At 39.2% G+C, this 576,716-nt stretch overlaps 2 protein-coding genes and 2 long non-coding RNA genes across 12 annotated transcripts; 2 read left to right on the top strand and 2 right to left on the bottom strand.

The window, feature by feature from the left end:
* Window positions 1-55,383: 55,383 nt before the first annotated feature.
* LOC132323130 (uncharacterized) lies at window positions 55,384-72,050 on the bottom strand. Its single transcript, XR_009485268.1, has 3 exons — window positions 71,885-72,050; window positions 62,188-62,266; window positions 55,384-56,963 (listed from the first exon to the last, which is right to left on the bottom strand). It is a non-coding gene; the product is annotated as an uncharacterized LOC132323130 (long non-coding RNA).
* A 102,210-nt stretch (window positions 72,051-174,260) lies between these two features.
* On the top strand, window positions 174,261-219,831 carry LOC132329284 (uncharacterized). 2 transcript variants are annotated; one of them, XR_009487013.1, is made up of 4 exons: window positions 174,261-174,390; window positions 210,776-211,555; window positions 213,086-213,175; window positions 219,170-219,831. It is a non-coding gene; the product is annotated as an uncharacterized LOC132329284 (long non-coding RNA). The 2 variants fall into 2 exon arrangements; XR_009487012.1 differs by lacking the exon at window positions 210,776-211,555.
* Window positions 219,832-221,826: 1,995 nt separating this feature from the next.
* On the top strand, window positions 221,827-527,585 carry TPK1 (thiamin pyrophosphokinase 1). 5 transcript variants are annotated; one of them, XM_059850119.1, is made up of 8 exons: window positions 221,827-222,049; window positions 279,175-279,249; window positions 337,771-337,840; window positions 366,668-366,740; window positions 400,838-400,933; window positions 419,420-419,566; window positions 463,240-463,351; window positions 527,305-527,585. In XM_059850119.1, the coding sequence occupies exons 1-8, from the start codon at window positions 222,007-222,009 to the stop codon at window positions 527,421-527,423; spliced, it is 735 nt and encodes a 244-aa protein (XP_059706102.1). In that variant the 5' UTR covers window positions 221,827-222,006; the 3' UTR covers window positions 527,424-527,585. The 5 variants fall into 5 exon arrangements, with proteins under 5 accessions (XP_059706102.1, XP_059706112.1, XP_059706093.1 ...); XM_059850110.1 differs by lacking the exon at window positions 221,827-222,049 and adding an exon at window positions 274,879-274,939; XM_059850137.1 differs by lacking the exons at window positions 221,827-222,049; window positions 527,305-527,585 and adding exons at window positions 274,879-274,939; window positions 496,749-496,876.
* A 1,328-nt stretch (window positions 527,586-528,913) lies between these two features.
* Window positions 528,914-531,863, bottom strand: SEC61G (SEC61 translocon subunit gamma). Of its 4 annotated transcripts, none has more exons than XM_059850166.1 (4): window positions 531,724-531,863; window positions 530,894-530,993; window positions 529,861-529,963; window positions 528,914-529,019 (listed from the first exon to the last, which is right to left on the bottom strand). In XM_059850166.1, the coding sequence occupies exons 2-4, from the start codon at window positions 530,985-530,987 to the stop codon at window positions 529,010-529,012; spliced, it is 207 nt and encodes a 68-aa protein (XP_059706149.1). In that variant the 5' UTR covers window positions 530,988-530,993; window positions 531,724-531,863; the 3' UTR covers window positions 528,914-529,009. The 4 variants fall into 4 exon arrangements, with proteins under 4 accessions (XP_059706149.1, XP_059706159.1, XP_059706169.1 ...); XM_059850176.1 differs by lacking the exon at window positions 531,724-531,863 and adding an exon at window positions 531,081-531,193; XM_059850186.1 differs by lacking the exon at window positions 531,724-531,863 and adding an exon at window positions 531,077-531,192.
* Between the last annotated feature and the right edge of the window lie 44,853 nt (window positions 531,864-576,716).

Here is a 576,716-nt window from a genome sequence, read left to right as displayed (position 1 = left end):
TTTAGTTTCCTCTCAGACTGCAGTAGGTAGTTAGTGAGACTGTGTTTTGGTCAGTTCATTTTTGGGTTTGCGGGATTTTTTTAAGGAGTATAAACTAAAGGTCAGATGTGCCTTTATGTTTTGGGGGTTTTTCTTTGCATGGAGACCAAATGTTGTTATAAATTGGATTGGTATAGAGGCCAGTAAATACTCCCTATTCCATTAGGGATCTTTTTAAATTGTGTTCTTGGACCTGGGGACTGAATGCTGTGTTTCACTGAGGAGCAAGAGCAAAGAGCAAAACATCAGCATATGCACCAAAAAATTTCAAAATAAACGTTTTATCTCTTCAGCACCTTCACATCATTATACTCTGTAAGTCTTCAGAATATATATCCTTCAAGGCAGTGTCTTACCCTGTCAGTATGCAATAAATTGGTTTTGCTGTCAAGATCTGGATTAGCACTGTGGTAGATATTCAAGGTTTTAAACATTTTTTTTTTTTAGTATTTAAACCTATAAGAAAATACAAATTATTAGAGACTGTGAAGAAATCTCCACTGACCTGAGATTCAGCTTGTCCCCAGAATATTTCACCTAAAAAATGCTGCTGCTTCATAGCATTGCAAGTGATAGCAAACACCTCTGTGTTTCTTTCTTGTCATGAGAAACATCTACATAAACATCGTTGGGGGTACAGGTAGTTAAGTAATTAAAACTATTTTATAATTATCCAGTTTTCTAGCAAGCAGGGATTCATCATAAGTAAATGGAAAAAATCAGCTCTTGTTCATACCTGACCTTGAGTGCAATTATCAGTTCACAATGAGCAAAATTGTGTTGTGGGGATTTTTTTAATATAATATCAAGTGTACTAAGCATACTATTACATCTAGACAAGTGCTTCTCACATAAGGATTAGATTTTTTTTCTTTGATTTTATTTTCTTGCAAATATTTAAATCTGAGAGGTATAATACTAATGGAGAAGAGGTATCTTTAAAACTACTCTTGACCTTGAATAATTTGAATGATAATCAAAATCCCTGGTTTTTCAGTATGAGACAGTCATAACTTTAGATGCAAACTTTATCAGAGTATATTGCTGTATCTCTTATTCAATATTTAAAGCAATAGGCACAAGACAGCTCAGGTGGTCTAGGTCCAATTCCACGGCTTTGTACCGTATTGTGTGGTCACAAGCAAACAGGATGGGCTGACCCTGGCTGGATGCCCACCTAAGTCACTCTACTTTTTTCCTCTTGAGCTGCACAGGAAAGAAAAACCTAATGAGAGGCTTATGGCTCAAGATAAGGGCCAGGGAGACATTATTCACCATCACAAACAAAACGTACACAGCTTGACTGAATTTACTACCAACCAAATCAGAGAAGGATAATGAGAAATAAAAACCACCTTCCCCCTACCTCTCTTTTACTCCAAGGCTTAATTTTTTCCCAGTTCTCCACTTACTCTCCTGCAGCAGTACAGATAGGTGAGAAATGGGGGCTATGGTCAGAAGTTCACATATGAACTGCTCCAGAGTGGGTCCCTCACAGGGTCACAGCCTCCTTTGGGTGTATTCACCTGCTCCAGGGTGAGTTCCACAGGCTGCTGGTGGATCTCTGCTCCACCATGCACCTCCATGGGCTATAGGGGCACAGCTGCTTCACCACAGTCTGCACCATGGACTGCAGGGGAATCCCTGCTCTGGTGCCTGAAGTACCTCCTTGCCCTCCTTCACTGACCTTGGTGTCTGCAGAGCTGCTCCTCTCACATATTCCCACTCCTCTCTTCTCTGCCTGCAACTGCTCCTGTGAGGTAACTTTTTACCCATCTTAAATATGTTATCCTGAGGCGCTATCACTACTCCTGATGGGCTTGGCCCCGACCAGCAGCAGGTCCATCTTGGAGCTGGCTGGCACTGTCTCCATCTGAAACAGAGGAAATTTCTGGCAGCTTCTCACAGAAGCTGCCTTTGTAAGTGTCCTGCTACCAAAACCTTGGCATTAAACCCGATACAGCAAATCATTTAATCCTTCAGTGCCTATGTTTTATCATCTAACAACTGGAAATAAGTACTGCCTTTCTCCTGTTAATCTTGATTGCTTAGGTTCTTATCCTAGTAAGCGAACTGCCTGTTGGTATGTTTTACAGTGTTGATCACATTTGGCCACAGACCTCAAGCAGAGATTTGAGCAGAAAAAGAATTTTCATTAGAACTGTAACATTATCAAAAGGTACTCGATGCTGCTATTCTTCACCTATGTCCCACAATGTTTTCACTCCTTTGGGAACTTCAGTAGTTTCAAGTACAACAGATGCACTCGTGTACCACCTGTCTGTAAATTTGAATTCAGCTATGATAGCAAATCATCTATCCATCCCTATGTAAGTTCATGCAGTTGCCCAGCTGCTCTTTCAGCAAATTTGCATGTGCTAACTGTAGGACTCTACATGTAGTTTCATTTTCCCAGATGAAAATATAGTCTAATATTCCAAGTTTTCATGAGTAAGCAAAAGCAATGCTTGGTTGTTGCCTTTCTTTCCTTGGATGTATAATGCATGGCCTCTAAGGTAGTGAATACTTTGATTTCCATGTTAAAGCTTTGTGTACATTCAGTACATGAAGGTATGTATATTTTTAGAATTATGCCATGGCTGATAATCAGGAACACTATCAGAAAACCAAAAGCACTGTCATTCCCACTCAAATTAAATGAATTTAAAAATTCATTTATAGAGGCAATGTTTTTCATTACATTTGTATTTAGTCAATTAAAAACCCCACACATTAATCAATAATGGAATTAAATCTTTCCCAAAATACTGAGAAAATAAAATTGCTTCTTTTCTTGGATGAGACAAATATAGTTCCCTCCGTGAAGCATGACAGTAACCGTGTGTTTTTCTTACGTCTTGCCAGCTATTGTGCCAACACATAATCTAACTTCCAAACATTGTAAAAAGGAACAGAAATCACTAGGTGCATTACATATGACTGAAATTTATCTAAGATTACATTAGGTGCACAAGGCCTCTTTACACTGCAATAGCTTTCTTCCAGTTGAAGATTAACTTACACTGGGCAGATCTTTTTCTGTGAAGTTTGTCTAAATCAAGGCAGAGTCTAACCTCTGCTTTGCAAGAATCTTATGTGCCTCGTATTTAAATGTTCATTCAGTTGTGCAGATTGATGCTGGTGAAGCTCTCCTATGGTCAGCAGAGTGACACTGTTTAAGCCAAGCAATCTGGGATCCTATACAAAATTCTTTCAATGAATATTGGCAATAACTTTCCTACTGGATTCTAATTGAAACAGAAAATGGAATTAATTAAACTGAACTGAAAGCCCATGATAGTATTTGGTTTCCTTGAAGTTTTGTATAACCTAATAATTCATTAATTAATTTTTAATTGGCAAAGTTTCCTTTAGCATAAAACTTTTCTTTCAAGTGGAAGTCAATGTAAGTCTCTGCTTTTACATGACTATCAATTTTTTCTCTAAGCACCATCCTTACTCACACTTAAGTGAAAGGTAAGCTGTGAAGTCAATCTGTAGAGAACAAATCTTTTGGTTTTTTCTCTTTTTTTGGTGTCCCTATTAGAAGTCTAAAATGTTAGCAGTTTTAGGGATCAGGCAAGTGTGGTGTGTTCAGGAATCCGTCTTACATGCAAAATGCTTGAACATTTGTACTAATCCATTTTCTATTCCACCTCAACAAAATCATATTTTGTACAATTTACATAACACTTTCTTAAATCTCACTGAACTACAAAATCATTATCTTTAACTGAAGGATTGTATTCTAGCTTTTTGAGTAAAAGACTTGTAGATTTTGATTGAATTTGTAGAAAAGAAGTTTAGCACCCAGTTTTTTAGCTGTCTGAAAAATTTCACAGCAGATGGTGGACAGTGCAGGGGATGTGAAGATCTCAGAGAACTGGACTGCTAACATTTTCTTCTTCCAGCTGTACGTCCAGCCTCAGGGACATTAAAAAGACAACTATTATCAGTCATATCTAACTACAACCCTGATGTATTACTGCTAAATAGTAAAGGAATTCCCGCTCTGGGCTCCAAACAGAGAAAAAGAAGGCAAGGTGAATCAGTAGGAATGCCATGAAGTAAATACGAGGAAAGAAGAAAGAACCCAATTAGGCCTGGCAAAGAGACAAAATGTCATATGCTAAATATGGGTTAGACATATGAGGAAGATTTCTCACATTATTCAAAACTTTTTTTGAACCAGTTAGCTGTAGGAGAAATTCTGTCAAGAAGTAATACATGCAAGATAAGTAGCAACATGGCATATCTTAGGTACAAAAAGTTATGTATCTAATTATAAATTTTTCAGGCAACATAAAAAACCAGTCCTGTTCCACAATATCTTGTGCAGAAAGCTCTATGAGAATGTAGTTACAGCACAAGGTTAAAGCCTGAGCTGTGACCTTCACATCAAATCTGAGGCAGAAAGGACTTTACACTCTGAAAATGGAAAGCACTGAGGACTTTCACAGCCACCATCACTTTTGAATGTTGCGTAACAAATATAGGAAGAAGCCCAATCTGCTGTGAACTCAGCCGTGCATTTCCTTGTCCCCTAGGAATGGGCTTTATTCCACAGTGTGCAACAGAAAATGATGAAAAACTGTTTTCACTAATATGATGGCACAAGTCTACACATTAGTGAAATAACACTGGCTGCTTTCAGTCTTTAACAGAGCTTCAAAAGAAACAGTACAAAGTAAGATCCTGGAACAAGCCAGGGTGTTTATGTCAGCTGTGATTTTTTGACTGAAGGTAGATACACATATGAAAGACTTAAGTGATCCAGTTAAATACCCATTGTTGCTCTTCTTTCAGGTGGAAGAATATATGTAATTCTAATAAACTGGAGCTGATGAGATCTATATTTCTTTGCTACACAAACTATGAACCAAAGGTACCCAAAAGCTGACTTCTATGACCAGATTATGGAAGTACTCTTAACAGACACACGCACACACGGTAAATGGGTCACTAGTGTCTAATGACAACAGATGTTCGTTCTTTGCTTTCCTGCCACTGAAATGCAAATTATACTTTCCTTTCAGCCTTATACAGTCAAAGCTGGCTATAGCCCACAGTCCTATTTAACTTGATACCATTCTCTGCTATTTTTGCAAGGGAGTATAATATTTTGCTTTCAAACCCTTCCCCAGCAAACAGGCAAGAAATCATTTGGTGGATATTCAGTTTTGTGATGTTGTGTTCATCTTCTGTGATCAAGTTCTATTCTTTCTTCTTACTTTAGACAAAATTGTTTCAATTCATATGATATACAAGAGTATTTTTCTTCTGTTCTTGTACAAAGCACTCCAGAAAAAAAAAAGAGTAAAGTGTAATCAAGTTGTGTAGGACTACATTAACAACTTTAATGTAAAAGTAGGCACAAAATGTGCAATAAATCACCTGGTTAAAGCCTGAAAACTGCTTTTTGTTTATACATTTATTGATTTTTTTTTTCTAATCATGTCTAGCTCCTTTAATCATCAGTTGCTTGCCTGCCCTCTATTATCCAAAATCAACGTAATAGACTTCAACTAAACAATAGCTGCAATTTATAGAGTGACAAGGAATGCCTTTTATCCACCAGAGAGACTCCTTCCAACTTCAGGGAAGAATAAACTCTTCAGATGTTTTTCAGTCTTCATGAAAAAAATGGCAAAGCAAAAAGAAAACATTTCCCTATAAAGCATTGCTGAAACAGCCAGAGGGGGAAGCAGTGATTGTTCCATGCTGATTTTTGTTGGTTTTGCTAAAGTAATTACGTGAAGAGCAGGGTGGGTAGGATGCAAGGCAAAGGGTTATGATACTGTCGTAGCCCAGAGTAAATGAATTCTCCTGAACTCCCTCACTCATGCTGCAGCCTTCTCCATTTTATAACATGGAAAAGCAGCCCATGCATAAATTTTCTGGTGTAGACAGACCTGGTTAATGACAGGTGAGATACTTGCTAATTTCCACTGAGAAATGTTGATGAGTGGGTAAGCATGGTTATTAGTTCTGAATGCTAGGACTGCAATAGGTGTCTTCAAGTCTGACTCAGCATCAAAGGCTAGTGTAGACTTGAGTACTTTCTGTTTGTGCATTTTTTCCATGCACCCAGTCATACTACATGATATTTAGAGAATTAGAGACGCTTACATGCTCACATTTCCCCTTATTCTATTTCTCTTCTAACAAGCAAATGTTAGTTGAATAAAATGTCAAAGGTTTCATGTGTGGCTTTTAATATACATTTCTTGGTTTGTTAGTTTAGTTGTTTTTTTGGTTCTTTTTGTTTTTTTTTTAATAAAGCTGATGCAAAAACAAAGTGAAAACCTACTCAGTATTTCCTTCCTTAACGTCCCCACATGTGTTGACTGACAAGCTGAAAGTGTGGGTGGGCAAAAGAAATTTTCACTAAAATAATTCTCCTAGAAATGCTTTTCTAAAATTTTTGAAACAGCCTTAAACAAAAATTACTCCCAGCAGTGCTCCAGGGTTGTTTGAATACCCCGCTGATTATAATTTCCCAATATCTGTTGTTTCATCATTACAGCATCAGGGAGAAATTAAATAGCTCTTGCCATGTATCTTATTCTATTATTTCCTTCATTTTATTTCACAGGTCATTTGCAATTTCTTGAATGTGAAAGGTAAAAATATTTATTGTGTAAGCAGAAGCATGGAAATAAGGTATGAAAGTGGATCAGAATCTTGAAAGACAACACTTTTTCCTTCTGATTGCTGTGATAATTGCTACTTAGGGCTCTTCCTAAATAATGCTGTCTTGCTTATGATGACAGTTTTTTGGTAGTAGCTCTTAGGATCCTCATCTTTCAATTCCCACTGCATAGTGTACTGCCAGCAGAGAACTATAAAATGGTTTCTGCCCCAAAGAGCTTATACTTATTTAAATTGTGATTAATAGAATACTATCAAACCAAGTGCTTTCAACTTCTTTGGTCTTTTAGTAAGAAAACCAGATAAGAAAAAATAGAGAAGAAGCAATATTTTATTCCGATATTTTAAGATGCAGACAAAGGTTTTTGTATAATGAGACTGAAACAGACCAGCTTGTGGTCTTCAGCTTTTCCTTTGGCTATTGATTCAGGACAGGAGCAATCTGGTACCTGCTCTTCTGAGCTAGCTGTATCTTGAAGGGGCCACCACCCCTGTATTTTTGTGTTTGTGTAGTCAGCCTGCAAAGAGTAGCTGATTTTATCAGGATTTGTGGTGTGGTTTTTGCCCAATAGCAGTCTTGATGTGACTCAAAGTTTACACCACTGTTGGTCCAGTGATTTAAGTGGATTCCTGGACCTACCAGAGTTAATTAATAGGGAGCAACTTACTATCATATCAGAATGAGCAGAGTAGAGCGTGCAGTCCCCTTTCAGTAGAACAAGTGATATTATGTGTTGTCATTAAGGCATACAGTTTCTTATTAAAACACTCTATAGAGAAACAGGACAAATGATATATTGTAAATTGATATAACTAGAAGAACAGTCAACATGAACAAACCATTATTAAATAACCACCTTTAAAAAATACACAGGATGTGGGAAATAGGATGATCCAGGTTAAACAATGTGTGAATATAATTTTACAGAAAGTTATATATGCAAAATCAAAGTTGGAAAAGTATATTTATATTTCTTAATAAGAAGAGAGGAAAATGTCTATTGAAAACTGACAGAGTAAAACCAACCATGAAATTTCATGAGTTTGAAGAAAAGCTATAAAAAGCCACCAAACCAACAAAATATAAAAATATATTATTGAGCAGAAATGAAACAGTGTTCTAGCATTCAGCTGGAGATTTTCATCCACCTTACACGCATTCAAAATCTGGTCCAGATAGGCTGCCCACCAAATCATCATTCTTGCCTCTTATAATTGAGAGCTCTGCATTGTCATTCCATAGAGAAATTCACGGAACAAAAATCTCATGAGAAACAACAATCTCTTGACAGCCTTCTAGGAGAAGTTGAGAAGTCACCTGAACAAAAAGAGAGGCGCTTAGATCTGGGTTCACACATGTGTTTAGGACCCTAAAGAACCTTGATTTCAACAGAGCTTTAATTCATAAATTTATTTATGCTTGTGCATCTTAATTATTTCTATGAACTAAAGTCAAAGCTACATGCTAGTTAGGAATCCTGTATTTGGAGAAATATCTGAATAGTCCAAGGCAGCAAAGAGTTCCAGTTCAATTCTATATGCAGGAACAGGTGCAGTCACCATATCTCTACTAGACTGACTCAGTGGTAGGTCAGACACATCTCTTCAGGCCTTTGGGAATTTGGATATAGTATCTTACTTGATTGGCCAGAGTTTGGTGTATTTGTATACTGAATTAAGTCCCCAGAAGACATTTTTTCCTCTACTCTCTGAATTACAGTCCTGCTACCAAAACCCCAAAGCAGTACACTGATTTTAGATGTTTCTGCATCCCCTTTTCCAAAGAGGCCTGCAAAATATAAATCCAGATTTGGTACTGGTTAATACATCAGTGAGAAACAGGAAGAGTCAAGAGCGTCTTTGCCAGAGGAAAAGTCCCACTCTCATACTACTGCTGGTATGAAACTTCTGTGCAGACTGTGACGCATGAGAAAGGAACTGATACCTGCACTATGGTAGGCTGAATACATCAGTGTGGCACAGCAGTCTCAAGTGATTCTGATTGCCTCTGCCCCTGGTCCCTCTCCCTCTCACTGCTCCAGGGTTACTGCAACCTGCACTGTTCTCATACAATTTCCAGATTTAACACCATAATTGTCTCTTTTCCCCTTGCCAGCCTCCATAGAGGATAAAAGCTCCACAGTCTCCACTGCCTCACATCCACTGGGCAGTTTCATTTCAGAGATGACTACCCAGGAGCTGTTAGAGATTATAAGAACTATCCATGTTATGCCTGCTTCCAGGTTCCCTCCTGGGCCAGAGTATTGGAAAGACATATTGTACACTCAGCAAGAAATTGCTATTAGCTCAGGATATACTCAGACCATTGTTTTGAGAGGGTATATAAGGAACTCAAGGCAATAGAAAAACAAAGGTCTCTTTCCACCTCAGGAGGTAGAAAAGTACCAGAAGGTGGATATGAGGCTTTTGTAAGCTTTCGGTTTGTGAATTCTGCTGTCTGTGTCAAGGTTCTAGCTCTCTAGTATGCAATTTAAAGTCTCCTCTAGGTGCTTATAATTTAATTGTAAGGTGTTTCACAAACATCTTAGCAGGTGCAAAGAGGACATGAAGTGATCCTTTTTTCCTCTCTCCTCAGCTGGAACATGAAGAAGGCACTTTATGATCCAATTAGTGCTTCCAGGAGCTCTCTAATTGCATTATAAAGCAACTAAAAAAAAAAAAAAAGGCAAATTAGAAATTAGTTTTAAAGCCTGAAAAAAAATGAAGTGATGTTTAACTATTTGCTCTCCTGGTAACACAGCAGTGAGAGGACCCAGAATCCTTATAAACCTCATTTTGTCTGTAAGTTCCACATATGTGAAATGCATTCCATTGTCCAGAGCTCTGGAGAGTGGAGCATCCTTTATTAGGTTGCAATTAGAGCTTGAAGTGTGATGGGAAGCTTTGCACCCCAAGTAGCTCGTGACATTAACTCATCTTGTTCATTCAAGGCAACTGCAACTGTACTGCTCTATCTGTGGCCATTTTACTCTGCTAAATATCTGTTCCATTGAGTTTTTATACCAAGCTCATTGGCAGAGTGTCTGAGAGGTATTATATATAATGAGCTATAATATGCTTTCAACTTCAAAGCTCAGCCTCTGTGTAATAATTATCACATCACTTTCCATAACTCTCACATATTTTACTTACTGAGTGGGTGGGAAGAAGATACTGAAATAATATTTAGACTTATGTAGTGCTGTTCAGCTGTAGGTAACAAAATATTTTCTGTTGGCAGCTAAGCATTATCATCTCCACTGTGAAGGTGAAAAAGAATAAAAGGCAAATAACGGAGATGTGAATAAAACCCCAGCTTCTGATCTTTGGTGTACAGCCCTTCCTATTCATTCAATTAATGCAGCTCCCAAGTACTTTTCTTCATTAGCTGACAAAAGTTATAGTTTTATCCTCTTTCCAATAAAGGAATGATACGTGCAGGAGCAAAACACTTGAATATGTCTGTTATATCTCATCTATGACAGTAACACTTGCTTTCCCTTACACCCATCTGCAGCTGAGCAGAATACCATCCCTGCATTTTCTGTTTCCATCCATTCCTCTTTTTTTGTAGCTTAGATTTAACGCAGGCCATTGCTGCAAAAAAGGAACAGTAGCAAGACTCTGAGATGAGGTTACACTGTGAGCAGGATCCTCTACCCAAACCCTCCAAAAGAGGTTAACAAGACCAAAGCTGTCATTTAGCACCTATCTATCCTTGAAATTACTCTGAAAGGGACATCGATCTAATTTAAATAGGAAGCAGTGCTTTTCAAAATTCAGGTATTATGTCACCTGAACCCAGCCCTCCTCTTCCTGGTAAATTTACACTCATATTTAGGAGACCCTTTCGTTGCATGGTACTGTGTGCTGGGAACCTCCTCTCCTTCTGGATAGCAGGGACTGACTGTCTTTCTGTATTGCAATAATAGGAGAAAAGTGTGGCACCTCTGGGAAGAAAGATTCATTGTCAGGTGCCATTTCAGGAAAAGGGTAAGGGACAGCTGACAGCTTTCATCTTCTGTGCTGATTTAGGATGTCACACTACTGTGCACTGGCATACCCATGCACAGACGGCTTTGAGTAAAGCTACTGATAATGCACTGCAAGTCATCAAGAGATTTTACCAGAATACTCCCTTTTTTTTTGGTTTTTTTTTTTTTTTTACTTCTTTTCTGCAAAAGTTCACCCCTGCTTTGTCTTATCTGAATTTCAACCTAAAATTTACTCATACTCAGAGCTTAAAACCAAGATTAGTCCACAAAACCAAGAATGCTTCTCACATTAAAACTCCTTTGATCCAACAAACAGTGCATCATCTTGTTTCAGATTCTTTCATGGCAGGATCCCAATTTCTGGTATAAAATTCATGGGCCTTAATAAATCTTCCACAGTAATGGTCTGAATTTTAGGAGTTTAACAAACACACTGAGTTTTAGGTTTTATTACAAACATTTCATATAATTAGCAGGAACAGATGGCATATGATTCTACCATTAATCATTTGTGTGCAACCAAAATACAGTAATGTCAGTATCTCCCAGAATGCTTCTTTGAAAAAAATACCTGGCTGCAATCCTGATTTCTCTTACACCCTTCAGACACCATGACTGTAGTAAAATTACTTCTGATTTATCACAGAATTGAACAATGGTAGAATGAAGCCTTTTTCATTATGCAAACTATCCTCAGTGGTTTCAAGACTTACACTGGGTTTTATGCAATGTATAATCAGTTAAAAAAACAACTTCCCTGCTAAGGACAAAGAGAAGGAATGTTAATGGAGAAAATCTTTCAAAGCATTTCTGGAAACAATACCCTTATGTATAAAAGGAGTCTTTTTTTGGCATCTCTATGTGGTAGTGTTTTCAATTCCAATAGCTATAATAAGAAAAAAAATCTGCCCTATTTGTCAATCTGTCAGGAAATATATTTCAGCTTCAAGCATCATACTCCTGGGGTTTATGGAAATCACAAAACATCTCATTCAGATGAAGAGGCTGAAGCTATAAGCAGTGCAATTAATATCTTCAATTTCTGCCTTCAGCATGAAAAGAAGCTCAAAAGCTTTTTGAATCTGAATCCCAAATGCTGTCTAATAGTTCACATCTGGCTTGGGCTATTTAGAAGGAGCAACAGTTGTTGCTGTCAGCAGTGCATTCAGTGACACACTAACCTGGCTTTTCCCTGGGAGCACAGAGGTCATGGAAAGGTTGCTTGGCAGGTTCAGCTGGGTGGAAGTGTAGCAGCTCAAATGTTAGTATTGCATAACTTGGTGATGGAAAAGCCTGCAGCTCCCGGACAGTACACAACCATGGATTACCATGTGTTTCCACACACTGGACACACAGAGTACAGTCAGCAAGAGTCATGCTGTTTACTGGCAGAAATCTCTGCATAGTGATAAGTTTAACCTCTTTATTTGCTGTTGGCACTTCAGTGGTACTCAGCACCTCATCCCAGGCATGAGATGCGTTTGATCCTACACAAGCACCTAGATAGGGATAATTAATTCCTTAAAAAAAGCCTTCTGGTCTAAGCCTTTTTGGCACATCTGAAAGAGCCACATTGTCTCTTGTGTTATGTCAGTGAGACTCTTGTCTCGGATAAGTAATAGGTCCAAGAAAAGCTCAGAAAAGACAATGGTAATTGTTGTTTCATTACTGCAGCTGGAAACTTGATCAGCCATTCCAAGCAGATACTCTCTCATATAGTCACTTTATCTCAGCGTGTTTCATAAGGACCCAGATCATATAAAAAGCATACTGCTATAGCAGGATGTTGTACAGTGAGAGGAAGAGAGTCACTGAAAATTCCACAGCAGAAGTCCTGGTAGGCTTCTTTGCTTGGAAGGCTTTCTTGTTAACTTGTTAACTTTACAAAAAAAAAAAAAAAAAAAAAAGTCCTTTCTCCCCCAGTGCCTATCTCCAGAAAGAGGCCTGCCTTTTAGCAGAGAAATGGAGAAAAACATAGATTTGTACAAAGATTAGTTTGTTCCACCGAGGTAGCTGAAGTGACAAAGGAATTTGGGTCACATTTGAGGCATGGATTTGCACTAGGAAAATGAGTGGTGCCAGCAGGGGCTTTCAGGACCCTACTAAAAGAACTCTTATCAAACAGGGTTTGTTGAAGTGTAGCCTTTCTTTGAGCAGGAGGCTGAACTGGATCCACTCCTAAGGTCCCTTTCAACCTGGGCTATTCTATGTTTCTAAGAAGTCATGCCAACCTTCAGGTGCCTGAAAAATAGCAAACAACCATGCAGTAATTAATTGTTTGGCACAACCAAAGCAGAATTCTGTACCTCCCATGGCTTTTCTTCCCTTCTGACTGGGCTTTTAACCAGCAATTTACGTTTCGGTTATTCTGCTGTAACCACATCTGAAAAAACTGAAGGGAGAAAGGAAGGCAAAAGAAAACAGCTTACATGCTCTTGCTCATAATGAAGAATACAGATGCTGTATTACAGTGTTCTGTGAAATTTTCTTCACAAAAATGGTGCAAGACAGTAAACCAAGCATGATTAAGAAAACTGCAAAGAGGCACAGGCTTCTTAATATTCCTGCAGTATACAAAAGACAAATGTTTTCCCAATTCATCTCTATTTAAATGTAATAAAGCAAAAGAGAGAGAGAGAAGGAAATGTGTGTCATCTCGGGATAAATGTCTTTCCCTGAACACCAGAAAAACCCACTGCCAAAGTTTGCTGGCTAAAAGCCCATCAGGAGATTATTTCTTCACTGTGTTTCAAGCGTACTGAAAATACCCTTTTAGTCAGTGTTAAATTTATCTCATGCTGCTACAGAGAAAGCACCTTTGCAGCCAAATTTTGATCAGAGGTGTGTCTCGTCTGAGCAGTCACAAGACTGCATTACATGAAGGGCTACTGAGCAGTAGAGTGCTCATGCTTCTGAGCTAGGACATGCAGTTACAAAGCACATAAAAGACTACCTAGGGAGAGCCTAACAAACTCTTGCTCATGGCTATGAATAGCAATGAGAGCAGTGTTGAAGGGTACTGTGAGGGAATTTTTTTTCCTTTTGTGAATTTCGACATTTAAACTGGGCCATTTTATTTACCTATTTTGTGCATATGGCTAAATCCCAGCGGAGGGTAATCACTGTAAGCTTTATGCCCCCTGCTTGTTTTTCTAAAAATTCTTGAGACAGCTGGAAGAGTGAGGCTGGATCTCTATTGCTTTGTGCAAAGAGGGTGCAAAGAGGGTGTGAAATAAGGCCTTAAGGTCTTGATAACTTTCAGGTACAGCCAATCACATAAAATATGCACACATATCACATATATACAGGTGATTATCACATAATCCCAGGTACTGAATATTGGGACCCAGAGTGTTACTGTTTAGCCAGCCTATCTGAGGCTGGGATCACATGAGAGAATCAGAGAATAGTTTGGGTTGGAAGGAACCTTAACGATCATCTATTTCCCTCATGTGGCCACAGCTACCTTTTACTAAATCAGGTTGCTTAGAATCCCATCCAGCCTGGTCTTGAACATCTCCAGGGGTGAGGAACCTACAACTTCTCTTGGCAAATTGTTTCAGCGTCTCACTGCTGTCATAGTAAATAATTTTTTTTTCCCAATATCTAATCTAAACTTATTCTATTTTAGTTTTGATCCATTGCTCCTTATTCTGTTACTACATATCTTTCTAAAGTGTCTCTCTCTGTCTTTCTTGCAGGTTCCCTTTCAGGTGCTGGAAGGCAGAAATTAGGTCACCCCTAAACCGTCTCTTTTCCAGGCTGTATAAACCCAATTCTCTCAGCCTTTCCTCCCAGGAGATGTTCTCCACCCCTCCGACCATCTTGGTGGCCTCTTCTGGACTGGTTCCAACACGTCAATGTCTTTCCTTGGGACCCCAGAGCTGGATGCAGCACTGCAGGTGGGGTCTCACCAGAGAGGAGCAGAGGGGCAGAATCCCCTCCCTCACCCTTCTGGCCACGCTGCTTTGGAGGCAGCCCAGGACACGTTTGTCCCTCTGGGCTGTGAGTGCACATGGCTGGGTCATGTCCAGCCTCTCATCCAGCAGCATCCCCAGGTCCTTCTCCCCAGGGCTGCTCTCCATCTGCTCAAACCCCAGCCTATATATTATCTTGTAACTTTTTTACACAGCAGATCAACTCATTATCTAATAATAACTTTGATGGGCTTTCTCCAGAGCGTGTTAAGGGCCATAATTTGCCAACATGCTGTATGAATGAGAGTGGAACAGGCAGCCTAAACACAGTTTGTAAAAGGGGTTGCCTAAATTTCAGTTTTTACTCTTCAGAGATGTCTGTACTGTCCCCATTTCTCTGTGGAACATTTTGGCCAGGGAGTATATGCTGGAAGAAAAATGGTATCCAACAACATAGAAATGGAATTAGTGGTGGAACACTAAATATACACTAACTGGAGTGCTGGGAGTATTCTGCTTGCCTGAACTCTTCACAGCTTCAGTTGGCTTTACAGGGCCTTTAAATCACCATGGAAAACTGGCAGACATTAGCTCAGACTTTTGGGAGGGAAGCAGTCACAATTCATTGCAACACATAGTTTTTGCCTTTTTTATTTTCCATGTGAAAAGCTGTTATTATCTGCAAAGAGTTAGAACTATTTTCTTTTGCTTCAAAGGCCTATCTTTCCTGCCTCAGAGAAATGATTGCTTCCTGCTTATAACAAAATTAGCTTATATACATGAATGAAACACTGTAGAAGTTTAGAGACAAGATGAGGAAATGTCTTGCTTTTCACAGAATCAGAGCAAACACCTATGATGCTTGAAGTTAGAAAGAAAGCGAGCAAGATTTCCTTGACATTTGTGTGTTTCCATAAAGATCTGGACTTGAGACAACAATAAAGTTTTGTTTTGGTGGATAATAATGATGTTTAAATGGAAGAAAATTTGCATGGAAACATTTTCCTGAATTTTAGTTATTATTATTAGGAAGTACCACAATATAAGAAAATGACAGTTGATAACTTGATTGGTAAGAATTCAGTCCACAAATAAAAAAGGCAAATTGCCTTTTTTTGAGGTGGTTTGCTCTCTTTGTTAACAGATTAAAAAGAAAGTGATTTGTGAAGCAGGGAGTATGGAAGTGGAGAAAGTGGCTTGCATTCCGTCCATATGATAGTTGCCTCCCAAATCTTTCTTACCAGGTATTGAGGCTGAGTCAGCTGCATATGACATCCAGAGAAAGGTTTGAATTTATGCCTTAGAACTGCACAGGATTTTCCTGTTTCCTCTGACTCTTTCATGTTCACTTTGATAAAAAATAGAAAATATAAACTCTTTAGACATATGACTCCCCTCTTTTCAGGTGCTGTTCCTTAAAACACTGCTGTCTTCAAATAGAGACAAGATATTTACCTATCCCTTTACTTGAATCGCATCATCTGTCTACCTGTTGATACTTTTCAAAGATGGGAAGACTGCAAAATGGGACTTAAAGAGGACTGTGAAAGTCCTTTACAATAAAAGGTCAGAGAAAACAAGTGAAGACCTTATCAGGGATTTCTTTTTGGAGATCAGGCCTTTAGCATCACTTGAAGACATACTTCCCAGAAATACTGCACTTCAGTTCTTTCTGGATGTCGATGGGAAAAGAATAGACACCAGAAGAGAAAAAAAATAGAAATTAACAACTCTTACTAAGATTTTACTCCATACACACTTTTATACCTTTAATCTGTGGATTTCAAAGACATCATTAATTCTGATTTGATTAACCTTAGGAAATCCAGGAGTTAATTTACAACCACTTGCCAATTTGAAAGCCATTGAAGTGCAATGAAGCTGAGCATTCTTCTTTCAGCACTTTTATAATTAAGCATTTGACTAATTTAAATATTAAAACTGTTTTCCCATAATTGCATAATATCAGTTAAATATAAGCAAGACAAATTCATGCTTGCTTAAAAGATCTGAAATCTGTTTTAGCATAAAACCCACTGAAATCAGAGGAAAGATTCTGGGGGTTCTGCCAGCAAGGTCAGAATCTTCAAGAAGAACTGATAACAAATTTACAGTGTAAGAGCAGGCTTTCATTGCGTACACTAAAGGAAGCCAAAAAAATGGATTGTTTTTCTCTTTCTACTGACATCACCTGAATTTTTTTTAAAACAGAAGAGCTGTTAAAATACAGTTATGTAGTTGCTAATTATTTTTATCTCACTTTGCTCAGATGAGACATTGGAAATGGAAGTAATTTTCATTTTCTTTGTTTCTATTCCTGATCATTTTCAGCTGAGATTCATGAACACAATTCAGATGCTGGCATAGGCTTGTCAGAGAGTTTGTGGTAATATCCTTATCCTTGGAGATACTCAAAACCTAACTAGACAATGTCCTGAGCATGCCCTAGCTGACTTCTCTGATCAAAGGGAGAATTAGACTAGATATCCTTCAGAGATCACTTCCAACTTCAACTATTCTATAACTCCTTGAAAATATTTAAATAATAATTATAAAAGTATTTCACAATGTAGAAAATATATACTTTTAAAGTTAAATACAATATTCTTATAAACCCTAAATTCTGACTTTACTGGTATCTTCTACTCCTACTAGAAAGAAATTTTATTCCTACTCCTTGACATATTTTCAGTTCTATCTTACAATTCTAATAATTTTACTTAGTTTTTAAATTCTCTTGCACCAATGCACCACAAAAAGTAGATGCTTTGAAAAAATGCAGTGAATTTCCATTGCTTTCATACATTTCTTACACTTGTCCCAGTAAGAGCAGATAAGTTCACACCCTGTCCCTTTTTTGGGAGGGCTAACCTCAAGAGTAGTACGCATATATCTTCCAATTCACACTCAGAAACAGAGGAGCATACAGACAATAATTTCCCAAAGCAATGGTTAGGTGAAGGGATTTTATTCCCTGTGGCACGAAACCAAGTCTTCTTTACTTCCTCTCTGTCTCCAAATTTAAAAATCAGGAGTACAATAGGATCAGAGTTCCTCTACATGACTTCTGTGTGTGCACAGCCCTGTCCTTGAGTTGGCCCACAGGTAAATAGCACACCGGACTTTCCCCACTGCTCTATAGTCAGTGCAAACTATGCATCACTTGAGATCTACTTCAATTATCAAAATAATGTTTTATCAGGACATGGTTCATGCACAATCTGTGTCCTGGATCTGTGCATGGGATTTAATTCATCCAGAGATCTGGACTACTTCAAATAGTTTGCCTCGTTATCTTCTCTTAGCACCTCCAAACAGGAGTTCTACTGTCTCCCAGTTAGGAATCATGCTGATGATTCAAGAGGCACCCAGACAAGCATTGCAATTGCTAAGTGTGGGTAAATTATATGATATGTAAAAGAACATTATGGAATTATGGAGTGCACTGTATTATAACCCATCTGGAAGATTTATTTGACCAATATAACAACTGTCAGGGCACTTGAAGCACTGTCACATGTTTTCAGAATCAGAAAAATTATCTAGCACAATATATGTATGTACTTCATTAGCGCCAAGGATGTGTCATTTTAGCAAAGTATAAGAAAAATCAAACTCAGTCAGGGGGAAGCAAAACTAATTATTTAAGAGATAAATCTGTGGTTTTTCAGACAAATTATGGGAATTTCCTGTACCTGGGAGACAGCTCATACCATAAGATCAATACACAAGAGTTTGATGTGATTTTGGAGCAAAAGTTCAAGTTCTACTAAGGAAGTTCATATACCTACCTTCAGTTGGTACTACTGATCACACCAATGAAGTGCCTCTGTTCATAGAAATAAAAGAAAAGAATACAAGGCCAGCAAGTACTGATGATGTCCTGATTCTTCTTCCTACACTTTTCTTTGAGACATTTAAGTTTGCTAATGTTCAGGATGTTCAGCAAAGTTAATTTTCTTGTGACAAATTGACCAATAGTGGTGCTTAGAGACACACTGCGTGACAGATTCAATTACATAACCTTGTCAGTAAGCAATTTTTTTTGCTTGCCTAAAGTAAAATCTAATAATGAAAAAATATTTTAAGAACCTTAATTCCTGTTTTGCTTGGAAGTTCTGAAAAGTAGGCATTAGTAGGTTTAAATCAGATTTTGACTGGTACATACCTTTCCTGAAAATCAAACCTTCACTCTTCAGTCACTGCCATTAGAAAATCATACTCAAAACATAAATATATCAAACTGGCTGTCAAGATTGCCAAGGCATTAGATATTATTCATGCAGTATTCAGTTGCTCTGTTTTTCACAAATTATGATAAACTGAAAAACTGGGACAATGTCACTTTGTCTTTCAAAGATACTTTTGGTCCCTCATGTGCATGTGATTTGGGGAAAAGTTGATGGAAATATAATATTACTAATCACTGGTAATATTTATTTGACAATAGAGGGTATATGTAATTCCAAATGTAATTTCAAAAAGGCTGTCATAAACATTTTTTTTCTCTAAAAATAAATAGCGCTTGAAACACTGCAACAAGATGCACATGAGATTGTTTACTACTTTCTGCTCTAGGGAACTAATTTAAATACACAATATGGACTTTAAGGGGTTTGTTTGTGTGTTTTGAGCTTCCTTTTTTCCCTTTGGCCCAGCTCCTAGTTTCAGAAACAGTTGCTATTTGTTGTAAGCACAGGAATAACGCACTCGCAATTCCACCAGAGACACAGGCAGGTTATTAACAGCTGGGGAGTAAATTCCAAGTCAAACAGTACCATATTGTTTCTGTTCCTCAAATGCTATTTTCATGCATATTAGCAAAATAATTACACTTTCCTTTCACAAGGAAAAATATTTATAACAAGAATTATGATACTTCAAGGAAACTGGAGTCATTGCAGCTAAACCTAACTTGTGTGCTGACTATTTTTCACTGGAAAAGGCTTGACAAAAAGTTTACTAAAAACTGTACTCTATAAAAAAATAATCACAAAGTAATAATAAAGTTATGGAGGGCTAATCTCATTCCTTCTCTTTTTCTATTATCTTTGTTTCCGATGATGGCAACTGCAGGAAAGAAGCTGTATTAGAGGAAGGTAGTCCTGTAGAGGGTTCCTTAACGCTCTAAAAGAAAAAAAGTTCAATTTCTTTCTTTTGTTATTAGTTCTTAAAAGGTATGTACCGAGTCATGCAGGATCCCAGGTAATGGAGTTCCAACTGACACTGCAGTTAGATCCATGGATTTGAGCTTGGCACAAGTTTCACTCATTTCATGCCTACAGAGACTTCTCATTCTGTCAGACCTTTGAGGATCAGGGCTTGAACCACTCTGAGTGAAATTTGCAAGGCAGTTTTAGCACCTATATATTACTAAACAATCTGCCTTTCCAATGAGAGGCACCTACATGAGACATAAACTCAAGGTTCCTGTCTGCAAATAGAAATGTACTTCCATGAAATAACCACAATATGAACCATTCAATTAGCTCATGCTTTTTTCTCAAGCTGTTACAAGGACCAATGAAGAAAAATATCCATTAGTGAGACCCAATGGTCCCTATGTTATTTTAGACTCTCTATATATTTAAGGGTTAAGCTATGTAGTGGATCAACACTTCCCCAGTGTGAGTTCACATTCCATGTCAGCTGAGGGGTGAGAACATGCTAAAAAAAAAGTAACAAATAAGGTTTCCCCTAAAATGCCTTTTTCTGAATTTTTAATCAGTGTCACTTCTACAATACTTTTCTCACTGCACTGACACACTGCTGTTCTCAACTGAAATGCAGAAGTCAAGGACCAGACCTTATTTCTGTTCTTGCCTTTTACACTACAAGTGGTATTAATGACTGGAAGAACACTAAAATAAATTGATTTCTGGAATATTGTTTTAATGCAAATTCAACAGTGTCCATTCAAAAGTGATTACAGCAACCATCCCATACTGGCTTTATACCTATTGCTATCAGAAGGTGCATCTTCCATTCTGTCATTACTTGAAGGAAGGGACCAGAAAAAAAATAAGACCCTTCCAATTACACTGCAAGTGTTATATCCCACTTGCTGTATATCATCCATAGAGCTGGACAGGTTAAGATCCTCAGATAATCTCAAGCATCACTGATTTAAATTGCCTTAAATTGTCCTGTGCTGCACCTTTGCCTGTATTGCCATGAGTGATGATGTGTGCCAGATGCATTCAGACTCATAGTTTTCTGCCAGTCTCTTCTAGATAAATTCAGGTGAGGTGTGAGGATATCAAACCCAGCTAGCATAGCCTGCTCTGCCTGTGCTCGTGTTGTTTTAAAGTTCACCAAGCTATTTTAGTGTTCAAAATATCTTGTTAAAATTTGAACCAAGATGTCTTAATTGAAAACACATCAGTTTATCTTCATAGTGTAAAGTCCTAAAACACTAGAAATTTGGAGATCATCTGAGAGGTTGAAGCAGACCTGATCTTGGTGTCTCAAAAATTGTTAGAATTTATTGCAATAAAAATGAGGTGGAAGGAATCCATTTCAATAACAAAGAGTACCCTACTTTATAAGAAGGCTAGCAAAAGTGTTCATTTCACCACTCCTGCAGAGCTGTCTGAACAGACTATAACCCTCTAGTTAAGCATGTGTATATATGCTCACATGGATGAAGACATTTTTCTCTGAGCCTTTGGCTGAGGGATGATGTAGATGGACTGAGACAACTCAAGATCAGCTTTCTTCCCTGCAGGTGAGGCCATGTATGCAAGTCCTACAGAGCCTGTAATATGGGATGCACACCATCTTCCTAACATTGAGGCTTCTCCTATTGGCACAAGCTACACTCAGTAACCAAAATCCTGTGTTAGTCTTTAGGGTAACTATCTCCTGCTATGTCTGCCTGTGAGTTGGACTCATTTATCTGTCATAGAAAAAAAGAAAAAAAAAAAAAAACCAAAAAAACCAAACCAAGAAGAAACCAACAACAAAAAATGCCATAATTGAACTGCCTTTGTGGCACAAAGATAATGAAGCCTGTAGGGTTTCTGAAGAGAAAGAGGTCGAAAATTTTTAGTGAGAAAATCTGAGCTAGTAGGTAAGGGTCTTGTTTGGGAGGGTTTTCTTCCAGGGGGAAGAAAGGTGAGGAGAACAGGAATTGCTGTTGATATTTAACTAGTTATGCCTTATCATCAGAGAATCATAGCTTGAGTTCTAAGTCTGCAGACTTTCCTCACAGGATCATAAGGACTCAAATTTTTCACAGTATCCTGAATCTGCCAAAGGCAAGGAGCAGCTTTCATGAAGAACTACTAAGACAAACACCTTACACTCATATTTGGGAAGTACAGGTGTCATGTGTGGGCCTCCTTTTTTCAGGAGGTTTACTTGTCCTTTTTCTTGGATTCTACTTTCCCATAGATTGTTCTCCTGAATTCCTGCCTCACAAGTCTGTCAAATGATTCATTGCCCCATAACCTTTCCCACCAAAAAAGTAAATCAATAGGATCAACTCAAACCTTATCATAATTTTTAACCTTAAAGACTAGAAATTATAATGAACAGAAAAGCACATTTTGAAAAAAAATCTACAAATACTCTGTCTGTTCATTCTCTCAAGTGAACACAAGGTACTGTGCACTCTGTCCTCAGTAAATGGATGTTTAGCTTTAAGCACTTGAACAATTTCACTGAGTTATCAGGACAACTTAGCCACTTAAAGTTAAACACCTAGGGTTAAGAATGTGCTTTTTTGGTATATTGATAGCAGAGTGACAAGATTATCAGCCATTGGCAAGCACAAGTCTAAATATTAAATTTTTTTCAATTTTCTTTTCTTAGTCATTTTTCGTAAGGAAGGAAAAATGGAGAAATTCTGAAGGTAAAATATTTTGATTGGAAGTTGAAATATTTCAATAGGAAAAAACTTTTCTAATACATCATGGCAACTGTATTTTTGTTGCTTCATGGTTCTGTATTCTATAGGGCCTTGATTACTTTCCCATCAGGAATTTTGATGGAGAGAAAAAGCAATGTATGACAAGAGATTGTTTTCCTTAAAACCTCTGACCCAGTGACTGTGATGGAGGTCTAAGTTAGGTAAATAGACCTACTGTAAGTGACTAGCACAGCCTTCCCAATTGAAAATATTTTACCTTTTAGAACACAGATTCATAAGCTATCAAAAGCTCTATGAAGAAACAGGGATTTTTTTTGTGGAGAGGAAGAGTGTGCTGATCAGCCACACATGCAAAATGCATATACAAGAGGTACAGCATGAGACACAGTAATTTATTGATTTTTCTTGGCCCTCTTCACAGTGTTGAATGACCCCATTTCAAAATATTCTGTGATTGTTGCAATAGAAACTGTCAGAGCTGTCATCAGTTTCAAAATGCCTACGCTAAAGTATCATTTCATCTGGTTTTAGCACAGGTGTTTTTTCAGCAGGCATAAATAAAATGAGGCATGTCCTAAAATCCTTTATTTAGCAGATAGTGACTAGCTGCTGCTGCAGACACCCAGCATTTAATAAAGGGTTTATGTTATTGTTGCAGCTTGAATACATACTTGGAAAGGAAGAAAAAGTTCTTTGCCTTTTTAGTTGCTTCATAGGCCAGTGACCTTTATAAATGACAGCAAAACTCTGCTGAATGAAGGATGAGGGAAAAAGGGAAAACATTAAGATATTTTGTCCTACTTTTTTGTGGCGCGTTGAAAACAATCACAGTGCCTATTTGTCATGTTCCAGCTTTGTCTCCCTTTTGCAGTAGTCTCTGACAGGCCGAATGAAGAAAATCTAAGTGAAGATGAATTGGCAAAGGTATCAATTCTGGTCTGTCTAATTCTGAAGCAGATGAAAAACATATATAATACCAGGATGGTAAAGTGAAGGAAACATTACCATCGAGGGACTGCAGGGATAAAATAGAAATTCTTTGAGCAATTTTGGCAACAAATGAATAATCTAAATGTGTTTCTCATAATTCAAGGATCTTCAGTCTTCGTGCTATTTGTAACATTACAGTAACAAGGAAGCTGTACACAATGGAAAGGAGTGAGCAAGGTGAACAAACATACAAATTATAGTTCTAAGAATAGAGGAAAATACGAAAAAAATTCCTTAACATCAGTATTTATTTGTGCTGAAAATTTTTTCATGGGAGGCATGTGTTTCTGTTTTGACTCATTTAAAACCAGATGGGGGAAATACTCAGAAGCAGATGACAAAGAAAAATCCTTCCTCAGCAGTGGAATAGATGGGATGAATATAAACGCTCTTTCATGCAAGAGTTGTATACCTGAAAATTTAAAAAAGTCTGGTGATCCTGGGGAGTATGACAAGGTCCATAGGAAGCTGCCCCAGGGCAGTCCACATACTGCCAGGAGTTTAGTATCCAGCCAAATGCCAGTGCCCAGAGGATACAGCCTGGTGAGCCCAGCTTGTCATCTTCCCTTTTCCCTTCACTACCTAAAGCAAATATTCAAGTTCTCAGAATGGTGGTCATCAGAAATAAGGGGCTAAGGATCATGTCCTGACCATATTCTCTCATTCAGAGGGGGAAAAGAGATATCCAGACCTCAGTCCTGCGCAAGAAAACTGCTCAGTATGTTACAGTTTTCACAATGTACAATCACTGAGTTAATAATCCTGTTTCCTTTGTGCAGTCCAATGGCAAGAAAGCTACCCAACCATGCTTGTGCATACACACAAAATCTTGCTCTCTCCCTCTCTCTATAGATTAAAGCTGGAGAAACATTATTCCATAAAAAAACCAATAAGATCATATATAAACTCTCTGGGCAATTTACTACAGGCAGATTGTGAGCAAGACAAGATAAGAAGTTCATAGAGATGAACTGAAAGACCTTTATGCAAAAGTTTGACTGTCTTCCCCTGAGTTCTGAGGAAAATTTTACTAGTGGCCTGCATCTAAAAATGATTGAAGCTTAGTTAAAACATCAAGTTAAGAGAATCAAAATTCTGGTTTTATTCAAAGCTGGTTTATACTAGGGTTTTCCCATTCAGTTCAGTAGAATAATTCTCAACTGACAGCACTTTCAAACAGGATCCAAAACTTTATCTTCTATAGCTTAAAAGATAAATATCACATCTGAAAATAAATTTAGACCATTAGAACTACTTGAAATTTTTCAGTAATTATTCTTTCTCCAAAACTGTTCTTTTCAGAAAAAAAAGAAAAATGTTTAGAAAAAAAATCTTGATATTGTTGTTATCTTTTAAAAATTTTTATTGTTTGTGTACAAGGTTTTCTAATGTTTATTGAAAATATTACAGACTTGTTATTTTCTTTGCTGACCTGATTTTAGCAAAAAGAAACATCTGGATATCCGCAGGGATATTTCCAATTCAGCAGTTCAAAAGAAAAAAATGCAGATGCTTGCATTTTGCAAACAAATTGCCAAACCCCCAAAAATGGATCTGTTTCACACGGTTTCAAATGTAAATTACATCAAGTAGTTCAAAATGTGTCATGAAACCTCATATTCTTTTTCAGCCACCTGTACAGACCAGTTGATGTTACATCATCTCTGTCTTTTTTACAAACTGAATTTCTGCCACAGTCACTGTTATTATGAATTTGCTGCCTGTTCAGGAGGAGCAGTCACAAAGGGAATTTAGCAAACAGAGGAATGACAGTGTCTCATTGAAATTACTCCCCCATAAAATTGGTATGAGGCAGAGAGTGTGGGAGGCACAGAGAAGATTATCTCCAGGTTGTAGATTGATAGGCACCACATGGCCTGATCCTACGGGGCAATGTCTGTGACAGTCACTTCATACAGACAGACCTTAATGCACTCTCTGCAATGATTTCTTCAGGCCTGTAACACCAGGGAATGATGTCACGCAATGCTCTGACGCACGTTTTATTGAAAGAAGTCTGATTACCTTTTCATGGATGCTGATTAAAATTTTGCTAGTGGTTTAAATGGAAAAAAAAAATCCTAAGTTAACAAATCACACACAGCCAGAGAAATTTTGACTTTATTTCTAACAGCTTTAGATATACTGGTGTGTCCCCAATGAGTTCGGAGAACTATTCTTGATTAATGGCCCAAGAAAATTATCATGGGTGGCAAGTATAATATGAAAGTCAGCATTCTGATAGCTACCCTAGTGGGAACAAAATTTCAATAATGTGATATAGTTATGCTTATTAGGCTTATCATCTATTACAAATGCAAGTGAAAGTCCCTACTGCACTCATTTGATTTCAGGAACCACCAAGACACTGGATGAAAGACAGCAAATGAGTTTCATTTTTCATGCCTTTTCTCCACAGCCACCAATAGTTCATCCATCCTGAGATGACATCCTAACTTGTATAGGCAAAAGGTTTTCCAGTGACTAGATCATTCCCAGCCTAGGACATGTCCTTCATCTTTAGCTTCATGCTCTTGATTTTTCTGGTGGCAGGTCACTTATTGTTGCTGTTTACTCTGCTGGGTGTCTTCCTCTCCTCTTGAAGAATTGTGTGGGGTCCTGAGCATCCCTGTGCTTAGTCTCCTTCTCTTCTTCTTCTTTTGCCTCATTTCCCTGCATTCTCTCATCTGTGAGTAAAATTTCACCTCTTCCCCCTGCACTGGGGATGCCCGCACCTTGTCTTCTCTTCTAGACCAGGTTTTGGTCTAGGGCAAAATTTTTGCTTGTCTCTGTAGCTGTTCACTAGCAATCTCAATGGTAAAAACAAAATTCCTATTTTTTGTCACCAAGACCTCATCAACACCACCACCATTATTGCTCCCACTGTTCAGGCTAGCATGAGACATCATCTTCAGCACAGCCTATTCCTTGTGTTCACACTTTTAGGGAACAGCAATGTCTGATAAGTTGTCATTATTAAGACAAAGCCTTTCCTGTCCATGTAAGCAATTAGAATTTGTCATTCTGGCATCCTTTGTTTGGGGCCTCAACTACTGCAGGTTGCTTTTTCTCTGGCTTTGAAAAATGTGTGCTTGCCCTGAGGACGGGCATGCAGCATGCAGCTGCAGACAGTATTTTTTATGCTGTGACACTCTCTGTCTTCACTGCGGTGACAGACGCTTGGCTCCCAATTCTCTGCTGTGAAAAGCATTCACTGCTTCTCCTCATTTGTAAAGAGTACTCAGGCTGGTTCCCAGTGCTCTGTCTTTCAAACATAATTTCATATTGAAATAAAGCTGCCAGTGGTGGCTCAGTGAGCTAAGCCACAGTCAGAGTCCGCACAGAATTTTCCTCTCTCTGCAGCAGAGTGGTGCCTGGTTAAGACCCAGGCAGTGGGTCATTCAGGTCTCTCCATGGTCTCTTGCCTACTTCTTTAAGCCCTATGGGAATAGAAAATTTTGCTCTGATGCAGAGTCCTTAACTATGTACTCAAGTACTACCAGAAATAACTTGGAAAAAAATTAGAAAACTTGCTATGTCAGCACAGAAATATTCTTTCTCAAAAGCCCTACCTAGAAGAGGTGTTGAGGATCACTGTCCAATAATTGTCTAGTTAACACATGGCAACAATTACAGCTTGAAAAATAAGACGAAAGTGAAAAGCTACTTTTTCATCCATCTTAAATTCTTCCACACATAATGAGACAGGTGAAAAATGTTTTACTTGGAGGTAGATGTCGCTTCTGAAAGCTTTTAGTCACTAATTACAGAGAGGCTTTGCTTTGTAGCATACTTAATGTCAATTCTTTAGCAAATTCTGGTTTAAAAAATAGTTGTTATATTAATTGATATGTGATTAAGCTGCCATTTTTTCTAGGATTTCTGTGCTAAAGTATTTTTCTTGTCATTGTAGTCCTATCAATGTTAAAAAAAAATTATCACTAAAGGGGTTGTTTCAAGAAGTTCAGAATGTTTTAACAAGTTAAAATTTGATAAATTAAACTATGCTTAAAGATATATATATATATATATGCACCACATCAGGCGGGACACTTCTCCATAACAGGAAAAGCATCCAAAGATTTTTGTCTTGCATCAAAATTGCAGTGATGAACTAATACCTGGGCTATCCTACAAAGTAGATTTTGTGGTTTTTGACATGTCATGTACCCTAATTTTTGTCTGCAGCTAATGAAAAGGGATAAAGGCTCCACCAAAATGTAGCTGAATTTGAGGTGTGGTGGTTGCCATTCTATAATCACTTTTTCAAGGGCCTAAAATTGTAGCAGTGAAGCTTGTCTTGAATTGTGTGCCTCAGTTTTTGACTATCTAATAGGAATCAAATTCTTTTTCACTATTGTAGTGGTTTAGGTTCACCAAAAAAAAATTTGAGATTCTCAGCCAATGCACCAATTAATGTGGTAATTAACCAAATGTCCATGTACCCTCTAGAATGATTTAAACATTCCCTGCTGTGAGACAGGATTAGGAGGAAGGCAAAGCAGGCTCAAAACTTTAAAAGGGTATAAAGAAAACTGTATTAACAATAACTAAAAGAAATAAGAATAAGAATGAAACTTTTAGTAAGAACACTTCTCCTCCCCCCTACAACCTTTTCTTTCCCACTAACAACACACAAACAATTCAGTCAGTTTATTACCTCTAGAATAGTCTTTCTTCAGCTCACTCTGGGGGAGGAGTCTCTCTTCTCATGCTATGGAGACTACTCCACAAGAAAACAATTCTCTTGTGGCTTTTAATTTCCATGAATAGCAGCTGCCCAGGAATCTGCAATCGGGAAGTCCCTCCCATCTCTTGCAGCCTTCCCAAAGCTGCGTTCATGGTCCAAGTCAGCTTATGGGGTACTATTTAAAGGTACCTCATAAGTTGACATGAGCTGTTCAAGATGAGCTGTTCAAGAGCAAAGGCTCTCTTTATGTATCTCTGAGATCATCTTCATCTCTGGGAACAAAGGTCTTCTTCTTTCCCTGAAGGATCTTCATCATTCCTCTCTCTCTCTGTTCAAACTTCTCATGGGATCACAGCTATTTCAACATCTGCTTGCTTTAGCACAGATGCCTTTGCTCGTATCTACAATTTGAATGCTGCGTGCCCCATACCTTTCAATAAGTTAAAGGGAAAAAGAGTCTGATGTATCAATTATATCTTCTCCACAGCCTTACAAGTGGATTTCAGCCCAGGACTGAGGCATCTCCTCAACCCCTCCCATCTGGGACTTGACTTTTTCTTCCTGACCTTCATGTCTCATGTTGTTCTCTCAGTATCTTCACTGTTTTCTTTTCTTTCACTCGAGAGAGAGAATTGCTATTTGTAGGTTTCATTAACTAAAAGAGTTAATATCTCACCCAGGGCCTGCAGGTGGTTACGTGCCCCAGGCCAGGCAGTGCGCGGCCGAAGCAGCTGCGCTGATGGATCTCCAGCCCTCCCTGGGGGGGGAGTGTCAGGATCTCAGGGGCCTGCCCAGAATGGTGGTGGCTGGAGACCAACCCCTGCTTCACTCAATTCCAGCTGCGGGCTGGAAAGCTGATGGCTTTCCCCTCTCCCTGCCCAGCAGGCATTGGGGCCAGGCCCGGGCCCCTCTGGCCCACACGGGCGGGCAGCGAGGCAGGGCTCAATGTCGGCGGGATGTTATCAGCCACGGCCCGGCCCTGCCCTGGCTGGGGGCCCTCGGCCTCCCCTGCCCATCCCCGGCCACCCGGCCAGGAGGGGAGGGGGGAAACCTCTCTCCAAAGGCCAGAAGTAAGAGAGTTTTTCCCAGGGTTTTTGTGTTTTTAACGTGTGTGTTCGCAGAGGCGTGCTCAGCTTTCTAGTGGCTTAATAAAGTGTCAATATTCAAAACAAGTCACTGACTGGTTTTGTCAGGGACAGAGGAAACTGCTTGAAGCTTCTCTTAGAAAATCACTTCCATGACTGGCTTCTTCCCCGCTCACCAAAAATCAATTAATATAAAATCAACACATCCATATTTTCTGGCTGCCAGTTATTTGGAGCAATAATTATTTTAACAATGCATATGTGTCATACCTATAATAGGGCTTATCTTGCAGGTATTTCCCAATACATATTGACATATGTATTGGCTGCACTACATATTGACAAAAAATTCAAAATTCTTTGAAAGGAAGCTATTCTGTGATAACTTAGAAATCATGTTTAATTGTAAGCAATTTCCTTGAGATTTTTGTCCTCACTGACCTGTTAGTTCTTCTACAGTCTCTTTGCCTGCAAATAAAATTGAGAGTATTGTTGCTTTTCCCTCTGGCAAACCTGGGCTATATGTTCTAGCTGGCAGAGTTGAATTCAATCCCAGCTTCAGTATTTGCCCTAGTTTCTTCTTGGTTACAAAAGTGAAAGACTAAGCACTTTGGATTGATTTTGCTAAAGGGACAATGAAGACTTCTGTGGAGATTGTAGTTTCATGAATGTTTTTCTTTCTTTCTTTCTTTTGGAAATGCCAGAATGAATGAATGAAAACATAAAACTCATTTTCTCATATAGGAATGAATACATATTAAAGTTCTTGTTTGGTCTGGGGTGTTTTTTTGAATCTTGTCCTCTTTGAAGCAAGTCTTAATTAAGCATGTAGCTTTTGCAAAACAATTTTTCAAGGAAGATATGTAAGGAATCATTAATAGGCTATAGGTTCTGTTCTGATTACTCATTTTGTTCTGGAAAATGAGTGGAAAATTCTGTTTCCTTCAGGAAAACCTGAGGATAATTGGGATGCATGAATTTACAATAGAGACTTACTTAAATCTCCTCCCCCCGTGGTTAGCAAGAATTGATTATGGTGAAATAACCAGCAGGGTAAGTTACTTCAGTGTGAGTAGGAAAAGAGGCTAACCTGGTGGACTGAGTGGGTCAGAAGGTGACTTTTCTCTGCAGGAGCTGAAATTGCATAAATTGCAAATTCTTGACGAGATCTTTCCCCTCCCAAAAGAAGTCATTATCCAGTACAGGATTTTAGAGAAGGCAGGGCAATAATCTGATTAAAAATGGGTAATTCTTGTGGAAGTGACATGGGAAAATCTCTAAATGGATATGACTGTTTCCTGGTGAATACAGTGAAGCTATGCAAAAAAATTGTTTAGATGTATGATTTCTTTTTTAGATTTTCTTTTCTCCTGAAGAGCAGCAAAAAACTTGTCTGATATTTTTGGCATTGTTAAAATTCCTCAGGCCTCCTTGTAATGGAGAGCTGGAAACTTTTTTCTTGTCGTAGAAATGGATTTTTCAAAACTCTCTGGTGGGTCTTGCATCAGTCCACATCTTTGCATGACCTAATAAGAAAGGAGAGGGAAAAAAACCCCAAGCTTATGTTTTATATGAGGTAATGTTGCCCCTGTTCACAGCCCCCAAGCTGTGATTTCTTCATTCTGTTCTAAAGGGCTTTGCAGTGAAGCCACTCTTGAAGGCCACAATATTTATTTTGCGGTTCCTAGGTCACAGTTTCCAAGGTATTTTGGTAGTCAGGTGAAACTGCAGAGTCAGGCTGTCCTGCTGTGCTAGCTTTATCACTATAAAGCTGTTCTCTTAAGGTGCTTAACAATCTGAGGTATTGATTTAAACTTCCTGATTAGCAGTCTGATATAAAACACAGGGATTATAAATCTTGTGTAATATTTGAACAGGAGATAAATACTGAAGCTTCCAGATATGGATATTTTCCTTTCTGGAGAAAATGCTGCTGTGTTAGAGTAAGCTTTACACATTTAAGAGCATATTTCCAAAACATTTGTTACAAACTGAAATATATTGTGTTTCATTTTGATCTCAGGAATAAAACTGGCAAAATTAATTTATCAGTCTGATGTGTTAAGTGAAAATCTGCTCACTTCTTTCAGTAAGCAGCTCTTTGGGCCCATATATATAGTTTTGGCATAAATGATTGCCATTAAAAAGTCATAATTTATCAAGAGATATAAAATGTGGAGATATCTACAGTGCTTTCCCTAACACTTTCAGAATGCAAAGCAACTGCATTAACTCAGATGCTGTGAGACAACAACTACTGGTGAATTTTGATTTTTTTTTAATGAGACTCGCTGCAAGTCTTAAATGTCCTCTGTTCTTCCACAAGTTCGTTGAAAGAACAAAAAACAAAACAAAAACAAAAAACACTCTAAACCAAACCAAAGAAAAACTAACCACCAGTGAAATTTCTAAGGCTATTCATTTCAATTTGATGTTTACTGAGGCATATTCCACTGCTTAGGAGTGTAAATAATCTAGAAACATACAGTGCTTTAGCAGAATTACAAACAATTCCAGAGAAAGCCAATAATTTTGCTGAGAACCTGCCTGTGTGAACCCACTACCTATGGCATCTTTTGACAAATTTAACCCTTCTGTTTTAAGTTTAGCCTAAAGGTACAACATCAGAAAATTACGTGGGTAGCTGTTGAGAGCACATTTTAGAAGGCTTCCCCTTCTGTTACAGCTCCTGGTGCCAGATGATCCTAAGGTGACATTCCTTTTCTAAATTTATCTTTGTCCAGGTCACTGGCATTTGCTCTTCCACAAACATTATAATTTGACTTCCAATGGCTCTTTCCCCTTCCCTTCAGACAGAAAGGTCTGTCTGACTTTTCTTCTATACCCTTTCAGAAAGGAAAGCTGTGAATTGATGGTTCCAAAAACCAGAAAGAACCTTTTCTCATATGAATTATGGGGTAGTTACAGACAATAAAAACTAATACAATTAGTAGTTCCTGTGGGAAGGTAAGATGGATTTTCTGCCTTGTGCATCATCCTCAAAAAAACAAAACAAACACCCGCCTTCCCAAAAACCCCAAAGCCACATTGCCAGTTTAATTGCCATTTCAGAATTATGACTGCAGTTAGTTATGTGCAGATGGAGAGATATCACAGCTAGATTTTTTTTTTTTTTTTTTAGGTCAAGTTAAACAGGATATCTTGACACCTGGAAAATCAAGTTATGACTTACAAACTGAGCAAAAGTAATGTGTAAGTCATGGGAAGAAAATAAACAGATAACTAAAGCGTCATTTTCTTGAGAAATTTTTATGGCCAGGGCCACATTTAAATGCAAAGTAAAGGTTCAGTCCAATGATTAACCCAGAAACAAGATGTTGCTGGTATATTAATTGACCTAATAAAGTATTCTACCTCAGGCAGCCTTTGTCTACATCCATTACATTACAGAGCAGCCAGTCAGTCAGAGTAGTTATAATTCACACACACAAAAACTGTGTTAAGATAATGGATGTGATGTGTCAGCCTACACAAACTGCCAAAATGGAGCCAAGAATCCACTCCTGAGTCAACAGTACTTTGAAATGTAGGGGGCAAGATTTAATCACCCCATTCTTAATTCATTCTCATTTACCTGCATCACAGTAATGAGTGCTGCACAAGAAAATTATGCTTCCTCAGTTGCTTAAAGATGGTAATTTAAGTCCCATAACTTTCCTTTTCAGTAAGTTCTTTTCTATTTGCTAAGTTCCTATTATTAGTTTAAATGTTATTTTCACAAATCCTGTATCAGACATTTTTCTCAGGACAGGTCACTAGAAAAATACTTAATAAGGTCTTATGATTTTTTAGAGTCTGTGCAACCCTTTTTAGGGTTAAGCAAAACTCCAGATCACTTATATCCAGGTCCCTGAAAATCCTGAGTTCTTCATATGGAATTCATTGATAGGTAAGTGATGGCCATTTAACTTTTCTCTCCACCCAGAAGATGACCAGACTATCGGAAGCAAATCAGTGAGAGGAGGTGTCAAAATATCCAGTCAGTTACCAGTTCAGTTACTCCATACAATATCACATAACCATTGGTATGATAGAATGATTGTGATTCATTTTATTACAACATATACAAGCAGAAAATGATCAGTAATACAGGGATTCAATTATTTAAGGAATAATCACTTACCCTATAGTTAATATTACCCTCCAGAACTGCAAAAACTTGGTCAGTTGTTAAATAACCTGACTTTACTATTGTGGTTTCAAACTGGGCATCTTAACTAAATGAAATAATTTTAAAAACATTATTATCTTTTTTAGAATTTGAATGGCTTCTAGAAAATAATCTCCAATGAGAAAGTATATACTATGTGTTAAATAATAGCTTTTGGGGTTTGTAACAATTTTTTTTCTAAAATAATCAAGAAACTAATATACTAAGCATTTGCCTTTGGAATTTGTGTTTTCTTCCTTTACAACTCTGTAAAATGACACTTACCTTTAAATCCAAAAATCTAGTGCATATTCCCTTTTGGATCTAATGGAAAGTTTTGATCAATCTATTTTAATTTAAAAACATAGATTGCCTTTGTATTTATATTTCCCATGGCAAACAAAAAAAAAAAAAATAGAAAACCCTCAAACAAAACAAACAAAAGGAAAAAAACACAAACAAACAAAATAAACCCTACATCAAGACTTGCCTAACAGTGGTTTTATACTTTTACTTTGTCCAGAAACATGGGTACAAGGGAATGATGCACTAAATGTTGAGAGCTGAGCTGAATTCATTGCTCTTCTAATTTACTGGGTCAGTCATGATTGCACTTACAAGCCATGAATGCTCTTGAAATTTCTTCAGGAGAAAGTCAGAGAGATGGAAGAAAACAAAGAGCAATCAGCTTCCTAACAGAGCATCACACTCCCTTGGCCTGGGAGGAGGTCCAGCCCTCTGAATTCAGTTACCTCCCTCATTCTGAGGTCATCTGATCTTTTTATTTAATATTTGGATTGCACTACCCCAGAGGCACTGGCTGTGTTTCCTGTATAAACTTGAGTCGGCCCTAAATTCCTGTGACCATATTTTTGTTTGGATTTTGTGGATGAATTCTTCTGTTTGTTTTTATGGTGAAGCTTATTAAGGAAAATTTTTCCACAAGGTACTTGATAGAATTATAGCGCTTTGCCATTGCTGTGTTTCTGCGATCATATATCATACTGTAGAGCTCCAAATTTCACAGAGAAAAATAGAGACCATTTATTTACTTACCCCATAAGACAATTCTACTTCCGTAGGCAGTGGCACCAATCTTAAATTTGCTGACACCAAACCGTGGTTGATTCTGTCCTAACCCTTTCCTTCCCTTACCAATACTCCTATCATTCTTCTTCCCTGTTTTCCTGGCTCTGTGCTCTCCCCTTTCCACCTCAAGAGCTCATTAGACCTTTTGCGAGCCACTTTGACTCACTGTTGTAACAGAAAATGTTCAGTTCTCTTTTTTGTTCCCCCTGGAGTTAGTGAATTAAAGAGGCTGTCAAAAAGGATAAAGTGAGCACCAGCATGGAGAACTTGTGGGAGTGGGAAAGGGGTAAAGGACATCCCCTTTTGGCAGTGGTTGTCTGTTAATTCTCACCATATTTCACTACACCATGCCCCAGAAGATGGCCAGGAAACTCTAGTATCGCCTTTGATGTTAGAAAATTACTAAATAATTCTTTTGGATTATAGAGATACTCTTCTATGCCACGGTTCCCTGGCAGCAAAATCAGTTGTACCTTCTCTTGCCTTCAGCACTCCTTCCCATGACATTGCCTGCCATAATATACTGCAGCTTTCACTGCTGCCATTTCACCTATTTGTACAGTGGACTTGCAACGAGATTTACAAGGGGAAATGTGTAGGATCAAAAAGCAGGGGGTTTATCAGTTGTTTTTTAAAAAAAATATGATCAAGCCTGTGAACACCTTGCTAAACTCTTGAAAATGTAGTGACTTGCCAAAGAGCCAGAGGCTAGCAAGAATGCACTAATCAAGAAAGAAAATGAAAATATTCTTTTAGGGAAGCTCACAAGTATGTTGGAAAGGAAAATGAAATCTAATCCCAGAAAGCAAGGGAGGAATATTTATTGTAATTTTTTCCAGTCTAGCCCCTACCACCCATATTCCACACCCTCTTAAAAAAAAAAAAAAAAAAAAAGAGCAGGGAGAAATCATGCTATTTCATTATCCTTAAGTGAGATTCATTTTACAAGAGGAAAGAAAACAGAAGGTATAACTTAAGAAAAGACAAGCTGGGAGATTATGTATATTTATGCAGAGGGGGAAAAAGTGAAAAAATGAGAAATTTGAGTCAACACTTTTTGCTAATATAACATGGAGAAAGGAAATCTAGATTGCTCTAAAATTCTGTAAGAGCAAAAATCTTACTTTTTTCATAATTCATATGTCTGAATGTATTCTGCAAATGCCTGCTAGATACTGATGCAATGTGTTCATTCACCTAGAAGAAGATTTGTCAAGCCAAATTGCTTGGTCAAGGAAGTAGACTTCATAGTACACAAAATCCTTTATCAAGCAAACTTATATCTTAAAAAAATAATGAAAATAAAAGTGATATTTTTCTTTAGGCAACTTTCCCCAAACTGTCTTAGTCCTAGAGTCATAACAAGTAAATTTACTATGCCATATATCACTGCCAGCTTAATTCAGAATGAGCTGTAATTCAGTATTGGCAGCAGTTGTAAATTGGCTACAGTCTACTGAAGCTTTCTATTTTTTCCTCTAAAACTTCTAGCTATCTTAGGGCACAACTTTATTGGAACCACAGACATGACTGAACATTTCTATTCAGCTTTTTTATTTTCTAGGTTATTTCATATCATTCTGAATGCATCCTAAATACTGAGAGGCCTGAACCTCACGAATCTGAGTCCAAACTTAGATGTGATTCTATACATTATGGCATTAGGTTGAATTCACCTGGCTGAGGCAACTGCCAGACCAAACCAAAGGTGAATAACCTCTAACACATGCCTGCCAAGTTGTACCAGCAGTGAAGAAAGAGGGATTTGTAGCAGTGGACAGGGACAGGAGCTTCTGTACAAGATGGCAAAAGAACGTCATTATGCAGTCAGAACTTGCAGGACTAAATTTCTAAAGCTGCCAGTAGGATTTAGTTCCTTATTGTGGGCGGGGGTAACAGGCCCACAAGAGCAGCAAGGATATACTTTTGCTACAACACCTGATTAAGGTTGATCTTTAAACTTTGACAATCCCACAGGAGAAAATACCCCAAACCAGTGCAATCCTGCCCTATCACCTGCTCTTACCAAGCCCTCGTCTCTCAAAGGCGCCACTTGGGTTTGCCTGGGAATGAAGGGAAGTCACTGAGGTTGTTTCCTTCAGTGGTTGTCATCCTCTCTCCAAACTTCCTATCAGGTGGTTCTCCTGTTGAGTTCTGAATGCCTAGGAGTGAATTCAGGCCAGGAACTGAAAGTTCAAGAGAAGTAAACTGCAAAGGAGTTTGTTTATCTTCTCTGAATTTATGGAAGCCTTAGCCACTCCTTCTGGGACCTGAGGAAAACCATATCCCTTCTTCAACTCCATTTGTCTCTGGATAGCTAAAAACAGAGATTAATTTATCTCTAAATGTTTTGAACCTTTACTTAAAAGCCATAAATGACCTCTCTGGCACACAGAATAGGTTGAAAATATACTCTTTTCTCTTTAATTTTCCTCCCACACTTCTGCGCTTCTCATCTCCATTTTTCCTTCAGTCTCATTTATTTTTTTCCCATACAATGAAGCTGTAAGTAGTTGAAGGAATGACAATGATATAAGGCTGCTTCTTTCTGTATCCTCCATCCTTTACATGGGTGGATGGGTCCCTGTAACTGCAGTTGTTTTTAATCAATTGCTCTCAAATACATAGTAGTTGTCTCTTTTTTGGCAAGTATTTTGAAGTTTAAGAGTACCTATTACCTATTTAAAATTAATACAAGCTTGGAATGCATGCAAGTCCATGTAACTTTTCATTTTTAATTTGAATCTATTCTCCCTAGAGGAGTCTAGAATTCTTTATGAATTTATCAGTGTTTACTAAGGAAAAAAAAAACAAACCAACAAATAAATGCCCTTATATATCCTAGATTCTCCTGTAGGGAAAGCGGCTGAGAGATTGCACTTGAAAAACAGTGTTTCTCATTAAGTTAAGTTGTTTTGAACTGGAAGAATGTTCCACCATTCAGTAAAGGTCTAATTTAATGCCCATTGAATGCCAAAGAAATTATCTTATTTATTTCAGTAGGCACTAAGGCTGCCCTTGTAAATCATTTGATTCACATAGTAGCATTCCTCAAATCCAGAAATGGGTTAAACATCAGTATCCATGGAAGCAAGGTGAGGATGAGTTCTGTTCCACAGATGAAGCAGAAACAATCTTGTCATCATTAGGCAGAAGTGACTTGTGATTATTTATAGGGGTAGTTCAGGTAACTGCTACACAGTGAAGTCCATGGGTAGACAGCTAATGTATAGGAAGGTCAACAAATACAATAAAAAAGGTGAATTTAGAATATGCTTATGTTTTATAGAAAAAAAATTAAACCTTTTTCTGTAATTGGTAAATTTGTTTCTCTCTCTGAGTGCCAGTGGGTTAGCTAGAGTAGGGTTTTTGCTGGTTGGTCAGGTACTGTGTGTTATAAATTGTACAGAACTCTGCCAGCTGAATAAGTGAAGAAGACCTTTGATCACAATTTTCAGTGATGAGACTAATTAGGAAAATAAGTCTAACCAAGGTTCAAGTTCACAAACCAGCAACCAGTGACCAAAGAATAAGAGTTGAAAATTAGGGAGCATTTATCCATTTTTTTAAATGTAAAAAATTAGAAAAAAACCAAACAAAGCAGCTGCTGTTGCTACTGAAATAATGGAGTAAAGATACAGTAATTGGATACAGGCATCCCAAAGGAGTTATTCTTCTTCACTGATCATGTGCTTGAAGCTACTCTTTTGTGTGGCATCAGGTAGAAATATTGAAAGAAACTATGTTTTAGGGCTGCAGCTGGAGGCGAGGGTGAACTATGTGATTTAAAGACAAAATTCTGAAGGGGAGAGCTGGACAGTTCAAGAAATACAGAAATTTGCTGATCTGAAGAGCCCAAGGTGTGGATCACCAACTGACCTGGAACAGCATACACCTGTAGAATGTGATGTTCCATGGTGGAAAACCATCATCCTGTTCTGGAGGAAGCATGGGCAGAAATGAAGGTACAACAGCAGACAGAAGAAGCAGAGAGCTGCTTCAACAAAACTGCATGTTAAAACAGGCCTGCCACCAGAAGCACTCCAGAGAAAAGGCATGGTACTGCCTATGAAACAGAAACTGAAAAGGAGTAAGAGGTGAAATACTGTGATTATCCTGCAGCCTGGGATGACTGGATACAGCTTTGGATGACTTGTGTTACTTCCGCTGCTTCACAGCTCTGCAGTTTTGCATCTCTGAGAAACAGCACCTGAGCTCTACAGAGAAGATGACAAGGAAGTTGACTGTGGCTGGTCATTAGGAATCAGATGAAAAGACTCAGTGTGCACACACAACATTTTACATCCATCTCTACTGTCATGTGCAGGAGAGAGATCCTTTCATAGTGCAGCAGATGAACTTACCTTACCTCCCCAGCACAGCTTTGGCAGCTCTCCTGCAGCAGGAATTCATCACTTAAATCTCAGTCTTTATAATTTTCTTCTTCCTGCTGCTCTCATAAATGAAACTGGGATAGGAGTACTGGTAGATAATAGGAAAGAAATGTGATGTCAGCCTTCAAAAAGAGAAAGATCGTAGTAATTACTGTCAAGGAAGTCTAGCTTCAATCCCTTTTAAAATACTGGAATAAATAACAGTTTCTAGCCATTTGGAAGATAGCAGAGACATCAGGAATAAGTGCAGCTTACAAAAACAAACTGTAGCTGTTACTTTTTGACAGAAATACCAAATGAGAAGACTATGACAGATCCAGTGTTGGAATTTTCTGCCTGTAATAATTTCATGAGAAAAGTAATATTTGCAATTAATTCTTAAAATGAAGTGTAATACCAGAGAGTAAAGATGGAAATAACACAAGAGAAAAATGTCTAGTGAGACTGGGGTTGGACACCTGAGACATATTTATCACAGTCTCTAAGGAGATCTGCAGTCTTTTAGAATGGCCTTTTGCTTGTTAAAGGTCTATTAAGCTTGAGTGTGGGGCCCAGGAATAGCCTTTTGTTTAATCTACTCAAAATGCTTGTCTGAGGTCTTTCTTTCCCACCTACACTACCAATTAAATACTGGTTCCAAATGGTAGGTCTTTAAAGGTATTACCTTTACCTTCTTGCCTGTGTTCATGCCAGTTCCTCCTAGGAACAGCCTGTCATTCTCATCCAGGGAGTCATATCATACCAATAAGACAAATAGAAAGAATGTATGATATTTATCATTCATTGCCTGCTTTAGCAATGTTCTTCACAGGGAAAAAAATCCAAACATGGAAATTTTGTTTTTGCAGATAGCGTTAATATGGAAGCAATAGCAATACAGATGGTTGCAGAAGGATGTAAAAGGATTCTTAGAGTTATAAGGATAAAAAAATTCATAAGAAAGGATCAAACAATGCCACCTAATAATTCACCTGGAGAGCAATAACAGCTATCGAGAAGAGTTATATGAAGATTAAATTAGGGAAGGGCAAAATTTGGGCCAAATATCAGGAGAGTTTTCCTACTTGTGAGATTTAGAAGATGCTGCAAAGGAATGGTCTAAATTCACCACTTTTTAAGGTAAAAGCAGATCAAAGTGTTCTTTAGAGAATATAAGCAGATGGGAGATTAGGCTGCATGTCTGCAATTTATGAGCTCTTATGCCCAAAAGAATTATTTGAAGGATCTGAAGTTCATAACCACCTTCCCTTTCTCTCTACAGCATGATGGAGTAAGTACATATACCCTTTTTTTGGCATAAGACATTTGATTCATTTTTGGAAACAAACGTGTTTACAGGTCTCCTTTACCTTTACGATTATTTATGCTTTGTTTTATATCAATATCTTCCAGTTCTGCTCCCCATTAGATCTCACTGAGCTAAGTGCTGTCAAGAAATACAAAAAAAAGTTTTTTCTATATCCCAGAGCTCTAATAATCTAAATGTAAAAATAATTCAATTAGTAAGTTTTATTAATAGTTGGGTACGGAAGCAAGGACAGAGTAGGCAACACCACCATGATGACAAAGTAACATAAGCTAACTGTTTTTCAAGTTGTTGATTTTGTTTGTGCTATGAGTTCTTTAAATCATATACCTACTTCTATGTTGAAAACAATTTCTATATTCATCTATCACTGGAAGTGGATATTACAGATAGAATGTCACTGATAGAAATTCAAATATATCTCATGTAACAAATATGTACAAAGAACTGTATCTGGGAGCTGTGTCTAAAAATGTTTGAGCATCCTCATGCCATGACTTGTAAATACACAAATATAGGTGTCCTAACCAATCTTCTGCCCTGACTGTTGAAATGCAGAGCATCACGTACAGAGTGTGACTGTGTTCCCTTCTGCACCCAGAAAGCCCTGATGAATATTCATTTCTGTATGACCACACCTCTCTCTGAGGGCAGGGCTGTGCTGCACAGTTCACAGGTGTGAGGTTGGGGCTCACAACTCACCTTGCATCTATAACTTCTGAAAGACGTGTTCCTCCTTTGTATTTTTTGTAGATGCTGCTTTCTTACAAGGTCTTTTCAGATTCAAAATAAGAAGGAGAATTGTTGGCTTTTCACTAGTTTTCTAGATATGATCATACTCAGATATACTATGATCTGTGCCACGAAGTTACCATAAGTCAAGGGGATTTCCTAGAAAGAATTGTTCTAAATTAGCACTCTTGTTATTTCACGTCAAATCTGGTTCCATGCACGTGCATTTAATTTTAAAGACCCTAAAGAAATTAATTACCCCATTTTTTCTGTCTTCGAATTCCCTGTTCTGCACTTTCTTTTTACTGCAGTGATAGTGTATTTATATAAAGTTTCTCCTTTTCCAAATACTCACCAATAATGTAACCTTCAGCACAAAGGGCTTTGAGTAGTGGAGTTTTTTCCTCTCCCTGAGAGGAAAAATAAACCCTCTGTTCCTGTATGCACGAAGTAACACATGTTGGAACATGTGATAATATAACATGAAGGTATTCCTTCAGGTTATTTTGCTTGATGCAGTTTTACACCATCCTGTAAGTGATATTCTCTTTGTTCATATTGTTGTCAGTATTCACTGGCAACAAAAAAGAGTATTTTTCAAGCTTGACAGAAAGGGACCTTAGGTCTGCACTCCTCTCGCTCTTTTTCTGGACCATGTCATTTGATATTTCCTCCAGACAGACTGCTAAAAAAGCACCAGACTCTGCCTAGTGATAGAAAAATACTACTTATTTCTTATTCTTTTCAAAATCATGCAGAGATAATTGCAGTTCTTTCAGCCTGTTGCATTACTAGATTTCAGATACAATCCTTGTTTTCCTTCCGTTATCAATACAATGACACACGGTCAGGAGCAATCTGTCCATATATTGAAGTTTCAGGAGCACAGCATATCTCTCTGGGAATGGGAACTGAAGAGATGTAGCTAGTGGCTATTCCGATGAATGTCAATGGGAGAAAAGAGCCCTAAGGATGCACAGCTACACTTACTCCCATCTGGATACTTCCTCCACTTCAAAGCATAGACAAAGCTGGAATCTCTAGCTGCAGGGTTTCACTCTATGTTATTCTGAAGAAGTTCATACAGCCTACAGTCTTTTAAGTGCATTGCTTTTAACCTGAGTAACTGAAATATGGAGAAAAAAAAAGTTAATGGTGATCTGCTTTAAATGTGGTTCTGTAAGGACCTACAGGTACAAAGGGAGCACATTTCTGTTGATGTCAGTCACAAGTTTCCACTCCACACTCTGTTGGTAAATGCAGTGACTAGTGAAGGCAAGGTTGCCTTGCCAGGGAGCAGCACGAGCAGCCTGCACTGCCAGGCAAGTGAGTAGCTGAGGATCACACTAAGAGAGGCAGATGCAACTCCTCACTTACAAGGGTAGCTGTCACTGAGGGCTTCTCACAGCCCTTTTCCACAGATTTGTTGTTTTCATGTCAGACTGGTGTAAAGTCATACAGCTATGTCATACCTGGGAAAGGAAATGAAGTAGTACAGAGAGAGATGGTACAGGCTCCTAGAGGCTCATAAAAGATGGATGATGCAGTCAGGGCCCTGTAGTGGTGTTTCTAACATGTCCAGTCTATTTTTAGCAGGTGATTTTTAGGCAGTCTGACTAATGAGAGATGAAATATGTCTGCATTACCATGAAAGCTAATTTCATGGTTATGCGGACACAAGCTGGAAAATGCTGTATGAAGCTGTATACAATCCACATGTTTGAAGAATCCCTTGACTTGGGCATGTTCTCCATGTACGCATGTACACCTAGCATTTCACATCAAAATCCCTCTTATAGCTCCTCCAGAACCTACAGCATGGAAACTTGCCAGAAGCTTTTTTAAAACACCAATGCACAATGCAGTAGATCACTTCTATCTACATGCTGTTGACACTTCCACAAAACTCTGACATATCAGTGAGCAAAGACTGCCCTTTTCACAAGCCTTGCTGCCTCTTTTGCCCAAAAGACTTGTTTCATTTCCAAACAAGATAATTCACTCATGGTTACAGACTCTCCCATCTCACCCGGTGCAGTCAGCCTAGCCAGCCTGCAGCTTTCAGGGTACCCTCTAGAAGCTTTGTGGTGACAGTAGTGCTGCTGGCAGTCAGCCAGGCCTCCATCACAGACTGTGTTTGAAGCAGTTTGCATGCTTTGGTCAGCAGTTCTGTAATTTCACATATGAGCTCCCTGAGAGCTCCCCAGTGAATGCCATCAGTCTGGGTGACTTATGAACACAGCTTCTCTGCTTGGTCTGATGCTTCCTGTGTATTTACTTTAAAGTCATCTAGCTCATCTGACTTATTTACTACAAAGTAAGTGTAGACATATTTATGTCATGATTTACACTGAAATCACCTAGAAGTTTTCTTCAGGCTCCATTATAGAACTTCTCAGTGTCATCCTATGAAAAGACATTGGCATTTTATATCTAAAAATATAAATGAGCCATAGCATGGATAAACCTTTGACCTGGTATCTTTGAAGGAATTTAGGATGGGGTTTCCATGCAAGCTGGACTCTAGAGGGCTCTGAAAGCTAAGGAAGTTCTAAACTACCATAGTGCTGTTGATACCAGAAGATACCAGGTAACTCCCGTGGCACAAATGAGATAAGAATCTGGCCCCTGTGGATAATTCAAAATTATCTTGTCTGCTGAAGATACAAAATGTTAGCAATAGAGAGGTCCCCAGGTTTTTGTTATCTAAAATGATGATCAAATAAGTCTATAAGGTTGTAAATGATCTCAAAGGAAAAAGTCACCTGTAGGAAAATGACAAATATTGATTATTACACAGTAACAAAGCCATGAGACAGATGCTCTGCTAATCTAAATCAGGTGACTCTATAAAGACTGCAATAGAGACTCAGCAGAATTTGACATCTAGTGCTATACCTGTAATTTGGACTTTCTGTAGTCAGTAAATATATTTCCTTTAGAAAGTTTACACAAGAGATTGTTTTACATTCTATTTCCTCCAAAATTTAACAAAAGAGTGATTTCCACCACTGTCAGATCCTCATTCAAGTGTAAGTATTGAAACTTGGAAATGAGATTCAACATCTATTTTGTTACAGACATGGAAATGTACACATGTCTCTCTTAAGTAATCCATTCACCTATCATGTAAAAATATTCCAGGAAAGATTTGTTCTCACAAGGCTATGAAAGTTCAGCGAAGGAATAGATCTGACATTTTCCAATGAATTATTTCACAAATGTCTTCTTGTTTGGCCACTTTAGTTATTGTCCTGAAATAAAAGAAGAAAAAAAAAGAGAAATCCAGTTAAATCACACCCAGAGCTCCTCTGAGGGAATAGGTCTGAATTATTGCTTACACGGCAGCTTGCCTCAAAACTTGAAGTTACTACCATCATAAATAAGGACAAAATGTCAATAGCTATTTGAAGTTCTACTGCTATGCCAGCCTTTAATTTCTTTCCAAAATAAGGAGTTTCAGGGCTAATATAGTCCTCTTCCAGACAATATACAGGATAGGAAGGAATAAGCTGGCTGCAGTGTTTTTTGTGGGTCTGAAGCTATTCTACCCCAAAATGTATGGTGACTGACTGCAGGAGCTTAGTCCTCAGAGGTAACAAATTGATGTAAATCTATCACTATCCTCAGACTAGTAGAATTATGCCAGTTTAGTTAAGCAAAGGTCCCAAGCATAAAATTATGTATAATTCCAAGTAGCCTCGAGAGTCTTATGTAGTATTCAGAATTGGTTTGTTTTATAGAAACAAACTAAAGCTTTTCTTGTTCATTTTCGAAGCATGAGGAAAACTTGTATGTCTTGATGACCACAATGTCCAAAATATATATTTAGGAGGACATTATAAAGGACCTGGCAAGTTTCCTTTTTGTGTCCAAAAAGTAAACTATTATGGTTTTCTTGATGCTTTTGGTGGACCCAGAATCAAGGTTCATCTCTTTTTCAATTTAAAAAGCATTTATTGTCATCCTTCATAGGGAAAAGAATCTTCAATTGCTAGACCTGAAAGCTTGTCAGTGTGATTTTTCCTAAAAATCATGGCTTTTCAGAGTTACTCTCCTAAAAGGAGCAAACTTTTAAAGCATGTTATTTCACAGAACTGACACAAAAGGATAGATGCTTTTCACAACCTATTTCTAAGATCTGTAACTCAAGAAAAGTTCACCTAATTCACCTACAATTTTGACATAAGGTAGTGTCTGTGCAAATCTCTAAATCCAAAATGTGAAGTATCTGCAAATCAGTAACAAGGAGTACGGAAGAGGGAAGGCAAAGGCAGATGTATCATGTTATTACAAAAGTTAGCCTTCAATAAGTAAAACTGCAACTGCAGAAAATGGGGTTTAAATTATATTTTTTCCCAAGTTTTTAGGGACAGTTACATTTTAAAAGGTGTACTTTCTATTTGTACTTTTTGTCAAATCTAACAGTGGTCATTCACGGCTCACACTCTCTTCTGAAACAACACAGGAAAGCCCTGTCTTGGATTCCCGATCACTTCTCAACCTCAAATACAAGCTCAAATGACTTCGCAAGCTCAAATACAGCTTCATGTGTTGACAGCATGGGAAACTTAGCTGCCTGCAGCACATTCATATTACTTTCCAGATGTTGGAAATAAATATTCCAGAGGGTTTAGACTAATAGAATCCAGTCTGCCAATGTACCTCCGGTGTAGCTGCAGCTGTTAAAGCCACTTTATAAGCTGACTCAACAGAAGGAAGCAAAATTCTTCCTCAGTGAGTGTTCCTGCTCAGTTTGTACTGCTGCCATTTCAGTCATTTTGCCAGACTGCCAAAGTCCAGGCTGTGAATTGGAGAGGTTACAGCATATAGAATGTGGACAAGCTTACAGCTATAACACATTGGAGTAAGACAGACTTGGATAAGTCTTGGGAGTGCTGGTTGAGACAACTGGCCCACATACCTGTGCATCCCTGCATCATATAAGTTTTTCACATCTCTTGAAGTCAAACATCTGCTAGAAAATTTTGTTCTTTCCTTCCTTATGTGCAGAATATCAAGAACCTTGTATCTTGTCACAATAGCGTGGGCTGATGCATGTGTTTTGGCAACTCAGTAACCAGCTTGAGGATGAAAAATTTACAGGTGACTAAAGTCAAACATCTCATGATTCTGCAAAGAGTCCGAAGTGAGGCCCTTTGACTTCTCCTGGAATATGGAGGGATGCACCAACACCTCCCTCGTAGCAGGACTCCTCTCAGAGCTCACAAACTCTCAAGTTTATGATGCTCAAAGGATGATCGCCAAAAGCTGACAAGGCCTGGGCTGATACCCCTGCTCCTCAAGGCTCAACACTCACCCATTGTGAATACCAAGGCAGTCCACCTGAGCATTTCACTGACAACTGAGGGGATTTTTTCACAACTTTACCTTTGTGCATACTTATTTTTGTCTGTGTGCCAAGGTGTGTGAATTGATTTGAAAGGCCTATAGCAAATATAGCAAAAATATTGTCATGTCAGATCTATAATTGTCACTATTTTAATTATAGTAAATTCTAATGAATCACTTTAAAAATATTAAATTAGTTGATTGATTGATTGATTAAAAGTTGCTAAATCCTGTAGCCATAAATTGTCAAGTCTGAGCCTGTTTGGCAAAGGGGTCCACTGCACTTTGTGATCCAACAGAAGGGTCTCTCTTATCCCTTTTCACCCTTACCCTTTTCCATCCTTACTGTTTTCATTCTGACCTCCTGTAGATCATTCTAAATTTATTCTATTTTGATTTTCCTTTGTACATTTGTAGTGGGTTGACCCTGGCTGGAGGCCAGGCTCTCACCAAAGCCAGTCTATCTCTCCCATCTGCAATTGGACAGGAGAGAGAAAATATAATGACAGGTTCATGTATTAATATTAAGGGAGAGATCTTTCACCAAACACCACCACTGGCAAAACAGACTCATATTGGGGGTATTAATCAAATTTATAACTAACAAAATCAGAGCAGAATAATGAGAAAAGAACCAAATCTTTAAAACACTTTCCCCTCTGGAAGAACTGCTGGCTAAAAACTTTTGGGTATGTGTATGGGGAAAAGGGGAAGTTTGGACCTTGCTCTGATGAGGCAATGTCGTGCTCTACACACCCCATCCCTCCGGGCCAGTATCCCAGCCCCACGGTGGGCACCAACCCTTGGTGTACTGGAGTCAATTCTCCCTGGAGCCCCAGTCTAGCCCAGAGAGACCAAACAAACAGAAGCCCCACCTGGGTAAATGGCCCAAGAAAGCCAAAGGGTACTTAACCCAGGACATAAGGTAAGCACGTCTTGACCCTGCATCCTCTTGGAATTTTTATCAGCTGAACAACATTGGAACCAGGATGGGTAGCTATAATTGTTCTGTTCTATATCTTTTCTGTCTTTTTCTTTTTTTTCCTCTAATTCCTTCTTATTGGAGTTTTGAGTAACCTAAAATTGGACAGGCTTGTAGTTTGCAAAGTTGAATGATCTAAGCTAATGTTTTGTGAAGTGTTTTATGTTGATTAAATGCTGCTCTAAGCTTTTGCCAACATTCTCTGATTTTCTGAAGTTGCCAGTAAAGTTTGGTTTTTTGTTTTGACTTCTTGAAAATATTTAATCAGTATTTCTCCTGTGTTTCTAACTCAGAGTACATTAACAACACCCTTAAACTATTTTAAGAGGCTCATTGACCCAGGTTTTTTTCTGCCTGACACCCCAACCCCTATCTTCTTCCAGCTCTACCTCCTCTCTCTCAGTGGCATAGGGGGACAGGGAATGGGTGTTACATTTCATCACAAGTTGTTTCTCTGCTGCTCAGGGAGAGGAGTCTTTCACCTCCTCCAGCGTGGGGTCCTTGCAATGGGACACAGTATTCCACAAACTTCTCCAAAATGAAACCATCCCACAGGTGACAGTTTTCCACAAACTGCTGCCCCATGGGTCACTCATCCACAGGGTGCAGTCCTTCAGGCACAGTCTGCTCCAGCATGGGGTCCCCCACAGGGTCACAAGCCCTACCAGGAAATCTGCTCCAGCATGGGCTACCCTCTCCATGGAACTGCAGGTCCCTACTAGGAGCCTGTGCCAGCATGGGCTTCCCACAGGTTCACAGCCTGCTATCAAGCATTCACCTGCTCTGGTGTGCATCTCTTCCAGGGGCTGCAGATGGATTTCTGCATACCCATGGTCCTCCATGGACTGCAAGGGCACATCTGTTACACCATGGTCTGCACCACTGACTGCAGGGGAATCAGCTGCTGTGCCTGGAGCACCTCCTCCCTCTCCTTCTCCACTGACCTTCGTGTCTGCAGAGCCGTTTCTCTCACATGTTCTCCCTCCTTTCTTCTCTGGTCCCAGTTATGTCCATGCAATATTTTTTTTTCCTAAATAGGTCATTAGGGAGGCACTACCATCATTCCTGATTAGCTAAGCCTTGCCCAGCAGAAGATCCATCCTGGATCCAGCTGGCACTGTCTCTGTCAGACATGGGGGAAGCTTCTGGTGGACTTTCTCAGAAGTCACCCCTGTAATGTCCTCACTACCAAAATCTGGCCATGCTTTTTCAAGTTTTTATTAAACCTTATTTTACTAATACTTTTCATGATAATTATTTAAGTTACATAAACCCCTCACTCACCACAGTGTGTTGTCAAAAAACACATGTAATGATTTTTCTCCCCTTCCTCAAAACTTAAGGCTTCAGAACATAAGGCATATAAACATATCTTAAAAACTCACATTCTTAGGGAAGCTTTCCTAAAGCTTATGAGGAATTACTTCAGCCCTTAATGAGAAAAAAACCCTGAGAATTGTCGATCAAGCAAAGCATTGTAAGATAAAATCTTCCTGTAACTTTAAATAGCATAATGACCTCCTCTATCTGTGCTTAAAAAAAATGAAACCAAGTTTCCTCTTTCCCTAAAGACATAAAAATACAGAGTGTGATTTAAACTGAATTAGAGGATCCACTGATGTTTTGTCTGATTTTTATTCCTCTTCACAAAGCAGGCAGGAATGTGACATGTGGAGTATTTCTGTGCATCTGCAGCAGTGTATTTTTGACTGAAAATAAGTTAAGAGATATTGCAGGTCAAACTGCCAACTGGTTTAATTTACTGAAGTGGGGAGGAAATGAGCTTGGGCAATTAAAACTAAAAGATAATAATCTTCCAGGTCATCTGATGAAACCCTGAAAGGAGAAGTATAAAGTTTTATTTCATAATCATAATGAAAACAGTGGGCTCTTCTCCTTGTTTACTTCATTATACTTCTCTGTTCATGGATTTCATTAGACTTTTACTGACTATCACATATGAGCTTGAGAGGAAAATCAACCTAATGGAAGTGGAAAACAGAAAATAATATGACCCTTAAAAAGCGGCCCTATGCTAGATATTAAGAAAAGGATTTGACCATTTGTTCCTGTATTCACACATGATATTTCTTGCCAATTCTACAGTAATATTTCTGAGAAGATTTGTATTGGAAATCTGGGGGCAACATTATTTTGATAAATATTAATTTATTCCCAAATAAACCTCAGTTTTTTATAAAAAATGCCACAAGATTTTGCAAATTTGATATCTATGATAATTTGTGTATTAAAGCTTTGCCAGGTGCAATATGCTTTAAAAGTTAATCTTAAATTCAAATGTTGGTGAACATTTTGTTTTTTTGGCATTTGAAGTTCAAAAGACATCTTCAGTAATCTCATTACACTTATATGTGTGTTTCATAAATGCCTATTGAAGTCATACGGATTGCTCATGTACTTCAAGTTAAATGTTTTTCAGTCAGAAAGCTTCTTTTGAAACTTTTTTTAAAACTCCTTTTTTAAAATCCTAGAAGTAGGGAAACTGAAAAAATTCAACAAATGCATTATCTATTGTGAATTATTCCTTCCAGTAGCATTTTGTTAGTGACAAATGAGCATAATTGAAGCTGACTGAGAGCTGATAATAAAGAAAAGATTGCCACTTCCAAAATGTAACTTCCTTCTTTGTTACCACTAGCAAAAGCAAAGAGAATTTGTTTATATTCATTCTTAATGTGTAGAGGACTGACATGGGGCATTCAGTTGCAAAGTAGCATTATCTCAAGCTGAAAAGTGGAGAAACTAGTAATTCCTACATTATCACCTCTCCTAACTGCTGACTGTGGTGTGTGGCACCAAATAACTCACTTTAAATCCTTATGTTTTGGGAGCCCTGACCATTAGGTTGAGATAACTGAAGTAAAGCCTTCAGAACATTATGAACATGTAAGCTGCTAGCTCCTAGTCCTCCTGTGGGGTTTGGTGATGTTTAACACAATATATCATTTGACTAGGAATATTTTCCCCCAAGGCTGCCCACAATGTCCTTCATCAAGACAAGTCATAATATAGAAATAATATAATATAGTATTATCTATATATAATACTTACTTTTGAGGTGCAAATCAACCCCTAAGCAAAATCCTATGAACAGCAGGATTTTAGTCTTTTTTATACCTATCATAAAGTCAGTGCAGAAAGAATGTTTGCATTTCTAATGCAGGGTAAGTGAAAAGCATTAGAGATGTGAAAGAGAATGCAGAATTCCAGAGCAGTGACATATTACTGAACAATCCAAAAATCATTTTGGCTCTCATAGGAAATAAAAGCCTAAAGTCAGAATAGACATAAAATGAAGACCAAGAAGAAAAAAGTGTCTTAAAAAAAGAGAAATGTCTTAATTATAGCCAGATGTTATTGCTATGATTTAATTTTATTTTCATTAGATCTTATTTAATCTCTCTCTCAGTGGGCTGATCTACACAGAGAAAGATGTCAAAAATATATTACAAGAATTCCCAAAATCACAAATTTCATGTGAGTTTATTTTGAAAGGTCATAAGTTGCTCAATGCCCTCTGACTCAGCATCCGCTGCAAAACTTCATGGATGTTATTTACCCCATATTCAAACTCTTCAAGAAAAGTTGTTCATCCTTTGATGTTTTATTCACAAAGTGCTAATCCCAGTGGGGCCTTAGTCTGGGTTTCTTTACTTTCAGTTGTAATACAAATACAAATTAATTTTTATTGATGACAATGGTATCTTCTGAGAATCACTGCATTTCCTATTATTTGGATAAATGAATATAAATCTGTTCTAAGAGAGGAAGATTTATTTCTAAATACAGCTATTGAACATATCACTGCATGTTTTCAGCTTGTATCTCTTCAGAATGCCGTTCACAGGACATAGTTTGTTCATTTATGTTGACAAATATAATGTTGTGGTTTAATTATTTATGGATTTTTAATTATTGAAAGCATTACTTAGCAGTCTACCAGGAAATGTATCATGCTATATATTCTGAAGGTAATAAAAACTTAATGATCAGAGGGCCAATAGCAGCAGTTCCCTGACATTAAATCTTTGATGAGAAGTGTCAGTGTGCTTGCAAGTTTTGGGACAGGGAGGAGGGAAAAAGGGTAATAGGTAACCAGGTAACAAATGTTTTCAGCTATGTGAAAGGTTAATGAGCTCATAGCATTTGCATAATGTGACCCTTGGGGTTGTCTAAACCGCCCTTTATTTCTCCTTAAAAGTACCCTATCAATGTGAAGTCTACTGTGACTCCAACAAAGAAGTGCTAGTGGGAACAGAATGCTTGGGACTGTTTTTTGGCTCCACATTGACAGGGTTTAGACAACGACATTGTAAAAATATTTGTAGACAAAAGACATGTATCTCCACCTAGGCCTATTCCACAGAGGGAGCAAAATCAGCCCAAGCGGGGGTGGGAAAGATAAATGTAGATGAGGCCTTCATGGTTACTTTTTGCTTTATTTTGTTGGTTGTTTCTTCTTCCTGATAGCTTCCTTTTTAATCCAAAGTAGATGCTAAAGCTGATTTATTATTTTAAGAAAGAGAACAATATTTGAACAACTGTCTGGTTAATCTCTTCACACAGTGGTAAGGAGTTAATTTAGTAAAATAAAAAGGGCTACAAGAAGGTGTCAAAGAAAAATATTACACTTCTTTTCTTCTCAATTACCACTGTATAAAATATGATTATAAAGCATGGGAAATTCAATAGAACAAGGTGGCAGGCACTTATACCAGTGGAGTGAAGTCTCTGTTTTTTCCTGCTCTCCTTTTAATAGAAACATTTCTATTAAACTCATACTTCCACTAAAATATTAAAGTTTCTTGAAAACTCACAAGGCTGCATTGATCCAAGTTATATCCCTTTTACATAAAGTTAAATGCTGATTAGAGGTGTCCAGGAACATGCTATACTTAACAGAGTCAAGAAGTTTTGGGGTTTTTTTTTTTTTTTTGCTTTTTGGTTTTTTTTTTTTTTTGAATGTGCTGAAGTACAATTAATTTGAAACACAGAAGCAGACATAATGCATCAATTCAGGTTTGCTTCTGTAGAATGTTTTTGTCAGGACTTAGCTGGTAGCAGCAGTTGATGATGCTTCTTAACCATCGATTCTTGTCGAGCCCAAAATTTGGGAAATTAAGCTAAACTTTGGAGTGCTCCCTGGAATAATTTTCCTCACTTACAAACATGAATGACTTGACTCAAGCAATATTTTTTTAGAAGAAGAAAAGCACACAAAAGGTAAGAAAACAGAGTAATATATAGTATCTTGAATGTTGATTAACACTATTTCACAAATATGTTCTGTGTTAAGGCTTTTGCCTAGTCTGCTTCATTCACATTTTGTGACTGTCAAACATCCCAGGACTCCATACAAGTTGTCTCAAATCCTGTGCTCTAAGCTGGTTTTGTTGCTATAAATTCCTTCCGGCCAGCCCATATTTCACCAATTGTTCTAGCAAAGGTCCCCAACATTACAGCTATAACAGTTCTCTGGTGTGCAGAGAAATATTTAAAAGCATCACTGCTTTTCAAGGAAGACTGGAGTGTTTTGTCCTTCTTATTTTTTCCCTACAGCTACACACAAACACACTTCTTTGCCTTACTCTAGGGTGAGCCTTTAGCTCAACTCCAATGAGCATAATTATTCTACTCAGAAATCTCTACCATAATATAGGCACAAATTTTCTCCGCTGTTTGGCATTAACAGAAGCTCTTTCTAAACACAATAAAGCATACAGAAGATGGATGTAGTTTAAGTCTGTCAATCTGTCCTTTGCATTTATACCTTCCTTTTCTTCTTCAGAAATAAACAGCATGCACCTCCCTTGCCTTTTGCCCCCAACATTGCCTGGTGTTTCTTTTGCCTTTGCTTCCAGCCTCAGCTGCCAAGGCAGCGCAGGTAGCTGGAACTGTGGGATGAGAAGAAGCACCAGCTCCTCGAGCCCAGACAAAGCCCCGAGGAATTATCCTGTAAATCACCAGTCCTTCCCTGCAGTTTCCTTTCTTCTGAGATTTCACACTAGATGTAATGGATCTATTTATAGCCTGGTCCAATTATAGATCACAGAAGGTGTGGTCCCACTCAAGCTCCTTACTTTTTCTTTTCCATTGGGTCTGGCAATCAAATTGCCATTGGATAAATGGGGTCAGATAATTAATCCAACAGAGAATGAGCCTGTCGTAAGAAATTATTCATTTACTCAGACGATCAATGATCTTTTGAGGTCACCCTCCAACCACATGATCTGCAGCTCTGTCTCAAGGGAGGAGGCAGTAGTACATGCCTGGGGAGAAAAGAGATAAGAAGACTGTGCCTTTTGGCATCAATTTGGTTGAATGTAGGTTAGTTGCACTGTGAAACATTTCAAATATGCCCCTCTGGAGAATACATTCTCCTAGCCCACCTATAATGGAATAAAAAAGGAAAAGAGTTTTCATCTTTTTTTTTCCTATTTTGCAACCTGATGCCCAGAGAATTTCACTATCATTATGTTGTAAAGATATTACTTCCCCTCATATAAGACAAAACCAAAAAAGAAATACCAAATCCTCCTTCATATATGGGTACTCTTCTGAGTATCACCCACATAAATGTTCACAAACTCCATATTTCCTTTGGTCTGTCTGTAATATGAGCTCACCAAGCCATGCAATTAATTAATGCTAATGGCATGGTTTGGTGAGCCCATATTACAGACAGACCAAAGGAAATTAGCATTCTATACCTAAGAATTTAGATGTTCATTGAAGAAATTTTTTTCCTCCATTGCAGAAAGGCTCTAAAATCTCTTTCTAGAAGAAACAAAAAGCAGTAGAAGGGCCAGTAGCTAACAACAAAATTAACTTATATATTGCACAAGTCTCTCCACCCCCCCCCCCCACCCCAGTTTTTTTCCATATTTTCCTAAAAATCAAAGAGAGTTGTTTCTGCACTCAGGTTGTTTATTTTGGATTTCCTTGTACAATTCTTATCTCAAGTCATGAAAGAATGAAACTTCTAGAAATCCTTATTCATCTGACCAACACAATTCCATTGTTCCTTGTTATTTTCTTTAAAAAAATCAAGAAAGGGAAAAAGGAATTGGGGGCAAGTGCATAGTTCTTCTTTAAAAACCATCTCAGTTCATGAGACACTAAATGTATTCCAGTTAAATGATTAGAAGAACACATACTTCGTCTTCTAAAATTGTGACAGAAAAGTAACATCCTTTCTCAGCTTCAGCTCAGTCCTTGCTTTGCAGCCCTCGGATAGACTGGAAGGCTGCAAGTAACACAAAAGGGAGGCTCAGAAGAGCTGAAGGAATGACTGAGTTGTTTCTTTCTATAGTGAGCCTCCAAGGAACTGCCCAAATAAGCTGGGAAAAGATTTATGTGTCTGACAGAAGACATTTATAAGAAAAGAGAGGCAGGAAACAGCAAAGGAGTGGGAAGAGTTCACTATAAATGCTTTATTCAAGTTTCTGGGCCAGGACCTGGAGGACTGGAAAAGATGGAGGTTTTCCTTTAAGCTCCAGTGGAAAGTGTTTCTAATATTGGCAGAATCAAGAAAATGAGTGCCACACAGCCTAATACAGAGGTGATAGATTTCGGTCCTCTTAGCTCCCTACACACGTTCTGAACACATATTCTGAGTGAGGAGGCAGTCTGACCAGTGTGCAGTCAGACACAAACACATCAGAGTGCTGGGGGAAAAGAGTAATTCATGGAGGAAAGGGGAAACTTCAGCAGCATTCCCCATTTCTAACCCTATTTGTAAGCATGACTATTACAGGTCATGATAGATAATCATCCCATGAGCTGCAGCTTAAATCTGCCATTTATAATTTTTTTTATTCACATTTTTAAATTATGCAATTCACTAACTTCATGAGACAATAAATGATGTGATACTGGTTGGTCTTATCCCACCTGTTCACCCTCAAATCCTGAGATTTTAAGTGCTGAATAAAATGAAGACTAGCATTTAATCAGATATGCAGAATCCACAAAATACACATGCACTGATCTGAATAGTCTTTGAATGAAATTAATAAATTACAATACATTATTTAAAAAAAACAATTACTACAATGTTTTCCTTTTTTAATTTATTTTTATTTTTTAGAGTTTTGTTGATCTTCGCAAGTTTTTATTATTACATCCACTTCTATGGGTGGATGTGGCTCTCTGTGAAGTGAGAGGTGGTGACAGCAGCTGAAGGTTTTTAGATAGAGTTTTCAATGCTGGGTCTATACATACTTAAAATGTATTCATGTAGTGAGATGGACTGTTCTATACTAGGAGATAGATCCCAGTCTTTTATCATGCACATTTCTGGGTATCTTGTAGTGTTTGCTTTTCTAGTACTGCAAGAAGCCTGTTTGCAAAAGAATTTATAAAGGCCACTGTTTGTAGAAGAATTTATAAAGGTCTCAGTTATGTGTGATGGTGTTATAAAACACAAGGAGGTAAAATGTGTGTTGCAAATCCACTGATGTCCACTGATGCAGCCCTTTCTTTAACTCTGTTCATGAATCAGCATAGCATAAAAACTGCTTCACGACAGACGATTATCTTGTCTGGAATGTGGTGGTATAAATTTGATATGCAGAGGAGCTGTGCTGTCCTGGTTTTTTGCCTGTAAGACACCATCAGCTGATCTGAACAGACTACAAAGAAGGCAAAATAGAAGAAAAAAAATGTTTTTCATGCCTAAAACTGAATTTAAAGTACATATTCTGTTTCTCCATAGATTGTTCTATCATTTTTGGGGGGGAGTCCTTTGAGGCACGAGTTTGTGTGGGCAGATTTAATGGTGGAGCAGCTCCAAATACTCACAGGCAGGGTCTGATGTCTGCCTGCACCAGCTCATGTTGTTATATTGCCTTGGGTAGGTTTGTGTTGTACCATTTTGAAAAATACAAGAATTCAATAATTTCTGATAGAAAGGAGGACTTGGAACTCATATCTAGAAAACTTAAAATTTCTATTAAGACCACAGGAGATACAAGATTTAAGCAGTTACTTCCTTAGCAACTTCAGATAGAAAAGGTACATTTTAGCAAAAATATATATTTTGCAGTTAGAAGCAAAAACAAAACCTAAGGTAAAATATGGACTTAAAACAATTGCAGTCAAAAAAAAACCTGTTCAATCAGTCCCATGAAAAAATTCACCAAGTAGCAGACTGTTAGCAGGGATAAAAACAATGGTATTTGTAACATTTGACTTGCTCATCATTCACTGTTTCAACTGAGTAGATGCATTAAAGGCTCCAAATTACATTCTTCTGATCAACCACATTCTCCTTGTCCATACAAGCAAATTTTACGATTACATTGCCAAATTTCCCTAGATATAAGATTAAAATATCCATCTTTGGATTATATTTCTAGTTGAATTACATCAGAGCAGTCCAGAAAAATAAAATTTTGATCATGTAGAAGTGAGGTGTTTCATGCCATTAAAAATTTTTGAGTGTGTAATCCTCAGCAATGTGTTGCATGTCTTTAAAATCCTGTTGCAAGACATAGGATGGGATAGGAGATCACTGAATCTAGGGAAGAGACGGTGCTTTAGTGCCTTTCTCCTTGTTCTTTTCATTTCTGTGTGTTTGCAGTGCATAAGCCACATTACACACAATTTTTAACAGGCTGTCCCTTGACATTTCTTCTTAACTGATAGTCCTAGGTGAGGTAGTACAGAACAAGTTCTGGGAAGAGAATGGGGAAAAATTGAAATCAGCATCACAGAGAAAATAAACATGAGGAAGCAACAATGTGCATAGACATACACAGACAACAGATAGACACACACATACACTGTGATTAAATTCACCTTGTGTCTTGCATGAAAGCTTCATGCATTGTAATAATGAAGCCACGAAATTTCCTCCCTCAAAAAAATCTAAAATTGTGTTTTGAAGCTGCCTTCTTGCTGGTGAGGGTATTTTGTCTGCTCAGCTTCTTGCCTTTCTTGCCTGGGATAATAGGACACACTATCAAGAAAATGAAAGAGAAAGTTTTGTACCTTTGTGCTGGATTTGGGCAGAAGGCTGAGACCTGCTGCGCACACCACAGTGTTCCTCTCCGAGCATAACTATTTTGACAAAAACACTGTTGGGAAGACAAACACGGTGACAGATGATGGGATTCTTGAGTTCAGGGTCAAGCCTAACAGCTGCCATGATTACCAGGACGAGGCACAAACAACCACATTCATCTGTGGTGCAAATCCATTGATGTCAGCAGATGAAACTGGCTCTGAGAAATGTGGCTGCTCTGCTGTAGGTTTGTTTCTGAGTGAAGGGAGGGTAAGCAGTAGAAAAAACGGAAGAGCATTAAGTAAATATGCAAATTGCAATCTAATATGCAAAGGCTCTAGTTTGTTGCTCCAAACACTCCAATAAATAAAGAAAGCGCTGCATTTGGCAACATATTTGCACATAACACTGTGTACTTTCCACATAAAGCCTTCCAAGTCGACTGGCTAATTATTATTATTATTTTCTCTTCTGCTGTTAGAAAAGCACCTTCCACAAAAACAAGAGCCTTGTTTTGTTGATCTCTCTTTGAGGATTTATATATCGGATTAATTAGCAGTTGGAACAGGACTCACTCCCTCTCACAGCTTCCGTTCTCCCATTAACAGTCTGTGGCTTGGTGCTAAATCTCAGAAGACAGTCCTGCTATTTACTGTTCTGTTTAGTGTGGGATTGCTAATTCTTATCTATTTAAACACAACTGATGATGTCAGGACAGTCAACAAGCAAAGGCAGTTTGTAATTACTAGTCGTAATGTCACTGCTGATCCTAACACTTTTGTAAACTAATAATTTTTCCCTTCATTTCCTCCCTAAGTATTAAAGCACTATAAAAGAATACATAGTATGAGAGTTTGGGGAGAATAATTTCTTTTTTACTTGTATTGCTAATTTTGTAAACTACAGTCTTAATTTGGAAAAAAATTTCTGAAGGTCTTCTTTGCACATTGTTGTCCCTCCGTGTGTGCTTAATTCCTCAAAAATGATTCTGCATTAGAGAGGGGCAATTTTAATATTCCTAAGTGGTCTCACCACTCTTGCCCCCAGTTCATACACAACCCAGATTGAAATATGTTTGTGACTTGACTGGACCATACTGCACTTTGCCATCAAGGCATCTGTATGAAGATGAGCCAGCATCCAGATGAAATTGCTTTAGTTGCAGCAGAATCAGACTAAAACTACTCCAGCCTGAGAGAGTGCATGTAAAGCTGAGCAGGAGATGTCACATCCTGCTTCCATTTCTGAAGCATCGGTGTCTGACAGTGTCAAACAGCTCAGCTGCCTGACAAGCTTCCAGAGGAGCTGTAAGCAGCAGCTCAAGCAAGATCTGGTGCTCCTGCTGCACCCTGCAGCAGGGCTGTCCAGGCAGCTCCACAAGCTGCAGCAAGCTTTCCTCAGCAGCAGGGACAGAGCATGTCTGTAGAGCAGCACACTTGTGTTCTGGGCCAGCTGGTTCCTGGGGACAGCCCCTCTGCACCTGTGCCTCAGGTGACACAGCTGGCTAGTACCCAGCCTGCTCACAGGGCTTGTGGAGAACGCTGGTCTGCCCTTTGCACCACTCAAAGGAATCCCATTCCTAAAGCTTTAAATACTGCAGAGGTTGCAGTCAGATGCTGGGTGAGTCACTTTCCTTCTTTTCCCTCCTTTCCCCCATCAGAAATGATAATATTCTTCTCTGGCAAAAATACAGAGGGAGGATTCAGAAGACAATATCCCTTTCCAAAAGTCAGCCACAATAACAAGAAACTTTGACATCCCAAGTGCATTGAACCAAATGTTAGGGGATTTCCAGGCAATTGCACTTCAGCTTCAGCTCCATCCAAGGAGAACGTTTACCACAGATAAAGAGTAGGATTCATATTTGATTTTGCTTAGACCAACAAAACTAAGATCCAAACCCAGTTCATTACAGTTAATTGCAGAAGTTGCGCTGACTTCAAATTGGATGCCAAATTGAATGCCTAATAAAAGACTTAATAATCTGCATTTTAAACATGGCACTGGGTACCTGTCCTGTGCAGAGATGCAGAAATTTTAATCTCAGAAGATATATTTGCACTTGGCTACTTATCACCTTTAATTAAATTTCACCCAAGAGATTTTTTCCTGTGCCTTTTTTTTTCAATTTAAAGACAAAAACAAAAGCCCTTTCAAGAACTAAAGATCTGACCTTTTTTGAGGGCTGCTTACATTGTATGAATTATGCTCTTCCATAGATTTTGATTAACTGCAGTGATAAATTCTTGTTAATAGCTCATAACAAATATGAGGTTTTTAGTCTTAACCCAAAACTTTAAACTGCTCCTATTTTTAGTAGTCTAAGATCTGTCTATTAGCAAACAATTAGGAACATATATAATGTTGAAAGTATTTCTGTATCCAGTTTGAGCAAGGGGGAGATTCTGGGTCAGGTTTTGAGAATCCAGTGATCCCAATAAATTGTCAGAATGAATTGGTATTTCAAAATCCAGTTTCCAGCAATAACTGATTATCAGGGATGAATTGTAACATTTATATACATATATATCCAAGTGGATTTTGTACATATTTTGAAGTCTGCTTTATTTTTTTGTTTGCAGCTGGAAGAGGGGACTAGAAGGGCCCTATTCAAGTACTTTTTTAGACTGGACTGATTAACCATGTAACAGACCATAACAGTTTAAAATTTTCTTGTACATCCATTTTTATCATTATCTCAGCCTTTCTACAGCCAGACATTTCCTGCAGCCTTCCATTAGAAGCTGAAAAGTTTTCCTGATTTTCCTTTCTTTCCCATTCTGTGATTCTGTGATTCTGTGATGCATTCAGTATCCTATTTATTTGATCTGCCATTTTCCTTCTTGCTTTCCTTTTCAGCACAACAGCTGTAACTTTCTACTAGTCTGATATGTGAATAGCTAAACTGTTTATGGAGATTCCTTTGATTTACTAGCAGTAAACTTTGCAATCCTTTTGAGTTTGTCTGAAAAGAAAAATAATCCAAACATCATGAATAATCCAATAAATAATGAACTGCTGCTAGAATGTAGGTGGAAATTTTTAAGGAAATTTCAGAAGAATTTAAGAAGAAAGAAATCAGATTTACAAAATAGGTCCTTAAAGCTATATCAACCCCTATGGCAGGAAGAAAAATTTTGGCTAAAATATGTCATCCATCTTCATCTGCTCCTGATCTGCACTACATCAGGTGCAATCTCCTATGTAGTCTACTTCTGGACTCTGCCCATTATTATTTCCTTTTAATAGCCTACTTAAAATAAAGCAATGATGATTCTCCAATTATAATCACTTATCTTCAGGTGAGATTTAGCATATATATTCCATTATTATCATGCCCAAAGAAACTGCACCCACTGCTGTTGAGGAATAACCTGCTTTACAGTGGTTCAAGTTCATTAATGACTGTGCTTTTTCATGGATATCTGTGAAAGCTCTGTGCCACGTTGATATTTTGATACAGAGGAAGCTCCAAGTAGATTTAAGGGTCCCTGAGAAGTGGAGACAACATGAAAATTCATGGAGGTCTAGTAGTACTATTTGGCAGCCAATCTGAAATACAGCAAGAGAACACAAAAGCATCCCTTTCCAAATGAAGTTTTCAGAGCAACTTTCACATTGTGCTGTGCTGAGATCTTTGAAATCCCAGTAGTGAACTTCTGCAGTGGGATTAATCGTGTACACCAGCAACAATTTCCAAGCAACATCAAGGCTCCCATCACGAGCGCACACCATTCGACCTTGAGTGGACAGACAGGCAGACAAAATCTGGCTTTCCTACTGGGACATTTTGTGGCATTTATCTCAAGGATGCTGATGGCTTCTTCAGCTCTCAGGTGCATCATGTAGCACAGTTACCTTCCATACACACAGCTTAGCCAGAAGGGAATAGAACAGGTAAAAACTGTTGCACCCTTTTCTACTCCCTTGTCACACCCAGTCTGGTCACACACACCAAAATTTTTTATCATAACATGTACAACCCTTTTACAGGGCAAAAATAAACTCTGCAGTTTTGTATGGCATACACTGAATTTCCCTCCCAACTGCTCTGCCTGCTGCCAAATTGAATTTAACTCACAAGGATATGAACACCTTTCCCTCAAGAAAAATTTTCTTTCGCACTGAAGTTTCAAAGCACATTATTTCTTTGTACTCTGTAATCTCTCTGCATTACTGAGAGCAAATCACTTCCTGACATGTCTTACAAGAGTTATTTCCTCATCCATAATGCTTAGCAATGGTATTGAAATCTTGATACACTATTTTTATAGCTTAGAGATCCATTACCAGCTAACTGTGCAAGAGGCTCTCCCTTACAGAGAGATTAACTTGCTTTGCTTGGAATCAAAGTTAATGTCATCAAGCAGCATTAAGTGGTTGATCAGGTGTTGGTAGCTGTGATGCTGGGACTTCCTCAGTCACAATCCATCACAGCCCACTACTGACAATTTGATTCACAAAGCCCAGATAGTTCAACTGGGAGTGTAGTTTGGATTTTGTGGGACAAATCAGGTGGCACCAAAACAATTAACCTGAAATTTACTTATTGGTATATATGTGATTTTTAAAAAATAAGTGTTCATTTTAATACAAAGAAGATGACAGAGATTCTTGGAGGACAAAGACTCTGTAGGAAAGTCACAAAACACTAATTTCAATTTTTGTATCAACACCTGTATCATGACTCTTCAAATCCACATTGTTAAAGATATTCACCAAGGTGCATTTACTACACTAGTGTAGAAAATACACAGTAAGTACAATTATGTTGTTTTTACATTGCTCATAGGGACCACAGATTTTTATTTTGCTACAGAATTACTTCAGGAACCATACACTAAACTTAAGGAGATGCAGTCCGCTCTAGCCACCAACATCTGACAGACCTTACCAGGGTGTATTCCTTCTTGTTATGACCTCCACTGGTCTCTAGTTTTCCATGTTGAAGACTCTCTGTTTTTGAGGCTCTCCTGCCATAACAAAAAGCACTTAGAACTGTTGAAGAACACTGTAAATATTTGTAAAGAAAAACCAATTTTTGAGGAAAGTCCTATTCTGAAATGAATGAAGAACTTTAACCAACAGGAAGCTCATTCATGAATTTGTCTTGATAAGCTTCATCTCAGGGTTCTGAGACAACTGAAATGAGAGGTCAAGGGGTGTCTTGGGAGATTAAAGTGTCATTCACTGAAACTATCTGCAACATAAAGGACTTTAAATCTCTAGATATAGCTATCCAAGAAGCATGAGAAGCAACAATACAGTCGAAATTAAATTTTTCTCATTAATAGGAATGTACATTAATGTGCATTTGTCCCCAGTATTTACCCTGCTTTAATTGTTTTAGTGAACTAAAAAGGCATGTGTTTCGAATTAAATGGAGATAACTGCTGATAACTGCTGCTCACACGGCAGGGATCCTTTGTTTAACAGCAATACTTGCCATGCTTTGAAGGATGTTGGAGAAATAATTTTGAAAGAACAAAGTCACAAACTTTTGTTCAGTATAAGCAGAGCAGCTGACTTTTTTTGTTCTGTTTAAAATGGATTCAAAAATTTAGATTTTTTTAATGTCTGATAAATTTGTCTTATCTTTAACTCACATCTATATTTATTTTAGCGTGTGAAATGCACTGATAACTTAAAAATTATAAAATAATTATGAAAGAATCAAAGCAGGTGTATATGTATCGCCAAGTGGTGTAAAAAAATGTGCCTCCTAATAGCAGCCTCTAACAAGACATGCTTTCCATGGTAAGAGCATGAAATTCTATATATAGGTGGGTGCAAATACAGCAAATAGTCACTATTTCTCTTTGAAGAAAAAATTACATCAGGTTGAACGTCAGGGTTTTATTTCCTTTCTCTTTGTCAAGCAGCCATATGTAGTTAACAGCAGTAATGCAAGTATTTGCTCCACTTCAAATGAAAATAGTCAGATACTGCTGTCAAAGACATTAATATGTATTTAATGAGTTCACAGAAATATTCCCTGGTTTTCCAAGGGATGTGAAAACTGTCATAGTACAAACTTTCTCCAAACTATGATCTCCTTGGAACAAACAAGACATCCCCTGATTTAGTGAAAATTTCAGTGTCTACAGCATTAGTGTGAGAACGCTCACAAAACATAATCCCCTCAGTACCTGCGCATTACTGACACTACAGAGATAAAGTCAGTTTTATGATTTTGAAAAATAACTGGCAGCGCTGAAGAATGAACCAACCAATTATGCCCTGAAGCAACCCGTGTGACTTTGAATAGAAATAAGGCATTGTAAGGTTATTTAATACAATATTTCAAAGAGAGTGTGACGATTTGCTCATCTTCTGCATGTAGTCAGTGTTTTCTTTGTACAGTGCAGGATACCGTGCTTAAATAATTGTTGACATTTTATGCACATGGTGCATATATTCTGGAATATAATAATGATTAAAGGAGCTTCCTGGGCCACTGGAGACATTATATGTCATTGATAGAATGCCAGAAAAGAGAAAGCATCAACAAACCAAACTCACAGAAGGTGTTCTGTAGCTAATAACAACTATCCTCCTGTCACCTCAAGATGAGAGGAAGGTTAGAGTACAAAAAAATGCTGTCTACATTCTAGCTGAGGGACTCTTACGAAGTGTATTCTTTATACTCTGGCCCCTTCTGCCAACCTTGATTAGTGATCTCCAAAGATACAATGACAGTTCTGCAGATTTGCTGTCCATAGTTTATGTTGCCAGAAATATTCTCACTCATTAATATGTTGTTTTGCTAAAATATCCACATTGTATTTCAATAAGAGTTTCCTAGTTTTTATAATAGAGCTCATATGTGGATATGGTCTACTGAAGTGACACCCTGAACTTCTGTATTTAGGAAGTAACAGTCTATTGGCAGACAGGACTGTGGAATAGATATTGCTTAGATGCCTATTTTCCTGAAGAAAATCAAATCAGTCAAATGGATTTACATATTTTTTAAGGTCAGAAGGAAACATTAGGATAAACTAATCAGAAATTCTGTGTTAAAAATCTGTACTTGTAGCACACTTCTGTATGTAACACATATAAAAATAAGCTGATCATGCTAGAATATTTACCACCCATCTAGAATTTTCCATCTAATATCAAGTTACACAGCATCAGCTCTGTGTGACAGAGAAACATTTGTATTTTGTTGAAGGGAAGTAGACACATGGATACATAAATACACATGGAGCTTGGACATGGAACGGCATATAGATTTATGCTGTCACCTAACCAGAATTAAGAAATACCTAGTTGCCATATCCATTTCAATGCCCTCTCTACAGAATCTCATTGCCAGTGAGAGCAATGGATATGGATATGGATATGGATATGGATATGGATATGGATATGGGTATGGATATGGATATGGATATGGGTATGGATATGGATATATGGATATGGATATGGATATGGATATGGATATGGATATGGGTATGGGTATGGATATGGATATATGGATATGGATATGGATATGGATATGGATATGGATATGGATATGGACCAGCCATCTCTTTGAGAGATGATGGTGAAAGTATCTGAGCACCTGACACTATTGCTATGTCAAGTATTTCCCTAAACTTTGAAGATGTTTCCTTAAACATGCTGAAGAACAGCATGGACTTTTAAACCCAGTTTGTCTCTGCTGTTCCCAAACTGAAGCATCTTTATGCAGAGCATAGTACCAGTGCATAACCTGGTCTTAAAGTTTCTTCAGCTCCCCAGTTCCAAGTGCTTGAAAATTTCCCTCCAGGAAGGATAAGTCACCATTTCCTACTAAGTAGACTAGAAAAATAGTTTACTTTAAAATGGTGGTATTGAGCCTGCTTTTGAAAGTAGAAAGCAACCTTAGAGTGAGAAAAGCACAATACAATTGTCCAAATACAACACCTTAGAAACCACAGTGGGGAGTCGGGGAAATTAAAAAAGCCACAAGAATGCCCTTGCTGAGGGCTACATCTCCCTCTTTCTATTCAGAAAGAGCTGCTCCAAAACCAGGAAAAATAACTGGGATTCAGAGAAGGCTTTCATGACACTTACCTTGTTAGTTAAATAGATCCATGAATCCACACTGGTATCACTACCCTTGGGCTGTGGCAGCCCTGGGATTTCTAGGAAAGGTAGTAAAGCCCAAAGATGCAGTGTATAATTTTTAGCTAAATTTCTCAGGACCGGAGGGAAGGGCACATCTTCTGCAATGAATTTACTTTACAACTTTTTTATGTGGGAGGCCAGAAGGGGGTGTGTTGAGGGATCTAGTTGAGGGCCTTGGCAGTGAAGCAAAAATAAAGACAGCAGTTTTGGTGGTAATTCTAGTTCACTTAGCCAGATAATGTTTCCATGATTCTTTACAACTGCTTCCCTTTTCATGGCATTGAGTTTTCTAGTCTCTAATGCTTCTTTTCTTTCAAAGTAAAGATGTAACAAGTACCTTCTGTATTCCCGTAAGCAAAGGAGACATGGCTACAGAACTAGATATTTTCCCCCTTAATGGAGAAGGACAAAGATTCATGTGCATGTTTCTCTGTGTGATAACTGGAGAGGGCAGATTCATCTGCAGTGGTTTCTGTATCATTATACCCCAAAGTTACTTTCTTAGACTTCTTCAGTTTGGTATTTCTCATCCACTCCTCTTATTTCAGTGTCTGAAAGTAAAATTTGTTTGTGAAAAGGATTTTCTACTCTGTTCTATTTTTTCATTTCATCTGCATAACCTTAGTAAGATCAGAAATTTAATTTAGTCTTCCATTAGTCCTAGACTCAGTGCATCACAGGTTTCTTGATTTGAGATGGATGTATTTCTTGTCCCTTAATTCATGTCTCAGTAACAGCATTTTTCACCTTCTGCAACAAAGTTTTCTCCTCTGTTTCTCATTTTTGTTTTTTATGAGCCTTATATTAACATCCATTAAAGTATAAAAAAATAGAATCAAAGAATCACAGAATCATGTAGGTTGGAAAAGACCTCTGAGATCATTGAGTTCAACCTTTGATCACCACTTTGATCAACTAGATCACAGCACTGTGTGCCAAGCCCAGTTGCTTCCTGAACACTGCCAAGGATGGTGACCTCAGCACCTGCCTGAGCAGTTCATTCCAATGTTTAACAACCCTTTCCATGAAGAAGTTTTTCCTGATGTCCATCCTGAACCTTCCCTGGCACAACTTGAGGCTATGTCCTCTCATCCTAAGAGATATTAAGTATCTCAGCATTTTCCTCATCCTTGGTGACTATGCTCCCCTCTGTTTCCAATAAAGATGGATATTTTCCTTGGCCCTCCTTTTGTTGTTAGCATATTTATAAAAGTTCTTACTATCTTTCACAGCAGTGCCCAGATTGAGTTCTAGTTTAACTTCCACCTTTCTAATTTTCTTTCTACATGGTCTAATGCCATCCTAATACTCTTCCTGAGTTGCCTGCCCCTTATTCCAAAAGTCATAAAGCCCCTTTTTTTGCCCAAGTTCCTGTGAGAGTTCCCTGTTCAGCCAGGGTGGTCTTCTTCCCAAATAGCTCCTGCTTCAGCACATAGGGCTGGCCTGCTCCTGCGCCTTGAAATCCTAACTTTTTAATAACACCATCTTAATGTAAATGCTTCTAAAATTTACAGACAATTTCATTTTCATTCTTAACACTTTCAGTCAAGAAAATTGGTGGTAAACATTGATTCTCCTACACATTCTCTATGTAGGAGAATCAATGTTATATTATATTATTAATCAATGTGTACTAAATAACTGAAAACTCGACTTCTAGGTAAAATGAGACTGCCTGAGCTTGCTGCTAAGTCATTTTCTTGTACAATGTTAAGGTTACACTCTTTCCTAGACCTGACAAATGAGTTAAAAGTTGGGGTGCTGCTTTTAGACAGACTGCTAAACAAGGTAAAGTTTTAAAGATAGGATGTGCCAGAATGTGAAATGAGTGCTAGCATTACAAAATTGGGGTTCAGCTTATAGATAAAAGAGTTTCCAGTGGCTTCCAATGCCATTTCAGCATAAAACTGATCCTGCCTTTTTCCTTTAACTTTCACACTTTCAGCTGTTTAACCTCTGCAGAGGAAGATCCCCAAGAGGTTTTGTCTGTTTAAAAGTTCTCATCCAGAGTTTTTCAAACTACAAACTATTCTATCATTGAATTAAGTGTATGCATATATTAAATGTGCTGAAATAACAAAAAATAACATAACTGTGCATTGAGATGTTCATAAAAAGCAATGTAAGTTTTCCTTTCAAAATGAAAAATATGGGATTACAGTACCTTTACTTCACAGGAAAATGATTTCATATATAAATGGATGCAATCGGGAAATGTTCAGGCAATCGCATTGCTTCACTGGCTGAACATCCCTAAGTACATTATAATTTAGGTCTTAAGGTTTAATTAGCAGAATACAGTTTGGGCAAATGAACAGCATGGAGGTGCCAAAACATGAAATTCTAAAAATAGGAGCCCATAAATCTTCCCGCTGTGGTGCACATATGCAGCTGTACAGTGTCTGATGGATTGAAAACTCTGCCTGAGAACAGCATTAAGATTCGCAGCAGCAGAGGAACTCGACTGAACAAATTTCATAGGGCAGCAGGAATTTATCATGTTTGTTCTGTCAATGTAACTCACATCTCACTCACTAAACCCCATAAAGGAGCGCAGGAAGCAAAGAGAGAAAGGCAGAGAAGAGGAAATGGAGTGATATCAAACAGGGATTTTTTAAAGAGATTTATACATAAGCTACTTTGGGACTACATTGCTTCTTGAGAAAGAAAGAAAATGTAAAACAAAAGAACCATTAACTAGTATATTGTTTTTATTTTGCACTATGTTTCATGACATAGTGCTTTTTTGAGGTGCTCTGTCAAAATACCAATTCCCAAACCTTTTCAAAGGAGTGCATATAGTATTTCCACTTGAAGGGAAGCAGATCATAAACCCATAAGGTGCACTCCTGCAGCAATCGCTTTGACAGTTCTTAGGACAGTAGCCAACAGAAATGTTTTCTTCAGAAAAAGGATATAAAATGAGTCTATCCAATCTTTCCTGTTCTTGTTTGGCCTTTGTGTGCATCACAGAGCCTAAAAACCAGTCTTCCTTTCTGGATAGAATAGATTTGCTCTGTGTGATTGACAAGTAGAGGTATGAAAAATCATACCTTGATTGGCTTCAAGATCGTTATATAAACCCTAGCTCAAAGGAGTCCATGACAGAGAATGTTCTGCCACCACAACCATCTGAAGATGGAAAGTAAGCATCTTTGGTCAGCCTTATTTATCAGGGTGACAATATTGTTTTAACCATGAATTCTACCAGCTGGGTAGCATCACTGGGGATAAGACTTGTTTTGGAAATGTAAAGGTGAGAGTGAACTGCTGGTATTGCACTCCAAAGGACGTCTGAGGACATGTGCAGAATATGCCATGGAGGAAATGACTTGAAGATTATGAGTAAGAAATAAGATTTACAATCAAACTCCAGATCAGTATAGCATTGTGGATTGACACTTTGGAGCACAAACAGCGTCTTAGGAAATATTCAAATCATGTCTGTGTAGACAGAGATCCCCAAAGGTGGTTTTCTGTTGAAATAGCAGTGCTGTGAACTTTGCAGTCAGTGTCACCAGACTGTTAGCAGCGCACAGTTCACTGTACAGAGAGGTGACAGATGGTGACTCTAACTCCTATAAGACTGCAGGAGCAGAGCTGATATCCCAGTACAAAGCCAACTAGCTCAGCATCAACACAGGACCTGACAAAACATTTCTTCAGAAATGAGCTAACCAAGTATGGAAGGAGTGCCAGCCTTTGCAGGGAGATTTAGGGCACAGTCTATCCCTCTCTCTGCAGAGAAGCTCAGGTGTGGAAGTCTGTATAACCTGCAGAAACAGAAGCAGGAACAGCTGCTCCTAAGCTGTTACAGAGCAATCAAGCCGATTAGAGAGGTGCTAAAGACCAAACAATTTTCTCTACATGGTGCTGTCACATCCAAGTCGCTGGTAACAGCTCTGCACCATGCTCCATTTTCCTCTGTACTGGTGTCCAAAAAAACTGCTTTTACCTTAAGTGGATAGTGCTTACCATGATTGTGCAGTGGCTAAACTCCAGGGGCCTACCCTGTCTTCTTAAGATTCTTGGACATAAATAGATTTTCCCAATTTCCATGTTTTTTAAATGTGCCTTTATTATTTTTTCAAATAAAAAGATTGCAGTGAATGCATAATCTCAAGGACTTCTTGAACTGTACCAGGGGAATGGTGTCTCCAAAAGTAACCACAGAAAGTGGAATTAAAATGAGCTGCAAGGCAGGAATAATGTACCAGAAAGGGGTTCAAACTTTAATTTTATTGAGAGAAAGTCCTTTTGTGTAATCTGATTCAAGTCTTTTTGCCTCTTATTGACATCTGACAAAAGAATCCTGAACTAAATAAATGAGCTCTCAGAACGATTTTAGGAGAGATTAGGTGTTTCTTAGACCTTTTCTTGAGAAAACATTGCTTTTGACTAATGTCTTAGAACCTATCTCACAGCGATCTCAGTAGAGGAAAGACAGTGAAGGATTGTGTGAGTAAAGCACATGCCTTCAGCTGGGCTTAATAACAGATCAGGGCTTTCTGCTGTATACAAAATGGAAAGTAAACTCAGTGGATGCTCTATCTGCCTGAGGATCTGTTTCTTTGATTCTAGAGAGCAGAATAAGCCTTACTTTTAAACTTTTTAATTAAGACAAAGGTTGGTGAGACTTTTGTTTGATTGGTTAGGTTTTCCCCAAAAAGGCTATTTTAGGTGTAGACTGTTCATATCTGTACAGGAAAAAAACACAGTCCCAAAATAGACCTGACAACTTGTATTTTTTTCAGACTTTTTTTAAGTACGGGCTAACTGGAATGTAAGAATCGTCTATAAAATAGCCTCCTCATGTGTTCATGTGTGAGAAAAAGCTCGGTACCTCACATTTAAAATACTACCTTACGTAGTCAGAAAATGCAGACTGAGGGCAATGATTTAGTGAACAAACCCTCCGACCCGTGTTGTGATGTTTCATTCCAAAACGTCCCTGGATGACATAGTATTTAAAAGCACTATGAAATGTTTCCTTTTAGTCAAATTATTTCTTTTGAATATTTTTTTAATATTCCTAAACATAACTGTCTTGTGACTGCATGCAGAACAGATATGCAACAATTTATTTTGCCATTTAAAATGAGCAAATTTCACTAAATAGATTGCAAGTATTTTCTTCACTTTAAGGAAACAAGGAAGATCAGGGTCATCAACATAAAAATACAACATTTGCAGCTTGCTATCTCTGCTACAATATTCTTCCTAAAGGACATTTTTAAATGGGGAAAACAACTGGTAACACCATAAAATAATGACCCAGACCATCAGGTGAAAGTCATGCAAGCTTGGAGGTGTAGGGTTCTTTTTATGTTCATTCACTGGGGGTGGAGTTTGGACTCCCATTTCTGTCTGTTGCCACATCTCAGCAACCTCAGAGTTGCTCAGAAATACACTGAGAGTAATTCACATGAAACATAAAATAGAGCCAGATTAGACCAATTTGGGGCTCTATTTTCAACTAGATTCTCTTTTCTGTTCTCTCTGAGCAAACTCTTCTCCTCTTCCCCATTCCTACTCTCCATTTCCTTTGTTCCTGAACACAAATGAAAAGAACAAAGCAAAACCAAAGAAAATTTGTAAGTGTACTGCTTCTAATTCTGCTGTAACCCACTGCCTGACCAGCAGCTGTTGCCTGGCACTGTGGCTGTGCTTTGCTGCTTTAATAGTTTGAAGAAAAGTAGGTTAGCACCCTTGCTGTTATTAATACCTCATCAAAAAGGACACGAGAGCAATCAGAGAAAAGAAATGAGAGCAGGTGGGAGGGGAGATGTGGAATGAGGAAAAAGGTGTCAGGGAACCATTTGTTCACTCTCTGATGACCAGCCAGTTGTTTTCCTAACCCCAAAGAATGAATAAGCCCTGACAACATATCCTGTAATACTAATGACTAATTGCATATTATTTGGCTGCAATTCCTCTGTGATAATTCAAGATGGACAGTGTACTATGTCATGATAAATGCTATTAGGGACATAATCTTCCCCATTCTGCCAGTTTGGTTTGCATTATGTCTAGAGAAAGATGTTTGCTGGCGAGACCAGAGGAAGCACATAAATTCTCCTTCTAAATCCCATATCTTTTCTCCCTTTCTGTGAGCCTCACGTTCAAGTTCGTTGAATTCATAACCAACTAGTCAAAGGTGAGGGCTGAACACTCAAAAAGGGATGAGAAAAAAAATCTGTTAGGTTGATAAACCCATAAGGCATACAGCCACCAAGAATAAGAGTCACTATGTTTTAACAGATTATTAACCTACACAGCATAGATTCTAACAGGCCTAGAAAACTCAAAGAGGAAATTGTTTGCCTGTTATCACACCTTTATTAAAAGGTACTGTTTGTCTTTTCCCAAGTAGATTGAGGACTAATCCTTCCTAGCTCTAAATAAAAGGAAGTTTTCCCAAATGAGATGGCATAACACAAAGACCAAAACAGAAACTCAAGGCAGAAAAAAATTACCCGCTGCCTACTGTTCAGCATCAGTCTGAGGCTCCTGTGACAATTCTGTGTTAGGTGGCTTCAGCAATTTCTGTCCCATGGTTCAGCTGTTTGCAGGATTTTGTGAGAAGTAACAGTGGTGAAGTACTCTGGCTAAAACAGGAGGAAATTTCTGTCTCCAGATCCCTTGTTGTCTTGGTTCCTTGTAATGCCCAGCAAACAGCAGGACAAGCACAGCAGGCATGGCATGGGGGCAGGGAGGCAGCTCTTGCATTTCCCTGGCAAACATCCATGAAAGCACAGCCTCAGGGCATAATCACTGATGTGGCAGAGATCCAACCCAGCAGAGGAAAAGTGGGTGAGCCTGCCAGGCTGGCTGTCTGCACTGGCTTGCTGTGCAGGCAGGTAATTGTTCAGGCAAAGACAGCAGAAGTGCTGGGATCTACAGGTAGGATCTCGGGATAGAGGACAGGGCAGGGCAAGCAAGTGTTTTGGTGGATCCACAGAGGGGAGAGCAGGAGTAGGCTATTCAAAGCAGCAAACTGTGGGATGGGGTATCCGTCCAGTCAACTGCACTCTGAAAAGGGGGCCTAGGGGTACATTTCCTCCACTTCTCCTGATGAAACTGCCATAAGGAGGTCTGAAAGTTCCAGGGCTGCAGTTGAGCTTTTGCAGTGCTTGAAGACCTAGGCATCCCATTGAGGCATCAGTGCCATGATGCAGATAGAGTAAAAGCTGTGAGTCCCAGTGTGACTCCTAACCCAGTGATCCAGTAGTCTCCCCAGCAGCCGTCATTTAGGTGAAGGACCAGAGAAATGCAGTCCAAAAATGGGGAGAAGTTGTTTCCATGGAAGACACAGGTGTGAGTTTGGAGATTTCCTACTCTGGATTCACCACAGAGGAAAGCACTAAGTAATGGAACTGGAACTTGAATCCATTTAGCGCTCTGTCAGTCAATGGGGTTAACTTGAAGTAACATCTGTGTGTGGAGTTCAACTAATGAAAGCTCCAAAATTCCTTACACTGAACCTCTGGTAAACTTAAACTGACCAGCTTTTTGTTTTATTGTAGGTCTTTTTGTTTTGTTGCAAGATTTTTGTGTACATGCTATCTCATAATCAATAGTTGTACTTTGCTGAAAAAACAGAATAAACACGATGTGCTTTAGGGAATAAAGTGGGTTTAGCAGAATTGTTGAGCAAATGTAAAAATTCCAACTACTCAGCTTGTGCCTATGAATCCACAGTAATAAACTTGTCCAACTCCATGCATTCTCAGCAAGCTGCAAGACTTAATCTTTAAATATGTACACACATATATATATAAATGAGACTGGTGAACAGTTGCCCATTCATTTTGGGCTGGAAGAGGCTTATCTCCTCACAAAAGGTAATCAACGTGGTGCCACGTTGTGTACACAAATACCATCCTGTTGATGTTGGACATCATGGCAAAACCTGAAATTAACCACTTGCACGAGTCCCTTCGGTCCCTGCTAGTTATCTCTATCAACAGCAGACACTACAATTGGAAGCTCCACTGTCCAAGGTTGAAATTGATTTCCAGACAGTAAAACATCTATGCCAGCTTAAAACTGCTTCCCATAAAGCTTCTCTAGTGTGATGCTTCATTCTTTAAGGATGAAATAGGGTGTGAGTAAAGGGGCTCCTACCTTTACATACTGCATTTGTCAGATTCACTTTTTGAATAATTTTTATGCAAACTTTCTTCTTGTGACAGGATTTTTCCAAGCTTTTATACATTCAACTGCATTTATGTATAGACACAGGAATGCAGCTTCAAGCTGGGAAATCACTAAGAGCCAGATCCTACAGGATGCAGAAAGCTGCTTTCTGGGCCACCTAAAACATGGCTGATTCCTGCTGTAGGAACAAAAATTGGATATATATTTTTTTTTTATTTGGACCTATGTTTTATAATATTATTTATTTTAAAAGCCCAGTACACTGTCAGTCTTTTTATATTCTTTATACAGGAACTATTCATCCCATGTGCCACATGATATTTTTTAGAGTTCATCTCCTAAATATGGTTTTAATGTTTTGGAGTTGCTATCCAGGGACTGTGAAGCCTCGAGAGAGTAGATTAACATCATCTACCTCTATGAAACAGGAAGAGACTGAGCACAAAGTAGCACAGACTTTCTCTGGGCAGCTGATGGATATATTTGGAGCTTCCTTGAGAGAAGTTGTCATTAGATTATATCATCTTCCTCTGTGGACTCAAGTTTGCCTGTGGACTTCACCTCCTGTCATGAATGGAAAAAACAGCAATGTCTACAGTGCTGTAAGGGAGATTTATGTCACACCCCAGAAAGGAAGTTCTAATGGATTAGATTCCATGGAGAACTTTTGGGGTCTCTCTCATGGTAGGTTTCAGGAAGAGGCTAAGGAGACATATCAGGAGTAGCACAGGCACAGCTGATCTTGTCATGAGGCACATCAGAGGTGAGCTGGGCTCCCTGGGGTTTGATTCTCTGTCCATACACCACGGGGACCACGGGAACTCACTCCCCTCCCTACTCTTTGTCCTCAGCCTCAGAGTGCTGCCCCGGGGAAGGAGGAGGTGCAGCCCCATTCTGGAGCCTCTCTAAGACTCAGCAAGGGGCATGTGGAAAACTGCCACAGTACTTTACACAGTTTGTGCCCATCTCTTTCTGTAGCATTTGTCTTCTAAGGAGGGATAATTTTTCTGAGCCAACTGTCATGCACATTTACTAAAAATGATGCATTTGACCTTGTAAATTGATGTTGCAGTCTTTAAGGGGAGAGGCATTGCTGGTTTTTGTTCCAGGGCTTGAGATGAATCCCACCAAAGGAAAAAAGAAAAGGCTACAGTCTCAAGTACCAATAAAACAATCAATTCACACCAAATCAAGACAGTTTTAAGAGTACCTGCAACCTCATACAACCAGAAACAATGCCAGATGAGATAGATGTGCTGGAGCATAAGGGACAAAGATTCGTTCAACAAGTTGCGATAGGATTTTTGATTGGGATGAGAATGAAGGCACTTCACTGGAATATTTTGGGTTAATTATTTATTTAATAATTCAAAAATTCACTATAATAACAACATCCAAAAGAGACCTCTAGTGAGCTCTGTGGGCAAAAGAGGAGCATGGGTCAATAAGATAAACAGCTGTTAAATGCCCCTTTTTGTCAATAAAACACCTTCAGAAGCTGCTTTGCCAGACCCACTATTGGTGGTTAAAAGAGATTCTGAGCCACTGCTATCTAGCCCTGTAACTTAGACTCCCAATGCATTACTGCAACAACAACAAAGAGAGAGTGACACTCAAAGACATGGAGCTGGATGCCAGTAAATGCCTCAAAATAATTTATTATTAAAGCTTGAGAGAAGAGGGAGAAAAGTGAAGAATAATGCCAGAAATCAGATAAACAATTAGTAAATATAGCTGTACCACATCACCACTTCCTGTCACCTTCACTCAAGATGCTGCTTACAGTAACTGAAAGTGATAACATCTGGCTTACTGTATTTTAGAAAATCCTTTTGAAGTTATGTTCTGATGTATTTGCCTTTCTACAGTCAGATTGGTGTAAATTTGAGTACTGTGAAGCTACACAGTTCCAGATAGAGATTAACTGAAAATGCTTCTTCATCACTATGATACAATAATACATTACACAGCTACTAGTTAAAATTCAGGGAGATAACTCCAGTAGCCAGTTGTTGAGCACAAATGAAAATGTTAAAACATGACCTCTTTAAAAAAAAACTGTCCTCAATCCATCTTACATTGTCCTGCTATTCCATTTCTATTTGCAAATTCAAATGATCACTGAAATAAATATTACTCCACAGAAGGAAGTAAAGACTAAGATAGCCTTAGCATCCTAAACGTTAAGGTCATCCCCAGCATTATTAACATGATGTTTTCTTTTTACGTTTATCAAAATGTTCCCTGGGAAGTGCTGATGTGTCTCATGACTCTAAGATGTTATCTCTTTTTACCACTTCTCTTCTAGAGCTGATAATCTGACTAGAAATAATAAAAGATAATATTTAATTAAATGACTGCTGGCTGAAGTTTAGAAATATTTTTCTCCATCACTAGATGTAGAAAAATACCTCTTTTAAAAATTGCATTTTTGCAGCTTTAAAATTTTGGGGTTTATTGTTTTAAAATGAAAAAGGAGCAAAAGCATTTCTACATCAAGCTCTCAAATTATGTGGGGCAAATTGAAACATATTTTGGGTACCTGTCTGAGTAACAGCAGAAGCTGGTTCAGGTCCAGACTACATTTCCTTTCTGTGCAGTGGATACAGCCTCAGTCCCACTGGTTTTGCCTTTGATTGCAATACTAGCAGAGGCTGGGCACTGCTTAGAACATATTCCTCAGCTGATACACTAAGGTGAGCACATAAATATCAAGTAAGGGAATACAGGGTAGAAAAGTACACCAAGGTCTCGGTAACATGGCTGAGAATGGTTGAAAGGAAGAGTCAGGGCTGCTTTCTCCTACCCAGTTCTGGTCACACTGCTTACAGAACCTTCTGGAAGACAAACGGCCATGACCACTGCTCTGTTTTCCCAGAGGAACACACATCAGTGTGTATGGTCCATATCTTACTGCCAGGTGACAGTATTCTAGAAAAAGACCAGGAGATGAACAGATTATCAGATCATAAATCTATGCTGCTTTAGATTAGACATTGTTTTGTGAAGGCACTAGTGAGGGGAACTAAGGGACCATGGATCAAATTCAGTAATTAAAAGGGTAAATTAAATTCACTGGGGAAAGTAAGGGAGATTCAAGACATGTCAAAGAGAGCAATAAATGTCAAAAGGATCATAGAGGGTTAAACAGAAAAAATATCTTGGAAACCTATGATTCAGTTAAAAATGGACCTTTAAAGGGACCTTTTAAGTTAAAGGAAAGCAAATTAGATCCAAGAGTGACTAAGCAAAGGAGTGGCTGAACTGAGGAAGAGCCATGGTGTACCCTGAGGCAGCAACCTCAAAGAAGATGAGCATGCAAAAGACCAAATGAAAGAGAGAATCAAGTAAAAGCTATAAAATCTGCCTAAGTTCATAGTCTAACAGCATCCATTTCATGCCACGTGTAGGACCAATGAGATTGGTTGGTTAGAGCGCAGAGCTAATAATGCCAAGGTTGTGGGTTTGGTCCTCATATGGGCCATGCACTTAAGAGTGGACTCAATCATCTTTGTGGGTCCCTTCCAATTTAGAATATTCTGTGAAGCGTCCTGAAACCTTCCAGACAGTGAGAACTTGTAGTTCTCCTCGACTGTAATGCACTGCTATCTATCTTAAATGCTGACAAGACATAAATTGGAAGCAAAGGGATTCCTCTTAGATTTTCTCAGTATTTTCAATGCATATTTTTAAGAGACATTAAAGGTCATGAAGGAAGCTACATTCAGATTTCCTGCCTATGTCATACAAAAGCTTTGTCTTCAGAAACTTTACTCTTGTACACTTGAAAGTCTGCAAGGGTTTGTGTTTTCTCACTGAGCCTGGAAAGTTTTGAAAATGACAATTGGAGAGTTTCAAGGCTTGACCTCACTGAATTCTATGAATTCCTCACCAGTGAAAGTGTTCCTCACAGTTTGTAAGTGCATCAGAAACCAACTTCAGCACAAAGGGCTAATCTCTAGTTGTTTTATAATCCAAGACCAGACAGGGATACTGACATTTGAAAGAAGTGTCTGAAGATTATAGTCCCATTCAAAGCTTTTCAAACAAATGCTGAAAATTAGGCATGAGTGGATTCTTTGACTTGAGCAAAAAATTGTACATCTGCTTAAACTTTAAAAAAAAACATGTATTTTAAGAACTGGGTCAGGTCAAAATTATTTCCCACTTTTCTGCATAGACCATTACAACTAAATGTTTAAATCCCTATCTGTCAAGGGAATGATTAAAGAAACAGTATTGCAAATCAAGTTCAAATCTATGTGTTTTAGAGTAATCTCAGTGTTACTTTTTAAGTGGTCTAAGAGACACTTTGTAAGAAATCATGTGCTTTATGATCATCAGGACACACAGCAGTTAGTGACCCGACTATTTTACAGAACAAACGAACAAGGCTGTTATCTTCAAGATACTCACAAGCAGAGATATCTGCCTGAGCAGCTTACACTGAAATGTGCCAAAAATAAAAATAAACATTTGAAATAGCAAAAAAAAATATAGCAAGATGAACCATTTCACTGAGTTGGTACCTACTACAGGAAGAAATATTCTGTAGTGTTAAAGCATACCAAGAAAGGTTTTATTGGTCCATTAATGCACATAATGGGAGCATTGCAAAGCAGAGATATGATACAGAGGTGAATGAATTTCATTCAGTGATGGGTGAAATTCTCCCTCAATATGTAATCTCTGCAGTCTTCTGTGATATTTCTCTGTGAAAGCAGGAGATAAATATCATTAAGTTTTGTTGCCTTTGCTTTTGGGATGATGCAGCGATGTCAACTTCCCCATGACATGTGAAGTCATCTTCACACCTGTTCTGATGTGTTGCTTCCTGTGTGCTGGGCAAGACCTGTCTAAGAAATTTCTGTAATGGAATAAAATTTTTAAAAATTGCTGTGCTATAAAGCAAACATGTATATTAAAAAAATGCAAATAGCATGTCAAGCTACCTCTGCCACTCTACTTATGAGGTAAGAGGTTTTTAATAAATGTTATTGAAATAGACATGGAAAGATATTTGAGAGCAGCTGGTCACAAGCATACCTTGTTTATTTTTATCTCCCAATCACAGATGTTTATAAAGTCTGTGGATTGCTCTAGGGGTCTGCAAATTCTGATCAAAGCAGACTTATTATTGGTAGTCTTGATTCACTGTACTAAGGTCAATGCCATCAGTGGAAGCCAAAATAAAAGGTGGAAAACACAATTATAACACAGGATAACAGTGAGATTTCACAGAGCAAGCTCTTCATTAATCCACCCCATACACATTAGCATGAATGATTAGCCAATATGCAGTCTTGCTGACCTCTCTCTATTAGAAAGAGAAACTCACGATGTGGTCAAGTATAGCTTGCATGTAATCCTTCTTTTTAACGAATGAATACAAGTTTTGCTTTCCTCAATGCAATAAAAATAAACAAGAAGAAGAAGTTTATTTTTCCAGCACTCCAAGCTCAGTTTTCTGTCTCACTCTGAGCACCATTGTACCAGCACACCTTGAATTTTCTCTTTGTTTTTCTGGGTTTCCCAGTAGAGGTTTTTCACTTCTTTGTTTCTTCCTGGCAGATAAAACTCAAAAGCAAAACTGTCACATTGCAGCCCCAGCCCCAGAAACACACGGATCCTGTGGCTCAGCTTCTGTTCATCCTGCTCCAAAGCTCTGTGTAATATTCCTGTTGTTTCACCTGTCCTACTCTGCACTAGGATAAAATGCTCTTTATGGTGGTTAGCACACCTACTAACATCTCAGGTATTCAAGGTCTTTCTTTGCATAGCAGTAGCTGCTGGTAGCCATCAGCCTTCCTTAGCCTGACAGGTTCATATGGAAGCTGCAATGTTCAGCGAGCTGGTGATCAGGAATTTCTGACAGTGAGCTAAACACAGAAGTATCCTGTGGTAGAAATCCTACAGTAATTTCCAGAGGACTAAAAACTTTAAAAAAAAAAAATCTATTAAATTTTGTGTTACAGCTCCAAGAGTGACAATTGATAGCATAAAGTGAAGAGAATTATTTGGTTCTAACCTGTTGTGTTTCTTGGATCCTGTGGAAATTTCTCACAGAGGGAAATTTGCAGTCTTTGCCACCACCATGTCAAGTAGACTTCATACAGCAGCAGATATTGTAGAAATTTTTTGGGCTTCAGAGATATTTTTCATTAGAAGTTCTCACCCTTCTCAGCATTTGGTTTTCTTTCAATTCTGTTATTAAAGATGAGATACAGACAATCTAAACATTTCTTACCAAGGAGATCCCTTTCTGCATCACAGCTAGAAGAAGACAGTGATTAGTCCTGCTCTGTGTGTGCCCCTCGCTGTATCTGGGCCAGAAGCAGAGAGAAAACTGAGTGGGGAAATGTCACCTGAAACTAATGGGAAAAGAAAAGAGGGTTTGCTCACACACCCCTAGCAGAGCTGGTGTGTCCCACATTTGACAGTTACCACTAAGAACCCGGGGAAACCAGTAGGCAATCACAATTTCCCCTAATTTTTCATACAGCAAAGAATAATGCACAAAGAAATAAGAAGGGATACAAAAACCACAGAGAAATAAAACATAGCAAGAGGAGAAAGCAGAGCTACATTTTTTGTTGATGCACCTGCGTGCTCAGTCAACTTCTACTTTTATTTTCAGCTGTCAAAGCTGGGAAGCTGAAGTACAACTTTTGATGTTCAGAAGCACAGGATTAAATGTCAGGGAGCAAAGTGATACTTCTTTGGAGGGAAAAAAAACCAAACCACAACAAAACCATAAATCAACACAAAAGTAATATGCCTTTATCAGGTACTTTTCTTGGGGGCATTTCTGGAAACGCAGACAGCACAGCAGTGGTTGGGAGAAACCTAGAAAGCTGATCTGAAAATCTGAAGAAAACCACTGTTTCAGATCCTTTATCTGTTTAGTATCCTGTGACTGTCTTCTTGCTGTACAGTAGCCAAAGGATCAAGTAATTTATAACTCTATAATGAGGAAGGCAAAGCTTGGAAATCTGCTTCATCCCTAGAAGTTCAGTATGTGTCAGACTAAGGTTGTGTCTTTGCCCTGAGAGACACAACTCCAGCTGCCAAATATAAACCTCCTTTTGAATTTTTTCACCCCTTTCCTGAACTGCCACATGCTCTCAGCAGTAACCCATCTAGACTCAGACCAGAAAGGCAGAGGACTTTATACCTGCTGCCAAACCTTGCACGGAAGTATGGACTCAAAGCTGCTTCTAGGAGTGTGGTCAGAAAATTCCCAGCATGGCACAGCACTAACATTCTTCTTGCCCACCTCAATTCCTTATGGCCAGGCCAGCATGAAGAAAATCCAGATGGCCACAAAATTCCCTAAATTTTCCAAGGTTCAAAAGATCAATGGTCTGTTTTTACCACATTTTCAGGTAATTAAACAAGGGCAGCTGGAAGGAATATGTTCAACATCATCTGACAGAAAGTGATTGCTGAATACTTTGGATGGTGCTGCTGAATAACTTGCTAAGTGTAGTAGTCCAGTGTAGCTAGATCTTCAGCCCAAAAGTTTTGTGTGTGAAGCCTATTTACACAAAGGACTCAACCACCAATTCCAGCGTGGATTATTGTGTGGAAAACCTTACCAGTGGAGCAGGGGCAGGAGGCAAATGAATTGGCAGAGCTATAAACCTGTGCCAGCAAAGTGGAATTGTCACCAGGGGATCTACATAAGCTGTGGTGAAACAGAGGATGCTGATTTCTTGAGAATAATCTTCCTTAAACATCAATCTATTTATTCTCTGATCAGTTATCTATAGAGATTGAGCAAGTGAAAGCTTAGTTTTATCCTTTGCAGATAGAAGCAGCTTATTCAGAACAGTCATTTTTATTAGTAAGTCTTGCCAAAGAGATACAACCCACCCCATCCAGAACATGCTGCTAAATTTAGAAATAGCCAAAGCTACTACTGCCACTGATGTACAACATCACTTTGATTTCATCTGGGGGAAAAGAAACAGGGAAAAAGGGAATGTAATGGTTGCAAAACCTGATCTGTAGTCAGTTCAAAGACAGTTGTTTCTTGCTGGAAAGGGAAGTGGTAATTTAATTTTATATCCCAGCCACAGAAAGCTTTATATTAAGATAAACTGGAGCTTGATTACTTGCAGCACACCATGATTTAGGTTTAATTTTAGAAGGAAAATATTCTCCTTTACTATTTTGTTAGTCTTGCAGTTTTCCTGTAACTGGCTGCACACACAACTTGGCTAAATAATTTTTTTACTTACTTTTTTCAAATACATGGACTTGGGCGACATAGAGTTATAAAAAATGCAAAACTATCCTGTTAAGCTTTAACTCTAAGTAACCACTCTCTATCAAAATAAAGAAGAAAGACTTGGAGACAAGTCAGCATGAAACACATGGCACAGGAAAGCATGCTGAGAAACAAAAGAAATTTGGGTGTAAACACATTTTCCAGCATTTGTAGACATCCAGGATATCCAGCTTATCAGAAGAATCAAATGTATTCTGAGATTTGGGCAAAAAACAAAACAAGAAACAAATAACATTTCATGCAATGCCAGGGTTTTTTTTTTTCTAGGAGGTTGAAGCTCTTTGGAGCAGATTTCCTTTGAGCAATTCAGAGAACATTTTGCCTGCTGCCTGAGAACAGCGTTTGATAGCGAACAGTAGGTTTTAGGTTTCTGAAGTTTTTTTTGTTTTCTTGCCTTGTACAATAAAAAGAAGGTAGATCTAAACATTTGCCACCTCATTTTTTTCTGTTGCTTCTCTTGTAGCACTGTTGCGCTTCAGTTTCAGGGACTTTGAAATCTTTAAAGTCTTTGGAGCTGGAGCCTGCCACGTACAAAAGGTGTGAGCTTTCCTCTACCCCAGGGGTGGCAGCTGCCAGGAAAAGGCTAATAGCTTTCTGCAAGCAAAGGAAAGCTTCTGATGTTTTCTCATCTAAGACACTACAGCTGAAGCTACCCCTAGCCAAGTAAGCCTACAATTGTGTTCTTCTTTTTCTTTTCCCTGGGTTTTGTGGAAGAATAACCCACAGTTTGCCAGGATCTGACTTTCCATCAGTTACTTGTGTTCCTGCGGATGAGGATCTTTCTCCATCCCCAGTGCCTGTCTTTCTTTATTCCAGCACGACTGTCTCAAAAATAGAGCCAGCAGGAGGGAATTTGGGCTTGTTGTTCAGGTCCTACAAACCACAGTGCAGCCCAAGCTGCCAATTGGTGTGATTTTGCAGGAAAATGCACTGAGACTGACGAGGAGGGCACATGCTCTGCCTGTAGACCCTCACTGCAGGGTGATTCCTCACAGAGGGGGGAAGGAACTTCTTGCACAACCAAGCATTGGCTCAGTGAGCGCAAGTTGAGAGTCTGTAGCTGCTCTCTTCTATTCATTTAGGTAAACCAGCAAATTTTTTCAATGCAAATTGAGATCTGAATTCATTAAACTCTAATCATGGGAACGCTGGATCTGGTTTCTGGAAGAGTACTGTTAATTTTTACATTTACTGGTACAGAACAGAAAAAATGTAACAAAGCAAGTGTGTGACGCATCTCACTTGTGTCATTCATCTGTTTTCTTCTCCCTTGTGTGCTTTTGGTGTCAAGCCATGTAGGGAATTTTTTTACTGCCTTTGCATTATGCTATGACCCTTTCTCTTCTTTGTCAGGCTGTTTGAACAGTAGATCTCCGCAGAGCCTAGTCTGTGATTCTCTGACTTGAGGTGGGGTCACATCCAGCCTCATCTAATGCTCAGCTCACTTTGTCCTACTGCTTTCTTAAGGAAGAGAGCTTCTCTTTAGTTTGCCACTGTGAATGGTTGCAAAACAACATACCCAGCTGTGTGAACTCAAAAATGAAAGGAAAGACTCTTACAGGTTTTATTCTATAGCTGCAATAATCGTGAAGCCATACTGCTGTTACTGCAGATTTCAATATTATAACATATCAAGGCCTTTCTGCAGGGTGTGTCACATAACCACCCAAAGATATTACAGCAATAGCTGTCTACTGCTGATTGTTAATTGCTGAGGGTAAATGCTTCTCTTCAGGAAAGGACTTTAAACCTAAACATTTTTATTTCCTCCAGGCGTCTCGCTACACCTAAGAGCCATTCACAGTCTAGGAATGTTCTTTTTTTGGAAGCAAAATTTAGCACTATCTTTGGGCTACATACCTGAAGAATTTTCTTTTACTTAAAACCACCTGTGCTCCCCTTCCTTAATTTCACCTGTTCTCTCCAACTGAGACCTCTTTTCATGTTTAGTCATTCAGCAACGGGAATTACTTCTGGCAAGGAGAGAGTTCATTTCTTGATTTTGTTTTTGTTTTATTCTTTTGTTTTGTTTTGTTGTTTTGGGTTTTTGTGGGGCTTTTTTGTCTGTCTGTTTCAGTTTTTTGTTGGTTTTGTTTAATTTTGGCTCTGTCAGACTTGTGAGCAGTCTATCGGTAAAAAAAGAAGTGCTTTCTGTAATTTGTCAAGAGTCAGAGGATGTAATTTGGCCACTAATAGGACATCTTCATCTCTTGCCTTAAAAGACAAAATTTTCTTTTATAGAAATACCATCAAAAAAGAAGGAAACTATTTAATTATTACTACATGTTTATTTTTCTTTGAGATGAAAAATACGTTTCTAGAAAACAGAATTCAAGTTTCAGCAGACTGGCGCTTGTGTGGGAGCCTCTGTGTCTACACAGGGTATGTGTTTCCTGTGCAAATTGATATTTATGTATTCAGAATCATATCTAAACCAATTCTGTGAACAACTTGCAGAAGGTTTCAGGCTTCCAGTTGTGTAAATACTTCCTTTTAACTATATTCCTTTCCTGATTATTTAAATCCCTGATGATGGAAAGTAGTAATAACAGTGCTGTAGACTATGTGAAACAATAACAAGAAAGAGTGGAACAATCTGTCTAATCAGGAGAGGAGTTATTATAAATAGTATTGATATATTCCATTTTCTTTTTGGTTTTTTTGTTAACTTTTTATGAATTCACTATAAGTCTTAGAGGAACTGCTGCAGACACCAGGAATTCAAGTACCATTTACAGAAATTCATGCATGGTTTCTCTTTTTTTTCCCCAAAAAAAATCTACAATAGGAACCATGCTGTGCCCTTGTTTACTGTTTCTCACAGTAAACAAATGTCTTGCATTTCAGTCTAGAGAAGATGAGGGATGTCTTATCTCCCACAATGCATCAAATCCATCAATTTTTTCTATCATTTTGTTTCCTCTTGACTATATTTTCTTTACTTTTTTCACCTGTTTTTCAATATTTTGTCCTTATCTGGTTTCATGCATTCACTTACATCAATAGTCACAGATACTTACTTCCACTAATCTAGCAAAGACTTTTGTTCTTCTGCTTTTGCTGCTTTTAGTCTTGCAGTTCATGAATACATTTTCCATTGCTTTCTGAAATTTTCATTCCCTTATCCACTTTTACTACCACATATCTTTTCTCACTTCATCACCAGACTTCCTTTTTTTAATTATCTTACTGCTTGTTCTCTATCCTTGTCAGTGTACTCTAGCTTTGTGCCCATCTTTGCACTAGAGCTCAATTACCTGCAGCTCTGATTTGGTTATATTCTACATCTCATGTCTACCTACTTCATCTTGTGTTCTCACTTTATCTGTTCTTTATGGAAACTTCATATCTGAAGCTTTTTTTAGCTATAATTTATGACTCTGGTTAATAAAATTTATGCTTTGAATTAGTAGAACTTGAGTAGGTCATTCGAATTAGGTATATTTTTGTTGTTGTTTAGTGGGGTTTAGGTTTAGTTATTTTGGGCTTTTTTACTTTTTTGCTTAATTAATTGTTTCACCTTTCAAATTTTGTTTCCTGCTTCTCCTGTAAGTAAGTTTTGGGCTTTTTTTAATAGGTCGGCTGCTGTAGTTAATAGTGCATAGGAAGTAATGCTAATCCATTAAAATAAAGATCACATAGAGCAGATGTCTATCACATCTAGTCCTTAATTTCAAGTCATTCTCAAGCTAGGAACTACAAATAAAACAGCAGGCAGTGAAAAAGGCTCTGAACGGAACTGGGGAGCAAAGCCAAGCCCACCATAGTAGAAACTGTGCTACAACAACATCGATAGATGCCACTGGCAGAGATTTAAAAAGACATTCCCTTTCCCCTACGAGCCAGCAAAAAGGAAGACGATTTGTTCTGATTTTTGAAAAATTTCTAAAAATAAAGGAGAGAATAATAAACTGAGGGATTTTAAGTAGCAGCTGCTTCTCTCAAAGCTGACTGCAATGAAATGAGGGCTTTACAGACCAAGGATGTTTTGAATGCTGGTGATGCTGGAGGTGGGGAACATCCAAAAAGGAAACAAGAGAATAATCTTTAGGGGACATAGGGACTGAGGCTCCTTGAACCATGAAGCTTGACTGAGCAGCAGATGTAGGTTTATTTGAAATGCTGAGCTGCCTGCTGTTTGTTTATCCTACTCTTCTAAAGGAACCTGCACTTTGTGCTTATTTTCTGTAAATAAACAAGATTACACCAAATTATATACCTGACTTCTATTTTTCATCTTAAGAGGAACCAGTGCCAGGATGTATCGGCTAACTACTTCAGCAAAGTGGGTAATAGTAAGAATTTGTTGTGAAAATTTAGAGGAGGTGGCCAAGTTATTTGAAAGATAGAATACAGAAGATGACACCCATAAATCAGTGCTCTACATTCACATGGCTTTTAAAACTAGCCTGTCTTTACTTAGCTATTTAATATTTTTCAATATGAATTTATTTTAAAAAAAAAAGTCTAGGGCCCCACTTGAGATCAAGCTTCCTGTCCTAAAGAAACTGTAAATAAGGAGAAGAATACTGTTCCCTGTATAACAAAAGGGGCAATTTTCAAATAAGCCTATGAAAAAAATATTAATGGGGCTTTGAACTAATGTGATTTAAAGTACTGTCACATTTGTCTTGTGTCTTTCACATCTCCAAACATTTAATATACCATCATGAAGAATTTTAAAAGGAAAACAGTCAAATGCAAACTCTTTGGGATTGCAGCAAGATGACTTGCATTTTGTCAAGCAAGATCATCTTTGTGTACTTGCAGTATGATTACTCTAGTTTGTCCTTCAGAAGTAAGCATGCTAGAGTCTGAATAACAGCAACCAACCTGACTTTAGAAGCTGCTAATGTCTTCTTCTGTTGACATGGGTCAGGAAATGCCTGTAATTGCTGTTCAGTCACAATGAGTACTGACTGAAAATTGGAATATTTGTAGAGAAGTTAAGGCATTTTGAACAACCATAAAAAAAAACCAAACAAACAAAAAAAAAACTTCAGTTTGATTCAAGCGCTGTGTTTCAAGGAATAATAAAACTAATTTTCCCTTACAAAATACTGTATTTTTGAAGAGGTATTTTAACCAGTCAGATTTCTAAGACTGAATGGCCCAACTCAATCAAATTTTAATTTCTCTAAAGCACAGTTTCATCACAAAATTACATACTCTCATACAATAATGATCTTCAAGCAATGGTAATTTCCAGTTAGTGAGAAGAAAAGTGACACTATGATAATTTAAAGTCTCCTATAATTGATCCTATAAAAAAATTTAGCAAAAGACACTCACACAGACATGTCCCCCTTCCACTTGATTTAATTGTTGTCCCTTTGAATTGTGAATTGACAATAATGTCAAGTAATTATTTGCCCATTCCCACTAGCAACACATGTGGGATACTTGTACTGCCCTACATAAGTGAGTTGTCCAGCTCTGAAGTTGTTCATTTTTAAGAGCAAGTATAACTATGAATGTAGATAGGCAAAAATTCTAGCTTTGTGATTTATCAGAGGGAAGCAAGGAGCTATGAAAGGGAAATATTCACTGCAAAGGCAACAGGACCTTTCAGTAATTAATAATTAATGTTAAATGGCAGCTTTGTCTGAGTGAGGATGAAAAAGGGTGAACATATCTTTTAGGACTTGCTCTTCTATGAGTAGCAGTAAGAACAAAAATTTCAAGATACATGGTTAATGTTTTGCCCTTCTGACTATAGTTTGTTTAATTTAAAAACACAACTTATGTCTGTAATATTACACCTCCTTTCATTTTAAGTAGGAAAATAATTCCTCTTAAATTCTTTAAAATCACAGATTTTCTGTCCTTTGCAATATTGTACTAGACATTTACTGCTGGAAGCAATTACCAACAATTGAAGGAGTCGCTTTATTCTGACAAGAAATGAATACATTTCTATCTACGCTTCTCATTAAAAAAACTAATCTGAAAAGCCACTCTTGAAAGTATTTTGAAGCATTTTGTCAGCTACCATTTGTTGTTTTGTTTTACCTTTTGTGGCCCTTGACAGGCTTCAGAGGCAGGCTCATGCAAACCTCACGAAGTTCAACAAGGTCAAGTGGAAAGTCGGCACCAGCACAAACACAGGCTGGGTGGTGAATGGATAGGGCCATGAAGATGCTCAGAGGGCTGCAGCACCTCTGTTATGAGCACAGGCTGAGAGAGCTGGGGCTGTTCAGCCTGGAGAAGAAAAGGCTCCAGAGAGACCCTAAAGCAGCCTTCCAGCACCTTAAGGAAGGAAGCTACAAGAGAGATGGAGATGGAGAGTTTTACAAGAGCATGCAGTGATAACACAAGGCAGAATAGCTTGAAACTGAGAAAGGGTAGATTTAGATTGCATACTAGGAAGAAATTCTTTACTGTGAGGGTGGTGAGGCACTGCAACAGGTTGCCCAAAGAAGTTGTGGGTGCTCAATCCCTGAAAATTCAAGGCCAGGCTGGAAGAGGCCCTGATCAACCCGGTCTAGTGTGAGGCATCCCTGCCCATGGCAGTGCGTTTAGAATAAGATAACCTTTAGGGACCCATTGAACTCATGCCATTCTGATTTATTCTATGATTCTCTGGTCAAGAAACCTACCAGTTACCTGGTCTCAGAGCACTAAAATTCCACCCTTGAAGTTTGTTCTCTCCTTTGTAGGAGATGTTCAGAGCTCATTTTTTCCCTGTGCTACTTGCTCTGTGGCAAGAAAGCTGAACCTCTGAGCTTTCTGTCCAGGGCCTGTGAAAGTCACTGTCTGTTTAAGATTTTAATTTGGAGACAGCAGAAGATTGCAGATTCTGTCATAGCTGTGTTGGTCACAGTTTCTAATATTTTGCCTAATAAAAGTAGTTTCACAACATCATAAATAAATACTATTTCACAATTCTTCTAAGAAAAAAAGATGCCTCATGTCCCTGACATCGTATGTATAAAAAAGGTCAGATTTCTTTTCAGAGCCTCATTCAGTGCAGCCAGTTCACAAAATTTTTGCATGTGAAAAATATAAAGGCATAATATTTTTAACTTATTATTAAAAGTTACAAATTTAATTTCAAAAATTTGAGCTTTGCATATAGCTCTAATAGAGACACAACTGGTTAAAGCATATAAGTTTCTACATAGCAATAGGTTAATAACAGATTCATCTGATGCTGAATAACCTTCTTGAAAACAGAATATCTTAAGACACTCTGCAATGTGCCTGTGAGCGTCAGGTGAAGGGTATTTTGTTTTTGTAAATATTTCTGCCCAATTGAGATGGATTTAATCAGCCAGGGCTGATTGGATTAAGCAGCTATTTACTAAGAGTAAAACACAGAACCAAAATATTGTTCAAGTCAAGTAGGAAGGGGCGCTTCTTTTGCTTTTTATGTCATAGGATGAGACGTAAAGGCCCCAGAAAAGCAGCGTGTATTAATAAATATGAAACACTCTAAGAGGTAATTTTACTGTTGAAGGTGCTTGTTGTTTTCCATTGTTTACTCCCTCCAGAATTTCTGCATGACTGCAAATTCAGAGGTGAGTGCTTACACTGAAGATGGATGAAAGGCAGCTGTGAGATGCCCACACCCCTTGCAGACTTGGAGCATCAGCCAGTTCCACAGTAGCGCCGTCTGCCCTCCTTAACAGGGTCACAAAAAGAACCCGTTTGTCCCTGCACAGCTTTGCTGAGTGCCACTCACCCTCCAGCTTAGGGACCCAGTCTCTCCTTGTCTGCTGGGGGTTTCCCTTCTGAGTTCTAAAAACCACCTACAGGCCTGTCAGATACAGTGACAGCAGCCTCACTACAAGGAAGAGACATCCCAGACCTTTGCTTTCTTGGTTTTGTAGGTTCCCCAGGGATGCTGACAGCAGGGAGATGGGGAATGAGAGATGTCTGTGTTGACATGTCTGGGTGAGAGATAGTAAATTTTGTGGCTTCTGCAAAAATAAGGTAGCTGTTCCTCTGTTTTGTTACAGAATTTATGTTAGCTGTAGCTTGAATTCAGTCTTAAAGCTGCTTTTCTAAGTACTATGTGGGTCTTAGTATATTTTTTAAATATTTCTTAACTACTGTGTATTTTTATATTCAAAAAAAAATCAAATATGCAATTTTCAGTTGTTCTGGGTCGTTGAACAAATTGCCATTTATTTTCCTTATCCTACAGCTTGAGATTCTAGCATCTTCTGTGGCCCATTTCTTGGATTAAATATATGACTTTAAACAGTATAAAAAATGATAAATTTCTCATGAAATCTTAAGATTTGCTGTACACTTATCCAGAAGCCAAACAATTTTTCTTCCTTACAGATGACAACTCTCATCAATCTTTTGCAGATAGACAAATGAAAATATAAGTTTTGATCCATGCATAGTATTATAGCCACAGGTTGCTGGTAAAAAATTGTTTAAGTTCAGCTAGCTGAAACTTGGCGCCTTCTTCACTAATAGAAGTTTTCTCTCTGCTCCAGCTGTGATGCTGGCAAGCCCAAAGGCTAGGATCTAGCATTTGAGTTTGTTTCTCTCACTCCTTCTGAAAGGGGGGTGGTAAAGGGTATATATGCGCCATTGTGGTCACAAGTGCTGTCAAAAACCATGAGATTCATACAGAAAAAGCAGCACCTGCTTCAGACAGCTTCATGCTATATTAAGAATCCCCTTTTTCCGGCTCAGAAGTGGCAGACAGGCTTGACCCTTAGTTTCCAAATGTCACCCCTCAGACATTTAAAATTCGTTATAATCTTGGATACGCTTTTCCAAAGCACTAATGGCTACTGTGCTGTCATCAAGGTTTGCATTTCCCAGCAGACACTCTGAAGTGAAGGATTTTCTGCACACCTGAAAGTTCACCATTTCTTTTGCAAAAGGTGTTAGGGTTCTGTTGTTCCTTCCTTCTCTTTCTGTCTCAGTGTTTTTTTTCTCTCTCTCCTTTCCAGCTGCCCTCCAGCTGCAGCTGCTGTAACCTGGGGCCTGATTTCATTTTGTAATGATTATTTCAGAGCCTCTGTGATCCCTATTCTCCAGTTCTGCAGACAAAGTTTTTTTCTCTGTCATGTTGTTTATTTACCCACTCATCTGAAATCCTAGAGAGTAAAAGTTGTGGAATAATGCATCATTCAGAAAAAAATTGTTCAAGTGCCTGCTTTGCACACTGTTACCAAAATATCATGGGTTTTTTTAACAATGAAAGTAATTCAAGTAGATAGTACTGTATCAAAAATGCCTGCAGTAATGGACTAATATCCTATTTATTGCCCTTTAACTTAGCACTTGTATTTGGATGACAGTAGTCCCATATTTTAATGTCCCTTACCACACACTTTTATACTCCAGCAAACATTTGCACTGTGCTATAAAATGTAGGTGATATCAGATTCCTCTCTTCTTTATAGTTATTAAAAAACTTGGAAAAATAGTCCAATTAGATTTGGATTTTCTTTCAAAAAGTAAATATCTATCTACAGTGTGTAGATACAGATATTTATATTTTTATTCTTGTGTATGTATAAGTTGGTCTTGGCTCTATTGTCTTCACTGAAGTCAATGAAACCAGTTTGGTTAGGTGACAGAAGCTGTGAATGACACAGAGCGGGTATGTGTATTTGCTCTGTGAACTGCAAAGTATCCTATTGGGACTAATACAAAATACAACAAACTGATATCATTTGGAGAAATGCTTTCCTTGAGAAAGGAGCAAAGCAATCAAATTATTAAAATAGTTTGAATAAAGCTTATTGCTCAAATAAGTAGCTTATACAGCAAAAAATATGTGATTAATCAGAGAATAGTTTATGTGCTGTATATTATAACTACACACTGAGATAGACAAATCTCCTTTCAGAGACTTTCTAGCTCAATTTTTTCATAATCTATGGTTTTAAGGAAAGCATATGAAATACAACAAAATTTAACATTGACAAAAATGCGCTGCTCTGCCACAGTGTAAGGTCAGAAATGGCACTCATATTGTTGGAAAGTGTCTCTCTTACAGATGTTACAAATGGAATTGCTTCTCTTGGCTCTTTAAGTTTCCTGAAGCTTCTGATTCTCATTATCTCTACCTACTCTTAGACTCATGGGTCATCAAAGCATCTTCTTTGACTTCCTTTGCTAGGACTTTGTAAAATGATGTTCAAGTGCAGGTTCTTCATGTACCGCCTCTTTGTATTTTTTTTTTCCTTCTGCATTAAGGAGAGTGCCTTGAAAATCGGTCTCTTGGGGATGTTCCTAGGCTCCCAGGACAGCTGTTTTTTTGAAATGACTTCACTACTTTTAGACACAATGCGTGATCTTTTTGTCTCTTTTCCAAATTGCTCATGGGAGTGCAAATAAGAAGAGAATCAATTTTTTAATTTTCTTTTTGAAGTACCTATGTACCGTGAGTACCAATGTACCTATGAGTATTTTGGTGAAGGTTGTTTGTCATCATCTGAGGAGGCTGATGGAGAAATCGAGAGCTTGATGTTTCCAAGCTATTTCTTTTTAATATGTCCATAATATTTATATTTAATTGGTAGACAACCTTTTAGTTGTGTGTCAACCCAGCCCAGCAGTGGGATCTTGAAATCTTTGGTGAATGGCCATAGTGAATACGCGTGCAGGTTGGATGTGAATTGGACTTGATGCTCAATAGTGGGACTTAGTGGTCTTAGAGGTCTTTTCCAGCCTTAAGGATTCTATTAAAGCCCCATTAAGAAAGAGTCAATTGCATCAATAATCCTTTCCACTGCAGACCACACCCATGTGGAAAGTGAAAAACATCAAGGATAAACTGGCTGACGGTGCATGCCACTGTTCTCCCTGGGGGTTTACCCAGCTAGGGAGATTCACAGTTCAACTCTTCTCAGAAAAGCCTTTTTTTTTTAACCGAGTCACCGGGAAGAACAAGAAAAACATCTGTGTAGGAAATGCAAGGCACAGTTGAGAGCAGTATTTAAATGTTGGTAGATACAAGGCATAAAGACAAGGCACATCCACTGGCTTTTAGGATTGGACTTTCTGAATAAGCATGAGACATTTTGAGTGGCAACTGCTTTTGGAGAAAGTTGTTAGATATGTTTCTACGAGGAAATAATCTGTCCCTTCTCAGACCCAGTTAAGGTAAAGGTGCCACTTTTGGTGTTACTGGGTATCTGTCAGAGCTGAGTAATACTATCTTTGGCTTTTGTGTGAAAGAAAATATTTGGGTATAGATTTACATTGTTTACATTTACATGGTTTAGGAACAGTGTTGTACAATTTAGTGTTTTCACTGAAAGTCATCCCGCCCCTTCCCCTCCACACCCCCCATCTGGAGGCACAAAAGAGAGAGATCATGGGTTGAGATAAAAACAATTTACTGTAAACAGCACAGAGACAAGAAAACAAACAGTAACCAGAAAAATATTAATAACAGAAGGAGTAAGAAGAAGAAACAAATTACACAGAAAGCCCCTGACAATAAATGAATGCCAGACTGTTCAGTCAGCAATGTTTTCTCGACCTGAAGGAATCCCTTCTCCACAGAAAAGAGAGAATCTCTTTCCCCTGCCTCTGGCAATGGTAAGAGGTGCTATAGAACAACATCAGGGTCCTGGCCATGGCCCCCCATGGCTATTTTGAAACAATTAACCTGACCAGAACCAGGACAATAATTCTCCATGAGAAGTGTTTTAAAAATTATGTATGAATTACAACTTCCAAACTAGAACATGTATCTTCAGAGTCTTTTTCCCTCTTTTTTCGCAGGCAGCTCTATTGCTCATATGCTCTTCTACCAGGAATAAGCCTTCTGTGTAAATAAGCACAGCCCTAAAAAGCCAGCTTGCTACAGCAGGAGGTAAGAAAAGTAAACCAAAGGTTATTGCAACATTGCAGTGGGAATGCTATGCCTCAAATATTATAAGATATTCATGCACAAAATGTCTACAAAGGTCTGTTTTTAAGAAGGCAATGTCAAGCTGCATTATTTTATAAAGTGGTTTTTTTACAAGGCTGAGTTGTTTTCTTTGCATGTTTTTAAAGCATTAAAGTGTAAGCTTTATATGGGAAATAACAGAATGGACAAATAAACATTTACTAGGGTATTTTAATTGGTGGTAAATTTCTAAAGCATAAAATCAGTTTCACCTTTATTCTTTTATATCTACATGTACATCATGGTAGTAATGAATAATTAAACTCTAGTATGTTTATCACTTTTTGAATTGTGAAGTAGTAAAAAAAATGTTAGAAACAGATATCTGTTTGACAGATGCTCTCTCCCTTGCAGTTCAAAGTGTGAAACTTACACATCAGGGTCAAAATGTATGCAAAAAACAATAATCTGAACTTCTGCTGTGATTTAAATAAAATAGAAAATCGCCCCTTTCCCATGAGACAGAGGAGAAAAGAAATTTGGTAGAGATAAGGAGAACGCTGTTTACTATATATTACCTTTTTATTACCACAAATAAATAGAAGAATTTTGCATTCCAAAATCAAAATAAAGAAACCCACTTGTTTCTTGTGAATTGTCTATTTCTAGAAATTTATTTAAAACAAAATATGGTAATATAGGGTGAAAGATAGACCTTGTCTGAGCTCCTGGATCAGACTGATAAAGTTGGAAGACCAGCAAGAAAGCAAGGTTTGTAACCTCGTCAGGAAGTGTCATCATGCTTTTTGCTCTGAGGGACAGAGTGCTTGCTTTCTATGAGCAGTGTGTTGCTTTCTATGAGCAAGAACTAGAAAAACTATCAAACAAGTAAAATATGAAATGTGAATTGTTTAATCAATGTTTGATTAGGGTATTGGAGAAAAAGGAAGATTTAAATAACTACTAAAATCCAAAGTCTGGGGATCAGGCCATTGCTTCCTCTAAATAGTGCCTCTCACCACTAATAGCTCCTCTAACTTGGAATGAAGAAACTGTGCTTCATCTTCATTTAAATTACAGACTCTTAATATGACCCAAAGTACAAAAAAATTTGGCCCATGCTAGTGGAAATATCTAGTGATAAAAAAAGTAATCCAAAATATTTTAATTGGTTGAGGTATTTTTGCAGGAATTAGCAGCTTGGATAAATTACAGCAATCCCTGGAGGGGTCCCCAAGTGGGCAAGTAGGAGGAAAAATTGACATTAATTATTGTTTTAATGGAGATTTTATGGAATAAGATAAAGACTTAAATCCAAATAAATTTCTATCAGAACAAGGGATGGAATTGAATCACAAAATGGAAATGTTGTGGGACCTCCATCCTAAAGTCTGATGCTGGCATGTGGGATTTTGAGCTAACAAAGCCTGTAGAGCAAGCAGTACTCATATGGGGAAAGTACCCATGTTATAAAAGGCTGAATGAGGATCAATACCATTAATAAATCACTTCCCTCAGAGCTATTTCCAGGCCATGTATTTGAAGCAGATTAATAGACAAGTCTAGCTTGTTTCAGTAAGCAATTTGGATGAAGCTTGATTCACCTTGAACAGAAAGACAAAGGACCTGACACAATTCACAGACTGTGATCCAGATTCTGTTCAATGCAGAAATTTAAAAGAATAGGAGGTGAAGAGAGACCTCTCAAGCAGGGAGGGAACAAATAATGTGAAGACTATGACACTTTATTCTCCTACTAAACTCTTTTAAAAATACTGGCATTTGGTTCTTGCAAACAGGGACTCCAGCTGTGTGCAGCAACTTGGTATGTACTCAAAATTTTACATTAATGGAATACACAACTGACAATCTGACCTGTGTTCTTTTCTAGTTTTTGAAGTCCTGGCTGCAGGCAGCTGAAGGCAAAGGTTTTAACTAGAAATAGTTTGAAAATATGGGAGAAAACTTCTAGAAATTGTGTTCCAGAAAATACATTCTTGGTTTTGCAATTCTTTATGTCAGTCTTATAAAAAAATATTATCTTCACTCTGAGATTTTCTTCTTTTAATTGCAATTTCTAACCCTGCTCATAAGTGGAAGAGAAATGCTTTTATCTCAATTTAGCTAGTATTTAACAGACATGTGAAAAACCAGATATTTTTGTTTATGAGCTCTTTACAGATCTCCATATATTTAAAAGTTATTTAAAAATTGACAAGTATTGAATGATTTTTAAATACAATAACCTTGATTATGCATTACAATAAATAATATTTTTTCAAAAAAAATGACCCTTTCCCTTTTATGAAATATTTAGTTATGCTGCTTAAAGGTAAAATGCTAAAAGTGCAGTTTACAGAATGAACTGTAGGTGTCTAGTAAAATCCAGTTTTAAATTTTACGTAACTGCGGTTTATTAGCATTGAAAGAAATTTCGTTTCTGACTGTAACATATCAGGTGGGCCAGAGCAATAGAGGCTGCCCTGTAAGACAGTGGATGACTTGAGTAGGATAACAGAAACTGAGCAAGCACTGAAATGTTCTAAGGAGAGGTAGAGCAAATACCATTCTAAGAAAGGGAAAAAAAAATTAAATTTCTGAGGATATCTGACACAGGAAACCAAGAAAAAGCAAAAAGCTTTCTGTGTATACCAATACATTTGAAACAGATTCAAGACCAGATTTCTTGATCAATTTCTAATTTGGGATCAAATTGTAACAGAGGCCAGGAGTCCCAGAATGAGAAAAGTATTCTCAGAAAGAAATTTTTTGTACATAAAAAACAAATGCAGATTTGGCAGGCTGAAGAAGGCGACCAAGACAGGCCATATGTTTTGAGGGGACAAAACAAGAAAAATTAATGTATTGGATAAGAAAGTCTTAAAACTCCTATGAGCATACAGAAATGGAACAAGATCAAGCAATCAAAGTCTAAATAATGAATTGGAATTTCCTCAAAAGAAACAGGATGAAAAATTGTGCAGGATAGAGTAAAAAATTTCAGATTTAAGCAATGTTGTGTATTTAGACAAATTATATTTAGAAGAAGCAAAACCAACTTCAAGAAAAGCCAATAGAGGATGACTGAATGCATCTAAAATTAAGTTAATGATGCAGTTTTGGACAACAACTAAAAGTAGTAGGTCACTTTATGAAATCTATTCAAAGAATTTTATGTGAAAACTGGAACATCAGCCTAAATAGTAGTGAAATCTGTATAATTTATAAAATAAACCCTGGTGCACAACCTTGTGCACTAGCAGCAACAAAAGCTTTGGAGCAAAGTTAGCTGTTGTAAAATAGGGAATGTTTGAAGAAGAGAGCAAGAGAATAATTCACAGTACATATGTGTATGAAATAAGGTTAAAAAGAAAAACAAGCCAAGTTGTATCAAAAGGTTCTTTTGATGAAATAAGAGTAACAAGCTTCTGAACATTTTTTTTTTAAATCTAGAAGTGGCATCAGTAGAAAATCAGGGTTTTGGACGACAAACTTTAGGGCTTACTAAATGGGACATATTAAATTTTTTTATGGTAGTTAAAAGACCACATTAAGTGGTTATGAGATTAAATGGTTTTCTGAGAAATAAAAAAATAATATTTTACTTCAAGTCCAGGGTGTCCACGTTCAATAGTGTTAAGGATGCTGCTGTAGAAAATGACAGAAGAATGCTTTAAAAAGCTGGAAAAAAAAATCAGATTCCAATTTGGCATTTCTGAATTTCAAGGCAACATCCTTTAAATTTTATTTGTCACCAACTGAAACAGGATTTGACTGAAAACTTAGAGCCAGACGCTTTGCATGACATCTTCTTTTCACTTAGAGGTAAGTTAGAAAAAACCAAAAATGAAACAGAAAGTGCCCTTGGGGAATGGAAACTATCACGCAGCCTGTACATCTGCGGGACAGCACACATGCCAGATGGATGTGAGCAAACAGCAAATGCTGTCCTCAGTGAAGCTGTTCCAATGAGGCTGCTATTGCACGTACAGGGTGGACTGGAGACAACTCCCCCACTTCAGGAAGAAACTGAAGGAGCAAGAGGTAAATTCTGAAAATATAAGTGAAGAAGCAGAAGCAGCTGCAGAGAATTTGGTAAAAGAAGACACAGTACTGCAGTAGTTGAAGAGCTGAAGATGGGAAGAGTTCTAGAGGTTCCTTCAGGAGGCCAGAGGAAGGATTCAAAAGGACTTCTTGCAGCAGGTGATTGCCAAAGAATCTCTTCTATATGAGCATCAGGAAGAAGCAGTCAATACAGAATTTAACTTGAATGCAGCTTTGAACATGTCCCTAGAGAAGAAGGGTGGAATACTGATATTTTGGGCTATCTACAACCACATAGCCATTCATGGCTGAGCCTACAGAAAATGAAACAATGGAATAAGCACCCTGTTAAAGGGTACTGGGAAGGCTCCATGGCTAGGAAAGATTAAGGGCAGGTTATAAAACACATGTGAGGAAAGAGGTTGACATAGTAGGTGTCACTGGAAGGTGATCTCGGGGAGGACAGGGAGGTTGGAACTAGAAGATCTCTAAGGTCTCTTCTAACCCAGACTATACCATGATTCTAAGTGTATGTAGGCCTGGAGATTTTTTTTTTCATAAATTTAATCTTGCATATCTTCCCCAGGAGTAGTTTCAAGTGTTAGAATGAGTGGGATCATGCTATGGTTTAGAAAATAGAATGTAACAGGAGGCTTTTCAAAGTAGCAAGCCTTTTCAAACTCTGCAAACGTCAGAGTTCATTGAATGTTACTTGGTATTTTATTCAGATGACATGGTGCAGAAAAGTCTTGCTGTGCACTATGTGTACTCAAAGGGTACAATTCATATCCTGCTAGCTCACACCCCAGGGAAGAGAGACAAAAAAGTGATTAAGAAAACATTTTATTCCTGTTTTACAAAAAGGGCATGGAGGGGTAAATCACTTGTTGTGGTCATACAAAAAGCATGTAATAACTTGAAGTCGTGTAAGACCTAATTCAGTACCTTCTGCCACAGCATCCTTTTTTTCTTTAGAGGTGTTACATGACTCTATGACACAATAAATGAATATGTATTTTCTAAGTTCTCCATTAGGATATGCTGTCTTTCCTACCTGAATAAGAGAGTCTTTTGTTTGGCAGTTTGGGACAGTGTTCAATGCAATCCTGCAGCTGGTTAAAATGGGCTACTACCAGTAGCAGATCCAGATGATCTAAAACTAAGCCCACCAGAGGCCATTTGATCTCCTGCCACATTTCAGGAATAGATGCTGTGAGTGACTAAACTGAGCAAAAGGAATGGATAATTCAGCAGTCAGTCAGTCAGTCACAGCCATTGTGTGCGCCTGCCTATGTTACATTTGGTTGACAGACTGCTAACCACATTAGAAGCAGTAATGAGAGGAGCAAGACAGGAATTGTGAATTTTCCTTTTTGAGAGATGTTACCTATGATATTTTCTAAAGCTGAATTTTGAATAGTAAGATGATGGATAGTGAATCACTTAAAAACAAATCTTGTTTAGGTCTTTAGCTTGTGCATTAGGATCTCATTTAACAGAACTCCTTGTTAACTCGTTAAGGAAATTCAAGACTGGGGAATGAAAATGGTTTTGCATATTTTCAGAAGACAAGATGATGCATTGAGTTGTCTCACAACCAGGTATATTTATTCCATTGATTCTTTAGAAGGCATTCTGTGGATTTTATGACTTCTGTTTTTCTCTCTTCATGTCTTTCAATCTATAATTAATTTCAGGGGAATGTTTGCCATGCATCATTGTCATTTGGTACTCTGTGAGACAGCCTCAGAAGCCTGGCACTTGCAGACACAAAAGAAGGTGTTTGTTCTGTTTTGTTTTTTCAACATATAGTGGGTGCACCAAACATCAGGAAGAAAATTCCTGACTTTTCTGCAAAGTGCCTACAACCTCATGGATTGAAAACAAGAAATGAGAGGGAGGAAAAAGTGCATATATACAATGAAAGAGAGAAGTGGGGACAGGGGATGGAGAAAGTATTTCTTTAAAGGAAATAGCCCTGTACTCTCTATACTGTTGTATTTGAGCATGTGTATGAATAGACACACCTTTAAATATACAACCCTCACTAAAAGTGAGAGATGAAAAATGTTTGGTTCTGATTTTTGGATATATTACTGAGTGAATTTTGCAGCAATTTAAGTTGAAAACTTTATTAGATATATGCTGTCAGTGTTGGATTATTCTAACAGTGGAAAAATAAATTTCAGTAAAGATAACTAAGAAATTTAAGGAATTAGAAAGCTATGGTGCTCATTAAAAAGAAATCTTGCTCTTTCCAAGGTTAGGAATGAAATAGATGAAGACTTTAAGGAATTAGTACTGTAATGAGGAATCATTTAATGAGAATGTATGTCACAATGTGTTGGATAGCAATTTGCAATGAAGTGACATTTGCTTGGATTTGAAAAGGAAGGAAAAACATTGATTATGGAGCGTATGAAATATTTATTTATGGGTATTTTTCTAATGTATTCTGCTTGTTGTAAGTCTGTATGAGGTGGTTCTGCACTGTGAACACAAATGGACTCAGTAAAATGGGCTTTGCAGGCCAGCCTTACTGAAAGTATTTACCAGACAGAAAGATGTTCTTGTTTGTGCTTCACAAAATCATAGGGAGGAGTTGATTGATTTTTTTTTTTTTATTATTTTTAAGACGCACTTTCAGAGAGTAAGTTCCTCCACCCTGGAGGAAAAAAGGCAATGCGCATCCATCTGAAACAGAAACAGAGAATAGCCCAAACTTTCAAAACTTTGAAACTCAAAGTGCATTCTCTTTCAGTACAGATTTTTGTTCCCTCAGCAAGGCAGACACCTCTGTTCTGACTCTGCAGCGTGGTTTCTTTTTTCCCCCAGCCATTTTATTAGCCACACTGAATTCATCTCTCTTGAACCTTTGTGGTTAGAGTTGTGTTTTGAATTCTAGATAAACTCTTAACAGGGTTTTGTAAGGAAGTATTCACTCCATCTATCTTTGCTAAAATGACTTTGTCTGGTAAATTTTAGCTGTTTCTTTAATGACCACATCAGATTGGTGTCTCTTGTTTTTCCAAACTGTCTCTGCATCCCTTTATACTTTCTGGAGGTGTCTTCCAGGTCTCCAACATACGCACGTTTCATTATTAGAGTTAGAAGTATTTTTCTCGCATAAAGATCATTAAAGAAAAGCTGACCATGGCTTTTTCTAAAACCTGAGATGTTCTCCTAACAGCTTCTCTCTACTGTGAAAGTTCTTTACTTACTGCACTATCACTCATGTCCCCTTAACTTCCTAACCCATTTTACACACCATTCCCTAATTCCTGATTTCTTTACTCCAGGAGTTCCCCTGAATGCCTTACTGTAATTCAGGAAAATTGGATCCAACTACTTCAGTTGTCTACAGCAAGCCAGTATCTTCTCAAAGAAAAATATCATCTGTATCTGGCATGATCTGCCTTCTTTCTCTTCTCCATCCACATTGCTGCAACAATTATTCTTTTGGGCCTGTCAGTGGTTCTTGAATTCTCCTGAAAGATAATTGCAATCTTTGTTGAGAGCTCCATCTTTGAAAAATCTTCAGGATTATGTGAAAATGAAATTAAAATATTGACTAGGAAAGGCAAAAAAATGGCTGCACTTCTCCTAGTACATTTTAATGTCTCCTTAACTAACAACCATTGCAGAAACATTGGCCTTCAGGCTGTGTTGATATTCAGGCTGGTGCCACCTAAACATTTCAATAAACATATTTAGATGAGGAGCAGAAGATATTATAGCAACAATATCCCCTAATAGGAAATGAAGCTTCAGGAGTTTTCTATGTTTTGCAGTATATTTTTTTTAGTTTATTTTTGGAGCAATATGAAAGGACAGGATAACTTTAGTTTCTTGAAAGAGAACAAGGGTTTGATTATTTTTGACCATTTTGGTAAATGATTTTTAGCTGTAAGAGAACTGAAGTGTTGGCCAGTCAAAGGCTTTTCAGAATAAAATCTCCAGCACTAGAATTTGCTGCTTTGAAGCAGGTCATCTTAATTAAATAATTATGGCCCTAACAGATATGCGGATATGTTGAAATTCTGAGTCCAGAGTTTTATGTTTTTCTAAATCTTGCATTGAAATGTTGCATTAATTTTGCACCACATGCTTTGAAAATATGACCAGTAAAACTGGATAAATTATGTATTGACTATAATTTCCTAAGGTACTGCAGACACCTTTTTCTTGAAAAAAGACTTCTTTATTTATTTTTTCAGTACTAAGGCTGTCAAGGTGAAAGGTGGAAGAAAACCAAATGCAAAATCTGAGGGTATTCTGTTTCCTCTGTCTGAACACACATAGCAACTGAAACAAGTGCAAAACATTAACAAATGTAATTCAAAAGTCATTAGTCATCTGTGGTCACTGTGTGACATTGTTCACAGGGGTCCCAGGATGAGGGAAGAGACGAAAAAGTTGACTCCATGTTTCAGAAGACTTGTTTTATTATTTTATGATATATATTATGTTAAAACTATACTAAAAGAATAGAAGAAAGGATTTCATCAGAAGGCTTAGCTAAGAATAGAAAAGGAATGAATAACAAAGGTTTGTCTCTGACCGAGACGGTCTGGACAGCTGAACTGGGATTGGCCATTAATTAGAAACAACCAGATGAGACCAATCACAGATCCAGATGTTGCATTCCACAGCAGCTGATAAGAATTGTTTGCATTTTGTTCTTGAGGCCTCTCGCTTCTCAGGAGGAAAAAATCCTAAGGAAAGGATTTTTCATAGAACATGTCAGTGACAGTCACTGCAAGGAAAGAATTAAATCTGTCTTAATGGCATGAGTGGCAAGTCCGTACAGAAACTGTGTAACAATGAGAACATTCCAACAGACATTCACAGATTAAAATCTCCCACCTTACGTCTATCATTTGCATGTTTTGGATGTTTTCTTTGGTTTTTTGAACTCAATGTATGCTCTACCTATTTATTCCTTATAGATCTCAGAAAAAAAATGTCTCTTAAATTTCGTTAGTCCTAGATTTTGGGCTTCTGACAGAAACACTGCAAGAACAAACAGTATTCAAAAGATCTCATTTTGCCTCCAGCTAAATTCACCAAGTGTCAAAGCAAGTGATTTATTTATTTATAAAGCAAAACCAACTCAGTTTTCAAATCACAAAGATTAATATTAGGGTGGGGAAGTGGGGAAGGTTGGAGACTAAGTTACCTGCTTGGTTCTTATTTTATTTAGCTTGGTTCCCCTGTTAAATGTGACCCTGTGGCAGTTTATGGCCCCCACATGGTCCACACTTTGAGTGAAAAATGGATCCATTTGGCCATAGTTTCAGGGAATGTTTCTTGAGAGTTTTACACTGCTGAAAGCTTTATCGCTGCCATCAGTGGGAGAAGATACAAACTTTCAAATAAATCTGCTCAATATTTACCTGCTTATTGTCTCCACTTATGCCTACTCCTTCTATGCAGCTTCAAGCAAAAATATAATGAAAAAAAAAAACCAGAAAAATTGCTCCTCATAGCTTTTCATAACTAAATGGTAATTTAGGAATTCCTTCAGTTAGAGTAGCTAACAGAGAGTTGGATTTTTTTTTTGTTTGTTTTGATTTTTTATTTTCCCTTCTGCATTATTTTTTGTTTTTTTTTTCCGAAATCTGAAAATAATCTATGGAATGAAAATCTTTTCATGTTTTTAATCAATTCCAATGATTTTTCACTTTTTACATGGGCTTAAGCCTGTGCCTATCAAATTTTTTGTAGAAAGCCGCAGAGGCAAGGTATTAATTTGGTAGTGACATACCTGTAAAGTAGTAGGCTCAGGTGTAAAATAAGCAAGGTTCAAAACCCTTTTTTGTAATTACTGTAAATCATATGCTAGCTGCAAAATGTAAGTTTGGGGTTAGTTGGCTATTTTGCCACTCTTTTTGATGCAGTTTTGGTAAGCAAGCACGCCCTGCATCAATCAGTTTGTGACAAAGAAGTTAGCTAAAAGCCCCATGTTTCCACAACAAGTTTTTTCACAAAAGCATTTTTCCAACGGATTTTTCTTTAAATCATATCCACGAGTTCTAATAGTGATAGAGGCACCCCAAATTTGAGATACTTGCAGATCTTGGTCACTATCATGGTATAAGATTCTTTGAGTTTGGAAAGCCCTAAAATGTGGAGCAAAAAAAGGTAGAACTTCCAAGTTTTATTAGAAATTTTCATTTGGCTGGTTGGTGGGTTGGTGGGTTGGTGTGTTGGTGGGTGTGTTTCACATTATAATGTGAAATGTTTGAGAAACTACTTCAGTACTTCACGGAGCTATAATAACCCAGCCTTTTTGCCATTTTCACTTTATTCATCCAAGGCAGATCTAAATATAATATCCACTGTTCAACCTGCCACATTTTAATAAAGGATCACACAGGATTGTGAGTTCATAAGATTGCAACTACTTTATGTTTTTGTTAATGCATTTTCTTCTGGAACTGGTGCAATGTGTTGATATTCTGTATTAATGGGCTGTTCTTGCAGAATACAATGCATAGTGAAATCAGTCATCATGGAATGCAAAACCAGTGCTTCTCTTAGGGACTCAACTAACACTGGTATGGCATCCAAAAGGAAAATGGACCATTCCATTGTTTTTTGTGCTTTGGAGCTGCTGTGAGGGAGAGGTCCCCCATAAAACCTATTTGAAACATGATTGAAAACTTTATATGCCGATGGCCTGCATCAGGAGGGGATGAATGCCCTCAAAGAATGCAATCCACAGGCATAGCTGAAAATGACAACTTTGTGTAAGCCCTTGTAAGGCAGCAGAGAGAGTGGGATGGCACAAGCCAGCAGGGAATCCCCTGGGACCCTGTTGGCAGTGCACACTGAGCTGCGCCAAGGTGGAGCATGTGGAAGATGCCCGTGGAGGCTGCTGGCACTCACACCACCCTCTGTGTCCTGGTGCTCTGCAGACAGAACCCTAACTTGAAGTCACAGACTTCTTTTTCTTCTTCTTCTTTCCATGGACTTTTTCATTTTAGAAACTACTGAAAACCTGCAGTTGTGTTTTTACCAGCAGCCCCCAGGCACGTGGGAGCACAGATTAAAAGCAGGGCATTCCATTACTCCAGGAGCTCCCTACACTGCCTACGCTCCCTGCAGGAGTCAGACTGACTTCAGCTCCTCAAGGTTAAACTGTCATAAGAAGTAAATGCAGTACAGTTCCCTCGCTCCTTTGTCACTGTGCCTTGTGGTGACCTAATGAGATCATTTGACCAGACCATAAGGGAGTTTCAGAGACAGTCCAGTCCTCAGGCAACCCTAAAGTAAATTCTGTAGCCTAAGTACTAGAGAATCTGCTGCAAATAAAAAATCAGGGTCAGATTTCTCAACAGAGTAAATTTTCCCAGATGGAGTAGTCTATTGCCATGTTTATAACCTCTTGGTTGGACCTTTTCAGGTTTCTGCACCCAGCAACCTAATCTGTTGGCAAGTATTTCACAGTAAAAAATTGTTACTTTTCACGGTTGGGCAAAAGTGAGGGGCAAAAGTGTTTCACTCATCTCTTCTGGATTGATTCAGGCACTCTCTGAAAAGCAAATTATAGTCTCACTTTCAAAAAAATTCTGCAAAGGAGCAGTTTTCACCCTCTTTTTTAGATGTTCTAGGAGAATTAAAGCCCAAAATGAGCAAAATGTTTACAACCAAGTTGGGAGAAGAAAAACAAACTTGGGACAGAAAGCCAGCTATGATAATCTACATCTTCTTATACTTGCCTGGAACACTCATGCAGCAGCTTTGTGGCACACGATCAGAAAAATCAATACTCCAAATGAAATATCATTGGAAAACTCTTCTCATTTCAGCTCTGGTCTCAGTGAGGAGCTGTAATGTATCTATGAATAATGTTTAGCTTCAATCTCTTTTACAGCCGTTCCAAACAGATGAGCAATTTTTGAAAAGCCACTGTTGAAGATGCACTTTTGCCTCTTCATCAAAAACGTATAAAAATGAAATATATTGCAGTATTTATTGCAATGTATTACAAATGTTCATGGTGATCCAACACAGATGCTTCTTCTTCTCTGTGGCATTGACCTTCAAAAGTGATGATGTGAAAAGCCCTAGATTTTATGACAGCTTAACTCAGAATACATTACAGCTTCTATATTAATATGTATTTGTTCAGCTGTAAACTTGGAATATGGAAAGAAATTTTGTACCTTGTACTATGCTATAAAGTTTAGATATGAAGAGAAAGAGGTTCAAGGAGTTATAACTAGGATTTAACAATATTTCTGTAAATTAATATCCCTTTTTGTCTTTCCCTACCACACAAATCATTCTTTCTGGGTGTTTAATGAATTCTGCATTTGTTAAGTGAATCTAATTATCAACAATGTGAAGCCCACCAGAGTAGCAATAAATAGTCCTGTATGCCACAGCTATGAAAATAAACTGGTCACTTAATAGTTCAGTTTGAAAGGAGGATTCCAAGACAAAACATGCATGAACAATAGCTGTGATACATGGGCTGTCTGTAACAAGCTCTCTGATCCAGATCTGTCAGCTTGAGCCAAGCAAACAGCTTCAACACTGCTCACTGAAGGATGTTTGCTGTCCCTGTACCAGCAGTGAAAACCTCAGGAGAATTACAGCAGTGATTCCTCTTCACAGTCCCCGATGGCCTCTGGCCCTCACACCTTCAAGGTGCTGGCTGGTTCCATCTGTTGCTGGCCCTAGACTTCAAAGCACTATTTCCACAATCAAGGGCTCCAGAATCAGGACCCCTAATGAAGGAGTGATTCTAGTGGTTACTACTTTAGGCATGCAGAGCTCTCCAGCCAACTTTGGCAGTTCCCTGGAAAAGTAAAAGAAGACACAACAACCAGTCCTGAAAAACGTGAACACCTTTATTTTGGAAACCATCACTTAAGATTATCAGCTTTGGTGCTGCAACTGGCAGCATTTTGCTGGCAGAAGGAGAGAAAAAAATGAAGCAAAATGGATGACCAGAAATGACATTCGTGGAATCATTCAGGGAGGGCATGATTCAGCCTCCAAACTACATAGTTTTAATTACATTTATGTTCTTTGTGTTGCTTAACTTCCATGTCTCCTTTGTGTACAAGGTGTTGTTTTAGTCCCATGTGTTGCATGTCCATCCATCCTGTCAGGTTTGAATTATGGCTTTGCTTCCATGGGCAGGGAGAGAGCTCTGGCTGAGATAGTGCCCTCACCTCTGCAGGTGAGGTGTGATTGATAGCAGGCCCATGAACAGCACTGGCTTTGTGAGACATCAGTTCTGCTTCTGGACAATAGTTGTATTGAAAAAGTTCTAGTTTTCAATAGTTCTATTGAAAAAGAGCCCCCAAATCCATGCACTCCAGTCACAGAGACAACACAGACAGGATTGGAGAGGTGTGCCTGAAGAGCAGGTGGAGAGACACCGGAGGAGGGGGATACTCACAATTCATGCTGTATGTAGCTGACTGCAAATAGTGAACAGCAATGCAATGCCACAGCAAGTCCAGAGGGGAGACTGGGGATCTGTAGGATTTAAGATCCATCATTTGGATCACTCTGGGTTATGTCTTGAGCAGATGAGTTCAAAGCAACACTTACTGCTTGAATATGGCTCAGTCACAGATGCAAAGGACAAGGGATAATTTGTAAAATGCAGCATCCTATCATGGAAGACGTGTCAGGGGATCTACAAAAGAACCTTACATCTGTAAGTGTTGAACACCTTTTTGGGGCACTACTATCAATGTAGAAATATTATCTGTTGGGTCTGGGCTAGTCTTGGGGAATGGGTGGCCTTAGCTGTCCCCCTTTTCCTTTACAGAAGGTTTTCAGTACTTCCCTATTCCTTTGATGTAATAAAAGTTGATTTACCTTTAAGATTTGTATCTATGGCAATAAATTGGAGCTCTCATATTATTCTACTGCCTTGAACCACTTCTGATATTTCCATTGTACAGTCATTTTTGTGGCATTCCTATGTGCTGTTCCAATGTATTCCATATGGACATAAGTTCAGCTTGTGCTCAAAACATTCATTTGGGAGTACCATTGTTATGGGCAGTGTGCTGCTGAGACTGAGCAAACCAGCTTGGAATCTATTACCTCCCACTCACTGCTGTCTAACTATATTTCCTGGCTCCTAATTTTCTAATTTTCTAAAAATGTGGGTGAGTTTACTTGTAACTCCTTACATGTGATCATTAGATATGTCCTCAGATTCATGCAGCACTCTTAGAGAGTGAGAGTATTGAAGCAAGTCAGCTCAGTTCTTTGGTATGAATGTGTCTCTAAATGGGACATTTTAGGAGGGATGAAGGTGAAGATGACTCATGAAATGAAGTAAATTACATTTTAATATATACAAGGCATTCACATTTATGAAGGAAACCAGTCCCTGTAAGAACAAATAAAACATACATAATGTCCTTCTCTGTTGAGGCCTAATAGCAACTTTAACAGTATGTAAGTCACATTAATACCTTCTGCAATGAAATATTTTTGAGGTTTTCTGTATAACACAATGCAATGAGAGGACTGAAAATTCTTACATCTTTCAAACATGTCTCCTTTCCCCAATGAGATTCTGAAATTCAGACTGTAAGCAAGAGCCAGATCCAAAAAAAAATACTTAGGTGCCTAATATTCAAGAGCAGTGGAATTTAAGTTTCCCAGTCCAAAAGCAAACAATCCACACCACTTTATTCAACTAATCATTTGACTGTCCACTTCCCTGACCTCTCAGACCAAAGTACATATACAACTTATTACACACCTAATGGGAGTCACTTCCTTCCAGCTAAGGCACAACAACACCTCTTTTTCTATTACAATGTGCAATAACCCTGAAAAGTTTTCAAGTGAACTTGATTAGTCTGCAGTATAGAAGATCACAGTAACCATCAGCAACTTTCTGTTGAGGAAACAATTTCCAGCTGAAGAAAGCAGTAACCTCTTACATTAAGCTAACATCATCACAAGCAGTTACCTATTTATAGAAGTAGCTATTTAGGTTCCTAATAATCTCTTTTGTATGTACCCAGTCATACCAGATTCTTGGCTGGATTAAGCTGAACTCAGCAGTTTAGTGTGCTCATATGTCCAACTTTGGTGTTGGTTATCCCTAAAATATCGATTGAAATCCTAATAAGAAGCTTTCTTGCAAGGGTCTTCAATACTGAGATGTATATTGCAATTTATATTTCAAAATATTAAAGAAAATAATTTAGCAATGCCTTTTTTTAATGCCAGCAAAAGGTTTTGGTTGATGTGCAGAGCTAAGGAGCAGGAAGAGGATAATTACCTACTATCTACTGTAGGGAAAATCTCAAAGAGTTGATAACAACATTTTTTAAAGGACTTCAAAGTTTATAGCATAATGAAGAAAGCCTTGCCATACAGTCTGAAATAATGTCAGAGTATTGTGATCCAAGATCTAGGCAAAGGAAAATGAAAGAAGATAGCTCCTGTCAAGAGGATACTGGTTTCAGAATTCCTGTGGAAATTGTTGAAGGGAGAAAGGGCTGCAGCTGCTGAAGCAGCCATGTATTTTCTAGACCTGGAACAATGTGTTCATTAACCTTTGGCAGTGAAACTGTAAACAGTAAAACAATAAGTAGGGGGCAGGCACCCTGTCACTGTGCCTGCTGTGTGTGATGGACTACAGGCTATGCCATTCCCCCACAGGGAAACAAGACCTGGGAACGTTTCTCTTTCTGCAAGCATAACACTTAGCCAAAGCCTAGGGAGTCTCAATCTAGATAGAGACAGCTGGCACAGAGCTAGCAGAAATGACACGTGAGCCCAGCTTTCCTGAATGACACAGAGAAGACAAAAAAGATGACATGAGGTTTTGTGGAGACAAAAAGCAGAAACCCTGCATAAAGCAAACCAGAAAAAGCCCAACAAGGGGGCCCAGGAGGACCTTCATATAAACGCAGGTGGAAAGTGCTTACAGGTAAAGTTTCTTATAGAGTCAGAGAAAAAGGCAGAGGAAAGGTGACAAATCTGTGTAACCAAGGAGCAAATCATAATAAAAATTATGTGTTGGAGCTGAAGGGTCAGTGGGGTACAGCCAGATAAAAAGCAAAGAGCTTGGAAGAGCACAGGATTGATGGGTGGAAAGGGGAGTAAGCAGCCTCATCTCAGAGGAGATTTGAGCCGAGTGGTTTTACACAGTGTCTGCAGCAGCTCAGAAAGCTGTGAGTGGGCTGAAAAGAGCCCTGCAGAAAGGACCTGCTAGCATGGAGCAAGTCCCTAAGAGTATTTCCACTGCTAGCTTTCTCAAAGCAACCTTCTATATGTTTAAACTCTTTCTGGTGTCTATTGCCAAGCTCTCCACAAAGAACAGACATCAGCAAATCTTGATAGGCCCCTAAAATTTCTATTAACCCTTAGTTGCCCTTACCAGGCTTCACAGGGGACCACGACCTATACCTGCCCATGGGCCCTGTGGCTTCTATTTAAGTCAGACTGGGAAATTCAGTCCTTACAGCTCTGCTGTAATTGCACATACAGCTGGGTCTATTTTCTGCTGCTCTAGCTTACTGCCTGGGTCTTCTGCTTGCACTCTGGAGTTACACTGTAGGTAGCATTATCTCTGTAGGAGCTTTTCTAGAGGTGTGAATCTGCAGTGGCTAGCTTTGCTAGTGTGGCCAGCCCACCACAAGCAGTGGCTACCGGTGCCTGTGTGCCACAGATATACCTCTTTATATGGAAGCAGAGAAAGCTGTGCTAGTCCGAAGATGGAAGTTGCAAGTTGTGCCCATACAGCTGTGCTGGGCTTCCAAGGACAAAAACTGCAGCTTTGCACTTCAATACCTGGCCACCTTCTATGCTTCACAGGACACATTGTATGAGAGATACTGCAGAGCTTTGGACAGGGAGGCCTGTCCCCTATTAGTAAATTCACATGAGGGTGGAGGAGATAACTTGCATTAGTCTTGGTGACCATGTGGTACAAAGCCTGGCTCTTTGAAAAAGAAAATGTTTTCATCCTAAGGTTCATATAAAGATTTAAAGAATGAGAACACTGGAAGAAAACAAGAAACTTGCAGCTGTTCTTAAAATTAAGTAGTGCCATATAATCTCAATAAAGAGAAGTGCAATAGCAGAGCCAGTGTTTCAGAAAATGCACAGTGTGCTGATAGTCAAAGTCATCTCACCATGGTTTAAAAGCTGCCCCTCCTTTCAGCTGCTGTAACTCTGGGAAGGTGGGAGACAAGTGTGAGCAGTGTGACTCAGATTGTTATGGAAAGTTTTATGTTTATTGGTGACATGGCTCCAGATTATGCAGGGCTTGGGAAAAAATGGCAGCCTGGGGTTGTGTGTGGTTTTCTGCAGGTGTATTTCCCAGCTAGCTTGTCACACCTGCCCCTTGCAAGTGTGTCTGGATGAACAGTCTGTGATGCTGCACTGCTGTCCTGTATTTCCCTCTAGCATGGCTAAAGGTGAAAAGGGGGTAAGTTTTCTGGAAATATTCCTCCCCTGGGAGTTTAGGAGCTGCTGAACTTCCAGCTGCTGCAGCATTTGCTCCCCCATGCAGAACCCTCTTGGTGCTAACTCTACGCTTCCCTCTTATGCCCTCTGACAACTTGAGGATCCACAGCAGCCTGCACTTAATAGAGCAACAAGGGAAATTTCAGTACTGCTTTGTCACTGCAACTAAAGCAGTTCAGGCTCCTTTCCCTGGCTTTCTTTGCCTACATTGCAGAGGGGAATAAGTATTCCATATAAACATGAGGTAAATTATTTGATGAACTCCCACACAATATGCAGGAACTCAGTTGTCATTAAATATAAGACCATGAGGGGTGTAATGATGACTGTGGCAATCTGTGCAGTCAGAATGCTGCTCTGTTGTCACCAGCATTACAGTTATTAAGCTTAAATACATGTGAGATGTCTTGTCATATTCCATCACTGGACTGTGATGACTCTGGAGAATAGCACTGGGCACATGATGTTGAAGGGTACTGTCATGCTTGCAGACTGATCCCAATAGTAGCACCTTTCACTGCAGCTGGCACTCAATTCATTCCGTATTTCCCTTTTTCTTATCTTCTCCTGGAGGGTTTTGGTAATGCTGCTTCATCCAATTCCCTGTGTCTGAGGTGAGACAGGCAGCTGCAATTCTGCTGGTCTTGGTGTTCATCTATCCTTACACCTGTTTCCAGGGGACCCATTAAAAGCTAATAAAATTTTCCTGACTCCAGACTCGTTAAAAGAGCAGAGACAGCTAAAGATGTCTGAAAGCAGGGTCTTTCTGGGCACAGTCACTGTCCTCCCTCTTCCTTGGAGCTGCTTTCCATGGACAGGCAGCCTGTCAGCTGCAGAGACCTGCTGTCTTGCTGCCATTGATTGCATCCCACTTGGCACTCAGCTCTTTTTCATTTAATGTCTCCAACTTTGACAAGATTAGACTGTTTTTTATTGGTGTAGGGGATTTTTTAGGGCAAAATTATGACTACGTGTATGTTCATATGATCAAATTTCACTGAATCTTTTGAAGGACTCCTTTCCAGTTTCTAGATTTGAATGCTTTGAGGTTTGAGTACAACTGGAAAACAAGCTCCATAAAACAATATTCTAAAATGTGGCATAACCTGATGCACTTCCAGATATTAGTTTTATGTCTTGGTATACCACTAAGTTCAGGTGATCTCTGTAAGAATGCCCATAAATCCTTTAATCCTAAATCCCAAACAAATCCTATTAAGCATAATGGAAAGTTCAAAAAGAGCACAGCAGGAAAATATTAAGCAAGGCAGCATCCAATCTTAATTATTATGAATTTTGGTTAATCTCACTTGCTCTTTGCACTTGAATTTGTCACATTTGTAAACATAGCCTTTGTAGACTTTAGTCAGTTTTAATTGAAAGCCAATGGCAGTAAAGTATATTTCACACATTTTTAAATATGTTCCTTAAAGAAATTGGTTTTGCTTAATGACCTTTTTTTATTTCTTATGATAATGTAGCAAATATGAATCTCGGGTTTAGAAAGAGCCATTGTAGGGAGTGGACTGAAAGAATAGCCTGTCTTCAAAATGACCTATTTTAAGAAATCACTTGGCAATTTGTCAGAATGAGAGATTTAACTAACCGAGACCCAATTTTAAAATAACTATGTAAATGAAATTATTTCAATCTCTTTTGAAGACAGGTAAAGCAAATTTCAGAGCATGCTATAAGGATCTGATGTCCTCCCAACCACCTAAAATAAATTACCTTTAGTCTCTATGGTAAAATCATGTAAATCAGCACAGTTTGTACAGCAATCAATCAACAGCTCCCTGTTGCCAAGCGTATGCCAAGGCATATTTCTGTCACTGATGCATGGCTGATTGGAGAAAGACAGGCTTTAAAGAAAGGAGCAAGATTAGGATCAGTTGAGACAACTCTTACCTTCCTTGAGTCTGAAAGTTAAAGTTTTCTTCTAGGATTGCAGGATCTTGATAGCCTGTAGTGTCCTTGGATAACGAGCTTTTCATCTGGACTTCAGTCTGACCCAGAATTCCCTACAATGTCTTCCCCTCCTCTGCTCATATGAGGCATAGATGAATGGCTTCAGGTGCTATCTCTTTGAAAGACTATGCTGAGCACTAGCCCAAAGTGAGATCATTCTCTAAGAGTAGGCAAAGTGTGGGACTGCTCAGAGAAACAGGCTTGATATCATATTGTAGACCTTGGAACACTGGAAATAACAGCTGCATATGTGTATCCAGTGAAATACATCATATATTATGTGGGTATTTGGAGAAGGATAAAATTGGCTTAAAGCACCTAAAATAATTTTTCTCAAAAGTAAATCAAATAAATATAGGATGATAAAAAATTTGCAGCCTATAAAACATCATACTTCATAAAATTTCACTCATTCTTAGCTGAGAATCAGACTATGCAGCCAAAGCCCAAATCTGTACATTGCAGCATAGCACACTGGCAAGGGATGATTAGGAGTCAGTGATTCTCAAATCCAACATCATCACACGGTTGGCTGCCATCAGAACTGGCTTCAAGATCCTACAATGGTTTTATCCTTCCACGCATTGATCTCTTCAATGCTTTTGTACAAGATGTCTTTACATAAAATGGAAGCTTCAGGGTGTGGCAGATTCCATGCTGAGACATGCACATGGCTTTTTCCACTGATTAAAGCACTTTGGATGAAGATTTTCCAGTGCCTAAAAGGAAGGTTAGAAAGGAGGAAAAATATCCAAACCAACAAGCACAAAACCTTTCCACTTTCTGGTGGGGAGCAAGTTAAAGCAGAAGTAAGAGGCAGGACAGTAAATTTTAGCATTTTTAGCTGCTGTCCTCTCACGTGGCACCGATAACACAGTTGTAAGTACTGCTGGACAGTGTTTGAACGGCATCAAGGACTTTTCTTCTTACTCTGCCCTGTTCCCACCCTGCCCAGTGAAGAGATTGGGAGCAGGCAAGAGCCTGGGGGAGGGGGTCATGCAACAAGGCAGATGTCCCAAACTGACCAAAAAGCTTCATCGTGCTGTGTCACATCATGCTCAGCAGTAATATTGAGAGGAGGGTAGGTTACAGAATTTTGCCCATGGTCTGACTGAGCATTAGTCCCTCCATGGGAGGAGGTGAATTAGTACTGTCACATCTTATGTTGTTCCTTTGTTCTTTCATGTCCTGTTTTACTCATTAAACCATTCTTATTTTGACCCATAAGTTTTCTCTTACTCTTCATTTTCTTCTGCTGTCCCACGGGACTTGAGGGAGGGAATAAAGTTTGAGTAATGTGGTGCTTAGCTGCCCACCTGAGTTAAGCCCCAATAGCTTACCTTGTTTCCTATGCCTTTTTCACTCTTCATTGACATTTTTTTCTTCTTTTTTTTTTAATTAATAGCTTAATCTAGCTAAAGATTAGGCTGTTTATAAAATACCTGGATAACTGAAATTTTCGTCTGCACGTCTGTGGCTGGTTGAAACAAAGGTGACTCATTAGGTGTGCAGCCCCAGCACTTTGCTTTAGATCACTCAGTGTATAAAATATAATTTTACTTTACTACATAGGCTGATGTAGGAACTAGACATTTTTGGGAACAGTAAAGAAAGCAACTTGTTGCAACTGGGACTATGTCAGGTTCTAGAAAGAACGGGAGACTCATTTCCTGGATCCTGGCTCTTCTCTTTGTTTTTTTGGGTTTGTTTTAATCTAGAAGAGAGGAAGTGACACTGAACAGTGCATTGTAATGTGGTTAATAATTACTTTCATAAGTATTTATTTTACTTTCCAAATCTGCTGCAGCTGCTACAAAGTAGCTTTAGGTTTTCTGTTGTACCTTAATGAACAGCAGATTTTGAAAGAGGCATACTTCTAACTGTTAAAGAATATTATGTTATAAACCTCAGCTTAACCTCATCTTTACTTTGAATAGGATTTTTGAGTGGTCCAGTGCTCTCAGTATGAAAAAATTGGGGCCACAAATCTCCTGTGGTTCCTTATAAGAGTGAAAAACACAGTGTGGCTTACGTGCAGTAACTCCTGCAGGAGTCTATGTACAGTTCATCTATTCAGCATGAAGACATGCAGGACTTGAAAACTTTCCAGAAGTACATGAAGGGTTTGCTTCTGTTAAAAAGTACTATGAAACTTCTAGAGTCTGGCAGAATTATTAAACATTTTGAAGCCTGTGGAGTATGAGACTCAACCACAGGTTCCAGGCACGGCAGACGGGATTGGAGAAATGCAATGCTTCTGATTTGTCCTTTTCTCATCTATATCCCATTCACTGCTTGATTTCTGGGCCTCCTGGTACCCACAAACTGTAGCACCTTAGTTCAAAAGAAAATAAATAAAATTGGATCAGCTCTCTAGAAATTTTACTATAATTTTTGTAAGTGTTCAATAGCATTATTTTGAGTTGCCATATAATGAACCCTATTCTGTAGTGAAACCTGAGCAATGGCAAATAAACAATAAAAGTAGTCTACAGTCATGACACTGATCAGATATTGTGCACTGTCCCAAGAAGAAATAGTTAAAAGACAAAGGGTGAGCATTACCACACATAAAGTACAGAGTTCATATGTATGTAGGTGAAAGTCTTTGAAAATAAGTTTTAGAAGCTAGAGATGCTGTTCATGACACCCAAAGACAGTCTGAGTAATTTCAATACCTAACAAGCTAGATTTAAGCCCAGACCATTGTAAAACAGTAAAAGGAAGGTATTTTGGACCTACTTATTATTATTTATGCATTGTACTTGTAAATTTGTAATGGAAATAGAGGAGGTCAGATGTTATATTGCTATAAGATAACACTAAAATTAAATAGCTAGAGATTGGCAATTAGTGTGCAAGAACAGTTATTGGAGAAACAATTAGATATAAAGCATGCTATGGCAGATCCTCCATTCAAGAATGTCTTACTTAATTGCTTTGTCTCAAATATTGAAACCTCTGCTGGTGCTCTTTCTGAGCAAAAAAATAAAAAAAAATCCTGATGAACTGGATTTATACACCCTCATGCAGATTTTCTTTGGAATGGTGTGAACAAACAGCAGAAAGGATTGTACCTAATTTTTCAAGGAGATATTTATAGCTGCAGAAAAGGATAGACTAGCTTAAATAACGGGTTCCTTTTTACCACAAAAATTTGGAACCTAATTCTGGTGTTCTAGTAAATATGTTTTTGAATGTGTAAAATAGATTATTTCTAATTGAGGACCAAAAAAAGTGATAAAGCCCAATTCTGTTTGGATCAGTTATAGCTGATGTAGTTAGCTGTATTTTCTCTGTGAAGTGTTTGCAATATGGTTTAGTCATATTGAAGTATTGCAGTTTTGACCTGTTTCGATTTGTTATTTCATTGTAGCATCTTATTTTAAAGCCCAGATTCTGCAGGGTAACAAGATTAGTCTTCTGCACGGCAAGAGTGAGCTAAGAATGATTGAAGACAAACCTGGGATAGTGTTAAAGTGCTTTCTAGTTATGTCTTGGACAGCATTGCAAGCTGGAAGTATTTCTCCATAAGAGCAGGGCTACAATAGCATGACATTGCTTCAGAGTTAGTGCAGGTATCTCTACAGAGTGCAGCACTGTGCTGTGTTGACAGATTTATTCACAGCTTTGAACACACTTCATCTGAACTTGCCCATGCCTCTTTTTATGTTCCCTTGCAAACTAATCTTTAATGCTCAAAGGAGCAGGAGGCAAAACTGCCAGCACCAGTGGCCAGACTATTTCTGGAAGTGGATGCAAACAGCAGCCTCAGTGTGGTGTGAGTAATACAGCTGTGCTGCATGGTTTTGATACCTGCAATGGCAGTGTGAGCTGTGAGTGCACGAAGGTCATCACACACCTGCTGGTACCTGCACCACCCACAGTGCCCTCCATGTACCTGGCTGCTGCTACACTCACAGCCCCCTTGGCTGAGATTAGGGACCTTCAAGGGCATGAGAGGCTGCCTCATGCCTTATGTAGGTGCAGAGCAGAAGGAGCTTCACAGAAGTAACTTAACGTAGTCTGTCTGATGTTTTTTTTTCCCTCAGTTATTCAACTTGATCATGGATCAGCACAGCTCAGTGTAAAACTGTTTAGTTTTTTTTTTTTTTTTTTTTTTTTTTTGCCAAGTTCTTGATTACAAACAGCCTTTGGGATGATTCTTGAACAGTCATCGATCACAATAGAACAGCTTCTTACTACAGAGGTGATGAACATGACATAGTGGTTAATATCTTCATATCTGGTAGGCAGTTCTAGTCTCCTTGCTGGGGTGCACTGAAGAAAATGAGATTTATGCCCATGTCAATCTTATGTAATTAGAACTCAAATCTTCGGGAGCTTTGGCCAGTGCACATTTCAGTGAGGCTGCTGCAACTTCTGTCGGAAAGGCTCTGGTAGAGTGGGTTTGCCTAGAATTTCCTGACAGGCATAATTATATATAATGTCACTCGTGCTGTTTACAGAACATAGCATGGGGTGATAGTTATTGCTTTTGAGAAGTGTGCAATCTTTTCTGAAGTCATTTTTAAATATGATTCATGTGGAAAATTGACATTTGCAAGCTTTGTACCTAGACTTCCTATCCCTAGGAGCCTTTCATTTGGTTGTTTTAGAAGTACATATTTTTAGGCAGTAATAGGAAGTATGGTGAGGGGAAAATAAACAGAAACAAGTTTATTTCTGAGAACAACAATGAGCCCAGGGAATCTTGGTTTTCTGTATCTGAATCATTGTACCTTTACACTGATGACTCTACTACTTCCTCTGCCCGCTTCTACTTAGCACTGAGAGGAATTCCACCCCTGCATGTCTTTAACTTTTGTGACACCACTGACCTTCTGAGCACACTCCTGGGAAAGCTTTGCTATCAGTTCTCTCACCTTTTTTGTCTTCATTCTTTCCATGCTCAGGAAAGACATTGCCTAAGAGATACTGAAATTCATAGGAGCCTTCTAGCGCAGACTAAGGGTGATCTCTGTGACATGAGATCAGAACATTCTCATATGAACCTGACTCAGAAGGCCTAAACTAAAAAAAATTCTTTTTTTTCAATAAAACTTTTTGCATTTTCCAGAACAAAAGCATGTTCTTCAGCATTATCCAAAGCTTCACAAAAACTCCCATCTCAAAGCCCATCCATATTTCAATCTTTTAATTAATTCCAGGTATTTTATTCAATATAGCATCTGGCTAAAATAATCTAAACACACTTGGAAACTGGTGTAATAAAAGCCAAAATGAGATCATATGAATGAATAATAAAATACAGTCAGGTCAAGATTGGAGCACATCTCCAGATCTTGTGCAGTTCAACACTCTCTTAAAAGCAAGGTCTTAGAATATTTAACCCAGAACAACCCATCAGGTTGTGTCCTAAATACTTTCAGTGAAGGAGACTCCACTTATCAGGTAAACCTGTTCCCAGGTGTAACTAGATTTGGTGAAGAAGTTTCTTCAGAACCCTCTCTGAGGCAAAATGTAATAGTGGCTTACAAAATCTGTGAGTGAAGGGATTTTGCCCATTCATTTCCTCAGACTTTATGGATTCACACTGCTGTACGTGAAATACAAAATGCATGATGTAAATGTTATAGTCAAGATAATTAATGTTACAGAGAGGACAAGGTAGGGATGCCAACTGTTCAGTCAAAACTTATTGTTGTGGTTCTTGATACACAACCAAGATGTTTTGGTTCTTGATATTTGAACCAAGATTTCCTATTTTTTATGAGGCAGCCGTTGTTAGAGGATGATCTTTGGCTTAAGGATCCCACCTGCTTGCACCTTCAGGAATCTAGGACAATGAGGAGTAACCTTCTCTTTTTTTTCCCTTGTCTGGTAGGAATATGTCTGTTTGCAAAGGCTTACCAGGACTAGGAATGGCAGAGGAAGCCCTGCAGCCTTGTTGCTGTCCTCCTGCTATTGTGATGCAGGATTTCGTGCTGATGACACCTCTCTGCTGTGGCCTTACCAGAGTACAGGTCTTCTGGTCTTCATGTAAAAACTAACAATCATCAGTCTTACTCCTGAGGGCAGTATCTCAGGAAATGGCTTCTTTTCCTCCAAACAGACTATTCTTCTAGCCTTTGTCATGCTCTTACTTCAGGTACTTGTAAACACACTTGCGCTGCTGTTCATATTTCATTTGTACAAATCTTAATATTTCCATGTAAAATATCTACAACTCAAACTTGCCTCCAAGTATTTGCCATGATCCTATTGCACACCCATGTTTCTTTGACTCAGACACGTACCCATTAATGAAAATATTCAGCAGAAGAAGATAGTAGTGCCAACAGTTTACTGCCACTCCTTCTCATTTGAAACTGTCTGCAAACCTCAGGAAAAAAATATTCAAATATCCTTGTTTTTTTTAGAGGAAATCAACGAGACATGACTTGAGGGAAGAGTGTTCGAATTCATATGTGCAATTACTCTCTATTTTAGAGGAGACATTTTCTCTCCACTCATCTATTTCTAACATAAGAAGCTATGGTAGAAATAAACATCTTAAGACATTTTTGTTTAACTTTCTTAATCCCATGGTGCTATGAAACTGCTGCCTTTTCTGTCACTTTGACATATCACTAATTTCAAAAAATTTGCTTAAGCACAGGAATTGTTTCAAACTCCTCTTCTGACAATTGATTAGAACAGGTTCTGAGGATAAAACAATGTTTTTAATTAGGTTAAATATTAGTTTGAATACACAATGCTTGAAAACAGGAAATGCTACTTGCTGTTATTAAACCAAGGAACACTTCATCATAATCATCAAAAATTATCAAAATCTAAGAGGGAGGTCACTGCCTTGGAGAACAGACTAAGCATGAAGACTATATTCTTATGGCTCTTCTCAGAAAAAGCACTGCTAAATAAGAGAGAAGATTGTTATTTCTCACCCTGGGAAATAAAATTTATTTATTTTTTAAAATATAAAACACTATTATCAAGCTGATTACATAAATCTACTGAAGTATGACACTGAATAAAATCTTTTTTAGCCAGTTTATACAAAGGTCCATACTCTGCTGAAATTTATTGTCCTCTCCCAGACCAACCTTCCATGGAATCCAGTGGGTGTCTGTTTCTTGGATAAGTACTTTAATAGGTAGGCTGAGTAATTCTGAATCGAAGTGTAAAGACACTTCAGATCTAACCCTAGTTAACAAACTAAATGGATTCTAAATATCCTCATTGGTGAGGGAGGAAACTGAAGGCATGAATGCTTCTCTAATAAATCATTGTATCTCATCTCTCTTCTGTAACAACCTTGTGAAAATTCCAGCTGTAAAGTACCTGCTTGCACAGCTTGGTCAGCACTATATACAGGCTGAAGTGTTTTCCCTCGCTCCTACTGTTTCTGATGCAGGTCGGAATCCTTGACCTTCTACAAGTGTCAAATCTGCATTGCTGAGACACTTCCTCCTGGTTTTAGGACTCTGAAAAAAGGGCATAAGTGGAGTTCAGATTTTTCTGTGCCTTGCCTAAAGAAACCCTTAGGCTTCTTTGTTCAATTAGCAAGTTAATGCAGAAGTGTCCTGGTTCCAGCTAGGACAGGATTAATTTTTGCTGAGGGCAGGAGGGGGCATGGCTAGGACCTGGAGGTAATTCTTTTGGGGTATTTTCAGGGTTTCCCATGGCAGGAAAAAAATTAATCTGACTCTATGTTTTTAGAAGGGTAATTTATCATTATACTATATCACACCATATCACATCACATTATATATTAATTATATTATATTATATTATATTATATTATATTATATTATATTATATTATATTATATTATAATGCTATACTAAAACTATACTAAAGAATACAGAAAGGATACTTACAGAAAGTTTAACAAGATACTAATGAAAAACTTGTGACTCTTTTCCAGAGTCCCGACACAGCCAGACGGTGATTAGTCATTAAGTAAAAACAATTCACATGAAACCAATCAAACAATGACTAGTTGGTAAACACTGTCCAAACTACATTCCAAAGCAGCAAAACACAAGAAAAACAAATCAGATAATTCTTGTTTTCATTCCTCTCTGAGGCGTCTCAAATTCCTAAGAGAAGAAATCCTAGCAAAGAGATTTCTCCAAAAAATATGACAGTAACATTCTATAACGACTCACATAATTTTCCATGGACAGGGGAAGGGGTTTTTCCTTGGTCAGGGCTGCATGGTGTGATTCATGTATTCCTGGTTTTCCACATGGTGAGCACTCAGGTGCGTATCATTTGCTTCTCTTGTACACGCTGCCATTAATATTGTTGCTATTGCTTGTTCTCTTATTTCATTGCTGTTTCCAGTAAATTGCTTTATCTCAACCAGTGATCTTTACCTTTTGTGCTTCCAGTTCTCCTCTCCAGCCTGCTGAATGGGGTAGAAGGAGGAAGCAGAGAGTGAGTGACCAGCACGTGGTTCAGAATGGGAACATGTGCTTCAATGGGAACACTAAATTGGGGAATAACATTCCTAAACCATGACAGGAGGGAATCCAGCATTTTTCTGGGCTGAATGCCTCTCTGTTCATTCCTCAGTATGAATTACAGCTATCTGAGTCTGCACAGCCTGCTTCATCTCCTCCCTGATTAAACTGATGCTGCGTCAAAGCCACTTTGCCTTCATAAGGGGAGTGAATTCACCCTGAATTTCTGTTTTTGGAGAAGAATTCAAGCTGCCTATGATACGTCAATGTAGGTGGCACTGTTAATCCGTAAGTCAACAGAAATTTAAGAGCTAATTATTCCTGTAGGACTTTAGCCTCAAAAATTCAATCTGGACCTCCTGTCACACCAGAAGGTTCTAGCAAAAGCTTAAAAGAGAGCAGCAGCATCTCCTCCCTCCTCATACTTCCCACCTCCCACCATACTCACTATAGATTTTAATGTGGGTTTTTAGGTTACTGGGTTTTTTCCCCCATGTTTTTTCAAGGCTTCTGTGCCTGAATTAGCCTCTAGAGGAAAGTAAAGAATATTCTGCTCAGAAAAATTCTGTCAGGAATCTCCTGAAGACCAACATTATAAATCTGGGGAAGGCTGAGTAACCCAGCCTTGTTCTAACCTCATCTCCACCACAAGTATATTTCATATAGGGAGCACATGAGCTCCTAAGGGTTCCATCTGCAGCTCATTATCTTTTCCCTCCCTTCTCCCCCAGCACAGGTTTTGAGGACCATGATATTGACCTGAATTTATGACTGCTCACGGTCCATCTACTGATGAGAAAGCTGGCAAGTGTTATCCCCTAGCAGAGTTATAATAAACCTTAACTTGAGTAACTACCACAGTGCTTGACTTGCTTCTGTAATTGAAGGCTTGCAAGGAGGCTGTCTCAGCTCTCCCATTAGCTGCACTCCCATTTGTCTGGAGCCACGTGATATCCTTGTATACCTTCGCATAATCAAGGTCGTGCTGCATTTACTTTTTTTTTTTTTTTGGTCAACAAACAAAGACCAACCTTCACCTCTTCTCTGTATATCCTGGGTCTCCACTGTATATTTTGTTCTTGTCCAGTCACTGTGGATAAAACAACTGCAGCAGGCACAGAAAAGGTGAGATTTCCTCTTATCTAAACTGTTTGCATGCATTAGTTAAAAGCTACCTGACCTCTGAGGTACCTCACTAGTAAACTCTTTTCCTTCACACCTCTTATTACCTCTTCAGTGTTTCTTATTTTTGAGCTAATTTTCTATACTAAAGCTATTATTTTAACCTGTGTACCATAACTCTCTGCCTTATTCAATTATCTTCAGTGTGGAATCTTATTACTCTGAAAATGTAATAGTATGAAACACTGCAGTTCCCTTACTCCTTCTTCAGACATATTAACTCTTAAGAATGAAAGCAAGTTAGTTTAAGAAGGACTCATAAGGATCCCCAATGGATATTTAGAATTAAATTATTCACATGAAAGTCTTCCTTAAATGTCCTTCATATAATCTCTTCACCTATCACCCTTTTTCCTTAACTATGCTAACCAGGCTGTAATTTGTTTTGCCATAATACACTTTGAGGCTTTTTTTAGTTCCATAGCATTTGTAGGTTTCCTGTTTTCCAGTCCTCTGGAGTATGTCCTGTGAAGAGAAAACAAAGCTCTGTCTCCTTTGTCCTCTGGAAAGTTTGGTGCAAAATAACTGTTTAACAAATCTGCCATCTTCTTTCTTGTTGCCAGTTCCCTACTATCACTTTTTAGTGGACAATTTTCTCTTTTATGATCTGTCAAGTGAGAATATATGTGAAAAGTCCTTTATTTTAGTTGAGCATTGCCTGGCAATTTGGATGTTTGTTTTCCTTATTTTACACCTTTAACCAGAAAGAAACATGCTGCCATTTACCCTGGTAACAGAAGTTAGTAACTATTGAATTCGTCAGGCATTTTATAGATTGCTACTTGAATGAAAGTTCTTTATCATAACCCCTGCTATAATAAAGTGCTGATGCATTTCCCACCTTCCTCATCAAAAAGCTCTGCTCTCTACGAGGCTGATGTAAACAGATGATCTTCTGGGGGCCCTTTCCTGCCTTTGTAACACATGAAGGGCTTTAGAGGGAATGGGTAGCACTCTATTGGAGAGTATGGAAGCTTGAAAAAACAGATAATACCAATTACTCTCTGTATCTGTCAAATGGAATAGAGAAATCAATTTACATTTAGTAACACAATTCCTTCAACAGCCATGAGAATCAGTACAGACCCCAGCTTAGCTGCTTCACCACATGTTTTGCTGGAGCTCTTTTATATGAAAGTAATGGCACTTCTGAGATCAGCGCATGTTAAATCCCACTGAATTTACCAGGAGGGAAAGCTTATTTTATCTAGGTCATACCTGTATTAAGAATGCTTTAGCATCAGAAAATCGGAAATCCCTCTTCCATTTGCAGTTTCCATATAAAATGGAAGATGGTTGCTTAAACTTGATAAGCCTATAAACATCAGGCTTATCTTCCGTGTTCTTTCATGGAATAAAGTTATGAAAGAAGATCACTTTCAAAACTTTGACAAACATGGAACAGATTATTATGCATTTTGTAGAGGGGGCTTGTTCTCTTTAGGGTGATACTATAAAGCTTGTTTTGCTCTGCCCTATTTCAGCAGTTTTAGAGGATCTGCAGCACTGTTCCTACCGGTAGAGTGGGGAAGAGGAATCTGCAATTCTTACACAGAAAACATGGGCACTTGATCCTTAGAGATTCTTTGGAAATTTCTTCAGGTTTTGCAGTTGTCCTTCTGATAGAGAATCACAGAATATCCTGAATTGGGAGGGACCCACAAGGATCGAGTCCAAATCCTCGCCCAGCACAGGACAGCCCCAAGAGTCACACCATGTACTTGAGAGCATTGTCCAAACACTTCTTAAATTCTGTCAGGCCTGGGGCTGTGACCACTTCCATGGGGAGCCTGTTCCAGGGCCCAACCACCCTCTGAGGGAAGAACATTTTTCTAATATCCAACCTAAACCTCCCCTGACAAAACTTCAGGCCTCAAGTCCTGTCACTGGTCAGCAGAGAGTAGAGATCAGTGCTTGCCCTTGCTTTTCCCCTCACAAGGAAGCTGCAGACTACAATGGGGTCTCCCCTGAGTCTCCTCTTCTCCAGGCGGAACAGATCAAGTGACCTCAGCTGCTCCTCATGCAGCCTCCCCTCAAAGCTCTTCACCATCTTCATTTCCCTTTGATGTATCAGCTTCTGGACAGGTACTCATCTCAAAATCCCAAATCTTGTTAAAACTAAGACTTAGAGTACTACGTGTGTTAACCCAAAGAAGAGTTGATGTTTTTCTGTCAGAATAGTTTTGTCAAAGAATGCTGATTTTTGGTAATATTAGAAACACCCTTAATAGCTTTGTCAAGATGATTAATAACAAAACCAGGTTTCTTAGGTATGGAAAAATAGTTTTGTTCTAACTTCTGTACAAAGTCATAATGCAGCATAATAATGCTAAATACAAAAATGTCTCACATGATTAATGGATAGAAGGGCTAATGTATTCTCATGAGACTTGCAGAGGGCTGCCACCCAAGGGGACCTCCAAAGGGTAGGGGAGTGGATTGGAGAAACCTTGTAAGCCTTGTAAAACCCCCTGACTAGGAGGGAATAAGTCTGTATGTACAATAGTACAGGTGTGGATGGAGCTGGAGAATTTGCTGCGTGCTCTTGGGGCAGTCAAAGTTGATCACACAGGAGGCTGTGCTGGCCAGGATGTAACTGCTGGGGTGAGGCAAGGGAATGTTCCCTACTCTCCAGCACTTGTGTGTTGAAAGTACTCTGCCTGGTTTTGTCTCTTCCCACTAGCAGGGATTAGCAAAGTGGAGCCGGCCCAGCAGACAGCTGCCAGGGCGGTGCAGGGGCTGGGTGATGTGACATACTGAGACTGAAGGACCTGGGTCTGGTTATCCTGGAGAAGAGAAGGCATTTGACGGGATCTTCTGTTCCCTGTAAGAGTCTTGTTAGAGAAGATAGAAGATAGGGTCTTCTCTGAGGTGCACAAGAACTGAAAGGACAATGGTTAGTTATTGCAAAGTTCTTCAAGGAAAACCATGGGTTATAAAGCAAAACTTTCAGTATGACAGTGGTCAAACACAGGAACAAGTCATCTGGGGAGGCTTTGGAACTCTTAAGAGCTTGACTGGACAAGGCGCTGGTAGCCTCACCTGACTCTGAAGTCAGCCTTACTTTGAGCATGAAGTGAGATTAGATGGCACTTGAAAGTTCTTTTCAATCTAAATAACTCTCTGAAAAATTGTGGTGAAGTTTGATACAGAACTTGATCAAAATTTTGGTAATATGGATTTTTTTGGTTTTGTTTTTCCAGAATGGGAAGAAATGTTTATAATTCTACTAGCGAAGAAAATTGCTGCAAAACTGTTCCCATCAAAATTGTAATAAGGTTGCTCCTGATTCAATTTTAAAATTTTCACAAATATAAATAAGTTTAAGTATGATACTTCTACCTCTCTTTTTAGTTCAAGCAAATAGTGTGTTGTCATATACCAGTGATAAATGTGCATCTTCCTCGTATTTCAATCCATGGCTTGCTAAACAAAAAGCAGTAACATGAGTTCTGCAGTTGAACTCCAATTTGTTAATCATGTTTCCTAGGGCAGTGCTCACAGACCACAAGAGATGGCAACCCCACTGTGCTAAGTGCTTTACCAGCATATTGTATTGTTTTATATTATAGAAAATGTAGTTTTTCCTAATCACTTGACATCTGGAGTACTCTAATACAAAAAATAAAAGTAAAATATATTTTTTTTTGGCCCAAGTAGTGAGTTTGAACAGCCAATGGGTATTTTCCTATAGTTTGTTCAAAACCAGACTAATCTGTGCCCATGTTCATGAAAATCCCAGCGTTCATTTTAAATCATTGTGTATTCATAGAAATATTAATAACTGCATATTGCAATTAAGAATCTGCATGTAATGGTTCGTATTTGGTGGGTTATGTAAATTAAAAAGTATTATTCTTGGATCCTATTTGAAAGCTTAATACAATTTATATCACCGAAAATGTGTATTGCAACCAGCTGCACACTGTGCTTTAAAAGTTGTGCTAGTTCTACAAGTTAATTTAGAAGGTTGCATCTTGTATTGCAGCACTTGGTTATAATAGAGAGGGCTGAAAGTATTTACATGACTGAGATTATTTACTGAAGCAATTTGAGAATACTTTTAATGAACTACAGATAAGAGGATTCTTCATACTGCTTGGAGAATTTATAAATAGAGAAAAATATTATGAATCAATCCCTTGGTTCTCTGAAAGATCAGAATACATGCAAATATCAGCCTTATTTTATTTTTACTTTTAGACCAATATTCTCTCTAGGATGCAAGTATGCTCCACAGGAGCACACACAAGTATTAGCTGTATATCTGGCAAAGGAGACAGGGCCCTCGATAGTTGTTTAAGGAAAACCGAGTGAATTTAAAATCATTTTACAAAGAAAATGTTCTATTAGTTGTTACTTCTTAATCTTGCTAATGTAGAATCCAATGTTTGAAAAAACCCAACAAGCAACTCCAAGAAAAGAAACAGCTGGTGTTGAAAGTGCTGATAAAGTATGGAATATGAAAGATTATTCGCTTGCATCTTAGGTTTGATGGAATTCCTCACCAAAGACTGTTTTAGTGAAGTTCAAGAAACAGAGGGCAGACTTCAGAGAGTCTAACCTGGAATTAGGAAAGTGATTATAAAGTGTGTATTTCATAAAAATGGACAAGGTAATACAGAGTAATTCTGAGATCAGCAGAGTCATAGGAGAGACAGTAGGCAGGAACTAAACATGAGTTATTTAATAATACTCACTGTGTGATATGGGGAGTGATATGTGTAAGCCAGAAGAAAATGAAATATTAAACAGGGAAATCAAGGGGTGGAAGCAGGTAAGAGGCATCCTAAAAACTGGAACAAGTGGGAGAGAGAGGAAAAAGAGAGCAGATGAGAAATATTTGTTTCAGGGAAAAGTGTTATAGAAGAAAAATGGGAAAGGGAAGCAAATGAGGGTAAAGACAAAAATAATTTTGTCAGTTTTGTGTGTAGGGAGGGAAATTAACAGATAAATGAACCAGAAATTCAAAAAACTTAGGATCCAGGATTCAGTTAATTTAAACAAATTGCAGACGTTTGCTCTGAAGGATGTTTTTCATAATGGAGTAAGTCAGCATATTTATGGGATTTCCTCAAACACTGCAGCACACCATGAATAAAGGAAGTTTATTTTGGAACAGAGAGTTTTGCCAAAAGCCTGAACTGGTGCTCCTTTTATCATCAGCAAATGCCAAAGTTTGGGGAGATTGAACAGCTGTCTCCTCAAAAGAGAGCACTAAAGGCAGATGCCAGCTTATCAATGCAGCTGAGCTGAAGTCAGCAGGTTTGGATTGAAAAGTGGGGGAATATAAAGATGATCTTGCTGGATAGTGGAGGAAGAAAGGGGTCAATGAGAGAATTTGGCAGCAAAGACCAACTGATGAACTTTGGAAAAACCAGAAAAGCAGCCACAGTAAAGTTTCTGAGCCACTGAATGGCAGAAGATAAATTATTTTCCTTCTTATGTGAAGCCTCATTTTACAGTTGGTTTTACTCTTGCCTGTACATACTCTGCTGGTTAGAGGCTGTACAAGAGTGTCACTGCTCACATCGTTGGAGACCTAATTCACAAATAAAACTAGCTCAAAGCCATTTGTTCTCTTGCCAGTACCAGCTTCTGCTTTCAAGTAGCTCTGGCTTAGGTACTCCTCATTCTCTTCTACAAAGTTGAATATCTGCATCCCTAGTAGATGTTTTTGTTTCCTCTCACCCTCTCCAATGCAGCTGACCCAAACTATACATTCCATAAAGTCTTTCTAACGCATTTTCCAGAGTGCTAGGAGCTGCTTCTACAGATAACTGCATTTTCCACAGCTGCCTGATTGATGGTTTATTCTCATCATAAGATTAAAATGAAGAAGGCCACAAGACTGAATGAAGATGACTAAACAAGGACACAGCTACCTGAGATGAAAAGCTTATCATCAAGAAGATTATAAAGTCTCATCAAGTCTTGTTCTAGAGGTGCTGCTCTTCAGTGCAGGGTTATTCTGACTAACTTGATAGCAAAAAAGCCCTGCACCATGAGTCTTGATGCAGAAGGTGCTTTGTCTGCAAGAGCCTAGTATGTAGTGAAACACAAAGGCCTTCCTAGCACTGGTCTGAAAATGGCCACATCCAGCCTGGCTATCTGCTGATTGGGACACAGTCACAGGAACATTTGGTCTGGTGCTTTCTTGCAACTGAAGGTGTCACTGAGGTAACTGCACTGCTCTCCCATTAGACCACAGTAACACACTGAAAGTCACCTGGGATACATTTATGCTTATTGACATGAAATTTCTTAGACAATTAGACAATTGGAGGCTGTTTTCCTACCAGGATATCAGAATTTGTCTTCTGTTTGAGATTTATACACAAAAAAAAAAAAAAAAAAAGGTAGCGAAGAAGCACAGAACTGCATTTCTGAACTCCAGTCTATTTGAAGTCATTATCAAATGTACATATATTCTGTTAGAAATTACATTCTTCAATTTGTTTAAATTCAGATCCCCTTCACTGATTTTCAACTTGTTTAGCTAGCAGCACAGTGCAATCTGTGTGTAAGTAACAGCAGCTTTTTTGGACCAGGAGCTCCCTTAGCAAAGGAAAAAGTTGGAGATAACTTTCCAGTCACTGAGATCTTGCATCCATTTATTCCCCTCATGGCACAGAATTGTTCTCTCTCAGCTGCATGTGGAAAAGCAATTGAAATACACTGAGCACTGAGGAATCTAAAAAAGATGTCCTGTTTAAAACAGTGACAGAAGAGCCTGCCCTCAAAGTTTTATGTTGGGACAAGATTTTAGGAGTTCAGTTACTGGCAGGTGCTGTGTGTTCACCAAGCAGATGGGATCAATAAAGCCTTCTAAATACATACCTCCCTTACTTTTACAACTGTACTTCTAGATTTAGGGGATTGTGTGTGTGTGTATATATGTATACACATACATACACACACACAATATATATATGTACACTCAGGTATTCATATATGTGTTGAATTTGTTTCTACTAATTTGATGAAGAAAAGGGACTATTTGTACACTAGAGAAGTGAACTTTTAAAAACTATATAAATCCTAGAACCTATATAAAAGCTTAGACAGGAAGTAACCCCTGGCAAAATATTTGACACACTTATTCTTTGTGTGTTGTAATAAATCCAGTTCAGGAGTTGCAAATACATATTTTCCCAAATCAGCTGTTTATGCCAAGGCTGGCACCATCAGCCCAGAAGAGAAATAACTGTGGGCTTCTGTGCCTTGAAGAGGATGCTCAGCTGGGACCCAAGAGACAAGGGGAATCAACAGGATAGAGAAGAATATGAAGGAATTAAAAGAGGAGGATTAAATAAAGCAAGGTGAGGAACAGAAAAGACAACTGGGTGTGTGTCAGACTGAGTCAAGAAAAAAGCAAAAAAAAAATCCAGGGAGTGGAAAAGAAAGAAAGTGTTATCACAATTGGGGAATAAACAATCAGTGATGGTAGAGTAGTAGTATGTTTGCATTGAGGCTGGATTGTGGTTTGGTCCCTAGGAGCTAAAGGGAAATTAATGTCTGTCCCAGGGGAATTTTTTGGATATTTATTTTTCTTCCTGTGTTGGGATGATAATCCAAACACATCTTTTCAGTGTCAGGAAAAGTTCTGTTTTAAGCATGCCAGTGAATCAGGTTGAAGCCAGATAGTTGTACTAAGGGCAGCGTGATGATAACTTGTGGTGGGCTGCATTGCTGTGGTCTAATTCGAGCTGCAGCTGGGTGTGGTGTTTGTGAGGGTCCCTGGGATGAGGTGAGAGATAAGAATCTGACTCTATGTTCTCAGAAATCTGATTTATTATTTTATGATATTATATTTTATTAAATTCAAGAATGCTATACTAAAACTATATTAAAGAAAGAGAAAAATACAGACAGAAGGCTTAACAAGAATGAATAATAAAAACTCGTGACTGACTCAGCAGAGTCCAACACAGCTGGCCATGACTGGCCATTAACTCACATGTTTGGATAAACAATCTCCAGACCATATTCCAGAGAAGCAAAACATGGAGAAGCTGAGGCTTCTCATCTTCCCAGGAGAAGAAATCCTGGCAAAGGGATTTTTCAGAAAATATGACAGTGACAGCTGGGACATGCTCTCTGCTCTATCTGATACGCCAGAGCTCCAACAGTGCTCTGAAGCATGGCTTCTTGAGAGAGGACCCCAGTGCATCTGAAGAAATGTGGTCTGGACTCCTCTGTCTGTAGTGGGATCCATAAAAGTACATGCAGGTGAGCTCATCTTAATGAAATGTAGGAAGCTGCATATATACCTTGAAAATACACAGCTCTGTAGCTGGCCATGCTGGATTTACTGGTTTGTGTTTGAAAATTTGCAGACAAGCTTTATCTGAATTTTCCTTTGCACTCTAACATAGATTTTTGTGTTTGCTGTTGTATTTATTCTTCCCTGACTATTAGTGTTATTTTATAACACTATTAGTGTTATCTTTTTTATTTCTCTGTACCTTCACATCCTTCTGCTTCTTGTGCTGAGTCTAATTTGTACTTTCTCTTCCATGTTTTCCCTCATAACCCCTTTTGTCTGAATTCCAGTGTTCTCCTTCACAATCTCTTTTCTTCTCAGCACAGTCCACCCCTGGTTTATTTCCCTCCCATGTGTGTCCCAAGGCATTCCAATACAGAAGCCTTTATTCAAGAAAAATAGTAAAAAATGGGACTGTCCACCTTATGAGTTAGTCTCCTTAATGTTTGCTCTATCTACATGGGAATTTGGTGCACTGTGAGTTCACATACTCATTACAATAAATTTATAGCACAGTGAATTAGCCTCTGGCTCCTAAACATCCTGGTAGTTTTTACAATGTTATGCATAGTGCTTTCCAGTTTATAGCCTTACAGTTTTAAAAATGCACATGTAGTAAAATGTGCTTTTAGTTTTAGAATATTCAGATTTTTAAGATCAGTGAAATTAGAGTATTTCTCTCTCTTTTTTTTTTTTTAAGATTTTTTAATAAAAATGCTTGATTGTCTTGAAGATCAATGCATATATGCATGTTGAAAGTTTCCATCCTTTCATGAAATAACTTGTAGTTCTCAGCACCAGGTACTGTTCTTCAACTTGTTGAAAATGTGTGATGTAGGGCTGGAAGATGCTTGAATGTACAGGAGACAAATTGCTCCCAAAAAAAAAAAAAAAAAAAAAAAGGGGGTCTGGAATGATACTCAGACATGCACACCTCCCCCCCCTGCAATGGAATGTTCTGTGCTCACTACAGAAATCTGCATTAAGGTAGCTTTCATGAGACACCCTTCTTCCACCTCTGCCTGTGGGACTGAACTTCTGTAGCAAACTGAATCCCAAAGTTGGAGTCAGCCTTTGTACATCAAAATTAAGGTCAGTGTCTAAAACTGAGATTAGTGACGTCTCAGACCTTTAGCTCTGTAGGATAGAAAGTTATTTGATAACACTTTATCTTTTGCTAAGGGCATCAGCAAAAGTAGAAATAGGGCCCTACATGTTGTTTATTCTTAACGTAAACTGGTCCTTCTTCCCTGCTGTCTGTTTTGGTTCCCTCATGCTGCTCCCATTTAAACATACATCCTTGTCTCCTTGATCTTCTTTGTGGTAGGTAGTTACAGTCATAATAAAGTATGCAGTCCATCAATGCTTTTAAATCCTCTATAATTGTAGGTATTGAAATTGTCTTCAATTCATACTCTATTGATCTATTTTTTTGCCTTTATAAAGGTTTTTTGCCAGTGTGCAATCGTGCTTGGCAAACGTGTTCCACCTGGATTTGTAACATGGTTTAGTCATAGTTATCAAATTATAATTTCAGTGACACTTTAAGTTTAAACCACAGTAAACTCAATACCAGTGTTGACATGTTGATATTTGTTTGCCTAAACATTCTTGTTCTTCAGTTGTCAATGAGTTCATTTTTCTCTTTATTTCTTAAAAATGAGGATGTACTCTCATGGGCCTGAATATCCATGATAGAATTTTTAAAATATTTATTCACACAGTTATTTTCATTATGTGGTTGGAAAAGAGACACGTGATCTGCCTGGGTATGTCAATAAATTTGGATCAATATCTTCAAACCCAAGGGCTTAAAATGATACTGAGCTCCTAAAGCCTGTGGCATCTTGTGAAATTCAAGTGCTAGTATGCTTGATAAAATCTTAAAAGAGAAGGCAAAAATAAGTTCTATTTGTTCCGTGTTTTAGTCTTTTCCAGTTTTACACCACTATTAGGGTGATCAGTTACTTATTCACAGTAAACCTTTAGGTTTTATGTAAATATAGGACGATATATAAAGTATTCTATATAACTATAATAAAGTAGTAGATAAATGTACTATATGTGCTGTAAAATGCATAATTCTGGTTAGTTGTATTGGACAATGCCCAGAACTTCTAAAGCAACTTACTTCTAAATATCAAATAATGTATTTATGGGCCTAAATATCCATATAAAATCAATCATCTACAACTTACATTAGCTTAGTTGTTAGTACACACAAGTTGTAAGTTCAGTGATAGGGAGGACATTTCTTTATATTTTATCAGTGTTTAGGACCAAGTCTTAAAAATAACAAAATTCAGCTTGGCAGGGGCCCTGACAGTCATCCTATCCAGCTTCCCACTCTAAACCAGGATCAGTGCTCATTTCAGACTGGCTTTGTCAGGCCTTTGGTACAGCCAGGTCTTGAAAACCTCCAAGGAAGACTGTCCAGCATGCGTCAACCTTCAGCAACCTTTTGGTGATTTTTTTTCCTTTTATGTGGATAAAACCTTCTCTGTTTCAACTCAGGATCATTGTATGCTAGTGTCCCACAGTACGCCTCTGTAAAGATCTTGGGTCTCCCATCTTAATTCCCCTGCAGGCAGGAGGGGACTGCTGTCAGGTTTCTCCAGAGAAGCCTCACTTCCTCAGCTTCTGTTCACAAGGCATGGGAGCTTCCAGACTAAACTGTCTTTTCAGTCAGCTCTGGCCTCATTTTATCTCTCTGGTACTGGGAAGCACATATGGATCAAGAATTTCTGGAACAGACTCCAGACTTGATCAGTTTTCAGTATTGTACCTCCCTTTCTTGAACTGTCTATTTTGGCAGAGTCCTGGGAGATTCATTTGTGGACTGACACAAAGAGAAGGGGTTGAGTACTTCACTTTAAATATATCTGCTACCACAAAATCACCTGCCCATTGAGCAAGAGGTCCCTGTCTTCTTTGTTTATTCTGCCACTAGTACAGAGGTAGAAGGGCTTCTTGTTGCCCTTCGATGTTCCTCATTGGTTTCAATTACAGCTGAACTTCAGCTTCTCTAATACTACCCCAGCATGGCCAGGAGATTCCTCTATATTTCTTTGCTTCTTGCCTTAATTCCAACTCCTGTATATGGTTAGTTTGTGCTTGAGCTCAGTCCCTGTTTGATAAAGCCATTCTCCTCCTGTGTTTGCTACTTTTTCTGAATTTCAGATGGACCACTCTTCATGCTGTGAAGAGAATGTCCTAAAAGTCTAGCCAGTTCCCTTGAGGTTGTTTTTCCTAATGACCCGTCTTTCACAAGATCCCAACCAGCATTTTTCACAAATATTTTCACCCTTAAATTAGTCTGTGGATATTTTAAGCCTGATTATTAGTGTTCTGTCTCGTCTGATTCCCCTTGAGACTATTAGGGTTGATTCCTTCTTTCCCCAAATTGCTTCTTGTCCCCCTCAGTGCATGACATTATCTGTTAAGTCTATATTAGGTTTTACAAACTTCGTCACTTCAACTCAGGGAACAGCTTTCTCCTAGGGTTTTCATTTTACCTTTCTGTTTTTCTTTTTCTTTTTTTTTACGGCTTAATAATGGAAGATGGCAAGCGCTTTTATGTAATCTCTTTCTTTCTCTTGTAATATCTCTCTTTCTCTGAAGAAACTCATTGCAGTCACAGCTGAAGATTCAGGGAGAGAAAAAGAAAAACTAATCTAACCCAGCTGATTATAATCCATATTTGTCATGCTTAAAAAAAAAAAAAAAAAAGGAGAAAAGATTCCTTCTTGGTGAAGGATTATAAAGGTAATGCTAAAAGAAATAAATTAGCTCTGGCAAGATGGATGTTTTCTCTCTAGCCTGCTGTTAGTTTGCAATATTTCAGCATGATGATTTTCTTATGTGCCTTTTGTTTATACAAATTGTTGACTTCTTCCTCCCCCCTCCCTTGGTGCCTGCTGAGCATATGCAACACAATTTTTTGAAAATTTATACTTCGTTTGGAACTCTCTTTAATCTCCGGTTTTAATCGATTTCTTGCTAGCTGCAGCACAACTGAGGGAACACAAGAAAAATTAGTGAGAGACAATTTGATCAAGACTGTTGGATAAAGGGTGTCTTCCTGAGACCTTTATGAAACTGTTCTTTGGAGGGTTTACTCCAGTTTTTATTCCACATGCTCTTCCACACTTGCACAGTTAACTGGACAATATTTTTTGTTCATGAGATAATATTCAAATAATAAATTTTTCATGCACTTACAGTAAGAAAGAGTGTTAAAGCTGCTCAGACAGAAGTCATACGTAATCCCCCTTCCATCAAAGTAGAGCTGGCTATTTTGTTAAATATGAATAGCTCCATTAGTCCTCTTCCAACAGTCTCACTATTAGGAAACTATACTATCCTTTAATATACAAAACAACATTTCTTTTTTTTTTTAATGTCAGATTAGAAATGCAAAGTCAACAGTAAAAAGACATGTTCAACCCAAACTGCTTTGACAATTGACAATGAAAACAAGCCTATTGCTTTCCTGCAAATAAACTATAAAATCTTAAAAGGCAGTCTATGGTATCTGAAAAACTTTCATGTAAGAAAACAACACAGCAGGATAAAGGTCTTCCAAAGTTTCCTATTGATACCTCTGTTTAGTTGTGCCTGTCCAATTTTATTCTGTAAATAGGCTTGATACTGTTTTTAGAATGGGCAGTTTCAAAGTGAATGTAATACCAGGCTGTCCTATGAATAACACATTTATAGATGAGTCTGAGCCTTAGTTATACTGATTTCAACCTACAACGCCTGTAAACATACTTGAATTTGCATCAGAGCCATGAACCCTGTGGCACCAACAACAATCCCACTGCTTGGCCATCAAATTCCTTAAGGAAAGGAACATATAGAAGCTGTATCCCCCAGGGTGCAGCCCTTTATGTGCTTGCTGACTACAGCTGCCCTACACCTAGACCTCTGTGGTGCAGGGAACAGACTGCATGGCTGTCAAACAGGTGTCTAGTGAGCCCAAAGCATTACAGGCCCTAAACTCTAATGGAGTTACAAAAATTTGATGTTACTAAACTGTTTAGATGCACCTGCAAAATGTGTTGCATTACAGTGAAGAAAGAGCTTGGGGGGTTTCCATCCAGTGCTCTTTTTATTTTTAATCAGTTAACCGAGACCACTGTGCCACACTGGCAGTGGCAGAAGTCTGCTTTTCAGGCCAAGGCTGTTGTTTTCTCCCTACCTAAAAGCATCACACTCCTGAGCTCTGCTTCTTGGAGGATGAGCAGAAACCCCTGTTCTCTAGCAAACCTTTTGGCAACTGACACTAATAAGTACTAGTGGGAAATGTGTTCCCTTATAGAAAAATACCCCAGTGTGAGGATTTGGATATTCTTGGAAGCAGAGCCAAGTAGTGTTGCCCTGATTTTTAAAGTTTTTTCTAAGCTTTCTGATGTTTACATTCTTGTAATGAACTTTCTCACACACTTTCTGTAAATAACTTAATTGTTTTGCATTCATTTATGGAGGAGGAGAAATATGGTTGACTGTTGGTTTGTCCAGTGTCATTGGAGAAGTGGCACTTTCACTCCAATCCACTTTCACTTTTGGAATTCTATAAATGTTGGAGTCAGAAATTAAAAAACTCTCTTTTTGGAAGAGCTGAGTGTCCTATTTATGTGTTATTTCGTGTCCTATACTGACAAAGTAGCCTGCAGGACTCTTGCCTGGTGTTACACACACCTTTCAGAGTTCATGACCAATGTTAGGATTTGGCACAGTAAACCAGTTTCATATAGTTTCTATACATCTATAGATTTTTCAAACAAAAATGTCGATCAAATGCTATAATAATCTAATTTATTAAAATGCTATTAAGGTAGATAAAGATAGAGCAATAGAGTGATCAAATTGCAATCTATTGTTTTTCATTTTCTCACAGTATCAAGTTTCAGTTCTTTGCCAAAGGAAGCAACATGATACAGGTAAAATGCTTGTTCCTGTCATAGTTAGTGAAAGAGCTTTTCCAAAGCCTTAACCCAAGCTGAAGATTGGATTGTGCAGTAAATCATGTGACACTTTATTAAAAGCAACTTTGTGGAAGTGAAACTTCAAAAAATGCACACAAGAATATGTTGACTAGTAAGATGGAGTAACAAAAGGTGAAGTTTCAATTTCAATGAAACAAGAATAAAAATAGTTTGAAGCACTTCTACCTGGCTACTGAAGATGCTTAACTTAAGTAGTTTTTGGCAGGCCTTCAAGTCCTGGGATAGCACCTCTCTTCCTACTAATGATTCTAAATTTTCTTCTTGTGTACAGAAAGACTAAGGCAGGGAAACAAAGAGGGTTTCAGAGGTTTTACAGCAGGATAGTTTGAAGAGCAGAAAGTAAAAGCCCATTTTCTTTCTTCTATTTTTCTTTGTTCTTGTAAGAATTACTTCTCATATTGTCCAGTTCATGAGCAGATGTGGCTTCTGGGCTAACTGGATGAATCCAAGAGTCCAAACAGTCATTGCAATCAAATTCATTTTGGAGAAGTGTTAACGTCAATCTGGGAAGCCTCATCACTGAACAAACCTCCATTTTAGCAAACAGACTATAGCTAAGAGGATCTTTTGAGTGTGGTGTGTCTGACACTGACTGGATGCCAGGTGCTCCTGTGGGGGGTGGGGTCCTCCATGGGCTGCAGGTGGATCTCTGCTCTGTTGTAGACCCCCATCAGCTGCCTGGCTCTCCATGATCTTCACCACAGGCTCCAAGATAATCTATGTCTGGGCATATGCAGCACTTTCTGCCCCTCTTTCCTCACTGACCTTGCTGTCAACAGGGCTGTCTCTCTTACCTATTCTCACTCCTCTCTTCTGTGGCTGCAAGTGCTCTCCACAGTAAAGTTTTCTCCTTCTTAAATATTTTAGCCAGGAGCGCTGCCACTGTTGCTGATGTCAGCAGCAGGTCCCTCTTGGAACCATCTGGCACTGGCTCTACTGGATGTAGGGGAAAGCTTTTGGTAGTTTCTCACAAAAAAATAGCCCTGTAACCTCCCTGCTACCAAAACCTTGCTATGCAGAACCAATACAATAAGAAAGATTAAAGATATCAGGGATACATTGTTGAGAAGGCTGTTTATTGCATCTTTTCCTGTCTGGATGAGATAATAGTTGAGAATGCCACAATAAGCAAAAATTAGTGCTTGATTTAAATACCTAATTGTCTAATCTATTTGTAGTTATCTTCAAGAGGTTTTTTTTTTTTTTTTTTTTTTAATAATTTAATCTTAAAATTTTTAGGACTGTTTGGGTAGGGTACTAATATGAAACTTTAAGCACTGACAGAAATACGTGACCTTGCAGGTTGTGGCAATGTCCTTTAAATTCCTTTTCCTAGAACTGGCTTCAGATTCAAATCAAATTGAGACTTCTCATCAACCCAACTTTCTTAAAAGTGGCTCTGTTATGCAATGCACAGCTCACAAATCAAATTTAACCTTCAGAATGGAAATGTTTAGTTCTATAAGACTTTGTGTGAGTAAGGCCATTGAGTGATATTCAGAATAGTGTTTTGAAAATTTATTCAATAATTCCATCTAAATTATTTACTGAGTGGAAGATATGATGGATAACAAATGGATGCCCTTGGAAAAGAAAGGAGTACAACATCTGGAGTGCAGTAATCCCAGAAGTACAACTAACTCACCCTGCAACGGAGAGCCAGTGAAGGTGAAAAGCAGAGGAGAATCAGACATGTAGGGCAGTCAGCAGATCGGTCAGTAGATGTGATGTCTGCAAAGAAACTCAGCCTGAAATCTTTACATTGCCTTGTCTCAGAAGCAGATACACACATGGCACAGGAAGTTTGCAAGAAGGGGATGCTATGAAAGACAGAAAAGGCTTGAGAAATAGCTCTGCATTAAACAAACTATGAAAGTTTTGTGTTGTGCTTCAGTGTAGTCACACAGCTTGCAGGGCATTTGCAGTTAGTGCTCTGGCCTCTGCCCTGCGAGCAGCTGTGCCATGGACTGCTGAACTGCTGTGGCACATGAATACATTTGGTAGCTGCATGGTTCTTCCTGAGCAGCTCTCTAGCTGGCACACAGATCCAAATAAACCTGGCTGCAAGTATTGCTTTTCCTGCAGATTTGATATGGAGATAAAATAGAGGAATTCTTACATAAGTATTCAATTCCTCAAAGCAGTCCTGCTTGGAAAGTGCAGAATTCTCTCTCTCTGTATACAAACAGCTTTCTGGAAAACATTTTTATTTTTTGATATCAATTATGAAAACATCCATTAATACTGGCACAATAAAACAAGTACATACAGGCTATTTATTGTTCAATTTTCAACTCTGACTAGATCACAATAAAGCAGATTTGAAGGAGGAAAGCTGGCTAATAGGTAAAATGTGACAAAACTCCACTGTGTGATGGAATACCCAAGGTCAGTCTTTTACATTGTTTAGAAAATACATGGTTCCAGGGTTTCTCATTCTTCCACCACCCTCTTGGCAACTTGAAATGGGGGGGTGTGCCAGGAAGTATGGCCTAACAGTACCAACTGTAAAAAGCAAATGCCAGGTGTTTGAACCATCCTGAACTCCCATAAAAAGCCACGTTTGCAGCTGTTCTGGACAGTACATAGCAAACTAAATAAACCCATGTCCATATATGCCTCAAAATGCTGTTAACTAGTGAAGTAATTAATGAACTGTGGAGTATTTATCTTTTAATTCTGGGTAGCCTTCTTACAAAAAAAAAAGCTTGGTTTACAATTTAAGTATTAAAAAAAATGTTAGTTTGTATATATTTCTCTGTACATAAAAACACATACATCTAGTGAGAGATAGAGGCACACAATAGAAAATGCTATTAGAAAGAAGTTGTGGATTGAAATTGAGTATATTTCAAACATTGGAACTGCTGGAATTTGCCTTGACTCAGAGTTTTTAAGTCTTCTGAGTTGTAAAGATTTCTCACTGGTAATATTGAACTACTGTTATTTATGTATATATGTATTTTCAGATTGATTTATTCTACTGCTGCAGTGAATTGTATTTGCAAATTGCAAAGCGTATGTGTGCAGTTTGGGCTAACAGAAAATCAAAATCAGCCTGGTTTCAGTTATGGTGGTTTGAGTTGGAACCTGGTGCTGTGTTTTCAAAAGCAAATTTCACTGCAGATATTCACTTATGAATATCCACTCATGAGATTAATGTGCTGAATTTACCTTTTCTACTTATTTTGGTTTTAAAAAAATAAAAAAAACCCAAACACAACCTGACATAATCCTCAGCTCACTAGGCTTAAATTCGCTTTTATTTGAAGCTGGGGGAAGAATACATTTTGTACCTAACGCTACTTTCCTCAGTTATGGAGAGTCAGCATTGATAGAAGTTAAAAACACTGCAGATAAAGCAATACACAGCAATATCATTTGAGAAAGGGTAGATGGAAACAAAGTGTGGTGGTTTGAGGGCTTTTTGTTTGTTTGTTTGTTTGTTTAATTGTGGGGATACCTCCTTCACACAAATCTTGGTAATCAGTACTCACTGTCTCCCTTGGTCCATGGAACAGTTCACCCACACAATTTTTGTCCGGATTGCAACCTTGAATTGTGTGCCTTAATAACAAAGGTGTAAATGTGTTTTAAAAAGGAAAGAAACAAGTGGACAAATGTAATAATGTAAGACTGTTTAACCAGAAATGCTGCTACAGTTCTGAATGGTTCCAGAACTAGATGGCTCCAAAATTTGCTATAAGAGAGATTAGTACAGGCCAGCTAAGGGTCTCCTTTAGCTGTGTTTTGTGTTTTTCTGCAGAAGTGTTTTTAATTCCACTGTGACTTTAGTTAACAACTTTGAAAATGGCTAACTTGTTTAACCACAGAAGGCAACAGGGAATCATTAGAATGACTCATAAGGCATAGGATACCAATATTGAAATAAAAATGAGTTTTTCCAATTTCTCTGTTTCAAGCAGTAATTCTGCAACATCTAGGACTGCTTTATGAAGCACAATCTTTTTCTTTAATAAGGAGATAATAGAAAACAAGTTAGCTGGGCTGAGAGAACAAACTGTTTCTCCTGGCAGGCTGGGGATCATAAACATTTTTTTGACAGGGATTTAGAGAAAGCTCTGGCTGGATGAGGTCATATAACAGAAGCTGGTCTTCCTAACCCCAAATATATATTTGATGTGATGATACTACACTTTGGGAGGTGTCAGCAAAAAAAACCTCTTGGGTTCTGTTTGTTACTGCTTCGACAGCAACTAGTGTCATGAGACACTAGGAAAGAAAAAGTGAGCCTGACAGGATAGGAATGAATTGCCTCCATGACAGAAAGAAACTGCTGTGTGTAAGGAGGTAATACACTAACTGCAGGAGGGTGAAGATAAATAAGAATGTATATGAGGACAATATCTTTTCTATATTGAGTGTCTAAGGGCATTAGTCTTCCTTATATTTTTCCCTCTTGTCTCCTACTTTCTTCCTGCCATGAAGTATACTTTTTTCAAGTTTGCATTTTTGTTGTTTAAGTAGGTTTTATTATGTATATATTCATTGTTCTATGCCTTTTTCACCATTTTGCATATAAACCCCATATTGAAAAATCTCTCTTAATCCCACATCTTTCAATGCCCCTGAGAGGTTTTTAAATGGATGACATGGACATAAATCCTTCACTTATGCAACCTAAGGGAGGCCTCAGAAAGCCTGAGCTGCCCTAAACTCCACAGAAAGCAATATTATATGTCTGGAGGTTGACCTGAAAGGATCTCTTCTCACCCTGAACTTGTGGGCTTGGATTTTAATGCCTTGGATTGAAAGCTCATTTTGTGATACTGCTTGGTTTCTTCAGCTCTGCAGGTGATGAGTAGAAAAAGGTAAAATACTGATATCATTAAAGTCTATTGGTATTTTAAGGTGTCAAGTTGCTAGCTGGGAAGCACAAGTTCAAGAAGGTACTGTTCAAGTCATTAACAATGACTCTGGTTTAAATTATTTCCAAGCTTTTTTGATGCATTTGTGGTAATTTTTATTTCCCTCATTAGTTTGTTCTTCACCATGGCTTCTGCTTTGATACTTCTAAACCTTAAGTCTATAAACCAGATTAATTTTGCATTAGCAATTTACCTTTGACTTGTGAATAAAATTATTTAATTGCTTTGTGATTCAGCCAGAAAATAAGAAAACAGAGACGAGAGTAGATAGAATAAAAACTTTCAAACAGAGGCTTGTATTTTAAAAATTGTTTATTTACAGAAATAGAAGATAATGTGAAATATGGGGTAAAAGAAAGATAAAATCTGATATAGAGCAGTGATAGCCTAGAAAAAGTGAAAATATCTTTGATCCTGTTTTCCTGGTCTCTGTATTAACATATCCTAAAAGAAACTTGTCTAAGACTCCTTGGACATTTTTCTGGCAGCAGATTTTGTAAAAACATGAGCAGAAAATTAAAGGTTGATTTTTGCCATTGTGTAGAGAAAAACAAACCTCAGTTGTAAATGAGACCACACATTTCTCACTGATACAGCAATCATTTTGATTTTTTTTTTCCAACTGAAAAAATACAATATGGAAAAAATCTTTTTAGGCATTTTATGCTGTTGATCAAAAAGAATGAGTGATGTGAGAGAAGGAAGGAAGAGCAGAACAAATAGGTTCTATATAGATGTGTATGCTCTCAGTAGCTCTGTCAGTCACATTTGTTCAATCTGATCTGAAGAAAATAAACCTATTAAACTCTCAGTGGAAAGAGTAACTTTTCTGATCCTTAGGTGAACAGCAAATACATACCTGCCAGGCAAGCTGGACAGTACATCACAGCAAGAGCAGCAAATTTGCGCAAGTCAGAAACCCAACATAGTTTCTCCCTGGACTTCAAGCCAGATTTCTCTGACATCTCTCCCCAAGCTAGAAATTATTCAGACATTAAAAGTGGAGAAGAAAATGAACTTATCATATTTTGAAGTCTTTTGGGCCCCTCTTCTCCTCTCTGTCAAGAATCCCTGACATCCTACCATATCTCACCTATGCCTGCCTAATTAACAGATACCTTTTTTTTCAAGACAGGCCTATCACCATGCCATGTCAATGCCTGCTTTTCTTTTCTTTTTTCTTTTCTTTTTTCTTTTCTTTTTTCTTTTCTTTCTTTCTTTCTTTCTTTCTTTCTTTCTTTCTTTCTTTCTTTCTTTCTTTTCTTTCTTCTCTCTTTCTCTCTCTCTTTCTCTCTCTCTTTCTCTTTCTTTCTTTCTCTTTCTTTCTTTTTCTTTCTTTCTTTTTCTTTCTTTCTTTTCTCCTGTATTTTTTTTGATAGGGAGAATATGGTTTAGTATTAATAGCAGTTCAGATGAGCAGGAATAAGCACAAATTACTCAGAATGAGTGGCTTCACTCAGATACCATTGCATTAGTTGGCATTCTCATTACAATCTGAAAATTAGCTTCACTCATATAACTGTGTCATCAAACTCATAGCATCTAAGCTAATAACTTAAAAAAAACCTACAGAACAGATTAGTCTTACATTCTCTTCACCCTTCAGTCAAATAGCCACAATAAACAACAACTTGTGCTAAATGTGCCACTTAAGGTCTTAGTACATTTTTCTTGTTCCCTCTCTGGCTGTGTTTTTCTTGTCTTTTTCTGTTTGAACTCTGTCAACACTGAAGAAAAAGAACATCTCAATCTGAACAGCCAAAGCTGTGGAAGGGCATCGAAGCAAGACTTCATCACCTATGAACTGGCAGTGAGGGATGTACACTGCATACTTAATAGCACCTGCAGAGCATCAGATAGATCACCTCCATGGCAAGGGCTGTACAAACATGTTATAAAGGAACACAGTCCCTTTCCCACAGAAGGTTCAGCTGAAAGTCTCTCCTTGTTCACTTTCCTATGCCCACTCCAATTACTACCACTACTCTTGTTCCTATTCCCTGTTGACTTTCCACTCTTCTCAAGCTCCTTATGAAAAGGAAACGATCCTTTCAGACAACTTTGTTCTACTTCTTGATCCATTTCAAGTGCCTCAGTATGGAGCCAGAATGTTTTGTTCAGGCATCACCATGGCAGACCTCAGCTGGAGTAGGGACGGCACGGTGTGGGGAAATGTCTCTGTGGGATTGGTGTAGCTTGTGCCACCCTCTGAAAGTTAAAGCAAATAAGGAACAAAGAATTAATTTGTGATCATGTCATGAGCCAAAAAAACAAAGAAATCAAGAAACAGGACACAGGTTAGATAATCAGGGAAGCGGCAGCACATAGGTTATACCTACAATTATACCTGCATTTTCAATCATATTGTGATGGCTGTGAGTAAAAACATAGACAAACTCTGCCCATAAGTCATGCAAGATGCAATTGCTGCAGCAATGAAAACTATTTATTTTTTTTTTTCCTCAGAAAGGACATAATTATTAATGAGTCTTTGAAGAGTGCTTTTAGCAATGAATCGCGTTTTGGTCTCATCAAGAAGAATTGCTCTGGAATTGCAACTTTTCACCTTGCAAAGAACAGTGAAGGAATGAATTTTGACAAACTTGCTCAGTACTTCAGTGGGGAAATTTTGGAGGATAAGACACATTGATATTTTTAGTGGTAAAAACTTCTAATCAGTTCTTAATCCCAAAGCTAGCAGCCAAAACCTCCAGCTTTCAGGAAGCGAAAGAAAGAGCTGGAGGCTTGGTTTTGGGCTTACAAATGCTTTTCCATTGAGATTATTGGGGGAAAAGTAGAAAAGTATTTTAAGGATTTGAGCTGTTGCTGGTTTGCTGTTTTTATGCTAAATTCTGGGAACTACATTAAAAACATGATGAGTTTTCTGACTACTGGAAATATTTCACATTAACATGTGAGTGAGCACATGCAATATATTGCCTCACATGGTCAATTTATATTGTCAAAGGCAGTACAGCTTTAATCTGTAGTCTTTAGTCTTCATCTTCTTGATCCCTGAGATGGGCCACTGACAATAGTTTCCATGTCAGAGTAAAATCTCTGCAAGATTTTGCAGATTTTTGCACTGAGAACAGATTTGGAAGTAGAAGACAGTGTGATTTGGCATGCAGAATGACCCAGCTGATGGATACAGCAGGAATATTTTGCAGGAAGGAACAAGAACACCGACCAGCTCATTTTGAGGTACTGTGATATTACAGCAGTATACAAAAAGAGAACAGGCAGTGGAGCAAGAGGGGATTTAAGAGATGCTTCTTTTCTCTCCTTGTGTTAGCTTCAGAACTCTTTAGGATGAAGGTTTCATAGAACAAGAGTATTCTGATTTGGAAGGGACCCACAAGGATCATCAAGTCCAACTCTGGAGCGAATGGCCCAAGGGACTGAAGCAACAACCTTGGCATCATTAGCACCATGCTCTAAAACCAACTCACTTAATCTCTGTGTGGTAATCTAGCTGTATGTATACTATATGTTCAGAGAAGTTGTTTCTTGGATCTCTCCAGTGTGTGTTCAATTTTCTCCTTCTTTTTTCTGCATGAAGAAAAGCTGATTAGGAATATTTTTTTCACTAATAAAAGACACTTAAAGGCTTAAGAAAAGATATCAGAACTAAAATTTAATACAAATTTTTTGTACCAAAAAATCATATATTTTAGCTAATTTTTCCATTTCACTGTTCACAGTTCATTTCTATAGAACTAGGAGCTAGTACGTTCATGAGTAAATTATTTTGTTTCCCCAAGATCACAAATATTCTTTTGAAGAAGTCATGTTCCTGTTGCTAGACTCCAAGTCCTGCACATATACATGCCATTCAGATACCTGTAAATTTGGTTTTCTAAGCATGTTTATGGCACTGAATATGTCATCAAGTGTCTCTTTCAGTAAAATGATGGTTTTGACTGAGCCTGCTTTTCCCACTCTTTTTTTGGTTTACTATGATGCTCATTTCTGTAAGCGCAGCATGTACCACAATGGCATCATCCATTGGGGAAGAAAAGAAAAAAATGCAGCAAGACAAATTGTACTTCAGTCAATAGCTTTGACTGGGTAAAAAAAGCCTGGGAACCTTTGGCATATTGGAAAAAATTTCCTGGGATACCAGTGCATCTGTAAAGGAAAACAGACTGGCTCACAAAACAAAGATGTTGTATGTTACCTATTGGTCAGTTCTAGGTAAAATGATCTTGAAATATCACTCTGAATATCAAAATTTGAAGCGCCATCAAAAGAAATACACTTAACTTCTGTCTAATTACTTGATATGCAGCAGGAAATTGGATGAAAGGTCTTTAAAAGAATTTCCATTCTGTGTTGCCATGCTAGAACTGAAAAGAAGCTTTAGAAGTGATTCTTTTCTTATCTCTTTGATAAAAGGAAGTTGATTAAGACTTGTAATATACTGTCCCAAGCTCAGTACTGTGACTCCTGTGCTAAGAAAAGCAGTGTCTTGATGGTAGCATCTTTTAGCTAACAAGAGAAAGAATAATTTCTTGACTGCATAAAAATCAAACCTTGAGGAACAGTTCCAGTTAAAAGCCTTACTGGCTTTGGGAGCAGCTCCCTAGTAAGACTTATAGTACTGCTTTAACCTTTAAAAGCTGCTTTAAACCTCTTAAAGTCAGACTGAGTCAAGTACTTCAGAACATATTTTAGAGAAAAATACTACTTAGGCAAAGTAATGAAAAAGATGCAATTAAGTTAACAGTAAGTCTTCTATCTGGAACTTCTTTTTCTTATTATTTTTGGGAACTGTAAGACTGTAGAGGAGTTGACTTGCTCAATTCTTATTCCCTCCAGCTCTCATCTAAAATTAGAAATAAAAAGTGGAATATGCCAAGTGATTCTTCTGATAAAGTAGGGAAACACAGAATTTTATATAAATGGACAGACAGATTTAAACTTTGAAGGTAGCAGCAATTCTTCTGTTATTGGGGGAGCGACTTGTCTAAGGGCCTTAATTCTGTAGTATTTCTTGCCCTGTACTATCAGTGGGGGAATAGGAGAGTCCTTAGTTATAACCTCAGCTCCAGCTGTAGCTCTTTCTCAGGGGGAAACCACACTTGTGACATTTCTGACAACACAAGGAGTGTAGCAGAGGACGAGTTTCATGGCTGCTGCTGCACCATAAATATACTGTATTACTCTGTTGATGGGATACTCTTCCAGTAAGGTAAGAACTAATCTTGGTGTTTAAATACCACTGTCACCTGAAGAATATATAAAAGTCTATGCATAATGGACATAGCTTAGGAACTAATAGAATAATGTATACAACCAGCAGTCCTTACATTTTTGTGTATGGAAGCTGATATTTTATTAATTGTAGTGAAAATTACAGATTTTGCACTCTTCTCTGAAGCAAGAAACAAGGCCTTAAGCTAAATCAAGAGGTCTTCTGAACATTTTGGCAGTACATTTCTACTAAAACTACTAGATGCAGTTAATCAGCAAACACATGCAACCATAGCAAGAAACTTGGTAATCACTCATGCTTAGAGGATGAACTGCTGCTGTGAGGCAGGCCCCAGAGCACAGAATCACACAGCACGTGCTTTCACTGACTTGAAAGAATTCTCTTTTTTTTATAAGACCTTTGCATAAGTTGTTCTTTTGGGAGGAGGTGAACCTGTTTTGTACAAGCACACTGTGCTTTTTCCTAATGAAGTAGTGCTGAGGAATCTGCGCAGTAGCTTCTTGAGAAATAGAAGATATGGAAGGATTGACTGTCTCCAAATTACTTTCACAGCACCACTCAAAGTGCTGAATCGTCACTCAGACAGCATTTAAGTACCCAATACTCCTCAGCAGAAAATTGAGAGAAACTTATATCTCTGTGTCAACAGAAACTTTCATTGCCAACATGAACATGCTAGTGATCTACTGACAGATCTTTGCAAGAAAGCAATCCATGAACAATAGTTGATTTCCACTGATCCTGGCCTGGAGTGCTACACTACTTTTATTGTCAAGCCTTATGATTAGAGAGTAAGTGAAGTAGCAGGTCAGAAACTGCCCAGTTTCTCAAGGAGTCAGGGAGACTGGGAAATTGAAGGGGTTTTCTCATAGAAAATATCAACTTCAGCAAAGAGAGAAAACAATGATGATCCTGAAATATCACAAGGATAATTTAAAGGAGTTGCACTGGAAGTCTGTGCAACCTGTGCAAGTCTGTGTCCTCTTCCACTGGGAAGTGGGAGTCACTTCCACTCACTTCCACTGGGAGTCATCTTCCCCAGATCATCTCCCTCTTTCCTCTTTCCAGTGTCTTAGGGCCAGAGAACCTATTTTATAAAAGAGAGTGGGTATTCTGAAACAGTTGAACTAAAACTCCTCTGGAGCGCAGTGACAGCTTATTCAATTCTGCTATGAGTTTGGATGCTCTGATTTTTTTTGGCAAAGCCTTTGGAAAGCAGATGCTTTCATATTTTGCTTTAAAGCGTTTTTACAGAACATTTTTCCTTTCTTTATTAGAAAGCGACAAGTATGCTAAATTTGTTATCAGAATTTACTTTATTCACAACATATTTTACTCCTTGCTTTAAGTTTCACTTTAAAATGCTATATTTTCTGGTGTTAATTTTTATTTCATCTTAACTTTATTTTCTAGCTTGCATTCCTCAAGCTGATACATTTTATATATAAAACGTCTATCTGGTTAAATATTCCTATTTATATAATTGTAAAAAATAACAGCAGATGGAATCATTTTGCTGTTTGCAAACAACAATGTTTGATGACGAATGCACAACATTGTCATCCAAAATTGCTGTTTATGGTGAACTGCAGCCTGTAATAAGAACTTGCTGTGTATGTTGAACAGTGTCCCAGATTTCTGTAAAATGCTTCAATAAACTTGTCATGCAGATTTCTCTCCCTCCAGGAAAAGACAACTTAATGCCTCCTCTATGTTTACCTCTGTTTTGGATTTATCAGTGGAGGCATGCATGTGTATATGCACGCTAGAAGGTTTTTATGAATTGCACAGTTATTGTTATTTCCCCTCATACACAGAGTAAAAAGCTCCTTTCAGCCTGACTGAATTTTAATTCTGTTTCAGGGACTAACAGAACAGGAAAGCATCAGTCAGACTCTGAGAGATCATGTTGTGGGTGTCCTGTATAATCTGTGTGGCTGTGGGTGGCACAGTCTAGACTTAAGTAACCCTTAGAACAACCCGATTTGTCTCCCATAATCTTGCTTTTGGTGTTTGGAGGATTTTATCAACTCTAAACTCCTCAGGATAGAGTTTTCTGTGCTGTGCATGCACCTCCAGCTGTTTGTATCCAGCAATTTTTTGTGAAAGCTTCAGACCAACACGGAACAGTTATTTATAAGATGATGATTAGGGAAAAACATGTTTAGTTCACTTGAAAGAATGAATCTGAAAATATTTTTAAGAACCACCAGCAGTGTTCTTTCCTTCTCTCAATCTGCCAAACCCCATGTTTTAGTGCCAGCACTTGAGGTGGTGAATCATTACCTGCAAATGTTCTCTTTATTTCCATAAAAAACAACCCACTTTTAGCCATGTCAAAAGCCTCTGAAAAAGACTTTTGGAGCATGAGCCAAAAAGCTTTTCCATCAGGGCACCAGATTTCTCCAGATACAATGAGCATTCATTACACTCTGGCCTATTTGATAATATTTGCTTTTATGATCACACTGCTTCAAACTATCCAGTCTTGTGTGACAAAGTGTGGCCCAGATATTTGAGCCCTGGTGGGGGTAGGGAGCTGAGGCGGAAGCAGCTTTTGACACTGTGGGTTAGGATGTCCTCTCTCCCGTGCTTTCCACCCTTTAGCCCTAAGGGGGAAGAGATGCAGAGGAGGTGTGAGCTCAACCTACAGATTGTGGTGGAGGTAGGAGTGGTGCATAAGGGTGCTAGGGCAGAGACATGAAGATACAGAGAACTGGAGATGAAAAGAGAGGAGTGGAGAAGTTACAGAGGTAAGATGATATGAACTAGATGCCCACTGCATAGGGAAGAGAAGTAAAGATGAGATTTTGTATCTTTAATTATTTGTTTCTATTTTTTTCTTCTCACTGTAATGATCAATGAAACATGATGGTGTCCTGAACACTTATTTTACATAATAGCAGCCTCTTATTCATCTCCTACTCCAATTAGAGGCAGTTTCAGCCTCTTGAAAACAACTCTAGAAATTTCCTTTTCACAGCAGCAGAATACTTCTTTTGTGTCACCTAACAGCCTTGTTCCTTGGTTAATAAGCTGAGCCAGAATTGCATCACTTGGTAGCATATTTTGAGCTCAGCTGCCTTATCAAGGAAAGTAGGAAGAAAGTATTCTAAACATGAGAATTGATAGTTTAGCTTCCTTTATAATGTGGGGTCAGCTAGGATTTTTTTTTTCATTGAAACAACTGTAAGTACACTTCTAATTTCATGCCAAAGGTGCTGTTTCCTTCTTGGCTTAAATGGATATACAATTTTTTTTATTATACAGAAAAAGACTGTTCTGTACAGACTACTTCCCTACAACATCATCTTTCCCATGTCTTTCTGCTGATTTTGTGAGGTTGTTATTTCCACATTTGGAATGAATCCAAGTCTGTGTGTGCATTTCTGCTATATTTGGCAGGGGAGATGAGAAGAGGTTGTGCCCTCTATGTAAGTGACCAGCTGGATCTTGGCCAGGATGAGGAACTGACTGAGAGCTTATCTGTCAGAATTAAAGGGAAAGCAGGGACAGGTGACTCTCAACAAGGAAGACAGAGTGGATGAGGCCCTCTGTGGACAGATAGGAGCAGACACATTCGCAAGGCCTGGTCCTCATGGGGGACTTCAACCACCCCAATATCTGTTGGAGGGACAGCAGGGCAGGGCATAAGCAATCCAGGAGATTCTTGGAAGATGTTGATCACAACTTCCTTCTCCAAGTGTGACAGGAGAAAACAAGGAAGGGTACTCTGCTGGACCTTATTCTTAACAGCAAGGGGCTGGTGGGGAATGTAGTCCTCCAGGGCAGCTTTGTCCACAGTGACTGTGAAATTATGGAATTGGAGGTGCTTAGAGCAGCAAGGAGGGCACACAAGCTTGGTAAAGTACCATGGAATACAGCACTGTAGGGAAGAAGAGCCAAAGAAAGCTGGTTAATATTCAAGGATCACCTCCTCAGAGCTCAGGAGCAATGCACCCCAAGGAAAAAGAACTCAGGTAAAAAAAGGTCTGCTTAGATGAGCAAGGATCTCTTGAAAAAGCTCAAACATAGAAAGAAAGCCTACAGAGGGTGGAAGCCAGGACAAGCAGCCTGGAAGGAATACAGAGAGGTTGTCCAAAGAGAGAGGGATTGTTTTAGGAAAGTTAAAGATTCAATGGAATTAAATCTGCCCAAGGAGGTCAAGGGCAAAAAGAAAAGCTTCTAGATGGATGTTGGTGATAATAAGAAGACTAGGGAAATGAGGGGCCTCTCTGGAGGGAAGTGAGAGGCCAGGTAACCCAGGATAAGGAGCAGCTTGAGGCACTCAATGGCTTTTTTGTCCTCGTCTCCACCAGCAAATACTCCAGCCACACTGCCCAAGAAGCAGAAGGCAGAGGAAGGAACTGGAAGAATGAAGAACCACCTACTGTAGGAGAAGATCAGATTTGAGAAGACCTAAGGATATCTACAGTGCAAAACTATAGGACCTGATGAGGTGCATCTGTGGGTCCTGAGGGAGCTGGCAGGTAAGTACCTAAACTACTATCCATCCTATTTGAGAAGTTGTGGCAGTCTGGTGAAGTTCCTATTGAGTGGAAAAGGGGAAGCATAACCTCCATTTTAAGAAGAGAAACAAAGGAAGACCAAGTGAACTACAGGCCAGCCACTTTCCTCTCTGTGACTTACAAGGTCATGGAGCAGATCCTCCTGGAATATATGCTAAGACATATTGAAAGCAAAGAAATTATTTCTGACAGACAACATGACTTCACTAAGGGCAAGTCATGCTCGACAAGTTTGTTGGCCTTCTAGGATGGAGCTACAGCATTGGGGGATCAAGTGTGAGAGACTGGAATGTTAATGATTCAAAAAGCCATTTGCAAAAGCAGCAGGTGCTTTGCTGATGTGCAAGGTCACAACCCAGGTGCAGAGGAGGTGCATGCCTAGCACTGGAGTTTACAAGCTGGGTTTTGAGCCAAATAAGGGCACATTTTTATCACATCCTATAAAAAGCAGATCCTGCAAGGTGGGATGGTGTTTTTTATCATGCCAGTGTCCTTTCTTACACAATTTGCTTAGCTGTAAAACTCTCCCCCACCCCCGGAAGGTCACATTCACACACAACATTCACATTCATGCCTAGGCCTGAGGATATCCATCCTTTCAGATGGAGCATAACTGGCTCAGCACGCTGATGTGAGAGGCAGGTCATAAATCATCAAAGATGCCCAAAGTGCCCCCAGAATAGTTTCTGGGACCTTCCACTGGAGGACTGCATGTGATCCATGGTGTTGCAACAGATTCACGGTGCTGCAAAAAGACAGAGTAAAACTCTCCTGGACAGGGGAGGTGCTTGGGCATTCCACCTAAACCTAAATGTTTGAACTTTGTGTTTCATGGCTTTCCCCCACGCCCCATGGAGCAAGACTGTGACCATCACTTTGACCAGACAGCAAAACTGCAACAATCAAATCTTGTTGCTGGATCCACAGGTTGTGGTATCTTTATACTCTTATCCTTTTTTCTCTTTCTTTTCCTTCTACATTTTCTCAAGTGTTATTTTTATGCTTTTATATTGCTATATATTGCTATAGATAATAATAAACAAAATGGCTACATGCCTCCTTTCCATTGCAACCAAATTGTTCTAATATAAATCTTACCTATATATATCTTTAGGAACATCCATCATTCAGTGTCATTTCACTCTAATCTGCCCCAAAGGGTCTATTAACAAGGGCTTTAGTTATCCTCCCCTTCAAGGGCAGGCTGCAACTTAAAGGAAGGAAAACTGATGTTATCAGAAACAGAGAGGGATTTCTTACCAAGGCCTTTAGTGATAGGTCAAGGGGGAATTGCTTTAAACCAAAATTTGATTTTGATTAGATATTAGGAAGAAATTCTTCACTCAAGGAACTGGCAACCCAGAGAAGTTTTGGACTTGTGTTTCTGTGTCAGTCCCTGGCAGTGTTCAAGGCTAGGTTGGAAGGGGCCTTGTGCAACATGGGCTCATGGAAGGCATCTCTGTCCATGGCAAGGGGACGGAACTAGCTGATCTTTAATGGCCCTTCCAACTCAAACCATTCTATAATTCAATGATTTCTTGTTAGGAACTGTCAGCTTTATTTACTTGCGTATATCATTCTTCTGTCAACTTCTTTATTTGCTTTTTAGGGCCCCTCTAAGCATTCCTTAGCTGGTTTGTGTTTGTTTTTTCACCTGGTACATGCTTTTTCCTTGGTTCTTTATGAAGGAAAGAATTAATCTATCTGTGTTTCCTTCCAGTGCCTGAAGCCAAGCAAAATCTCCTGCTGTCTTGATTCTTTCATACTGCAATTTTGAGTCTGTAGTGGCTTGCAGTCTGAGCCTGCTTCTGCACCTTTTCATTTAACTTGAGCATTTTCACTGGTCTTATTTGTTCTTCTCTGTCTCCTGGTATTTCCAGCACATGTATATTGACTAACACAAAACACATTTTTCTCTTCCTTTGACTGCTTCTTTTGGCTAGTTTTGTGTGTGGTTTTCTTTATGTGTCCCATTTTCAAGCACACATTGCTAGGGAAATAGTGTTCCTATAATATCCATTGGCGACATTCATTCTCCTATTTAACCTTAAGCACTGACTTAAATAGCCAATAAGATTCTAATTTGTCTCCAGATGAAATGGGGAAACTGTCTTGGAAATGGTAAACCAAACTATTTTGATGTTTGCATCTTGAACTAAAAATTTGATATCGTGATTTTGTTCCTTCCCATGCAATTTTTCTGCAGATGTATCTTATGTACAGATTCTTTGTGTGCAAATGGCCAAAGTGGCAAGATCCATTTTTCTTGAAAAGTCTATGAAAAGATTTTTTTTTTTAACTTTACATTTATTATTTATATAAATGGTGTTTTCTGTTTTATTAGCTTTTGTTTCAAAGTCTTTCTGTTTCTAGTAAGGGGAAATTTTTTTTTAGCAGTTGTAGCATAGACTTTGATAAAATTCTGCAGGGTAGTTCACTAGAGATTTTAATTGACAGATATACATCTGGCTGTTAGCAGTGCTACAGCAGTCCTGTGAAAAGGCTTTATTTTTTTCCACTTAAAAATACATCCTTAATATTGTATTGAAAAGTGTCTTTAAAGATCATCTAGTCCAAGGTCATCTAGTCTAAGTTCATCTAGTCCAGGTCATGGAATCCTCTCAGAGCTCTGTCCAAGCTGACCTTGAATGCTTCAGGGATGGGGCATCTAGAACCTCTCTTGGCAATCTGTTGTGCCTTAGTTAAATTGGAAATGCATGTTCCTAGGACAATAAGCAACCATTAAAAAACCAACAAAATGAAGAGAGCAGGTCTTCTGCAGGAACATGATGGATGGTATATCACTGTTCTATCATTCTCCTCCTTTACTTTCAGCCTTCATTCCAATATTTTGCCATGTCAGCTTCCTTCAGCCACAGGGTATTGTCATTACCACATTATATTTCCTCCAGTTAAGTTCCTTCTCACAATATAGGTACTGAGAAGGATAAGAAAGAAATCTAATTATTTATAGAATGGGCTAGAAAATATACTGAAAGGGATTAAATTGCATAATCCCCACATTAATAAGGAGGAGTTGGATTTGAGGATTGAGGCAGCATCTTCTCATCTGGTATCTAGCTCATCTCACTACCAGATGAAATATTCTGAAATTACAGCAGCACTAGAACCAGAAAGTGGAAATATGTTGCTAGAGTCCTTTCTTCCCAGAACCCGAGGATGTGGAGGTTATCCAGTACAGGTGTCTGGTTGGGATATGACAAGGCTAACTGGGTTCCCCTGCAAGCACCTTCATGCCTGACATTCCTCCTGTGTAAGGGACAGGTCAGAGCCAGAGGATGCAAGGACCTGTTATTGAGCCCACTGCTGGCACACGGGATCAGCACACGTTTGCTGGCAGCTACAGGTACAGCTACAGAAACACATAGTGCTGAGGCTTTGTCAAGCTTGTAGGTAAAAATGTGTTGGCCTGGCTTTTGTTCTGGCAACTTCTAAATGCCACAGCCAGCTGTGCTGGGTTTGCAATGTATATGCACGGGCATGGGTGTCCAGGTCAATGTGCTTCCAGGAATTCTGAGGGCAACAGCTCTATTTGAGGAACAGTCCTGCTTTTTTCACTGTTTCTAACACCATCCTCTAAGCTTCCAGATAGCCTAGGGTAAACATGTATATGGATCTCAGTGGCTGCAGTAGGACTGTAAAGACACTGTGAAAATTTGTATTTCCCGACCTTAGTTGCTCAAATATACAACCTAGCCCTTAAATTTGATTATTCTTTATGTAGAAGTATGCACTATATGCTTCTATCTACTTTCCTTCAGCACCAGTGCAATGAACAAAACCCAAAGTTCTACTGACCAAATCTTATTTAAAAAAACCAAAAATTGAGCATAAACTTTAGGAGTGAGGTGGTATCATGACAGATAATAAAAATTTTCCGTGACAAGTGCCTAATTTTTGTAAACTCTAGGTTTCACTTCTGTTCTATAATTTTATATGTTTATAAAAAGGTGTGCAGAGGTAAAATATTTTAACCCTCAGTTTGAATTTTAAAATAGCTTGATTCTAAAAAATGTTATTATCTTGATAATGAGATTAGGGTTTGGGGGGAGGGTTGTTTGTTTCTGGGGCTGTTGGTTTCTGCTTTTGTTTCTGGGGTGGTTTTTTAGTTGGTCAGCTGGATTTTTCACTTTGCTTTGCTTAGCTAGCTGCTGCCAAATACTAATGTCATTTCTTATATTTCAAAAACAATAACAATATGTGGTAATTTTAATTTTGTATAGTGGGAAAAATTTCACTTGGAGGGCATACCAAGTGGTTCTACCATTTGGCTCAATTAGACTCGAAAAGACACAGTAATTCATAATTCCTGGAGGGAAAGCAAGCTTCTGTTTCAATAACATGGGTTCAAAGGGTTTCATCTCCAGAATGATGTCCAAGGGTATGAAATATATTTCATTTAAATCTTAAACCTTGTTCATAATCAAGTAAAATCTGTAAAAGAATTTTTTTACTCTTATTTCTTAGATTTCTTTTCCCTTTCAGTGGGCTTTAAATATCTGTTAACAATAAATTACATCTTTGTGAACCAGCAAGAGCTGAGGTCTTTGGAAATACAGTGAATGCATGTGCATCCACATGTGTTTTTGTGTGCACATCTGCCTACAAGTGGTTGCAATGACTGGATTGCGACTGTATGAATAGGTACAACCCTATTTGCTAGCTCTTTGACAAACAATATCAAGGCCATGTTTACCTTGTGTGAAGCAATATCTAAGCTAAGGTGACTCGGGTATTCCTAACAAGGATGCCTGTGTTGGTCTCTCCATCAGAAAACATCCCAACAGCCTTCCCAGTTAGAGCTGCCAGACTCAATGCTGATGTCCAAAGTCATCAGCCTTCACCATTTTTCTGCACTGCTTGAACTGGCAGCTGGCAGCCCTGCATCTTGCCTGCTGGAAATCCAGAGACCTCTGTGGTTTCACAAGCAGCCCTAATGAGGGGAGGAATTGGGTGTCACCTCCTCAGATTTTATTCATTATCCTTTTTGGCCATTACCCAGAGGTTGAGATGTCTTATGTCTCTTGCTACTGAACTTGCAACTCTCCTGTCTCTTTTCCACCTGCTGGTTCCTATGGATCCCCAATCAACACGGAGAGACAATGTTTACTGTAAAGGGTCAAAAAAAAAATCCAGATGAGTGGCTTGGTTGCAGAAACTTCTCCAGAAAATGCCCAGATTGGTGATTTGTTTCAAGATCTAGTCCTTTAAAAATTTACTCCTCAATATCCTTCTGCTGTCACAAACCACTAAAAGACTGGAATCTGCTGGTTTTTCTGGGTAAGAAAAGCCAACCTGGACCTCACCTCATTTTTCATTTTAAACGACACAGTCACTGGAAGCCCAGAAGAAGCATAAACTCCTTGAGGAGATGTGCAAAAAATATTTTATTTTTTTAAGCTAAACTTGGCAGTGACAGTTCTGAAAGGCCTTAAGCTGCCTTGTAAGAATACATCTCTTCTACAGAAAATGATGACAAGGGCCTTGCTTTCTAAAAGGTCAGATCTTTGGGATGAGAGATACGGTATTGTGTGAGAGAGAGAGCCGTGACATCCAGGAGGCACTAGGATTAATGCATTCTACATCATGACTCATAATAATCATATTTAGTGTAAATGGTAAATACATATTCCCCACAGAGCTTGTGCCACAATTTGATATAAGCTTTTCACTTAGGGAATACGGTGTCAGAGTCAGAATTTGGAGAGTTTAAAGGCTTCTGACAACTTTCAGTTTGGAAATCAGTAATAAGAAACATAAAAACAGCGATGTTAAAACCACAGTAAGAGATAGTTTAACCTTTTGATCTTGAAATGTTGCCATGCATTTTATTTTTTATATAAACTTACACAATTTTACACATAGACAACAATAAGCTTCTGTGAAATATAGCTCTCATGCTAAGAATTCAAAATACTTTTTTTTTCCTTAGGAAGATAATAAACAAATAATATAGGGATATGAAATATTCCTCCATCTTCTGTTGGTGTTACCCTGCTAAATGATAACCTTAAAAAGATCTGCTTTTGAAATCAGTATGAATTTCCTGACAAGAAAACCAGAAATGAGATATTTCTGTGCTTTCTTTCAAGCAAATAAAGTGCAAGCCACAGCCTACCTGAATTCTAATTAAAGCATGAATTCATAGAACTATAACCTTTCCTCTGCACTAGCATGCCTGAAAAGTACAGCCCAAATCTCCAATTAATATGTACATGCTTATTCACAACTCCATGCACAACTACAGTTTGCAGAGTTGCCAATTCTCAATAATCTGAGAGTGTCGTGACATTTAATATCAATATTAAAATAACAGCTCACTGAGAACCTGGGTTTTCTTAGAAATAAACAAATGAGCTTTTTGTTATAGAGAAAAATTGAGAATTAGAACTCTAAATGTCACAGCATTCAGGGCACAGACTGAAGACATTTCTGCAGCCATATAAGCATCTATTTTCTCATCTCATAATCCCAACTTGTGATGAGATTAAATAAAAATAGAGGATTGCTTTGGGAATCCAGTACTGGACTTCCATGTACAAAATAAGGCAGTGTTGTACTGGTATTAGCACTTGCCTAATGTTGTTTTTTTTTTTTCAGATCCATAAAAGTTCTCATGTAATTTCTTCAGAAAGTGCTCATTTTTGTGCAGCTGATGTGACACATAGCCAGCCTCCTACCTGAGGTATGCATTTCAGGGACAACATGTATGTGTGTAGTATTCCTTTGAAATCTGCCCTAAGCCAGAAAGGACTCTTGAGGAAGCCCTAATTAATCCAGATGTCAAAGTAGGTATGAATGTGGGCTAATTACAAATGCTGTTTGCATATTTGTTGAAAGCTGTCAAAATGACAGAGTTTCTTTTTTGTGTTTATTAAATTGTGCTCAACAAGTTCTTCTGCAAATTCTCTCTACTGGTTTGGGCTTTCTCTTCAGTCTTTTCTTTTGCATTCTATTGTTTAGAAAAGTCTTTCATCACATTCTTGTGGGCTATTTAAATTTTTTAAATTCAAGTTCAGTTTAGAATGTTATACTTCTGTAACATTCTTGACGTGCTGAGTGACAGGACTTGTGAGCAAAGCTCTCCTCTGCCATGCAAAAATGCTTTCCAAGGGCCAGGTGGACTTCTGGCATTTATTGTGTATGCACAGCCTTCCAAGGCACGTGAATGGCCTTAGGAGATTATTCTTTAATTACAAACTGCTTGACAGAATACAAGCTAGAGATCAGGAGCTGCCTACTGTAAGATGACTTTTCACTGCTGGAGTAGAGGGAGGTGAATGTAAATGAGAACTATTGCAGTACATTTATGGATAGATTCAATGATTGTTCTTTTTTATTTCATCTAGTATTAATAACCTTCTACCACTAATGTAACCTACTGAGAAGAAAATGTAGGCATAGAGTTTATTTGCTTGATGTGTCATGTTTGTAGTTTTACAGAACTGAGTGCTAGCTCCAGGCTCTTCAGAAATAAGTGATTCATACTAAACAACTTCTGTCTGCGCCTTGGTATTGAGGGAAATAATACTTTTCATAATTAAAAAAAAAAAAAAAAGTGTAGGGGGATGGTAGTACCTGGATAAATACTTGACTAAATACCTGCAGGAAAAAATTGTGTGCAAAGCAAGGTTTGCCCTTCCCTTAGTGCTAGCACACTGCCCTGCATAGCTCACTGCCTGGAATGACAACACAGGTTTCTCCCAGTGTAGTTGGCATTTAAGGTGTGTCTTTAGGAATTCTTAATATTGAATGATCACAACCTGCAGAAGGATATTTAGTGGTCTGCAAGACCAGAATGTATGACCCTAATTTGCCAAAGAAAATGAACTTGGATGTTTTTGTTGGATTATATTTTAACTTCTTACATGTACTTGAAATTAACAGCTTGAGAGTGCTTAGAAATGAAAAGCCAGTTTTTGACCCAGTTATTCAAACTGGTACAAGGTTTCTTATGTGGCTAATTAGCCCGAAGCTGAGATTGTTGTTTGTGAGCCTGATATAAGACAGCATTTATTAAAGAAAAACTGTAATTTTATCTCAGTGGAACTAGTAGTTTAAGTGCCTCTATAAAAAAAGAGAAGCTTTCTTTGCTGAAATACATCTTTAAATTACAATTTTTGATAGGATACAAATAGCCCAGAGAATACTGGTTTGGTCACAAGGTCCTCTGTGTATTTTATCTAAATTCTTGATCAAGATTCCAAAACCGGTAAAGAAACTGCCCTAGTAGCTCCCTCAGATTAATAATGAATCTACTTTATTCTGAGAAGAAAAACTGCAAGGAGTGCAGAAGTTGAATTTCCATACATGGCAGACTAAATCTGTGAAGTTCAGTCATTTACACTCCCCTATTATCTGGTCTCTAAGCCATGAATTAATGAGCTCTCTTTAACTGGGACCACAGCAATCCTCATGACAAAGTTCTCTGATGCCCCTTGGAAAAGAATACTTGTATTCTCTCAAATAAGTCAGAATGAAAGAAATCTGCATACCCTTTGTTCTTTGAAGTCTTGTAAGACTTCCATTTACAAAAATAAATCCTTCCAAAAAAACCCACAAATTAAAATTTTTGTGAAGTAATTTAATACGTGGGCTGCATAGATAATCTAAATAATGATAACAATCTGTGTGCCCAACATATCATTCTTATAGCACTCATTTGCTTAGGCTTGTTGAATTTTTTTTTTCTAGGTTTATTTTAAATTACAGACAGGAAGTGAATGATGAAGGGAAAAAATAATGTTTAAATGTAGAATTTCTAAAAACTATGTTTAAACATTGAATTTTGCCATGTCTATAATTTTTTAGGGTAAGAGGGCAAAAGAGTAATTTTTCTGTTTTTGTTAAAATCATGTAAGCTACATATTTGAATAGAGAAATATTAAAACTTATTGTATACTGGAAAATGGAAAAAAGCTGGGGATTCCTTGGGTTTATGGTAACAAAAATTAATGGGTTTTTTATGTTTGACGAGGTGAGAGGTGGTTAAAGGCATATGGTAGGTGGAAGAACCTGTGAGGGGAGTTATGAATAGTTCTACTTTAATAGACAGTTCAGGTACCTCTTTGGGTGTTTGTTTCTTGGTTCTTGCTCAAGCAGTTCAAATTGTTTTAATTAGTTCCTGTCTTTTTTCCTGTGTTTTGTGTACACAGTCAAAACTAATGAAAAAAAACCAAACCTGTAGAAAAAGTGAAGAACTCATTTTGGATGGAGGCATGAATTTTCTCTTTCTCCTTTCAGGGATAAATAGAGTGATGCCTCCAATTTTGTAATATTTATGTAAATTTTTTAAAGGATGCTGTTCACGTTTCCTGAGACTATCCCAGCCTATTTATTTCCTTCAGCCACCCCAGCTCTGTAATTAATATGCTTAGAAAGTTGCTTCCAAACTGTACTGCTAAGTGCAATCACATCTCTCTTGATTTTTATTTTTTTTTAGCTGAGCTGAACAATGCAAACAACTTCTTTCTTAAGTGAAACAAAAAGGACCAGCCTTCTTATATATCTATCTGTCTATGCACCAATGAAAGTGAGCATGTCTGTGTATGTCTGAGAGACTTCTTTTCTTGGAAAGCAGAGACATAGCCATATCTGCAGGGTAAGAAATTTCTACCTTCAGAGTGGAATGGACAGTGTTTTATAAAGGATTTTTTACTGCAAATAGGAAGTATGTCAGTAGCGAGGGGGGATGGGGCCTTAGGTATCTCCCTAGAGCCAGATGTTAACTGTGGAGCACAGGATACCAGGTCTGCCCCTTATGAAGGTCAGAGAATGGGGAGGGTGAAGAGACTGTGTTGTGGTGGTTGAAAACAGCCTTCCTAAATAAACAGATATCCCATGAGGCTTCATGGCAGCTGAAGAACAGAATCGTGGCACAGGGGCTCTGCAAGTTTTCATGTTGCAAATTAGCTTTGTACCATGTAGAAAGCAACTTGCCAAACACATGCTGTTGGTTAGAGCCATCTTTAACCATCTCCGAAGTCTGCTGCTGCCTCTGACAAAATGACAGTCCCTCTTCCTGGGGAAAACTATTCAACAGCATGATGGGGAGGTGGGAGGAGGACCCTGGCTAAGGTGTTGCCCTCCCACCAGCTGCTGGCTCAGTCACCCTTCCCCAGTGAGGAACATTTGACTTGTGGAAATTTAATTTTATTGCCATATAAAATGGATTTGTGTATTGTGAAATAGAAAGATGGGCATTAAAACACCGTCCTTCCCCCCTTCACCCTGCCCTCACCCCATCCCAGCTCTGGGACCACTGGAACAGGCTGTGTTCAGCATGGGGCCGCTCATGCCCCCTTTCCATGGACACTCCTGCAGCTGCCAGCCAGAACCTGGGCACCTGCACCCAGTAGCCATATATAGCATGGAAAAATGCATGAATGGAATTCCCAAATCAAATGTGATAAGCAGGTATGTCAGAAATGGCACCCTGCACAGCAGCATAAACTGTGTTAAAATAAATCCCTGAAAGTTACAAGAAGATAACATTAACATTTCATAGCCTTTCCTGAGATGTCCCAGAGACTGACTGAAAAAAACACATTAAGTGTTCCGTCATTAAAAATAAAAAGTCACTAATGATTGGCCTTATGTTATATGGCCAATGAAATAATTTGAAAATTGTTGTTTGATATACCTAATAAGTTAAACAAAAATACTTCTCCTGAAATTAAAAAAGGAAGCTTTTCAGACTACCTGAAATCCAAAGTGATACAGAATGCCTATTAATGTAAAGCAAAGGCTTAATAAAATGTTGAGAGGGAAAAAGGCACACGGTAAAGAAAATTAGCTAGCAGAACCTTTATGAAAAGGGCAATGGAACTGATAAAAAGATTCTGACTTATCTCCTCAGGAGAGCTCATCTGAAAGCCATTTGTCAAATAAGAACTAGAAAGGGATGTGATAAGGGATCCTAGATCTATTAAATATGTCCTTTAGGATTTCTATACCTATTGTGTCATATCACGTCCAAATAAGAGTGAACAAAATCGAATTTTAAAATGTGAAACTGCCTTTTATATAAAAAAATGCAATTACATTAGAGGAAGCAGTCTCAAATGGAGACTGGAAATACTTATGTTTTAATACCATTTTCAGGAATTTGGCTAAAATTTTAGAAACAAGAGGTCTTTTAAAATCCTGTGGAAGTGACAGGATCTGATCCATTGGGTTGTTTTCAAACTCACAGCTGAAGTCTTCAATATGGATGCAAAACACCACTGGCACTGCTTGTCACTGCAATTCCATTTCATTGAAGGAAAAATGCATGTTTGAAATGGATGAATTTTGAAAACCCTGAGCCCGCACTAAATCACACATACATGCTTGCATAGCTGTAACTTCTATGACATTATTATTGTAAGATCACAATTATGTTACGCAGTATTTCTTTGCTGAAAAACAAAATGCTTAGCTATTTATTTAGCTATTGTGTGTATACATATATACCATACATACATATATACACACATACATATATATACACACACATATATATATATATATATATATATATATATATATATATATATATATATATATACACACGCATAAAGCCTTGTCTCAGAAGAAGGTTTGCAGTTCTTGTAAGGGTGGGGATCCAGAAATCATGCAAGAATCCCCAACTGAATTTTTTTTTTAAATTGCTCAATTGCAAGATTGAATATTCTAGTTTCCAATCAGTTTTTGTATATGGATATAAATGTATGTATAGCTGAGCCTCTTATTGTCAGATTTCCCTTTAAGAGATATTAAAATATACTCTGTCTAAAGGAATGAAGATTAATGTGTGGTTTGTTGCTAAAAATGAGCCAGTCTGTATCATAAGGGTGGAAGATCCAGATAACCTGTTATCCATGATGAATGGAGTCTGCCTATGCTGCTCACAGGGTACTTGTTTTGTCATCGTAACTCATGAGAGGACTTTGACTATGTTGAGTGGCTATTTTTACTGTTTTGAGCTATTTTGAATGATATGAATTCTGCCTGACCTTAGAGCACAGAAAAAAATATGCTTTATATTTTTTCTGAGAAATTGCATTGTATGTCAAGACAGATTGCAGAAGACTTTAGCTCATTTTGTGGTTTATTCATAAATACTGTGACCTTCAGAAAAATCACTTAATCTACCACCTAACTCTATCGCCCATTTTATAAATAGTAATTCTCAATTTTAAGAGCATTTTTGAGAACACAATCTATCAGTAGTTTCAAAAAGGATGAGATACAGTGATGATAAGAGACAGAAAAATGGTAAGGTAAATATTGTTTAACTTCCTGTTCTTCTTGCTGGGTCATTTTCTGTTGCTATAGAGGTGCTACTTGGAATATTCAACAAGAGCACCTTAGTTCAAGGAAGTGATGTGGGTTTGTCATAGGAATTACCAGGCCAGTGTCTACAGTCTGTGATTTGACAGGAGATTGGACTAGACTGTCCTAAGTGTCCTTCACTTCAAAATTTAGTTGATGTTAGCAGTCTCAGCTGACAACTGAGCAAAGGCCTGTTAATATGTGAGATGAGATATATTCTATACAGCTTTTCTTACTTTGTGTGTTGTCTCCAGTTCTCCTGACCATTGCCTGGTAGAGAACAAAAAACTAAGTTTTTCACAAAATAGTGAAATCAAGACAGAATCATAGAACATCCTGAGCTGGAAGGAACTCACAAGGATCATTTGGCCCAGCTCCTTGCCCTGCACAGAACAGCCCCAGAGCCACACCACTTGCCCAAGAGTATTGTCCAAATTCTTCTTGAACTGTGTCCAACTCCCTGGGGAACCTGTTCAGTTCCCAGCCCCTCTCTGGAGGGAAAACCTTTTCCTTAAATCCAAACTAAACCTCCACTAACACAAGTTCTGGCCATTACCTCGGGGCCTGTCACTGGTCATCAGAGAGAAGAGATCAATGTCTGCCCCTCCTCTTCTTCTTATGAGGAAGTGGTAGACTGCAATGAGGTCTCCCCTCTGTTCTCTTCTCCAGGATGAACAAGACAAGTGACCTCAGCCACTTCTTTTATGCCTTCCCCTCAAGGCCCGTCACCACCTTCGTTGCCCTCCTTTGGAAGCTCTCTAATAGCTTTATATCCTTTTTATATTGTGGCACCCAAAACTGCTCCCAGGACTCAAGGTGAGGCCTCCCCAGTGCAGAGCAGAGCAGAGCAGAGCAGAGCAGAGCAGAGCAGAGCAGAGCAGAGCAGGACAATGCCCTCCCTTGTCTGGCTGGCCATGCTGTGCCTGATGCATCCCAGGACATGCTTGGCCCTCCTGGCTGCCAGGGCACTGCTGGCTCATGTTCAACTTGGCATCAACCAGGACCCCCATGTCCCTTTCCACAGTGCTGCTCTTCATTGTCTCATCTCCCAGTCTGCCCCATCCCAGATGCAGAATCTGGCACCTGACCTTGTTAAACTTCATATGGCTGGTGCTTGCCCAGTCCTCTAATTTGTCCAGGTCTCTCTTCAGGGTCTGTCTGCCTTCAAGGGAGTCAACAGCTTCTCCCAATGTATCATCTGCGAACTTACTTAGCCTACTTTGAAGACCCAAGTCATTTATGAAGAGGCTGAAGAGCAGAGGGCTGAGGATGGAGCCCTGCAGAACCCCACTAGTAACAGGTCACCAGTCTGATGTGACCCCATTGACTGCAACCCTTTGTGCCCATCCTGTGAGCCAGTTGCTCACTCACTGCATGATGTGTTTATCCAGCTGTAAGCTGGATGTTTTTGTCCAGAAGGATCCTGTGAGAGAAGATATCAAAAGCTTTACTGAAATCCATAAAGATTACATCAACTAGCTTTGGTTGATCAGCTAGGTGGGTAAAAGAAAATTTAATGAGCAGGACTTTCCTCTCATGAAGCCATGCTGGGTGATACTAATGACTGTATTGCTCTTCAGGTTTTTCAATACTTTCCAGAATAATTTTCTCCATAATTTTACCATGAGACTGACAGGCCCATATTTCCAAGCTCATCCTTTTTACCCTCCATAAAAACTGGGGCAACATTAACCAGCTTCCAGCCAACTGGGACCTCTCCAGATTCCCAAAACTATTCAAAAATCATTGAGGGAGGCCTTGCAATGACATCAGGCAGCTCTTTGAGTATTCTTGGATGTACCCCATCAGGCCTGACAGGCTTGTAGGGATCCAGCTGGAGCAGCAGATCTTCCACAAGTTCAGGGTCCACTGGGAGTTGATCATTCTCATAGGCAAGCTCAGGGCACTGGGACCTCCTTAGCCCATCATTGGTGTTGAAAGCAGAGGCAAAGAAACCATTAAACATCCCTGCCTTGTCTATGTCCCTTTTTTGAGGTGATAATCTTATTCCTGTATGAGACTGATGACAATAGATTCTTTACTCGACTTTTTAAAGCCCTGGCTAAAAGTACCAGAGAAGTGTCGCTAATTACACCCAACAAAGACTGTAATTGGATTTTCAGGCTTTAAACAATAGTATTGGATAGCTGACTTAACTACATGTCATCAAACTTTCCTGGTGCTAAAATAGGTGGAATATTGGAGGCTTGGCCTTAAGGTATTGTATTTGCTGTTAATGCTAAATTTATCATTCCAACAGCTTTTCTTAATTAGGAAACCTAAAGGATTTGTACCTTCTAGAAAGAAAAGAATACTACAAGAATTCCTGTCATTACATTTAAAATTCTAACTTAAAAAAATGTGAAATGGTGGATAAATTAGATTAGTAGGAAAAGGCATAAACTTCTACAATTAGAATTAGTCTAGAATCAGTTCTATTTCTGGATAATAAGAAAGAAGCATAACAACATATCAAAACGTACATCGACTCTACACAAACAGCAAACTGCATAATGAGGGAGGAAAAGGAAATGTTTTTATGTTTCCAGTTGAAAGAGGAACTAAGTGCAATAGAAGCTATTGGCACATGCACTTCTAAAAGTTGAATTCATCAAGCTTGATATAAATGAACAAACATTTTGAAAATATTTCATAATGTTCGTCAAGATTGAGATTTTCTCAACTAGCACAGCTTTAACATGGAATTTCTCCATCTGTGTAAAAATACTTAGTTTTCTATTATTGAGGTAAAGGAGAAGTAAACTCCCTCAAAAGCAGTTTCATACAAAAGGTAAAAATGAAAACTCTTGCTTCTCTCCCATTTTCCTTCACTGGGAAAAATAGTGAGGAAAAGGGAAGAATCTCAGAAGAATCTCACCTGGTTGAAAACAATGATTTTTCCCAGGAAATGTCAAGCAAAACAATAAATATTTTGTTTCATCTTACAGTTTTAATAGAAAACATACTCTTTCTTTTCCATTTGGGGTTTTTTTGGTGGTGGTTTTGTTTGTTTGTTTGTTTGTTTTTTGGTTTCATTTTTTGCTTGCAATCATAAATTCTACTCTATGGGCTAAAGGCTGTGGTTCACAAATCAGGAGCCAGAGGAGATGCAGTAACAGAGATGTTGTGAAATGGAAATGGGGTTGAGCAGATCATTGCTGTTTCCTGAAAGCATAGAATTACTGGTAGTTCAAATTATTGGAACAAATATTCATATAAGAAATATTATGATCTTTCCAGGAACCTATATTTAGAATAAAGAATACTAAAATGTCAGACGCAAAACCTATTAAGAGCCAAACAGCCTCTGAAAATATTTTTTTAAATTTTTTCTAATATAAATCTGCAGTATTTTAAGGATCAACTTTCTCTTGTAAAAGGTCAGACTCCTGAGCTACACCTTTTCAGCTGATATGAACAGATTTCATTCCACCAGCATCGCTGAATTGAATCAACTGACATTTGGTTTTTTCTTAACCCTATAAAGCAGAGCCTGCACAGGAGGAAATCAGGACGACTGGTTCTGTTTGAGGGAACCAAAGCCCTCCAAACTCATGTTAAGTGGGACTTGGGGCTTAGATCTCTTTCTTATGGCTGGATTTGACCAATAATAAGTGCCCACTTTGTAGTCCATGGCAAGTGAAGGAGACTTGGGGATTTATCTTTTCCTAAAAGACATTAAGGAACTTTAAAAACTGGAAATGTCCTTTCACTGGAGGGAAGATGTCATGGTTTGAGAGGAAATGAGTTTTTTTGGGATGGTGTGGTCACGCCAATCGGTGTTCAGATTTTAATATTGGCACTTAGTTTGTCCACTGAGGGCACGGATACACCTCTGAGAACACAGGTTAAAAGCTGTGAACTCCCAAGAGAAGTTCCTTTTGAGTTCCGGCCCTGGACCAGAGGAGACCTCCCCTGTCCAGCTCCGAGCTGGGCAGGGGGGAGGGGAGCCATGCAGCCGGAGGGAGGTAGGCCAGGCCTGGGCCGAAGGGTGGAGGAGCATTGCACTGCGAGGGCTTCGGGCAGCCATCCCCCATTTCTCCCCCCCACCAGAGGGAGAGAGAGGAGAGCAGCCTGTGCCTGTGATAGCGCGGCTGGCGTGAAGGAGAAGGGGGGGTGCCCAGCAGGGCAGCCAGCCGTGGGAGTTCATGAACCAAACCGGCAGAGCCTGGGACTTTTAACCCTTCTTGGGACGATGGAAACCTTGCAAATGCTGATTCCTCCTGGAGTTGGTGAGATTGAGAGAAGTTGAGAAGAATTCTAGGTGGGAGGAGATGATGGAGTGGCTTTTGGCTGGACTTTTCTTGGATAGCTATGGACAGAACCCTTGAGTTCCTGTGACACAGAGACTGCATCCTAGGGGGAGGCAAGGGCTCAGAGCCAGGAGAGTGCGGTGATGTGAAGGTGTGTGAACAGAGACGATGGGTGAGGAGGGTGGTGGTGGTGCCCTCTGTCTTCGAAGAAGAAGAAGAGGAAGATGATCTCTGTTCAAGAGACCCCTCAGCCCCAGGGGGTGAAACATGGGGGGGACAGGTGTCCCAAAAGGAGAGGGACTGTGCTCTTTTTTGGAACTGGACAAAGCATCCTTAAAGGGAAAAACCCTAGAAGCAGCTCTGGTCCATGTGCAGTGGTGAGAGCACTGGACATGGAAGGAAGAGGTCACGATGGCAAAATGTTCTCCGGGCGGTGCCACATGTGACACAGAAACATGAGAAGTTTCGACTGTTTCCTGGGTGAAGTCTGTAGTGCAAGAGGGACTCCTCTCTTCTCAAAGAATTGAGAATTGATTATCCAAAGGGTGGTAATGGAATTAGGAAATTTGGTGGGGGGAGGAGGAGGAAATTTGGAAGGTTTTCATCCTGTGTTCTGTGTGTTTCTCTTATAGTCTTAGGTTAATAAAGTATTTTTCCTTTCATTCTTAAGCTGGAGCCTGCTCTGCTCTGTCTCTGATCACATCTCACAGTAGATACCAGGAAAAGAGGTATTCTCATGGAAGCACTGGCATTTTGCCAAGCTCAAACCATGACAGAAGATGGTTCTAAAGATGAGCAGAGTGCAAGTTATATTTCCCATAAAGACATGCAGACAAAATGGTATACTTATTAAATAACTATGTAGTTTACTAAGTAGTTTTAGTAGGGGTTTATATCTGGTTCTCAGGTGTCTGAAACTGATGGTTTTTAGGATTACTACATTGATGTTAGAGTACTTTCTATCTTTGAAAGTTACTTTACAGTGTTTAAATGGTTGAAATATTATGTTGGTTATGTTAATAAATATGATCATAAATAGCATGTTATTACATATATGAGAAATTATGCACAAAAAAGTTTTCTTACATTTACAGACCTGCAGACACACAGTTTGTAGTAATTGGCAGTGGGGCTGAGGCTGAGCCTCATCCCTAATGGGCTACAGCTGTGCAGGACAGGTGAACAGCATTGAAGGTAATGAGACATAAGTGATTTTTCTGAAGGTCACAGTACTTATAAATAAAGTGCACTGACCAATCACAAGGGGTAGAGAGGACACACAGGTGTAAGGCATGTAAGATGAAGGGTATTAAAGGTTGGACTGAAGAACCATAAAGGGTAGATGCCTGAAGCCTTCTGAAGTGGTGTTGCTCTGTATGGGCTGATGCTCTCTGGTATTGGATGGAGATCTTCTGTGTATTGTGGCTGTCTCAACTGTGCCATGTGCTGTTATATATGCTGTGACACAGATGCAAGAGAAATCACTCAGGGTTTAAGCCCAAGTCTTGACTATGCTGTTATTTTAACAGAAAAAAATACCTTGAGACTCATAGACAGGTTAAATCTAAAAGTATAGTGGTGGTGTAGGGGAATAGTCTATGCTTTTGGTAGCAGATGAAATCTTAGATCTTGGTAAGCAGCTGGGAAGAATTTTGAGTTACATAGATGCTTCTAAATTTCTACATATTTAATTTTCCTGAGTAATATATGCTCAAGCCCCGGAGTTTCTATGACCTTTCTAATTACAGTTTATTTTTTTTATGCCAGATGGCTGGATGAGCATCAGGTTGTTTTTATTTTTATTTCATAATAAAAAAATTCTAAGTGCAAGTAGTAAGAACTTAATAGCAGAAGGGGGAAACAGGGATTTGCTTATTTCTAATAACAGCATTTGTGGTGTTTCTTGAAATTGTTTCTGCTGATACAGATTTACAGGGAAAAAAATCAAGATGGTGCTAATACTACATAGAAAAGGATTCTTTTTGATTGGCCTGCAGGCACTTTGGTCTTCAGAATTACATGCACCTTCTGAGAGGACCATGCCTGTGCACTCTAGCTGTATAGAAAGCCCTTGTAAGACCACATAAACTATACTAATGTATGTTGAGTTTTTGAAACTGCATAATAATTTAGTGGCTCAGTAATTTTGATTGCTTTTGTTGCACTCTCATAATCCTTCCAAGAATCAGCCACCTGGGGCAATGACCTATTATTTTTATGGCACGGTTGATCCATTTTCAGTTCTGTGCACGCTTCTGGAGCCCTACTCATTAATAAGCTGTATATAAAGGCTAAATACAAACAGTGTTTGCAAAGTGCCTTCTCATTTACAGCTGCTTCTGTAAGTTTTTTTCTATTTATGTTAATTACTGCGCATTTAAATTTGGAGAAACAGTCAATACAAAAAGCACCGGCATTTTCCATTTTAGGTTAAAACTGTGGAGGCTTATTTGGATGCAGGATTTCTGATCAAGCTAAGATGAAAAATAAGCTGCATAACCCAGCAAAATAAGGTTCGTTGAAAAAAAATATGCTCAATTCTTTCATCTAGAATGGGAGAGACAATTAATTAATTTGGGGCTGTTTCAGGTACTCAGAAGAGACAAGGCCACTGTGTTGGAATTTGACAAAATTAGGAGTGGTGTGTTAACAGTCAAAGCAAGATTCTGCTAAATACAGGTTTTTGCATTTTTTTCTCTTTTTTTTTTTACACTTTTCCTCCTCATTTGCAGATCATTATATTTCTGCAATAGCTTAGCAGACAGGAGAGACAGAGGTAATGACAGACCTTAAGTAGAACTAGCTGGAGGAAGAGCTGCAATTGCTTTTGGATTGCTGATTACTGGAGGAGGTTTCCCTCTCAGATTCTTTTTCCTTCTATTATTAAGTCTTTCTTACGTGAATGTAGCAAATAAAGGTGAGAAGCAAAAGTACAAGTACTACCTTTTGAAGAATACAGCAGAACATCCAAAGGGCAAACCAGCTCTGCCTATTAAGTGGAGTCCCAAGCCAGTCATCCTTGAATTACACTATTTGCTGTAGAGAAACCTAAGCTAAGTCTTCCAGATGGTTTTTAATAAAAACAGCCAAATGAGAATTATTTGGGTCTGTTCATACCTGTGTAAGATTACCTCACTGTGGTTATGTGCTCTATGGCTGAGGAAGAGCCTAGAGTTTGTCTCCCAGTGTCACTGTCCTTTTATACTGTGCTCCCATTGAGAGGATATATCCATCTGATCTGAGTGAGCTGGAGTTCCCTTTCCCCACAGCAGCCCTCACAGAGCTGTGCTTTGCTCTGGTGGCTGGAAAGCTGATAACTCCCCAGTGTTTTGGCTGCAGTGTAAACACAACATCAGCACTGTCTCTCCTATGATCTGCCCCCCCACACCACTTGGCCAGAGAGGGACAAAATCTTGAGAGGGGACATAGGCAGGACAGCTGACCAAAACTAACCAAAGGCATTTTCCACATTTTATTGTTCAGCAATAAAAGCTAAGAGAATGAGGAAGGGCCATTTTTTACTACATTTGTCTCAAAGAGCAGCCACTAAGCCCTACTTCCCAGAGAGTAGCTGGACATCCCTGTTGATGGGAAATAGAGAATAAATATTTTGTTTTCCTTTCCTTCTGCAAATGACCTTTCCTTTGCTTTATAAAACTGTCTTTATCCTGACCAGCTATGGTTCAGGCTTTTGTTTTTTGCTTGGATTTTTTTGTTTGTTTGTTTGTTTGTTTTTCTGTTGCCCCTGTCCTACTGAGGAGGGGAATGAGAGAGGGGCTTGGTGGGCACTCGGCATCCAACCAAGGTTAACCCACCACAGAGGATGTTAATAAAGCAGCTATACTTTGATACCATTCAGCAGGAAACTCTTGTAGCTCTGCAGACTTTGTCTCATTAATATTTCTCTGAGCCCTTCAATCTGAAGGGCAGGTTGTGAACCCGCATCATTTCTCAAGAAAAGCCTTACCTAGTCCCAAGATTGGCAACAAAAAAGTGGTATATGTTTCATTGATAGTTCACTGGCCTTTTCCCAACTTCCCTCCATTTATTCCTATTCAAAATAAGGTATTGCTTACTCAACTTCTCCAAGCCTGGATGTTTACAATATGGCTGGTCCTTCTTTTACTCCCTTGTAGGCATACACATGTGGAAAAGTGGATATTAAGCTTTTGTAGATAAAATGCTACAAGTAGGTATACTTAATATGAAATGCTTGTTCCTCTGCATAAGAAATACTTTACAATGTTACATTTTAGATGTGCAGCTCATTCAAACAATTCTAGTTCAATCTGTCTCAGCCTCTAATTTTTACTTTTGTTTTTTCTGTAGACACATAATAAATAACAGATCCATTCAGGTACCATAGGTTTCAAATGTAACCTTCTATAATCTACCCCCTAGATATATTTTGTTCCAAATTGCTTTTGAGCTTAGCCCATCTTAGTGTGCGTGGGAAAGAGCAATGATCTGAATGCTTTAAAAAAAGTTCACACCTCCACTCCTAATACTTAGCCTTTATATGACATGTTTCTCCTGAAAGGTTCTCTGAAAGGTGCTGTACTATAATTAACTCTTAAGTCTGATAATTAGTAATTTTAGGGTTAAAAACCTAGTGGTACATTTTTTAAAAGCATGCAAGCTGTTTAGAAACTCCCCTAGAATATTCTCCCCTTCTTTCCTCTGCCTTAAAGGGAATCTGGGGCGAAATTTTCACATGTATTTAGGCCTTTTACAAGACCAGCCTTTCAAAAGCCAACTTAGTTGTCCCACATATGGTTGAAAATTAAGCTGGTTCCCTGAGGCTATTTTGTGCATGCTTAAACAGCTTTGAAAATTCAGACACAGGGCATTTAGTAGCTCAGTTTTCATTGACTTGCAATAAAACCTAAGCTGTTAAGAGCTAGAGATTCTGTTTTCCAAAATGAAGAATCTGAGAAAATAAATCAAATGGGTACTTCTGGAAGTTGTGTATTATGCATGAAGTGCTACAATGGATGGCAGGGACAGAAATAGCAATGGCCAGGGGCAGAGGAGGCAGCAGTACCAGGCTGTGATGACCTCTGGCAGTGAGGGAAGGGATGGTGACACAGCTGTGAGTGACCAGGTTGTGGTCTAGCAGGAATTTTCCTTTGCAGGTAAGGAATAAGGGTCATGGCGGGGAACAGGACAGCAGTGATGGTGAGGAGGAAGGAGGTGCAGGAGGTGGTGAGTATCCTGAAGAGACACTAGCAAGTGAGGTGAGAAAGAGGAGTTTGAAATGCCAGAAACCCTGGAAGCAAGGCTAACGGGCTGAATAACCTTGTACAGGCCAAGTTTATGAGCAGGTGAAGCCAGATGATAAACAGATCAGTATAAAGAAGAGGGAAAGGGCAAAAGGGAGTGATGGGACACACACAGCCTGGTGTCAAAAAGGAAAGCAGTGAGAAAAGGTGGGAAACATGGTGGCGAAGGATAGAGGGAAGGAAGAATCAAAGCCTGGAGATCAATATGTGCCTAAAAGATTCCTCCCCCTTAGTGAGAAGATGCAGTAAAAGGCGAAAATGAGAGAAGCACTGGTGGTAAAAAGGACAGCAGTGGAGCACTACAGTTGAGGGGTGGGTGCTAAAGGGCAAGTTACTGTGTGGAAAGGGCAGACATTGGGTAAGGGAGGTCGTGGTGGCAAGGAGGACAGTGAGGAAAGGGCAGGGGGAGGATGCAGGGGGAGGGAAGAGCAACAACAGTAGTACAACATGAAGTAATATAAAATCACAGATTAAGGTCAGCTGTTTTGGAAGGAAATTGTACTGGGTCTGTATGGGATGGAGTTCATTACTCCATATTTCTCAGCCCATGCAGTACTACATTTTGGATTTGTGACTAAACCAGTGTCGGTAACATACCAATGTTTTTCTATTGTTGAGCAATGTTTGCTCAGGTTTTATCTGTTTATCAAGGTTTTATCTATTTCCCACCTACCCTTCCTCCATTCCTCACACTCCAGTGAGGTAGGAAAGAGATTGGAAGGAGACACAGCCAGGACAGTTCACATAATTGGATGAAGATATATCCATACGACACGGCATCATGCTCAGCAATAAAATAGGGGAGAGGAGGAGGGAAGAGAGTCCTCCAAGGTAACTATTGCTTAGAGGTTGGGTGGGCATCAGTCAGCATGTGGGAGGGGGTAAGTTATTGTTTTTGCTTTTTTTTTTTCCCTGCTTCTTTCTCTTGCTTATAAAACTGTCTTTGCTTATTAACTTCATTTATTAACTGCATTAAAGTGTCCTTATCTCAAGTTTTCTAGCTTTCATTCTTCTTGTACTCTTCTCTACCCCACTGGGACAGGAATAAGCAAGAAGCTGTGTGGGAGTTTTGCTGCTGGCTGGGGTCAGCCCACCATGGAGTTGAATACTGCTGCCTGGAAAGGCACCAAAGGCAGGCAGCTAAGTTGGGAGCAGAAACAGCTACGGGAAGCGGTAAAAGGCCAGCTGCATTACAGCTGCAAGCTTGTAGGCAAGGGGGGTTTTGAGAGCAGTCAGTAAGGAGAATGAGGAGGCTTGCTAGGAAATGAAGTAGCAATCATAGGCAGAAAGTGCTGGTGACATGATAAGAGCAAAGCTGCAGGCTGTGCAGCAATGGGAAAGGTGCATGTCGGACAGGCTGGGAAGAGGAGGGGAGCAAGCAGGGTAACAAGTGAGAAAGAGCAAGGAATAAGAATAAATGGACAGCAGATGCAGCTTCTGGACAATAAGGAGAAAGCAGCTGGCCTTTGGGGCAACAAGCTGAGGAGGAATGTACGTTGCAGATCAAGGATTGAGAGGACACACTGAGCACAGGGTACAGAAAAGGTGCAAAGCAAAGGCAGGGGGCTGGCAATAGCAGAAGGCAGCAAACACGCTCCTGAACAGAGATGGCAAACATGGTCCAACATGAAAACTGACCGCGGTCAGCAGGTCAGATATTGAAATGATGTGATGAAGCCAGGAAGAAGCAGAGTAGGGAAATGGTGATATACAGAAAGAAAAAGTTGAAAGTTCAATACAGAAATGTTGCTTTCAAAAGCTGTAGGAAGGATGTTTACAAGAGTGGGAATCAAGCAGTGGCAAGAACAAGGTGGCAGGACAGGCAGTAAGAGCCTGTAGCTAAGGAAAATGGTGAAGGCATGCAAGAAAAGAGGGGGCTAATTCTGTGTAAAGTTGGCCACAAGCAGCAACACATGCTAGTGGCATGGAAATGAGTCAGTGAGGAGAGGTGGGATGTGCAGGGGGCACAAAGTGGCAGGAAGAAGTGATGTCTTAAATTTTAGCTTTTATATTTTTCAGATTAGTACTGCTTTAGTGTATAAGTCTAAAACTCCTGTCAGCTACTGTTTATCCTTTAACTCTGCCTAGCCTCTGTTCTAGGTAGCCTTTCCAGGTATCACAAGAAGTAAATGGAGGAGGAGTTTGGTGATGAGAGTGAGTGGTGACAGGCAGGGAGTGAACAAGCATGACCAGCAGATGGGAAATGGAGAAGCTGTTAGGGCTGTCTGCAAACAAGGCAGCTCCAGACAGGTGGAGACAAAATGAAGCAGCAAGAACAGGCAGGATGGCAAATGGCAATAACTAATGGCTTGGCAAGGTGATCTGAGAAAGGTCCTGGTCATTTGGGGAGCAAGGGCAAGCAGTAAGTGGAACAGTAAACAAAAATAGTGTGTGTAGGGAGCAAACACGGCTGCTGGGAGAAGAGGAGGAGGAGGAGGAGAGGAAACAGCAGTAAATGGGGCTGGCCAGAACAAGCAGTGAATTACAGTTGCAAGGTGTGGTGGAAAACAGAGCAGTAAGGAGAAGGGAAAGCAGAGGCAAGCAGAGAGGTGTTGAAAGTGAGTGGCAAAGAGCAGGACAAAGCTATGGGACCAGAGGGGAAGGTGACAATGGGACAGAAAAACAGCACATGAAGCAGTAAAATGAGATGGTGAGGTGTTGAGGGGAGAGCTACTGAAGGGAATTAGGTAAGAGCACACTAGGAGAAACAGGGCAAGTCAGGGACTGATGAGGCTGCAAGAGACAGTAAGGAAATGATGAACAGGAATAGAGAGAGAAGGAAGTGGTGGTGAAGGTGTGTGGGTGAGCCCAGCAAGGGTAGGCAGAATTGAAACAGGAGATGTAGTAAGAGATGGCAGAAAGTGAGAGGGAAGCAATGCCAGAGGTTGTGAACGGGATGAGGTGTCACAGGCATTGACTGGCACGGCCAGGTGGAGGAAAGGGAAGTGCAAGGGGCAAGCCAGTGTATGCCAGTGGTGCATGGGGGAGGAGATAAGCAGGTGGGCTGAAGTAACAGGCAGGAGAACAAGTGAAACCATGAAGGTGATGAGCAAAATACAGCCATGAGCCTTGCTGGTTGGAATTTATTGCACCTTGAAAATAATTGTATAGTATTGCACTTTGTACCTTTTCTGGACTTGCTTCTCCCCACCTGGCTCTCTCCTGAAGGAGGTAGGACTGGACTCTTCCCCCTTTCTCCTCTCTGTGGCTTTAAATGGAAGAGGCATTTTTTTCATAACCATTTCTGCACAAAACACAGGATTCTAAATCTACTGAAAACAATTCTTAGTACTGCCTAGTAACTCTGGGATTGTTATTAACAGAACCAAATCCTTGAACCTAAAGTCAGCATTTCTCCTTGTCTGTGCTAATGACCTGAGGAGCTGACCTTTCAGCTGTTGCCTCTGCCCTTTTGTTAAAGGGATTTGTCCAAGCAGTTGCATGTTACAGCCCAAAAAAAACCACCTGTGCCAGCTTTCTGGATTGAAAAAAGGTATAATCCGCTCTAGCAGGCTGACTGGAAATGGACATTGTCTAAATCTGGCTACTAGGGTGTGAAAATAGTTGAAAACTGGCTGTGACTGAAAAAGTAGTTGGATCTAGTTTTTATTGGCCTAGTTGGTTTCTTAATAGGGGATTAGGAATAATTTATTGTTTAAGTCAATGCTATGTTTACTCACACATCCAGTGGGTAGTAAAAAGGATAGATGCGGCATTAGCAAAGGCCGTATCAAGGATTTACAAATAAGGAAAAAAATAAGAAAAAATCATTATCTGCTATTTATGTTTGCACCTGAAGTGACTCTGAAATTTTCAAATTGTTCTCATAGATCAGTTACATTCAATGGCAGATGCATATATTTTATTGCAAGAGGCAATTTCAGGATTTGTTTAAAGCCAAATCACAGTAAGCAAATATCAGCTTATCACACAATATCCTAAGGAGCAGCAGTGAGAGAGCAATCCAGTGGAGTCGACTCAGCCCTTTGTGCTTCTTAGGCAGATGAATTGCATGCTGTTAGCTGTGTGGCATGTTTCAAATGAAACATAGAGGGAAGCAGCCTTACCGACTTTGCCTTGAATCTGTGGTCCATCTGAAGAACCCAGATGAAGTTTTCTATTAGCAATTTAAAATGCCGGCCAAGTTCCTTTCTCTGCTCAGTGAGAAAGTGCTGCGGAGTCCATCTACACTGAGTACAGAAACTGCCTCTGGTGACCATATTCTTAACTTTGCTCCTCCTACATATTTTGGGGGATAATCCGTGCCTAAACATCATTAAAAATGGAATATGGACCCAATAGTCCTTCATCAGCAGTTCCGTTTTGGTCTCAGTTTGGTGCCAGGCCTGCTTGCTACTGCTCACCCATGGAAGGACTGATGGATTCTGGTCATGCCATGCATATGGTGTGTATAATTAAGCACGGGGGCTGCCTGTAGGGTAAGTGATTATAACACATTTATTTCCTGCATCAAAGAGAACTCACATTTAATTAGTTTTTCCCAAGTGAAACTGATACCATGAGGGACTGTCAGGGAACTAATTTCAGATTGTGTACCGTTGCAAGTCAGGTTTCTTTGAAATACTTAAGAAAAAAGTTTATCAAATAAAGTGCCAGGTTATTGCTGGGTTTATGTCACTCTCTGCATAAAAGTAGAAATGGGAAATTAGCTCATATTCTTCATAATTTGCAAGCTTTACTGTTGATGCACCTCAGTTTTTAAAACTCTAAAAAGATTAAGGCAACTTTGCCCATGGAAATGTAAGATTAAAGCATTTTGGGGAGGACGTCGACACTAATGAAGTCTGGTCTCCTCTGGATTTGCATCCTTCATTTGTATACCTTCCCCACAATCATAATCATGTCAGACTTTCATTAAATTTCTTTAACAATCTGTCCCCTCTGCTAGCTGTTATGAAGTATCATCAGCATTCCCAACTACTGCTGAGTGTTGAGGTCATAGGACAACTAAGGTTTTAAGGAATCCCAGGAGGTCTCAAGTCCAAATTCCTACTCAAACCGAGTTAACTGTGCCGTCAGACCACTTCATTCAGATCTTCTTCCTGCTGACAAGCAGCATCATGCTTGTGATGCAATCTGCTTGTCAGTGCAGTTCTAATCTGGGTCCATCTCCTCCACCCAGCCTTTGATTTTTCCCAAGGCTGGTGAGGATGGGATGCAGGGGGCTGGAGGACATGCTTTGCTGTCACATCATCTAGAAACCCACCAATGGCAAAAGTCCCTCATGGGGATGAGGGAGAAAAGATGAACAGATAGGCAAGTCCACACAAGCCACATGCATAAGAGCATCCTTATTTCCCAAGTGTCCTATTTCCTGGGCATCCTATTTCCCAGGCTAAAATTACATCTGCAAGCACTGAACCTCTCCACAGAAACTCAGATAGAACCATAAAATTAATTTATATTGACAGTTTCTACATTCTGAAGAAGAATGTAGTTCCCAGTTCCTATTTTAAGAGCAATGTTAAGATAAAGTGAAGCTCTTCTGCCTTGCAGAAACTGCAGCTGGACAAAATGAGCTAAGAGTGTTTTAACATAAAGCACAAAGGAATAGTGTCAGTCACCTCAATGATCTTTATTACTTCTGAAACAGCATTATTAGAATCAGTATCTCTCATTACTATGACTCCATCTGGCACCTCAAAAAAGTTTCTTGAAACAGATGAAATTACATCACTCTGGGTCTTTTACTACTGAGAAAAAAATATCATGTCAAGTCTATGTATGCTGGTTTTGCTTGGGGTGGAGTTTATTTTCTTCATAGTGGCTGATATGGGGCTGTGTTTCTGATTTGTGTTGAACACAGGGTTGATTATATAGAGATATTTTTATTATTGCTGAGCAGGGCTTACACAGAGCCAAGGCTTCTGCTTTTCGTACTGCCACACTAGCCAGGAAGCTCAGGGTGCATGGGAGATTGGGAGGAAACACAGACAAGGCAGGTGACCCAAACTGATCACACTGATATGACATCATGCTCAGTAAATAAAGGAGGGGGAAGAAGGAGGAAGGGGTAATGTTTGGACTGATGCTGTTTGTCTTTCCAAGCAATTACGTGTGATGGGACCTTGCTCTCTTGAGGATGGCTGAACACCTGCTGCGGATGGGAAGCAGTGAATTAATTTTTTGTTTTGCTCTGCTCCTGTACTTAGCTTTCTCTTTCCCTATTAAACTGTCTTTATCTCAACCCACAAGCTTTCTACCTTTTACCCTTCTGATTCTCTTACCAATCCCACTGGTGGGGGAGTGAGCAAGCAGAAGTGGGGCTTGGCTGATTGCTGGATTAAACCATAACACTGTGTCAAGTCATTGTTCGATCTGGTTCTTGCAAGGTCTCTGCTGCTACTTCACCAATCCTCCTTGAGGAAATGCTTAGATACAGTTTGTCTGCCAGACCATGAGTTAAGGTATGATCCCAGCCAGGGTAAAAGCGCTCTACAAATAAGCAAACAAACCCTGAGTCTCTAAGCAAAGATTAGCAATGTGCGAGTAAATATGAGCAAGATCAGTTAGAGCTTTTTTACAATTGGCTGAAATTGCAGAGTGTTCAAATAAACATAAAAATAAACAAAATGCAGCACAAAGAAAAATGCATATGGGGTCATTGTGCTTGCACAGGGCTGTACCTGTGAGGAGGTTGTCATGCAATAACAAATGAAGTTGTAATGACAAGTAGGAATGGAATAGCAAATTGTTCTCAGATGCATCTAATCTAGCTATTTAGATGATAGGCCATATAAATCCTTGTTGTGTCATCTAACCCTCCATTGTGCAACTACTATGATCAGGATGATGTTAAATGTCAAGGAATTTTTTCATTCATTACATGATAAGATGACAACTTACTTGAAAGGCTTCCAGATAAAAGGGACGGAAGACATGTTCCTTGATTCATGCTCAAATAATTTATTCAGCCCAGATGCACTGCTCAACTTACAGAACTACAGTGAATTAATTATGTGATACAAAGCAAAGCACATGTGTGCTCTGTCTGGTTTCTTGAAACCAGAAAAGTCATGAAGCTGGTATAAAAAGCAACCCAAATCCAGAATAATTAGCTTTTTGAACCAGATTTAGATCTATACAAGTTTAAAAACACCTACACAACAGAATGCATGGGGAGAAATTTGAGTAACTTTTGGTAATGTCTAATATTCCTAAATACTGTGGCTGTAAATCTCTGAAAGCCATTTATTGGCAAAGACTTTTGTTCAGAGACTTTTATATGAATGATGAATATATTGAATTAAACCAGCTAGAAGATTTTGGGACAAAGTCAAATTAGCTCCATTAGTCTCAAAAGTGATTAAATTGAAAGAACTTTCTTATAAACGTGGAGTAATAAGAGCTTTTTAACAAATTCAGAAGCTATTATCTCTTAGAAATGTACGACTTGAATGTTTTGTAATGAATCTGTGAAATACCTAAGTTGAGTTCACAGCAATTTCTATTTTACTCCTGTCTTTTTCTACTTTTTTTTTTCTTTTTAGAATGTGTAAAATTATTTAATTTTTAAATTAAGGCCTTTTTTTTCTGAATGTGGCATCACCTTCTGCTTTTCCTGATAAAATTGGTTACTGCCTGGTACCCCTGAGGGCTAGATTTGCTGGTGTATTGTGTGTCTTGTCTTACCAGCAAATGATGTGGCTCTATTGCAGCTCTGATATGATATAATTAAAAATATTGCCTTCAGTGAATTACATGGCTTTTTCATTAGGAAGTCTTCTGAACTCCCAAATGATTTTGCAACTGGTCTCTGGTGCAAGAGACCATTTTTATATATTCACCAGCCTTTGAGCATGCAGAAATGTGGCAGGAACATATGTTATACTGAAGTCTCCAGAACTCCTCTAGTGTCCCCAAGTAAATGTCGCAAACATGGTAGGAAATGATGAAGATGTTTTTCCCCACAACAACACATTATTATTATGGTTATTAACCTTTCTATGGCTGTTATTATTTAGAGGATCTTGAGGTTATTGCTTGATGCCTAGTGGTAATTAGTTGTACCCCAGCCAATTGGTTTCAGACTGTAGATGAGAAGTAATAAATGTAGAGACAAGACTGTGACGTGAGCAAGGTGAGCAGAGAGGGGAGGTGGCAATAATTCCTGCACACATCTGCATGTAAAACCCAATTTCAGTGAAAGGTGACAGTGTCCCTTGCAGCATCCTTCTGGACAAGCTGTCCAGCTGAGATGAGCAGGTGCAAAGGGTGAAGAACTGGCTGAAGGGCAGAGCTCAAAGGGCTGTGGTGCATGGGGCTACACCAGTGACCACAGCGTTCCTCAGGGCATAATTCCAGGGCCAGTTCTGTTCAATATTTATATTGATGACCTGGATACAGGAGCTGAATGCACCGTTAGTAAGTCTGCAGAGGAAACCAGACTGGGAGGAGCTGTTGGCTGTCTCAGGGGACAAGAGGTCTTGTAGGGGTATCTGGATAGATTGGAGCACTGGGCAATCACCAGTGGCAGGAAATGCCAGATTCTGCACCTTGGATGGAGTAACACCAGACATGAGACAAACTGGGATAGGAGTGGCAGGAGAACAGCCCTGCAGGAAGGGATCTGGGGGTGCTGGCAGCAAGGAAGGCAAACCCCATCCTGGAGTGCATCAAACACAGCATCACCAGCTGTTCATAAGAGGCAATTATCCTGCTGCATTTAGCATTGGTGCAGCCTTGAGTATTGTGTGCAGTTCGGTTTAAGAAGGATGGGAAAGTGTTTGAATGCATCCAGAGAAGGGCACCAAAGCTGGGGAAGGGGCTGGCAGGAATGTTCTCTGAGGAGTGGCTAAGGGCACTGGGCTTGTCTAGTTTGGAGAGGACGAAGTTGAGCAGTGACCTCACTGCTCCCTACAGCTTCCTGAGGAGGGAAAATGGTCTCCAAAGTGTCTGAAGAAGAGCATAGGAGCACTGAAGTTTAGTCCTGACAGGGTCCTGGTGGCGCTCACAGGGCTCAGTGGCTGGGACTGGCCTGCCCTGGGACCCCCAGCCCCACCACCTCCTGCCAAGGGCCCAGGGACGTGTCCCACATCTCCCTGGGACCTTCAGTCCCCGCCTGAGCCCTGCTGTGGGTGTGCCCATCTCTGCCCCTGTCTCCTGGGCGGGCCTGGGACCTGCACTGCAGAGCTGCTCTGTGGGGTGGAGCCCTCAGATGTGGTCAGACCTTGTCATGCAGAGCTCTGGGTTTAACATGGCATAACTCTCCTTTTCCTCTTCCTCCTTCTTCTTCTTCTTTTCCCTGTCCCTCTTTTCTCCTCTTCTTTCTTCTCTGTTTTATCAAGCAAGTAAGGTAATACGAGGTCATGAGAGTGGACTGGGAAATTGAGGAACAGTGACATCTGATTTCCGTGTTTTCTAATTAATGCCAGGATAGCTTAGGTTTGGCAGGTTGTCTGCATTTTGAGGTGGAGTTGTTTGCTTTTGGGTGTTTGCATTGGTGGGGAATTCGCTGTTGGATGTTCTGTTGGTGGAGTGACTGGGGACCTGATCTAGCAGCTTGCAGTCCCATTTACACCTGTGAATAAAGAAAGAACATTCTCCATACCAAAGGCTTTATTATCAATATAAATGAAACATTACAGGCAAGTAATTTCATATCTAGCCAGGAGGTTTTGGGTTTTTTTTTCTCTTCTGAAGCTGGAGTTTCATTTAATAATAAGGGCTGTCACCTTTTTATCTGAAGTACTATACATTTTAAATATTAATTCATGCAGTTTTACTTTTAGCTTAAAATCAATCTTTGTTTTATGTTGCTGGGTATTTTTTATATATGTGAATCAGGTCTTAATATTCACATTAGGTCGTCTCAGTTGCTTGCATGATATTAAGAGTTGTCGTTTACATTCTGTTAGTCACCCTCGGCTGCTTTGTCTTCACTAGGCACAGACCAAGAACTCTCTCACACCAGAGGTGTCTCTGAGGGAGGGTCCAGGCTCTGCCAGACACGAATTGATACTCTTCACTGCTTTCTAAATATGAGTTGGGGGAGGCAGGGATGGAGGCAGGGAGGGAGGGAAGAGCTAAATGAGACAAGCAGTGGTCTGTGCAAAGCTGAGAGACACGAGAATCAGGATCAAGTCCCAGGTATGCTACAGAATTCCTTCACGAGCTTTTTAAACCAGCTTTAGCTATGCTTACCAGATAATTTGCAATGCTGTGGAAATGTTCCCAAGCTAGTTAGGCACCAAGAAGAGGGCTGCTATTCACACAGCACTCCATTTAAGCTACTTAACCCCCTAACTGACGAGCTGAGTATCTTCCAGGCTGGAGTATCCTCAGAGCTGCACTGTATTTGTAAACATATCTGCTCCATGCTTCTGCCTTTTTCTATGAAATCCTCCTTTTCCGATCACACTTTTTTGATGAACTGCAAGGAGAGGTGCTATTTCTCATGCTATGTTTGGATGGCACCTAACAATAGATGTCATAATCTGTACCCAACAGTGTGATACAAATAAACAGAAGGAGTGACCTGCTATTATTTGCTTGTACTGCTCTATCAGACAGAGATAGCAAGTCAATTTTACACCCTTCAGAGTGAAAACATACGTAAGCCTGTGGGAAGAATGATAAGATTGTAGATTGGATTAATCTTTCAAGAAGGATAGCAGGATCTGTATCACCTATCAGACATCTCAAGTGGTCTGGATGAACTGTTTTGTTCCAGTATTGAGACAAATTAAAGGAGAAAAAAAGGAAGGAAAACCAGACAGAATATCACTTAGCGAAACAGTGACCACCAGGAAACAACCCACTGGCTCTAGTTCTCTTTCCCCAGAGCACCTGGCTGGCCTGGAAGCCTTCCCATTAGTTGTCACAAGGTGGTGCAGGGGCCCATGTCCCCACATGCCCAAGGAACCTCTGCAGGCTGGCATTTCTTAACAAGGGAAGAAGACAGGCTGTGCTGCCTTTATAGTGATTTCTGCCTCCAGCTTGCTAATGAGTGCTTTCCCTATTCCAAAAGCTACCTGGCTCCCTCTGTCTCTTTTTAGCAGTCTGCAGTTATTCTCATTTTTTTCCAAAGAATGCATTTTAGGCGAGAGAGTCATGCTGGTTCAGAAATTTGCATGGCAGTCCACCCTGGCTGTCCTGCACCTTGTCCTCCCCCTCTGTACTTGTGGCACTGCCTACCAAGTGTTTCACCACCACTGAATCACAAACGCAATGGTAAATAAGGCAGAAAGGGAAGAGATAAAGCACCTGCCTTCTCTGTGTTGAGCCATACAGCCCAACAGCTGGTATAGCATATTCCCAGAAGCCAGCTACCCTCCCGGCCATGCACTGTGGGCATGGCACTCTACACCGACTATTCAGAGGCATGCTGGGGGTTTATTTACAGGATTTTGATCTTATTTTTGGCTCTTCTGAATCATAACCTGAATGCTGCTGTTATACTATGGATCCAAGGGTCACAAGGGCATGCTACAATTATGAAAGATTAATGAGATACTTCATTAACCTTTGCACTTTTGGCTGCTCAGAAATATCTCATCTGGGTTATTTTAAATAAGAAGAAGGGGGGAAAATATCTTAGTAAAAGGAAGCAAAATACTTTGGTGTTATTAGAACACTTTTTTGCCTGAATTTGGTTGGTTTGTTGTTTTTTTTTTTTTTTTTGTGGGGGGTTGTTGTTGTTTTTGTTTGTTTGTTTGTTTTGTTTTGTTTTGTTTTCTTCTCTCTTTGCTCATACATTCCACTGCACTCCTCCTGCTTTCTCCTTTCTCTCCAGGCCTGCTCTCACATCACCCTAAGAAAGCAATGATTTTCTCAGTGGTAGAGGGGCATCTCATCAAAAAAACACCCAAAATTCAGGGAAGTTTTTACTCTCATGACTGTGGTTTTAATCTTCTTTCACTTTGTGACAGTTTTCCAACACCTCCCATGATTTAATGGTGATTTTAGAGGCAAGTTTGTTGTAGGTAAAAGGAGAAAGGTAAGTTCCTATTCATGTAGCTGCTTTGTGACTTCTCTAAAGAAATATGAAAACAACTCTAAAACACATACCTAAGGAAAGGTTTTCTTTCTGAGACTAAGTATTCAGAACAGTTTTAAAGTAGGTTAGAAATTTGCTTCTTTGCTGTAGTGAAGAAAATTAGTAAATGAGAAAAATCACAATAATTATAACATTGGTCAAGCCCCATTTTAATGTGTTCGGATTTTGCATTAGATAACTCATTACCTAGGTCTTGATTTGCTATTTTTTTGTCTTACTGTACTTTGAATTTTTATAGGAATTAGAATTCACTGAATTAAGCACTGTACACATTTTCCCACAGTGCTAAATTGCTTTTTGAGTCTCTTAAATCTCATTCAAGTCCAGTAAGCCTGAGATTCCTGAATCATTTAGGTGTTCTTAAAGCTCTCCTTTAGTTTATTCTCTTTAGGGGTTACAGCCCTAACTCCAAAAGCTAATAGTTTAATATCAGACAAGATAGTGAAATAATTGACGTGAGCTTGATTTCATGGAGGGGAAAAGTCAAAGACAGAGGAGAAAGTTTCACACATCTATCTGTATCATGTAACGCTAACATATTTTAATACATATTTTACATATTTTCCTGTCCTTCTTTCTTTGTTAATTTTAAGTTTTAGTGGTTTGTTGATGCCCATGCTTGAATTGGACAATAGGCACCAGTCTGAGCTCTTGCTGCCACAGTCCCTGCTGATGAAATCTCAAGTTGGTCCACCTTATCTCCATAGTCACTTTACTGTCTATGTTAAGGAAATATCCAACATCCTGTCCAAAGTAAGATCTTTTACCTCTGTGAAACTGTGAAATTTGCCTTTTTTATTTGTCTGTGGGATCCCCTATCCTCACTGGCATTGTGTCAGTAACACATTGCACTTTTATGAGAATTGCTCTTTTACTTCCTATGAAAAGAAAATGAAGGAAGAAACACTGGTAACCTGTGACTCCAGAATATTTTCAGTAATGAACCTGCTTCTTGATGGAGAGAGATGGGATTTGGAAAATGCTAAGGACCCACTCCCAGAAGAACATGATTTGCCACTGGATAGGCATTGGGTGCAAATCTCTGTCCTTAAATCTCACACCTGTAATAAGCTCCTAGCCCACCCACTCTAATTCACCTGATGTTGAATTGTCACTTTCTAGAGGCTTTCTCTGAATTTTTTAGTTTGCTTTTGGACATAGAGGCTCTTCACTAAAAAACAACTCTTAACGCTGAGGTACCAGTTGGTGATACCCAGTTAAGCTTGCATTACTTTCACCAAAGACTGGGTGAAATTCTGGCCTCACAGAAATTACTGCACAGAACTCCCATATGGGAGTCTAAGATCTTGTCCCATAAGAACAGACAAAGGTCAAGAGCCCTTAGCAGCCTTTTTGTTTGCTAAAAGAAAGCTTAAATCCTTAATTTCATACAAAATTTGCACCTAGAGATTGCACCTATAGGTAGATTAGTAATTTAGCTAGTATCTAAAACATGCAACATTTTTTCTCCAGAATCCTGGACTCTGGAGAAAGGCTAATGCAGTCAAACAGTAACAAATTATTTATAAATGAGCATCAGGCCTTGTGTTGCCTTGCCAAGGCCTGCTTGGTAATGCCCATCAATCACCTTTAACTGGTGTGCCTAATCTCCCACTTCAATTTTAGGGCCTTTTTTCATCCCTTTTTTCCTGTAAATATACCTTTTTTTCCCCCCTCACAGAGGAACTGGTGAAGGTCAAACATCAGTCCCTCTTTTTATAGTGGACAATTTAAAGCCTATAGCAATGAACTCTATATTGAACGCTTGTCTTAGTTCAAGATGTTTCTAACTTGGGCTTTTCACAAACTGTTATTGATCTCTGCCTCCAAACCAGTAAATCCTTTCGTGTAGTAATTCCATAAATACAGCAGAGTTGGGAAGGCTTTGAATCTTCATTTGATCAAAAAGTTCCAAATCTCTCAGATAACTCTATAGCTCTCAGTGGCAACTTTGAAGGTGTTCAATCATCTTTACTTGGACGCTAAATGAAATGCCTTGAGTTTATGTTTAATCTTTTGCTATGCTTCCATGACATCTCTCTTAAGTATATTGTCCTCAGGTGACTGTCAATTAAATATAGTTTGCATTTATCATTCTAAGAAAGGTGTTATCTATTTAATAAATTTAACTAACTCTTTTTCTCTTCTTTTAATTTATAGCCACAGACAGATATTTCAGGAGGACAGAGGGGGTTAAAATAATTACCTGAGTCTGCTTAATGTTTTCCTGTAAAGTTCTTTAAAAACTAGTTCAGTAAACTCTAATCTCTATTTATTCGGACTATTTATAATAAAGCCTATTAGAATCTCCTTAGAAAATATTTTGATTGGGTGAAATTAATTTCTTATGAACACAAAAAGAGGTGGCTGGCTACTAATTTAGATAGGATCTGAAACTGAGTGCCAAGTCTTCTTCACTCCTTGTTCTTTAGCTGCTTGGCACTGTGGGAAAAGTAGCTGCCTCAACAACTATAGCTGGAGTTACTTCTTAAATTTGGTAATATGTGTCTGTATGCTGTCTGTAATCTGCATATTTTTACTGGTAACACAATTGTTCTGCTACCTGGAGTATGTCCTTTCTTTGCTCTGTAAGGGGTGGAAACAATATTACAGAGATGAAGATAAGGGTTTTTTTCCTGGAGAAATGAACTGTCATCATATTCAGAATATATCTCTTTCACTGGAAATCTTTTTGTCATTCACTAAAATAAATATTCAAAAACACACCATGCAAAATATCTCCCAATGACACACACAAATCAAAAACTCCTTACTCTATTAGGCATTAAAAACATCTATTCATTAGTAATACTAGTTTTACGGCATTTTATAACTTTCCCTATTTCTGAAGCCTCACCTGTGTTCAACAAAAAATATCTTCCTGTTTCTGTCCTGCAGAGACAATCTTATGCCTGTCTCTCTCTGCTCTATTATAGGCAGTGTCCTAATGTGAAAGATATAATCTGAGTAAAATTCAGAGGAGCTGTTTTTTAGTTTGAGTTTGACTTTGTAGTTTGCTGCTTCTGTTTCAGACTTGGAGAAAGAATATTTGTGTCTGAAAGTTTGTCTTCCCATTATTTTTTAACCTTTTCCTTCCAGCCTTGACTTCATTATACATTAGCATATCACAGCTATGGCAATACTACTATTGTCAAAAGAATACAATAACTGAAGACTGTTTTGAAAAAATAAAGGTGCCCTTGCAGGGCCCTAGATTTGAATTGTTTATCATTCCTTTGGATAAAACCATGGGGTTTTTTGTTTTATCTAATTCACTTCTGGCCGTATGCTTTTCCTTCTGATACTCCTGTAGTCTCCCAAGACTTTCTCTGATTTTAAGAAAGCAGTTTGTTGGCCAGATAAAACAAGGCCACAACTACACTTAGCTAAATCAAGGCCTCTTTATGATTTTGCAGTTTCTTTCCCAGGAGCTTTCACTTTAAAATTCCTCTCAGTTTATCAAACAATCCCTAATTGCTCTTTAGCATCCAGTTAGGTTTAATGCTTTGTATATTTTGTATTAAAACAAGGAAGTTTTGTTGATAATTTATGCTACTTATGAAACTCTGCTTTTTCCCTTCCTCCTTATTCCCAAATGTGAGGTGAATACAACCAAGTGAAATTCTTTTATCACAAGCCATAAAGCCAGTGGTTATTAAATAGTGGTCTATCATTTGCATTGGCTTTGTTGCACTTTTAATGAAAAGCATGATAAAAGAAGTGCAGAGGAGCCCACAATAAATGTTTTAGGGTAGTAGTTCTGCCTCGTAAAGGTTTGCAAATCCCTGAGCTTGATCACAGAGAAAATACAGCATTTTAGGTCTGGCAAATGTCACAATGTTTGAAAACAGTCATCAGTTACTAAAATTTCTTTCAGAATATGCTTGTGTTTAATAAAAAAAAAAAAATCCATCCTCTTTGTCTAGTAACTGTCCTTCCTCCCAACAAAAAAAAAGTATTGCTATATTTTTCCTGTAAACTAAAGTAATATATACAAACACATACAATGGATGTTGTCTTAGGTTGCAAGATGTGGCTGGGGGTGTGTATTATATTGCCATCTGTTAGAGATGGGGCAGTTATTTTCTGTTAATTGGGCAGTTTTCTTTAAATCTTCCACAACCAATCCTCCCTCTGGGAAATATCTTCTGCCAATGGGCCATTAAATCTCACTGCATGACTGATAAAATTACATCATCCCACTGTGAGCTGCTCTGCCCAGGGGGAGGAGCCAAACATTCCTACCTGGATATAATCTGAGGTTTGGAAGGCCACAGGCAGCCTTTTCCACTGGATTCCCAGAGGAGCAGCTTTCTTCTCCACTGGATTCCCAGAGGAAGACCAGGCCCATCAACACCACCACTGGACTTTCAGAAGAAAACTACACCCTTCTACAGGATCACTGCTCCAACAGAACCACACCTGTCACTCCAGGAGGACTGCAGCCACCATTTAATGGGACTGCTACCAACACCCTAACACACACGGCATAAGGTCGTATTCTGACTCTGTCAGTCTTTGGGTTCTTGGTTTTTTTTTGTACTACTGCATTTATATTTTTACTTTTCCTCATAAAGAACTGTTATTTCTATCTTTGCCTGAGAGCCCTTTAATTTCAAAATTCTAATAATTTGGAGGGAGGAGTTTTACATTTTTGATTTCAAGGGAGGCTTCTGCCTTCCTTAGCAGACACCTGTCTTTTCAAACCTAGACTGATTTATATAACAGGTACATGAAATGTCAGGTTTAAGTCCTTTGAGCCTGAAAAATCTAGGCAGGAAAGGAGCCTGACTGTGCTTCCAAATTTTTTAAATATCTCATCACATTTGTGAAGGAGTGGTTTTGCACCAGGGAGACTAGCAGTAGAATTTAAAAGACTCAATCCAGTAAGCATAACATTGGATGATTTGAAAGACTGCATTTACAGTAAACACATGGCTGTTAAACCTGTATGTGCCAATGAAAGGTATGTGACCACCAGATCTCTAACATTTTGCTTATATCCAGCACTCCCACCTTGTTAATCTGATGGAACACATGCTCTTTAAACCAGACCATGTGCCAGAAATTTACCAAAAAAAAAAAAGACTGGATAAAGTGGGTCAAATCTGGCATTCGTTTGGCTGATAACAACACCTGATGTTCATCTGTCTGCATTCAAAGGGCTGGCCATCTTGCAGTTAATCAGCGTTGCTTTTGTTCAGGGTCTGTCTTATGAATGATTGCCTGTGAAGTTCCAGGTGAGTGCTTTCTTCCATTTCTTTTTACAAGGGAAAGGAGATACTCAAAATAGACTCACAAGGGATGAAAAGCAATTGGAAAATAGCATCCGTCCTGAAACACTCCTACAGCTGTTTTAACCCAGAGTACATTTGGACAGTGTTCTACACCACATTCAGCTTACTTAATGTTAATGTGACTTGACTTCTTTTTCATTCTCTGCTTATATATGGAACCTGGCACAAAGTGGAAACCCATTAACTCTTCTACGCTAAAGAAACATACGCAGAGCACAAAGAACAAGAAAATGAGAAGATTCCCCCAGCTGACTTGCAGTCTGGCTAACATGGACTGAGGCAGGGATAACAACCTGGGAAAATGATAGGAGACATAACTCATCAGAGAATACGTAGAAGAGAATCATAGAATAACTAAGATTGATAAAGGCCTTCAAGATCACTGAATCCAATCTTTGACCAAATACCACTACGCCCACTAAGCCATATCACCAAGTGCCACATCTACTCGTTTTTTAATACTTCCAAGCATGGTGACTCCACCACTTCTGAGGCTTAACCACTCTTTCACTGAAGAAATTTTTCAAAATATCCAACCTGAACCTCCCTTAGTGCAACTGAAGGACATTCTCCCTTGTCCTGTCACTGGTTGCCTGTGAGAAAAGACCAAGCTCCAGCTTCCTACAACCTCCTTTCAGGCAGCTGTAGAGAGAGATAAGATCTCTCCTGAGCCTCCTTCTGTCCAGGATAAACATCCCTAGCTCCTTCAACCTCTTGCCTGAGGACTTATGTTCCAGACTCTCCACCAGCTCTGTTGCCTTTCTCTGGATGCACTCCAGCACCTCAATGTCTTTCCTGTAGTGAGAGGCCCAGAACCTGACATACTCAAAGTGCGGCCTCACCAGTGCCAAGTACAGGGGAATAATCACTTCCCTGGTGTGGTGTTTGCTGGGTCCCCAGGACGAGGTGAGAGATGAGGAATCTGACTCCATGTTCTCAGAAGGCTGATATATTATATTATATTATATTATATTATATTATATTATATTATATTATATTATATTATATTATATTATATTATATTATATTATATTATATTATATTATATTATATTATATTATATTATATTATATTATATTATATTATATTATATTATATTATATTTATTATATTATATTTATTATATTATATTATGGTATACTAAAACTATACTAAAGAAAGAGAAGGATACAGACAGAAGGCTTAACAAGAATGGTAATGAAAGCTAGTGACTGACTCTTCAGAGTCCAACACAGCTGGCCATGACTGGCCATTAGGTGAAAACAATTCACATGTTTGGATAAACAATCTCCAGACCATATTCCAGAGCAGCAAAACATGGAGAAGCTGAGGCTTCTCATCTTCCCAGGAGAATAAATCCTGGTGAAGGGATTTTTCAGAAAATATGACAGTGACACCCTGGTCCTGCTGGCCACACTATTGCTGATAGAAGCCAGGAAGCCATTGGCCTTCTTGGCCGCCTGGGCACACACTGCCTTATGTTGAGTCACTGTCAGGCAGCAGCCCCAGGTCCTTTCCCTCTGGGCAGTTTCCCAGCAATCACTCTTCCCCCAGCTTATCGTGCTGCCTGGGGTTTTTGTGATCCAAGTGCAGGATCAGGCAATTCACCCTATTGAACCAGATCCTTCTGCAGAGCCTTCCTGGCCTCCAGAAAATCAGCTTGGTGTTGTCTGTATGTATGGCCAAGCAATAAATATACACATGTCAGGAGTAACTTCCTGAATGCAATCTACAGGGAGACTGGTATGCATTTCAGTTTTGTTATAAAGCCACTGCATTTAAAGGTATTACTTGAGCTACAGCACTGATAACTTCCTTGATTTTGAGAATGGGTGGACTTGTTATTCTGGACCTCATCTAATAAAGTTAAACTGTCTGAAAAAAGGGCTTCCCTATTGAAGTTGAAGCTAGCTATTTATTACTATTTCCCATGGAAAATGTCACTGACAACAGACGTATTCCTTCAATGTACTTCTATAAAGTGGCTAGTGTGACAAAACTGTTTTGTCAAAGAGAAAAAGATCTGTTGTCCTTCGACTTTGTTAAGTCTTGCTTGGTGGCTTTTGATACATGGTCACATTAAGGCCCTGTGCTTTGTGCTACCAATATATTTTCAAAATTCAGTCAGTATGTCTTGATGTTTTGCACTTTCCTTTCAAAGTTAGATGCTGTGAACAGCTCAGGTCTTGCAATTTCAAGGTTGCAGCCCTTAAAATTTACCCTCCTCAAAAAGTGTCTTGCCAAGTGTCAGAGATCTAGAGTTAGAAGTAAACAGAGTTGACAGGACCATTTAACTTCTATTCTTAGGTATTCCTCCTGTAATAATACAAGGATGACATAGAGAGATGCCAGAATCCATTACCCATTTCCTTCCCTGACATAATTTAGATGGTTAATAATTTAGCTAGACTGGTTTATCGCTGAAAGAAATCTGATATTTATTAATGTACTTTTATTGTTAATCTTGTGTGCAGTAAGCTGGTTCTCTGTCATTTTCCACTTTAGCCCTAGTGTTTTTTAAATACTTGCTAATTTCAGATGCAGTTTTTTGGATGGGTAGACCCCATATAAATATGAAGTCCCTTCAAACTTTGTGGTGAGTGGAAATTGAGGAGGAGAAATGAGATAATTGTGTGATTTTGTACTAACAGTGAGTCCACATAAATGGTTGTCCATGAATCCATAGAAAACAGGGATTTATTCTCTCTGATATTGAGAAACTAGTGTAAGTTTTTCTTCTCTCATGTCCATGTTCATGACTGAGAATAAATTGCACTCACAATTAATCTTTTCCAGGTACATGCATGCTATCAAGTTGTTGTCTCTACACGATACACACTTGGTTCTCCTAGCAGTCTGCACTGAACATATTTCTTCAGTCTTTTATTGCTTTAGTTGACCTCATTGGTATCTTTCTGATTTATTTCATATTTTGGGTCAAAGCCAGTGCTTTTCCACCAGCACCAACTTGACTTAGAAAATAAATCTTGGCATAACAGAAACAAAGGCAATGGCAGCACCAGAGTGCTGTGTACAAATGCAGACCTGGCCTCACAGAGTTGATGTAAAATAGCGCTTCTACTGCTCCCTTGATTCCTCACTGGGTAATGTTACTCTTTATGCATTTCAAAACAGTAATCACCACTTTTTGCAGCAGTAGCTGCACACTTCATGCTTGTCTGGAGTTAATGGGCTCAGGCTGTACTGGGATCTCTTGATTCAGCTTTGGTATGGTGAAACACTTCAGGTGTACTATGTTTGATCCCCCAGCCTGCACAACAGAGCCTCTCTCTTTCCCCAGCAAAGCACCTTGAGCATATGGTTGGGGTTTTTTTCCTAGTGTTTGCTGTAGTTTAGCTGCCTCCTTGGCTGTTAAACTGCTCATCTTAGCGTGTCTTAGGCTATTGAGGCCAAACAGCCCAATCTGATAGTCCGCAGTTACATATTTAAAGCACTAACCAAGCACAAAACAAGTAGACTGATTTTTATTTGATTTTTTTTCTTTGTCAGTTTGTTTAAAATCAGTAGGATTCCTGAGTGCTTGAGAAGTCTGAACATCACATCACTTTTGGGGCACAAAAACTTTAAGACTGAAGTGTTGATATTGTCATAAAGTGGGATTTAGGACAAGTAAGCTCCTCAGCTGCATGTCCCTGCAGGGACAGTGGGAAAAGAGAGCCTGAATGAAGCTAAAAACAGGGTACATCCATTCCTGTTTGTTTACACCACACTCAGTCAAGGTAGATGGAGAAAGGGCTACCACAGCTCAACTACTTCTGCGCATCAAGTAGAACTTGAGTTTAGCAAAATTTCAATTCTTACTGTGTTCCTGGTGTACCAGAGAAGAGAAAAGGTGTTAATTGCTTCCTCAGTTGGACTCATTAGACTTCTCTCATGTAACTGATAAAGTAATCTCTTACTTCCTAAGATAAGGATTATGTCTCTAGAAGGATGACTCCTGCTGGTGCTTGCAAAGGTAGCTAATTCAAAGACACCAGTCTAAGGTACAAGGCTGCCAGTCTAAAGTTCAGCAGCAGAAATATGCTGACATAGTTATTCTTTACATGGTGTATTAATCATTGCTATATTTAATGTAATTAACTGTCTGAATTATTTGTGTTTTTTATCACAATTGTCCATATATATATATATATATATATATTTGACATGTAGCATGCACACAACAAAAACTGATTTGTTTACATGTGTGGTATGTGCGTAAAATCTTGCTTTTTTAACCTTGAAGGAATATAAGCAAGGTTCTACCACTCCAAAAATTTTGTCTGGAAATTTAGGTGGATGCTCCCCAAGGTTTGCCTTTCCTTTAAAACAAACTTCCAGCCCAAACTGGATCTTCTGAGAGATGTCACCTTTTGGTGATTCAGTGCAATTCATGGATGGAATATTCCTGGTAATTCATGGATGGAATATTCCTGGTAAGCTACAACTCCCATGTAGCTCAGCAGAGCAGAAATCTTCATTTTCTTGAAACCCCCAAATGTTTTCCATCTTCCAGGTAGTGCTTATAAAAATATAGCTTTTTGTAAGTGAAATGCAAGTCCTGGATAGAGGATAACTCAGGAGAGCCATAGACTAAGTTCTCAGTTACAGAATGTGCTTTTCTAGCACAATGTACCTTACAATCCGTGGTCACTTTTTAAGCAGGTAATTAAACATGTTAGAAAAATTATACCCATTTAACAGATGTCTGAATGGAAACAAAACAAAGCAGTAGCTGGAAGTCCCCAGGAGAGCCAGAACACTGCATTCATTTCCAGCTCCTGTATCTTAGCCTCTTTCATAGCATCACATATTCTCTTCCAACTGCAATTTTCACAATTATTTCTCAGTAGATCAACTTTCTTTGAACTACAGCATTTGAGAAGATGTTTTAATTCATCCTCATCACCTCAACAAGCAAATGGTCATTGTCCTTGGAGACTGTTTCTCTGAAATTTCTGGTTTTGCCTTGGACAGTGACTTCGTTACATGCTGGTGGCCCTGTAAAAGAGCCTGAAGCATTCAGCATTGTTACATTGATAAAACAAGTTGGCTACTCAGGACTGGTGAAAATAAGCCTTTGAAAAATAGTTCCTGGTGGTAACTAACTGCTCTATTATGCAAAATGCCTTGCCCCCAAACATTTGTTTTGTCTTATTTTGGTCATGCCTCAGATATTTTATAATACAGTAGGTTGCCTTTCAAGAACAATCAACTTGGATTTTTTTCTTTCACATTTCTTTACCCTATGCTTTATAATACAATTCTACTATAGGCATCTGAAAATGTCTTCTGCTTAAAAAGCTTTTTTTTTTTTTTTCTTTTTGGTAATTTTTGGGACAGCTATTTTAATATAACAGCTACTGTTAGAGGCTTATTTACAGAAAAAAAAAAGTCATCATTAATGGTTAGAGCCTTGAACTAGAAGCTGTTCTTATCTGCATTACTGTAACACCCTCAGGTCTCTTAAGAGATCTTGCACTTGCCTTTGTATTACACTAAGATATTACAGACAAACAGTAAGATGCCATTTACCATTCCTATCCCTGAAGAGCCCTCAACCTCCTTGTTAGCTGCCTGACTTGTATGCTCATTACTTTTTCTTCTTTCCCTCTCATCCATATGCAGTTTATTCTTCTTTCTACTTCGCTATTTTTACTCACAGGATTCATCCCTACCACGGAAGTGTTTGAAAACAGCAGTTATATTATTCTGGCACTGTACAAATACCACTGTGCCAACCTGAAACACTTACCGTTTAAGATATAGGCTTGCTTCTGGGGTGGGTTTATTTAAAGAGGGAATTGTGCCTGAATATGAATATGAATGGAGCTAGGCTAGTTTTATATTAGTTTCACTGTGAAAACAAACTGTCTTACTCAATCCTACATCTCTATTTACTTTCTCTTTATAGCCATGTAATTCCATACACTTTGACAAAAATGAATTATGTCTCATGCTAACATTAACAATAAGAGGAATAAATGCAAACAACGCATTATACAGGTAAACACTACAGGACACGGCCATTAGAGGATATACTGGAATGCAAATTGTATGCTTCAGATGCTAAAAAAAAATTGTAATGTGCTTGTGTTTGGTTATTTTTATTCCCCTCGATTTAGCCCAAAGTACCCAAGATACTTGGTGGGTCTGTTACTCTGAGATAGATTACACAATGCAATTCCTTCAGTAGAAGGAAGCACTTGCCTCAAACTGTATGGGAGTCAATTTTATGCTGTTCAATTTGGATTTCAAAACAGTCTCCTACACACAGAACATAAACACCCTCCCTCTTGTCTCGGTGGAGGCAGTAAAATGAGGCTCCTAATTCACACTGGATGGTAGGAGGTGTGCTGGAACATGGACTCACTGCTGCAGTCTGTGCAAGAGGAGGGAGTCCCAGGAACCTGGGAAAATGGAGCAAAGCTGTTACAGTTAGTACTGTGAGTTTTGCAGTGGCTACACTGATAATTGTAACATTGGCCAATAAAAGCTAGCTTTGGTTTTGTCACCTTATTTCCAGATTTTGCCTTTATTTCACTCTTTTTCTTTTATTGTTCTTCCCCCTCGTCCAGGTTGGGGAATTTTTTTGTTTGGTTTGTTTTTTTTTTGTTTGTTTGTGGTTTTTTTATGGTCCTCATCAAGCAGCTGTTCCTAGTGTGGGCGCCTGATCACTGCTGCTTTTCATTTTCCATAGTCCCTCCAGGACTCTCATGTCATCAACACCTGTTTCTTATTCTTTTGGGTGGTTGCTAAAAGCCACATTAACCAGATCCTTCGGTGTCATCTACAGAAATTACCTATTTCTAAGGTAAACAAAGACTAAGACTCCAACTCTATTATCTTCCTTTTTGCCTTTCTTTCTCGCATCTTTTGGGTTTGCTTATTTTTCCCCCAGCCTCTTCCATCATAGGAAGGCAAAATACCTGGTCCTTTTCTTTTAGATCACCTGTCAATTCTTAAAAATAGTGTCCTCCCTTGCCAACCCACTAGCCACTCACCCAGCAGCAAGTCAACAGCATTCTTAGTACCTGCTTTTATAGTGAGTAAGTGCAAAAAAATTCTGCTCATAAAACAACTGTAAGCTTAACTTTTTGGCCCCTAATTTTTTTTTATTCTTTGCTGAAATGAAGAGAAATGGACCCTTCCTCTGATTTTGCCAGTAGTTACAGCCTGCAGTTTTTACCTCTGTAAAATTTCATTTTACTTGGTGAGCTAGATTTAAGTCTTACAGTTCACACTGCATTGGTCACTGCTTAGTCCTCCTTTGAAGTGTCCTTTTAGTACATGTAAGAAAGTCATAACTAATGCTATTGTTTTAACTGTAATTATTGGAATGTTTATTGTTCAGCATTGAAAATATACTCATTAGATGGCACTCATTCCCCAATAAGTTTGTTTTGGCAGAGCTTTTCTTGGTGGGCAGTAAGGAGGACTGAGTTGCTTATTTTTTTGGAAAGCCTTGATAAGATGTTTTAAAAACCTTATGGAAAACAATAATAAATCTAAATCCCTCTATTTTTAATAGGCAGAAAATGCAATTAGCCATATTTCCCTAGAGTAGCAATATAGCGGGCTCCAGCAGGTGTGTTACTATTGCAATATCAAAATAAAAAGTCTAGTCAGCCTTTCACTATAAAAATAAGTGAAATGCAGAGCAGATGCTGTAATAACCATTAATTTACATTCACCAACTATATTTGTTGTAAAAGTAGATGAGGACACTGGAAAAACAAGTTATTTTTGGCTCTTCCCTGCAATATCACAAGAAAACTACTGTAATGTGTTTAGCAGAGCAATGAATACATATTGGCCAAATTTATCTCTGCTATAACCCTGCAGAAATGTAGAATGAATTTAGTTCTAAATTTTACTTTGTGGAAGGAAGGATAAAATTAAAGGAGTTTATTGAACATCACCAGAAATTTTCCTGATCTGGTACTGAACCAACTTTGAAAAACTTCACAAGGAAACTAGAATGATATGCAGATTTTACCTAAATTTTACTGTTCAGAATTTACACTTGTAACTTTCTATTAGAAACAGAATTTAATGAGCTGTGTAATAACCTATATCCAGAGGAGCTCAAAAAGAAAGTAGCATTTCTTGGATGCTGATTTCTGTAAGACTTCTGTGCTTAGCATTGGGCTCTTTATTCTGATTTTACCATGCAGTTTGTCCCTGCAGAACCACAAGTAGATGTGGGCACATCTTTCACTGGATGAAAGGCTCAACAGTATCTCAAGTTCTACAGTAGGTTTCATGTGAGGATGCTCAAGTCCTGTATATACAATTAAATTAACTTTGCCATAGGTCAATTTATGTTATTTATTTCTTTTTAGAGAGGAAAACAAAAAGTTGAACCAGCCTAGCCAGTTTACTAGAGGGGCTGAAGGTCCTCACTACGAAGCACACTGTTCAAATACTGAAATAATTTGCCCTTAAACTCATAGGATTTGTGTCACTTCTGTCAGTTATGTAATATTTGACGCCTCTTTCTACTAAAGGCAAAGGATAAGAAGCAGGGAAATAATTTCAAAATTATTCTCATTTTTCATGAGATGCTGTTATTGAACCCGAGTTTTGACTTCTCTGCAAAGTTGTCTTTTTGTATTGAGACTACAGTCAAAGAGATAATGGTTCTAACACATCAAAACATTTGCCTTTTTCTCTCTCATTGTTGTTCATGCAAGTGGGTGCTTATGATACTTTGTCTATATTTTACCGGTTTAAAAATCAGATTTTTTTTTTTAAGCCCTATTATATCTCTGCCTCAGTTTTGAATGGAAAATGGATTAATGTTTTTTACTGGTGACTTGCTAGACCTGTAAACCACATCAGTGTGAATTGTTTCAGGCTGATTATGAAGGCAAACTTTCAGGCTTTCCAGTGAAGCAAAAAAAGCCACACATTGCGCAAATCATCAGAGGTTCATTTTAGTAGAAAAATTTGCAGAGGCTTTTGTTTTGTCCCTCTGATTTTTCAATGAAAACAACTGAGAAAATTCAATACAGATTTGCTGGTAAATTTAGTTCAAGGTGGACAATTTTCAGGAGTAAAAAACATGCTTGAAGTCTTTTTTCCAGCTGGAAGTGCAACCATTGTGCTGCATCCTTTTTAGTGAAAGAGCTAGTGCTTGAGAGTTTCATGCTGAGCAAATTTGAAGAAGGTGAGATAAGTGGTCAGACAGTGACTTTGAGTGAATATCCCCCATCAAAGAAAGCAGGAGGGGGGGAGGAGAGAAAAAGAGGGGGATTCTCAAATGAAATGAGGAGGGGTGTGATGGTTTGAGATGCTTTGGGAAAGAAAGACACCTTATGATAGAGACGGGGCAATAAAGAGAGAAGATGGTCTTTATGCATGTGTCACTTTTCAGTTGTCCTGTGCATGGTTCTGGCTTTAACCCTGACACAGAGGGATATTCAAACATGACTGTGCTGATTTTACGTTGCCAGCTGCTTTCCCTGGACTCCCTCCGTTGTCAGTGGAAAGCAAGTATTTCTCTGGAGGGGAGTTCAGAAAAGGAGCCTAATTTAGTTGAACAAAATTCATCTTTAGAAAGTATCTACTTTTCTCCATTGCCTGCGGAGGGCATCTAAATCTGGGTTTAAAGATAAATGGTGGGATTACTTTCTCTTTTCCTCAGCAGTTCTGCTCTGACTTTAAAGGTCCCAAGTAACTGGACCATGTGATGTTTCTTCTGGAGATCTGTCAGTGCTCAGATACACACAAGGAAATGCATTTCAGATGCCAGACTTTAAGGGCCTCAATTCTTAGACCAAATGCATTTAAAAGACATGGAATCAAAAAGTTCAATCTCTATTAAGCAACTGGTAATGGACTTATAAAAAAGACATGGTCACAGAGGCCATAACCAGAGTACAGGATTGATCTTGACCATCTACACAGGGTAGGAAAAACATGTATCACATTCTGGACAAGTATTTTATATCCAAATTGCTATCTGGAAAGGAAACTCTTAACTTTATTTGCATTGAGGACACCACCACAGAATGATGTTTTTTAGAAAATGTCAGTTCAACAAAAGTTACGTCTACCTCAACAGGTAAAGCAAGTAACTCAGCTGAAAAGCAAGTAGATGTGTGGGATAGAAGAGTTGATGCTGAGCATCTTGAGCCCATTGTGCTTGGTTCACAGTGTGAGTTTGTGGGGGGTAAAGGGGGTTGCTCTTTGGACTAGCTTTAGTGCATCAGTTACCTTGACTGTGTGATGCACACACACACACAAGCTACACACACAGCAGGAGAGAATGCATTTTCTATTTTTGTCATTATTATTTTTATAGTACATTTTCATCCCTTTTGCCTTTAATTTTTTTTTACATGTCTCATTTAGTCTTCCTCAGTTTCAGTTATTTTTATCATTCTTCTGAGGTTAGTAGGACTTCAGAGGAAAACTCATGTAGCCACATGGACTCCACTACCCACTGGCCAACTGAACAATTGCATCTTGACATGTCCAGTGTCTCCAGGCAGCATGAATTGTGAAAGAAACACCACAAAACACCGTGAAGATAAAATGTTTGCAGTATGCACTCCCTCTGATCCTGTACATACAACATGAGCATCTCATGGCACATATGTGCTTTAAACTTCCAATTAACTTTGGGTATAGCAAAAAATAAATTATCTTATGGTCCTGACTGACAGTATAACATAAAAGCACAAAAAATGCCACAAACTCCGCAAGAACTTGGCCGGCTTTTCAAGCGTGGGTAATTAAGGACCTGCCCAACCTTATCTGTGGCACAATTCCAACAGTAGTGTTCTCCTGCTGGCCTACTATTGCTATACTCAGGAGATCCAGCCCTGGAGGAATAATTATCAGCAAATTCCATTCAGACATTTCCCTGTCTCCCTAGATTCTTCAAAGGGTGCTGAGGTTCCTATCTGTGTGTTTTTAATGCAAAGAGCAGGGATTGGTGACCATCAAGAATATTTGAAAGACAATGAAGAACAGCCTGGGTAGCACTTCAAGCAGGAGTGACCTGAAGTGGCTGTTTCCAAAATGTGCATTTTCCTTTAGAGCTGTTCTGTTCAGGTACGAGGCATTTTAATTAGAATTTGGAAAGAGTACCAACAAAAATGAAGATAGGAAAGGGAATAACAGTTTATTGGCTTTGCCTTAGGAGAGAACTTGCTGGAGAAATGCACATTCTCATTGCACTTGCTATGCCATTTATTAATATTGTAGCAGAGGATGGTACAACTGTAATCATTTGTGATTTCAATAATTTATATCAATACACAATTCATGAACTCTGTGTTTGCACATTGTAGCTGAGAATGCTACAGCTGAAGAGGATCTACTGAAAATGTAAGAGATGAGTATTTCTAATCATATCAGTGTTCTTTTCACTTCCCTGGAAGAACAAGACAACTACAAAATGCAAAGATCTAGGTAATTACTGGTATTAAAATTGCTGCAAAATACATGAATGAATGCAGGTCATAAAACAACAAAAATTACCCATGAACCTGAGTGTTGAAAACAGTGTGTAAACATTGTATTTTTAGCTCTTGAGTCATCAGAGAGCACAGAACCATCTCTGTTCAAATGAAATCAGCAGCCAACCTTTCTTTTTTTGGATCGTGGTACATAAGTATCTGTGTTTATGTATTTGTGTCATGTGTATAAAATACTCAATTCTCTCTCTCTCTCTTTGTCTCTGTCTTTAATAGACTCACTTTCCAAAGCACAGTATATCAAAATGCCAGTGCAAAACTTCTTAAGAACTTGTAGCAGAGTTTGGACAGTAGAGTTCTTCACTGGCTGTAAATGAGGCAATTTGATGTCATGACCAGTAGCCACCAACTACCACTTTGTAAATCTGAGTCTGAGATGGATAGTTAATATCCCCAAAAGATTAATGGATAGTTAATATCCCCAAAAGATTAATATCTTTTGGGGATATTAACATGGGTTGCAAGAGATTTTTTTCTCTCAGTTTTTTTTGGTTGGTTGGTTGGTTGGTTGGTTGGGGTTTTTTTTTTTGTTGTTTTTTTTAAGCTTCAAAAATTTGGGATGCTGGGGTGTTTTCTGATGAAAGCCCAGTTCTGTGGGCATTTAGAGGTACAACAAAACTGCTGTAAATGATGAGAAAAACACACAAAATGAAAGAATTAACTCTGCTGCTAAACTGTCAGTTCATGGAGCCAATTATGCCTAGCAAGCACATAACTGTGTAGGAAAGCAGGGCAGATTCTCCTCTGCTGGCAGACCAGTTATATTTGAAATGACAATGTGTCATCTGTCACGCTCAATGGCACGAGAGCTTTCTTTTCTGGACATAAAATGAAATCATTGCCAGAGACTGGAGCTTGGGCTTGACTCTTAAATTTATTTATTTATGTTATTTGTCATGAAAAAAATGACAAATCAAGGCAAACATCTTCAAAAGAAAACTGATGACCAGATCAGAAACAATAGTTGAAACAAGATGAGGAGATTAGAGTGGTTTAGATTTCTTTTGAAGAAAGATCAGCTCACACTTTTCTAGCTGTCAAAATTATTGATAGTTTAATTTGTAAGTCTTTTTGTGCCAACCTAATTTTCATTGATGACATGAAAACTTTATGACTCAAAAATTAGATTTCATTTTTATAGGTGATTTCAAAGAGAATTTTTAAATAAAACTTCAAAGCTCCTGTTCAACTGAATAATTCTTGCCTCAACTTTACTGTTTATAGTCATATGTTTGCATAGATATTGCAACCAGTTTTAACAAAATCCGGTAATTTGGGCTGCTGTCATTTGAAATTAGCCTATTGCCACAATTACTCTTAAGAGCAGTGAAGGTTACAGTCATAAAAACCCCCTACCATGCTTATTTTGCAGTCACCATAAATGGTAGTGCAACAGCAGACCAGAAATTTTCAGAAAGTTTTCATACCAGTGTAGATTGAGCATGTGGTGCTTCATGAGAAATGGAAATATCCTGCTGAATATGCTTCCAGTTTTCCTTTCAATAGAGGAAAAAAAAATTATATATAGCCCCAAGAATTATTTATTGTTTGGGTATGAAAAGTGTCATTCAGAAACATGGCAACAATGAGAAATTCTAACTTTACACACGTTTTTAATCCAAAAAGCTAAACTTTTCAACTCAGTCATCAAGGAAAAAGAATCTGAATAACTAACGGATCATCATCTTGTAGAGAAAAAAAAATTCACAGTCACAATTTTTTCTTTGATACAGCTCTGCCAAAAAAAACAAAAAGGAAGCAAAAAAAAAAATCCTGGTACTATGAGTTGTTGAGAATTCTGTTTTACAATGCAGACACTATAAATTGCAAAGACAAACAAAGAGATTCTAGTAACGTCCTTATCCAGATGAGCTGTGCTCTCATGATTAATCACGTCACCAGAAACTTGTGTAATCTGTAGCTGCCTGTCTTATTTATTCGTCTATTGGGCTATCAAATGTTCCCATTTCATTAAGTGCTTGCTCTCTACTGAGACAACAGTTAATATTTTGAATCACTGTGGGCTTTTTCCAGGGTTCCATGCTCCAAAGCCTAGTAGCCCCATTTAGTTCCTGCTATTTACCAGGAAATGCTCACTGTCAGCAGCTCTCAAGTTCCCACATTAGGGCCTTTTCACCTGTGAGGAAAAATTTTTGATCAGAAGGCCTTCATCAGGGGGTTATATTTTTTTCAGTATATATGTTATTTGTAGGAGCTATGTAAAGAAGGCCAGACATTTTCCGGAAATGTAGATGTCTTCTTTCTCCCTGTTGCACCTAGCATGTGCCAACTAACTGGCATCACGAGGGTTTTCCCTCAGGGGAAAACTTTCTGTCTTGAAAGAAAGAAGGTTTCTGAGGGCAGTTCAGTGTATTTTTCTTCAGGGTATGGTACTTCCCAGAGGCAAGTTCACAATTCAAGCCCTCTGTAGTCAGGGGAGAGAGGTATTTCCAGAGGGCAGATCTGAGCCACAGCTAGGCTTACTTGTCCTCTGGAAATGCCTCTAAGTTTCTCCAGACTGTAGTAGGAGCCTAAGATGAAAGCTACAGCAGAGATGGAGAGAAGTGGAGCAGCCAAAAGGGTTTGGTTTGGCAGGAGAGCTGCCATGTGGGGGTGCAGCAGCCTCTGATCAGACTTGTCATGAAGTGACGGGCAGTGAAGTTGCTCTGACTTAAAGAACAAGAAAGGAGAGACATACACAGCTGGAAATTACTTTTAAAACATTACTGAACACTGGAAAAATGTGACTTGAAGGAGAGAACAAATTGTACAAATGCATCCTATGTTTTTACTCTTTATTCTTTCAGGTCAAAAATTATCATTCTCTAATTTTTGTGCAATTTCCTGGTAGCTGACATTTTCAGAGGAGAAAAATGACAGCCTTTAAGGAAGGAGAAGGGGAGCAGCGATGGAGAAGATGAAGTTAAAAACACAACAGGTTCCAAGAGACATGGAAAGTGAGCAGCAGTACAGGAAGATTTGAAAGAGCAGGGAGAATTGTGATCAAATTAATTTGACCAAATTTGATGAAGTTAATTAGTTTTTCAAACATGAATATGCATAGGATGCAAGGTATGTGTATGCACATAAGAAGGATAGAATCAAGGAAAATAAAAACTGTCACCTCCCAAGGCTGTATTGGTTGTACATAAACCATTCCCAGTGAGATAACCTGTTCTTAAAAACTCCCACTGATGAAAGACCCCCAGCCTTACCTGGAAGTGTATTATGCTGTTTAACCATCACAACTTGCTCTCCTAACAGCTGCTATAAATCTTACTTGCTGTAGTTCAGCTTTAATTCATGTCCTATTCATTGTAGAGAAGGAGAAACAGGACATGCTTCTCCTCTGTTTTACAGCCTACTATGTATTAGAACAGTTATGCTCTTAGCTCTATGGTGTTAAGTCTTTTCTCTTGTCTTTATAACCCCCTCTTGTCCAGATGTATTTCCTAGGCTTCTGTTATGCCCAGCTGTTCTCCATCTTTATTAACAAACATGCTCAAAACTGCCCAAAAACCTCCACTCAAGAGCATCTATCTCAGTTTCCGAGGGATCTGAAAATATGTGCCTATGCTGACAGGCAGCACGTCTTTTATTTCATGTTTTCTTACTTGTAACAGGAGACCACTATTGATTCAAATCTTTAACATCTACTTGAATATCCATTTTTTCCCCATGGTTAAGCACATAACGTGCTGTCTTATGGGTGGAATTTGACTATTCCTGGAAAACAATATCATCTATTTCTTGCCATTTAATTGCCTCAGGTTTTTTTGTAATTCTGGTCCCAATCTCTTAGTGTGTTGCAGTTATGTGCACCTTGAGCTCATCAAATAATGTAACAAACTTCTTCTCCATTTAATCATTCTTGGTACTTGGGAAAATACTGAAAGGGCCCAGAAAAAAACGCTGTAACACCCCTTGGTACATCCACATCAATAGCCAGCCAGCTTCTCTCTGACTCTCCTTTTCCAAATACTCTCGTGACCACCTTTGAGTACTTTCATCAGGAAGCAATGATGCATTTAGACATCTTTTTCCAGAATGCCCAGTTCATCTCCAGCTCTCATTTTTGGCTGCACTTCATAATGAACATTGATATTTGTACAGCTGCCTTCTATCTTCCTGGCTGGCGAATAAGGGCCTGATTATTTTCCAACAACTTTTGTAATTACCCTTGAAGAAGTAAATTGCTATCTATTATGTACAGTCCATCTGTCATTATGATAACTGTTCCTCTCTTCATAATATTTCCACGCTGGCTTTAACTGGCAAGCTTTTGTAGACTGGCGAAGATTTCATGAATTCTGTTGTCTGTGCTGTGAGGAACAAAGAACAAATTTCAAAGGTAGGAAGACAAAACTAATGAGTATAGCTACTACTCACTCGCTATGAAGGTGTCTCTCATAATATGCTCTGGGTCTATGGTTTTTTTGGTTTCTAAAAATCTCTTCACTGATGCACGACATGAAGGAAAAGTGGCTTTTCTAGCATATGTTTTCTATACAGCCACCCATATTTGTATGAAAAAGTAGTAAAGAGCTTTCACAAGGCAACTTCATACTCTTTCCTGTGAAAACCCTGTGTACCTTTAGAGTGCCTCATTTCAGATTGCTGGCTGGAACAAAATTTTCTACTTGTGATGTTAGCTGGCATATTGTGTTTGCTCCCACATTAGAATAAAATAAATTCTCTCAGGAAATATACTGCAAAAATTTTATTGAGGACAGTTTAGAAGAAAAACACCTGGAAGTGTATTAAAGCATAAATCTTTTCATAGCACCTTATACCAAAGATCTGTTATTCAAGTTGCACAGATTTAAAATCTCAAGTAGGTTTGAAGGGTAGAGTTTGAGGAAATAATGTTCACATATATGCAGCATGGAGCATCATCACTAATATAATCAGAGGCCTTATTTCTCCATAGACTAGTCAGAACACAACAAATCCTTACAGAATGTAACACCTTCAAATTTGTTTCTCCAAAGCGCTAATTAAGCTTTCCTAAATTTTTGGGATGTCCTTTGGTTTGGTTTTGGTTGGGGTTTTGCCTTTTTTGTGTTTGGGGCGTTTTCTGGGTGGGAGGTCTGTTGTTTTGTTGTTATTGATCTTAATTTTTTGCAGTTTGGTCTTAATTGTTTCCAAACAGGGGAAGGAAGTTTTGCCCAGAACTGCTATGTGGCTTTAGGTGAGAAATACGGCTTTAAGTGAGATATATGAATAGAAGAGCTCTGGTGTTGTGATGGTTAATACCCAGCTAAATCCATCAGAGCATTTCCATCTTCTGAAGTGGTAGCCTTGTATTACTTTGCTTTTCAGTTTGCTGTAGCAATAGAATTGATGAAAGTAGATTATTTTTTGAAGTATGGGAAGGTCTTCATTTTAGAGAGCATTTAGGCATTGCTTATTTAGCAAACCATAATTTGCTATTTGCACCTATCTCCATTTACGCTCTGCAACAGAATTGGCACTCTGATGTGTACTTGAGATTGAGGTGCTGACAGTGTTTCAGGACTACAAGGGAATTCCTCATTCTCAATCCGGGATTAGAACTACAGAAAATCACATTGAAAGTACATGTTGAGGAACCAGATCTTTGACAACATACACATGAGGAACTCTGACTGCTCTTAGGCAGTTCTACTGTCCCTTTTGTAAAATGCAAGATTACTATTCTGATAAACAGGGAGTTTCCGATGTAATAACTCTATTCTGTGTGCATTTATACTAATTTTTATCTATTTTAGATTTAATTTGTTGTATTAGACTTTGGATTGTTTTTTTCATTTTTTTAAACTAATACAAAATAGCAAAGTAACTCTGTATGCTGTTCCAGATGCAACTTTCTTTTAGTGTATAGGTTTATAGGTGAATAGTGTATCAATGATTTATTGCTTTTTACAAAGTATTGGAATCTAGAGCATTCACTAGTTTGAAAGTTCATTATTTGTTCAAGATCAGTTGGTGCTTAGCACAAGTTTCAGTGTTCACTGTTCTAGACAAGGAAGATGCATTTAGAAGAGGGGTAGTTGATTGGGGACTTGGTGGAAGCTATTTAGATTGTTTAAAACTTTCAAATCTTCTCATCCAAATCAAATACCAAATTTCCTTATATTTTCTCACTACCAATATTCTCATGGTAACCAAGAACTCTGACTCATAATGCTGCTCTGAGGACCTTCCAGTTATTTTAAATCTACTAATACTTTCTGACTTTTCTCCTTTTCCTATGAACATTGTAGATTTACACAACACTTTCTTGACTTCCTTCCCCTTGAAGCACTTGTCTGAATTTCTCTCAGAAGGATTCACTTTCCCAGACATGCCAGTTGCCCCACCTTTTATTGCATCAGAATTTCCCTAGGTTTTTAAAACTCTGGATAAGCAAGTTGTAACTTTTTAAGAGGGGCAAAAAAGGAATTGTCTCATGGAAAGACATGTAGAAAGTTCTTTTTGAAACTGGTTATTTGATTGTCCTCCTCTTTGGTGAGCAGAAGGGATCTTTGGTGGTTGCAGATAAAAGTGGTGATATAATATTAAGCATGAACACCAGACACAAAAGATTAACAGAGATAAAGCAAAGAACTGACAAGTTCTTTACTTATACTATATAGATTGTTATGCCAAAAGTAATTCTATGCAGAAACTTTTAACGGAAGTTTCCTTCTTTTTTTTTTTTTCCTAAGCAGTGAGAATCTTGTCTAAATCACCCAACAACTGATCAATTCATTGGAGTACAGTCAAGAAGCTGAGTCTCCAGCTGAGTACCCTCATAGGCAGCTTCAGTGTTATTGCATTATTCAGATCCTCTTCTGGATCAAACTTTGAGTACAGGCTTAATTAAGGGGTTACATTCTGATTTGTTGCTGCTGGAAATTAAGGGTTGACTAAATTGAGCTTGTTTTAAATAGTCACTGAGCTTAGATTACAGTTTATGACCTGCTTACTATAGAAACAGGTTTTAAAAGACATTGGGAGGAGAATTAATTCCTTTCCAATAGTCTTTGGCAGTGGTATTAGCACTTTTAAGTAAACGCTAATAAAATTCCAAGTTTAATCCCACTTGTCATAACCATGTGGATACAACTTTCTGATGAGAAATTGCTGTAGAAATGAATAATAAGTGGGAATTGGCAAAATTTGTCTTAACTTGAATGATGTGATGGTCCAATTTACACAACTTCAATAGTAGGAGACAAATGAACAGTGATTATAATTTATTCTCTCAGGAGCAATGGTGTTATGAAGGGCTTTGTCCAAAATAATCAGAGTGTTGGCTAAAAGCCAAGCAGAGGGAGAGAGCAACACATGGTGTTTTGCAGATTTAGACTGTAGTATAGCTTCTGACTCTGAAAAGATCTGAAGTGAATGGATGGGATGGAAAGTGGAGGGCGGAAAAGATGTTTTAATACCATCATTTCAGAAGACAAACAGCCAGGAGATCAAACTTCCTAGTGCATGCATCTTTAAAACACAAACAACAGTCTTCTGTCTCTTCACTTTTTTTTGTGCTCACGAGGATTAAACAGTACTTTCTAGCCTTTACTCCATATGATTTAAACAACTCTGTTCCTGGACTATGTCAGATCTGTTCACTGATTGTGTCCTGGTCATCTCATTTCAAAGGCAGTGTTTAAAGCATTAAAGATTGGGTAAAGATATGAATTGTTTCAATCAATTTCATATTGTTAGGTGGCTAGTTGCCTCTTTCTAACCTGCCCATTCATTTTATCTGAAGGGATTAATACTTGGAAGTGGTCTTGAAACTCCCACTAGGTAGGAAAAGAAATGTTTCATGATCCTGCAGAGCTGGTAGAGTTTCTGCTAGATGGTACTGTCAGTGACACTGCTCTACATACATCCTGAATTTTCTTCTCAATCAGGCATCAAAAAAGAAAAGTAATAATGTGCTGTCAGCTGGAAAGTAGGAAATGAGCACAATGAAATTTCAGCTCTTTGTGAAGGGCTGCAGTTCTCTTGGATTGGCAGCTATTGTATCCATTTTTGTTGTTTGAGGTGGACTAATTTGGAGGTTTGATTTCTTTTTAACTACCAAAAGAGTTTAGTGAAACAAGCATCACGTTTATCATACAGTAATCCAGTACAAGATGCCCTATTATGACAGAGTTCTTTACTTACTGGATTTTACACACTGCAGACCTCTGAGATCCATCATCAGAGGAAGTGGATTTTCAAATATACTGAGGATCTCAATTTTTGTAACCATTCTAGGAAAGGCTCTTGGCAACTTTTATCCAGCCTGAGGTACTATACATTAAACAGTCTTGTGAACCCTGCAACTAATGAAGCCAGATTTCCTACTTCATTAAACTTACACTTTACTTCTCATTACTATTGCTCATTTTTCAAGTTAGCTCATTGTATTTATTATGTCCATCCCTCTACAGGAGTCACAGATGAAGTTACTGAAGAGGAGCTGTGTTTGCAACAGAAGAGGGGAAAAAAGCATATTATGAGCTACTTTCTTTGTTTTTAAAATCAAATTCAGTTACAGACAAACAAGAGACAGACTTCCTGGGCGTCCCACCTGCTGCACTGCAGAGATAATGTGAATGACAGCCATTGTGTGATATCACCTTGGGGAACAGCTCCAAACAGCCAGTCTTTAATAGCTGTCTTCATACTGGCTGATTTATACATTAATCAATTATATATGGCATAAATTGTAGCCCAGTAAGAATTATTTGGGCTCTTTTACGACAGGGAATATGACTTTTTTGCAATCACTAGTAAAAGGCTACAGATTTATGCTGACCTGACAGCACAGGGTCTCAGGAATCAACTGGGTTTGCATTGGCCTAGCCTTGCTATGGCTGGCTTAATGCTTGCCAGCAGCCACCTAAGTTGATGGTCTTCTGCTGTGAACCTCATGGACAGTGATGGACTGACAGTCCCCATTGTCCCTGTGTACAAAACAGCAGCCCTTTGCTTAAGTGAGCCCATTGTGCAACTTCCAAACCTTGGCTGGGAGCTGAAGAAGAATAATATTGGGAGGAGAAAATGAACAAGATTAGTCCCAAGAAGACCCAAGGCTGAACAGGAACAAAATTCCACTGTTAAGGTCTTCCCAGCAAGGGCTTTAGAAAACTACTGATGTGACTCCCCACCATCACTGTGAGATGAGGGGGACAGAAACAGTCAAGCTGAGTCAAGCTTAGGACTCAGAGGTATACTTAAACAGTAAACAGGATTGGTATTAGTCCATTTTGTACAAAAAAATGTAACTACACTATCAATTCAGTTTTTCCGTATTGATGACATCATTGTGGACTATTGGACTGTTAAAACAGTAAAAACTGGAGTAAAAATTATTTCTTAGCCCAATCGGCAACGTGTAAACTTCTGCTCATAATAAGATTTTGATACTAAAAAAATAACCCAAGAAAAGTAAATTTGATGCACAATATTTTGCTGAACTAACATATCTGGACTTGCCTTTTGTTCTAACAAGCTGAAGCAAAACAAAGCTTAGTGCCTCACCCTCTGATTAGCTGAAGTGAGACATTACCCATGCTGTTACTCAAGGATAAATAGGTCTTTCCCTTTCTTCAACATTCCTTGTCAAAGCTTTCATTTACGAGGTCTCTGGCCTTCAACCCCAAACTCCATTCTCTTTTACTTGGCTGAAGTGCTGAAAGAGTCGTAATGATTGTAAATACTTAATAAATCTTTTCTTCCATACTGAAAAGCTCAGAAAGTAAGTAGGTCCAGGAAGATTGTCTGGTGTCTTTAACATGTGAGTCTTGATTTTCTTTTCTTCATCATGTTTTTTATCATGAAACTGAAAGAAATCTCTTTCACTCTCAACATTACCAAAAACTCAGATGTAAATTCCTAGGGATAAACAAATGCTCTTTTTCTTAACTCTCCCCATGATGTCATGTATACAGATCCCTTTTATTTACTTTCTGAAATTTTGAAAAGCACATTTTCCTTTGAAAAACAGACTAAAACATAATTTTAACCTTAAATAAATAGCACTAAAGTTGTTTCTTCATCTTGTATTATATGACTAGGGTTTCTGAATAACAGAGATTTTTTAAACATTTCCACATCATTCCTGTAATTTGATTTACAATTGAGGCAACATATTATGCTCTGATGGCAAGCTTGTATTCCAGTATACAAGATGCTTTTGAATTACCATAGGCACTGCAGAAAGTATGACTATCCTCTCCTCCCCTTGAGTACAAAGACCCATTTGAAAACTGAAGGTAAGAAACTTGCCCCTCTCCTCGAGTACAAAGAGCCATTTGGAAATGGAAGGTAAGAACCTTGCCTGCATCACAGCTCATCTGCCTCAAATGGCTCTTCACACTCAAGGAGAGGAGAGGAGCAAGGTTCTTACCTTCCATTTCCAAATGGCTCTTCATACTCCAGGTGAGGAGAGGATAGAAGAGACTCCCCTATCTCCTCAAGGTCCTTTTTCTCCAGGTCCTTTTCCTCAATGTTTTCCCTGGCCAGCCAACCTACCCCTTCTACCCCTTTTTTCACACTTATCTTTACTCTACTTTTTTAATTAGTACACCTGTGACTTATCAGGGGCCAGGTCACCTGTTAAGGTAATCAGAGTTCATCCAGTATTTTCTGGATTTCTTCTTTTAAACAGATTCCTAGCCAGTTTCCATCAGTAAGGGGTGGAAAAAAGTACTGTGGAAAAGTATTTGATTTGGGTTTTTTTTTTTTTTTTCCATCAGGCAAAAGTATACATCACATTTTCACCAGGAGTGCTTTGGATGTGATAAGCTTTAGTTTACAAATGAGCATCTGCTAACATCAACCTACAAGTAAGTTCACTGAAATTACATTATCCTTAGGTACTTAGGCAGTTGCAAGCTGTCATAGCTTACTGTTAGGTTCGGTCTTCCCATCTTCTACTTCACAAAGGGAGAGAATACCCCTGAGCTCTGTGCCAGTAACTTTACCCCTGTCTTCCTTTTCTCAGCCCTGCTGTCAACCTTCTGTCTCCCTTACGGTTCATCAAGGCAGAGCCTCAGATATGTGAATAATAATGTTGCTTTAATGATCTTTAGTGATTGTATTCCCATGACTGGGCTGACACATACTGAATCTCAGTTTGAAACATCTTCCTCATTGATATTTGGATTTCATGGTGAGAAACCTCCTAGCAATGTCCCTGATAAGACAGAATATTTCTGCAGCAGAAGTCAGGACATGGCTCGGAACTGTTGGGGTAGGACCTACTTCAGCAATGGACACTGGAATTAAAGCATCTGAAATAGCAGGGAGCTTGGAACTAGATGATTTTTGAAGTCCCTTCTGACACAAACCATTCTATGATTCTATGATTCTATGAAATTGTGTCAAGCATGTGATTAATGTTGTGGCAAGCTGAGCACAGCTTCTTAAAGGGAAGGCTAAGAAAAGCAGGGGTTGGGTAGGAGCAAAAATGTGCTGTATGTTTCATCAAATGCATGAGCAGCCCAGCTGCAAGTGGTAGTTCGTCTTAAAAGGTCTTAAGATACTTGGATGAATTTTCTAAGGTGACAAAGTGCCCACGGGAAGAATGTAATTAAGTACAGCAAAAACTCATAGAGTTCTGATTTGTATTAGGGGCTTGGAAAATCTGAGTTTATGCTTCAAGTAAATGGCTATTATGGAGTGGTATAAAATTCCCAAACAACTGACTTGGTAAGGTCTATTTAAAGATATTTCCTAGAAATTACTTTGTACATTTTTAAGACTGCACTGTTTTTTATGCATGGAGTAGCTTAAAGAACAGAAATACCTTTCTTTTTTTTTTTTAATTTTAAGCATTTTTAGATGAGCATTGTATGTATACTGCTTTTGCACCTTCTTAGACTGCATATATTCTTTGTTAATGTATTTAAGATAGATCCAGGATCACAGATAACAAAACTGACAGATATTTTACATTCGATGTGCATACCACTTTAAAATTAAGCTTATTAAAGATAATAGAATGATCCATCGGCAGGCCTTCAGCTGCAGACTAAGAGGTGACAGGCTATTTGGTGAACAATTTACTGAGTGTCTCACTTCCCCCTCCTTCTTAACCATGGGCATTGTAAGTTCATTCTATTAGCCTTAATAGGTTTGCTTTCAAAGTGTTTTACTTGGAAGATTTAAACCTGAACTCTATCATATGTCAGCCTACAGCTAACTTAAGCAACAAAACTAAAAGAAGATGCACCATATTTATCTATGTGCATACGTGTATGCATGTCCACAAGTAGCAGCATCTAAAACATGTGAATAAATTACAAACTGTGCCTTGCGTAAAGCTCTTTTGCTACGGGTCTTTCATTGTTCCATAGGGTGTCTCAGGATTTTTTTTTCCTCTCAATTAAAGAAGAGTTAATAGCAGGCATCTCCAGCTAGGCATGCACTAGTTGAGAGAGGTTGTACAAATGAGAGAAGAGCTTGTTTTCTTCACTTAACAACTGCAGTAGGTATATCTGAGGGCTGCCCTATGTCCCAGCAGGATGTCCTTTTCTCTCCACCTGGGACCCAACAACAGAACTAGAAAGCAAGTTGTAACAGATTTAGCCTTTGAGGAAAGGGCAGGCTCAGGCAGCTTTGTTCAGACTAGCGGGACAGAATTGCAGCCATTATCTTTTCTCTATTGCTGCCTTTTAAATAGCTCCTCAGACAGTACTGCCACTTTTATGGAACCTAACAAAGACATGAAGCAGCTGGGTGCCTCCCATCATTTCCATTCCAGAGACCCTTCTAAGTGGCTCCCCCTCACAATAACACCGGCCCTGAGAGATTTAGGTGCTTTCAGGACTCAACATTTCTTCCCTTACTTTGATGACTTAGAACAGTAACTCGGAGAGGTCAATACAGTAAATGCATGCAAATAAATGCAAACGCCAGTTACCAATGGCCATTCTTTCCATCACCCTGGCAAGTCACCACCATGGAGAATCCCACAGAGTACTTGGCCAAACTCAGCCCAGCCAAGGCAGAAGTGACAACAATGATCAGAGAGCAGGACCTTTCCCTGTTCTTATCCTGAGCCACTATTCACCTTCGGATTGCTACAGCCTTAAGGTCACCTCGACTTCGCTGCATGCTCAAATGACTAATGGTAGATGTTACTCTTTGCAGTTTTACAAGACTGCTTCACTCTCATGGGACAGGGATGAGAACTTCATAAACCATTGTGTGGAGCCACTGCAACTTGCTTTCTATCACTTAATGCACTGGACCTGGCCAGTGACCCAGGACAGTATTCATCACACCTCACACCCAGTCCAAACACACAATATTCATTTCCCAAATGCTGCTTCCTTGGGTCACCTACTGAGAGAACTGTTTGTGGAAGAGTTAACAAAACTCAGGGTAAAGACATCAAGAACTAAAAACACAGCCTTTTTTAGTGCTGTGGAATGCACTTACAAGAGAAATTAGGCTGGGCTGGAAGAAAGATCCCCAGAGGAACCTGTGGAGTGGTTCTCCACATTGGTTGTCACACACCGATAAGACAGTGAAAGTTCTGGTAAGACAATAATGGTTCCTGTGTATGTCAGTCAAAAAAGGACAATTCTTCCAGGCAGAATAGAGTGCAGCAAATCATTGGATTGTTCCTACTTAATTCTTCTTGTGCTGCCAGGTCACCACAGCCAAGGCCTCCCAGCAATTCCTTGCCAGGTTAGTCAAACAGCTTGCCTATCATCTCAAGAATCCACAGTCTCCTGACCTGATGAAGTCAAGAATATAATCATAGGTATTAGCCTGCACGATCTCTGCTAACTGCAGTCCATAGTGTCTTGATAGCAGCTGATTTGATGCAAGTGTTATTTCTAAAAGTTATCACTTCAAGACAATCCTCTTTCCAAAGTTTATCTTTCATCCATCTTCATGACAGAATATTGTTGATTATCATAATAAATCTTCTTCTCAATTTGTATGGAATTGATTCTTAAACAAATGCCATCTGTCTATTCATTAGTAATACAAAATCATTTGTATTTGGCTGTTGATCTTAGGTTGATTTAAAAGTATGGGTATACCATATTGATGCCATTCTATAGATGAGGCCACAAAGGCATAGAATGCTATGAGCTGGATCTCTCTGAAGCTAAGTTAATTCCTAAGCCATTATATACACTAGAGGCTATGGATCCATGGGGTTTGGTTCTGTCTACAAATGCCAGTAGTAGAGAGAGGATTAAAACCCAAGTCTTCCGAATGCAGTGTCTTGCCTGGTGAGCCACAGGATTATTTCACTATTTTCTTCTGCTTTACTCTGTGGCCTAAAACTAATATGTTTTATCACCAGCCTGCTCTATACCATTTCAGAAACAGATTGCACTTATATTATATTTTTTTTACAGTTTCATAATCTGTTCAGAACTTAAAACATATGTGAAGTTGACTCCATTAATTGTTACAGGACCTGGACTTAACAAGTATATGTGTAAGATTCTGTCTGCCTGTGTTTGCAGGTTTTTTGGACTTTTTTTCCCTCAATGACTGTACCTTTCAAATTGGTGTTTGAATTTTGAGAAAGTTGTGAGGACTTAAATTGCTGGTACAGGAGAACTGCAAGGATATAATGTCTATAATAAAGCATCCCATTTATCTACTTATGCCTGCATTTTTTGAATTATCAAGCACTTAGGGATGTGCAGACAATCAGACAGCTGAGTTAGCTAAACATTCTCAACCTTATTATTCTGCATAAGTGCTGGAATAGGTACCAGAATGAACCATCTCAGCTTGCTAGTTTTAACTCTGGATTCCCTTTAGTATAAAGCTAATCTGTGGGGAGAAGGAGAAAGTATTCTTAACATTTACACTTTGAATGAATCCTGATTGCCAGCCTTGTATAGACTGTTCTCTTTTAGCAATAAAATTAGAGTAGCTGGAGGAACAAATGCCCCCTGCTTTACAAGCAGCTTGTTTCAGACATCACCAAGAGGGACCTCTGGAGGTACCTGGGTAGTTTTGATTCTACATAATTTCCAATCAAAAGGCTTCAGAATGCCAATTAGTGAAATCTGCCATAGCCCTTAAACACACCCTAAAGTACTTTCAGTCAAGCACAGAGATATGATTCTCATTTTGGTGAAAAATGTAAGGGGGGAGGAGGCTGGGAGGCAAAAAATAAAGCATTAAATGATCATGTCTGGCATTACCAGGCCTTTTTGACTTTTATCTGGGAGAGAGGCATTATGCTGTGAATTCCAGAGACGTATCCTGTCATTTTGCTGGACAAAGTCCACAAATACCTCTAAATCTTTCAGTCTCAATTAGATTAATCTATCTGAAAGAAGGAAAAAACATTCTGAGAGCAACTAACGCTACTACAAGTTAGCCTCAGCAGTATATCTGTACCATGATACACAGAAATTGATCATCCTAAGTAAGAACAGCAAACACTGCAGGCTTTAGCCCCGTTGTGTAAATCCCCTAGCAATGAGACTTCCCTTTTCCTTCCTTGCTAAGTCCCAGGAGATATTATGAGTAAATATAAGCTACTGCCCTCTTAATCACCCTTCAACCCTTCCCACCTGATCAGTTTTAGTGATGCTGAAAAGCAGTGTCAGTAACACCATAACTGTGTCCCACAGAAGCTGCCTAACTGACCACTTCTCAGTTTAGTTTTCTTAAAGAAGAGGAATCTATCTGGAGTCTGCTAGGAATATACACATAAATGTATATAGTAATGTATATATATTGCATTTTCTCTCTGTGCAGTCCAGTCACCAAGCCTGCACAAACTCAGTGGATAATATCTCAGGTGAGAGGCATGACTGACTGCTTAGTTACCAGAGGAAGTTTAAAGGGTGTGAATGCTCCCTCAACCTTTCCTGCCTGTCATTCTGAAACTTTCTCTGTCAGACAGCCCCATCTGTCACTCAGGAACTACATCTGCTTGCCTGTTTATTTTCTCACTTGGGGTTGAAGTCACTTGCCCTCCTTTTAGCTAATCAGAGGAGACAGTAGTAATCAAAGCACAATATCTGTGCTCCGGGGATGTCTTTTTTGAATAGTCTCCCTGTACACTGTTCTGCAAATTTTGCAAAGTAATGTAGACATGTACAAGTAGAGGAAAAGAACAGGGGAAAAGGTTTAGTTTGAAATCCAGCTAGAGGAAAAAAGTACTGCTCAATCTATATGCTATCTGGAAAAACAGGTGTAATATTTACTGAGGAATTTCTCATGTGTGACAAGAAAAATATCACTAAGTTTATTAAATGGTAGCCTTTCACAGGATAATTCAATGGATGTCCTAGCACAGATGTAAAGTGCAAAAAGGAGTTGAAAGTGCTTATTTTTCAAAACAGCAAATCAGCCTCCTGACTGCTCAGTGTTCTTAAGGGACTATCCATAAGACAACGTGCCAGTCTGCATGGAGTTATTAATTTTGCTCTCTACATTTCCTCTACTAGATACCTTTGTTAGGCTCTGATAAACAGTATTAAATAGCTGTCAGGTCCTGCCTTCAAAATCAGTGCATTATAGCATCTACTGAAGCTATTCCTGAGGAGCTCATTCTGAAAAAGACCTTTATACTCTGGATGACAGATTTGTATCTGAAGGAAATAGAAGAGAAAGAAAATCTGGGTTCAGGGAGAGAAAAAGTATCTGCCTTGTTTACCCTTTGCCTAATTGTGTAGTGGGCTGGCAGTTTGCCTTGCCTTGCAGACTCTTGCTCATCTTGAAAAGATTTAAAGCATACTAGTACCAGCCTGGTCTCTCAAGACTGATTTCTCTCTGCAATGCTATTGTGATGAATCATGCATTACTATGATTAGCAGAGAGAGGTACAATTACTTGTTTTGCAGCCCTGGTTGGTAAAGGATTGCCTGGAAGCCCAGATGAGACAGAGGTGGAAAAAGCATCTTCTGGGACATGAAGTGAACACAGAGATGGAAACTGTTGCATTTACACTTAAAAAAATAAACAAAGAAAAAGGAAATTGAAGAGGGGAACAGGAGGAGAAAGACTTTTAAATGAACCCTACCAGGAACAGGGCCCTGACTGAATTGGACCTTCCCTCCAAGCAAGTATGACTCTTCGCATGCATAAGAACCTGCTTATCAGCAACTCTTTGTAGCAGATGGTAGCCCCTCAAGAGCAATAAAAAAAAATAAAATAATGACAGTGACACTGAAAGATACTGAAGAAGAAAATCAAGCTATCCTGGAGAAGGTTTAATAGTATTACCAGGTGACTGAAAAGTGCCTGTCAAAATTGAAAGGAAGCAGGGTGGGGAGACAGAATAGAAGAGAATATAATTAAGAGAAGAGCATTGGCCAACTGCAAGATAGCCCCCACATGGTCTGCATTCTTGGAAAAGACAGCAAGCTGCTTCTTCCTAATGCTGGTTGTTTTTAACCTGCTTGAAGAATGACATTGAAATGATACCAATGTCCTAAGAGCCTTTGAAATTCAAGTCCTCAATGGTGAGGAAATAAAATTTTAAATGGCAAAAAAGCATAACAAACCGTTTTCTATTTCTATATTGTAAACAACAGTAATATTTTGACGCCCTTAATATCTTTTCCTAGTTTCCCAATAATCTCTCATTTCTCTCATTGCCAAGGCATGAATGCTGCCAATAATTCTAAATTTCTATCAGTCCTTGTGGACCAGAATTGCTTACACAATTATAGGTGGCAGGGCAGCTTATCTGAAAGGTCAAGGTTAAAACCAAAGGTGCACCTACAGTCAAAGTGGTAACCACAGAATCCTGGAATGGTATGGGCTGAAACGGACCTTCAAGGTCATCTGGATCATTTCAATCCCCCTTTCGGGGACAGGGACACCTTCTACCAGACGAGGCTGCTCAGAGCCCCATCCAGCCTGGCCTTGAACTCTCCCGGGGCTGGCACATCCACAATTACTCTGGGCAACCTGTTCCACTGCCTCACCACACTGTAAATCCATAAAGGGTTTCTTCCTAACATGAAATCTAAACCTGTCCTCTTTCAGTTTGAAAAGAAGGCCACTCCCCCTTGTCCTAAAAATGTGGCCCAGACTAGCCCACCACTGAAGTCACTCAAATTATGCTGATCTGAGTGTGAATCTCAGGCTAACAGGACGGACTGAGGAGTGGGCTGACATGTTGGTCCCATTTCCCTTCGATTGGACTGGAACCCCTCACTGACAGGCAATCACAAATTTATTAGATTTGAAAATACCCCTGTGAGCATCTAGCCCACGGACCTCGCTCACGCTTTCTCCAGGAGAAGGAGGCCTTGTCCTCCCGTCTCGTCCCACGCCGCGGCGCAGGGCACGCCCGGACAGCGGCGCGGCGGCTCCGTGCGGGGCTCCGCGGCCTCCCCCTGCCGCTCCGAACCGCGCTGCCGGGCCGGCAGACGAACGGATGGATGGACGGGACAGAGGGACAAATGGAGGAGGGAGACATGGAGGGAGGGAGCGGCGCTCCTCTGCTGCCCTCTGCTGCGGGGCCCCGCGCCGCTGCGCTCCCTCCGGCTCCCGGGAGAGCCGCCGTGCCGGCTCGGCTCCGCGCAGCCGGGAGCCGGGAACGCCGCTGGGGGCGAGGCCATGCCGCGCTGTCCTGATGGAGCGGCTGAACTCGGGCATCTGTAGGGACAAAGGCCGCTCTAGGAGGCGGAAACACATTATTGGCACATTTGAGGGGTCAAAACTTGCCCCCCTATGCTCCCAGAGCAAACTTGAATTCAGCAGATGTCCATTTTCTGCCTGAAGATGATTAACGCCCCAATTAAGAGTTCTGAGCGAGAAGAAACTACGAATTTGACAAGTTTTGTGGTGTTATTGGAATGATATTAATTGAAACTTAAGCTGCACCTAGGAATGCCGCATCATTCTGGGTGAGCTGGAAGGGCACGGGCGGGAACAGCAGAGCCGGGATGCTGCCAGCCCTCCGGCACGGCTCTCCCGGCATCCCGAGGGCGCCGGCACACGGGCGGCATGCGAGGCCACGAGCACTCGTGGCTCAGTTTTTATTTCTCTCCAGTTTCCACGGGATAAAAGCCATTTGAGGACTTTCCCTCCAAGCCAAGCGCTCGGTACAGCGCCGCAGATGGTCGCGGCTCTTCCCGGCCTCCTGAGCGTCCCTGTACTGAGGTCGGCACTGCTCAGGTGCCCAGAGAGGCCGGGTACTGCTCCGCTCGCTCCCTGGCCCCTCCGCTCGCTCCCTGCCCCCGTCCTCGTCCCTTCCCGCTCCTCTCTCCCGCTCCCGCTTCCAGCGCGCACCGCCGCTGCTGGGGGCGGGGCCATCCCTTATCTCCGCCCCCTCGGCACAGGCCCATAGGCCTCCGCCGCTGCCAATCAACGTGTCCCGCCTTTCCTCCCCGGTGCTGAGTCGATCGCCGAGCAACGGATTACGGCGTGCATCGATTCCCTCGGCTTGCCCTGCCGCCCCGGTGCCAAGCACATTCCGTTCCCGGTGCCGGTCCCGGTGCCGGTATCGGCCGGGGAATGTAGGAGGACGCGCGGCCGAAGGTATCCGGGCAGCGCCGCCGCCTGTCGCCTGCAAGGGCGGGCGCAGCCGCGGCCGTGTGGCTGTAGGCGTTCCTGCGGAGACCGGGAAGGGGCACGGCTGCTCCCCGCCTGCCCCCTGCCGCCGGTCCCGCGGCCTTTGGTCCCGGTCTCCGTGCCTTTGGCGTGTGCCTGCCCGTGCTGCGGGGCCATGGAGCGCGCGTTCACGCCGCTGGAATGCCTCCTGCCCGCCGGTACGGTACCTCCCGCCCCAGCCGCGCCGGGCAGCGCAGGGAGGGAGGGAGGGGAGCGGGGCGGCCGCGCCTCCCACCCCGACCCTGCCTCCCGCCGCCCCGCCGAGCCCCGAGCTGCCGTGTGTCTGCCTGCCCCGCTCAGGCTGAGTGTTGGGCTCACTTCAGCGGTTTGGTACCGTGCTAACCCCGTCTGGAGTGCAAATTGTCATTTAAACCCCGAGCCCTTCGGGTTCAATCGGTGCTTTCCGGTTTGCTGACACCGTTTTCTCGGCTTGGCCGGGCAGAGCGCTCCCGCATCTGTCCTGCATTTCCTGGCTGCCCCCTGGGGCAAGGGGTCCCCGGCCTGGCATCCATCCCTCGTGTGCCTTTGGCTCCCCGCCTCCTGCCCCGTGCTTTGCCCTAGAACCACCCTTGCACCCTGCCTTGCCCTTCAATTCTGCACAGCAAACCTCTGAGGTTTGTATTCAGGGTTTTCTTTGGTTTTCTCAAGCTATCCAACAGTACTGTGGCTTTGATACTATTCTTGAGACCTGAGAGGTGAGCTTTATTAATATGCATCATTAACCTTATTACATGTCTAAAGGATGGAGCACCTGTAATAAGCACAATCTTATCCAAGTGGCTTGTACACAGTTTGGAATAGGCGCCTCTTCTTCACTCTGTGTTTGCACAGAGCCCAATTCAGTAGGGTCCAATTTGTTGTTCAGTGATACAATTATAAACAGTAAATATTTTTATCTTTCTATAATGTGACTTTAAAGCTGCATAAAAATCTTTTTGGCATAGCAGCTGAATGCTAACTGACACTGCTCTTTTCTGCTCTGTTGTGACACAGACACCAGCTGCTGCATTGAGGTAACTGTTGTTATTTATTTACTAGTAAGATCTGTAGGAAGGGCAGAGTTTAACAGAATGCACACTTTCAACAATTCAGTACGTTTTTACAGCTAGCATTTTAAGAGCATGTTTAAATTCGTTCCACTGTGATACATTTTTTTAAGTCATGCTTCACTCTGATTCTTAAAAACTTCAGGATATGCTCAAAACTACTAACAGGTAAAGCTGCACTCAAGGTATTCTTGCCAGAAATGTTTATTTGACAGTATGTGGATGTGGACTTTGAGACACACTGTTGCTGTGGGGAGAAAGAGGGAATGAGCATGTAGGTGAGATTTTAATGGGTGAACTTTGATTCATTGTGACATGATGTCCTCTTGTACACAATAAGTGATTATTAAGTATGTAATAAGGCCAAACAAAAAACTGCCTATAGTTGTTAAGAGGACTGGAGGGCTTGCCCTATGAGGAAAGGCTGAGAAAATAGGGCCCTTCAGGCTGGAGAAGAGGTTGCTGTGAGGTCGTGTGGAGACCTCATAGCAAGAGCCCAGAATCTGGAGGGAGCCTATGGGGAAGCCAGAGAGGAACTCTCCATCCAGAGCTGTGGTGACAGGACAAGGAGTAATGGGCTCAAATTCAAAGAGGAGAAGTTTAGGTTATAGATATTAGGAAGAAATTCTTTACTGTGAGGGTGGTGAGACACTGGAACAGGTTGCCCAGAGAGACTGTGGATGCCCCAACCCTGACACTGTTCAAGACCAGGTTGGATAAGGCCTTGAGCAATCTGATTTGGTGAGTGGTCTCCCTATCCATGGCAGGGAAGATTGGAACTAGGTAATCTATAAGGTCCATTCCAACCCCTTAATATTTTATGATTCTATAAATTTATCCCTGTGGAAGTACCAGGATTGCTGTTTGTATTATAAGATAGTTGCCTTTGATAGACATTATACAATGCTAGGGCTGCCATATGTCCTCAGTTTCTAGGAGTTGCCTTTTTCTTTGGTTATGTCTGGTTGGATTTGAAGATGGGAGGTGTTTGCTCAGTTTTCTTGTGACCCACAGCCTTCTCATACCAGAGTCTCCAGCAGGATGTAAAGAAGCTTGCTTCTCTGAAAGAAAAGTCTGCTACTTGCCTACAGATCAGTTGGTTATACAGGCTGTGCCTGTAAAATGCGCAGTGGTACTTCATCAGGATCCTTGTCCTCATTACAGACATTCATTACCAGCATTACCAACTGAATTAGTCTGCTCAAAGTATTCAATGCTGAGCAGATTTATTTGGCAATTCTGCCGTTTACACTCTGGTATCCTGCTTGGGGAACTGAGAAATAAGGTTTTCAAAATTGGATAGCTAAAATGAGCTTCCCAGTTTCTTCTGGAGAAAGTAGCTCCAGTAGTTCCTGCATCTGTTTGCTTCATTGGGATAGGTATTTAAGTGTCCAAATAGTATAAAGCTAATCAGTGAAGAATGTGGCACTTTTTAGAAGCTAAACATGAGCTTACAAAATAAACCCTTTTGAGGCCATTGAACCACTCTGGGCCTTGCCCTTTTCCTTTAATTCTAGAAATAGTATTATGGTATAGCAGTGTGTGACTGTATTTGTGGTGGGGACACTGTGAAAGATTCATCAGCTATGTTTGAAAATTATTAATTACTTTGTTTCTCTTTTTGAAGTTGTTCAGAAATTATTCTTTTATTGATACAGGATAGAGTAAAACACTCCCAGGTTTTAGAACATTATAATATTAGATACCTGAATTGGAATTTCAGGGCCACATATGCCTTGGTAATTTTAGTCAGTGTAGTTAGAGTGAATTCTTAGATTGTACTATCTATCTGACCTGATTGATGTTCAAGTAGTAGATATTTGAGAACTGCTGTGCTAACTAGAATGCTCAGGGACTTTGAACATTTTTCAGTCAAACAGCTGAAGCACAGTTGAAAATCACCTTACTACAGTTAGAACACCATGCTGTGGACTTTAGAACTATGTTGATTTGCTTAACATAGTTCAGAATGGGTAACAAGATAGAATTTAAAGTGGGATAGAGTCTAAATTTATGTCTTGCACAGTGAAAAAAAAAAATTTTCATTTCCTCCTGGAAGGAAACCTTTAAAAATTCTCACAGAAGGCTCCACCACAGGGACCTGCACGCTGTGTGAAAGGGTCAGGCAGAAGCTTCACAGGCAAGGCTCTTGTAGAAGGCTCATAATGATGTCACACTACAGCCTGTGAGTTCATGACAAGAGTAGCTTTGTTTATCTGGAGCATCCTTTGACAGACTTGACATTTCCCTCCCGCTGTTTATACCCTTCTCTTGCACTGTCATTGCCTCCTGCTGCTTGTCCCAGACTGTGCTGCAGGCACTTCTGCAGAGAGACAAGTGTTTCTAATTTATTATTTTAATACCATGAACTTTGGGAGCTGAGTGTGCTGTGCTTGCATCCTCTAATAAGGTTGCCCCTGAATACCACTTGAGATTTTGAGAAGGGCAGAGTGCAAGTTGGCCAGGCTGTGTTTTCTCACAGGGAACGTTTTACATTGCCTGCTGTAGCATGGCCTGGATTCTTGCTCATCTCCAGATGTGATTAATCATTCCTTGCCTCGCAGAGTCCTTAAAGTGTTGCTCAGTATTGATTTTATCAAGTGAAGTGATGCAGAAGGAGGATATCTTCCTCAGTTTATAATCCAACAGCTCCCAGTGTGTCTTGCCTTGCAGAGGTGGAGGGGCTGCAAAGAAGTGGCAAATCTTATTTATCCCTCTGCTCTCTTCTGTGCCTTGCTGAGACTATGTTGGAGCTGAGCTCGCTCTGAGTGACAGGGAGCCTGTGCTATCAGTGAAAGTTGGTTTCTCTGTCCCCACTTCTCCATGCCCCGAGTCAAATGCACCCCTGAACTACACTGTGTTCAGAACTGGTGATTAAGACATGGTTTGCTCAGAAGTGGGTGTGCTGCCTTTATCTCACTGAAGCAAGGTCATCTATATGCCATGAGAGACAGATCCACAACGTATAGGACAAAGACTGCTTCAGAATTATGGAGAAAATATATGGTCATCTCTTTGTGCTAAGGGACTATAAAATCCTGCCTTGAATTTAAAGCAAAGAGAACAAGAGGAAGTAACAATATGCTCTGAATACTCTTCCATCATTCTGCAAGCTTGATTGTCTTTTGCTTTACTCTGTGTCTTCTGGAAATGTTACTGGCTATAAATGAGTTACCTCTGAAAGGATTGTATCACCATATTCCTTTTAAATGCCTGGAGCTTGAACTTCTTCCTTGATGTTCCCTTTTATCTGACACTAAAGATTCAAAGTTATTTTGTGAAACAGTGACATGTTTGCCATTCAGTGAGTGACCTCCAGCCTGGTACAGATGCCAATGACTGTTTAAATGTCCCTTTACAAGAGCTCTGCATGGTATCTATGGTATCTTGCCATCTAATTCACAAAACTCTGTGATAGAAATTAGGACAGTCATGAGGCTAGAAAATCAACCTGATGGTCTCTTTTAGTTTCTGAATATTAAAGGTGTATGGAAAAGGTGTCCAGTCCCAAACTATTGGATAACTCTGCAATTTTGCAGGATTTGTGCCACAGCTGTTGGTTCAGACTAGTGAAGTTTTCAGGTGAATCAGGTAATTCAAAAGCTGTAACTGAATTCACTTAAACTGAAAAAGTGTTAACAGGGGTGTCAGTTCTTCTAAGACTACTACTGGCAGTCCCTAATAAAATTAGGAAGCACTTCCCTATGGCTGTTACATTGTTCTGTTTTTTAACTTAAATACTTTCAAAATGCTTTTTTATTTTCCTGTGAACATTGATGACCTGCTCTTATCCTTAATTTCATTTAAGTAGCAACATCATTAATCTAGTCTAGTTACCTGAAACTCATTAGTTTGTTTTTGAAGGAGCTGTTAATATTCAGCTACTCAGACCCTGCTGCTTGCTAATCTGCTGTGCTGGGTCAGCATTTGTTTAGTAAGTATTATTGTATAGATTACTTAAAGGTGCACTTATGAGTGAAGTATTACAGGCAGAATGGCATTTAAAAGACACATTCATTGTTAACCTCACCACTTTCTTTTAGATCTTTGCTTTCACTCATGGAAAGATTTTGGAGTTTTTTTGGTTTTTTTTTTTTTTAATGCTTTCTGTGCAGGTGTGTTATTTAGGATGATGTAACAAGGCATCTTTAACCTTTTTAACAAGGCACATTTAACCATTGGAGCTAATAGGAAAATGAATAGTTGTTTACTAATTTTACTTGGTTTTGTACACACACAGGGCCACCTTTTGAAATGTGTTAACTTCAGTTGATATTTATGTGGATGTTGGATTCTCATGTTTTGCAGTGTCTGCACTGATGGGTCCATATTGTGCAGTCACGAATAGGACTTAGCTCTTTTTGAGTGGGAATATGATGGTGGAGGGGTCTGAGGTCATCTCAAAAAACACAAAAAGAAAAAAAAAAACAAAAAAACAAAAACTGGAAAAAAAAATCCAACCCCAAAAGGACCACAGATAAGCAGCCTAACAAAAAAAACCCCAAACTAACAAAAAATCTTTAAGACACCATGGAGTATAAGAGCAATAATGATGTTACTGGAATTTCTGAGACAAAAAACATTCATTACCGTTTGCCCAGATAGTAAAGCACCTGGATAAATTAAATTCCTTTTGGAAGGTCTTGGTATTTTCCATCAGCTGAGGCTTAAAGCTAGGAAATACACTAGCTGATCTCCTGTAGTCTTTTTTTTTCTTCTTTTTTCTCATCTCTTTTTTTTTTTTCTTTTTTTCCCCTCCTGTGATTTAAGGAGATAAGGAAATGTGAAATACACTTGTTGCAGTCATAAAATGTTCATGTTGCTTGCATCCAATTACATGTGTGCAGGACCACTGAAAACCATTTAAACTTGTTAGTGCTACAAGAGCAAAATATTAGTCTTAAGAAGGTACAGGTAGTCAAAGAGAATAGTGGACTTTCAGCTTTTGTTTCTCCTCTGCTGTATTCACTTGCATGTCTCTCATCAGTCCTTAAAACACTACAGCAGTTTCACAGCACCTTCAGCATTATGCCATATCTGAAATCTGTGTGTATATGTATATGTATATATATATATATATATATATATATATATAAAAGTTAGTTATACTTTCTGGAAGTAGAAAACAGAATAGGCTTTGTTTGTTTTTTTATCCTGTTTACAAAGCTCATCTAAGTTTGATTTATGGAGAAATTGAATATGAGACATAGAAATGAAGTGCTTTATTTACTCAGGAGAAAACGTAGCACTGGTAGATTTCAGATTTTTCAAGAGCCAAAATAACAAATCCCAGGCATCCTTGTGCATTTGCTTTAGGTTTGGAAATCCTGAGATATTAATCAAAGCTTAATCTTTTTAGAAAATAGCAGCATCAAAAATGAAACTTAAAATCAAAGTCTTAAAAAAAGCAAACTAAGAAAAACCCAAGTAAAGAAGCCACCTGAAAACAAGTTAAAGGATTAGAAGCTTCTTTTCATTAGTCAATTCTCATCAGCTTCCACTTCTAATGAGTTTTAGGTTTGGATGTAAGCTCAGGGGTTAGGACCTTTAAGAATAATGCTGTTAACTTTGTAGTTACAAATGTAACTTTTTTTTTTTTTCTTTCTGTGTTACGTCAAAATTACTATGCCAGTCTCAAAGTACCATTGTGGAAAAATGTGGATAAAAGGAGGGGGGACGCTTCTCTCCCTCCAATCAAACAAAAACCCCCAGATTTGCAAATAAACCCACAAACCACAAAATCAACCCACAGACAAAATCCCAACAACCCAGTAGCAGATCTTATCCAGTACAAAATGTAGTAAATCAACAGGAGAGAACTCAGATGTGTGCAACTGCTTTTTGATACAGCACAGAACATTTCCTATCTCTGATTTCTACACAGAGAGGGGAATTTGCAGTGTCCAGCAAGGTTAATTAATTTGATCTTTAGCCAAATAATTTCAAGATGGAAAAGAACTGAATATCAGTTGTCCCTTCCACCTGAGTATAGCTGAAATATAACCAGTTCTTCAGATTTTTGCCTTACATTTTTCTGTAAAATATAGCTGTGGTGAATTAGATGTGAGTTTATAGAAACAGGTTCGCCATTCCATTAAGGTCTGACCTTAAACACGAGGAATATGATTAACAGTGTTTGTATAGTATTGCCTTTGCAAAATTAAAAAGAGAATTGAGAATTTAAAGTTTTACAGGAATGTTCTGTTAGTTAAATTTTACATAGAGAGCACGCTTAGTAGCTTTTGGATTGCTTTAAATTAAATCTATTGCTGTATATCCAACAGCAGTTGAAGCTGCTGGAAGGCTTTTCCTGTAATTTCCTAGCTTTGAATTTTATTTTGAATAGCAGTTGAATTTTCACAGTGCTTGTGCTGATTCTTTGTAGCTTATGTTGATGGATTGTCTGCCAGGCTTCCTCTCTGGCAGGACAGAAGCTGGAGGGATGCATGTGTTTCTCAGGCCAATTGAAATAAATAGGAAGCCAGCCAGTGAATTCACTAGGAGCAGAACCTGTACCCTCACCATTTATTTATTTATTCTATAGTTGTGACTGGTGGTGTGGGTTCTGTTTGGCTTTATTTCTTGTTTTCTCTTACTGTAGCTCTTTTTTTCTGGTCTATCGTTTACCCCAAATTATCTGGTCAACACTGATACTGGGCAACACAGCAGTAAGTGAGTAATTGAGAAGTAATTATATGTACAGTTTTTGACCAGATTGTTCAGTGTCTTTGGTGGTAAGAACTGTCTGTGTGTCTGACAGAAGGAAGTTGGCTTTACTGCAGAATGAAAATATGTTGATGTTACAAAACACTGGGGACTCAACTAGAAAAGCTTCCATGACAATGTCAGTAAGGATGTCTGTGGACTTTCTTGGTGCAGACACAGCAAAATGTGTCAGGAAAGGCATTCTTTCTTCTATTTCTTGTTTCTCTTTTTCCCCCACAGACACAATTCACAAATATGTATTGTGTATAAGCATAAAGAGGAGAACTCAAGCACCAGTGTGGGTTGGGGGCTGACCTACTAGAGAGCAGCTCTGCGGAGAAGGACCTGGGAGTCTTGGTGGATGACAGGTTGATTATGAGCCCTTGTGGCCAGGTGAGCCAATGGTATTGTGGGGTGCATCGGGAAGAATGTGCCCAGCAGGTCAAGGGAGCTGATCCTGCCCCTCTACTCAGCCCCAGTGTTGCCACATCTGGAGTGTTCTGTCCAGTTCTGGGATCCACAGTACGAGAAAAACATGGAACTACTTGTCCAGTGAAAGATGATCTGAAGTGTCTCTTAGGAGGACAGACTGTGAGAGCTGGGCCTGTTTCATCTGAAGAAGAAACTAAGAGGGGATCTTATTAATGCATATAAATGTCTCAAAGGGGGGTGCCAAGAGAATGATGCCACCCTCTTTTCAGTGGCCCCCAGTGCCAGAAAGAGAGCTTTGGCCATAAAATAAAACACAAGTAGCCCCAGCTCAACATGAGAAAGAAATTCTTTACATTGAGGGTGGCAGAAACCTGGAACAGGCTTTCTAGAGAGGTTGTGGAGTCTCCCCTCTAGAGACATTCAAATTGTGCCTGGATGAGTTCCTGTGTAACCTGCTCTAGGTGACCCTCCCTTGGCAGGAGGCTTGGCCTAAATGATCTCCAGAGGTTCATTCCAACCTTAATGATTCTGTGGTTCAGCTTTCGTAGAAGGGCACTGGTATGTCAATGAAATCTCTGTGTGACATTTATTTACTTCTGTAATTATAGCTAATTTAAGTGTGGCAAGCAAAGCATTGACCCATAGACCAGAGCTAAAGCTAAAGGTCTAGTTTTTCAGGATGAGTTAAAAGGTTGTTGGTTTGCAACTGCACCTGGGCAGTTTTTCAGCAGGTGATGTGACTTAAATCACTCAGAACATTCCTGGGGTTGACGTGTGTCACAGAGCAGCTGTGAAAATAGCATTGCTCTCCAGGTGCTCCATTTTGAGACTTTGTACTCTTGGTGAGAGTTATGTATGAGGAAATCCTGGAGGCTGAAGTGAGGTTTATACCAGGGAGTTTAACCTGTGCATCAGTAATGCTTACAAGGCATCAAGATCTCTGTGTGCTTTAAGTGTAACCGACAGCCACTAATGCAGATACTTTGAGTCAGGCAACACTTTCATTTCAGGAAATTAGTGTTCCACAAGCTGTAGCGGGTAAAGCACAGTCTTGTGAGTATAGCCTGTGTCCTCATATAGAGCTGTTTCCCTGTTCAGTTTACAAATATGTTTAATAAGCATCTGAGCAGTGTTTTACCATACTATAAATCCAAAAGAGAAGACATGTTAGAGGGCAACTTGAGAGTCGAGCTGCTAAAGATCTGCTGCTTGGACACTTGGAGTGCCAGAAGAAGTGGTGCAGTGTCTTTGCTGCTGGGGGTGCAACAAAAATAGCTCTTGGGCAATGTGTGATCACCTAATTTCATAATGAGTCAGCCTGGGCACAGTGGAGGTGATTAAGCTCTGATGTGAAAGTGTTTGTCTCCATATTGCCATTTCCTGCTACAAATGGAAAATTTGCCTTTTAAGTTTCCTAAAGAAGAGGTTGATTTATTCTTAAAAAAAACACAGAAAGAAAGAAGGAAAGGGGACAATACTGAGGAAACATTTGTTAAGGGCAAGTTAATGTTTGACTTTCTGGACTCTGCACAGCAGTGTTCTTGAAATGTACAGCCACAAGATTTTGCCTCAAACTGATCTAATGACTCTGCTGTCATGAGACCTCCTCTGGAGCTCTGTCTAGCTCTGGTGACCCCAGAATGAGGACATGGATCTGCTGGAGGGCCACAAAGATGATGAAGGGGTTGGAACACCTCCCCTATGAAAACAGGCTGAGAGACCTGGGATTGTACAGCCTGAAGCAGAAAAGTCTCTGGGCAGACCTTAGAGCAACCTCTAAGCTTTCCAGTACTTCAAGGGGCCCAACAAGAGAGCTGGTGAAGGACTTTTTCCAAGGACATGTAATAGGACAAGGGGGAATGGGTTTAAAGTGAAATAGGGTAAGTTTAGATTATGTTTGAGGAGGAAACTCTTGACTGTGGCAGTGGTGAGGCATTGGAATACGATGCCCAGAAAAGCTGTGGGTGCCCCATCCCTGGAAGTGTTCAAGGCTAGGTTGAATGAGGCTCTTAGTAACCTGGTCCAGTGGAATATGTCCCTCCCCATTTCAGAGGGGCTGGAACTAAGTGATCTTTAAGGTCCTTCCAACCTCAACCCTTCTATGATACAACTTTCACTGTAGATTGGTGTTATCTTCAATTCTGTCTTCTTGAGATGCTGGTGTGTTCCTGCTGTTATCAAGAGTGCCTTCCTATTAGCTCTGCTTTCTTTGCACAGAATCCACTTTGGGAGTGACATTTAGTACTGTATGCATGGACTTTGAGCCTATGGTAACCGTGAACAGAGGATTTAAATGGTCATTTTGTAGCTGTGGGAAATAAAATCACTGATACCAGATGTTCTTCCTTGAACTGACTTGTTGGTACGGTTTTTGCTTGGAAACTCACTCTCTTAGTTCCCTGTGCCTCTATTTGCGTTACTGTTCTAATGTACTGGTGAATAGTAATGCTGCTGCTGTATTTACCTGATTAATAGTAGCAGGTTTTGTCACTTGACCTTGTGAAAGAATTTCTTATTTTCTCTCAGTCTGCTATCCTGTCATAGGATCATAAATTTTTGTGCCAGCAAAACTTTCTAAGTCAGTAGGAAGTTTGATCTGCTGTGTAATGTTTTTGCTGTGTTTCTGTGACATGTTTGTCTTTTATTTGTTTCTCCTCGCACCCACAGCTGCCATAGTTGTGTTGACAAAGCCCCAAGTGTACACCTAGTTACACAGAAAGCAGTTGCCACTTGGGAGTAGCAATACCAGTGCTAGACAAAAAAAAAAAAAAAAAAAAATCCCTTCCTTTAGCATATGCAACATGTACTCCATGAGCAGGGTTTTCTGACAGCAACATGGACAGAGTGTGTTGTAACATGGACATGCTTGGCATGTCTCCTTTCACTGCAGCAGGCTGTCTTCCCTGCTGATGAAGTGTGAAGTGTGTGTGAAATTATCTGTCAGTGTCTGGTGTCCCCAGAGAGGACAAGGAGTGATGAGAGCTGGGTTGTGGCCTCGGGTACCACTCAGTGCCGATGGCCATATGGTGTGGGAGAGGGGGCGCTTCCAAGAGGGTCACAGCAGATGTTTTGATGGCATACTTATTGCCAAAAGCTTTGTGTCAGCCATCTCCAGTAAGGGGGTGTTAGAGCTGTCCCAGGGTGCACTTAAGGAGCGATGTTCTTTAGGTAACACAGTATAATATGTTATTTGCATTGGATTTAGCTGTATTTTGTCAGGCAGACAAAAGTATTTGTAAGTTGCAGATGTTGGACATAGGAGCCAAACAAATTCATACCTGAATCAGGTACTGATCTTTAACATGGGAAAGAATAACCAACCATTTGAATACTGTACCTAGAGGAACACTGATGTAGAATCGAAGTCAGTTGCAACTCAGCTTAAAACCAGAATGAGTTTCAGGCTATCCTTTATACAAAAGGCTAAACTAGATTGTCGCAGTGAACCTTTCTGGCCTCTTAGTCTATAAATTTGAAACACTTGGCCTGCCAAAGGAGAGACTCCTTTTCCTTTATCTTTAAGTAGAATGGACAGACTTGTGAAGAAGGAGAGGAGTGGGTTTATCCGGGGATGGGTATATCCTGCAGTACGGAGTATGAAGGGGTAGTCATGTGAAACAAAGATGTTAGAGAGTAAGGAGCAGAATTCAGAGCTCTTGCAATGCAATTCAGAAATTTGGAAGGATGTACTTCTTCCTTATCTCTTGAGTAAATTGTGTTTTTAAAACGAAAAAAAAAACCAAAAAAAGCCAGAAACGAAACCCAAAACCCCTGCAATATTTTGTTATTGTTCCTAGGTAGCAAGAAGAAGTCACTGCAGTAAGATTTTACTACACACTGTGCTGAATTTGCTGTTGATTACCGTGAGCTATCAAAAGCTTTGAAATTATTTCCATAGAATCTATTCTTATTTATCTATAAATATTATAATTGTGAATCCCACAAGGAGAAAAAAAAAGCTTGGATTTAGACAGTGAAATGAATAGTTATGCTAAGCTTATATAACATTATGCACAACTATTCTGTTTCTTGCTGGATTTACATTTCTTGAATACATTTGCTGAAATAAATAGCCAGTTTCCTTTGAGAGCAGAGCTGGAACTGAATAAATGTAAGGCCTCCAAGTATTAACAAAGGGGCTGATCTCTAAACCAGTGTAGTTATACAGCCCATATAATGTAAATTAGAACAGTAGAGAGGAAATCTAAAGTTAATACATAGGAAGAGATAGTAATATTTTGTGAGAGTTTATAAACTTCTAGTTTTGTAATCTTGTCCTTTGCTGTTTAGTCTTTGCTTTTCTTCTTTTCCCCAAGCAGCAAATACATATGGAAAATGTACATTTTATGATACAAATACTCAGTAAAAGGAATTTTGTGACTTTTCTTGAGAGAAGGAGCCATGAAAGGAGGAGAATTTAGGAAGGAGATCCTGCTGTTCTATTCAGTGGAAGAACCTTTGCAGCTCACAGTGTATCTGTACAGAATTGTCCTATTCATAGTTTCCCCAAGAGCATATATAACAGACCTTGGAAATATGCACCGGTTATATTGCGGTTGGGTAAAAAAGGAATTTCAGCTTTAGCAAAGATGGCTTGAGTTACATATTTGGGGAAAAAACATGTAAGTAGCAGCAGGAGGCACTGGAATACATTATTTGAGAAGATGAAGTCCCTGTTGCTAGGAGCCTTTCCTCTTTCAAGGCTACATGAAGAAGAATGAAGTAGAATGAGATCAGAGAACTGATCCTACTTAGAGGCAGAAGAATAAACCAAATGTACAAAACTTCAATGTACAAAACTGTAGAAGACTGAGATGTGAATTTAAGAATCATATCTGTAGAGTCAGAGGCAGTTACCTGTGTGCATATTGGTCTCAGAAGGGAGGACAGGCCATTTCTGCACACATTCTCACTCAGGCAATCAGACTGGCTTCACCTGGCCTGCTCAGACCAGCAGGATTTGTTCTTGTGGTCTGTAGTTTGCATACTGCAAATTAATGATGCTTTCTTCTGCAGTACAGTAATAACATTTATTTTTAGCTAAATCACAGCTGATGTCAAAAGTTACAAATAGGTGAAAAGAGGTACGAGGAGTGAAGCTCCGTAAGTTCTGAAGTAAGGAGTGAAAATTGTGTTTGGAAATTCCTATGAGTTTTTCAGATGGTGAAATCTGCCTCTGTAATTTCATTTGATCTGTTTCCATACTTCTGATAATCGGCACTTGAATTTCTAGAGGTTTCAGAGGCTAAATTACCTTGGAAAAAACCCTGAACATTTACAAATTCTCATATATTATTAGTTTTTACAGATGAACTTTCATATTGATAAGAAACACAAGTGTGTTCTATAGGCTGTGATGAATTTTCTAGGAATATGCTTTCTCTTGATGTCCAAAAGGAACTATAAATTTTCAAAAAGAAAACTACTTGCAGATAATAGCTTCTAATTTTTTTTCAAAAGCTCCAATTATGCATTTCCAAGGGTAAAAGTCAGCAAGGGAATGCATCTGCAAGGAGTTCTTCTATTATTTAATCTACTTTATAGTGAAAGAGTTAATATATTTAGTTTTCATGCATATCACTCTTGAGAAAAATTCTGCTGTCACTGTAGTTTCTACAGTCATTATCTCCAGTGAGAAAGCATGTCTCAAGTCACAGGATTTCTGTTGAGTTGAGGTACATCAGTTATGGAATGTCTGCATCGTGTTCATCTGCTGCGTTGGCAGATGGCTGAGGTGAACATCTACCCTCTCTTCAGCTTTAAAAATCAGAATTGGTGGCAGCGTTGTCAAAACATGTCAGCATTTGAGGGGTGGTGTGCAACAAACCACTGGCTCCACAACACATTCTTGGCACACAAACTGGGGCTTTGAAACCAGCTACATTCTTACTATACAGATGGGGGTTTTGGTGGGAGTTTGTTAGTTGTGTTTTTTTAGTTGCTATATACATAAAGTTTGAGCAGTTAGGGGAAGGGTGTGACACTGAAATGTTTTCATTGATACCTCACATCAAGAGATGCGTGCTTGGCTTACATTGTGATTTTTGCTTAACCCTTTAAATTGTTTTGGTAGCCCTGAATAGATCTGTGGAATGACAGTGCTTAGTAACTCATAACAACTACTTTGTAGAAATTAAATACTTACAGATCACAGGGGGAGAGCAGGAGCCTGGGGAAGACTATTTCCTGGACTGTTATATCCTAAGTTCCTAGATAGACTGGAGTAGCAGAAGCTATAGTTGATTTCCCTAGGAGAGGAAAGAGAGGTAGCAGGAGTGCTGGTTTTTCTGCCACTCTCTCACAGTAGGCTATGATCGTAGATGGCACAGAAGGTAATGTCGTAAAACTGAGGGAAGAAATGAAGCAAGATGCAGGAGTAAATATGAGTAATCTCTAATGACATGATGATTTGGATTTACTTGGTAGATGCCAAAAGCCATTCTTTTTATTAAGAAAAGACAACATCCTGCCTGAGAGGACAAAGATGATGTTTTGTTCTTTAGGGGCATGAAACTAGTTTTCCTTATTATTCCTGACATCTTATCATTCATGCTGTGGGCTTCCTTAGAGGTTAGAAGCAAATGGCCTATCTCTTGTGAGAGTGAAACATGAATGGAATGTGTTTAAGGGTTGAAATGTGCTCGCATTGGCAGCAAATCCTAAAATGATGATGTTGGAATTCCAGAATAAGATGATGGGGAACAGTATGAGATACCTAGGGTATATTACAGATGCAGACACAGTAAACTTCTCTGAATGTAATAAAGAAAAGTCTCTATTAAGAAGGCATTTATATGCACCTAATACTTCTGAAGTTTAGGTTTAACTAGAAGGGTGAACTTTAAATGTATTATTGCTGTATTTTTTCACATCTTCCAGTCCTCACAGGAAACTTGTGGTAGAGGAGGTAGATGACAAAACAATATTCCTGTCTTGAATGCTTTAACATCTCATCTTGCAGAGAGCAACCTCCTGTCTGAGCCTGGCACTTCATGGTGTCTACTTAATGCGGAGGTGCCCATCGCCTGTGCAGAGGCACAGCTTATACAGCACTGACAGCCAAAAAAGAGCAGCTAAAATAGCATAGGCACGGAAGAGGTATTTTGCAGATCATTACACATATACAGAAATTCAAAAGATATCTGAAACAGTATATGTTGTTCTACAAACCTGATAATTCATTTTCATTTTTGACATACTAGTGCTTTACCACATTCTGTATGTATTAGGGAGGGTTTGTTCTGACACTACAGATGTTCATTCGAGTTCACTGTTTCTCAGCTATTAAGTACAAAGTTGTCATTTTTTTCTTCATAACCATGAAATTTATTTTTTGCCTTAAACATTAATATTGCTGGTTATTCCACTTTTCTGCAATTGTCTCTGGAAAAGGCTTTTCTGTGCTGCACAAACAGTTGCATTTTGTCAGTTTTTTCATTTCCAATTATCATGAACCTGAAGGTACATAGTTTTCTTTCCGGAGTCCTATGCTGCATAATGTTGGGTAAGCTTTTAACCTTGTTTTGCCTTAGTTCCTCATCAACAAATTGGAGGCGATTATACTTTCTGAAATACTATGTCGAAAAGTTCTGAAGTTTAGCCAATAGTAAGGGCACTTTTTTTCCTTTCTTTTAATGTTCACGTCAGTTGTGGGTTCTAATATAATAGTGTTTGCTTAGAACCTAAAGGACATTCCTTAAATCCTTGCAGAAAGGATGTCATTGCTATTTCTTAGATTAAAGCCTCTGCTTCTGACAGTTTGAATGCCATCATCAGAAACAAAGCTAGTACAGTTCAACAGATGTAGTATACAAAAATATACAGGTCCTACCAATAGTTTTTTTTGGCTTGTTTTTCTGAGATAGTCTGTTCATAGCATTGTTGATTTGACTGCTGTTTTCAGTTCATGATACAGCAGATTACAAAATCTGTGACAAAATCACAAGAAAAAGTACTTTTAGGAAAGATCATTCAGAATATTATGATATTTAGGAGCTAAATTAAGAATTCTGTCCTTTCCGAGGTAATCTGACCATTGTGGAAATGCAGCTGACTGCTGATGAGCCTCTGGCATTTCATGACAATATTTATATAAACCTAGAGCAAGCTCTGCTTTTTTAAGCAAAGCAAAAAGAAGAGATTCATTTGGTTTGGGGATTCTACCACCAGCCCATGACACAGTGCTAAACATGATGTGTCTTTTCGAGTGACCTTTATCTTAACTTTAATATTTCATAACCTCTTTGGGGAAGCTGTTTTATCTGATTCTTTCATGTGTGAAAATTTACTTTACCATCCTTTAGCACCTTTTATGCTGTTTAAATGGATATTTATGTTACTACATTAATAATAGTGTTATGAACAGACCTGACTTTTTGGGTATTTTAAATGCTTTTACAATATTAGAACAGTACTTATACCATTTGTGTGATGAAAAATTCTGTCAATCACAAGTTGAGATGGGATCAAAGATGCTGAGATTAGAAATCCTTTTTTGAAAATCATGAGTTTTAAATAATAGGTACTTTTCTTATTAAGCGTTCAGTTGCTGAGAGAGAATGCAGGAACAGCACCTGTAGCCTCTTTTGAAGGTTCAGATTCCCAGTCCTTTCAGAATGAGGCACTGTAGGTTGAATAATTGGAAAATAACCTTGAAGGTTTCTGTGCCTATTTGAGTGTGAATGGATGTATGTCAGACCTAATTAGGCCTACTGAGAAAAACATAAATGTCAACTGGTTTTTACCAAATGCATCCAGCTTCTTTTGAGATTGTGAATGGGGTCCAGTGAGCATACAGCCTGCTTAATGTCACCTTTCTGTCTTAGGTCTTTAATTCTGTCTCCTGTGATAGATGGCTTTTGCTTTTTCTTGAAAACAAAGTCAAGGAACTTGAAAGTAGACATTGCCACTCCAGTGCTTGCTTAGCTGATGTGTCCACTTATAACTTAACTAATGCAGACCATTCAATGAAAATGGTCATTATTTTACCTCCCAGTGGTCCATAGGATTTAACTAAATCACAAAGCTCTGTTTCTTTTGTTGGAAACTTGATAATCCCTCCAGTGCCTTGCTTAACCTTTTTTTTTTAATTCTATAGCTATGATTTTATCAAATCCTTTTAGAAGTGTGAAATGCACGTCTGTTTTCAACCATGATTGTATGTTAAAGGATCTTTTCCCCTTAGCTACCTTGGGGTGCACCTATTGTCCACACTTGTATTAATCTTCTTGCTAAGTGAGTTACTGTGACATTGCTGGGTCATCATTAAATATGTACTGTCTTTCAAATCTTTTCTCTCTGAGTGGGTTCTTAAGAAATATTTCTAAAATTCCAGCTGTGTGCTCCTGTAGTTTGCTAGAAATAAGTAAGTTTCCCTGGGGAATCCCTTAAGAGCACACTAGGAATAAAAATTATATTGTCTAGAAGTGGCATCACTCAGCACTGATTATGCTGGCAAGGAAAGAATGCACCTTGCTTTTGAATTTGTTTGGGGAATTTGGAGAGAAGTGGCAGCTTGATATTGTCTACATGAGAAAGTTTTATTAAAAGGCATGAGCCCCACTGAGTAAGTAAACTTTTACAAATCCCTTTATGGACTCTATTTTGTTATGTGAAAGCAGCTTCCTCCATTCATCTTAAATGTGTCCCTAAGCAAAAGAACTAAAAAGAAAAACCCCAACTAAAGTAAAACTGTTGGGAGCTGAAGAAAGAGTATCCATGCAGCTTTTTATCCAAATATAATTCAGTTGGTTGAAAATCATATCTTCCAGATATCTGTTCAGCATTTTCTTGGAGACAGTCCCTTACTGGGACTGGACAGGTGAGGGGTAAGTCTTTAATTTTCCAGTGCTAGCATTCAAATCATCAAAATCAGAAGAAAAATCATAAAAGGTCTCATTTTGGCCCCAATTTGAATAATAGACTGAAATTTTGGTAACTGTTCACATACATGGCTTGTCACTGGAAAAGTTAAGATTTGAGCCACTGACTCCCCTGCTTTCAGTGTCTCACTTCCTAGAGATCAGGCAGTCCATGGAACTAAGTTCTGTGCCTTGCAGTTCTCAGAGAAGTGCATGTGATTCAACAAACATGTGGCCAGTGCTTGTAGCACCAGGTGGTCTGGAGATTCCCTGTACACTGTGCTTCTGCTACTAGAGTTTGGTAGTGATTTGTATGTGATTGTCTGTGATTCAGATTAGCAAAGTAACTGTCACACTTCTGAGGGTTGAGGCTTTATTCTTTGCAGACCTGGTCATTGAGTAAGTGTATAGGCTGGCTAATAAAACTTTTTCATACAGAGTATGTATAGGCTGCCTAGTTGGAATGAAAAGGGTAATTACTGGGAAAATGCTTTTTCCTTTTCTCTTGAGAACACACTGTTCACCAACATCATTATTAAGCAGTTATATTTTATACAGGTTTGCTTGATGTTACGTGGACAATGCTGTAAGTTCTTCAAAGGCTAAATTAGCAAGGGATGTTTCTGGATAACAGGAGAGGGTATCGTTATCTGCTTGCATTTCTTGCATGTTCTGCAGTTAGGGAACATTGCTTTTAGGATGCTCTGTTATTACTTTTCTTGCAGTCGCTCTCCTTATTTCTGGAAAGTTTCTGAAGGCATTCCATCTTATTTCGTTACATTTTTCTGAGCATGCATTATTTAGACAGACTAGCAAGTGCTATGTAAAAGGAATTAAAACCTGCATTTGCATTGAAATACATCCTGAAAGATGAGGTCTCTAGGATAGGGGAAATTAATATGTAGATTAGTTCTTATTAAAAAGAATTCACATACTAGTTCTAAGACAACAGCTAGGATATTTGTAGTACAAACTATGAAAAAAAGAGCAAAGGGAAGCACCAAGTGAAGGGAGATGTTTGTGGTCAGCACCATGCTTAGTAAATATGGCATGCAAACCCTTAACTGCCAGTCCATGCCTGTGGAATTGTGGCGCCTGGTGAATCTTACAGATTTTTAAGGATAATATATAGTGAACTTCTCACAAAAGTGGGATGATTTAACTAAAAACATTGAAAATTCAAATGTTGCTCATAGGTCTTTTTAGGCTGAAATCGTTGCAAGACATCCATGAACAAGACATTAACAAGATGACACTACTGACAGAGAGGAGCCAGCAGCAGAGGGTAAGGACAGCATCATCATCTGATAATGATGCTAGTAATGGGATTGTTCAAAACAGTGGGAGGAGAGGGGTCATCAGAGAGCCTTCAGACTTTTGAAAGTGAATAAGCAGTAAAGAAAAAACAAGGAAATAATTGGAAAGCAAAATAAAAAAGTGGAGGCAGATACATAAAAGATTGTGAGTGACTTCCATGAGGAACATGTTGGCATTGTTTACCAGAGTCTTGAAACCATTCAATTCTATGCTTCAAAAGCCCTTCTGAAACAAGGGGAGTAAAGTGTTAGTATGCAGTCCCACCTGGTGATGGCAGAGTAAGAATGACTGTTTATTGCATACAATATCTTTAAGTCTAAGTCCCCTGTTGTTTTATCAGGTTATGTGAATTGAACAGAAATGTGTAAGCAGAATTGGGCTTGGCATCTGTCATGCTTCTGTAGTGTCAGAGAAGTATTTTGTGAAACAATACAAGCTAATAGCTATAGATTTCATTTGCTCCATTGTTGCACGTGCCTGCAACATTCCTTGGAGAAGAATCTTCCCTTTAAGCATTACAGATTCTTCAGAATGATTACCTGCATGGCACAGTTTACTGCTTTTTCAGTACTCTGTTTGCAATTACACCCGTGCCTTTTAGTTTTGATTCTGGTGCCCATAAAATCTCTTTCTAGTATTAAAAAATAGTAGACCAATCCATGCCTCAAAGGAGGATGGATCTTTCAGATTTTTAGCATGTGCAAAAATTATAAACTAACAGACTGTTCAGGTTCTTTATAGGTGCTGTGGTTTGGGACAGATTGTTTGGATTTTGAGCCTGTGAACTCTTTAGGTCTTTTAATTTGTTCAATTTTATTTTCATATTCATATCTAAATTTTCATTTCACTTTTAATTAGTTTCATTATATTTGATGGGGAAATGTTGCTTTATCTTCACTGTTAATAGTCTAATTGTTTCTCTTGCCTTAAGTAATATCTCGTTAACTTTATAACCCATCTTTTACACATCATCTACAGAATTAATTTCCCATGCATGTAGTTGTATTGTCTGCAGCATCTTTCCAAAAACTTTCTCAATTAGCATTTTTATTGTTGTATTGGTTTCTTGTCTGTAAGAATTAAGCTGAGAAGCCTGTTGATAAAATTTAATATCACTAGTTCATGGTCTTTACAGACCTTTTTATTAAAAAATCTGGGTAATTCCCTGTTGGTGAAAGAGCTTAGCAGTTATGTAGGTCTTTAAAAAAAACCCCAAACAACAACCTAGCAAAAAGCCAAAAAACCCCAACTGCCATGCAATAACTGAGTGCTGTTTTCTAAATCGAAATTAAAATTGTCAATAAATTTTTGATGTGTTCAAACAACAGATGTGATTGGTAGTTTTACAGGAGAACTGGTGAGTGTAGTGATTGTTTCCCTTAAGAGAGTATTTTATAGCCCTTCTCTGCTGGTTACATTCATCAGAAAGAATTAGTCTGTGTAGACTGGAAACAGGTGCTACAAGCACGTATGGTGTAGTTTTTAAAATGCTCTTTAATATTTCCTTCCTTTCATTGAAATTATATAGCAGAAATATAATAAAGTTAGGATAGCCAAAGCTGATGGGGTAGTCAGTCTTCCTTTAACATCTTTAATGGGAATATTGTTTTCTTCTGTCTCTGTGTGTGTGTCTGTGTACAAAACACATTGTAGACTGTGAGATGCTCCTTGGTTTTCACATTGTTTTAGCAGGACGCCACCAAGGTCACCCGTGGATTTGGGAAGACTGGAGGCTTTTGTTGGCAGGTGCAGTGCTTCTGCACAGGGTCTAGTTCTGCCAGGAAAATTATGTTGTTGAGACATTTATTCACTACACTTTAAGCTCTTTGTTGCAAGTTGTTTTGGGAGGGATGAAGTACTGAAAAGTCAAGTTATTAGTGCAGTGCTTATTATATATATGTCACAGATGTGGGTGAAGGAAAAATAAAAAAATTCCATCGGAAATGGTGCTTAGTAGAAATCTGTGGCTAAAAATACAACACCTTTTTTTTTTAGAGGAAAAAACCAAACAAACCTCCAAAAAATAGTGGTTCCCTGTCACCCAGCAGATCCAAAGGAGCAGATTGCCTGCTCCTGTGGAGTTCTAGATCAGCTCTGCCCCACTCCTAAAAAAAAGCTGCTCTACTCCCTATGTGTCATTTTCAGAAGAGTAAGGTTAGATAAGCACCAGTGTTCACAGATACTTTGTGCCTTTACTGTACATCTGGAGTTGAGAGAAGATTAATTTGTCCTGGAAAAACAGTCATGTCTTTAAAAGATGTCTTTGTCCTAAATTGGAACAAGAAGTTGAATTCTCAGAGATATTCCTAAATTATAGTTAAGATCAACCAAAGAATTTTCATTTAAATTATATATATATTTTTTATTTATTTTTTTTAATTTCAAATGTGACAGTTCAAGTTCATGCTTTAAGTGAACTTTCTTTTTCAGTGAAATATCTCACTTGGAGAATTATGAGTTAGGATATTTGAACAGCTTCAGAGACTTTGAAAGCAAATGGGTTTATTAAACCTCATCTTTCCTGTGAGCAGTTTTACTAATGACTATTCTGAGACAAAAAGATGATGTTTTCTCAAAAATTGTTCCAGTTTGCTCTATCCTGCTGCATGTTTTTTCTTCTGTAAACTCAGATTTTTATCATTCCACATGATAAAACAAATGTACTTCTTACAGAAATATTTTCATTCCAATGTTCTTTAAATTTAATGTCTACTTGTATTTCTTTGTAAGACAACAAAATCACAACAGTCAAGGAAAGACTACTTTGATAAATAATACAATTCTTACATAAAATTTAAGCAGTAGTTTATACCTACACTTCAAAAAGGAAGGCAAAACAAGGTAAGGTAATTTAGATAGGCATACTTTTTATATTAATTTCTCTATGTTTGCTGAAAAATCCTGGTGTACAGGAGATTATTGTGCATTGTAAATACATTATGGGGAATCTTAAGATGGAAGTGATTCTTTCAAACTATCTATAATTAAGCTATTTTTTACTAATTAGGATGTGTCTAGTGACAGATTCTCACCTAATACACCTTGGTATTTTCTTATTCATTTTGTTATTGTTGTGCCCACTTGTGCTAGCACCAGTTCTGTATTTTCTACCTTTCTTTTAGGGTGTGTAATCAGATGTTAAAATACTTCAAATGCAGGTATTGCAGCATAAATATAGCTAGGAGTTTGACTTTAGATCATTGAACTCGATGAATGTTTTGTGTGCCACAGGGTTAGAGGAAAGCTGAATCAGATCAGACCAAATTGACTGTACAGGGCAAACAGATGCAATTTTGTACAGCTAGATTTTTAAAAAAGTATAGGAATAGGTAATGATGACTATCAGTGGTGTGGAGTGTTTCTATGCAAAGAGATTAAATGGATTAGGACTTCAGCTTGGAAAAGAAAAGATAGAAAATATAATAGAAGCCTATAAAATTATAAGAAAAACCAGGAACAAGTATTTTCTGTTTATGGGGTTTTTGTTATTGTGTTGATTTTTTGTTTGGTTTTTTTTTTTTTTAATGCCAAAGCTCAGGGTATAATATCAAACATGTTCCATGTTTATAGCAAAATAAATAATTTTTGTGCAGATTGCAATTAACTTGTACAAGCTCATAGCCACAGATATGGGGACAATTAAAAGTGTTAAGATTTTCAAAGAGATTAGAGAAATTTATGGAGAAATAAACAGCAGTTGCTGTTGAAAGCCTGGATGCAGCCTTTGGTTCAGTTCATTAAGCACTGGATACTGAATAACAATAAATGTTGTTTCATGCATATACAATTTCTGTATACTTCCCAAGTTTTTTGGTTTTTTTTTTTTCAATACCTAGTAGTTAATTTCTAATGAACTAGAGGTAGAGGCTTAAGTGGAGGAACAACAGTCTACAGCTTCCTCATGAAGGAAGAGGAGGGGCAAAGACTTTTCTCTCTGGTGACCAGTGACAAGACCTGAGGGAAGGGCTTGGAGTTGTGTCAGGGGAGGTTTAGGCTGGATGTTGGAAAAAAGTTTGCTTCCCCCGGAGGGTGGTTGGGCACTGGAACAGGCTCCCCAGGGAAGTGGTCACAGCACCAAGCCTGGCACGGTTCAAGAAGAATTTGGAAAATGCCCTCAGGCACATGGTGTGACCCTTGGGGCTGTCCTGTGCAGGGCTGAGTTGGACTGTCCTTGTCATGTTCCTTCCAAATCCAGATGTTCCATAATTTTATTATATGAATAAAATCCTATCAGAATTCAATGCACTATTTTTCTCTGTTACTAGAACTGTATCACTGCTGCTTTTTTTTTTCTTTGTCATCTGTAAATACACAGTATTTGAGTTCTTAAGGGTCTTTTGACTAGTACAGTGTTTCATATCAACCTCATTTCAGATGTTAAGTATCCCTTGTTGGAACTAAAGCGCATCTTATAGCAAGGTAAAGGATAGAAGATATTTTTCTCTGTGATGTTTTGTAAAGTGCCTGAGCTCCTTGCATGGAAATGCAGTATAATTATATTAATGATGATTATGGCAAAGTGCTGAGGAAAATGATACAAGTAAATAATTAGATTATTTTCTGCCTTACCAAAAAAAAAAACCCAACAAACCCCAAACCAACCAAAACTCAATGACTGAATAGTTCTGGGTATTTTTTTATCACTTGAGAGGTGAAAGCTGTGTGGAAACAAAGCAAATCTGGCTCATCGTGTGTAGTGTAGAAATTTAACTTTCAAGAGTTCAGTAAATTTGCAGAATGCCTACTTCATTACCTGAACTCAGAAAAAAATAAATCAAATAAACTAGCTGCAACACAGAGAATTCTACTTATATTTAAAAAAACCCCAGCTGTAATTATAGACATGTTAAAAAATAACAAGCTTATTTTGAGCCATGGAGCATTACAGTTTGTAATACAAATTTCCCAGTAGAGTGGAGTGATAAAAACTTGTTTGATAACCAATCTTCCAGTAAAAACCGAGTAAATATACTCATAACTTGTGTCAACACTGTGCATTAACTATGGAAAAAGCTGCATTGAGTGCAGATCTCAAGAGAATTCATGACAGAACATCATGTCCTCTTTGGTTTAATTATTGTTCAGAACTCACAGAAATGACAGCTCATGAAGTGCTCACCTGAACCATGGAATGCAATATTGGGCCTCAAGAAAGAAACAAAACCAACTTTTGGTTTGTGTCTCTGTAGAGAGACTGACACTTTGTATAGTTAATAAATGGTTGTTCTTTTGCTCTCAATTTTGGAAAGTCTCTTGACCTTGTGTCGAAAAGCAGATGGATTATTCAAGTCCAGCACCTCACAAAGGCCAGTCTGCAGAGCTGGAACACAGGACATTTTCTAGAGTGACTGTTTGGTTTGGATTCAGATTCCCCCAATAGTTCTCACCACAGTACATGTATTCTTAAGTGTGAAAAAAAAGAATTACATTGTCTTTTTTTTCCAGTACTAGATTATATAATGTTACACTAGATATGGAACAGGCAGTTTTGTACTTTGCAAATGCCATCTGTTGTGGAAACAAAAATACTGATAATGAGGGTTTTAAATAATGCATTTCTCTGGATATGGTGTGGTGAGTGCAACTTTTATAATTACTTGATAAACTAGAAAGTAGAGGTAAGAGGAATGAAAAAGGTTGGCTGGGTCATCTAATGGCTGGCAAATTTCATCCCACACAATGTAATCTTTTTCTTGCTTTCAGCTAGCTCTTTATTTTTATGTAACAGCAGGTGGATTTTATCCTTTACTCTCCCCTATTTGGTTGATACTACAACAGGCCATTGTTCTAATAACAAGGAACTGTCTTTTAATTTCCCTTTTTATGGGCAATGTATACCAGTTCATTCATGTGTGAATATTTTTCTGCATGGAATCTTCCATAGGAGGTTTTCTGTCTCTGACACAAAATTTTTGCTGTTCTCTGTGTGCTGAATGCAACATTGGGTTGTATTTATTATTTATACAATCTGGCTGTCTTTGTGTGACTTAGAGAGGTGTTGTGACCAGTTGCATACTCGCATACTTCTGGTTCTTCTGGCAGTTCACCAGCTCCCAGGGCAGAGCATGTTTTTTCTTTACAACCCAGAAATGCATTTCTTGTGTTTTTAAGTTTCATCCTGTTTTTATTTTGTGCCACAAGGCCACACAATAAATTCCATGAGGTGTCCATCTCTTTGTTTGTGTTGATGCCTTCTGTCTTAATCATCAGTAAACTTTGTCTTATGCCACAGTTATTAAAATATTAAGATTAGTGCTAGCACCGATCCTTGAGGATCTATCCTACTAACCTTGTCTTCAATTTAGTACATTTCCTTTAGGAAAAAATCAGTATCATTTGCTTATTAGCCAACTTCTTGTCTTATTTAGCCTTCTTCTTCTGGCCCTTTTTTCTGTAGTTAGTGTTAAAACCCTGTGCAGCTTTGTGATAGTTCCAGATTTTATGGCATATTCCTTCTTCTGAAAACTAGTAAAGAAAAAATTAAAACACCCCTCAAAACATTTGTTCTGACATGGTTTTCTTCAGTGAATTCATACTCACCAAAAATATGCTTGAGTTCTTCACTTGATAGTGCTGTATTTCAAAAAATAACTGCAGGCATCATTGGTAGATGCTTTTAAGTCTCCTTTATGATAATGCACTATTAGCTGTGCAACTGAAGAAGTTCTCACAAGGTGATTTTCAGTCAGACAATTGCAAATTTTTTTCTAACTACGTAAATCAGGACTGCTTCAATAGAAATCTGTGAACTTACCGTCTTGTAAATTGTATGAAACGAAGAAGATTTTTAAATATAATATTATCATGCTCAAGAAAAATTACATTTGAGTAGCTTCATATTTCTGAATTGCTTTAGTTAGAATGCAATTATCACTAATAATTTTACAACAATAACAACACGTATTTTGCCAGAGTTCTTCTACTGGTTACTGAAATTTTTGCTAACAAAAATGTTGTGTATTTCATTATGCCCAATGAAGTAGGTATTAGCTAGAGATAGTGGAGAATTTTTAGGTGAAAATGGAGTGTAATAATATAAAATATTTTTGAAGGGAGAGTAGTCTGAGGTGGAAGGTCAAAACTCCTGCCAGAACAAGAGAAGTGAGACTCAAATAATACATAGATGAGTAATCCAGTCAGTTCTTGACAAGGGGGGTTTATTTATTTATACCCTACAGAAGAGCTCCGAGAGACCCACCCAGAGGATTGCACAGTACTCACTGACACATGTCTTAACCTTTGCCTCAGCCAGGAGCCTCACACGAGCCTGCTTGTTGCCTGGGAGGCAGCTGAGCATGTGTGAAGCTTTAAACATACCTCTGGTTTAGCTCTGCGTAGCCTGGGTACTGATCATGTGACAGACATTTTCCTGGTTTTTCTGTGTTGTGGTTCCTGAACCTTTGTTTTGTATCTGCACATTTTGATCTAAAGTGGTTTACAAATGGGTATCTGCTGTGTGTTTCTGAGTGACATAAACCCCATAGATTTGTACTAGTTTTCTTTTGGGTTTGACTTTTATCCAAATATTCCTATGTAAAACACCTCAGTCTTGGTCACAGCAATATAAGAAAGATATTAAACTATTAGAGAGCGTCCAAAGGAGAGCAACAAAGATGATGATGGGCCTTGAAGGGAAAACAGATGACAAGGGACGGAGGTCACTTGGTCTCTTCTGCCTGGAGGAGACTGAGGGGAGACCCATTGCAGTCACAACTCTTTCATGAGGGGAAGAGGAGGGGCAGGCACTGATCTCTTCTCTGTGGTGAACAGTGACAGATCCTAAGGCAATGGCCTGAAATTGTGTCAGGGTAGGTGTAGATTGGATGTTAGAGAAAGGTTCATCCCCCAGAAGGTGTTTGGGCACTGGAATGGGCTCCCCAGGGAAGTGGGCATGGCACCAAGCCGGACACAGCTCAAGAAGAATTTGGATAATACTCTTGGGCACATGGTGTGGCACTTAGGGATGGTCCCATGCAGGGCCAGAAGTTGGACTCAGTGATCCTTGCGGGTCATTTCCAACTCACTGTATTCTGTGAATCTGTGATTCTTTTCTACTTACTTTTCTACTTTTCAGTTTTTGCTGGTTTCATATTCTTTTCCATGTAATTGCATACACATGAATGTATCCTTCCTCATCCCAGTGTAGACAGTACTTGTCATTTATATGAATTCTAAATGTTGCTTTTGTTTCAGTCAGTTTACTATTTGTGTGCTTTCTGCCCTCTTCACGTTAGGTGTATTTGTGTCTGGCTTTGATTAAGCAGACTTACTGAATAATTTCTTAAGATTGCTTCTGCCTTAATTCTCTAGTTTTGGAGTTTTTTTCTTCATGCTTGAGCTTTTTCATTAAGAAATTTGTTTCTGGGATTATATTTTTGACTTTAATGTTTTATGTCAATTGCTATACAAATAAAAATGAAATTAAAAGAGAAAAATGTAAAGATATATAAAAATATGTTTAGAGGAAAATTTCTAGAAAAATTCAAGGAGAAAGAGGATACTTAGGAAAAGTTCATTAAGAAAGTCATAGATCCCAACACATTATGGGTGTTTTAAGAAGAATGAGAAATTATGAAACTAAATTCTTTCTGTGTTGGTTCACTTATGACAAAATGGAATTTAATTACAAAAGACATTTTCAGCTCATTCCCTGAAACCGAGGAGGTCACATCAGTGAAATATTTAACTGACTAAGCTGAGCCTTCTCTAACAGAAGGACTCTCTGCAGTGCCAAGGTATCACCTTGAAGTAAGATGCAATGTTCTCTGTCGTCTGTTTCTATTACACTTTCCCCTGCTTCATTTATGGAAACAGCTTCACTTAAGATGAAATTCTTTGTCATTAGAGGGAATAAAACAAAGGGACATGCCAGAGCAATTCGAAATCCAATAAAATTTTCTGAAAGACATAAGAATAGCAACTTTGCTAGTTTTGCAAGGGCAAAAAAAGTATTCTTCAGTGCTAGTTTTTTCAGCTGTTCCATATTGGGAACTAGAAATTGTTTCCTACTGAGAATCTTATCTTCAATAGTATCTTACCTCAGTGCAACCAATCTCATTAGGAATACACCTTTTCTTTCTAAGCATACTGACTCAGCTTTGCTGTGGCTCTTCAAATCACTCTCTGAAGCAAGATTTTCATGAAAGGCTTGTGAAGGATTTGCATTTAATCACTTCTTTTAATTAAAAGTCTCTCATCCTCCATCAGATTCTGTGAGGGATCAAAAAATCACAGATATGTGAGGTTAAAAGTGGAGTCTTTTGCCATATTTGTTGCACAACTACCTCATGGTGACTTCATCTGGAATATTATTCAGTACTTTGGATTAAAATAAATAAATTGAAATAAGTACATAAAAGGCTTAAGATGAGTAATTTTGTCTTATAATGAGTCAAGAGTATCCACACAATCACTTCAACAGAGTAGATGTGAAGTCTGGTGTATTTTTTTTTTTTAATTAACACTTTAGAAATCCACTCTACCTGGGTTTTTTGCCAAAGCCTATAGATGGTTTTATCAAAAATACTTGTACATCGATGGTGTTTGGTCTGAGAACTGTCATATGAAACTAGATATCTCCGAGAATATGAAAGTAGAAATCTCTGAGAATTGGAAAACAAACTGTGAAACTCATCCTACCATAAAACTAAGTTGCTAAGTACTTTCACTAGGACAAAATTCTTATGCTTAAAGTCAAAATTTAGTCTAACTTAAGGAAGCACAACTCCTAATAACTTTATCTGGATACTTGCCTGTTTCTTCAGGGCTAATCTTTTCCCCAAATTTTATGAATAAATAATTTTTTTTCATTTTGAGCAAGTAAAAAGGAAAAAAAAACCTACCTACTGGTGTGACTCAGAACTGCTGTGAACAAATGTTACTCAAATGCTACTCAAATGCTACTAGATCCTGGAAAATTTGGTTGAAATGTGAGGATATGGTGAATGAATTGGTGTAAGTGCTCTTAACTCAATATTATACATCTTAATAACCTTATAGAATCTAAAATGAGGTTCTTTTTCTTCTTCCTTGTTTTTATTTTTTTAGTATCAGAAATTTATTGAAGCAAATTACATAAAAAGCCAAACTTACATGGATCAGGAAGGAGAAAAGGAAAAAGAGCAATTTGCATTTGTAATAGGAGTATCTGTTTGATCCTTCAGAATGTAGTCTGTTTGAAACTGATTTAACATTTGCTTACACCTTCCTTTGCTAGAGAAATGTCAAAATGAAATTTAAATTGCAAGGTAATGCATTATTTTAGCTTCATACTACCTGCAAGAATAACAGAAATGCCTAGTTTTTATTTATTATGAGAATTTTATTGCCAACTTATTACCCAAAATCATAAATGTTTTTGTCATCATTAAAAAATACCACCATAAGAGAATTAACAGCTTCATGGAACATATTAAATAAGCTGTTTGTGCTGGTTTACTTCTCCTGTAGGTGAGAAGTATGTGTAAGTGTACGGCTTTGAATTCAGTTAATGTATTTGCAATTTGAATGTATTTTTAATGCATTTTTTTAAAATACCCAACTATTAAACATAGTCTGTTGAAGTAATTGAAAGAATTACAGCTGACTTCTGTGAATTAGGCATAAATTTCTCGGCAGTGTCTTTGAAAAGAAGCAAATATGACCCATTCTTTTCAGCGTAGCTGTGCAGCTCATGTACCTGTGCCACTCAGGCTTGGGCAAGGAGGGAGAACTTAAGCTTGTGTTTAAAATTAAGGGTGTGCCTTAACTGTTTTTCCTTGCAAGAACTGCTTTTCCTTTTCCAGAACCTGGACATTAGGGCATTCAGTAAAGAGTATTTATAGGTACTATAGATCTCTGTGCTATGTATTATTCTTACACAGTCAAAGAGATATTTCTTCCTAAAAGCATGTTTTATTTGTATCTTTGTATAAAACTGGTTTTGTGCAACCTTATTTTTTATAAATGTTTTTTATTACAAATACTGTTTCCCTTTTTTTCAGTAAAAAAACCTGCTTCATTTTGGATCCACTCATATTGCAATTTGCATAATTGAAAGTAGGTTGATGACAAAGTGTGAATTGTATTCAGAAAACAAAAATGTTAGCTTTTTGTAATATTTCCAAATACAGGGGAAAAATACTTTGAGGTGTTCAAAATATATTGAAAACAGGAAAAAAGCTCCAGTTTGTTGGAGCTTGCAGTTACATGAGTATTCTATAATAAAAGAATATGCACTCTTTTACAATTAATTGATCATACATCATGTTCATTTTCATTGCATTGTGCTGCTAATGCATTTCTTCTATTACAAATGTGTATTATTTTTTATGATATTATGGGAGAAAGGAAAATATGTAGAGAACTGTAAACAAACAAAATTTATCCTTTTTGAAGGATAAAAGAAAGGTGGTGGAGTTAATTGTGTACAGTTCCAAGTAGCTTTAGAACTAGCAGGAGGAAATTAGATGTTGTGTGAAAACAGCATGAAATGTAATTCAGAGCAGCTGTCTAATTTATCAGCAAGAACAAAGTGCTCATGTTCTTAAACTACTCAATTATTCCTTTCAACCTTCTTTGACCTGTTCAGCCTGGTAGTGTTTGCTTAAAACGAAAAGCTAAAGAAATTTTGCCAACCTTTTAAAATGAACTAAAAGAATCCCCATGAGCTTCCTTTTCAATATTCTTGTATTAATTTTTGAATTTATATAACTCTGGACTCATCACCTCTTTAGAAGAGATGAATGACATTCTCTGCTTAACAGTGCAGAGTCAATAAACTTAAATTCTTTTGAGACTGATTTCAAAATATTGCCAAACTGATGGCATACAACACAAAACTAAGGGATTCTTTGCTATGGGACATAACTGTGAAATCCTGAGATCCAAATTATACTTTCGTTGTAGCCCATGGGATTGCTGTTATTCTGTGATTGTAATATTTCCTCATGCACTGACCATGGCTCTGTTCATACTGTTCTTCAGAACAATCTTTTCAACTCTGTTCATTCTAAAGTCTGTTTGAAAATCAAACAAAATACACAAACCAACTACAGAAGAGATGTTCAACCAGAATAAAGCAGTGTAACAAAACCAGTTTTCAATCCTATATTCCAATTTACACTGTCGGTCTCTTATAAAACCCTGTGAGCTGTTGTTGCAAATACAACAGCATTTCTATCTAGAAGAGAAATTACTCTTTGCATTTTAAGTTTTGATAATATTGTCTTTTTAAGTGTAGATAAGACACTTGCATCACACAATCACAGAAGGGTTTAGCCTAAAAAGGATCACTGGGGATCTAGTGGTCCAGCCCTGTTGTGAAAGCTTGGCCACCTACAGCCAGTGGCCCGGGACCATCTCCAGACATCTTTAGAGTGTCTCCAAGGAAGGCTGCTCTGCCACCTCCCTGGGCCACTCTGCCAGTCCTCAGTCTCCTCACAGTGAAAAGGTATTTCCTGATATTCAGGGGGAACATCTTGTGTTTCAATTGTGCGCCAATTGCCTTTGGTCCTGCTCTGGGCACCCAGAAGATTGTGTATACAGTTCTGGTAAATATTGTTTACAGACAGAATTTGAAAATAGCAAACCTGCGTTATTATGCCTCTGATGAAAAGGACAATTGTTTCTGTAGAACACTTGTGGATCCTTCGTAATGCTGATCACAGTGAAGCTCTTCATTGTTCAACCTAAAAAAAACTCCTTCCAATTAAATAATTTTTGCAACCAAAATGTAAAAGGAGCCTCCACAACCTTTTTGTAAGTCCCTGCTTTCAACCTTTTTCTTCTGTGAATTAAAGATATATTTTGCAGTAGAGAAAGCAGATGAGAATTCTGTTGAACAATCTATTTCAGATATATTTCTAGTATTAGTAGTCCAACTTATACATATTTGGGCATACTTTTTGTAGAGGGTGAGGAATTGTAGAGGGTGATCTTGTCCCCCAATGAGTTGCAGCTGGACCAGTTGCTGAAGACTGGAGGCAGGCCTGATCTTGACAGGCTACACCTGTAATCAATAAGAACTAGTGCTACATAAGAGTAAGGAAAAAGGAGTGAGAGGAGTCAGTTTACTGTGAGGATGGGGAAAAGTCAGTGGGTAGAGGACCTGTCTGTGAGGAACATTAAGAAGGTATGAAGCTCTGATAATATGAAATCCTTGTGCTATGATGATGATAGAACCTATGCTATCTAAGACAACAACTTTTGGGGCATTTTTACAGTCTTACTAAAATTAACTCGGTTCTGAAAGTAAATAGATATATTTGCCTCTCTAAGGCAAATAGAAACAGTGTAATGTTCTATATAGATAAAAAAAGCATACCATAAAAATAGTAATAGCCTTAAATCTACAATTAAGCCAAATTCTTTTGAAAAAATTCAATAGGGGTTCTGAACAAAGGTACTGTCAAGTGAACTAGAGCTTGGATAGAACATTTACAGAAGCCACATAATGTTTGTATGGTTCTGTAAGACACATTTCAAGGCACTTGTGATGTAGAAACTGGTATGGCACAAAATAAGCATGATGTGTCTTTGTAGGTTATAGAGTGACTGTGTGACAGATCTCAAAACAGACCTGTATATGAGTGCACCCTGAGAAATCTAGCAGGGTTTTACATCTCATAATATTTTGTCTGCAATGAAAGGAAGTGCAAAATCATGACTAGGAATGATTATGGACACAAAGATTGATGGAATGGGAAACAGCAATGAAGAGTAGGGGGTGCAATGGTACTGGAGCTCTGGGTGAACTGCACATACACAGATAGGGTTAAGTGATTAAAGTACAATCTAGTGTAAATGTTATAAACAAAATGAATTCAGAGAGGGAGGACTTTGCAGTGCGAAACAATGATTTTAGTGAATATGAGTTCACAAATTTCTGTGGCAGACTATTTCTGTGCAAGGGAATCTTCTGCTACCTCTGCCTTTGCCCTTCAGTACTAAAATACCATGTCCAGTTCTGGTGTACACAAGTTGACAAGGGCAGTGAGAAATGAGGCATCCTCCAAGATGTAGAGACACTCAGAGCTATATTGGTTTATCTTCATGAGAGAAGTTTGCAGGAGAACTTTGCTCATAGAGAGCTTTTGCAGTCTAACAAAAGGATACCAAGAAAGTGTGTCTGTGTGAAGGGCAGTGTGTAGATGTTAAGAGTTCCCTCCCTCCCAGCTGGTGCCATATTCCATCCTGAAACTTCCGAGTGCCTTCACCTTGCATCAACCTCAACTTTCTTGTCAGTGTCTTTGTGACCTTTTCTGATTCAACTCATGTTCCCTTGGCTTCCTAGGGACTCACCCACATCACTGAACATTTTTACATCTGTCTAATCCTTTTTCATACTTGGAGTGTTCTTCCTTTCCTAGTCTCCTTCTCTGTCTCTGTGTTCTCCATTTGAGTACAGGTTGTTGCATGGGGACCCACCACATTATCAAGTGTAAAATAATGAGGAATAAAGTAATTAAACTTTTTTAGGGGAGAACACTAATCTGTGCACTTGAGCTTACTTTACTGTGGTTACACTGGTTTAGACCCATTTGTTGCTTCTGGTTAATGTTGCACTAAATATTGATTTTTGGTTCACTCTGTATCCTATTGCATTGTTATATTTTCCAAGATACCTGTTGTACATAGCTTTTAGTTTAGCCAAAGGTGCTCCTTGTGTACCCTGCTGGAGGTGCTGGGAGGCATCACACAGTCCTGGGGCTTAATGCAGGTGATGGCATTAAGCAAATTTTATCCTTACTTGTTGCCCACATTTGTGCATAATGTGAGAAGTATGAAAGTACTTCAGTATCTCAGCTGGCCTAGGATTGCTAGAAATCTATAAGGGTTATGTTTTATAGGATAAAAAAGACAAACACCAGATTTCAAACATCCTAGAGTTCCTTAAGGCTGCTGCTTGAGTTGACCAAATCTCACAAATGAGCCTCAGCAGTTTGGTTCCAAACATTTCTTCCTTACTTGTGATTTTTTTAAAAATTTATTTTATTTTGGGGGGTTGTTGTTGTTTTGGGGGGAGCCTGGGGGTCTTGTTCTAGTTTGTTTGTGTTTTGTTTTTATTCTCCAAAAGCATTAGTCATTTTCTCTTGCTTGTTTTCAAAACTTTCCTGAGTCACGTGTTCCATTAGGGTTATATGGCATATTTTTGGGGACATAAATTAGTTCTGTGCCTAGTTCTGCTTTGCTATAGGAAAAACTTGTGCAAGGTGAAGAATCTGAGGAAGTGGAACATAATGGATGGAAACAAAGAAGAAACCTTTCTCTTGAAAATAGGCAGATGAGTCTCTATTTAGTAATCAGTTAATAATGTATGAGTTCTAATTTTAAATAAAAGCACATGGAAAATAATAGTTAAAAATGTGTACATAATCTTTTAATGATGAGTTGTGAGAAGCTTTAAGTAAGAAAATACTTTTTCTTACAAATTATTTATAGGTGCAGAATTTGACACAAATCTTGATTGCAAGCATTACTTCAAAATAACAGCATCTCCTTTTACCACAGTTTTTAAGTAAGTGAAAATGACTGAGAAAGGTTTCAAGTCACCCTTGATTCTCAAAAGTGCCTGTTGCTAAACAGAGATCAGGTTGGTGCCAGATGTGTGATACTTCCCAAGATTTATAGAAGAGAGATGCTTGAGGACTGTGGGGAATGAGAAGCACCACAGTGGACTGGGAATTGTAGATGACAGAATTGGCTGCCTGAAGTGGGGTGTGAGATGGAATTAACGTTGTCATAGCAGTTCTATTTTTAAGATACTTGTGATGAGGAAGGGTTGGTGGACTCAAGCTTTGCTTATAAATACAGGTGGTTCATGAGTAAGTAAGGAATGGGCTGAAAGCAAAATAAAGTCAATATTTTGTTTTGAAGATCAGGCTTGAAAGTCTTGCATTGGTTGGGGATGTAGTACACAAGTGTACAGTACATGTAAAAATAAATCATTGTTACCAGGACTTCAGGTGCCAGTTCAGGAAATTGATGATGTGCCTAAATCTGCATGTTTATGTAGCTGTGTTGACCTGTGTTGTGAGAAAAATGTGGCTCTTGCTGCAGTCAGCTTATAATCCTGAGTAGAAATGGAAGTGATCCCAGGGATAATAAGATCACAAATGTTTTTTCTTTGATTCTGGTTGTTATGCAACTGGTTTGAGATTATTTCTGTACAGCTTGTTTAACAGTAGGTTGGGCTTCCCCACCTAATTTTCCCTCAAAAAGACTTGGAAGGTGCAGTATAAAGCTTCTGCCAGTATTTGTGTGTTGGCCATAGAAGCAGAGCAGGCAGATAAGGTGAGTGATGTTTCTTAGCAGCTCTTTGCAGAGTAACTTTGTGGTCTGTGCCTTTATCATTGATGTGTTTCGCATTTGCCAAGTTTCTGAAATAACTGAAATGGCAAATAATTGGAGGCTCTGATATAGACTAGAGCTGACTATCTAAGGTTCATCTGGTGCAACTGGCATGCCTGCATCAAGCCAGGGATGGTTGTAACCTTTAATACATCTTAAAACAGCTAGATAAGTTGTGAAAGCTGATTGGTTTTAATTAGAACTCTCAGTGGAGAATCAAGTGGCAGGAAAAGTTTCCTTTTTGTAAAGTTAAATTGAGTAGATCTGTCATCATAATTTTAAAAAATTTTTTCTTCTGGAAATGGAATTTTGTTTCTACCAACAAGCTTAGTTGAGAGTATCCCGTGCTGACATAAAGAAAGCACAAATAAAAGGTTCTGTGTCAAAAAGAGTCCAGCCTGAGAATGGTGACCATTGACAGTAGTTATGTATAAGCTGAGTCATGATGTTTAGATGTTAGAGGCATCTGGTTAAAAACAGTGGGATTAACATGCACTGTTCAAATTATTACTGTGGCTTTTTTTCTTGTTTTTCTTTTCTATGTGCCTGACAAACTGCTTGAGAGGTATGACAAGAGTTTGTCTTGATAAGGTCTCTCAGAGTCTTTTTTTAATGATCAGGTAATTTTTTTTTTTCCATGCCTGTGTATGTTGCTAGCATGATTCAAAGTGTACAACAAGTGGCACTTTATCTCAGCGGCTTGATCAGCCCTTCTTTCTCCTTTAGGCAATTGGATCTAATTAGTGATCAGCTCTTCCAATCCAGAGCACCTGTTCTTATGTTCTTGGGCAGTACCATTGCAGTAAAACTCTGATCTTCACTGCAGCTTGTAGCTGTTACTTTAAAACCAGTAATAATACAAAATGAATGTGCTAACTGTTTATTTTTTTTCCAAAAGGCTGTCCTTTCCTATAATCTTAGAATGCTTTTATTTTTTATATCCAAGCACTTTACTGTACAATTGCCATTCCTGTTTGCAAGGGTGTGACTTGTTATTACCCCTCTGTCACTTAAGTACAGGGATAACAAGGTCACTGGGGAGAATAAAAATTAGAACAGAAAGTGTTCCTTGTGTGTGTTGTTTTGCTCACTGAAGTATCTCTCCTTTCTAATCATTATTCTCCATAAATTGTAAATAACAGGATTTGACAGAAGTATAAATTGCCTTACTACACAGTAATAAATGCTTTAAGAATCATGATCATTTGGAAAACTATGCCAAGAAGCAGAGAATTTTGTCTTCAGTCATCCAAAAATGTGCATTACAGAGCTCATCTTCATCTTTGGCATCTATCAAGCAGCTTGCTGGAAGCAGCAGAGCTAGTAAACAAAGCACGTTGCAGTAAAATGGTCCCCCCATGGGGAATAATTTAAAGTCATACTGAAGTGTTGTTTTCAAAAGACATCAAATCACATTTCCACTGGAAATATCAGACATAGTAAACACATGTGTGATGGAGAGTTTAGGTTAAAAAAGAATGCTGCTTCTGCACTCACTGTAAAGCTCAACAACTCACAATTATCTCTCTCTGTCACATCTGGCTCTGTATAAGCCCAGTACTTCTGCCAGTTTGTAAGAACATTATTTAAGATGTGTCAATATCTTTATTTTACCTTATTTTATTTTCACTTTATCCATGTGTTTTATGCATGCAGAACCAGAGGCTAGTAAGTATGCGCTGGTGTATTGTCATTCCATCTGGGCTGGTTTTATGTTTACAGTATGTCCATAATATTTTGATAGACAGTATACAAAAGCCTCTAATAAAAACCCTGGAAATTGCAACTAAAATTTTCTAAGGTTAGGTGAGGGGGGAAGCTGGTGTTAATTTAGTTGATTTGACAGCTGTCTTCTGTTTCTGTGCATACCTGGAGATTGCATTTGACCCAGGCAGTGAATTGGGTTACCTAAAATACAAATTTCTGCCCAGAACCCTCTCCAAGAGTTGCTGCATTCTCTAAACTAAACTTCATAAAGATTTGGAGGTGTACATACATGGAACCTGGCTTAGGAAAAGGATGGGAGGTAGGTTGTGGGTAGGTTTTACACTTCCTCTCTCAAAGATTTTATTATATTTTCTCTTCTTAACATCTGCTTAACAAAAGGAAAATTTTGGTATGGTGAGTGCATTAACTACTGTGAGCTTGACAGAAATATTAACAGGTCTTTGTATAGGGAAGAAAAGGTTTTATGGATTCAGCAATCTTTCAGGACAGCAGCTCGCCAAATCCATCACCCTGCTAGCCACAGTTCTAAAGAATCTTATTGTTGGTAAGCTCTAATTAGCAGAATTTCCTGCTACTGCCTCATAGGCTTTTCCAATGTGGAGAGGCCTGGAGGAAGTACTGCCTAAATGTGGAAGTGAAGGTGGTGGCATTTGGAAGGGGAGACCCTGAACCTTATAGAATAAATGCTGCTGAAGTGCCATTTTCAGGTGTTAAGGGGAGAGGTTGGCTGAGAGGCAGTTTTACACCTGTCCCTGTTTGTGGTCACCATGGTTGGTGGGGCTGGAGAGCAGAATGCACGCCTGGGTGTAGTTGTGTAGCAGCTGGGTCTGAGCTGGCACCCTAGGAATGCTGCTGTGCACCCAAAATGTCAATTTATGCAGCTTGGCTGTCAGTTGTGGGAATCTTTAAAATCAGAGGGTTTTGGGAAAGCTGTAGCTGGCAGACCTCAGAGACAGCAGAACTGAGATTAGAGCTAAGCAGTAGCTGTAAGATTTATAAGTAGAAAAGTTATAAAAGAAGTAGAAAAGTTCAAATAGAACCATGGTCTGTGTATTAACACTTGTTTAGAATAACTCTCCAAGTTAGAGAAAAATATATCTAGTAAGATATTAGGAAGTTGGAAGCTTAGTAATGGAGCTCTGTGTGTGTTTTAAGGCTTACAAGTAGGTATTTTATTCAAAATAAGTAAGCATTATTTTAACAAAAGGTAGGTGTGCTTAGAGTGGTTGGATAGGACTACTGTCAATATGCTTCTGCTTTGTGTGATTGCTTAAAAAAGTTTTAAAGTAAGTTGCAACATTCTTTGCTGCCAGGGACGTGAGCTGCTGGCATCTTCCCATTGTCATCACCATGTAATGAGACTGATGCTGGAAAAGCAAACAGCTTGAGATGCGTTCCTCAGCAGTTCCATCCCATTCGTGTATTGTACGTAGATTTCATTCACCTGGAACTTAGAAAAGGTACCCAAAAGCCAGGTGCAGGCATCCAGCTCAGGTAAAAAGTGTTCCTGGTGTGGAAAAAGCCATTTCAGCCAGGTGGTATCAGTGCCATTGTCCATTTAGTTAATTTAGTGGGTGACTTTGGTTTTGTTTGGTGGGGTTTGATTTGAAGATGCAGAGCAGATGAATTGATATGCTGCCATACCCAAGAAATTCCCTAACCCTACTCATCTGGAAAATCAGCACTTTTTATCTTGTATTTACTTAACTGATCCAGCCTAATTCATTGTGCAAGCCCTGCAGCAGGCTGGCTGCTTGCTCACTGGTGACCTTGTAGACACTCTCTTCTAGGTAGCTGCCTAGCATCAAGTTTCCACTAGAGTGCTAGTGTTTTTCAATTTTTGGAGGTCAGAACATGTTATAAGCAATTTTTGCGCTGTCACTCAAGAATATTTGGATGGTTACTCAGTTCAGATCCAAATTATTTTGAAATTCACAGCTTTTGGATTTGAACTGGATATTCAACATTTCAGGTTCCCTCATTTCTTTTATGATGATAGCATTTGGTGCCAAATGAGGCATTTTAATCTCTTATTTTAATGCTGAAGTTATGTGATTTTTTTTTTCCCCACAGTCCACATTAGAGAAATAAGGTAATTAGAAGAAAATATTCAATTGTGTGTCTATAGAGGTATACTTACCAGTCCGTTGAATTGTCATTTGAATTTCAAAATGCTTTGAGAAGTACCGTATTACATTTATTTAAAAAAAAAAACACAAACCCAAAACAAACCAAAACCAAAAAGCCTCAGCAAGATTTTTGCAGGGCAAGCACCATATGTAGTTTTATTGTGTTGTATATGGTGGTGATTTTAGCTTTCTAAGGAATCGAGAGTTAGAAGTAAACCTTCATCTGCACTCTGCTGTTTTTTTTTTTTTCACCACTGAAACTTCATTGATTTTAAAAGTACAGGTGTGAAACTTTCCTCATTAAATTGCATACTGCAGTTGATAGGGCACATCCATCTAAACCACTATCTTCTCTCTGGAAAATGAAAAAAAAAAAAAAAAGTGGTGTTGCTCACCGGTTTTATCTGATCATCATTATAGCAGAAAAAGAAGTAAGGGAAGGCATTCTCTTTGAATATATAAGACATAAGAATTTAATACATATTTTAAAATAGTAATATTAAGGGAGACTGAAACTGGCTTTCAGTGGTTCTTAAGCCCTTCAAATGCAGCTATTGAAGGTAAGTGTAGTCTGTGAATGGTCTTGTTGGTACTGATGATTTCAATAAGCTTAAGGTGGTAAGACTGCATGCAGGGGGGAATCTTGGGATAGGATAAACCTAAAAGTCACCAGATCCCAGGGATGAAGAAAAGCTGGAAGAGGGACTGCAACATAACAGCTGCTTTGCCAAAGCTTTTACTTGTTTTTGTGTCTTTGAAAGTGAAACACTTGTGGGCACATTTCACATCTAGAATTTCTTTCACTAGTTTTTATCCTAATGGTCAAAACATGCTGTTCTTTTACTGTGGTTCAGGAAAATGGCATGAAGATGAATTCAAGTTAGTGGCACAGACTTTCTTAATTGGCACATGGGGTGAAATTGTGGCCCTTTAGAAAACGAACAGAGACTTTACACCTGTGGGTTTAGGCGCTCCCCAAAGGGCTCGAGCTTAGCAAGTCATCTGAACACTGTGGCAGTCCCTGGGATGGGGATTGTGGCCATTAAATTCAGATTTGACAATACCTGATTGTGCCAGTGAAATATTTATCTGGTTATGAGACTCTTTCACCAGTCATGACTGCTAGCTTGGGTATGTCTCAGTGCTTCCTAATGTGGGGGGATAGAATGTAAGAAAATAAAGATAGTCAATCTCACCCCTGAGGAGTTGCAGCTGTACTAATTACCAAAGATTAGGAACAGGCCTACCCTTAACAGGCCACAGCTGTGTCTAGTAAGGATGAGTGCTGTAAAAGAGTGGGTTAGCTGGTTGAGAAGAGAGTTGGAATTTCTTGGTTGTGCTGTGAGGAGCTGCCCATGAGAAATCACCAGGAATGAATGGATCTTTTGCAATAAGATGACAACATCCTAAGTCCCCACAAATTGCACTGGTGGGGCTCCAGACAGCAGTGTCAGTACCAGCAAATGCCACGTGCCACCTCAGTGTGTGCTTAATCTTGGAAAGTTGCCCTAAATTTTGTAACCCTATTCCTTTAGTTAAGGGTCCCTGTTTGACTTGTCATCGCTAGAGTTAAGAGTATTTACACTTGCTAATGTTTTTTAAAAGTGTTCTTCAAAGAAAAAGTTAATGGGCTCTCATCTGATTTAAACAATTTTCCCTCTTTCTTGTAGGCATATGTTTTTTCTTCCATTAGTATCGTATCATTTGCCATAGCCAGGCCACCACAGGTAGCATTCACTGCATTGTAAGTGGTGCCTTTTGTGCATTGCAGTGCCTGTGATTATTCAAGAAAGTTTCTTTTCTTTAAATAAAGGCTTTGACTTTTTTATCAGACCTAAAGGCTATTAAGTTTTAAATGCCATTTGTTTTTCATTAAAAAGGCTTTTCTATTTTAAATCCTTGACTTATTTTTATTGGAAAAGTAATATTCATATCTTTTTTTAAAATTATTGGTGCTTAATCCATTAGCTAAATACAGAGCAGTAATCCCATATGGCAAAGTAGGGCTTGTTGGATGTGTGGGAGTGTGCCCGTGTGTATGTGCATGAATATTTTTATGCTTTCAGCCTTCTTTATTTTCCTCCTTTAGCTTCTGCTTCCTCTAACTTTGTCCTGGTGCAGAAATTGCGAATGCTGATTAAAGATTCATTTATATTCACATGTAAAACTAGAAAATCAACCCAGTCCTGATGGGACCAGTGTTCATGCTTCTTTTCTTTCATTCTACCCATATTTAGAGGTGCTCTTTGAATATGCTTTCTAAAATAAAAACTTATATTTGATACGTGTTCCTCAGTTCATCTGCATTTAGTTGTTATGCTACCTCCTGTTTCAAAATCAGACAGCTGAATCATCTGCTGGAGGCATATGAGCATTACAGACAGGATCAAACTTAAACTTTATCAGCTGTACCCTTGTTAGGTGTTGTCATATTGGTCGATAGTGATCTTTGTTGTGGCTTTAGGGAGGCAGTGGGAGGTGGCATAAGAAGCCCAAGAGCTGTTAAGCTGGAGGAAATGTGTGTTCCCAGTACATCATGCTGACAGGAAACCTTGATTTGGTTGTCGTATAGTTATAGTGGAGTTAAAGCAAAAGTAACACAAAAGTACACTAAAACAGCCGATCACCATTTCTGCTACTTCTCTGGTGATTTTTTTCTGTGGAACTCAAGGCTCCCCTGCACCATCTTCCCTGGTGTAACGAGTCCTGTGTGTGGAGCACATTCCCAGGTTGCGGGGCTGGGTCTTGTAGTGCCCTGGCTGGGGAGGGAAAGTGCTTTACTGAGATTGCCTCCTTTAAGAGTCACTCACTGTGACTCACTGTGTTGCAGAACTGATCAAGAGTTCTTGACACTGGTGGTCAAACTGCACATCTTTTGGTTTTCTAAACATTGCCCAAAGGTTCTGCTCTGCCTGCCACCCATTTTCGATGCACATTCACATGTTATAGTTTGACCAACTCTGGTTCTAGTCAAGGCATGTTAGAGAGGTTAATGTGTAAAAATATGCTGCTCAACTCTCCAAAAACACAGCATACCAGGTATTGCCCTGGGAATAAATTACCAGGAATCCATCATGGATTTATGCCTTTACACAAAACTGAAACAGAAGAGAGAACTGATGCAGCTGGGTTTTTTCTGACTAATTTGAACAGTCTTTTCTGTGATTATAAGAAGTATAGAAGAATAGAAAAAAGCTATTCTGTTATTCAGTTTAAATTATTTAATAGTTGTTTTGACCACTTGTTTACGAATTGCAAAATGTTGCAGGGGTGTCAACATTTGTGGCAAAATTGTAAATTACTGTAACCCCAGTTTGGTATTTACTGGTTTTTGTCCAACATATTATGCTTGGAGAAGTAATTTGATCTAACTTTATTATACTCATGCTCTGTATGAAACTTCATAAACTATAATTGCATTAAAAACATTTGACATTTTTATTTTTGTTTTGTCAGCTCACTTTTGTTAATGTTTTTCTCCCATGTGTCCAAAATTGATTGTCCTTACAAGTTTCACATGTACAAGCAATTGCAGATTAATTTCAGTGGCGACTTTTGTAATTTTTCTCTGATATACCAGTTTTTCAAATACTTAAGGCCTCTGTTTATTTAAATTTAAAAGCCTGCAAACATGTTTTTGGCTTAATCTCCTAACTGTGTTGGTGTTCTTTCTTGGCCAACTGATATTTGGGGAAAAAAACTGGAGTAGTTTTGATGAGATTCTTTTGACTTTATTGGCCTTGCTCTGAAATTAGGCAGCTTTTTGAAGGATAGTAGTTTTAAACTTGCAGTCTTGAAAATGTTTCTATTTACCTGTTAGCCTCTTAGCCTGATTTTTATCATTCCCATAATTCTAGAAAGAAAAAATATATTGCTCCCTTGTTTATAGCCTTAGTCTAATGTGAAGTTGGAAATGTTGGTTAAAGTTTAACCTAAGTGACTAAGTGATATTTGAGAATGAAATATACTGAAATTATTTCCACTAACAGTGAAGATGTACTCAATATTTTCCTAACTCCTTACCACAGAGAAGTGCTTTTCATGACAAAATTTAAAACACATCAATAAGGTTGTTGCCATGTGCAGGAGCTGTTGTCCAGAGGAGGAATAACATTAAGAGAAATGTTATTGCAGGAAGTCGGCATGAGGTATCTTGTGTCAACAAGAGAGGAGAAGATTCTGGTACTGGTATTAAGGAGTTCTCCTGATTAAATTCCAGGCTGTCCACTGCTATATATCTTATTTCCTTTTTTCTTCTGGAAAGATGTAATTTCTGGTTTTTTTGTGTTTGAACACTCTGATGGCATCTGTGATGACCATCTCCCCATGGTTCCAGAAAGTATATTTTAAGTGACTAGATCAATGTAAGGCAGAAATTCTTTTTCTCTAGGTTTCGCGTTCCTGGCTTGTGTGCGTATTTCCATGCAGAAACCATCCAATTTCAGATGGACTCTGTCTGGTTTTGCCACAGTGGATATTGGTGTAGTCTGAAGTTAACAATTTAGCTAAGAAGAAAACCCTGGGGACATAATTTCAGAGTCTTAACTTATTCACTAGGGGATGCTGCTTCTCATACAAATTGCTGCAAATCTCTGTACTTAGTGAGGCCGGCTGTGAAATGAGAATAATAATGCTTATGCACCTTTATAAAGTGATTTTAAATCTACAAATGGAAATTTAAGTTCAAAGCATTATTATTAACTACATTTTCCGGATAGGGTGATGAAGAAGAGAGAAGTGTAGCTCCTTTTCTAAGTATCTTCTCCCCAAATGCACTAACATGCCAGTTATTTTCTGGGTGTATTTTCTGTTCCTCTCTGGATCTGATAAACAGCTGATGAGTCTTCTTACAGCTGATAAGAGTTAGGTTTATTCTGCTTAAATTATGCCTTTAGATATTCAAGCCATTATTTCCTCTGGAGCATGACCCAAATGTTGTTTAACACATAAAAAACTGCTCATCAGGATAGAAATAACTTAAGTTTCCTTAAAAAGTTTTATTTTAAGGGGGTGCCACTTGACTATTATATGATCATCAGTTCTATAAATTGAATTAGTCCATGAAGCAGGTGGACAAAGCTTCCTCATGCAATCATATTACAAAAGTCTTTAGATTAAGAAATAGTAATAAACAGGTTACTGTTTCAATCACCCTTTAAGGTTTAAGCCTGTAGATTTTGTATTTTTAAGCGTAAGTCCTTTGCTGCAAAGTCCAGAAAATCACCTTAACTTTGTGAAAGCTGATGGTAAGACTGTATGTGGGACTTTTTTCCACACTGAAAGTGGCAACATTCAATTGATTTTAGAATCTGTCCAGTGCTGTGAGGTTCAAGGCTTTGAAGCACAGTAATCAGTTGTCTGTTAAATTTTAATTTCTGGCTGAAAGTACCTATATGACTCAGGTTGCACTAGGTTTTCTGACTGGGTTGTGTGCTCCCTAGAGCGCTGATTTTGCAGAGGTTGTGCTAGAAGACCAAAACCACTGTCAAAATGGAAATAAATGTGTGGTTCTTCTGGAATGGATGATGTAGCTTTGAGATTTACACTTACACCTGCCCTACAGTGCTGTTTTGGTGGATTTTTTTGGCCTGTGTCACTGGTGTCTCAGGCTGGGTGTGCTGAATGCTAAGGATGTTTTTAAGGGGGAATGCTTAAATGGTGAGCTCTTGATACCTCTTTCTCTGTATCTTTCTGCCTGAAGCTGTGAGGATGTGTGAACAGCTGTGCACACTCAAAAGTCAAAGAGACTTTCGAAAAGAAGATAGTGAAAGAAGCTGGAGAGAAAAGCAGTTCTTTGCAAACATGTTGGAGGATCACAAAGAGCTCTGGTGGATTTGGATGGAGTTTCGGTATAAGCACTAGAATATGCTTTGAGGTCCACTTTAAATAGTCAAATAAACCAAAAGACATCAGGATGAAAATACTTTATGGTAGTCTTTATATTCACTTCAGGAGAGGTAATAAAGTTATTTACAATACAGTGTTGGGTATAAGGAACTTAAATTAGGTCTTGATAAGAGATACTGCTTATTTAAAAAGAGATGTTCACTAAGGCAGTCATTATACTTTTCTTCTGTATAGATTTATGGTTTTGAAATGGTTATGCCCCATAACTCTTAATTAAGCTTGACAGTTTTAGCATTGAAATTGAAGTAGTTGGTTGAAAAGACAGTCTGCAAACAAGAGCCTCTCTTAATGGTCCCAGAGCTTGTGTTTGTTTACAGGCTTTACTGTATTTTTAGAAAAGGAAGAAAAGTAACAGTTCTCTTTAATTATATATCATGTGCAGCATGTCAAAACAAGGGACTGTAAACTAGCACAAGTGACTTACAATAAAAGCAGTTATCATAGGCTTTGTGTAGTGACTAAACCTACCAAACTTTATTAGTGTGACAGGTATCTTATGGGAACAGTTTGTCCTAATGATTTGGAGGGTCTGCTTGAGTGAGTAATCTACTACAGGCATGACCTACTTTTTTGTGAGCTGATCTTTGCTGGATATGGTGTCCTGTTCTGTCAGACTACAGTGATCCCAGTAATGCTGTCACACCATTTACTTGCAAACAGCTTTTTCAATCTTGTTTAAAAGTTACATGAATGGTAAACAGTTCTCATGACAAAATTTTCAACATTAGGTAATTATATTTACCAGTGGAAGAAGCATCAATATTCTGATAGTGTTCTCTCTTTATTTCTTTATTACCCCCTAGTTTTATTCAAAGAGACAGGTGTTAGTTCCTGATTTAAGTAAGCTTATTTTAGCTATTCAGTCCACAGAACTTTGATTTTAGGCCTTATTTTTCTGCCAGATGCAGCACAATGACATATTACAGAATAAAATGTGAAGAGACACTTCATCCAGATTATATAAAAATTCCTTAGCTGACTGATAATGTAATGCAATTTACATCACCTTTGTGTTTTTTTGTCTTTCTTTTTGTTTATTTTACCTTGTTTTCTCCAAGTGTAGATTTATCTATTTATAAAATATATACAGGTAGGTCTTAAAAATGTTTTGTTAAAAAAAGAAGCCAGTGGTGGATGTGAAGTTATAGAATGTCCTAAAACAGGCAGCAAAACTGAGCTGCCTTTATAAGGTAAAAAAAATTAACTCTAGAAATAATAAAATGAAGCTCATGAAATCAGAAAACATAATTTTAGGAGTGAAATGTTTTTGAAGATTGGGAAATTAGTTATTGTCTTTCTTTCCTATATCTGCTAAAAACTCTTTTTGTAATATAAGAAAACATTCCCCTCCTCATCGTTCTTTGCCAGAATCTTACTCCAGAGGCCCAAACACCCTCCCAGTGCCACCACTGCTAGTGTGGGCTGTTGTTACAACCACCTGGAAAGCCTCTTTGCCTTTCTGAACCTTCTGGATGGCGCTCTGAACCTCATATCAGATCCACTCCCTTCAAAGTCCAGAATAATCTGCTTTGGGAAAACAGCAAGACTGAAAAGGTGGTATGGGCACAAATGTCCTTTCTGACATGCACCCCAAAGGGGTTTGGGGTGTTGCAGAACCAGCTGTCTCAGCATGGATTTTCATGAAAGCATATGCGGTAAAATCCTGGGAGTCTCTGGGAGTTAACTCATCAGTCTCATCCATTATATCTGAGGAGTAAATAATTAATGTTACATGGGTCACAATTTGCTCAACTTTTTTAAACTTGGTGAACTTACTAAGTATGAAATCCAACCATCTCTAAAGTACATTGTAGCCTGATTGAATGCTTTGTGCTTTTAAATAAGTGCTTAATTAGTACACATGAGTCCAGGACAGTGAAAGATAGTGTATTTCATTTGGATGGCTGAACAGAAGTAGGGAAAGGGAAGCCTGTAATTGTCCACACTGGAGTTTGGCCAGAAGCCATTTGTGATTTGTAATGTGTCTTATCAGATAAAGCTGAGAAGTGGAAAGGAGCTTTAGTTTTTCTGTATTGACTCATTTGCTGCATAGGAGTGTGATCTTCCTACAGTCACATAATGCCTGTTTTCTCCTTTCTGAAGATGGGACCTTGCTGTGTGCCTTCACAACATTATACTGGAGTTTAGCCCCTGGGCTATTCAGTGGATGCACGCTGGACTTTTAATGATGGTGTACTTGTCCTCAGCATGGTAGTGGGACCATATATACAGGGAAGAGGGAGAAATTGTGTACAAAGAGTACAATCCATCAGTGTACATGTACTAAGGAGGAATCAAGCTGAGTTTGGCAGTGGGAATACCATGAGAAGTGGGAAGACTGAAGCATCTAAAATCCTGCTCTGTTGGATTTGGACATTTTATGCTGTGTTGCAGAAAGCTATTCCCTCCTTTTATGACTGCTAGTGCCAAGTCTTCTGAAGATAGTTAGAAAACCACTCTTCTTGCCTGAAAATTATCCTGCAAAACCAGAGGTTAAACTGTTCTCCAACAGCATGTCACGCATTAGGAAGGAGGCAGTGGATATAATCCTGTCATACCATGGTGAAGTAATTGAAGGATATATTCAAAGTGGAAAAGAGAGGTTTGAATAAACTGGAGAACAAACTTTGTTTAGGTCAGTGGACTTCAGAATCAGACTTCCACAGGCTACTCATGTTTAACTGTTTTATGAAAATAGTCCCATCAATAGTTTTAATTTTGTAGTAGGGAGGGAAGAATCTTTTTCCCCAAGAATAATGTCGTGTCTGGGAAGGAGAGTGCTGTCTTGACTGAATTTGGATGTGAATTCCTTCTTGAGAGAGAGTGAACCTGAATATGGGTCATCAGTCTCCTGAAGGCACTCACTAACTTTATCCATGCTGATAAAAGGTATATCTCCTTCCCAGTTTTTAAAAACGAGATAGCTGACATTGTGAAGCAGAATCTAATAGGTATGCTCCAAAAACAGCCACTTGAAACATGTGCTTCCAGTGAGATCAGTAGAGAAATGTCTTGTTGATGGATAGGAGTGGAGTTTTGACATCAAAAGAGGCATCAGGTTCTGTCAGCCTCTTAAAGTGCATCTTGGTGCAAATAGAATTCAGACTTTTATGTGCATAGGAGATGTTAGTGCCAGGAGCTGAAGGCTCAGTGGAGTGCTTGGTAGCAGCAAGCAGGGGTTCTAAATGCTGTGCAGTTATGCACTTTTGTGTTCCTATGGTTCTTACTCTTTGGTCAGTACTCCAATAAATGAATCATTAAATGCATATTACATTTTGTTAATCCTGTAGAAAATACCTAACGATATCTGTTGACCATAGAAATGGCACTGTACTGTTTGCTGAGCTGAATGTTTGCTGAAGGGGTTGTGCTCTCTACCTATTTGCCCAGAGAGACTACTGACACCTGCCTGCTCTGCCTTGTGATTCCTTGAAGTCACCTTGCCCTTGCTGCATGCAGATTGAGCTGATGGTATCGACTGCTAGGGGAGCTTGGATGCCTGGTTGTCTCCTTGGAAAAAGAGACGTCCCAGATAACAAGTATTGTTAGTGTGATGTATTCAGACAGCATTGATGCTGTGTTTCTAAAATGCATGGAGGACATTACGTTAGACCTGGCTATTACAGAGTGAGAAAGCGAGCACCTATCTTTGGTTTTCAGTTAAGGTTGGAACTTCCTTGAATAGTAATAGTTCTTTATATTTTCTCAATATTTGCTTTCATTTTCACTTTGATGCAGATTTAAGCTCCAACATAATGGTCTGTGCCTAGAAGTTTTAAACACTAAAGTCAATTTTACCATAAGACTATCAATATTTTTATAGCAAGGCTGTTTGTCTAATTCTTGTCTCTTAAGGTCTTCCAACTGGCAAACTTAAAATGTGTCAAATGGGTACTGTTCCAGATGATGACTTGCCTGTGAATAACAAAGTAAAGCATTTAGTGTTTTTTATAATGTAGTTGCAGTGAAATTAATGCATTTTAAATGTTTACCCCAAGTCTGAAATTTGTGTCTGATTCCGCAACCTAGTTTTCCCATTCTGGACAAAATTGTCTTTCCTCCTGCTATTTTACTTCCTATTCATCACCTCAGCATCACTTGGCTATTTTTTCCATGCCACAGGATAAAACATATCTGAATAATATTGTAAACCTCTACTTGTCTGTGCCTATATCAGAAATCTCTCTTTTTTGGATTGTTGGATAATTTGAGTCCAATCTTGAAAAATGGAAGAGTATAAGTGAACAGGCAATAATATCTCAGCTAACCCAACCACTGCTGCTTCCAGTTAATTCTGACCTTTGCTGTGCTTGACTGGAAATGAAAGTCCAGATTGCACAAGGTGTAGAATGATGGGTATGGTCTGGCCAAATCCCTCGAGACAAGCACAAGGATGTGAGGTAAATCAAACCAAACACTTTGCAGTGGCAAATGGTGCATCTGCCAGTGTGTGCCTTGAAAAACCTGTTTTAGGGTTTGTGTACACTGCTGCCCTCCCCCAAAGTGACTGGTTACTCCACTGTGTTTATTTTCAAATGAGAGTTGGCAATGGGACACAAGCATCATTTCCATGTACATAATAGTAAGTGTGGTTAGGATTTCTATTTAAGTAGTCAGTTTTCATGATTCAGTTGAGCTCTGTGTTGCCCTAGAGAGCTGAATACTGTCATGAAGTTTCTTTGTGATGCTGGACGAGTTATCTAAAGGTGAAGATTCACTACTGGGAATTGTGTGACCTTATTCTGCTTGACCAGAATAAGATGTTTGACACATAAAGAGCAGAAGTCCCAGGTACTCAGAAATGCAGCTATAGACTATAGGACTTAAGATGAAAAGAAGCATCCCATCACACACTGAAATCAGAAATGCAGCTCTTGCATTCTCCAGAGAAGCACCAGCATTAATTGACAAATTTCATTGCAAGGCATGACACCCTTCTAGGCACAGTGGTTGATGATGTGGGTAAATTATCCCATGTGTATGGCCATGTTTGTAACTTATTGTGAGAAATTAGTTGGTTTGAATTCATCCACAGAAATTCTTGTAGAGTGTTCTTCAGAGGGTAACACATTGCAGCTTTTCAATAAGACTGTTTGTTTGCACAAATCCCCTTTTCTTCCTACTCTTCTTGCTGGAATTTGCCTGGAGAATTAAGAGCTGCGAAATATTTAAAAATCAATAGAATTTACATGAAAAAATGAACACTAAAATGCATTGACAGGGATAGCAGTGCCTTTGCACAAAAATCAGTTTGGTATGCATATTTGACTTATTCATTCAAGAAGTTTGAGAACATGTTTGTAAGGTCTGTGATCCTTTTACATAATTTGTGCAGGTTTATTATTGGAGTTGTGACTGTTATGAGGAAAATTAAATGGCTTGTTTGGAGGCTTGGGATTCAGTGTGGAAAAAAGCAGCTACACAATGTTTTATAAGCTGTGGCTATAATTAATACAGTAGTCTAAGCTTAACTGTTTCTCTGAATTAAAGCTAAAAACTACCTTTTCAGCAAGAGCACAGATGGAGGAAGTAGATTTTACTGACTTGAAGTTTTACCATTTTCAGAGTAGTAGTTCTGCAGAAGTTGTTAAACTTTTAAAATGTGAAATGTTTATATTTCAGAGTGTTGATTTGGTCTGCATAATAATCCTGAAATTATCCTTTTTTATATTTCTTGGTATCACAGCAGAGCACTGGGTTTCCCCATGAAAGGAAGCACTGTTGGGGGAAATCTTGTTTCAAGAAAGAGAAGAGCAGAATGAGGAGTGGTTTTGTATAAGGTGCACTATTTGTTCTGTTCAAAGTGAGGTTTTAACCTGAAAGATAGATAACCTTAGAAAGTAGCATCTTAGGGTTTGATGTTAAGTGCTTTTTCAGGAGTTTATAATGCTATATTTTTAAGTCCCCCTCACACCTTCCATACATGATAGATAAAAGTGTCAGATTGGCTCTTAAATATAAAAATCCTAAGTTTAGAGCCAAATTTTGATGAGTATAAAATAACAAAAGTGTCATTTAAGTTAAACTGATCTTGTGGCATAAATTATAAATAAAAATTCAGAAGTCAAAAGCCATGTGGCTATTGGCATATTTACATTAGTATTTTACTGTGGATCGAGAATATAATTTTGAAGCAAGTCTCATGATCCTGCCTGTTTGCTGTGGTTTGCTTTACCTTGCAGGGTGGTTTTGAAATATGTAAACTAATTTCCTTTTGGATAAAAATGTGCTGCAGGAGTGCACATGATGCTCTCTTACTGCTAGTGGGTCTACAAAACCATACTAAACTTAACCTGAAGTAGCCTCCCTCTCTCTCAAAATGTGTGTAATGTGAATGTCATACCTTCAGCACCAACAGTTTTGCTTTACAGACTGATTTTATTCTGCTATGCTACTTGCTAAGGTAGATCTACATACTACTCATAGTGAGCTGCTGAAGATGTTAACTGATAAAATCAGAATCTTGTCTTTTGAATCAGAAGCCAACTTTCAAGAAGTGCTATATCAGCAAGCAAATTAAGAATTATATGTGTGTAGCAGGTAGGAAACTACTGATGGGCTTTTCAATGTCTAAAAAAGCAAAAAGCAAACAACCATGATAAAGAAAGCCTTTCAGGAAATGGAGAATGCTCCTTAGTCTGACAGACCCATTCCCCCTTAGTTTCTAATCAATAATTTACTTAATTCCTGGTGCTTTAATTGTTCCATTTGAGTATTTTTGGAAGTGGGTGGTAGCTCTTCAAAAAGCCCTGAATGAAATGGTCCATTTCAATAAGATGAATCAGTTTTGACTTAACACTTGGAGGCAGGTGCTTACTTGGCAGAAAAAATGGTGTAGATTTGGTGCTGATCCCCCAAACTCCTTTGTTTTAGTTTGAAAACCCCAAGTTGCCACAGTAATTTTGCTGTGGTGATCTGTAGCAATAGCCAGATCGATTGTCACTGTGGTTTTGTTATGTTTGCTGGTTTCATGAAGTGCTTTCTCTAGGGTTTAATATGATAGGCTCCCAGTAAATCTAACTTATGTGGAATTCTTAGAATCACAATTTTGGAATTAAATCTTATGCAGCTAAGGGAATGTCAGTCAACTGCCCCATGAGCTGCCTCAGCACTGTGTCTCTCCTGTGTTATCAGTTTCAGAACTGTGAAAAACAGCCTTGTCCCTTCCTACATACTTGACATTTAAGTAGGCAGTGACTGTTCATTTAAAATTAATCTGAGGGGCAGGAATTTTCTGAGTAAGCTATGGTGCTGGAAACCATTTTCTTTTTTTTTTTTTTTGGGGGGGGGGGGTTGGTTCATTTCTTGTTGTTTTTGGGGCTTTTGGGGTTTTTGTTTCATTGGTTTTTTTGTTTGGCTATTTTTGGTGGGTTTTTTTTTTTTTTGTGTGGGTTTTTTGTTTGTTTTCACTGTTATGGTATATTTATATATATCATGGTGTATCTGCAGGCTGATGTGAGAGCTGAAACATTAGCAGGAAGAAATTTTCAGTAGGAGCATTCAGAACTTTTCCTCTCAGAAGCTGTTGTATGTTTGGACATTCACCTATATGACCAGAAATGTGTATAACTGCAGTGTCTTTTCAACGGATCTAGGTTGGTCTCTTGGGTTTTTAGATATATTTCTGCCAGTGCACAAATTTTCTGGAAACTTATAACCATCTTCCAACTTTCAGCTCTGCCCTTAGACTACCTGTCTCTTTCCTATTTCTTCCTCTGCACTGAACCTGCTTCTTTGTTGATGTTTGATAGATTGCTGGAAAGGAAGGGAATGGCTCCTCTTCAGGCAAATGGTAAAATGCAAATACCAAAGAAACAAACCCAAAACATCAATTGTTTAGTGGAAGCCACTTTGTGTGGCTGCAGCTCTGAATTTGAAGTCATACTTTGTCAGCATCTTGAGGCATGCCTGTGTCTTAGCACAGCGCGTCCCCCGCATTGTGTGTTACCACTCGCATCATGTCAGAAAGGCTGGGAATAGCAGTGATCTTTCCCAAAGGCCCTCTTGTTTAAAGCATTACAAGTTTTTTCCCCACTTCAGGAAACTCAATGCCAGCTTCCTTGCAGTATGCAGAAAAACTTTTTAATGATATGATTCTCACACTGAAAAGAAGCAAAGTGGCATATGTTAATTTATTGGCTACCAGAGCAAAGGTTGTCTTTTAAAAATATATGTGCATTTACCTATGCTTTGTCTTGAAGACTGGCATGGGGCAAAGGGAAATCAATTAAAAGTGCATGATGATATTATAAATATTTATTTAATAGCTAGATAAATACAATAAGACAGGGAGAAGCAAAGAAGGCTTTTAGAATAGCAAATCTGTGCTCTAAAATATATTGTAATTGTTCAGAGTGAGTTACAATGTGGTAAAAAGTCACTGCATAGGCAGTGCATAAGCTATCAGGGATAGTCACAACATTTTGATAAAAGTCCTTTTCAAAGCAAGCATGAGAAGTTTAATCAAAAAGTTCAGCTAAATAATTTTGGAAAGAAGAAAAAGAAAACAATTTTCAGGAAGAATGAGGCGATGATGCCAGTGTAGAAACTTGGATTGATTGATTGATTGATGGACTACTTTGTAACTTAGGAAAGGTTTCCAACAGGAATAAGTGATCCAGCTTTATTCAAAGATTAGGATTTTTCCAAGTCTGCTTGAAGATTCTGTATTTTTTCATGTAACTGCCCATTCACACAGTTGTGCGCATGTTCATTCTTAACTCAGTAAGTTATGCCTGGAAGACTGCAAGGTTTATAAGCATCAAATAGAAAAACAAGACGGGGGAGAATTTGGTTTCTTAAATGCAGGTAAAAATTTCCTCTAGTCATTCTCCTTTTTTGTAGGCCTGTACATCACAGGCCTTAGTGTGTGACTAATTCTTCTACAGGAGGACTTTGTCCATGGGACTTGACTCTGTTTGTTCTCTATGTTGATGTAAATATCAAGAATAAGCTGCAGGTTTTGTAGGGAGCAGTTTATTATTTTCTCCTTTTGCTGCAGATGGTTGAATTTGCTCAGGCTGCAAGAGCTGCAAAAGTACATAATGAAAGAGCAAATTATACTAAAAATGGAAGAAAGTATGCAAGAGAGAAACTTGTTCTGCCTTTAGCAGAAAAAAAGTTTCTTTAGTGGAGATATTCATATCTGGGGATATTGCTGGTGATTTCTTGCTTACAGAAACCTCTTTCCCATTAGTCCAAACAGAGTAAAATGTCAGCAAGAGTTGGGTCAGGGTGCTAATTATCTTTCTGAAAAATAGATGGGTAGACAGTCCAGGAGATAGATGTGTCCTAATTTGCTGAGGGCTTTTAAAGATAAATGGCCTTGAAGTAGATTTGTTTTCAAATGAATAGCCAGTAGAGTGTTCAGAGCAGTGGCATAGTGAGCTCTCATCAGTTTTTCTGAGTGATGAATGTTGCATATTCTGTCTATTGACGTGGTCTTTGCCATCAGATGTCCCAATATATTAATAATTTTTAGCACAATGGTTGTAAATTATTGCAGCCCAATTTTATTACTGTTTTACATCTACCAAGGACTGAGCCTCTTGTGCAGCTTTATATTAACTCAGCAGGCACCATTAAAATATTGACATTTAGGCTCATTTTGGCAGCGTTAATCATAGCATTTTATCATGCCTTAATTGTATTAAATGACTGGTGTGTTCACTTCTCTAAAAGCAGGTGAAACAATAATTTCCATTTCTCTACTCTTTCAACCCATAACTGTACTTTAAAAAACCCAAATAACAACCCTAAAGACATCACCCTGTCCATCTCCTAACTCTGTGTGCTGTGGGCATCTACTTCTTGACTTCTTTGCAACAACTGAACACGTAAGACCCAGCAGCTCTTATGGGCCTCACTGGAAGCTCTTGGAAGTGTCATCTCTGAAAATCAGCCTCTGAAATCTCTGTGTAGGCACCTACAGCCAGGCCTTGGCTTCAAAAATGTACCCTAATATATATAACAAGAGTACTTCTGATGTGCAAAAAAAGCTGCAATCTATGGCTGTTTTCATGTGCTGAAATGGTTTAAGGGTTTAAAACAGGCACAGAAATGCCTTTTGTGATTCACCAGCAAGAATAGGCTTCAGCACCCATGCCTGCTTTGTATTACTATACCAGTAACAGAAGCTGTGATGTTTGCTGGCTCTTTTCAATGGAGAGCATCACTAGATGATTATGTTTAATACAAGGAGTTGGCAGCCTTTCTCACTTAACAATCATTAGGAGATCTGCTGCTGAGGTCCCATTTTGTGAGGCAGCTGGAAATTGGCACTTAGTTTGAATGTATTGTTTTCTACCTTTCTCTTAAAGTTCAAGGACAAGGCAAGACTGTTCAGACTGCACAGAGAAAAAACTTTTTTTCACTTTCCTTTGTTTACTTGGTCTTTCCACCTCTCCATTTATTCCCTATGACAATTTATTCCCCTATATATACTTTAATTAAATAGAAGTGAGGACAATGTCAGCAAAGATGGAAGCAGAAGGCTTGAGGGAAGGTATTTGAAAGCACCAGGCAGAAGATAGCTATGATAATCGTGTAGACTTTTCACTGGAGTAAAAATCATCTAGGTCTTCATTTCTATTTCTCTTGATACATATGAAGGAGGACAATACTGTTGCTTCTGTTTTAGAAAGCTGAGGCCTCAAATGGGTCTCAGATGCAAAATAGAGATATCCCAGTCTGCTAACCTTCACTTTGTTCTCCTAATCACACGTTTAATTAATTATTTTAAAGACTGCCCCTTCCAACTCCCATCCCTTGATGTTCTTTCAACTTCAGCAGTTTGACCAGCTGTATTTTCCTTGATAACATGATATGGCTCAAGCCACAGGCTTCTACTGTAGCTTTCTGCCTCCTGCTATGCTGGATCTTCTCAAAAGACTTTCTAGTGATAGAGATTTTCTTTTTTCAATTACAGTGGCTTCTCATGACCAAATATTATTCATTAACTTGATTGCCTAAGGATATCAAGCTCCAGGGGAAACTTGTATTCCTGTATGATTGGCAAGATAATTAGGAAGTGAAATAATGCAAATCCCACTGCAGGCAGCCGTCAAAGATTTACGTATTTACTCTTTGAATTCAAAGTGTGTCATATCATACATCCTTTCTTTCTTTTAAGGCTTTTCTAACTGTAGGTTTATTATCGACCTTCAGCATGCACCTTTTGCAGGGACAGGAGGCTTTATGAGCTCAATCAAGTTGGGCTGGTAAATCCACTGAGATTTTTAGTCTGCAGTATCACCTAGATAACACAGGCTAAAGTACACTTTTGCTTTTACTAGCTTTTGATTTTAAGCTCCTGGGTCATAGCCTTTCATTCTTTATTTGTAGAGTATCTGCTACAATTAGAGCCTATACATGATATGGAAACACAGGCACAGAAGCCACTGATGGCAGCGAGAGTTCTGCATCCTCCAGGAGGGTGGAATATTTGGTATAGGTTAGAGACATCTTATATGGAGTCTCCTCCTGCCTTCCCCATTAACAGAGACCAGGGTAAGCTCATATCAGTAATTGCTGCATCCAGGCAGCAGTAGCAAGTGGGAGATTAAATGAGAGAGCTGTATAGATGTGGTCCTGTTGAGGATGGCCTTCAGTAAGTGAAAGTCACTTATAAATTAAACATGTAGCAAAACCCTACCAAGTAAAAGGTATCTTATGAAGTTCTGACAGTTTTTCACTCTGACAGAGGTAAAACCTGAGAAGCAAGGCTATTAGTGGAGTTACTCTGATGGTTGGACTAAAATGCATCTGGCAAAAATAAAATTTAAAAAAAAATCAATATTCTTGCTAATGAGAGCCAACATTTATCTTACAGGGAACCTGAAGTTTTGCCTTCTGATTCTGAACCAGCCTTTCAACAAAGGTCATTTCCATTGTCTGTGGAGCAGAGGTAATAATAACTTACATGCATCTTCATTTGGTTGTTTTTTTAGCTGTTACCCAGCTAATGTACTTCATGTCTGTTGAATTGCAGTGTGGTGATTTCCTCTTTACTAGAGCAACCTTCTGGTGAGGGTGTGAGCTGGCAGAGTATGTCCCTTGTTGCTGAATGCAGCAAATGAGCTGATTATGCAAATTCTGCATCCCTGCATTGCACACGTCAGAGGGAACTTTGTGCACTGATCTGTGTAAGACTGCAGCTTTTCAGAGGCTTCTCAGGAACAATCATTGTTTTGCTGACAAAGTGTAGCAGATCAATGGTGCATTTAAGAGTCTGGAAGTGAGCATTTCTTTAAAGGTCATCAGTGAAAAGTGTTAAATTTAATCAAAATAAAATGAACCGTGTAGATACCAAGTTGTGAAAGCGGTGGGGAATTTGCGTGCTTGTCAGGAATATGCAAATCACATTTCACTACTCCTTTGTTAAATATGCACAGTTCTAATCATCATCTCTGGTATGATAGCTTCAGATTTGCTGACATTTTGTGGAGATATGTAAATCTCTACAAGCTTGGAGCTATTAATTCCTCCATGCAGGATTGTAGTCCTTCAGAAGCTTTCTGAAAAGCCACAGGAGCTGTATCTAACTTATTCCCAGGATGGGAACCTTGCAGAGAGATTCCTCTTAACTGACTGGAGCAGATAGAGCTATCTGGTTGCACCATAGGCATAAGGGCTGGCAGGGGGTAGCTGTACAGTTAAAAGGAATTGAAATAATGGATGAGGTGAGCAGGATATACTCATAGCACTTAATTCCAATAAACCCAAATTAGGTACCCATATAGCCAGAGGAGTGATAAAAAAAGGAAGATAGTTGTACAAGATGATTCAAAGCATCTGAACAAGTGCTGTACCCCAAACAGACTCACTTTGATTTGCATAATCAGCAAGAAAGTTACAAGTGTTCCGTGGAAGGGCTGTCCAGTTATTTTAGAGATGCGATTCTACATATTTTTTAATTTAAAAAGAGACACTGAAACACCTGCTTTATATTGAAGAGACAAGGAAACAAGGTGAAGCATTTGATCTTATTTCTTTGTCCCACCTTTCCTGTTTTCAGGATTGGGGTTAAAAAAAAGAGAGTTAACCAGACACATACAGTTTCTGAATGGCAGTATTTAGTGTCTTGTAGTACCTTGCATGTGTTGCTTTTGTGCTGTATTTTGTTGATCAGACTTTTGTTTTATCTGTCCTTTATAATTTTAAATCTTCCTCATTTGATCAAACCATGGGCCGTAGTGTTCTTACTGTAACACTAATGAGCCTTTAAATTGTAGTGCTTCTGTAAAGGGTTGAAACAAGAAGCTGAATAAAATCAAGTGGGCCAAACACTGTCTAATTCAAAACTACCTCAATGGGTCCCTGTTCTCTCAGCATAACTGTTTTGAAAGTGATCACTAGTGCTGTAAACAGTTTTCCAAAGAATTTGTGAGAGGAGCAGAAGTCCTAACTAAGCTATTAAGACTTTTGCTGGTAGATTACTTTAAGAAATAGGTGGATATTTTTTGAAGTAAAATGACAGATGGAGGTGGTTAGATGGTAAACATGAAATGTTTTTCTTCAAAGCATCTCAGCTGCAGCAAACCTTAGTGAATCCAGGACAAAGTTTTGGTAATGCCTGGCTTACAGTGCTAGTGGACTACTTTAGGTGTCAGCAGTTTTCTGGATCCTGCTTCTGGAGGAGCATTAGCACTGGGACTGTTGCAGGACTAGGGGAACTTAGGGGTTTGATACGTAAAGTTCTGAAGGAATCATCCTTAGAAACAATGCTTGATGACCAGGTGTATATGCTTGAGATATCATAAAGGAGAGATGAGAAGGAAATAATGGGGCTGTTAATCCACAGAATATGGCAAGCTACACAAACTCAGGGAGAAAGGGAGAGAAAAATGCAAAGGAAAAGTAAGATAAAATATTGTCCCACTTCTCTGAGTTACAGGCATCTTGACTTGTTCTACTCAGTGCAGAATGCTGAGATGTATTTTTTTCAAGTAGTTTCAGTCCTATTGTCCTGGTTTGGGGCAAATTTGGGAGGAAAGCAAATGATACAAGCATCATCAAGTTACCCGACGACACCTATCAAAATAACTTTTTTTGTTAGTCTTGCCACTTTAGTGTCAAGTAAAAAGTGGTGTGATGTGAGATGTCCTAAGTTAATAAAAAATCACATCAATAAGTGGCTATTCTAGGCTAAAATCATCCCAGGTGTAACTCCTCTTGACCTTGAGAAAAAGTGGTTACAGCTAATTAACCTTTGTCTTATTACACACATTTATGAAATCTATTTTTACTGACATACTTTCTAAAGAACTATTTCAGTCAGTACAAGTTTGCATGAACTTCCTTCTTTGTGCTTTGTGAAGGACACTGAAATCATATTTCATCACTTCCAAGAGACCTCTTTTACCATTCTTGCCATACAAGCTAGATAAGTGACAATAGTGAAGGAGTACAAGCCAAGGACTATATGATTTTAGTCTATTACATATCATTACTGTAATGAATCAGTCTAGAATATGTTCATTTGTTTGGTATTTGGTACAGTCATGCAGTATTAGTGCTGTCCTAAAAGCAGAATGGATGAAATGCTGGAGAAGGGACAGTTTGCAAAAGCAGGATGAAGACTAATATGACAGACAACACTGGTTGTTCCCTGAAGGATTTATTGGGCTGCATATAGAGAGAAAGGAAAAAACCAAATGGCAAGAGAAATTAAAGAGAATAGATCAGTAAAGGGCAATAAGAGGTAATGTGGAAAATATGTCAAAGAGTCAGGACCCTTTTTCTCAGAGCTGCACATTTTTCCATCTGTGAGTTTTCTATAAGGAAGACTGGATCCACTAGGCCTTACCTTAACAACACTGTCATGCATCCTAAATCCCTGCTTATGCAAAGTTTCTAGCTCCTGGTTTGAATCCTATTTAATAAAAAAAAAAAATGGTTGTGAAAAAATCCAGTTTGAATTAGTCTCTGGGGCTACTTCTCAAGTGATTTCAAATGTAAATATATCTTTCACAGAACTGACTGTGAGTTGAAAGTCTGAAGCTGTCTTTATGTTAAGTTTGAAAAGTACAGAAGCCCAGGTTTTACAGAAGCACAGAATGGGCTTTCTGGGGAGTAAATGAAAGTTCCTGAGACTTTGATTCTGCTTTTAAAAATCTCTTTAATCAGAAATGCAATGACTTACTTATGCCAAGAATTACAGCCATGTCTAGTGCTGAGTGCTCTGATTTTTTGATGTTTCCCTAGGGAAGAGGCAGAATTATTGAAGTGCTGAGAAATCACCTCAGTGAAATTTGTCTTAAGTTCAGGGTCTGAAAATTGTTTCTTGTTTCTGAAAACATTACCCCTACAAGCTACTCAAATGATGCAGAATTTTCTTATGTCTCTGCTTTATGATAGGATGTTAAATGGCTGTACATTGCAGAGTTCTTTCTACTCTTAAATGTTGACAATGACAGCTGTAAGAACAAGGAGTTATGCTCTTGAAAATAAAATTATTATTTAAAAAGTCAGAATGAAATGACAACATTCTATAGCAACCGAATGACGTTGGGCTTTATAGTAGGAAAATGTGTCCATGTGTGTTTTTTAGTTCTCACAATGGTTGTGATACGTTGGCTGCTGTGCCTTCCTCAAAAGGATTGTGATTTCTTTCTACAAACAAACACTTACCTTGAAAGCTTTCAATCAAACAAAACATGTTGAACAACTTCAAATATTAGCCAGTCATTCTACCAAATGTCCTTGGCTAATGTATTAGAATAAGCTACCAACATCCCTTTGGAACGGGCTGACTGAATCCTGATTTGTGGGAAATGTATTTAATGTTGGACAAGTTGATAGAGAGGAGACATCTATGAAAATAGACTGCAAAAATGTCCTTCAGGTGCACATCCCTAAACAGTCTCTTCCATAGACAATTCTTTCCAGTGAAGGAACTTGGTGTCTAGCTCCATCTTCTTATGCTGCTCTATCTAAAATGATATATGATAGACAACATGACCAGCCACTTCATATGCACAGTATATGGGCATTTTATGACACCTTGTAGGTCATGAAAATGGAGGAGCTCCAGAAAGAGCAATGTTGCTCACCCTGGGGGCTCCAGCTCTATATTGTGTGTGAGGTCTATATACTGAGACAACAGAAAGCATTCTTCTACGGCAGCAGTGTAGTAAGTCAAATGCAAACTCTGTTGTCTTCAAATGGTATTTTCTTAGACTGTTTATGTTGTGATGGCTTATCCATAAACTGAGTTTTGTCTATCAATACCCGTATTGCAACTTCTCAATCAAAGCAGATGTTGCATGCTAAATCTTCTCTTGAATGTCAGGCAACCTTTCTGTCAAGCCCAGCCTACTCTTGGGTGAAAATACCAATAATGAATGGTTGGTTAGCGCCTAGAGGTGACTGTGCATTACCAAATATCTCTCCTTACCAAACAATCAGATCAGAGAAGGTGCTGATATGTATAAATGATTTCTAAGTCATCTGTCTGAATGCCACATGTTCCCATACATTTTATTTTCCATATACTTTTGTCTGCAATGTAATTGGTGATTGATATTTTGAATGCCTTCAGTTGAGGTTTAAGAGGGCAATAAGATACAAGTAGCAATACAAAGTTCAGGTATCAGTTCAGATGTACAGAGGGGCAGGTAACAGATCAGTTGGAACAGTTTTAATGTCTCAGAGCAGAAGTAAAGATATTGTAGTTTCATAAGAGGAGGAGAAATAACTTGACTTTCCCTGGTGCAATTTTTTCTTCTCAATGACTAATACCTTTTCCTTTAGTCTTTAGGGGTTGAACTCACCTACTCTTCTAGAATTATGAGTGTGTGCAGCCATTCACTTGCCCTTTCACTTGTCATCCAACGAGCTTGCCTTGTTGGCATATGGTGAGCTTTTTTCTAACCTTTTATTTTCATTTCTAGCTGAACTTACTTGTAATATATCTCAAATTTGTACTGGATCCAGAATTGGCAGTTGGCATAAAACTTGAGGGAATTCAGAGCAGCTACTATTAATAAATAGGAAAATGTTCATAAAAATGGTGATTGGGATGTCACATGGACTTGTATGCTTTATTGCCCTTTCGAGCAGGCATCCAGACTAGCAGTAACTCTTACTGCTGGCCTCAGCTAAACTACTCTGTTTTCCACTGAGAACAGAGGGACTCTGTTCTATTAGACTTCTAAAACATCAATATGAAGTTCATTTTTCCACATTTGAATCAAAACAGGAATATAATTTCTAGTTTGTATTTAATAACTTAAATTTGTTGTTCTGACACTTAATTTAGATTTAAACAACATTTTGTTATGGTGATGTGCCTGTTGTTGGATTGCATGAGAGTTAGGTCCTTCAACTACAGGAGTCTGAAAGAAATTATTTCAAGTGTTCTCAAGGGTAGGGAATCTATGATATACTTTAGGAACAAGAAAATCTGTCCGTCTCTAGGGCTGGCTAGCACCATGCTTTAAGCTTGAACATGAACCACAGAATCATTTGGAGAAGACCTGCAAGATCATAGAGTCTAAACTTTGATCACCACCTGGCACGTGGCACTACATGCCACATCCAGGTGTTTCTTGAACATCTCCAGGGACTGTGACCTTGCCACTTCCCTGGGCAGTGCACTCCAGTATTTAACAACCCTTTCAATGAAGAAATTCCTTCTGATGTCCAGCCTGAACCCTCCCTGGAGCTGTTTGAGGTTACATCCTCTTGTCTGGTGGATAAGAGGATGTAACATCTTATGGATGTATAACTTGTTACCTGGGGAAAGAGGCTGACCTTCACCTGGCTACAACCTGCTTTCAGGCATCTGTAAAGAGTGATGAGGTCTCCCCTGAGCCTCCTTTGCTCCAGGCTAAACAACCCCGGCTCCCTCAACCACTCCTCACAGGGCTTGTGTTCCAGACCCTTCACAAGCCTTGTAGCACTTCTCTGGAGCCTTGTAGCTCCAGCACCTCAGTGTTTTTCTTTTTTAAACGAGACAAAACAAAACTGGACACAGGGCTCAAGGTGTGAAGTAGGATCTGGATCTTGGGATGTGCAGTAGTTTGCACTAGAAGGGATTTTGGGAAGAGAGCTGTTGTAGATTGCACTTCCCCTATGTCTCTGTATAAGCTTGATATCAACCAGATTTTCAGTGGTGAACTGGAAGCTTAAATTTATCATTAGAAAACCAAGCTTAAAACTCCAGAAATATGATAAAATTATTCTATTTGTGACATATATATTGTTAGTGCCTTTCTGGTTCAGAATTTGGGCTCTTGAGAGACATAGCTGTGTGGACAATTTAAAAGGTAGATCTGGGTTTTTTTTGAGAATTTTTAGATAGTTATTGGCAAAGCTGAGGACAGAGCTGATCTAGGCCTTTTGCATGGTTCAAGTTTCCTCACCATAGTAGAAGCTGTGACAGAATGAGGTCTCTAGATAAATTTTGAGACATAGTCAGCTGAATATGCATTGTTGTTGATTTTAGTTCTCTGCAAATCCAGCAGCAGGAAATTCTGAGATCTAAAATAATTTTTTGTTTGTTTTATGGATTTGAGATTTTGTTTGAAAAATTAAAAAAAAAAAGAGTAATTAAGATTCCCCTCTGTGATGCTTTGAAAAACTAAACCCCGCTGAGCTGAAGTTCAGAGTAACAGAACAATAGAGAATTACTTTGAAGTACTAGTGAGAAACATAACAGATGATTACAGCACAAGGAAAAAATGGGAGGTTATTACAGTGCTTTTTCTATGAAGCCAGGATGCAAATCCCATTAGGGGAGTTCTATTGTTACAAGATTTGCTGTATGGAAGCCTTTGATAGCATCGTGCTATATATCTGCTTACCATGATGTTTCCCAGAGGACTGTTGAAAGAAGGAGCTTTGGAAAATACTGTCAGGAGAGTGCTTTGGAGCACCCCAAGCAGAAAGAGAAGCATAAGACAATAGGCAAAAAAGATTATTCATGGCTCATTTTGTAAGTGGTTTGAGAAGAGCAATTGTCCTGGGAATGAACTCGAGGAGCAGAGGTGAATGCATGAGGTTAGCATAAGTAGGACCTGTGTCAGGAAAGAGCAGGTTTTTAATCCCATGAAAGGAACTCTTGGATTTTCACTGCCTCAAGCTACACAGCAAAAAGTGTATAAAAACATTGTTTCTCTGGGAGTTACTACAGGGCAAAAGTATTATTTTCACAGCTACAGTTTAGCATGAATCCATTACCAGGGTGAAGTGTTAAGGTCTTGTAAAATATGGATGTTATCTAGTGCTGTCAGTGACGGGGTCTTCTCATTGGCTCTGATGGCCTTTGGATCAAACCATTGTGTTATAGTCTTCCTTTTTCTCTTACTCCAGGGTTGCCTTAGGGCAGACAAACCTTTTTTTAATAGTAAGGAAATTAAAAAAAAAAAAGGAAAGCTAAAGAAAAAAAAAGTCCCAAGAAGCCCACAGTGGTACAAGTGGCTCACCTTGATCCAGTGGTGATTTCACATGGTGATTGCTTTTTAAAAGTAGATTTTTTTTCTTTTTAATTTGCCTGAGTCTTGTTGTATTTCCAGACTTTGAATTTTAAAAGTTTTTATTACCTTATTACCATGACTGCAATTATGACTAGCTCAGCCAGTGAGCAGTTTAACTCTTCTGTAATATGTTGAGACTATGTTAGTATTTATTAGCTACTTGACTGGTGGGGTGTGCATCCTTCACTGTGTTCAGTGCCTGATGGGACAGCAGTAGTTTGAGAATATGGATGTTGGACTGCCGGTTTTCTCATCTGAATGGTATACTTGCTGTCTTGCTCACCCATATTATAAAGTATTAAAATTGAACTGTAAATTCATATAGTCATAAAATAGCTATTTTTTCTGCTCTACTCGTTGTCTCTTCTCTTTTGTAAAGTAGGCTGTTTTGTTAAATTTCAGCATTATATAAATGTGTTACTAAAATACTCTGTGCGTTTACATTTAGAAAACAGCATAGTAGGATTATTTTATTTAATGTGTAATTGGTTAGATGTTAGCCAAAAATGTAGCACATAGAAGTGGAACAAGTATTGTGGCTATTAACATCATTTTTTCTTGCAAGTTAACAATTCATCTAATACTCTGGAAAGATAATGGTGATGTATATCAGTCTGTCTTTGGTTTCATCTACAGTGAATCACATTGGAACAGAAACAAAACATTGTCAGAGGTTTTTCATTGGGGAAAATTCCACTGACCTCAGAAATAATGGGGACAAACTATAATTTTTGGGGGTGTTTTATTATCATCTTCCATTGTTGAAAGCTTTATGACAGCCTGATGTAGAAGCTCTTGATATCAATATTCCATCAGTTTCTTTGAATTAATTTGGTTCAGAACTCCATAAAATTCTTTCTTTAAAGAGGGCCTCCCTCTGTTTTCACTGAAATAAAGCTTGGTGTTAACTTGGATGTCCTGGATAAGGTGTAACCACAAGAATCAATGTTGATTCAATGTCAGCTGCATTAGCACTGAAATAATTTGGTACTTTGGAGTATGAGTATCATTCTGTTGGATTTTCTTTTGAAAAACCCCAGCTCCTTCAAACCTTTGCTGCTTATGTTCAGATCCCAAGGTCTGGCTCATTGGGAGATCTGTTTCTGGCAGTGGAAGTCATTAAGCAGGCAACTATGTTTTTCCTTGTCTGAATGTGCACTTGTCTTTCAAACTTCTTGATGTTAGCTACAACAACCCCTTAGCTTTAGGCCCCAGCTTCCAGAAGCCCATAGTTGTCCGTAGTATTAGCTTGGTGTTTGTGAGGTGTAATAAGCTATGACTAATACTCTGAAATAATTATCAGGTTAAACTGGATAGTCACAGAACAGCACACTTGAAATGTGTTTCTTTTGAGGGGGAAAAGAGAAAAAGGGGCTGATTTGACACTGCAAGTCTTTGAAAAGGCCCCAAACATTTTTGAAGTGCAAGAATTGGAAAGGCTCACAATGCATTTAGACTGACCTGTTTGGCAACATAAGTGTCCTAAGAAAGAACACAAACTCATAACATGCTGTCACAATGACTTAAAATTAACTTGGGGATATGCTAATTCTGTACATTGATAATAAAGTTCAGATTTTTACAAAGAATTACGAGTAAGTTATTTAGCCTGTGAAAATACATGCTTCAACAAAACAAGCTCAGGTTTTAATACAGGATTAAGATGGGACCATTGGATTTTGAAGTCCTTTGAGGTACAAGACAAAAGTGGTGTAAGTGCAGTGTCTGGTCCAAATCGTACCAGAAGTAAAATACTCTGATTATCTCTTATTTTTGGGTGCCTAAATTGCCACCTTAAATGGACTCTGGTTTCCTAACCTTCCCTTTTACCCATCCAGGACTGGGAGGGAAGATGAGCACTGATCAGCTGAGACATGCAGTCATGTGGCACATCTTAACAGCTTGGCCTATGTTTCATCTTGATTTAAAACCACTGAAAACACTGAATGTTTGAAAAGTCCATTTACTGTCTTGACAGCTAATCCAAGATAAAGGGAATGAGAATTATACCTTGTGTTCCTAGGAGGATAAATATTAACTCCCTTATTCCTTACACAGAGCATGACTATGAATAAACCTTTACAAAGCAGCAGTGCAGTAGAGTTTCTCATTCTCTAAAAACTTCCAAACCTGAAGAATTTTAGCAGTCAGAAAAATTTTCTAGATAAGCCAGTATCACAAAAGTAGTGTAGAAATTATTTCTCTAACTTTTACAGTTATTTTCTTCCTATCCCGGTTTTAAGTAAATGTGAAAAATCATGTTCTCTGTGGTGGATGCTGCATTTGAAGGCACCTCTGTTGTCATTCAGACTTAAATCTTTTCATTGCTAAAAAGATGTGCAGTAAAAAGATGTGTACAGATCTGGAACATGATTACTGATGAGGTTTCTAGAGAAAGTGATTAATAATAGGAAAATGTGCTCAAGGAGTCACAACATTTGGTCATTGTCAAATGAATTGCCCTTAGCATGGCATAGATCATGTGTCAACTCTGTTTAACTGAGCTGTGTAATCATTTTGACAAATATATGTAAGGCTGTCTTAAGGTATCAAAAGGTGTATTTACATTTCAGGAAAGCCTTTAGACCATCAGAAGAAACTTCTGTTGGCAGTAGAAGTCTTACAAAGAACTTTGAGCAGGTTGAACCCTCTGAATGTCTTGCAGAACTGCCTGGTTTGGTTCCCTTCTGTGCTTATTCAGAGATTCAGAGACTGTGCTTTTTGATTTGTTTTCCGAAATTGAATAACTGTTATAGAAGTTATTGTGGGAACAGAAAGTGAGAAGACATGAACAGAAGGAGAAGGTTGAGCAACATGTCCAAGTACATAGAGAATTACTGTATAATCCATCATTTTTAGGGTTAAAAAGTCAGAACAAATGGGATTGTAGCCAATTTTAACATATTAAGGAAGTAGACTTGTTCTTCAAATCTGTCTATACATTGTCCTTGGTGGTATTTTATTATTAACTGTGATCTTATCAACTGTTTGGCAGAAGTCACAGTTTCCCTTTTTTTTAAATTTATTTTTGTGAACCTGTCTTTCCCTTTGCTTCCTGAAGGAGCTGAGGAAACATAAGAGGGTGCATGAGGCATAGTAAATGTCCACTTAATCTCACACTGGCAAGGTTTAAAGTTGCTTAAGTAGTAGTGCACTGGGTCCTCCAGTTATCTCTCTCTTAACTTGGTATGTTTAGCTGAAGTTTATCAGTTTCCTAGATCGATGCCAGTACTTTCCTCAGTCAATGGACAGAGATCTGAGTTGTGTTCTGGATCACCATAGAAATTTAGCTATATATGCTAGGTACCTATAATTGAGGAGGTATGGAGTCCTGAATAGGAGCCCAGATGTCAGGTTATTTTCTCTTCTTTTTCCTTTGTCAGTGTAGTGCAACAAAGAGGCAAGCAAATTCTGTGGGAGTCTATAGTTGGTCTGCTCTATTTAATCTCAGTGTTGTCTTCTACTCTCAAGTCTTTCCTATTAGCCATGTCAAACTTTCTTTCTTTCTGTATTTAGCAACAGGAGAGGGACAATAAGGGCAAGGCCCTGGAGACTGCAAAGCTATCATCTAATTCTGAACATGCTGTGGTTGTCGTTTTCCTCGACCACCTCTTTTTCTGTAGGCCTATGCACCTTTGTCAGAGAGCAACATTCTCATTAGGACTTTGTAAAAGCCAGATACATATTAACAAGGCATCCGGAGCTGACCTTTTGCCTGGCAGGGAGATTGCTAATGCTCTTAGCAGTGATTTGTGAAGTCTGCTTTCCTTGGTGAATTTAGGATCTGTTTAGTGTTTAAGATTACTTCTAAATCACGCATTTAATTTTTATTGCTTTTTCTTTAGATCTGTAGATTTGAGTGAGCATTAATGCATCACTCATATTTCATTAGTGACTATAGTGCTTCATATCCTTTATATTCACCTTCTAGAAATGCTTTGGCAGCAGAACTGACTATGCCCAAATGCATAAGAAAGGGTAGAAATAATAAATGCACTATCAATCTGGCTGACACAGTTCAACATTTTAAGTTTTGTTTGTGACCCACTGTTCATCTCTGGCAATTTGAATATACATATGCAGTGTCCTTTTTAAAAATGTGTGGGACAATAGGGAGGCTCTAGTGTTATTAGCATAATCTTTACTAAAACAGCTTTCTTTTATATTGCAAGGGCATGCTGCTGCTGTTCACTTTTAGATATTAAATTGAGGTGTGAAAAATTTGTTGAAGTCTGCTGCAAGTCTTAGCAGGGTTGTTGGGGGGAATTTTCTTTGTGGGGGCTTTGAGGTTTTTTTGTTTGGCCTTTTTTTGTGTATGCAGCCTTTTTTTTGTGAGTATGCTATCTTATCCTACTGGGACTGCTTATAATAGCATGAATAACTGCACACTGAACCTTTGTCCTTGCTGATGCAGTAGCATCAAACTGTCTAGGCCACTCCTTTATGAAGGTAGTGCAGGATGCTGTAGTTGATAATCCATATTACTAGCCATAAAAGGTTGGGGAAAAGGATCTTTGAGACACTTCAGGGCAACAAATTTACATTTTTTATGTTGTGTTTGCAGTAAAGAAGTATCCAGCTCCTTCCCAGCTCCAGAAGAATGGCAGAATCATTGCTTCCAAACTGAACACACTGCTAAAAAGACGTTCTAAAAGATTTTGTTCTGAATGGTTTAGGCTGTTCAAAGCCTATTAATCTCCTTACTCCTAGTTTGTTTGTAGTACTTTTCCTAGCACTGTATTGTAAAAGAAGACTATTACTGTTTCCCATTAATTAATATAGGGCTCTGAAAGGGGCCTAATGATGTGTTTTCCTTCATTCATAGACACAGTTGTTGAACCTGGAAAAGAGGAACTTGAGTGGGTGTTGTTTTTTTCTTACTGAGAGGGCAAAGCCACTGTAGACATTCAGATGGGAGGTAAAAGTAAGTTTTAGACCCTAGTAGATACTGGATATCAGTGGATTTGATAATTTCATGCTGAAGTCTTTAGCATCAGAGAATGGTAAGAAATATTACTCTCATTAGAGTGAAAACCCCTCTGATACAGACTGAGGAATTTTGAGCACTGGTTTAGGAGACCCCTCCATATGAAGAGTTCAAAAGTCATTTGGGTCTGCTCCCTTGGGAGTTCATAGATTTCTTTTTCTAAAATCAGTTAGGAGCTATTGGCCTTGCCCCAAGGAATCTAGAAAAAGTAGGATGTGGAAGTGGGACATAGATTTGCATGAGGGCACTGAGTCCTGACTTCTCTGGGGAAAATCTCCTCTCTCTGAACATTGAGGAGTGATTGTTTAGCTGCATGTTTCTTTAGGTCACTTCAGAGATTTTTCTAAGTCTAGAGGTGTTTCTGGTTCTCATGTGATACCTCATTTTGTGTTTGGGATTCATCACCAGAATCAGAATTGTGCTTCAAATCATACTGCAAGTACTTACCCTGCATGTAATGTGTCTGAAATACCAAATGTTTCCAGACACTGACAGAAATAGTGGAAAGGAGCATCTGGCACCACATTCAAGTTTGAAACATACATGTTCTGAGCAACCAATACTGTGATGACATGTTAATGGAGTATCCTCCTGTTCATTCAGCATTTGAGATAGAGTGCTATAATAAATCAATTGCCACAGTGCCCACTAGAGACTGAAAACCAACCATTCATTTACTTGTATTAAAGCAGTGTTTGTTCAGGATGTTGTTTCTGTCTATTGGTAATGCTGTAGTACAGGCTTATTTTGTTTAGAAAAGGCATTCTGAATCCATGCTAGAAGCAGCTGAGGGAGAAGCCGAATGTGAAGTTTGACACATTGTATTTTCATGGAGAATATGCGACATTTGAGCATTCCAGGAGAAATGTTGAAGTTGCAATATTCCCAAGCATAAGTCAGCATAAGAAATACTTTTTCAAAGTAGCCTGGAGAAGTTATGCCATTTAAATTTGGCAAGTTCCATCGCCTTCAATTCTTTGGAAAATTCTACTCAAATCATGTAAAAAATACATGTTTTTCTAACTGAGGTCCCCAGACTTTCTTTTCCTGATTTACAAATGAATGTTGGGAAAAGATTCTATCATGCTAAGATGTGAGTATCCATATATCATGAGTCATCTTTCTGTGCACAGTGGTTTTTGAGATCTGTTCAAGTAATGATGATTTTCAAAGTTTATGGTTTGAAGACTTATGTAGAGTGTTTGATTGTGATAAGGAAAGAGGCCAAAAGCCTTCATCAGTTGTGAAGGTTGTGTATAGCTATGTGGTTGTCTTCTTTTTTTGTAAGAGTTCTTTCTGTTCAGAAGATAGAGGTGGATAAATCTTCTTTGAGCCTTTGTTGGCAAAAGACTGCAAGTCTTGTAGCCATTGGTTAACTTTTCTAGCACTTCATTAAATCATGGCTTTGTGCCACCACACTCTTTAAAGTATGGTGGGCTGTGGATGATGAGCTGGCATTCCATTCTGGATGTCAGCATGTGTAGGAGCATAAATCACTAATTTACACGATGGTAGAATCTCAGGTTTCCACAAAAATGCTCATCCAGACAAAACCCAAATAGCAACACCTTCCCAAGTAACACTTCCCTTGGGTAAGCATTCTTTGGAGGAATGCAGCAAAATGAATCCTTAATGTTAGGAGCCATTTTTCAATCTCAGCTTCTTTTATCTGCCAACTTTCTGTTGGAGTTTAATCTATTAAAGTTCCAAATGAGTGTGAATTCCAGTTCATTGCCCACTGATATTATTTAGACTGCAAGACTTGTGAAATGGATTTTATTGACACGTTTGAAAGTTAACCCTCTCCTATGCTCCTGTGCCATGGATAGCCTCTGAATGTACAGGCCTTATCAAAATCTCTAATGTAAACTTCAGAAATGTAAACAAATACTGATGGCTTGGGCTGAAAATAAATTACATTTGTGTCACTCAGAATTTTAATTCTTTTCAGTAGGTTCATGAGGAAGTAATTAATCAACTAATGTTTGATACCAAGGTATTTATTCAGATATTTTACAGCATTTGCTTTTATTTGTGGCCATAGGCACTTGAGACAGAAGTTCTGTTCCTACTCATGTTAAAAGTAGTTGTTTCCTTGACTTCAGTCTCAGTTTCAGAAAGAAGTGAATATCTCAGCTGCCTTCACTGCCCTTGCTAATAGACCTCATCACTCTCCAGAGTAGTAAAGTCTTTGTGTGAGTTATCCTTCCTTGGGAGAAGAAGGGAGAAGTTTCCAATAGGATGAGCTGTCTATACAGCATTAATAAGACACTTTATTTCTTCCCTCCCTCACTCTACCTTCAAAGATGCTATAATGGAAAACAGATATGGTCAACTGCTTCAGCTGTTTCCCATTCTTTATCTGAAAGTTACATTTTTATAAGTGGTTCATAAAAGAGTAATAAATTCTGATTTGCTAAAAGCCATCTGGTTAATGGATTGTTTCAGAACTATTTATAATAGGATCTATCTATGTAATTAACAGTTAAAGGCACAAGCAGTTTGTTTTATAAGATGCATATGGCCATTGTTTATTAATCCTTTGCAAGCAATGTGTGGCTGCATTCTAAATTCCAGGACAGATTTTGTTCAGAGCAAGTGCAATATTGAGTTAATAATTAAATTGTCTGCCTTCACCAGTGTGTGCTGTTCTGGAAGGCTTGCACCTTGGATTTAAATCTAGTGGTTGAAAACAGCAGAACCTGATAAAGGCAGATGCAGCAATAGGGCCTGAATTTGGTCAGCCAGAGCAATGGGTTGTAGAATACAGGGGTGTAAACCTCATCTTCCATTCTATTGGAAGGACAGACACATTACGAGAGCTCAAGACAGAGATACAAAAGGCAGTGGTTTATTCTGCTGTCTCTATGGATGTGCAGGGCTGAGTTTTGGGTAGAGTTTGCCAGCCTTTCACCAAGTCCAGCCTCACCTCTCCTGCTTGTTTTGGCATACTGTTGCAGCTCCTCAGGGACTCACATGGCACAGCCAGCTACACATGTCAAAAACTCTTAGGAGCTACCACAGAGTTGCTGCTGACTGATAGGTTGTGTGTGAGGAAGTGTCACTCTGTCGTGATTCAACCACTTTCATACCTTTAGAAATAAAATGAGAAGGACCTAAAGGTATTAAGTGGTTTTTATGTCCTTCTTGGTGACATTCAGGCCTTTACTTGAGAAGTGGGATACCACATGGGCTGTGCATCCTCTTTATGGTGCTCAAAAGTCTCCTTCAACTTAAAATTATTTTCCTAAGTGTTTCTTTAAAAGTCCTCCAAAGATCCAGCAAAATAAAAATGCTTAGCTGATCTTGTGTGAAAAGAAAAAGACTGCAGACACACAGCAATTTCAGAGAAGCTGGCAGGAATTTTTAATGTGACTGAAAGTGTCTGAGTGACAAATTAGTAATAAAAATGTCACTAATTAGACTGTAGTAAAATCTTGATAATCAAAACTACTTGGGTGAGACTAAATATATTCAGATGATGGGTAGGCCAGATAATGGGAATCAGCTGAACAGAGAGACAAGCTGGCAGCTTGTTACAAAGGGAGGCTAAGAGACATGGTGGGTGTTTTGAATAAACAAGCACCTAACGTAATTACAGACCATAGTCCAAAACTAATAATGAAAGGATAACTGGATGAATAATTTTAAATAGCAGGGAAACATTATGTCCCTTGAATGAAGGAGGACAGAGGTAGTGCTAGAATTTTGTGGTTTTATTGAGACAAGTAAGCCTGGCTTAAAACAAACCGAAATCTGCTCTGTTCTATCAAAATGGGTCCTGTGTGCTCAAATGGGCCTTTTGGGTTTCCTGTTGTGCTGCCAGCACTAGTTCATGGCATAGACATAAATAGGATTTGGGTCTGCAGCAGGATAAATTACCTCTTTAATCCAGCTTTTGGGTTAGCTGGTTTCCTCAGGTAAGAGGGGAGTTCTGTAGTAGGAACTGACATACTTCTGGGGAAAGGGAGGGGACACAAGGAGGTTTACTTTATCCTTGAGCAGCTGGGTTAAGAAATGAATTTTAGTAGAAAACATGCATGTCCACAGAATAAAGGAAGAATCCAAAGTCAGTATCAGCTACTGTGTGAGAAAGAAAAACCTCCAGCCTTAGGGGAATGTCTTTTAAGCAGGAGCTTTTTGATTCCTTGGTTGGTAAGTTGAACTGACTTACAGGGATGCCGTGATCCTTAAACTCATTTGTTCTGCTGGTTCTAATGCTGCATTTTTGTCTTTCTTACCATCCCTTCTCAGGTGAGATTATGGGAGAAGTACTACATTAAGTACCTAGTTTAGTGTTTTCATGTGAAGCAAATTTATGGTGCAGGGTGAAAGGGCCTTTGGTATGGAAAAGAAAACAACCTTGGGAAACAGTGCTACAGAACACGTAGGATAAAATAGCTCTGCTGTGAATGTCAGCTTTTTGACTGAAGCTAGTAGCTTCTCAATCACGATGTCATTGTGAAGGGTATACATTAAAATGGGTGCAAGTTTTTAGTTTCAGCTTCAAGGTAATGCTTACACCCTCCAGAAAATAAATTGGGTGAAAACAACCTTATTCTGGTCTTTGGATTTTTTTTTTTTGTAGCTGATCCAGCTTTGTCACACCATAGCAAGACTAAACACAAGTGTGATTCCTTTTGTCTTTTCCAATTTGCTGTTGTAATCACTGTGATCCTGTACTGGTATTACTGAACTATCCCTTCTGTGTTGCAGTAGGATCATTTGTGATGATGGCAATCACAAAAGGACATTACTGCTACAGAAGCACTGTAAAATACCTATATAAAATAGGTATCTAAAATAAAAATTCTTTAAAATACCATTTTTTAACACCATTTGATTTGAAGCATCTGCATTATCTGTCCAGGAGGTCTTTCCTTGTGAAGGGAGAGGCAGAAACATCTCCAGAAAGGCAGCTCAGAGTACTGACACTAACATACTGACCCAACTCACCCTGTTGGGCAGTCCTCCTGATTGCTGTGCAGAGATTTTTAGGATCAGTTAGGCAGGATGAATCAGGGTTAGCATGTCTATTTGAACCATTATTCCTCTTGATACTTGTAAAACCAGGTGTTTTTTTCTGCTTGTCTTCCATCTGACCCATAGAAGTTTGCCAAGAGCATCCATTTTTTTACATCCCCTCCATGCCCTCAGTCTGGCTTCTGATAATGCAGGTCTTCCTCACACAGGGCCACCCTTTCATTTACATTATGCTTCATAAATAGTTAATACCTGGATGTTTTTCAAGCCTCTCCCTGGAGAACCTGGCATTCACTCACCAAGAATTTACTCACAAATTGGTATCATGCTTGAGTAGTCAGTGGATGCTTACACCAAAGGTGACTGTGACTTCTGCTTAAGGTCAGATCCTTGCATCTTAATTGATAACTGGAGAAGAAGATGAGATTCATATTTAAATGGACTACTCAGGAATGTAGTCAGCTTTTCAACTAGCTATTAGCTTCTCAGTCACTATGTCACTGTAAAGGGTATTTATTACAGTGGGTGTGAGTTTTAATGCCAGCTTTAAAATAATGCTTACACCCTCTATAAAGAAGCACAGTCTTGCTTCCAAAAATGAACAGATTTCCCACAGGAAATCATGAGTGAACTAATTGGACTTTTATGGTTATCTTGTTGCAGTATATGCAACCATAATTTATGCAACCATAATTATTCACAGATTTGTGCCTGCCTTTCCTCCGTGATGAAAGAAGTGTGTGTAGATTATTTATGCACCTGGATTAACTCAGTAAAATATTGAATGAGCTTGTCTGATGCCAAGAGACAATGGTTATTTTGCTCAAGAACACAGTGCTGGGGATTATGAAAGACAGCCTTGTTGGAATAAAGGCTGATCAAACACAAAGAGTGCTGTAATCAAATTTACACTTCAGTTCCCTCTTACACCAGTCCTGCAATTTTGGCCAGTGCTTGGGTGACTTCAGCAGCTTGTGAGTTGGAACACACTGGCAAGTCAGAACCTCTGCAAGTATTTAACAAAGCACTTCATATTCCTGCATTTGTAAAAAATATTTTGGTAAAGGATTTACACTGGATAGTGCAAACTCTTTTCCACGAATCCACACATAAGGAGTGCAGTAATTACTTAGAAAATTTCTAATTTAAAACAATTTATCTCCTTGCTAAGTCAGTGGTGCTCAAGATACCCAGTATTAAAAAATTATGTATTTCAATGGATATAAATGTACAGTTTTCATTTATGTTTTCTCTTATGTCCATATTGTGGCAGGGTAGCATAAGGCTTTCCATACACTAGCAATCTTTACATCCACTTGTGGAATATTCTTTTGTTGAGCAGCTTTCTAAAGTGCTTTTTCCTTGGGTCCAAGTTATTTCCATTACTAAGCAACTTACAGCCATGGAACATTTCTACGTTATATATATTTAAATCATCAGCAGATAAGAAAATAGGTGGAACCCACATCTAAGATAAGAATCACAAGATACTCGACTTTTAATGATGTTAAGTTTTTCTGACCTGGAGATGTTAATAATTTAGATCTTTGTATTTTGGCTAGTGCTTGCTTAATGCCAAAAATAAATTTAAGTTGTGAAAAGCCACTAGGCAATACATACAAAGGTTCTTAATAATCTCAAATAAAAGTTGCAACTGAGACAGGCTAATGATAACTGAAATCAAGCAAATGAGCAGGCTGTTAAGGAACCTAGCTGGTTTATTTACAGATACAGGTCTTTTTCCTTAATTGATCATTGTTAGTGAATCCCAGTGCACAATGAGAAGGAAGTCTGGCAACTTGGATATTTTTTTAATAGAGCATAACACTATCTGATATATGTCTGTTAAAGGAAACAAAAAAGAGATCCCCACAAAGTTAGCTGCCCAGAAACATTGCAGTTAAAAAATTAGATTGATCTGGCCGTAGCTCGGTGCAAAAAAATTATCTACAACCTGTTCTTGACCACACCACAGTTCATCCTTTCACATAAGCAATGCTGTTTCTCCACAAGACTAGTCCAGGTGTACAAGCCAAGGTGCACTGTGCCTGTGTGTGGGGATGACATTGCAGTTCTTTGTGCCAGCTACTGTTAACTGCTGAGAATTGATAGAATAGCCTATTCCTTCTACGTCCACGTAAAGTTACATCACATAAGAGATATGTGATTATGCTGTTTTTCTTTCAAAATAAGTTTTGAATTGATTGATTAATTTATATTCATTTTGAGAGAGGGACAGAAGTATCAAAATAATAAGGTGCACTAGGCTTTGTGAATAGGGGGGAGGTGTAGCTAGGTGAAATAGGGGGCGTGGTGTTACCGCTAGTTTCTCACCTAGTGTCTCACTGAAATTATAGTATAAGTTCTCAACTGGGCACTATCTTGTACAAAACACATTGTCAGCTACATAAAAGAGATTTTAGAAGTTTTATTCCTTAAGAAAACTACCAGCATTACATGGTTGCCATTTTCCTTCCTTACTCTCTGTACAGTTAACAACCAGCCCATCCTTTTTTGTTGTTTTTCTCAAATGTGATACATGTTCACACAAGTATTGATGAAAATAAATAAAACAGAGCTGCAATGGCTGAGCCTCCTTTGAAAGATGGGATGAAAATCAATGTGTGCTAAGTGCAAATGGATAGAGAGAGTGCAGTGTTGTAATGAAGTTTTGAGTAACCTGACCAATGGCAACAAAAACCCATAACAATGATGTGCATGTTCGCTTTAGAAGAAAAAGAAAGAAGAGGTCTCTGTTCCTGAGATGAAGTGGAAAGCTCATTTGTAAAACCTCTCTAATTTAAAAGAAGGTTGATCTATCCTTTAGGTTTTTTTGTGATGTCTGATCTCATTAATTGTTGCTGGAAATAATTAAAACCCATAGCAGAAGATCATAATGGAAGTTAGGACCCAATAACATAATCGAGTACAATAATGTAGTCTTTTAGATGTTGTTGCATATTATTGTACGTTATGTGATTGATTCTTCTCCATTCTGCAAAAGGCTTCCTTAGCAAAAATAAACCTTGTAGTGGAAAAAAAAATTAAGAAAACAAAACAAAAAACTGATTGTATCCCTGATTATTTACTCCTTTTCATTCTAATTCTATGACAAAAAGTGAAAATTTAAGTTAGGGCCTAGAGCATGGAGGGCTGGTGCCAGTCCTGGCTTAGGAAATACCCTGATATGGTGTGCACTGTTGTGCTTCTGTAGTTTAACTAAAACTGAGTATGCCCTTCATAGGAGGGGAGTCGGCTTTTTCTTTTTTTTTTTTTAATGAAAGAAGTTTTTTCATTCATGTAAAATCTGGAAGTGCTTTACTTAAATTTCTACTACTAGTGACCTACTATCATAATAGAAAGTATGGCATGTGGCTGGTCTGTCTCAGTCTTTTGTGCTAGCATTTATTCTGTGGGTTAAATTTTTTGAGGGGGAATCTAATCAAGATTTCACAGTTCATTAGGGGTTTGAATGTACAAGAGAAGAATGCTTGTGTGCTACCTGAAGATTTATTAATTGCCAGTATATATAAAAATAAAGTCAACTTAATATGATTCTGTGAATAGTAGATAATTGCTCCTTTGGTGGTCATTTGATGGACAGGCCCTTAAAACTTGCTATTACCCACTGCAATGTCTCACATGAAAATTTTATACCCCCTCTTGGCTCACTTTGTACTTTATTATTTTAAATGTTTTCAAGCACTCTCATTCAGTGGCTGAATTTGGCAGAAGCTGTATGAGTGTGCCATCAGACAATATCCTACACTCACAAAAGCAGCTGGTTGTGCTCACTTGGACCCCTTGGAGCTATGGAGCAAGAGGGAATGGTACTCTGCCTGGATTTCCTGCCTGGATGTTGTTGCTTTGAATGAAAAAGGCTTTGTGTGTTCCGGTATATAAAACCACACATAACAAAACCAAGAAGTAGTAGAAAATCTCTCTTTTCTAATTCACTCTACTCTGCTTCTAAAATGCCATCCTTCCAAGCTGTAAGTCTCAAGCAATGCAGTGAATGAGTAGATGTTACCTGGGATGATTTTTGAAGACTGGAGTGCAGATCAGTGAGGGAAGTGACTTCTGGAGTTGAGTGTTTTGCATTGCTAATGTTGTATACCTCTCTTTGCTCTGACCTTGCTGGCAGCCAAACCCAAAAGGAGCTCTTATCTTTCCTTCTCCTCCTTCAGTCTCCATTCTGAGTCTTCTCCACTTAAAATTATAGTAGATTTTACTCCTTGTTGAGAATCTGTTGAAAGCAGCTACAGCTGGAAATTTAACCTCTAAAGGATTTTTGATTCTCATGGGGCTGGCAAAGCTGGGATTCACTAGCAGGTATCATGCACCTGTATGTGTGCAGCAATAAGGCTGTCACTCCTGGGGAAGTTTTTCTTCTTTAAGGCTCAGAAGAGAAAAATCTCTTTAGTATGTCCACCTTTTCCTGACAGAGTGGTGTAAGCCAAGCAGCAATGAAGCTGGACTTAAAGACTGAGCAGCTTAATATCATTACTGAAAGAGCATCATATTAGCCTAGTAGTTCTCAAAAAGGTGCTATGTCCCACTGAGTGCTAGAAATGTTACTGAACCATTGGAGGAAAGCATCTGCTTATAGTGACTGTATATATGGTGTTAAGAAAGAAACATGTTAGTAGATGTAGGCGTTGTGGAAGGCTTTTTTCAGACTCACTGAATAGCATCTGCAAAATTGCAACTTTGCAGTATAGTAATTAATTTTATCAAAAGTATGAAGACACTATCACAGCTTCCAGACTCAAATCCATAGGAGAACTTCCAGTCAAGATTTTTTTTTTTTTCTTACACTAAGACTCATTTACAGCATTTTGCCTGGTGAGGAGGAATTGAAAATGGAGTATAAATCAAATGCTCCTCTTCTCTGGCAATGTAGAAGAGATGTTAGTGTTTGTGAAAATGCAACTGCTTTTCAAATATCATGGTTTAACTTATGTACATTTTTTATATATAAGTGAATACTGAATGTATGTTATCAGTATTATCACTGAATAGACCAAGACTCACAAGAATGACAAAACCTAATCTGCAATGAATAAACTGTTTTGAAATAAATACAGGGGTTGAAGGAGATAAATGGGAGGAAAGGAAGTTGTTGTATATCTACTAAACATGCCAAAGTGTATTACTGCAAGAATGACTCATGCTGGTTCTTCCTGCTTATTCTGGTAACTGAAGTAGCTAGCAGAGCATCATCTTTGGTTTTTTGACCTTAATTAATTTGATTTCTTGGTAGCAGTGGAAAACATCTTAATACTTCTTCACTAATGTTATTGAGTATTGAGGGCTCTTAGTGTTCTGGAAAAAATAAGACAACCTAGACCTCAGAAATGAATGCATATTATGCACAATATCAAAATGTGCATTCATGCATAAATTAATCATGGTTTTTTTGCCAAAAGTGTGGGACTACAGTCAGTCTCCTGAGCATGCATGAAGCTCACCACTTCCAGCTGGTTTTATCTACCATAACTTCAGTGGGCCATCTAGATAAAATTGAAATACAAATCCCACTTATTTCAGTAATACTGAGTTTGCTGGGTTTTCTGTGGCTGAAGCAGGTGCTTATGCCTTTCCAATTAAAGGAGGCTAAATATCTTGTCAGGACAGTGGATGTTTGTGTGCATAGTACGTATTAAAGTTCATGGGAGTTTCCAAATTCATATTCAGCACATAAATTGATGGAGTGAGTTGTAGAGTGCGCTAATACCCTATTGCTTCCACTTATGCTGTAATCTTAATGGGAACATCTTAATGGCTGTACAAAGGGACTAAATTCCAGTTAGCTATATAAAAAGCCAATGAGTATGAGATTTAATAGAAATGTAATGAGTGACTCAGTCAATCTGATTTGTGTAGGAAGCAAGTTTAATGGAACTTGGATTTAAAAAATTCTGTCTCCCAGATGTGGTATTAACTCAAATAGTCAATGCTGAAGGAAATGCAACATTGAAGAGAAGGAGTGAGAATACTATAAATGTTTCTCATGTGGATGAAGACAACTGTGCAGGTTCTCATTGTAAGAGAAGCAGAAGATTACAGACATCTTCATTCCACTCCCAGTTTAAGTATATGGCTGGGTTGAGCTGGTTACCTGACTCTTTACTGTTGGTATCCACATAATCTCAGTTCATTTCTCAATCATCCATGGAAATACTATGTGGCATAGCTGATAACAGAAAACAAAAATTAGAGCCTTTCTCTTCTAGAGGGAGTGCCCAGGTTTTCAGCTAGACACTACATAAGTAAATCTTAGCCAATTATGTGATAAAATATGTGCAGGGATATAAGGAATAATCAATTCAAACCTCCTAGTTTGTGCCAAGCACTAAATTTTATTTATAACATATAAATATTAATAGTATAAATAGCATGGCACAATTAAAGCAAACGTTTATATTGAGACCAAGACAGTGTATTTCTTTGTTAATGTTTCTTTCAAGTATTAGATCTAGATTCTGTAATTCTGATTGCTTCAATGCTTTAATTGTAAACTGTCTTGCATTTGCTTATATTTTCCATAATTCTCTCAGAATTTTCATAATTGTTTCTCATAATTCCTCTCAGAGGAATTTCAAGGGTCTTTTGTGGTTGCATGATAATGTTAAACAAGGTCTGGTAATAAGTATTCAGTGGTATCAGAAATATATGCAGAGGGAGCAACAAAAAGGCATGTTCCTCCTTGTCTCCAACTGGCAGTGTTTTAAGAATTTCTGATGCGAGAAGAGTCACATTTGGCAGTACTGAGAAGATATTTCAGAACATACAAGGAACAAAGTGTTTGGCTTTGGTGGAGGGGATTATGCTTTAGCTGAGATGTATTTCAGAGAAATTTTATGCTTTTTACATGCACAGTAACCAATCTGTCATGTGCTTTCGATGAAGAGTGGGTTCCAATGGAACCTGCTGTTCCATAAGAGTGAAGATGACTGGCAGTTTCTTACTTGAAACTGTACATAGATTTGAATTGTGGGAGCATATTGGAATAATTGCCCTTTGCCCTAATGCCAGTGATACACAAGGACATACTCAGTTTTTGGAGTTGACTTTGCCATTTATCTTTTGGGTACAAGTGTTGCCAACATGTGAAGGCTGGGTGACAAGAAGCAGGCCTCTGTGGTTACAGGTGTTGGCATTTTACATGGTGTAAAATCCCTGATTATTTCTAAGATCAAACTGGATGTATGATATTGAGGGAACCTAAAACTTGGTTTCTTCTTTAATATCTTTTGAGGGACTATTAAAATGAGTGTATAAAATTATCAGAGAAAAAGAGATGGGGTAAAGGGTAGAAAATTTCATCAGTGAAATCAGGAAAGTTTTGAAAACTCTCTCTAAGGCAGCTCCAATGCCCAAAAATTGCCTGTCTTTGAGGATTTGGGTGTTTTTCTTGCAGTACTCAGGGCAAAAGCAGAACTTGCACGTTCCTGCTAGTACACAGTGCACCTCACACTCTTCTCATCAACACTTTCTATCCTTGAGGACAAAACCAGGGGAAACATAGAGGAAGCATTCATCTGGAAAAACTTGTATCTTAAAGACTCCCTGTCCTTAGATGCTAAGGAACATGCTAATGATAGGAGCAGATGGCTGTCTGCGGGGGAAAAAAATGGGTCTGAGATTAAAATGGGGACCTGGGGAAATTGACTGTGTGTGTAGAGCAGCCAGAGCAAACAGGCTGCATTTGTCTTGTTAAGCATCCACAGACCTTCCACCACAAAGTGCCTTGAGAGCTTGAAATGCTGTAGTGTTAGTATGAGCTTGAATATAGATGTAATTAGCATTTGTAGATTACAGTAGTTAAGTGTAGCAGCTGAATCTCTAGTTGGCATCTTGTCTTGTTTTATCCAGTTCACAAATATGTTTTTCCTAAGTTATCAGCTTCTGCATTAGTTGCCTTGCTGGTGTCATGTGGTCCTATTGAAGAGACAAATCTGTCTGGGGAGCAAACACGCTCACTTGTCATGTTGTTTTAGGACACACTTCCGGCATGACCACTGCCATTGGATGTAAAAGCATATATAACCTGTTGGCAGCTTTTTATTCAGTTTTTTTATTTTCTTTCCCCACTACTGCGAATCTTTGAATGACAGTACCCACTATGAAGGTTTGAGTGCTAGTTCTTTTTCACAGCTACTCCCCTGTCTATCTGTCCCTGAATTTCTGCTGCTGAAAGAGCTAAAGATAGTAAAGCGAAGGTGCAAAAGGTGGAAGCCCATGAAGAATATTTTCTTCATGCTTATATATATGTCTGCTATCGTTTTTCTGTCTGGACATGGTATAAAATGTGATAGTGCAGTATCTTGTTCTTCAATTTTGAGCAATAGGAGGACTGACTACCCTGTTTCTCTGCAAGAGATTTTTCAGTTCTGGATGCCAGCTCTGTCTTCCTCCTCCTCTACTTTCCCCTGGCACAAAATTCATGTCATTCAGTGTAGACAAGAGAAGGCTTCAGGGAGACCTCATTGCAGCCTTCCAGCACATTACAGGGGTGTATAAAAATGAGGGGAGAGGGACTTTTTATAAGGGCAGATAGTGACTGGACAAGGGGCAAGGTTTTAAATTAAAGAAGGCAGGCTTCCTTTAGATATTAGAAAGAAATGTTTTACTTGGAGGGTGGTGTAGCACTGGAACAGTTTGTCCAGAGAAGTTGCAGGTGCCTCATCAATGAATCACAGAATCACTAAGTTTGAAGAGACCTTCAAGATCATCAAGTCCAACCCATGCCCTAACACCACCTCAACTAAACTATGGCACTGAGTGCCACATCCAAACTTTTTTTTAAACATATCCAGAGATGGTGACTCCACCACCTCCCCATGCAGGCCATTCCAGTACTTTATCATCTTTCCATATAAAACTTTTCCTAATATCTAACCTATATTTCCCTTGACACAGCTTAAGACTGTGTCCTCTCATTCTGTCAGCTGCTGCCTAGAGAGAGAGACCAACCCCTACCTGACTACAGCCACTTTCAGGATGTTTAAGAGAGTGATGAAGTCACCCCTAAGTCTCCTTTTCTCCAGGCTAAACAAGCCCATTTCCCTCAGTCATTCCTCATAGGGATTGTGTTCCAAGCCCCTCACCAGCCTCGTTGCCCTCTTTGGATGTGCTAAGCGTCTCAACGTCTTTCCCAAACTGAGGGGCCAGAACTGGACGCACTCCAGGTGTGGCCTCACCAGTGCCGAGTACAGGGGGAGGATGACCTCCCTGCTCCTGCTGGCCACACTATTCCTGATCCAGGCCAGGATGCCCTTGGCCTTCTTGGCCAGCAGGGCACACTGCTGGCTCATGGTCAGCCAGCTTTTGACCAGTACCCCCAGGTCCTTTTCCACCTGGGCACTGTCCAGCCACACCGTCCCCAGCCTGCAACACTGCAGGGGGTTATTGTGGCCAAAATGCAGGACTCGGCACATGGACTTATTAAACTCCATCCCATTGGGCTCTGCCCATCCATCCAACCATTCCAGGTCTCTCTGCAGAGACCTCCTACCATCCAACTGATCGACATATGCTCCCAGCTTAGTGTTGCCCCCAAATTTACTAATGAAAGACTCAACATCCTCATCCATGTCATCAATGAAGATATTGAACAGAACTGGTCCCAGCACAGAGCCCTGAGGGACACCACTGTGACTGGCCCCAGCTGGATGCAGCATCATTCACCATCACCCTCTGGGCCTGGCCATCCCACCAGTTCTTAACCCAGCAAGAATGCTTCTGTCCAAGCTGTGGGCTGCCAGCTTTTCCAGGAGTGTGCTGTGGGAGACAGTGTCAAAGGCCTTGCTGAACTCCAAACAGACAACATCCACAACCTTTCCTGCATCCACCAGGCAGGTCACCTGGCCATAAAAGGAGATCAGATTGGTCAAACACAACCTACCCCTCCTAAACCCTGGCCATCCTGTAAGTGCTGCGTGATGACGCTCAGTATAAACTGCTCCATAACCTTACTTGGGTACTGAGGTCAGGCTAACTGGCCTAGAATTACCAACTTCCTCCTTCCCACCTTTTTTGTGAATGGGCATCACATTGGCCAGCTTCCAGTCATCTGGAACCTCACCAGTGAGCCGGGACTGCTGGTAAATGATGGAGAGTGGCTTTGCAAGCTCATATGCCAGCTCTCTCCTCACCCTGGGACAGATCCCAACTGGTCCCAGAGATTTATGAGCATCCAGCAGGAGCATAACTGGAAGTGCTCAAGGCTGGGTTGGGTAGGACTTTGAGCAACCTGATCTAGTGAAAGGGGTTCCTGCCCATGGCGTGGGGGTTGGAACTAGAAAATCTTTAAGGTCCCTCTCAACCCCATCCATTCTGTGATTTATTCAGCAACTCAGATTAATACCGCTTGCCAAAAAAAGCCACCCCATATTTCATAAAAAGTAAGAAAACAAAATCTGCAACATACCATTAGGCTGCCCTCACTTGATATATGAAGAGTAGGAGAAGGAAAAAAGCGTCAGTGTTTCGATCAATAATTTAGGTGGATGATATCTTCAAGAGAATCAGAGGATACTAAGTGTTCTAACAATTGAGACAGAAAAGCCCCAGCTTTAACCTCCAAGTATGTGCTTTCACTGAGGAAACTGGAGGTGTCTGCTAGTGTTGATTAGGGAAGATTAGTACCTAGTAAGAAATTGTTAATAGCAAACTTTGGGTTGAGTGTCATTTTAAAAAATTAATAGATGGGCAAGGGGAAGGTTTCATTAGCAATAAGAGATTATTATAGCAGCCAGTTTTGAGAAAATGAGCTTCATTGAAGAGCAGAGTCTCAGCCTCTTCTATAATCAAGCTATGTTTGTTTTCTAGTTCCACACTTTGCTCCTTTACCAATCTAAGCCCCCCTGAAACTTTCTGTGCATGGTCTTTTTGCTATTATCATATTCAAGAAAAGGGATACATGCTTTTAAAACATTCTATGTTTTTTCAAGCTACTTCTCAAGGACCCACAGAAATCCAATAAATCCCAGTGAACAGAAATTGCTGATAGATCAGAAGGTAGTTGTGGTGACTATCTCTATGCTAATACTGTTTTTTAAATAAACTGGCAGAGCTGACTGCTGATTGATCAAACCTTTTGGCATGCTGGGAAGACTGTAGTTGTGTGTGATGCTCTCTTGCAGAGCCAGCATAGCTATGCTATTAATAAACCTTCTTGAGCTGTAGTCTCACACATCTCTTTGGAGGCTCCTCCTTTTCCTTCATCTCCATTGTGCAAACCTGACAGGAGTCTGATAAGTCCTGGTTCCTGCTCTCCATTTCTGTTAGGGATCTGTTGAAGGTACTGGGATCAGAAGTCCAGAGGACACAGGAACACAGAAGTATTATATGACTAATTTGTAGCAAGTGGTTGTATATGTCAGTTAAATGCTGTCAGAGGATATACCTTAGGGGTGATGTGTTTTCAGTCTCATGTCTGTGTGATGTAAAGATAGTAATTGCTGAGGCAATCTCAAGTATCTGATTTCCTCCCTCCAGGAGAGCTTCAGCTGCTGTGGAGCTGGCTGGCTGGCCATGTCTGAAGTTTCGCTTTCAGTTACAGCTAAGGATAAATTTGCTGGGCTTTTTTATTTTTCCCCTTAAACATTTAAGTTTTTAAGATGAAAATAAATATTCATGGTGGCTAGGTGAGTGTAATGGCAAAAGCCATATCACCTACTTCTGCGGCTTGGCTGCCAGTTTTTCCTCAGCTGACTAAACTTCAAAAGTAGGTTGCATATTTCTGCCACAGCCTTCTTCATGCACTTTTCATCATTTTGCTAGGAGGTAGTTTTACTAGTAGTCAAAGCAGTGTGCATTGGAGTGAGGGAGATAAATCAAACTGCTTCTAATTTATCTCCCCAAATTTGTGAGTTTTACTTTGGAGTATTTTTTGGGGAGTTTTTGTTCATTTGTCTTTAAAGGGAAGCTAGAAGTCAACTTGACTGTTACTGTAGGTCTGAGGAGAAGGAAGCATCACCGTTACTCATTTGAGAGCAGTGGATCTGGAATGCTATTGCTGTGCAGTGATCAAAAGGAGAAGAGAGGCAGGAGCAGCAAGTGAAAAATGGCTTTTGGTTTTCAAAATAAGCTTGTAGCAAATAGGAGGTTGGAGTCCTGAACTGAAGGATTTTCAAAATGGCAAAATGATCTTAAAGCTTCTGTATTTTCCATTTCTTTTGATGTTGGCCTTGAGTGGTTGCTGCTGTCTGATAGCAGCTCAGAGCTCTGCATGGCTGGATCAATAAAACATACCAAATAATGTCTGAAACCTGCAAACAAAGCACTTTCACCTTTTCTATACCTTGGTTTCTTTTCAGGCATGTTATTGTCCACTACTACAGCATGTCATGAAACTTAGGAGCACTCAGGGGTGTATTGAGAGGCTAAGTTAGACCATGTTCAAACAACCTGTAAAAGCCTGGTGTGAAAACCTCAGGGATTTCTCTTAGGGAGAGAATTGACCAGAGACAGCTGGAAGAGAAGGGGATAGGAATCATATAAGTAAGTTTTTCTCTTTTATTCTTTGTCTTTTCTTCCACATTCCTTCATTTCCAGAGGGAATAAGACAGTAGTTACTGTTCTCTTGGTTTGTAGCTCTGTTTTGCTCACATCTGTGTCCTGTATTAGATATGAAGTGTCACAAAAGAGCCAGAAGGTGGTTTGGGTAGCAATGGATTCAGGGGCACTGAGGAAGATGAGAAGTAAAGTTTTGCAGCCTGTGTCATTCAGGTGATGTGGCAATGGTAATGTGTGACATCTGTTCCTAATTATCTCAGACAAAATCCTGCATTCACCTGCCAAGCAAACCCACAAATTCTCTATGCAGAGCACCACAAGATGCATCATCCTTCTGTATCTGAAGGAGTTAAGGGATGATGAGACTGAATATTGCAGTGATCCCTCAGTGACTCTGCCTCTCACAATGAAGACAGGAGTAAGCAAGTGTGCAGCTCATTTTCAGGATGACCTAACACTTTGGTTGAAGCAGCCACCATTCTTTCTTAGCAGCTGGGAGAATGTGTGACTGTGGCAGCACAGTCAGTGTTAGATGTAGCATGGTATCACTCTAACACAGGAGCAACACTGAAGGTGTAGGGGCCAGCAGGTAGAAACTTCAAGTGTGAAAGGAGGATCTAAATCTCTTCCTGACAGTTGCCTTGGGATACCACAGAATGAAATGACAACTGGAATCTGTTCAGCCCCTGTGCTGCATTTGGTGCAGTGCTAATCCTTCACAAGTTTCTGGCCAATAAAACTTGTTTATGGCATTGTATGTATTAAGGTTTTTTGTGTATGTGTCATTTCAGGGATAATTATTGCTACATAACAGTGCATAACAATAATTTGTTATTACTGCTTACGATAGCTGCTTAAGTACTCTGAATTGGAAGGACAGTAAAAGGTCAAGGTGTGAAATGACTTCCCTGGAGTCACACAGGCAATACAGCTGTAGAAGAGTAGAGGACTGTAGCTCAGTACTCTCAGTTTCATCCTCATGCTGTGAAAGCAAGCTTGTTATTCTTTGTGTTCAGATATTTTTTAAACCGGTATGGTCTGTCTAGTAGGGCTTTGATGGAAATGTGTATATTCCTGCTATCCATGTGTTCATTGCATGATCAGTGTTCTGAGCGCATATGCACCGATTCTCCCAGGGTCACTCTGCTCATTTACTGCAGGTGTTCTTGGCCTGGCTACAAACTTAAATTGTTTCTCACAAGGCAAAACTCCTCTGAGGTCTTCCTGCTAATAACAACAAATTTTATTATTCATATATTTATTGTGCCCTTTGATTCAAGGCATTTGATAAGCAACCACACTTCTTTGAATATGTTCTGTACCAATAGGGCTATTTTTGAAGTACTTTACTGAATGATTTCCTATCATCATCTTCCATTTACCTTTGTTTTGGTTGTGGCATGTTAGTGACAAACAGATTGGTTGAAAGTTCACTACTGACTTAATTATCTTTTATTCAGTCCACTGGATTACTGCAATAAATTGTTATATTAGTCTCTTTTTAATGCTTTCTGCATTTGCACTGATGATTGTCTGCTAAAATGTGCCAAAGTTTTTTTTTTTAGTTTGCTCTGAATATCTTGACTACAGTATTCATGACTGAGTCGATCCTTTAGAATTTACAATGTGGAGTTGCAATATTGGTCTTAGAGAGAGAAAAGCGCTGCAGTCAGACAAGTGTTTCTACCTGAGGTTGGATGTCTCCTGTACTCCTTCTGCATGACCCTTATTATAGGAAATGTCCACATGTGCCTTCCAGCATTTTAAGCTGGAATCTCAAAAGGCTCTTGTTTAGAAGCTTAATTAAGATTTTGGTGCATAAATGAATGGCAGTGTGATTCTTTCTCCCCCTGTTGTGTTGAACACCAGCATGTTAACTGTTTATCTCAGCTTTGACCTCTGTGGATAGATGGTGAATGTATTAAGTCTAAAACTGGTAAGAAGATACCTGTATCCCTTTGTGGAGTAAACTTAGTTTTACTTAGTTTTGGATCTTAATTTTGCTCTCTTTTTAAATCCTATGTGTTGCACAAAGGCAACTTTCAGGTTTTCATCCAAGTCACACTGTTTTCCCTTCCCACCTCAGCAACAAGAAGTGCTATCTTTGACTCATGCTGTGATCTGTACTTGAGCTTCTGAGAAGCCTGACCTGACTGTGCTGGAGTACTTCAGACTAAAAGATTGACCCATGACTGAAAGTAGTTGAAAATCATGTATTTATTTATCCTCTCATGCTGTTGTCACAGTTGGCTTAATTTCTTACAGGAAGGTTAACTTGAAGTAAATTTTCTAGGTTGTACTGTTTGTGCCATAGCTTATGTTGTACTCATAGAAAGAGCAGTTTTCATTCCCATCTATTGATTTTGCATGTCCCTGATTTTCAGTGCTACCAGCAGCTATGAAAAAACAGCTCATCAGGTTATGCCATGAAATGACCTCCAAGAGGGCTTTGGAGGTGGCAGCCTGACACTAAGTTTCTAAAGCTGTATTTAGGAACTTAACTACACTTTGCAGGCAGAGAAGAATGCTCTGTGGCTGTGTTAGGCTTAGCTGGTTCTCAGAGCAAGTCTCCTTTGATATGTTGTTTCAGGTGTGAAATTCAGTGTTTGTAATCTGAGAGTGTTCCTTTAAAAGAGGTTTTTTTACACCTGTACATTTTTTTAGTGTGCAACCTGAATGTTGCATGACCAACCTTTTTGCTTTTCAACTGTCTTTTATAAATCATGGCACATTGATATACTGTCACATCAATAAATTAAGTTTAGGGACTAACCTAAATAAATGCCAAAATCATTAGCAGTTAATTAACCTTCTGTATTTCTCTCCAAATTGACTTTGGTTTAATTGACAACGTGGGTTCAGTTCACTTGCTCTGTGCTCATACAAACAAACAAAATGTTCATGACACAGAATTGAATGATGTGGTGGGGGAAGTGGGAAAGTAAGGAAAAGAATGGAAAAGATGCATGACCACATCTCCATCAGAGAGTACCAGCAGCCAAATATTAACTCTGTGGGTGGGGCAGCAGAGCTGGGAAGGAATGGGTGATGTTTGGGACTTAACTGTGCTTCCCTTGCCCCTGGCACCCAGTAAGAATATCCTGTTGGGCTGGGTGGAAAAAGTTTCAGCTTACTAGAGTTGGTTTTGGAATTTTGGTTATATGTATTTATTTCTTCGAACAACAACAACAAACTCTGAGATTCCTAAACAGGCATGATAGCTCATAAAAAAATATTAGCTTCAAGAGCTCCTTGCTGACTTTAAAGCAATGTTCATTCATGTGTTTTTATTGAACTTAATAATAGATGATCTTTTTTTTTATTCTTGTCCCTTGCTTCCAAATCACAGATGGAGAGCATAGTTCATCTAAGCTTGCTAGAGAGGATGAAAATGACTTGGTGTTGCTTCTCTGGCATGACCTTAATTAAAGATGGCATTTATTTGATGTGTATGGCAAAGTGTGAAATGACTGTAGTTGCTCAGGTATTGGAGTGTTTTGTGCCCTCATCTGGGAACCTGTGTTGGGTACTCCACCCCTGTGCTGGTGTGCTCTGTGCAATGTGTTAGTTGCAGCCCACAGCAGAGGTCTCTGCCTACATCATCCCAAGGAGGATTCCGTGAGGCTCTGTATTTGTGCAAGTGGTACTGATGTGAATGATTTTCAAGGTCTGACCTGAATTTGACTTCATGGTGGTGGCAGTTTGTTAATGCTTTACTGCAAAATTAACCCTTTGGAGCTGTGCACCTTTAAGCTATTTCTGCTCCCTTGCATCATGGGGAAACCCTAACTCCCTGGTTGTGACTGCTCTGTGTGGGATGCTCTTTGTACTGATGGCTTAAAGTATTTTTTAATAACCTTTAATAAACAGAATCACGGAATCATTTAAGTTGGAAAAGACCTCTAAGATCATTGAGTCTAACCTTCTACCAGCCCTCACTTTGTCAATAAGACCATGGCAGGAAGTTCTGCTTCCAGTCATTGCTTGAATAGCTCCAGGTGGTGACCTCACCACTTGCCTGAGCAGTCCATTCCAATGTTTAACAACCCTTTCCCCTACAAAGCTGTTCCTGATGTCCAGCCTGAACCTTCCCTGGCACAACTTGAGAGCTTCATCCTCTCATCCTGTCCTGTCATCCTGTTACCTGGGAGAAGAGTCTGACCATCACCTGTCTCCAACCTGCTTTCAGGCAGCTGTAGAGGGTGATGAGATCTCCCCTGAGCCTTCTCTTCTCCAGGCTAAACCACCTCAGCTCCCTCAACTGCTCCTAATAAGACTTAACCCCCAGCCCTTCACCAGCTTCGTTGCCTTTCTCTGGACATGCTATAGCATCTCATTATCTTTCTTGTAGTGAGGGGCCCAAAACTGAACACAGGGTTTGAGGTGCAGCCTCACCAATGCCGAGTACAGGGGAACAATCTGGTTCTGGCCCTGCTCCTGCTGGCCACACTATTGCTGACCCAGGCCAGGATGCCCTTGGCCGTCTTGGCCACCTGGGCACACTGCTGGCTCATGTTCAGCTGCTGTTGATCAGCACCCCAGGTCCTTCCCTGATGAGCCCAAGTACAGGTCCTGGCACTGGGCTGTGTTGAACCTCATACTGTTGGTCTTGGCCCATCAATCCAGCCTGTCCAAATCCCCCTGCAGATGCCCTCCAGCAGATCAAATTGCTGTCATCCATGAATTTATACTCATCCCCCTCATCCAGACTTGGTAAAGATATTAAAGAGGACTAGGCCCAGCACAGATCCCTGGGGGACACCATTGGTGACTGGCCACCCACGGGCTGCAGCACCATTTGCCGTGACCTTTCAGCTGAGCCATCCAGGTGGTTCTTAATCCAGCAAAGAGTGCACCCATCCTAGCCATGGTGTGCCAGCTTCCCCTGGAGAGTGTCATGGGAAACAGTATCAAAAGTTTCCTGATGTCTAGTTAGATGACATCCATACCTTCCCCTCATCCACCAGGCAGGTCACCTGGTCATAAGAGGAGATCAGGCTGCTCAGGCAAGACTTTGTTAAACCTGTGTCTGCTCTGAACCTGGGTCTGATCCTGTTTTACCTGTAAGTGCCATGTGCTCGCACTCAAGACAATCTGTTCCGTAACCTTCCCTGGCACCAAGGTCAGGCTGACAGGACAGTAGTTTCCTGGATCCTTCTTCCAGCCCCAACCAGCCTCATTGGTGTCACACTGGGGAGTTTAACCACCCTGCTGAATATGTATGATTCAAAAATAATTGTCAGGAACACTGTTGAAAAAACAGATCTTTCACTTGAGAGCTTTGTTTTCCTTGTTTTGCTGCCTCATAAATAAATATTGCTATACTAATATTCTTCAAATAGTTTAGCATAATCAATTACCTTGAATTTTACCACAGTTAATAGCAAGATCCATATGCCTGAAAGATTAATCAAAATATTTCTGAAAGAACATTTGCTGTTGAAAAAGATACTGTATAGACAATACATATCTATCTCTGCTTCCACCAGAAGCTTACATAAATATAGAAAGGTTTTTCTCTTGTTGGAAAGAATGCCTAAAATATTTTAACTTAGTATATATGTATATACAATGTTAATATGCATAGAATCAATTTGTATGTACATATATAACTAAAAAATGCAGAACTTGGCTTGGTGTATTTTTTTGTTTGTTTTTGGTTTTTTTATTTAGCATACTCCCTAAAGATTCTAGTTGAGTCAAAAGACTTATCCTCCCAAAGAAGGGGGTATCAGAATTATAGTAGAATGTTCCAGGAGAGAGGACAGTAAAACATGCTGCTAGATCTACATGAGCTATGAAAGAATAATTTCCTTTTTTTTTTTTCACTTGGAAATTAATTTGTGACTGCTGAACTCATCTAGATTATCCTGTTTCTTTTGGAATGGATCTTTAGTAAAGTTCTTATTGATCTAGTTCTTAATATAAGTATTTTTTATTTTCTTCCTTGAGATGCTTACATTAGTGACTTGGAAGCTCTGGTGGAAATTCTACATTTAAAACTCACAAGTAACATGTTAAAGCTGTATATTTAGATCCAGAGGAATTTGCTTGCTCAGTGACTATGCTAATAATAAATTATGTACATAAATGTACACACAGAAACTCTCACCTTACTTATTTCTCCTTGCTCTTTCCCTTATCCCATTTTCTAAGTCAAGCAATCCTTGAGGGAATTGGCTTTGAGTGTACAGCAGGACTGCTGGGAAGTGGATTTGTGTGTTAATTTTAGATGGGTTTAAGCTTGCTTATAACTTTCCCTTCTGTTATGAGATTTCCTTTTATTAGTTAATGCTGACTTTGCTGCATTTGGACCGCATTCTCTGTCGCTCTTTATGAGTAGCAAAGTTACAACCACCATAAAAGCAAAGAGCATGGAGGAAGAAGAGGTGGAATAAAGAATTTATTTCCATGTATTTGGGATCACCACATAACTCTCAAATGGTAGTTGAAAGTGAGTTTTAATGGTCCCCCTTAAGTTGAGGGTAGGTAAAAAATCCCAAACAAAAATAAAATTATTTACTTAGACTTCCTCAGTGTCTGTATTACTGTCATTCTAGTTTCAGGCAAATGATTAAATGGTGCCTTTTTATTTATTCAGATCTGATTAGCAGGAGTGAGATTCAAATATTTATTTTCCTTCTGTGTTAACAGTACTTTGACAAGCTCTCTTGTCTTCAAGGTGAGCTGAATGTTATAGAGAAGAAGGGGAAATTCAGGGGCACCCCTTTGAAAACTAGGAGTACTTTAGGATTCACACATGGGTAATTTGAGGCTTGCAATATATTTGTATTGAAGGGGAGTAGGTGGAATTGGATTAACTCCTTTCCTCCTTTATCCAATTATATCCCACCCCTTGATCCAAATAACAAACTCTCTAGCTTAAGTTATCAGAAGAAATTGAGAATTTTGGTTAAAGTTTGATTCTGGCTGTTTCCCAGATATTACTGTTTAGTTTTGCATTCAAAAGATATGGAGTGTATCCTTTTTCATTACTCAGTTTTAAGTTGAAAAGCAAAGGAGAGTTTCTGCAAGAAAATTTATAGCACATATGATTTTATTTCCCAATCACTTTCACTTTTGTAATAATTTGCTTGTTTTTAAAGTATTTTACTTGCCCAGCTCTCCTGAACCTGAGGTGCAGTATAATTGTAATGCAGTTTAAAGACTGAAAAGAAATTGCTCAGTTTGTAGTATCTCAAATATAACAAGAAAAATGCTTGTTCTAAACCAGTGATTTCTGATGCTTCTTGACTTCTGGCATTTATGTAGCCAAGTTATGACACCAGAATTAACACTTATGTGAGAAAAGCATTTGATTTATGTTAATATTGAGTAAAAGGAGTATATGCTTGCTGAGAAGACTAGTGAATGTGTGCAGAAGGCACAGCTGAAGTAACTGATCTCAACTGAACATAAATAACATAAAAACCTCACAAAAGAAAGATACCATGGGTGATACTAAAAGCCACACATGCTCAGATATTCATATCATGAAGGGCATAGCAGCTTTTTGATGCTGATGATGTATACCCATAGATGGAGTTGAGATCAACAATTTCTTAAATTGATATTTTAAGATGTTTTTATGGGGAAAAAAAAAATGTTTCTTTAGCCTCTTGTACCTTCCTTGTCCTTCTGAATTTTGTTAACATGTCTTTTCAGGCTAGGCAGATATCTTGGAGATACATATTTATGGACTTTTCAGCTGTCTTTTCACTGTTGGTTTGAACGTTCTGTCTTTGTTAAAAATCATTTGGACTTTGGTGCAATAACAGATGGCTTAAAACTGAGAGCGGAAGCTGTGCAGGATGAGCAAACAGTGCAGGGGGAATTTAAATAGCTGTAGCTGTATGGATTCACATGAGCTGAAGCTGAAACTTCTCCGTTCTAGCAGAGCCTTGGAAGCTTCACACAACAAACTTGTAGGAGAATTACACTTAGCTCAGCACTCCTCACTTTATTATGGAGCTCCAGTCAGGTCAGGACATGGGCCAAGCTATGGACCATGTCACAAGAACATTAAAGGTCCCTTGGCCACCCACAAGGCACATTTCTGAGACTATGGTAATTACAGTAACAAAGTCTAGCTTCACTTTTTAGGTATGCTTTGCTCTTTGATCACATAAAACTAACTGGTTCTAAACCAGTCCATGCTACCCAAGAAAAGGGGAGAAGAAAAATATTTTTAAATGACAAAACTACTAAAAAGACTGGTTGAATATTGCCATGAAAAAGTAAATAAAAACACAGGAGGTGTAGCAATTACATATCCTCTGAACAGAGATAGAGATGCTTCTCCCAGGAAAATCCTGGGAAGCTGTGTAGAAGCTGTGGGAAACTTAGATGAAAGAATTGAAACAATTATTATCTCTCTTTCTGTAACCATTGTTTATAGATATGGTTCTCCAGAGTGTGCTATTCATAGTCTCCAATAATGTGAGATCTTTCTGCTTTGAGACCAATCAAGTATCACCTTAGCGAGTCACATTATAAAAAGACCCGCTATTTCCATTAAACACTTTTGCCTTCTGATCCACCTGAAGACTGGAGTCTTCTTTCCACCCCTGACTCAACAGTCAAGGTGGAAGTTTAATATTCTTTAATACTTCAAGCAACAGTGTACTGAGCATATTGAACATTTTGAGTGATCCTTTCTTTCTCATCACACACATTATGGTCTCCTTTTTTTTCTTACATTGTGACTACATTTCCATACATTACCACAAACACTTCTCTACAAGTCACACCTTTTAAAACAGAAGCATTCCGTTTGAAAATGTTTTTTTATTCTGCTAAATATGTTTTTGAAACAGATTTCCCTGAAAGTTGTCTGTCAGAGGCATATTGTAATCAATATGAGACTGTTATGTATACAGATGACCATTTTTTAAGCCCAAGAAAAATCAAATTTAACAGGCCATGGAGTTCTTTTATCATTAAAAAAAAAAAGGCAGACAGTAAAATTTCAATTTTTAAATAAAATTAGTGCCTGTTTGGACTATAACCACTAACTCGATGTTATGCTTTATGGGAAGTAAAACCTTTTACAACCTTATTCTTCCCTGACTGCAGTCTCTGCAGGGTTTTCTTTCCCCTTCTAAAGCTGCTTCAGAGTGCAGCTTTATATGAGCTGCTGTTGTGTCTCCCCTGGTTCGGGTTATATTTTCAGAGTTCGGGCTTGGCTTCTGCCTCCTAAGATGGATATGGCAGTCAAGTGTCCCATTCCCCAGGCCTGAGCGCTGTCTGCAGGGCTCTGCTGTGCCTGCTCTGGCTGCACCCACCCCTGCTGTAGCTGCACACCTTCCTTGGGTCACAGACCAAGTACTGCTGGGGTAAACGACTGCAGGAGTAGAGCAATGAGCCCATCACCTCCCACCTCGCTGGTCACAGTCTGGATACAGCCCACAGCACAGTAAATAATTTTGCCATCTTTTTTCTGGTCACAGCTCAGGGTCTTTGCTGAACTGGCAAACAAGAGGTCTTGCTTGCACAGAGAGATGATGAGTTTCTTTCCCAGAGGTTGTATTTTATTAGATATTGTTCAGACATAAGAGAGTACTGCTGCATTAGGGATTGGCACTTGCAACCTACAGGTTGCTTCCAGTGGGTATTGTGTATTTTATAGATATTATGTTATCCATTTTCTCTCTGCTTTTTCTGTCTTGTTTTTATTAAGGTAGTGCCTGGAGAGGGTTGATGTGCCAGTCACTGTAAGCACAAAAAGTCTTAGGCCAAGCTCCTGTTCATATTAAATTGGTAGGGTGGGGGTGGAAGAGAGAGAGGAGTAAAAGATGTAGTAAGGTACTTTGCTTGCCTGATGCCCTGCAGTCTGGTTTGTTTCAGTGGCACTAACTACCACCATAGCGTGGTGATATCAGCTCTGGTGGCAGTGTGAAATTGTACCTCAGTGCCTCATTGGAGGAGGAGTAACTCGTGTTTTCACACTCCAAGTTCTTATACTTCTCCCTGCAGGAAAACTGTGAGTGTGCTTCAGAGAGGGTGGCATAAAACCTTTGCTGTAGAAGTGGTTTCAGTTTGTTAAAGAAACAAAACCAAAAAAAAAAAATTCCCAAGTGTGCTCCACATGCATCTTTAAGGGCATTCCTTGATGAAAAGCTATTTTACTGGCTTCTTCCAGGCAATGGCTGGAAACCCTTCCTTGCTCAGTTTGCTCAACAGTTCTGCTGATCTGCACCTTCTGCCAGGCTGACAGTGCAGGTACTCAGCACATTCACAGTTTGCCCCAGTGCCCGTTTCAGGTCTCTGCACAACCTTTGCTTACTATAGTGCCTATCTGCTTTCTAAGTGTTCCTTTAAAACTAAGTTAGCACCTTTAGTAGTAGATTCTGGTGGTGGTGATAAGAGCAGTGACTTTTATATCTCTGGCTTGATGCCATTTGGGGAAGTCAAGACCTTGTAGGATCTGTTCTTAGCAGCAACAGCCCTCTTGTCAAAGTAAATCATGGCACTGTAGTTCCAGGAATCTCTGGACTATGAGTTAGTATTTTTCTTGCCTTGTCATTATTTAAATACTTCTCTTGCCTTGTTAGACTTGTAGTAAAAGACTAGCTCTTAATTTAACTGGCAGTTTCTTTGTAAAATGGCTCAGTGCTGTAGCAGAAAATGGGTTTTTTTTGTGTCAGTGGTAGCTGAAGGCTAATATTTCAGGCATGAAAGAGTAGAAGGGAGAGACTACTTGACAGCAGGCTGAAAACCCTTCTGGAAAAAGCCTTTTCCTCTCACAGAGACATCAGCCTCTGCAATTTCTCTGCAGTGTGAAGAGAAACACATTACAGAATCCTAAAGGACTTGAAGAGGGTCAAAAATGGTGATCCCTAATATCAGCCAGCAGCTGAAATGCCACACAAGAGCTGAGCAGAGGTGTCTACCTCTTGTTTTGTGCGGATGTAACCCAGCTGACACTGCTCCCTAGAAGATGAAATATCCATAACCTGGGATGGCTGGACACTAGAGTGACAGGAATTTATGCATGAATTCATCCTTAGAAGGCCCACTGCAGGAACTTAAGGGCAGACTTTGGGTAGTTTGCAGTGGGTGTTGGAGGATTAAACGAGGTGCTGCACAGAGTTCTCTTTGTAGCAGTAAACTCTTTAATGTGTCGAGAAGACTGAGCACTCAGTAAGTGGAAAACTAAACATAAAGAAGGCTGCTATGCAAGCTGTTACCTTAATAGTAAGAGTTTCCATGCTTTTTTTCAGGCAGGTGTATACCAGCAATCTGCTGTTTGATCATGTTTGCAGCCAAAACACTTAGCACAAGAGGAGTGCACAGCTACCACCTGTCAGGAATGTGCATGCTCTTCCTGCGTACCACGAAGCATCTTCGCCTGCTTCTGTTCTTGTCGGTGTCCCAATAATTTACTAATTGCTGTGCCTTTGCCTTGCAGCGACACCTGCTGCCAAGGGCAGGCTTCACAGAAAGCTGCTCTGTGGCTCAAAGGTGTCATTTGCTGCTCCACAGGTGATTGCTAGCAGCTTTTCCAGACTATATTCAAGTTCCCTATCTTCTTCCAGATTCTGGTGTTATTGCAAAAGAAAAAAAAAAAAAAAATGCCCCCGAGGGCACCAGTTTAAACCCACATGGTGTGCATGTACCACCAGTCCCAAACTTAGTGCTCATGGCTGCTTTTCTCACCAACTGTTTGAGAGTTTAATCTCTTTTTATGGAATCTCCCACGGCAGCTCGGAGGGAGAAAAAAAGGGGGAATTATTTTATATTTATATTCAAACATATCTATACTTTACTGACATGATTTTCCAAAGCACTCAACCTGTGCAGGTGTGATGGGATGTGTCACTTCAGCACGTGGGAGTGTGTTGGTGGGTTTCAGAACCAGTACAGAATGCACTGTAAATTACATATCATTCTACAACAGCAAATTAGAGGGTGTGTTTGAAAATATACCCTCTGCAGTGAATTGAAGTAATTATGTGGCTAAACCTGAATTTTGCAGAAGTACCAGTATTTGCTAACCACAGTCTTGATCCATTAGTAGGGGGATTGATCCATTAGTGAGGAGCGTGATTTCCTGGCCTCTCTTTGATAACCTCCCTAATTCATATCTGGAACTGTTTGCAGCTTATTAGCAGAAGGCAGATTTTATCAGATAAGGTGAGTCCTCTCTATTCCCCTTTTAAATGCCTGTAAGAGCTCATTTCTTCAATACCCTGACAAGAAATTGGAGGGTTAGGGCCAACTGGAGGATGTTCAAGGTGATTCATCGGTGTGAAAGGTGAATAGAAACCAGTGATCCTACTTCTTAAACTGAGAAACAAATATTAGGATGAGGTTGAGTACTTTGGAAAATCATGTCAGTAAAGTATAGATATGTTTGAATAGAAATATAACACTAATTCCCCATTTCTTTCTCCCTCCAAGCTGCCATGGGACTCAGTCTCTCAGGGTGCTGATAAGCAAATGGAAAGACTGAATGGAGAGAGATCCTGGAAGGAGGCTGCTTGAGTTTTGTTCAGAAAGACATAGGTCTGTCAGCTGCAATCTTTTGTTCTTCCTGCAGGCAGATTTCCCAATAGTTTGGTCACAGATTGAGCAAGAATAATTGGACTGGACATGCTAACTCTAGTATATGGGCTCACAGGTATGCTGCAAATCAAATGAGTTTGTGCAAAAAAAAAAATTAGCAGAATGTCTGCTGGCTAGGAATTGAAAATACACCAGGAGGGAAGCTTCAGTGATATCCTCTTAGATGAGAGATTTTGTTAGTTTATAGTTTAGTGAAATATATTTTCCAGTGTCAAAATAGATAACATATATCAGTAATAGCAAAATAACATTGGTTTTTTTCAGCATGAATGTAATCCTAGCAGAGATGCACACACTGTACCATGCTAATAATACAATTCTACTTTAATACGAAGTAGAAATTTAATATCATTCCTGAGATGTTACTATTGCATTATCAAAAATGAATTTTAGCAAGAGCAAAATGACTGATGTTCCAAACAATATTATTAAAATTTGCAGCATATCTCTTATAGACTGCTACAGTAATTTAAAGGTTACCTTTAATTATTTGTTGTGGAGGGTTTTAATTTATTTTTCTATGTGGTTACTTTTAAATATTTCTTCTTATATAAGCATTTCTTTCTTAGTATTCTTATGTTTTAACAGACCAGTTGTTTGTTGGTTCTCTTATTAAGGTTTGGTTTTGTTTGGTTTTTTTTTGTTTGTTTTCTTTTTTCTCAAATGCATATTGCATTTTACTGTTGAATGGGTGGTGATTCCTGTTTAGAAGAGGAGAGACTGGGAATGACCTGGTGAATTCAGCTGTGTTAGGGAGCAAATATTTCTTTAAACATTGCTTGTTGTTTTCACTGTATGTGAGGAAATGCACCCCTCATGCCTGGGAAGAAAAGAGATATAATTTGATTTCCTACCTGTCCCATTCTTTACTTTCAAAGCAGATGAATACCTCCATGGGGGCCAGTGGTTGTCTTCTCCCCCTGCAGAGGCTTTCCCATTGTTTTGTGATGGCTGGGAGAGCAGCATCAGTGATGGCTCAGTGTGACCCTTGTCTGCTGCTGGAAGGAGGCAGCATCTTTGCACCAGGCATAGTGTGGTGTGCAATAATTCCCTTCTCTCCAGTGGCGTGGGAGCCATTCAAATGGAGAGAGTGACAGCAGTGCTGTGTCTGCAGCTCCCTGGGCACACACACTCTCTCCAAGGCTGGTTTGTCTCCACTCTGAACCTGCCCAGGGTATGATACAGTCCTTGACAAACTGCTGGCATGGGAGCAGCTTGGCTTGGAGCTCTCATCCTTGGTGGTGTGACAGGACAGTGCATGAGGTTATTGCATGTAGAGAGAAATAGCGTGACCCTTACCCCTTTTATTCTTGATTATGGTAAAAGAACCCGTCTTCTTTGCTTTGTTTTCAGATTTTCTTTTCTACAGAACCCTAGGAGGTCCATACTCTTCTGCTTACATTTTTTCCTTTTCTCTCACAATTGCTAAATTTTAAGGAAACTAAGCATGTGGCTCATAAAGCAGATCCTGGAATAGAAGGCAGTGGGGATGAGGAGCAGCAGTAGGGGCAGAACAGAGAGGGGTGAGGACCAGCTGCATGCAGGAACCTCTCAAATTATGGCTTAAAGCAAATACTATTTCTTGCTCCTCCAGGTAAGCCTTTTAAGAAGATAGGTGTTGGGTTGACTAGAGGAGAAATTAATCACATAAAAAAAACCTTCTTCAGTTAGTCACAGCTATTGATTATGGTTTGTGAAAAAGCATCAAAAAAGCATCAAAAGCATCTGAGACTGGGAAGCCAGCTGTAAAATCAAATTTCTGAGACGTCTTTTCTCTGTCAGGGGACTGTTGATAGGCTGTGACTTGATAGTACCCAGTTTTACCTGTGAACAAGATAAATGAAAGAACCAGAATCTCTAGTTCTCCTCTTTAAACATTATTTTAGATTATAAAGGTGGCAGTTTGGTCACATTTTAATCCTTCAGAGAAATCTTTGCATCTTTAAGCAAAAACCCCCTTCAATTGCAAAATCCGTTAGAAGCTCTGGTGACTGCACCAAGCAGGTAGTGAGGCGTTATGCAAATCTTTTTCTACATTGGCAAAACCATGCTTGATGCCTTTATGGTATCTTTGCAGCATCTTGTGAACCAAAGATTCAGAGGTGTCTTTCCAGGTCTGTGTGAGTGTCGTGTGTGAAATCAGGGCATTGTTGGTCCTGTTCCTTGCTAGGGAGAACAGTGTCCCAGTGCTGGTTGTTCAGCTCTGCACACAGACAGCCATCTGCCACAGGGGCTTACTCAGGTATTGTCACATGAGTTAGAGCAATTCTTTCATCAAACCTCGTATGAGAAAGAATCCTGCCTTAAACACGTGGTGCTGAAGTGGGCTGGCTGAGCTTGACCTTGAGTGTCTTAGCTAATGCATGGCCAACAGAGACATTTGGAAGTAAACTAGTAAAAAGCAGTGAGAAAATAGATATTTTACATGAAAGTCCTTTAGTCCTTTCTTGCACATACTAATATGTGTTTGTTGTAGAGTTGGATTTGGTTTGGAGTTTGTTTTTTTTGGGTTTTTTGGTTTTTTGGTGGTTTTTTTTGTTTTTTTGTGGTGTTTTTTTTTTAATGTAGAATGGTTGGATGTTTGTTTATTAGAGAGTTTTTAACTCTCTAATATTCAATGTTTAAGGTTCAGGCCCGGTAATCCCCCTATATAGGAATGCTATCAGAGCCTCAGTCAAGAACTGATGAGCACAGAGAAAGAAAACTGGATGTCTGGAGAAGACAGGGGTTCTCTTCTTTTAAAATAGGGATATAAATGCCAGATGAAAAGACTGACTTCTGTTTAATTCTTGTGTGTCAAAGAAGGTAATGATACTGTAGGGTCACAAAAGATGAATCTAGATTAAGCAAATAAAAATAAAATTTTTATTAATTATTTTACCGGCTGTTCACTATCAATACTGATTTAAACAGGGCTGAGTGCAGGAACACACTACTTTAAATGAAAATGTTGAGTACTAATCTGGAATCTCCAGCACATCTGGCAGATAAGGTAGCATGGGATTGGTACAGTAATTCAAATCACATTTAAACATCCTGTCTTCTAATATTTTCTGTTCCTGATAATGAAGTATTTAGTATGGACAGAGCTTGTAAATTAAATAGAGTATTGATATTCTTTTTGGCCAACACTTGGCTGATTTAAATAAGGATATATTAGATATACTTAGGACATTTTTATAAGCCATATTTCTTGGGAAAATTTAACAGGATGATAATTTGCAATTAAATAGAAACATTGAAATGGAACATTTTTTATAGTAGTGCTCACAGCTGCTACATCGTTCTTGGGGCTCTTTTTCACTGCAGCATTTTGAGAACAAAGAGCAGCAGATACAACATGTAATGTATTACCACTTGAACAAGGCTGTGTCCTGGGGTTTTTGCTTGTTTGTTTCACAGGGAACATGTTCTAAAAGCAGACTTTCAGAGGAAGCTCAGGTGCACTGAATCTAATTTTTGTTTATTGAATGCACAGGTTTCAACTACAAGGGGAAAATGGCCCCGAAGAAGAGGCCAATATTTCTGGTCAATAAACATTAAGTAGTTTGGCTTGTCTTCAGGGAATGGGAAAATGCTTCTGTATTAGCATTTATTTAAAAGGGGATATAATACAGTTAGATAGGAGGAAATTTAAAGAAAACAAAGACTTCATACCTGGTTTGCATGAATTCCCTTCTGAATTGCAGACTTCAATATATGCTAAAATCCAGTCTCTCTTCTTCATAAGGAAAATAAAGACCTAAATGAGAGGGCAAAGTTCTTTGATTTTGCACTTTTAGGCCTGTTTGTAACACATTTAAATGGATGGCTGGAATCATTTTGATAAAAGTCATGTGCAGTGTACTGGTTATCTTTGTAACTGGAAGCTAGACATGGACAAATCTGCTACAAAAATCACATTTTGAATAGTTTAGAACATTGAACAGTCCCAAATTCGGGGTCTGGAATACCCGTTGAGCCTCTATTTTTCCATTCACTCTATGCCCTTTTCCCTTTCTGAAGCCTTAGGGAGCTGCCTGAGGACAAGAGCTTCATGCAGAGATCTATAAATTAATTACCTGTTTGCAGCCTTGCTATAAGGAGAGTTGTCACGCACAAGTTTATTCCCCTTGAGAATATACAGTCAGTTTTGTACAGTAAGCTCTAGATTGCCTCCTACAAATATTTTTACTTGGAAATTTTGTGTTAGAAGTTCTTTTATAGCCTTAATAAAGAGAGGGTTTGAAATCAATGCACTTGTTTCTTCATCTCTTTTATGAGCTTGGACATTACTGCTATGCCATCTTCATTCATAACCAGACTTTCCATATAGATGCTGATTATTTTCTTTCAAGGATGACAGCGTTGGTTTTGCATTTGTGTTATGTAAGAGAATTCAGATGTGAAATCCTATTTAGCATTCAGAAATGCAGCTTCTAGTCTGGTTTGAAGCTGATTCTAATGGTCGAAATGAGCTTTCTTTGTGTCCTGTGATGATTTAACATATTATTTCATCAAGATAGCTAAAAACTTCCAAAAATTATTGTTGGTGCTGCTTATTTCTTTTGAAAATTCTAATTCACACCTTCTATATTATTTTAAGAATGAAAATATCCTTTTTTGTGTGTCCTTTGGGGTTTTTCAACTTTTTTATTAAATAACAAATAATGAAAGAAATGTGTTAAAGAAAATTATATCGTAGATCTGATCTTTTATATCAGTATGCTAGGTGACCTACTTTCTTGACTATTGGAAAACTTAGCTAAAAGGAAGTGCCTAACAAGGACATTATTTTCATTTTAGATCTATTTTATGTGGGAAGATGTTGGAGATCAAGATTAGTCTTGATGCAAGTAGCTAAAACTCCTCTTTTCCTAAGAGGAGCAATACATTGTAATATCTGTGTTTATTTTCATTCTGTAAACTGCCAGTACTAGAGTAAAAGCCTTACAAATCCAATGCTTCCATGACACCACTCTGGTGTAGATTAGTGCAAATGCCAGTGCATATGTACTTGTAGTTATTCCAAATATGAAGTAAAGTAGGTAAGATCAGGTCTTCTTTTAATTTTACATTTCCAGTTTTTTCAAAGAAACTTCTACTACAGCTTAGCACTGCCCAAATCTGGGAGTTAAGACAACAGAAAAGATGTGGGGGTCAGTCAGAAACAAGAGTGAAAGTGTCAGAAGTTAAATAATAACAGTTTGGGGGAGGGGGGAGGGTTTGGCCATTTCTTTGGATGGTGTTACAATTGCTTGCTTGAAAATCTATTGAACAGTTATCTGTTAAAAGTAGGGAAAATTACTAATACACAAGTATATGTAGCATGGGCACAGGTTATGTTATCCAGACATTAGAAAATAAAGATCAGTTATTTCTACTTGCATGAGGAAAAGGTAACTACCATCCTTGTCTGGTTTCTTGTTTGTCCCTCCTTTAGATACTTATTTCCAAACAACTTTTAGACCAAGATTATTCTCTTGAATATTTTAAATAAGTTTTCAAGCAGGTGTCAAAGCATCCTTGATTCATTGAGAAATTTATGCATTGTAATAGTCTAGTTATCTTTTAACAAAATTGGAGTTTCTGACTTTTATGAGGCCTGAAATTTCCTTGGCACACAAAAGTTTTTGTTAGACTATGATATAAAATGGTTGTGTGGAAATCTATTCTGCCCTCTAAGGAAAGATGTTTTAGTAGCAGGAGAATTAATATATTTTGTGCAATTTAAATAAGTGTGTGATTAATTTTTTTATGAGTTGCTGGCTACTGCAAATCCAATTTAGGCAAACAAAATTTGAAATATAAATGCATTAGGTGAAAATATTTAATCATAGACATGAATATGAACTTATCATGCTTGTTGCTTTACATTTGCAGGTTGGCTTGAATTATAATGCATTTTGTTGAGGGGAAGCAGAAGAGACAGTAGCACTGATCTGGTTGTAATGAAGAGCATAGAGTTGCTGGTTGCCAGCAGCAGTAGGAGACAATTTCTTCTGCTTTGCTGTTTTAGCACAGCTGACCACCTTTTTCCAAATATTGCCTCCCTGCCTGCCCCACATCCTTCTCATTCTGGGGTAGGGAGCAGTGATTTCATGAAGTTTTTGCTGATGCAATGCCAGATCAAAAAAAAAAAAAAGCTTCCTTTTTTTCCTCCTTGCTGTAAATGTAGATGTATAATGCTAATAAAGGTGATTAATTTTTTAGTCAAGTTTTTTTTCCATATAGGAATAGAGTCGGCTTGTTACTAAAGTTTGTCTGATGACAATGCTGACCAGCAATTAAAATTGCAAGCAGTTGGGGTATTCCATCATGTTCGTAGCTGTTTGTTTTCCTTCTGTCAGAAATCAATCCTGCAGCAAAGGAAAACAGAAAATGAAGAAATAAAAAGTTGCATTCAAAGCTTGAGGTAAATTATATTATTAAACAATATGATTTAAAAACTCCAGAAATAAAATCAATGTTGAAGCCTCTCCATTTCAATTGATAACCAGGTAATGGATGCAGAAAAAGCTAGCTGTACGCTCTTGCAGCTACTTCACCTTCACTTATATTTCAATGTAGGTGTTTGCTGTAGGTATAGGGCCCTGGTACACAGGCTATAGTAAATTTTTGTTAGTGAGGTGCATTGCAGTTGCAAAGCAATGAAAGCAGGTGTTGTTTGAAAGGCTGCCTGGTGGGATGTATTGTGTCTGTAGGAGTTTGATGTTTGAGACTTGCTTGATCCTTCATCAGCAATCAGGGTTTCAGAGGCAAGGTCTGCAAGCCAGGATGCAACCCAACCCTGGAGCCAACACGTGGCACTACAGGAAGGGCTTGTAAATCTCTGGGGAATTCCTGGTATCAGACCAGACTTCAATAAAATGCAAATATATGGCTGTAGAGAGCTTTTATTCCTTCTCACTCTGGATAACACAGATTTAAGGCCCAGGTAGGACTTCCTGCTTTTGTTTCAGCAGCTCGTTTGATTTGTGAGGATCTTACATTTGACAAGTTATTCTTTAAATACATTCAAAACAAATAGTGTATCAGGAAAAAAAGTCAGGATTAATATCATGCACTTCAGTGCATTTTTCCTTTTTTCTTTTTGTCTGTGCCCTAATAAGTGTTTTCTTACTGTTACCTAGTAATGATAGATTGTGCTCAGGGCAAAAAAAGAAAAGCTGATAAAATGTTATATTATAGCATTAGCTGTCATTTTTCAAACAGAGAGGAAAAAAAAAAAGAGAAAATAAAGAGAATAAACTTCTTCCTGATTCTTCCCCCAGTGGCATCAAGCCACATGGCCTTGTCATGAAAAGGTCACTTAGATTTTAATGGAAATGATGGCAGCAAGAACTTTATGTGTAAGCTCTCTCCTCCTGGTTTTCTCTGTGAGACAGCACAGGGATGCTTTGCCTGTGGAGCCTGTTAAAGCAGCGGGTGTAAAGCAGCTCAGCGAGTACCAGAGCTCTTGGGTTTGACAAAATGGGAGAATGACAGAAAAGAAAAGACAAAATCATATCTTAAGTAAGGCTTGTAGGAATATTAAATCTAACACCTGACAAGAGATTACTCCAAACCCAGCAGCCTTGAATATGAATCATCATAATGAACTCTGCATCAAAGTGCTCCTGAAGACAGTGCAGAAGCTCACTTTTAGTAAATTCGCAGTTGCTCCCTTGCCTCTGTCTCTGACAGCACATTACTGCTACTATGTTTACTGGTACTCAACTGTTTTTGCTTGAATTTGTGGTTTTTGGTACTTAGGAATTTATTTTTTTAAGGGTTGCTCTGTTCTTCTTCTTTTTTTTTTCCCAAAGTGATCATTAAGATATAAGTTTTCCTAAAATTTTCTTTTAAAGTTTTTGTTTTTTTCATGACTCTAACATTTTTGGCTAAAATTCAGTGGTGGTTTTTGTCTGTTGGAGAAATGGTTTCCTTTTCAATGTATTTAATTTCTGTGTGAACTTTTTGAAGAGAAGTGTTATCTGTGTGGCTTTAGCTCAATATTGAATCAATGCACTGGAAAAGAATAGTGTTCCTAATTCATTCTCATATTGGTTTCTTCCTTGTCTTCTCATATTTAATTGTTTAATGGATCTTGCCTCTGCTTGGCTGAGATCTCTATGATGTTTACAGCTCAAAGCAGAGTAATGAAAGAAGCATAGCAGCTTTATAGGAAACAAATAATTACCTTATCAAAAGTACAGTCATTTTACATATTGAATCCAGTTTGGTCCATATGGAAGCATAGCTCCAGTGTTGGTGATCCATTTGCCTCAGGACTAATGGGTACCCATGTTCTTTGATGTGGATAGTTTAGGAGTCATGGTTTAGGTAGAAGAGATTTGTAGGTGGTGGATCTTTCTTGGATACACAAACAATTTTAGAATAGCAGCCCTCTGAGTGTGACACCTCAGAGCTTGCATGCCCTCAAGTCTGTGATACTCGAAGAACTGTCACTAACAATGAGGCCTGGGCTGGTACCCCCACCCTATCTCCAACTTCTCGAGGTGCAGCCTTGCCTGCTGGCAAACACAGACAGATTTGATGTTAGCATTTCACTGAACTCAAGGGGAATTTATGATAGGTACCTTTGCACAAATACAAAAGGGTGTGCACATCATTTTATCAGTGTGCATATGAATTGATTAGAGTATGAATGTTACCAACGCAAATCAATAGTTAATCATTGTTATAATTGTAGAGAACACTATCCAATTGCTCTGTAAATATTAATTACTAAATGACTAAGTGCTGCTAAGCCCTTTTGCACCCTTATCATTTCATCCAGATCCTTTGCACCCTTACCCCCTCTAGTATTCCCAGCTTCCATGTCAATAATTTCAAATTGCTTCTAATGCGATCTTCTTTTGTATGCTTTCATCTTTGTAGCAAGTAGTAGAGTGAACCTTGTCATCAAACTATATAAAGTTGTATTTTCACAAATTCATATTAAACCCTGCTTTCACCAATGTCTTTGATGCTGTTTCTTTAAGTTGCCAAACCACTCATTTGCAACTTAAGGATAGACCTACTTTAAATAGTTAAAAAGCCTTGTAGCAAGACCAATGTCCAACCCTAAAGCAGAAGACTATTATGGACTGGTAGTTGATTTGCTAAACAGAGCTGCAGCTGACAGAAGAGGGATGTCTGCAGTGCCTTGTAATTGAAATGGAATAGCAGTTACAAACAGTCCTGATAACACAGGTGAAAACACATGGGTGGGAGGCAATAGTATGAGATGCAGTTTGATACCCTTTCTAGCAAGCTGCAGCTGTACAAAGCCATGGGTCTGTTAAATTTATTTTTGCGGGTTCTGCAGGACAAAGGAGAAAATGAGACAGCACATAAATACAGATTATGCATTTTGTTGTTGGTAACTGCTATTTTTTAGTAATACTGGGACAAAAATGTGTGGGCCTATGTATCAAGCCAACCAAGCAATTCTCTGTGTATCTACCATTTATTTCACATATGTATTACTACCAGCACTCCAAGTCATTAATTAAGCAGACTTCTCTTATGCGTAGATTTTGCTGGCAGGTTAATTACGGTTACCAGGCTACTGAATCAATAAAGGAATGAGGGAAAGAGATTGCATACCTAGAAGAAGTTGTGTGAAATTAGAAAAGGAACAGAGGGGCTATACCAAATCAGTTTAAGGATAGTTGTCACAAATTTGAATTTAATCAAAAACAAACAAACAAAAGTATTTATTTCAATATCTGTTTGGAAAATAATATATTTTAAATGCTAATTGAAGGAATAACAGAATAGGAATAATGAGGTTGTGCTTTTCTTTCCCAGGTATTGGTAATGTTTATAAATGTATTCCCCTTCTATGCACTCATCTTAGTCTGCAAGAGTTGCATCTCTTCTTTGGAGTCTTTTGCCCCACCTGAATTTGCAGGGCTGTTGAGTACAATCACATACTTGCTCCTTTTCTGCAAAAAGTATCAGAACTTGTTAGCTCACAGCCAAGACCTCCCTTTTTTGTGTTTCATATGCTGCTCATATCCTATCTCACAGGAACGGGAAGTTTTTTATATTTGCCAAAGGGGTAAATAGAAAATGTTTCCAGTGTTTTTGTTGTGTTAGAATAATTTTTGTAAAAACTAATAATTAGCCCTAAAATAGTGCCTCAAACTCAGTCACTAAAGGGAAATACTTCACTGGTTACTAGCAGAAGATGCACCATTTAAAAGGAAGAGCATTGCTCAGAAATATTTCTGTTTCTTCATTCATGCTGTCTGTGAGAAACTCTTAGATAGGATGGCTTGATAATATGCTCTTTATGTAACTCTTCCTTGGCATAGATGGGGCTTGCCATAATTTCAGACATGGCAAGAGTTGACCTGAACTGAACACAAGCGGCTCCCAATAACTTGGGAAGCAGTTATTGACAGTGGCATGGAGTTCCTGCACAATAAAACAGTTGATTTTTTGATTGTATCTCCATGCCCTAGTTCCCTGACTGACACTGGAGTTATATGAGAAAGGAATCTAACAGATAGAAAAGGTGGTAATTTGGCAGACGGAGTTATTTCTGAGGAGTGGAGCTTAACACAGAATATTCAGATTGTAAAGGTACTCATTTGTGGTAATGCCAAGGAGTGCAAATTCACATGCTAAGCTGGGGCTGCAGTGCACTTGTGTCCTTGTCCTCTTAGCATCAGCTCTTCTAATAACAGAAGCATGAAATGGTACCATGGGGCTCCGCAGCTGAGCTGGGTAGCCAAAATCACAGGCCTCCTCTGCTTCCAGTTGTGCTGGTTGAAAAAGCTACAGCTACCCATTGCATATCACGACTTTTTTTCTGGAGGTATTGGTCCTCCTGACCCACCAGAGCTCAGTGAGCTACTTGGACAGCCATTCCTTGGTACGTGTCACTTCACAGAGGCCAGGTTAACTGCCTCTAGCTCTTGGATAATGTCTTTGGTGACTTAGTTTTTTCTGCTGTACATAAGCAAGAGCATATTTCCATGTGTGGTCCTCTAGCAAATTTGAGAGGTCTGCGGTAATGTGATGGTACCCTTGGGGGCAGAAGAGATGGTAAGAGAAATACCTTTGGTGTTCTGACTGGCCACTTAAGTTATTCTTCACTTTATAAGCCTCACCATCCACTTTGGTCACCCTGGAAGATTACTCACCTTTAACCCAGTTGTAACCTTTAGCACTTCATCCATCTGTGTCATGTTCCACCTTTTGATTTTTTTTTTTTTTTCATCTGTTTAAATGGAAAACATCTCAGAAGAAGGTGTTTCTGTTTTCAGAATGCCAAGCCAAGCAAAACAAAGCCCAAATCTTGTTCAGGTCCTTCAGTTTCTGCTGAAATAATTAATGAGGTTTCATGTGAGCTGTTGCAAAGTGCCTAGAGATTCTTAGATTTGCCTACACAGTTGCCATGGTGCATCTTGGCCAAATAGTTGTTTGTAAAGCAATTTTGTGTCTAATAAAAAAGTCACTGTTAAAAATCAATTCCTTTTATTTTTCATAGAGAATTTTAGATCCAAACTGTAAGCTTAGAATTGCTGACCATCTCCTTAAACACTTCAGGTAATAATGATGCATATTCTTCCAGCTAACATATATCATTAGTTTATGTCAAGCAAAGCTTAGTTCATAGCTGTAGAAATATTATGATTTACTGGCCTCCAGCCAATCTATTAATTACCTGCTAGTTCCTTAATGCAATTGAGGCTTTGTTTGATTTCAGTGTAAGTTATTAACTTGCTGGTAAAGGATCAGTACCTCATAAATTGTTTCTCTAAATAACTTTACAATGCTGCAGAAGTTTATTTTTTTTTTTAATAAATAAGAATAAATATGTAAGGGACATCTTTAAATTGCAGTTATATAAGACAACTCTTTTGATATGAGATATCAAATAGTAGCACCATATCCATGTGAAAAACATCCAAATGTCATAGATCTGTTCCTTAGGCACTTTCCATTCTTTGGGAGAATCTCAGAACTTTTACATGTACCAGACATATTGAAGACTGGTTTGTTTTTGCCCTGGGTTTACTCTATGATGCTTTTATCCCCAATTGCCTGTTCTGTTTATGCTGGATAATAAGCTCTGCACCTCTAAGACTTGTTCCAAGAGTGAAGGGGGGAGAGAAGAAATGCAAACTTTATCAGACACTGCACTCTCTCCTCCGCATTCCTGCTCCTGGACTGCATTGTCTGCAGCACGGACAGACAGCAGGACAGAGCTCTCCTTTGCTTTTAGTTAGTTTTAGCTAGCTGAGGCAGAGAAGTCCCCTAGACAGTGGGTTTTCTTTTTCTTGGACCTGTATAAATCTGCTCTGGACTGAACACCCAGAGGAGCACTGGCAGCTCGCACCGGTGGCCACCAGGCTGGGCCTGGGCAGAGGCATTTCCAGCACAGGAGAGACTGATAAGGGACTGAGTGAGCTGAGCTACAGCCCACAGAGGGGACTTTCTGAGTTTGTCATCTCTTCAGATCAGCAAGAGGTTTTATTGTTCAATATTATTCATTTTTGTGCTGGTGAATGCTTTGCCTGTTAAATAGTTTTTTCCGCTTTTCTCCAAGGAAATCTTTTCCTGAACCAGTTAGGGGAGGGGCCACTTGAATATACTTTCTAGAGGAACCCCTTTAGAGTTTTTTCTCCCAAATTCGCCCTAAACCAGGACAGTTTTGTACTGCTTAGTTTGGTTTGGTTTTTTTGGTCATGTCATTTTAAAATTGTAAGATCAGATGAAGAGATCTTGGGCCAGGCTTCTCTAGTGGTAAGTCCATTTAGAGAATAGACAGTAGTTAAGGCTCTGTCTGTGTAAAAATATTTGAGACCAATAACAGATTTTAATCTCTTTTAATGTATCTCATCCCATTTTTTTTTCCCCCGGAAGTTATAAGCTACTTATATATATATATATATATTTTTTTTTTTTTCATGTGGAAGAATAGATGGAAAACTCACCATTTTCAGAAGGAAAAAGCTGTGACTGTCTGGAAATGTCTGGGAAACATCCTTTAAGCAGGTCATATACTGTAGGTCCTAGGCCTTGCTTAGATGCTTCTCTCTGCTAAATAAGCCAGTGAACAGGCTAGCTGACTTAAGGACAGGTATTACACACTCTTCTTGCAATGGGCCATTACTATGTTCTGTATGAGCTGAACTCCGTGACTGAACAGGTATGTCCAGGTGAAAGGAAGTATATCAATCCATTTTCAACTGTAACCTCCAGTGAAAGGAAAAGCTAAAATCTTCCAGTCAAACACAGCAGGCAAAAAGTAGTGTTCTTGTCTTGTGATGTTGTATTCATCAGACTGGATGAGACACTTGCCTGAAGCAGGGAATCACCATAGTAAGTGGCTGGCAAGCTTCTAGAATAATCTAGAAATTTCTTCACTTAATAAGATTTCTCAGGATCAAATCTGCTTGACCTTGGCTTGTTAATATGGGTTTTGGATGCTGTAAGGAGTGGGTGAAGTGGTTAAGGGGACAGAGAAGTGCATGGTCTGTACAAGAAGGCTGAGGGCAGTAGTGCTTACCATGGTGGGTACTGGAGAGAGCAGCAGCAGAAGTTGAGCTAGAAACAATACAGAGGAGTACAGTGCTTGTTCTCCTGCTCTGCTCATGGCTTCACCCTGAAAGAAAAATAGCTGAGGTACCCAAAGTCACATGTGATGAACTGGTAGCTTTTGTTTTGTCCTGCTTCTTTCTTTCTCCCTGCCCCCCAAAAAAAATCCTCAGCCAGGGTCACTTGGTACTGCACAGTAGATATTCATTTACAAACACTCCCTGTGGGATTTTAGCACCCACATAGGGAAGAATGACCTAAAGATGAGAACAGCTATAGAGGTGAACTCTGTTGTCCCCATTTGAATAGGATGGCTAAGTAGGAGGGAGGTGGATTGCCCACCTAATGTACACCAGAAGCAACAATACAAGTTTGTATCGTTGCTGACTGGTGGTTCTGACTGAAAAATAAATACCAAAGGAAAGCAGCTTTGGCTGAAAATTGGATTCTTAGCGGCCAGAAGTGCCTGATCTGTTTGTTTGTACCTCTGTTTTTACTTATCTTTCCTCTTTTTCCCCCCTGGCTCTGTCACTTTGAGCCCTTTTGGTACTGCCAGTCAGTCTCTCTGTGCCTGAAAGGAACACTCTGCCCTAGTGTAGAAGCAACAGCTTCTTTTATCTTGAGTGCTATAGTTATCTAACTTGTGCATCTCAGAGCAAAACTGATAGACTGCTAAGACAAGATGGTAATTTTCAATCTTTACTAGCTTATCAGGTTTTAAAAACCTCATGAAAGAGCTGTGTGTTAGTTAAATGATGATTAATAGGAAAGCTTATGAAAAAAGATACCAGTTAATGTTTGATTTTGTAATAGTGTTAGACTTGTCTCTTTTCTCTGACTTAAGTCTGTATAAACAAGAAGATCACAAAAGAACAACATGTCTGTGCTTGTTTAAATCAACTGGAATTAGTGGCACATGCCCTTTGTGGTCCCCAAGTTAGTTGGAAGTGCTGAAAATTATTGTGGTTTTGTACCAGGATAGTCCAAGATTTAAAGCTAAGATGTAAACCACCTACTTTATATCAGAAGAGTCAAACAGTCTCTGGAACAATATAGGAACTGTAATAAAGTTACCCATTTTGTGTCATGGGGGGAGGGAAGAGAAAAAGGGTATTGTGATTATTAACTCTTGGTTATTTTTCTTTCCCAATTGTTATGCAGGTTGCTGTAGAGCCACCATAGGGGACTTTCTGCCTGGGTGAGAAGATAGTTGTTTACAGTGCAAGTTCTCACTTGTGACAAGGTGGAGGATCCATCAGTAGATGGAGGGTGGGCCTTTTCAGGTTTTAATACTTGCCTGTCTTTAAGCTGGCTGGGCAGCAGGTTCAGATAGATAGAAATGTAATAAATTATTCTGATTTGTGCTAACAATTGTAACTATATTGATGTTTTGCAAAATATTTGTTAAAAAGTAATAGAAAAAAAGAATGTGTCATTAGTGTCACAAAACAAATGTTTTCAGATGTTCATGAGAAAATAGGATGCTGGATGTATTTGAGATAAGTAACATCCCAAAATGGAATAGGCCTCGGGGTAATTAGAGAATCAGCCTTGAAATGGACAAAATTGAAATTATTCCAGGTATCTATGAAATAATAAGGCTTATTTTTGGAATATAATATTGGCTTCTATAAAACACAACTTGGGGTGCATGTGCAACCTGTGGGGTTGTTCAGAGGACAGTGACGATGAGGAGAAGCCTTCGTCAGATGTGACCACAAAGGAGCCAGAAGACCCCTTAGAAACAAGCGGAGCAGGTGCTGTGCAGTACAGTGACATAGATTTCAAGAATCAAAAATAGGAGGAGATTTATGGGAAAATATTGATGAATATGTATTAGCATACAGTATATAAGTTGTGTTTGGATTCCTTTGTTTTTCACACAGGAAGCAGGGTGAGAAACACCCCCCCCCCCACCCTCCGCCCCGTACCCCAGTCGGGTTTGTACCCTGGTCAGTTTTGCTTATGCTTTATCCAAACCACTGCCAAATTATTTTTGTAGCTGCTTGGTTATATTTGATTGTATTATTTTATATAAATTTGCTGCTCAATTAAAATTGTTGCTAAATTCAACTTTGTTGTTTGTTGAATTAGACATATAAAACTTTATTCATATCAGAAATCAGCTATTTGCAAGTGCAGTGGCACAGTCAGATGAAGATTGGCATTAGTGTGATCAAAACAGTTCAAATTTCTATTTTGAGAAACAGGGAAAGCAGTCAAGTACCAGAAGCTAAAAGCCATACAGGATCTCAAGCTTATTCCCTATGCCACTATGAACAATTAATTTACACTGCACTGTCAACTAGTTGTGGGTTTTTATTTATAATGCAAATGTGCTTATGTTGTCTTTCTTCACTTGCAGCTGCCCTGAGAGCTTGTGCTGATGGAGGTGCCAATCTTCTCTACCACGTCACAGAAGGGAGCCAGGAAAGGTATGTCAGCAATACATTTGAAATCATTGAAGTCATCTTTTCTCAATGAAAGTAAAATGTGGAGGAGCAGGATCTGTTCAGTTACTTAAGTAGCTGCTTGCTCTGTGCATGGTACTTTAATGAACTGTGGCAGGTAGTATAATATTTTTTCCGCATTATCCTAAATTTTTATTCCCAGCTACAGTTTATAAAAACACAGGTGGCCTGAAACACCATTTTCCCTGAAGCCCACTGGTCTTTTTTCCTCTCGAAAGCGCTGCTCTCAGTCTGTCTTATTTTGTGCATCCATCAGAGTTAGGCCTCTGAAAAAATTTGCTGTGCCCCTAGCAAGGGTTGCCTAGAGGAACATCTGATGCTTGTCACCATGAGCTGAAACAAAGTATATCCTCTTCATTTTTCATGAGGCCTTAAAGGAAATCTACTTACTTAGAATTCCTAGGAAATCTTCTTTGTGAATTATTTTTTAAATAGCGTCAGGGCATTATAAATGACCAAAGGCAAGTACAGACACTATCTATAAATGTTTATACTAGGTGAGGAAATATGACTGAAAGAATATGGTCTTGTTTTCTGCAATGGCATTTAAAATTGCAAAACATCTCAGGTTTCTGCAGCAGAGGTGTTGAGCAGGGGTTGTAATGCAAAATACTTCATTCAATTTCTTATCATTGTAGTGGAACCATGAAACATTGTGCAAACTTATCTTACTAAGGATTCTTTTTGCTTGTCTTTAGGATTTTCAAGTTTTTTGAGCAAGAATTCATAAATAAGTATTTCCACAAAAGTGAATTGATAAACGGACTCTTGGAGCAAAGGAATGAGAAAGGCATCTGGTAGAACTCACAAGCTTATGAACAGTTTTATTCATACAGCAAAATCTGACACGTAGTTTGCTTTTCATCTCATGGAAAGTGTATGACGGGGACAAGAGGAAGCTCAGTTTCCTCCTCTTCTTCAGAAAAAAAGACAAGAGTAAGAGAGGAAGGCTGTAGTCCAAAAGTAAAAATTAAAGTAAAAATTTCTTCCTTTGTCACCTGTGAAAAGTTTATCTGAAGTTCTACAACTGCTAAGACTGGAGTCTGAGAAGCCGACTGTTGTAGACTGTGTTTTATAACATTCTATTCTTCCTTTTCTAGTAGTTGCTCACAGAGCCATGGAAAACCTAGGCAGGTGTCTGTTTGAATTCAAGACAGACTTGGAGCAAACAGTTCTCTTTGAGAATGGTGATGCTCTCCAAAGAACAACATTTGAGAGCTTTTGCTTTACCTTCTCTGGTAACCCATTCATCTGTTCTGCACATATTTATGTTTGTATTAAATAAATATAATTCAGGGGAAAATGAATGATTATACTTTGACTTTATAGTTCTTTCAGTCTTACTTACTTGGCCCTTGGAGTATTCTTTTCCTCTATCTTTCTTCTTCTCATCTTGATTGCTTTGGTTGGGTATATTTTACCTTCAAAGTAGTCGTTTTGAAACAAAAAAAGAAGTGCATAATTTGGATTTTTGTCTTTAAAGAAATCATTCTGCTGGAAAGAATATCCATTTACTTCTCTGAAGTATTTTTTCTTAAAATTCCCTGTCCATAGTTATTAAAGAGCTGTCTGCTCAGACTCTACTGAGCATACTAATCATTTTTTAATGCTGTCTTAACATTTTAAAACTATACTTTATTCAAAGCCTTGATATCTAACAGTGTTGTATCAAAACCTAAAAAACAATAGTCCTTTAATTAAAGGAATATTATAATATACAACAGATATAAATAAAGAATTTGATTGATATTTTGGGCTTGATTCTCAGTGACACTAAATTTTATGAAGAATCCTTTAGAATGGGAAATAGTGATAATACTTTGGGAAAAGAATAGCTTGCAGTATGGTGCTCTTGTACTGGAGATAAGTTCATATTACAGAATCACAGAATAGGTAAAGTTGGAAGGGACCCCAGTGGATTGAAGAAGCCCTTCTTGTCTTTGACAGCCTTGGCCAGCTTTAATTCCAGATGGGTATTGACCCATCATCTTCTTTATACTTACTGTGACAACCTCTCTGTATTCATTCCAAGTGTCCTGACACTGATTGTATTTCCTGCCTCTAATTTTCCATATTTCCTGCCTACACTCAAGTAATGACAGGAGTTTCTTGATCATCCACAGGCCTCTTTCCCCTTGGCCTGATTTCTTTCTCACTGGGATGCAACATTCTTGGGACTGGAGGAAGTGATCCTTGAATATCAACCAGCTCTCTTGGACTTCTACTTCCTGCAGGCCTCATCCCCATGGCATTCTTCCAAGAAGATCCCTGAAGAGGCTAAAGTTAGCTCTTCTGAAGTTCATGGTTACAATCTTACTACCCCACTTCCTCCTTCCCCATACTGAACTCCACAGTCTCATGGTCACTACAGCCAAAGCTGTGCCCATCATTCACACCTCCTACAAGGTCTTCTCTGTTTATTAGTATGAGATCAAGCAGCACACCATTGCTTGTGGGATCATCCACCTGTGGTGCCAGGAAGTAGTCATCAAGACTTTTCAGGAACCTCCTGGATAGTTTGTGCTTCACTGTGTTGTTTCTCCAGTAGGTGTCAGGGTAGTTAAAATCCCCCACAAAAGGCAGCACCTGGGACTTTGAGGCTGCTTCAAGCTGCCTGTAGAAAGCCTCGTCAACCTCCTCCTCATGCCCAGGCAACCTGTAGCAAACACCCCCAACAGCATCACCCTTACCACTCTGTCATTTTATCCAAGCTCATAAGCCCTCAACTCACTCATCATCCTCACAAAGACAGAGCTCAATACATTCCAAGTGTTACCTGACTCATAGAGGACAGCTCCACTACCACACCTTCCCAGTCTATCTCTCCTAAATAGTGTACAGCCCTTCATGACAACATTCCAGCCATGGGAGTTATCCCCCTACATCTCCCTAATCCCAGTGGGATCTCTGACTGCACACAGATCTGTCCTTCCTCTTGTTTGTTTCCCATACAGTGTGTGTTGGCATACAGGCACTTAATAGAGGTATTTGATTCTGTCAGTGTCCCAGAAGGGATGCAGAGGGATGCTGCATGGTCTTTCTACTGGTTGTGTCTTTGGATGCTTGTGCTTAATTGAGATATTCCCTCTTAAGTCTCCTTTTGCTGCTCCTATGGTTGCTGTAGTTCTTCCTCAGTGCTGAACAATTCTTTAACTTGCTTTCCATTATGTTGGCCTATGCCAGTGGATGAAAAGCAGCAAAGGGTGATTCAAGAGCCCCCTGTCTCCATCTGGTTCCTATTTTCTCCACTGATATCTTGGCTTGCTTTTGTGCTAGACCCATCAAGCAAAGGAAGTTCACACCTTCCTCTCTATAGCATTGCACAGGCTGACATAGCAATGAGACTTTATGTCATGAATTTAACATATGTAAGATGTTATCTGTCTTCCTCTGTTTTTGTGGTGTCATTTTTATGATGTTTGGTCGGTTTTCACATTTTCTCAAAAAATCTGAGTTGCAATTATTTTTGTTTAAAAACAAACCTGTCCAAGAAAACCTTAATTTTTGTAAGTGCTAACAAGGAGAAACCATGCCAGTTTTTTTTCAATGATATGTTAAAACAAATTGCCTTCTAGAGCATGAGGGCTAAGAATTACTAAAAGGGGAGGATAACTTTCCCTTAAAGGAGCTGGTCCCTGGGAGCTGTCAGTGCTGGGGACATGGGACAGGCAGGAGTGAAAAAGGACTGAATGCTGGTGCTTTTCTCCCTCAGACTTTACAGTCCAGAAAGGTTATTTTCCTTAGACTGTTAACACCAGTTCCCACTTAGAAATAAGGATTACTGCTAAACCATTCTTGATTGTTAAACATTTGCTCCTAATCAGAGTTACAGGTGAGTTGCTGATCTTTATGGGTTCTTTGCTGTGCCTCATTCTGTCTGCCTTGCCTATCCAATTTTGAATTTTCTTGAGTCATTATGAAGCACTGCTTTTCCCTTCAGCATTAAGCTGTTGTTTATCTGTGTCACCCTGCAGAACTTGTTTCTCAACACCTTGTGATTACATCTCAGGACGTTGATTAACCTGGGTGTCACTGGCTTTGGGGTATACAAAGGTGAAAATGCATTGAAAGCTATCATCACATTGGAACTTTCAAAACCAGTCATTAGTTCTTGTGTCTTGGATCCTGTTTCCCAGAGAGCTGTCAAATCCAATGTGTACTCGGGTCTTGCAGTGTTAAGAGCATCAGGTTAAAGAGGGGAGTGGTGAGCTCTACAAGAGGAAGGATAAGCCAATCATGAAAAATACTGTGTTTCTGGAGTTCTGGTTAGTATTTCAGACTGTGTGACACTAGGTGGCTTGCCTTCAGTCACAGAGAACATCGCTTTCACTACCCTTTCAGTTTCTCCCTGTGAACTGCATAAAATGTAAGAGTAGCAGTGAAACTGGAAAATGGTAGCATTTTCTACATATTAAACATAAATGAGGGGAACTCAGGTAATGCATGAAAACGCAGCTGCTACTATACAATTCTTCTCTGAACTGGTAAATATAGTCAGCTTCAGGAAGCTCTATGGGAGTTTTTAAAAATTAGGAACAAATTTTGTGGACATTTCCAGTTGATGCCGCTGCTAAATTTCAAATACAGACCTCAAAAATATCTTTTTACAATCAACTTATATCTTTGAAATCCCGGTCATGATGCAATTCCACTTCAACTTTAGTTTACCTAACTTCATCTATCCCCAGACAGAGCTCTGTGCACTCCAGCTTCTCTCTTAAAGAAAGGGCAACTCTTCTTCCCCACCTTTCTATCCTGTTCTTCCTAAAAAGCCTGCATCCCCTCATTACAACACCCAGTCATGTTTCAATGATCCCAACAAGATTGTAGCTGTGCAACTGCTCACAGATCTCTTTGTTTTTCTCCCAAGCCACATGCATTTTTCAGGGGGTTTATTTTGCATCAAAGTTTGAAAGCTAAACAAAAGTTTAACCTTTAAATAGGAAAACTAAGCTAATATAACTTCCATGAGGAAAGGTAGTCATCATCATGTATTTGTCTGCGTGAGAAGTGGAAAGATGAATCGTAGTGTCTGTATATTTTCACACTTTCATGTGTGCATTTTAGCAATTAGTGGGGGTTAGTAGTGCCTTGGCTACTTCAATTGGCTATTTATAGCTTACACTGAATTTGACTAATCTAAGAACCAGTGCCTCCATTGACAAGACAACCAAAAGAGAAACCTCTGGACAACAGCTAGCAAAACCCCTCTGCAAAATGAGATCTATTTTTCCTGAATAATCTTCTGCTCGTGGAAAAGTGGGTCCCTAATAAGATTATTAGACTGGGAAATTCATACATACTTTGCTGTGTTCCATATTGGATTAGAAATAGAGTACTTATGAAGGTGATTAGCCATTGACATAACCTAATGTACAGTTGAGAGGAATTCTTTGCTTGAACTCTTCAGATTAAACTGAGTATTGTTTTTAAGACATCTTATATTCAGGCAAAATTTAGGGCACTGGTGCAGAAAACACTGAATGAGATTATCTGAGTATAGAGTTCTAGTACAATGATCCTTTCTTGTCTTTAAAATCTATTTATTACATGATTTCAGGAGGATGTGAGACAGTTATACTCATAAAGTTTTTGCTTTACTCATGTTAATATGAGAATATGTTTTAGTACTGTTTAAAAAAGAATATAACCTCTGAAACTGTGAGGTCAAAGCCAGCCCCTTTGCTGCTAGTGGTAAAGAGTTCTTTGATTTGAGGGATTACAATCCAAAATCAAGAAAGTTGGAAGCTCAGGCAGTGCTTTATTTGTCAAACAGCTTAAAGGAGATCTTTTACATCAGACATCTTTGCCTGACATAAAAACTATAGCAGTGTATAAAGATCAAAATTAGAATCTTGTGTTTATCCTAATAAATTCTGCAGGAGTGTTCAGAAAAAAAACCTCACTATCCACAGTTTCCTCCTCTAGGAAATACCTGACTTGGGATCCATTTTTAATTTTTTAGAAAACAGCCAGGCACCAACATATTTAAAGAAACCAAAGAAATCTATCTCTAAGTGTTTGGAAGGATTAATACATTTGAAGTTACATAATGTGTTTGCTTCAGGTAATACAGATGAGAAATTCTCAAGATACCTCAGGATCATGTAATTTTTTGCTTTTTTTATTTATATCTTCAATTTAATTACTTTCACTCAATTGCATTTCCAAATACATTTATATTCCAGTAGCTGTGCACTGTTAAGTCAAGATTTGTTTCAGAAACAGTGAAGAGTTGAGGTAGCAAGGCATGAATATCATGAAATATGCATAGTTTCAATCCTCAATTTAAACCAAAATTAGCTTCCTTTATTGGAAGGGGTTTCCTGAAAGTATTAGGGCAATAACATCACTAGGCATATCAGACTTTTTTGGTCTCTGAATCAAATGCTTACAGAAATTATGAGTAGAAAATCATTGGTTTATATTTTTTACTGCTAGGTTCATCTTCATATTAAACAGCTGTATAAGCCAGACCCAGGAGTATGTATTCTTCAGGAGTAAAGGAGTTATTTCTATTCACTTAATCATCTTATGCTATAAAGGAAAAATCTGGCAGTTACACAACCATTGGTTGGGATTCACTTGAGAATTTTAGGAGGGGCAGAAGTACTCTTATGCATAATCACAAGAAGTAGAGATATATTTTGAGAGAGACACCAGCAACTGGGTCTACTTGGAGGTGCTTTTAAGTGAACTTACTGCATAAACCATAACAGAAAATGGGCAAGATTTTTTTGTTATCATTCCTCAAACTGAAAATCAAATGTCAGATAATAATAAAACATATGGTCTCATAAATATTAGCAGTATCTAGGTGAGATTGAATTGCTCTTCATGTTGAATTTCTATTGCTTTTGCTAGTCAAGATGGTAATTGTAGAACCACAGTAGTATTTATGACTCAAAATGATGGGAGGTGACAGCGCTGCCTGTTCTGACCCGTGAAATTTAGATGTCTAATAGAAAGAGGGCTTGGTAGCATCATGCCCTTGCAGAAGCTGTGAAATGGCTGGCTTTTTATCCCTGAGGTACATGTGTGTATGTAGATACTTGAATGCCTTGTTTCTTTTATGTCAGGAGACAGCGGAAGCAAGTAACTACCTTACTACAGGAACATGCTTTCTTTAGAGGAGAAGGTAGACAAGAAAAAGCAGTGCTCAATAGAACCTCTGGATATGATTCACAAGAGGCAGATGTAGATGTACCAGGTTTTGTGTCAAGCAACAGTGAGAGTATTGTCTACAGGTTAAAGTGGAGAAATGGGAACCAAGACTTTTACTTTGTGCCTTTATCAATATGCTCAAAGTCATGCATTGAGTTACAAAATCATCTCACATTCTCAGTTAGTCACCTTTAAAATGCAGGAAAATAGTTCTTAATAATAAATGAAATGCTCTCCTCCTTCACATGATCTCATCAGAGTTTCTGATAGTTCCTTGTTAAAAGATGAGCCTTTCAAAGGGCCAGGTATCATTCCTCATGAGATCAGTATTTAATGATGAATAGTAAGTCCTGGGGGGAAGCAGACTTGATCTCCATGAGTGCTCCAGGGATCTTCATGCTTTGGCATAAATCCACTGATTTTTTTTTTTTTCATTTTTTGCATACCTCAAGATATTCAAAGATGGCATTAGGACCCTGTTTCAGTCACTCCACAAACACTAAGCATGAATCTCTGTTTTTTTGGAATAATTCTAATCTTGCTTAGGAGTAGATAAGAAGGACCAAGACAAAAGACCGGGGAGATGGAGTGATAAACAAATAAAAAACAGGTGAACAGTTCAACTTTGGAAACAAGGTCTCCTGGCTGCAAGTGAAGTGTTTTGGCCATAAAACTGCTCTGTCCCAGTAAGAGCATCATAAACCAAGTTTAAATTTCCAACCAGGAAATCAAAGGGTCATGATTTGTCCAGAACAGTAGTTCTAGAGAAAAAAAAAAAAAGGCAGGGAAAAAAAAGGGGGCTAAGAAAAGGAGAATAAAGGGACATTTTCAATTAATCCCAGGTCTTTCAATCAGAGGGTCTGTACTGCTTCATTGTATTCTTCAAATAGCTGCATCTCTGCCCCTAGTGTACTGTAAGTAGAGGAATGTCATTGCCATCTGGGTGATTTCTGGCTTTATGACATGGTAAAAATCATTTATGGCCACCCCAATGCTAGAGGTTAGGACTTTGCAGTGATAAAATATCCATGCATTGAGTCACATCTGGAGCAAGCAGCTTTGAAAAGACTTCTGAGCTGGCTAAAGAGTACTCAGCACTTTATAGTGGTTTGGTCTGTTGTGCCTAAGGAGTAATTCTCAGGATTCAGGAGAAGCTGGCTTTGTGTATAGTGTTAGGGTGAAATGTATGCTTTTGCTTCCTTTGTGTCTCTGACTATCAATAGAAATTAAGGATTAAGCCAGCAATGCTTGTTTTGATGGAGCAATGCTTTCTACATATGTTTGGGGCAGTCAGGGGACTGGGAGTTTTCCTGTACTTGAAACAAAGCAAAACTAGAAAGTTCTTACAAGCCTCAAACCAAGCTGGGTCTTTGCTGCAATAGTACTTGTCATTTAAAATTGAAAGTACAGATTTTATATTGAACATGTCAAGAATGATCTTAGGTTTGAAAGAAACTCTGTTAAGACCTGAGAAGAATGCCAAGAGCAGTATTCAATTAGGGAGCAGAGAAATCCATGTGCTATCAATGCCTTAAAATGAATATATGTTAACAAATGACCTTGAAGTTGACTAATCTGCTCTGTTGCACTTCAGACATTTAAGGAGGAGTTACTAGTGATATAACACCCATTCTCTTTTTTGTTTTTTGGGTTTTTTTTTGGTTTTTTTTTCATAGCCTGGAAAATGTTGGGGAAGAGCAGGTATAGTCCCTTTCAGCTGACTTTAAATGGGACTGAACACAAAAAATACCCCTAGATAAATTATTCAGATTAGTTTTTGCCATCTCTAAAATGTTTTTTTAGTAAACTTATTAGTGATTGTTGGAGCATAAACGTATTCTGGGTGTTTATTGCTTGGTTTTCTTTCCTATTCTCTTTCTTAGGTAGACTCTGCTCTCTTTCTATAAATATGTGAATGCCAGAAGTTCTGACTTTTAACAATTTGCATTCAAATGGACACTTTTATTTTCAGAACTGATGATTCTATTCCTCAAATCTGTTTAAATTTAGTGTTAGTGAAGCCAGAAGCTTGCAAAGGGGGGGACTTTATGTATTGTAGAATATGAGAAGCAAAACTTGATAATATAAATCCATTCATCTTTATTTTTTCTAGTTGTTCTGGTAAGATTTGTTTTTAAATCTAATTGTGTTCCAAGAGTGATTTCATTTTACAAATTGACTCTTTTCATCTTTTAATTTAAAAATATTTTGTGCCACAGTTGTTTTCACAGAGACTGCTGTCAAGAACAAGGAACTGTGTTTTAAAACTGTTGATCAAGGCTGCTTATTACAGTTGATAACTGAGAATATTTAATAAATTTACTTTTTAGGGTCAAGAGATTAATACCCTGTGCCTCTTCTGACAAGGATAAACTATAGAGCAAAGCCTGCAGAACCAGTTGCAAAGCCATCCTCATGAAGGGTTTAGCATCAATTAATTGCTGGTTGATTGAAAGTTGGACTGGATAAGGTTGCCAGTCAGCCTGGAAAATTCCATCATTTAAGGGTAATCCTTATTAAAAAATTGGAGCTCTGAGCTGTCACAGAATAAGTTTTGTTCTGCTGCCAGAAATAACTTGCTCAAGCATGTGGATAATGTGTGCAGTGATACCTCCAAAGCTGCTCTTGGATACACTTATATTTAGAGAAACTCAAATCTCCTTCAACCAATAGTTCATACAAAAATCACACTCTTGGGTGTGCGCACTCCTCTCCAACCACCATACTACTAGCCTTATTTAGTTAACAGCCTGGGCTCCATTCTTGCAAAATGGTGGAGGAAAAAATCTTGTAATGCTTTGAGTTAGTTGCGTTAATTAAAAAAGGAGATAAATTGCTCTCTCTTGCATACGCACTTTAAAAATGAAGTTTTAGTTGGTGTACCTGAAAATGAAATGATTGTCAGTTATAGATAAAAGTAGAGAATTCTGATTTTTGAGCAAGGGAAGGTCTATTTTATCTGTTATCAAAAATGAAAATACATCAGGCAATAATGTTAAAAGATAGTCAAAAGCCTGTTGGAAATTGTATAAGCTGTACATAAATAAATAAATGAAAAGAATAATGTCTGATCATGCAGCAGGTAGGTTAGATACAAGATTACAGTATCTTAAATTAATGAAAATTAATCAAGGTCCAGCGGGGTCGTGTTTTGATGCTTTTCTACCTGTGTGGGACATTCCACACGAGCAAGTCTAGAGGCTATTTCCAAACGGGTTTTGGTGTCTCTACAGAAGCCTGGACCAGTATCAGCGCATCCTTCAGCTCTGACTCATTAACTCAGCTATGAAATAGGGAGTGTTTAAACTCAAATATGCACTAAGGCACTAAGATGGTTTCTGATACCAGCGTGAGCATCTTCTATGTGCTGTGGGCATTGCCTTTACTTGCAAATATTTTCCATTCTTCTTATCTTTTTGTAAGCACTTGTGTACATATCAGCACCTCAGGAAAGATTAGCACTGCAAGGATGTGAATAGAAGAGTGAACTTTAGAGAGGTGAGAGGAGAGCAGTAGATAAAGGGCTGGACAACAACTCTAGCACACCACCAAAATACCTGTATGTTGCAATATAGTCTGAACATGGAAACATTCAGAATAAAAGTACATCTGTGCTGCACTAGTTCTTTATGGCTCAAACAGGGGCATGTGTATGTACTGTACAGAGCAATTATGGAAGTGAGCTAAGGAAGAGACACATTCAGCTTCTGTTGGCTAGGAGTGATGTCCTTGTTTGGTCCTTGTTTGTACCAAAATAAAAAGGGTCAGACAAATAATACTTGAGAAAGAATACAGCGGAACACGGTTGAAAGTTATATTTCATTCTAGAGAGAAAAGAAACAAACCAAGACTGACCAGTGACTATCTCGGTGGGCACACAGCATGAAGATCCTGTAGAAATTATGTTGTGCCTTTTTTCAGGATTTTGAAACTAACCTGGTGAATGAGGGGAACTGCAATTCCATGCAAGCTTGTCAGTCTTGTTATCTTTTTACTGTTACTTAGGTATTTTTCTTTATTGTCACAACGCAGAAGGAGATGGGGCCTGTTCTTGTTGAATAGGGACACAGATCGCCTTTAGTACAAATTCAGGACATTCTAATGACTTAACTGGTAACATATTAAACACTAGATGCCTAAGCAATTATACCCTCTCCTTGTATTGCCCTGAATTCTTGCATTATAACTAATGTTTTACATAATGCATCACTTCTCCATGGTGATTGCAAGCAGGGAAATCACCACAGCTGGATCTAATGTTTTCAGCAACCTGGTATTGTTCCAACAGCCTGTGAAATGGATGGAACAACAGTGAGATTCCTACTGTTTCTTTGTCAGTAACCACATCTTCCAGAGACATGGATATCATCCATTTTTATCCCTTTTGCTTTAAAAAAAAATCCCAAACCAAAGAAAAAAAACTTTTTACTGTGTAAATATTGTTTGAGCATCTATTACTCTGATTCCAGCATTGGCAATAGTTGGAAATTTTTACTGCTTACTGTATGTGAAGCAACTTTGAGGTGCCCACACAGTGATCAAAATAATTAGATTATTAAAAATAGTAGCAGTAAGATCAAGAATGAAATTAATCCTGTAGCAATAAATTATTCTTGGTCTAAGAATAATTATTGGTTTATTTTTGGTCTAACTCTTGAGGGATATCCCACCTACACAAAGTGCTTAACTCTTAAACTGCCTGGCTTTCCCTGGTGGTTAAGAAACTCCAGCTGGAATGAGTTTCTTTCTTTTGAAGTAAAGCTGAGTGGGGAGTTGAAGATACTCACATCACATGACTAATGGGGATGTGTAGATAAGATGTTTTGTATCACAGAATACACATGTGCATACAGTTTGGTCTTCATTTTCTCCAGTGTTTTGATCTCTATGTAAAAGGTATCTGGCAAATTAAAGAAAAAGAATAGAAGCAATAAAAATCCATATAGCTCTTCCCCTTCATTTATTCATTGTAAGTGTTTTGCACAAGTTAGAGTGACTAAGTGAAAGGAAATGTAGGGGTTTGCAGCTTGAGACTGGATTAACCTATTGGTGTAGAGAGACCTAATAGGATGCCAGTGAAGAAGATTGATAAGGATCAACAGGTTAGAAAAAGTGTATTTTTAGAGTGCTTGATGTATGAATTAATGACAGAGGGAGTAGCAATGGCAGTGGATAAAAGTTTGTGCCTTTGGACTTCCCCTTTTTCTTCAGCATAAAAAAGAGACTGGTATGTGGGTGTAGCTCAAAATATTTTCTATGAGACCGGTAGGATTTTTAGGTCAGCTTTTGTTCTTTCAGGAGTTTTTTTAAATCTTTTGAGTGGTCAGTAGAGTGATTGATTGATTGATTTCGGCAATTGGTGTGTGTTACAAATCCAATGACATTCATTGTTCAGTGATGGGCATGCAGCTGTGGGCCAGAGCAGGGCCTGTGGCTGTCATTCCCTCTGCACAGAAGTGAGGCCACTCTAAAAGGCTTGGAATCGTTGAGTCTTTATGCACCAATGCAACAGAACTCAGAATATCTCTGCTTCTTTGTCAGCAGGGTTTTTGCCTTGGTCTTAGGAGGATCTAAACAGGCTAGGGACAGATAAAATTGAAAAAAGGCAAGAATTGGAAGGGAGGGAGAAAGGGCACAAGGCAAAAGATGGGAAGGGAGTGAAAATGTTTTTGATACTAAAGCTAAGAAGGAGAAAAGTCTCTGGAAGAAACCTAGCTTATGACTCCAGTGGAGCAGCTGTTCTAAGGAAGGAAAGGGAAAGGAAAGGGAAAGGAAAGGAAGAAGCTGGCTTTGCTATTTTCCTCTGCAAGTTCCAGCAGTATCTGTGGGAGGATTGATGTTTTCTAATTTTGTAAGCTGCAGCAGGGGTGTTAAATATTGGTGACAGATCAGATTGGAATCGTGCACATAAAGGTATTTTGAGTAGTGAGAGAAAGACAGGCTGTCCCAAAAAGACACCTGAAAATAGGCAGTAAAGAATTCAGTGCCTTTTTCTTTCTTTTTTGCTAAAACATCATCTGTGAGGTTTGACAACAAATGGTTGTAATTAAGGAAGTGACAGATGTGGATGTCAATATCTCTTCTTTCTGATGCATTCAATTGTAGGAAAAGAAGAAAACTGTGCATAAGGTGATTTTGGGGTGGTTTTGTCCAGGAGGGAATTGTATGAGGAGCATGCATGGATTGATGTGAGTTTTAGTTCTCAGAAGGAATTCTCAGGATGGTGAGGAATCCGTTTTGAGGAGTTAACATTCCTAGCAAGTGAGTTACTGGACCAGCACCTACTCTGCAGTCTGCTCTGATTGGCACCAAGGGGCCAACATTAATCCATTGTTGGAAGCTTTACAGCAAAGCAATGAAAGGAGTTGTGCAAGCTGTGGTTCTGCCTCTCATCTTGTGAAGGGGTTACTGCTCTCCGATTTCCGTTCAGAGTCACAGTGTTTCAGCTTGAACAGCACTTTCTGACAAAGACAGGAGCTGGAACTGTACTGCACTGTCATTTGGTTTAGAGGGATACTTAAACTTCTGCTGGCTTAAACAAATAGGAATTAAATGGACAAATCCCTCCTCATTTCATTACTCCCTCTTCTCTGCCCCACGGTGAAAGCAATCAGGAAGAGCATTCATGACCATGTTTACTGTAATGACCCTCTCCTCTGGGGATACTCTTGTGGCATCTTTTAATGTTAATTTAGTATTGATTTATGATTCTAATTGATATGCTCTAGCTCTTGTTCATTAAGTGACCACATGCAGGGTTCTCGTATTTTGTGTGTTCCCTGTAAAAACCTGTGCACTTCATTAAATCTCAGCATTAAAGAAAGTGCTTCCAGGCAGAGCAATATTCCAACAGCGCATAGCAAATGTGCAGGAGGGTCCCAAGGTCACAAACTTCTTTCAGAGGTTAATTAAGTCTGAAAGAAAAGTATTCTGTTGTAATTAAATAGTAATGAATGAGAGGCCAGGAATATTTGGTGCATAATGCAGTACCATGAGGCAAAGCCAAAATCATCTGCAAATTTATTGTTTTATTTTGTATTCCATTATAAAATACCCTTGGGTGTCAGTGTAATTTTTATTCTCCAACTTGCCTATGACAGAACGGGGATTAAGTGGTCAGCACTGTCATGCATACATGTGATCATAATACACCTCAGTAGGGGTTTCAAGAACTCTAATAGCATTCCCAGTATGCTGAGGAGGGCTTTCATCAGGAGTGCGATGCCTTCCCTGTGATCTGCAGGATGACATTTTTAGTCAGAGGGGAAAGTGCTTCCTTTGCCACGTTCACACTGGAAAAGCCATGGCAAGTTTTGCCTTCTTTTAGTAGTGCCAGCAGAAATACAGACATGTTCATGACCCTGTTTAAGAGTTCATCAAAATTTCCCTTTTAGTTCTTGTACTTTTAGGATTTAATATTTCAGCCTGTTCAAGTGCATTAGGCTGGATCACGACACAGGACCATACACAAGTTGTCAATTCAAGTGTACCTTTTCTTTGTTTTTCCCAACCTTCTTTGAAAATTAGCCAATTCTGACATTCACACACTGACTTGTTCCACTCTGTTGTCTCTGAAGAGTTAATTATTGTAATCTCTAAATGTATTATAGGAATCTACAGACCAAAAGCATGAGTTACCAGTGGGCTGTAGCTTTAATTCCCTACTTCTGTGTTTAAAAAGTCATTTTAATTATCTTATTTTCTCATCTGAAAGCTGCATTTACAAACTGTTTTTCCCACATTGTAAATGACAGAAATGGGGAAAACTGCTCCTATGTACTCCTCCTCCTTGGAGCTCTTCCGTGCACCACCATCAGCCAGGAGCACAACTGAAAAGAAGTGGCCATTTTATTCCACAGCTTGGCCTCTGGAAAAGCTGCATTGGCTCATGAGTGCTGCAGTCTGCCCTTCTTGGGCCTTAGACCTGATTGTGACCCCATGGCTTGGAACAAAGATATTCTCCACCTCCCTCTCTATCATGGACATACTTATCTAGGTAAGGGAGGTGGTGGTTTTAGAATTAAGGAGCCACATAGCCTGAAACTCTTCAGATGGGATCCCCAAAAACTGTTGCTGTGTGAAGTGCACCTGAGGTTTGTTGCTATCTAGAGAGAGTGGGTGTGCTGCACTTCCTAGAGTACATGGAGCTGGATTTGAAGGTGAGAATGGTCCAAAATCTTGGTGCCTTTTTTCAGCATGTAAGTCCAAATTTCAATTTATTACCAGCTGGCTGGTGCAGACTTGCTTTGCATTGGAACTTAATAAGTGATTAACAGGATTTAGGCAATGGCCATGCTTACAATGAAGTAGAGTTTTCTGTTAATCTTCAGGAGGACTTTCCATTTCTCTCCAAGAACAATTACAAAAGTAATATCAGTGACAATTTTTCTGCCAGTAAAATATGTATCTCTTACCTCATTATCAGGCAGATAGGTCTAATCCTCCTAACTTTACACATTTTTCAAAAACTTATCAACCCGAGAATTAATGTCCTGCTGGTATTAAAATGTGCGGAAAGAATTATCTAGTAGTGAATTTTAGACTGAAGGAATGGGCCACACTGTCATTCAGATGAATTACATCTTCTGTTGAATGACATCTCTAATGATGATTACACTCCATGTCACCTCTGGTAGTCTTCAGGCTACTCCCAGAGCACACCAACTCAAAGTGTCTGATTCACAGCTCATCTGTGTCCAGTCTTTTCCAAAACATTTCCAATGCTGCGTCCATTCCGAGTTCTCCTTTCCCGTCTTGTAGTGCACATGGTGCAGATGGCAGCAGGGATATTAGGCCTCTGAATGTCTTCCCTAAGGAAAAATTCCTATAACTGTATGTAAAGGGAATAGCTTTTAATAAGAGCTCATCATTGCACTTGTATTATTTATAGGCAGATCTGTGTCCTTAAGATCTAGTTCTCATCCTATAAGAAAAGTTAATTAATGTGTTGAAATCTAATAAAAGATTAAGTCAAAGTGATTATGACAATAATAGAACTTAGTAGAATAGCAGTTAAGGGTTATATAATTTTTTTTAATCACAATAAATTGTGAAGTTCATATGGGGGTATTATTACATTTTTTTTTATAATAAGCAGGGCACCCACAGTGTCAGTGTTAACACTAAATTATTCTCAGCTACTCTACTTGATAGAAAATTACTTGTGCAGAAGCCCAGACAGGGATTTTTTTGGAATATGTGTTACTTATCAAGAATGAGGTATCTTCTGTCTGAGTGCTTTTAGCCCACAAAGAGAGGGAAAGGAGGAGGTTTGAGGAGGTACATGTACATTTGTAATGCTTCTAATGCCTAAATCCAGTGCACAGAGTTTTTTTTTTGTGATTGCCACTTACAAATAAGCACAAATCTATACATTGACCTGCGTCTCATATCTGTCAGGTAGGTAGTTATCTCAATGCTTTCATTTGTGCTCTGAAGTGGCAGTAAACTAAATGCTGCAGACACAAACAGGAAGACTGCCTCAGGTTCTCTTCAATCTTTCCCTCCACAGTACAATTTCCTTGCTTTAGATGAAACATTAATAAGGACAGCCAGCTTAAGCAACAGGCAGTAGGGGCTTGGTAGGTAGATCCTAGCCACAGCCTGGGTATTAAAAGCTTAATTGCAGGAGTAACACAAACTACTTTCTCAGCAGAAAATTTGCTGTAGCACCCTAGTCCGACTGGTGGGTGGGGGAGATGGACAGGCACATGCATTTGTTTCTTGAACACAGTTAAGACCCTGATATGTGAAGCTGGCAGTGTTCTGGAAACAAGCACAGCAAGCACTGCCATTATAACTACTACCAGTCTCTGAGCAGTTTTAAAGCTAGCTCAGATTTATATACACTTCAGTCAACCAAGTTCTCAATGTAGCCTTGGAGACCCTTCACAGTGCCCTTTAGATTTCTCTTGGTCATGCTTGCAGGTTTTTGGGGGGTGTTTTGGATTTTTTTCCTTTTTTGTGTGTGGTTTGCATTTAGTTGGTGGTAGCTGGTTTTTTTCCTTAGCAAAGATTATGTGGAAAATTGCTCTGTTTTGAATGTATAAAAATTTAACAAAATAATTTTGCATCTTCTTCTGCTCTACCAATTCTGAATGCAATGATGAATTTGCTTCTGAGCTTGAGTTTTGCATTGGGCTCCTTGTGTGTTCTGACTCACCAGCTGTGTTGCCAGCTGTGTTGTGTGTAGCTGTGCTGGTGTCAGATGGAGCTGATACAGAGCTTCCCTCTCCCTGGAGAGGAGAGAGGCTGGCTATTTGTGCCAGGTGGGGCTGGACACGTGCAGGTTTGAAGGACTGGGAGCTAGTGAGGATTTTAGCACATGTGTGCTTGTCAGTGATAGCTATAGTTAAGGCCTCACAGTGGTAGAAATATAATGTGATCTGAAGGAAGGATTACTTGCAGATCTTGATCTCTTGCAGAATTTTGCTGCCTTGATGTATTTATGATCCCTGGAATTGTTCAAGACCAGTCTAGGTGGGACTTTGAGCAACCTGATGTTATCGAAGGTGTCCCTTCCTAGGGCAGTGGAGTTGGAACTAGATGATTATTAAGGTTCTATCCAATGGAAATCAATCTATGATTCTGTGAATTGCTGTTAGCTTTTTCTCCTGAGTTAGGACTGCCAAGTCTGTACCAAACATAAAAACCAGCACAGATTCCTATGATTATGAAAGGCATTTTATGTTGAGCTGAGGATCAGTATTTCCTTGGTAAAATTAGTTTAATAAGCAGAAGGTGACATTTTAGTAGGTCAAATGAGAGTACCATGTGCCCACACTAGTCACTTCCCAGGTATGAGAGGTCTGAAAGGATATGGCTTGCTTCATCCTTTTGAAATGTATCACCTGTGAGCTAAATTGTGAAATACTAATATAAACCAGATCTTCAGCTTTTGTAATTTACCTTGGCTTGATTAGCTGCTGATCAGTTATTCCAGCTGAAGATGGGAAAAGATTTTATCTTCTGAAAATCTCTGTGACAGCTGGTGCTTTTGAGTGGTGAAGGAAGCTCTGAGAAGCAAGAAGGACTTGAGGTTTTGACATGGTACTTTGGCCAGTTCAAAGTTTAGGGATTTTTCCCTTAAGGAGCATTTCCCATGCTTACACTGGATACCATGTCTGTGCAATTACACTCTCCTTTTCAGATTAGCCATCCAGGGAGCTGCAGGGAGCTTCCCTCTGCTGTTGGGGGTGGTAATGGCTAACTTTTAAATCAGGCTTTTTTTCAGGAGGCACTGGAAGCTGTGCTGACTACCAGGAGGAGGAACCTAACTGCAGCTAAGCTAATGGAGAATTTTAACAGCTAGAATAGCATTTCCTTGTACTTGGGAGTCTTTGGGAGATCAGACAGTTCATATAGTAGCCAGGGTGACACTGCAGCAGGTTTCCTTACATTACTGTATTTCATTGCAAGTAGGTTTGTTCACTAATGAGCAGTGAAAAGAAATAAAAATTTTCGTCTGTCAACCAAGTCACTGTCACCAGACATTATTTTGCATCTATTAAGGTGCAGAGCATAGGTATGAAGTTACCTGTTTGGTTCAGCAGTTTAAATGTTTTACAGAAGAAATGTCAAGAGAGCTGATTTTTCCCTAGATGAACACATTTCGTCAGACCCTCATTCTTTATCCCTTATAAAAACTTTAGCAAATAAAACCTGGTAGAAAAACTATTTAGATTGAGTACATCAGGCTGTGATCAGAAGGCAGATTTATTGATACATGAGAGTAGCAGCTTTATTTTGTTTCCTAATTTCATCCATATGTCAAGTAACTATAAAAGGTGGTTTTATTCTTTAATTAGAGCTTCATCAGAGGCATTTTAATTGCAGCTGTGCTCATGAAAACAGTCGTTTGAAACACTTTTAATCTCTTGAAAGAGAGAACTGCTTGTGTGCATTCATAACTGTAAACCTGCTAACTTTGCTAACTAAAATATGGCACTGGTACCTTCACTCTGTAAAGGCTGTGACAGAGGCAGAAGAGCAAACCAAGGATTAAAGTGAGAAAGAGCTGCAGGAACTTTACAGAGCTGTGATGCTCCAGCCCACTGAAGACAGAAACCCTGGTATACTAAACAGTTTTCCACCAATTCCTTCAGAGCTCTAAGCCTACCTTTCATCTTTTCAATTAGTACAAACCTTGAAAGAATTCCTGTTAAACTTTTCAATACCATGTTGTCTAAATCACGGGTTCCAGAAAATGAAATACAGTCATCCATTGTACAGCTAAATTGTGGAGAAATGGGAGAATTCTCCCTTGAGTTTATCTGATGAAAGGGAGGGTGCTTTTTGGTAGAGGTTACTCAGCATCAAATAGAGCCCAAGTCTCATTTTGTATGCGCATTTATCTTCTGCAGTCTCTCTAATTAATGCTGCGGTGCTGTGCTAGGCAAGAGGTGCAGGTACCTTTTGAAATGCTAATGCTCTGCTGGAATATCCTGCTTGCCTGTTAGCTCTAGAGAAGCTGCAGCAGAGGTCAGCAGCAAAAGGTTTAATAAAACTTCTGCCTCCCAGTGACTTACCCAGTTTCAGTCATACAAGACAACAGACTTCAAACAGCTGTCTGCTGTTCTGGGTCTTTTCTCCGTTCCTTGCCATGTGGGCTCACAACCCCTAAAAACATGAAGTGATAGGTTTCGTTCCTCTGTGTAGTCTGGGTGTTTTCAGGATCCTCAATGCATTATTTCTCTGAAAATTATTATAAACCTTATCAGTCTGACGGCTTGAAACTTGAAGGAATGTTGTTAATGTGTTAAAGGTACTCAAGCACATCTTCACCAAAAATAAAAATGGTTTGCTCAGTAGCTGCTCTACAGGCAATCAAAGCCTTGGATAAAAAAGCATGTTCAATAACTGTACAAAATCAACTTTGCCTTTCAATAATTGTGTTGTAATCAGATGTTCTGGGTTTTCTCCTGAAGACTTTTTCTATAAGTAGGTGTTCTTTAAACAAATTTTTATATGACAATTCATTTTTCATGGCATCCTACTCATAGCTAAGTGTAGAGGTGTCTCTTTTGTGGCCACAAAACAGAATATCCATCTAAAAAATGATGTGTATGTGAAAATCAGAAAAGAAAATGCAGGCCCAAACAGAGGAAGCATAATATAGACTTTTGAAAACCGGCAGTTTTCCTCTTGTTTGCTTGAAACAAGTTGCTCAGTAAGGGGATAAATCTCTTCTCATTGTACTTATGACTCCTCATGTGGAAAGGGCTCTAGAGGATTTCTGCTGCAAGCTACTTACTTCAGTTTCTACTTTCTAAAAGCAAAGGGCTTCTTCAAGCTCAACCTCCCCTGCAAAGCTGTCCTTCCCTGGTTTTGTAAGTATATAAACAGATGCTGCACTCCGAGCAGGTACTTAAGGTACTCCAGTGAGAGTAGGCAAAGTAATGGAAGCAGGGAAATCCCAGTGAACATCTTTCACATGTGACTTCTTACTGTTTGATTGTGCTTGACTTTTAAGTGTTCTTAGTGGTGTGAAAGTTCACAGAAAGGAGACCTAGAGTTTAAATACTAGTCATTCAAATTGACTTTTGAAATTGTATAGTTCAGTTTTCAAGCCACACTGAAGATATTGTTAGTGACTCTCTGATTAGGTGGAAAATTATAATATGCATGTTTTTAGCATTTCTGGGAAAGAAGAGGAATTGCTTATCTTGTCTTGGAAGCATCTGTTGCCTTGTAGGAGCAACATCTAACTTGGGTGGTACTCCATGAAGCCCTGAGCCTGCTGTGGCTTCTAGTGCTGTGGCCATCTTTTTGAGACTAGTTTGTGTAGTTTATGACTGCTCTAAGTTTACCACATTTTAGGTCACATCCTTTTGATTTTTCATGCACAGAATAAAATGTTAATAAATAATTTACATTTTTTAATGTAATGGCTGCTTTTTCTCAATTTTTTTGAGCAAATTCTGCCATCTGTTGCTTTGACATGAAGAGGGATAACTGTTTCAAGGCTCTTGTCAGCCTCTATGTTCTCAGTGAGTCAGATACCCTCACCTGTCAGAGGCTGCAGTGCTTATCTTCTCCCCCCTTTCCTCAGGCTTTGAGTCCTAGAAGATTGGAGTCTGGCACTTCTAGACAAGTATTTGTGCTTTGCTTGCATTCAAAATCCTGTGCTTGTGGGTGATGCGTGCTGAGGCACTGGAACATTTTTTGCCCCTGCATTAATGTGCATCCCTGAGCCATGCTGCCATATGCAAGGATGAAAACTCACAGCTCAGCTCCCTTTTTTTAAATTCCTTTTGCCAAGGATCCAACAGGAAGATATGGTGCTTGAGCCTGTGAAACGCTGAGTTCTGCTGAATTGCTACAGCTTTAATTTGCTCTAAGATCTTGTATTGCTGTCAGCTATCCTTTATTTTAAGAAATACTTCAGTCTATGAGTTATATAAACAAAACCACAGGTACTTAGCAGCAGTCCCTGGGAGTTGCTTGTTCTGAGCATACTGAGTTTTTCATTAAGTACATGTACTTACCTGAACACAGGAGGATGTTCAGCACCATGGCAAACAAGTGAGTAGTTCTTAAATCTCATAGCATGACTTATTTTCATGCTGTATCAACTGCAACTGGAGAAAACTTCAAATATTGACTATTAAAAAGAAAAATGCAAGTTGTAGCTATCATTAATGCTCATCTTTGTCACTGAGGGACAAGGTTTTGAGGCAGGGTGTAAGCTTCTTTGGATTTGTAATGATAATGGGAGAAAGTTGGCTCTTCCGCCTGGAAGATATCCCCCTGATGTGTGCTTTGCATAGCAGTTGGAGCTGAAGGTAATTTGTTCTTCAATTTATTTTAGATACTTTTTTATTATTTGCAAGGTGACTCTGCATACCAGACAAGCAGAAATGAATGCATTGTTGCCTTCATATCTTCACACAGTTATATCTTTTTATTTAAATCATAGGGTTTGCAAATGAAATAATACTTATATGCTCTTTAACACTAAGCTCCTTAAAAAGTAAGGAAAAAAAAGAGGCTGTTTTTCAAGGTTGCCTAATATCCAAGTACTTTTAACCTCATAACTATCTGACTGTAATATGCAGATATGCTAACAGTCTGTGCAAAGAGTTTAGGTTATCTGTGTATAGTTTGATGTAGGTATATACTTGCTTTCTTTGTTAAATTGGTGTTTACAGTGCTGGCGTTGTACCCCCTCCCTTTTTTCTTTTTTTTTTTTTCTTAAACCTTATTAAATCACATGTGGATTTATTCTGGTGTGCTGTTTAGGAATTGTTTTGTGAAGCAATTGCATAATGAATATTAGGATTTATTAAGGCCTTTGAAGAAGGTGTGGGAAACAGTTGGGGGTTTTTTTTCTTGATGTTTTTTCTCTCCAAATTCATACAGAACCAGCCCATCATTGTCAGTGCCACCCTACTACAAACATTGTGTAGTGATAAGGGAGGTTTTGGGGATCGAAAGAGCAGTGATGGGAATCATGGAGTCAGAAGAAGCAAGCTTACTGTCTTCAAGAGAGTCTTGTTTGAGAAGTAGAGGGTGGACAAGCTAAGGACTGGGGTTTAGCTTTTAAAGCTTCATGATAATAATAAGTTATGGAATAATTTGTTTCATCTGTTCAAGATCAATCAAACCAAAATTCTTTTCTATGGTCAGTTTGAGTTCATTAATTGTATTGGTATTTTAGTGTTGGGCTTCTGAGCTGCAGGTGTGACCCTTTCTTGTGGTAACCTTGCAGGTAATGCAGGAAGGTATTTATAGGTTGAGTAGACATTAACTCTGAATATATCTCACTATCTGACATTTCTCCTTTACCCAGGAACTCACCTCTGTGCAGCTACTTGGAGCATCCAAATATGCTGCTCTGAGACAATATATAAAAAGCACCTGCTTGTGCTGTACATGTCCCTGAGAGTTAAAAAGGCACTTTGATCTTCACAGTAGATAACAGTATACTTTTGACAGATTTAAACAGACTTAACACCTTACTGATGAGAACAGCCCTCACTTACTCTTTCTGTCAGGACATCAGGAGGGCAAGCTGAAAGTGCATCTTAACAGTTATCAAATATAGAGTTGAGACCATTAACTTTTATTTGTTGGTTTTGTGGGTTTTTGTTTTGGTTTTTTGTTTGGTTTTCTTTTTTTTTTTTTTTTGTTCAACTGTGATTTTAATGCTTATCCTGAAGTAGTGCTAGAGAGTTTTATCTTCTGTATTCCCAAGTACTAGATCCTGCCAAAAGTCAGAGCTGACTTTGCTTCATGTTCAGTCCGCAGCATTTTATCCTCATTGGTTTTTATTCCACAGGGATGTAGCTTGTGTGTGCCTATCAGTCCAGGGTAAAAGACTCTCATTTTCAAATTTATTTTTAGTAGTGAAGAAAAAATATAGAGAACCCACTCTGTGCCCTCAGATGATACAGCTGAGGGACACACGGTTTGTCTGTATGGGATTATTTTCTGTGCTGAAGCTGAAGGAATAAAAGAGTGTGCAGATACTGCCTTTAAATGCTCATGTCTCTGATGTTAACATTTGTTTAAAAAAGGTTAATTGCATGCAATTATGTGCTAAAGGAGCTGCATCACAAGAAAAGTCAATAGTACTAGGAAACTGTAACTTTGAATTAATGGTAGAGCTGAGCAGTTATGCCCAAGCATTTTATTTAAGAAGGTAGCATGGGTTTTTTTAGTATAAACTGCTACAGTGTGATGGTTTTGTGTGGGTTTTTGTGGGTTTTTTTTCTTTTTCATAACTGTGTGAAAACACATATTTTACACTTCACACTGAATTCTTAAAGTGAGTGAATAAAGAAGCAAATATTCTGATGTTTTAAATTTAACACTGGTGTTAACTATGCTAAATGTTAGTGTTCATTAGTGCTGAATATTTAAAAACAATATTGCTGTGTCTATTAGATGTATTACTTGAAGGAAAAAGGCACGGTTGTGCTTGTTTGTGGAACCTCACAGTATAATAGCTTTTATTTATTTTGTAATCTGTCTATGATAAGAATCAATTGCTGCTTTATGGTACTGGTGACTAAAAATTTATTGGGGTAAATGGAAACTATGTCAAACTTGCTGGACTCTATCCTTTTTTCCCCCCTGTTTCAGTCAACATTCAGCCTTTATCCAACTAGTATAAATAATCTAGCTGGTATCCATCTCCAAACTGCTGAGAAATAGTGTTGTTTTTCCTTCCTAAGCTAGCTAAACTTTTAAAGGTTTCATGTGGAAACTATGGGGGGTTTATGTAATAAAAAGAAGTTAGATAAAAGATAAGCAGTCTGGTATGGAAGTGCCTTTGGGTCTTTATCTGAAAGTAATCCTGGTCCTTATGACTCCATACTCATTTTAGTTGGATGCAGTATGATTCTAAAATACCCTGTTGCGGAGAAAAAAAAAGGCAAGTCCAAAGAACAGCAGAAAGGACACACCTAAATCCAAACAATATAAACCCCTCAACACACAATAAAACCAAAAGAGATTGAAAAGAGTGAGAAAATTCTAGTTGGCCCAAACCTCTGAAGATTTTTTTGTTTCCCAGTGCCTGGTGTTATGCTTCTTGACAGCTCTAGAAAAGACTTCGTAGACTAGGCTGATCTCACATGAATGTTGTACTTTCAGTCCCATTAGGATTAAGGATTTGGCTCACTCCTGATAAATGTCAATATAAAGCAGCAGAGAATCAAGCCAGCTGAGCTGGTCATGACCTTATATGCATAGTGGTAATTAATAGCTAATGAGACTGATAAAATATGGTTCTGAAATGCAGTAGGCTGCATCATCAGGACTGTTTAGAAATTAAAATTTTAAATTGCACTAGGAATTAAAGACATATTTTGCCATCATGGGCAAAAATTTAAACTCCTTCACTAAAGGATGTGTGTCAGGTATGTCACTGAAATATGTAATCTTCAATACAATTATGCATCAGAATAAGAATTATTCATTAATTTTAGTTCAGAGGGCAGGAAAACATGGGTCAGACTAATATAATACCCGGTTTTAATCTGTACTTTAAATAAGAGCAGCTGTTTTAACTTTTATGGAGAGGCTTTTCTTGTTACTTTTCTCCTGACATCATTTCTTCCACTCAAATAGGAGTAAGCTTGAGGCATGATTCTCCCAAGCCTGTTCTCCTGCACCAGAGTCTGTACTCAGGAGTAAATACAAAACTATATGAAAGCAAACAAGTGAAACCCAATTATTACAAAATATTCTTGAGTTACTTTAGTATGAAGTTTTTTTCCATAGAACTCTCTCTCAACTATTTCCCCTATTTCTGTATCAGTGCTAATCTCTGAGGTTAGTCAGTCAAGAAGAATTCTTCACACAGTGAGCTTTGGTCACTTGTGTTTGGTGGAAAGAGCTTTGACTCAGATCTGCTCGCCTGGATCAAGAAATTTGTTCCACAGAACTCAAAAAGGACTGTGTCAAATGCAGCCTTTGACTCTATACTGAATGTTGGCTTACTTTTGTGTCGTAGTTGAGACAGAGACAATACAAAGCAACACACTCCATTTTCAGAGGGCTTCAAACCTGTTTTTATTATAGCTTGCATGCTTTTTATACATTCTGACAAAACTCATAAGTTTACACTTTACCCATTGGTCACGGGAGACAAAGTGCTTATTGGAATAGGTGGTTGCAGGTTTCTCTTATTTGTCCTTTCTTTCTTGGTTTCAATGTCAACGATCTTGGCAGAGAATTCTTTCAGGGTAAACATGGATCCTCTTATCAAACTTCTCTCTGGCTCACAAAAGTTGCTGTAAAACCTCTTCCACACTTTTGCTGGTTTGCATAGTCAATGAGCTACAAAGAGCAGCCATCCTCCCTCTAAAGATAAAGCCAACATATTTTTTCATGTCTGTGAGGCAGACAGTGGAGTTGAGATTTACTGATTTTTTTTTTTTTTTTTAATTCATCAGGCATGACTTTCTGAATTTGCCTTGTTTCTGGTGTTTCTGTCACAGTGAGGGAGGCTCGGGTCATCTCAATATGAGAATCAGCAAGCTTTTTTTAGAGCATCAGACATTTAAGCACAACACGTAATAAGCTCACGCATATTCTGTAAGCTAAGCAATCTATTGGTTATTCTTCCTCATTCTTTAAAACTTACATCTCCCTTTTCTCATGCTCTGCTCTCGGCTACAGCGTCTTTGTTATCATAATACAGCTATACTCAAGGCCACAGCGTCTTCACAGGTGAGGGGCCTCAGATTAGCTGGGTCTGGTACTTTTCCACTTCTCAGCCATCCAGAGCATGTCTATGTGACCTTTGTCATGTAACCAGTCCCCAACAGTTTCTAAAAGGGAAGGAGAAAAGAAGAAGGAATTTTTCTCTTCATGGTCATTAATGGGAGGCTTAGCATCTTGAAATTTTGAAGTCCCCAGCCATAATTCCTTATTCCCTTTAGTCACTTCTGGTTTTGTGGTTGCTCCAAGTGAGTGATTTAGAGAGGGGTTATGTTGAAAATGGACGTAGAGCTTCTGGGCCGAGGAGACATGTTCAGGAAGCACAGCCAGGAGCCCCAGCAGAGCCCATGGAAGGTGCAACTGAAATGCCTGTATGCCTGTTCCTTCTGCTTGGAAAACTTCAAACTAGCTTTTGATTGGAAATTGTTTCACTTTGGATGAGAACAAAAGCTGTGAATGAGTGCTTGAGTTTTAGAAGACCTTTTTTTTTTTTTTTTTTTTTTTTGGCTAGTTCTTCTCCCACTAATATCTCTTGAAGCATTCAGGAGAAATAGTTGATTATTTAAAAGCACTGTGATTTGTAGCAGCTGTAGAGAGGGAAAAAAAAAAAAAGAAAGACACTTTTGGATTTATATATGAAAATTCTGTAAGATAAACAGTGTTTTCATCACAGTGGATGTCTATGTCATACCAAGATGGCATTCCATGAGAGTGGCTGCTGTTCTTCCTGCCCAGCCTGCTGGAACACCTCCAAGGCTTGCATTCAGGGCCACCACTGAAATGCCTAGAGTGAGTTTTTATGACTTGTAATGGCTCTGTTTCATTCAGAAAGAAATAACTATAAAATTAAAAATTGGAAGAGAATACCTGCAAGTCTTTTGGCTTGTTGTATTCAGTAAATATTTCAGTAGGGAACCTTTGGAAAGGTAAAAGAAAACTATTTAACTTTTGAAAATGTGGTATTTTTTGTACATTGGAAAGGTCAGTCTTTACAATGAAGGAACAAACCTAATTTTCTGTTTAGTTTTGAACCATACTGATGGAGGCATATAAAACAGAGCATTTGCATTTCTCCTACTTGATTCCTGTGTCCTCAGTCAAACCCAGTGCAGCAGGGACTGCCCTTCTCACTGCAGTGAATGTTGGACCACCACTTCTGGAGGGATTATTTTTAGAACATATCCTTTTATAACAACCTTAGTAATGGTGGAGAGCAGGGAATTTGAAATGCCATCGTTGCCCATGACCTAACTCACAGGGCCTGTACTTACCAGCTTCTACTGGAGCAGCTTTCAGTTTTCAAAGAAAATGGTTGCCAGTGGCCCCATGTCTCTTTTGAAATCTCTGCACGGACACAGAACATGAGATTTTTGTAAGTTTTACTGATATGAGGAGTTTCTAGACCCTGAAGCATTCTTCTGAAATCATGTGGCAGAAAAAATATGTCCCAATATACTCTGCTCAATTCCTTGTAACACAGTTTAAACTGGAAACTAATTTGCTGATGAACTGTCATCCCCCTTGTAAAGTATGGTAGCCATAGAGTTAACTAAAATCACAGCCATACTTTCAGAACTCAGTGCAGCCTTATCTGTTGAAACAGCGAAAACACTCTCTCACCTGTCAGCTGCTTCTTAAAACTCAAGAAATTGTGCAAGATGAAAAGATGTGTTGAGTGTTTTGGGGGGGCATTGATATTCTTTCAAAAGATATTCTTACACTGTTCTTTCTATAGCGCAGGGGAAGTTTCATTAGGAATTTGACATTAATTGATGCAATAAATATTTTTAAGTCTTCTGCAATTAAAAAGCTACATGTGGCAAGATAAGATAAATATCACAAAATTATTTCTATGTGCTTTGCAGCAATATTACTATACAAATGATGGATAGGAGTTTAAGTTCACATGAGTTAAAAACCACTGAGCATTTGGCTTCCATATTTTGGGAATATTTTTAATAATCCAGAAGAGTAGAAACAAGATGACATCACTAACAACTAAAATACAAATCCTTGAAACATTTATGGCATACCAGCTGTCCAAGAAGCATCATCATCATCATCATCTGACAAATTATATCCTCTGAGGCTTGATATACAGCACTCAGATATGCTATTTCAAACACTTTGCTGACTGAATGATATATTTGAAAGATATTTGAAAGTTGTCTTTCTAGGACCAGGCAAATACAAGTCTTACTGACCCAGAGAGGTATATAAGCATCCAAGTAATGTGCAGCTCCCTCAGCAAAGGGACAATAATTTATCACTTTTACATTTTGTTTGTTACCTTTTTTTGTATCACCTCATATCAACTTGTTTGAACATGCCTTTAAGGAACTCATATTCCTTTATGAAGATTAATGCTTGTAGCCCATAGTACTCTTGAGAAAATAAATATTAAATATAGTAAGATGGATTAATTTTTCATTTCACTGCTCATTGCTTTCCTTTCAGCTTCTTGCCTGATTACATCAGTGGTGATTTTGATTCCATTCTGCCTGAAGTCAAGGAGTACTACAAGGTCAAGGTAAATTAAATCCCTTTGAGTTTTTCTGTGATGGAGCATTGTAAGATCCAAGCCATTAGTGCTCCAGTTGGTCATGAAGTGATTCTGGATTCGTTGCTTCCTTTAAGGCTTCAGCTGTAAATACCTGAGAAACTCAGAAGTTGTGCTTTGTGGTACTGTACTAAAATAAACACAGGAGGTGCAGTACTGCCAGAATCCTGGGGGAGTTTTCATAGTATCAGGTGATGAAATAGATCATATGGTGGTAGAGATTACAGCATCTAGAAACTAGGATAAAACTTCCTGAAAAATCCATGACTTCTTTTGCATGGTGAGATACAGAGAAATAAAGATTAACTTACCATGGAATCATGGTGGGTATCCACATACTTTCTAGAGAGAGTTTCTCGGTGTGCTGTTTGTGGGATATGACTTTACCTGTATCTTTCCTCACCCACTGAAGCACTGAATTACAGTCAACTACTTCTGCTACACTGATGGAGTGCCCTCATTAATGAGTTATTGGATAAATTCCTGCATGTGTTAATTTATTTCCAGTGAGCAGCACAAATGTAAACTCACTTTTCTCAGGTCTTAGGGCTCAAAGTTCTGCCTTCACCTGACTCTTTTATTTAACACTTCACCTGCCTACTTATTTAGCCTTTGTGATGAGCACAGTTCTTCACCCTAGCATCTGGATAGCAGGCTTCTGCAAATTCAGAGATTGCCTTGACAAGCCAGTTTGCATTTGCAGCAGGCTGCACTTGCAAGAGGAGTGTTTGATCCTTCTGAAGTAGTTGACTTAGTCTGCTGCTGATTCACGTATAAGAATCTTCCGTGATGGACTTGGGATCAAATTATTAGAACAAAAGGTTTCAAACTGTGAGGGGAGGGCTGGAGGAGTGTGTAGAGCAGGGTTATATTCTCTCTCTGGGGTTTTATTTCCATCTTCTACCCCATTTTTCAGGATGGAGAAATGGGTGATGGCTGTTCACCTCTAGAAGAGCCACTCAAGAAAAATGCTCAGGAATCTAAATTACAGTTTGGGAAGGGAAAATAGGATAAAAAAAGCTTTGGGTTAATACTATTCACTACAGACTGAAAATTCATGATCTGTGAATAAATGAATTCAAGAAGTATTTGGACAACAGTCTTGGGCACGTGGTGTGAATCTTGGGGATGATGCTGTGCAGGGCTGGGAGCTGGACTCAGTAATCCTTTTGAGTCCCTTCCAACTCAGCTTCGTCTGAGATTCAGTGAGTCTGTAAAAGGGGAAACTGCAAAATGCTCTACTCTGTTTGGTATGGACATGGACAAGCCCCAAAAACAGCACAGGCTGGGGGATGCACAGATGGAGAGCAGCCCTGGGGAGAAGGACCTGGGGGTGCTGCTGGATGAGAGGCTGGACATGACCCAGCCATGAGCACTCACAGCCCAGAGGGACAAACATGTCCTGGGCTGCCTCCAAATCAGTGTGGCCAGAAGGGTGAGGGAGGGGATTCTGCCCCTCTGCTCCTCTCTGGTGAGACCCCACCTGCAGTGCTGCATCCAGCTCTGGGGTCCCAGCAGAGGAAGGACATGGAACTGTTGGAGTGAGTCCAGAGGAGGACACCAAGATGATTAGCAGGGTGAAGGGATCAGGAGATAAGAAAAGGCTGAGAGAATTGGGATGATTCAGCCTGGAAATAGAAGGCTTCAGAGTGACCTAATTACAACCTTTCAGTACCTGAAGAGAGCATAAAAGAAAGATGGAGACTTTTTACAAGACTATATAGTGACAGGACTAGTGGGAATGGCTTCAAATTAATAGTAGGTTTAGATTAGATATTAGGAAGAGTTTCTTTATTGTGAGGGTGGTGAGACACAGGAAGAAGTGTCCCAGAGAAGCTGTGGTTGCCTCACCCTTGGCATTGTTCAAGGCCAGGTTGGATGGGACTCTGAGAAATCTGGTCTAGTGGAAGGTGTCCCTGCCCATGGAACTTAATGTTCTTTAGGATCTCTTCCAACCTGAACCATTCTATGATTCTGCAATTAAAGCTTATATGGAACAGCATGCTGGTAGGTACGTAAGTCCTACCAAAGAATGCAAGTTAAGGATCATTCAACAAAGAGGGGAGATGGAAGAGGTAGGAGGTGGAAGAATACAGTAGGTATTACCCTTTTTCAGAGGGATTACTTTTCTGGCCATAGCATCCTTTTTGTCAGCTTAGTTGCATCTTACTTGTGATGCACTGTTTACATCTTCTCTGTGAACACATAGTGAATCTTTCTGCTTCATACAGAGTTAATACATCTGTGCAAGGACTGAGCTGATGGGTTGTAAAGAAAGAAGTAATTAATGAGGATTTTAAAGGTGTAATGAACAGAATCATCTAGCCTACAGACTCCTTGCCTGGGGTCTTCATACAAGACTGAGGTAAATGCAGATAGACTTCAGAATTTTAGGTGTACATGGTAGGATTTTTTTTTTTTTCATGTTTAAATTAACTTCCCATAGTCAGAAAATTAGAATGGCAAATATGGATGAGTGTCTAAGGAGATCTTGAGCAAAAAAATGTAATAGAAAACAGAAACTGGAGAGAGGTGTATATTTCTTTTCTTGTAAAGCATCTTGTTCATTAAAGCACCCTTTGTAGTCCAGACAATTTCCAAAGTCCCTGTCTTTTGGAAATGCTGTATGTGTTCATAATATATGTGACCCAAAATATATTAGCACTGCTTAAAACAGGCTTAAGTCCAAAGACCTTCAGGTGAATAGATCAGTGCAGCACCATTGACTTTAGGGAAGCATCATGATGTCAATTAGTGTTGCTTCCCATACCATCCTTCCTTACCCATGTGCAGATTACACCCAGAGACCAAGGAAAGCCACAATCATTAGATAATATTACTGTATTGTTTCAAGTATTCTCTTTTATCAATTGTTTTTTGTCATTGTATAAAAGCTACCTATATTGGTAGAAGTTAATGCATTGTGACATTTTCTACCGATCTGAAGATATCCTGCCACTGCTTAAGAGTTACTTTTTCGTAGTAAAGCTTATGGATGTTAATTGCTGGCCTATAAAACATAATCATATGCAAGGGTTTGTGTCAGAGACAGCCCAGTGTAGTGCTGGGTAAGTAGAGGGGTGCGTTAAACTCAGTGCATGAAACTAATGGTTGTGGAAAGAGTTGTCTATAGCAGTTGTGTCATCATCACGACACAGCAACATCCTGACCCTTCATCACACCAGCTTCATGCCAGGATGTTGCTGCTGGACTTGGAAGGTTTTTTACTTCATTTAAGTGATGAAAGCAAGGAGATTTTTGTCACTACAGGAAGACATCACACACAGACTCCCAAAGCCAAGGGGTTTTACTGAATGGGCCACATTTAAGCCAGTTGCTCTGGTGTTTTTATTTGAACAGGGATTACAAGACAAGTGTTTGCATTTTCCCTTTAGGAGGACAATCACTATTGTATTGGGGAACCTTATTTAAACAAAGTTCATAAGCATGAAGCAAATAAATCCATTTTATCTCCTTTAGATGTCGTATGCCACAGTGAAGAGACCTAAAGGCAAAAGTTCTGTTTTGGAAAGTAATTGTGTAACAGACTTCTGAGTGGGATGTGTAAGTGAGGAGTTAGGCATTCCTTTTGGGAGAGAATAAGTAAGCATGTGTCAGAGGTTATTCAGCTTTACTTTTTATTTTCTGTGGTCTTGGTTTTGCCTCATTGGCTTGTCAAGAATATACTTGTAGTCTTCTATTAAAATTTATTAAAATATTAGAGATTATTTCCCCCCATTTCTTAGAGTTAAATAATGTTAAAACTGCATAAAACTGCACCACAACTGAAAATTAATTGTCATATTTAAAATTTCTTTTTAAAATCATATTGCACTATAAGTGAAGGATAAAGAATAGGAATTTAGTATTCTTTATTCTGTGTATTTTCTGTCATTTTAAAAATAGAAATTGAAAAGGGGTTTTGAACTTTCATGATAAATATTCTTGTTCATGTGATCCCATAATAGATGCACTGGCATTCTTTCTCTGTACAGTCTGAAGTGCATTGGAAATGACACTGCACAAAGCAGGGAGGATTTGTGGTGATATTTCTGTCATTGGAGTTTCATCCTTTTCTTGCTTTAGCTGAATGTTTCTGTTATTTGAAACCTTTTAAACATTGCTTTGAAGTTAAAGCAGCCATTTGTATTGGTACGCCTCAAACAAGGTTCTGTTTCTGAAGTTTTAAGTCCAAAGACATTATCTAAAATTACACCAAATCTGTACTTATGCCAAGAAGCAGCAGGTTGAATCCAATGTTCTTTGAAATCCAGGCTATGCTATTTATTAAAAATCTGGTTTGACTTTCCCACCAAGCAAACTTCATGTGCCTTGAAAGGCTGCTGCAGACTTAGCAGGCTCTCCTTCAGATCTGTAATTAAATGCTGTGAATTTATTTTCAAATCCACTTCTTTTCCTATTCTTTTTTCTTTTTAAGTCCCGTAGAGCTGCTTATTTTTGCAGGCAGTTCTGCAGCTGTAGCACTTTCATATTTTCATTTCCAGGGCTAATGGTTATCAGGGCTGTAAAAAGGTAGGGTCTGTGTTGTATTTTTGTTCTATGATGATGCACCTATAATTAGATTTACAAAATGTATTGGTAACACTGATGTAGTGCTTTTATGTCTCTCTAACTTCTGTACTTTCTGGATAAACTGCATGGTTTAGGCCATGTTTCCTGCTTGCTTTCCAAGGCCAAACATTTTAATAATTTTATGAAATCACAGTGTTAATTCATTTGCCTGAGTTATATTACTATAATTTAAAACAAAGAAAACCATTAAGTTTTTATGTGTCTCTTTTAATTTATCTTTTATCCCTGAATGTTACATTTTTTCTTTCTAGTACTAATTTTTAATACAGGATGTGACTTCAGATATTAAAATGCTTGACTCATTTACAGCATTCTTGTTAGACTGACCAGTTATCTAAGAAAAACACGGTTTATTTTAGGGCCTGTTTCCTTTGTGAAATGTTTTAAGGTTTCAGAAGGAACTCTAAAATTTGTGCACGTGGATCTGAAACAATTCAGTCTTACTGTTGTATTGGCTACTTCTGCTTGACATTCACTACTTAAGCTTCCAAGCAATCCCTTGGTTAATATGTTCTGCTGATGACATCTTTGACAAGTATGAAAAGTGCTGTGACTACCTCAGCTCTACTTCTGATGTGTTGAGTGTGCCTAGTGCCACCTGGACTTAGATCCAAGTTGTAGTTTTTTTCTACTGATGTACACTACATTTATGGAAAGTGTCTTAATGTCTTAATATAGATAGAGGTTCATCAAATCAAAATTCTTAGTAAATCTGGTATGATCCTGCTATTAATAGTTCAAACTGTATATTACTGTATATGCAATTTAGGATTTTAGGCTGGAAGATTTCTGGATGCCTTAGTCATGCAATTATTCAACAGGAGCTTTCACAAATGGTTCCATTCTTGAATAGTATGTCAGAGGTCTTGTCAAGATTGTGTTTTCAAGTGACTTGTCTAGGTGAGTCTGGTTATGTGGATTTCTTATTCATGCTAAATGAAAGTAACAATATCTCAGTCTTCCAGATATGTCATAAATTTGTACGAGATTCTGTGCTTGGTGCCATTTTTGTAAAGGTGAACATGACAGTCACACTAGGTCAGATCAAAGGTTCATTCAACTGGGCCAGAACAGAATACTGTTGAAAGCAAAAGTATGCACAGTGGGGCTTCTTTGATACAGTTTTTCATCATGCTCTAATGTATTGCTTGAAGATTTCCTACATCTTTGTGTTTAATAGCTTCATAGATTGATTTAATTTTCCCCAAAATTATTCTACTCCCTTTTCTTCACCCTACATTGATGAGAATGCAAGTATCCACCAAAAAACCAAAAAACAAATCAAAACAAATAAAACAAACAAACAAAAATAAAAAACCCTTGGCAAAGTGTTCCCTAGTTTGTTTGCAGTTAAGATAAATCTGTCTTTTGGATGCATTTTGGCTTTGAGTTTTACATTTTCATAGTTATATTTGAATGTCCTGAATTCTTGTATTGTGCTAAAGAGTGGATAGATATACATCAACCACCTTTTCAGTGCAGTTCTGCTTGCATTGGAATGATTGTCCCTAATGTCTAGCGTTCCCATAGGTATGTAGGGGTGTGTGCACAACTAAGCCAGTGAAATATGGCATATGCCATCAAATTTACAGCCTAAAATTAAGTACAGCCTGTACAGATGTTTTATGTCCTGCTGAATTAATATATGTAAAATGTCTGGAAAGTCCTATTGAAAATAACTTTTCTTATAGCAAAGGATTTCAGGACTCTGAGCTTGCACTGAGCTGTTCTTTATGTGCCTTTAAAAAACAATCTCCAAAAAATGTCTGTCTAGTTCTAGATCACTCTTTATGCCATCACTAAGGTAGCAGCTTACAAAAAGCTGTATCTGTGTTTAAATGCAGATGAGATTTGGGAGGAGGGGGTGGGGAAGTCAAAATAAATTCAATTATGGAGGCCTGCATCTTTCTAAGTAATGTATGTTCTTTCTATCTGAGAAACATCACTCCTGAACCTGAAGAAACAGCTAACTCCTACTTCTGTTGTAAGATGTAATATCAGTGAGATTCTCATAGTTTTGAGGCCATTGAGAGCTACTATGTACATTTATTAAAGCCTGAGTCAGTCCCTAATTTACACAGGAGATTTGAGAATTTAATTTGGCCAGGTTCTCACCCCTTAAAAAAAGTATCACTCTATTTTCCTTTGCAGTATTTTGCAGCTTGTAATTTAGCTTTTGGATACAGTATACAGAAATTAAGAGATCAAACTTTTATTTGAGATGGTTTGTCTTTCTTTTGCTTAGGTTTGAAATGACAATTATTTCCTCATTACAAGTTGCTTGCTTTCTTCTTGCAAGTGCTTTAGCTGGAGCTAAACTGCTTGACAATAGAATATGGAAGAAAACAGTGCACCATATAAAACAAAAATGATGGTGGTGGTATTTTAGTCTTGCATCCAATTTCAGTTTAATATTATGTTGCAGTATAAGATTTATTTCTCCCTTCCATTGGTTATGGCCCGAGGAAGGGAAAGGGTAGAATCTATATTGCATTAGACATCTGAGTTACTTTCAAGAGTTTTAAAAAATTTAATCTGGTGTTAATCTCTGAAAGAAGTCATTACTCTGATCTGTCAGCCTGTGATGGAGAAAATAACAGAAAAGTTTAAAAAATAGAAATGCATTGAATGAACTTCATTTCCAGAGCAAGGAATAAAAAAGGTATTTTAAACAATGACAGCTTAATCTGGAGAAGGAAATTGAGCAGTTACTTTGTGATTAAGCCTCTTCATACAAAAGAGACAACTTTGCTATGGTACTAGAGGCTGAAGACTCAGATTACAGGCAATTTTAGATGTAAATGGGAATTATACATCTTTTTTTTTTTTTTTTTTTTTTTTGAGAATTTAAGAGAAAATTGTTCCCAGAGCACAGGGCTCAGTGCCCTTGCCTATGGATTCCTAATTAGACCAGACTCCAGCAAAGCTGCAGAGCCCACAACCTCATATCTCATCAAATGCTGCTGCAAGCTCAAGCTGGGCCCAAATGTCCTGTGGGATTTCTGAGTTTGATTCTGTTGTGTGGCAGCTCATGAGCCAGCCAAAGCACAAGTCTGGCCAGAAACAGGTACTCAAACATGATCATTAACCCAGAAAAGTTAATGGATGCCTAAATCCTGATGTTACCATTTTTAAGTATTTTTAGAAGCAGCTTGACAGCCTGTGATTCTATTGTGCATCTTGTCAAAGAGCAGTCAGCTCTCATTTCAGGAGCAGAGTTAAACGATGCAATCTGTTGCTCATTTTTAAGCAGGAAGGTTTGGGGGTGGGCTGGAGGAGAAGGAGGAGGTAGAGGAGGAGGAATGCTTCTGACATGCTTTGAGGGACCTGTAGTAAGTGTGGTGGAGAGTGAGCTCCCTTGCTTTAAAAGGAGTGTGTGGGCTACTCAGGATCATTCTTCCTCACCTCCAGACTCCAGAGGCAGATTCACCAAGGCCACCATAGCCTTTGCTTCTTCATCTTTGATACAACTATGAACTTAAAAAGGCCAAATAAATTGGGACACATGACCCAGGGATGGCATGTCTTAACTTTCCATCAAGTTGCCCAAGTGGTGCTTGTACTTCACATACAGAAATACAGTTACAAAACCTCAAGGATGACAGTGCAGCTGGAATAAAGTTGGATTTGTTCTGTTTGTGTTCACACAGATGAGTGCTCTACCAGCCACCAAATGGAAAAGAAAGAAAATTATGTGTATTGTCCAAGTAGAGAAGCTAAGTGCTTTGTAGCTTTACAGTGAGACAAAGAATGAGCTAAAGCTGCCAAATTTGCACTTGCCTGTGTTAGTTCACCAAGCCATGGAAGTTTAAGGTTATTCATAAACCAAGACAGAGGTAGAGTCCAACAGGAAAATTCAAGTGCAGCTAATGGAGCACAGATAATTTTTTTTACTAATTGAATTTTAGTTGGTCAAAAACATGCAAAATAGAAGGTCTGTTTTTATAGCTGCACTCAGTGCAAGATGGTAAAAGTTACATTCAGATATACCAGGAAGAAACTTAATTAAGATGTAATTTTTGAAAGAAGGTATTAGTGGCAGAGAAATACCATTACAGGGGATGGAGGGGAAGGAAAGAACTTCAGTTCTGGCAGCTTTAATTACAGCTGGGCAGGGAAATTTCTGCAAATTGGAGTATTTCTCATACTTACCTTTCACGGTACTTTCTCCTTTTATTTTTCTGACTTTAATATACTTTTGGACCCTTGCTGTTTTCCCTGTCATCAGCCAGCTCATTTGAAGCTCTGTTTGTCTGCTTCAATTCTCCTGTTTTCCTTGAGTGCTCAGCAGAGTCCAGCAAACAGGTCTTGGATGAAGCTTTGATAAGCTGATGTGCAGGAAAATCAGCTGAAATCTGCCCAGTCTTGAGACTGAGTTAGTTTGCATTCTGGTGTGCTGTTGGATTCCCTTCAGTTGAAGAAGCTATGATGGTCTTTGATGAAAAGTTCTGTAAGTGAAATAGATTTGGAGTTATAATTAGAAATGGAAACAGTCCCCTGTGTGATGACATGAGTAAAGAAAGAAAAACGAAATGTTGGGGAGAGGAAAATGAGGGATGAAAACTGAGGCAAAAAACAGAGACTCTTTAAAAAGTTAGGAGAAGGTAAGCATTTTAAGAGAGAAAAATAAAGGTAAGAGCAGAGAGCAGGAAAGAGAACTGGATAGAAGTAGAAAAAATTCCCAGGCACTTCAGCAAATTAATTCTGCTGTCACTTTTTTGTGGTTGGAAAGAAGTGACTCGAGTAAAATAAGCACACACACATGGACAACATATTTTTTTTATCTAAAAGATTTTCAGTTTATTAGAAAGGAGTGCAGAGTGGTTGGTTTTAGTGGTTTTCTTTGGTTTTGGGGTGTTTTTTGGGGGTTGTTTGTTTTTGAAATATGTTTGTTTGAAGTTAAAATAGGACTTTAAATATATTTATTCCACCCTTGACTAGGCTTTGATAGGAGAGTTATCTATGAAGAATAAAAAATCCTACAAGGAGCTAAAAATGTAGCAAAGTACAATAAAAGCTTCAGTGTATTTACAGGTGTAAATTTACTTTGCAGCTAATTGATAATAACCCTTCAAGTAAGGAATTGTCAAGTCACCAGAAGTTGCTGGTTAACATTACCAGAACTCAGTTAACCAGTTAGCAGTCTTTGGAGTTTTAAGATACATTTCCTAGTAGAAATATTAACAGTTACAGTAGTAGAGCACACTCAAGCCACAGAGCATGTTCTCTATCCTGTATTTTTTGCAATTTTTTTGGAGCAAATAAATGTGCTCATGAATACCTAACAGTTGCAGAAGTGCATTTCTGGTCTGGCAGCAACAGCTTTTACAGCTGAATGTGGGGAAGGTCTCTAGAACGATTCAACAAAATCTTTTCCTCAATAAGGTTATATTCTTGATATCTTGAGCTCATCCCAGACTAGAAGTGGGCCACAGGGGAGGAGAAAACTGTGAATATCACAGGTCAACTTCTGTTATATTCTCCCACTCATAAGATAAAACCAGAGAGAGGCTTGAGGAGATGTGACACTCTTTTAGGTGTTTTTCCTTCTTAAGAGCTCCATTGAGATTTTCAAAATAGCTCTTGTCCCACCTGATCTTGAGCAAGTGTGTGTGATGTGAGGGGCAGGGTGTTGCAGGGAACATTTTTCTCAACAAAAGTGGAATCAATTCACACATATTCCAGCTTAAAAATATGTTTGGCCTGATCTGGGACAGGGGTGGGGAGAATTTTTCAAATACTTTTTGTAATTTGATGTGTTTGGACAAGCCAGCTCCTCCTCTCTCCAGGCAGGTACAGATTCAAGCACATGCTTTTCCTTTACTTACTGAGTTTCTACATGCTTCAGTCCTTGTGCCACCCTCATGGGACTGCCCACCTGGTTGTGGTTTGCAGCTCTGGGCTGCACACAGTGACTGCCAAAGAGCCATTCCCACAATCCAGGAACAGTTAGAAACAGTCCAGCCAAAAGATACAGCCTTCCCCTCTAATTTTACCATTTCTGTGGATTTTCACATATCCTGAAATTCAAATAGCTCATTGTGGCCAGACTCAGTTTCTTTCTGCTTTGCTCCCCTTCTGTAGAAGAGCACACTTCTAGCTGTGACCTATCAGGGTTTCAGTGCAATGAATGCAAAACAACCTTCTTGCTTTACTGGACAGTATTTCCAAACACTTTGTCATCAAAAATAATTCTTTTCTTCCAATTGACTGCAGTTTGTGATGAAGTGTTGATTGTAGTCCTTAGCATCAGTCTTCCAGATAAAGTGTAATGTAGCAATGTCCTGGTGTGAAGTGCTGTTCCTTCCCATCCAAGTCAATGCCAGTTTTCTGGTTGTAGCAGGATTTTCAGGATGGATCCTCCCCAAGCCAGCCATATGCAGATAGAAGGCCAAAAGCCATGGTGAGATCTCAGATCATCTCTTAGAGTTAATAAAAGGAGGTAATTGATAAATTTTCAGCTGATTAAAAAGAAATTATTTAAGACAGATTTATGACAAGTGGTGAGGCTTTCAGGATTTTGTACAGGGAAATAGGTTACACAGCTTCAAGAGTGAAAGTCAGTGATTCTGCAGTGGTTGTGTCCTCCTGTGCAGAACACAGGACAGCCCTGTGTAACGTTTGATGTGCCAGTGCCATGTCTGAATGCCTTTGCAGACCTGAAGTTTGAGCAGATACATAGGGTGAGAATGAAAGTGATATGAGAGAGTAATTGCATTTGACATTTTTTGACAGGTTCTTCTTGAACTTGGTTCTATATTGTGTGAAAAATGTAAGTGTGGGTTGACAGCTTATAGATGCTTTGGGATAACTCAGAACTCCCTGCGGCAGGAGGAAAGTGTGGTGGACTGGTTAGATTTGGCAATGAAATGGTATGAAAAGTTTAAGGTCCCTTAGGGAGCACTACTTATCACTTCTGTGATGTACTTTTAGTGGCAAACTCGAGATGTTTTGAAGGGTTAGGGTAGATACTATATGGTTTGATAAATTCTGGGAAGATTTGTAAAGATGAGGTGTCCCCATATCATATAACTGGTGTTTACACTGTCTGTCTTTTAGTTAAATTCACTTTTAAAAAAGTTGCACAAAAGGTACTGTAAGGTCCAATGCCTTCCAATCCTGTTATCTGTTAATAGATTGACTATTTCTTTTCACTACAGGCCATCCGACTCTCCTATCTTTTTTTTTTTTTTTCCTCACTATTTCCAGTGATTCACTAGTTTAAAATTATGGATCTTGAGACCTCTTGCTGAGAGTTTTGTCTGAGGTCTGAATAAAGGAAGAGCATTATAGCTGGACAAAAAAATCTGAATTAAAACATGACAGGAGAGCCAGACTTTTAAATTGCACCATCAAAAATGCATTCATTGAAAGTATTTGTGTAACATTGAGTGGAGCAGTACACAGACATGCTTTTGAAATGTCTCCCATCCTTGAAAATTATATTGATGAGGCTACAAAATCCCAGACATTTCAACCCCAAATTGTGTGCCTGAGAGTAGGGAGCCCAACTGTGGTCTTTGATGATTCAGTGGAAGGGTGTTTAGGATGCAGTTAACTAGGACTGCAGGCTGCAAGTGTGATGAGACAGAAGGTCTCTTCCAGTTGCTATGTTGGCAGATAAGGCAGTTGTTGAAGTCTGCTTGTCAGACACTTGTGTGAGTATCTGATTTAGAAACATACAGTGCCATCTACCTACTTTTCAGCAGTTAATAAATATGTAGCCACTACCTTTTGTATTACTATCACAAATTTAAAACAACAAACCTGATTTGAAAGATAAAACCACAGGTTTTATATTTCACTAAATTCATACATTTCTCTTGAAAGGTAGACTTAATTGAAATTAATAATGTGGCACTTTCTTGATAAATGTCAGTTTGGTTAAAATTCGTACAAAGTAAATAAAAAAACTTTTTAAAATATGAACTGCTGAAAGTTAAGGGGAACAGACAGAACTGGCCTCCTTACTAGCTCAGCATTTGAATATAGAGTAAGGTAAAGAAGCTTTTGATGGGGATTACTGTAGAGTCAAAGATTTTTTTATTATTATTATTATTACTATTTTATTGTAGTCATTTAACTTAAGTTCCATGCTTAGTTTGGAAAAAAAGTAAAATGTTTTATTTTCTCTTTCAGTGTATGCATAAAAATGAGTTATGAGATGATGATAAAGTACTTGGTGATGAGAAGCAATCAACATTATCTCTAGCTCCTGAGTTCAAACAGTAAATCAGTTGTTTTTTTAAATGCAAAATGTGGTTAGATAAGCATATTTGTGTCTCTGTAGCTTATTTATGTCTCTGTAGGATATAAAATTGTTTTATTTAGTGAAGGGTAAAGACCCAAACTGGGGGCCAGACCATGGAACAGAGGGAAGTACAATAATATCTGGATTGGAGTGGTAGTTGTTCAATGTATGTAGCCCAGCTAGAAAATTGGATGAAGTCAGCAAGGACTAACTACAATGCTTTGTTGACTATTGTACAAGAAACTTGGCAGCAAAATAGAAGTACTAAGCCAATTATTATTGCAATGCACATAGATTTTTACATCTTTACTGGAAATACGGTGAAGTGGCAGGCAAGGATTAAATAGAGATATTACATTATTAAAAAGAAAAGAAGGTTAATGTGAAATTACTCTGCATGTTTATGATGGACTTAAAATCAGGTCAGCTGGTTTGAACTCATGTTTATGGGCATGAAGGGAAAAAATGCAATTTAAATGGTAAAACCCGGGTATACCTGATTGGTGGATGGCAGATAATATTTCAACATGCAGTCTCTGAAGAAATGAGATTATGTGGTATTTTCAGTATTGTTCTGGTAGACAGTAAAACAGTTCTGGTACATTTGGGGACCAAAGTAATTTCTGGACAGAATGATAAGAAGTTGATTTGTGAACTGTGGAGATGAACAGTAAGTCTGTGAGGTCTGTACTGTACTTCAGTTTTGGGGGTTTATTTATAAATCTTATGTAACTGTATTTCAAAAGGAAAATGCCTTGAGAAGTTGAAAACAGAAGGCCATCTGTAGAGGAGCTCTTGCAGTAAACAAAAAGAAGGCAAATTTTCATTCTTTTTGTCTTAACAACTTCTACCTGGAACTGGTTTGTAAGGAAAAGGTAAAAGACAAGGAAGACTTCCAATATAACCATGTGAACTCTGAAAGGAAACTAAGAAGTGTGAAGCATGGAAGAGGAGGAGGGATGATGAGCAAAAATACAGGTGAATTAGAGCTCTCTTCTGTCAGCTCCACATGTAGCAGTGGGTACTTCAGTTACCTAGAAAATGCAGAAAGGTGAAGTCAAACTGACTCACAAGGGCAGCACAGTTGTTGAAGAGAACACTCCATGGCAAAACAGAACCTGCCTAAAGCTTTGGGAAAGAGGATAGGAGGGAAAGTCAAGGAAAACTAAAATCTAACTAACAAAAATCTTTAACTGCTTTTAAAAATAGGAAATAGTGGTTGTGGCATTTTATTTTGATTCCAAGTTCCATCTGAAAGCCGCTTGATTTAAAAAAATAAACACAAAACAAAACAAAATAAAAAAACCTCCAAAAACTGAGAAGCATTATTCACCATTTTCTAAAAGAATAAAAATATGCATAAAATTAATAAACTGACTAGAAGCATATTTAGACAGAGTTTTCTGGGAAGGGTAATGTGTCATTTAAGAATAATAGCAAAATTGGTTTTTGGGTTGAGCTCATGCTGAGTACCTATTGAGAAAAAGCTTTTCTTTTAGAAGATACTTTTTTGTTTTCCTTTTTGGTTGATCAGTTTAGATACTTCTGTAAACTTGATGAAACCAGCTCAACTCTGAAGAAAGAACCCAGGCATATGGTTCTCAAGTTGTAACTCTAATCATTAGACATAAAGAGCCCAGGTGATTGTTTTGTTTGCTACCTTTTTAAGCCTGTTTAATCTGCAATAATAGATAGTCTAGAAGCAAAACTGGATTTTACAATCATTAGTTTATGATTGTTTTTAATAGCCAGTTTAATGTGACCTGATGTGATTTGCATCTGTTGAGGAAAGAGCTTGTATTTCATATTAATGACTTCATTGGTAAATTTGACAATTGATAGACTAAATCTTGTTTAAAAATATGGTATAAGAATGGGCCTAAATCAAATCTCGATACCAATGTTCCTTCTTCACTATTGGCATATTGAGTTGATTGTTGTCACTAATACTGTTCCAGGAATTTTTCCCCCAGATCAAGGCCTCTTGGAGTTCCAAATGAAAAATTCCTCTCTAGAGGAAGTTTCACAAAGGCATGTATTCATTGGACAAGAGGAATGGCTTTAAAGAGGTCAGGTTTAGATTAGATAGTGGGAAGAAATTCTTTCCTGTGAAGGTGGTGCAGACTGGAATAGGTTGTCCAAAGAAGTTGTGGAGGCCCCATCCCTGAAAGTGTTAAAGGTCAGGTTAGATGGACATTTGAGCAACCTGCTGTACTGAAAGGTGTCCCTGCCTGTGGCACAGGGATTGGGACTGATGGTCACTAAGGTGCTTTCCAACCCAAACCATATTATGATTCTCTTGGTGATTTTTAAGGAATACAGCAAAAGCTAAACATAATAGGGAAAAAGAAATATGTCCGAATTTTTTACATAAACGTATATCTGATTCATAGATTGAGATTTTAGGCATTGTTTTCTGTCTATTCAATAAACTGAAAATTTTAAATTTTACACTATTTTTTATTTTAATAATTGGTCCTGCATTTTCCAAACTGCTGATATGTGCATTGCAAGACATAACATTATATTTTTCAAGGAAAATAAGAATCTTCGTATTTACAGAGCTGAAGCTTGCTTTCCCCTTAGCTGTATGTACCAATCCAGGTGAGCAATTATTACAGTGAATGTGTTCTTTTCAGAGGAACTTCTAACAGTTGTGCCTTTGAACTACTAAAAGTACAAACAAAATTTCAGATCAAATCTCCTGTTTGACCTCCAGACAAACCAGCCACTACATTTCATGCAAATGTTAGGTAAGAAATTCAGACAATCCATCATACAGGACAGTCCACAGATACGTTAATCTGATTATTCTAGATAGGTATCCCAAGCAGACTGTACTCAAAATTAAGTGGAGATGCATCTTTGGTGTAAACAGATGCAGATTTTTATCTGCTCTCTTGTGTCCTTCTATATCAAGCAGCTTCCACCTCAAACATCCAGTTTGTGGGTATGGAGTGGGTTACAAGCCTGTGGTTGTGACTGATATTTTAATGCTATTTATAATTGATGTTAACTTTTCTCCGCTGTAGAAACACAGTGCAAAAAGAGGGAATTGGTTTTCCTTAATTAAGGCAGGACTTGCTTAAAGAGTCGTCAGGAGGATAAGAAAGACAGTGACAGAAATATTGATTTTTCCCTTTTGTTTCCTTTTATTTCTACCCAATCAAAAAAGTTTCCTTGCCATGCTGGTTCCAGAACCAAGTCAGTCTGATGTATCTGGTTTCTGGTTGATTTGCAGGTTGCAGTGCTCCTGGCTAAATTCCCTCAAAGACTGTGATGTTTTCTTTCCTCCTGACTCCTCTTCTGCTGCCAGCACAGGCTTCCTTTCCAACTTTGAGGCCACCTTGATGAGGTGTCCCCTGAGATGTGTTTATCCTGATTGACCTGAATGCCTCTGCAGCATGACCCGGGGTGCTCCCGACCCTGAGAATGATGACACAAAGGTCTCTGGAACAATTCTCCACTGAGCTGTCATGGAGGGATCACTGCTTGTGTACTTGCATTTCACTTTTCATATGCTAATAATTCGTAGGCTTGGAATTATCAGTGAAGGAAAAAACTCTTAACAGCTGCCTGAGAAATACACAAAGTATTTAGAATTCAAAGTACTTCCAGAGCATTGCCATGCCCTTGACAATTGGTTGCTATATGTAATTATAGCATAATGTAATTATTCCAATAGTCGTCTTTATCACTCTGTATTATGGAAAGTAATAAAATCTGCTGTGTCTAATTTTTCATCTGGAAAAGCCACCTCTGTAAGTGAACTACTGAGAAGAAAAGCTACTGTTGTACTACAGTCAGACAGTGTTTATGCTCCCTGCCCCCTGCCTCCCTTGAGTGTTACTAATAGCTTACTTAAAAGCAGGTGCTTGATTTAATCTTGTCAGTGCTATTTTGCATCTCTGTACAGAAGAAGGATGGCCCAAGAAAAATCAGTATCAGAGGAAGGGATGGTGTTAGTTTAGGGATTAGGCACAGTTAATGGAAATGGAATAGTGCAGATTCTCACTAGCATTTCAGTTTATCAGAGATGCCTTGCAAAAAACCTTTGCCCAACATTACAAGGCAAATTTATTAACTCACTGATCCACGTCCATGTGTTTCTGAATACTTTGTTTCCCTCATCCCTTTTGCTTTATTGATTTCACTGTGCATCCTGTGCTTTAGGAGTCAAATATATGATGTTTTTGTAATCATTTGTGGTGTCACCTGTAAGCCCCATATGTTTAGGTTTTATTCTCTTCCTCTCCCCTCTTCCTCACTCATACAGGTGAAGGCTCTGGCTTCCAGCACAAGACTGCTTGTGAAGAGCTTTACAAAGACTGGTCAGGCACTCCGCCTTCCCTGTATTGTTGCCATTTGTTTGCCTCATTGAGTGCTTCTTAAGATTCAATTGACACATTGATGTTCTTTCACAGTCACTGGACTAACTGAGTAAAGGACATCCTAAGGGCTTATGTGGAGTGTAACTGTCTACATGTGCTCTTCCTTGCCCCTCTCCTTGCACTGGGATGTTCAGGTTCAGTACCAGACTAATCAGCATCTGGCTCAGTCTACTCAACCCAGCTGTATCTTCTTAAGCCAAGCCAGAGGTTTGAGGCATCTTCCAAGTGTTAAAAAAAGCATGGTCTTGTTTCAGAGATTATTGTGAGGATGTGACTCTCCTGCTGTCAGAGACAGAGCAATCTGGGAAACCAGTTTATTCCAGTTGCTTGTCAGGCCAAGAGGCACCAGCACAGGAAATTCAGAAAGGTGGCTGGAAGGACAGCTTTCAGCTGGAAGCCAGGGCCGAGAATGGATGTCATTGCAAAGATGTTTTGTTTTGCTTTGGAGTGCAGTTGTTGACAAAGAGGCTGGCCTTTTCCACAGCCGGGCTGGAGGGCTGAAGTACTGCCATTGGATCCTGTCTGCAGCAGCCCGTGACCAAAAGTTTAGGCAGAGAAACTGTGAGACACAACTGCTCATTTTGAAAACTTAGAGGTTTATTAAACCTTAACAAAAATACAACAAAGGACTAACTAAGGAAAAAGCTGCAGTGCTGGGAACTGCCCCTCGTGCATCCCTCGTGGCCATCAAGTTCATCTTCAAGATGGATGCTCAGTCTTTTATACCCCTGGGGTTGCATCAGCCAGTCCTGGCCCCTCTCAAAGTCTGTCAGTCAGCTCTTCTTTGCCATTTATCAGTGGAAACTGCTTTCTTGTGACTTGACTGGAGATCAGGTGTTGCCATGCCGCACCCCCTAAGCACCCCCTAAGCTTTTCCATTCCCAACTGCCCCAGGTAAGGGACACATGTGCAGCCTTCTTTTTTACCTGTCCTAGACAACCCCAGCTGTCTGATGGCAACCATACAGAGTGGGGGGAAAAGGGAACTATGGGGAGAACAGAGGACATCTAAACTACAGTGACATAACTATACATCAATAAAGCTTTTCTTAGTATTCACACAATAGTTATCCCTTAATTGCATGAGCCAATCAACTCATTATCATCTATAACAAAACTAAATTATGAGAAACAGAAATGAGCTGCTAGTGAATGGGGAAAGGCCCTCATTGGGAAGAATTACATAGGTTGCTACTTTCCTAACAATTTCTGGTTTAGACTGTCTTTTTTCCTTTTCTGAGCTAGAAATCTGGGAAGGTGGTTAGTGAGTTAAAATGAGGAGAATCAAATTACTGAATATTTGGAACAGAAGAGGAAAAAGCAAGAGCTGGGTGGTGTGGCAGGAATATCCACTCAGATAATTTTATTTCTGTCTTAGTCAGTGGAGATTTCCAGGGCAATAAGGGGTTTAGTATTAAATAGCTATTAGGTTTGTGACTTTTAAAGGTAGGCAATTTGTGTAAGAGAAGCAGACAGTATATCAGCCTTCTCAGAGATGGGCTCTACAGTGATTGGGAGTGCTTGCAGGACTCTTACTGAGAGGAATGTCATATGTAAAAATAATGATCTGAGGCAATAATTCATTATTTATTCAAAGCAGGTGAGAGACATGAAAACTTGAGTAGAAGATGAATGTGGAATGATGCAAATCTTGGTCGCAAATCCAGCTGTAGTGTTCAGAACTCATACTGCCTTTGGACTTTCTTGGTTATGTTCCCTGCTTCGCCAGCCCTAGAAAAGTCTACACAGCAATGCCTTCCAGGGCATGTAGCTATTGCATGCTTATCGACTCACTCTTTATTTATATACACTGTTTCTAATCTTCCATGTCTGCAGAAAGAAGTGGCTGAATTCCTTGAAATGTAGCTCTTTGGCCCTCAAGTCTAAGTAGGTCTTTCAAAGAACATGGATGCCTCATGTCTCCTGGACTAGAGCCTGCTCTTTACATCAGTGTTGGTATCAGACCAGTAACAGAATGGGACCAGAATTACTCTACCCTCCTTGCAATGATCTGTACATAAAGAAACTCTACTTTGTTAGCTAAGAGACTTGGAGAAAATGGAATAAATTCCTGAAGCAAAAGGAGATCTTGCTCTTAGTTATTCCAGCTCAGCAGGAGAAGGGCTCAGTTCAGTGTTGCATCATGCAGAGCAAAGGTGTTGGTTGAGTTCTGATTGCAGACCCTGGCAGGCACTCAGAGTACGGCACAAGAATTTGATTTTCAAGATGAGTTACAAAAGATGTGGCTTGAAATTGAACTTTACAGTATGCAAGTGAATAAAATCCTTGTCTCCATTTCTTATGTCAATTTAATTTTTTTACAGAGATGCTTTTCTGAGAATACAAATCAAGAATTTTGGGGGCTGAGAGCCCTATGCAACTACATCAAACATCCTAATGTTGACTAATAACAGCAATCTGTCATACAAACATATCACAATTGGCTGTGCTTCATTGGTAATGTTAATCAGACTGCATGGCAGTACCTTCTGTCACCAAAATTATTTACAGTAAGTGTGCAGATATTATTTATGGTGACCTACTATTTCTTCTTGAATGAGGAATTCTATTTCTTCTGACACATGATAATCTTGGCTCCTTTAAAAATGAGCTCTCCTCACTCTCAGACAAATTATTAGGAACTAATAAGTCATTAGTTAAAATGTCTGGAACTATAACACTGCCTGATGTTTAATATTAGCTAAATTTTGGCTGAGCTTGCTGAGAGTAAAGGAAAATGGTCTACTGTCAGGAGAGATGTGTTATTGTCTTTTGCAATACATACTGAACACAAAGTTTTTTCTTAATGCTATGGTCTTACCTAAATCTGTGATTGTTCTCTTCTACTTCCATTGTAACAATCTAGCTAAATCTTTACTTGCTTAATCATAATCTGAATGAAATGATCACCGTGGTTTTAGTTTTTTTCCAGTGAATCCATTAAAAACAATGTATTTTATGTTCCACTAGACTGCATTCAGATACCAATTTTAGTGTTAGACTGCCAGATTCAAAAAAATCTGATTGAAAGCTGCTGATTTGAATTTCATTTCTATTACATGCAAAAGAGTTGAAGAGAGTTAAAGGGAATAGAAATACTGACCACATACAATGTCTGGAAATATAACACTAGTTTGTGAAGTTTACAAGAAGGTATTAAATAACTGTCTTCTTTACTTAGTAATAATTTATTTTATTCAATAAAGCTCAGCTTTTGCTTTAAATCTGCTGCAAAATAATTTCCACTGTGTATCTCTAATGTGATTCATTCAAATGAAATAAGTGTATTACATACTTCCTCTGTTGTGATATTTTTATTTTTACTTGATGCAGCATGTAATTCTAGAATGCTTAGTTTTTGAATTTCCAAAGGAAGGAAAAGCTTCTGTGGTAGCTAAAATGAGGAGGCAGGACAGATGACGATTGCTACCTTTTTAGCCTAACTTCTTTTTGTAAAAGTCAAGGTAAAGAAACTAAATATTTAAGGAATTTTAGTATAGAGAAAGCACAGATGTATATGCATATCTATGTCTTCAAAAATTGTGGAGAAGAGGTAGATGCTTGCCTTAAGTAGTTGTTTACCCTATTGGGAAAAGGCCACTTTACATATATGTGCCATAGATTGCCTCTTAAGTGCTTATTCACTTATTTTCTCAGTGCATGCCAAAAGTATTAATTTATTGCACACTTGCAGGACTGACATAGACCAAAACCTGCAAGACTGAGATGGAGAGAGACCAGACCTTGCAGAACTGAGGTGAAGAGAGGCCAAAATCAAACCTAAGACTCACAGAAGCTAGGAACCATTTAGTGCCCAAATGTCACTGACTGCTTGCCCAGGTCACACGAGATTCCCATGGCAGCATAAGTGGCTGATCCCTTACTTGATGAATGTTTTGTTGGTGCCTTGATCTCAAGACAGTTTCCTCGAGAACATTTTGGATGTGGATTATAAAGCTGCAGGCTGCAATGTGTGGTAAAAGCAGGGCATTGTCTACATAAGCCACGTGTGAATGTCTGCTAATTAGGTATAGAATGAAAGGTATTGGGTGAGTTTTTGCATGTATAAGGGAAAACTATTAAGTGTCTGAACGTGCTATAATCTGTTGGCATTTTAGAATTTGATCTGCAGCTTGAAAAGCAAAGCGTCTTAAAAAATAATTTTTGTAGTAAAATTCAGGCACAAGATTGCCATTCCAATACATAAGGAGAAGCACAATGAGTTCCTGCAAAAAGGAAAGCAGCTCTAATGCTTTTTGTCAGTAGAGAAAGGCTGCTTTCTATATAGCAGGAATTGCTTGTGTATTTGCTTTACCTTTATATTTTGTGTGGATGCTAGGGATTTCAAAGTATGAATTTGAAGGAAGATTAGGAAAGAGAGTATAACTGGGCATCACATGGACTGGGAGATATGTAATACCTGTGTGCAAAGAGGGATATGGCTGAATAAAAGACTTTTTAGTAAATATCAGGAAAAATACCTAGAGAGATCAGTTGTGGTGTGGTAGTTTTGGGGTTTTTTCTGTAAAGAAGTAAAGCTTCTGAGGCTCTGAAAAATCTTCTAATTAAACTGAACACAACACTTGAGAAAGAACAGAGAAAAACTTTCTCTTCAGAGGTATGGACAGGATAACTTGAAGGTTAGTTTAATCTCCATAATTTATCACCTGATTAGTGTATATATATTGCCTTCTCACAGCAAATCCAACCCTGGAGAATGTTAGGAAGAGTTTTCCTTGCAACTGTCCTCAAATCTCCAGAAGTGTCTGACAAATCTTTAACAGAATGGTTTAAAGGGCAGCCATTAGTTTTCATCTTTGTTTAAAACTGCTGTGCATGGAGAGCTTTTTGAGTGGTAGAATAAGGTGTGGCAATTGGGCTCATAAGGCTGTTCTGTGCCTGCTCAGTGCAGACATAACCTGCCTTGCAGTGAATCAAGATCAACCTTCCTAGCTCTGAACCAGCCAGTTGGCCTCCCAGGAGTAGTGGCAGGATTTAGACCTGTTTAGATTGTGAGACCCACCAGAGAAGACAAGAGGCATTCAGGTACAACCTAGGCTGAGCTCTGTTGTCCACTAATGCTTGGTTAGGTCCACTTCAGTTTCCAGTCCCAGCACTGGCTGTGTAGAGACATAACCATTGTCTACAAACCCCAGTTAGTAAAGTGCCAAATACTCTGAAAACTTCATAATATGGGGGACTGTGTATCTTCATGTCTTGATATCTCCGTGTGGATCTGCTTCCAACTTAACATTCAGGCAAAATTTAGTGAAAATAATATGTTTGGAAGACTTGATTGAGCTAAAACAAAAATTTTTAAATGTGCACATAAAGCCTTGGTTAGCTTCTGATGCATCTTCTCACAGCTTTTTGAAGTTGTAAGGTTTTTTTAGGTCTCTGATCAAAATGCACGAGCATGTCTTGATATTTTTTCCTTTTCTTTCTTACAGCAGTAGTTTAAAATAGAGTATGGGTAGAATGAAGGAAAGCAGAGTAGGAGAAGCTCCCAGATCCCTAGAGATCTGATTATGTGTTAGAGTAGTGCTGTATGGAAATTTTAGATTTATTTTTAATAAAAAAAGACTCACTGTCTTGAGTACTGGTATCAGTGAGTGTTAGGTCAGGTTCACTCAGCAATCATGTTAGCCTGGGTAGCTGATGAGAAGGTCAGAGCACAGCTGGATGCTCTGATGCCTTATGCTTTGTCTGGGCAGTAGTTAGGGAAATGTCTTGCATCCTTGCATCTTCCAGGTAGTCTGTTAGACCAGTCTGCCCCTGTGTGTACACCCAGCTTGTTTTCTCACTTGCATTTCTGTTTCACCACAATATGACACTCAGCTTTTTTGCTGCAATCAATTCCTGCAAACCCATTCCAGCTCTTGCACAAACAGCAGTGGCTTGCATTTTGTATTATGAATATGCCTGACTGTTCCATTGCCCTTTGTCAACAGAAGATGCAGGAGGCCAAATCCTGTTCTCAGTCATGTAGGGGAAGATCATGGGATCTGATTTTTTATGTAGATTTCAGTTCAGTGTAATTTGCTTTAGTCATACCCTATAGCATTAATAAACATGAGAGTGGGACCCCTGCTTTCTGCAGATGAACATTCTGTTGCTCTGTGATTTATCCCTTTAATATATAGGCTGTGCAGGGGATTGTGATCAGTGCTCACAGAATAGTTTGTGGAGTGGGTTCTGAACAGAACCTTTTAGAACAAGAAGTTGACTATATAGTGCTTTTGCAATGCTTGTACCCATTATGTTGTGCTAGCTTGCTTTTTCCAGGGATCATAGCAGTCTGTAAGAAGAGCTAGAAGTGACACTTCAGGAATCCTGTTGTTATGTAGAGCAAAGGAATATCCCACTAGGAGAGATCTAAGGTACACCAATGCAAAAACTCCTGTTGCAAAGCTCTGTATTACTTGCAGAGTAATTGCAGTTAGTTGGACATATGTTATTTATTTTATTAGATGTCATATTTGTCACCTGTTCAAAGCTTGAAGCATGTCATGTAATGGAAGTATTTTCAGTACAGTAAGCTTGTATTTTCTGATTTCTAATTGAAAAGTCCCCTGAGTAGTTATTTATATTTCATGTGTTTCATGTGGAAAAGAGAGACATGGAGAAGGATATACAGCCCAGTTTCCAGGTGTTCTCTGTCTTTAAACCCACAACCTTTGCTTATCAAAAAGGAGGCCTTGAAGATTAAACTGGTGTCCAACTTAGCAAGTAATCAAGTGCTCTCAGATCTAAGTGCTGAACATTTGTTCAGCAATTTCACTTGAGATTTGAAATCCTCCACAAATAGAAAATGCGGCAACTGTGTGAATGTGATGTGTGACCTATTATTATTCAAGAATCGACCTCAGTTCTGTGGAAATACAGCAAGTAGCCTGCATTTCACTTGGAAATGTGTTCATATTCAGAGGAACACTTGCTAGTGATGAAGTCAGAACTGCTCTTCTGGGCAGTGCTTTAATTTCCCAAGCGTTCCCTTATGTCTGTCAAAATGTCAGCATGTCAATTATTTCTGGTCATGGCTCCTAGATAATTTGATGATCTTTGATGGAAGAGGATTGTAAAGCTGAGTGGTGGTAGTTGCTGCTGCTGCTGCTATTATAATTGTTATTGTTATATATTTTCATTGCTGTTAGCTTTGCAATATTTATAGTTGTTAAAATACTGAACAATTTAATTTTATTTTGAGTTTGTGAAACCTGTTTTCACTGCTCTACGTTAAGACTGGGCATTTGCCAAACCTATGCAGCCTTTCTCATTCTTGGAGCCACAAAATTCTTTTCAATACAGAAGATATAACTAAATTAATAGCAATGTGCCTTTGAGTTTGGCATTCTTTACAACATTGTTACTTCTGACATGAAGCTGTGGAGGTATGGCTAGGAACTTTCCTCCAGTAAGTTCCCAAAAGCAACATCTCTTTGGTGTTTTAATTTTCTACCTGTAGTTAACATGGATAGGATGGATAACAACGGATATTTCTTCAGTCTGCCTTACTCTTTCTGGTATCCTATAAATATGCAAGCAGGATGTAGACCTGGTGTGGCAGTGTGGGGAGATACCCAGTGTCCAGCAAAGCTCCTGCCTCTCTCAGGCACCAGCAGATATTGGAAATGTTATATAATCTGCCTGTCATAGACGATCTGCCTAGAGAAAGCAAGAGAGATTTCCATAAGTTTAAATTAGCCATTCCCTTCATTGGAAAGACTGGAAAGAAAAACTGGAGGAAGAGAGGACAGGAATATAATTTAAAATTTGGAACACAGAAGTTGACCTGCATTGTGCTGAGGATTTGTATAGTTTGGCGTTCTCCTTTGAATCTCTGTTAAATGATCCTGAACCGATGGGGTATTACAGACAATGAATAAACTCTCCTCACAGAAAGTTTCTTCTATTCCTTGTGATATGCAGCTCCTACACTGAGGCTGAGAGGTTTTAGAAACTGTCAGACAGAACAATAAGAGGGAAAGAAAAGAGTATTATCTAGTCACATATCTAGCCAAGTTAGAGCTTAAGACACAAATTAAAAGCAGGCAGCAATTCATAAGAAAACTAACAAGCAGTGGGAAGTAATTAGTATCTTTCCTGATGGATCAGTCTTGAGACTAATTTTGCTGTTTTTATTAATATCCCAATCCCAAAAAGAAAACAGGAGTTACTGAATTGTCTTGATAACACAATTTTTGGACTTTTATCCATGATAGGAAGATATTTCTCCTTTCAATTTTCTGTCTTCAGGTAATCAAAATCTTCAAATCCCTTTGTACTCATCTTGTACTAATAGACAGAGTTGTGTAAGAATACCCTTATGGGTTTTTTTGCCCTCAGCACACATTTGGAGCCTGGTCTCAACAAAATCTGTCCAGTAATCAATATTTAAAATGCAGTTCTACTCTCACAATCCAAATTCTTTTCAGAGCAATTACATACCTTTGAAAGTAAGGGCATACTGGGAAATACTAGCTAAGGAACAAAAATTCTGTTGCATAAAGTCTGTCCAAATGCAAGAGAGAGACTAGGTGTACTAGTCATATATATTTAATTAAGATTTAATGATTAGAAATGCCTTGCAGGGAATTTTATGGCATCCACGTTCCAAGTTAACATCTCTTTGGCTATTTTCTATGCATTTTTCACAGTCACAGTGCTCTTGGGTTTCTTGGCTGCTGGCAAAGGAACATGATAAGATAGTGTTTAGGATGTCTAAAATTTGTCAGCCCAGATCTTTGAAAACACCTCAGTACAAGCCATGCTGTTTTCTCCTTGCTTTTCTTACCTTGAGATGTTCTTGAGAATTGGCAATTAGTCTGGAAACTGAAGTCGATTCAAAACAAAAAAACTTGTTTGGTTACTGCAATTAAATTGGTGTGGGATAGTTGAAGTGTAGATGGCCTCTCTTTCTCCCTCACAGTTCAAATGGTTGAATTGCAAGGAATACTGCATGCTCTATTTCTTCAGCTTTGTGGGGCACAGATAGGATTTGTGGTTAAGGCAGCTTTTCTCTATCTTGCTTTATTTCAGAAGAGTGCTTGACTCTTATACGCATTGGTGTGAGTGCCAAAGACAGTTTTAGCATGTGTTTAAGTCAAGTTACCTTATTTTTGAAAATGTTACAGTTCTTTGACTTGGTTCAAAGTGCATGCAAGTCAACAAAGAAGATTGTCATCAGCACAACTGGGTAGTGGCTCTTGCTATCTACAATCAGTGGCACGTGCTTCCTTTTTGTCAGACACTGGTGCAATTCCAGCACTCTGATTTCCCTTCCAAGAGCTACATCATATCTTAGTACATAAATGCACACAGAGGGGCAATTACTGTTTTCAAGCTATTTTCCAAGAAAAGCAAGGTACTGTAATCAGACCCATCACTAGGTTAGGATCCAAAGGGCCTAACCATCTTGGTAGACAAAAGCTTTTCACAGTGCTGATTACAGAGAGAGACTGACCATCAATTAAAACTCCTCTCTCTGAACCTTTGTTTTTCAGAAAAGGGCACATAAGGGAAATTTCAGAGAAGATCCAAAAATAGCAGGTGGCTGTCACTGTTGTACTGTGCTCTGTTTTAATCATCAGATTGAAAAAAATAACATGTTTGGGTTTCACAGGGATGTACAAAAGTAGGTCTGCTGTTTAAATGCAAGAAATGGGTATGAAGAGATATGGGTTTAGTATGAGACTGCAACTCCTGACAGACCTTTCTCACGCAACACTCTTACTTCTCTGCTCAGTTATTTAAAAGTTTTAAAAGATGTTAGTGGCCTTCTGATAAAGGTGTTGCAGTGATATGTATATCACTGCACTTTGTGACCTGTGAGCATTTGTTTGCTTTCATTCACCAAACTCAATACATCAGAAGAATTTGCTCCTGTACGGATAAAACCTGGGAATTTTTCCAGCAAATAAATGTGCTGGGGGGATTTTTTGTGTGCTTGTGGGGTTTGTTGGTTTACCTTTTTTTTTTTTTTTTTTTTTATTTTCAGGAGCAGGGGGGCAGATTACTTCCATTTGTTTTTTTAGATTTAGAAACATTTGGGTTTCTGGTTTTTGGTATTGGTCAGATACCAACTAAAGTGACTCATATTTTGTTCATTTTAAGTAATTACTATTTCATGAACAATAGACTTTTCTTTTGAAAGAAAATGCAGATGAAGTCTTTCATTGCTATGATCTCAACAAAAAAATGTATGATGTCAAAAAAATCCTCCACCAGAAGCCTCATGCTGCCTCGTTAAAAACAAAAACAGGAAACAGTTTATTTGCTGTGAAAAAGATCACATCAAAATAGAAACTGGGAAAGGGAGGAGAGGTTGCAGCTGTTGCAGTCAGTTTCAACTACAGAGCGCTTTTTTTGTTGTTGTTCTTGTTGTTTTAAATGCTTGTCAAATTTGACAAGTTCATGTAGCTTCTAGGTTGTGGAACTGTGCATATGTTTACATATACTTACTGATTTTGTTTCTGCCACCAGATAGTACTTGTTTAATAAATAAAGTGATGTTATATAAGCTTATAAGTGATAGTCAAACCTGGACATTCTTGGTTTGCTTTTCAGTAATGGGGCTTTCACCTCAATGTAAATTTTAGTTATTTGGCATTCAGAGCATAGGTTTCAACACGATTAATTAATTATTTTAGTCAATCTGAGTGGCAGTGGCCCTTAGTGTGCAACTGGATGAGTGAAAACATCATGAACCCTAGGACTGGGGGCGAAGCAATCCATACAGTATTAGGTTTGTACTGATGCCAGGCAGTCAGCCAAATTTGAGTCCAAAAACTAGAAAAAAATTAATTTCACTTACTTAAGTATTTTGGCTATTTAAATATCAAAGATAATTTTCAACATGGTTTTTTCTCCATTTCAAAAATGAAAAGACAAATCACACAATTAAACTGAGTTAAAGAGAAGCTGTTAAACACTTTCGTTCAACAGTATTTGAAATTCCCAAAAGAAGGCAGTGGACTTAACTGATTTGCCTTCCTTACTTTTATCCTACTCCCCAAATGCAAAAGGCCTCAGTTCCCTAATTTCCTGCTGGTTGTAATTCGCAGAGATAAACCAGCCATGTTAATCTGGTCATCATGCTAGCTCCATTTTACTACCTATAGGAAAGCTATGCAACTTTTATTGCTAGAAGTAGCTCAAATTAGCGGTTCTTGTTCTGCCTGTCTCTCTACAATCCTGTATCTTTAAATGTTTGAAGTGACATTCTAGCCTGCCTCATCTTTATCCCATGCTAGACTTGGTTTCAATTCTGGTAGAGGTGTTTTCGATCAGCTGTGCAATACTGGGCCAACAACCACTATCTGGGGTTCTACAATCTCTGCAAACAAATCTTCCCCAACTATGGCTTTGGTTTTTTTTTCTTTTTGATGCTGATTGAAGTTTCTGGCCTCAAAAACCACCCTCCTATTACAGATGAGCTGGTAGAACATAATGTCTGTCATCTGTTGAACTTGTAGGGTTATGCATCCACATGTTTTATCTTGTTTGCTAGGCCTGGTCCAAGACCTGCAGTCAGATCCTGCAGTCCATTTCTGTTCCTCTTTCTGTACATAGAGCAGTTCTTTTCTTCAATCCATGTATGCTTTTTCCAGGAGCTGTATTGTATTTGCGGGGTCCCCAGACGGAGGAAGGAATGATGAATCTGACTCCACGTTCTCAGAAGGCTGATTTGTTATTTTATGATACTATATTATATTAAAGAATACTAAACTAAACTATACTAAAGAGTACAGAAAGGATACTTACAGAAGGCTAAAAGATAATGAAAAGTTGTGACTCTCTCCAAGCCCCGACACAGCTTGGCACTGATTGGCCAAAGAGTGAGAACAATTCACAGCAGAAACAAATGAAACAACCACCTGTTAATAAACAATCTCCAGACCACATTCCAAAGCAGCAAACACAGGAGAAGCAAATCAGATAATTATTGTTTTCCTTTTTCTCTGAGGCTTCTCAGCTTCCCGGGAGAAAAATCCTGAGCAAAGGGATTTTTCCAAAAACTGCGAATGCCGCAGAGTTGTTTTTCAGTATCAATTGCATTGGGTCCAATTCAGCATGTAAATGCTTGTCTTCTTCACATTTGTGTAGGAAAATGCTGGGGAGGCCAAAACTTTCAGGTGGCTGCAGCTAGTGTATGAGGAATGTGAAGGTTGGAGTCATTCTTTGAGTGGGCTAAAGAGGAGAAGGATCCCAGAGGGGCAAAATGAAATTCCCTGTGGCCAGAAATTTACTTTAAAAGGAAGAGATATTTGGGAACCCTCTGCCTCCTTGCTCTTAAATGACCTCTCCAGGCTCTCCAAGGTGGAAATACTGCATGCCAATACAGTACAAGTGAGGGAAATAAATTTTAGGGAATTCTAGAACATATGACATGAGAAAAGGCTGATCTGAGCTCTCTTGTTCAAACCTCCAGAAGAAAAGGTGAGCAGCAGATCATATTGCTGTCTTAAACCTCCTAATGGAAGGGCAGAGAGAAAGCAAAAAGAGATTCTTCCTTAAGCTGAGGTAGGATAAAAAGAAACAACCACAATTTGCAATACAAGTGATCCCTCTTTGGGATCTCTGTTTCTTTCTGGGAAAGAGAATTTCACGAGAGTGGTCAAGCACAGGAAGAGGTAGCCCAGGGAAGTGGCATCTCCATTTTGGGAGATGTGACTCCATTTCCAGCTGAACTTGGACTGGAAAGGGCCTTGAGAAACCTGAGCAAATCTAATGTACTCTTAGCAAGAGATCAGACCAGACAACTTTGAAAAATCCCTTCCAAATGAAGTAGTTCTGAGAATCTGTAGCTCTTACCCAGTTGGTCAGTGAAATATTAGGATAAAATGGGTACATTACTGTTTGTGAAGGTGAAGGCTGGGGGAAGGAGAATGTTTGGAGATAACATTTAATTTATATAGGTTTCTTAAAATTTATTTGTCAGTGCTGTGATTTTGAGAGAATCTGCCGGCTGTCTCCTTTCTCCTTCTTTTGCTTGAGGATGTGTGGCATTAGCACTACACAAAAGCACATCTGTTTGAGCTTCATAGCTCAAAGTTAAGATTCTCTGCTCAGGTATTGTTAAAAGACTGAACTGAATGCCACTGGTGCACCCAGTGAGCACAGCCAGATACAGGCTTCAAAAGATAGCATTAAATGGTTTGCCATAGGAAGACCTGGAAGATAGAGTACACATTAGGATATTTTATGTATTCCATTCTAATTATGTTCCCATACTCAGAAATGTTACAGAGAGAAAAAAAAAAAAATTCTCTTAAAAGATTAAGAAGAACATGGGAGAATGAGCAACTACACTGCTTCCTACAAACACACAATGTCCTGTGATGTGTAACATTTCTAAAAATGGAGAAATGCCGAGATGTTCAGATTGACATTTCAGTGCCTGTCTGAATTCAGTGTCTGTCTGAAATATAGGGTTCAATAATCCTGTTGTGTCTGACACACTCCTCCTTCTTTAGCAAAGTGCCTCCCATAGCTGCTCTACTAAGACAAAACAGCGAAAGCCTCATGCTCGGTGTCTCATCCTATCCTTCACCAAAGCTGTATCATCATCAGATGAAATCTATTGTTTTCTTTCCTGCTGTGTGCTATTGATTTTTCTAACCTTTCCTAATGTTAAATTTGTTTGGCTTTTAAACTTTCTTACCAAAGGTTAATGTCATTAAGTTGAGCAGGTATCTATAAAACTATATATGTTATTGCCTATCTTGTGTTGTTACTCTGTCCTTTCATTAAACTCTGACTGCATTGGATAGCTCCGTCTTGAAGACTTTTGTCATTCCAGAATAATGCAGTGAAGGTTGAAAGGAACTGCATTACAATTGTCATCCAATTCTGTGGCATAAAATATTGGATTTGATATGTCAGGAGCAGCAGATTTATCAGAGGCTCTTATACCATCAGCGAACATGAACTGCACAGACGTTAATTTCAGCAAGACTGTAAAGAGGACGGAGGATTCATTTCTGCTGCTTGTTCCCCCCCATTTAATCTGACCACGCCAGTCTCTTTGACATTGTGGCAAAAAGAGCAGCACTAAAATCTCTGCCAATTCTACAACTGGCTATCTGTTTGATTTGGAAGGAGAATGAGAAATCACAGTTTAACATGAAGAAAGTGGTGGCTTTAATGGTAGCACTCTATCAACATTTTTTGAACTGATGATCTACAGCAGTACTTGTGTAAAGCATTAATGGTATGGGCAGTGAGTAAACAGCTCCAGGCACTTAGAAGCACCAGCTCTTACTGTACTCACAGGTACTGCCTTTAATGAATGGTGCATCCGACATCCCATTCACATATTTACACTGCATTCCAGTGATATGTGTTTGAGGCCTTTTTTTGTGAACTTGCACAGAAGACAGTAGCAGGGCTGAACATACGTTGTCTATGCAAGGTGCAGCAGTTTTCTCCCGGAGCAGAATGACCTTCAGTGCCCTCCAATCACTATGTTGATGTTATCTTGCCTTGGTAGTACCTTGCAGTTTCTCTAGAATAATTTTTTGTCAAAGAACATCCTGAGATGCTAGGCAAGAATTAAACTTAGGAGAAAAAAAAGAAAAAAAAAAACAACAAAAAACCCACCAAAAACAAACAAACAAAAAACCCCAGACACCTTGATATTCCCTATGTGGAAAGTAGAATTACAGCCTATCTTCTGCTGACAAACATGCCTGTTCAAGATCAGGCTTGTTAATTTGTTAATGACTGCCAGAAGGAATATTTTGCTGAGGGAGAGTGAGGATTAAACTTTTCATTCATAAATTGGTATCTATCTGTAAACCACTTACTTTTGCCAATGCTGTGAAGCCAAGGAATGGCTCTGGCAAAAGATAAAAGTCTTCTCTTCTCTACTGCTAGTTTAAGAGCTGGCAGCTGAGATTGTGTCTTCTCCCATACTCAGCAGTAGCTGTCCCTGCCACTGATTTAGTCTTCATCTGTCATGCTCTCAAGCTGCTCAGAGAAAACTGAGGTCCTGTCTGCTCACGGTTTCTCACAGCTTGGTCTCTCTTCCCACTATCAATGCTGATATCAAGACTGTCTGAGAGCACCCCATTCTTAGTGAATGGGACACCTTTTCATTTAGAGTAGCTTTGATAAACAAGTTCCCTTCAGCAGTTTTCAGATTTGACTGAGCTTTCCTGAGTGGGACTGAACAACCCTGTACCTTTCCTGGGCTCCCTGGGAATCGCTGGCTGGTGCTGCCAAACTCACATGTTCATTACGGGCTCCAGATGGCCCGTGTCATGTCTCCCCCTGCCAATTTTACATTTTTGGTCTTTTCTAGAGAAAAGTGAAGATGTGGCAGCTCTTCAAAGTGTTTTGTGCTTAGCACTGAGTGCAGAATCCAAGTACCTTTTCCCTCACCGCTTTGCCGGGGAAGCAGCATCACTTCTGCAGTGGAGGTCTCTGATTACATGTGCTGTTGCAGCTACATGATGCTTCATCTTGGCAAGCCTATTATTACTACTTGAAAAAATATTTAGAGCAATATCAGGTCTCAGAAAGGCTGCTACTTTTGACCAGTTTTCTATCAGAAGTTTTTGAGAAATGTAATAGAAAACCTGTTACTATCTTCTCGCTTTTCTCTTCTACTTTATCCAAATCCCCTACTGCCTGATGACTTTATTTGGTTTTGTATGCATTCTGGCTGTGTGGGAAAGCATTTCAGTGGTAGTGTATGTCTTTCGATTGGAGGCTTAGTTACTTTGTTACATGCTATTCACTAAACTCTGTGCCTTCACAAATCTTGGAATTTTTGTCTCCTCTACCTTTATTTTTATCACCAAGGTAAAGGCAACTTTAACATTTTTATGTTGGCTTTGTTGTTTGGGCTTTTTTCTGATGAAACAGAGTTATGTACTTAATACACAGAGGCACACATACAAAGATTCTGTATTCTGAATCCTTTTCTCTTATCAGTTGTTATTGTGTATAGCAGAAACATAAAATCTGTCAAGTAAGACAAAGTTAGAAGGCTTTTAAGGGAACCTTGAGGTAGTAGGAGAGGGAACTTCTAAATCCAATGTGTATGATTCTAATTTTAATTCACAATGATGTATTAGGTGTTTTTTATTCTTTAAACCTCTTTGAATAGTGACTTTATGAGGTAGATACACTTCACTTTTCCTTACTCAGCTTTTTATCAGAGGCTTAGAAATTGCCTTAGCTTTCAGTTAAGAATTCTGAACTCCTGCTCTTCTCTAACATGTTCTCAGCCATAATACCCCAGTGCAAGGAAATCATTGTTGAACCACTGCAAATTGACTGCAGTGCAACTGCACTGTTTCTGAGGTGCTTGAACACTTTTGTGTGCTCACATTTGAATGTATGTAGCAGAGACACAGTAAGTGCAGCACCAGAGAGGTCATTTTCCTGAAAATTACCAATCACCCCGGGGCTCACTACACCAGAATTTGCCCATCCAGCCGACCAGTGCAGCACCAGAGAGGTCATTTTCCTGAAAATTACCAATCACCCAGGGCTCACTACACCAGAATTTGCCCATCCAGCTGACCACTGTAAAGCATGCTTATCCAAACTCACAGATGTACTCAAATGGCTTTGAGTATATACTCCTGGACCTATCAAACTGCTGGTTCATAGTAACCAGTTCAACTGGGACCTACAGTTATTGGGCTCTGTAAGGGTCTTTTACTTAATCCTGCATCTCTGTGCAGAGACTCTGCGTGGTTGTCTGCAGTTAATTTCACCAAAGATGTCATTAGTTCTCAAAATTTAAAAATTACTGACTTTTCTCTCTCTCTCTCTCTCTCTCTGTCTCTCTCTCTCTCTGTTTTGTTGTTTCTTCACTAGGGATGTGAGTTAATTGAGACCATGGATCAGGACCTCACAGATTTCACCAAGTGCCTTCAAATACTCCAGAAAAAGATAGAGAAGAAGGGACTCCAGGTAAAGACAACACTTTTTTTTTTCTGTGTTTCTTAGTAATTACTCTTTTTCTCACTGTATCTAGGTTAATCTTTCAAGTTTGCACTGAAATGAAACTATTTTCAGGAGCCTTGACATTCTGCAGTTTTGCCATAATTTACTGCACATTTGTAAGCATTGATGCTTCTGCTAAAAGGAATTACAAAGTGTGTCGATGAACAAGTGTTAGCTTTCTTAAAAGGCAGCTTGTATTGATTTCCGTTAATGAACTACCCAAAGTGCAGAAGGCTGTTGTGGCTGGTGTACAAAGCAAGAGTTCCACTTTGGCATGTAAATATATTTTCGAGTCTTGGCACACTAAGCCTTGATGTTCAGGTTCATGCCCCTTTTTCTCACCTTTCAAAGGTGAAATGGAGAGGGGAAATCTTGTCCTACCAACATTACAAATTGTAAGCAATACCTCCTTCTGCAAAATGTTCCCTTGGAATCAAAGGCAGACTTTGCAGAGCAACCAGTGCACTAAAATTAAAAGAAGCCATATGGAGTTGTCCATCTCTTTTCATGGGAAAGGCAAGGGAGGCAACATTCCCTCTCCCCTTCCACAGTTTAATTTTGGAGAACCCCTTGTTTTGTCTCTGAGATGCACAAGTGAAATTCCTTGGGAATTTCAAATGTGATGAGTCAGCGGCAGATGAGCTCTTGGGATTGCTGCCCTTTGCTCTCCATGGAACAGTCATTCATAAGAGCTTACCTCTCTCTTCTGCTCATCATGTATGAGTGAAGAGAGGGAGCAGCTGCTGCATCCTTCACCCACAGGACAAGAGGCCTGTAAGAAAATTAAAACAATAGCACAACATGGAAGGAGACATACAAACCTCTTTTCCCATTTTCATTGTAGCAGGATAAGAAAGTTGCCTGATTTCCTGAGATCACCATTCCCCAACAAAGCAGCAAGGGATTGAAATACCAATACCCTTCCCTCCTTCTTCCCTCCTCACTCCAGGCTGATAAAAAATTCACCAGTTTTTGCTTAAGCTGCTTTAAAACTTCTTGTTCTTCTAAAGACAATAAATGACCATGGGACACTTTGGAGTGCTATCACACAATACCCATCTGCAATTGCATCTCAATACAATGCTGTTGTTCATCAGGGGTTTTTTTCCCCCATCAGTACAGACAGAGATGGGATGATTTCACTATACACTTGTATTACTGTCTGGCTGTGAGCCAGGAAACTCTATAAAACAGTTTATTTTCTTTCCCCCTATAATTTATCAACACAAGAGCTCAGAGGCGTGTCTTTGCATCTAGGACAGGAATGGTAATGAGTGCCATTGGAACAGATGAGCTACCTATGCCTAGGATTTGTTTTGAATTGGGCAAGGTGCTTTCCTCTTAATAAAAATGGCCTTTCAAAGAAGAAGAACTGAAACACTTCTTGGATTCAGTTCATTATCCAATCCCAGCTATTGCTAGAGAGCAGAATTTTTTAAGCTGTTACAAGAGGTTTTATGACGAATAAGCAATGTGTGGTTAAAATAAGAGGAATAGGAATATGACAGCTACAGCAGGTGTGTTTAAACAATAAGTAGTCTATTTGTAAAAGTTTGAGTTCTGTGATCACTCTCACAGTAAAGCTGTGTTTAGTAGACTAAAGGATACCACACTGTGATCTTTGAGGATATTTTGTTAAGTACAAGCCTGAGTGTAATTGCAGTAATTGTGCAATGTTCATGCCAATGCACTAAATCTAAAATTTCAGTTCAGTTATAATTGTATGCTGTTACATGTAAGAGATGTGCTTTAAATACAGTCTGAGTTCTTCAGAGGTGAAAGAAGTAAGACAGATAAATTTTCTAAAGCTAAACACCATGTTCATTAAATGCTAGCTGCTTCTTGTTTGCAGGGCCTGTTCCATAAAACATAATAAGATGCTATCTTATTCATGCACTCTAGATGAAGCATAATGCATTTCTACTTTTGCTCTTCTGCATTCTCTGACTAAGGAATTTGAAGAAGTCATTGACTCCACTTAGGGAGATAAAAAGTGAAACTTAAGCAAATGTAAGACTAAACTGTATCAGAACTCTATAAATTATTAGTTCAGTTTCTAATTTGCCCTTTGTTCAGAAGCATTGGTTGTAATTCTTTAGTAGGAGGTTTGTTGGTTCTTCAGAATGTCCTGATGATGCAAAGAGTAACTTGATGTCTAGTCCCTGAATGACACAGAGATTCTGAGCACTTGCAAAATACACTGGCCTCAGTTTATGCATGCAACCTTTTGGCTGCTCTGAAACTCTAGCCTCTTTAGATACCTAAATTTGCACTTAATTTAGGTTTCCTTATGGGCAACATTCTGCCATAAAAAATGTCAAGTACGACAAGGGACAGCCATAGACCTAAAATCTTTGAGGAGAATGCAAGTATTTTCAGTGAAGAAAGCTGCTGTTGAATTCTGTGGTCACCTGAGAGGTACACACAGGTGAAAAGAAAGGGAAGTCCAGGGTCTGAAAATTAGAAGTGGATAAAGAAGGAGTTCTTCAACTGCATTTGTGTTTTTTGACCTCAAGGACAAACTTGCATGTCACAAAGTGGGAGTTATCTTCCTTCTGTAAAATGTCATAAAAGCTTTTCCTTTAGCAGAGAGTATTAACTAGGTGGAATATGTCTTCCTGGTGCCAAAAAAAATATGTTTGTCTCCAGCTTTGTTTTTTTTCCCCACTCTATTTAAAGCACTTGTCAAAGAGGAATAAGACAAAGAGACACTACAAATTTGTTTTCCCATGATTTATAGTTGAAGTTACAAAACAAGGAAGGTATCTCTTCAGTATCTTTAAAAAATTGATGCCACAGTCATGCTGTGTTTGCTGCTATTTCTGGGTAGCAATATGTTAAGCTGGGAAGTTAATTGCATTCAATGCATACCATGGATCCACAATCCCACAAGGTAGTTTTTCTGGATGAAATTCAAGTGTGAGTAGCTGAGGTATTTAAAACATGCCTCCCTCCACTGGTCAGAGAATAAGTTAGCATTTACCTGCTATACTGACTGGATTAAAATTTCTGCTCTGATTTATCAGTCACCTCTATGGAAGTTCTATGTCATGGAGGTTTTTGAGCTCGCTTGAATATATGCAGGTGATGTTTTGTTCCAAAGGGATTAGGTTTGTGCAATTTACTTTCCATGTCTCTGTGCCTTTATCCTCCTCCTTTTCTTTCTCCCTGTTCATCCAAATAGCTTTTGAAGAAATAGCTTTTGAATAGAGACATAGCATATTGAAAGACAACCGTGTCAAATAGCTTTCTTGGAGGTCAGCTGAGTGAGAATGCAGGTGAGGTAGACGCTCAGTGCCTCTGCTTGTAAAGAAGGATGAAAAAAATTTTAGCTTAGATTTTTATTGGTAGTTAGTTTGATAAGAGCCTTAGAAATTCTTTACCGCAAGGAAATACGTAGCTAGAGTTGATGGTCAGCTGAGATGCAAATCAGGGAGAGAAAATATCTCGTTAGTTTTTGAACTCCTTGCTTAATATAAAGAGCAGGAATTCTGTCTTCTGGAATAATAAGCCAAATTCATGACTTCTTTTTCCTTATTTCTCAAATAAACACTCTTAGAATAGTTTCTGACTCCTCAGGGTAATAAATTTCAGATTAACAGTGCATATTTTGGTTGCATAGCCAAGTCATGCAGAAAGAAGCATTTCAGTCATTTTGTGAGATCTAAGTCACCTAATTCTATGTATTTATAATTACATACTGCAGTGAGTTTTAGAAAAGGCAGTACCCTTTCTATGTGCAAGCTAGAATCAGTCTCAATCTTCCCTCTCCACAGCCCTAATTCATTTGTGAATTGCATTCTGTTGGATGGGTGAAGCAATGAAGTACCACCAAGAGAATCTGACTCCTGAAGTTTCTTTCCAACCTAAAGGCTATTAGATATTTTTCTTTTGCTTTCTGCATGACTGTGAGTATGCCTGCACACAGATGTGTGGTAATGTTCCTCTCTCAGGGTCACCAAATGTGCTGCCATTCGCAGGGGTCCCAGGACAAGGGAAGAGATGAGAATCTTGACTCCATGTTTCAGACGGCTGATTTACTATTTTATGACATATATTATATTAAAAGAAAATTATATATTAAAACTATACTAAAAGAATAGAAGAAAGGATTTCATCATAAGGCTAGCAAAGGAATTGAATGATAATAAAATCTGGTGACTGCTCACAGCCTTGGCACAGGTTGCTGTCATTGGTCATCAAGTAAAAACAATTTCACATGTTGAGTAAACAATTCTCCAAATCACATTCCAAAGCAGCAAAACATGGAGAAGCTGAAGCGCCTCAGCTTCTCAGGAGAAAAGATCCTGGCATAAGGATTTTTCATAAAATATGTCTGTGACATACATGCACGTCCAAGTATGTATATAAATGCACATCTTTTCTGGTAGTGTTCCTTCCTGGCCCTAATTGGTGCTTTTTAAATGTCTTAATAACTCTGTCTTTATTGCTGCTGTGTGTGTCTTTCACATTGTTTATGGTCTATTAGGTGTGCACATTTTGCTTTACTGCTTTAATCACTATTTTATTCATTCTGTAGTTATGTGAGTACTTTCCTTTCCTCATTACAAGACCTTCAAATAAACTTATGTCTGTCTGGTACTACTTTCAGTTCTTAATTTTCTCTCATCTTAACATAAGCTATTTCAACAAACCAACTGAACAGGCAAAATGATAGCCAGGCTTACAATATCTCTTATTTAGGGATCAACAGATCTTGCATTAGAAGTGTATGCTATTATCTTTGATTTGCAGATTGGAAAGGAGAAGGACAAAAGCAATTTATCCACAGCCTACCAGCATGCTACTGGTATAGTTGGGAAAGATCCTCCAATTCCCAATGTTCGTCAAATGCTCTTTCAATAACAGCATCTCTGGTCTCAGCTTGTAGCAGCTCATGCCAGTGAGAACTGAAAGTGTGTTTATCAATTTTGCAGCTCCAAAAAGAATACTCATAATATAAAGATAGATTTAAGCCATTATCTTTATCTCAGTTACAAACTGTACTTTCCTTAACTGTTTCATCTAAAATACCATTTAGTCTTAAAACTAAGCTCTGGGACTTTTCATTTAGCTTTATTATCTTTTCTGCTTAAAAAAAGTTAAAGCAGCTCATTTGGTTATATGGGCTGAAGATATAAAAAATGAGTTTTATTGAAACCCACATGCCTTTTAGTGGCTTAATGTTAGTGTGTTTAAATTGATAAAAGCACCAGTGTCAGTATGAAAAAGGGAAAATATCCAAACCAGCTCTTGCTGAAAACCCTTGGCAATAAAGGGATACTCTACTAACATTTCCATTTTAAAATTATGCTGAAGAGGTTCAATCAGTCAGCAGTCTAGGGTATTAATTCTTTTAAGTGAATGCCTTTTAAGTGAAGCCTTCTTCCCTTTCTACTTTTAAAAAAAGTGTCAAATCAGTCCATTTTCTTTTATCTTGAGCAAGGCTAAACAAGTTAGTGAAGTCCTGTGTTTATAAAGTGCCAAAGAGAAGATAGTGATGTTCATATATCACCTTCAGCTATGCAGTGTTCAAATACTTTACTAAGCCCTCACTGATTTGTCTTTATGTGAGAAAAAAAAGACCCTGAAGGAAAACCCAAAGTACCCTAAAAGAAAAATCAGAAGATACTTTACAAGAGAGTAATTTTTTACACAAAGACAAGTCCCACAGAGAAAGAGTATAATTATTGCAAATACTGAGCTCTATTTGGTTTAGTTTTGGTTTTGACTATCATCTGAGGTTATTCCTGATTATATGGCTTTTTTAAGCAGCAAATAGATCATTTTCATTTCCCGACTAAATCATAATTCTGCTGCTCATGTTGGTAGTTGGTAATTTCAAGATGGAACACCACTTGTTTTCGATTCTGAAGACTTTTGGGTATCCAGAAGAGTAGTTTGAATGGCTCTTACAGCAAAGCCTAGGAATGAGGATCATCTGTTACCAGGATTTGAGAACAGGGAAGTTACAAAAATACCAAACTAGGTGGGAGAGGCAGACTGGAAAATCCCAAAGCTGACATGAAGCCAAAATGTGAAGCTTTTGTAAGAATCACAGAATCACAGAATGGTTTGCATTAGAAGGGACCTTAAGGATCATTTAGTTCCAGCCCACAGCCACAGGCAGGGACACCTCCAGCTAGACCAGACTGCTCAGGGCCCCATCCAGCCTGGTCTGGAACACTTCCAAGGATGGGGCACCCATAACTTTTCTCTGGAACCAGTTCCAGTGCTTCACCACTGGACCTGAAGGACCATAAGGACACTGAAGCTTGTGGATTCATTGTCAAATCCTATACAGAAGGAAGGGCTGAGAATAAACCTGTTCTGTTTCGGTGGCACTACTGAGTTTTTCTTCTTAATGCTTCACAGGAGAATAAAAATGCAAATGAGATATATTTTAGGGGAAGTGAAATATGTGTAATGAAAAGGTTCTTATTCTGTCAAGTGCTGCATCAAAAGATTTTTCATGAGTTATTAATAGCAATTCTCTTCATAAACCTTTCCTGTCCAAAAGAAACAAATGAATCTGAAGTGTTTCCTGTTAATTCCACTTCTAAAATGTAGAATTTCATAATACTTTCCAACAGGAGTAAATCCCTCTTTTAGGGCATCAGACATATCCTTGAAGACTATTTTAACTCTTAAGGCCCAAGTCTACCTGGAAGGAATGCAGTATCTAATCCATCTTTCCCACTGCTGAATTAATTTAATGCTTCCCATTGTAAAGGGATGGCAAAATCCATTTCTTATAATACAGGATATCAGAACTTGCCAAAGAGAAACCCTAATATCATGTAACATATCTTCCTGTTCCACTGTAGCTGTGAGCATCAAGACACATTGAGTATCTTTGCCTTCAAATAATTTTATGCAGTATGGGTGTCTGCAAGAGCACAGTGCATCATATCCCAAGAAATTTTTTTATGCAATCCTTGTATGTATCTACTGGGGCTTTTGTAGGACCTATGATGATAATTTTTTTAAGACACAAACAGGGCAGGGATTCTGGAGAGCACATTGATTTCAGTTTGTTTGTTTAAAAAGGTTAACTCCCATATCAAGCTTTGGGGAGAGGAAGAACAAGGGGAAAAATACTGTTTATCTAGGCAGTTCAAGGGATTCAAGAGATCAAGGATATGCTCATTAACCAGACTGCAGAAGCTAATGAGGAAGCCAGCAACTGTTCTCTCAACTTAGTTAAAGGCTAAATATATTTGAAGCGGAAAGCGTGTGGTTACTACAGGCGATGTAGTGTTCCCTTTGCAACCACCAATTTTGCTCTGTTTGTAACTTTCTCATAGGAGATGTGATTCTCCTCCCCCTTTCAGCCCCTTCTGCTTTGCAGGAGCACAGCTTCCCTGAGAGCACCTATTGCTGATATAACTGCCCGCGTGCTGGGAAAGTGGTTGGGCTACAAGGACACGTCTTTATCCTCAAAAGACTGTTATATTTGCATGGGCATGGTCGTGGTCATGGATGTTGTAGGGGGAGATCTTGAACAGCTGTGTCTTTTGACAGCAGGATTTTTTTGCAATTCAAGGACTGAGACCTCAGTTTGTTGCCAGAGATTTTCATAAATAGCTTGGGTTTGTTTGTTTTATTTTTGCTTGACAAATGAATGCTGTGGTGTTATGAAATCTCCCATAAGTTACAACTATTTTTATTAGATTCTGTTTAGTTAATGGAATGTAAGTTTATTGTTAAGCATATTAAGAAATTTGAGCTAGTATGGTAAATTTTAACTGCAGATTATAATAGAGCATTTTTTACACTCAAATTGGTTTCTTCTTACTAAATTGAGATGCCTGTCCAGAATGACAGGTTTTTTGGCTGTTGCAGAGATAGTTTCATAAAAACTTCTAGCAGTTTTCTACATTCCTGAATGTAAGAAACACTGGCTTTAGAGAGCACACTTTCATAACTTTGTAAGCTGCAGTGATCTGGTCCTTACACCAGAGGGTGAATCAGTCAACAAATTAACTTTTCCTGTGGCTTCTTTTTTTATCCTATATTCATATAAATGGCTATTCAAATAAACGTATTTAACATATTTTATATATATATATTAAGTATATTTAATATACTTAATGTAATATATTTAATATACTTAATGGATATAAGAATTCTTCCTTCCTGGTTTTGGATCATTTAGGAGTTTTTTTGCCATGACAATGGCAAAAGTTGGTTTTTTGCCATCTTTTTATAATGTTGTTGTTTAGCCTTTGAACAGCCCAGAGAAACAGTGAAATTGTAACATTGGTAAAAGCTTTTGTAGCAGTGGTGGCTCTTCCTCTTTTTGTCATTTCCTTTCCTTACCTAGAAAGGAGTATTGGCACGGAGGGGAGAGGAACGTATTAAGACCATTGGAAAGTAAAAGTGTGTGGCTGGTGCTACACAGAAATGTTTTAGCCTGAGGCCTCATTGTTTTCTGCAATCCTTTGGCTTTTCCTGACATTTAACTCGGCGCCTCTTTGCTGATACCAATGCTGTTCAAGAAGGGGCAGAGGGGTGTAGACTAACTTAACTCTTAACAAATATTGAGAGAATGAGGCAGCCTAGTAACATATGAAAAGCCCCTACAGTATTCCCACAGTAAAATAAGGCAGGACCACAAGCTCAACTAAAGTAGGGACTGAAGCGTCTTTATAAGCAGAGCTGTCTTTGCAACCAGGCTTTGCCAGTTCTGATGCTCAAGCTATTCCTTATTAAATCACCTGCCTTTTACTTTGCCACTGACAGGGGATGGGCTCTTCAACTTGACTAAAGAACCCATCGAGTTTCCCTTTTAAACAACTGAACTAAGTACTGAACAATTAAAGCTCAATATTTTCTGCAAATTAAATGTGAACATAAAATGTTTACAGCTTCACGAGTGCCTCCAGTTAAAGAAATCATGCTTCATTTCTTTTTAAGTGTGTGGCTAAATTTATATGGTCTAGAGGACAGTGTAGAAAAATAAAATACATTCTGTAATTACTCAGGCTATGTTTAACTTACCTGCTATAAATACTGAAACTACGCTGACAAGGAAAATTGACATCCAGATCATAATGTACTTCCTTCAGTATAAAAATATGTCCAGCTTCTTTGAAACAAATGTATAAATTCAAGACTTCTCTCTGCAAGTCTGCACTCCCTTAGGAAAAAAAAAGTCATTGTGTACTGCCCAAGTATTCAGTGAAATTACTCAAAAGAGGAACCATTCATAGAATGGGGCCTGAGAGACGCAGGAAATATTTTCCATCTTTAGTTTCAGGTCTTCTATTCGTCTCTAGAGTATAATAGGACAGGTTATTATCCCCTTGTTCATCATGAAGATTAATGTTCAGACCAGCTGAAAATATTACTGTTCTGTTGGGACCTATTGGGAGATCTTCAGACCTGTGTGAACCTGAGTTTAAACATTTTAAATAGCAGAGCTAACACCTCACCCTAGCTAGACAAAAGTGCCTCAGGCTGTTATGTCCTCTGTGATGCTGCTGCAGGAGAGTGAAGGTCCTCCAAAGCTCTGCCTCACTTGTGACATCTTTTATACAGACTTCACTGCTAAATGTTACAGTGGAAAAGTGCCTGAGTTGTTACTCTTAACTCAGATGGAAAAAAAAAAGTGTGTCTCCGTGTGTGCATATATATATATATATATATATATATAAAAAAAAAATATATATATATATATATACACACAAATATATATAATGGGAATTTAGGGTCTTTAAATTTCTCCTTAAAAATCTATGCTTCTTTCCTTAAAATTTGACACCTAAACTTAATATGACAAAATTGAAAACAAAACCAGGCAGAAATTTGGTTTTAAAGAAAAGACACACCTGGTCTAGGAAGTCACAGGAAAAGGCCACAACTCTCAATAGTGTTGGTGAGCATTCCCTGTTCATGGGAATGTGTCTGTGGGCAGCTGGTAGAGTGTTTCATATGGACACCCTTGGCTACAGAAATTCTACCCCATTGCCTCACAATATCATGGGTTTGTTTAGCTTCCTTTGTGGGCTTTCCAAGGGTCCTGGATCAGGAGCTGATACAGAACCACATGAAGTTGTGGTGGGAAAGGAAATACACATCTTCTCTTCAGCTCAACCTTCTAGAGAAACAGGCATAATAATGAGCTGTCAGGTTTGTGTGCCCAGGTGCTGGTGGAGTGCACAGGTGGCCATGAGGAGAGGCACAGCTGAGCCACTCAGCCCGGGCAGGGAGGGGTGAGGGGAAAAGGGGAACAACATGGCTTTGTCAGCACCAAGGGGAAAGCTGAAGGAGGGGCTTCAGCCTCAGAGTCCCTGGAGAACCCTGGGCAGAGTAGGTGGATCTCTCCTGAGGGAGCTGCAGCCTGTACAGAGGAGCCCATGCTGGAGCAGGTATCCACCCATGGAACACCATGGTGGAGCAAATATCCATACTGCAGGCAGTGGAGGGCCCTGTGCCATCCAGGGCACATCCATCCGGGGTGGATGTGCCCTGAAGGAATATGCAGACTCTGAAAACAAGCTCACACAGGAACAGGCTCCTGTGGGAGCCACAGGATGTGGGGGACTCACGGCAGGAGAGTTTGTTCCTGAAGGGCTGGATTCTGTGGACACAACCCCAAACTGTAGCAGAACATGATAAGGAAGGAGCACCAGAGAGGAGCTGGTATGAACTGACCACAGTCCCCTGTTTCCCTTTGCCGCTCAGGGGAATGGTGACATAGAGGAGTAAGGAATGAAGGAGTGAAGCTGGGCCTGTAAAAAAGATGGGTGACGGAAAGGTGGGTTTAGTTTTGTATTTTTTTTTCCTCTCTGTAAGAGCCTCAATGAGGGATGCAGGACTCCAGGCGACTCTCCAAAATGCAGTTTATTCCGTCCAAGACGTTGCAGCAGTCCAGGGTCATGGGTGACAAAGCCTGTGCCTACAGCTGTCAGCTCCGGCTGCAGGCAGGCCTGGAGACCCTTTGGTTTTGGTTACATTGCATTATATACTTTGCTGAGCATCCTAATACAGTAGAACCAATCTATCCCTTAACTATTATCTATAGCCTATCATAACTACTCTAATTACCATATTCATGTTAGTATTCTCCAGTCACTAAATGTTAGTACATTACAGTTTAAACTAGAAGTTGTTATTCAGTTTTCTTGCAGTGGAAAATTCTGAGACCTTTTTTCTACTTGCCACATTGGCAAGCTTGTTTGCCTGTGCTATCTTCCTGCTTGGTTAAAACATCTTGTTTGGGGTGGGTTTATCCTTTGCTCTATGTCATAAAAACCCCTTCTAACTAGCATACCCTTTGCCTTCTTGGTTATCCAGTAAGACTGGCTCAGCAATTCTTTTCTTCTAGATCAAAACTTGCTTCCAACTCTATTCCTTCATCAGACTCCACATTCAAAAATCTTTCTGCCAAGCATACATATCTGTGAGACTTTCTTGTCAAACTTTCATCTTTCCCAACACCTCTCTAATTTGATTTTTAATTGGCAATAAATTAAATTAATTTTCCCCAAGTCAAGTGTGTTTTGCCTGTGATGGTAATTGATAATTAACAATTTCCCTGTCCTTGTCCTGACCCATGAGCCTTCTCGTCTCATTTTCTCCCCCTGTCCCGTTGAGGAGAGGGAGTGAGAGAGGCTGGGTGAATGCCTGGCAGCCAGCTGAGATTAACCCACCCCTGAACTGTAGGGGAGATCAAAGGGAAGTTGTCAGGGCTCATGGAGATGTGCAAAAGTGCACACACTTTTGATACAGGATATAGATCATGTTTGTGGCCAGCAGGCAGAGCTTCCAGTGTCTGATCCATCAGGTCCTGACTAGCCAGGGACCTTCCTGTACAGCACTCTGCCAAGCAGGCTGCAGCAGGAGCCACAGTCCAGGGCAAGGCTCCCTGGCTTGGATCATGATCTGTATCCACTGGGGGAAGAATAGAGGCTTTGAAGAGAGACTCTTTGCAACAAAGAGCCTCTTCCCTGTGCAGTGTCCTTCCCACCTGCTGATGCTGCAGGACTGGGTTAACCTCTATCCAGCACAGGCTGCAGGCTGGCTCTTGTTGAGGGGTGTGAAATCCACACAGGAAAAGGCATCAGCACAGGGGGTGAGGGCCCTTCTGGCTGAGAAGCAGTGGCTTGTGCTTGTGTTGCCCTGCTGATCTTGTGACAACATGGAAATGTATTGGAGGGATGGGGAGGAAGGCTACTATGGTAAAGATTGAGAGCAAGAGTTAAGAGAAATGTGGGATACGAAGCTCACAATGAACAGATTCTCTTGAAGAAGATTTTTTTTTCCTTCCCTAAATTGTTCATTGATGAGAGTTTCTAGTTATTTTCTTATTTTAACTCCTGGAGGCAGGATTCAGAATGATTAAAACCACAGCATGTGCCAAACACAACTTTTGGCACTGGAATTAAGTGGCTATTAGATCATGGAAGATATTTGCTAGACCATTTTAGTAGAATCTTTTAAGAGCCTTTTGCATTACTCCTAATACAAATCCAGGACTTCCTTTCTTAGGGATATGACAGCTTAGTTATTGATTTCACATTTCAATGGGGGTGATACCACAGTGCCCACTGTGGATTACAGTAGTTCAGTTATGGGAAGAGGAAGGTTAGCTTGTGAATGTTTTTTCATACTGTTTTAAAAGATGAGAAGATTTTATTATTTTTCAGAAGACAAGTGATTGATAGTCCTGGAATCCTTGTTCATTCACAAAATAATTGTGTCTGGATCAAAACCAGTGCACATTTTCCTCCAAAGCATCAGTAAACAGATTGCTTGAAGAGTTGTAGAGCTTTTACCTACTCAGCACAGCCTGGTAACAGTCAGGAGTACAGACAAACCCTTCACACAGAAAATCTTAGGTGATAAGGAATTCCACTGATCTCTCAAGCAGAAAGAATTGTAGAGCTTTGCTCCAGTTGACCAGCAGCAGCAGAGCAGGAGTTGTTGGTGTCCCCTGTCTACCTCAGGCACAGCGAGCATTGTTTGACCAAGGTCAGACACAAATACTCAGCACGAAAGCAGGAAGTCAAATTCAGATTGCTTGGAACCCAGCAGTCCACAAGGATTTTGTTGATTAGGTTTCTTTAAGTAATAAAGAATTAAGTCAATTATGAAATTCATGTTCCACAAAACTAATGCTGGTTTATGTTATATACTCTCTCAGACATTCCATTTACTTGCAAAAGAGGGCAAAGCCAAAGCGCCTTTTTTTTTTTTTTTAATGAAATAGTTATTCCACCAGAGATGTAAACACAAATCGATAGTAAAACCAACCTTAAAATGTTTCCAGCAATTCAATTCTGTTTCTGGATTTTGAGATTATCTTTCTCATTTCCATTTTACCATCATACATGTTTCTTGCTTTAAGCAGACAAGTGCAATCTGTTTGCATACTTATTGTCATTACCAGAGAGAATTAACCTCTTATTCGAAATAAAAAGCATTACCAATAGAGAAAGCACTTGGGTGAAACTGTAAGAAAATGAAGATAAAAAGCAAGAAATGCTTTGTGAGGGAGCTGGAACAATATAATATATAGATTAGTGGAGTCAGTGAGGTGAGGATGAAGCTGATTGAAGGTTATCATCTCAGGTACACAAATAGGATGGTAGCCTTTGACTGAGAGCTCTTGTTCCCAGGAAGAGTCACATGGCTGAAGCAACCAGAAAATTCTAGCTAAAGTAAAGAGGATTCTACCTGAGCAAAGTTCAGATGCTGCTGTGTGGTTCAGCATCTCATTTCTACAGAAATGAATGTGATACCTTTTATGTAAAACACTGAGCTAGGGAGCCAGTATAATCAACTCAAGTGGACAATATCTTGCTACATATTTAACATTGAATTGTGGGATTTTAGTAGTCCATGAAATTTACATTGCAATTTTGAGGATGATATAAAAAAATACTTATCGGACCAGCACTAGAGCTCTGGCACAGCTATGGGCAAATGAGTTAAAATCTACTCTGACCCATTTGTTATTAAGGGAAATGCTTGGTGTGTTTTAAAGTCTTTGGTACTGAAGCTGATGCAAAGACCAGAAAATAATTTAAACCCCATCCCGGGCTGAAAAATTGCCTTATGAAGAAGAAAATGCTTTTCTTGTAAACTGCTCAAAATGGATGAAGTGACAAACCAATAAAGCAATAATAAATGCAACATTCACACTACTACTTAATTGTTCATTTTTCAACACAAGATACTTATGTACATATATACATATATATATATATCAGCATATAATAAACTTCCAACATGCTACACATATTACTACAATAATTTTGTTGTCTATGTCATATTCCTTTAAAAATTAAATTAAAGGAATCATCTTATGAGTTCTAGAAAATTAGGAAAGGCTGTGGAGATGAAAGGATTTCAGTGAAGTGAGAAGGTGCTAAAAACCCACTATGTTCCAATCAGATATCTAACCTGTAATTGGCATACTAACATCTTGGATGGGTGGGCTCCATGATCTCAGAGCAGGGGGAGGTTTAGTCATGACTCCAGAGCTTTTACAAGATCTTGATTACTCTTACCTTCTTTTTTTCCTTTAGGGGAGATCTTTGCAGTTTGTTCAGTGCTGCTGGTAGTTGTTTGCTGCTGGTAGTAAATTTGTTTCCTTTCATCTACCCACCTCCCTGAGACTTAGGCATTTTTGTTTGCAAGTTGTCTGGCTAAAAGTAAACTCATGGTGAAGAAAGTCCTTTGAGTTGTCTGTCCTCTCCCTGGGGAGAGGATTTCTCATCAGAGATAATGAGTATGTTTTTGAAAAGAGTGTGCATCATTTGCTGTCAGTTTGAGTGTTGGACTTCACTTTTACAAGTCATGGAGATGCTGACATTGCAAAGCTAGGTATTGCTCTCTTTTCACCCACTCCAGGCAGTTCCCAGCTTCCTGTGTCCTTAAATGTATGTTCCTCAGTCATAAAGTGAAAATCTTCTTTGTATTTAACCCATTTATACTAGAAAGAGGAATGTCAGCTGGGCCAGTTTTCACAGTATTTAATTTAGCAAGCCTGCAAAGAGTTTACAGCAGGTTGTCCATTTCAGTAGTCTCTGTGAGAGTGGAAGCAGGAGCCTGAGCAACTTCATTCTGATGTGGTGAGAGCCTCAGCTCCCCTTGGTTATTGCACCTTCTAAATTACAGTTTACAGGAGAACAAAAAAATGCGTCCCTGAATTGCCAGCACAAAGTTTTACTCTGTGCTTTCCTTCTCCTTTTAACTGCCCTGCTCTTTGATAGTGACTTCTAAAACTTTCTCAAGACATGCTAACATATGGGTGTATCTTTTAAAGATGACTGGATCCTACCCTTAGGTCTTCAACTATTTCCAAGTTAAAGCTTGATAGCCTTTAAAGGTACTGTGCATTTAAATCAGGTTATAGATAGCCCAAGAGAATGTGCCTGCAATGATATAAGCTGTTCTCTGTAGTTATTTATGATTTTATGTCCTTTTTTTTATGAAATTAATGACACAGTGTGAAAACAAATTGTATAAAGGGACTGATGATGGGACATTTATGGGAAGCATGAACATTTCAATTGAAGTACAGCATGTTACACAAATGTTGCCTGCTGGGCTCATTAGCAGTAACAGGATTAATTCTGTGGCCTGTGGTATGCAGGAAATCATAGTGCAAAAATGAATGGCCTTTCTTTTCTGTAGTGTGGGAATATCTAAATGTACCAGTCCTTGGGTATTCACTTTGTCTTAGGTTCTAGAATGGCACAGAGTTGTGTACATGCTTTTATGGCACATCCATTTTCTTAAGTTCTTGGCAGAGTGACAAGAGCAGTGATTGCAGGGAAGGAACTGATTGTTTTGTTAGTTTGTGATTCTTGTGTTGTGTTTTTTAGGTTGTTTTTCTTTTTTTAACAGAGGCAGTAGCTTTAGAATGAAAAGGTTCTTGAGGTTTTGGCTGTACTTCGTCTTTTTGTGTTCTTTTTCAATAAACAAAATGTGAATGCCTAGACCTTCAAATAAAGGCTCTAAAAGTCCTACAATGTCTGGATGCCTGTCACATCTGCCAAGATTATCCAGTGAAAGGTGCTACTGTAAACTGTCATAGAAGTGCAGAATTTTATCTTTTCTCTCTGTCTGTTCCTCTCATACTCCAGCTGGGTTTGTTTGCATACCTGCCACATGCTTGTTTTTCATTTTCACAATCCCGCAAACCCTAAATAATAGATACATTCTCTTTTCAGATACCTTCATTATCCTTCTCCCAACACAACTCAACCCCATACTTCTGGTTTATGAAGGCCTTTTCAACATGCCTTCACTCCATGCTATATTGGTTTTATTTTCTTCCTTTTTGGTAACCCATCCACAAGACTGCACTGTTCCAACTGAGTAGGGAGTAAAACTTTGAGCAGGATTCTGTATGACTTGAAAATATAAGAAGTGGTTTCTTTGCTACATTTTTCTTCAACTTGCAGTTTTTTGGCAGTCTCTGCCACAGAACTCTGCAGTTCTGTGCACTTCATAACTTGAGCTGGGTGCTGTACTTCATGGGAAGCACATGTGTGGTAACAACAAAGAAGGGTTTACAAGAGAAAGAAGACACTGCTAGAATGTTATTGCATCATTTCAATTCCAAGTCAAAGGAACTCTGTATTTCCTTCATTCCTACCTTTTATATTGGTACCAATCATTAAAGCAAAAAAAACCTCTTTTCATGTATGGTGAGGCATATATACACCAAGAAACTATACAGTAGTGGCTTGGTTTCTTTAAGACTAATCTAGGCTAATATTTGAGCTTCAGTCCCATTGCTTAGTAGAAAAACAACATACATGTGGATGCTGATCCTTTGTCAAGCCACCTTAAGTCCACTGTGGTTTCAGGTTAGTAAATCTGATTTTCTCCATGGCCTCCTTTGGGGAAGGAGAGGAGCATTTTACTGCTGGCTGTCTGGTAGGGAACTGATGGGTGTTGGTGGGTCATATTAGTAGTAGTATTTTCAGAGAATCAATCCACCCTTTTAACTCACAGTCATCACCAGTCGAACAAAAGCAGTTTGTTTCTAAAGTGGAATCAATAAAAGAGAAAATATATTATGGTATTATGGCTTAGCTGAAAACACATGCTTTTTACCTTTTGCTATTTTGTCTTCTGTTTAAGTTTAAGTTTTCTTACCATCCCTATTCTCTTGGCTGTACATTTGGTCTGTGTTATCCGTAATCTGCACAGAAAATACATGCTGTCAGCAGTACAAGGATAGTTTTTTTTGTTTCAGGGTTTGCTGCTAGTGTAATGTGTTATATTGATCCACTCTGGCCTCTGAAGAATTTTCCAGGTGGTGATGAGAAACATGGTATATCTCTTCAAGATCTTAATTTTCATGCAAAACAATATTCAACAGAATCATAGAGCCCTAGACCTGGTAATAAAATTAGAAGCTGGTGCTATTAATACATCATTCCAGATACACAGAGCACCATTATGTGGCTCTTGGGTTGAGTAAAATTTCATTTAATCACAGAAACCATAGACTTAAGCTCTGTAAAGTTGGAAACTTAACCAGATGGCCATTGTCAAAGCAGCTTCTAAAGGCTTCAGAGCTGCAATGTCCTAGGGCCCTAGATATTATTAGCATTAGCTTTTTAAAATATAGTTACTGAACATAACTGATCTACATTATGGAAGTAATAATAATAATACTTTTCACTCAGTGACCTTTTATTTAAGTACCTAAAAGCTCTTAACCAAGCCTTTTGAATACTACTTTTCTGCTTGTAGGAAATGAAGTGTTCAGAGTCTGGAACACCTGTGTGAGAGAATTGAGCAGGAGCAGACCAACTCCATGGCATATTGCAAGCAGTCAGATGGTGTTTTTCTGTGTGACTGGGACTGGAGAGTCCTCCTGAGGCTCTCTGTCCGTGACAGCTGGGAGGTGATGTCCTAGTCACTTGGGGCAGAACTTTTTATACGGTACTACTTTTAATCTTGAGCAGGACCAGCCTTTGAGTGGTATTGCTTGTACATTGAAATGCTGTATGGCAGGAATGAGAATGACACATAAAGGCCTCACCTGATATTTCCTTTATTTGCACTGTGAACTCTGAGTATAATAATGAAACTGTGCAAAGAACTGGGAATTCTGTGGCTCAGAAATACCAAGCTTACCCAAGGAGTTTCCATGTGGAGTGATATATATTCAGGACAGACAGGTTAGTACCTTCAAAGACTGGCCTGTGTTTTAGGGAGAATGGTTATGTCCTTTTAAAAAGTGCCACATGTTGGCCATGGATTTATGGTGCTTTAATACTCAGCTAAAAATCACATAACAGTATTTATCAATAATGGGAGTAAATGACTGTATTTGACATTTGCTCTTCTATAGTCAGTAGTTTTTTGGGTTTTTTTCTTTTTTTTTTTTTTTCTCAAACTGATTTTATTGTGGATTTTCAGCATCCAAAGATAATTCTTGAGACTTTTCTTGGTGAGTCTTTTTGTTCTGTCTTTTAGGTCAATGTGATTGTGGCTCTGGGTGGACTTGGAGGACGCTTTGACCAAACAATGGCATCGGTGGAAACACTTTTTCATGCAACAAATATCACTCCTTCTCCAGTGATAGTTATCCAGGAGTGCTCGCTGATTTACCTGCTTCAACCTGTAAGTGTTGTGAAAGGTTACTTTGTAATAAAACTGACCTTCCACCCACCCTGACACCGTAGGTCTTATACCAATAAATGCTCACTTTATCAGCTGTGTTCTGTAGGGTCAGAGCTGAAATATAAAATACATTGCAGGCAAGTGGACCGCAAATGATGGGCTCTGAATTCCTCCTTTGGAAAAGATTATGTTCAATTTGTTCATGATAAATTTGTTTAAAAGGGGAGAAACAAGAAAACCAGAAAGTACGAAAACTGAATTGAAGTAAATATAGAACATTTATAATAAACAGGAAAAAATAAAATTAACCTTTTACATTTAATTCCAGTAAGTCTAAATTTAGCACACACCCCTTTTGCATGTTGAGTAGCAATATGGATGTCCTCAATGAGAGGAACAAAAAAAAGACGTGAGAGGATTTGTGAGGGAGTTCCTGACACACACACATCAGGCAGAGCTCCCATGCGGTCTGAGTGGCGCAGTTCATTATGATGGGAATCCATCTAACATCAACAAGGGAATTTATTTAAGATGTGTTATTTCTGTAGTTTTTCAGATCTTTTATTGCATTTATTGATTCATGAAACAACACACACAAAAAATCTTGCTGATCTTCTGCTTCTGAGATTTAAATTAAAGGCAAATCTGAACATCAAACACTGTTCTCTAAAAGCGATTAATTTATATTTTTGAAAATATGTTTTCCCCTTGGCAAGGTTTCTAAAAGCTTACCTAACTTTCCCAGTTTCTTTTGGAAAGCTTATTCTATTAAAATTAATAACATTCACAGGTAAATTTGACACAACCTTGCACCAGATGTGCTTCAGTATAATTTGAGAAAAGCATTAATGAAGTTCTATGAGATTATAGATTTAAAGCCACAGGTGCAGGTGCTCTATTAACAATTTGAAGCACTGTGTCTGCAGGAAAGATAGTAGGCACAGGAGCTCTTTTGCCAGTATGATGAGGAATTACTCTGATCATTAGTTGCACAACTAAATAGATGGAGGCAGCAGGGTGAGGAGGAAAGAGAAATAAATAATAACTGTGGTTAAAATCTAAAAGTCAGGAGTAACTTGCTTTTAATTGAACTGTGAGTGCAGTACTTTGCTGACAACTGTAAATTTCTTTTAGGGTATTTTTAAGAACATGTTGAAGAGCTGAAATAAAGTGGACAATTTACAGTTTAACTTACAAAACTCTAGCTAAGGCTCGCAAGATTTATAATTATTTTCATTCATCTTTTCCATAAGTGGCTTTAAAATGCAATGCCTAAGGTTGCTTTCATGAGTCTTCCATGAATAATAAAAGCCTTTACAACTTGAAAAAAAACAACATGATCTGTGCATTTAAAACAGAAATTGGAGGTTGCTAATTGTTTTGTTTTCTGGAAACTTCTTTGTTCTATTTTTAATAATGCCGCACAAAGAGCTTTTAATATTTTTTTTGTAGATGGGCAAAGTTCCACAGGAAACTTCAGGCTGTTTCTAGCATACAGAAATAAGGGGCAGATATAGGGGCAGGCCATTTAATCAACCTTAGTGCTAACTTTGACACAAAATTGCTTTTCATTGTTGGTTTAAACTTGTCACTGTTGGCATTTTCAGTCAACTGTTGTGGATAATAACAGATAATAACATTAATCCTGCATAGCTGATAGTTGTTTTTCTTTTAAAAAGTAAGTAGTTTATAAACTGAGAGAAACAAGGATCCTAAGTTTGGAAGTACTCTAATTTTTGGTTGGTTTGTTTTTTGGGGGTTTTTTGAGGGGAGTGGGGGTTGGGGATTTTTTTGGTTTAGTTTTTTTTGTTGTTATTGTTATTGGGTTTTTTTGGGTTTTTTTTTTTTTTTTTGTTTTTGGGGTTTTTTTTTGTTTTGGTTTTTTGGGGGTTTTTGGTTTTGTTTTTGTTTTTGAGGGCTTTTTAAATGGAGTTCGGCTTGATATTTTTCTCTTCCAATCAGCCACAATCATGACATTCTCTCTTTTCCCTCTCTTCCCTTTGTAATTTAAAATCAAGGTAGGAGGGAGTTTAACACAGTGGGAGACCCATTGACTGTTCAAAATGCAAGTCTGGAAACTGTGCAATAAATGAAGCAAGGTTTTGAGATTCAAATGCTGATGCAAATTATAAACTTGAGAGCATGTTGCTTTTTCTATGAATGTAGAGTGGAAACATTTCTATAAACGTAGAAGAGAAACTTTCTCTCTTGGGAAGAAGAATCTGATGTTTATTGGATTCTTTGGATAAAATTTATGAGCAAAACATAATTATGGTATTGTTTGCAAATAATGTCAGCCTTTGGTTCATTGTCGCAGGAGAGTGGTTCTCAGTCATGTGTACCTAGGCAGAGTCTAAAGTATTTGGATACAGCACATAGACTGGTAATTCCTTAGGAGCCCTAGGAAGGATAACAAGGGGAGTAACAAGTCAAGCTGCTGAATTTATAGTTACCAGTGCTAAAACTAAGAGGAGGATGGTGTGAGTAGCTATCTAAAGCCACCAAAAATCTATTAATTGTTTGAAAGAGAGAGGTTTCACATGGTTACAATTTTGGTATAGAAGGTTATGGTATCAATATTCAACACACTTGTAAAGGGTCCACAGTGTTGCAGGAAACATTATGGACTTGCTAAAAGTCTTCAGGGTTGGAAGAGGAAGACAGCAAGGACAATGCCTGATTTGGGATCCAGTGCAGACTACCAGGCAAGGTGGACCAGGTAAACAGTGCCTTTTTTCATCAGCCAATAACATTATTCAAGCTCTGAATCCAAGTACATTATCCAGGCAATTAGACCTTTAAGTATTGAGGCTTTTCTTGGGAAATAGACAGACAGTGCAAGTTTTTGAAATATAGAGATAAAAATGTTTTGACATGGAAAGCGAAGAAAGCCACAAGGAAGTGAACTCTCTTATGTTCATTTCTGACCTTTAAGGATGAGCTCCTGCAAGGAAATGAGGAAAAAGATGGGAATAATTACATCCCATAAATACCTGTCTACATGATCTCTATGAAGAAACTGGGTGGGAGGCTGAAATGTAGATATATAGACTGTAAGTATGTAAATTTAGATAAATTAATTCCAATATATGTCAAACCACTAATAAAATATTGAAGAAAAGAAAACAGGCATGAAATGAGTTGCACCTCATTGAAAGGGCCCACATAGTTTGTAGCTACAGAATTTATAAATTGACAGTGAAAGATTTTCTTTTGTCTGAATGCGAAAGGAAAACTAATGACAAGCAGCCTAAATGAGGACATTTTCTCAGTCTTCACTAAAGCAAAATATTCCTTTGAGCAGATACCCAATACAGTTAAAATCAGTGCCAAAGTCTGAGGAATTTAAATTGCTTCAGAGAAAAAGCAAATAAAAGATTGAGCTGCCTTTGATTCTGCCAACTCCAAAGGCTGTTATTTTTTGTGTGCCATGCAACACTAATTAGGATAGGAGTCAGAAACAGGGAAACTTTGTGAGAATTCTAGGATGTGATGCTTGTTATGAAGCATTTTCTTATCTGATGATTGGAGTTTGAAAAAAAAGAAAAAAGAAAAAATGTACCTGTGTACTGAATAGATGTCATATTTCATTCTGTAGTGGGGGAGAGAGGAAAGCTTGAATTTTTAATAAGGAGTAATCAGTCTTTATAAGCAGGATATTTTATGCAAGAGTTCATACATTTTATGTTAGAAATTTGGTAATATCAATTACCATTAGACTATACCCTGGCTGAAGAGCATAATTCCCTTAGAGTCATGTTTATCATGCTGGCCATGCTCAATATGAATGGCTTAAGGTTTCACATACATACTTTCTCATTTTCTGGTTGTGTGCTTCTCAGGAGTACAGAAACATTAGCTTCTGTACACTGAGCATAAATTATCTTTTATCTGTGAGTTTTATGGCAGTTTGTAATACAAGGTAATAGGATTTATGACCAAGAAATGAGAAGATGTCCAAGAGTTAATGAGGCCTGTCTTTTACATATACTGAGCAGTTCAGTTTTCCCCACACAGGATTCCAGCCCTAGGATGTAGAGGAGAATTGCTGCCTACACATGAAAATGCATTACAGCAGCATATTTTTGTCAGTTAACTAACTCTTTTGAAAGAGTGTGTGAATACTTTGATAACCCTTTTTCTTGCACCCGGCTTCTCTTTTGAGTGCATGCCTGCCTTCCCTGTGAGAAACAATGAATAATTTAACATCATAGGCAGTGGCCCAGCAGCTAAATGTGAGAAATAAGAATCAGGAATTCCATCCCTTATTCTTGGCTCTTTACCATCATTTCCTTGAAGAGAAGTATATTGGGTAATCTTTTGATCCCACGGTCTCCTAGATTGTAAATTGGGTAAAAACCATGAATGGGCACTGTGAGGCTCCTTTGGTTATTTACAAAATGCCATTACACCCTCTGCCCTGCACTGGGTGGAACGTAGTATCATGGTAATAGTAACAACAGTACTAGCAAGGCTCTCAATTAACATAAATATTGCCACAGAGGAGGCTGTGCAGATAATTAGTCAGCATGGTCCCAAGCACAGTTTCAGTGGGAGCCAGCCATCCTTCTCACAGATGGCGTCTGGGCATGCCTTGGGTTTAGCACAGGCCAGGAGCTGCTTCCCAGCATTTGGAAGGGACCACCTTGTCATGGGGCCAAGAGAGAACAGCCACATGCACATGAGCACTGCTGTGCTGGTTGGCTTGAGTTCCAGAGCTGTTACCTGAACTGATTTACAAGTGCAGACAGATCGACTTGGCATGAAGATGTGCTCCTAGATGGAGACGCTGCAGCAGATGTGAGAGAAGGTATAAAGACCAGAAAGTTTGCTGGGATTTGTTGCTGCAATTCTCTGTGCCAATGTTATTGATTTGGTTTGTGTACATGCTTGTGAAGTTTAATGGGAAGTTCAGGTTATATACCTTCAGCTTGTGAGTTTTCTCTGGCAGCCAGTTCTTGAAATTTGCAGGAACCTCAAGAATGTTATACAATCAGTTCTGTACTGCCTCATGTGTATAAGAAGCAGATCTGGCTAGGACTCAATGGAGGAAATCCCTGATGAATGTGCCTCCTAAGGGGGGATAATGTTGGGATCTGGAAATTTAATGTCTCCTTTTCCTAGATATGTATTTTTGATGGGTAAATTCAGTTTCAAAAACATTGCAGTAGGAAAAGAAGGCATTCAAACATATATCTAATATTTAAATATGCATTTAGTACTTACAGTGTTTATTGTCCTGAAAGACTCTCTCCCCTCTTTGCCATCTTCTCTCAAAGAACACTATTGGAACTCAGTCTACTTGACAGAGCAGTCAGTCTCTGTGCCTCAAGCTCCTTGTGGAATTCACAAACATACAACTTCTTATTCTTTGATAAATACCTCTTTTTGTGACTTTTTCTATGAGAAAGCCAGCCATTCAGCTGGACAGAGACACTGCAATGTCAAAAATATTAGCTGAGGAAAAGTCTTAATAAAGTCATAATCCAACCTTTCTTTGGGAGCCTGAGTCCTTCACAGAAAACCTTGCAGAAACGGGTTTTGTGCTTCCAGAGGTTTAGTATTGCATTGAAGTGGCTTCTCAGGGAAAACAAACAAACAAACAAACAAAAATAAACTTGCTATGTTGGTAGTTTAGCTGCCTTAGTTTCCTTCTTCGGTAAGAAAATTTGAGGACTTGCTTACAGCTCAACTTCTGTTCTTAAAATAAGATTTCAACTAGCCTGCTTTTTTACTCTTTCCTGGGAAAATCCAGCTGGACCAATTAATTCTTTTCCTTGGGTAATGTAGTGGGCCTTTGTAAATGTGACCTACAAAAGGCCACAGGTAAACGACTTAGGTTTATTTCATGGTAATTCATGGCTATGAAGTGGTATTGCTTCATGGATCTGCACAGGATTTCTCTGTTTTACAGAATATCAGTGATCCAAAACTAATTCCTATTTATCAATAACATTCTGACCTGGAAAATATCTACTTGCTATCTCGCTTCTCACTGCTACAAAAGGAAACTTCTGGGTGGATTTTCTCTTAACAGCTACATTCTTTGTAACTTTGTTCTATTCCAACATTAGCGGATGTGTAATATGAAAGATTGCATAGAACCAAAATTATATAGAACCTTAGAAATAATAATTAGCTTTTGAAATAGTCAAATCCTTTTAAACAGTTTATTTGACATCAGTTAAAATTGCAACCTGCATCAGCTTTATGGATGACATCTAATAGTTATGGACTTCTTCTTTATAGGGAAGACAAACCTACAACAAAAAATTCATAAATCAATTTGTTAGCTTGCAGGTAACCAGTTTAATAAAGTACCTATCATTCCGAGAGGAAAGTACCAAAACATCATTACTAAGTGAAAAAAATAGTCTTTGTTAAATTAAATTTTCATCTGTTCATAATTGTTCAGAAACAAGTCATACTCTATAGCAGGATATGATAATCACACAGCTATTTTTGAATTCACATCTTAATGGTGTCTGCAAGAGAAGATGATGTAAGGAGTCTAATTGGATTACTTAGGTGTTTCTAAATTCTGAAGTCATCCAGTGTGATTCTCAATCAATAGTTTGCACTCGGTAATTGTCAACAGTTCTGTTTGCAACTTTTTTCAATATTTGCCCAGATTTTTAATTAGTTACTGCAGCTGCTGATGGATGATCATTGAGGAGAACCTTGGCCCTAAATAAAACTCTTCCAGTGAGATTCCTGCTCTCTGTTGTTGCCCCTAGCTGCAGTGATATGATCTTGTCAATATGATAATATCTATTTTGTTGGTTTATGGAAACCACAAGAAGTTTTTGCTACAAAGCTGATTATCTTAGAGCTGTTTTGTTGGAGTTTTTTTCCCCAAAACTTGTCAGTTACTTTTCTTTTCTTCAAAACCTTAATCCATCTTTTCATCCCATCCTTTAACACCTTCTTTTTGCAGTGGCCTGATACTTAGGGCTTTTGTGCGCAATGTGGTAGTAATAATTTTGTGTATTATAAAACAGTTCTTCTGCTTTCCATTAAATGGGCAGCAACAAAATACAAAATGTTTGTCTTTGCCATTTGCTTATTGGTAGGAGCTGATATATAAACTGGGATCAATAGGAAGCTGGTAAAACGTCATCCTGTTTTGACAATACTGGTAAGCTGAAGAAGATCACAGCAGTATTTTCACTTATCTTTATTCTGTAACTGAATGGAACAAAGCTGGAGAATATGTGTGTGCATGTGTGTGTGTGTGTGTGTGTGTTCTTTCCAGTTTTGTTTGGGTTTTTTCCCAGGTAGGACTTTACTCTTATATGGGGATTTTTTAGGAAGCATCAGAATTTCTAAGCTTTTTGTGAATAGATTTTTAGCCCAAAAGGAAAAAAAAAAAAAAAGGCAAAAGCACTTCAAAAGGCTGTTAATATGGGTTCCAAATTTGACCAAAACATTTAAATGTTTTCTACATAATTCAATAAGCTTTCTTTTTCTACAAGGTACCATATTTTTATACTTTGAAAAAGGAACATTATGCAAATGCTTGTCTGTATGAAGGTGTCACAGACTGGTACTTTGCAGTTTGATTTTATAGTATTTTTATGATTATGATTTAAATTATTTGTCTGTCATCTAACACCTGGGAGGAGTAATGCAATATTTTGAATTTCAAGGTGAACCGTTAGACATGAAGAAGTAAGAGAACTCAGAGGAATAATTATGAACACTTTCTGTGCCTTGCCTTATCAGATGCCATGCTCCTTACTAAGTAGTCATCATATTGCAAGATCTTACTTTCTTTATCTAATCTTGTCTCTTACACTTTCCCTTTCTTTTCCCTCTGGATTTTCCTTGAATCCTATCAACTGTATTTTCTCAGCACATCATCTTATCTTAATTTTTTAGTTCAGTTTTGTCTAAACTGTTCTATCTTTATCTTAAGCAGCCACTGCTACCCTGAAGATTTTTCCTATGATTTAGCTCCTCTCAGCAGCCACAGTTGTGTGCTATGAAGCATTAATTCATCAATGCCCGGTCATTCTGGCTTCATCTATTAATAGAAACATAGAATCATATTCCTCTTGGGTCTCACAATGTTTCATCTTTTTTTCATTGTTCCAATGACCAAAGCAGCCCCATATTTAGTTCCAGAATCTGCTGGGGTGATGCCTGCTGCAGTGTGCCTTTGCATCACCCTGAAATAATTTCTGTGCTGTAACTCTTTGTTCAGCTTTATTGTGCTAGCCCAAATTTCTCAAGTCCTGGTATTCTGTTCTACCCACTAAGTGACAATGTCTTTCTGAGGGCACCTTACTGCCTTTCTTGAGGTGAATTTCACCAGAATTTTGCAGCAGCAACTTTCCTCTGATGTGGGTTTCAGTGATAGTTTAGGTGCATGCAATTTTTTTCACTTCCTGCCTGAGTTATGGTAAGTTCTGTAGGGAAACTAAAAAGCATCAGAAGTCTGTAATCTGTGACAGAACCTTATCTGGAAAGAAAATTAATGGAAAATATTTTATTTCATACAATCAAAAATATAGCAGGGAAAATCAATATTATTGTTCTATCCTGAATGTAAGCAACTGTCAAAATTGAAGTGATAGTAGATGATAAATTATTTTCTGCTACGAAATCAAAAAAAAAAAAAAAAGCTGAACACTTAATTGTTGACCTGAAGGTTTTATAGAATCCTTTAGAGGTAAATTTAATAATGGTCATTTCTGTTCACGCCTGAGTGCTGGTAATAGTTAAAGTTGTAGAAGGTGAGCATCTGTATTCTGGCCTCAGTTATATTTGAAAATGTGTTATCTCTTCAATTCAATCCCTTTGTGAAATGGCTTAGGCTTTTGCAATCCCTTACAGTATCACTATTAATTCTGCATCTGCCAGGGCAGTGGTGTCAACTGTATGGATTTTCAACATTTACTCTTAATATTAAAAAAGGGTCAGGGCAGGAGAATGATAATATTTGGTAAGGTTCTAGGGAAAATGCTGTACTACACTGATAAACAAGATTTAGGTAGAACTATTCAGCTTTGCCATGGGAAGTGATTGACTTGGCAATCCAAATTTTCTTCATGTTGATAACAACTGATTACATTAATTCAGGATTCTCTCTGCTCTAACAGAACATCCCAAGAGTAGATGAGGATCAGGGATTGAATTCTTCATTGTCTTTTAAGGCTGTAATGTGTCTGTCACTCTCATGACAACTCCAGTCAAAAATACTTGTCAGCACTGAAGTTGGGCCAGTGACCTTCCGGTCAGTGCACAGGCTTCCTACTCTTAATCCTAAAATCAAGGGATTTGGAGTGAATATGTTTCTGTTTAAAGGAAGAAAAGAAGTCTGGAAACAATCCTACAGGATCTGTGAAGGGGGTTTCAGAAAATGAATAAAGCTAGGCTTATTCATGAGATGCACAGCAGAGGAATGGCAGACAGTGGCACTAAACTGAGATGGAAGATTCAGGGTAGCTATAAGGAGAAGTTTCTACTCTAAAGATAATTACAAATTACATACAGGAGTAGGTTGCCCAGAGAATCTCTGTCCCTGACAGTGTTCAAAACCTGATAGGAAGGCTGCACCCCTTAGTGATCCTGGGACACTTGCAGAGACACGGGTAGGGTGATTAGGTGTGTTAGAACCATTGTACAAGTATCTATTAGGAAGAATTTGTAATCTTCTGATGCAGAAGGAGGCTGTGGCCACATCAAGAAGTAGTGGCTCTGTCCACTCTGATCTCTTGATGTTTTTGTTACCTTACAAAGGGAAGTGTTGTAGTCTCTCATGTAACCTCAAAGAAGAAAATGCTGAAAGGAGAAATGATTGCTGTCTCTGAATGCACTGAGTAAATGCCAGGGAGATAAACCAGGACTGGTTAAGCTCAAGCCCAATGTTAGAAAAAGAGTAAATTCCTTTAAACCAGTGATGGATAAATTTCCATCAGAAATTATGCCATTCAGAGGGAGCTTGACAAACTTGAGAAGTGGGCCCACAGTCTTCCTCATGATGTTTAACAAGTCCAAGTGCACGTGTCCCACTCGTAAGTAGAGGCTGGAATAAGAAATTATTGAGAGCAGCCCTGGGGAGAAGGACCTGGAGGTGCTGGTGGATGAGAAGCTGGACATGACCCAGCCATGAGCACTCACAGCCCAGAGGGATAAACATGTCCTGGGCTGCCTCCAAAGCAGCGTGGCCAGAAGGGTGAGGGAGGGGATTCTGCCCCTCTGCTCCTCTCTGGTGAGACCCCACCTGCAGTGCTGCATCCAGCTCTGGGGTCCACAACATGGGCCTGCTGGAGTGAGTCCAGAGGAGGCCACAAAGCTGCTCAGAGGGCTGGAGCACTTCTCCTATAAAGACAGGCTGAGAGAGTGCAGCCATTCAGCCTGGAGAAGAGAAGGCTTCAGGAGGGACTTTTTACATGGGTAAATAATGACAGGACAAGATGCAGTGGTTTTATGCTCAAAGAGAGGAAAGGAAAGGCCTCTCCTATTAGAAAGAAATTCTTTGTAGCAAGGCTGGTGAGATACTGGAACAGGTTGCCCAGAGAAGTTGTGGATGTGGACTTCCCCATCCCTCGAAGTGTTCCAGTCTAAGTTTGACAGGGCCCTGAGCAACCTGGTGAAGTGAATGGCAGAATCCCCTGCCCATGGCATTCTATGACCCTGTGAAATTAGAAGGATAAGTCTCTAATCATTCTTCAGGTGAGATTGCACAACAAGTTTACAAAATGGAAGACTGTGGAAGAGGGAGCATAATCAGAGCTCACTATGCTGATTTTACATCCTCAATCTATTCCCACCAAAAGCGAACACAAAACTTTCAAAAGTTGTTAATATGTAGGCACTGTGTTTCCAGCTGTACTTAATTTGCTGTTTTTTAAACATGAAGCCTGAAAGTGACATTAATCCATTTGAACCTTGAGTCACATGAGCTGTACTGATCAGTGATCAGCTTTTCAGCACTGCTGGTTTGCAAACAGTGAGCAGGAGTTCCAGCCCCTCCCATGGAGTCTTTTTCACAGATGTAGCTTCCTTTGACCTTTTATTTACTCTAGCTGGAAATACACTGTTTCCCCTAAAATCATCATAGGTAATTGTAGGAAGTGTGGGTTAGATGGAGGGACAGTAGGGTGGACCAAGAATTGCCTGAGTGTCGGAGCTCAGAGGGTTGTGATCAGCTGGAGGCCGGTGGTCAGGAATCTACTGAGTCCAGTCTTATTGAACTTGTTTGTCAATGGCCTGGATGGAGGGATAGAATGTACTCTCAGCAAGTTTGCTGATGGTATGAAACTGGGGGGCTCAGGCTGATACACCTGAAAGCTGGGCTGCCACTCAGTGGGATCCTGATAGGCTGAAGCACAGGTTGGAGAGAAAACTAACAAGGGCAAGTGTAGGATCCCAAACCTAGGGAGGAATAACCCAAGTATCAGCAGAGGTTGGGGGCTGAACTCCTAGAGAGCAGCTCTGCAGAGGAGAGCCTGGGAGTCTTGGTGGGTAACAAATTGTGCATGAGCCAGCAGTGCCCTTGTGGCCAGGAGGGACAATGGTATCCTGGAGTGCATTGGGAAGGGTGTGGCCAGCAGGTCAAGGTAGGTGATCCTGCCCTTTTAGTCAGCCCTGGTGAGGCCACATCTGAATTGCTGTGTCTGGACAAGTTGTTACTGGATGTGCAGTGGAGGCCACAAAGATGATCTGGGGTCTGGAGCATCTCTCTTATGCTGTGGGAGCTGGGCTTGTTTAGAGGAAAGAGTAAGAGATGATCTTGTTAGTGCCTATAAATATTTCAAAGGCACATGCCAATAGGATGGTGCCAGACTCTTTTCAGTGGTGCCCAGTGACAGCATGAGGAGCAATGGCCATAAACTAAAATACAGGAAATTGCACCTCAACCAAGGAAGAACTTCTTTACATTGTGGGTGGCAGAGCTCTGGCCAGGCTGCTCAGGGAGGTCGTGGAGTCTCCCTCTGTGAAGGCATTCAAAGGAATGCATCCACTCCTGGATGCATTCCTGTGTAACCTGCTCTAGGTGATCCTGCCTTTGCAGAGGTATTGGACTAGATGATCCCCAGAGGTCCCATCCAACCCTAAAAATTCTGAAATTCTGAAATCTAGGCATTGTTTTCATGTATGCCATAAGAAATCAGATATCCAAAGGTGGTTTAGCAGTCAGGGAGAATGCGCTACTGTGAAATTGTATACCTTTTGGTTAGTGATGTTACCTGCACAGAATAAATGTAAGCATATGGCAAAGCAGATTAATGTAATCTAATCTGTGTTTAAGCACTTCTTTGAACAGTGGTCTGCAGATGTAAGTATAGTTACCTCAGCTGGTATGTAATTCCAAGTTCAGCTGTCTCTGCATTTTCCCATCCACAGTACAGCCAGTGGTGCTTCATGGGGAGTATCGACATTTCTGTGTCATCAACATCTGTTTCTGAGTGGTTAATTTTCATGAAGACTTCCCTTCCTTTGTTAATTGAATTATGGCCTTCAATTTCAGCAGTGTCAGGTACCTGAGGGAGAAGAAGGAGGTGCACCCAGAGGGGAATCCTTTTATTCTGGTGAAAGAACAAATTATCAGATTGAAGAATAATTAGCTTACAGAATTCTCTCCTACAAACCACAGTAGGAGATTGGCAATTAAATGTACTCTTGTGTTATGAGTCTGAGGTCTTTCTACCTCATACCTTAAAGGCTTTTAGATGCAAGCATTTAAAAGCTACATTGCAGTATGCATGTGTCTCTCAATAATGGGGGCACATTGTTCAGTTCTTTCTCAGATATCACTTTTCTTTTAGGGAAGGGAAAAGAGGAAGACTGGTTAAAAAAGTTTTTTTAAAAAAAGTATATGTTTCTTCTATTGTTAACCATCAGCAGTTTTTCCTCAACTGGAGGACACACTTCAGAGTGAAGCAAGAGCAGCTGAAGATCTGGAATTAGTCTTTTGTGGCAATGATACCACAGGCAGTCAGTCTCATTAGCTGCAAGCTTGGTGATTTTTTTAAGGAAGAGCTGTCTGTTTCCTTTATGTTAGAGGAACCCAGGAACTGAGAATAAAAGTGATAAGATATTAACTCTGCCCAGGGTTATTGACTGAAGCTTTAATACAATTAGAAGAGCACCAACAGAGAACTCAGTAGGTCTCTGAGGGGCCAGTATGTCTCTGCATAAAGTCATAGACCCTCCTGTCCATTCAGGATTTTGTGGGAGTTATTTCCACATGTTGCAGGTGTGTGAACTACCACATGCAGCCTTAACCCACCCATGCTTAATGGTTCTTCAAATCCTTGAAGAAATGTGCAGAGTCTGGTGTTTTCCTGTTGAGTGAGATGGATGGCCAGAGGCAGAACTACTCTTGAGCAGCAGCCTGAGTTCTCATAAACAAATCCAGCCATTCTGGTGTGCCAGATGGTGTATGCCACAAAAGAGATGCACTTCAGAACCTGTGCAGATAAAAGGAGTAGCCCACCATCCCTGTTACGCATATTTTGTCAATTTTCTGTAAGGCTAATGCTTGTGTCATTTCTTGGTCTTTCATCTGTCTGACTTCTGGATCTCCTTTCCTGTTCACAAGCATACAGTAAAGTTGCAAAAATATCAGGGCAACAACTAATTTCCAGTTTATCAATAGTAATGCCCGTCATTAACATCTCTTTTGTTTTTAAATTCTCTTTTGTACTTAAACCTAGTTCCAGGTTATTGCACTAAATACATTCTGTGTCTCCTTAGGGGAGAGGTATTATGAAGCTATTGTTTTAGAAAACAAGTTTTCTAGCAACAGTGTAGGAATTTTTAAGTATTTCTAGTATTGAAGCCCACTGAACTATCAAACATAGTCCTCAAAAACTCTTAAAGAGATAAAATAGTAAACCTTCTTTTTTATTCCAAATCATCTGAGAAAGTGAAGCAGTTTCAATTATTTACTGCAGTCTGTTAAAAGGCAGAGAAGCTGCGGTGCCCCATCCCTGGAAGTGTTCAAGGCCAGGCTGGATGGGGCTTTGGGCAGCCTGGTCTAGTGAAAGGTGTCCCTGCCCATGGCACAGCCTTCAGATAATGAAGTGAATGCAATCATTCATTTCTGTAGCCCTTGGAAACCCATGCATGATGATGTTCAAATCTCTCATCTTGAAAAGCAGTAGGAGCTCGAGTTTCTGAAGCAGCCGGAGTCGACCCCTGCAGTTCAGTGGAGCTGACTCCCTGCTGGTGTCTCCTCCTGGAAGGCCCTGCCTGCCAAATGCTTGCATCTGGTTGCTCCCATGCAAACTTCACTTTCAGCTGGGGGAGTGAGAACAAGATTGTCTCTCCTTGAAGTTTGGCAGTATTTCTCCATGGAACTCTGGAAATGCAGAGTGATTTTAATACTGCTGATTTATAATTGGACTTTTCATTTTTTTTCCCATCTGAGGGATAAAAATCCAATGTTGAGTCAGCAAGAGCTTACCTGAAGCTGATTATTTTGATAAATCCTCCTTTGTAGTCATCTTGGAGAGGGGGAAAGTGAAGTAAATCTAAAAATCAGCTTAGTATTTAGACATACTTGATAGTGGCCTCTACATTTTATACTGTACTGAACTGTCATACCATGATCCTTTCCTTCAGCCTGTACACCTAAAATCAGATTACTGTGGCTGTGTATTCTCAACATTTTTTATTGTGCAGGGTAACTGATGTACAAAGTCTTTGGTGGAAATAGTTATTTTTAGAAGAATCCATAAGATGACAAAATAACTTGCCTAGCTTTTCGTACGGGCTCTGACCTTCCGTTGGTGAATCTTGGACTACATGTCATGTCACACTCTTTAGCTGGATCTCAGGGTATATCACTCCTATATTACAGATGGGGAGAGAGAGAGACAAAGGCATGAGGAAGTGAAATTATTTGCTCAGGCACTCAGGGAGTCAATACCATGCTGAAAATTGAATCCAGTTTTCCGGGTTTCTATTTCCACTAACCTGTCAGCTGGGACCTTCTTGGTCCTTATGACTTTATTAAGAATGACCTTTAGAGATGAGGGAGATTTTTACTGAAAGTGCTTAATCCTTTCAGAAAAATCAGAGAAGCTCACTTTTTTATAGTGAAATGCGTCCTAAACTTCCTTAGGAGAAATTGCGAAGAGATGGATTCGTACAAATAATCTCATTTCTTAAGAAGCCTGAAAAAAAAAAATCTTGTGCTTGAATCTGAGAATGCCATGGCTTAGAGTGGCCAAATATATATATGCCAATTATAACAGCTGATTATTTCTAATTAACAATTTATCCAGGAAAAGAAGAAACTAAGAGTTAGTCAAAGTGTGGCAGACTATTAGAAATAATAACTTCTACATTTTAACTTCTTTCAGCTTTCTGCCCCCTGTGCATGACCACTGTGCCATCCAATAAAACATTTCTCATCTCATCAGAATTTTACATGTTCTATTTCAATCGCCATCAGAAAAAGCAGTTCACAGGAGACATCAGATGAGGAATGGTTTTTCCCCCCTGCCTTTTTTAATGTGTTAGAGATGTGTAGGTTAGAGATGCAGAAGGGAAAATGAGTATAGCTATCACAGTCTTTCATAGGCGAGTGAGCAAAAGAAAATCCTGGGGTATCACATAATAGAGCTTACAGCAAGATTTGTTCTCATTCTCTGAGGTGTCTATAAAATACATATATCATGTCCCAGCACAATGAGCTGTCATGAGCGCAGCTTACTCAAGCATAGCAGGAAGTTGTAGCTCTGTTAGTATGTAGCCAGACAATCTTTAGTGGTTGGATGGACAGGCACATTTTCCCCCTCTCTTACCCAACCTAATCTCTAAATGTAGATGTATAAATCCCTAAGCAAGTAGCTGATTCTTTCATTTCTTGGAAGAGCTGCTGGCCTGTATTTTTAGGGAGGCCAAGTTTCTTGAAATTAGTTCAAAAATACGCAGTTGAATGCTTATTCACCACAGTTGTATAGAACTGGCATACATTTCTTTATCTTTATTTATCCTGAAATTAAGGCACTTCAAAAATTATGTGTCAAATAAAGTATTGAATTGTAGATTCAGCACAGGGAAGCAACGGAATACACCATGAGAAAATCAGAATCATGCCTGTCCTTCTGTAGGGAGAAGGTTTAAGTGTTTGGTTAGGTAGACTAGGCCAAGTTAGGCAATAACTTTGCAAATAGAGCAAAAACATTTGTACTTAATATGCTACAGGAGTGAAATTGGTGAAAAGATGCAAAGAGAAGAGGCAATGCAGATCTTGCAAATTATATATGGACTGGAGAGTGCTATGGACTTTAGACAGGCTATAAAAGGAGAGCATGAAATTAATTACTTGAAGAAGTAACAGAGTAAGGATATGGTGATTATTTACTGGGATAAAAATATGAAAAATTTGTTTTCCTATTGTATCATTTAGGAAAAATTTCAAGAGATGCTCATAAGCATTATCTGGATCCATGGTAGATTGAAAAGGAAATTAAAATGGTCTCTAAGTATCTTCTGTCAGAAGAGTATCTGTCGCAAGTCTACACACACATGCACTCACTCACTCTGCTAGTTGGGTTGACTGCTCCCCCAGGCAGAATTTATTCATGTCAGGGACAAAAGTTGTTCTCTGTTTGATTTATTTGAGACAAAGGGAGTGATTCTTTGAGATTCGTTGCTTTGGGTTTTGGTTGTGATTTTATGTTAAACCAGTGCAAATATTCATGAGTACACTCATAGTACACTACTCTGGAGCCCAGGCACTGTGACAAGTACAGGGGGGTGTGGAGATACAGCCAGTTAGGAAACAGCCACAAGAAGATTGGAAAGGAGTTGGAAAGCAGAGGGAGATACACTGGAAGGATGAGCATTTTTCTTACCTCAGTTCTGTTTCTGCATCACAAAGCAATGAGTTTCCCAAATCAGCTATAAACAAACTCTTGTCCTTCTAAGGACAAAGAAGGTCATGCAAGGCATGCCAGTCTTTTCAAAATGGGCTATAATTGGTACTACCTAAAGCCCTGATATTCATTACCTGTAACTGAGGGGCAAATGATAAGCGTGATTTCTTTTCTTCATCCTAAGAAATATTCCAAGGAAATAAACAGAATTACTTCCAGTCTGTTCCTTGCAGTTGAATGGCCCTGGTCATAAGTGAGGGTTAAACAAATGCAGAGGAAAAGGCAGAGCTTCTCAGAAGTAATTTTGTATCTGAGGAACTGATGTGAGTTCTGTGACTAATCATCACATGAGCATGATATATCATAATACATAATGAGGAGAGTTTGGTCTAAAGATTGTAGGTCTCTGTGTGTTTGACTGTAAATATATCACAGTTACTCATGTGTTTTCCCCCTCCAAAACTCCTGACTTTTTTTTTCTGCTGTGTGAGTGGGCTCCTATGTACCTGGAGAAAATTATATAGTTCTAAAAATTGAAAGCTATAAAGAAAATTTAGCCTAATTTCATTATAGACCCATAATATGTTGCCAAAAATGGAACATTATTTTTGAAGGAGGTATTATTAATCATAGTGTTATAACTGTTATCCTTCCAGGATGGATGGATGGATGGACAGCATATTATTATAAGTCATTTGGGAATGGTGTGTCCAAATGTGCCATTTATTTTTATTGTTATGGGGGAGAAAAAGCAATATATTGATATTTATTGGAAATTATTTGAAAGCTACTCTGAATTGATTGATATTCTTGCTAGTTAAAAAGGGTATTTTCATTTTAAGATATTAAGACAGATTAGGTAAAAACTGAGTGAGTGTTTTAAAATCCAGCTTTCATCTTGATGGAAATGCAGAGATGAGTCTGTTCTTGTAATCTGTAAAGTAACAGAACTAAAACACTCTCAGAGTCTTCTCCAAATATCTGTCTGTGTTTTTTAAGAGAAAAAAGAAATATAATACTGGCTTTAGAACAGAAATATCCCAAAGACATATATCCTAGAAATATATGTGCAACTTCAGAGTTGTGTACTCTGCCTCTTACTTCATTAGAATTTTTAGAAGATTTAGTTGTTCCATGCTTGACACTCTTTGGATCTAAGGCATTGCTCAGACCTACAGGCATGGTTTATGCATCAGCAGGAAAATGCATGTGTTTATGAGAAAGCTAATTGGAAAGTGGAAGGAGAGTATTTGGCACCATCTGAACTTTGGTGCCCATGCAGAAGAGAAATCTTACACTTCTCCACTTCTCTAAAACTCTTGCGTAGTTGTACTGCCCAGAAGCATGAAGTTCTTTGCAGGGGGACAAGACCTCATTTGCAGGAGTTAATTTTTCAGAAGGCTACCTGAACCCTTTATCAAACATTGAATTACCAAACATTGTTCCTGACCCCTCAACTGATTTAATTACTATCTTAGCAATACTAGAAATAAGCACCTACATTTCTGTATGTGTGAGCACTGAAGGGTGAAAATGAGATTACTGCAGTTGTTAAGAATGGCTGAGGAGGAATTTTAATTCCTTATTTCTCTCCTGATTGATATTTATGATGGGTGGAAATGTGGGTGTGTTTGTGTACACAAGTAATAAAACCATATAGACTTTAATAATAAAGTATTGAGTTAAAGAGCATTTGTGAGTTCATCTGCAGATAACCAGCCACATTTTGAGCGGGTACAGGCAGAACACATTCTGGTAGAGAAACATTCTCTTAGGCAGCAAACACACACTGTATGTCATGCATTTTTATTATTGCTTCCATATTCATTAAAGTTTAAGGCCTTAAATGACTTGTCAAAATGTTATGTGCCAAGCTGAAAAACATTGCCTTGATGTGCTGTAGCATAGCAAGTCTTATTGGCACTTCTAGTACTCTCAGTAGACAAAAAAAGTCCCTACGTTTTTAAAGTCACTTGTATGTTTGTCTCCAATGTGCTTCATTCTTGATATATTTTTCCAAATCTCATACTTTTTGTTTGTAACTCTCATCTAAAATGTGATGGAGTTTCCTTGCACATGTATATATATGGTACTGGTTAGGGAAGGTCAAGTTGGATCTGAGCTTTCTCCAAGTTCCAGGGAGGTCAGATTAGAGGCTTAGTCCAAGACCATCCCTACTGTTTCTTTTATTTATGAGTAAGAGGGATTTGTGTAGGCTTGAGTCTTAGCATGGTTTGACTCTACAGACAAATAGAAAAATGTGCTTAGAATAAAGACAGTGAAAAAAAGAAAAGTGGGGAGTGAGCATAGTGAAAAAACAAAGAAAGAAGAAATTAAGGGAAAAAAGAGAGGATAAAGGTGTGGGAACAGTATTCCCTGTGTGCTTGTGTATAGACTAAATGCCCTGTAGGATTTGCCAGTAGTGCATAGATAGCTTTATAGATATGCTACATTGAAAGTAAGTACCTGCTTCTAGAAAATCAACTTTGATTGTGGCAGTTTCCTAATTTTTAAAGACTATAAAGAAGCTCTTAAAGGAATTTTGCTAGGATTGAGTTTGGGATAGAAATAGATGGGGAAAATGTTTTGCGGGCAGGCTAGTGTATCATACTTTTATGTAAATACCCTGTATGTATATCGATATTGTACAATACAAAAATTCTGCTTGATTCTAAAGATCACTGTTATAGCTGCCTACAGATAATTGTACTGGACAAAATAGAAAACCAGTGTTTTAGACAGGTGGTCAATACATCTGAAATAAGAAAGAAAAATACATAGAGGACAGACAGTGATGTGGCCTTAGAAAGATGAACACTCCTATTTTTAAACAATATTCTGAAGTCATTATTAACATGTTTTTGAAAGTGTTCAGTGTGACTCACCTGAGCTCCCACTGGACCCCAGGGAATGTTAGTGGTGGTGATATTGATGCCTTGTGAAGGCTGACCTAGAACAGAGACTAGACGGAGCTAAAGAATAAAATAGGTATTTATTAAGAGACCTCAACAGATCCACCTTGGGCAGCACAACCCAAAATGGCCACAAAAATGGACAACCGGTCACAGGGTCTCACACTTTTATGAGTTTTGGTCCATTAGCATATTGAAGCTAGTTGTCCATCCACAGCTTTAGCCCAAGAAGTCCACCCTTCTTGTTTTCCCTCTCTGGTCCACCATGGTTTGTGCTCTTGGGCCTGCAGTCTGGATCAGTTGTCCTTGGTCCCCAGCTAGAGAAGGAATTGTTTTGTCTACCTGTTCTGTAGAGAGAGCTTACTGTCCCCTAATATGAAGCCTAGACTTACACACTAAAGCAGAACATAATCTGAAAATATGAAAGCTAAAACCTGAGGCATCAATATTAGTGAGAGGAGAAGTAGGTGGGCACTGAGTGCCCTTGAAAACAGTATTCTGACTTTTCAGTGCAAGAAAAACATTGTGATAGCGTGACCTACAACAGACTTTCTTCCCAGTGACAGCTCTGCTCTGCGAGATCTGTCAAAAGGAATCTTTTGTAATAACATCCCCTCCCTTCTCAAGAAAAACCTTTTCTGCCAGACTTTGCCATTCTTTGAAGTATCTTAGAGCTCAAATAAATATCAGAACAGTTAGGCATCTTTACACTCTGGTTAGCAAAACTTGGCTTAAAAGTAAAAGCAATTTTTATTGGATCCACTGATGTCAATGACTTAGGAGTGCTCAAATGTGTTTTTATTATTCTGGAAACAAACTAAAAGCATTAACTTCTGTTTTGTACTTGTCTCTGCCTAAAGCAAATTTTTATGGTCTAGTTAGGTTCCCTTGAAAACAGGCTTTTATAAGTAAATACTCATGGATGATTAACCATCCTAAAATAAAACTGTTGTCAGATGTTTAAAATGTGTGGTGCATAAGAGAGAAGGTATGTACATGGTGACCTGAAAGCTAATTTCTGCATTTCAGTGCATCTGCATTGATTAGTAAAACTGAGGCACGTGCAGATATAGTTCCAGGGACTTGAGTTTGGGGGAAGCATGTCTTTTTAATTTAGTTGATTCTGGAGTTTGGGAGAAAAAAAAAAGTTGTGGCATGGTGAAGTGGTTTCCTGACTTTGGCAGAGTAAAAGTAAGGATGTCTTAATCAAGGCAGACCTTTCAAGACAAAGAGTATTTTTAGAAAGTATAAGTGGAACTCATATCAACTGAAGAAATAGCACATGTGTAAACGAGTCTACAGAAAATGTTTTTATATGTTCTTTTACTGTACCCATCAATAAAATACCAATATACTGCTGGCTGCTTACTTTTCACTGTAGGAAGAAACAATTGCATTTTGTAAATTGATTTTCTTAGAGTGGCATCTTAAGGCATTTCTCTTAGTTTCAAGAGAAATCTAAGTTTCAGATAAGCATTTTGCATATTAATTTGACTTTCCTCTTTCATTCTTCTTTCAAGCAGTATATGGAATCTGTAATTAATGCAATGGACATGGTTGAATGATTTTGTAACTGACAAGAGATGGTCCGTTTTGACCTTCATTCTAATATTGAAAAATTAGGAAAAATGAAACAACTTCTGCCAACGAATGAATAAAAGATGGTTTGGGAGGTGTCCTTTTTCAATAAAATAGCAATATTCTATTAAATAATCCATTAGTCACTGATAACTGGTCTAGTAGAGAAAACAAATCATTTTTTGTGACCTTTATTTCTGTTCAACTTATAAGAGAATCTCAGTTTTTAAACTATTTTTATCTTCTCTTTAGAAATATTAGATCTCACTCAGGAAGGTGTAAAAGTTTGAATTGCAATTTTCCCCCCTTGTGTGTCCCAGTTTCACGAGCGTTTTTCACTTAGCAGCAAGGTGAAAGCAGACATCCAAGGCGCAGTGGCTCAGGCTCCCTGGAGACCAGGAGGTGACTGGGGGGCCTGGCAGCCCAAGCCTTCCACAGCCCCAGCCATGTGGCAGTCCCAGCCCCAAGAAATGGGCACCTCCATGGGGATGGGGACAGGACAGGGTGTGAGCCCAGGAGGGCAGGGCCAGGGGGACCTGGGGACACCGGGTCGGGTGCTGATGGCCCCAGGCTGCGGGCAGCAAGCAGAGTGGAGGAGCCCCAAGGGGCTGGGCAGGCACAGTCAGGGGTGGCACTGCCTTAAGAGCCCCAAGAGGGAGATGTGAAGGGGGTTTAGTGTTTAAAGTTACTGATGTGGCTGTCAGTGAGTTCACCTGAGAGGGAGTTCCAGGTGCTTTTAGTTCCTGTGTGAATCAGGGCCTCCCTCCCCTCTGCATGTACAGCTTTCCCATAAAGCCCCCAGCCTAGGGTCTGCTTGTGACTGCTGTTTGCTGGTAAAACAAAGGTTGGCTCCTTTACTCAGCCTTTCTGGGACCTAGAGCCCAGACAAAATATTGTGGGAGGTGGACAGAACATGCAAAAGCCGCGTGACTGCTGGTGAGAGATGTTGCATTGCCTTGACAGCAAGTGCGTTTTCAGGCTGCTCATTGACATTTTGCTTGCTTCTTTTGCTTATAGTTTCATGAAACCTGCTGTTTTTCAGACAATGGAAAGGGATTTTTTTTTTCAGGAATGCAGGCCCAGGGTCAAAAGAGTTATTTCTGCAAGGGATTAAAGCTGAGCAGGCCCGTGCTCTGCATGGAAGCAGAAGGTGCAGCAGCGGTAGCATGTTTCATGGCATGCAGAGGCAATTACCAATAATCTTATTTGAGTAGGAAAATGAATAGTCATTCATGTTTCTCAGAGTAGGTTTGGGGGTTTGTATTTCTCATTTTCCAGTGACTAAGGGAGCTCTCCCCATCAGGCAGGCATTGTGGAGCTGATCTTTAGGCAGCATCCTGGAGTGCCTGTTTTCAGCCTCTCGCTCATAATAGCTAATCTGAAAGTGGAAAGGGATTGAATGCTTCTCCACATATCAGCTGACCCTCTTGTTTATGCAGGGATCCCTGTGAGACTTTTCTGAGGGAGGGAGATTTTGGTTTTAAATCAAAAACAATGAGCAGCTCTTCTTTTGGCTAGGCAGGGGCTGCCAAAAGTAGAAATGTAAATGCTCTGTAAGGGTCTAGGATGCATTGATTTCCTCATTCTCCTCAAGTTAGCTGAAGCCTCTGCAGCATATCTCAGTAGTGATTCAAATCCTTGATTGTTGGATAAATCTGTGGAAGTGACAAAAGAAACTCCCTAACTTTCAGCCATCTAAATTTATAGTAAAATGTTGCCTTGCAATGAAATGAAGATTTGGCCTGTAATCTGCTGGGTATTAGTTGTGCTGCATAACTACACGCAATACTAGTCACAAAAACTGAGACCAACTGCATGCCAGTAATTTGCAGAAGTCATTAATGAGGTTTTTTCAGAAATGCTGAAAATTAAACATGATCAGATGGATGGTTAATGGGCATTTACTGCATTGTCTAGTCACTGAAACATAGAATCTTTCATTCACAATGTCAGAACACGTTCATTTTGTTCTGGCTCTGCAGATGGCAGATTAAGAGATTATGCATTTTTGGAAATGTCTTGAAATGTTTTTGCATGATGATATGAAAGCAGCAATGAAGAAGAAATTCTTGACGTACAATAGCAACATTCTGTTTACCTGTGAAGCAGAACATACTTTAAAATTTTGGGCAAGCTTATCTTAATAAATTCCTATTGGGAACTCTACCTTTGGCTGCTCTCCAGCCTCTCAATCTTACAGTCACCCAATTTTTTTTTAACCAAAGTCAGAAGTCTTTTTTATGGAAGCAAAATAAATTACCCTTATTTCTCCCTTTCCAAATAAATAGGTGCCTACAGCAAATAGTTATTCATCTCTCAGCTGTGTAGATGTGATCAGCTGGTGGCCTGATTATCCTCTTGTTCTTCACATTACACATCCCCAGTAAATAACCTGTGTTTTTTGTTCAGCCCGCATCTGTGTCCAGGTTAAGCTTCAGTGTACAGTGAACCAGTTCAAGATATAACCAGAATTTCCTCTTTTTACACAGCATAGAAGCTTATCTCTAACTTAGAAAACATTAGAATTTATCTTTCTGAGCATGAGATTTTTTTTTCATCATGGGAGTAGTTGTGTGCAAAGTGAATGGGATTATAGATTTATACCTGTGTCATAAGACACAGATGCTTAAGGGCTTTAGACTTCATAAGAATCTCAAATTACATTCCAGATATCTTTAAATATTTAAAATTGCAGATTAACTGTATTTGCAATTTTTAGGAAGCATATTTTGGTAGTGTACCATTTATCACATGTCCTTTTTGGGATATAGACAAAAATTTGATCTCTGACTCCCTGGTGCAGAAAAGTTGTACTACAAAAGTTGGCCTTTGGTTTTAGAGAGATTGCCTTCCCAGATTTAATTGCCCTCAATTTATAGAATGGGCTGTTGAATGTTCAGAGCTGAACAATCCTTTAAAAAAAAAATACCTTATTCAATGGATTGTAGAGATTTATGGTGGTAAACATCACATGTGATCACATTTCTGTCTGTCATACCTGCATACACTGTGGAAAGGTAAGTGATTCAGAAAACATGCAGTATAATTTCAGGTAATACATTCCACTAGGTGCATTTACTTCTGATCTTAGAAGGGAGGGAAAGAGGGCAATTGTTCACAAAACCTGTCTGCTTTTGGAAAGTTTCAAAAGGAAAGGTGCTTATGTACACAAACGTTCCAGTAGAAAGCACAATAGTAGTTGTCCAGAGGTTTGGTATATAAACTTGTAGATGACATTACCTTCTGTGACAGTTGGAGCAGTTCAAAGGAATGCATGATAGGCAAATGTTTACTTGCAGCTCTTTCGGATTCTTCTGATTCTAAAAACAAATAAATTTTGGCTACATAGACATTTCATTGAGCATGCAAATGAGATGTATGGAGTTCTGAAAATATTTAAATTTATCTATACACTTACACGTATGAACACAAAGTACACAAGCACAGAAAAGAAAAAGATTAGGCATCAAAGTTGTGCCCCAAGCACTTGGTATTTAAAACAAACTCTCCAAACTTGGAGTGAATTTAGGCTGCCTTAGCTGCAGACATCAGGAAACACAGTGGCATTTTTGACTTCACCCCTTAGGAATATAAGATGCAGTCCTGAAAGCAAACTTGCTACTTTGAGCATGAAACTTTAACTACTGCAACATTTCTTCTGGATGTATCTGCAGTAGCTCTAGGTTAGGGGTAATAACTCAAATTTATGTTTTTGTTAGATCTTGCTTTTTCTTTGTTTTCCAGGATTAAAGTAAAAAAAAAAAAAAGGTAATAAAAAAATTACCTGGATTTTTTTCGTATTCATTGCAAAATAGTAGCTGCTCTGATGAAAACTATCACTTATGTATTGTGGAGAAAAAGGTAACGATCACATGGTTTGTTACTGCAAAGACAGCAAGTGGAGAAGGGCATAAGCAATGAAGCAGCTAGTAATTCTGATGTTTGGAAAATTAACCCCTTTGCAAAACAGAATCACCACTAGGTTTATAGCTAGAATTCCCAGATGCCAGTGGGCCCTCAGAGCTGTCTCTTATGAGTGGTGTCTGAACTGAGAGCAGTCCATCATCTCAGGAAATTGCAGGGCAGTCTCTAATACAGGTGTTGTTTAAGTTTCAGCAGCTGTTTAAAGAAATGAAAGACTACTCATATACCCAGCAGATAAGCAAAGAGGCTGTATGGAAGCAGTAGGACAGAAATGTCTATTTTATTTTTGTGCATGGAAATCTGGAGCATTGACATTTTCCGCACTTTTTTTCTGTTTCATTAATTTACTCTAGAATTAAAATAGATGTAAATGTCTTCTAGATGTTTCTTCTGTGATGTTCTGAGAGCAGGTGTTGGTCATGAGTCATGTTTGGGAGTAATAGAAAACCAAAACTGTATTTTAGGATTGAAAGTTTAGAGAAAGCTTGGATTTAAGGTTGGATTTGAACTTTTTGACTGTACCATATTTGCCTTTTTCTTCCCCTACACATAGGTATAACCATTTCCTAAGACAAGAATGTGTTTGTTTCTGGAACAAGTCAGTACTATGTATGCTATGTTTGAAATGAAGAAACTTATACAGTTATAATTCAGGAGAAAAGGAGACAGTAGAAGTTTAGTAAACAAGAAGGTCTTTATTTATTCTTTAATCTGGTTATTTATTGGATCCTTAGTTAAACTTGGAATGTAGAATAACAGTAATTGTGTTATTTAAATCTATATATACACTTGTAAGTAAGACTACAGTGGTTACTTTTTGCAACATGTCTTAGTAGCCATGCACAGCTTTAGTAATAAATTTGAGAGGAGCCACCTTATGCAGCAGAGAGGTTGCAGATCTAATAATGCATTACTGGAGGTTTTTCTGTGTGTCAGTATATTTTTTAGTTTCACTTTGTTTCTTGGTTGGGAAGAAAGTTGTTTACACAGAGAGGATGAGAGCAGATCAAATAGAGCAGAAATACAATGTCTGAATTGGGTTTATTAACTTGTAAGCAAGTCTCAAAATAGTGCATTTTTTCAATTTTGTGTTGAGAAGGTTAAATTTCAGTTTGGAGCTGGGGGGAGGGTGGATTGTTTGCTGTTTCTAATCCTGTCAAACAGCCTAAATCTTCTCTGGTGGTGACAGACCTATATTTGGAAATACCCTCCAAACCAAAGCACCTCCAAAAGTGCCCCTCTTCCTTGCCAGAGAGTGGCAGGTCCTTCCAAGCAGCCAGAACGAAATTGTTTGGATCCAGAATTTTATCTGGCATCCGCTGAGCCAATATCTTTTGTCTTGAGTTTAAAAAGTAAAACCTTTGCAGTTGCTCATGTCTCCATTGCATTATAATAAATATAATAAATAAATAATTTCTACTCAAGAAGAATTTATCCTGAGATAAAGTTTTGTTGAATGCCTGTTTTCTGTAAAAAATACTAAGATAAAACAACAGTATTCATAGAATGTATTGTGTGACAATACAGCATTGAAAAATTGTTGCTTAGGACAGCAAGTTGTTTCAAGAATTTGCTTTCCAAAATCTTGCTGAATGTAATAGTTTGCCACTTTCTATGGAGACATATTGTGTTAGCCTCTATTATCACTCTTGTTTTAGACCTTTCCAGACCCTGTGTCTCTGATAAAAAGCAGTGCAGATCAGTAGAAGGAGGCTCTTAGTACTGAAACACTTTGTGGTGTCTGATGTCCACACTGCACACTTTTCAGGGTTTTATTTCAGGCTTGTCATAGTCTGGGTCTGTGATTCTGTGAATGCCCATTAGTGGATAGAGTGCTTTAGGTGCTCTTCTGAAGAGATCTTCCAGTTTAATTGTGTCCAGAAGGAGTTTTCTGTGTGTGCTCAAGTCACTGTGGATCCCAGTGTGGAGACAGTCCAAAGTATTAAAAAAATTAATAAAAAAATATTACTGTAAACATACAGTAAATTGTCAATAGTAAAACCCTATTAATATGTATGGGGTTTTTTTACAGCTTTTCCTATTTTACAGCTTTAACCCCTTTAAGTTTTCTCTTATTTTATACATGCCAAAACAGCATCACATGTCGGTGGACTTTTATTTAAATTCATTATAATGCTAATGAGTTTTTTAAAATCCTGATGGATGCTTTTTCTCTATGTAAATTACTTTTATGATTTCAGATTGCACCTCCTTCATTTCAACTCTAATTTTTTGACTTGTCCTCCACCACTGGATTCAAAGTTACTTTCATGTTGTTGAAGTCTCTGGCAGATGTCTTTGTCTGACCTGTGTGCTTCTTAGCACCTGTCAGCTTTCTTTCTCACTCTTGTTTAAATTCTCAAAAGCTTTTTCATTTTTGTTTGCCAGGAGTTTCACTCCAGTTGGGTAAAAGTTCTGCTGGTCCAAAACTTCTGATGCCCCAATAAACTCTGCTTTAAATCCTCTAGTCTTACTTAACATGGTCAGGTCAGAAATTTCTGCTGTCTGTGTTTGTTTATATTTGCAATGGGAAGCATTTCAGATATCTGAGGGGTTGGTTTTTTTTTTGTTGTTGTTGTTGTTGTTTTCCCTGCATGAAATTAGAGTGCAAGCTTCCAGTTAGACTGACATAAAGTAGATGGGGGAAACAACTGCATCTCCATTTTCACTACCAAAAGGGAACTTAGCTAAAATTGAAGTTTTGTGGATTTTTGGATAAAATCTGGCATGGCACTCAAGGACCAGATGTGATGCAGGAATGATGCAGTTAAACAGATAAGTATATTCACGGGCTTTTACAGTGTCTTTACCAACACATTAGGGAAGTATTTAAATGAAGAAAGTGAAAATTCACTGGCTTTTGATGCCCTCTTGGCATTTTCAGGACTTATGGGGACTCATGGGTTGGTGGCTGAGAGCAAACAGGTAAAATGGTTTCCTCACCCACCACTACTGATAAGGCAGCAATGGCTCACCTTTGTCAAAAATAATGTTTTCTTGAAGTTTAACAGAAAACACTAATATTAAAATGGAATTTATTAGTCTTTGAGGCTGATAAGTTGCTGTCCTGAAACTATCCTAAGAAAGGAAAAGGGAAGAAGGAGAAATTGAAAAAAAACAGGCCAAATGAATTTAGAAGACAGACCTGGAGGTTTTTTGGGTTTTTTTCTTCCTTGTCTCCCGAAAAGTCAAGTTAGAGCTTTTTGGTGCAATGTGGTGGTGTTGTTCACATTTGAACATGGCCATCAATATTTCTTTTCCAAAACTTAGTGTATCTGCAAGTTAAGACAAGAACATAAAATATTATTTTCCAGACATTAACATTTCCTGTTATATGGAATCTCAGATTTGACTTCTGATGAACTTCATTAAAAAAAAAAAAACTGATAAATTAATCTCCATTAATGTTTCATATTAATTAGTTGAAATGACACGGTTTTGGAGACTTAGCAAGATAGATTTTCTAAATTAAGCTCAAATTTCAAAAGTAATTTAGATTAGAAACATATTGTAGAATATACAGAAGCATGCAGCCCCAAGTGAATGAGAGAACATATTAGCTAACTATTTTGGCATTAACCATGCTAAAGCAAAGCCAAATTAACTTGCCTTGTTTATTAATGTTATTTATATTTAAATATTCTTTCACAAAGTATCCATATAAAAACTCCTTGTGCATTTCACCTACTCTAGATATTCAGTAATTATCTAAGCAAGTGGTTCTCAAGTAACCAACCATGGGTATTGTTGCTATTTAAAATTATTACATAGATTCAATGTATAGGTTTTATTTCGTTGGATGAGTGTTTTGTTAGAGTAATACCAGGTTAGAGAGGGGCTGTCTTCCATTCACTTCCAAAAGAAATCTGGAGTGCCTATTTTATAGTCTGTTAACAAAAACACACTATTTTCCCCACCAGTCAAGGTGAATTACATTTTGAAATGTCTTATGTTTCTCTGTTTATCTTGAGGGCATTTTAAAAATCTGATGTGCTTAATATTTCTTGGCCACATTGACTAACCGGTATAGTCTTCAACAAAGTCTGAAACTGCATTTTTCTCCATTTGGTTCCTGCTAATAAAGTACAAAACACCCCAGAAGAAATGGATGATTTCTCTTGAGATTATTTCTCTCTGGTTTCATCCTGCCGCTATGCTTGGCCCTGTAGCCAGAACGTGTGGCTAATTACCTGTGGCTAATTATCTACATTCAGCCCTCCTGAAGTGCTATCCAGGGATTGTTAGCTATTAACTTTTTGGAGAGACATCCATTGAAAGGTTTTGTAGTGCTGTGGTGATCGACAGCTGCCTGTCACATGTCAGTTCCTGTCCTGTATCTCTACTGTAGGGCTTTAATTTCTGTTTTAAATGGGAAAGTGTGTTGTTGCTTTGTGTTTGTGCAGAGCCTGGCCTGTGGCAGGAGCTGCTGGAGCTCATTCTGGTCACCTCAGTGCAAAGGTTTCCTGATGATGGTTACATGTCCCCTGAGTGGTATAATGCAGCCAGCAGTGGCCCATGAATGCATACAGGAATGTTTCCCATTCTGGTGGCCTGTCAGGAATGAGTCTGACCTTTTTCCCAAAACCTCCTGAAGAAAACAGCCATGAAAGTGGTTGTTTTTTTATCTGGAGGGTTATGTGAGTGTCTCTCCTTCCAGTGAACCATTGTAGGCTTCTCTACAGCTGGTCTCAAGTCATGGCTGTTAAGAAGCAGATTCTTAAGGCTTTGCTGAGTAGGAAGAGTGGCTGGGGATCGGGAAGGGACTAAGACAGACATCATTAAAATCTTTCAGAAGAGCTTCATGTCCTGAGCTTCTCATTTGTAAGAAACAGTAATCTCTGCTTACCCTGATTTTGGAAAGGGTCCCTCTGCAAATCCTGTATGTGAACATGAGTGTCTGCACAAGGGCTGCTTGTTTTGAGGCAGGAATATTTATTTCTGTCTGTTTCAAAATGTAAGATAACACATTTAAAATTGTAAGGGTGTTTTTTTTTTGTTTGTTTGTTTTTAGAGATGCTTTTATTGAAATTCACTCGATCAAGTCAACATTACAATATACTCCAGATAGTTTTAAACCTGATCTTCTGAAATGAAAAGTTGGGAAAAATTTGAGAGTAATTAAATTTTTTTGCTTTCTTATTGCTCTGATTTTACAGAGACCTTGCAAAATCAGTTGTGATTTAGTTGTCTATTTTTTTTTTTTAATAGGGTTCAAGTGGCTTGGAGAAAAAAGTTCTAGTTCAAAACTTTCTTCCTCATTAGACTTTTCAGATCATATTGAGCTAAATGGCTCTCTGCATATGTCCTCTATGAAAAAAGCTGAGAGTTGGGGTTGTTCACCTCTCCCTAGAGAAGGCTGTGGGGAGGCTTTCTTGTGGTGTTTTCCATATGTAAGTGGTCTTATAAGAAAGACAAGAGAGAGTTTTTCCAAAGATTTTTGTGACAGGACAAAGGATGGTGGCCTAAACAGGAAGAAGGTAGATTTAGATTTTTTTCTGTAAATTAGATGGAGACATGAACAAATGGATAGGTACATTGACAGATGTCCAAGCTTAGTTGTTTTTATATAATGAAGATGGCTGTTATCATAAATAGTTCTCAAAGCATGAAATTTGGCTGAAATGTTCATAAGCATACACAAACATGAAGAAATTAATTTGCCTGTATGTATTGCATTTTATTCATCATAATGTGCAATTTAAATTAAGGAGTTACGTGGGTAATATTTGAGCATCTAAAATCAGCACTAGGAAATGGACACATACTTTTAAGAGGATACTAACTCTAGTACTGAAGATTTGACAGCCACCTTTTCCCTTTCCTGTTCCCAAGTTCTTTCAAAACCAGACAAAAATGCACCTTCAAATTCCTGTTTGTACCATGTGTAGTCCTCAGAGATGAGTTTTAGACAATGTATTTTTTATTAGTAGAAAATTTCCCTTAGTCAAGGAGAACTGGTTAAAAAACACCTAGGCCAGCTTGACATCCACAAGTTCCTAGAACCTGACAGGATGTATCTACGAGTGCTGAGAGCTGGCAGACACCATAACAATGCTCTTTGAAAGGCCCTGGAGATCAGAAGGGATGCTTCCAGAGAGCTGGAAGTAAGAACAAGTCACCCTGGCCTTCAAAAAAGGGCAAGAAGGAGGACCCAGAGAACAACTGACCAGTCAGTGATGGAGCACCTCATTTTGGAGACCATGCCTATCCACATGCGTGCAAGAAAGTTCTTAGGGTAGTCAGCATGGATTCACTACAGAGAAATTCTGCTTGACCAACCTGATGGCCTTCTATGATGAGACAAGTGTCTGGATGGATGAAGGGAGAGCAGTGGACTTTGTCTGCCTTGACTTCAGCAAGGCTTTCGACTCTGTCTCTCACAGCATCCTCATAGACAAACTCAGGAAGTGCGGATGAGTGGACAGTGAGATCGATTGAGAACTGAGCAGCAGATCCCAGAGAGCTGTAATCAGTGTCCTGGGGTCTGTTTGCAGGTCTGTCACTTGTGGTGTCCCCAAGGTTCAGTACTAGCACAGAATTGTTTAACTTATCCATCAATGACTGAGCAAGTTCAGTGATGTCCCAAAGCTGGGAGAAGTGGTCAGTACCCCAGAGGGCTGTGCAGCCCTTCAGAAGGATCTTAACAAGCTGGAGAGATAGGTAGAGAAGAACTGTCTGAAATTCAACAAAGGCAATGGCAGGGTCCTGCACCTGGGGCAGAAAAACCCCCTGCACCAGTGCAGGCTGGGGGCCAAACTGCTGGAAAGCAGCTCTGTGGAGAAGGACCTGTGGGTCCTGTTGGACAACAAGCTGTCCATGAGCCTGCAGCGCTCTATCAATGCCGAACAGTATCTGAAGGGAGCATGTGAAGAGGATGGAGCCAGGCACTCCTTGGTGGTGCCAAGCACTAGGACAGGAGGCAGCAGTGTCATCAGAAACCAAGAAAGAAACTCTCTAACCAATTTGCTAGGTTAGAAAGACAACATTGCTATTAGCAGCACTGAATGCATGGGGAATTCTCCTCCAAGTGTGCGTGCCTAGCAACTCAACAGACCAGGTTATGTTCCTGAAACTAGCACATATTCATCACATTTCCTCAACCATGCATATATGCTAATTGTTTCCATGGACTTATTTAAACATGGTTCTGGATCTTCTGATGAATCTTTTCTCTTTGAGACTGTTCCAAATATGGGATCAGGCTGTAATGTATTTGTTGTGGTTTGAGAGAAAATGAAGTTTTTTTGGGATGGTGTGGTCACGCCAATAGGTGCTCAGATTTTAATATTGGCACCTGGTTTGTCCACTGAGGGCATGGATACGCCTCTGAGAACACAGGGGGTTAAAAGCTGTGAACTCCCAGGGGAAACTCTCTTTGGGTTCCAGTCCTGGAAGAGCACAGACCTTCCCATGCCCGGCTCCAGGCTGGGTTGGGGGGGGAGGGGAGCCATGCGGCTGGAGGGAGGTAGGCCAGGCCTGGGCCGAAGGGTGGAGGAGCACTGCACTGCGAGGGCTTCGGGCAGCCATCCCCCATTCCCCCCCCACCAGAGGGAGAGAGAGAGAGAGCAGCCTGTGCCTGTGATAGCGCGGCTGGCGTGAAGGAGAAGGGGGGGGTGCCCAGCAGGGCAGCCAGCCATGGGAGTTCATGAACCAAACCGGCAGAGCCTGGGACTTTTAACCCTTCTTGGGATGATGGAAACCTTGCAGATGCTGATTCCTCCTGGAGTTGATGAGATAGAGTGGGATAGCAGGAAATGGACAAGTGAAAGACATTGAGAGAAGTTGAGAAGAATTCTAGGTGGGAGGAGATGATGGAGTGGCCTTTGGCTGGACTTTTCTTGGATAGCTATGGACAGAACCCTTGAGTTCCTGTCACACAGAGACTGCATCTAGGGGGAGGCAAGGGCTCAGAGCCAGGAGAGTGCGGTGATGTGAAGGTGCATGAACAGAGACGAAGGGTGGAGGAGGGTGGTGGTGGTGCCCTCCGTCTTCGAAGAAGAAGAGGAAGATGATCTCTGTTCAAGAGACCCCTCAGCCCCAGGGGGTGAAACATGGGGGGGACAGGTGTCCCAAAAGGAGAGGGACTGTGCTCTTTTTTGGAACTGGACAAAGCATCCTTAAAGGGAAAAACCCTAGAAGCAGCTCTGGTCCATGTGCAGTGGTGAGAGCACTGGACATGGAAGGAAGAGGTCACGATGGCAAAATGTTCTCCGGGCGGTGCCACACGTGACACAGAAACACGAGAAGTTTCGACTGTTTCCTGGGTGAAGTCTGTGGTGCAAGAGGGACTCCTCTCTTCTCAGGAACTGAGAATTGATTATCCAAAGGGTGGTGATGGACTGAGAGTGGGTGATCTAAAGGGTGGTAACGGAATTAGGAAATTTGGTGGGGGGAGGAGGAGGAAATTTGGAAGGTTTTCATCCTGTGTTCTGTGTTTTTTCCTTGTAGTTTTAGGTCAATAAAGTTTTTTTCCTTTCAGTCATAAGTTGGAGCCTGCTCTGCTCTGTCTCTGATCAAATCTCACAATAGATACCAGGGAAAGAGGTATTCTTATGGGGGCATTGGCATTGCGCCAGGCTCAAACCATGACAGTATTTCCTTTACCATGCTTTGTTGTGACACACAATCAGATTTTTTTCTAAAAACTAAGATATCTGCTAGTGCATATTGATCACTAATAAAAGTAAATAAGGAAGCATTGGCTGGCGCAAGACTTCTTAGTCACAGATGTAGAGAGTTAGCACAAGGCCACATTAATCTCTGGTATTTGTACTAAGCTCTGTATGCTAAAAACTAAGCATTAATGATGAGTGTAGGGATTATACACTATTGTGCTAAAGTTAGAAGAATTTTTCAACATCTTCCCCAGCTACTGCATAGATTTCTTAGAGAAATGGAACTTGTTCGGTAGCAATTGGCAGAAACTGATGCACAGGAAGTTCCACCAGAATACTGTGTGGGTGATCAAATACTGGAACAGATTTCCCAGAGAGCTTGTGGAGTCTCCCTCATTATTCAAGAATTGCCTGGATGCAATCCTCTGCCATGTGCTCTAGGATGACCCTGCTTGAGCAGGGACCTTGATGACCCACTGTGGTCCTTTCTAACCTGACCCATTCTGTGGGAAGTTCTCGTGCTCTGCAAAACTCCACTTTTGTGGCTGGTAATGGTAGGAGCTAAGTGTAGTGGGTTGATGCTGGCAGGATGCCAGGTACCCGCCAAAGCCTCTCTCACACTCCCCTCTGCAGCTGGACAGGGGAGAGAAAAATATAATGAAGGGTTCATGGCTTGAGATAAGGACCCAGACAGATCACTCATCAAATATCATCATGGGCTTCCAGCAGCTTCTCACAAAAGCTGCCCTTGTAGCTTCTCTCTGCCAAAACCAGGCCTTGCTAAACCAATACAGGCAAGAAATAGGGTTTTTATTCTGAAATCTTTGATGTGTTGATTGCAATTCTCTCCTAGTACTAACCCGACAGCATCTCATTTCATGGAGCAGGAGTAGCAATAAAATCACATGCTTTCCAAAAGGCAAATGTAGCTAGAGAAGTTTAGGAAGGCAAGAAATCCAGTATGCAAGAGTAATGCACCTAATTCCTTAAGCAATCTTTGATTATGTATAAGGTTAATTCCTACTTTTAATAGCTTGAAATTGATAGTTTAGCTTCTAGGTTTTTCAAGTGTTTGGCTATGTATTTTCTTTCTTGATTCTTTTTGATACTTTTGTGAGATATTTTATTCTTCTATCTCATTAATAAAGCCTACAAAGAAGTTTGACCTAGCAATTTTCTGTTTTATGGAAGGGTTCAGTTCCTGTTTCAGAAGATGTATCCTGATTTTCTACTGTGTGAAAGAGACTGAAAACTTTTTTATACAGAAAATGCAACAATATGCATGAGTCAAAGGGTCTAAATAGGCAGTATTACTTGTTCCAGCCTTTCTGCTTTTGTGAGGGTGAGCCGTGAGTTTTAACAGCAACCTGTCATTCTGTTGACCCTCATTTTATGGTTTTTTTTCTGTCCGTGCTTTTCATCTTGCATTATACTGCTCTGTACTTGGTATAGACTTGTTCTGCTGTGGTCCTGTTCAAGTTCTATTTTATTCCCAGCCAGTAAATTGAAAGAATTTCATAGAATACAATCAAATAGGTCAGCTGGAAGTGACCCACAATTAGCACGTAGTACAACTACCTGACCACTTTCAGGACCCATCAAAACTTAAAGCATGGCTTTAAGGGCATTGTCTAAATGCCTGTTCAACACTGGCAGGCACAGGGCACTGAGCACTTCTCAAGGAAGTCTGGCCCAGGGTTTCGCCATCCTTTGGGTAAGGAAAATATTTGCTTATGTCAAGTCTGAACCTTCCCTGATGGAAGCAGCTTTTAGTTTCTACATGTCCTGGCACTGGGTGCCAGGGAGAAGAGCTCAGCACCTCCCTCTCAACTGCCTCTTTTCAGGAAGCTGTGGGGAGCAATGAGGTCACCCCTTGGCCTCCTTTTCTCCAAACCAGACAAATGCCAAGTCCTCAAGGACAGGTCTGCTGTGCCCTCCTTGGGGCACATTCATGTATCTTCACATCCTTCTTAAATTGAACTGCACATGCTACTCAAGATGGGGCTGCACCAGCACTAAACACAGCTGTGACCATCCAGTGACCTCCTTTGACCAGCTGGTGATGCTGTGTTTGGTGCACTCCTTGCTGCCAGGGCACACACACTGCTGACTCCTGTCAAGCCTCCTGTCAACCAGCACCCCCAGATCCCTTTCTGCAGGGCTGCTCTCCAGCCACTCCTCTCCCAGTTTAGTCTCGTGTCTGGCATGACTCCATCCCAGATGCAGAATCCAGCTTTTGGACTTGTTCAGTTTCATGCAATTGATGATTGCCCAGTGCTCCAGTCTACCCAGATACCCCTGCAGGGCCTCTTGTCCCCTGAAAAAGCCAACAGCACCTCCCAGTTTCATTATTTCAAACTTACTAACTGTGCATTCAGCTCCTATATCCAAGTCATCATTACAAATATTGAACAGAACTGGCCTTAGAATTAATCCCTGAAGAACACCACTGGTCACCAGTCACCAGCCAGCAGTTCTGGGCAGTTCAATATTCCATTCCCCACCACATCCTTCAACGAAATAATAGATTTTTGTGAGAACTGTAATCTCCAACTGACACTGAGCTTTACAAGAAAAAAGAAAAAATGTGGGGGGAAAAAAGAGGAGAACACAAAATATAGTTGAATGGCCAGCTTGAATTTTATGTAACTTTTTAAAATTTTTTAATTTTAATTTTTTTAATTTTTAATTTCATTTTAATTAATCTTTTTTTAATTTGTTCTTCTTGACCTGAGGAACATGTCTTTGAATGTCACAGGTGTAGAAAGAAGTCAGTCAATCAATCATTGTAGAAAGGAGCAGTCAGTCATTGCTGGCACCAGATCTGGGGCATAACATATCTTCAAAGCCTGCTGTTACCAAGCAGAAGCCATTTTCCTGTCTACTGAAAGTAGATATGTTTTTTTATCCTAGGTCAATGACTATCTTTATAATAACAGCAAATTATTTCTTCCTGTAGCAGAGATCAAGGAGGAATGTAAAATTGTCTGCAAAGTTCATTCTTTGCTACTTCCAGCTTCTATCCTTCTTGCCTAGAGGTATATGAAAGTTACGGTCAGAAGCAAAAGGGAGAAGAGAGCATTTGTGAGATTCCCCCCTTTCATGAAAGGAATTCTGTTCATAGTTTGTTTGCACTGAAGAAATTAGAGAGGCCAGGCTTTTATGAAGCCCTAATCCTAACATGAACCCTCCAAATATGAAGCCAGTTCTACTAAAAGGATGATGGTGTATGAGAGGATTTGAGGGCTCGTGATTTGCTGCCATTGTATAAAACATTTAAAAAAAAAAAGCGTCATAGGGATTAAGAAGTACAAGATTGAGAAGTACAAGAAACTAAAAGAAGGTGTTGACCACCTTCTTTTTGGTTGGCCTATTGATCATTATTCTTATTTATGCACTATAGAAGATTTCCAAGTGAAAGTTTGGAGTAGGAGAGCTACAGAGGTTTGCCTGGGAAGACTCCAGGGAACAGATAAACAGATTTCAATTCTGTGTATTCTTACGTAACATAAAGGGGCCTTTCTGTAACAGTCAGTCATTCAGTGCTAAGAAGAAATTGTTTCTTGCCACAAGTTAAGTGAACGTTACCTGTCTTTTAAATTAATTCACACACTTCTGTAATTCCCAGAAAAATAAGATAATATAGTCTAGATAGAAGGGATCCTAAAGACTCTCCCCCTGTAGAAATACCCAAAAGAAGGAAGGGCAGTGGCACTAAATTTAATATTAACTGATTCATAATGAAAAAGATTATGCTGCATTTTTATCACTTAAGAATTGCAGGGTATTAATGCCCTTAGTGTAGGCCCCTCTAGGCTGACAATTTAGCTGTAACACTGCATAATAATTATACAGGCAATATGAAATCTTCAGCTGCTTGTCTACTTTTCACTCTTATCTGCAATCTATTATACTCTGTGGTCTCATAAATGGATATAAAGAAATGGTTCTGATTTTTTTAAGGCATCACTAAAAATGCTAATTAAGCCTATAATGATGAGCCTGCTGAGGATAGGGCACCAAATGCACAAGGCTCAAGGATAAAATGTCACACTGGGCCAGTCGAAGGCTTGCTTGAATTTAGAAAAGAACCAGGCATTTCTTGATCATTGTCGTTTCACTCTGTATTTGTGGTGTATTTTGCATGATTTGTGGAAAACTGGTGAAAATGTTGTGGAATCTCATTTGCAAGTGGGAAGTTTAAACAGAATGAGTTTCTCTTTTTGGTGGTGCTCAGAGTAGAACAAGAATTGGTATTTATGGCATTTGTCAATCTTTAAGATATGTCTGTGAAAAGGAATTAAACTAATGAAAGTCCCTTTTAAACTATCTTTTGTATTCCCAGTTAGCTTTTTAGGTCGAAAAAGTGTTTTTATCCCTTTATTTGTGTGCATGTAAGCACACATGCTGCTGTCACTTTTAACTGCTTGCAGCATTCTGAGGGAAGTATACTTTCACATTTTTTGCACCTGTGATTGCTGGGGTTTTGCCACCCATACAGACTGGCCTGCAGAAGACAGAGAGCTGTTTCACAGGCTCATGCTGCTACAAGTGATGGGCAAATAAGGGATTTGCTCACTGTGCTCAGAGACATGAGAAATGTTCTCTCAGGCTGGTTTTTGCTAGGACTGTAGATGTTCATGTGTGAATGTGTGAAATTCTGGAATCATTTGCTCCCTTTGGATAATTTGTACATTAGATATACAGTAGCAACCATTTAAATGTATAACCTCAGGGTATAGTAACTCCTTTCAGTTTACTGGCACTCACCTCCACGGGGATTTCCTTCTGTACCCTTATCATAAATTGCTTTGAAACAGATGTGTTCATTAATTGGGTCTAATAATGATTATAATGTATTCTGTCTTTCCTACCAGGGATTTTATTCACTGCAAAGTAATTTTTTTTATTAAGTGCTCCTCTTGAAGGGTAACCTTGGTAGGGCTCTGTCTTGCAAATAACTGAGACACTGAAGTCCATCCATTTCAGCACAGGAACAATCTAAACTATGATAGTAGGGATTGGCAGGACTGGGTCCAACAGTTTTCAATATTATTTTGAAGTATAATAAATTTGCTGTTTTTCCTCCATGTGTTTAAGCAGTCATTGATATGACATATGAGAGCTTTTAGACATACAAGTTTTTGCTGGATACTTTTATTTTCACAGCAACCAAAAGCTGGGTTTGCTCAGAAAACATTCTCTGAAAAGTGTTCACATAATATCTACTTGGCACTGTGTGTATTTGTGTGAAAAGACAATTGATGGTATTTTAGGGTTATAACAAAACAGTTCTTCTTAAGTACATCCTTTGAGAAAAATTGGCTGTATTTGTCTTGCTCAAAATCTCAGCCTAGAAGCTTTTATTATTGTTAAGTCAAGCTTTTACACAAGTAACGATTAGTAGAAATATTTCTGGAACTTTGTTTTTACTTTATTGCCAGTCATATTTGATTTTAAAAGTAAATGTTCTCAGCTTTCTTTCATCTTTGTTCCTTTTTTCTTCCTCCCTTAAGCTGCTGTCTTTGGTGATTGTGTTGATTTCCACCCATTCCCTAAGTCATCTTTCTGTATACCATTTTCTGCACCCAGATGTTTATGTACTAAAACAGATTGTGGTCTTTGCCTCTTTCCTGGGTAACACTAGGACATCTGTATTTGGTTTTTTGCTGCTGTTGTTGCTTTCAAGTGTGTGCTGCCATCTATGGAGTAATCATAGGAATAAAGCTTGTGAAAAAAGATGTTTTATCAGAAGATCATGGAAAACAAGATCTAGATAGTGGAGGAGGTATCGTAGAGCAGTTGGCCAGATCTCCAGAAATCCTGTTTCTCTGTAGTCCCAGATCTCACATCAAGCACGGGTGAAAGTACCCCTTTAGGAAAATAAATGATTTCTAGTAATGAAATTATTCAGTTGATTTCTTTGAATCAGAATAAGTTTGCTTTGTCCTTCAATCTGGTAACTCATTCCTTTTTCTTTTCCTTCCCCATTACCTTTCATATGTCCTTGGTATTCAGCAGTTTCCAAGATCTGTTTACTATATCTTTCCTGATTTGCTTTTCAAAGCTTAATTTTAATTCCTTATCTTTCCCCAGCATCTTGTTAACTGACTTTATGCCTCTCCTCAGTGTTTAGCTTCAGCCTGACAAGTTCCAGGTTTCCCTCCTTCAGATCCCTTCAGAATGCATTACTGAAGATTAGTCCTCATTCTCTCTTTCACAACATTTTGTTCCTTGATATCCATTTTAGAGTGTACATTTATTGCAACACATCTATTCAAGAAGTTGTGAAAAGCACTTGGAGAAGTAATTTTCTCTGCACTGGGGTATCCATGCACATAAGGAAGCCCCCACTTTTGTCTTGATGCCGTTCATGTGCGTTCGGCTTGCAGATTTTTGACTAAGGATTTTAGCTTCTCACAGCTTTGAATGGGGTGAGGTGTATGAATTCCTGGCAATCAGACTTCTATTCATTTCAGCTAGCTATGGCAAATAACAACTATGTCTTTAGGTCTTTCCTCAGCAAAAAGAGTGTTGGAGTGGGTGCATATTTAACCACTACTTCTTAAATGCTTTCTTATAACACAAGGCATTAGAATCAAAAGGAAAAGTTTAACCTGTGTGGATAAAGAATTCTTAAAAATATCTTCTGACATTTTCTTCTTATTGCTGAACTCAAAAAATTGATCTTATTTTCCAGCATCAAAACAAAATGAAGGGAAAAAAATCAATGCTGAAGATTGATCAATGTTTTTCAAAACTGACTTAATAAGATAAAAATCAATGCAGCTGTATTATTTGTCATTCTTTTATCACCAGGAACATTCAAACATGGTAATATTTGATTTTTAAGTTAAATGTGAAAATATTTCAGTTACCTCCTACAGAGGCAAAAAAATATAATGAGGGAGTTATTTAGTCAAAGTTCAGTTTTCTTTTTAAACCTAGTTTTGGAAATTTGAATTCTGCAGAAACTGAAAGCAGTTTGATATTTTAAGTGACGGTATATAATTATTCCTTTAATCACACAGACTTAAATAGAACAAATTATTACTTGTATTTGTAAATTACAAGCTCTCATCCTCCCTTCCTCCTGCAGATATCAGTTCCATCTTGCTTGGTTGAGAGATCTGTACTCAAAAAATTGGAGATAAGCTTGGGAACTGAATTTCCCTCCTGGCAGGTTCACAGTGCTTTGAATTTAGAACTTTACTGTACAAATGCACTGGCTGTTTAATGTTTTTTGGCCAAAATGAGTGGGTTATTTGTAATTTGTTTGTTTGTTAGTTTTTCCCAACATTCATTTCTCTTTTCTGCTCCCGCTCTCCCCAGTAATATTAAGATCCCTTATTGATTTATTTAAAGAAAAGCCTTAGAACTGACTTCCATTATATTATTGAACCAATCCCTAAAACATAATTTGGCCTGACGGTTGAGAGGGGTTTTTTAAAAAAATTATTTGCATTTCAGTATTCCCGTTCACCTACCTACTGGCTTTGGTTTAGCCATTTGGTCTCCCTATTTGAAATTCCTCTTAACAACTGAGTGATAGAAAATGTCCTTTTAGGGAAGAAAATCATTGTGCTCACAGAATCACTGGAATGTGTGAAGTGGGATTTTCGTGAAGTATCAGACATTGAAAGACTCCTGATAAAATCCTAGATATCGGTGAGCCTCTGGTGTTGGCATCTTCTGTTTTAAAGATTTATTTCATGAGCACAGAAAGACAGTTATCTGCATAAATTTCTACTGAATTGATTCTCTATCTGCAGACTGGGCCAGAATATCATAGAATAGGAAATGCAAACCTGGTATTAGTTAGACACAGACTTTGAGAATATGGAATTTAATCAGGTTCTCTGTGGGGCCAGCTACTTTCTCGTCTGCTTTTCATATTCTCTTACTGATTGATTAATATGGTGGGTTTGCTCCTCTCCTCCAGTAGCTCTGAGCAGCAATATGTAGGTTCATTGGGATCAGACAGTCCCACCCCTTCATCTCTCACTCATCATCAGCTTCATTATCGACAATATCTGTAATCACACAACAAGAGTGCTTGTACTTGTAGCTCTCCTCTTCCTTTCCTCCTCCCTCCATGCTGTGAGAGAGAGGTGGCATGGCATATTGCATAGCTAAAAGCTTATCAAGCCTGAATTTGTTACACCTCTGAATTTGGCAGGCAAGCATTCTCAACCACTACACATATACATGGCTCATCACCACGTGAAGCTGGACACCCTGAGAAGACAGATAATATTGGGTTGGTTTTCTCGCTGCTCTGCAAACAATCAAATAGACTTAAGCTATGCAATCTGATATTCCCTAATTGACAGCTTTTCCAAGGTTCATTTGTTAACTGAGAGCATGACATGTATTGAAGTTGTTTCTTCATAATGCATTTGGCATTAACAGGAGAAGCTGTAGAATGCCTCAGACATCAATGTCTCAGCAATAAGATATTTTGCCTACAGTTTTGACTTTATAACTAGTGACTTTGTATTGGCAAGAGCATGTGAAATGAGCATAGGACAGGACAGGGCAGGAGAAGAAGCTTAAAAATGCATTCTCCCAAGAAAATTTGTGGGACTATTTTTGCTGCTTGGGACATTTAGTTGATTTTTATGGTTCAACTGTTTTTCATTTCTTATGGTATAAAACCTTGGTTTCTTGCTAAACAAAGTGTTCACTGAATAGTCATAGGGCTTCAGAGTCCATATATTTATAAATAGGCATATCTGATTTTATTTATAATGATGAAGAATTTGTGTGTAAAAGACACACTCGAGTTTTGCTTGCCTGCATCCACAAGAAATGAAATGAAAAAAAAAATCCTCTGTTTCAAAGAAGCTTCTCCCACATGAAGCCCAGGCTTGTTTGAAGGAATAAATTATCTGTGTACAAGAGACCAGAGGATGATTTCTCCACTGATCCACTGATCTTGTCACTACTTTTTATTTGCTGCTTTCTTGTAGCTAGTTTCCATCAACACTTTCTTAGTTTCTTAGTACACAGATTGTGCTAGAACTATAACACTCAGCACTTTTCATTCTGTTAAAGATTTCCACTATCTGCTCTTCCTTGTAACTGTTCATGGGATGTTCACACAGGTGCTGTAAGTGCTAATTAAAAAATTCATCACATATACATCATCATTATTAGCTGCTGTTTCTCCTACATCCCATGGATGTTTTAGTTACTAGATAAATGTGTCTTGGATGTAAAAAAAATGTTTTAATTTCTGTTTTGTCATTATTTAGTGTAAGCAGGTTACTCTAAATATTTAGGTTAATTTCTCTAGCGCCTAGTTAAATTTCTGCATGTATTCCTCCTTCTGGGTAGAGTACATGCCTGGAGAAGTACATGAAATTTTAGAGATGTTGTCAAAATAATTGAAGCACTTCAGTGGTGCTTTGACTAGCACTGTTTAGGAAGTGAAACACAGCTGTTTAGATGTGGAAAAAATGCGTGAATGGATCAGGATACCTTCATTTCACAGGAATAAAGAGCCTAGGTTTGACAGAAGAACCTATTCAAATAATGCTGGGGAAGAATAAGCAAAGTTGGATTCTGCTTAGAAAAGCCTAGAAACAACCTTTTGAAAGCCCTAAGGTCTGGAACCTAAGCACACATCTCTCCTCCCTCTGTAAACATCAATGACCTGACTTCCTGCTGCAACCAAATATTCCTGAGCCCTTGGGGGATGTTCTGGAGCTGTCCCCAAGTGCCTCCTCTTTTGTTTGCAAGGTCTGGGATCAAATGGCATCTGGGCAAGCACTGACAGCAGAAACACTTCTGTCTTGCAGGGCAAGCACAAGCTGCATGTGGACACGGGACTGGAGGGTCCCTGGTGTGGCCTCATCCCCATCGGGAGCCCCTGCGAGAGTGTGACCACCACGGGGCTCAAGTGGAACCTCAGTAAGTGAGACGCCTCTGGGACAGGGGGTCTGCTGTGCTCCTGACCCTGTCTTTAGAGCAGCTTCACCAGTCATGAAGGGCCTTACAAGTGTGAAGGTGAAGCATGGCATTGAATCCCTGCCAGGCTGGTTTTTTCCTGGAAATGAAGGGGTTTAAAAAAAAAAAAAAAATGCAAGAGAAATGCATTTAAACCTGAGATCTCACAGGCAGAAACACATTTTCCATTTGGGAGTCATTGTGCTCTTCAAACTGAACATTTGTTGAGGTCATGATACATTACCATCTTGATACATTGCCCTCCAGGGAGAAGAAGCCATGAGTGTCTAAATTCCTGCTTATAAACCATAAAGTTACAACAGACAAATACTAACGGGATGCAGATTAGCAAAGCTACCTCACTTCCCCTGAACTGCTTCATGTATATTGTCTATTTCTCAAGCCTGAATGCCTTTTTCTTACTTTAACTCAAGCCTTTTTCTTACTTTAAAGTGGAAAAGAGTCCATTTGATCCAGAACCAGGGACATTTATCTGTAGAGAAAGGAGGTTTTATGACCCAAAAAATCAAAACAACTTTCATCCTCCTCCCTCTTCCTCCCACACTGAGTCATTTGGGATGTATTTACACAGGAAAGTAATGGGATATTTTCAATGAACATTCATTAAAACTTAAGTGAGAGCAAAGCAGTAATTGAGAGGCTCTAGTCTCAGTCTGATTGACATGTCCAGGCTTTAGAGCCATTCCATGCAGAAAGGGCATGCTGTTCTCACAGTTTGCAGTGCAGTGCCTTCACTGGCTAAGAATTAATGTGAGTGACCCACTGTGCCAGCCAGCAGAACATCTGCTGGTTCCACTGACAGCTTGAGCACGTGCATTTAAGGTGGTGGTAGGCATTAGTAGCTCATTAATGATAAAATATATAAATGTGTCATTAGTTTTGGATTGTGAGAGAATTGCCAGATGAAGGCTGTCTGGCTAGCAACATTTCTGTCCTTTTACACTGGATTGGAAGAGCTGAATATATTGCATGAGAGACATTCCCTTAATTTGAAATAGAGATATTTTCATTTGTATGTATAAATACAGTTGACATATATGATACTGAATTTTCATCTGCTCATCTCCTGTTGTCCAGCAACTTCTGTGACCCATTGCACTGAGGTACTAATTTCTCAGAAAATGTTCTGTCCTTCAGAATGAGGTGCAAGAAGCTCAAACCAGTCTCATGTTAATGAAGGAAGTATCTCTGAATCTTGTGCTGTATTGAAAAATACTTGTGTGGATCAAAATATGGTAGTTACAATGAGGTTGCAGCCCTTTCTTCTGATTTGAATTAGTTGAAAAAGCCATTTTTCAGCTATAACATAATTTTTTCAGTTTAATTCCATAAATTTCATCAGATTTGCAAGGTGCGTATTAGAAAGTTGGTAATTTTAAAGATGGTCTTTCTGGTCTTTTTTTGTTGCTGCTGAATTATGATTGCCTGATCTACTAAAGCTAAAGAGAAAGGGATTGCAAGTCAGCTGTGCCAGCTGGAGGAGGATGCGGGGGGGGAGATGAAATGGCAGCAAATATTTTTTCTCTCCAGGATTGGATTGAGATATCAGTTTCTTAAACATTGGTCATAACTGTATATGGACCTACAGGGATTTTAATACTGTTAATTTCATTGTTTGTTTGTTTGTTTGTTTTTCTGGGGGACAAAAAAGTATTTATGTGACTGTTTCCTCCTTGTTTCACCTTAACACGACACCATCATCTCTGCTTCTCCCCGCCCTTATTGCTGTTATTTTCCAGGAGGAAAGAGAGCAGACCTTCACAGTGTTTTTCTTAGCGATGTATATATTGCATCCTGTTACAGACTGTTTTCAGTCTCAGTACTCATGTTTCTCCCAGGTTGTAGTTCTTTCATTTATTTCTCCATATTAATCACAGATATATATGTAAAACCAAAAAATAATCTGGTCTTCCTTGTAGAGCCTCAATCCATCTGAGACATAAAGGCCATTACAAACTGAAACTGCTTTCTTACCCAAGCCACTAGAGCCAACCTTTTCACTCATCCAAATGCAGAATAACCATTGAATTATGTTATTGTTCAGACACTGCTTAAAAAATTGAAGTGCAATTACATTTCCCAAAAAGGAAACCAATATCTTCAATACAGCATGTGGTTAGTTGTGACTTGGTTTGATTTTTTCCCTAATAAATAGGATCTACATCCTGATAGTTAAAGTTTGATACTAATTTCCATTGTGTTACTGGACTTTTATGCTGCCTGTAGTTTTGCACTTACTTCAAAGAATATTAATCCTCCTGTAAATTGGGATGGAGAAGGAGAGGATCAAGTGGGAGGAAATAGAATAATAAGAATGGAAACTGAAGTGTGATATGGGTGTCAGCCTTGCTGCTATGGCTGGCAATGGCAGAGCTTTACCTGTTCATTCATTAACAGCAATCTGAGCACACACCTTTGTAAACCTCCATGTAAATATATTGCAAACTTCAGTGAATAATTTTTGTGGTTATAAATTCGTTTTCATGTGTAAATCATAAAGGGAATTAAATTTTTAAGCTGAGCATGACATGAAAGGCCTATTCCTCAAGTTTGTTATGGAATTAATTGGATGTGACCTAACAAGTTGGGTTTTAAAAAGCAATTTTTGAGCTCTCAGGTTATTTAGGTATCTTGGCAGTAAACTAATTTCAGAATTTTAGTTAAAACAGCAATGCATTAGGTGGTAGGGAAGCCCTCATTTTTGCAAACAGTAATTTCCAGCAAATCAAAAATCAAATAACACTGCAGTACAAGAAAGAGCTGGCTTTGCATCAAGGTTTTTGATGTTTAACACCAATTTCTGCCTGAGCATATCTAGTTTACTCTGCCAATTAAAATTTGTAAAGCCTTCAAGAGGTAGTCAAACATTATCTGTGTCCAGTGTACAGGTGCTGGCATGATACTTCATAGGTTCTGAATAGAAAAAGACAAGTGTAAATACCTAGGACAAAAGCTGTATTGAGGTTAAGAATAAGCTACCAAAGGTCTCATTTCAATGGCTGAATTAGATAAACCTGAAATCTGTAAGTTATTCTGCTATCAGAGAAACAATGATGGCTTTTAATATTACAGAATTCACTATTTTTTGTATGTCTGTTTGAGAATACAGCATGTATGCATGCTTTTATGCATGCTTATCTTCATTATTTGCTAGCACTTGCCACAAAGAGAATTTTCATTTATTTTAGTTCTCATCTTATGGGTGAAAGAACTTGGAGAAGAAAGTGGAAAATTGATTAGAAAAAATATTTTTATTCATACTTGCTATTGTGTAGCACATACTCAGAACACATTATAAACATATTCTTTCCATTCCCAAAGGGATACTGATCTTTTCTCTATTAAAATCTGATTTACAGCACAGGAATCAGATAATGCTTTGTCTGATTTGACTCACCTGACTGCTTGCTGATAACAGCTCTCATGTCTAATAAATAAGTAACAAAAAAATCCAATAATGCCAGAACTACCAGCATTCTTCATTAGGTCCTCAGTGGTGCTTTCATGGAAGGTAAATAAAAATGATGGCAGAAATCAGCTGCAGTGCTCATCAAAGAAGAGGTTGGAGGGTAATGGTAGGCTTTTTAGGAAATGGTTCCTTTTCTGTGAAATTACTTTAGAAAATAATCTTGCCAAGTAATTTATTCTTCATCCCTATGGCCTTTGGTATGCTGTATGTGATGCCTGTACTGAAAATGCCAGCATATATGTGTGTGTATGTATATTTATGTCAATATATATATATATATATGGATCAACTCTGTGTATATGTGATTGTGCTCTCCAGATAATTTTCATGCCAGTTTGCCTTCTTTAGGCAGGAAGTTAAATTGCTGTAAAATGTTGCCATTCAAAAGAATGCCACTGTCATTTCTCTTCAAAAGGCAATAGCAATAACAATGGGAGCAACACCTTTCTCTAACTGTAGCAACAGAGCATCCACTGACTGCTAATGCTACAGGTAGATGAACAGGATCCCAAATCTTTTTGATGCTGTTTACATTGTTGGTAAAATTGAAATCTTTGCATTGTTTTACTTCACTGGGTTTTTATTGATGGTACATTGTGAATTGAGTAAAAAGTTTACAAAAGCAGTTGTGCTTTAGGAGAATTCATAGTCTAAAAGATGAAAGAAAATTAGTAATTTCTTAAAAAAAGAAAAGAAAGAGGGTCAGGGACTGTTCTGGGAAAGGTTGCAAATTAAAATGGGCAGGTATCTATGCTAGTGAGGCTGTTTGTATAAGCACTCTCCAACCTGTTTCATAACTGAAATAGTGTACATCACACATTTTGCTACCCCAGTTCTTAGTGAGGCAAACTAAGTGATGCTTCTGGGAATAGCTTTGTTTTCAGTGGCAGAGTAAATAGCTTCACAGCTGGATTCCCATTCTCCTCAGCTTTCCTCTCTTTCCCTCCCTTCTCTTGTTCTTTACTGGCAGAAGATATATTATCAGTGATGTATTTTTTCACTTATCCATTGCAGCTCTAAGACTCTGGGTAGTGGTGGAGTGGACAGAAATGATGTTGCTAGTCCCAAAGTGTTGGGTGGCTTTGACCTTTGGCAAGCTGTTTGCCCACAGGAATGCTGCTGTCAGCCTTCCAGGGTCATATCATTTATTACAAGGCATGGCCTGCTGAAATCCTTTTCCAATGAAGCAGATGTTCTGATGGTGGCAGCCTGGCATCCCACTGGCTTACTGCAAGTCAGCAAAAATGAGGGCCTTGCTTAGCATTGCATAAAATTATTTTGAACCACAAAGACCATTTGGTGTACATTAAATGACTGATGAACACAGAGCTCAGTTGTGCTGGGCTTCTAAGCCTGTACTTGCATTTTTTTGCTGAACAGCAGCTTGAAAACTCAGTCAGACTTTGTGAAAAGGCTTGAAATGGGGATTTGAGGTCACACATTCAGTTCATTTCCACACAGTTCAATAAATGTTTGGAATTAGTGGGAGAGGGATTCAGATCCAACTCCTCTTTAGTAAGGTAGCAGGGTCCCTGGCATTCAGTTTGGAGAGGCTGCTTTAAGGTGATAAACAGAAATGCTTTTCTATATCACACTGTTGGGGCAACATTACAGCTGTGGGACTCCACTTACAGAAGGACTCCTATGAGTACCTTAGTTCTGAACAAACTCAAACCACTTCCAGTGGTAAGTTTAGCTCAGCTGGAAAGCCATCTTTGATGGCATATAGAGAATGTATATATGATCCTTCTATGCAGCAGTAATGGGCAGTAATTGCCAGGAAGGAATAGAGTAAAAAAATCCCAGAGAGACTCCAGCACAGCTGTACACAGAGCAGATGACTCTCCAAAGCCTGAGTAATACCATCCTGAAGTAAACTGAAGACATTTAGAATCATAATAGAATGCCCTGAGTTGGAATGGACCCATCAGGATCATCAAATCCAGCTCCTGGCTCTGTGCAGGGTAACCCAAAGAATCACACCATGCCTGAGAGTGTTGTCCGCTCGAACTGCATCACCCTGGAAAAAGTCTCTCTTCATCTTTCTTGTGGGCTTCTACTAGAAGGCTATAATTAGCTCCCTCTGGGTGGCATCCCATTACTCAGCTGTGTCAACTTCACCACTCAGTTCGGTGTCATCTGTAAATTTGCGGAGGATGCGCTTAGCCCTTTCATGTACATCATTAACGAAGACATTAAATAGCAAAGGTTCCATTAAATATCAAAGTTAAATAGGGTTTCCTGAGTCCCTCAAGGGGACACCTCTTGTCAATGATGTCCATTGAGACTGAGTCATTGACCAGCACCCTTTGAATGTGCCCATGCAATCAATTCCTTATCCACCTAACAGTCTACCCATCAAATCCATCCCTGTCCAGTTTGGAGAGAAGGATGTTGTGGGGAACTATGTCTAAGACATTTTACAGAAGTCCAGATAAATGACATCTGTAGCCTTGACCAGGTCTCTGGGGAGCCTTCTCCACTGATCTTGTCACCTCACCATAGAAGACCACTGGGCTGTTCAGGCAGGATTTGCCCTTGGTGGAGCTGTGCTGGCTGTATCAAATCACCTCCCTGTCCTCCATGTGCCTTGGAACAGCTTTTATGAAGATCTGTTCCATGATCTTCCCAGGCACAGAGGTGAGGCTGACAGGTCAGTAATTCCCAGGGTCCTACTTCCTACATTTTAAAGAGAGGTATGAAGTTTCCATTTTTTCAGTCACCTGAGACTTCACCTGACTGCCAGAACTTTTCAAATATCATGGAGAGTGTCTTGGCAACTACATCAGCCAATTCCCTCAGGACTCTGGGATGTGTCTCTTCAGGTCCTGTAGACTTATGTATATTCAGGTTCCTTAGATAGTCAGGAATCTGGTCCGTCCTTACAGTGGGAAGTACTTTGTCTCCCAGTCCTCATCCTGCTCTCCATCCACTCAAGAGGACTGGGAAGAGAGGTTGGCACAAAGACTGTGGCAAAAGAGGTATTGAGCACCTCAGCTTCTCATCCATTGTTATGTGTTCCACCACTGTTTTTGGGGGTGGGTGCACCTTCTTCGACCTTCCTTTTCTGGTTAACAGACCTGTGGAAGCCCTTGCTGTTATTCCTTGCATCCCTTGCCAGGTTCAGCTTCACCTTTGCCTTCATGAGCTATATTTCTTCTCTGTCCTCTTCCCAGGTTTCCTGTCCTCGTTTCCACAGTCTGTGCATTTGCTTCTTTCCCTTTAATTGCACCAGCATTTCCCTACTCAGCCATGCCCATCTCTTGTTTTTCCAGCCTAATTTCTTGCTCCTGGGGATTGCCAGCTTGTGCTCTATGGAAGACTTCCTTAAAGATCTGCCAGCTCTACTCTCCTCACCTGTCTGTGAGGGCAGTTTCACAAGGGATCCCACAGACTGTCTCTCTGAAGAGCTGGAATTTTGCCTTCCTAAAGTTCAGAGCTTAACTTCACTCTTTGCCTGACCTGTACATCTCAGGACTGCAAACTGCAGCTGTGTGTGGTCACTGCAGCCCAGGCTGTCCCCAGTTAATTCACTTCACATCCCCCAACCAGAAACCTATGTATGTGCAGTTACATTGTTGTGGCACTTTGCAACTATGGAAACTAATTTCATTTTTAATACAGAGGGGAGAGGGTTGTCAGGAGAGCAAAATGCTGTTCTTTACCTTGCGTCCCCCCTCTGTTACTTCAGTCCCTTCCATCAGCTTCTAATGTAAATCTAACCCAGAGGTATGAAGAGATGGGTGCTCTGCTTCAGCCCAGCATTGGTGCAGATAATCCTCATCACTCTGGTGGCTGTAGATTGGTGAGAGTACAAAAAGTCACATGCAAATGAAAAGCAACCTGCTGCTACTGAAGGATGCCTGTTGTAAAGTCAGAACACCTTTCTGAGCAAGAGGCACATCTGCAGAGAGCCAGAAAGCTGCCTTTTAGATTGCTGGGGGTCCAAATTATCTCCATGGATTTCAGCACTGACTCTGAATTGTCATCAGTGAGTGTGGGTGCTGAATTCATCCAAGAAAAAGACCTCATAGTTTACACTGATGACATTTAACCCTAAAGGCATTCTCATCAGTCAGCCTGCCCACATGGATACTGGGAAATCATCTCTTTTAGACAGCAGCAGAGTCAAAGCTGGAATGTAATGGTGTACTTCAATGAAAGTCAGTGAAAAATTGGCCAGAGTACAAATGCCCGTTTGTCACATCCCTTGCAAATATACTTAATTGTTTTCATCCTTAAATGCCCAGAACCAGCCATAATAAATGTAAATGTCATGCTGCCTGGAGATTTCCAGAAACAAAAAAGCTCTCTGAGGCGTGTGGTGAGTTATTGCCAGTTCCCAATGTCTGCAGAACCACAAAAGGGCAAGGACCAGTAGGAGGACAAATCAATCACATCTGGCTAGACTATTCTGGAATTAAAGAATGAAATGTGTTTATCTGTGACAACTCCATTAATGAATGTGTGCTATTTAGATTTTTGGGGGGTTGTTCAAGTAGGTAAGCATTGACCCCTCCTTTGCAATTTGTTTGTAGACCTTTTAGTTCTGTTTACATTTTTAGTACATTCTAGTGTATGTGATTGATCTCTTCTTCCCAAAAATATGACACTGAAGGAAATTATTTTCTCTGCAGTGATCTATTCCTGTACCCTAATGGCAAACAGTCCTGGATATCTCTTCTACAGTGTCTCAATTCTTCATTCACTGTTCCCTTTGTAAACATTTTGCATGTTGTAGCTGAGGGGTCACTGCTCTCTCCCAGTTTTTAGCTCTAGATGTTTGTGGAAAAGGTGTTTCTTTCCTGCTGTTGTATCAAGTTCCATAGAGGATGAAAGTCTGGTGGATGTCATCACTGAGTTTTGTTGTGTGTTGTAAAAACTTACATTTTGGCTGTAAGTTGTTTATGGCATCCTGATGTGTAATTTATAAACCATTAACAACTGACTGTAGTGAGTGGGCTGTGGAACTATTAATTTAGACATGCATACCAATTACACATCACTAAGCAAAGCTGTTGTTTTCAGGTGAGTTGGAAAATACAAATTTTTGATAGATGATTCTGTGTCTTGCCATAGAAGCAGCTGTGACTTCTTTGGGGCAGTAAATTCATAGGGCAGGGGTGAGTCAAGCCAAGTCAAGGTAAAGAAAAAAGAGAAAGTGGCAGAATAGCAACGTGAGATTGCATTCAGGATTAGAAACATGTTTTGGAGAAAAGGCAGATAACATCAAAATACACAAAGACATGAATACAGAGATTGAGAAAATGAGAATGGGGGTGTTTTAAGTAGACTGGTGCCCTCTTCCTTTTTGAAGCACTGAATTGAGACATAAATTTCTGTCTTGTTATTTCTCTGCTGTTTGTGATCTCTCTCATTTTCCATTGTTGTCCAGGCATTATAACCTACTTCTACTGTCAGTAAACTGGTAAGCTCAAGTGATTCATCCCAGTGTCCCTAGGATCTGCCTAGGTATTGATGCAACAGCAAAAAGATAGCATTAGACATTTGATTTAAAAACAACTTGCACACCTATGGATATTAATTCATGACTGAAACTAAGGAAAAACCAGAAACAGATAAATAAAATTAATTAGTGTTTGGATGTCACGGTACTTACAGATTTGAGGCACTGGCATCACTCAGTGTCCCAGGTGTGTTCTCTAGGAATGAATCTGCAGTCACAATAGAGAGTGCAGGTATGTACAACCTCAGCTTTTCCCCCTGCAGGAGTGGAGACACCTGGGAAGAATAAGGTGAAGCACTGCTGATTTTCTTGTGGTTCAGGCAGTCAATTGTCGGGAGTGTTTACTCTATGCAGGTACTTTATCTACTTGCAAGTTAGCTAGTCATTTCTCTTAGCACTCAAGCTGTGTTTTCAGCACCCTAACATTCCTGAGAGCTCTGCCTTGGTTCTGTAAAGTGCAGGATACTCCAAAATGAAAGCTTTACTATCATCTTTAAGATACTACATAAGATGGTAATATGTCTGTGTCATTGCTCTTGAACAGTTTCACATGGGCCAATGGTATCATCAATTCTATCATAATGAGCAACACAAACCCTTGAGGAATTCAGCATGCATGCATTCAATGCAGTTTATACAGTAAATAAAGCATAAGAGCACTATGTTTAATTAGGACTCAGAGGGTGTCAGTTAAGATAAAACTGTTTGCCAAAATGAATCTGGCCTGCTTGGTTAATGGGACTGTGTTAAAGGATGAAGGCCAAAGAAACTGCATTAAAATTGCACAGGCAAACATTAATTCTGGCATCCCCTTGTTCTCAAGTCCATGATTTTGCAGCCTCAGCATTTCTTAAGAGTTGTCTTCCATTATTTCCAGATGAATATGGGTTCATATACAGCTGACAGGTAAAGCATATGTAGCATGTCCCATTGTATCTATAGAAGTTTAGGTCAGCATGTGGCAGCAGACTTTCCTGTTATGTACATTTTGAAGCTTTTACTTGTATTTAATATGAAAAAACCCTAAATCTTTCAAAAGTTCCAAGTATTTTTAGTATATTTTAAGTGATAATACAAGTCATAAACCAAACAGTAAATACAAATAAATGGCACTGGAATGAATGTCAAGAGATCCTAAAATCTGTATAGCTTTCCTATGGCATCACTCCTGAAAAACCCGAAAAAAGGCTCCTCTTTTACGAGCTTTCAGTTCAACTTAGGGGATTCCTTTATAACAGCATCTTAAGAAACTCAGCTTCAATGAAGTTTTTTTTCTTTCTGTATTCTGCAGATACAGTATGTGATAAATATATTCTCAAGCTGTTAAGCGTTATAACACAGCGTTTATCATCTAATTGCCAAAGAGAAATCTCAGAACTGTACATTTAAGTTTCCCAAGCATGGGGCATGACTGTACTTTACCGAGACACCAGCAATACCACTGTATCACTGCTGATTGACAGGCCACTTAATGATGCTGTTTATAAGGCAATTTTCTAATCAGCTTCGTGTACACTCATCAGGAGCTTGCTTCTTGATTTAAAGCAGAATTGGAGAGATAGAGTTTGTTTTGCTTATAAAAACAAACCAGGAAAAAAGCAAATTAAAAAGAGAAATTACACAAATATAGAAAGCTTTGATTTCATGAATCAGAATTATGCTTTTGAAAGTTCAATATAGACTTAAAAGCTGTGGCATGAATGAATCAGCTTTCATCAGGCTATTTCTTTTGTGCATTTTGAAACTGGACAATGATAGCTTAAATATTAACATTCTTGTTTTTAACAGGTGTTACATTTCCAGGCATTGTTTAATAATAATTACGTGATATAGTAGATATTCTGTTGGGTCTAGTCAGTTGAAACAGAGGCACAACTAATTTTCCATTTATTTCACATTTATTTTCCACTTGAAGAATAATTAATTATTCCATGCTTTCTTCCTATCTACTTCATTCTTTTGTTCCATAATAGAAAAGCTTTCATTTTAAAAATGTGATCTAAATCATGTGTAAGCTGGGTCAAGTGTGTCTGGCATGGAAGCAATTCATTATATGATTTAAGAGGTTTTAACAGGATGAGCTTCATTTGACCTGACGAATTTATGAATAGTTTTGACCAGCACAAATAAAGTACATTTTCCAGATTTATTCCCGAGTAATCATTCTAAAACCCTTGTAAACACACCTTGTAAACACAGTTGTTTAGGCTGTATATCCAGTATATATTGAAGAATTCATGTTTTATGAAAATCTTAGAGCTTAATACCAAGCTTGTGGAATTAGTGGGAGAATTGCACACTGACTTTAATATTAATATTTTAATCTGGAAGTGCCTCTGTCCCTTCCTTACTAGAGTTACTTAAGCCCCGAATTCATCAGAAGATTTAGGCATTCATGCATTTTTATACTTGTTACTAGTTCCATTGAATATAAAGGGATTATTCAGTGGGTAGAGTTAAATATGCAGAAGTACTTACTACAAGTCAGACTCTGAAGTGGAAGTTCAAAAATGGCTGAAAGGCTTTTCTGTATGTAAAATAAGGTGGTACTGACTTTAATCTCAATTTCCAGGGTTAGCTGCCTGGGCTTGTACCTATTCTAATCTCTCTTCTCACTCACCAATGCTAAAAAGCTCCCTTTTTTAGTTCTGCTCATTTTTTATGTATTGATGGTTGACTGTAGTAATTTACACAGATTCCTCCCGATTTTACTGTTGAATGCCTGGGCAAAGTATGAAGACATGGAAAGACAAATGACTTTGAAATATTTCTCACATCTGGTTTCTTTACCTGTAATTCAGCAGTTGTGGTTTCCTACCAGTACAGCTGTCAAGTCCATGTATCAAGTAAATTTTTTATATGAGAATTTTGGAGAAAAGGGTTTCTGGATACCTACCAAAATCCTTAAACAATCATAAACTTTTCATGAATAGCCAAAAATGTTAGAATATGGTACATGTCTGGTATAGCTGTTAGAGAACAAAACACTTATGATGCAGTAAATCAACCACAGAGGATATGAGATTTTTTTTAATTTTTTTTTTTTAGCCATTATACAAATTTGACACACTTTTGTATCTTTCTCTGCCATACGTGAAGCAAGATTTTCCAAATTGAAACCATGTATGCAGCCAATACAAGGCCCTTTCTAGGGGAACAGGGAGTGCTTTTCCCATCATGTGAAATGCTATGACATAAATCTTTTTGTACTAGAATAGTTTGGTATTGTTCTGGTTTGGTTTTTTTTTTTACTTTTAAATATGAAGTGTAGTTATGTTTACCTTTTAACGTTCCAAAATCCAGCAAACTCTTCCTTTGGTGAGTGCAAATCAACAAAAGCTGGCAACATCCTGAAAGACAGCTTTCTTTTATGAGCTTCTGTAGAGATTTATACTGCTCATTTGCAGTGTACAGTAGAAAGGTTGGTTAGTTATTCAGAGCTTGTGTGTGCCACTTTGTTTTTGCTGCTGCCTTTTGTTAGCCTGTGTGTTTATGTTAGCATAGTTCTGGACCATTGAAGACTTGTCTTGGATTTTTGAGAACTCTGCTGCTGGCAATTAATTTTACATCCCAAATATCTCAAGAAAACATTGTTGTCAGTGAATTTGTAAATTAGCTTGTGTTCCTTTTAATACCATAATTACTTTAGTTTCCCAGCTGACATAATCTCAAAAGAATTTTACTGACTGTTGAGAGATTCACTCTTTCCAGTTTATGCCATTCTCTAACTTCCCAGAGTAATGATTCCCTAGATGTTTGTCACTCTGGGTTTGGTACCCATGCTTCCTGAGTTTCTCTGCCAATTTTGTGTTCTCTCTGCTCTCATGCCAGTTTCAACAAATTCTTTAAAAGTTACAAATAATGAAGACAGTCTCTTAAAAAAACTAACAAACCCACAAGCAAACAAAAAAAAAAAAATCAACCCAAAAACTTCTGTTGTTGTCATGGCACAGCACCACTTGCTGATTCAGTGGGTAGCACACCAGGCTGGGGATCCAGCAGTGTGGCTGGAATACATCATTATGTCTCAGTAGTATACTGCCTCACTTGTCCTACTGCTTATCTTGTTAACTCTTTGGGGCAGGGACTACACAGGGTCTCTGTCCTTACTGGTAGTCACATACTGCAGGGATAAACATAATTAATTGCAAATGGGAGGTGACTTCTGGAGGTACAGTTGAAAGCTATTACCATGGAATGATTCCTGATTTAAAATAAATGCATATTCTGTGAGTGTAAGAGACTGCATCTGAATTATTATCTTCTTCAAATGGTACTGTGGAAAAAGAAGAAAATCATTGTTTAATATACAGTGCCATCTACAGAGCAGGCTATGTAACCTGCACTTCTTACATTATATGGGGGGGTTTGGTTGGGTTGTTTTTGTTGGTTTTTTTTCATTTTTTTGTCACAGGCCAGACGGCATTAATGGCTAGAGAGTATGCAGAGTTTTTGTCAAATGCTGGCAGCATTGGAGGATGAGGATGAGAGAGGTTTGTGTTCTCATCTGTTTTGGTCATAATCAGCAATATCCATGGGCCAGGCTTCAACAACAATAGCTACTCTTATCTTTCTCTCAGAAGCACATATTATTTGGGGGGTTGGGGGGGATGTCTTTTTTAAAATGCAACTATTTCTAGAAATGCTGCATCTGCAGCCAACCTTCCTGGCAACCACATGACCTACCACAGCAGTCTGACAGGCAGGCAGAGGTGGAAAAAGGAGGAAAGGGGCCAGAGAGGAAAAAGTCCATCTGTGATCATGTTGTGTGAACATAAAGTATGTTAAGGCACCTTATCAACTGTCCTCTCTGTTTAGAGTCAGTTTAAATGTGGGGGTCAAGGGCAGTGGGTCTTCCCATATTGTTACCTAAGCACATGCTGTGGAGAAAGCTGTTAAGCAGTGGTTGTGTGCTTGCATGGTTCACTGGTTAAAATGACAGTGCAAGAAGAGTTGGATTAAAGCCCCAAAGTCTTCAGAGTGATCTTCAGATAAATGTTAATTTTGATGCAGAAAACTGGATTTATTTTTAAAGACAGAAGAAGTGAAAGAGCACCAAAGTATTACACCTTCCACTCTCAGGAATTTATTATTTACATAACATAGCAAATTAAGTTATTGTGGTCCCTGCCGAAGAAACTGTTGCCTGTCCTCTTTTGGCTCCTGAACATGGCAAGTCATCTGGTCATTAACCTGTTACTAGCTCAGGACCCACTTTTTGCCACCTCCAAGTTAGTGGGTTTGAAAAACAGAAATGGGAAGGGAGGGCTGAGAATGGATTCTGACATCTAGGGCTGAGATGAAATAATTTTTTGGGAGATGATCTTGCACAGGTGAAGAGGGAGAGGAAAAAAGAGAAAGGTCTGTGTTTTCTTATATAGTTACATGTGAAATTCAGTGAATTTAAAGTAGCAGCAGAGATGTGCTGGGAGTCTGAGTGTCTGAGACAGCTGAAGTTGCACGTTAAATAGAGTTTATGAGACTAGTCTGCCATTTGTCACCTGCACTGTCACAGTCAGCTCACGTGACTGTGTAGGTGAATGGGGATGTATGTAAATAATAATTCCTCTTTCTTTAATATACATTAAAACTGAAAGGGGATAGAAATATGAGTTAGCAGAGTGCTACAAAATGTGAAGTTAATTATGTAGTAGTTATCCTCAACATTTCCATCTTTAAAGCGGTTTTGAACTGCATAAGTGCAGCAGTTACTGCAGGCTGTGATTAGATAAACAGATGCAAATAGTATTTGTAACTGATAAATGATTGATGATGGCTTTATATGTTTATCATTATATACTGTTGTAAACACTTTTTACTCAGTGAGGATGGAGTCTGGAGGAAAATTGATGATGGGTGAAATATGGATTCAAACTATAGTGCTTTTAAGAGTATAGAGGGCCAATATTGCAGGGCCAATACAGAGTTGTTACCTGAGGAACTGGTGCCCTTTGCCGTTGGTATCATCGGGCTGAGGGCCAAACATCTGCCAGCTGACATCCAGAGCCTGGGTACAAGGTTTACAGTAGAGAGCCTAAAAGTAGAGATGGGGAGGCTGAGCACTGTTGAATGATGGTGTGGAAGACCCCCTGATCCCTTGCTCAAAAGAAGAGGAGATGCCATTTCTCTTCATTTTTCTATTGCTTCCCATGGCTTCTGCCTTCTTTCACAACTTTCCAGTGTCCTGTCTCCTGTGGATGGATGAGACATTTGTAATGCTTTATTTGACAGCCACAAAGTGGCTGTGTTACACGCACATTGTGGGAGCCATTGGGACAGAACAAGTGTGTTTGGATCACTGGAAGTTGATGGGTACAAGGAGATAAATATGCATGTCTCTAGAAAAACAGGGTGGGATAAGAGGTTTGTGCACTGTTAATGGTGCTGTAAGTCTATTTGGTTTGTCACCTGCCATTTGCTGATTATTAATCACAGTAACAACATTTGTTAGTTACATTAATCGAAAGGGAATTTTATTGCAGCAGCTTGAGTTTAATATCAGCTCTTTGTGTATCATACAATGCAAAAAAGTAACCTGTGGTAATTAAATTACAGGTTGAGTCCTCATTCTACATAAATTATTCTATTCACTGAGGAAAAAAATAAGGAGGATATTACCAAAGAAAAGGCCCAGTTCATTAGCAGCCTCTACTCCCTGCTCTGTTCACTTCACTGGCAATGCTGAAATCCGTCTGTTACTTTTCCTGTGATGTTGTAGAACTAACAATGAACTTGCCATCTTTTCTGCCATGTGCCTGCCCTTGGACTTGTACAAAAGAAGGGAATTAGGTTGTGTTTTGCTGACCTTTTAGATGCAAGAGAAATGGTAGTCCTGTTTCCTTACACATGAAATGCTGCCAGGCTGTTGTCTGTGTTAACCTTTGTGGAGCACCCCGATGTGATCGTTACCCTAGCGCCAGACACAGATGTCAGAGGGAACTGAAAAGGGATAAATTGGAGGTGCCATGCAAAACAGCTCAGCTAAAGGCGCTGAAGAAAAGGTATTCTGTATGTGTTTAACTACTTAGCTGGTCTGTGAGTCCTGTAATTGGCTTAGCCAAACAGAACTTCAAAACAGATGGTTTCTAAATTTGGGGAAAATAACCATTAGAGTATTTTTTCCCCGTGCAGTCTGCAGTTATACTTTAGTACTGAAATTATTTGAAAATTAAACAGGAAAATAAAATTTGGATCTTTGCCAACTGAATACTAATTTCAGGAACATACCATTTTTAGTATGTATTAGGTTTTCATCTGCACATTTAGCCTAAGATTTGTTTATGCTCTGATTTAGTGCCTCTTGCTGCTTACTTGCATAAACACTACCAAATCAGTCAGTTGGAGTCACCAGAGTATTTAGCTCCCAGCTGCATTTGCTCATAAAAGGAGGAATGACAAGTTTCCTCCTTTACAGAGGAGGAAGTGGAGAAACATAAGTAATTCATGGCACTTACATAGCACCTGCCACCAGCCACCTCTACAGGCACTTTACCAATAGTGAGTGCACTGCCTTGTGTGGAAAGCATTTCTTTGTGAGAAACTGCTCCATTCCAAATGTCTTGGTTGAGGAAACTGAGGTGCAGAGCACTTTTCTCCTCCAAAATTGTAAGGGAGGCTAATCAGAATGTAGGAATCTGAATATCCTGGGCTTTGGGATTATTTTCTTATCATGATAGAAATAAATTATGACAAAGGAATTAATTCTTTCATATTTAGGGGGGTTCTTATGTGTTTGTAATATTATTGCATATAGTCAATGTTTTCAAAGTGTATCTAAGAAAATCATATTTAGGAACTCTGCCTTTCTCTTAGAATATATGGTCAGCTGTTGTTTATTTTGTGCATGTTCATCCCTGAACATAAAGAGTAAAAATTGGGTGTAAAAATTGAGCTCAAATTGGTTTGCTGAAAAGCCAAACATAGTATTTGGTCTCCATTTCAACAGTGCTTTAACCATTAGTTACCAGGGTGAGAGCACCAGCATATTCTCAGGTAGGCTTTGAGATAACTTGTCACCCAAGAACAGAAATTGTCTTGTGTTGGGGATTCCTAGAGGGAAATTTAGGTCCATGACTCACTTGATTCAAGTCTTTGCTCCTTCAAGGAGGCATGCTGTGCAATGCTCAGCCATACTCCACTGCACAAGGCTCAGCTGGGCTTTGGAAAGCACTGCCACAGAATACTGTGAACCATAGCAAACGGTGATATAGTCTCCACTTCAAGAAATCCCTAAGCTGCAGGTTTTTGAGCAAGGGTGTGCTGAGAAAAATACTGCTCCATATTGCCTGGTCTTTTAAAATTCTTTCCTAAATACCTCTTATGGACCATTGTTGAGGGTCCTCTTGTCCTAGCAAGATAAATCCTTGGGATGACAACAATGGCTGCTTTTGTGCTCTTTGGCCTACAGAGCCCTCCTGAGAGCACAAATATGTTCTTCCGTATGGGCTTCTCTCCAAGCTGTTTTGTCCTCTACCCAGATTAGGGACTTAGCTTTTAAATTGAAATTATCCTTTCTTGGACAGAGGACTAGAATTATATGCCCTTTGTCAGAGAGCATTCCCTTGTACAATGTACCACCTGTACTGTGGCAGTAATATGTGTTTATCTCTGCTGAAAACATCTAGCCAGCTACGTGTTTTTACTATCTCTAGGCTCTTTCTGCTCCTGCAGCTGTAAAATACTGCCTCTGATTGCTTGCTAAATTGTCAAACTCAGTTTGCAATTGGGAGTCTGCCTTGGCATTTTAATGGGCTTTGGCTACAAAGGTTTCAGAGTAGGACTTTTCTCCTTTACTTGAAAACCTGTTTTCTAGTTAGGTTTTCTAAAGGTGCTATTGTAGATCTGTGGGCACCAGTGGAAGTGGGTTTATGGAAGTGTGGATTCTCAAGCAGAGAACAAGATGACTTCCCTTCATACACTCTGCTGAATGTTCAGACTCTTTCAATGTTCTTCTCTTTAAGAAGGGAAAGGGTTTGCGTTCCTTTGATTGGTTTTGTTTGGTTGGGCTTTTTTTAAACTGGTGCAGTTGTTGCTTCCCTGCCAGAGGCTTGTAAGTAAATGCACATATCACAGAGTATGAAGCTACGAGAGTGCTTAAGGTCTCAAGCTGTAAGTGTAGTGGTAGTTTCATCTACCTGAAAGCAGTTGTCTGCTGCTTTTTCATCAAATGCTGTGGTTGCTGACCATAAGTGCATTCATAGCATCTCGCCTGACAGGTGGAAACTCCTCACTGCTTTCCTTAAGCCCTCTTTGAGAAAGAATTAAATTACTTTTAATTCTCTTCAAATTCATCCCATTTGTATCTTCTCTAATATATATAATCTCTGCTGGCTCAAAGGGAATGCTTTTGGGCAGAATATAGCCACAAACTAGGCTTTTGACTAGCCCATGTTTGCTTTTAGAGTTGTGTTTTTTATGTGAATCAGTTTTAGACTGAAACTGCAGTTTGGAAGTTCCATCAATACCTTCCTGACATGTTGCATCACTGACTTGAAAGGTAAAACTACAGTATAATAGCCACTTGATGGTGCTTTCTAAAGACTGTAATGTCTCTTTCTTTAGCTGCAGATACAGTAGCAGCTGGCAGGAGCATAAGGTTCCAGAATTCTTATGGCTGCCATTATAACTTTGTGGTTTTTATGTTACTACATAACATTTATATACAGGGTAATGGGAGAGGAAGGTGAGTGAAACATCTTTGCACATTTTACTAACAATATCCAGTATTTGCATTTTTATTTTATTCTGAAGTAAATACCACTTTTTGTGGCAGGGTCATCTGATGCCCTAATTTGCAGTTTGATTGGTCATTGTGATTGTTAGCCTGTTGTGTTATAACCAAAATTTCAAGATCTTGTTTGTCTTGAACTTCCTTGTCTTGAGTTTACATCTAATCTGTAAAATATTTCAAGTTCAAATTTAGAAAGGTAATTGAATTATGCTATACAAAGCAAAGTGTGTAATTTTTCACATCTTTCTAAAGAAGCCTGGTTTTTAGCACCTTGTCTCCAGGGAACATCAGGTGGATGATATCCTTCACATCGATAAATGTAGCCATCACCATGCAAAAGAGAACCTTCTCTCTTCAGTCTGATTTTTCATTCAGATGGTTTGACTAAAGCATTCCTGAGCTAATGTAGAAATTAATTGAAGTAATATCCAGCAAAGAGTTGTGAATTTTTCCTGTATGCAGAAGAGAAGTGTTATGGATATGAGTTCTGCCTTTATTTTTTTTTTCCCTTCAGTCTGGAATGTGTGCAGTCTGTTCTCCACAAGAAAAGACAAAAAGAAAAACAAAAGGAAAATAAACCCAGATAGTCTCTTGTGGATGGAGACATATATATATGTGTGTGTGTATATATATATATATATATATATATATATATATATATAAAAGTAACATGAGAGTTACAGAGTTACAGATTATCAGGGTGATTTCATTATATAATATTTAGAGTAATATACTTTCAAGTAATTAATGTTAAATTTTGGTTTGAAGTAGATAATCGCTTTTTTTTTTTTTTTCTGTTTGCGACATCTAATTCTGGCAGAAAGCTTATTTGCCAAAACTTATCCCCTGAGGGGAAATACCTCATCACAGAACCATAGAATCATTAAGGCAGGAAAAGAGGCCCAAGATCATCAAGTCCAGCCTTTGAATACCACTGTGTCAACTGAACTGAATCACAAAGGGCCACAAATCTGCTCATTTTTTTAATACTTTCAGGGATGGTGATTCTACCACAAGTCCTAGGTGGGAAGTAGAGAGGTGACTGACCTTGAGCAGATCCAGTCTCTAGTCCAAAAGTAGTGCTTCTGATGTAACTGCCTTTTTGCAGTGTTACTTCGGGTTGCATGAATAACACCATTCTCATCACATATTTGCCTGTTCTTTATGCTTCTGTAGCCTAAATTACTCTGTCTAGCCACCATTTAGGTACAATCTTGTCTTGGAAGAGAAATGGCCCGTGACTTGCAAGTCAGAAAACAAACATGAATGGTTCAGTCTCATGAACCCCTTACAGAACGTTAGGAGTTCCTTTGTGGGAAATAAAGGCAGTGCTCTGCTCAGCAGGATAGTGAAAAGTCTTGGGTTTCAGGAATCAAGTTGCCCCTGTTGGAAAATTGATATGCAATGAGTGACCTGAAAAAAGTGATTTTTCCCATGTGATGAATTGAAAAGAAATTGATGGGAAGAGATGATATGGAAGTTCCTGCCTTCTAATCAGGAGTTCAGCTAACATGCTGCACTAGCAGGAAATTTCCAAGCTGCTGATTGTATTGCTTCAGAAAATGAAAAATCATCCCATTTCTTGAAAACACAGTGTTTTGTCTTGGAAAGAAAGATGCATTACATTATGGTACTAAGTATTTAGACCTTCTGCCTTCTTGTATCAAGGTTCACTAGAGCTAGTAGAGCTGATTCAAATAGACAGCTTTTGCCATAGCCTGCAGATGACACTTCAGTCTCCACTGTCACTAATCTGGCTGGGAATGACAATCACAGTGATAATTACATGGATACTCTGGAGACTCAGAGGCAAAGCAAAACAGGTTCTGAGATTCTGCTTCACAGAGAATTTGCTTCTTGAACAACCAAATGCAAGAAATCAAATCCTCCTGATGCAGGTTGTCTGATACTACTGGATGACATATGGTATCAAAGCAAACTTAATTATTAGTAGAATTACATTGCCTTGTGTGTTTTAGTTTTGGAACACATACATATTTATTATTCCATCTGCTCCTGAAAGGCTTAGCAATTGGTTATTACAATTAGATAATTACTAAATATATTCTGTCCTTCTGGAACTTAAATAGAATGTAGACTTGGGAGCCAGCAGGGGATACTCAACAAAACTGAACTTCAAACTAAATTGAAAACTGATGAGAAGGCACCACTTTCTGCAGAGCATAATTTCACTTTGGAGCACATGGACTAAGGTGGTATCGGGTTTTGTTCAGCACTGGTTGTGTGTTCCTTCAAAGTGAGTGCCTGAGCAGCAGCAGGTAATCCTGCCTGACTGCTTTGTCCTTGGCTGCATATAACTTAACAACATGCAATGTGCAACATCCAGCCCAGACACAAACCATCCTAATGCTCCTGATGTGAGAATGCTGGAAGAAGCAGTGGTTGATTTAGTTGGGTAACAGAACGTTAAAATAGGATAAACACAAATACTTTCAGAAGTTTTGTGTTTTCATGATTATAGTCAATATTTAGAGGTTAGAACAATATTTCCCTGGGAAATACTCTAGCTATGTCAGGACTTCCTAGATTATGTGAAGGGGAGGTGTTGTTGTTACCTTTGAATTTGGTTGGGAAGTTACCAAAATTACAACCAAGGGGAAAAGAGACATCTGGTGAGATCCATGTGCCTTTTCCCCTAACTACTCCTAGTTCTGGTTTAAGCCTTATCTCTCAAACCAATTGTATAGAATGTTACCAGCTGGTAACATTGGTTGGCTGTGTATTTTTAAACTCTAAATGAATGCATGCATGTGCAAGCATAGGTGCAGTGAAATGTTGCCTATTAAAAACTAAACTCATAAAAACCTGTCCTAAAAGTAATAGACCATCAGCATCTTCTTTTATAGAGGAAAATCAATTTAAAAAGAAACAACTCTGAATGTAATTAAACATCATAACTCTGGTTTATATGTGCTTAATAGGTACAATAATACTTACCTACTGTATCTCACAGGAGCCTTTTGAAGTTTAATTAATTAGCATTTAGAAAAGCACACTGAAATTCTAGGATGAGAATAAACTCCAAGTACATTGTATCACTGCTGCTGTTTTAAGCAGTTTTGAGAAAAACCCAGTAATTCAGAGACCCAGAATGTCTGTTAGTATTCCATTTTAATTTTACATTCACATAAAATTAGTTTCTTCTTGTTTTCATAAGATTTTCCACCTTCTAGAATCAACACTTAAGATTGTTGTTTGCCTAAAACCCAAAACATGTATTTAAAATAAGTTTTAATGTTAAGTAAATACCAGGTCTTTCCTTAACATTGTTTGTTTTACTTTCCTTCAGAAGCAGGAGGCATAAATCAGAAGTGCTTAAAGAATCTTCCAGCCAACCTCAGTGACAGTATTAACATAAATTCACACTATTCAGCGGAGTGGTACTCAGGGCAGCCTGAGTAGTGGGAAGATTGTTAAAAGTCTTGTGATAGGTCTCCGTAGTTTATATTTCCTCATTACAGAATGTTGTTTTTCAAGAGGAAGTATTGCAGGAAAAATAAGCAAACCATTGCACAGCCTCAGTATTCAGCAGGAATGGAGATTGGGGAGCAAGAGAGATCCCCATAAAGGTTGCTATCACAGCTGGTTTATTAGCAATTTTAAAGATGAACTGTTAATCTGTTCTGAAATTAGACCACATCCTCAGTTAACTGGAGAATCTAAAACATTTATCACTGTGTGTAAGGGAGAGGGACAGAGATGTCAGACAGGATGGCTAAGTAGTAGGCAGGTATATTTTTATTTGTGTTGCATAGATGTTAATTTTATCTTGGGTTCACATTTGTGACAAAATATTTTTAAACCCAGGAAATCCTTTTTAAGTTATCCAAATCTATATACTTTTTTCCTTGTTATAGCTATATTAAAAAAAAAAAAAAGACAGTATCTGGATTAAGTTGTGTTGAAGATTATTTTTTCATATATTAAGTCAGCCTGACATTTTTGTTCCACTTTGGTTTTAAACTGACAGCTTTACCTTTTAATCTGGTTTCATGATGATTTGCCACTGCACACAGAATTTCATGTACACAATTCAAAGGTGTAACTTCCTTAGTTAACGATACTAACAATTAATTTGTGTCACAGGTCTACAGTCTGAGGCAGGAGGAAGGAATTATTGCCAGAATTAACCAGCTGAAGGCTTGGGAATTACTGAGTGGTTTTGTCACCTGAGGGAAAGCTCAGATGAGTTATGGAGGATCCTTCAGTGTGAAGTAGTACTGTCTTCAACACTGGGTTATTCCCATACATCTCACAGTTATGAAGTGGGGTAGACAGACATCATTAATTACAAAGTGTTTAGCAGCATAAACAATCATAAAATTCTGCAATTTTTATGAGCTGATGTCAACATGAGTGTCTGTTGTCATGAGTGTCCACTGCCTGTATTCTGGATAGTTGTTACAATATTCTATCTGGACTTGACCTCTTAAGAAAAAGACCTTTCTATTATACTCCAATAAAGTTTTCAATTATGTTTTAGATTAGAAACATCTTAGTCCAGTAAATGGGGAACTGAACTAGGAATCACTAGACAGGCATTTTCTCATGTTCTGCTGGGTTACCCAGGGCAACTCCAAGCATACTTCTCTGTGCTTCATTTTCTCCAGCTCAGAAACAGAAGTGATGCCACTGGCCATCCTTTAAGTGCTGAGAGATCTATTGGTAAATGTTTCTTTACAGAGCTGATGGTGCCACTGATATTCCTGCCTGGGTCACTGGATGTGCTTTGTTACTGTGGCAGAAGGCTGCACTCTTTGTTGGTTTGTTTCTTTTCCCAACATCTCACTGTCTCTGTTCCTCACATTGGTAGGTTTTTCTCAGGACTGGGACAATTGTCTAGTTTTTCTTTGCACAGTGCCCAGCATAATGAAGTCTGAAGGCAATGACTGCTATTGCACTGGTAATTAAAACTGAATTTGGTGAGCTGATGAGATGGTTAGGTTAATAGCTTGTAACAGGGTGGTTATTATGTTAATCGCCTGTAAATCCCTCCTGCACAGAACTGGATCACTCTTAACTTGTTGGATTTTTGTACTTAAGATATTTTGATCTTGCAAGTTTTCTTAGTATGTAGAATGGAAATTGCTGAGTTTTAGGCAAGCTGGAATACTTGGAGAGAAAACACAGTAGTTGTAGGTCAAATTTTGAAGTATACTGACTCCATTGGTTTCACAAAGCTGGTCTTAGGTATTTTTTTTCTCAGTTTGTCTTGCTAAATTTACAAGCTTTTTTGCCTTTTGAAGTGAAACTTTCTAAGACCTTGTAATCAAACCACAGCTCACTTGTTCTTTATTTAAACTGCAGTGTTTGCATGGGCTGTGCTTTCAATTCCAATGTATAATTTATATTCTGGGAGGGGAAAAAAAATTGCCACTGAATATTTTAAGTTGTAGTTTGGGCTGTAGGCATGCAGGAAAGAGTTCTTCTGTTCACTGTGTTTACACAAGTATTTATATAATGATTTTAAAATGCTTCAGTTCTCATCCGATTTAAGATCAGTGCTCTTGGAAGGCTCTTGCAAACTCTAGGGATTGGGATTTGGGTATGCAATTTTAGAAGGGAGAATATCAAGCCCATGGGGTCTGCAGGCAGTAAAACTGAACAGACCATCAATCTCCACAGCCTAGAAGCTACTCCTCTAGCCCTCAGCCAGCTCTACACTTACAGGGGCTGGGCACTCCTGACCCAGCCCTGCATTTCCAGGGGGTCCCAGTGCTTGGCACTGCCCCAGCCCCTTCTCTGTGGCAGCACTGAGCTCTGAGCACAGCCTGAGACATTTCAAAGAGGCATCCAAGCAGAGCTGCTGAATGGGTAGAAGATTTGCCTCTCTCTGATCTCTGCTGCTATTCCCTGAGTCGTTGAAATTCCTGTGACACACACAGGTTTTTCTGAGGTGAAATGACCTATAAATATATCAGACTCTCTGAAGATATGTTGTCCTGTGCCAGTCAAAAGGATAAAGACATACTATCCTTACAAAGAGTAATTGGAGAGCTGCCAGTGAGGAGCCAATTTAGAGAAATTATTTCAGTGAGATGAATGCCACATAATTGATACTTGGTATGGGCAGATTTATGGGTGTGGCTGTTACAATCCTATTAAATACTTAACTGAAGCACTTAGTGCTGTCACTTTTATTAGCATACTTTTGCACACTCATGCCGTGGTAACTTGAGCTTTGCATTTTTCATTCTTTATGTGAATTCCTGCATTGCAGAAAGACATTTCTAGAACTCCCATCATCTTCTTTTGAACTTGTGATGGGCAGATTGCGTTTACATGGTGTTCACACGGGATCAAGCACCTTTTTCTTGTCATGCCTTTGGCAGTACTTCCCCCCTCCATCTGGACAGATCTGCAGTTTTATTTTTTCCTCACTTCATGCCAGAAACATACTGTATATCTAATATATTGTGTTAAAAAAAAAGCTGAATTTCCTTTTTTAATACAAGCTCTTATCTCTTACCAAGAACAGATCTGCAAATACTGTACTATGTCCCCTACAGCTATTCTCTGTTTAGAGATTCTTCATCATGTGTTGGACAGATGGTACAATCAGTGGGTTGTATCAGAGCATTAAAAAAATAAATTCTTTCTCACTGCTTCTACCTAGACTGTTTTGAATTCAGTGAGATGCAACAGCTGTAACACAGTCTTTCAATGACAACACTGAATGTGGTGGGGAGGTATTGTTTCATTTGAAAGTCAAAAAATATGTAGGTGAAATGTCATTTTAAAAGAAACATAAAGGGCTTTAACAGAGCAATGAAGGTTGCAGGGTTAGGAACCTGACTTTTCACTTTTTTACTCTCTCAGCTGTCTCAGGTCACAGGTTGATCTCCATTTGTAGCTGCTTATACAAATAATACAGCTCTGTTTTTCCTTCTGTCAAGTACTTCGTAAGACTGCTCTGCCATTTGTTATTTAATGAGGTATCTGTACTTACAGTCTTGCCAAAGTATCAAAGATACTTGTGTTCTTGGTGAACACAATACAAAAAGTAACATTAATAATCAACATGTTTGTTGAGAGGACAGTCCTAAGCTTCTGTACTGGGCATCAGTGCCTGATCATTAGAACCTGAAATGTTTGATAACTGTTAAATTGTATTTTGGGGAGAAGAAATTAAAAAATAAAAAAAAAATTTAAAAAAATGTAAAGAGCTTGTGTTTTAGTCTTCATCCTGAAAAGCTGTAGTAATCTTTTCCTTGCATGATTTGCCCCTCCCATCCCTGTCATTTTTGCCCCCAAAAGAGGTGGTCCTAGAGCAGCTCCTGTCACAGCTGCCAGCTTCTCAAGGAAGAAATGCAGTCAGGAAAAGAAGCAGTGATAAGCTGTCAATATGCAGAGAGTAATGAGTGGAGTTTTGACACAAGGCTGGAGGAAAGATGAAGATCACTGCAGAGATGGCAAGGAACTGTACTGGAGATGACGATGGTTGGAGATGGGAGGCAGGAGGTGCTGGGGAGCTCCTGCCTTTGGACTGCCAGGTGAGTGGTCCTGGAGAGGCCCCTGACTGCTGCTTGTATTCAGCTCACTCCTGGGAAGAAAACCCGACATGATATGTTTGGAAGGAGCATCCTGTTCTTTTGTGTCTCCATTTTATAGGGAGGAGATACATCTTCTCTCTTACTTGTGTCATTAACCACCTGCATAGAATCATTGAATCATTTAGTTTAGAAAAGGCCTTTAAGATCATGGAGTTCAGCCATAACCCTCACAGTGACAAATCCACCACAAAACCATGCCTCTAAGCACTAAATAGCCTTTAATTCTGAATCTCAACTATTGTACTTAATCTTCTTATATAAATACCAGTCATATTGCTACCCTAAGAACTTCTTCACGGTTTCCTCCTTCATATCTGTTCAACATTTGTATTCCCTCGTTATATCACTACAGCCAAACTGCTTATGTAATGCTGCTTTAAGTGCTTTTATTCCTTAAAACTGGAGCTTTTAAATCTAATCTTATGTCCCAGCCCAGGCAGACTTGAACCTGAGAAGGTGCTTTCAGCTAATATGGGGAATTACGTAAGAATAACTCTATTAGTTAAAATTCCAATTCTATTTAAATAGTTTTTGTCATACTAGCAAGTTGTAAAAGATAAGGAAGTTTTTAATTTAATCTTTTAGCAGGGGGAAGATGAGAGTACAGACTAGAAAAAGACATTCTTCCCCTGGTGTTGTTGCAATATTCAATTTTCTATCTGGCACTGTGTGGGAGGCAGTTTGGATTGTAGGACAGACTTGATATTTCTGCTAAACAATCAGCAGCTAAATGATTGTGCTGATATTTAATTGTCACCTTTTATGTTCAATAGTTTAACAAGTCACTGTGACTGATGAGGCATCTGTTGCATTGGGTAGCATTTACTTTGTCTCACTCTGTGCATTTCTTCTAAGCTGTCTTCTTAACTGTGATGACTGGAGAGGGGAGCGAGGACAAGGAGAGGGTTGTGCAGCTGTGGGTGCATCTGACAACTGCAGAAGGGCCCTCCAGAGGTTCTTGACACAGGTTTTGACAGAAGTATACATTGACCTGTGTAGTGCTGTGGTGTTCTTTGAAGCCAATGCACAACTCAATGAGAGATGGGACTTCAAGTCACCATGAGAAACATCAGCCAGCAGTTTGACAGTTCAGTGTTCATTGCACTGTCCTATTTCTACCCATATTATTATAATTTTCCCAAGTAATTATTATTGCCCTCCTGGGCAGTTGGTTAACTCTCTGTAAAATTCTGCTACATCAGAAGCAGGGGAACTTGCCCTTTTCCAACATGTTCAGCAACATTGACACTGTTTCTTGTTGGCCTGTGCATTTTAACATAATTATTTCCCTATGACAACAGGAAGCAATGAGCAACTGGCCAGCTGCAGAAGTGCTTGTGCAGCCAGAGAGGGTTAGGAAAAAGGAGGGTATGGAGTCTGGTTGAGAATTAGCTGACAGCAGAATTTGCTGCAGAAATTATGATAAAAATGTTTTGTTGAGAGTTAAATATATGTGCACGTGAGGGTCAGCAAAACAGCTTGGGCTGCCTTCTGTTTCCTTCTCTATTTGTTTAGCATACAATTTCTCAAATGTCACATTTACTGTAATCACTTTCCTTTCATTTGTATGATATTAATCTGACTTTTGACTCCTCCTTGCATTTCAGATGAGCTCCCAGGGTAACAGCAGAGTTGGGGCATGATTTAGTTCTTCCTTGACATAGCACTGATCCCACAATACTTCTTGTGGACTTGTTCTACATAAGCAATGTAGTGAACAAGTGGAAATGACATTTCCAATGGAGGAGCCTGTAATTCTTAGTGCAGGAGACACAAAGGGGCTCCCTGGGAACTGAGGTCACTCTTTTAATATAAAGGCTATCAATATACACCTTATAAACCATCAGCAGCTGTAGTTTATGTTACTCAAAATATTACAGGCTGCTTTTAACAATATTTTAGACATTTTTATGATATATGTATAATCAGGTGGAATACTATTGCATCCTTGACTTCACAGCAGAGGATCCAGAGATCCATCTATCCATACATACATAATCCATTACAAACAATTTTGATGTAGGTATTTCAGACTTGTAATGGTTATTGCATTTCTCTGGAAATACAACTGGGAAAATATGTAAGAAAGATAACATTTGCAAGCAGGGAAGGTACAGAGGAATAAGGGACAAATTGTCTGTACTCAGTGATGCAGTTAGGAAAACTATGATTCATCTTGCCAAACATTGTACTTCTGCAGCTAGCAAGTCACAGTTGTTCCTTTTAAGCTCAGAAGATGAGTGGGCAGTTTGAAAGTATCATTTATTTGATTTACTTCCCAAGTCTAGCTTGAGTCACACCCCCTATACAGTTCCAGCCTTAGGGCATTGTAGGTGTTTGTGTTTACTCAGATGAGTCTCATCCCCATTTCCTCTCGTGGGTGAAGTGTCTTTTCAGGAGAAGTATTTTATGAATTGCATTCTTATTTCTTTGTATGGTCGGAGGATTTTCATTGCAGATGCAAATGTGCATGTTTGTAAGTCTGTACTTTATTTAGAGATTTTTTCCAAGGTCAAACTGTTTCCTTCTCCTGTCCTCAGCAGAATTTGAAATTGGCTGCTTGGGGAATGGTTGCTATCTCATACATCTGATGGACTCTAAAGATGAGCATGACTGGGCTGAAAAACACTTTCTGAATGTTTTCTTAATGCAAATTGCTTATTTTCTAAAGTGTTTTATTAATAATTGGTGCAACTTAAAAAAATGAAAAATGAGTGCATTTGTGGCATTTTCATGCTAGCCAAGATACAGCACTTGCCTTTCTATGTTTTTTTACTGCCTGTAAATCAGATCATTCAATCAAGAGCCTTTTAAATAAATTTTAAAGATCGCTCTTGCAAAAGACAAAAAATTCTGACAAGACAATGTGACATTTATTCCTCTGAATTTTTAATATTTTTTATAGAACAGAAGGTCAATTAATTGCTCAAGCTTAATAGCAGCCCTGCTTAGACTCCCCTCTGTTCTGAGCTCAGCGCTGTTGGTCATTTTGAATAGTTATTAAAGCTGTCAGTCTTTGAAAAATAAAGTTCTGAATTCAGAAGATTTTTACATTGAAATCTGGGATAAAGGTTGAAAATAGAATTATGTAATTTGTATGAAAAGTGTGGAAGGGACCAACCCTTGTTTTTCCCAACTTTTTTAAAGTTCTTTTCTTCCTTACAATGAATAGTTGCTGCGTTGTAATTTTTCTTCTATTTTTGGTAGATTCTTTTAGTTTGTTTGTTTTAATCCAGGGCATAATAAGAGTGAGCACTAGAACAGTGAACAGGGAATTAAGAATTAATTTAGCAATCTGACTGTTAGCACCTTCCTCATTTTCAGCTTTGTTGGAAAGTAATGCACACTATTTGGTGCCCTGCTCCACCTCCTTAGAGAGGTGAGGAGCAGTCCTCAAAGTTAGTTTATAGTAAAGGGAGTCATTTTTTCACCTTCTCTGAAACTCAGTCTCTCTAGCAGCTTTAAAGAACAAAAGCTGTTATTAGGCATCATAACCTGGATGATAACAAGTTTTTTCTATTTCTGAACTACCAATACTACTGATAGTGTCAGCTATGAAAATTTTAAGGTTAGTCATTTGCCATAGTTATAGTTTCAGCTTTCTGAGGTTTCTTGGACCAAAAAGAATCCTTACTTTACTTAGGTAATATGATGATCCTGATTTCTGGTCAGGATGAGTAGATGTCACTGTATTCTTCAACATGTAACTTTTTTTCTCTTTTATTACATGATACCTTGGAAATTTCCATGCTTGTTTGGAAAATCTGTCCTTAAAACTTCAAGATTCTAATTTTAAAATAAAATGAAATGTCATACCCTAAACCTGTCCTTTGATGAAATCTTTTCATTTCTTAAGCATTCTTAAGCATTTCTTAAGCATACTTCCTTGGAGGAAATAGAAGAAATGCACTCTGCATGTCTGCATTTGAATGGCAGTAAATACAAAAAGAAAGTTTAATAGCTGGAGGTTGATTACTGATGTTATGTGTAGCAATCATTTGACAGACCCTAACTTGCTGCATCAACAGGTTTTCCAAATACAACATTCTGGACAAATTTCTTGTTCTTTTCCCTTAATGCAGAAATTTGGTTCTGATTTAATTTAGCCTCCAGGACATCAAACTTTGGCACTTGAAAGTCTCTATTTCTGCTACTATTTTCATATTCCACATATTCTTATGATGGCTTGATGCCACCTTTTTTGGCTGTTCAGCCCTGTTCTTTGTGTTCTTGCTTCCCTATTTCTCCAGTGAGTACCAGAGTACTCTAGGAAACCTTGGATAAGTAAAAGAGGCATTTTTTTCATGAAGTATTAGTGAACAACTTTTTCAGTAGTAATAACAATGGCACATGGCTGAGGACACAACACGTACTATCATGGTATATCTATGCATTCCTGGAAACTGAATGAAAACTGCTTGGTTAAAAAGCAGCTGATGTTCTGCATGAGCTTCTATAGTGTGTTAAACCTCAGTCAGAGAGCTATAAATTGGATGCAAAGCCTAACAGCCTTAAGGAGGCAGGGCAGCTTTGCTAGCCGGACAGTCGATGCTGCAGGTAGGAGACCTGTGGGCCAGGAGCTGCTGATGTAAGACTTCAGTATGAGCATGTGCTGGATGTGAAATGTGACTTTGAAATATGCAGTTCACAAAGCAAATATTTCCTCAGACAAAGAGGCTGGATAAGCTTTCAGAGTCACACATATTTACTAGGAGTACATGAGCTGTGGGCTGCAGAGGTTACTGTATTTTGTTTTGCTTTGCTTTAGCTGATACAAATCATAAATGACTCACTTCACCTCAGTAGGGTACCTTTGGGTTTATGTTGTAACCACTAGAAGCCAGGATGAGTTGACATTGATTTTATGCACCCTTGAGGAAGAGGTAGTGTTTAAACTGCAACACCCCAAGAGCATCTGTGCTGGCTGTATATCTGTGCGTGCCTGACGCAGGGAGAGATGTGTGGTCACCCTTCCCTTCTCTAGAAGGAAAGAGCAACACTCTCTTGCTGATACATCACCAACACAAAGTAGAAACCAACATCTTCCTGTTTATCTCAGAGTTTGTGACATCTGAGTGGGTCACTAAAAAGAAGCTAGGCAGTATCCCTCCCACTCTCCCTCCTTCTTCCCTGGGATATACCTTGGTATTCTAGAGTACAGTTTTCTTACTCTTTCATTAGATGTGTAATCCCTGTCAAACTCCAGGCCTATAGCAACTGTTCTTCAAATCTTGGTGTATAAATATGTAACAATGCTTATGAATGAGGCCCTTCCTCATGCAATTAACTAAAAAGATAAATAAATAACAAAAGCAGGAAACCTTTGTTTAAATGAACCAGTGTATCCAAATGCAGTGTAAAATCAAGGATGGCACTAGAGTGCAATTATCCTGCTTAGTGATCAGTTGCCAACAATAGTGAAAACTACATGGGAATCTGAAGGTTTCTTTCATGAAAGAAGAATTAGGACTGACTATTCCAGGATTCATTTTAGGAATTTTATTTTTTCCTCTACGTATTGTTGTGAAAGAAGGTTTTTTCTACTCTTTCACCTGTTTAGTGCTGTGTGAAGATTGCTTAACTGGTATTACTATACATTTCTTAGCAGGAAAGAAGATGCCATGGAAAGTTTTCCTGTTTACCTTTTTGTGCTGACTTTTGGCCCTGCTATATACTTTTGACATTTCTCAGCTGCACATCATTAACAATTTATACTTCATGTCAAGATTTAGATAAGCTAATGACAAGTCAGATAATGTATGTGCTCATTTGCACACACATACAAATATCTTGGATAAAGAAGTACAGCAAACTGCAGAAAAGTTTCTGAATACTTTATGGTTACTTGTGCTTTATTGCTCAGTTGACATCTTGAGAATAAACTGTCTTATTTTGTAGTAGTAAGAAGCCTTTCCATAGGCATCTGCAATGTCTTTTCTCATAGGGAAAAGCTGTAAGGTCTGTATTTGTGGGGCTTTTCTGTTTTAACACACAAAAAAAGCTTGATGCTATGTTCTAGGATTACTTACATTATATATAAATGGATATTTGCATACATAAAAATGCACATTCAGGTCCTAATGTTTCTAGGTATAGTGTTGGTATCTGTCTTGGTGACTAAGAAGGTTTAAAAGTACATTTCCATCATGCCATCAGGTAGGCTTTTAATGAGAGAAGACTTCTAGAAATATCTGAAAAAACCCAAGCAAGCATACCCATTTCCAAAGCAGTAAATTCATGTGATAAATGCAGTGATTCTTATTTCTCACCATGAAGAGGAAAACCAAAATATCTCCCTCACCCTGGAGCAGTTTACATGTCTCATGTAAGAATGTGTTCAGCACCTAATTGATTGTGGTTTGTTACATGTTTTCCAAGTTTCCACATCTTTATGCAGAAGAAAGAAAAACCCTGTCCACCTCCCCATGCCTCTCAGTGGGCAGGTGGCCTTGCCAGGCAGCAGTAGTGAGAAATAGCAGCTTTGGTAAGCCCCCACATGGTTTGGATGCTCTCAGTGTTAGAGAGCAAATTGGTGAAGTTTGACAGGTCGGTAATTCTGTCATAGCTGGCTTTACCTGAGAGAGTTTTATAGCAGGAGTGCACTCTATCACTCTATATTAATAATGTCTAAAGACATAGCTGCCCTTCCAGTGCAGGCAGCATCCCAAAAAAACATTAATCATGTTTTCTTGAAGGACCTAAATTGATTTCTTGGGAGAAAAATTTCTTTGTCTACTCCCCAGCCATTTCTGAGCACATCACCAGCTTACGGTGATCTGAGCAGCTAATGAACAAATAATTACTGCTTGTTGATCACCCAGGACAAAGGGTACAAAGACTGCTTTAGGTTTTAGTGAGACTTCACTTTTGCCAAGTTGTAGTGACTGCTTTGTTCTATCACCTTTTTTGTTTGGGTTTTTCCTTTTCTCTTTTCAATCCCTGGGTTACATGGAAAGTAATGTCATATTTACTATGTTAGGAACAGCTTACATTTATTTATTTTAGTTTTTAATATAATACCTGTTGTAGCCTCCTGTGTAAGCCTTTACAAACAAAGGAAAGCTGTTTAATTTTTGTTCACTTTGTTTGTATTTGTACAGTTCTCCCCAAGATGTAGCTCAGTTCTGCCTGGCAAGTGAGAAGATGGCTGAAAATGGAGTCCATTAACCCGAGCAGAGCCAGAGCTCCATGAGCTATAGATTGAGGGTAGGAGAGAAAAGAAGATGAGAAGCGTAAGAGCAACTCAGGTAGTGTGATGTGAACATGAAGAGTATTGAAAGATCCTTTGTTGCAGGAAATATGCTGCTCATTTTGTTAACAAGGACTTTTTTAAAACCCTCTGGGCATAATTACTACCCTACATAGTAGGATTAGTAAAGTGGTGTTAGATAAATTCACATATGTAGCTCAGGGTGTCTCTATTGCTCACCTATCATAAGGATATGGAGCAGCCTGCTGATTTGAATTGGAGCTTCTTGCTTATGTACTTCTGTGTTGTTTTGGAAAAAGAGCTTTTCACTAAAGGCTGTCTGTGGGCTTTAAGCATTTACCTGGACTGTGTGCATGGGAATTAAGGCTGGTCTGTTTTACCCAGGCTCCAAATGCAAACAAGGAAGGAGAAGTCTTGTGGTTGTCCCATCATGATGGATTAGCACAGCAGGCTCTTTAAGTGGAGCCTTGCATTTTCCCCTGAGGCTGTGGTCCCTGTGGACCTGATGCAACCTAACAAGAGAGGTGCATCGCTACTCCCTCATCCTCCTCTGCAGGACTTGCTGCTCCAGAGCAGGGCACCTGAACAGTTCCTGATCTGCTGCTGGCCAGGCTGGCTTTAGCAGTTCCAGTTGTCAGGCTGAGCTAACCTGATTTATTTTTGTGTCCAGAGGAAGTAAGGGACAGTCAATTTAAAGGCCTGCTGTGCCAAGCAGGTGAAATGAGCATCTGATTTGGAGACAGGCCTGTACCTGAAAAGAGATGTCTGCCTGTGGTGCTCAGATCTAAATGTCAGGGTCTGCCACTACTCAAAGCCTGACCAGTGGAATTCTCATTTTGTATTGATTTTTTTTCAGGTTTTGATCAACACAAAATGTTCACATACCAGGTTGAGTTAGCTTAAGTCATTCTCTATAAAATCACATCATTTATACCAGACTGCTTTGATTGAGCTCCTGCCTACACATAGGAGACATGCCCCAGGTGAGCTGGTTATTGCAGTCATGATTCACACCAGTCTCATTTAAACTTCACTTGTGTTTTGGCTCTCTCTTCATTTTTCCACTCCACAGCATGTCCAGGTGAGGTGGCAAGAGCAAATATCAGCTGGTATTTCTTACCATAAGATATTTAGTGGTCTGCCTCCCCTAGAAATTTGCCCCTCTGGATGACACCAAGCTGAAATCTCTTGAAATGAGAAATGTGAGCTGCAACAGAAAAGAAAATGTCCCCCTCTTCACTTCTGGCCTATCCTTCTTGGGAATACAGGTTTCAGGTCTGTTTAAAGGTTATGAAGAGAATTGCTTCACTTTCAAGATGGACACTGCAATTATTTACAATTCCCTGTGTCACTGTTGTTGGGCCTTCCATTTACATATGCTCATGATCCATGATCTTAAAGAAGGTCATGAGCAGTGAATCATCAGTGGTTCAGAAGTGTCCTTCAGAAACCTCTTTTAGGGCATCTCTACTACCTTTTTTGAATCACTCTATGCTTCCAGTTTAGGTATGATTTAGAGCTTTTAAAGTTAGGCAGCTCAGTTCCTCTATGGTGCAAGGCAGTGCTGGGGTTATTCTGTGCAATTCTAGAATTATTTAGACATCAAATTAGATGTCTAAAGAAAATTTTATGAATATTTACTCTTGGGACTATTAGAGGAAGTTTCATTATTTGAATGCATTTGCATTGTGCTTGTTTGTGAGGTGCTAGAGCATGATCCAAGTAAAAGCTAAAACAGTATTAAAGAGTTTATAGAAGTGTTATAAAATATATACACATTTTTGTCTGTTGACACCAGTTGAAGTCCTGAAGTCCTTCCTTTGCCTTATCTCCAAATCTTCTTTGAGCCACATAAAAGGAAGCTGAACCATAAGTTTCATCATTTGGAAGTAAATAGCCAGACACAACTGATGCAAGCCATCTTTGAAAATAGATTGCTCTATATGTCAGTTACAGGCAAAGTTGCAACTGAGTTAACACTCAATAATACAATGTCTTTATTTATACAGGTCTAATTCCATGTGGCAAACCCTTTGGTCTACCATAAATAACGTTTTTTTTGTTTCTTTTCCAGTATAGCATGAGTTTTAAGGAAAACTGGTTTTGTCTTTGATACTGGAAGCATACTCAATGAGTTATGCTCTCATAAATATATTGCCTTAAAATATTTATGAAGAAGTGATCTCTTTTCCTTGCATTTTTCTAGCATTTACTAGGGATAAAGTGTTAGAATTGTTGCTGATTTTACTTTGCAGAGGTGATTTCTTTCTCTTTTTTATTTATAACATGCTCATTACATGAGCATGAGAGGTGCCTTATGGATTTACAAGATAAGTAAATTTGAGGAGTGATACTGTGCAAATTTCTTCATTTCCACCTCTCCATGTTCACATTGCATAGGATTGATTTCCAAAAAACAAGATAAATACGGAAAGCTGACAGCTGAAAGCACCATACACTGGGAACTTGTGTCCTGATTACACTGTGGAGAAAGTGATGTTTGCTTTATTCTGATTTATGAACAGGGCAATGACTGGCCAGGTGCTGGGCTAGCATCAGCTATTTACTTTCCTACATAAAGAGTGATGAAAGGCATCAGAAAGCAGAAGGAGAAAATTTTTTTTTTCTTTTTTTAATGCCTCAGCTAAGTGGATCACAGTGCTACTGACAAGCAGCAATCTATCTTTGCTGTGTTGAAGAACTTGTTAACCTTTCTGGAGACCACATCTCACTGTAGGGTTTTGGCCCAAAATTTCTCTTTCCCAATCAAAATCCTCACCCACAGTGCCTGTTCAGTCAGGGGTGAACAAAAGGCCTGAATACCATGATCAAACAAGCTTGTGCTGTTTCTCACCTAGTGAGATTTCAAAGCAATTCAGACACCAGGGCTGAATCACCACAAGCATCACCACAACTTGAGCTGTGTTGGACAAAAACCTCTCATCACTGCTGAAATAAACACAATACAAAATCAGGTCCAGAACATTGCACAGGCAAAACCACTCACAGAATTGTAATTCAAGGGTTTGAATAAAACACCTCAGTATCAAAGAGGCAGGAAATGGAGAAAAAATAGCTCCTGTGCGAGTGTTTAAAATTATATCTTAATGTACAAGTAAAAAAGGAGGCAATTAATTCTCATCAGCATCAGTTCAATGTGACTAGATGATACTGTTCATGATGCTGTTGGTTTATTTTCTCATATACTTTCATGTCTTGTACATGTGTATGCAAAATCCATGTATGTGAGGACTGACATGGGAAAATCACTTCAGCATTGTATTAATGAGCAGCTAATCATTTCAAGCTGGCAACATCATCGTGCCATTCAAAGCATTATGGGCAATTCTTTTCCTCCACCATCTTTATTTTATATCCTAGACCAAAAAGCTTTGAAAACTATGAGAAGATATGTTGATATAGCTCTTCTTTGGCTGCCTGGTGGGTTTTCTTTGTGCAGCAAAGAAAATGTAAAAAAACACTTACTAATTTCAGATTTGTTTTGTTGTTAAGCTAAAACACATTAATTACAAGCATAAGGGACTCATCTCACAGGAGCTGGTAATTGCTTCTCAGTGTCTGGTGTTATTTTTCATGTGCATAAGGAAGTTGGAATAGTTTCGGCTGAAATGGAGAATAATAGTACAGTGGTTTTAAATTGAAAAAGGTACTAGATATTTTTCCCCTAACTATGCATTTTCTATTCCACTGTGACCAAAATGTTTACAAGCCAAAATTAGGCCTTGTACTGTGTTGATTTTTTCAGAAATACTTAACAAATTCCTTCTGCTAACCATGTTTAACAACCATTACAGATAAAAATATCCAAAAGTCCTGGAAATATCACCCCTTAATCCATTTGTAGTTTGTTTAGGTGTAGCACAAATTACTAAAACATCTACCAAAGTTTTTGGAAGTATTGGATTCTTACTTCTAAAATCAAACTATCTACTTGGATACCTATCTATGTTGCATCTTATGGATTATATTTCTGAGCTGATGAAATTTCAGTTTTCAGTCATTGCCGTGACTATAAACAAGGCTTTGAAGCTTTTTTAGAAGCTATAAAAAGGCTTAAAGAAGCTTTCTATGAACATATAACAAATGCCTAACACCTGCCTCTAAAGGCTCTCAGTCTTACAAAAAGAATTGAATATATAGAATGACATAGGAAAATAAAGCAAGTAGAATAAAGCAACAGAAGCAAGTGGATTTGCATTAGCCAAGGGTCACAGCTAGGGAAAACAATTTCCTTTTAAAAATGTAAAAGGAGTATTAATTTAAACAGCATTGCTGTTTGCTCTGTCTCCTAGGTGATACCTTTCTTTGTAATGCTGATAAGACATACTGGTTTGTGGGGGGCAAAAAGCAAAGTATGAATCTTCTTACCTAATTGGTTTTTAAGTAGTTTGTACACTGAGAGAACATGGCAAGATCACCTCGTGGTGTCTTCCTGCCTTTTCTCTACCCAGAAAAGAACTTCAATCTCTGGCATATAAATATACTTTTATTTTCTATTGTTTTTGCATTTTTCTAGGGCTCTAAAAATGTTTGAATTGTATTTTTCACAGTGGATGATCTCTTATGCTCCATCCATTTGGTGAATTAAACATTATGATTGCTATTAAGCTTCATTACAGGTTTCAATGTGTTTTAAGGTGGTGGTGCATTTTTCACCAACTTTTATAGTATTGATTACAGAAATTACAATATAAAATATTTGCTACATTTGCTCATAGCTTTTATGGCAGAAATTATTATTTGCTTTCTGATTCTCTTATGGGTTAACGTGGTATGGTAAAAAAGTTTCATTTCAGTACAAAGAGTGAAAAAGGAAAGAAGATCTTGGCTGCCTTCTCATATGGGCAGGATTTGAGAGTAAATTTTGTCCTGAGTTGTGCCCTTACAAAGCCCTTTTTTTTCAGCTGTATGTGTTCACAGAAAATGGGCAGTAAATGCCAGGAAATACAAAATCTAGAGCTGAATATGCAACTCTTCAGCATCAGAGTCTGATCAAACCTGATTTTTTTAGCTCAGTTATTAGTACCAGCCAGAATAATCTCTCAAGACTTGATGAAATTGGTTTGCATATCAGTGACTACATTAAGTACAAGACTGAAGAAGGCCAAGGTGAATCAGAACATGCAAGCTTAATTTTCCTTTGTTTCAAATGAAACAAAGACTTACTGCCTCCGCCATGAAGTGCGGAGGCAGTAAGTCATTATTTCACTGATTGTTCATTAGTATAAAGCTCATATTACACTGGGCCCCGTCCTGGTTTTGTCATCTTTTAGAGCATTTAATATCACGCTGCTTGGAAGTCTTTCTGCAATCTACAGAACTAACAAGGCATGAGGCAGACCACCGTGGAAGACATTAGGAATAGCGGATGATTTGGAAAGCTGAAACTCTTTCTAGAAGAGCCCTGTCTGCACATGCTTTGGGCATACTTCCTTCTCACTTGACAAACTGCAGGTGCTGAGTAGCTTGGAAGATTCATGTTGTTATTTTGCTAAAAGACAAAGCCCTTCCTGGCATGGGGAAGGGAGTGTGAAGTGGCTGAATGTGGTAACTGGATGAAGCAAGAGCTTGCCAGCCCTCCCAGGAGACATGGGGAAGACCAAAGGTGGGTGGGAGAGGGAAGAGAAATGGTCAGAGCACCTCAAGGGTGCCAGGGAGCTCAGCACTGATGCAGGGAGGTAAGGGGCAAGGATTGGGGACTGCATGCCCACAAACTGACATGCAGTAGTGCACATTTCAGAATAAATAAGATCGGTATTTGTCCTTCTGTGGTGTGGATTTAGAATGTCCTTCATTTTCTGCAAGTGGCACTGTAAGAACAGTGCAGAACCCAGTACCTCCCCTCAGGTGTGTTGGGGTGACTGGCATGTACTGCAGAGGTTCTGTCAGCCTCAGGCACTGAGGGACACCACGGGGCTGGGTGTCCAGCCCTGCTGCTTCTCAGAGACAGGGAATGGCATTAGTCCCCCGTTGCTGCTGGAGTGACTGAAGCTTCACCACTCCTTTCTTAGCTTTGTCACCTCAAAACCAGTCCACCCTCTGTTGTGTCCTTGGTGAGGCCACCCCTAAGGATACAGCCTGAGGCACACTGTGACGGGCTCTCTGGGAGGAAAACAGAGCAACTCATGAAAGTAAAGCATCTCCAGATGAGAACATCACTTCTGTATACATAAAAAGCATTCAATATTTTAAAGTCATGTATCTGTGGGTCATCCTTGGCCCTACGTAGATGTTTTGTAAGCTTATAAATTCCTTCTCTCTACTGGTAAATAATACATTAATACTAACTATACTGGACTGTATACCTGTCATGGGTCCAGACCTTACCATGACATTTTCAAGTCAAGGCACTTGTACAGAAAATCTATTTTCAGTCATTTATAAAGGCTTCTAAAATTTTATTGGTGATAGTTTTCTTCCTTCTCAAATCACTGTATGGCCTCATCAATGGCAGCTGAAGTAGAGACTCAGTCTTGCAAGCGATAGCTTCCATAAAATTTTGCTAAATTCCTTTTCATAAATTGGTGCTCCTGCACTGTGCAGTTTCCTAAGTGTGGTAGGAAAGTTTTATTCGCCTTTCTTTAGGATGATCTGCACTATGCAATTACAGCTTTCATGTGCATAATTAATATATTCAGCCCAAATTCACTGCAAAAATGCCACGCCACCTTCCATGTGTTTGATGTACTGTATATATTTTTGTGTGATAAATATACATATCATTGTGTGTAATTACAGTGAACATCTGTGAGTAAATGTACACAGCTTTTCTTCATGATCATAACAGAAAAATTGAGGTAATTGATGATGATTTTTTTTAAATTAGTTATCCCAGCTTCTAATCCCGTGATCACTTTACACAAGGACAAAGCAAGGGTGCTTTCCCCAAGCATGTATAAGAGTCATTCCCACTACCAAACTATAGTTATTTGAGCATAAAAGGAAAAACCCTAATAACACAGTAAATTTACACCCTTATCTGTGCTTGACAAAATTCTAGTGGTAATTTGATTTGACCATATACACAATATATGTTTTTATTTAAGTAATAATGGCTGAGGGATAGAACATTTCCTGAAAATTAATGGCTGGCTGAAAAATTTTATAGCCCAGATTCAGCCAAGGGCCATTAATCCCAACTGGTCAATTCTCCATGAAATGCCTTATGTCAGGGGTCATTTGTTACATTCCCATCCCTCCCACCCACCAATAAAGAAGCAAAATTAAGTGTTACTTTCCTCCTATGGCATTGCTGAGCCTTGAAGCAGCCACTGGAGGCCCCTGCTAGGAAGTGTTGGCAGTTGCTGCCTGGCAGTGAAGGTTTCATAGTGGGTGAGTGATGGAGAAGGTTGCAAGTATGGTCTTTCAGTGTGTATTACTTTACATTTCTGAGTGAATAAAGCTCTTCAGGTTGCTTCTTGGAGCTGACAAGGGGATGAAACAACTGCTGTGTTTCCCTTGCCACTAGACAAGTTGTGGCATTAGGAAGGTGAGGGGAGTTTGCACTCCACATATATCATAAATCTGTCTCATCTATGATGGCTGCCATCCTTCTAGGATCTTATGTTTATTCTTCGGTATTTAGTGACCAGTGATAAATACTTGCAACTCTAGCTTATTCTCTCTGAATACTTCGTTCACTCTTGGTAAAAACTGGTGCATTCATTGGGGCTACATGATACTGTTTCAAATTGGAAGGCGGAGGAACATGTAGTGGCTCTGGAAGAAAACTAATGAGAAAACAGAGAAATAATTGCAACAAGCTTTCAAGAAAAGTATTGCTAAATATTCAGGGTAAAAAAAAATCCTTGCATTTTTTTACATTCTTCAGAATTGGGTAAAAACACTGCATTTCCTTTTGCAAATCAGAATGAAAATCACATCTGTATATCATTATATGTGGCAAATCTGTCACCAGGATCTGTCACCCAGCACTTTCCCTCTCTTGCTAGCAAACACACCTTTACTAAGGAAATAAGCTCTAATGACAAGGAATGACAGCTCGGGGGCGGAGGGAAGGATGACAACAAAAAGCCCAACACCTCTTGGGCTGAACTGCTGTAGCTAAACCCTCAGTCATAGCTCTGGCAGCCTTTCACTGTCCTTCCCAGGATATACTGGGGCAAATTGCCCCACTGGGGGCTTTTGTTGCGACTTTTCAGGGTTAGGAAAGAAAAGGAGCCAGTCAGAGCCCATTGAGCCTGATCAGCCATTGGAGATGTACACTCTAATTTATAATTACTTGTCTGCTTTATTATGAGGTGATTCCTTACACAGCTTCTAGTCTTGGAAGCTATAGATTTAATTTCAATTTCAGCCTGTAAGTACATGAAAGAAATACTGCATCTAGGTGTCTTGTGGCCCTCCCTGGAAGTCTGCTGTAGGGATCACAGTTTCAGAATATTGGATGGAAAGGGTACAGTGAGCTAAGGTGAGCCAGAATATGTTTGACTCTGTTTCTTTAAGCAAAGGGACTTGGATAATTTGAAACTTTTTCCATATCCTGTATGCAATATATTGTTCATAGCACTAATCTGAAAAGCACAACCAAGTAAAAGTGGATTCAATTCCACATTATTTTTATTAGATGATAATTTTTAAATGTTTTGTTGTGCAAATTCTGACTGGAGCCTCAGTCTTGCAAACAGTTCCGCACAAGTGGTCCCATTGTGCATTAGACTATTCACAGGCATGGTTATGCCTGTGGATGCTGGCATTTGCAGGATCACAGCCATTTTTGCTAAAATTATTTTTCATCTTTAAAGCAAATAACTTCTAATGAAATTACATAAGCTTGATAGCAACACCATCACCCAGGCTGGATTTGCAATCTGTTTTTTTTAATTATGGAATTTAATTATTTTTCTTCTAATATTTACTATTAAATATAATTTTTATTTTGTTTTTATCACTTCAACATCCTAAATTTCAGGGATTCACTAGAATGTGTCACATCATTATAACCTTTATTATTAATTATTCACAGTAATTACTGAGTTGATGCAACTTCATTGTGAAATTTAAAGTACCATAAAATCTGGTGGTGATACTGTTTTACTCTTTGGATGTTCTTAAAATAAGTCAGAGTCAACAGATTGCAAAAATATGCAATTACAAAATTATTAAAATGCAGATTTTTGGCAGGAAGCCACTGTAGTCTCCTGTGTTCACAGCTGCCTATTTACAGCAAAATGGCCCTGAGCAGCCTGTGGGTGGCTTCTTTGAGCAATTACAGCTGATGGGTCAGGGCAGTGGCCTCTCTGAGGACCAGGTTCAGTAACCTTTTATCTCCTGGGTCATAAGCTTCACTCAAAATTTTTTTTTAGGCAAGAGGGGTTGGCAGTGGACCATCATCTTTTGTTCCCTGTCATGCTGACGATAAGTCCGGGGTGCCTCTCCTGAGACTGTGTATGTACTGTACCTACAACTACACAGATGGTTCCTCAGATCAGAGTGTAGACCATTCAGCAGCATAAATTTTGAATTACACTTTTGAGGTCAGTGTAACATGCGTTTTCCCCGGTCAGAGCTGCCTTTAATCATTGCTGCCTTCACAGTTCTCTGGGAGCAGGGCATACTGGAATATTAACAAAGTGGCAGATGCTTTGCTTTAATGAAGAAATAAGCACTGTCATTTTACCTTCATCCTATCGCCCATAATGTCACTGGATGCCCCAGTGATTTTTTCTTTCTCTCTGCACAGTGACTTGGGAGCAAAAATTATGACCCACTTAGCGTAAAAAAAACTTTCAAAGTTGATGCTCAAAGGGTTGTGTGCAACACCACTGTTGCCAGCCAAAAACTGTTTTCCCTATGGTTTAGCATCCAAGTAGGACCAATATGTGCTGGATCTTTCTCAATGTCTATTTTTGCAAGGTGCTCAGAGTATGGACTTCTATTATTCATTTGTGTAGCTTCTCCCAAGAAGCAAACTTCTTTTTCCTCCATGAAGATATGAGACTGGCACAAGCCATGAAAAGGAGGGGGAAGGTTATGCAAAATAAGGTGTGTAGCATCTAAACAGCAAGAGTGAGCAAGTCATCCTTGCTGTGAAGTTGGGGTGATGTTCTCAGAGTGTGGAGAGGCAGAAGTTCACATTGTCTGTGATTAAGTATAGTGAGAACATCTCCTCTTCTAAAGCTTTGTCTCGTGATGTTGGGGACTTGTTGGCTGTGTGAAGCAGATGCCATCAATATCACAGAGGGTCTGTAGCAGTCTGTCACAGGACAAGTGACATTTAGGGGTTCCAGACTGAAACAGGGCAGGACCAGTAGAGAATATATTAGAAATGGTTGGTGTTATACTGTCCAATAATGTATGGGCCTACCTGGTAATACTTTAGTTTGGTCTTCATAGAAATAAAGTCCAATAAAGTCCAGTCTGCACTGGCCCAAAAAACTCAAAATGTGTCCACCCTTTTCATAGATTTTCCTAGCTGATAATGCAGAGCCTAAAACTTTAAAGACATTGTCATCGTTTGAAAGGTGTGTGTCCTGGGAAACCTGTACAGGCAATAACAGAAAATCTTATGTTGATTTCTTAGAAGGAGGAAGATGCAGGGGAATTCCAAACAAAGCCTTTAACCTCTGCATGGGCGGTGCATTCTGTTACATAGGGGGAAGCGTTCTGAGGTTACCATGAGCAGGAAGAAGTAGATCAGAAGAGCTTCATTTTGAGGCTCCCTGGAGGTGCAAACATACCAGAGGAGCTGCAGAGATGCCAGAATTGTCGTTCCTTGTGCAGGAATTCCTGAGCCATCTCAGGAGGCAGATTGGATGCCAGCATTCCACACAGCAGCTTGGCACTGCTTTAGTTTATGCCTTTAGCCACAGCCCCACAGGCAGTTCAGCTGAATAGGAGTGGTGAAGCCCAGTGTGGACCAACCCTGGTGGACCATCTCCTTGGCTGAAGAATGAAATAGTGAGAGAAGGAATCCAGCAGGGATCCTCCAAGAATGCAGGACTGTACCCTCAGGAGCAAAGGCACAGCACCCTTGCTCTTGGTCATTTGGTGCAAGCATGATTCAATTAATGCCAAGGTCATGGGCTTAATCCCCATATGGGCCACTCATTTAGGAGTTGGACTTGATTGATCCACCTGAGCCCTTCCAATTCACACTGTTCTGTGATTCTGTGATTTGCACAAAGGATACTCTGTCACCCTGATTTTTTAAGATTTTCTAAGCCTTCTGATGTTTATATTCTTGTAACAAACTTTCTCACACACTTTATGTAAATAACTTATTGTTTTGCATTCTTTTATGGAGGAGAAGAAATTTAATAGGCTGTTGGTTTGTCCAGCATCATTGGAGAGGTGGCACTTTCACCCTCCAATCCACTGTCACTTTTGGAAATCTATAAATGTTAAAGTCAGAAATTAAAAAGTCTCTTTTACCTCGAAAAGAGCAGTGTGTCCGCATCGTGTTATTTTGTGTCCTATAGTGACAGCACTCCACTGATTTCTGTTTTGTGGATGGAGAAGTGTGCCTCTAAAGACAGTGGTGGGCATTTCCTATGCTGCTGGTAATCACAATTTTCACATGTGGGACAAATACTATAAAAAACAAGACTGATTTTTAGGCGCTGAAGAACATGATGCCATTCCCTTCATAATTTACTCCCAGGCACTTCCATGTATGTTTTTCTTCATGCAGTTTTAAATGTCCTGAAACAAAAGAACATTAAATATGGGACTCAGTGTCTGGTAGCTTGCAGAGGACTCATCCAGAGGGACTGAGGAGCGAGATAAAGTCTTTGCTATATACTGTAACTTAGAGACTGAATTGCTACAGGAGAAAAGACCAGGGATCAGAGTGCTTATCCAGAAGAGAGTAGGTTTTGACTCCCAGAGAAAATAAAAAAAAAAGAGCTGCAAAGCAGGTTGGGTATGGGACATCAGGAGCTCATGGGCAGGTGTGTGATGATGCTGGAACCAGCAAAATGTGTTGTGATCAGGGAGAGAAGAGGAGCAGTGCCAGGTCTTACAGCACAGGGTGCTTGAGGAGATGCAGGGGCAGGCTGGTGACACTAAACATGTGCTCCTGCATCAGTTTGGTTGGACAGAGTAAACAGCAGCTTTGGTCATTAGATATAGTTTAGGATTAGACCAAGATGGAAGGAGGCAAACCTGCTTAGTATTCAGTAGGCCCCTTCTGGGTGCTCTTCCCCATTTTCTCTTGAAGTAATCTATTACCACATCTCAAGAGAAAAAATGACCCCAATCTAAAGATTAATAGAGCAGTGTGTGGACGTGTCCAGTGATGTGTATGAATCTCAATTTTTTTTTTTTTTTTTTTGTCACTGTATGCACTGAAGTGTCCTTTATCAGCAAATCTCTAGATTCTCTAGATTTTAAAAAGTAGGCTGATTATTGGAGAGGGCAGCAGACAATTTAGGGCACGTGGTGTTTTCTTATGACAGGAGCACTGCTGTGAAGTACAGTAATTTATGTTGATAAATTGTGGCCATCAGAATGTCTTAAACACTTCATAGGATGAATTTCTAAGCATATATCTCTCATTTTAGCAGTGGATGGATAGAAAAGGGGCATTTTCTTGAGAAATTGGGGAAAGGATAACTCTTGCTTGTACTATTTCTTGAGAAGTAGCAAGGGACTTTCATGTGTTCCTAGAATCAGCTCATTGTCATTAGGGTCAGATCAACACAATTTTGGCTTAATGTGACAAGTTAAGGAATTTTCCTCCTTCATAATAAAGTTGCAACAAAAATGAAGGAGCCCATGTAGTGTCAAGACTGAGTAGTTTTTGAACACTAGATCTTTCTTAGCAAAGGTGTTTTGAAGTTCTGTATACAAGCCAAAATGTAAAGCTTTTCGTATCAAGAATTAAAGACACTGCGGGGTCCATATATTGTTTTGAGAGGTTGCAAATTTCTCTGTCTTTTTTCCATTATGGTTTATGGTCAGAAGTTTTAAAAGGAGTTCCCTGGACTTGGATTCTGTACAGCACAGGAGGGGTGCTGAGGTTTCTGTGGTAAGTGTGAGTTAACACATGATTTAGTTCCTCTCTGAATTGTAGCCTGAAGAAATGAGCAGTGAAGTAGACTGAGTAGATAAGGTCCAAATTAGATATGAATTTTCCCTAAAGATGTGCGCATGTGTCTTGCAGTTGCAGTTGTCCTTGGACATGGTAGTGAATATACTCAGGTGGCCTGAAGATTTGTACTATTTGAACCCCATATCCCTAATGAATGATAGAGAGACCCACCAGGTGTTTTCAAAGCAGGAAATATATTCAAAGTTTGACCTGTCATGACCCATCTTGACTTGCAGATCTTTTGCAGAGATGACCCTGGATTACAGAGGTTTGAGTTCTAGGATTTTCACAGGGATAGATGCTGAAATTAGTCCCCTTAGCAATTAAAAGGTGTTGAGGAGATGTTTTGCTGTTTTAGTGCATTATGATTGCATGCAGAACTTGTTAAAATACTGATATTAATGCTACATCAAAGTGAGTGCGCTGTGACACGTGGTCTGATATTAGTAACTGAAGAAGACTGGCATTTTAAAAAAATCCCCAAACCCTTTGTTTGTGTTCTGGAAGAAAAGGTTTCTGTATTGATAGACAGACAACTACTGTGCATGTATTTCCTAACCTTATCTCCTATGACTTTGTTGTACTGAGCTGCTTGCATATAGGCAGCAGAAGGAAAACTACAGCATAACCTGTTTACTAATGATGGGAGTTCCCTTAGGCCGAATGCAAGCATGGCATAGTCTTATGAGACACTTGCAAAACTTTCCAAAAAGCATCAACCCGTAGTGATTTCTAGCATGCCTTCTGGAGCTCTGGAAAAGGGTCTTTTTACTCATAACTAAGAATAAGAGCCAATTGGGATTTGTTCAAATAAGCCCTTTCCTCTTTCATATATATTGCTATCTCTAGTTTTGCCATAAGTGTCTTCAAGTTGTTTAATTTCTGCCCCTCCCTTTTTCTTTTCTCCCAAGATTTCAGCTTTCCATGCCAGTGGTCCGGAACCTAACAGTCTGCTGAAGATAAACTAAGATATAAACTAAGATAGGATGTCTCTTGGGCATGTATCTCTCCTAAAGCAAAAAAGTGAGAGACTCCACATTTTGAGTTCATTTTTCTAGTGGAAGGAAGTTTCTCTGGGTTTCAACTTTTGTTTCAATTAAAAAAAAAAAAAAACCACAAAAAAAAAAAAAAAAAACAAACCCACCATGCTGATGGAATCAATTACAGCCTTTTCTTCTGTTTTCAGACCCAAACTCAAAAAGCACTAAAGCATCAGTGCACTTTTGCTTGGCAACGTACCAGGCAGTTGCATCATTCACTAAAAATTACAAGTGACTTCACAGTGTAAGGGAGAAGGAAATGAGAAGCTGGCAGGCAAGTTCTGACTCACCTTAAATGTATACATGAGGAGCACAGTGTATCAGTGGAAGTGCAGGTAGGACCAGCCTCTGGGGTTTCTATGCACATTACACGGCCTGTTCACAAATGTGAAGGGGGAGTACATTGTCAGCCTCCTACACTTATTAATTATTTTCTGTTTGGGGAAGATTAAGTTTTGAAGAAAAACATCCAGTAATTGCTGGGGTTCTATTTATATCATCATAAACTTGTGTCAACTTAACTGACTTTAATAATGATTATTATTATAAAACTCAGCAACTCTTATCTCCCCCACTGTACACTTCCTGTGGTAATAAGGAATTCTCCTTCTTTTCCTTCTCCCTTCTGCTTCTTCACACAATACCCAACTTAACTCAATTTTCCCCTCCTTTTCTCCCCTAGCTGTCAATCACTGTCACATTACTTTGCATCATATGCATCAAGTTTTTCCATCAAGTAAGCCAATTCTAAAGCTGCCTTCCCAGAGGCTACACAGATTGTGCAAGCTGGAGGAGCTCAGGAAGGACTAAACTGGACAATAACAAAGGCTCCCAGAGCTGCCTCCGCCTGCCAATCTCTCACGCAAGGTGCTTTATATAGGCCATGCCTCCAGGGCCAGAATCGTGTGTGAGCTCCACCAGCAGACCTCCTGTCCACACCATTAATCACAGCAGGGAGGGGGGAACTGGCTCATTACACTGCATCACTGATATTGTCCATTCTGTGTGCTACAAATTACAGTCTTCAGTTCAGCATCCCCTGACTTCTGAAGTCCGTGATTCAAGAGAGGGAGCAAAACTTCTTAACAGGAGTGTTTACGTGTGGGCAGCAGAGGTTAGGCTCAGAAAGCTGCACTTAGTGAGTTTAGACAGCTACAGCAGGGCAAGCTTTCCAAGGCATGTTTTTTATGCTGTTAAATCTTTGGTAGTTTTCCTTCCCTCTCCCAAAATGATAGATTTGAGGGATTTTCTGTTCTGAAGCATTGTTTTCAAAGCTCTCAGTCCATTTTCAGTATAGTTTTTGTGTGAGACTTGTGTAAGGCATCCTTCATGGCTGACTGACTTCAGGTATAATTGAGTAAGAGCTTCCTGCAGTATTCTGGCCTTCCTTAAAGGTCCTGTGCTTTTCTGGAGAATGCTATGGCTATTTATGGGTACCCTTTCAGAGCAGCAGAGATTTATCTCCTTGGCTGCCAATGATATTAGAAGTTGTATAACTACATTTTTGCTCACACCTTTTAAACATGATACTTTATTGGTCTCTTTTATGCTTAAGTAGATATAAATGAGCCCTTCAAAATCTACATCATCCAGGTTCCACTCTTACACATGACATGACAAACCTCTTGCTGTGTCCTGACCTCAGTACTGCAAGGCTCATTGATATCAGTTCTGTATAGAATTTGCAAGGTTCTCCAGTTCGTCCTGGAAATGTTGGTGTTTAACTTGGTGTTTTCTAAACCCACCCTCCAGTAAGCTCTAAGCTCTTACCAGACTTTCTTCCTGATTTTGAGCTTCATGGTGAAGTGCTTCCCTTGTTCTCATGAAGGCTGCCTTGTAGTGGGCGCGCATGAGATTTTGTTTTGATGGTCTTGAAACAAACCTGCCTTTTTCTAGAAGAGCAGTGCTGCCTGTTCTGGAACAGACACACCTTTTGATAGGTGGCCATGCCTTAAATTTCAAAGTAGATGTATCTGTTCAGAGATCACCAGGCTTGATGTTGGGTTCAAAGCTTGCATGAGACATCTCTAGGTTCTGAGGCTTATCTCAGGGTTACACCAACTTCTTCCTTGTCACTGGATGTCTTGTAGTGGTATGTAACAATATCCTTCTAAAACTGTGGTATTAAGAAGAATATGTGTCTATATTCACATCTTCCAATGTGGAAGATGGAATAGAGCTGTAGGACTCACCTGCTTCGAGACTTCTGCATTTGGCTAATTATAAAGTGTCTAGTCTGCTTGAAATATTTGAGAATTAATCTTCAGATATGTCACTATGTTCTTAGGTATTTCTGTGTACTTTGCAATCAAGTAGACATCAGAGATGAGGTGTTTTCTGGGTGTTTTAGGTTGTTTAGAATAGTACTGCAAAGTGTTATTTTTTTATCCTTTTCAATACTTTTAAGGAAGATGTCAGTTTAAGAGGAATTTAAGCTGCTAGCATTGTTTCTAGAACTAACAGAAATCTGTAATAGTACCCTAAAGTTTGTTTTTCCTCTGAGAAAATTTTGCTTTCAGGAAAATTTTCCACATCTGCAAAATAAAAAAGTATTTCGCATCTAGTGATTTTAAACAATTAGTGAAATAGTTTACGTCAATTAAATTCTGTCATGTATCTTTTTTTTTTTTGTGAAGTGATTACAAAAGAAACAAAGCAAACAAACAAAGAGTGGAAAATACTGAGTGCATCAAGTGGCCAGGATGGGAACAACAATGTCAAATAAGATTCAATCATATTTCATAGAATCATAGAACAATTTGGTTTGGATGAGACTTTAAAGTTTGTCTAGTTTCAGCCCGACTGCTGTGGGCAGGGACATCTCCCACTAGACCAGGTTACTAAAAACACCATCCACCCTGGCCTTGAACATTTCCAGGGATAGGGCATCCACAACTTCTCTAGGCAGCCTGTTCCAGTGTCTCACCACTTCAATTTGGAGTCCAAAATATAATTCAGAAGCGTAGCTTTCTTAGATGTTGATAGGAGTGTTTCTCCTACAGTATGCCCCAGACACTGATAAGGAATTACAAATGTTCCAAGATGACTGTAATTTTAGGTAAGATAAGGAACATTCTAAGCTAAAGACAGATTTACCTAATGGAAGCTCCAAGAGCCTAAAAATATAGGTTGTTTGAGGGCGTATTTCATTTCTTGGCAACTGCAGCCATCATGTTCTTTTAACACCAAGTGCTGTTGGCAGCAGACAAGCTGTACTGTAGTTGGTGTAGTCTTTTATTTTACATGTGACTGTTGGATTTGTAGTTCCTTTTCCTTCCCACTTCTTGCAGTATGTTAGGGTAGCTTATTGGTAAGTTAAAAGCCAATGTCAAGTCCTCTGTACAGTAAAACTGAGAGCCTGCTGACATGCATCACTGTGCCATCTCATGACTGTTGCAATCCATCTCGACCAGTGTGTTTGAAAGTTGAGCTACTGTCATGGTCTGAGCCTGGCTAAATGCCAGTGCTTCCATGAGAAAACCTCTTTTCCTGGTATCTACTGTGAGATGTGATCAGAGACAGAGCAGAGCAGGCTCCAACTTATGATTGAAAGGAAAAAAACTTAATAATATTAACATGAAACTACAGGGAAAAAACACACAGAACACAGGATGAAAACCTTCCAAATTTCCTCCTCCTCCCCCCACCAAATTTCCTAATTCCGTTACCACCCTTTGGATATCAATTCTCAATTCTTTGAGAAGAGAGGAGTCCCTCTTGCACCACAGACTTCACCCAGGAAACAGTCGAAACTTCTCGTGTTTCCGTGTCACGTGTGGCACCGCCCGGAGAACATTTTGCCATCGTGACCTCTTCCTTCCATGGCCAGTGCTCTCACCACTGCACATGGACCAGAGCTGCTTCTAGGGTTTTTCTCTTTAAGGATGCTTTGTCCAGTTCCAAAAAAGAGCACAGTCCCTCTCCTTTTGGGACACCTGTCCCCGCCATGTTTCACCCCCTGGGGCTGAGGGGTCTCTTGAACAGAGATCATCTTCCTCTTCTTCTTCTTCGAAGACGGAGGGCACCACCACCACCCTCCTCACCCGTCGTCTCTGTTCACACACCTTCACATCACCACACTCTCCTGGCTCTGTGCCATTGCCTCCCCCTAGGATGCAGTCTCTGTGTCACAGGAACTCAAGGGTTCTGTCCATAGCTATCCAAGAAAAGTCCAGCCAAAGGCCACTCCATCATCTCCTCCCACCTAGAATTCTTCTCAACTTCTCTCAATCTCATCAACTCCAGGAGGAATCAGCATTTGCAAGGTTTCCATCATCCCAAGAAGGGTTAAAAGTCCCAGGCTCTGCCGGTTTGGTTCATGAACTCCCACGGCTGGCTGCCCTGCTGGGCACCCCCCCCTTCTCCTTCACTCCAGCCGCGCTATCACAGGCACAGGCTGCTCTCTCTCTCTCTCCCTCTGGGGGGGGGAGAAATGGGGGATGGCTGCCCGAAGCCCTCGCAGTGCAATGCTCCTCCAGCCTTCGGCCCAGGCCTGGCCTACCTCCCTCCGGCCGCACGGCTCCCCTCCCCCCTGCCCAGCTCGGAGCTGGACAGGGGAGAGGTCTCCTCTGGTCCAGGGCCGGAACTCAAAAGGAACTTCCAGTGGGAGTTCACAGCTTTTAACCCCTGTGTTCTCAGAGGTGTATCCGTGCCCTCAGTGGACAAACCAGGTGCCAATATTAAAATCTGGACACCGATTGGCGTGACCACACCATCCCAAAAAAAACATTTCCTCTCAAACCACGACAGCTACATATAATCAACTCCACTCTTAAAACTTTAATGTCTTTGACTGCACCATGTAGCACTGCATTAATTTAGTGGTGCATTTGGCCTCTGCAATTTGGGTCCAAGGGCTTACACCACCCAGCCTGGGCAGTGCCTGACACAGCGCTGTGTGACTAATGCAGGAGCCTTTCCTTCCTCTCAGCCTGGGCAGAAAGCTGCTACAGCCCTGCTGAGGCACTCCTCTCTAGAGAAGAAGCCAAAGAAAAGATCCCCCAAGCCACTGGATTCTTGCAGGGGGTCTAGAAGTGCATGGCATGTTTCTGAATGAAAGGGATGAGTAGCTGAGCTGGTTTGCAGAGGGGAGAAGAGGGTGGAGGGCAGGGCTAAAAAGGCTTTTCAGGTCAGGAGGAGGAAGCACACCAATATGAAGAGCACTGTTCATATTGGAAATCATTACTGGAAATCAATCCGATTTTTTCAAGAGTGCACAGCCAGCTAACAGATTCTCAGTAGCAAGTTTTCCACTTGAATGAAGTTTTTGACAGTCAATGACTTAGGACTTGCTTCTAATGACAAATCTCTTTTTTCATTTTGGGACAAACATTATATAGGTGCTGTTTGTATTCAGCAGCATCGATAACAAATCTTAACCTTGCATCCACGAAAAAAGCCGCAGTAAAAGCAAACAGCCAGGAACATTAAATGAGCCATATGCAATGACTTACTAATTCATATACATGGCAGATACCCCTGCCGTGGCCTTCCTGAAGCAAAGGGCTCTAATGGTGGGTGAAGTGGTGGGTAATACTACCTAAAATAGGCTGTGCTGTGTCATAAGTTACATTTTTGTTGGATTTTTTTTTCTGAAAAGCTGACTTTAAAGCTTAGAAAGAAGGGAGATTGAAAGATGCAATGGGCAGCACTGTTTCAAAATCAATCCTTTATTTTTGGAGGACATGCAGAGCCATCTAATCCAATTGAGTGCCTCTGAACTATAAACAGTGTAACTTGCAGTCTCCTGTTGAATCTCATGCTCTGTCTCAGGGGTTGAAACACATAAATGGTGCTGGACTCCAGTGAGCAAGTTTGGAGGAGATGCAGTTCCATGAATGCCAACAAATATTGTAAGCTTAAGATGCTAGCTTGAAGACAAATGGAATCAAATTAATAGGCAGCAGTAATGGCTTTGTAATTGAAATCATATAGACATTAGAGGTACATAGGGTGTTAGTAATCATATTAATTATTTGTTAACAGAAAGGCAAAGTAATAAAATGAAAAATCAAAAAGCTTAGTTGTTCACATGCAGATCTAGGGGGACTTTTTGTAACAGAAATAATTGCTTTCGCTTCATCCTCAGGGTGATGCTATCTATGTCGAATTGTTTTTTCTCAAGAAAGAAGAGCAATCTAAAATTCTAAGTATAGAACATACTTAGAATTATACTTAGATATGTACTTAGAATATACTATACAGCAATAGTAGGGGTGAAAATAACCACATTTTAGAAACCTCATACAGCATCCCTCCCCAACACTGAAAGGAAGCAGTGCTGCTAGGAAGGGGGTAAAGATAAATGGAATTACTTTTCTATCTGTAAAGAGTATAATACTCTTTATTAGTTAGTTATGTGTGCCTAGAATAGATCAGCTGTCAGGGAGAGCAAGTAGATGAACATGTACCTTGTGAGCTGTCAGAAGCAGATCAGTGTGGTTTTTTTTAAATAATAATTACCCCTTTCCAGAGAAATATTTTAGACAAAAGCACAGCTGCTTTATTAAGGGTGCCTTTTGTGTCTAAGGATGAATATTCCAGTTTGTTCTCTTCATTTTTTGTGTAAATATAATACCATATTTACATAAAACTCTGCTAGGAAATGGTGCCATTCGCTGTTAAAGCTTGCATAATAAAATTGTTTGTCAGGGATTTAATTTGGTTGAAGTTTGTTATTTGTGCTAGCAGCTCAGAGGGGCTGCAGCTTGCTTTCAAGCCTGGCGATGCCCTTGCCCTGAGCAAGCCATAATGCAAACAGCTGTCCTGGGATTCAGTGTGGCAGGGCATGTATCTTTTTTTGCACCTTGACCATTGCTCGGAGGTGAAGGCATTTGTTTGCTTCCCTGTGGTCAGAGGAGCTCTTTGAGCACCAGTTCCACCACTCTGGCACAGTTCAGTAGTCTCTCTGGTGTGGCAGCTTGGCTGAGGTCTTGGAGCAAGTAGCTCCTGGGTGTCAAGAGAGTGTGGAGCTCCTGAGGGCCACCCAGGAGTCTGAATGGAGCAGCTGTGAACTAGGTCAGCTCTGGTGGGAGTTGGACTTGGCAGGGGAAGGGGTTTAAATATACAATGTGCTGGACCCCTCTGTGGTGGGTTGACCCTGGCTGGATGCCAGGCGTCCACTAAAGCCTTTCTATTACTTCCATCCAAAATTGGACAAGGGAGAGAAATTATACTGAAAGGTTCATTTATAGGGACCAGGAGATAACATTCACTGATTACTGTTGCAGGCAAAACAGACTGAACGCGGGGATATTAATTTAGTTTATTACTAAAAAAAATCAGAGCAGGATTTTGAGAAATAAATTGCAAAAATATTGGAATAAAATCCCAATATTGCTGGGTGGAACGTGCCTGGGTTCGTCCGGCCCTAGTGCTCTGAACGAAAGGTAGCAGCTGTGGTTGTCACCTCAGAGACACCTTTGGCTGGCTGGAGGTTGCATTTAGGCACTCGGAATAAGTCCAGACATATTAGAAACTCAGTTTACCTCTAGTGGAAAAGGTTCAGGCTATGGTGAAGAAAAAAGAGAGCGGATTCTGCCGGAGGGTTAAATCCAGAGTTTATTCCAGGGTGACAGAGCTCTGAATCTCGGTAACAGCTCCAACAGAATCCCAACTGCATGGTTTCAGTGCCTTTTAAGCCCACAGGGAGGGGGGAGGGAAAGAATAGGTGAGCCACCAACCAGGTAGGAGGGGGAGGGTCTTAGGGGGCAATGACACCTGGACAGGCCAATGACCCCAGGTCTGAGAAGCATCTTTTGAACTTCTGCCAATCACATGATGCCCTTACTGGAATGTGGAACTTGACAGACAGCAGTTGGGAAGAGGGCAAGGGGGAGGGGAGGAAGCTGGCACACCCGAGGGGCAGGATATTGCTCCACACTGCAACACAAAAACACTGTTTCCTCCCCACCTGTCCCTCCTTCTTGGGCTCTACCTCATCTCCACAAGCAGCACAGGGAGACAGGGAATGGTGGTTATGGTTGGTTCATCACAAGTTGTTTCTGCCCCTGCTGAGGTAGAGGAGTCCTTCTCCTGCTCCAGCATGGAGTCCGTCCCACAGAGACAATCCTCTGCGAACTTCTCCAGGAGTCCATCCCACAGGCTACAGTTATTCACAGACTGCCCTAGCCTGGGTCTCTGTCCACAGGTTGCAGTCCTTCAAGTCCTTCATGCTCCAGCATGGGTCCCCCAGAGGGTCACAAGCCTTACCAGGAAACCTGCTCCATCATGGGCTCCCCTCTCCATGGGTCCACAGATCCCTGCCAGGAGCCTGTTCCAGCATGGGCTTACCTCAGGTTCACAGCCTGTTCTGATCAACTACCTGCTCCAGCCTGGGACTCACCCACAGGCTGCAGATGGATCTCTGTGTGTCCATGGACCTCTGTGGGCTGCAGAGGTACAGCTGCCTCACCATGGTCTGCACCACAGCCTGCAGAGGAATCTCAGATACAGCACCTGAAGTTCCTCCTCCCTCTCATTCTTCACTGACCTTGTTGTCTTTGAAGTTGTTCCTCTCACACATTCTCGTTCCTCTCTGACCACAATTATATCTGTGTGCAATAACTTTTTTTTAACCTGTCTCAAATCTGTTGTTACAGAGGTGTTAGCAAAATTTCTGGTTGACTCAGCCTTGGCCAGCAGTGCATCTGTTCTGGAGCTGGCTGGAGTTGGCCCTGTTGTACGTGGAGGAAGCTTCCAGCAGCTTCTCACAGAAAAGTCACCCCTGTAGCCTCCTGCTACCAAAATCTGGCCATGCAAACCCAATACACCCTCCGAGAGCTCAGAAGGTCTACTTTGATCTTTGCCAATGTAACTTTGCATATTGGAGTTAAAGACTGAGACTTTAGAGAGCTTTGTCAAATCATATTTAATTTAATTTTGGCACTGAAGCCCAGTGATGGAGCAATGTGTGCAGCAGAACAGGACTGTGGATATGGTGCTGAGCTAGTGCTGGCAGCAGCAATAAGAAGACATCCTGCTTAAATTTGTTTTTCAGGGCTGGCTAAGGAACTGGCTCTAGATCAATTCCCTTAGGAAAATCATATCCCCATCACAGAAAGCAGAGAAGTGCTAAATTCTTGGGAGACTTGCTATTGGGGACTCATCCTACACAGTGGTAGGCGATATAAGCAGTTGGCCAAGACTGTTGTGAAATATTTATGGCTTTGCTGCTGTTCTCCTCCATGGAGCGCTTGAATGAGATCCCTATTTCACCCAACATGTATAGGTATTTACTGAGAAAATATCCATATACCAATATTTCACCTACAGGCCCAGTTTGATTGTTACAGAAATAATCATTGTGTCTGCACATTTTTGCAAATGATAGGAACAATGTTATGCATACAGAAGCTGGAAAACTTGTATTATGAATGTATTTTAAAATCCTCTTTTACTGCTTCTTCTTGCAAATATAGTAATCTAAATGTGACAGGATTTAGTAGGAGTCCAAAGAGTAGAAGAGAAAGTAATTAACATTGTGTCCTATTCATAACTAATACCACACTTTAAAACCTGTTGAAGGATATAGAGGGGTTTGTGAGAGAGGGTTTTTTTAAATTTGTATATGAAGTACTGGAAAATTACTGTAGCTAGTGGTGACTTGTTGATCTTGGTCAGTCCTGGATCTGATTGTGCTGAAACACTTTTCTGGTGCTATGTTGTTCAAAGCCTGAGTACATAGATGTAGTCACCTAGACCTGAGATTTGGGTGAGGAAGATTCCCTCTCCTTCCTCTTCCCATCTCTCCTCCCTGTCTTCAACAGCCTCGTCATGAGAAACGTAGGGGGAATTTCACTCCTTTCTGCAGCACTGTCTGTGGTCAATTGCTAGGATCATTTGGATATCTTTCTCTAACAAATTCAGTAGATTTCACTGCTACATGCATCATATCAACTTGACAGTGTAGCAGCTTTCAAAATAGCAAGTATTTTTAGGTTCTTTGCTGTCATGTCAAACCAGAGCTTCAGACCTAAATGCTGTGACAGAACACCATTGTTTTTAGCTAATCTCAGGTTTCAGTGTTACACCAGATTGCCATCCTCAGCTTTGTGTGACTAAGTAATGCCTCTAAAGATGACAATGTAATAGGATGATGTGTGCTATGAGGTGTCTCATGGACAAGTTAGCAGTAAGACAATTCATTAGCTGATGCATCTCAGTATTACTCTTGCCCTTTTTCTCATGAGAATAGTGTTCTTTGTCTCACAACAAGAAAGTAGAGACAGACCAAAATAGCAACAAGTTATTTTGTCTAGCTTATATGCAAAATCTCTACAGCAGCGACTGTCAAACTGAAGCTACATTTTATTTCTGCAGCTGTTTCTTCAGCGCTCTAACAGTATTATTAATAGTACCTGTCACCTGTACAGCACCTCAGAGTTGTTAGCAGTTTGAGAAACATACAAACTTAGTGGAAAGCATCAAAAATTAAGTAAACACCCTACTGCTTACTGGCTAAACTCAATTCTAAAAAATTACTTTGTAGCCTGGCTTTGCCTTTAGCTAAGTGAAACAGACTTCCAGACAGCTATTTCTCTGACTTACTTTATGGTTTTGCTAGATCACTCCTGTTCCTACTTCATCATAACATCTAGACCAGAAAGGCACGACTGAAAACAGTATGTAGAGTTTCCTTGTTTAACTTTCCAGGCCCCTTTAATTAAGTTAAGATGCTAATGTGATTTTGAGCAAACACAGAAGCACATCTTGTTGGTAGTGCTAAAATCCTGCTAATAGCTGTAGAAACTCCATACAGTTAATGATTCTTGTTGATCTTGGTGAAGCAGTAGTAGCAGCAGAGAGCTGAGTGTAGAAATCAGTCTTTCTTAGCATCATTTTTATCAGCTAATCATTTTAAATTGCCACCAAGAGGGTGATGTGACAGGAAGACGTTGAGCTATTCTTGCAGTACCACCGTTATTACCAAGCTGGAAAAAAATATGTGGGGAAAAAAAAGTGTGCTGGAAATAAATTTGAAAACTTCTGACATTCATTTGCATTTCTGAAGGCTCTCTCAACATGGGTGGTTTCTATCCAGGGTAGAACACATGGATCTGTTAATATATTTTTTTCTTTTTTTAAATGAAATTGTGAAGCTTTGACAGCCTTTAAACTTTTGTTTCAACCTCCTAAATTCCCCCCAGTGTGAGGCCAGGCAGCCTGTGCTGCAGAGCCCTGGCTAAGAGTCTTTGCCAGCACCTGAACCAGTGGGAAAGCCCCCTGGCCCTGCCTGCTGGCCCCCCTTCCTCCCATATCCTCTCAACCCTTTCGTAAGTCTGCTTGTATGAATGCATTGAGATTATAAAACCATTGTTCTGTGCCACAAAACCAGGTACCCAAAGTTACAGTAGTTATAAAAAATGCCCATTGCAGTTTCTGCTTATTCCAAACTCCCCTTGGCCCTGAGGGACTCTGAATACCAGGCTAGTCAGCCCCTCCCAGCAGACTCTGCAAGCCTTTATGGTACTTCTGTTGTATCACTATTGAAAATAATTAATGTTTAATTGTAAATTACTGTTTTTTGCAACTTCCAGTTTCGCAGTTCCTACTGCACAGAGATCAAGCACCCAATTTTTCCTTTGTATTCATCAGTGTAAATCAAGATTAACTTCAGTGAAGTCAGCCTAACCACAAGTGTAAACCTAGGAGGAATGAAAGGAAGATCAGTCTACAATCTACTTGGGATTTTTATTTGTAAATAGCAAAATTAATGCTGCTGTTCTGCAGACACAGGGTGACCTGCAAAGTACTACTCATGCATTACTAATGTATCTCCATTTAAATGCAGATTTTTGCTCCTAACAGAACTTCAGGGAAATCCTCTCCAGATAAACTGTAATAGGAAACCAAATGGTGATTCAATATTTCACTTTAGCTTGTGTTTCAGCTTATTGATCCTTATTTTCTATCATTTTGATGCAGCATTTGCCTAGGGGGAAGAGTATTACATTCACTATAATACAGCTTTTAATTAACAATTAATAATTTTAATATTCCCCACATTCATGTCAGCAGTGGCAATCTGCTTGTATTCCTTTCCTTGTTTCTATTTTCAGTGGTGAAAGCCAGCAAGGTGTGACTTTACATATTTCAGGAAGTAATTGAGACACAGTTGAGAAAAGGCAGCATAGCATAAGTATCACAGTGTCTATGTGGGACATGCTTAACATGATAGTCTTTGGTCCTTAGCCATTTGTGGTGACAGTAGTGAGACCCTGACACAATTTGGTTTTGCCATATATGACGAGTTTATTATGAAGTTTTTCTCTGAACAAGTTTAGGATGAAGTTTTCCTCTGCCTCCCTCAAGCAGTGCTTAAGTGCAGGTTCTAAGATGTACATGAAACCTTGATTGATGGTTTTGGTTTTTTTAGATAGATAAGCTCCCTTTTCTGGACTGAACTTTAAGTGTCCTAAATAGTACAATGGAACATAGAAATTATGTTTATAAGTCTACTCTACATCATGAATACATTCATTAAGACAAATTACCTGATATTGAGAGTATTTTTGCAGCACTTGACATGATGACCTCCAATCTAGTTATAACTAGGCCACAGTTTCTCAGTTTCCAGGCTGAAAGCCAGCAGCACAAGGATTACAAGCAAGGCTTATGTACCAGCCACTCAAAAATTACTGATTTTCAGTACCAGCCACTTAAAAATAACTCCCTAATGTGGTAGAAGGATAAATAGGATGAGATTTTAAAATAAATTTGTAGATTTGGGGTTTTTTATTATTTCTGTAACTTAATTACCTATGTGGTGCATTCTGCTAACATTTCCAAATGTTGTTCTTGCATCCATAAGATTCATGAATTTTCAAAATTTTACCTCCAAGCTTAACATTTTTCATAAAGCATCCTTGGATTTGTATTCTTTTTTAAAATTATCAGAGGAAGTGCAATAAAATAGTGGAAAATGCCAGTCTTGTGATTACTGAGATCTCTTCTGTCATGTAATTTGGTCAGCAAAACAGATGTCTAAGAAGTAATAATCTTTGTGATTATGCTCCTTTGGGAAGTTCACCTACATGCCCTCGGTTTTCTTCTCTTAAATTATATCCAACATTCTCAAACCCTGGCAGATGGAAACACCATCTAAACAAAACAAAAACTGCTAGAGAAACATTCCTCCACTACCTCATCAAACTCAGTCCTCTCCATCCCCATGTTTAGATCTGAATAACTGGTATGCTGCAATCCATCAGACAGAATTTTGTAACTGGTAAGAACATAAGGCACATAATAAAAAAATTGTCTCATGGTAGATTTTGTTGGGTGGGGAGTTTGGGGGGGCAGGATGGGGGGTGGGTGGGATATTGGTGGGGTTTTTTTCTCCCCCTCCAAAAAAAGGCAGGAACAGCATTTGCTTTTAGTATTGAAAGTCCTTGCTGACTTGGTAAATGGAGAGTAATGGAAAAATGGTCTAGCTACACTGGAGCAGCTGGGTATTTTTCTCATCAACAATCCATTATCAGTAAACTCAGTTTGCTTGGAACCTAAGCACTAAAATAAAACTAATGATGAGGGGTATTTCAGTTAATCACTTACTGGTTTATCCAAATCAAGTATTTAAAGAGACTACTATTGGTCAAAAAGAAAGCTTTCAATGATCCAAAATAAGATTTCTTTTAATTAGAAAATTATAGAATTTCCAGGGGTTTTGAGTTTTGGATTTTTTTTTTTAATTGCAGTGTTGAATCCTTTATTAAAATTGGATTTGCTACCCAATTATAGCAAAACTATTTACTAAATAGTAGAAAATAAAAAGGTGGTTTTCTTCAGAATCTGCATCTTGAAAAGTAATCTCAATAGTGAAAATAGGTGTTGTAATAGGTTGGGTTTTTTCCCCCAAGACTTAAGTTCTTGGTAGAACTTAACAAATAAAACTGAAATTCATTTAAAAAAAAGGGAATGGATCAGGTGTGCACTGATAAGACTCACCACTTTTTTGACCTTGTAAACTTCCATCAGAATGCATGACACAGCAGGAAGTTTGCACATCCTCTTGTTTCCTTTACCAGCTCAAACCTAGGTTTTTACATTAATTACTGTTCATTTATTGAATGGAAAACATGCATTTTTCATTATGTTAGTTGAAACGTTGGCTAGTTGTGAAACCAAGTTCTTGGAACTGGTCCATTTGAGCCACGTGAATCAGCAGTACTGTTTAACAGTTTTTGCATTTTTTTTTCATTTCACTATTTCACACTATGATCCTTGCCCAGCAGAAAACCTGATAAAGATAAAAGGCTCCATCTAGTGGGCTAGAATTTTCTATTGAAAGGGGGAAAAAAAGGGCTCGCATTTTCACTTGATTATATGCACTAAGAAATACAGCTTTAGATTTTGTTTCATTAAGCTGCCATGTTGTTGTTAATTCTTGCCTTCTGCAGAGCCATTATTTTATATGCAAAGCTGTGAAACATTAACTATTATTCTGAGTCTTGAGCAAGAAGCAATAAATGATACTAAATGAGTGGGTTTAAACTGCAGTTCATTTTAAAAAGTTCTTCCTTCCCACCCCCTTCAAGTTTAAATATATAGTAACCAAACTAAGGTAATTTGTGTGTCAGCAAATGTTTTAAAGTATTTAAGCTTCTTTCCTACTTAAAACTGAATGGAAACACTCATAGCTTGACCACAGCATTTAACACAGTATTTTGGGAGTATTTTTACTCAGAGAACTCTACCCATGTGTTACCTCAGCACTAAATGACTTGTTTACCTGCAAATGGGGAAATCTGTGTTTTCTGGCAAGACACAGCCCCTATGGCCTCTGCTGTGTCTTTCTAAGGCAAACAGCAAAACTCATCCATCCTGGCATTTTCTGGGAGCCTGCCTGGTACTGTGGTGTGTCCAAAAGCATCCTGACAGGATCTAGCACCTTTATTTTAGGTACACAATTGATATAGTTCAGTAGTACTGGGGTTTTTTCTTTTCTCTTTGCTGGATTTCTGCACTGTGTTGCAGTTATGCTCCCAGCTCCTGAACTTGAAATGGCAGGACTCTTCCATTTGCAGTAGTGAAACTTGGGTGTTACTCTCATGCCAACAAATTCAGCTAGCAGCTGAGACCTCCTCTACAGTTCACTTCAAGCTACTAACAAGCGTAGGAGCAGGAATAAGTAGAGCAAGAACAGATTTGGTAGAAGAGACACTGAACTATATATCCTGGCTTTTGTTCCAATGTCCTTTCTATTAAAGCAGAAGAGCCTGGCAAGATCAGTTCCTCCTGTGCAGCTTCCAGCAAGGGGCAGACAGTGCATGCATTGTAGTAATGCACTACACCCTAGTTTACTATAGCCAGCATTCATATCCAGCACCGGAAAATGTGTCTTGTATGCAAATCACAAAATAGACCTTATTAAGTTGTTTTGCACTCCTTTTGACCACAAGATCTTCCTTTGCATTAGGTCACTTAATAGCAAATCCAGAGGATTTTTACTTTGGTAGCAATGCATGATTTGGCAATTCTGATAGGTCACACAGACTTGCTGATCTTCCAGAACAATCATTCCCAGCTGCAGCTGTCATTGTATCCTCCATGGAAATGTTTTTCTGAGCTGCCAGTGGGAAAGAGCTGTCATTTGGCTTCTTTTACAAGCTAAAGCAAAGGATAGTATTAGAGTGCTTACTCTGAACCTTTCTATGAGCAAGGACTACCACAGAACTGAGTAGTTCTAGAGTACCTTTGAGGAAGTTGATATGTTTGCACCAAGCGAACAATGCTATCTCAAAAAGAGAAGAAATAAAAGGCGAAACTTAAACTGCATGGTTTGCTATTTGTTAGAGTAATGCCACTTGGTTTCTAATGTACACAAACACCTTCCTCACACGCAATAGAAGAAAATATTCAAGTCCCTTAATTTGAAGTTGCTAAATAATGTAACTTTTAACTGCTAGCCTTTGTTCTAGAACTGTTCATGTTTTAAAAGATTATTGGCTTGTTGCTGAGCTAAAGCAAATCCCAAGCTTGGAACTACAGTAAGATTCTCTTTGTTTTACATTAAATACCTTTTCTAGCACTAGTACTTGAACTGATTCTAATGAAATACAGATTTCCAGATGTGAGACACTGAGGATTATCCAAACACACTGCTTTTGTAATAACCTGCTGTACTCAAACTGTTAATTTGGAGATTAATTTATTGCCTCTTCAGGTCATTGAAAAATCTCATAAAAGTCTTCTAACTAGGTAATGTTTATCTGGGTTAAATTTATTCAGCTACTTTTTTGTTCTTTGTGGGAGTAGTGTTTCAAATCAAATGCACTGATGTCCTTTTATTGTTGTAGAGAACCACTCAGTCTCTTCTTTACTTTTCACAGCTAACCAGGTGCTGAAGTTTGGAACGCTAGTCAGTACTTCCAACACCTATGACAACTCCGGGATTGTGACCATCGAGACGGACAAACCCTTGCTGTGGACAATGGCTATCAAGAGCTAAGATCAGCTACAGCTGCCTTTTCTGATCTGACATGACTCAAATTACTACAAAATTTCACTGAATTAAGACAGTAAAGCTGCTGCAAGATATAAGCAGGCACTGATTTTCTGTATTGAATGAAAAACAAGTCTGAAATAAAAGTCACTTGAGATTGAATCAAAATTACTTGCAGTAATAAAGTACTTCATTCTGGTAAATCACAATACTTAATCAGAAGATGCATGAGCAGCCACACAGTACAACCACAAACCGAGATGAATGTAAAGAAACTGCTCCTGCTTATCTGGTTAGTTCACGGTACTTTTACAGAGTATTTTATTCCAATACTAAACTATTTTTCCTCTCCTGCCAAAAGGAAATACAGTATCCAGTTGCATATAGTATAACTGTATCACAAGGTGATAGCACCAAGATTAACTGATCTCATTTTTCTGTCCTGGTTTGTAACATACGTAGGTGCTGGTGAAGATTTCTCAAGAATAGTAATTGAACTTTTCTACTTAGGAAGCAAGTTAGTGTACTGAAGAAGCTTCAGTTTTGCTGTAATACCAGGATTAGATGTCCCAGTATTAAATGCTTTTAAAGTCTGTAAAAGAAGTACCATTGTACCTTCTGCAAATACCAAATGCTTACAGTAAGATCTTTGAAGTGAATTAAATGTCTCAATCTCAATCTGAAGAGGAAGAGCATTGCATCCACCAGTTTTTGCAGGCTTAGTTCTTAAAATCAAAATATGCAATAATATAAAATAATAAAAGGGTCAACATGCAGGGGCCAATACAATTCTGTGTACAGAACAGGATCCAAACTAGGTATATATCCTATCCAATAGTGTGAGCAAGTTGTGGATTTGTTTGCTGAAGGAGTGCTTAGTGTCTCTGACAACGAAATTATACCCAAATGGTGTATCTCCGCAATCAATTATGTCTGGGTTTTTTTAATTATGCCATCAGAATAAGAACTGGCAATGTAATTTCTTTGTTTGACATGAGGTTTTTTTCCTGTCAAGTACATACTATAACTTAGCATGACTTCCAAATGCAGAAAGGAATTAGTGATAATTATGGTGATTCCAGAAATGAGTGACAGGAATTCCCATACACTTTTACACCACTTGAAAGAATAGAGAAAGGCTGTTTTCTTGCAGTCTGCTTTTGCTAGAAAAATGCTGTTCTAAAGCTTAATTTACTGCTTTGTAAACAACTCCTGAAGAGAGGTCATACAGCTGTCCCCATGGAAGCTTTCAGTATTCGACTTCAGAAAACCTTAGGCAACCTCATTAGAATGCAACACTGACCCAGCCTCAAGCAGGACATTGGACTAGAGATCTTCCAAGCTTCCTTCCCACCTGAATGATTCTACCATGGTTAAAAGAAGTAACAAAACAAGTAAAGCACATCACTACTATTACAGGAAAAATTAAAAAAAAACAAGCCTGCAGGCAGGTATGATCACATACACTTTAAAAAAGTAGTAAGATGACAAGAACGTTTGAAAATGCAAACTGAGCTTGTTTAATATCAAACAAATTAAAGCTGTGAAATCATTGCAGCAGGTGTCACAACTGTCTTCTTCATGATGAATATTCAGCCACCTCTGTTGAGAGAACAAAGTAATCAGTTTCAACTAATGAAGTGTGATCAAGTGATCCTACCTAAAGTCTTACTTATCCTCCCACCACTGCCTTGTTAGGACAACCATTACAGCTTATCTCCCATTTTCAAACACTCCTTGCCTAGATGACCACTCTTACAGATATAAGGAAGTCATATATTGTGGACACAGAATGGTCTTTAACCTCTTCCAGTGCTGGAGAGGGGATCACATTAGCTTAGGAGAATATGGTACTGTTAGTATGTCAGTACCATGGGGCCAGTCAACCTTAAGTTCAAATTCTTCATGATGCAGTACTCATTCCAAAAGGGATTTTACAGGATGCAGTTACACGTAAAACAATGTTTCAAACATATCTAGCACTCACTAAATGAAACAAGACCAACCTTGTTCTGTGCCCTGTCATCCTACAGCATACCCACTCAGTTTTCTTTACCTTACCATCTGTCCATTTACTTTGGATACCCAGACTATAAACTGGAAACAGTAAGAGCATTTAAAATCCAAATAGGGTAAATGTTCTGTGCTCAAACATACACTGAGGAACTGGAAATCAAACTATCTAACATTCAGTTTTGAAGCAGAATACTCAGAAAAAACCTTGAGAACTATGGTTCTAATACTTTGCAGCATGCTGAATTAACATAAAGTTCATTAACATTGCTCATAAAGTCCTTTGAATCAAGTAAAACTTGTCATATTATACTAACATGTGAAATGCACAGACACTAAAACAGCATGGGTCCTGCAGAGTTCACTAATGTCCTCTGTTTAAAACTGAACAGGTAAAAATTTAGTGAAACTGAAGGCCATATTCACTCACACAATTATATTGTTGATTGGGATATGGATCAACTTGACAAAGAAACCAATAAATCCCATTATCGCAAAGCCTATTGCTGTTGCCATGGCAATCTTCTGGAACTCTGCGAAATAACAAAAAAAAATTTGTTGGGATGTCTCATGTATGGCATACATATGTACACTGCAGAGACCAAAGGAGAGATCTCTCTTTACAGAACCATATTAATACAGGAAACACTTCAAAGTTTGCACAGATGCTGAGAAACAAATCCATTTTAGAAGACAGATGAGATTTTCAGAGAGGCTTTTTTAATATAGCAGAATTTTTTAATATGGCTTTTTTAAATAAGCAGAATTAAAAGTACCCACAATAACAATTCATAGAACATTTATCCCATTATGTTTCCTTTACATCCCTACAAGCCTGAAAATAATCTCTAATACAGCATCAAAAATAGAAAATCTGTATTTATGTCTGTCACAGGAGGACAGCACTATAAGACCCCACAAAAATCGTTAGGACAGCAACCATGAAGTTGACAAAAAAGGTCAACAGCCCCTCAGAAACCTGCCAGTCTGACAAGGAATTAAGTTCCTTATGGATCTCAATAGCAAACTTAAGTCATAGACATGTTCACTCTGAGCATGTGAATAAAGCACTGTAACTTGCAGAGGACCAGTTGCATTCTGGTTCTAGTTATAGCTTCTCTCCAGGGCTCTCTAGTCTAAAACCTCCTCTTCCCTACTCCCAACAAAATTGTTCCTGTCCCAATCAAGCAATGACTGACAACTGTGGAGCACTGAATTTCAGCTACTTAACCTCTCTCCTAAAGTGAATTTTAGTACCACTCACACACCTACATGCGTGTGTTTATTACAGCCAGAACCTTAAACACACTGACATTTAGACAACTAAAGGTCAAGTTTAAATCTCATATTGGCAGCTGAGAAACATCCACAGCAAACAAAGCAACAGAAGTGACGTATGGAAGGACATGTGCTAAGATACAAGACAAAATAAGGATTGTGTTCTGGTTCATTGTGTGCTTTACCTTTCCTGTCAGGCTTGGTGCATCTCTTAACAAGTCGTATGGAATCTTTTACAAACTGACGGCTGGGTTCCACAAACTGCATTACCTGATCCATGATTGCCTGCAAAGACATACACATTTAGCATTGACGGTTCCACATATATACTGAAAATCAGATTTTTTAATTACATTAGTAACAGTTACCTACAAAATTTGTTAAAGGCTTAAGAAAGGTGTTGCATTCCAACCTAAGATACTTCCACTTTGCAGGAAATGAAGATAATGTTTCAGTAAATAAACATGAGGGCCTATTTCTGACTGCTGAAGAAAAAAATATGGAAAATTGTGCCTTTCAGCCTAGAAGAGGAAAACAGCTCCATCACAGTTGGGCTTTCAGCTTACGTCCTACGCCGTGTTTCTGAGACCACCAAAGGCGTCTAAACAGACAAAAGCCGCCGGTTTGAGGAGACCCCCACGCCAAAACCTGCCAGGGGCTGGTGAGCACGGAGAGAGGAACCCTGTGGCCGAGCCTTATCCTCACAGCAGGCGTGTGCCGGCATTGCCACCGCACACAGGACACCACCAGCGGGATTTGCTCCCACTAATCCATACGGATCCCCTGGTAGGAGCCTCCCGGTGTGATGCCGGCCCCTCTCGCCTCCCCAGCGAACCCCTTCCCCCTCGCTCCGGCCGAGGTCCCCCTGCCTGCCGCAGTCCCGGCAATCCCCCATCCCTGGCCCCATCCCAATCCCCACTGCCCAGGCTCCATCCCAATCCTCGCTGCCCAACCCTTATCCCCGATCCCCGTCTGCCAGGGCCGGGGAACACCCGGGCCCCCGAGCCGCCCTCACCGCCGGCCGAGGGACACGTCGCACTGAGCGGCGGAGCGCGTGACGTCACGGCGGCGGGCGGGGCGGGTTTTGGGTGGAAATTGAAGGGTTTTGAGGGCGGGGTTGCACTTGGATTTTTTTTTTTTCCCTTTCCGGTTTCCGGGGCCTGTTGCTCCTCCCGCCTCGCCGGCGGGGCGGGCCCAGCCGTGAGGGCCGATCCGCTCCGGCAGCGCCTCGGCGGCTTCTGGCGGCGCGTTTGCTTCCCGTGCCCTTGGAGCCTTGGGATCCCGGGGCGTCCTAGAGGGAAATAAAGGGAAGAAGGTGCCACTGTTCTCCCAGGCAGACAGGATGAGAGAACACAGTCTCAAGCTGTGCCACGGGAGGTTTAGGTTGGACATCAGAAGGAATTTCCTCATAGAAAAGGTGATTAGATATTGGAACGGGCTGCCCAGGGAACTGGTGGAGTCGCTGTCCCTGGGAGTGGTTAAGGAAAGACTGGACATGGCACTCCATGTGCCATGGAATAGTTGTCAAGGTGGTGTTAGGGCATAGGTTGGACTTGATGGTCTCAGAGGTCTTTTCCAACCTAATTGATTCTCTGGATATGCCTGTAACAAATGCTCTTCGGTGAAAAGCTGACAAAAAAACACACACAAAAAAAGGAAAAAAAACCAGAAAAAAGCCACAACCAACCAAGCAAACCCCCAGTGTAAAATTTGGTTTTCAGGAATGTTGGAGCCATTGTGAACTAAGGGAGTTCGTCACCTTTGAGAGCACAGGATTTTTCTTGTGTAGAGAAGTGTGCAGTGCTCAAGGGTGGGAAAGCTCCGTACATTTCACACCAGGGCTGTAGCGTGGGACTCTTCCTTGCACGAGGGGGAAAAGCGGCTGTCACTGCCTGAAGGGAGCACTTCCCTGCTGCTTCATCTTGGAACAGATAAAGGAAGAACAAAGACAAAATGGATTTACTGTTCTTATCCTTACTTTGCTTTTGATGTTACTGATTTTTCTACAGAGCTCTGTTCCGAGCTGACTCCACCTTTGAGTTTATATTAAGCCTCCAAAGCTTATTAATTATTCATCAGGCTGTGGGGCCTCTCTAGCCAGTCTAGCAACTCCTTTGCTGATCTCAACTCCCTGTTGCAACTAAGTGTGCACAAAATATTTTCTGGGCTTAAATTTTTGCTGACAGCCTTCACTACAGGTAAAGTACCATCACATCACAGTAGGGAATTGTTGGTCATTCCATGGATTTTTTGTCTCTGGCCATCGGGCAGGTCTCTCAGTATTACTGACCTCCTTCAGAGATGAGCTCTCTAGTTGGCGTTGGAGGGCTATTGGCTTGATGTCCTCTACAGGTTTTCTCCAAAAGTCTGCCTTTGGATTGGATTTTGTTTTGAATGAAAATTCCTGCAGCACTGTTTCTCAGATGAGGCCATAATTTTGGTGGCCAAATTCTGCTGGACCTCTTCCATTGGCACACCAGCACAGAAAGATTAGAGTGTCAGTGAGGCATCCCACAGCAGATATGTGTATAACTTTGCTCTTGTTTTTGATGCCGATCTGCAGTCTTCCAGGATGGAAGGAAGAGGAGAGGAAGATCCCTAAGGAAAGCAGCAAAGGGCCTGATAGCCATAGTGCATGGTGTGTGATAGGACAGGGTAGATTGCTGAACCTTTGAATGAGATTCCATATGTAGAGGCATTTTGGTGGGCTTTGTCTTATTTGGATTTTTTCCCTTCAGTATCACAGCCAGAGACTTTAAGAACAGAGGAAACTCACATTTCCAGCTGTGCTGCATGATGAGCCTTGCTGTGAACCATCTCCACGTTGGATGTAACAAAAAGGCACTGTCTGGGAAAAAATTTAACCTGAAAAAAGAAGACGTGTATGAAACAATTCATGACACAGATTTCTGGTTGGATTAGATTTTTATTTTAAAAAGCATTTACTAAAATAAAGCTTTGTTCCCCCAAAATGCTGTATTTTAAGTTGTTTTTCCTGTGGAGAAATGTTCTGGAGAAACATAGCATATCTTGCCTGTCTTAACAATGTGGCTTTTTCATAAGTTTGAGCTACGGGTTCTCTAGGGTGGGGTAGAAGGTATTCATTGTCCTGTCTCAGCTTCCTTCACTCTGCCATGATAAGCTCTTGTCTTTGCCTGCCAATTTGCAAGTTTGGGCTTCAGCAGCTTAGGAGAGAGCCAGAGTCCTGATTTCTGTACAGAAAGCATTGGCTGTTCTCCTCACAGGATTTTCCAGCATTTATGGTGTTTTTAGTGTCCTTGAACTAATACATGGTACTTAGACTAGGTCTTCATGGCAACTATGTTACTGTTCTAAATATATTGACAAAGATCCATTTGCACTTAGAGAAGATAAGAAAAGGTTTACATCTCCTCAGCATGTGTAATTTTTTTTCACGGAAAGCTAGGCTGCTACTAGGGTGTTTTGTTTCTACTCCTTTATGGTTCTTGCAAGGTTGGAGAAGAAAGTGGTGTGCTTGCACAGTTGAATCTTAATGGCATTTTTTCAAGTCTGCGTTTATGGCAACATCTAAGCAGTACATAACCATTCTCTCAACAGTAAAAAAAGACCATTGTTATCCTAAGACCATTGTTATCCTAAGTATGTGCTAGCACGGATTTGCTTCTGAATATTGCATAAACTGGAGCCACACTGGGGGAAGAGGTTTTCATCGTCTGTGTGCTCCAAGCATGAGAGACTTCTTTTGATAACAGTTTCACTTTGCATATTTGCACATTTTAGTATGTAGTTTGTTCTTGTCCTTTTGAGGACATGCAAGATAAATATCTGCTTTTAACTACTGGCACATTAGACTGTTGTATGACATCCATCCCTCTGGATCTGGACACTTGGACAGTGTGATCAGCCTCCTCTTTAGCCTTTCCCATTCCATGCTGCCTGCCTGCCACAGCACAGATCCCACTGCAGCTTGCAGAACATGGTGGGATGCCAGGAGCCAGTGAGCTGCTGGCAGCTGCAGCAAACATAATTTGGGGATCAGCTGAGAGGAGAAAAGACACAGACTTCAGTATGAGAGGCAGCTCAGCCTCTGTCTGGTGGGATGGTACATGTGTGATCCCCAAGTGGTTGTGGGAAGGACAGAGCAAGCTCTGTCTGAACAGGTCTCCAAGCCTCTCTGTTCCCCTGTGGGGTATAACCCCATTTTCCCTACCCTGATTCTGCTCCAGCCCCAAGCAGGTCCTGCTCAGATTCCCCTGAGGCTGGTGCTGCCTGGCCTCAGCAGCAGCTCGATGGCAGGGGCAGCACTCCACTCCCTGCATCCCAGAGTGGAGAGAATTGTCAGTCTGGTGCTCTTGTTTGAAAGATTACTCCCCACAGGCTAGAAGAAAGAACTTGCAGTGGTCTCAGCAGGTTTCCTGTGGCTGCACAAAAAGTGGTACTTTGGGATATGAAGTCGTGCTGAGCTATCTCCTTCCCATCCCAAGCCATCCCATGATGGACAGCAGGAACTGAGCTGCTCCTGTGTAGGAAGGGATGAGCGGGTGGGCAGGAGGCACAGCCAGTGCTGAACCCAGGATCTCTTAAGCCTGTGGCAGGCTACAAGGCATTTGAACTGGAGGAGGCAAGGCAAAACATTGGCTTCTTCCCCAGGGGAATTTTTGGGAGGGATGGACTGTCTGACCAGGAATAGCATTTGGGGACAAGCTGACTTTCCTTTAGGAATTTAAGGCGCAAATGGTTGTCCAGAGGGACGGCAAAAGCAAAGAAAAAGACTAAGAAAACAGGGAAGGTGGCTGCCTGTGGGCTCATGTATGCAAGGAAGGTTGGTCACTGTGGCCAATGGGCATCTGAGTATGCTCTGGGTCAGAAAGCAGCAGAGAAAAAGACCACACAACAGCAGAGATTTACAGCCCAGCCAAGAGAATAATGTAGAGAAGGAAGAAAGAGAGGAGAAACAAGGTGATGTTGTGGGAAAGGTTAAGGGTCATCCTTGTTGAACAGTGCTGCAGGGAGCTGCCTTCTCAGATTTTCAGAGGCAGCAGCATAGTAGACCCATTGACTGAAGTCATGCTAATGCACCATTGCTTGACTGTCAGTGTTGTTGGATAACTAAATAACTATAAAATTCAGTCTTCAGAAATTGCAAAGATATATAGGACCTTTTTTTTTTTAAATTCTACATTATCATAAATGTGTTTGATTAATTTATATCTTGAAAAGCCATTGGAATTTTTACGTGCTTCTGACATTTAAAAATTAAATTTAGGTTTTCATTTCCCTAAACAATCCAGAGACTCTGTTTGGACTTGATAAGCTCATCTGCATGATTTACGATAGGAAGAAAGATTATTTCCCTCTTCAGTATCTGTACAGATACTGGGGAAGAACATAAATGGGAAATTAATGTTAAGAAGAAAATGATAGCTCAGATTTGGGGGTCAGGAGAAAATGAGCAAGTGCTTGTGGTCCATGTCTTGGGGTTTAGCCTTGATAATTACAGAAATGCCACTAGATCACACTTCAATGCTGTGGTTGTGAGAGGGAATGTCTCTAGTCTGAAGCAGCCAACAAACCCCATCTTTTGATTTGTGCTGCTTAATATTCAATGGAGATGAAATGTGGGATGAGGGAGAAGTGCTGTTGAAATAGACTTTTCCTGGTGTTGAATTTATTGTATATAATTTTAAAGATGACCTTTTTAAAAAAAGCCTGTGTTCCATTTTATTTGAAAGAGCACTTGGGAGATTTGTGACTGTATAATGATAGACAAAATAGGAGAGAAACAAGGGCAGTATACTAAAATGACATTGCTAAATGATACTTCAGACTAAGAAAAATGTCTGAAGGTTTCTATATAGCAAAAGAAATACAGGGAAGTTAACAGAGGAATAATAATTCCTCCATCAGCTGTTCAGGTCAGAGAGATAAAGAAAAATCAAATGCTTACTAGTTTCTCTGATGCAGTGCTTGTAAAGGTTTGTTTTGTCTTGCTCTAATAAATAGCAGCTGATGATAGAGTCCTTGTAATTTCCACATGAAAATTTTTGTTTATATTAACAAATAAATCACTGAATCCTTCTTTAAAAAAATGCTAGTAGCGGTTGTGGAAATACTAGTTAGCACTTCAGATTAAAAAAGAAAAGGGGTGAAAAATTGAAAATACTCTTAACCTTAAGATGATTTTTCATGATAAAATCTTGTTTTAATTTGTTTTGGCAAATCTGCACTTGTTTTGTGAAGTATGGCCCATGCTCCTTTTTGGGACATGGAGTAAACTAAACCTTTCCCTTCTGTGATGTTCCAACACACATTCTACTCCATTAGTGGCTCAGGATATCTGTTCCATTCCATGTAACAGGATCATGACCCATGATTGGGGTTGGCTGAGCTGGACCCCAGTTCCACTAGCATTATATGCATTTTGGTACAAAAGCTGTTTCATTACATGTTCTGCCCACTGAGATCCAGGATCCCAGCTGGCTAGAAGTGCAGGCCAGAATGCTCTTTTTCTTGTGAGGTAAAATCTGTTTCTTCAGCTTTTCCCGGCTGTAAAACTCTAAAAATTTGAGAGAAGTTGAGAGATGCTGCTTTATAAGGGTGAGAACCATTTGAGGGGTAGGGAAAATTGAGCAGCTGAAAGGATGGAGCTGGACAGACAGAAAAAACCCTTCCTACTACTGAAAAGCAAAATAACTTCTTAGCCCTATTTTTTTTAAGTTTTTTTTTTCCCCAGTTGATCTATATAGAGTTGGTTGTCTTTTGTTCCTGCCTTCAGATTAAATAGGCCGTTTCCCTTTGGCTTAGGTTAAGCTTTTGTGACACTGCTGAGGTCTCCTGAATATTGCCAAATGCCTGTGCTAGAGCAGACATGTCACTGATTTGTACAGGAGCCATGTGCTTCAGGCATGCTGGTGGCATGTGCTTTCTCAAAGGGCGCCCTGGAAACATACTCTAAATATGTAATAACTTGAGTGTGAAAGAATCCAGAGGAGTTTGGGTAGTGGAAGGTTTTACAGGGATGGGAATCATTCCTGAACTTCAAAAAGATATAATTGCAAAGTTTCTTTTTTTTTTTTTTAATGTACTTTTCACTACTCTTTTGAAGATATTTTTAAATGCTTCCCCTTTCCTCCTTTCTTCCCTCACAAATCTTTGCTCTCTGTGTTAGAAAATTAAATGGAAACTTAAATTCTAGTCTTGCTGAAGAACCTTGATAGGTCCTACTGTTCAGCGAGTCAGAGACAGTGTCTCTGAACTGCATTCAGCTTTTCAGGTGATTTGAGAACTGAAAGGGGTGGTCACTAGAGAAGCAGTTTTTCTTGGTCACTGGTTGAGTGCATGATCTTCCTTACATGCAAGTGGGAACAGGACAAAGCTGCTTTTCACAGCCTGAAGTAGCTGCAGGCCTTCCTTACTATTGTCTGAATCTGCAGCATTCTCAGTAAGATTTGTTTTGTTCCTGCAGAAGGAATAGTAAGGTTCTGAGAATTATTCTGCTTTTCTGTCTCACCAGTACTGCTCCAACTCTACATTAGTGAAAAGGATTTGGGGAATCACCTGTTCAAGTGGTACAAATATATCCAGCAGTTTTTCAATACAAAATTGCCAGTGTTCCTGAGTCCTATCAGTAACTGCTGCAACAGTCAATGAAATGTTTGTAAATCTAATTTCTCTCACTTCCTCTCCTAGTGAGATGAAAATCAATTACTTCCATTATTGCTGAAAAGATAGAATCCTGCAAGGTGGTGTTGGTTTAAAAAATAAATACCTGAAGATCTAGCACTTTCTGCTAGCTTTATTACCCAGGTGTAGCTTCCATTTAATCATGGACTCAAGTATTGCAGAACTGTCCAAATTGTTGCAATAATCAGATATAGGAAATTTCAAAAGTGAGTCTGCTAACATCATGGTAAGCTTCTGTCTGTTTGCCTGAACCAGTCCAAGTGCTTGGGTTAATAACAAAGTAGAAACATTTCAATGGAGCATCTGGGCAATTTTGGCAGCAGCTGACAGCCCCAGGCACATTTTAATTAGCACCTTTTTCAAATTGTTAGCTAAATTAGTCAAGTATTAAATAGTCTTCCCCAAATGATATCTGCAGTTTTGAACCTTGCATCTGTCTTAGTGTGTGGACACACTGCTATCCTGGTAATGGTATTTACTGAATTGTTTATCTTCTAGCAAATTCATGCTACATAATCTGAATGATATCTGGGTTACCATTATAAATTCATTTGTAAAGCACCTGCCAGCTGTTTGGTACTGGCATTTGTAATATTACAGTTTTCAAGTCAACAGCAGTAGTCACAGCACTTTTCCTGACAGACAACTTTATCTCATATGTATTTCATAAGTATAAATAATATATTTTCATTATCCTGAATTTATGCAGCTGAAGTAAAGATGCCTGCTCTGGGCCTCTAAGAGCTGTAATCCTGATTAGAACCTAATGCTGAGTCAAGCCATGAAAAAGGCTTTTTTGTCCTCGTTTTTGGAGTTCTTTCGGATTTAATATTTCACTCTTCTTGCATAAAAATAAACCTGTAGGAACCTAACATTGTAAAATAGTAATCGTATGTTATGCAGCAGTGTTGCTGATAAACATCATCTGAGAGGTTTCTCTTGGCTAAGGAGCCTGTAAATAGTTTCTTTACACTTTTACCCATGCCAGGCACAAGCAGAGCAGGCTCTTAACTGTTCAATCCCAGCTCACTTATGACCCTCTGTTGAAGAGCAGAATGAGTTAAATGACATGAATAGTACGCTTGAAATTGCTAAAGATTGTACAGAAAGAGCTGTGAGAAAGAACTGTAGAAACTGAGAAAGATACATAAAGAAGGAACTGCAGAAACTGTGTCCCCCTCCCAAAGAACAGAACAGCCTGCTGTGGTAAGGAATTGTGCAAAAGCGAAAGCATATGTTATGGCCTGCTATGTGCTAAATCACACGTGAACAGAACATTTGGAAATTTTTATGCAGAGGCTAAAACAGTACAAATATCTGTGCCTTTTGTCCATAAATGTCCTTGGTCTGTCTTTCAATCGCTGTTGACCCTCCTTTCTGCAACCATTCCTTTAGGACTTTGTCCTCACTGAATCCTAAGCCTGATTTTCACTATAAAAGAATAGTCTGCCCTTAACTACTCTTAGTTAGCTTCTGAGAATTCATGTGCTAACTTCAAAAAGATAGAATTGCAAAGTTTCTTTTATTATTTTTTATGTACTTTTCACTACTCTTTTGAAGATATTTGTCCATAAATGTTCTTGGTCTGTCTTTCAATCGCTGTTGACCCTCCTTTCTGCAACCTTTCTGTTGTTTAGTACATCCTACCTGTAGGAGGGGGTTAAGGAGGTGTTACTCTGTCTTTCCCTGCAGTGATGAAGCCAGGGAATATTCAGGTGTGGTACATAGTGTAAGTAGTGGGGGAAAAACATGGCATGTTGTGGTGTGAAGGATCTGAACTAAAAGGGAGGATGAGCTGAGGAGTCAGAGAAAATGCAAAGTAAAGCAGCGATGGACTGATTACATTGTCAAAGTGCAAGAACTTTTTTGGTTTTTTGTTTTCTGCTGCTTCTTGATGCACGTCTGTATTAAGCCCCCTTGGCAATTAAATTGCAAAACTAAACATCCTTTGCCTCAAGCGATAAAAGTGTGATTTACCTGTTTCAACCTATCTCCTCTGGTTATTTAGGTAGCCCTCTTGGAAGAAGTATGGATCCTGTTCTACCTTGGGTGCAAGATAAGGCTGCCTGGTGGGTAGTATAACACAGCTCTGACTGTGTTATCTACAGGGTCTGACCTTACATTGCAGACGTTCTTGCTATTCCTTTGGGGCCACAGTCCAGGTAAACTGGTATTTAGATTCCTACAAATAGCTTATAGGCATGAACCTGTAAAACATACTGGCCACTGAACATGCTGTAATCAATTGTCAGTTAATCATTAAGCTGTTTAAAATGATATTAAATGCTGAAAAATCTATGGCTCGTCTACCACACAGATTTAAGGCTTTTAAAGGCTGACAAATCTTTGTTATTGTCAGTTCAGCATTATTGATGCCTTTGGCCTTTAAAATACACAGCTTCAATTACATAACTTATGGTCTTTTATTGCATCAGCAGCTTTTCAGTGCTAATCTTACTGGTGGTCTGTAGTTTGCCATGGATTGGGAGAGGTGATGCTAATAAAACTTCTGACTTTTAAAATACTTGCAAAATGTGTTTCACAGAAAACATCCAAGGTTACTTTTTCTGTTCTTTTACCTTAGAGCAGTGAATGCCTCACTTCTCAGGGGTTACAATATGAGAGAGGGCCAGCAGATGTGAACTATAGCATAAATAATCTAGTGAAGCTGCTCTAGATGAACGAGATTTGAATAGAGAATTTGAGAGGATGAGCAATTTGGGCTCTTCTGTAGCTGTCTTAGGCTCCATGTCCTCTCTTACAGGAGAAGATAAAGAATCACAGTTGGGAGTCACTTGAAGATTTCCTGTGACTAACAATGTACTCTGGAAGTAAATGGCAAATACCAGCTTGTTCCAGTCTTGCAATTGTTAAGACACTGAAAAATTGTAATATGATTTTGGCTGGCCTGAATTTTAGACTGAAAGAGTGCAAGATTAAAGGTTTTGTACGTAACTCTTGTCTTTTTCTGTGAAGTGAATCTTAAACATCCATAATTCTGCCACATCATGCATTGCACTATAGGGCTACCTGCATATAAGCACTAAGCCAGGTTGTCTTTGTTGGCTGCAATAACGAGGCCAGTCCTTTAGATCTGAAATTGCACCCACCCAGCATGCAGCTGAAACAGAGGGGAATGTGCTTCTTACTCAGTTCCTCTTATTTTCTTGGAGCATTTTTGGTTTCTTTTCCGAGAGCTCCCAGGATTCCATGTTATTCCTGGGTGTTAGATCCTGGCTCAGCCTCTTGTCTGCCATTAAGTGGCTTTGGCCTACCTTACTACTAGTTGTCAAGCACAGTATATCTGCATTTTTTTCTTATTAGACACCCTTTGTTAAATCACTTAAGGTACTGTCTGTGATGGTGTCATATTGTCTGCCATGTCTTGAATGTCACATAGAATGCACAGGTTCTTCAGTGTTGTCTGGTTCCTAATTACCTCTACAAGTTTTTTAGCAGGATAATCTTTACTTGTCTGTCCTTAGACTCCTGAGCTTTCTTGAACCTGCTTGTAATCTTAGCACTTTCATTAAATATCTCACTAAAGTCCTTGAAACTGTCCATGGAGTGGAGAATGTTTTATTCCATTCCTTAATCCCAAACCTTAGGTGGAAATGCTACCCTGCTATCCACAGCTAGTACTGTTTTCAAAATCCAGCTTCTGGCTATCCCCAGCTCCAATGTTGTCCTAGCCAGGCTTGGAAGTCATAGCCTTGGAAGGTGACTGAAAACCTCAGAGCATCCGACAGCTCTAACCTCTATGAACATGCAGGGAATACAGAGGTTAATTTATCAGCTCCTGTGCACCTTCAAGTTTTGCTTCTCCACATGGGTCCTCAGGGTAGTGAGGACTGTAGTTTTGTTTCTCTCTGGACTTTTCTCTGAATATTTGAAGTTTACAAGATGTTACATTTTAAAGGTCATCTAGCAATGGTGACTTCTTGATCCTGCTGATAGGTTGCCTATGCCAAGCTAAAACTGTGATCCTGGGAGGAAATTTTGTAGGCACAGCTTTTGTTATCTCAAACCATTGGTGGAGGAGTGTGTGTTTCAGGGTAGGAAGTCTACTATTGCTTCTATTCTGTGCAAGGCTCCCTGGCTACAACACACACACACCCCACCACCACCCGCTCCCATCCCTGGAGTCCTTCCACGTGCCACAGGTGGAGAAAACCTTCTCACTGATCTCCTTTAACACTTGACATTTGGCACCAGCTCCATCCTATACCTAGTGTTTACATGGCTCCAGGAAGAGCAGGTCTGTTGGATTCTGGCTTTTCTGAAACCAGCTTGGGGGCTGTGGATAGAACTGCACATTTGGGAAAAGTTCTCATTATTGTATTATTCTCATCATTGTCTCATCATCTAGCTTATTTCTAGGAGACTGGCTGTCAGTATATCCCAAGAAACTGTCAGAGTGGATGGATGCCCAGCCTTTGGCTTTCCAATGCTTTCTGCAGAGTCCCTTGCTGATTGGTTTTGCAGGGACTCCTTTCAGAAAAGCCCAAGAAGTGAAGATTGTACTTCATTTAGGAGATCAGGACAGGTTCTTTCTGTCTGGGTCAGCAAGTTCTTTGTACCAAAGGATACTAAAGATGGGGTGGGGAGATCCATTTCATGTCATAAAAATTGGACTGTGGATATTTGCAAATGTAGATTTAGGTTTGCACCCTTGGTGGCAGGGGTTACATTTTCACAAAGTGTTTCACCAGGTATTTCTAGGGTTTCACTGATGCTTTTTCACTGATCAGGGCCATTTCCAAATGCTTGAAAGAACAGTTGGAGTAATTTGGCTGCCCTAAGGCAAATAATATGCATGTTCCTTTTCCCAGCCTGGTCAGGGTGGCTGCTGTGTGTCATGAGGCCTCAGAGGAGGTGCCTGCAGGTCTGGCTCAGTGTCCCAGGACATCCCTTTCTTGATGTGACTGTCAGTGTGCCTGTGGCACTTCTGAATTGCCCAGAAGTGATACATCCTAAGGCACTTTGTAAAGGGGCACCTGTCTTTCTGTGAATATTAAATGTGAGGACCAGGAGTGCCAGCACAGCAGACATAGAAACATAGAAAACAACCTTTGAAAACCTTGACTTTATCCAGAGAGCCACATAGGATTTACATTTGGGAAACTGAAGTTTTCTATTTGCATATGCATCTCATTCCATAAACATTCAACATATTGATACACCTTTAGATTTTTAAAGTACTTAGGCTATTTCAGCATTATTGCCTTTTAAACCATTGTCTGGAAAATGGTTTTGTTTGTTTACATCTGAACTTCAGATTGCTTTGCATTTCACTATGATAGCAGATGTTGGTGACATTTTATAGAGCATAAATAACAGCTGTGAGCTGTGAAGTCATAATTCTGTCAGGGGATCTTTCTTACGGCTTGTCAAAATAAAAGAGCAAATTTTGAGTGACAAATATGTATGTATTTGCCAAAAATTTGTTTCAGGCATTGCTGGATACCCACTGTTTTCATGGAGCCAAATACCATGACCTGTAGAGGCTGCAACAACAAACTTGAAGGTGTCCTGATATGCAAAATTTGTTCATCTGAAAAGATGCAGAAGACCTTGCTTGGGAAGAGTCAAGAGGTGAACAGTGTATTGCTGTCTCAGGGAAAAACTGGTCACCTCACATGGTTTAAAACAGGCTTAAAAGAATGTTAAGGAAAATTCCTGGTCTCACGATTCTCAAGCCTCTCTGCTGGTCACATTCCCAAGGCCAGAGACTTTCACAGCTGGGACCAAAGCCCCTCCACAGTGGGTGGCTCCAGTGGAAGCCCAGCTTGACTCCCCACATCCCCCACTCTCATGGTCAGACCAGGTTTCCTCACCAGTTTGACCCTGGGTTTCCCATGGTAGTGTCAGACGTCTCATTCCATAAAGCCATTTATTCAGGGCCCACAAACAGCCCAAGCTGGTGCCTCTGAGGAGGATCCCCAGCAAAAGAACCCTGAGCTTTTCTCCGCTCATTATCTACCGGCTCACAAGTCTCGCTCTCCCTCCCAAATCTCTCAGTCTACTGAGATTTAATAATGGCGAGGAAGTGGCAATCTGTGAACTAAACTTTTGGGATCAATATACAACAGGTGAACCAGATGCAAGACATAAATAAACAACCACAAAGGTGTTTAACTTTCTAAACACATTTCTGCAGCTCATGCTAAACACATACATGAACACATATTCACAGTAAGATATTCACATTACACCCCCATGGTACTGAGTCTTGGGCTATGAGACACGGGTGCACAAAGGGGTTACACATGAGCAACATCTGACTTGTCTGAGGTCTGTCCTCTACAGATAATTAAGGCATCTCATCTTTTCTTCTTTCAGACATATTCTGTTCTTTTGCCTGGACTTTTTCTCTGTGGAAGTTGGGCTCTTTCTGCTTGGGTCTAACATCTTTTGGGATGCTTGCCTGTATATACAAATGTATATTTCATATTTTCATAGATTTATCAGCGTGTAATCCTACATAAGAATTTTTAAAAGTACTGAACAGGCAGATGGGGTATCTGTCAGACTTCCTTGGAATCAACAAAGCAATAAGATTAAAATCAACTCTGAAACCTGTTTTAATCTGCTCAATTGTCATTGTAATCACTTGTCATATAAGTTCTTGAAGGCAAAGCACTGAAAAAATTACTGCTTATTTTAAAAACACAGTCCATAATTTAAAATATTTCCAGTAATTTTGAATATATATGTATAATAGGAAAGCCAAGAAGAGATAAAGAAATCTTCCCATAGAAATGAATATTCAGGTGTTGCTAAAAAATCTGTTTATTTCTTTCCTTTTTCAGAAAAATGGCATCACGAGAAGGCATTTTATTTCCTGTAGTGCACCTTTTCAACATTTCAGCCTTTCCAGCAGGTAAATCCGGGTGATCTGTGCTGCTGCTTCAGGACCTAAATGGTGCCGCGAGTCCTTCTCTCGCTAGATGGCACCGCTGCCCTCCGAACAGGGTCCTGCACGGGCCGCGGTTTTGGGTGAAGTTTCCAAAGAGCTCGTTTCGTTCATGCGGATTAACTGTGCTTCGTTTGGATCCTGCAGATGTGGCAGGTTAAACAGATTCCTGTTGATTCCATTTTAATTCCTGAGCCTATATGGAGAGCTCATTTTTGCTCCAGGCTTGCTGTTTTTTCCTGTCCACACACTGAATAATATTGCAGAGATTGTGTAAACCCAGTTCTAAAGTGGCATGGTGGAAAGGTGGTTCAAGGACTGAAATAAAAATAATGTAGTCTCAAGTTCACGTGGTTTGGGTTGTTTTCAAATCTGTAAGATATATGGACTCTGGAGAACTGGAATTATCTCAGAGGAATGACCTGAAAGAACCAGCAATTTTCTTCTTGGCAGTTGGAGAGAGACTGGGAGAAAGGAGAAGAGGAACAGAATGAGAGGCCCAAGAACGTCACTGGAGGAAGGACTAAGCCCTGGGGAAAGTACAGACCAACCAAAATGTGCACTGAGACCACCTGCAAAGACCTTTTGGTATTCCTCCAAATCAGAGTGGTTCTCAGAGGTATGATTTGTTGTCTGACCCAATGAAAAAACAAACAAGAAATGTTTGTTGAAGAGCTGAGCTCAGTTTGGAGTCATCTGCAAGTGCACTTTCCTTTAAAGCAAAATTCCAAAGGCACACATAGAATTGGTACTTCTTTTAAAATGTATTTCTTTAAGCAAATATTTGTAGCATTTCCCATACCATATTTTGACCCACATACAAGTTCACACATGAGACCCTCCAAAAACACCCCAGTTGTTGAGGTTCAATTCCTGTGCAGGTTCAATTGCCTTCTACCTGTGTATGTATTTGGCTCCTTATCCAGGAGAATGAGAGGCTTAGGCATTAAATAAATGTCAGGAATCATTGCTGAAGGAAAAGAATGGGCATTGAATGGAGAGTTAAAAATGGCAAAGTGAATTCATGGTGTGAAGGAAAAATGAAATGGTGTATTGCTTCTGACATAGGGTAGTTTGAGGATATCACTGTCTGAATTGCTTGAGCTCTCAAAAGGATTCCTGCTTGTCCAAACTGCTCTCTGCAGGGGGAGGACATTCTGATGTCAGCAAGTCCCTTTGTAAGTGCTGTATTTCAGCCATCTGGGGCACACACATTGTGTTAGTGGCTTGACACTCAAACTCTAGGCTTGTTTCTTAAAATGCCTACTGCACAGTCAGGTGCTGAGACCTGCAACCACTAAAAAGCTAAACTGGATTGGAGCCTTTCTGGAAAATCCAATCAAATAATGGGATAATTGTAAATTAATTAAAATTCATGTGCTGTGAACTGGTTTTTGGCTGTCTTTATTTATTTAAATTCTGAGCTTTTAGTCAAAATGGCTTTTTTTTCAAATTTCTGAGCTGTGAGTGTTGGAAACATCTGATGCAATTTATTTTGAGGATTAAGGATTCAAGAGATTAGATGGATATTATAAACTCCAAGTATTCTAATAGCTGACTGAAAATATTATTGGGTGCATTATAAATGGAGAAGCTCAAAATAAAACCAAGGGAATAATCAGATACCCAAATACACATGGAAAGCAGAACCTTGGGTACTATGGCTCCAGCTACTGGTTCATTGTGGAAGGATGCCCCTTAAAATGATGCCTTTTAGCAGGAGGGAGATTTGAAGAGAAAGGAGCAGCAAGGCTGTTTTCAACGGGAGATGAGAATTAAAGATGTTTGGGTTGGATGGAATTTTCTGAAGCTGTGTGAATGCTGAAGGAATGGATAGGAGCTGCTGCAGTAATTTGGTAGAGTACTAACATCTGTTCAATTTAATGGTTGTTTTATTCAATATTTATGAGCAGTAAGGACCTAATTTAGAATGGACATTCTGTTTTACAGAAAATTGCTCCTCTCTTTCTTTACTTAGCATGAAAGGGGGTGGAGGGCTTCCTAGAAAGGAAGAAACATAGAAAAAATAGAAAAAATGATAGGCAGCTTTGTGTGTGTCTCAACCTTCTGCCCGCTAAATGACTACTTAGAGTTCCCCAGCATACACTACCCAGACAACACCTCCCTGTGCCTTTGGGGATCCCCTGGCACAGTGCAGACACTGATCAAATCAGAGCTTTCTTTGAAGATGGAGGCAAGAGAATACTGCCCACAGTCTTCTTCTCACCTGCCCTCCAAACTCTCTCTCTCAAGTACTGATCTTACACCCAGTCTCCCCATTCCGGCTGCTCTGCAGTGCAGGCGCAAAACCAGGCAATGGCTGTCCCCTCTCAGATGCAACAGCAATAAAAGACTGTACAGCAGCAATGTAGAGAAAAAGTGAACTTTATTGGTTTGGACTTCTCCTCAGAGCTACAGCTAGGTGGTGCGAAGACTACAGGGGAGAGAACCTTATGCCTAAAACTACATCAACTTTTGTCAACTTGAACTCTATGAGAAACTACAACTTCTGGGGGAACAGACTGCTGGGAACCCTACACCTAAGACTGGGGGGCTTCACTAACACCTATGGTGGGGAATGTTGCAGTGCCCGGGCTGAGCACTGCTCATGTATCCCCAGCAGAGACCTACAAACGGAGAGCCGGGCTGGAGAGGCTGCGTCCAGGGGACAAGTAGAGTCTCCTTCTGTTCCAAATGCCGCATTTCCTTGGTCTCTTCTCTCCGGGCCTCTGCAGAGGGCGCTGGCGCAAGCACAGCCGCATCAGGGCACGGCTGTCCCTCAGCAGCTGGAGCAGCTCCTTGCAGCAGCCATGTCCCTGTAGAGGCCGAGGGGCTCTGGTGCTTCTCCTGGAGGGCACAGCACGGGGAGCCTGATGCGAGGGGGCAGAGGGGCCTCGGGGGGCTGAGGCCTCTCGGGTTGCCCCTGGCGGAGGCTTTGTGTCCCTGGGGCTCAGCCCGGGTTAGCCCCGGGGCTGAGCCCGTCCCGCGGCCTCCGGGCCCGGGCCAAAGGGGTGCCCCAGGACCGCGGGGACCTGCCCAACTTTTTCCCCTCACGGGGGCGGTCAGGTCTCGCTCGGCACCGGCTTGGCCCAAGGCCTTGGACAGCTCCCGGTCCCACCTCCCAGCCCCATCCCACCTGCCTGACTTCTCTCCTTCCCTGACCTCTCGCCAGCGTCTCCGGAGCCTTTTGCGCGGCCACCAGCTGAGTGAGACGCCCGTCACCAGCACATCCAGGGCTGCGCAGCTCCAGAGAGCAGCGCCACGTGCCCCAAGGGGGTGGTCCCTGGGGCCGCGTCCCGCTGCTCCGGGACCTCGGCAAGCACAGCCGAGGTGCCCGCGTCCCCGGCGGGACGGCTGGAAGTGTTCAGGAGACGGTCCAAGGTGACCAGCAGCGCAAGGAGCAGGAGCCAGGGGAAGCCTGGCCGGCCCTGGTGCTGCTGTGCCACCAGCCGCCAGCTCCGCACAGGCTCTGGCCTCGCTCTGTGCCCGGGCTCTGGGCACGGGCTGGCAGCGGATGCCAGCCACCGCGCTGTGCCCAGGGGCTGCCATGTCACAGAAGTATGGCATCCATCGCCTTTCAAGAGCCCTGTTGTGGCCATGGCATCCAACCTCTGACCCATCTCCACCACGGGAACTGGAGCACGGCACTGAGTGCCTCACCCAGGCTTTCCTTTCCTGGCCATCTCCTGCTGTGAGGATTCCACCCCGGCCCTGGGCAGCCCATTCCAATATGGAATCCCCCTTTTCAGGGAAAAAGTTCTTCCTAACGTCCAACCCAAATGTCCCTTGGCACAACTTACACCTCTTCTTGCCATCTGCTCTCTCTTGTCCTTGCCCACCTCTGAGAAGGTTGGCACTGCCTCATCTGAAAGTTGCCTGTAGGCAGGAGCAGAGGCTTTGCCAAGGAGTGTTGCTCAACTTTTGGGCCATTGCAAGGGGCTGCTTTCCTTATTAGTTGTATATTTGCCTTAAAGAAGAAAGTGTCCCTTCAGGAATTAACTACTCCATCTAAGAGGCACTTGGTACCAGAATAAGTGTCCATAAATAGAATAGGAAAAAGACTGAGGCTGGGAAATTGAAGCAGACTGGTAGCTGCCTGAAGTACAGGGTTCTGGAAGAGTTTTTCAGTCAGCAGCACCTTGAGTTTTAAGATGGAGCTGGGGCAGCACACAGAAGGTAGTTCTGCCATGTGGCTGCTGTGACAACAGGGCAATCTCAAGGTGTCTTCAAGTGATGTAGCCCTCCAAGCAGAGGAGAATGGGACTCCAAAGGGACTCTGAAGGCTAGGACTGGATCCATGCCCAGGGAACAAGAGCAGGGAGAGAATGAGCACAGGCAGACAGCTGAGACAGGTCTGAGGACGTGTGTGAAGGAAAGCAGCACAAACTTGGATCGCAGGCCAAAGCCTCTGTAGCCCCTTGAGAGGAATTCTCTAACAGAGGAGTGCAACAAAAGAAGAGGTCTGGCTCCCAGGGATCTGGGGAGCTGGAATGCACTCTGTGCAGGCCAAGGGGTAGGAATGATGCTCAGTCAAGGATGGCCCTGCTTAAGGCTGCCCAGCAATGGCAGGGATGTGCCCCGGGTCTTGGTGCCAGCAGCTGCTGGAGCTGTAGCCATGCACAGAGCCCTGCAAGGAAGGATGGAGCTTTTCAACTCTGCCAGGGCTTTAGGCTGTACATGCTGTCTATGCCTGGGGCTATCACTGGTGGGGGCCTCCTCAGTTAGTGGGACACATCTCATATTTGAGGGTCTGAGCCACTTGTGGACTGATCTGTGCAAGGCAGAGAGCTGGCTTTGGAGCACCCAGAAGGTGCAGGAGGAAACTGGTAGGATCTTCCTGGAGACTCCTCAAAGAAAGGTCACATACTGGAAACAGGAAAGGAGTGCCCACAAGGACAGTAGGACAAGGAGAACTTGACCATTTTCTTTCCCACTGCCATGCCCATTGTCTTATTTGGAGTGATTTAACACAAATACATACAGGATGGAAGAGAAACAGAGGGAATTAGAAGTCTGGGCTCAGTTTAGAAAGTCTGAGTTTGCTGTGCTGACTGACATGGAAATGTCAGCCGTGCCCTGGCAGGTGGGAGTGCCACCCATGTCCTGAGGATTATCAGTATCAGACCTAGAAACACTGACCTGGCAAAGGAGGGGATTGTCCCTCTCTGTTATTCACTTGAGTGGCCTCACTTTGGATGTTGTGTGCATTTTTGGGTGCTAAAACAGAAGCAAGATATAAAGTTGTTGGAGACCTTCCAGGGCAGGCCTACAAGGGTGGTGAAAGGCCTTGAGGTGAAGCCGTATGAAGAGCTGCTGAGCCATAAATTATCAAAATATCTCTTAGCTGAGGGTACTGGGTTTTGGGGTGTGACTGTGGTACCTGAGAAATCCTGTATTCATATGAGCCTGGGGACTTTATTGGAGAGGAAGACAACCTAGTTCGACGCTCAGGGCCAGAGACTAATCCCTGCTGGATTTTTTCCTAGACAATCATTGCAAGGCAATGAATCACCATCACTAGCAGTCCCTGATCTATAATCAGTCTGGTATGTAGCAGAAGCCTTTTATTTTTACCTTGCATTTAGTAATAGGTGCAGTCTGACATTTATCTTACCATTGAAAAAGGATAGGAGAAAGCAGATACCTGGCCAAGGACACAGATTTTCCTTTTTCTTATGTTTCTGGAGGAGACGTATCTTCCTTGGCACCTACTGTGTACATGGGTGTTACCGTTTTATGTACCAAAGCTCAGGTGCTCACTGGATGGGATGAGAGGGCACCAAAGAAGATGATTTGCACATGGCCAGGGCAGGGACCTGTGCCTGTGAGTGTCAGCAGGGTCCAGGACAGAGCAAGTGATGTGCCCATCAGGAGCAATGCTGTGGGGTTTCATTGCAGCACAGCCACGGGCTGTGGCTGTGGTTGGCCCCAAGCAGATGTAAGGAAACTATATCGCAGAGTTGCTCCAAAAAATACCATGACTGCCTGGATGTTACTCACTGTTAGTCTGGATGCCAGATTGTGGTGTGGCTTTGTGATGTGGCATGCAGATGGAGTTAGCCCAAATGAAAGACCACCTTCAGAGAAAATAGACAGAAATTGTTTTTTGGCATTTGGTAGAAATTTGCATTACTGACATCCTCTGATGAAACCTGTGGTCTGACTAAAAAGGAGAGGAAAATGCATGTAATATTCACTGCCAAATCATCCTTATTAACATTGTAAAACACCATTTCTGATATTGCTTTTGGTAGTTCTGGTACTGTGCTTCTCTCTAGAGAGGGAATGAAGAGGACTGAAGCAGTGTCAAGTTAAACACTTCATATGGAAGGAAAGGAAAAAACCAAGATAACTATAGGAGTAATACTGTAGTACTAGTTGTTGTACAGGGGGCAGTAATTTAGACCTATTAAGAATATTATTAGAATTATTTGGAAGAATAAGAATAGAATCGTTATTATCTTCACAGGAATTTGTCAGATTATATGAGGTCCTTTTGCTTCAATCTGAATTGCTGTTACTCCAGAATTGAGGCATGAAGGGAATCATCTCTGCCTCTTCCTGCCTGTGGGATAAAAAGAAGCCAATCTCTTGTAGATGCATATCTTGAGAGGCTGTAGGGTGTCAGTTTTCTCAAGCAGCCTGTAGGTAACCACCATACCATGAGCAATCAGTGAATCAGAATTCTCCTGACTAACTGAAGGCAAAATTTTAGGAACAAGTCAGCCAGGGCACATTTTAGAGACTTTCACAGACCTGGTAGTGTTGGACAACTTACACTCATGGTTTACTAAGAAAGTTTCTCCTTTCTTCCCCACACTCCCCTTTCTGCTTCCACCCATGAGCTCTAATCCTGCGGTTAACAGCTTGTCTGGGGGAAAACCCCTTGTTGATAAAGCTGCAGCTCTGCACACATCTGAATTTCCAGTGAAGCAAATGGGATTTAATTTTTTCCGGCTTTCAGGGTCAAAGGAAGAGCTGTAGTCAATCCTACCAATGGAGCAGAGGTTTTGCATACCTTGGGAGCCGTTAAATTGAACTGCCAGGAGGGTGGTCTGGCTGGATATAAACTGGCCCTTTTTAGGTTATGCCTTTTTTTGGGAGATTCTTATAATTTCTGATCTGTGCTTTGTCAGGTCTCACAAGCTGCGTGATACAGGCAGCAGTAAATCCAGCATCTTAGACTGACAGTAATGTGTCTGTGATGGCAAAATGAACTGTGACCCCTGAGGAAAAGGATTATCCCATAATCCTGCTAAGGCAGTGGAGGGGCTCTGTTAAACCAGCTGTGCTCCTTGGCAGAGCTGGCTTTTCTGGAGGGTCTGCAGGATGCCTGCCCAGCATCTCTCCCATGGCACAGTAGTGCCTGGGGCTGGGTACAGATACTGCTGTGAGAACAGAGACCTCACTGCTGAGCTTCTGACCACATTGGCTGATTCTGCTTTTTAGTGTTTATAAAATCACAGTTCCAACTGTGATGTGTAATCTCAGATGTGGGCAGGATTTATCATGGAAACAATTGGATTTTGGCTGCCTTGCTGAATAATAGCTCATGTTGTGAGTGAGAAAGTTGCATCAGAAACCAACAGCTGGTTGGCTTTCCACTGGAAAATGTAAACTAATACTGTTATAAGAAGAAGGACATCACTAAGAAGTCATGACTTCTATACACTGTTGAAGTAGATCTGAATTATTGACTCTGTCAACAGTTGAAATACCAAATTTAGATATTTCCCCACAACAAAAGGGAGAAATAACTATTAGGTTCCTTAGTATAATTTCTTCTGATGTTCTCAGCTGTGTGATTTGGTATCTTCTGTCTCCTTTCTGTACCCAGACATCAAAACTTGGGTAGATTAAAATATTAATCATACTGAATTTTAATTCTACTCAGTTTAGACCTAATCTAGAATACTTCTGTGGTTTTGACTTGGACAAGAATGAATTTTTGAGCCAGCCTGTCCAGCCACAGGCATGCAAATTACTCACTCACTTGAGGTTAAGATCCTAAGAGTAAGAGCATGCCAAGAAGGCTTTTCTCCCATAAAGTATCTCAGATTTTATGCAGAAACTCTCTGCATGCTAAACACTGGCCCTTCCCTCCTACTACTTTTTCCATGTGCTGTAAATAAGATTTTAAGTGAGGAACCTATGAAAGGCTGAGTATAAGGAGAGACCTTTCATGTTCCTTCACAGGATCCCTGGGCAGAAGTTTGGTGCCACCTCTTGGAAACACTTGTTTTCCACTTCCTCATTTCCTGGTCTTTCAGCCTGTTCCACATCCATTTGTACCAGAGAGGATGAAGAATTGGAGTGCCACATTTAAGGATAATTAAACAGACCCCTCGTATAACTTGTGGGCTCCTCTAGATAATGAAAAATGAAAGCTTTGTTAAATTTAAAAGATTTTCCCTCTAAGAAAGCTTAATAGATTTTTAATTTAGACCTAGTAATTAATTTGAAATTTTTGTCTTAAGATAGGAAAGTCACGGCAGGTGTTTCCCAGCTAGTTATTCTGCAGATAACTTTTTTGGTTGGGTTTTTTTTTTTTTGTTTCTCCCAGACAGCTCTAACTGTAATGCATGGCAGATTTCAGGGCGCACTGTTCTCTTCATCATGAATTATTTATATAGCCTTCTGACTTTATAAGGCAGCATCTCTGTGTCAAGCAATGTAATACAGCTCTACATCATGCCCTGGGACAAAAACACTGTACTGCCTTGAAAGCAGAAGAGAGCATTGGGTTGGTAAGACATCCTAATCTCTAAGCTATGACTGCAGTTGGACAAAGGAATCTGCATTCTTGCTACAATAGCAGCAGGGATTTTAATCATTGTAGTGACAAGAGTAAGACAGACTTTGGATTAAACAGTAAGGGGAGAAAATACCTAATAAGAAGAAAAATTGATCCTGAGTCATGGGGACAGCCTACTTTAATAGAGGAATTAAACAGGTTAGATGAAATGTCAGGTGTAATCATGCACTGAGTATGATGTAGTCCAGGGCAGTGACCCAAGCTCGCTCTCTCTTCATGGTCTTATTATCCAGGGTCCTATTGTGAACCAGTGCTTTTACCACATCAACTGACTTCTTAATTTGGTGCCAGGTTGTATCATTACCATCTGTTATTTGGTGCTTTGGGTTTGGATAGAGAAAAATGTTACAGGCAAGGACAATGTGTTCTATAAAATGTGTATGCATTGTCGTTTGTGGATCTTGCAGCAGAAAATCTTTTTAGCCTTCATAGTGAGATGCCAGTTGCCCAAAAATGTGACGGGTACCACATTGCCCTTCACCTTGGTGAGCTGAAGGGATGGATCAGCTGGGAAAGGTCCACAGGCAGCATTTGAGGTACTCTTAACTGGAGATAAATATTAAGGTACATTCTGGATATCTACTAAGTTTTTTATGCTGAGTATTGCTTTCCTGAAAAGGCAAAATGTTTTGCTGGAAATGTACAATGACAAAATCCTGATGAATGTGGTGATTGTCACAGCAAAAAAGAACATCTGGAAGGGTGAATATGAGACAATCTTGCTTGAGGAGAAGTAGCAGCAGGTAGTTTCAGTGGTGTGAAGTGTGTAGGTGAATGCCAGGAAAGGATTTCCACACAGTCTTTAAGAAGAGAAAATGATCAAAGGAACATAACATTACTGACTTCAGTTCTGGTTCTACACAAAGAAATTTTCTGGTTTCAGTTTTTATTCTGCCCTGCTCGACCTTTACCTAATATTTGAATCTTTGGTAAGAGTATGTAGACGAAATCTTCACTGGATGCATGAACCTCGACTTCGGCAACATCTGGTTTAATGGTATCACTCTCTGCAAATCCAGCCTCAACAACTGGTCACTAGTCACAGGATTTCTACCTCACCACAGGAACTGGCAGAAAACAAAAGGGAGGTGGAAATTAAGAAAATAGCTCATCCTGCAGATACGATGCTGAGAAAATAACCACGGTGCCACAGACGGAAGCATGCCTTTGCTGGGACTCCAGAGGTTTGCATCTCCAGCTAGTAGGAACTTGCCAGCTTGAGTGGAGTTACCTTGATATTAAGGTAAAGAATGTTTCTACCAAATTAACTGATGGAAGGAAAAACAACCTCCTGCCACACACATACCATTTCATACAACATTTTTCCACACTTGTGTTATGTTTTTGCCAATTGAGCAAAGCCCTTTTTTGGGGCTGCTGGACTTAGTTTGTCCTTTTATTTACCCAAAGAAGAGATTCATCTTGATGGTAAAAATACAGACTTCTCTACACTGCCCCATCATTGCTGGGGTTTTTTAATCATTTTCTGGACAGACCACATTTTAATTTCTGTATTCATTACTCTTTGTCTTATACACAGTGTTTCCATCTGAGGGGTCAATGCTAGTCACAGCAGTGACTTTAGTGATGTGGATGTTTGCTCACAGGAATTGCAGTCCTAAATTAATTTAACAGTGGTCACTGAAATTACTTGCATGAAAAATATAAACTGCTGAAACAAGAGATGGTGACAGGAAAACCTGAGAAATGTGCTTTCTCTGAAGACATGTTCTTAAAATATCTGAAGACATTCAAATAACCTCAAGAAAAAGTGTTGCAAGACTTCTACAGATGCTTCCTTCCTCTTATAGGAAAATTGTTAATCTTAAAACCTGTGAAAAATATGCATGTTTGCTGTGTTCAGCATAATTTCATATTTCTATGTGTGGGAAGGAAGGTAGAGGATTAAATAACTTTGCTGGAGGCAATTAAAACAGAGGGAAGGAACTACCACAAACCCCAAATAAGGAGAAAAATCCCTAAAGTTTCACTGAAGCCAGCCAGGGAGTTGGAGAAAGAAATCCCTGTGAAGCATGAAATCTGCTTTTGTCCCTGTAGCTTACAGTGGCACCAGCTTCACAACACACAGAGTTTTGCACTGCTTGGGAAACTGTGTGGCTCTTGCCTTGGTGAATGCTGAGAGATGATGGGTGCCATTCCGTGCTAGCCTCAATTCTCTCTCTAACCTCCAGCCAGCATATTTTCTCACTCAGGAAAACAGGCAGCTGACAAGAAGGCTGTCCTCTAGATGGTCCCTGCCAGGAGATAGTCACAGCAGGTGGGAGATAACAGCAGTGAGCTGGCTGGGGGCAGAGTATTGCTCAGAAGTAGACAAAGCTCTTGTTTCACCACAATTCTGAGCTGTCTCTGCCCTGGGCTGCCTCTGCTCTTCTCTGCCTTGCCCTGAGTTCTTTAGCAACCTTTGGGCTAGCCATTTGTTTGTCTTGAGAAACATGGGGGATTATTCTTTAAATGTTTTTGGTCACTCTGATGCCTTGTAACTTCCCAGAAAGGGCTTTTATAGGTTTATTTGAATTTTGACTGCACTGGACTTAACTGCAATCAATTATTGCATTAGCAATGAAACAAGCTCAAGTTAAATTTAAAAAAAAAGGAAAAACCACCCAACTCTTGTAAGCTTTTATTAAACACTCATTGTCTGCATCCAATGTTCCCACATTGAGTGTGACCATGCTGGCAGGAAATCTGCCTGCAAGGCCACTCCAGCAGTGGCTGGGAAATAAACCCAGTGCCTGAAGGAGGAGAGATGCAGAGCCCTGTTCACAGCAGAGGGACAAACTTCACACATTGTCTGTAAAGGGATGCCCTTTTGTGGGTTCTTTCTATTGAATGCCAAAAAAAAGTGGTAGCAGCGCTGACTGGCATTTTCAGGGGAGCAGGGGGTTTTTTACTTGGAGAACTACACGTTGCTGCCGCCAGTAACAAATAGACAACTTCTCTGATTTCCTGCTCACCTGTGGGTTTATTCTGCCTCATCCAGCAGCTCCAGTGTTATTTGCAAGGATGCTACTAACCCTGAATAATGCATTCATGGTGGCTCTAATATTTCTGCTCTCTAATTTGCAGTGCTGTGAGGTACTGAAGAACCAGGCTCTGTAAAAGACCGTCATCCCCTTTTTAGTGTGTTTTTTTCGCATTCAACTCTGAAACTCTGCTCTTGTGTTTCCTACCTTTTTTTCCAATTTTGAACTCTGCTGTGCATCCAAAGGGATGTGCGCTTAAATAGACTTTGAGAATGACCTTGCTTTCTGTGACAATGACCTTGCTTTCTGAGGACAGTATGCTTATCCTGTTACACATTTAAAATAATTTCTGCGGTGTTTTCCTAACTGTTTCCTGTGGTGTTTTCCTAACTGTTACCCATTAAAGCTAAGCCTGAGATTTTCTCATCAATACACTTTGTTTCTATCTTAGGCCAATGCAAGTCATACATTTGGAGATTGATCTTCTAATTTTCTGAACTCTAGAGGACTTTTTCCTAGGTGTACTAATCCAGCCCCACTTGAATGAGCCACAATAAATAAAAACAATAGAATGGCCAGGTACATTGCTTACTTGTGTACATGGAACAGAAGTATTCTTTTAAAAGGGTTCTACATTTCCAGTCTGTCTTCTGCGTGCAAGCAGCGTGGGACCCTGTGGATGGGCCAGCGCCCTGTTCTCTCTGCTAGGCAATGCAAATCGGAGCTGCTTCTGTAGGCTTGAAAGGATTAGACACAATTTCCATATTACAAGTGAGAAAATGCAAACATGCACTAAAAGATTCAGTGTCAGGGCTTCATAATAGAAGTTCTTGGCTGTTTGTCATCTTAAATGCCCTTTAGATAAAGGGTAAGGGCTAAAAATGAATGTGACCTTTTCCTCCTCCCATCTAGATCTAGATCTGTGCCTATGTAGGGAGTGTGCATGTGCCTGGAATGAAAACAGCTTACTTCTGGAAGAGCATGTTAAAACTATGATGCTAGAGACACTCTAAGAAATCTTAAACTCATGCTTGAATCAAATCTGCACTTTCTCAGGATCCAAAAAATTCACAGCTTGTAGTGGAATGCTGCAACTTATGTAAATATGAAGAGTCTCGTTGGCAGGTGTTTCAGCTCACAAGTGGATATATATAATCTCTACTCTCATACAGATCTCATGAGTCAAACAGGACCCAAATGTTTAGAACTGTGTTGGTTTAATTTTCATGTAGTTATATCAGAGGTTCTTTATCTGAACTTGTTTCTTCACGAGGTGAACCATTGATATCCTTGCCCTTGGCTCCCTTGTTAGACCATGGGATCAGAAGTACTTGCTCACAAAAGAGGTTGCTTCTACTGATACTCAAAGCACCTCACAGTCTCTATACATATGTGGTAAAGTGCAGGTCTGCAACTGCTAATGGTAGTAGTGTGAGGAAAGCCTCATGGATGGTGAGTATGAAATGGGATACAGTCCACCGCTTGGATTGCCTTAGAGCTTTCCTCTGCCCTCCACAGCAGTGTGGTACCCTATCCTTCTGCTACCCTACCAGATGGAAGAATCTGAGACAATCTGGTTTCCTTCTGAAGTAGCACATGCCTGGGGCTGAACCCAGACCTCCAGTTGCTGATGGATGTGCATGCATGCTTTGCTTTTGTTATGCTCTAATCAGATTGGCAGGATCTCCTCAATTAGAAGTGATCAGCAGCAGCAGGCATGGGTAAGGAGGTTACATCTAGATGGCAGTGTTACTTCAGGAGAGCATTAAAAGTCATCTCAGTTCTGCATGGACTGAGCTTTATTGACCTTACTTAGCAGGAGGAGAACACGCCAGGAACTTATCTTGTACAACCCGTTAGTAAGCTTCAAGGTTTCTTGAACCTTAGAACAATCATTTTATGTCTTTACAAACCTGTTCCACCTGTCTGCAGCTTGTCAATATTTATCCTGTGGCTTATTAAATTCCCAGGCCTCATAAAAGGCATTGATTTGTTTTGCTTAACCATTTCTCTAACTGTTTGTCTCCTAGTGTAAATCACGATGTGATATTCAATTACACCAGAGAAGACTCACAGTGCTGCATTCATTTTATATATATATATATATATATATATATATATATGTAGTATTTTCATGCTAATATCTTAATAGGCCATTTTGGAAATGGCAAACATCACTAAATATTTCTGTTTAATTTTTACTTCCCTCTAAAATTTGTGAACCGATGTTAAGTATTTCTTATTCTGAGAACATATGAATCACTTCCAAATATTGTCTGCCTTCTGGTTTATGTTTTTAAAGAGCAAGTCTCGTATTAGCATCTGGAAAAGCCCCTGTGGTCACAGCTGTGCTATGCCATTGCTATTCTTCTCAAGCACTGCAGAGCCCTTTGAAGTATTTCAGCAATGTCCTATGTTATTCTAAACCTCTGCAAGCTTGATGTGTACCTAGATTCAGATATGCATATCTGCCTTTGGGTTTTGAGCCCAGGATATGCCTGCTCATGCTTTTAGGATGTGTGTGTTGGCTTTATTTTTGGTCCCATATTTCACCTAACCAAAGACATCCAGTCTTTGTTGTCTGGCTGTTGTTGTTCCACACCTATCTACTTCATGTCTTCCTTTAGGTGATGAGACAAGACAAGCAGATCTTCAAACCAAACCGTGAAATCCCATTTTTGCAGTGCCTAGCCTTAGCATGAAATTCCCAAAAAAGGTCAGATGAATACGTGCCTGGCAGAGTAAAAATTATGATAACACAGGCAGCTGTTGAGATTTGCAAAGATCATGTAGAGCAGGTTCAGAGACTCTGTGTGTGTGTGCTGTGAGATGCATATATAATACAGGGTTGTCCTTGACTACAGCAAGTGTTTTATTGCTCTGCTGTATTTCCCTAGAAGAGGTGCTCTTTATACAAGATTTTAAAACCAGCAGTCCTTCCTGTGCTGTCCCTTCTTGTCTGTGCAGTCAGGAGTTCCCCTCAGACTTGTTATAGCTCACATTTGTTACTTTTCAGGTCCAAATTCCACCACACTTCCCCTCCCCACAGCTTCTTCTGCCCAAACAGGGCAGAAATTATTGTTTTAACCAATCATTATTTACTGAGTTTCATCCTATTTTTTTTTGGTTGTTTTCACTTCCCTCTGAAAAATGGACTTCAGGCTGCTTTTATCTCAGCTGAAAGTTTATCCATACCTACCCTACTGCCAGTATTCCAAAATCAGAAGTCTTCCTCACCTGCCTTTCTAAAGAGGAAAAGTCCAGCAAACTACTTTCATTAATGTCAGTTTTATGTAACCACTGTTAACTACAAAAATACATAAAGATATTTATGGAGATTCAGCAAAAGCCTGTGTTTCACTTAGCTGTTTGGCATTCTCTGAAACAACAAAGTTATTTATCAGATGCTGTATCTTTATAAATGTGTATGAATGTGTGTGGTTTTGCTATGTCCTGTGTCAAATGATAATATGTATTGATGTGTGTATTATCTCTGAGAGAAGATAAAACTCTGTTGATCAGCAGTGTTTTTCTTTTCAAGTCTTGCTAAGATCAGGAAATTAAGAGTGACTCCAATGTAAATAGCACTAAGAGTCAGCAGAGCTGTGTTCCCATGGGCCTCATTAGCTTCTTTAGCATGAGGACACAACCCTTTCCTCCTGATCCTTAAAGTTAAAAATGTCATGCCCCCAGTATGACAACAAATGAGTTGGGGGTTTTACATAACTCTTTCTTCTTTTATTGACCCCATGAAGATTATGAAAATAAAACTTACAAATGGAAACTCATATAATGAAAAGAATAACTAATATTCAGCAAATTCAAATTTTAAGCACTTGCCAGAGTTTGAAATTTTATTTTAAGGTTTCTTTTCTTTCTCAAAGCATCTGTTCCGAAATTATTTTGAATAGACCTAGGAAAGCTTCTCCAATATTTTAGGGTTTATTTCCCCCACTGGTACTACAGTTTGCTAGTAACACCTGCCAACAATCAGTAAAAAGGGCCCTAACTTTGTGAAAACAAATTTTTAAAAATGCAATCTGAAATTGGAAATGGACCCTGAGTTCACCACAAGTGCTGCTCCTTACCTGTGTCTAAGCTGGAAAATATGGATTTCTTGTTTCACAGAGTTTTGAATAAAAATAAGTATTTTACTGGCTATAATAACAGGCCACAGTCATAGAGGCCTTTTCTAAATATGTCTTTTCCAGCATTCAATCAAAGCTTTGACATGGGTGTTTGCCTTGGGAGTTACTGGAGTGGATCCCTGGCTGTACACATGATTCCATGTTGCCTGCGTAGCCCCAGAAGAAAAGCTCAGTCTAGTGTGAGACCTACAGATAATGTTGTGAAATTCCCCAGGCAAAGGTCTATATTTTTTTTATATAAGTATGCACATTGACATGTTTCTTGTTATATACACATATACATGTATATGGCATATAACACTGCTGCTATACGCTATATATGTATTTTTAAATTTTCATATCTAATTTAATGTATTAATATACTGATTACATTAACATTAGTCTTGTTGCTTTATTAAGAAATATTAATACCTCTGTATTGTGTGTGGTTTTATATGCAGCAAAGCAGTGCTAATTTCTTCCACAACTGAGAGCTGTTTCAGTGTCTAGGCTGACTTTCTGTCAAAGGTTAATGCATTGGGGGTTGGGAAGATGGGGAGGTGTTAAAGTGGGGTTTGGGATTTTTTCCTTTTTTCACCTCATAGGGTAGGTGAGCACTACTGATTCATGCTGCTAGATACAGTTAAAAAACTTTTAAAGGTCAAGTCTTCAGTCAAGCTGGGTTTCTGTGCTTTCACCCCAGGAGCAAGAGAGTGAGATACTAATTCTCAATATAAAAAAATCAAGAGACTGTGGTCTGATAAAGAAGCTTAATTGAATTTTAATGACAAAATGAAAAAATCATCCAAGACTTCCTGATTAACGCAACAGATACCTTTTCATCTTCCTCAGCAGATAACACAAAAATAGCATGGATTTCTACATTAGGTTTTAAGGTTGTTCTGTGGGCAGACCATGCTGGAACAGACCTGGCTGCTGCTTCTCTTGTGTGTGAGGTCACAGGTGCCAAGGAAAAGGTTGTCACATTCACCTCTATCTGCAGGGCAATATCATTTGAGCCAATTCAGCAGTCACCTGCTGTTTATACCCCACAGCAATGATCTTCATTCAAGCAGTCTCAAGTGCTCACCCTCTTGCCTCTTGAGAGGATTGCTGCCCTTCTCCCAGTGCCTGTAAATACTTGAGCAGAAAAACATTTCCTGTGTTTTAGCATATCCTAAAAAGAGAGCACAGGGTTGAAGGGGAAGTGTGATACTCAAAACACTGGCTCAAATGAGAGCATGTGAGCAGAGCCATAGCTAACACAGCTCAGCTCCTCATCAACTGCCTGTGGATAGTGTTGGGAAAACAAATCCTTGCTTTGCCCTGAGGCTGGAAAGGTTTTCTAACACTTTTACTATTGTTTTGTGTATGTTCATTTTGATTTGTGCTCACATTGAGCAATTTACCTTTGCTTATGACCTAATGAGATGAAGAGGATTTATCTGAGCATGATTCATGATGCTGGATAAGGGACTCTGGTTCAGTACCACCAGCTGTGTCTCCATCTTTCTGGGTGTTGCTAAAAGAGGATGTTTCTGCAGATGGTGGCAGACAATCCTATGTAGCAATTTCTGTGACTACAAATTCTGTGTTAGCCAACAGGACCACAAGCATCCAAAGTCTGCAGATTTTCTTTTCTTTTGAAAAGCAAATAAAGGCCAACCTTTGTGCCTCGATCCTCTCTTTGGTAACAGGGACTTCTTGCTATGCTCACGTTGGATAAGGGAACAGTTCACCAATTAAAATATTTTAGTACCTTCCATTAGTACAGTAGAAGATACCCCATACTAAGTGTCTGTCCTGCTCTGAGTTTTCATGCTGTTCTAGGTTTGCCTACCTTTGAGAGGTCTTTTAGAGTGTATCTGTTTAACAGCACATTGCATGTGATTTGCAGTTTCCTCAGCCATATTCATTCATCTTGTTTATAGCCTTTTTATTAAGGGTAATTTACCAAACAAATAAAAATTAATTTAGACTTGTTAGACTGTAGAGCACTGCCAGGATGAGACTATTGCCTGAACTCTGAAGAAAGAAAAAGTCATCAGCAATGCATATTTGAAGGTCTTAACAATCCCAGGATTAGCTCTTTTTTTACAGAACTGTGATTTTTTTTTTTTTGCATCCAATGGCCCAGTCCTAGCAGGGCAACTGGCATATGTTGTGTCCCATCCTTCTAGTGGCATTAAATTTATGGGTAACACTTCTCCCAGTCTGCCCCACTGTTCCTGTGTTTTGTGTCCATCTAGAAGCACACACTTTCCTCAAGTCCAGCTCACTGCTGTGTGGGTTTCTCTGGCAGGACAGCAGTTGTATGGTTGGCTGCATACCATTTTCTATTTATCATCAAAGTGAAGAACATGGACACAGCTTAAGCTTTAATCTTGTTATCACATGAGACCTAAATTCTTGTGAGAAGCACCATGTTGACAGAATCTGAGGTGCTTTCTCAGCCATGTGGTGCTACAAGACCACTTTGATATCAGAATAACAAGCTGAAGATGACCTCCTTGATAGACAGTGTCAGCAGAGATAAATCCCAGCCCATTTTGCTGTACTAGAGCTTTCAAGAACTCCCCTGCTGAAGATGTACAGCTCAAGGTGTCTGCCTTGACTGAGGTAGAAATGGACTGTGGTTAATCTCCACTAAATCCTTCCAGAGAGCTATTTTGTTTCAAGAAACACATCTTTTGTTAAAACAATACCATTGGAAAGACATTCAAAAACTCTATATGGGAACAGCCTGGTTTTGTAGGAATTTGAAAGATGATTCACCACTTGAGTTGCACAAGCACCTCTGAGGGAGGTTTGTAAGACCTTGAGCAATAAACATCTGTACTGATTCAGGATAAACCTTTTTTTGATGTACAAGCATGGAATTATAGAATGGCCTGGGCTGGGAGGGACCCTAAAGATCACCTGGTTCCACCTGCCCTGCCATGGACAGAGACACCTTTCACAAGATCAGGTTGGTCAACTCTGAGTCATTGACCATGACTGTTCAACCACTTTCTTCTCGTCTAACAGTCCACTCCTCAAATCCATCTCTCTCTAGTTTGGAAAGAAGCATGCTGAGGGTGACCATGTCAAAGGCATTACAGAAATCCAGATAAATGACATTTGTAGCTCTTCCCTTGTCCACTGATGTAGTTCCTCCATCATAGATGGCCACTGGGCTAGTCACTCAGGATTTGCTCTTAGTGAAGCAGTGATGGCTGTCTTGAATCATGTCTCATTCTCCATGTGCCTCTCCATGGATTCTAGGAGGATCTGCTCCATGATCTTCCCAGGCACAGAGGTGAGACTGACAGGTCAGTGGTTCCCAGGGGCCTCCATGGGTAGTTGTTTTCCCTTTTCTAGTCATGGGTACAATGTTTCCCCTTTTCTAGTCACCTGGGGCTTCACCTGACTGCCAGGACTTTTCAAATATCATGGAGAGCAGTTTGGCAACTACACCAGCCAGTTCCCTCAGGACTCTGGGATGTATTTCATCAGGTCCATTATGCACATTCAGGTTCCTCAGTTGGTCATGAACCTGGTCTTTACTTACATTGAGAAGCACGTTATCCCCCAGTCCCATCCTTCTGTTCATCAGCTCGAGAGGTGTGGAAAGAGAGGTTGCCATTGAAGACTAAGGTAAAAAAATTGTTGAGTCCCCCAGCCTTCTCCTCATATGTTATTACCAGTTTCCCAGCATTGTTTATCTGGGAGATACACAATACAGGGAGAAGAAATTCAAGCTCTGAGAAACATTAGATAACACCCTGGTTGATCTATTTGTTTCTTCTAAATGTTGTTGAGAGCTTTCCTAATTTTTAACAACAGTCTTGAAAATTTGGAATATTAAAGGTAGCTTCATTAGGATGTGATGATATATGTAATAAAAGTATAGACGTTATCTGTCACAATATTTGGACATGTATGGGTACCAGTAGTGGCTAAATTATATATTTTTATATATAGATATATATAGATAGAGATATATATAGATATAGATATATAACAAGATATGTCATTAAGCCATCAGATTTGAGTAACATGTATGTTTAAAAAAAACCGTTCAATTCAATGACAATTTTTTTCTATAAGTTTTTTAATGTAAAGAACACTCAACCCTCTTAAAAATGTTTGTTTTTTTGTTTTTTTTTTTAACACCTTGCATCCCATACCAGTAATTCAAGGAAGGAGGTACCACTACTAAATTAGATGTTGTTGGATGCTGACACCTGAAAATGTCTCTTTGTTCAGTTTTAGGAAAAGTAGAAGGAGACATCTATTCATGACAGCTGTGTATATTTGATCTAATGTGGCTTGTAGGAAAAGGGAGAGAAATATTTTAGGCATTCATGAGTCAAGAATTTCTTTGCCTGAATAAACCAGATGAGGTGTTGATGTAAACAGTACAGCTTTCTTCCTCAGTATAAACCTGCAGAGCAAGCCAACATATCCTTCTTCATGTCTGGTTGTACTGGTGGTTGATAGTGCTTTTCTTGTTTTTTGTAACACTCAGAAATAAATACCTCTCCATGAAACACCTGAGAGGCAGCTACCACTTTTTTACTTGAAAACAATAAATTATGTCCTTGAATAAGACTTTTTTTAGACTTTTTTACTAGAAAGTAATCATGTTCCACAGAAGAGAAAAATGTCCTGAATCTCTCATTCTTTTGGATCAGTTAATCCACAGAATTACAGAGAGATTCATCAGGCATGAAAGTGTGAAGGGCAACATAGGTGTCAGACAGTAAGAGAGCAGATAAAATTAATGAAAATAGGGATATAAAAGGGAGAAGCCTTCTGGTGAATCAGAAATGAACCTGTAAAGGCGAGATTAATTTATTTGTAGCCTGGAATTTCTTTTTATGCTTTTTTGTGCTTTTCTCCTTTCCTGTACATCTCCTAGGAAGTGAACCTTTTTCTGTGCCAAAATATTTGCACTCTTTTTGTCTGAGCATCAGATTAGCACACTGCTGTTACCCACCCTCATTTACTCTTCAGCAAATCTCCACTGCTTATCAAAACACTCTTTTGTGTGTGTGTATTTCCTGCTTGGTTTGTTCTTTTGCTTTATAACTACGGTAGGGTTTTTCAATCAATATTCGTGACACAGCTTTCGAAAGGTGCAAAGAAAAATAAGGGAGATGGGTAGGGGAAGCTAACAGAATTTTACAATAGAAGAAGACTTAGTGTCATAGCTTCTTGGCTTGAGTAATGGAATAACTTTTTTATTTTCTTGGAAGAAAAACAATTGGAAAAGTAATTATTTAATGTGATTTGTTTATTAATAAACAGTAATAAAATAAGTGAATGTTTATGGTATAATTATGAGACAGCTGATACATCACCCTTAGAGTATTTATTTTTGCTACTTCTTTTTATTTTCTCTGCTGTCTTGGGACTTGTGATCCGAATAAGACCAAACAGGAATTTCAGCTTTGCAATACCTGGCAGCCTCTGTAAAACAAAATCTGCTTGTACTGGGAGGCAGCTCCATCCAGATGGACAGAGGTTCCCATTAAGGGAGTTTATCTGGTGGGCGGGATTTTTATTTTATTTTTAATTAATATTGCATTGGTGATAGGGACACAACAGTGGCTTCATTCCAAACATTCTGCTGGAGGAAGCATTTCTGGTGGGGATAAAAGGTTAATGTCTTCCCTCTCTCTTGTCAGTATGTTGTTGACTTCTTTCATTGTGCTGGATGGTAACAGAAAACAAAAACACCACCTCTAGTGATCTGCTCCCCAGTGTGCCATGTTTAAATGTTTTTTGAGTCCAAGGACTGAGTAAAAAGAGCCATTCAAGTCTGTTGTAACTGTGTCAAGACACAAAATTTCTGTCCTAGAGGGAGCAGATCATGGTTGCTGACTGATTTATATGTACTTTGTAGACAGGGGAGAATATGGTTGGAAGTCATGGAACAGACTAAACAGTTTGGGGCTTTTTTGAAGCTATGACTAAGAAACTTAAGCATAGAGGATGGCTCATTACACCTGGAGTTTAAGTCATCAGAGGAGGCAGAGGCAGTGTGAGGAAAGAATATTAATTATGAAGAACAGTGAGGGTTACTATTTAATTTGGTCCATTTCAGTGTAACCATTGGAGACATTCTTGCTCCCAATTATAGAAGAAAGGGCAGGTCTCTGGTGCTCCAAAGGGAGGACTTGTCATCAGTTCAGATACACTCATTGTACCACACTCAACTGCCCGTTTTCCCTCTAATGGCAGGTCTAAAGTAGATTAATCTCAGAATTCTGCAGTGCCCTTTTGTAAAAATGCCACCAAACCCACAATATGTAGCCTTCATGTGCCACGTGCAACTGGGGCAGAAGGCTCTGCTTCATGTTGAAATGAGCCTTCTCAGAAACACATTGTGAGGAACTTGTTCAGAGAAGGCTGGGAAAAGTATCATCATTGGGCAGACCAAGGAATTGAAGTACAGTGTGGTAGAATAATTTGCCAACAAGTGTAGTAGATGAGGCCAGTAACAGAGCTAAAATTATAATTCATCCTAGATCAGAGCTGTGTTGCAAAAGAATTAGATCTGGTTCCCATTTGTTAGGAAGCACAGGAAAAATATTTTTGGTGAAACAGGTCAGATTTCCATTAAGTTTTGCTTAAGGTAAAATCTGAACAATGTGATTTGTGGTTTACTTTATCTCTTTTTCCCTTTCTTTATTTTTCTACTTACTCATCCATGTGGCTACTTTAGAAGGCGTAGAGAACATTACTATGACAGGTTAATTAACAGGAAATTCTACTGTTACATATTTTTACATTCTATATCAAAGTGTACAATCCTTTCATCTGTTTTTTGAAATGCTTTTGCTCAAATTCAGTCTACATCCACCTGGATAGCCATGGCCAGCTGTGTTCCAGATGCTGATTATGCCTCATTAAGTGATGTGGCATTCCTGCCGCAGGTCTCACAGGGCACCATGGCAGGCAGAGGCATTGCTCATTGCTCTTGTGGGAAAGGAAATTCTAGATTTGCTAAAGATTAAGTTAAAAAAAAAAAAAAGAAAAAGGGCTGCTATCAAATCTGTGTCATTATCCTGCACACCCCTGCTGGAAATGTGCCTCCTGCTCTGTGGGTCATGGCAAACAGGCTGTTTTTCAGCCATGTAGAGCCTATATGGTAATTTTTCATCGGCAGAGAAGCAGCAGGAGTATGTGCAGAAGAGGAGCAGGAACACAAGGGAAGAAGCCTATGAATCCAGCCAGAACAGGTAAACATTGGAAAGCCCATCCATTGCTCTGCTATCTGGAGCTCAAGGGTGGGCACAGAGCTGGAAAGCTGGCAAATGATAGTCGAGGAAGAGGAGGGTGTTTACCTCGGTTATTCAAGCTGAGGAGTGCCTTTTAATTTGTATACGGTGTAAACTGATGCTGATCCTCTTTGGGTCTTTGAGTTGATGCTGAAACACATAAGGAGGAAGCTCGTGTGAAAGACAGAGGCTTCAGAGGAGGACTGGTCCAGCCCCGAGGCACCCAACCGCTGTTTCTGAGCCCCGGGGGAGAACAACTGAGCTTCAAGAAACGCTGGAGATAAATGTACCTGATAAATAACAAATTGTCTTCATCCACAAAGGCTCTCTCTGTTCACATTGTTTATCAGTTGTTAGTCAGATATGCACGAGCATGCCATTCACACCTCAGCAAGCATAAACCAATAAACGTGGGACCTATTTTAATGGCATACCTAGACGCACAAGCTATGAGGTGCAGAGTATCATTTAGTGGAGTCTGGCTCCAGATGTTTTCATGAAGTATGACAAAGGATATATGTGCCTTATAATAACCTTAATTTTCAGATAGAAAATGAGAGAAATGGGTACATTTGCTAGCATGCACCAACAAGACTGCTGTTGCCTTTCTGCCCTGAGAAATAAATTTTTATTGTTCCCCTCCACCCTCCCTCAGGTGACTAGTTTGATCTTGCTTTTAATTTTAAGTTTGCTTCCAAGTTCTCAGACAGTCTCCTCTAGCTCACGCGTTAATAATTACACCTCCTCTTTAACTGCATTTTTCATGTTGAGGAGCTGCAAAGCATTTCCCAGCCCTGTGCCAATATCTGCGCTTTCACCAGGGAGAATGCAGGGTAACTTTAACCCGTGGAAAATCAAGTGAATGGAGGAGTTGGCTCTGTATGTAAAGAGGTCTCTTCACCTGTAGCCAAAAGGGAGAGAGAGCATGGTGGGTGCTGTGCTTTGCCAAGTCAGCTTCCAGTCTCTGCTGGCAGAAGGAAGACAAAGGCTGTTTCTAATGGAAAGTATTTAAATGCTGAGGACTGGGAAGACAAAAGCCGGTATATGTGCCAGGACAGCTGCGTTAATACCTTTGTCTTGACAAAGTTATTGTACAATTCTTGATTGTAGCTGGCATTATTGTGATTTTATGTTATCAGTGTTTATCTATCACAGATGTAAAAACTGAAGAGTCAGGCTTATTTTTGGGATTGGACCTTTTGCCCTGTTGATTTTGAACCTTAGGGATTCTATTTTCTCCCTCCCATTTTTCTTCTCTGTATAGCTATGAGGCTAGAAACTGTTCCTTATAATTTCAATTTATGGCTGAATTGCTCATATAATCATTTCCTTCCTGGAGATGAGGCTTTAAGAAAAACATACTAAGTCCCTTCACTCTTAAAAAATAACACCAACAAAAAAGCCTGCGAGAAAATGACAGTATTCTCATATGTAAAAGACCTAATTCCTTGTGACTTTTTTTCAAGATTAGCACTGACATCAGTCCTGCCTTGGGGTAAGGTAGAGGTGTCCCACTTCCACCTTCAGGGCTGGAGACATAAATGCTTTCCATGCTACTTTCATCTTTCATGCAACAAGGTTTCCCTTTCTTTCTAGGACTACTTGCCCAAGAGTGAGATTGTCTTACAACCCTGACACCTCCCAGCATCAGGGGAGTTGTTCCAGTGGATGTAATGACAAGCCCCACATCTTTAATTAGCAAGCTGTATTTGTATCAATAACCTTCACAAATCACGATAGCTGATCTTTTCTCAGCTTTGACCTTTCTATAGGAAAGAAATTACTTGACTTGCCTCACACTTTTCACTGTGTTTTAATAACACAATCTGGAAAAGGAATTAGCACTAAACAGTTAGTGCTGCTACATCTAGCAAAGCATTGCTCAGCTTCTCATTTTGATGGTGATTAAGTTCACTTAACCAAGGCAGGCCTTGGGGCTGTGAAGTGTCTGAGAGGTTATTATGAGGCTATGCAGGTAGGGCATTCAGGGTAGGTAGAATTCATGCAACCAAGTAATGCAAGGATAAAGATGATCCAAGTATATAAATGGTTAAAAGAAACAGAAATCTGAGAAGACTGGATGCCATACTCTCTAAATAAAATCTGTTAGCCAGCAGACCTGGTCAGAGATGGTGTCCTGGTGTGCACTTCCTCACTGTGCTCTGACTTTATTGGAAGTGACCACTCTGTGGTCACTGCTCAAACTGTAGATTTCTCCCAAGTTCCATAAATCTTTGCTTATTTAATATAAATAAAAAAGTAAATTAATCAATTCTATTTGGATAAAAAGACAATTGAGATGCTAAAAAAACCCCCAGATTCTAATCAAGCTCAGGCGTGTGTGGTTTTTACTGGCATATTTCCTCCAGGAGCTTAATACCATACCCAGCGCTAAACTTTTGTGAAGGACAAGAAAAGTCCCCTTTGCACAGTTCCCACACATTCCCCAGGCAGCATCCAGACTTTTGATGGAACAGGCTGGTTTCCATACTTCTGCATGAAATGCAAAGAGTGTAATCACTTGCTTGCAGGCTCATGTATGGGAATCAAACCAGTCTACATCAGAAAGGAAAAGCCTGGACATGTAACAGAAAGATGATCCCAGGTACTAACAAGGCAATGCCTTGGCAGTGGGGGAGGGGTTCTTGTATAACTCCATGCTCTGGAGTGGAGAGGTGAATATGTTTTATGATGTTACATAATAGCATAAGATAATTCGGGGCTGTACAGATTTATCGTATACCTGCCAATTGACAGCCCTGTCCCTAGGACGGTATTTCAAAACCTTCTTCAGACTGTACTGCTCCTGTTATAAACGCAGAAAAGCTAATCCTTATTGCAGTGAGTTCAGTCACAATACGAATCTCAGGTGGATCAGGACTTCTTTCCTTGTGGCTTTTTCTCAATATCCAGTAAGCAGTGCACCTCATCAGTGTGTGAAGAGCTGAAGGGTTTCTCTATAATGTTATTACAACTTCTCTACCTTCATCTTACAGGTTTTCATCACTACATTGATACAAAGAATTTGTCTTTGTAACATCCCAATCTACTAGATACTTTATCATCATAATGCATTTAAGGCAAATAGGAAAATAAAATTCATGATTTGCTTAAAATCCAGGATGAAGCCATCTCAAAGTGGGCACACTCTGAGTCTTGAGTCTCAGGCAGAATTGTAACCAGTGACTCATCTTTTTCTGCTAGATCAGCCTACAAAGAATAAGTATTAGGAAGGAGTTCAAAATGTAGAAGTTATTAATTTAGAAAAGCAGTATCCACTGTGGGAAGGGTAAAGACAGTGCAGTTCCAGAAAGTCACCTTCTTCAAATAAATGCTGAGGTTTTGAGAAGTGCTTTGTGATCCTTAAGAGCTCCTCTTAGTAATTCTTCAGATTCCTGTTCTTTGATTGATCTGTCACATCAAGGATCTTACTTCTTTGGGGCATATTCTGAGTCTGGTTCTTAAGTAGAGACACCATGTAAATGAACCCTGGGGAATATAATGGAGCTTTTCAACACTCTACAAAACTGAACTTGCAGTTAAAGAGAGGATCATGCAGCATTGTCTCAGCATTTTGGCAGAGGTGGCCCCTGCTGCTGTACCTGAATGCAGGTAATATTGTTCAGTGTATGTAGAGGCTTAATGTTGCCTTAACATGGTCACAACATTCCTGTCCCAAATAATATCTCCCTGACAGAACATGAGTTTGTTACAGGTGAAGTGTAAGACGGAGCTCAACTACACTGTGGAAGCCCTGAGCCTGAAGCAAAGCAAGTACTTTAGTGGGTGTCAGAAGAGGATTTGGTGTTTATACGGATAATGACAGAACACATAATGTTGTTCCTTACTTATAGAAAGGGCATTATCTCTCATTCTCATGGCATGAGGCAACTGCCAGCCCTTGGAGATAAAAAAAGAAACTGGGTTTGGGGTTTTTTTTAAAATGTGTGTGTTCTCATAAGAATATGAAAAGAGATTTTGGGTTGTCTTTTTCCCAAGTGGCATTGCCCACTTTTTGCTAAGGGCCTATATAGAAGGAAGACCCTCTCTGGCTTTGCAGTTTGCTTGCCATTTCTATTACTTACTCTGACAGGGAAGCGAAGTCTACATGCCCATTTATTGAAAAGTCTGGTAAAGATCCTGGGGATTTTTGTGTCCTCGTATAGTTATTCAGTCTGGGAGGCAGGTCCTTTCAGCTTCTCTCTGTCTTTCCTTTCATCTCATTGTCTGCACTGTTACTCATCCTGAACATTCCTTGGCCATTCACAAGCTGGCAGTGCTTCACCTGTGACTCACATCTCAGTCCCTTGCCCAGAAATGAAGCTGTCCCAGGGGCTGTGGAAAGTGCAGACAGCCCTGGGAGGGTGAGTAAACCCCCTCCACTGAACTTTCTCCCTTGTGACTGGTGAGATGTGAACTTAAGGTCTGGCTTTAGGGAAGTCACTCCAGTAACAAAAAACAGCTCACGAAAGTGCCTATGAATCAAAGCTGCTGAGGTCTGTGTTGTTCTATGTAACTTGAGTCTTAGCCCACAGAAACTTGCCAGTTTAACCTGAGACGATTTCCAGTCCTCCTTTGTGTGCTGCAATGGCACTGAGATGGGACTGCAATGGTTGTCATGTTGTAGAATGACACAAGTTCTCATGACTCGTAGAAAAATCCCTGTGCAGCCCAATGCAGTGAGACGGAGCAGGGAAACACTGCTGTAGCCAAAATCCAGAGGCAGAGAGAGATTTCATGAAAGTGTTCTGAGGAGTTTTATCACTTAAGAGTTGCTCAAGCAAGGCATCTTTCTTTAAAATTAGTGAAGTCTCAATTCATTCATCATGGCATACATTGTGTCAGTTTCCTGACCTGCCACTGAGAATTGGAAAAGTCCCATTTTCTATGTCTGTTCTTCTAAATACCTGCAAATGTTGCCAACATTATTTTTACACAGTAGCAAATAGAAAGTGCTGTCATAGAAATACAATTTCTTGTCAAGATTGTATCTTCTTGTTTTCCTAATTGGAAAAAAAAAAAAAGTGCATGCCCTTGCTTGCTTTTTGAGTATGGGGAATGTTTGGCAGAATTTGAATGGAAATGTAGGGGCAAAGACCAAGGTTATATAAACTATTTAACTTAGTGCATAACTAAAGGAAAACAAGATAAAATAATTTTTAGCCATAGCAAAGATAAGCAACTCCCAGTAGATATACAGAGAATTAAAAGTGGGTCTCATCTTAATAATTTAGGGTTCTTCTGTCCTAAGTGAATTATTAAAGATAAGAACCTGGGCATAGTACAAGACTGGTCCTCTTAGGAGTAGATGCTCTTACAGATTAATAATGTATTAAAGACTGAAAATTTCTCCACTTGAGTTTTTCCTTCACTGGAGAATTCTTCTGGGATATTGAACAGGAACTTAGATTCATCAGATCCTTAAGGGGATTTGAATGTCTCTATCTGGATGCAGCCCAAATACAGAGCAACAGGCAAGCCTCTCTGCAAAGAACTTAGGGTCTGCCTGCTTAGCACCTTATGTAGCACTACAGCAGTTCAGAAATGAGACAGAGAGGGGTCTGGGCTAATGAGGCTGAACAGACTTAATGTCATTAGAGGCAGAAAGTAATTGGGAACAAGGCTCAGCAACCAGCTTCTTGCCTGAAAAACAAGGCAGGAGCTCTATTTCCTGTGATTTGTATAATTGTCTAATAGTTGGAGCATTTACCTATGAATGGAGCTATCTGCATCACTTCCTGTCTCAGGGCAAAGGGATTTACTGCTGCACATCCCACGCACCCTGAAAGTGGGACCTCACCTCCAGGTTGTGTTTGGTTAATGCACAGCAAGGGGTGTAAACAGGGAGCTGGAAGGAGAGGGGAAAAGGCAAAGACCGTAGGTGCAAAGCAGGGTGGCGCTTGCTGCCTGGAACTGTGCTCTTTCAATGTTTGACTACCTAGGATTAAGCAAGCTAAGCATATATACCTGTATGAGGGACAACAGCTCAGAATGAACCCCCTAGGACTTCAAGTGCTGCCACTTCTAAGTTATCATTAGTCTCCCTTTTTGCTCAGCCTCCTCTGCCCCACAGCTCCTGCCAGCTGCACAACAACCTGATTTCATCCCACAACCTAAACAGGGATGGTTCCATGAGTATGTGCATGAAAGCACATTCCTAGGAAGTAGGAGAGTATTTTGAATCTGTAGCAGAAGGATCTGTATCTGGATCCCCTGTTAGGTAATCTAGCCACTATGATCTTACAACTAACATTGAGTGACTAGCCTGTTGCTCAGATGGATGCTTTCCAAGCCAGGCTTCGTGCTCTGGATCAGGGATTGTATGGATGAACCTGCATGCCAGAAAGATTACAATCATGACCTAGCTTCAGAAGTTTTTAGTAACCAGCTTCCAGGACATACTGTGAGCTTCCTGGACCACCAACTATCTTCTCTGGCTCTGTACTGTCTCTGTGTTAAATTTAATGGCACTGATTGAGGCAGGCATGTTGAGGGTAACTACACTGCCAGCCCTGCTACCAGCCTTCACTTTCTCAGCTGTCTCATTTAATCCTGCACAAATAAATCTTTCAACTTTATATTTTTAAATGTCTTGGCAAATCCAATTTCTTCTGTAAAAGTGGTAAAAAGGTTTATTTTTTTAATCCCTGTTTCATGGTGCCAAGATGTTGAATGAGCACATAGATTCACATCCTTCAGTCAGTGAAAGAAAACTGCGTTTCCTACTGATGTAAACCTTTGCTGGGTTTCACAAGCCCATACATGTAAGCAGTGATTAATTCTCTTTGTCAAGGTTGCTGTTTTCACAGGTTATTATAGTTCTAGCATGGCCAGCATAGAATTAACTTCCATAGCCTCTGGCTTTAATTCAGACATAAAAGGGATTAATATGAAGGAAAAATCTCTACCAGACACCACCACATTTAGCTTTCCCAGCTACAGCTGCTTCTCGAAGAAGTAATTAATAATAAACCAGACTGGAGCTGATGAGACCAGGTATCATAGAGAAAATTATGCTGCTTTATGTGGAAGGCTGCACTGTCCAGCTCAGGCAGCTTTTTTAAATAAGATTCTCCTGAGCTTATGATTTCAGATCAATATTTCATATTACTTACACTCTAATTTGCTGGAAAATTATTTCTTTCTTGTCTCTTTGCTCTCAGTCAGTTTTCAGTGGGCTAATACAACATTTTAGGAAGAATTTATAGCAGTGTTAACTTGCAGTCTTACATATAGTTAGTTGCACTAAAAATTCTGTAAGTACCTACAAAGATGTCAGAACTTCACATGGTGCAAATACTACTCCTAACCAGAAAACACTTTCATTCCTCTTTGCACATGATGAATTCCAAAGTCCCCACGACATTGGAAATAATTGTGTGTATTGTGTATGCTTTGTATTGAAATATCTCTATTTGCTTTGGTAACAGATACTGCCTTTTCTCAGCTGCTGCACTCAGAACCCAAAGCAAGCCCTCTGTGTCTATATAAGGGACACCAAAATCACTTTACATTTGTTTCTTGCTACAGGCAGGAGACAGGCATTGGGAGAACAAACCCAGCAGATACAGCCCTTGCTCAAAAAGTAACATTTGATTGTTTACGTAGCTCAGGGGTGACATGCACTGGAAGATTTTAGCAGACTGCATAAATCCAAATTACCCCCAGGCCACAGAGCTGCATAGTATATAGTACAGATAGTGTTTGAACATCAAAGGGGTATGAAAATAACTTTGCTTAGAATTGTTCAGAAGGATCTAAAGGATGACCCTTGATTTGTGCCTTCTTGCATCTGTTCAGATGCATTTTTTACTCATCAAATGGTTAGTTCATTTTGTATTATAATATCAATGTAATGCTTTTGTGTTGTCACAGATTGTATAGGGTAATAGGAATGCATCTTGCATCAGTAAATAAAAAGACAGATAAATAAAAAAAATAATAAAACCCAATTGCTCTAGCTCAGGCAGGAAATCATGGCCAGAAGCCTAATGATCAATAACGGCCTTTTCCATTTTATCTCCTCTCTTGCATGGGATAAACATCAGATTATTTAATGACAGAACACATCAAGTTGATTTCATGCAAGACCTGCTTTGACATGAGAAACAATATGACAGACATAGCCAATGATAAATGGTTTCTACCAATAGATTTTGATGCAGAAAGATGGAGAAGAGGTGAGGGAACTGAGGGGTAGCATCTCTTGAGGGTACAACAGAGACCCATACAA

The sequence above is a fragment of the Haemorhous mexicanus genome, chromosome 1, assembly GCF_027477595.1.
Source record: "Haemorhous mexicanus isolate bHaeMex1 chromosome 1, bHaeMex1.pri, whole genome shotgun sequence".
Lineage (NCBI taxonomy): Eukaryota > Metazoa > Chordata > Aves > Passeriformes > Fringillidae > Haemorhous > Haemorhous mexicanus.
The sequence above is the reverse complement of the archived record's forward strand: the minus strand, read 5'-3'. Positions and strand labels throughout refer to the sequence as shown.

Bases quoted from the DNA above. Each gene is read 5' to 3' on its own strand.
- TPK1 (XM_059850110.1), top strand. From the start codon at position 274,894: ATGACCAGAAATGTGTATAACTGCAGTGTCTTTTCAACGGATCTAG. The intron at 274,940-279,174 runs GTTGGTCTCTTG...TTTATCTTACAG, and splicing joins TGTCTTTTCAACGGATCTAG to GGAACCTGAAGTTTTGCCTT. The intron at 279,250-337,770 runs GTAATAATAACT...CTTCACTTGCAG, and splicing joins CCATTGTCTGTGGAGCAGAG to CTGCCCTGAGAGCTTGTGCT.
- SEC61G (XM_059850158.1), bottom strand. From the start codon at position 531,011: ATGTGTATGTCTTTGCAGGCAATCATGGATCAGGTAATGCAGTTTGTG. The intron at 529,964-530,893 runs GTAAAGCACACA...GTTATTTCGCAG, and splicing joins CACCAAGCCTGACAGGAAAG to AGTTCCAGAAGATTGCCATG.